This window comes from Xiphophorus couchianus, chromosome 14 (assembly GCF_001444195.1).
Source record: "Xiphophorus couchianus chromosome 14, X_couchianus-1.0, whole genome shotgun sequence".
Taxonomy (NCBI): domain Eukaryota; kingdom Metazoa; phylum Chordata; class Actinopteri; order Cyprinodontiformes; family Poeciliidae; genus Xiphophorus; species Xiphophorus couchianus.
Window position 1 is genome coordinate 288,953 of NC_040241.1, and position 492,939 is coordinate 781,891.

Genomic DNA, 492,939 nt, shown 5'->3' on the forward strand with positions numbered 1-492,939 from the left:
AGCCATTTCATTCCAGTGTTTTGTACCTGTGGCACATCTAAAAACTGAAGGACACCGGCCCTTGAGGACACCTGTGCTCTAGAGCAGTGGTTCTCAAACTTTTTTCAGTGATGTACCCCCTTAAAAATATATTTTTAGTCAAGTACCCCTTGACACGGGCAAAACATTTTTGGAATAAAAAAGAGGTACAGTGCTGTAAATACCCTGTAAATACTGAATATAAAATTCAGTGCATGAACACACATTTATATTTTATTGAACTTTTTACAAAATAATTATTCCCAAGACTTATTATGAGGAGCCTACTGATTTTTTAAAGATATTTTGAAAAGCTTCACGTACCCCCTGCAGTACCTCCACGTACCCCCATTTGAGAACCACTGCTCTAGAGTCATGAACTGGTGCCAGTTTGGCACCACCCCGCCCTTCCCAACCTCCCCTGCGAAGTTGTTGAAGTGGGGTGGGTGTTGGTGTGATGGTCACCTGTGTCTGTGTCATCCAGTTTGCGTCTCTTTATTTTGTAAAAGCTTATTTTGACTCTTTTTAACATTAAAAAAACTGCTTATAAATCACAATATGGCTCTTTCTCCAATATCCGCAAACATTAACTGCATTTTGAGGAAACATTTCTGAGTGTTTGGGTGACTAACCTGATTTGACATCCAAGGAAGGTGGTGGTGGGAGTGTGGGGAGTTGAGGAATGTGGTGGTTAGGGGAATAATAGGGAGGGGCTCATGTCACCCATATCAGAAACCACCACTGATGCAACAGGACAACAGTAGACAGAACAAAGATGATTTAATGAAGACCATTAAGGAAACACTTAGACATAAGAGCACACAAAAGAGGGAGAGCATGAGTTGACGCAAGACTTCAGTGGGGAACATATGTACACACAGAGGTAATCAAGAGGATGAGAAACAGCTGGGACTAATACAGAGGAAGGAGGAGACGCATGAGATGAAGGGTGAAAATATCAATTATAACTGATTTCTTTGTGACATACACAGGGTATCTTAGTCTAGTATTAAAGTTTATTTGATCATCTGAAACATTTAAGGGTGTGACAAAAAGCAAGAACAGAAGAATAAGGGAGCAAATACCTTTTCATATTTACCACTGGGAAAGTGGGAGCAACTTTGACTACCCTCAAATATGACTTGTCAGGCTGACTTCGGGTTTCAATGTGTCTATTCCTCACATCAACAGTAGTAAGGCTGTGTGGTGGAAACATGCTAGTAAGCCCGATCAGCGAAGCATTGTGAAGGCCTATTGTAATCACAGAATTTCTTCTTATTATTTTTTTGACAAAGTATGCAGCTTTTTGGACTTTTAACTAGGGTGACCAGACGTCCTCTTTTTCCCGGACATGTCCTACTTTTCAGACCTAAAAAGATGTCCGGGGGGAATTTAAAAATCGTCCGGGATTTTGTCAACTGCCTCAAAAACACATTACATAGCTTACAGTGCATTGTAGGGCACTGCGCACGGCGCTGCGTGTCACGTAATCCCTGAGCCGTGTCAGTGCGGGCAGCGTCCGGGTTTTCCCAAAGTCAAATATGGTCACCCTACTTTTAACATATTCAGAAACTCACCAAACTTGTCCCCCAATTAAAATTTTTGGATTCTACTGGAATCGCAAGTGGACTCTACAGCGACCCTAGAGTTCATAGGGATCATAGGGATCTGAAATTCGGTTCATAGGTAGATTCAGGGTTTCCCCCAGAAAACCTGCTAAGCCCGGTGGTCAGGGCACCGAGGCGGTCCACCGTGTTTTTGTATTAAAGGATGTTAAGTAGACAGGAAATGTAAAAATATTACTGGGTAATTATATGTTACAGGAAAACATTGCCAGTGAAATGCTATCAATTATTTGCACTTCTGTTTAATCCAAATTAAATCAGTGGCTTCATAAGACACCTGGACTCAGATTGTGCAGAGAATAACCCTGACGGATCATGCTCAGCATCTGATGCATCTGCTCCAGCGACTATATCTACAAGGTGGCTCTTGACAAGTGGATCATCTCTTCAATGGAAGATCCCAGTCTCCATCTTTGAGTACTCAGGTCATCCAGAGGGTTCTCCCAAGAAATCCACATTTTATGTGTGTCGGGTGCAGAAGTCATCACGTGCAAAAATACGTGCAAAAAGGTTGCTGAAGCCCAGGTGTCCCAGTTTTCCTGCCAGATGCTGTGGGATGATTGTGTTGAACGCTGAGCTGAAGTCCAGGAACAACATCCGCACATGAGTGTTCTTCTCCTCCAGGTGAGCCAGGCTCAGGTGTAGGGTGGAGGAGATAGCGTCCTCAGTGGAGCGGTTTCGGCGGTAGGCAAACTGGAACGGGTCGAATGTGGGGGGGAGTCTGGAGACGATGTGTTCTTTTACCAGCCTTTCAAAGCACTTCATCATGATGGGAGTCAGTGCCACAGGCCGGTAATCGTTGAAAGAGGTGACTTGAGGTTTCTTTGGCACCGGAATGATGGAGGCAGTTTTGAGACAGGCTGGCACTGTGGCTTGGTCCAGTGAGGTGTTAAAAATGTCTGTTAGGACACCAGCCAGCTGAGCTGCGCATTCCCTGAACACCCGCCCAGGTATGTTGTCGGGGCCTGGGGCCTTCCGTGGGTTGACTCTTTTCAGAGTCTTCAACACATCGGCTGTGTCCAGGCAGAGTGCCTCCTCTTCCTGGTGGGGAACAGTTTTCTTTGCCGGAGTACTGTTCAGTGCCTCGAACCTCCCAAAGAAGTTATTGAGTCCATTTAGAAAGTCAGCATCAACTTCACCCACTGGGGGGGAGGATGGATTGTAATCTGTGATCGCCTTTATGCCTTGCCACATACTCCTGGTGTTGCTGGTGTCGTGGAAAAACTCCTGTATTTTCTGACTGTGGATTCGCTTTGCTAACCTGATAGCACGGTTCAAGTTGGCTCTCGCTGTCCTCAGTGCCTCCATGTCACCAGACTTGAAGGCTGAGTTCCGTGCTTTTAGCATTTCCTATACTTCCTTAGTCATCCAGGGTTTTTGGTTGGCCCGGGTGATAATGTTCTTAGTGATGCTGACGTCCTCTGTGCACTTGTTGATGTAGGCTGACACAGTCATGGCGTACTCATCGATGTTGATCTGGTCGTTGTAAGTGGCTGCTGCCTTGAACATCTCCCAGTCAGAGCACTCAAAACAGTCCTGAAGTGCCTCCATGGCCCCCTCCGTCCACGCTCTCACCTGCCTCACTGTAGGTTTTGTTCTGATCAGCAGGGGCTTGTATGCAGGAATTAGCATAACAGATAGGTGGTCTGAAGAGCCAAGGTGGGGGCGGGGGGCTGCTCTGAATGCTTCTTTGATGTTGGTGTAGGCCAAGTCTAGAGTATTTCCTCCCCTGGTTGGAAAATCCACATACTGGTTGAAGTGAGGGAGAACAGTCTTCATGTTGGCCTGGTTAAAATCCCCAGCAATGATGAAAACACCTTTTGTGTGTGAGGATTGCAGCTCACTGATGGTCCGGTACTCCCTCTGGTTTTGAATGCTGTGCAACTATGATGCATAACCAAGTCAACAAGGTATTGCTTTTACATCTACGAGCAGCATCCCAAATAATAGCTGAACTGTGACTCCAAATCCCAGAGGATTTCAATGGGAGGCTTCATGTTGCAGAGCAGGACTAAAGAGCAAAGACGAGGACGAAATTCAAAGCATCTCTTCCATCCATCATAATGGGCAAGCATCATATCCCAACTCCAACATCTCTCTGCTCGGTTTTCTAACCAAATGGCCAGACTGAGATTTGGAGATTCATGCATGTGTGATCTAGTTAAAGTAAGACCAATCGGACTGAGCTTGAGCTTTCATTCTAGCTATTTCACAAAGTAAAGGTTGAATACAGTGGAACATACCTCTTAAATTATTATTTTTTCTGCACTTTACAATTCAGCACTTAAAACTCAAAAGGCACAAATGGATATATCCAGAACAATAAGACGTGAGCTTTCATGGTTGTTTGTGTTTCAGTGTGTCCCAATTGTTAAAAGTCCGTCTGTTTGTTTAGCACTACATTACCCAAGATGCATCTGTTCTTTTGTGGTTCCGTTTCACGTAGCTGAGTGGCTTGTTTTTCTGTGCTACTGTGTGGCTCGGTGGCATGGAAGTGGCATCCGCTGACATCCACCATCAATCTATCTTGGGTCCTTTGTGTATGAAACCTGTGTGCGTTTTTATGATGCAAGTGTGCAGTTTCATGTTCTATATTTGTGTTTGTGTCGGTTGTTGGCCCAGGAGGTGTTTCTCTGGCTGCCGACAATGCAGGCGTTTAATTATGATAGCTCAGGTTATACTATACTTTACCAGATACATATTGTTATTGTATTAGTATATGAGGGAATTACCATTAGTGATGGGATTTTCGGCTCCTTTTCGAGATGCGGCTCTAATGGCTCTTTTTACTGTGGAGAGCCAACTCTTTTGGCTCCCAAACGGCTCCCCATATATATTTTTGACATTATTAATTAATTAATAGCTTAAACCTAATTTTATAATATTTTGTTTCATTATTGACATTGTTAAGCACTTATGATGAGTAAAAATGCCGCATAACAATGCTATAGCAATACCGATGCGTGTGATGTCCGCATGTGCAGGTTGTTTGTCGAGCCTGCACGATAGGAAATGCTGACTTTGCACAGTCTGCACTCTGCCCTGGAGCTTGATGTAGCATTAAAATGAGTCCAAATCTTGCTCTGTTTTCTGTCACTCATTTATTTTCACCTATTCAGTTCTCACACTGACTCCCCTTCTTTCTGTGGTGCTTCTTGACGCTGAGTGAGTGTCTGTACATAAACACCTGCCGACGAACGCTATACAGCTTGGCCAATTGCCTGCCGTTTCCACAAAAAAAGTGGAGATACACTTTTTTTTCAGTGTTTTCCCGCCACATTATTAATTGAAACTGTGTGTGATTGGTCAGATGTGTGGAGCACACGCTTTACATGGGGGCAGTGGACCGACCGAGGGAAAAAAACTCTCCGCTCTAGCACTGGCAGAAGAGCAAAACGAGCAAGGAGAGGGAGAAGGAGGAGGAGAGACAGCGAGGCACCGCAGGACAAAAAAAACGATGTGGGGAAAAACTATCGGCTCTGGCACTTGCCGAGCACAAGCACAACGACAGGGAGGCGGAGAGACAGCGATATACTGTAGAAAAAAACCCGGCTCCCAAATAGGATCCTAAAACGGCTCCCATTGTGGAGCCGGTTCCAATCATTCACTTCAAAGAGCCGGCTCTTAGAGCCGGATCGTTCGCGACCGACACATCACTAATTACCATTCATTTCATGTGTTTTGACGGTTTTTGTCATTTGTATGTTTGTTGCATTTACCCGACTGTTCATTTGTAGTGTTGTGGTGCCCTCTGGTGGATTTCTGTGGTGCTGCAGACCATTTTCGTTCTGTATATACGTATAGCTGTGTTTGCTCGCATGGCTATTAATATGTACCTTTATTGTTTTCTGTTTCAGATAACCACACACACATACACACACACTCTCATATACGAAACATGTCCTTCTGACCGAGGAAGAGTCGATTGATGAGATATCTGGATTTAGCGCCTGTTTAGACGCACACAGTCTTCTACACCTATGTTACCAGTTAGATTGAATTATAGTCTGTGGATGCAACATAATCCAAAGCTGTAAAAATTCAAGGAGTACTAATATTTTTACAAGACAGTGTAATCAATGTGTGTTAATTGGAGCAGCCCCCTTCCAGAATCAGTATCTCATGTCTGTACTCTAGCTACATTTTGACTGCACCTTTAACACCACAATCTAATCTCTGGATTTTATAACAACAGCAAATCAATAGCTAGCATGCCCAAAGGGGCTCCAGAGAACCTAAATTGTGCTAGTGTCTAAATAAAAATATACAGACCAGTCAGGTTAATCCCAAATTACTTTAAACTGAGCACAGATTAAAATAGTTTTGATTTATGTTAGATTGATTAATTTCTGAAAATTGTAAACTGCAACAAATATAGAATTGTTTTCTCCAAAATTAATTAATCTGTTTAATTGAAACCTTTCTCATCTAATTGCGCCCTGGGCGCTAATCATAGAAAAGCTGTCATTGGTGAAGTATTGCGTACAACACAAATCGTTTCTCCGAGCGCGAGCTCTGCTGCAGCTGTCTGGGAGGGGGTTGAGTAACGGGATTACCTAATGGGGGCAGCGGGAGCGAGCGTTTTAAGCAGATTACGGAGCGAGTTTAGTGCTTTCTTCTCACTATGATCACGGTCAATCTGCCTCCTACACATCGCCGGAACATTTAGTCCAGGAAGGAGACACAACAGAATAATCAGATTCTTTAAGAATTAGTTTGGGACTCCATCGAGTTGCCCCAAGGAACTCAGTGTGCCAGCACCACACCGGAAGCTCAAGTAACTCCTTTCAAAATCAACGTTTACAAAAATTTTTATAATAATAATAATTAATAAATACTTAAATAACCTTTAGGAATTACAAAAACTATACAAGAAATAATATGGTGGATATGTCAGAGCAAAATGTATCAAACAGCTCTAAACCGATTATTAAGACATTAAAAACGTGAGAGTGATATATTCAGTTTCTGCTTCATATCTTCAAATTGTTATTTAGAGCTGTCAGTGAAAGTATGTTATTCCAACTACAAAGCAGAAAACAAACTGTGTTAGAGACTGGACATGTCATTGCACACTCACACGCACGTCCACGCCCACATGCACACATACACGCCCACACATGCACTCTTATGTCTTGATTAGAAAACATAGCTTTCTATGGAATTTACTGTGGAATTAGCATTATTCTTTGGGCCATGAGGGCTAGCAAGTTATTCGTTTGCACCATTTTACCGTTCTGTACAGTATCCAGGGGCAACATGACGTGTAGAACGTATTTCGTCACAGCGTAATTGTTTTATTTTGAAAATCTCCCAGGAAGCGCATTGCTCCTTTAAAACTTGATGCTAGTATCTGTCAAATCTTCAGTAAAATGCCGGCTGCCGTCATCCTCACGAGGCACTGCGCTGGAGTCAGCGTGCCAGCTGCCCGCCGGGCTTTACCCACCGTGTTCCTCCGTGTAAACGGCTCTTTCAGGAGGTTCCCTGCGGCGTAGAGGACTGCTCACCGGAACACTGCATCTTCTGCAACCATGCGTTTATTTCCCTATGCAACACCCTGCGCTGCAAAGACAAGTGGGTTGAATGAAGTAAAAGTCGGATGTAGATTCCAAGGACCAATGAGAAGGAGAAGCAGTATCTAGAGCTAATGGCCAGTTTAACCTAAATATTGCAGAGCTCTATGGATGGATCTCTGGGACATAACTGCATCAGACGGCTGCTGGCATGCTGTTCAACTTTGAAGGACAGTAAGGAACCTTTGTCTTCACCAGCTGCTGCAAAACTGCATAGCACCTGATAAAAAATTTTTTTTAAAAAAAACCTCGTAAGTAGAAGTTCTATGCAACAGGATAAGAGCAACAAGCTTTACATAAGCTGGATCTTTTCTGACCTTTGATGTTCTGAGGGGTCAACTGCAAGGCCAAAAGGGAGATAATGAACCAATCTATAGGACTGTGTATGCTGGACGTTACACCCCACCTTGTCATTCTGTCTCTGTCTAATACTTGCGCTGCTGTTTGAATTTTCCTTGAACTCTTGAGGCCTGGACTGGATGCTGGAATCAGTAATCCTAAAAGAGAAATACTGAGAATCTTGGCATGCTTTGGATGCCATACCAGTTTATAACCAACAGAATACCAGTTTATAACCAACAGATTATATCTGGTACTACTGTGATCAGTAGTACCAAGAACAGCCAAGCAGTATAGCATAAAGGTTTTTGACCTTTATTACTTTTTTCTGAGAAAAAATAACTCTTAGCTCATCATGTTTCTGAACTGTGGTCAACCGTTGCCTCTGCTTAGTGACAAGGACGTACCCCCTCGTGTTACAGAAAACTTCATCCTGTCAGGCTACCGGTTCCCAAACTACAGCCTGAGGGACTGCTTGTGTTCGGCATTCCGGCCTACCAATGAAACAGGAAACTTCTGGACACACTTCCTACCCATTTTCATTTTTGCTTACTACTTTCTACAGATGTTTAGTTGGGATGGTGCACCTGATGCCGACGCCCCGTTCTTTTACCCAATGTGGAACTACTTTATTGGGGTGTTTTTTCTGCTCCTGGCCAGCAGCATGGCCCACCTGCTGAACTCAATGTCTCTGGTCGTAAGGGAAGTTTGCTTCTTTGTTGATTATGGCACAATCAGTGCCTACACAGTTGGCTCATCATTGGCATACTACTACTACATCCATCCTCGGGCAGGGATAGTGGAGAAAGAAGACAGGAACGGCTCCTATTTGGACCTAAACCACAAGCATAAAGGGTTTTTATCACCTAATGCCATGCCGGAATTCAACCTGTTCTTTGAGACCTACTACATGCCATGTGCATGTGTTATAGCAATCATATGTGTTTTATCCTGCTGTAACACTCGTCAGAGGTGGAGGGAGCATCGCTACATCATACGGACTCTGGTTTTCCTACTGCCATTCCTAATCTCCTCCACACCGGTCTTCTACCGTGTCCTCACCAGATCGCCTTACTCCACCACCACGCCTTCCTTTGCTGCCTCCACCACCATGCCCAACTTCTTCTATCGCCACTCTCTGTGGCTGCTGGCGTCGGCCCTGTTCAACATCAGCAAGTTCCCAGAGAGGCTGGCCCCAGGTCGATTCGACATCTGGGGCCACAGCCACCAGTGGTTCCACTGCTGCACATTTTTGTCCATCCTCGACGAACTTCACATGATCCAGGCTGAGGTGAGAGCCATCCTGCTCAATCCTGATTTCCTCTTACCCCCTACTGCGCTTTCCCGCCTACCTGGACCAACCATTGCTTCTACCTACGGAGTGATGCTCCTACTCCAGACTACCATTGTCTCAATCATTGCGTGTTTCTCCTGGCATGCAAACTGTATCTACGGCCCTCAAAGGGACCAGCTAAAGAAACAAATGAAAGTCGACTAACCCAACTAACTTTCTTTATTACTGTGAAAGATGATTTGCACATGCCTAAAAGGTAAGGGTGCACCAATAAATCGGGTCAGATTTTCTTAATTTTGGTGAGATCGGTGATCTGCTAACATGAAAAATCTATCTTAACTACCTATCTTATCTAACTCCACAAAGATCTGAAAATCAACCATTGTCCTCTTTTGTTCTGCAGTGAGAGGCGTGACTGACAGACCCCTCTACAAGTCACTTCTACTTGTGCAAAATTAACAATAGTCACCCTACCTTTGCCAACTTAGTGGCTTTGTCACTATATTTTGTGAATTTTCAGACAATCGGCCTAAATCAGAATTGACAGGTCAGGTATTTTAAAGATTGGTGATTGGCTATAAAACTACAATTGGTGCACCTCTGCCATGCCATAAGAACTGCACAAGAAAACATTATTGTCCATGTGATTTAAAGTCTCATGCATCCTGAGGCCATCTGGGCCCATTATGATACTTTCATAGGGAGAAGTAGGAGATTGGAGGAGATGACAGGATTATGTCTGGGCTCGCTACATGGAAGCTGTCTTGTTGAGTGGATATTTAAAGTCCTTGCCAGCTTTTTTTCCCCGAGAACAGCTTCCTCATTCAATATCTAAAAAGTGGGCTGGACACTTGAGAATAGAGGTTGATATTTGATTATGAGTCTGCAGGAACTCTACATGTAGTTCTAACTACATGTTGGGAGAAAAACCCAGAATCTCTAGATTCTGGGTTTTTCTCAATTGTTCTCATCATGTCCAACTTTTTGTTGCACTGTTTTTTGTTTTTTTTTCTGCTAGGTATTTGATTTTCCTCAGCTTTGAAATTAACGAGACCCATATTGTCTTGCTTTGTTATTTCCTTTTATGGCCTTGGTTAGCTACTCCAGGAAGTCTTATTTCCTCTTTCTTAGCCCTGCAGCAGGAAGTTGCACGGTTTTAAGGGCATCAGCTCAACAGCTGAAACTTTGTATGAGTCTTACTATGAAGCACTTTCAGGGAGACAGTCAGACTTACCCTATCTTTTAAAAAAAGCCATGCTCATGTTTGAATCTGAAAGGATGAAAATTGTTTGATAAGCATGTTATGATGTCCTGTAGATAGCTTATTTAGATTATTATCTAGCTTATTTAGATGTGAAACTCATGCATGGTACATTTGATGCAGTTGCTGCTTGTGTCCAGCCTTTAATCATATTTAGACACCACTCAGTATCTTTGTCCTGGCATCTTCTTTTCTTTTACTTATCTACCACTCTTTTAGGTTATTAAGAATGAAGCTAAGGTTGTTTTCTACTTGGAGGCTCTCTGAACTTTTTCTTGCCTTTGAATGTAGAGCAAACTTTAGTTGTTGAAAATGGCTGCATTTGTTGTCCTTCATTTGCTAAAATGTGAAGGGATAGTTTGGTGTACAGGGATTGTTTCTCCTGAGGCAGGTTTTCTGGAGAATTTATCAATGGTTAGGTGCAGTAGATGTTTTCTTTATTGAGCTTTCATTGAAAAGATTGGGCCTGGACCAAATTGGGGTCTGGACCAAAACATATGTCTACCACTGTAGAACATCTGCAGAGGTTAAGATTTTATGGTGGTTCAATGTTATTTTGCAGGCATCTCTTTATTAGACAGTTGGTTCCAAAGAATTTTTTTTACAACACACATTGTGGAGGTTCCAGTCTTTAACAATGACATTCCCAGAAAAAAAAGAATGTGAGGAGGCTATCTGGCTAGACAAACAGTAATCTGGTGTGCAAAAACAAATGTGAAAATATTTCAGTTCCTTATGTTAAATTGACATTGATCTAGTAATACTGACTTAAAGCACAGGTGTCAAACTCCAGTCTTCAAGGGCCGATGTCCTGCAGTTTTTTGATGTCCCACAGGTACAAAACACTGGAATGAAATGGCTTAATTACCTCCTTAAAGATAAGTTCTCCAGTGCTAATGACCTTATTATTCTATTCAGGTGTGGTGCAGCACAGGCACATCTAAAAGTTGTAGGACACCAACCCTTGAGGACTATAGTTTGACACCCCTGACTTAAAGCACTTTACACTATAACCACATTTACCTTATCACTGTCACAGTCATTCATAGGTATATAGATCGGTAAGCACTGGTAGGGGTTAAAGTACATCAATATGTGGCAGTAGGAACCTGGAATCAAACACACAACTTTCCCATTGCAAGACACTGTTAAATCACATTCAACTTTACATTCCATTTTGCAAAACAAGTTTCTTTCTATTATAGGCTGCAGGCTATTATGCCCTTTATTGTAAATAATTCTACATTTCTATGTAAATTAACCTCCATTGCAAATTTAGCATTAGCATGAAATTTTCTGCCGCTGTTTTACAATGGTAGGAATCCCCACAATTGCTAATCTTTGTTTTTATCTCAGCTGAAGTCAGTTAAGAGGTTAACTACTGCAGGTAAAACAGTAACTAGTGATATTCTCTCCACATAAAATGACACTTTATGTCATTTTATCAGTGTATTTAAAAGACAGCACATGTCATCAGTCTTCATGTCTTAATACTGTAGCTCAGAGAAAATGAGTGGACGTGTTTTTTACCAGCCTGACTCGTATTTTTGGGCTGATTTTTAAGTCCATGGTTTGCAAATGACACTGGCGTGATCTGAGACTGTGATATTAGGAAAATAGAATGTTAACCTCATTTTAGCTCACACTGAAGGCACCTTTATGGGACTGCAATGAAACAGGTTAGGCCTTGTTCCTCTACTGGAAGGTCATGTTCTGTCTGAGTTAATCTGGTTTTTAAACATTAAACAGTTTTAATTTATTGCATTATTGCCCAGTTTAGGATTGGTTTTAAACTGCATCAGTTTGTGTTGATGATGAAGCTGGAAAAGAGCAAATGTGTAGAGTTAGCTCTGGAAGCTAACAGCTACCAGGGTTCTTCTGAATAAAACAAAGCCTTGCATTAACATTTAAAAACTGACTATTTACAGAATAGACATACAACAGAAAACAAGTTGTATTTTTTCTGATGTCTTCTTCGACTGCATGTCTGCTTCTGTGTAATAAATTCTATGTTTTGCCATATGAAAAAATCTGATGGCTTGGAATGTTCTCCATCAATCCTGTAATCCTGCCATGCATTCAAGAACACTCAGTAACACAGGAAGTGAAAATTGGATCCATTCCATTCTCTCATGAAACACAACCTGACAACAGAACTGTCTGCATGGTTAAAGATGTGTTTTCTGCTATATCTTCACAGATGCAACATTATAGCTAATTCTTACTAATGTATCATATTAATAATATCTTATAATATAGTTGATTGATGTTTGTTTAAATATAGAAATTATATTCTGCACATTTACTTACAATCACTTGCACATGAGAAAATAAGAAGTGGATGCTGATAGTTTTCCAAAAATGTGCTATAAAGCACTTTAAAGTTTCTGCAAAGCTGAGAAAAAAGGTTTTATACCTTGTTTTTGTGCTTGTATAAAAGACATGTGGATTGTTTGAACATCTCAAGAGTCAGAATATCAACCTGGCAGTAACACTGCTTGAACAACACAAGGTGGCAATAATGGCCCAAAGTGTCTCCCATAGTGTTTCCCAGCAGGCTGCTAAGTTTGTATATGATTGATAATCAAGCTTATTAGTCATTTTATTCACTTATGTTGGAAACCATGCTAGCTGACAATACTTATGTTTCAAATTCTAAGCGAACATTTGAAATGTTGCAAAAAAAACCAAACAAAAAGCAATGTAAAATGTGAATTCGGTTTCCATCTTGTAGTTAGAAGTGAATCAACCAGACTAATTTAATCAGTTGTTACTGCTGGGTAAACGTAATAAACAAGATCTAGTGGTTGCAAACTAGCATGGACTATACATGTCAGAAAAATGGAGAGTCCTCCCCTCCGATATGGAGGTATGAAGTTAGAAATTTCTCACTTACCTTGATGAAGTGGATCTCACTAGAGTCATTGACTCACCAGTGGATGGGAGCGATCCACCAGTCCCCTCGCTTGGAGTGACTCTCACCAGCTACTCTAGGTCCCGTCTCTGAGCTGGAGATTTGGAAAATTTCAGAGCTTTGCACAGACATAAGGCACAGACATACCTACTAGTGGATGTGAAAGTTCACCACCAGAACTTATTCGGCAAATGTATTTCAATCTGCACTTTTGTGCATCTACTCTTTTCAGAAAAGGCAAAAGCCACTATTTTGAATTTTGTTGTTTCCATCAACCTGTTCTTATTCAATACTTCAAAATACGCATAAAAAAACATTGATGGAAACACGCCTAGTGTAGAAAGGATGGAAAGCTCCACTGTCAGTTATCCTTTCTACAGTGGATTGATGACAGTCCATTGTAGAACACAAAGTCAGAACAAAATTTGACTTTGTGGTCTGGAAAATTCAAACTCCTGTAAAGGATTCTACTAAGAGCACAAAAGTGCTAGCTAAACAGACAGTTTACAATACTGTTCTAATGTTTCAATTCATTCAGGAAGAGTCAAAACATCTGGAGTTATTGAACTCGGGGAAACGAGGTGTTAGAAAACAAGCCAGCGGTACTGTATTACGCCGACACATATCAGGTTAGCTCTATTTTCCCTATGACTATAACAGATAGTCATAGGGATTCATCAGGTCTATAGCTGATGGTGAAGCGATGTTTCTACCTCAAAACAACATCTGTGTCAATCATTGTGTGACTGAGAGAAAGGATACTTTGTTTCTCTTCACTGAATCCATTAATGTTTAAGCAGTATGTGAATGTTAGCATCAGACTACTTTATTTTACTTAGTGATGTACTCAGGGTTGACTCAAGAGGGATTCACATGCGTTATTTAGACATGCTTTTAATTATGAACTACTTGAGAAGGACATAAAGCAATACATATTGCTGCAATACAGCAGCACAGTGTTGCTGCTGTAAAAATCGTGTTATGTGTTTCATTAAATAGTACTATTACTTATCATTTAAGTTGTTTTGAATAAATCATACAAATAACCATTGTTGTTTATTTATTTTATTTTTCTTGTGCTTGTACCATTGATGGCAAACAGTATTTTTTTTTTATGTCTGACCCTTTTTATGCAGGGTCTCCATAGCTATTAGTGATGGGAAGTTTGGCCCTTTTCAGACAACTGGCTCCCAAAGAAGAGTTGGCTCTTTCTGCTACAAAGTGGCTCTTAATTTATTATCATCAGCAGTCTCATATTTTAGCTAATAAGACTTATTTAGTATGTTATTTACTTGACATACTAAGTAAATATGAAAACTTAGTATGTTAATAAATCCTTTTGTATTTAATGATTTTGTAAGAAACTGTATGCTTTTCACATTTGCCATGTTTGTTCTGTTATGGAAGCAGGCATTCTCACGTTTGTATATGTTCATCAAACTTAATTTTTATTTAACAAAAAAAACCCACATGAACAAAACATTGCAGACAAATCTGCCAAGCAGAATCATAATAATAATATGTCTTTAAAATGCAGCCAAATGCTGTTTTTGTGGGAGACCCACCACTAATAGCTACCATTTAGTTCTACCTACAGAAATCTACAGTTCCATCAGAAACAACCAATTAGAGCCTCTAGGAGGGTCTGAGCGCTGTCAGTCACCCTCGTGTATGTGCCGATCACAGCCTCCTCTCTCTACTACGCTACAGCAGGTTCACCACACCAAAGTCTGCCATGAATGCTTTGGCAAGTTAGCATGACCACCAATGACAGCAGATAACCAGTTTTCCTGTAACTTGAAGTTGTTTCTTTGCTCCTATCACACTGAGCAGCGAGTATATGAGAGTCATTGACAACCCTAAGGCCCTCCTCCTGGCTCTAACTCAGGGTTGTCAAACTCCAGTCCTTAAGGGTCGGTGTCCTGCAGTTTTTAGATGTGCTACAGGTACAAAACACTGGAATGAAATGGCTTAATTACTTCCTCCTTGTGTACATCAGTTCTCCAGAGCCTTAATGACCTAATTATTCCATTCAGGTGGTGCAACAGAGGCACATCTAAAAGTTGCAGGACTGTAGCCCTCCAGGACTGGAGTTTGACACCTGTGCTCTAACTGGTTGTTTCTGATGGAGCGATGCATTTCTTCAGACAGCAATAGTAGCTCTGGGGGGAGGTGTTTCTTCATTAAAAGAAAGTGATTGTCGTCCACTTCTTTAACACTCAGTAATATGACAGGTTCAAGCTGACTTCAGCAGTCTACATCAACTCAAACTGAAAATGTTGATATCCAGCATGGTTAGGGGACATTAACAGTTTTGTGCTGTTCAGGAACATCTGACTTCTGCAGTACATTATTGGATTTTTTTTCAATCCAATAGTGTGCAGAAACACTAGAGATGGTTTACTCCTGTTGGTTTATAGGTGTTTGAAATAGATCCAGACAGACTCACCAAACCAGTTGTGAGGCGGACTCATACTCCTACCAGGATCTACTGTACTTATTTTCCTAAGAAGAACTTGATTGTATAACGTCTTCCTGTCAAAACTGAGTGATAAGAGAACTACAGGATTGTCAGTAGCTTCACAGAACCCTTTACAAGTGTTGTTGCGCAACACCCCCCCCCCTTCTCTCTCTACTCTCTCACTCTCGTACTTCCTCTTCTGAGAGGGGAGATGTGCTACCAGCTCTCCTTCTAACGGGTTAATTGAGTTTTCTAAATCTGCTGGGATTTACCCTGTCCAGAACTGAAGTAAACTCTGTTTAAGCTGGTTTCGAGAAACGATTCACCTGATTTTTGACGGCCTACATCCAGGTGTCCCACCCTTCTTCCCCCTGTGAATTAGCCAGACTGAGCAGCCTACAGCCAACTAGTTTCACAGAGCACACCTGTTAACGGTCGCTCCTTCTCTATTTTACAACTTGCATTTGTTATTGAACCAGGTAGGTTTTAGTGACTCGGACGAGTCCCAAGGATGATGTTTTACATTTGGGCTACCAGCAACCTAAAAACATTTTCCACCTCTTCCTCTCCAGAATCAAACATCACAGCTATTTTACAACCATCAAAGAACTTTAAGGTGACTCATTAACTGAATGTCCACAACATCTTTTAGATTTTCTTTATGCTAAATATTTTATTAGTAAGGCATTTTTGCAAGGGTCAGTACAGCTTAATTCAGTAGCAGAAATAATCAAATAAGTAAAATCAATCATCTAGTCTATCTTTCCCTACTGCTGACACTGAGAACTAAAAAAGGGAACCTTTGAGAGAGACGGACGGAGTTTGGCGTTTCGAACTCCAGACCTGGCCTGATGATGAAGAAGGTGTTGCAGCAGGAGGAAGATGTTGATCGGCGAAGGCCAGGATCTCTGTAGGTCTGATGAGCTTCTTCTCCGCATGGATGCTGAGGTCACACAGGACTTGGTGCTGGCAGGAAAAAAGGCACCAGTTATTCTTCTTTGTCTTTGCCTTTGTCTTCATCTTTGTCTTTGGGGTCAGAACCCAGCCGATGAGAGAAGTGCGATTCGAAGCCACAGGTTGCGGGCCAGACGGGTTGGTCTCCATGAGCAGGACAGTCTTCAGCTCCGTGGCCCCGGCTCTTCTTCAGCTGCAGAGTTCTTTGTCCATCTCGATCTTGGTTCGAAGCTGCCCGGAGGATCCAACAAAAGGTTCCTCTTTTGCACCCACCTTTCATAGGGTTTATCCACCCCCCTGGTGCGCCTGCTGTCTGCTTAGACAGATGATCTCATATCCATCACTGTCTTACAGACATTTCCTGATGTCTGTGCTAATGTCTCAGGGTTGCTCAACCTCATATGTCCCGACATTATGTCCTGATGTCTGTGCTAATGTCTCAGGGTTGCTCAACTTCCTGTGTCCATTGCCTGCACGACATTTTCTCTGAAACGTTTCACCTTTCACCTACCATCTACCTCCAACATATCAGTGATGTTTAATTGCAGTTACACCTTTTTACACCATTTCAAGTTCAATGTCAAAATCACATTTATTTTCTTTAGCTTCTCTGATTTAGCATTCATTTATAATTTTATAACTATAACTTATTAATTATATTTATTATAATCTTAATGTGAGTTATTACAGATGTTTTTCTGAAAAGAAACCAAGAATAATCCATGATTCTAATTATATAATACCAAAATTACAGTTACTTGTTTTTCTTGTAAGTGTTCTCACAAATATAAGTGTAAGTATTATTACAAGTAAACCAATATTAATATAAGTATTTTACTTTGAATCTTATGAAATTACTCAAAATGTTTAGATTTCATTCTTTAAAACAAGGAATAGTCTCAGCTATTTTTATAAATCTGCAGGCTGGAAACTTACTTCCTCTTTTTCCAGGAAACCTGCTTTTCCTGTTTAATGACTCTCTCTGACTGACTATGATTTCTTATGATTAGATAGAGAAAAGTAGAATTAAAGCAAAGTTTGCATGAGACAAAAACAACACACACAACCAGATTTATTTTATTGACACTTAAGTCTACTGTTGGGCCTTGATGTCACTTGAGTGATTCATTTTAAAGATAACTTTATTTATTATTACTGTTAAACTAAAATCTCCAGCATGGGGAAATGGGATGAGCTCGGATTTTCTTGACAGAAGCTTTGTGTAGTTTTGCAGAGCAGCAGCCAAATGCACTGAACAGAAAAGGGAAGCAGTCTGTGGTGCTTCCCTTTTCTGCACTGCTGCTAATGGTGACCTGACACCACACACTGCTTTCAAAGCAGTAGGTACATTGCTTTGAATAATTCAAATGTCCACATGAAAGTAGATTTTTTGTGTGGATTTGCAAGAGCAGTCCTTCCTTCTCTGCCCTCAGTCTGGTGGATTATTTATTTCTGGATATGTCCTGTAGGTGTGCTGAACCTTGGGCAGAGTCATGCATGTGTGGATCACATGCAGCTTGCTTTTTATGGCAACCTCCACCCCTCCCCTCACACTGGCTTTTTCCATCTGTCTGGAGCTACAAACATCAAAGATCCTCAACCAAAGAAATTTTGCTGCTGTCATTAGGAGATAAATATGGATGCTGGCGGAACAAATGCTTTTAGTGAATACGTGATGAATGGGACTAAAGTACACAGCTGGACTAAACTGAAAAAGTCAAATCAACCATAATTCAGTGAGAAACATAAGGAACTGCAGAACAGTGAGAAGAAACACTTCTTTTTTAAAAAAAAAACAGTCTCTAACAGGTTACCCAGTTCATCTTCTGCACTGGTGTTATTGGATAAACTGGTGACCTGACACCACAGACTGCTTTGAAAAAAGCAGCAGGGGACACCACAGCAACCTCAATGCCTTAGCAACAAACACTAATGATTCAGTTTTGCATTATCGTTTATTAAATGGATCCACGATTAGTTCAACATGTTGGCGTAAATATGTTTTAATTTTTATATTAACTAAAAAATTACTGTTTATGATACATTATAACTCATAGTACTGTAGATTCCAGTACAAAATCTACAGTACTATGCATCAACCCAGCATGGTGACCTCAAGGGGTGAAAAATATAACATAAGATATAAAATTTTGGAATCAATAAAGTTTCTTGTGTATCACAAACAGTAATTCTTTTGTTAATAGGAATATTATAACATATTTAGGCTAATTGTTCAACTAATCGTGGTTCCATTTTCTGTTCAGAAAGATATTTCATTCTCACTGCATGCTCAACGCACACCTCTAAAAGTTTGACTATAGGTTATATTTGCAGTTCAGATTGAACTTGTGCAAGCAGAGAAACCCCGTGACTTTTAAACTTGACTCTTAACGTAATGCAGTATTCTGAAAAAACATAAGTTCTCACAGGTTTTCTCAAATAAAGTCTATTGCTACAACTAGTAACAAGTGTCACCTAGAGAATGTTAGGTCTCCTGTTCTTTTGTATTTTTTAAAACTGTATCAGACTAGATGTCAAGCAAACCTGAAAATCTCACTAGTAGGAAGAAAGATGCAGATCAACAAAGCCAGGCAGAAAGCCAAGAATTTGGCTAATGAACAATCTTTGCCACTTTCTGACAGACTGAGAAGATATTCATTGTAGATGAAAAGTTCATTTTTTTCACCAGAAACCATGGCAACATGTTAAATGTGAAATTAGTCGCTCACTCTAAGCAGTCAACAGTAACTTATGTTTTAACTTTGCAGTCATATCACAGAGCCAACCTTTCAAAAAGTTTAATGATAAAGTTTAAAAATTATGTAGCTTTATGTTATTAAAGCTAAAGTTTAATCAGTAACATTTTTATAACAAATGTATGTCAGATCATGATTCTTGGTTAATGTCAAGTTGTCATAAAGACATTTTGAATAATGTCAACTTTGTATTAAAAGTGTCATGATTTACCAAATGACACTTTATGACAACAGTCATAAATATTCAGGAAGACTTACTCAGGTGTTATGTCATGTTAATGACAGTGTCATGACAGTCTTATTCACAACCCGTCAAATAAAGTCTCACCAAAACAAACAACCCTCTCCCTTTTTTAACTGCACTTCAGCTGAATTCTCCATTCACTGGATTGTATTTTTTGGATAGGATACATATATGACAGTTTTTAAAGTGTCTAAACGGGCATGTCGCATTTTATCGGACTTTTACGTCATTGATGTGAGACAAGTCATCATTCTGCACTAGAAGCTAGACACAGTAAATCCAGACTGAAACAATGGATTATAATCATAATTATGGAACTGATAGAAGTTGTCTGTGTCAGTGAAGAGCATCACATCCCATCCAACCTCACCACTCCTGCTCCAACTCCACATCTAAACAGACTTCTCTACAGAAGCTGCCATCAATGCTCCACTGAAAGCTGTTGCTGTTAGCTGGGCTTTCTTTTTATCAGCTTCTTTCATCTTGTTTTGATTTTGTGACAATGCTGTCGACTCCCATTGCTGATTAAACTTTAAAGTTGGTCTACTGACAGCTCCATCCATTATTACTTCCAAAAGTGAAGTCCACAATCTTCTTCTGCACATGTAGGTTGCTTAGAGGTCATAAACTGTTCTCATGGAAAGAATGGTTCTGTGTGGTTGCAGTTGCATCATTCAGTAGTATGAATGACCAGGCAAAAAAAAAAAAATCTAATTTCAGAAAATTGGAATTGAGTGTCAAGACCTGCTGTGTGGTCTTGATACTCAATTAGGCTAATGAACAAGTGTTAAGAATTGGCCTAATCTGAAGCCTCTTTTTTCAGTGGCATTTGTTCTTTTGTCTGCACACACAAGGTAGGCAAAGGATGTGGCTTTTATGCTTATGCATACATTCCTGCATCATACGTTGCTGCAGTATTAATCATTCACAGGGTGAGTAAACTTGAATTTGTGAGTTTAATTATATTTTTATTTTTTTAATCTTATGTTTCAATGTCCACGTTAACCCCATAATATGTTAAGTTAATAAACATCCACCAGCTCTCTGTAATAAGCCTCTCGTCCATCTCAGGATTCCAGTCAACGTAGTGGGAGAAGTCAGGACTCCAATAAGCCATTATAAACAAAGGTTTATAATAGCAGTGTTTAAAAAGATGAGTAAACCTCAAAATTCTTCACATAAATTGTATTTTAATGAACACAATTGTATTGGGGACACTGCACATTCTATTTCAAAGCAAAAAAGTGGAAAATGTAATTGAATATTATAATATTTTACAGAATTACAATGTTAAAATATAGCAGTGTTGACGTCTTTCTTTACAATCTCAAAAATGAACTATATAATCTAAGAAATGCTGGAAGATTCATCTTTCCTGAGAATCATAAACTAGTATTTAGTTGCAAAACCATGGGTTATTGTATTGTTGAAACACTGATTTCAAGGGCATTTCCTCTTCAGTATACTGCAACATGACTTCTTCCAGTATTCTGGTGTACTCAAACTGATCCATGATCCATAGTATGCAATAAGTAGGACCAACACCATAGTATGAGAAACATCTCCATATCATGATGCTTGAACCACCATGCTTTATCATCTTCACTGTGTACTGTGGCTTAAATTCAGAGTTTGCAGGATATTTGACGAAACTGTCTATGGCCCTTAGAACCAAAAAGAACAATTTTACTTTCATCAGTCCACAAAATATTATGCCATTTCTTTTTAGGCGAGTCAATATGTTCTTTGGCAAATTGTAGTTGCTTTTTGTTTTTTAACAATGGGACGATGTCGGGACTTCTTGCTGGTAGCTTGGTTTCACATAGACATCTTCCGATTGTTGCATCTTTTTTGATCCTCCTGGAGCTGATCATTGTCTGAGCCTTTGCCATTTTGGTTATTCTGCGACCCATTCAAATAGTTATTTTTCTTTTTCTTCCTCAACTTTCTGGTTTTGGCTGCCATTTTAAAGCATTTGATACCATTTTAGCTGAACATTATGGGTTTTCCCATCTTTTATTAATTTTTTGATCAAAGAACGCTCTTCTTCTGAACAGTGTCTTGAACGACCCATGTTACTCTGTTTTTCAAGAACAAATGCACATCCAGCATATGCAGCGTCAGTTGCCTTGATCCGTAAATAAGGGTCACCTGTTTAACACCTGTTTTCTTTTTCACATAATCAATGACCTCACTAATTGAACTTAGCCTTCTATTTTGAACACGCCCCTTTCAGTAAATTATTCAGTTTCACAGAATTAGCAGCATCCATATAATGCCTGTTGAGTCTGTTGGTTTTCTATACCTTTACTAAACCTCCTAGAAACTTACTTGCAGTGTAGAAGTTGAAATTAAAACAAAAACAATGATTTATCTTTCTAGAGATGTGGGACTGCTGTTATTTTGAACACAACTGTACCACTTATGAACAACGCTTTAAGCCGTATTTTCATCACTTTTTATTTGTTCGGTTTAGAGCCGCAGGTGCTTATGTGGCCACTTAGTGGTGGTATTAATATAAATAAACGGAAAATCGGAATATCAGCAACTTTACCTAGTTAAACTAGGAATGAGACCCAACAGTAATTGCAGGAGTGAGCAATGCTTTAAAAACAAGCCGGATGAAGTTAACAATAGTTTATTACAATAAAGTTAATATAAAAAATGCAGTGGCAAACTTTGCTTTGTTTTGATGCGTCTGAGATCATCGTCCTGCTGGAACATTCAGTCATGTCCAAACATCAGATCAGATCAATTCTAAACCAGGTCACTGGTTACAGAAACATTTTTAACTAAAGGTCATGACTGGCAGGGTGGTCCACTAAAAATACTTATAATTATTTTTCGCTATTTAAAAATAGAGATCAAATACATATTTTTAAATGAATGTCTTATAAAATGATTGAAAAGTATATTACTGTATTAATTCATAATGCATAAATAATGTTACATTTATTTATTTAATTATATATTTATTTAATTTAGCCCCTTTTGGTGCTACATACTCCGAAGGAGTCGCATCACTATGATTCTGAAATCCATTTTACAACCCCCGCCCCTCGGTGTCTTGCAATCCCCTTGGGGTTCCAGACTTGCACTTTGGGAACCTCTTATCTAGAGAACCAAATGTTTCCGCTAAACCAACAAACTATTGTTTATTATCAAAGGATTCTAAGTACAGTATGTTGACACTAAATATGGCTCCCAAAAACTTTTCATCAAGTGCTGATGCATCAGAACAAATCTTATGTTAGTTAGTTTGAAGTCATCCATGTTTGTACATGATGTGACCTGGAAGCTCCATTCAGATTTTCTGGGTAACAGGAAGGAGCATCAGAGATAAAACTCTTCCTTCTTTCTTCAGCAGAGCAGCAACAGCAGCTTTCTGGTTCTGTTCTAGTGAGAACATCCCAGTCAGTGGGAACGACATGTCACCAGCAGGGAGGCTATTTCTGGAGCTTTTAGGGATTATTCTGCCTGGTTAACGTCCCCACATTATCTTGTCATTTCTTATTATTTGATATATGGAAAAGTGACCCTGAAGATATAGAAGGAACAAACGACAATAAAACTGCCCCAAATAAGTCACTTTAGGTTTTACTTTTATCTGGAGTCCTTACATTGAAGTACAATGATGTAACCATAGAAACAGTTTCACAGAGGCACAGGAGCAAAGCATCAGTGAGAGAGTAAGGCAATTACTGACGAAGAGGAATGTCTGACAGGGAGCTCTGGGATCAACAGTGTTAATGACATTCCATCCTTCTGTTAGCATCAGCATAGCACCTAACCTGCTCACCTTACATCCATCCAATACCTTTCTACAGTGCTTAGCTTGGTCCCAAAAAACCACCATGAAAAAGGCTCAATAGAGACAGACAATAGTTCTTGGGTAATCACAGTTTGGGTCATGTTCCTTTAAGACACAGGTGTCAAACTCCAGTCCTCGAGGGCCGCTGTCCTGCAGTTTTTAGATGTGCCACAAGTACAAAACACTGGAATGAAATGGTTTAATTACCTCCTCCTTGTGTAGATCAGTTCTCCAGAGCCTTAATGACCTAATTATTCTATTCAGGTGTGGTGCAGCAGAGGCACATCTAAAAGTTGCAGGACACCGGCCCTTGAGGACTGGAGTTCGACACCCCTGCTTTAAGAGAAGGAGCTGCTCCACACATCTTTGTGCTTTCACTTGACATTCCACACCATAAAACGAGTAATAAAATTATGCATAGTTCGTGTTGATATTGTATAGGGTCAATATTTGTATCGGCCAAGAAGCTGTGATATCGTGAAAGAGTTCTATTGGGACACCTCTAAATATATATATTATATAAATTTTACTTGCCTTTTGAAACCTTTAAAAAAAAACCTCAACCACACCACTAACTTCTCTACTCACTACTACTAATCATTTGCTGCATCACTATCAGTGTCACAAGACCAAACTCCACCTCAGCCCTCCAACTCTCCTGAAGCAAACAGCAACAAGATATCCATATATTAAAAAATGACTAGTGTTGGCCGATACGGATGTTAGTGCCGATATATTGCGCAGCATATTTATGCTTGCAACGCTTCCTCCAATTTATACTCTAAACAAAGTTCACATTATGAGTTGGTGCATTTATATTTTTAAAATGATGGATATTTTTAATATTGGTGCATTTAAAAGACTAGAAATTACAATAAAAATAAGAATGGATTTTTCAGTACTTTGCTTGCTGCTCACCGTTCAGAACCAAGCAAAGGAATATTAGCTAACTTCAACTCTGGCCTACTGATCAGAGCACCTTTAGACAGAATTATTCTCCAGGTGAGCTTACAGCTGAGAGTCTTCCAACAGATCAGTATTGTGACATCTTGCGGATCATATAGTTGAGAATTCCTCCATGGTGGAAGTAAGTCAGCTCCACGTCGGTGTCGAATCTCATGCGCACTTTGAACGTCATCCCTGTGTCCAGCTGTGAAAGCAGTAGAGCCAAACAAACAGGTGCCACGTTCAGAGCCAATCAGGTGTCAGCAGGAAAGCAGTGTCCGGTGCTTACCTCCACATCCACAGTCATGCGGGGGGTGAGCTGCTGGGGGATGATGATGGAGTAGCGCTCTCGGCCACTCAGCCCCAGGCTGGCAGCTGTGTCTCCAGGCAGATACTCCAGAGGGATCACCCCCATTCCAACCAGGTTACTGCGGTGGATCCTTTCATAGCTCTCTGCTAGAACGGCCTTAATGCCCTATAGGAACAAGCAAACATTCAAACACTCACTCCTGGTTTTCCTTCAGATTGAATTTTTTTTTTTTTTCCAAGGACAAAAAACTTGTCCTTGGAACCATTTCCAAGGACAAGATAGACCTTAGTTTGAAAGAAAAAAATATTTTAAAGTTTATGCTATAGCATCTAGAAGAGCGGTCCCCCACCTTTTTATCACCTTGGACCGGTTAAGGCTTGACAACGGCCCGGGGGTGGTGGGGTGATGAACTGTCAGACAAGGTTTTTGCATGTTGGTGTGCCCGCTAAAGCAGGGCTGAGCAATCCTGGCCCTCAAGGGCCGGTGTCCTGCAACTCTTAAGATCCAACACACTTCAATCAAATAAATGACTCACCTTCTAAGTGCAGTCAGGTTCTCCAGAGTCCTGCTAATGACCTCATTATTTGACTCAGGTGTGTTGAAGTAGAGACACACCTAAAAGTTGCAGGAGACCGGCCCTCGAGGCCTGGAGTTGCCCACCCTTGCGCTAAAGCCTAGTTCACATGGCACAATTTTAAATTTTTTGCCCCGATTTTCCCCTTTCGACAATATTAGAACCTTCCGATTTCTAAGATTGTCAACTCGCTTGCGATACCGATCATCCTGCCTGTGTGGTGTGCTACAACTGATTGGATTCAATCAGTAGAACGTCGAACCACTCAAATCAAAAATTTAACAGGGGTGCAGTGTGTTGGTGAAGAATAAGTTTTCCATCTCGTTGGCCTCCCTAACACAGGTTATAACAGCCAGACCTCCTGTTTGAAAAGAAGCGTGTTACCTAATATATATGAGGTATGTGTCTTAACTTTACATTTTCTTTGCGAAAAAAACATTGACTATGTTTTTCTTTGTTTGTAATGTTTACTAAGAGCAATTCAAGCTAATGCTACCTTGCTGTAAGTTAATGTTAGTTAAAGTTATTAAACTTCATTACTGTAAGGTTAACCTTTAACTTTCAATGTATTTTAAACGCAGGCAAATAGATTTTTTCCCTCCAATTTTAATCGAGCAAATTAAAAGCTACTATGTTAGTCAAAGTTATATTTATTTAGCAACTTGGCTGATGTGACATAGTGCTTGTGTTCTTTGCTTTGCTGACTTTAGCCACATGAAGACCCATTTTAGCCTAAGGACATGGTGGGGGTGGAAGAAAGAATGCTAATGAAGACATGCTACAGGTGTGGACGGTGCTAATGAGGACCAGCCATGAGAGAAAGAAATCCCTGTTTGACCAAAGAGGAAGAAGCAGATGAAATATTTCCCAAGAAAATTAGGTAAGTCATTTATGTGTTACTGTTTTCTCCAGGTGAAGGAGGGTACGATGGAACAGGGAAGTGGGAATCAACATACACCAACTGTGAGTTAATAAACTATGTTTTAGATAAATATTGTTGTCAAATGTAAAACTGGTGTTTAATCTATTTATTTATTAATAAACTTCTTGCAAACATCCATAAGCCAGAGTATCTGGTTGGAAATAATTTTGAATGCTCATTAAGTGAAAAGATACACACATGTGCCTAAAACTATACAAGAAATGATGCATTCTGAATAACAACAGGCTGTATGAACTTCTGCCGAACAAATATTTGATCAGAATAATTTTGTTCAGCTCTCGTCATTATTAAGAAATAATTGTATTGCACTTTCTAACAACCAGTCAAGTTAACTAGACATTTGTCTGCCACTCTACCATTCTGACAGTGTGCAGCAAGGGACATTCTTGGAATGGTATTTAAATAAATGCTGAATTTAGATCACATTACATTTTTTATTTATTTATTTGTTTTTGTTCCTTTTTTTAAGTGACCTCAGTGGATTGAGTCATCACCCACTATGAGAATGTCCAGGAGAGATTCACCAAGTTTGAATTCATGAAAAAGCTTTCACCATGATTAACACTGATCACAACCATTTCAAGAACAGCTACAATTTCTGAGCATTTCCAGACACTTTCAAAGAGCTGCTCCTAGGAAATGAAGACAAGAAGAATATCTCCCTGTTGTCAGAGTGTGTAGTGGAAAAATTAAAGTAAGGTCACACCTGCTAGTTGTATTGCTATATGTTTATTCTAAGTTCTATATATTCCCACCAAGTTAAACTATTTTGGTTACATGCACAAGGTTGGACGTTGTTTTTCAAAACTGCATGGGAATCAGTCTGTTTCCCATGCTTAGGATCCCTTTGTATAAAACTCATGTGTTTCTCTGCCTGGCTGAGCTTTTCATCCAGACTTGCTTCATTACTGATTGTCCTACAAGCTCTGTATTGTGCACAATATATGAATAAACCTGACTGAGTGATTTCACCTGAACAGTGCTTGGAAATAGTTTTTTTTCCACGACAGTTTGGTGCCATGACCCGGATCCCTCGACTGGACATCCGAGGACGTCGACGAACAGCGTTTGGCCAACCTGGACTAAATTCCAGCCTCAAACCTCGATTTAAGAGAAAAGGGCTGTTGGTTCGGCTCCACGGCTCCAGCGCTGGGATCAACGAACTCAAAACCACTGTTATCAGGTGGGATACTCACTCAGGCTAACAAATTAATTTTACAAATTCCAAATTATTAAATCTAAAAGAGTGAAGGATCCGATAAACCTTTCACCCTGGGGAATAGAGATTGACAGTGTTAAGAAGAAACGTTGGGTTAAAATCCATAAAGAAACAACAATAAAAAACAAGTCAACAGTACATATAACAGAAAACAAAAACAAAGAAATAATAATAAAAAAACACAAAAAGACTCAGCAATCTGCACTGTTCTCTTAATTTCATTTGTAGTGTTTCAGAAACTCGGTCAGCGGTGATCATGTGTCTTTAAATTTCGCTCCCTTTCCTCTGACAATATAAGTGAGTAGCTCCAGAGCCATACATGATGTCATCTCCTTTACCCACATGTGGTTTGACGGTATGTCCATTTGTTTTCCAATGTAGCGATATTAATCTCCTGGCCTGCAGGAGTCCAAAGTCAATCAATTTTAACTGTCTTGTACTAAAAACACAGTTCTCTGGATAAATACTTAAAACACACATTTTACCCTCAGCAGGTACATTCACTGCAACAATCTTTGACAAAGTTTGGATAACTGAGTTCCAATATTGCTGTAAGTTTGGATACTCCCGTACACAGTGAAAAAGAGTACCTTTTCCAACCCAACACTTACTGCAGCTATCTGGGATGTTAGGTGCCCAGCGATTCAGTTTGACTGGAGTTATGTAAATTCTCATCAACCACTTGTATTGAAGGAGTTTCATCCTTGTATTAATTGACTGCTTTTGGGCTTTTAAGCATGCAGTTTCCCAGTCCACCACTTGTATCTCTTCTCGGATGTCAGATCAACATTCCTTTTTCAGTGAACGTTTTCCTGATGTTGTCGAAGTTGGCTCGCTGTAGGATGGTCTCTGCTGGAAGATACTGAATGAAAAAAAGTTTATTTCCGTCGTATTCAATGTTGCATTGTTTTGTAGAGCGGAAAACAAATTCCCAATCCTGGAAAATCAGGAAACGGATGAGGACTGCTCTGTGCTTGTTCGGTTTTGGAGGTGCCAGGGTGCGGTGGGCCCTCTCAATGGTGAAGGATCTATCGGCTGTTGCTCAGCGCTCTCCCAGAGGCCAAAAAGGTGTAGGTTCTTCCTTCGGCCTTGATTCTCCAGGTCATCAGTCTTAGCTTCCAAGTAGGATATTTGCTTCATTGCTTTAGTAAGATTAGCCGTACTAGTTTCTAAAAGTTCCTTCGCCAGCATGAATCTGTTTTCAGCTTCCTGCAGCCGCATTAGCGGCAACATTTTGCTTCACCTCCGCTATGTTTTTCTCCAAAGAGGCGATGGACTTTGTCATTTCACCCATACGGTTACCTATGCTGTCCAGTTTGCTTCCAAATTCACCGAACTCTGAATGCAACGACCGAAGTTCAGCTAGCACCGTGCTAAGGTCACACATGCTGTCAGTGCTAGCAGTCCCCTCTTTGTTTTGATCTGTTACCGAAATATCAGCTTTAGCTGTTTTTTGGGAACCGCGTTTTCATGTAAAAATATCACAGTCCTTGAAAGTTTTCGATTTTGACATTTTCGGATCCAGTTTATGTTTCTAATCCTGGGTATTTTCTAAGTTTTGATGCAGGCCACACGGAGCATCCACTCTAAACTGCCATCTTGGCTCGCGGTTCCACAGCGCCCCCAAGAAAGGTTTTTCTTAAGTTAAAGAATAAGTAATTCTGTTTTAGTTTTTTTTTATCAGTATTTCGGAGCTACAATATGCTGACCAAAAGTTGAACCCTTTGATTGAAGAAGTACAAGTTATCCTTTGTTTTATTCCAATGTACAAAGGGCTTGTTCTATAACTATGATGGAGTTATAAATAGTCCAGTGTGTTACACTTTACTTGTGGTAATATTAATGACTTTGTTAGTATAAGATAAGATAAGATAAATCTTTGTCATTGTCACAAGGACAACGAAATTCAAAAGGTGCCATTAGTCAGTGCACATGCCCAAAAACAAAAAATAACTGTCTCACTTGCGTTGTGTCACACACAACGCAAGAATCAACAAACTGGAAAAAAAAAAAAAAAAAACCCACTAAATAAGAACAGCCACATTCTCACATACATCATTTATGATGATTAATGGTTGTTTTTGATTGCATTTAGTTTTGTTATTGCTATCGGGTAGAAACTGTCTCTGAGACGGTTGGTTCTGGTTGCTCTGTATCTTCTGCCTGAAGGCAGCAGTGTGAACAGAGAATGTCCGGGGTGAGAAGTGTCCTTTGTGATGTGTTGTGCTTTTCTTAGACAGCGGTCGCTGTGCAGGTTCTCCAGTGAGGGGAGAGGGCAGCCAATGATTTTTTGGGCTGTATTCACAACCCTTTGGAGAGCTTTCCTTTGAGCCGTAGTGCTGCTGTTATACCATACGCAGATACAGTAGGTCAGTATGCTCTCTATGGAGCACTTGTAGAAGGACACCAGCAGCTTCTCCTTGATGTTGTTCCTCCTGAGAACCCTCAGGAAGTACAGTCTTTGCTGGGCCTTTTTTATCAGCTCGAAGGTGTTCATGTTCCATGTGAGGCCCTGCTCAATGTGGACCCCAGGAAACGGAAATCAGCTACCCTCTCCACACATTTTCCCCCAATGGTTAGTGGTGTAATTTCCGTTTTATTCCTCCTGTAATCTATTATGAGTTCTTTTGTCTTTGAGTTGTTGAGGAGCAGATTGTTCTCCCTGCACCACTGCAACAGCCGCTCCACCTCACCCCTGTAGGCGGACTCGTCGCCTCCTGAGATGAGCCTCACCACTGTGGTGTCATCAGCAAACTTGATGATGGTGTTGCTGTGGTGGGCAGAGTCCTGTGGTGGGCAGTCGTATGTGTACAGACAATAGAGCAGGGGGCTCAGCACACAGCCCTGTGGAGAGCCAGTACTAAGGCTGAGGGCAGTGGATGTATGTTTTCCCACCCTAACTCTCTGCTGTCGGTTGGTCAGTAAGCTCAGAATCCACATGCAGGTGGAGTGAGGGAGGCCCAGGTCCTCCAATTTGTCCACCAGTCTGTGAGGGAGGATGGTATTAAAAGCAGAGCTGTAGTCTACAAAGAGCATCTGCACATAGCTCCCCTGCTGCTCCAGATGTGACAGAGCAGCATGGAGGGCCGTGATCACAGCGTCCTCTGTGGATCTGTTGGCTTTGTAGGCGAACTGGTGGTGGTCAAAGCCAGGAGGGAGAAGTGCTGTGATGTGACCCCGGACCAGTTTTTCAAAACACTTCGTCACCACAGGGGTTAGTGCCACAGGCCGGTAGTCATTGAGGCAGGAGATATGAGGGTTCTTGGGTATGGGGACTATGGTGGAAGATTTCAGGCAGGATGGGACTGTAGACAGGGCTAGGGACTGGTTGAAGATCCTGGTGAAGACTCCAGCCAGCTGATCGGCGCAGTCTTTCAGGTCCAGGGACGCCATCAGGTCCAGCAGCCTTCCTTGGGTTGACAGCCCGCAGTGTGCGCCTCACCTCGTGCTCCTCTACAACGAGGAGTGTGGTGTTGTGGGTCGCTTGGTGTAGTGTGGCTGCCTCTGTTGGCTTCACCTCAAAGCGGGCAAAGAAGAGGTTCAGCTCCTCTGTCAGCGTGGCGTCGCCTTCCGCAGCTGCGAGGTTGGTCCTGTAGTTGGTGAGATGCTGGATTCCCTGCCACACCTGCCTGCTGTTGTTGCTGTCAAGGTAGCCCTCTATCCTCCTCCTGTAGTCAGACTTAGCCATACTGATGCCGCTCTTCAAGTTAACTCGGGCTGTACTGTAGACGGTCCTGTCCCCAGACCTGAAGGCGGTATTCCTGGTCTTTAGCAGTCGCTGGACCTCCTGAGTCATCCAGGGCTTCTGGTTTGGGAAGACCCGGATGCGTTTATCCACAGCTACAGTGTCAATACAGTTCTTGATGTAGCACACTACACTGTCTGTAAAAAACTCCAGGTCCTGATGTTCAAAAACATCTCAGTTTGTCCTGTTGAAACAGTCCTGCAGCTGCTGTGTCGCATCCTTGGGTCAGGATTTGATGGTTTTGGTGATGGTTGGAGCAGTTTTCCTGAGGGGGGCATAAGCAGGAATTAAATGCAGGGACAGGTGATCGGACTGACCCAGGTGAGGAAGTGGTCTAGCCCTGTAGCCTAGCTTGATGTTGGAGTAGACTTTGTCCAGAGTGTTAGCCTCTCTTGTAGCACACTTTACATGCTGGTGGAATTTGGGGAGCGCTGTCTTCAAGTCTGCATGGTTGAAGTCCCCCGCTATGATGTGCACAGCATCTGGATAGATGCTCTGCAGATGGCTAATGCTGCCATGCAAAAGTCCAATAGCTGTTTTAGCATTGGCATCCGGTGGGATGTAAACAGCGGTTACCATGACTACGGTGAACTCTCTGGGGAGGTATATTGGTCTGCATCTAACAGTCACATACTCCAGGTCTGGGGAGCAATGGCTGATGACAGTCGCTGTGTTAGTAACCAGGTGTTGTTCACATACACACAGAGCCTCCTCCTCTGCTCTTACCGGAGTCTTTCGTTCTGTCGTGGCGCTGTACTGTGTAGCCTGCTAGCTCGATGGCAGAGTCCGCTACGTCTGGATGCAGCCAGGTCTCCGTGATCAGAAGAATACAGCTGTCCTTCACTGCGCTGTGAGATGCAGCCTATAGTCTCAGTTCATCCATCTTGTTTGCAAGGGATCTGGCGTTGGAGAGAAACAGGCTGGGGAGCGGTGGTTTGTGTGGTTGCCTCCGTAGCCTAGCTAGCACGCCGGCCCTGCAGCCCCGCTTCTGCCGTCTCTCTCTACGCCGCCGTCGCTTCCTCCCTGTTGCGATGGTAATCCACGGCGCACCGGGGCTCCTCGCTATGTCCCCCGGAATATTGAACAAGTGTTGAAAATCAGCTGTAACATCTAGTTTGTAGCGGGCACCGATCGTCAGGAGATCGTCCCGACTGTATATTTTGTTTGTCCGACATGACGAGTACGGAACACAATTTGACAATTGGTTAATGTTAAGTTGTCATAAAGACATTTTGAATAATGTCAACTTTGCTTTGAAAGTGTCATCATTTACCGAATGACACTTTATGACAGTCATAAATATTCATGAAGACTTATTCATGTTCATGACAGGTGTTATGTCATGTTTATGACAGTGTCATATCAGTCTTATGCACCCCCGTCAAATAAAGTGTTACCAAAGATCAGTTTCATTTATGCTTCAGAGCACATGTTCACTAACTTTTATCTGATTCTGTTCAAATAGAAAGGTGCATTAAATAAGCCTGTCACAATATGTGATTAATCAATCAATCAATCATATGATGAACTAAAACTAGATCAATGATGTCCTTTTTGGTTATTAATTTGGAAGGGAAATTTTGTTTACAGGGACATCAAAATCCATTTTATTTATGGTTTTGGTGGTGTGTGGTTTTTATTTCCAATTTATTTATTGTTTTCTTGTGTTATTTGGGAAATTTATAATATCTTCCAGTTCCAGTGTGAAGTGTTCTTTACAAAATTAAACATTATTTGTTTTGAAGAGGGAGAATGTGCTTTATTATGCCATTAGTAATATATTACTTGAAAATTGTCTCAAAACAATAATATTGTTTATTGCAATAATTAGTTGGACAATTTATCATCCAGCAAAAATTGACAGGTTATAAGTGAACAGACTGAAAACAGTGAAAGTTTTGATGGATTTAATAAAAACTGCCTCCCGTCCCCATAAAATATAACTGGGACATGTTATGTCAAAACTTGTGATCAAACTAGGTTTGTAACAATAACAAATTTTACTGTACAATAAATTATCCCAAAGTTATTGGGATAAATGATAATGTTGTTTTGAGACCATTTTCAAGTAATATTATGGTAATGGCATAATAATGCAAGAACACATTCTCAAAGATTATTATATTTTAACAGTGGAACTAGGATACATTCTGAATATACAAAATAAATAAACAAAACACCCAAAACAATAAATAAAGATGTCTGAAGTTTCTGTTAACAAAACTGTCTTTCAAACAAAGTGGCTAGTTGAGACCAAAGAATCAGAATGAAGACTTTTGTCATACAATTTCTGGTAGAACGAGAAAAACAAAACAAAACAAAACAAAAAACCCCGTTAAATCAGGAACATTTTGTGTTTTTTCCTAGTTAATGGAACTAGACTGGATGCATTTGGATTTTATTCTGGACCTTACAGCGCTGGGTTGAGAATCTGGCTAGCTCAATAAGGCAAACCATCGAGTCAAACACTGCAAAAACACTAAATCCGACCAAGTATTTTTGTAGAGTTTTCAGTGTGAATATTCACTTGAAACAAGACAAGAAACTTTTGAGCAACATATAGGTGCTTGTTTAAGTCAGTAATTCTTGAATATTGATAGAAAGTACTAGTTCCACTGGCAGAAGTTCTCACTTATAACAAGGCATTTTTACAACTAGAAAATGTATATATTTTTACACAGTTCTTCCGCATCCTAACACCATTGTCTGCATTCTTTTCTTTGACATTTAACCAACCTTCAACACCATCCGACGAAAATCTGGTTAAAATGGACGTGGATGCAACACTTATCACCTGGATCATTGACTATCTGAAAGCCAGACCTCAGTTTGTTAGGTTATAGAGCTGCACGTCAGACCGTCTAATATGTAACATTGGAGCTCCCCAGGGAACTGTGCGGTCTCCCTTTCTATTCACCACCTGCACTACGGACTTTAAGTACTGTTCCAAACTGTGCCATCTGCAAAAGTACTCAGATGACACGGCTATCATGGTGTGTGTGAAAGAGGGACAGGAGGTGGAGTACGGGACATTGATGGGCAATTTTGTGACGTGGTACAGAGAGAACCAACTCCTGCTTAATGTAAACAAGACCAAAGAAATGGTTGTCAATTTCTGCAACAAGGAGATACATTTGCTCCCAATCTCCATCTCGGAGCAGATGTGGAGCAGGTTCAATCTTACAAATACCTTGGTGTTACATTAGACTGGACTACGAACACTGAGGTGCTCTATAAAAAGGCCATGAGCAGACTCTATTTTCTACGGAAGCTCAGGTTTTTTTAACATCTGCAGTAGGATGCTCTTCATGTTCTCAGTCATCAATGGCTAGTTCCATCTTCAGTGCAGTGGTGTGCTGGAGTGTTGCAATGAAGGTGAAGGACTCGAGCAGAAGTAAACTGATAAGAAAGGCTGAGTCAGTTGTGGGGATCAAGCTGGCTCCACTGGAAGAGGTGATGAGAGGCAGAATGTTGAAGAAGATCAGAGCTATCAAGGATAATGTCTCTCATCTTCTCTACAGAATGGTCTGCTTCTCAGGCTATGTCAGCATGAGGAGCAGACTTAGCCAAAGATTACTGCAGCCCAGATGTGTTAAAAGGACGCTACAGCGAGTCTTTTCTGCTCAAGTCTCTCTCTCTCTCTCTTTCTCTCTCTCTCTCTCTCTCTATATATATATATATAGCCAAGTATCTCAAGGATCACTGATGCTGAGTTGATCCAAGTATGCGGCATTGAGTCATAGGCTTTCTTGTAATCAATGCATGGCTTGGATTGATTACAAGAAAGCCTATGACTCAATGCCGCATACTTGGATCATTGAATGCTTAGAGATGTATAACATCAACAGGACTCTGAGAGCCTTCATTGCAAACTCAATGAGGCTGTGGAAAACCACCCTTGAAGCCAACTGCAAACCACTTGCACAAGTGTCCATCATATGTGGCATATACCAAGGAGATGCTCTGTCCCCGCTACTGTTCTGCATAGGCCTGAACCCCCTCAGCCAAATTATCAACAAGACTGGCTACGGATACCGACTCAAAAATGGGGCCAACATCAGTCACCTTCTCTACATGGATGACATCAAGCTGTATGCCAAGAGTGAGCGAGACATCGACTCACTGATCCACACCACCAGGATCTACAGCACGGACATTGGGATGTCATTCGGACTAGAGAAGTGTGGACGGCTGATCACAAAGAGGGGGAAGGTCATCCGCACAGAAGGGGTCTCACTCCCAGAAGGAACAATAGCAGACATAGAGAACAGTTACAAGTACCTAGATATACCACAAGCAAATGGCAACCTCGATGAGGTCACAAGGAAAAGAGCCACAGCTAAATACCTCCAACGAATAAGGCAAGTCCTGAGAACAAAATCCGTGCGATAAACAGCTATGCCCTGCCAGTAATCAGATACCCTGCTGGAATAATTAGCTGGCCAAAGGAGGAGATAAAAGCCACTGATATTAAGACTAGAAAACTACTAACAATGCATGGAGGGTTCCATCCCAAATCCAGCACCCTGAGACTGTACACGAGCCGCAAGGAAGGAGGCAGAGGACTAGTGAGTGTGAGAACCACAGTCCAGGACGAAACAACTAAGATCCATAAATACATCAGGGACAAAGCCTCAACAGACAATGTGCTCAGTGAATATCTCAGACAACAGGGAACGGAGGTTGAGGTGCCAGAGATACCATCATGGGAGGACAAGCCCCTACATGGGATGTACCACCAGCAAATAACCCAAGTGGCTGATATCAGTAAATCCTACCAATGGCTGGAAAAAGCTGGACTCAAGGACAGCACAGAGGCCCTCATCCTGGCCGCCCAGGAACAGACCCTAAACACCAGAGCAATAGAGGCCCAGATCTACCACACCAGACAAGACCCAAGGTGCAGGTTGTGCAAGGAGGCCCCTGAGACAGTCCAGCACATAACAGCAGGGTGCAAGATACTGGCAGGGAAAGCGTACATGGAACGACATAACCAAGTTGCAGGCATAATGTACAGAAACATCTGTGCAGAATATGGACTGGAAACCCCGAGATCAAAGTGGGAAACACGCCCAAAGGTGGTGGAGAACGCCAGAGCTAAGATCCTGTGGGACTTCCAGATCCAGACAGACAAAATGGTAATGGCGAACCAACCAGACATTGTCGTAGTGGATAAACAACAGAGGAAAGCCGTTGTGGTAGATGTAGCAATACCAAGCGACTGCAACATCAGGAAAAAGGAGCACGAGAAACTAGAGAAATACCAGGGCCTCAGGGAGGAACTGGAGAGGGCCTGGAAGGTGAAGACCACAGTGGTGCCTGTGGTCATCGGGGCCCTCGGGGCAGTCACCCCCAAACTGGACCAATGGCTACAACAGATCCCAGGAACAACATCAGACATCTCAGTCCAGAAATGTGCAGTCCTTGGCACAGCCAAGATACTGCGCAGAACCCTCAAGCTCCCAGGCCTCTGGTAGAGGACCCGAGCTCAGAGGATAAGAACCACCCGCGGTGGGTGAGAAGGGAATTTTTTTATTTTTTTATATATATATATATATATATATATAGAGAGAGAGAGAGTCACTAGAGCTGTGCACTTCAAATGTTGAATATATATTTAGCAATATACTGAGCTATATGTGTGTGTCCTAAAGACTATCACTGCTCATTGTTATTTATTGTTGTATATTTGTTCTTATTACTATATTTATTTAAATTTTTATTGTGTGCTATGTTGGGACAAACAACCCCCTCCCCCCAAGACATCAATAAAGTATTATCTTATCTTAATTACTGTTCTTTCAGAAAAAGGCATTTTTTGAGTCTATTTAGTCCAGCTAACAACTGATCAAATAATATATTAGTTGAAAGATTATATTCTATATAATTGTTTCTGTCAAACTTTTCAATAAATGGAACAGAAAGTGCTTTTATCTTCCTATTTTCAAACAATAGGTCGTTTAAAATAGGGTTCAGTTAGAGGGAAATTTATGTGGTCATTATTAGGAAGCTACAACTAACATGAACAAACTCTTATGATTCATTTAGTAATTGATTAATAATCCACCAACCGGTGTTGTAGTCAAGACCACCTAACTCGAGACCAAGTCAAGACCAAGACTTTTAGGATCAGAGACCGAGTCAAGACCAAGACCTGTTCCCCGCGCTACATGACATAAATAAATACAGTCATGGCCAAATGTTTTGAGAATGATTAAAATGTTAATATTTACAAAGTCTACTGCTTCAGTTTTTATAACGGCAATTTGCATATACTCCAGAATGTTATAAAGAGTGATCAGCGTAACAGCAATTAATTGCAAAGTCAATATTTGCCTAGAAAATGAACTTTATCCCCCAAAACACATTTCAACTTCATTGCAGCCCTGCCTTAAAAGGACCAGCTAACATTGTTTCAGTGATTGCTCCATTAACACAGGTGTGAGTGGTGATGAGGACAGGGCTGGAGATCAATCTGTCATGATTAAGTAAGAATGACACCACTGGACACTTTAAAAAGAGGCTGGTGCTTGGCATCATTGTTTCTCTTCTGTGAACCATGGTTACCTCTAAAGAAACACGTGCAGTCATCATTGCACTGCACAAAAATGGCCTAACAGGAAAGAATCGCAGCTAGAAAGATTGCACCTCAATCAACAATCTATCGCATCATCAAGAACTTCAAGGAGAGAGGTTCCATTGTTGCCAAAAAGGCTCCAGGGCGCCCAAGAAAGACCAGCAAGCGCCAGGACCGTCTCTTAAAAGTGTTTCAGCTGCGGGATCGGGCTACCAGCAGTGCAGAGCTTGCTCAGGAATGGCAGCAGGCAGGTGTGAGTGCATCTGCACGCACTGTGAGGCGGAGACTCTTGGAGCAAGGCCTGGTCTAAAGGAGGGCAGCAAAGAAGCCACTTCTCTCCAGGAAAAACATCAGGGACAGACTGATATTCTGCAAAAGGTACAGGGAGTGGACTGCTGAGGACTGGGGTAAAGTCATTTTCTCTGATGAATCCCCTTTCCGATTGTTTGGGACATCTGGAAAACAGCTTGTTCGGAGAAGACGAGTTGAGCGCTACCACCAGTCTTGTCTCATGCCAACTGTAAAGCATCCTGAAACCATTCATGTGTGGGTTTGCTTCTCAGCCAAGGGAGTCGGCTCTCTCACAGTCTTACCTAAAAACACAGCCATGAATAAAGAATGGTACCAGAACATACAGATTTTAGTCTGTATGTTTTGCATCCAGTGAAAACTAAGATGTTAACAAATAAACTGGACAATATGCCGGCAATTTAGTGATATTTCCACAGTTGTGATCTTGACCGGTCTTGAAATAAAATCCTGAGTCCTCAATGCCTGAGACCGAGACAAGACCGAAACCAAATACGGTCGAACCCGAGACAAGACCGAGACATCAAAAAGTCGAGACCAGTCTTTAGACCAAAATAAGTTTCGAGTACTACAACACTACCACCAACAGCATTGGCTAATGATCAAGCTCATCTTTTCACAGTACAACACGCAGCAGCTGCAGTGTGGGGCTCACACACCAGCTTCCTTTCACTTTAATAAAAACTAATACTGAGACTAAAGTTTCAGACCAAGAGTCCAAGTCAAGTACTTAGGGCACAAATTTAAGTCAAGTGTAAAATGCTTCAGTTTCCAAAGCAAGTGTGACTCAAATTCGTAAAATATGGTTAGAAATGGTTTCATTTAAAAAATATATATTTTTATAGTATTTTGATGAAATTCTGGTTTCACTGTTAATACAAACTTTTATCAAATCTCACACCTCTACTTTCTCTTAAGTATATAGTGAAAGCATAATCTTGTGTTATCTCAGCAACACTGTTGAAGAAATTGACCAAATGGCCTCACATTTTCTAGTATTTCTAGTTTTGATTGGAGCAGAGAGTGCCCTTTTCACTACATATACACATCCGTCTGTTTTTTTTTTTTTTAAAAAAAGGATGGGATGTGCAGCTCACCAGGAGAAATGGGCCCTTTGCAGCCCAGTCCCTGGAGCTCCCTGAGCCATACTCTTTCCCAGCTAGAACCAGCAGTGGGACACCGGACCGCTTGTATCTCTCGGCTGCATCAAACACGTCAAGCTGCAAGAAAAAAAGGAACCATCACAACAGCCAAGAAGCCAAAATCAGAGATGATTTTCTTAAATTTGATCTTTTTAGTGTAAGAAAGACATGTAACAAATTAGTTCTGTTATAATTTTAGTATAGAACTGGTTTAGAGTCAGACCGTGTCTCCAGTAGGTAGGTGGATGGTTTGGGGTGCCTGCTTGTCAAGGAACTTGTTAAAGAGGCGGATGTTGGCAAACGTCCCTCTGGCCATGACAGCATCGTTACCTCGCCGAGAGCCATACGAGTTGTACTCTCTAGGAGTTAGACTGTCAAAACACAAACAGAGTTAGGCAGAAACTAAATGTACTAGAAACCACAGAACTCAATCCAAAGCAGGACAAAGATTAAAAGAGCTAATGAGATCACACTGATAATTTTAGGATTCTAAAAGTGCAAACATGACAGTTTGCAATAACCCACCCTCTCTCACTGAGGTAGCGTGCTGCAGCGCTGTTCCTGGCAATGTTTCCCGCAGGAGATATGTGGTCTGTTGTGACGGAGTCACCCAGGTTCAGCAGAACGTAGGCGTCTTTTATAGACTCAGGAGTCGGCAGCTTCCTGGTCTGAATCAAGCCCAGGAGATACAGATCAGAGCTCAGACCACACAGTAATGCCTGATGTTTTAAAAGTGACTTATTATGCTTCCTTACAGGGATCCATGATTAGACGTAACAATGGACTTTATTTGAGAAATATTTATTGTAGATGTAAAAACATCTGTTTAGTTTAGTTTTTATACATTTTAATAAAATATTGTCACACAAATGTTGCCATGTTGTTCATGGTGCAATGCATTTTGGGTAAATGATGTCTCTAGGTCTGACTGCATTAGCTCCATCCAGCCAAATCAGAGAAGAGTAATGTCTTTAAGCCTTTTCAATTTGAACCGGAGCGCATTGAAATCGATGGGAATGTAGAAATCACAATGAAGATGAGAAGGAACAAACAGAAGAGAACAGAGTTGGCCATAGGAGCTGGTGTTTTGCTGCTGCCACCTTCAGCTTCATAAATGTAACAATGAATGACACGTAAGTCTGGTCAGATTGTGTGATTCGGTAAGTAGTTCTATAGCTCTGTCCGGTCCAATAACAGCTGTTTAAGGTCCAGTTTTGGTCCAGCGTTTTTTGCTCTGGTGGCAGCGGGGTTTTAGGCACTTTGTGGATAAAAACTGTTGGCACGGCATTTATTTTTAGCTCATTAAGGTAACTGTCACCTGTTAGAGCTTTTGTCAGTTTTTGTCGTACAAGTGACTCAAAATCTTCTTGAGAGAAATGTTGAGGAAACAAATGTTGAGGGAAGTTGAAGGTGGGTGAAGGTGGTCCTTCGGAAGTTGTGTTCGGCTTGTTGTTGCGCAACACCCCCCCCCCCCCCTTTCTGTCTCTACTCTCTCACTCTCGTACTTCCTCTTCTGAGAGGGGAGATGTGCTACCAGCTCTCCGTCTAACGGGTCCGTTGAGTTTCCTAAATCTGCTGGGATTTACCCTGTCCAGAACTGAAGTAAACTCTGTTTAAGCTGGTTTCGAGAAACGATTCGCCTGGTTATCTGACGGCCTACATCCAGGTGTCCCACCCTTCTTCCCCCTGTGAATTAGCCAGACTGAGCAGCCTACAGCCAACTAGTTTCACAGAGCACACCTGTTAACGGTCGCTCCTTCTCTATTTTACAACTTGCATTTGTTATTGAACCAGGTAGGTTTTAGTAACTCGGGCGAGTCCCAAGGATGATGTTTTAAATATGGGCTACCAGCAACCTAAAAACATTTTCCACTTTTTCCTCTCCAGAATCAAACATCATAGCTATTTTACAACCATCAAAGAACTTTAAGGTGACTCATTAACTGAATGTCCACAACATCTTTAGATTTTCTTTATGCTAAATATTTTATTAGTAAGGCAGTTTTGCAAGGGTCAGTACAGCTTAATTCAGTAGCAGAAATAATCAAATAAGTAAAATCAGTCATCTAGTCTATCTTTCCCTACTGCTGATACTGAGAACTAAAAAAGGGAACCTTTGAGAGAGACGGACGGAGTTTGGCGTTTCGAACCCCAGACCTGGCTTGATGATGAAGAAGGTGTTGCAGCAGGAGGAAGATGTTGATCGATGAAGGCCAGGATCTCCGCAGGTCCGATGAACTTCTTCTCCGCATGGATGGTGAGGTCACACAGGACTTGGTGCTGGCAGGAAAAAAGGCACCAGTTCTTCTTCCTTGTCTTTGTCTTCATCTTTGTCTTTGGGGTCAGAACCCAGCCGATGAGAGAAGTGCGATTCGAAGCCACAGATTGTGGGCCAGACGGGTTGGTCTCCATGTGCAGGACAGTCTCCGGCTCTGTGGCCCCGGCTCTTCTTCAGCTGCAGAGTTCTTTGTCCATCTCGATCTTGGCTCGAAGCTGCCCGGAGGATCCAACAAAAGGTTCCTCTTTTGCACCCACCTTATATAGGGTTTATCCACCCTTTTGGTGCATTTTCATTGGCTGTCTGCTTAGACAGATGATCTCATATCCATCACTGTCTTAAGAGACATCATGTCATGATGTCTGTGCCAATGTCTCAGGGTTGCTCAACCTCCTGTGTCCCTTGCCTGCACAACCTTTCACCTACTCTCTACCTCCAACATATCAGTGATGTTTAATTGCAGTTACACCTTTTTACACCATTTCAAGTTTAATGTCAAAATCACATTTATATCACATTTATTTTCTTTAGCTTCTCTGATTTAGCATTCATTTATAATTTTATAACCATAATTTATATCACATTTATTTTCTTCAGCTTCTCTGATCTATCATTCATTTATGATTTTATAACCATAACTTATTAGTTACTCTTATTATGATCTTAATGTGAGTTATTACAGATGTTTTTCTGAAAAGAAACCAAGAATAATACATGATTCTAATTATTTACTACTAAAGTTACAGTTACTTGTTTTTCTTGTAAGTGTTCCCACAAATATAAGTGTAAGTATTATTACAAGTAAACCAATATTCATATAAGTATTTTACTTTGAATCTTATCCAATTACTAATAATGTTTAGATTTCATTCTTTAAAACTTTACCTTTAAACTAAGGAATAGTCTCAGCTATTTTTATAAATCTGCAGGCTGGAAACTTCCTCTTTTTCCAGGAAACCTGCTTTTCCTGTTTAATGACTCTCTCTGACTGACTATGATTTCTTATGATTAGATAGAAAAAAGTAGAATTAAAGCAAAGTTTGCATGAGACAAAAACAACACACACAACTAGATTTATTTTATTGACACTTAAGTCTACTGTTGGGCCTTGATATCACTTGAGTGATTCATTTTAAAGATAACTTTATTTATTATTACTGTTAAACTAACTTTATTGACACTTAAGTCTACTGTTGGGCCCTGATGTCACTTGAGTGATTCATTTTAAAGATAACTTTATTTATTATTACTGTTAAACTAAAATCTCCAGCATGGGGAAGTGGGATGAGCTCGGATTTTCTTGACAGGCTCCAGCTCTCTTGCACTGCTTTCTTTTTTTCATGTAGGAAATCATCCAAACTTACTCTCACTGTTTTTTTAATTATAGCAAACAGTGACACAGTGTGGCATTATCTAAAATTACAACAAGCAAACACAATATTATAAACAACTACTCAGGTAAAGTTAGCCTTCTTGTGTTTACAGAACGGACCCAACCGCGTCAGCCCAGCATTGCCTGATGATTTGTGACGTTATTTTCTGGAGATTTTTGAAATGGCTCATTTCCAGACACCAAAATTAACTTATTGCTAAAGACCGACAGGGTGATTTTTAGCATTTGTGCTGCTTTAAGAAGCTGTAGAAACCCAAATGGAAATATAAAAATGTGCAAAATGTAAATTTTACACAATAAGTTCCAAAGAGGTTTTGTTCAGCAGCAGAGCAGTGAAGTCAGGAGCGACAAGGTCTCATGGTGAAAGGTGAATCTTTGCCAATGTGAATCTGACTCTTTGTTAGGCACATTTGCACGTCACATAACACTTGCACATTTACAGAATGGAAATGTGTTCCACTTCTAGAAAAAAAAAATCTGTGGCTTCAACTCAATTCAAATTCAAATTTAAATTAAATTCTGTTGTTGGTTATAAGGTTTTAGTGAGTGTTCTTGCAACAAATTCTGGGCAAAACCTTTTTCTTACATGGGGTCAGAGAATATGAAAGTGGTGCACTACAGAGAATATAGAGAACTAAAGATTTCTCTATATCACTGAGAGACAGTTTGTTTCCATGTCTTTAGTTGCACCAAAAGGCTGATGCAATTTACTCTATGTGTTTATATTTGAGGAGGTGCATAGTTAAGCTTCCTTACCAATCCATCAAAGAACGGTGGTGACTTGATGTAGGTTGACTTATCATCCCAGGTGTACAGCTTATCAGAAGGAGCCACCAGAGAGTTCCAACGATCATTCACTTTCTGCAATAAAAAAAAAATACCTTCAGTCCCTAAAGGTTTGGATTTTTTTTTACAGTGTATTTACTAGAAATTCATTTGATAGCACCTCAATTTTGTCATAGACTTCTTTGAACATTGATGGAATGACAAATGTTCTCTCCACTGCCTGGATCTCATCTCGAGTGGGCCAGATATCCCTGAGGAAGATTTGTCTGCCTTCTGAATTAACAGCTGCATTGGAGAAGAGGAAGGATGACATTTAGAAAATTATTTGAATTTGATGTTTTAGCTATTTATATGATAAAGGTAAAAATCTCTGAGGACAACTGAAAGATCCCAGCAATGTTGAGCTGTATATTGGCTTATTCTTGGTATATTGGGACAAACTATGACATTCAAATTCCAGCTCATTAATGAATCATTTGGAATAGTCACAAAGTAACACTTGGGACTATCTTTTTAAAGGTTAATTCTGTTACATCATGATACTAATAATTGTACATCTTCATCTTTTAAATCCACCAAACCTTACTAAATGTGAAAGTAAAGTGTAATTCAGGTCCAGTGCATTGAAAAGTAAAAGTTTTCAATACAGGTGCACCAATTGCAGTTTTCTGTCTTATCATCAACCTTTAAAGAACCTGACCTGCTGATACTGACTGTTTTGTCTGAAAAGTTGCTAAATCGGCAACAGTGACTTACTATGACAACTGACAACTATTGTTAACCCTGGTGGGCAGGTCAGTCAGTCCTCTCACTGCAGAGCATAAGAAGACAGTGGCTGGTTTTGAGATCTTTGTGGAGGGAAATGATATCAGTGGATAAGATTGGGTTCTCATGTAAGTATCAGCCGAGCTCCCAAAATGAACAAAATTGACACCCATAGTTTTCAATTAGATTAATATCAGCAGAATGTTGAATATCAATAAAATCAATAAAAATGAACTTGCCAGAAGGTATGCTAATAATTATGTACAGCTTTATATTGCTCTATCACATAAAAATTCAATAAAATTCATTCATATTTGTGGTCATTATGTGACTAGGATGAAATGGTTGGGTACTGCAGTCACATGCAAGCCATAAGGTCTGCTTATTAGCGCAAATTCTGATAATTATTGGCTAAAGTACAAAGTACACACTGTACTTTGTGTCAAATTCACCGACAGGAAGCCAGATCTCCACTGGCTTAAAGTCCATTTCATCACAGCTTTGAATCATTTGACCTTTTAACTCAGGCATTTTCAATAGGTCCTGAGACCAGCAGCATTATGTTCATTGTTTTAGGTAATGTCAAACAGAAGAGCTATCCCATAATGCTAATGTTAACTTTAAAGTTACATTTTGGACAAAGTCATCTAAAATCTTCAAGAGACTATAGCCATTTTAAAGAAGCAGGTATGTTGTTGTCTCATTACAAAACTATACTCTGTGATGAGCTAGGGATGAGACTGGAAGCTGATATATCTTTACAGATGATCTTATATTTTATCCTGATGCTGACCTAAACACCCAGAGAATAAGGAGACTCTACCTACCATTTTGTTTTGCTGCTATATAGCAGCATAACTCACCAATAGGCTCCTTCTCGAAGTCTATCCTCATCGTGCCAGCTATTGCATAAGCTATGACGAGTGGTGGCGAAGCCAGATAGTTGGCTCTGGTGTTGGGGTGGACTCGTCCTTCAAAGTTTCTGTTTCCAGACAGGACCCCTGCAGCAACCAGATCCCCCTGAAACACAAACAAGTGTTGGATCTCACATTACAAAGAAAAAAAAGAAAAATTGGATCTACCATAATAAAAGATGATGGAAGATATACTGTAGATCTGAAGAAGAGTTACAAAAGCAAAGGAGGTGGATTAGCAGTGCTTGTGAATAACAGATGGTGTAAACCAGGACATGTTACTGTGAAGTGTCAACTCTGGGGCATGAATTGAGCTGATAGCAGTAAGTTTTCATTCAAAGTGTGCAGCAAGATGTTGGAGACCTTCTATCACAGTGTTGTTGCCGGTGCCATCTTCTTTGCTGCTGTGTGTTGGGGAAGCAGCATCAGAGCCAGCGACTCTAATAGACTGGACAAAATCATCAGGAAAGCTGGCTCTGTACTGGGACTAAGGCTGGAGTCCCTGGAAACTGTGGTGGAGAGGAGGACATTGAAGAAGGTTCTGTCTATTATGGACAATAAACAGCAGCCTCTCCACCACATAGTGGACAGACAGCAGAGCACCTTCTCACATAGGCTGCTCCAGCTCCGCTGTCGTAGGGACAGATACAGGAAATCCTTCCTGCCACATGCCATCTCATTGTACAATAAAAGCTAAATCATTAATTGATTTAGCTTTTATTGTACAGTACAGTATTGTACAATACATTGTACAGTATTGATTAATGCAAAATTGCACTAATCAGTCCACTTTTGCACAACTGCACTGTGGCACACTTGCTGTACATATACATACTGTATCTGCATTTTTTGAATCTTTGCAAGGACTGCTCTAAGCTGCTTTTTATATGTTGTTGTGTGTCTTGTCTCTATGCTGCTGTAACTGCGAAATAATTTCCCTGCTGGGATGAATAAAGTAATTCTATTCTATTCTATTCTATATTCTATTTAGCACAATTCAGTCCGATCTGCTCTTTCAGAAACTCCAGAAGACACAGATGGAGGCCTCAACAATCACTTGGATCTATGACTACATTACAAACAGACCACAGTTTGTGAAACTGAAGGACTGTGTGTTTAACCAGGTGATCAGCAACATAGGAGCACCACAGGGGACTGTTTTCTGACCATTCCTTTTCACTCTGTACACTTCAGACTTCCACCACAAGTCTGACTTCTGTCACCTCCAGAAATCCTCAGATGACTCTGCAGCTGTCGGGTGTATCAGAGATGGACAAGCTGAGTACAGAGAGCTGGTGGAGTGCTTTGTGTCATGGTGTGGGAATAATCATCTCATCTTGAATGTAAACAAAACAAAGAAGATGATTGTAGATTTACAATCATAAATGTTTGTACTTCCAGCATTCCAGGAAGTACAGATGAGGAGGCTGTACTTCCTGGAATGCTATTTCGATGGTGGAAACTGTATTTTTACTTTCAGCAAAATAAAGAATGTTGTCACACAGGAGAAACTGCATCATCTCCCACATGGGAGATCTTGTAAAATGATATAGACATTTTACAAAATCTATATCTCATCCAAGAAGACTAAGTAGAGAAGACATTGTGTGTTGCACATACCTTAGTTATGGCCTCCACCACTGAATCGGGGAGTGGACCACTGTTTCCAATACACGTCATGCAACCATAGCCAACAACCTCAAAGCTGACATGAGACAAAAAACAACTGTTAAAGTAGAATGTGGGTCCTTGTATTTTCAGGCAGTTCGTTTTTTGTTTGAAATGAAAAAAATTAAAAAACAAAGATAGACTTTTTTTTTTGTTTTTCGTTTATTAAAACAAAACCGGAAATCGGATAACAGCTCGGCTCAGCTCGTTATCCGATTTCCCATTTAGTGCACAAAAAGAAAATGGAAAAATGAACAACAAGTGCTCAATTTTGATTTTTATGATTTCATTTTTGACAAGCAGTCTGACCCAGAAGTTCTCTGTTATGGATTTCTCTCTTCTTTTCTTTTTCTCCATCCTCACAGCTGAATGACATTAATTTTGTGTTAAGTAGGTTTAAAAATACAGCAGTCAAACCACAATAGAAATGAAACTTTAATTTAAATGATCTCCTTGTTGGATAATAGTTACTGACTCATGAGATACATCACAATACCACTGTAGAAATATTGAGTAAAGACATTTAAACTCAAGTGTCCCCCTGCCAAGTCCTAGAACAAGGGTCACCAACCTTTTTGAGTCTAAGGGCTGTAGGGACACTGAGGACTAATTGGTTTGATACACACATAAACTTATACAATTCATCTTTAATTAAAGTATCAATAATAATAAATGATGCCTGGTCCTTTAGGTTTTGATGGGTCTGCAGTGTTCCTCTCCTAATCCACTCTGTCTGATATACAGCACACCATGTGCCACTGAACATCGCCGACACATTTCTTTTTTTTTTTTTAATTGCCCGCGTTGCACTTCACTGAAATTGTTCAGCCTGGGATGTGCGTCTTCCCACTCACGCTTATATTTTCTGCCAGAGGTTTTGCCTTTAAAGACGTTGGAGTATCGGTGGACATTTTAAAAAGATGCGGGTTGATAGCAGCTCACAGCGGCTGCGTAATGTCCTTCTCTAGGCAACCGTGACAACAGCATCCGGGGGTCCTCTGCAGCATAGACATGAATACGTGAACACCTCATTGAGCGCTGAGTCCTACGTTTATTTTAGGTTAAAACATATCTTAGTGTGAACCAACCAAACAACATAATTTCAACTATTAACATAATTATATTCCTCTACAATGTCACCGCCATCTTGTATGTGGCAGTAGAGCGATCGGAACTCCCTAAGTCCTCTGCTGTGTGGACTTGTTTCAACCGTTTTACAATACAAACTGGATTCATTGGCATTACCTTGTAAGGATGAAAGAGCAGAATTACTTGACTTTGCAGCCAGAAACTCGCTTCTAAACAATTTCCTATCTAGCTAAATTGGCCCAAAGTAATCACTGACTGTTAGCATAGCTAACATTTTCATACTGTTTTCTAATGAGAGAGAGCTGATGAGAAATTGCTGTTAGAGGGGAAGTGCATTAAAGACCAAGGGATTTTGTGAGGAAAGGTCAGTCAGGATCAGAGCTGGAGCTGTTGTTCTTCAGCCTCTGTTTCACAGCTCAGCTTCACAATGCCGGCATTTAGCTATGCTATAAAGGTGCTACGAGTCAGAGCCCCATCATGCTGAAAATGTCTTTTTTCTGAATGTGATGGAAAAATACATATATTCTCTATGACACTTTTGGACAATTTCTCTTTTATCCTTGGCTTTAGCCTGTGTACCAGGACGTCTCAGAAGTCATTGGAGTTCTCCCAGTGTGACCAGCAGACTGAAGGTCTGCCTGTGGCCAGTGTTATACTATATTATACTGTATATACTACAGTATGTTATACTATATTATACTGTATATTATACAGTGTTCCCAGTATAATAATAAACACAGAATAAATAAATGTGTTTTATTCTTTCACTTTTTGTGTATTTTTAAATATCTCAATCTGAAGTACTAGTGTATTAATACAGCTTATGGTAATGAAATAAAAATAATTTACTCTGTTAGAATTATTTTCACTCTTTGCTGTCAATAGCAGAGTTGACATGATACTGTAATAAGTTTTTTTTCTGGAAAAAAGTAAGAAAAATATGTATCCTAATGTTTGACAATGACTGATTTATGACTTTGATAAATCAAAAGTAATTTATCAATAATATATAAAAACAAAAATACAAGAATTTTTTTCTTGTCTTGAAACGTTAAATGTACATTAAATTATGGAATCATGTAAATATGTTCTTTAATAAAACACTGTAAAAGTGTGTGTCTGTTCATCAATGTCAATTAATATAAAACATTTCAGAATCATTTCTATCAAATAAAAACATTGTGCTCTTTGTTCAGAAATCCCCCAAAACATTTAAATAATCACATCAAAAGTTAGAAACTCTGTCTTTAGTCATTTCTTTGATGACCAAATATATTAGTGTGTGTGAGAGAACACATACATCTTTCAATGAAAGGTATTAACTTAAAACACTTTGTAGAAAGGCACTTTCTGAAGTTCGGTCCATTTACTTGTATTAGCTTACCGGCACAAAGACCACATTCAATATGGCGGACGCTGTGATGTATCACAGCAATGGGCCGACCCGCTCTATGAGGCGTCTACGTATTCATGTCAATGCTCTGTAGCCACGACAATCTAGGTGACCTTAATATTTCCTGTCTTTTGTTTTGGTCATTATTGTTGAGATCTGTGTGATAGGTGTGTCTATCAGACATTTATAGAAATAGGAAACAAATCGCACCGGGTATCGGTTCAATACGACACACAACAATTAACAGTCAAATACGAGACGATTCTGTAGTTTATGGGACAGGTGGCAACCCTAACAAGACAACTACAGTCACCTGTCATTTTAGGCAAGCTTATCAGTGCCATTTCTCTATTACTGATCATTTCATGCATACACAAACAACTGTTAATACAGAAAATGCAAACTAGAAAAAATTTCCCCACATCGTTTTTGCGCCTCCTCTAGTGCAGCTCCCCTGAACGTTGCATACAGTCCATGATAAGATAAATATGATAAGAGAAAATAAAGTTGGTAAGTATATAGTAAGTATTGTAAATAAATCATCCAGTTATAAAGCACCAACTGGATAGCTATAGGTTGATAAATTTTATATGAAATAATTAGTTTTATGTTTCTTTGCCTATATGTAAATCCAGAGCAAATAAATAATGGAAAGAATCAACTCAAAATTTTCATTCAAAAGTTGTTCATTATGTTTAATTAGTTGAGACTATGTCAGGATCTGTTCCGTATCTGTGTTTATTTTGAGTTTCTGTGTCTCTTAGTCTCCGTATTGTATTGTCTCCCTTGATTGTTCCCAGGTGTTTCTTGTCTCCTTGATTACCCTCTGTGTATTTAACCCCTCCTGTGTTCTTTGTTCCTCGTCGGGTCTGTCTAGTTTCCAGTTGTCACCTGTTGTGATCATTGCTCTCTGCTTCTCTGTGTTTTGGACTTTTGGATTTGCATCTTATTAAATCATCTACTTTATCGCTACCTGGGTTTGCTGCCTCTGCCTCACCACCACTCACACCACAAAACCTGACAGTAGGACCCGACCAAGAGTACTACGGTGAGGCATGCCGTTGAAGGATACTTTTATCTCCAACATGTACCCAGCTCGATGGGATGATTTGTTATTTAACATCAGAGACTTTGTAGTGATTGTTGCAGAGCCATATTTCGCCCCCAGATGCCTTGGGGTAGCCATCAGGCTACTCCTAGAACTGGAAGGATGGTCAGACCAACTCCAGTCCCTGGGGTTGGTAAGGCTACAGCAGGAGGCAGAGTGGGAACGCCAGGCAGTTCTAGCCTTCATGGCTGGCGACCCTCTGCCTCCAGAGCCGGACTTCCGCTCCACCAGCCCAGCCCCAGCGTCTCCAGGACCAGTACCACCTCCAGTTCCAGTCTCCGCCGCAGAAGTATCTCCTCCCCTCGCCACAGCCTCTGTCTCTGCGCCTCCAGCAGCTCCAGAGTCTGCTCCAGCCGCTGCTCTGGCCTCCGGCCTGGCAACCGTCCCCATGGTGATGGGGTTTCAGGCGGCCCGCCTGGCACCTGGCCGACAAGCAGCGCGGCTGGTGGCTTGGCCGGCCCCAGTTAGTGGGTTCTCGGCCCCGCCTAGTAGTGCTCCTTTTGAATCTCCGCCTAGTAGTGCTCCTGTGGAGTCCCCGCCTAGTAGTGTTCCCTCCTCAGAGGTGCCTAGTGTTCCCTCCTCAGAGGTGTCTAGTGTTCCCTCCTCAGCGCCTTCTAGTGTTCCCTCCTTAGTGCCTTCTAGTGTTCCCTCCTCAGCGCCTTCTAGTGTTCGCTCAGCGCCTTCCAGTTTCCCTCCTGAGTCCCCGCCTCCTGTGGCTCGGCCCCTGCGCCCACGTCGCCCGCCGGACCCGCCTCCTGTGGCTCAGTCCCTGTGCCGACGTCGCCCGCCGGACCCGCCTCCTGTGGCTCGGCCCCTGCGCCGACGTCGCCCGCCGGACCCACCTCCTGTGGCTCGGTCGACGGACCCTCCCCTTGGGTCCCGCCTCCTGCGCCGAGGACGTCCGCCGGACCTCCCCCTTGGCTTCCTCCTTCAGCGTCACGGACGCCCTCCGGACCTCCCACGACGGTCTGCCTCCTGTGCCTTCGCCCATTATGGATGGGTTGTTTTGGACTGTTAGCCCTTCCTGTGCCTCCGCCCATTCTGTTGGGTTGTTTTTTGGTTTTTTTTGGACTCTAGAGCCCCTTCCGGCGCCCATCTGCCCGCCCTAGTTGTGTTTTTTTTGGACCTGGTTTTGTTTTTTGGGCGTCTGGTAGCCGCCCTTGAGGGGGGGGGTAATGTCAGGATCTGTTCTGTGTCTCTTAGTCTCCGTATTGTATTGTCTCCCCTTGATTGTTCCCAGGTGTTTCTTGTCTCCTTGATTACCCTCTGTGTATTTAACCCCACCTGTGTTCTTTGTTCCTCGTTGGGTCCTCGTCGTGTCTGTCTAGTTTCCAGTTGTCACCTGTTGTGATCATTGCTCTCTGCTTCTCTGTGTTCTGGACTTTTGGATTTTGGATTTGCATCTTATTAAATCATCTACTTTATCGCTACCTGGGTTTGCTGCCTCTGCCTCACCACCACTCACACCACAAAACCTGACCTAATAATTTATAAGCAGAATCATCATCATTGGACACATACAGTAAGTCACTGATAAAAGTGTGAAAAGGTATCATGATGTGATACACCATTGAAGAGGATTACATGACCCCATAACCAATGTTCCCTCTAAGCTGCGCGCTTGCGCAATCTCGCACTGCTCACACATTCTCAGCGCACAATAAAATCTATGCAGGGCATAAAATGAAATCCAATGTAAACTATACATTGAGCTCAGACATCAGTTTTGACTATGGACCAATGACGTATAACGATCTAACTCGGTGAGTCACAGGTGTCCAGCCAATGATACGATACGGTTCACTTACGGTACGCAGCCAATCATAGACATATTGTGTGTACGTGCCTTGTGCTGTGGCACTGTGCAGATTTGCTAGGTAGGAAAAGTACGGCGGAGTTAAGAGACGCTAAAGCTACCACGCTATCATGGCTAAGCGAGCAGTGGGACATCCACTCATCAAGCCAAAGTAAAAAAGAAATGTGCTTCTTTTAAGATGGAATGGCTGTCGGAGCTTGTGCAAAAAGAAGAACAAGTGGTGAAACTGGGTGAGATTTTTTCTTTTTCGAGTGGGAAAGGTTTACTCTGCAAAACATGCAGCAAAGCCAAATTAGTAAGCGAGTTTTCAGAGGGAAAAATGTGGACTGAATGGAAGTTGGACTACCTCGAGCGTACAACCACTGGAGAGGTGAGAAAGAAAGACGTGAAAAAACTGCGTAATTAAATATTTTACAGACAAAGAGTTACAAGAACTTATACACTATCACAAGCTAGAGCACACATTTCATTGTGCAGAATGTGAATGCTTTAATGTGAACAAAAAGTTATGTCTGAAAGGTGAAATTGTCTCATTTCTCACCATGGCCAAAGCAGTACTCTTATATAGAACATACTATGCATCTCATGTACAGCAATGTTTTTGTTTTTTTCATTCTAAGTAGGGCAAATCACTTATATTAAAAGCAAACTAATGGAAGTTGCTGCTGTAATCTGATTCTTTTAATAAGCCATGTAACTTTCTATGATCCCAGATTTATAACAGGTGTAATACTGGTGTGTGGCCGTAGTGCGCACGCGTGATGTTGCTCACAGTGGTCCTCAGTGTACTCAGGGAGCTTGACCCAGACACATGAAAAATTAGAGGGAACATTGCCCATAACATTTAGCTAGCACCAGCATTATTATTATTATTATTTTAAATTAAAATAAGAATTCTGAAAAAAATAATAATAATCTGAATTTTGAGATTAAAGTCAGGTTTCTGACTTTTTTCCATGGCTATAATTCTCTTCCAAAGGTAAACAATTATTTAGTTAAGCTTTTAATAATCCAATAACATTGGCACATTATTTCAAACATTTTCTACTTAAAAATGGCTAAATTTTTATTGTATATTTGAGATAATTATACTTTCCTGCATGCTTGTTCATGACATAACAGATTATAATTTCTATGCAAATGCTATTTATAAAAGAAAACTATTTAAAAATCTATAGGGTTTGAATGACTATTCTGACAGAATGTTCTAGTCGCGGTTTGAGCGTGGCAGGAATAACTTCCAGGTAAGACAGCTTGCCAAAAATGAAATCATGAAAATCAAAATTGAGCACTCGTTATCTGTTTTTTTCCATTTTCATTTTGTGTACTGAATGGGAAATCGGATAATGAGCCGAGCTGAACCGTTATCCGATTTTGGTTTGATAAACGAAAAACTGAGTCTATTTTCGTTTTTTTAGTTTTCATTTCAAACAAAAAAACGAACTGCCTGAAAATACACAGACCGAATAGTCATATATAGTCATCATAGTCGTTATCCGATTTAAGATTTTGGTTTAATAAGCGAAAAAACTAGTCTTTTTTCATTTTTCACTTCACACAAAAAAAACCCCGAACTGCCTGAAAATACACGGACTGAGCCGCAAATCTGATATCCGATTTTGGTTTAATGAACAAAAAAACGAGTCTATTTTCGTTTTTTTATTTTTCACTTCAAACGAAAAAACGAACTGGCTGAAAATGCAGGGACCACCAATGTGGCCCTGTATTGCAATTTTCTAAAAATAGACATTTTATTATATATATTACTCCGATTAAGTAAATTATTGAAAACACCTAAGATATTGACTTAAAGTATAACTTACAATGTGTAAATAATGTTTCTCTTGTTAGTTGCCTAAGCCAGCCAACATGAGTGGGTACATCAAGAGTCTATAAACTCAGAAGTAACTACTGAGCAACTTACCCCAGCTGAGACATGCAGTCCATGACGCCACTCTTCTTCAGGTAGTAGGTCACCACTCCGCTGCCAGGTGACAGGCTGGTCTTTATGTACGGCTTCACACTTAGACCATACTCTATTGCTTTCTTAGCAAGAAGCCCTGGAACAACACATGCTAGCAGTTAGTTTTGATTGGGACAATGGGTCATTTCAGCATTAAAGCCATGGACAGATGTGGTACATCCACCTGCTCCAAGCATGACAGACGGGTTGCTGGTGTTGGTGCAGCTGGTGATAGCAGCAATGACTACTGAGCCGTGGCCCAGAGTATACTCCTTCCCACTGAACTGGAAGGGGACCGTAGTGCTATGGTGTTCAGGTGCCACCTGGAAACCCTTAAATCCTTGCTAAGAAGATCAGAATTGAATGGTAAAATTAAATAGGTTCATTATAAAGTTCTGTATAACTATACAAAATAGAAGAGTCACTATTTAATGGTATTCACCACAGAATTTCACAGACATAATAAATCATGGTAAAATACAGTATAAGGTTGAATAAACTCAAAAGCTAAAATGTTTAATATAACTTTCGGTACTGTGTTGTGGCTTTGCCTTTTGTTGAACTTTTTATTGTATAAAACTAAACCAACGCAAACTGAACCAACCTTTGCTCCCAAACAAGATTCAAAATCCGTTTTCATTTCAGAAACAGGAATCCTGTCCTGTGGCCTTTTGGGACCACTGCAGCAAGGAACCACTGTGCTGAGGTCTAACTGTACTACCTTAAAGAGAAAAGAAAAACACATATTCTTAAATCTTCGATCAGCCTTAATGATTTAAATTGACTCTGATTTTAAATCCCAAACATTTTTTTTTTTTTCAGTTTTGAAACAAATCATGCAAGATTAGTCTCATTAATGTTTTGATAAAGATTAGCTTAATTACCTGAGTGAAATCTGGATCCTGGGCAATATTATTGTAGTCTCTGAACATGCCTGCTGCCTTCAGGTACTTGGTAATGTAGGCCAGTGTTTCTGGTTCCCGTCCTAAAACAAGACACTATCATCACTTTTGATGAATGCGGAAAAATGTCCAATATTCATAGCTTCAAACTTACAGAGTTTAAAGAGCAGTAACTGCTGAAAATCACATACTATTTTCTGCTGAGTTAATTTAGCTATTAAAAGCCTCTAGAAATAAGAGAACTCTAGTTCACACAACTGGACACTCACCAGTCTGTTCCAGGTACTTCACGCTGATGTCATCCACTGGGAAGAAAGCCGCTGTGGCTCCGTACTCCGGACACATATTAGCAATGGTGGCTCTGTCAGCAATGGATAGCTGGGCCACACCCGGGCCGAAAAACTCCACAAACTTCCCCACAACACCCACCTGCCGGAGGTGCTTCAGGTCCAAGAGGAGGAGGAGGACAAAATGTCAGGGACACTGGACCATTTTGTTGTCATTTCTGCAGATAACCTCTGACTAATTACCTTAGTCACAGTGAGGACGATGTCAGTGGAGGTGATGAGCTTGTCTGGTGTCCCATGCAGTTTGTATCCCACTACCTCAGGAAGCACCATGCTTATTGGCTGCCCCAGCATCACAGCTTCTGCTTCAATGCCCCCAACACCTGAAAAGCAAAGGCTGACTTTAATTCAACAGCTAATAAGTACCTTTAAAGATGACATTCTATGAATGCACATGATCTATCTACAGGGTTTGGTTTTCTGGATAGTTGAACTGATGTCAGCCTGATTTTAAGGCCAGAGTTAGCATCCCTGATCCCAAGGTTCCTGCATGTGTAGCAGTGTGATGTTATTACATTAGATTGTCAAGTGACAAGCTATTCTGGTAGGTAATCATATGAGGATCGGCAGCTTTTATTTTGAAAAGACGACAGATCCATTGCAAAACAGCGGGTAACTTCCTGTTTCAAACTTATTATTTTTATTCAAATTCAATGTGTTGCAAATGAAAATGTAAATTATTATCTTTACTGTTAAACATATTGAGTTCATGGATTGTTGTTTTGAGTGTCAGTTCGGGGTTTAAAAAAGACAAATTAACGAATCATACCATTATGGTCTGTGAAGCGTTTTCCCACGCTCTCTGTCGCTCTCTTTCTGGTCGGATTCCGTGGGAGAAGGTATGAGGTTTTGTTTTTTTGTGTTCAGTAAGTGTATTTTAAGCATAATAAGTGACAGTTTGATTATTGTTTTTGTAAAATAATATGCTTTGGAGCACTTAAACTTTGTTAAACGGTGACAAAACCAGTGTTGTATAGTAACGAAGTAAAAATACTTCACTACTTTACTTAAGTATATTTTGGAGTACTTCATACTTTCCTCGAGTATGAAACTTTTTGATGACTTTCACTTTTACTTCACTATATTTCCGAACTTAATTGCGTGCATTTACTCCGATACATTTTCAATGTGTGGTTTAGTTACTCGTTACAAAAAAGCGAGAGAGAGAAACAAAGTGTTTTGATCCCACCTACTGATTAGCAAGTAGGCTACCGAACAAAGTCCGTAGCCTACTTGCCTGGGCTTGTTCATCACCTCCAATAGGATACACCTGTTTCGCTTCTCCCATTAAACACAAAGCAAGTCTCGCAATCAGCAGCAGCCACATGGAGGAGGAGACTGAGACCACAACGACTGCTGGTGGCTCCAAGGGAACCACCAGCTGGTGATGAGAGCCCATGGCCTTATTTAAACACAATACACTCTTTCGTGGGTGTTAAAGATTCTTCGTAACGCATGCAGTTGATGTTATTCCTGCCCGAAGATGTGGAAATTCTATCTTACAAAAACTCCCCGTCCAACTTGAAGAAACACATCGAGGTAACGTCTTATGAAATGGTTATAATCCTCCTGTTTCAGTAACTATAGCTTGGCCACTAGGCACTATTGTATTGTGAAACGTTGACCATAAATGAACTTTGTTTGGCATTGTTTCAGTTCCATACATGGTGTTTTTAGCTTAGGCCTAATGTTGACTGTAGCAGGCTATCTAGACTCCTCTGTTCAAGGGGGGACAGAAGCCATAGCGATAGCAATTTAGACTGAATTTAACGAATATAGGAAAGGCATGCAAGTTCAAAACCAGGTTTACAAAAAAGGTCTCCCTCTTCAGATGCCAATAAGCTGCATTTCCCTCCCAGTTCTTTTTTTCTTTTGCATAATGACCAGTTGTGTGCACCACCTACTGACTGTAGCATTGACTGATTCACTGATTTGTGAAGTAGAGTAATCGTAACAGCTCTTTTTCTTCATGTTGGCCGCATTTTCTGTACTATTTATTTTTCTCATTTTCAGCACTGACCTTACTTGAAGGGAAAACTTGAGGCTTACAAAAACTTTGTATTTTCTGTCCTGGAGGGTATACTAAGCAGCTGGTTCAGTTGTAAAGCAGGTTAAGTTAACCTTGTGCTATAGGTAAAGCACCTAATTTTCTTAACTAAATGATGCCTGCAGGTATATCTATTAGCAGGTTTAATTTTGCCTGCACTTGGTTGTGTACATTATTTTAAGTGTATTTGACAAGTTTACCAAAATATAAAAAATGTCATTCAAACTGCATTTGCTTTGTTTTACTTTTTACTTGTACTTTTTATTACATTACTTGAGTACATCCATTTTTACAGTAATTTCCATACTTAAGTACAAGAAGTTTCAGATACTTTAAGACTTTAACTCAAGTAACATTTCAGTCAGTGACTTGGACTTTTACCAAAGTCATATTTTGGAGAGGTACTTATACTTTTACTTGACTCTGAGATTTCAGTACTTTATACAACACCGGACAAAACTGTGTTAGCAGTTATTGGGGCCTGCCATGCAAAGCAATGGCAGGAACCTATTGCTATTCTCCCAAGAAAGGTTTCTTTAATATTATTGGGGCCTGCCATGCAATGGCAGGAACCTATTACTCTACACCCAACAAGGCGTCTTTTTATTGGGGCCTGCCCATAGCAATGCATAGGGATGTAATCCCTATGCATTGCATGGCAGGCACCTATTGTTCTACACCTCAAAATAACTACCGCTTCCTACTACCGTTAATGCGGCTCGTACCGCTGCATGCCCCCTCACAATATATATATCAAAACGTGAGGCTCAATCCCGTGAGGGGAGCTATTACTTTTGTTGGCATTTCGAGTAACTGTGGCGACATAATTAACAAAAAACGAGCCAAATTTAACTCAAAACAAAAGTCTAACTGACACAAAACAGTGTCAGTTAGACTCAAAATAGACATAGAATTTAGTCTGCCTCTCTGAACTGCTCTTTAGAACTACAATGACTGAAGGTTAGAACTACAACATGGCGGACACTGAGTGCCTACAAAAGAGGTCTGAGCTGAATGTCAGAACTACAACATGGTGGAACTGTCAGTTTCTACAGAGGAGGACTGAGCTGGCCTTTAGAACTACTTGTGTTTTGGGCATTATATAACTGATTTTACCCAACCATTGTTACACATGGGATTAGTGTGGCAATTTAAAATGAAGCTTACTGAAAATTTCAAAATAAAAGCCTTGAATATTTTTACATCATGTAGTTGCTCTTCTTGGCTTTATTTGACTTTTTCATCCAAAGCACTGTTACACATGATATTAGTTTAGCTCTTTGAAATGAAGCATACTGAAAATTTCAAAATAAAAGCCTTGAATATTTTTACATCAGATAATTGCTCTTTTTGGCTATATGTGACTTTTTTATCCAAAGCACTGTTACACATGGGATTAGTGTGGCAATTTAAAATTAAGCTTAACAAAAATTTCAAAATAAAAGCCTTGACAATTTTTACATCAGATAATTGCTCTTTTGAGCATTATATAACTGATTTAACCCAGCAATTGTTACACATGGGATTAGTTTGGCACTTTGAAATGAAGCTTAACAAAACTTTCAAAATAAAAGCCTTGAGAAATCTTACATTAGGTAATTGCTCTTTTGAGCAATAAATAACTGATTTAACCCAATGACTATTAGACATGGGATTAGTTTGGACCTTTGAAATTAAGCTTAACAAAAATTTCAAAATAAAAGCCTCAACATGCTCCTCAGGTTAGTGCACCGCCGCAGGCGGTGCAATAATATTAATCTGCATTATCTTTTTCTCTCAGGTTAGGGAACTGCCTTGCGCAGCAAGGCAGTTCATTAGCATTAGCATTTTAGCTTATATAAGTTGTAAGCTATTTATTTGACTTATTAGCCATGTTTAGTCTACTGAATGGAGTAAGTCCATTATAGAAAACATCCTAGTGATGTCCCACATGCTACTGACAGCAATCACGCTAGCATTAGCATTTCTGCTAATTTTAGCTGATACACTTACTTTATCATACTGAACGGTGCAAGTACATGTTAGTCAACATTCTTGTCATTGTCCTCATATGATTGCAGCTTTCTTTAGCATTGATGCTAATTTCTAGCATCAGAACGCTGGGTCCAAACCGACGGGCACACTTTGGCAGGCCCCGGTTAAATTTCTTCAGGAATTTTCTAGTTCTTTATTTTTCTTCCGTAACCGTTAATGCGGCTCGTACCGCTGGGTGCACACCTACAAATGAGGTATCAAAACGTGCAGAAAATTCACGCCATTGGAGCTATTATTTTTGGTGGGATTTGGGGTTAACGTGGCGACATAATTCGCAAAAAACTATGAAAAAAACCCCATTATAAGTCAATGGGAAAAATCCTAGAAATACCCTATTTTTGAGGATTTTCTGTGTCGTCACAAATTCACCTAGAAATGCCATTCAAATTTCATTTTGTAGATACGTCTGTGATCTCTTCGAAAGTGAAGACGGCTCGTCGATACCAGTTACGGTTTGTCCACAATTTGCCTCTAAGCGACCCAAAGTTTCTCATTTTTCCTAAAGTTAGAGTGCTTCTCTCGCTGATTAGAGTGAGAGATCAAGACAACCTTTTCAACCCATATCATTTTTGAAATCGCCATCACGCCCACAAATATCGCACGATTGGTATCAAAATCGGTCCTGATATTGATACGCCTGTCTGCTCCGGTAAAATGTTTGCGAAATTTATCTAGACTGTACGGTTTTCTGTCACGGTGCTTCAGAGCAAAGTCATGCGACAGGATTTTCTGAGGCTCTCAGGCTCTTTCACTAACACTTCACACCTTGGTGTGAAACTTATTTAACATAGCAACAGAACTCAAGAGGCTATTGGCTGGTGGTTAGGACTACAAATACGCGTCACTGTAGTTCTATATATAGTGGAACGCTCAGTTGAAACAGATCAGGACTGAGAACTGGCCTTTAGAACTACTTGCTGCTATGGGCTGTATATAACTGATTTAACTCAGTAACTGTTACACATGGGATTAGTTTGGAACTTTAAAATTAAGCATACTGAAAATTTCAAAATAAAAGCCTTGAATATTTTTACATGACGTAATTGCTCTTTTTGGCCGTATATGACTTTTTCATCCAAAGCAATGTTACACATGGGATTAGTACGGAACTTTAAAATGGAGCATAATAATAATTTCAAAATAAAAGCCTTGAATATTTTTACATCAGGTAATTGCTGTTTTTGGCTTTATGTGACTTTTTTATCCAAAGCACTGTTACACAATGGAATAGTTTGGCCCTCTGAAATGAAGCATACTGAAAATTTCAAAATAAAAGCCTAGAATATTTTTACATCAGGTAATTGCTTTTTTTGGCCGTATATGACTTTTTCATCCAAAGCAATGTTACACATGGGATTAGTTCGGAACTCGGAATTTAGGAAGGTCTCTTGTTTTTATAATGTTAACTATGAGCAATTCAAGCCAATGCTACCTTGCTGTAAGTTAATGTTAGCTAAAGTTATTAAACTCCATTACTGTAAAGTTAGCCCTTAATCTTAAACATATTTTAAAGACAGGCAAATAGGTTTTGTCCCTCCAATTTTAATCTAACAAATTAAAAGCTAATATGTTAGTCAACGTTATCTTTTATGTGCATTACTTTGCAACTTGTGATGTGCTTGTTTTCTTTGTTTTGGCAACTTTAGCTATATGAAGACCCATTTTAGCCTAAGGACACAAGGTGGGGAGTGAGGTGGACAAATGTGGCTAATGAAGACATGCTACAGGTGTGGACGGTGCTAATGAGGACCAGCCATGAGAGAAAGAAATCCCTGTTTGACCAAAGAGGAAGAAGCAGATGAAATATTTCCCAAGAAAATTAGGTAAGTCATTTATGTGTTACTGTTTTCTCCAGGTGAAGGAGGGTACGATGGAACAGGGAAGTGGGGAAGGGGATTAGGAATCAACATCCACCAGTTAAGTTAACAAGTTACGTTTTAAACAACTAATTGTTGGCAAATGTAAAACTGGTGTTTAATCTATTTATTTATTAATAAACTTCTTAAGTCATACGTGCGGAAGAGGATTAAGGCCACTGGGGAAAAAAATACAAAATTCTGCCTTTTTTTCTCAGAATTCTCATTTTAATCTCAGAATTCTGAGATTAAAGTCAGAATTCAATTTTGTTTTTGTATGTGAGTATTTCAACAATTAGTGCTTATTTTTTCTACACCTGTGCGAACTTATGTTATTATTTGATACAAGAGCAGTAGTGTAGCAGTAGCCTTATATCTTGCCTACCATATACAGTATATTTTGCTGTAAATTCTATATTTACATTATTTGCTACTTGTTTCACTTTACTTGAGGTAAGAGTTAATATTAATGACACTGTAATAACACTTAATGCCATTTTCATAATTGTTGCTACTTCTTCTACTTGATGTAAGAGGAATTATTAATTACGCTGTTATTAAATCATTTGACAGTGTAATAAAGCTTAATGAAATCTTTATTGTTGGTCCTACTTGTTCCGCTTTATTTCAGGTAGGGGGAGATATTAATTATTGTTTTGTTAAAGCAGTAATTATTACAGTGTTATTACACTGCTTTTGACAGTGTAATAATTAAGCCTGTCGCGATAAACGATAAATCGATTAATCGTACAATAAATTAATACTATCGACGTCATTTCAATTATCGGCATTATTGTCTCTTCCGGCCTTTTTCTCTTTCTGTTGATGACACCGAATGAAAAAAAGGCTCAACTCCGGTGCTCTCCACTGACCTCTGACCTCATTTCCTTAGTGTAAAGCCCAGCGCACACAACACGATCTTAGAGCTGTCGGCCGATTGTCAGCCCATTTTCAAAACCTGACAGACCACACATTAGCCGACAGAAATCCTAGGTATAACGGTTCGATCCTGCCATGTGGTGTCCAACAATGGGCACAAAATAATGGCCACAAGTCCAGTGAACTAATTTTAAAACCAGGCATTAATCAATGCTTTACTACAATCTACCTGCAATGCATGTGGCTAGTGTCAGCGTAAAGTCCTGACTGAATGAAAATCATTAGAACCTATTTACGTCACGTAACGAAGAACAGCTGAAAAGTTACCGGGTTTATCAACTGCGGTAGCAATTTGGCTCCAACTCCTCCTCTTGTCATTTCTATATTCTTTGCATGTTGAATAAACATTAATGTTGTTTCCACGTCGGCTGGACTTCGGGTTGCTCCGTGTCAGCTGTTTGGGATTCCCCGACGTAATTTCCCCTCAGAAAACACTGAGGAGAATCCATGCTTTCTGATTGGCTACCTGTCACATTCAACAGGCTGCGTTAAGCTCCCAGTCGGGGAAAACCCCTGATTTAGATCGGAGCGGCAACGACGATCTACCGTAACACACCACACAATCTTAGAAAGACCAACGATCTAAGATTGTCATAAGGGGAAAAATAGGAGCAAAAAAACCTGTAGTGTGAATTATTGCATCAGGTAGTCGATGTGCCCATCTTCTCTATTTAAATCTAATTATTACTGAAGGGCAACATAATATACAGACTTCATAATCTGCACTCTTTTGGTTGAATGCAGTATTTATTTCCACTTTGGCTTTATGTTGTTTAGTTTTTATCAAGTACATTTTTTGTTAATGGAGACTGAGAATCCATTTTGTTTTTGGTTGTTTTGTTTATTTTGTTTATCAGCTCCAGTGTTAAATATTCTTTTGAAAATAAAGTGTATCTATCTTTGGCAGGAAATCGCATACATTATTACGTCATTTCCATTAAATCAGTGTAAAAAGGTCTTCAGACAATATTATCGTTTATCGCAATAATTTTTTGAGACAATTAATCGCTCAGCAAAATTTGCTATCGTAACAGGCCTAGTAATAATACTAAATGATAATATAATGACTACTATTATGACATATTTATGACATATGATGATTCTTGGTTAATGTCAAGTTGCCATAAAGACATTTTGAATAATGCCAACTTTGTATTAAAATTGTCATGATTAACCGAATGACACTTTATAATAACAGTCATAAATATTCATGAAGACTTACTCATGTTCATGACAGGTGTTATGTCATGTTTATGACAGTGTCATGAAAGTCTTATTCACAACCTGTCAAATAAAGTGTTACCAATGTTTATATACATATTATTATTGTTATGAAGTGTTTCCTGTCCTCATGTTCTCTCTTTTTTTTCCACAATAGCTTATATTTTAAGCAAGAAATATACAGGGACAAAATAAAACATGGACAGTACAAAATAAGATATAAATATAAATAAAATATCTAAGGTACAAACAAAGAACAAGTAAATTATGATGTCAAAATTAAACTGGTGCTCAAGGATTGTGGTCTGTGTTTTAGGGCCAGCGCAGCTAACTTTTTAGTTAGTAATGTCACCACTTATATTACTGCTACTGCTAACATTTTACTACAAAAGTTTATCTTTAAGCAGTGCAGAGGTATTTAGTGATAAAGAGCAACCTACAGGTGGACTGTGGCTCTAACACAAGTCCAGCAATAACTAACATTACTGCTGGTAGTTATTGCTGGACTAACAGCAATAATGGTGGTCCAGCAATAACTACCATTAGTTATTACTCTTCTTTCTCTGTAAGAATAATAGCTGCCTTTGTACAGAGGCTGCTGCTCTGTAAGAAACTACTGAACCTGGTTAGTTTTCCGATTCTCCAAAGACTTAAAAGCCATCAGGAGAAAATTAAGTGTCACAAGATTTCTGGAAAAATCTAATAAAAGTCTGACAACATAATAATCTGCAGGTGACACTGTAAAGTCAAACATCAAGAGTATAATTGACTTCATACTTGCCATGGTTCAAACAAACCAAATAGATTGGAATAAGGTAAGGGTTGTATGGTCTCACCCCAGCCAAGAACACCCAGCCCATCAATCATGGTGGTATGGGAATCTGTGCCCACCAGACTGTCTGGGTAGAAGAAGCCATCGTAATTAAACACCACCCGGGCCAAATACTCCAGGTTGACCTGGTGAACAATTCCTGAACCGGGAGGAATGATCCGCATGTTCTTGAAGGCTTTGGACCCCCACTGGGAAAAACAGGCATCATGTTAACAATCTAGTTACTTCAAACAGTATGGACAAAGAGGTTGTTTTTAATATACACCTTCAAAAACTGAAATCTTTCTCTATTGCGGTCAAACTCTAAATCCTGGTTCTTTTGAAGGCTGTCAGACCTGGAGGAAGAAACAGGACCCATCAAGAGATCAGATAACAGGATAACACACGATCTACAGAATGATCCAATGATGGCAAGAACTGCAAGGTCTTACTTCCTGTTAAAGTCCACTTGGATGGAGTGATCAATAACGAGGTCAGCAGGACAAACTGGATTAATCTTTTCTGGGTCACCATCCAATTTTGTCACGGCATCCCGCATGGCAGCGAAGTCTACCACAGCAGGAACACCACTGCAAAGACACACCGTGTCAATAGACAGAGATGCACTTAAAGCCTATTTTGAAACTTTTCAAATACAAACAGATTTTTTACAGGTCTTTTGACAATTACAATAATTTATAACTATATATTTGAGGAAACCTGTTATGGAACCTTTTGTGTTTTATACTTTCATTGAACAGGATAAAAACAGGCTGGTACTGATAAAGTCAATTAGACCCCAGAAAAATCCAGAGCTTATGAAGCTGTGGCTGAAGCTGGTAAGACAGTGTGAGCTGAAAGGCCATTCAGTGAGGAGGAAGCCATTACTCCAAAAATAAACATAAAAAAAAACAGACTGCAGTTTGCAAAGACACACAGGGACAAAGTTCTTCATTTTTGGAGACATGCCCTATGGTTTGATAACAGTAAGATGAAAATATTTGGCCATAATGAGAATAGCTACATTTGGAGGAAATACTGGGATGCTTGGGATCAACCCATTTATAATCGGTATTGAGGAGTGAGATTGGTCTATAAGAGGAACATTTTAGAGCAGTGGTCCCCAACCCCCGTGCCGTGGACCGGTATCGGTCCGTGGACCAATTGGTGCCGGGCCGCAAAAGAAATAATTAAATATTTCCATTTTATGTATTATTTGAGTCTGGAGGATCTTTTATTTTGAAAATCCTTTAACCGGATTATCTTGGTTACGTCTTGCGCGCCAACATTGAGCCACAAGCAGCAAAATGAGTAAGAAAGATCAGATTCTTTGGAAAGTTTCTTTGCGAAGGGAAAAAGGTCCAGAGAAGAGACAGGAGAATGGATTTATCCCGGTAGGTGATTCCCACATTCCAAGCTCTGCATGATATGGTGACCGGCTCGTTAATGAGGCAATGAAGCCTTCAAACTGCTTCGCCACATAGAGACCAAGCACCCTGTGCATAAGCAACACTTCGGGTGTCATTGTCTCCCAGATGGGACCATCTCATTGCAGAGAAACAAGCTCAGGGCTTCCATTAATTAGTTTGTATGTTCTCCCTGTGCATAAAGCTTCTTCCCACAGTTCAAAAACATGACTGTTAGGTTAATTGGTCTCTCTAAATTGCGTCCTTAATAAATCTGCAATTAAGGACACAGTCCTGCAACGCCGAACCATGAATCCGAGCTTACGTGCAGCGGCTCTATTTCCGTCCTGTACTACCAAATCTTTAGCCCTCAACTTAAAAGGTATATCGTATGAACTTATTTGTGTGGTTTCCATGACGATGGGGTATGAGCTTCAAAACATTTCTCATTTCATTTAGAACCCCTGTGCTTGTTCTACATGAAAATTAGCACTTTCTTCTTTGATTTCCAATTTTGACCTCCAATGATTCACTTCCTAGAAAAGAGCCCTGTGGCAGTTGAAGAAAAATCAACAGAAAAGCCGCACCGGGCCACAAGCCGCATAGTTCAAAGCGTGGGAAAAAAGTAGCGGCTCATTGTCCGAAAAATCCGGTATTTGTGAACAAACAGAGCACAAACTAAAAGATTCAGATTGTAGCTATGGTAACCAACATTCTAATTATGAAGATTGTTCTTTGTACTTTTACAAAGTCAACTTGCCATCTTCTTAAAATCTCTAATTTAAATGTTAAACCATTTAAAATATTTTAATTTATCTATGCTGAAACCACTAAATCAAATTTAACAGCATTGATAATCTCAGTAAACAAATATTAAATTTCTATATCTGTGTTAAAATGACAGCATTTAAGGGGCCCCTCAAGGCCAGGGGGGGCCTTAAGCAGCTGCTTAGTTCATTTATGTCAGGGCTGTCAAACTCATTTTCATTTTGGGCCATATTAAAAATATGAATGTTCTTAAAGGATCGGTTGTGCCAGAATATATTGATAAAACCAATTAAACTGTTAAAATATCAATAATTAGCAGTTTCTCCTCAATTTAGTGTTTTTTACAATCAAAATTACAGATTTTGTGGTGAAAATTTAGAAATATTAGTAAGGAATTGTTATATTTGCACTAATGTTAAATGTTACCTTTTATTACTCGCTGTGTCAGTTATGGACTATAACTTGACATCAAGTAAGGCTGAGGCAACAGTCACTTAAACTCTGTTTTTGACCAATTTTGAGAAAATCTGCAGTAAAATCAGAAAAAAATTTTGATTTTGTGTACATTTTGCAGATTTGTGAAAAACTGGAAAAACTTACTGATGTAATTTGGAGTCTAGAGGGCCACATAAAAAGCTACAACGGTCCAGATTTAATTTGGATTTGGATTTAAAAGAATTGCACATAATTGATATTTATTTCATTTAGATATTTTTTATTTGTTGTTTTTAAGACTCTGTAGTTGTGGGTTCAATTATTGTCGGCAGTGTCTTCGAGTAATATAATTATTCAGTAATATTTTACCTTTCCTGTTGTCAAGAAAACTGGTATGGGGTTTGAGATCTATCCAGGTACACGCAGAAAAAGGTGCATGAAGGTCTGAAAGAAATAAAGCAATCTTGTGTTTTGATTTATAATGATTAAGTTGGACATGTATGAGTACAATTGGTAGAATGTGTATGTGTATAAGTAATCACTGAATGGTTCTGAAATATATGAATAATGATCTGTAATGATAACACCAATGAGACAATGAGATGATTATGTTTGATGATTTAGGATAAGAGAAAGAGGTGATTAATTCTTAATGAATATCAAAGTTGTGATGATTTGAAAATTGATGCAAAAGGTTTTTAATATAGGTTATGGGTTGACTGTGTTTAATGATTAATGACAGAAAAAATAGTGAGTGGAAAGAGAAAGGGAACTTGTGAGTTCCTGCTGTCGCAAGCAGTTCTGAACAGATGGCCAGAACGCACAGGATGGGTGGTGCGGTATGGTTGGCTAAGATCAACACGCTGGGGGAAGGACGGGACTTTCCACCCCAGTCAGCAGACAGGAGGGGCCGACGGGGGTGAAACCACGTAAACTAAAATTCCCCATACACATACATGGCAGAGAAACGTATAAAAGCAGACGAAAAAGGAGAAGTAGGGGTTCTTTGTCCGCGGTGCTGAAGGAGTCAAAACGGGGAAGCAGAGGAAACAGCAACGGACCGCACCCTGGAACCACGGGAGACTTGAGACTCAGCGCCGCCACAAAGGGACAAGTTCCGGACGCCCAAGCCCGAGTTCCTGATTCGACCGTCAGTCTTGCCTCAACCCAAATACATCGCAACAGACTTGGAGAAAAGACAAAGATCCCGGAGGGATAAAGAGCTGGGTTTTTAAAGGATTTGAACCCGTTCTACTTTGCTACTATTCTAAGGAGGATTTTTCCGCATAAGGATAAAGAGTCTGACCAAGGCTCCTGGATGTTCCTGCTGTTAAAGATCCATCAGCAACTGGGTGTGAGTTGGATTTCCCCCCAAAATCTACCTCAGAACTTGTGACATAAGTTAGGGAAAGGAGACGGCATGGTATGGTTATACATGTAGATCTTATTATACTGTTCTCAAATTTATATACAATTGATTATTGATTTGTATGTCACATATCCCTGCTTAAGCTTGCTTAATAAATGCATACTCTAAAATTCTAATGAGGTTGGTGGACATTGGAATTAATTGAGTCGTTTAATCATTTTTCAGTTCTTTTAATAAAGGTAAAATTAATGTACATGGTTCTAGTAAAGAGGAGGCTTCATAATTTCCTTTGGTGAGAATAAAATAATGACCCAGGGACTTACATCCAAGTCACTAAATTTAATCTAGCCGGTTCCAAGAGCAGGTTATATTTTAGAAAGCGAGCTACCGTTAACAGAAGTGGTTATTGGGATTATGCAGCTGTGAGGGCTACTCAGCTGATTGTTCCTTAACTGAAAAGGGTTGTAGCTTCTGGATTGGAGGTAGTTAGAGCTAGACGAATCGCTTTCGACACCAGTTTGAATAGATTATCTCTTATAGATCTCGTTTAGGGTAATACCCAGGTCTTAGAGATTTTCCGGACCTGTTAGACAGAGAACTGGTCAGTAGTCAGCCCCGGAGGGTTGTGATGAAGTGGGCGGGGCTAGCTATTGTAGGATAACGGACACTGTCAACGTAAACATTTTTATACAAAAACACAGTGGACCACTGGTGCACTGTTTAGCAAGTTTTCTTGGGGAAACCCTGCACTCTTTTTTATTACAGCATAGATGTTTACAGTTCTATAATGGTGGACTGGTTCCCATCTTCTTTCAACAGAGAACAGGTCCAGGTTCAAAAGTCCATCCAACAACTAAAGAAGAGTTTGGATGGGACACAGATAACAGCTAAGGTAAGAGCTTTGTGGTGAAAAGGGGTACTTGTTATGCACAACATGCTGAGTATTAGTTACTGGACACATTAAAATAATTGAGAATTTAAAATGTTTGGAATATTTTTCAACAGCAGTCATCATAATGTCGGAACAAAGGTATCAGTAGTTACAAAGTGTCAGCATCATTTTTCCCTTTTTTTGTGACTACATCATCAAAACTTCTTGCATCCCTGCAGTGTGAGACCTAGAGATTCAAACTTGTGACCCCAATATTAGTTAAAAATCACTGCAGTTATATATTAATCTTTTCCCCCTCTGAAAAAGAGATGTCAAGTAAATTGTTAAAAATCTAATATGATTGTGATTATGACAAGATAATTTAAATTAGGGTTTTCAACTGAATGAAGTGTATTATGCATTCACTCAGATGGTAAAACTGAGGTATAAGGTTGAATGCCCATCCAGCTCTGCTTGTAAACAAGACATGCAGTCTTCCCCCCAATAGAGTTATAACTGGTGGTAAAAGTAAAAGGGAAAGAACCTACGTGAAGTCTTGGAGGATGACACGGGCCGGCCTGAACGGTACCTCCACACTTTGAGTCTGGGTTTGCTGCCAGTTTAGGATGTTTTCCACATCTAAGCTCTTCACTAGAAACTCGTCACAGTTTCTGATGGCTGATTCCAACAGGACCCGGATGGAGAACGGCAGCCTGTCTGAGGAGCAGATAAATAGTGGCAACAAACATTCAGAACATCTGATGATTAGAATAGGTTTCAGCAAGATTCATTTTGTTTTTACCGTATCTGGGATCTCCAAGTTTAAGAAGATTGAAAAACCTCTGGCCTGGTACCTCGGGGCTAAGAGGCTCCACTATATGTTGGAAAGGATTGTTTCCTGCAGCAAGCATCCTCTTCTTTGTGAATGTAGATAGCTAAATGAATAGAGAAATGTTTATAAGCCTCTTAAAAACATTGTACATGTAGAGAGAGCAGAGTGTGGTGGGTTAATCCACAGACAGAGTGCATGAACGTCCTCACAGTGTAAATGGATTAGCCAACACTGCAAAGCATACACAGGTGAAACAAGTGGCCAATGAACTCTCAGCTGACAAACCTTACATAACCCAAATTCTGTACCAATCTGTGAAAATGTCAAGGAGAAAAAGAGCACAGGTAAATATCAGACAAGTCATCTGTTTTTTTACAAGCAGTGGGAAAGGAATGGAGATTCAAAACACAGGTTCTGTCACGATTTCCTGGATAGAAGCCTTGATGTGGCAGAGTTCAACTGATAAGGGAAAAAACGCTGCTGCTGCTGCACACCCTGAATGTCTGCATACTTACTCGGTGACACACATCACAACAAAAACTAATACAAATAAATGTTCAAACAGTGACAGGCAGTTGCTTAGTATTCACTAGAATTAATATGTTATTACATTAACGCTGTTAATGTAAGCCGTGATTCCAGCTCTACTCTGTTCCATTATGGGACTTTCATTCATGCTTCTAGCACTGAGCCTCTTGCGTCACTTAGCGTTAGCTGAGCTCCTTAGTAGGACATTGTTGCCAAACACTGTTGGTCTAAGAACATGGCGCGAAAGTATTAATCACACAGACATCAATGCAAATGCTATTTTTTGCTTCACAATAAGTATAAATTGATATTGGGAAGGCAATGTTAGCTGACCTAGTAACAAATCGAATGCAACGATGAATTAAAACACCGTATTAGTAATGAAAGTAACTCACGACATGCCTCCTGAACATAGTTAACCCTTTAATTAATAGCTGTCGATGGGTATAAACTACTTACTTCAAACTGTAGCAGAAGCGAGAACCCAAAACAAGACCCACGGACTCCACTGTGACAGCTCTGTTGTTCCGCAGTGGTTGGCTCAACTTCCGGTTGGACTTTTTCACAATCAAAGCATTTTCAAGACTCAGTATTGAATGTATGGGGTTTTTTTAACAATGTAAAAAAAAAAAGCATTGTGGAATAAAAACAATGTCGAGAATAACAGGCTATATTTGATCTTTTGAAACAATGTATGTTGTATAATAGGATATAGTTTTGTTTTGAGTCATGTGGTTGGTGGCAGTAATGCTCACCTAACGTTTTTTGCCAACCGCCAATAAATTTCAAGAAGAAAAAGAAGAAACATCGTTACAGCATATCTCTTACTAGGGAAGGGCTGCTGAATGAAACTATATGATGAATCTGATTGATATTTTTCTTCGAATTCTAACTGTAATCTCAGAAGCCAGAATTACATCTGATAGTAACCAGCTTCAATAACAGAGATGTGAAATGTGCAAGTCAGGAGGAAAACTAACTTTCTGGAGGAATGTTGTATTTAAGTTATGTTTGAGGTGGCTGATTAAAATCTGGTTTCCAGACAGTAGCTTTGCACCTGCTTTACTCCAGATGTATCTGACCCTCCGGCAGTACGAAGTAGGACAGTAGGCTACCACTAAAAGAAAATGAACAAAAACAGTGTGATATATATTAAGAAATAATTTACTAACATGGTGTCGCCGGTAGTACTGTGTTATATGATGTTATATTATTGCGACCAGATAGAGACGAATAAAAATGAAATGTTTGTTCTGAATACACATGGCGTCCTGTCTCATTATGTATGTCAGAGTAAACGACAAAGAGAATTGATTAACCTTCCTATGGTATTGGGGTTGCCACTGACCCATTCAATTTTTAAGTGCATATAAGTATTACATCAATTGTGTAATACTAACTTCGGTCCTGCCCCTAATCCCTTCAAAATTAAAGTTTATGATTGAAAAGTTCAGAGAGTATGAATATTCCCAGTGATACCAGTCTCTCACTCTACTCACTCTACCAGTCTCTGCACTAAATAAGTGCATTTAGGGCAACATGATTACTTTACTACCAGTTATTGTCATGCAGTGTCATGCTGTGGTTGATGTATTGGGGTGTGGTTATAAAGAATAAAACACAAAGTCACGTGTGATGGTCAGGGGGTGTTTACTCTCTTATGTACAAGCATGTGTCACCGAGTTGGAGACTGTCTGAGATATACAACAAAAAAGAAAATGCATAAGGTGCTGCAAAAACACAAAATCTATCTCAAAATAAATCTAGACTCTATCAACTTATCCCCCACACTTCCAATCTACCTCCTACATCAACCCTTCCCCACAGATTTCCATTGGTTCCCACTGGAGAACCCGACCTACTAGTTAAAGATTAAAGTCCCTATATGCTGCTGTCTTTATGTTAGAGATACTTATGCTGCTGTAATTTTAATGACATCAAAAGACCTTTTATGGATCAGTGTCAAAGGTCAAACCAGGTCTCTTCATGTTGTCCAATTCTCACACAAATGGTGTGGTTTGTGCACTCTTTGTGCTGCAAAAGTATTTTTGTGTTCTTATATTTTAATAAATACATTAAAGTGCAAAATAAAATAAAATAAAAAAATCAGAAACTGCCTCCTTTTCTATGGTTACCAATGGGGGCTGCAACCTTTGGATTTGGATTTGGAAACCACTGACACCATTTCTGTTTGAGCAGAGTATTTTAGGGTGCCTGCCAGGCCTTTGTTGACTCGCTTATCAATATCTTTATAACAAACCATTTGTTATGCAAAACACACACATTTTGAAGGAACCAGGTACTTGGAAAAAACACTATTTTCTTGTGTATTTTTGTAGAGCTGAACTGTGTGGATGCACCAACTGAAGTTTCACTACAGCACCTGAGAGGCAGTAAAGTCAGTAGCAGCAAATTCATAAGTCATTATGAATGCAAGAGATGAGGAAGGAAGTCAGTCCGTGTTTGACTCTGTGTGCTGTTGCTTTTGGATGTGGCTCATAGAAATCTGGACACACGATGAACAGGGGGAAATCTGACCAGTTTTCAGATCTGAAAGCAGCTCTGCTTGATTCTTCCTGCTCCGACACACGCAACATGGCTGCCATTCATCAACACATACTGTAACATCAAGCAAACAGAGTTCCTCTGTTAGAAGGCTTAGTATCCACATGAATAAAAGCTGAAAAAAATGAATCATGTGAAAGTTTCTCCTGAAGCAGATAACTAAGGATCTGATTTGGTCTGGTTTCACTTCAGACTCTGTTCTACTCAGCATTAAACATGGATTTACCGACCGAGTTTGTTTGTGGCAGCTGAAGGAGGAACAGCTTATCCTGCTCTCTCCCGTCCTTACTGATAACTTTGAGTGAGCTATTTTTAAAGTGACAGTTTTTATACTGTAGTTATATTTACATTTTCGACATCAAAATTGGATTACTACAAACCTAAGGACTGGGGGATCTTCTTACTTTTCTTTTTATCTTATTTTTCTTCATCTCCAAGTTGAACCAGGAGAAAATGCCTCCGGCCGACCCCAAGGAGATTAGCAGTATTATACAACGACTTCAGTCTATAGAGATGAAGATCAAACAGTTGGAGGTGAACTTTGAGATCAACGCTAACTGTGGAAATCAGACAACTCTTCCTCTAATCAACAGAGAAGTTGTACGCCCCACATCAAGCAGCTCACCCTGGAACACTCTGGGTGCCAAGCCGAAGCAAAAGTCTCACACCGCAGATCCGATGAGGCGACTGACAGGGAGAACCCCTCACCTGGATCAATCAGCGTGGCCGGCTCTGAGCCGAAACCCACCTTCAACCTCAACACCTGCTCCACCACCAAAGAAAAACAAACAAGCAGCTGCAACCAAAACGGTTCCACTGACCCCACTCCTAAGGACAAAGCGACCAGCTCGGGCCTCAAAACATTCGGACTCAATGGGAATCCCACTGAAAAACAGATTTTCTGTACTCCAGCCTGAGCCTCTGAGTGAAACCTCACCTTCAAACATCAACAATGAGGCAAGACCAACACATCCACCCCCCAAAGCTCCAAAGGACAAAGCGACCACCAGGAAAATGAAAGGTATCCCAAAAGTGCTTATTGTTGGAGACGAGGCAGTAAATGGAATCAGTCAAGTTTGCAATCCCATGAAAACAAGAGTGATTTCTTTTCCTGGTGACACTGTATCTGATTTAACTTGCAAAGTTCTCTCTCTAACCACTGATCAGCCAGATATTGAGTCTTTAGTTGTGCATGTTGGAGCCAACGATCTGGCAAAGCAGAAATCTGAGATTCTGAAAAAGGACTTTAATATTCTTCTGAACACTATGGGAAAATTAAAAATGAAATTATTTCTCAGCGGTCCAATTCCATCACCTCCATGGGGAGACGAAAAACACTCCAGGCTGGACATGATAAACAAATGGCTGATTAAAACCTGCTCTGCCACCTCAGTGACATTCATCGATAACCTCTGGATTTATTGGCAGAGCATTCACCTTTTTGGAAGAGGCGGACGCAATCTTAATAAACATGGGATAAAGCTGCTCACTGCAAACCTTTTTCATTTTATCAACAAGGACAGCAACGTGATCATCGCTTCAGAAGAACAGGCTCAAGGATGTCTGACTAGGATGGAACCCTCTGCATATCAGGAGCAAATCGTTCCAAAACAAGCTGATACATCGACTGGAGACGGAGCGACTGGTTCCCTTCCTCCTTCTCTGCTCACCCACTCATTCACAGGCTTCACAAGATACCTCTGAAGAAGAAATGTGTTCTGGACTGGAGTTTCTTAAATTTACAGATGGAATGAATCAACAGGTTTTACTTGGGACGTCTCTCCTTAGCGCTCACATAGCAGACCTCACTTCATTTAAGCCACCTGACTCTAACTTCCCAGAGGATCCACCACTCTGTGTTTCTGAGGTCTGAGGCCGGGGTCCAGATTTTATCTTTACACCCGTCTTACTCCAGAATGTGTCTGGCCCCCAGGCACTGCAAAACAGGACATTACCTGTCCGGATCACTACAAGAAAATTTACAAGAAACAGAAACATAAAATACAGCTGTTTTAATTCAAACATCAGACTGTCAAAAAGAACCTCACACTGAAGAATTCTTGGCCTCCAAGTCACTTAAACTAGCTCTTTTAAATACCAGATCTCTCTGTGCTAAAGCTCTATTAATTAATGATTTTATCACTGAGCATAATATCGATGTTATGTTTCTGACAGAAACATGGTTGAATGATAATAATTAATCGATTGTACTAATTGAATCTGCGCCTCCTAACTACAATTTCTTCAGTGAGAATAGAAAACATAAAAAAGGAGGCGGCGTGGCTTCAATATTTAAGAATACCATAAATTGTAGTAAAATTTCTTTGGGTCACTTCACCTCTTTTGAGTATCTTGGAATTGAGGTTAAAGGCCACAAATGAACTTTGACACTAACTTTATACAAAACTCCAACATATGTGGAAAATTTCTTTACTGACTTGAATGAGCTTCTATCTCTCATATGTATTGATTATGGTTGTTTAATAATTGTCGGTGATTTCAACATTCATGTTGACAACCCCCAAGACAGAGGGGCAAAACAGCTCGCTAATATTTTAGAGACTTTTGGTCTAACACAACATGTCAAACAAGCAACACACATTCAAGGACACACACTGGACCTGGTTATCAGTAAGGGTGTGAATATTTCCAATCTCTCTGTAACTGATGTCGCCCTGTCAGATCACTTCGCTGTTATCTTTGAAAGTTTTTTATCTTTTAACCCACTTGGACAAACAGCAACCATCACAAAACGTTCTCTCACAGAAAACACAGCAGACACATTTAATCAAATCTACTCTTCTTCCTCACCCTTAAGCTGTAATGACATAGATAAGTTGGTAAATGATTTTCAGTCTAAAGTTTCAGATATCATTGATTCCATTGCCCCAATTGAAATGAAGGTTGTGTCTGGTAGGAAGAAATCTCCATGGAGAAATGCACAAACAGTTAGATCTGCAAGACAACTCTAACTATCATTTAACACTAAAACATGCAAGAGAGGCTTTCTTTGCAGACATCATAAACAAAAACATTAGCAATGCTTGAGCTTTATTTGCAACAGTTGACAGAATCACAAACCCTCCTATTATGCTACCACCTGAATTTCAAACAAATGCCGCTTGCAACCAGTTTTCCAGCTTCTTTTCAGAGAAGATTAAAAAAAATCAGAGGATTAATCTGCACATCCACTATAAAGCCAGTACCAATGCTGTGCCCAAACAAAACAAATACAGGAAAAATGACCCAATTTCAACTACTTAATTATAAAACCCTACAGGAAATTATAAGTCAACTAAGTTCAAATTCCTGCTGTCTGGATGTTTTACCCACACATTTCTTTAAGAAAGTCCTGCCTGTTATTGCTACTGACCTGATCCAAATAGTAACTCATTGCTCTCATCAGGTGTTTTCCCCCAGGCTCTGAAAACCGCAGTAATCAAACCACTGATAAAAAAGAACAATCTGGACAAATCACTTCTGTAGAATTACAGGCCGATCTCCAACCTCCCATTCATCAGCAAAGTTATTGAAAAAGCTGTTTAAACAATTAACTAGCTTCCTAACTATAACCAACCGCTTTGACTCCTTCCAGTCTGGTTTTCGTGCTCACCACAGCACAGAGACCGCCCTCGTAAAAGTGTTCAATGACATCCATATAAATACGGACTGTGGGAGAACCACAGTGCTGGTTCTGTTGGACCTCAGTGCAGCTTTTGACACTGTTGACCTTGACATATTACTGAATCAACTGGAGAGTTGGGTCAGACTCTCCGGTCCAGTGCTTAACTGGTTTGAATCCTACATAAAGAACAGGGATTTCTTTGTTTCAATTGGAAACTTCTCATCAAAGAGGTCAAAGGTCACATGTGGGGTACCCCAAGGTTCAATCCTAGGACGCCTCTTATTCAATATTTATATGCTCCCACTAGCTCAGGTTATAACAGGAAATAATATTAGCTACCATAACTATGCAGATGACACACAGCTCTACATTATGATGTCACCAGGTGACTCAGAGCCTATCCAATCACTGAACAGATGCTTAGAACAGATAAATGTGTGGATGTGCCAAAACCTTCTCCAGCTGAACAGAAACAAAACTGAAGTTATTATTTTTGGACCTAAAGAGGAACAATCTAGAGTTATAGATCTAGAGTCAATGCACAGCTTCAGTTATTACAACTAAAAACCAGCGATCAGGCCCAAAACCTGGGAGTAGTGATGGACTCTGACCTGAACTTCCAGAGCCACATAAAGACAGTTACAAAGTCGGCCTTCTATCACCTGAAGAACATTTCCAGGATTAAAGGACTAATGTCTCAGCCAGATCTAGAGAAACTCATCCATGCATTCATCTTCAGTCTCATTGATTATTGCAACAGCGTCTTCACAGGTCTGTCCAACAAATCAATTAAACAGCTGCACCTGATCCAGAACGCTGCTGCTGGCGTTCTCACTAAAACCAGGAAGATAGAGCACATAACACCAGTTTTAAAGTCCCTACACCGGCTCCCTCTAGCTCAAAGAATAGACTTTAAACTAGAAAATTTCTGAAGAAATTTAACCGGGGCCTGCCAAAGCGTGCCCGTCGGTTTGGGCCCGGCGTTGTCATGCTAGAAATTAGCATCGATGCTAAAGAACGCTTCAACGTAATCAATAGCATGTGGAGAATCACAAGAACGTTAAGTAAGGTGGACGTGCACCATTCAGTATTATTTAAAAAATTTTCAATGCTTTTATTTTGGAAGTTTTGTTAAACTTCATTTCAAAGGGCCAAACTAATCCCATGCGTAATAGTCATTGGGTTAAAATAGTTATATAATGCTCAAAACACAAGTAGTTGATGTAAAAATATTAAAGGCTTTTATTTTGAAATGTTTGTTAAGCTTCATTTCAAAGGTCCAAACTAATCCAATGAATAACAGTCATTGGATAAAATCAGTTATATAATGCTCAAAACAGCAATAATCTCATGTAAAAATTCTCAAGGCTTTTATTTTGAAATTTTCAGTATGTTTCATTTCAAAGGGCCAAACTAATACCATGTGTAACAGTGCTTTGGATGAAAAAGTCAAATAAAGTCAAAAAGAGCAATTACGTCATGTAAAAATATTCAAGGCTTTTATTTTGAAATTTTCAGTATGCTTCATTTTAAAGTTCCAAACTAATCCCATGTGTAACAGTGCTTTGGATGAAAAAGTCAAATAAAGCCAAAAAGAGCAATTACATGATGTAAAAATATTCAAGGCTTTTATTTTGGAATTTTTGTTAAACTTCATTCAAAGGGCCAACCTAATCCCATGAATAACAGTCATTGGATAAAATCAGTTATATATTGCCCAACAGAGCAAATATCTGATTTAAAAATATTCAAGGCTTTTATTTTGAAATTATTATTATGCTTAATTTTAAAGTTCCAAACTAATCCTATGTGTAACAGTTACTGAGTTAAATCAGTTATATACAGCCCATAGCAGCAAGTAGTTCTAAAGGCCAGTTCAGTCCTGATCTGTTTCAACTGAGGGTTCCACTATAGATAGAACTACAGTGATGCGTATTTGTAGTCCTAATCAGCAGCCAATAGCCTTTTGAGTTCCGTTGCTATGTTAAATAAGTTTCTCACCAAGGTGTGAACTGTTAGTGACAGAGCCTCAGACAGCCTAGAAAATCCTGTCGCATGACTTTGTTCTGAAGCACCGTGACAGAAAACCCGTACGGTCTAGATAAATTTCGAAAACAATTTACCGGAGCAGACAGGCGTATCAATGTGAGGACCGATTTTGATACCAATCGTGCGATATTTGTGGGCGTGATGGCGATTTGAAAATTATCTTGGGCTCAAAAAATGTCTTCATTTCTCACTCTAGCCGAGATCTAAAGGCCCTGGCTCTCACTCTAATTTTCGGAAAAATGAGAAACTTTGGGTCGCTTAGAGACAAATTGTGGACAAACCGTAACTGGTATCGACGAGCCGTCTTCACTTTCGAAGAGATCACAGACGTATCTACAAAATGAAATTTGAATGGCATTTCTACGTGAATTCGTGACGACACAGAGAATCCTCAAAAATAGGGTATTTCTAGGATTTTTCCCATTGACTTAAAATGGGGTTTTTTTCGTAGTTTTTTGCTAATTATGTCGCCACGTTAACCCCAAATCCCACCAAAAATAATAGCTCCAATGGCGTGAATTTTCTGCACGTTTTGATACCTGATTTGTAGGTGTGCACCCAGCGGTATGAGCCGCATTAACGGTTACGGAAGAAAAATAAAGAACTAGAAAATTCCTGAAGAAATTTAACCGGGGCCTGCCAAAGTGTGCCCGTCGGTTTGGACCCAGCGTTCTGATGCTAGAAATTAGCATCAATGCTAAAAAAAGCCGCAATCATATGAGGACAATGACAAAAATGTTGACTAACATGTACTTGCACCGTTCAGTATGATAAAGTAAGTGTATCAGCTAAAATTAGCAAAAATGCTAATGTTAGCATGATTGCTGTCACTAGCATGTGGGACATCACTAGGATGTTCTCTATAATGGACTTACTCCATTCAGTATACTAAACATGGCTAATAAGTCAAATAAATAGCTAATAGCTTATTTAAGCTAAAATGCTAATGCTAATGAACTGCCTTGCTGCGCAAGGCAGTTCCCTAACCTGGGAGAAAAAGATAATGCAGAATAATATTATTGCACCGCCTGCGGCGGTGCACTAACCTCAGGGGCATGTTGAGGCTTTTATTTTGAAATTTTTGTTAAGCTTAATTTCAAAGGTCCACACTAATCCCATGTGTATCAGTGCTTTGGATAAAAAAGTCACATAAAGCCAAAAAGAGCAATTACATGATGTAAAAATATTCAAGGCTTTTATTTTGAAATTTTCAGTATGCTTAATTTTAATGTTCCAAACTAATCCCATGTGTAACGGTGACTGAGTTAAATCAGTTAAATACAGCCCATAGCAGCAAGTAGTTGTAAAGGCCAGTTCAGTCCTCCTCTGTTTCAACTGAGTCTTCCAGTATAGTTAGAACTACAGTGATGCGTATTTGTAGTCCTAACCAGCAGCCAATAGCCTCCTGAGTTACGTTGCTATGGTAAATAATTCTCTCTGCCAACTGTCAGCTGTGAGTGAGACATGCAGGGGGAGACAATTCTCTGTTTGAGCCAGCCAGTTTGAACTAAAAAAAGCATTGGAAACAACTCCTTCCCGTTCGGGAACCGTAATACATATTCGAAAAGCGTTTGAAGTGTATGAGAGGGCTATTTGTCGTCTCCGATAGTCCCGCGATTCATATCTCTACGTCACTCACAGTATTAACAGCGATAAGAGAAAGAAATGGTGTGCCCAGATCTGAAATTTTTGACATATATATGAAAATACATGGGAGAGAGCCTGAGAGAGCGACAGAAAATCTTGTCGCATGACTTTGCTCTGAAGCACCGTGACAGAAAACCGTAAGCCCTAGAGAAATTTCGAAAACATTTTACCGGAGCAGGCATGCGTATCAATGTCAGGACCGAGTTTGATACCAATCGTGCGATATTTGTGGGCGTGACGGCGATTTCAAAATTATTTTGGGCTCAAAAATTCTCTTCATTTCTCACTCTAAAAAAGCGGCAGTTATGCTCTGCGTTTTGGCAGTTGGAAAATTTGCTTGTTTTTCGCTTTTTACGTCGCCATTGTAAGTCCAATTCCTTATAAAAATAATAGCTCCCTTCTCGGCATCGAGCTGCACGTTTTGATACCACTTTTGTGGGGGTGCACGCAGCGGTACGAGCCGCATTAACGGTGATGGAAGAAAAATAAAGATATAAAGATATAAAGAGACATTCTATTGGGTGTAGAATAATAGGTGCCTGCCATGCAATGCATAAGGAGAGCAGTACTGACTTGCGAAGCAAGTCAGTACTGCTCTCCTTATGCATTGCTATGGGCAGGCCCCAATTATAAAGAGACATTTGTTGGGTGTAGAGTAATAGGTTCCTGCCATTGCTTTGCATGGCAGGCCCCAAATACTGTTGTTAGTTTACAAATCACCGAACTGCTTAGCACCACAATACATTAAAGATCTGCTGTTGTTGTATCAACCTTCCAGACCTCTCAGGTCTTCCGGTTCTGGTCTGCTCTGCATCCCCAGAACCAGAACCAAACGAGGTGAAGCAGCTTTCAGCATCTATGTACCACAAATTTGGAACAAACTTCCAGAAAACTGTAAAACAGCTGAAACACTGACTTCCTTTAAATCTCGACTGAAAACCCACCTGTTTAGGATTGTATTTGAAATGTAATCAATTACAAATTTATTGATGGAACTTTACTTAATGCTGTGTTTTGATTGTTGATTTTATGTTGCATTGTGTTTCTGTGTTCGATATGATGTAAAGCACTTTGAAATGCCTTGCTGCTGAAATGTGCTATACAAATAAAATTTGATTGATTGATTGATTGACTGCTTTTCCACCTGGATCCACCTGACCATTGTGGTTTTACCATATCTCTGGGCTATTTCAGGTAAAGGGGTTATTTTCAATGTTTTTGATAATTAACACAAAGAATGAACATTTTGACCACTCCATGTAACCCAGCCTCCCTAGAATACAATCTCATCAAAAAGCCAAGTTTGGTCAAAGCAAATAGTAAAAAACTGAGATGGAATCTTTCCCATTACACATATATTAGGAAATCATCAGTTTGTAAAAGGCTGGTCCTTGAAGAATAGTTACCAAAGAGCATTAGTGGTGGCATTAGAGAGTCCATATCATTTTAGCATCTGACCACATGGACCTACTGAATTACGTTGCATGCTGCTAATATTACATTTGCAACAATTGGATCAGCTGTACTATCAGTACAGCTGATCCGTGATAGTTGTTGACTGCCAAGGGGTACCTGTATCAAATTAGACAAATTAAAAGAAGTAACCCAAACAGACATAGTTAAGTAGCTAAAGACATTGATCTTTGCATAAAAAACATACCAGTTATATGTAAAGTGTATGGGAGAACAGTTCAAGGACTCTTTGAAAAAGTGAGTAGAGAAGTAGAGCCAGTAATTACTTCCAGTTGGCCTCTTGTGTTTCTCTACTTTTTATTGCTAGCAATGCAAGCTTGCAGCAATGTTTATAGCTCCAACTGCAAACTTGCAAATTTTTATATTTTTCAAGCGTGCATGTCTTTTAGCATCACATTAACTAGTTGTGTTTCCATTACAAATGCACCAAATCTTTCTCCATATTCTGCTAATAATTTCTCAAATGCAATGTTCTCATTAAACAAGACATGAAATTAAAATCACAAGTGAATAAGCTTGTTCACAAGATAAATCATTAAAAAAAATCACGGCAGTGACAGATGTATACAACAACATAAAATATATTCATATTTCAGACATGGTGCTAGCACTCGTCTATCAGCCGTTAGAGTAGACCTTGGCGTCTTATTCAGTCATCGGAGCGACAAACCCCTTACACCTGGGAACAGCTGCGTCTGCAGTATTTTTGGGAAATTGTACTTGGCAATTTCACAGAAGAGCTATGGATTCAACACATTTGAATGACACACAAGTATTTATGGACTGTGTGATGCTGTGAGAGCTCTGGTGAAGCCAGCTGAACATTGTCCAAAAAAAACAAATAGACTATCATCCTCCTACCACTTGTGTCATTTTTTTTGCCAGTGGCAACATAAGACTGTTGATAAATTGACTCATATGATGCGACAAAAGTTTTCCATTGCAGTTCTGCAAGATACAACTATTTCAATATGGCCAAAAAACCATCTTACCGTAAAGCAAAAACTATTGAAAAACATGAGCTTTTTAAAAATCGGCATGCTTCTATTAAGCATATTTATTTTCGTAATTTCAGTTTGCACAATTTCCTGGATAATGGAAATGCAGCTACTGTTGGATGCTGTGATAAGTGCTTGTAAAACTATCTCTCCGGGCATTGCACACCACCTCAGCCTTTTCTAGACATGCTAGCTTTTTCAAGTTTACTCAAAATTGAGGCAGATTTGTTTTGAAATTGTTGTTGAAGAAAAGTAAGTGAACCCAAAATTCTATTATGCTTTTTACCCAATTTTCTGCCCCTTCCGTGTTGTAAAACTAATGGTAATGCACCTCCAGTCAAAGGTCTTCCAATCTTTAGTGTTGTGACAGCAAGAAGTAATTCAGTTTCTTTTTTTATTCTCTGTAAGGAAGTTTCATTGTTATCTCGTGTGTTCTTCTGTTGTGACCCTGATTGACACAGCTCCACAAATTCAAAAAAAAATTGCTTGTCAAGAGTCACAAATTTTAAAAAAAACAACATAAAAACCCCAACAAAAAACCCTTAAAAATATTCAGCATAAATAAAAAATGGGAAAGTCAGTATTTCCTTTAAAATATACAAATAAATACTTAGTTTTGTTTCTTTAAAACTGCATCAGAATTTTTTAGTAAGAAATGTGAAGTCTGTGAATGCTAAGTGATGGGATCACTTGGCACACTAATCATGCTAAAAAGCTGTGTGTAGTGATATGTATGGTGTATAAAACATTGTTTCTTGTTTTAGCTGGTGATAATGATATCCCTGTGTCTTACTGGGCACACACTCTGTCTGTATGAGCAGTCTTAAATAAATATATACACAATTTCTGCAGCAGAAAGGAGTGGAAGCAGGGTCGATGTGAAGACTTCAGAGGTTTATGAGCCGCTCTTCTGCTCCCATTCCTGTGAAACAAAAGCACACTCTATAACAACTTGGAAGCATTGTTTTGTATGTGTTTGAGTTTCAGTCTAGTATCTGTGAAGAACCAAAAACATATGTGCACAGACAAGATAAAGGTAAGTTTAATCAAAGCTTACTGTACATCCCTGTATACAGCCCCTTTGTGGTAGAAATTTAAAATAGCAATAGCATGCAGAAGTTTAAAGTTGCTTATGGCCATGAGAATTCTGCTTAAAAAACCCAGGTACAGTAGAGCAAGTGAGACATTTTGTAACGCACGTCAGGACTTTCCAGGCACTCTTGAGAAATTTGATATATAAGTTTGTGTTGTTTGTGCAGCTCCAAGAACAGTTTTTTTGTAATGTTGTCACATCCTTCTGTCAGTGCACTACAGTTTCCACAAAGACGACTTGTAGTCGTCTTTGTGGAAACACTGATATGAAAGTCTTTTATAGGTTTTTGTGTTGTTGTGTATTATGTCTGTTCTATTTTATGTCTATGTGGACAATGTGTCTATATAGTCTGAATCTATATGTGTGTGTGCGGGGGTGTACATGTGTGTGTGCGGGAGTGTAGGTGTGTGGGGGCGTGTGTGTGTGTGTATGTGTGTGTATTACATATAAGTGAAAGGAGAAATAAATAATAACATGACGTAATTAGCTTGGTTAATTATTTCTTTTGGGCCAATCTTGCAAATAACATTTCTGGTGTCATGGACAGGTCTGTAAAGTGAAGAATTTTAAGTACCGTACTTCAGGTTACTTTATGTTGCTTATTCCAGTCTTTTTCCTCAAACTAAATAGTTTGAGGAAAAACTATTTCCTCAAATGGAGGTACAGTAAGATGAGCAGTGACATCAGTCAGCAGAGTGAACTCTGACCTTGGCCTTCCTCAGCACATGTCCTCTGACCGTTGATGGCTTCTGGCTACTCTGCTGCCGGCGCAGTAGCGATGCGCTGTTGACTGGCAGTGTACAGGACTCTGTGTCGCTGGTGTCGCAGCTGGAGAAGTGAGAAGACTCCTGTGTTCTCCGCAGCATGGCTGGAGACTGTTAAGGGGAGAAAAACAGAAAATTAAGCTGCCACCTCAGCCAACCATCAGTGAGGAAACAGAGGTGGAGTTCCAACCTGCAGGTCTGAGGAGGCAGCTTTGGGTTCAATGGTGAGGCCCAGGGTCACTCCTCCGCTCAGAGCTTTCTTCAGACTCTCCTTGACCTCTGTTGCCTCCAGCTCCAGGTTCACTCTCTCTTCCTCCTTCAGCTTGCACTCGACTTCCACCTTCTTCAAACGCTCCAGCAGAGATGCATGTGAACGTTTGCCTGGCATTTCCGGAAAAAACAATTACTAGTTTTGGAAAATCCTGCTAAAATGAGCCTTCTTCTTGGCTGATTTCCTACCTGCAGCCCCCTCCACGGCAGTGCGCAGGTCTCTTCTCTCCTTCTTCAACTGGTTCAGATGGTTCCTGATCTCCTGTTTCTTTTTCATCAGCTCCTCCTCTTTGGCCTGCAGCCGCTTGGCATCTGCCTCGACACGGTTCTTGCCGTACTTGCACTGCTCTGCATCTGCACAACAGAGTCTGGCTGTTAAAGCATCTAATAAAGGAGACAGTGAGAAGGCTGCATGATGTCAGCCACATGGCAATCCAGCCACAGGAATCAGTCTTCCTTAATTAGTAAAGCTAAGCCCTGCCTTCCTGCAAACCTGAGTGATGGCAACCAGAGAGCTGAGTTTGGAAAGAAGGCTGGTGTTCTCAAATCGTTTGGAGGGGAAATTGAAGAGTTACTTTAAGTACTTTCTGCAGAGTTACAGGAGGTTACAAACGCTCTCAATCACACATCGAACACAAAAACCTCTGAACCCACCTTCCCATCTTTTAGTTTCTATCCTAGACTTTGTGAGTTTTACAAATTGCTCTGCTAGAATCATCAGTCAGTCCATCCAGGATTTCAAGATGGTTTTTTATGATTTTTGTGATAGATATAGACTTAGACTTAGACTGACTTTATTGTCATTTTGCATGCACAGGGTGTATACAGAACGAAATTTCGTTGCATATGGCTCAGGACAATGTTTTGGGCTTTCAATGTTGTGAGGTTACTCCAGAATAAAAATAAAATACAGTATAAAATATGAATATAAACATAAATATAAAATATAAAGTGCAGGACTGACAGTAAAATGGAAGTTACTTAGTTATGTATATGTGCAAGGTATAAAGTGGAGACCAGTTTTTGAGTGCAGTCCAGTTAAGAGTTCAGCAGTCTGATGGCAAGTGGGAAAAAGCTGTTTCGGAACCTGGTGGACCTGCACCGGATGCTGCAGAACCTCTTTCCAGAGGGCAGCAGGGAGAACAGTCCATGGTGGGGGTGTGAGGGGTCACTGATGATGTTTCGGCCTCGGGACACGCAGCGCTGGGATGAAATGTCCTGAATGGAGGGAAGGGGGGCCCCGATGATCCTCTCTGCTGTCCGCACCACTCTCCTCACGTTCTTCCAGTCGGAGGCGCTGCAGCCTCCACACCACACAGAGAGGCAGCTGGTCAGAATGCTCTCTATGGTGCTTCTGTAGAACGTCTTGAGGATGGGCGGGGGCAGGTGTGCTCTTCTCATCCTCCTCAGGAAATACAAGCATTTCTGTGCCCTCTGGACCAGAGACGTGGTGTTCACAGTCCAGGTCAGGTCGTTAGTGATGTGCACCCCCAGGAATTTGGTGCTGCTGACCACCTCCACAGCCGAGCTGTTGATGAGCAGTGGAGCGTGGCTGGGCCGGTTCTTCCTGAAGTCGACGATCATCTCCTTCGTCTTGTCAACATTCAGGATCAGATATGATTGATTTTGTGTTGCTACATTAGAAATATTTGCAAGAAGCTTTGCAACATTTTTTGTACTTAAACTTCTTCAAAAAAGGTGATAGAAACATAACAAGCAGGTAGATTGGACACACACAAACATTTGTATTCTTTAAAGGACTTAAATAGCTCGATTTTTCTTACTGGCTATATCAATAACTCGACCTCAAGTAAGGCTGAAGCAGCAGAGTAGTAAAAGTAATAAATACAGCTACCTTCATGTGGGAGTTAGTCACTTAAAGTCAATGTTTTTAACAATTTTTGGAAAAAATTGCTATAAACTATAAAATGTCTCTCGGCTGGCCTGGGAACGCCTTGGGATTCCCCCGGAAGAGCTGGAAGAAGTGGCCGGGGAGAGGGAAGTCTGGGCCTCCCTTCTGAAGCTGCTACCCCCGCGACCCGACCTCGGATAAGCGGAAGAAGATGGATGGATTGCTATAAACTCACAATTACACATTAGTATGGAAGAGGATTAGAGCCACATGAATAAAAGGAATTCTGACTTTTTTCTCAGAAATAGAATTATTTAAATTCTGTAAGCACCATCAGACAAATCTAGTCCTAAAATTCAATTCTACCTAATAAATTTTGGACATACTTTCAGTGTAGATAAAGTTCAGGTTTACAAATCCTTTAACGAGGAAGAAACAGTAATATCACTATTTTCATAGGCCAACAAAAATACTTGACTTATTTTTTTGGATTTTGACATAGAAGGAGAAAGAGATTAACATCAGAACTATTTTTTTCTCCTGTTTTTAGTGTCCCTAATCCTCTGCTGTACATTAGTGCAAAATAGGGATACTTTTGATTTTGCATAAATTTCCACAAAAAACTGGAGGGACTGATCAACGGAGCCACACACACAAAAAACATGAGTTCCTTATGCTCCACAGGAGAATTCAGAGACAAAACTTACTGGAGTTGTTGCGTTTCACAGATGCCAACCCACTGACTCCATTCTTCTTGGCCTGACTCTTTGGCTCAGCCTTCTGTTTGGAAGCCACTCCATTGATACTGGCTCCCTTCTTTCCCTTGAACTGTAGCAAACAGGAAAAGCACAAGGGAAGCTTTTTAAATGGCAATTCTAATATTGAAACACAAAACCCTCTTTGGGATTTTTGTCAGACATCAAGTATGAACAGTGCAATAAAGTAGAGTCAAAGATTAATACTGAACTCAACGAATCTAAATCACCTGTAATTATAATTGACATATCATGTGTCAAGCATAGTGGTGTTAGCATCATGTTGAGCGACAGTTTTTTTTTATTGATGGCACCAGTGCATCAGACAGGCTACACCATTGTATAATTTTAAATCCCTTCTTAAAACTAATTTTTTTTGACATATTGAGATGTTAATATTAGCTTTTGCTTATTTTATTAGTATTTTATTACATGGCTAATATGATAATATATTTTTGCTTGAATAAAGCTGGAGGACTGCACAGTGGCGCAATTGGTAGCACTGTTGCCTTGCAGCAAGAAGGTATTGGGTGCGATTCTCGGCCTGGGGTCTTTCTGCTCGGTTAATTGGTTTCTCTAAATTCTCCTTAGTGAGTGTGTGTGTGTGTATGGTTGTTTGTCCTGTCTGTTTTTGTATTGCCCTGCAACAGACTGGTGACCTGTCAGGAAAATGAAAATGGATGAATGGACGAAATAAAGCTGGATTGGATTGGTACATTGCACTAGGATAGATTGCACCAGTTGTATTTACAGATTAGGCTAATAAAGATGCAGTTGACTGGCATTGTTGCATTTGCACCAAAGAAGCATTCATTCCATTTAAATATTTTGTGTAGCAACATTTTGGCTACTTTAATGAAAACGAAAGTAGCCAAAATACTACTAATGATAGGCAAGATACTACTAATTTACCATTTATTTTTCTGGTGAGTGAGATCTGTGTCGAGAAAACATGGCGCGCGAGTTAAGCTAGCTTTATTGGTGACATGCGAGGGTGTGTGCGCTAAACAGGGGCACTGCCAGGAATCTTGGGCCCCTTGACTAAAAATTTAATTGGGGCCCCCCACGCAGCTGCTATTACAATATCTTGAGTCTATCTGACCCATCAAAAGTGTCACAATTTCAAAGGCTTGCAACTGCCTTGCTTTCTTTGGTCCAAGACTGATAACAAGAACAATATTTACTGCTCAGGAATTTTACATCCAACAGTCTGCATACAGTATGCAAGTAGGTTGCTTAAATTTTTTCTATTAGTTTTAGATTACTGAAATGTCTTTCCCCACGAACAACAGTCATAGGCAACATGCAAAATATACATAAAGCAATCCAGACTTCTCAAAAAAATGCTATGTAGTTGCATTTTATTCAAACTGCAGTATATAACTTTAATGAAAAATATGTTTTCTCCATATTTGTTAAAACTGTCACTGTATCGTGACAGTTTGTTATGAGACAGATAATCTGTGAAAACAATCAATCTCCTCCACAGTCTCCCTGAACTACTATTGCTGGCTAAAGTAATGCAACGTTCTGACCAAAACAACCAATCAGAGCCAGGAGGAGGGTCTTAGTGCTGTCAATCAACTTCATTCACTCGCTGCTAAATGGTAAAAAAACAACTTATCCTTACAGGAAAATCGTTTATCTGCCATCACTGGTAGCTATGCTAACTAGACTAAGCATTTACAACAGACTGCGCTAGCTGCAGCATAGCACAGAGCGAGGGGGAGGAAGGATGAGCAGCTACATGAGATTGTGATTGACAGCACTAAAACTCTCCTGCCACTAACTGGTTGTGTCTAACACTTTGAGAAAGCAGAGAAAATAGATTTTTCACATCTCTCATGCCATACTGTCACAACATAATGACAGTTTTAACAAATATGTGAAAAAAATCTATACATTTTTATAAAAGTCACATACTGCAGCTTTAATTTCACTTAGAAGAGGACAGGTCAGGAGGGACGTGGGTTAGAGCTGCTGCTGACTGACTCACCTCTTAAGTGGTAAAAGGTACAGGGACATGTTAAATATATGAATATCTTCATATTTTTTTTCCTTAACTCATTAGATGCTAGTGAAATGGAGGCAAACAGTCTGTAGCTAAGCTAACAATGCTGAATGGTTGATAATCTCACACAGTCTACCCACCTCTCGGAGAAAAACTGGGTTAGAAATTGACACTCTTGCCTTTCTTTCTTTCCCTCTCTCTCTTTTTTTTTTTGAAAACCTGATTTCATTATTTTTCTTAGTAGCATAGTAACTGCCACAGTCGTTCTTGTCTTCTACTGACTGCTGCTGAACACCGTCACCGTCAAGCGCTCCAAGCAGGAACGAACCATTTCATGCAGATCCAGGGGTTTTCAGGACAAATATGAATGTGTGTTTTTTAGTGTGGGAGTGGGAACGTTAAATTTTTACCGCTAAAAACAATCTTTGAAATTACAATATGATTAATTTTGTAATTGACAGGGTCCCAATTGTTTTTTTATTTCTATGAAGAAAAATAAATAAATAAATTGTGAAGGGCCCCCTGCTGGTCAGGGGCCCTTAGGATTATCATAACCTTTCTCTCCTATACGGCGCCCTTGGCGCCAAATGCACCATCGCCGCCTCTGCATGTTGGCCTTCCGAGCTGTTGTGACGCCTGGTGTGTACCTCTGATGTTTTTTCAGTATTACTAAGTTTATTTGATAGAGACAGACATAGACAGACTGAGCAGAACAGCGGTCCCATGTTTGCGTCATAGTGCAATAGCAACAGCTAATGTTCAGCACTTGTCTCTAAATGGGCTTTTAAAAAGTACCTCTAAAAAATTGAAGTGATAATCATTTAAAATAGCACAACATATTGTTGACAATATCTACAAACAAACAGTGAAACGTAAAACATTAAAAATGGATTCAGTTTTGTTTTTGACATAACCAGAGTTTTTGAACGTACTAAAACTGGTTACGGACTTTAAATCAACAGGAAGTGAGTTCCAAACTGCAGATCCTCTCACGGACAGAGCACTTTGAGCAAAAGTGGTTCCTCAAAAGGGGATCTTACAATTTCCATCTAATTTCCATCTCTTTGTACTCAAACTGGATGATTTGGAAAGGGCTTTTATAGAGCAGGTTTGCCTGTACCAGCATTCATAAATCTCTATATGGAGAGCTCATTTTTGGAGAGTACTGCACCAACAGACATATCAAAAGCCACACAGCTTGCTTGACTTGTGCATGCTGTGAATTTAAAGTGCAATATAACTCAGCTACCTAAAATTTTGGACCACAAGATGCATAGAAAGTCACAAGTCCCACAGTTGATACTTTATATCTATGAAAATGTTCATAAAACCTTTAAACGTTCATTTAAAAACATTTCTAAAATTAATTTTATATCTTCATTTACATGTGTTTAATACTGAGAAATTGTTTTTATTAAAAACTTCTTTCAAGGCTTCATCTTCCATAAACTCACAACACAGAGCAGATTCTCCCTGTTCTTTACATTCATGCTGTGCTTCACAGCATCCACCACTTCCGTACAATGTGTGCAGTGTTATAATAATGAAATGATCGCAGCATTTTATTAAGGACATTGTTGCTGTAAATTGCAACTAATTGGCGTTAACATTAACCAGAAGTGTACATAAGTGGACAATAAAACCAGAACAACAGTGTCTCACAGCCGAGGGAACTGGAACGCTGTACTGGTTTGTCAGCTGACTGGCTGAGATCTTTCATGTAACCCATATTATCCAAATATTTAGGATCCTTAGTTATTCAAGAAATTATGATTTTCCATGATTTTAGTTATTATAAATTAATATTTGGTTCATACTTTGAATAATAGTATATTGTAAATGTAGTAAAATAGGTGAATCCTTCTGAAATGAAAACATTTGTCCACCTTGACAGCCTTCATTATTCAACAGAGCAACACTTTGTGGTCTATGGTCAGTTGCTGGCGGCACTACACAGCGCACACATCAAAGGGTGGTGAGTAAGAGGTAGAGCTCCATAATAGCCTGTGTGGTGCCTTATATGGTTGCAGAAGAAGGCTGTCAATGTAAAAATATTAAAGGAAAGGATAATCACACAACCATAATACGTAGTTTAAATTATCAAACAATGTGAAAAGCAAATTATCTATGAGTTGATCTGAGGGAAGCAGAAAATATAATGGAAGGGATGCAAGAACTAAGTCATTGGTGAGGACCCAATTTTATACAGTTTTTATGCCTAAAAACTGTATAATATTGTTAGTGAGGCTTAAAAAAGGAATAAATGCAGAAGAGTTTGTATGATGAGTTTATTAGTTAAGCAGCAGAGTGTTAGTCACCTGAGTGGAGTCCAAAGGTTTATGGTCAGCAGTCAGGAATCGAGAGGAGATTTTAGAAACAGGGGATTTGTAGTGAGCAGCAGAAAAGGAGGAGGAGGAAGCAGAGGAAGCTTTGGGGGGATAGCGCGTCACGAGTTGAGGTAATGGCATATTTTCATACAGATTTGTGCTCTTTTGCTGCACTTCCTCTTTCATCTGGCCTCCCCATGTGGTGGGAGAGGAGTACTGCAACTCAAGTTCCTTGAGTTAGATGAGGAAAGCAAGCAAACAAGGTGAAGAAAAGGAATGAAAAATAGAAGAAAAACAGCAACAAAATAAGGATGACAGGAAGGAGGAGAGGTCACAGTTAGTACAAGCTGGAAGTCAATATGTGACATTATCTGGATGGGTAATATTTACCCATCCAGATAATGTCACATATTACTAAAAGTTACATTCCATTGCAAAAGTATTTCAACTCCTTGTTTTTAAGATTTCATAATGAATAATTGTTTTGAACATTTTTCACGAATAATCATCTGATTATTTCAATCATCTGAGTCTTTGCATTCGACCCCATATGTTTAGGTAGATTTATGCCTAAAAACTGTATAATATTGTTGTTTGTTCTAATATTTCCTTTTCTTCCCTGCCAGGTTGTTATTGTAAATAAGAACATGTCCTTAATAGCTTACCAGCTTGAACGAATGAATGGATTTTAGTGTTTTGCACAAACCCCTGACTGCAGATTGTAGAGGAATTTGGCAATGACCCCACCCACTCTACACTAAAATCACATTTAGTTGAAGAGTTCTTCTCATTCCCTTAAAAATGTCTAGTTTTAGAACCGTGGTGAAGTTACATTTGAGTTGGATATTTGATGAACATGACTGTGCTTCCATTAACCATAAAATTGCACAAATTGAGAGTATAAAAATAAATCTACTTGATGGAAACTCACCAATTAAAAAACAACTCACATTTTTTGATAAAAGGTTTTTGCGCTAAGATAAGGTGGTTTTTCAGCCGCATCAAAATAGATGTATTTCGTAAAACTGCAATGGAAACAACCAAGAAGATGGCAAGAAGAAGTAGAAGAATGACAATTTAGTCAAAAATATTGGGCTATTTGTACTACTTTGTTGCATCAACCTTACATTATGTCAATTACAGTTCATCTTCAATAAGGCAAGTAACAAAAATTGAGCTATTTAAGTTTGTTAAAGAACTTTTTTTTTGTCCAATATGTCAATATGTCATATATAAGAAAAAGAAAATATTTTTTTCTTCTATATTTAGATTTTAGAATGGGTTTAATGAGGAAGAAATATCACAAAATTCCTTGCAAATGTTTCTAAAGAAGAAATTGATGTCTCTGATCGCCAAAAAAGTCATAAAAACAATTGCGACATCCTGGAGGATCAGTGTTCTCCAGCAAACCTTTGAGTCCTTCAAAGAAAAGCTACGTTAACATTCATTTAATTACCAAATAGGTGCTTATTAATTAAATAACTTCACATGGAAATTGGTAGCACTGGATTTTATTTAAGAGTTTTAGGGTAAACAGGGTGTGACCACTAATATCCATCCCATTTCTTTTATTTTTTATTAATTTAAAATGTTGAAAACAACAAATCGTCAAGGCAATTCCATTGACTTTACAGTTATATATTTGTGTTTTGGCTCATAAAAACTCCAGTAAAACACAATGAAGTTTGTTGTTGCAAAGGGAGAAGAAACCTTGAATGTTCAAGATTATGAGAAATTTTATAAAACACTGCAATAAAAGTGTCCAGGTGTGCTTACCATTCCATTTATAGGCACATCATCATAGTGTAGAGCCATACCAGAAGGACAGGCATAACCATTGACTTGGCTGTCAAGGTATGGATTGGGAGAGATGGCACGTTTACTAGTGAAACTGAAGAGATAGAAGCATAAAGTTATATAGCTGCTCATGAAGAGGGAGACAACAAACCTCAAAAGAGCAAGCAAATGCTGTTCTGCTCACCAAAAGGACTGCTTGGCTAGTTGAATGACATTGGCGGTGGTCTCCACATCAATGTAGTCATAGTGCAGGGTGGCTGGGTCAGTGGTAGAGCCAGTCTCGGCCAATAACACCCCCAACCAACGCCCCATCATCTCAGAGGAGGAGGCCTCAAGAAAAACCAGAGAACACAGTAATAAAGCATGAGTGCAATGCATCTCTTCTTTACTAAGTGTCTTCCAGAGTCCTATCAGTAGTTCACCTCCAGCACCGCCACCTCTTGGCCATTACGAAGAAGGCGGAAAGCGAAAGGGTGTTTGTGGTCGAGGCCGGGGTTGACTTCGCAGCCTCGAAGGGGCAGTGAGGCGATGTGGCTCTTCAGGTCATCACGGTCTTTGTGGAGGAGTAGCTGGTTGTCTTTCAGGCGGCACCAGCGCTCACGCCAACGGTTATTGGACAGTACGTTCAGATAGCCTGTCAGTCAAAACATAGGCAGTCCATAACAGATTTCTTTTTTTGCTTCTCATGGGTCCTGTCTTGACATTGTAGACAGCTCTACAAAAAGATATCCCAAAAAGGAATCCCAATTGACTTCACTAAATCAAGATGTTAGCTCCAAAATAGACACGCCACATTGGTGTAACACACGTATCAAACTCCAATACTCTAGTGCCGGTGTTCTGACCATCTGTGCTACCCATCAATCCATCCTACCTTGTGGTAATACGCATACTGCTTACTCACCAGATGTCTTATCGATACATCCTACCCGTGGAAGCTTCGTTTTGACTGTTTTATTTTGTCAAAGATTAACGTAAGCTTTATTTATTTTATATCTGGCTTTCATTAAGCTGCTGTATTACTTCATGTTTTAAGTTTACCTGACAGGCAGCCTGTAAACATATTTATATATGACTTTAGTTTGCCATCTGAATTGTTGCTACTGTACTGTAAACAAAAAAGTCATGGCTTGGTGTTAACGTTAATCACGACAAAATATGTTGTTTATGTGAGCTTTTTTGCCCCTATACTTTAAAATATTTTAGTTTAATAATACTTCTTTTAACAAACCATGCTAAGAGCATGTCGGTAGCGATATTTTGTGGGACTGAAGCTGTGTATGTTTAGTGTAATATTAGTGTATATTAAGCGTAGCACAGAATTTTAAGCACAGAACCTGCACAGTTCAGAGGACACATTTTGACTACTCTGCATTTGATAAAGACTGCTTGTAACAAGGCGGCCTTTTGAGCCTGGATTTTACAGTGAGGATGAAGCTTTGAGACAGAGTCAGGTGGAAACAGTAGTGGTTTATTCTTCACACAGCATCAACAATCATTTCACAGGTGAAACTGCAGTCTTAAATAGTCCCAGCTGTGACAGACCAAACTACCTTTAACTCACAGGGGGATCTCAATTCACCAATATACACTTATTTAATTAAAATACCTTTTACTAAATACAAACATTTCCATTTACGTTTTATAAATATTTTATGTTTTATCATTACACCATAATGAAATAGCACAAAACCCATAAACAATCCCCCCCCACACTTTTCAATGGCCTCTCCCGGAAACTATATATGGTGTCTGGAGCCCCGGGGCAGCATTTGTCCAAACACCCTGGAGAGGACACAGAAAGGACAGGTGAGTCACTCTACATTAGCACTCCACACCCAACAGATTATGCACAAACATTTGCTCAGTTTTACCCACCAGTAGCTCATTGCTCTGAGTAACAATCATCATCCCTCCACAGGCAACCACCTCACTTGTCAATGAGGAGCAGCTGTGCAGAGCCCAGAACAAAAGGCTACATGCTAATCTCTAAAAATACTCAATAGATACAATTAAAACTTCTTGTGTGCAAATTGTTATTTATGTGCAAATCTATGCTAAAAGTGCAGTGCCAAATAAAGTGCTTGTTAATAATGTGCAAAAAGTGCTTTTAAAGTGCTATACAGTGACTTAAGCAAAAATAGTCCTAGTAATGAAGATCAATTCATTACACTGCTATATAATGTATTAATGGACAATAAAGATTTTGTGGTGATCTGTATTTGTAGATGTCTGTGCTTAATTTAATTTCAATAAAAACTTGTTTCCCCTGTCTGACAGTTTTATTCTTACAAACTACTTACAAACACCTCTGTATTTTAAATATTTTTAAAAGGTAGACTCTTCTGATGCAGGGTGTTTAATGCACCGGTATAAGCTACCCACATACTGTATTTATCAGGTATTTTGATTAAATAATTTAGTGCATCACCATGTTCAAAGAGGTAGGATGTTCTGATTAGGGAATTTAGCAGATGTGCCATCTACCAATGTGAAACGGGTAGAATATCCTGAACATCGACATCCTATACTGATGTGGCTTAAATTTAAACAGAAGTAGGTCCACTACATGGACCTACTCACTACATGAGTATTAGTAGCCTATATATTCATTGCATATAGGCTACTAAGGTTTGCTGATTTCAAATATGAAATCAGCATTTAACACAGTGTTTGCTCAGGTTATCTTTGTTCAGTAAAATGTGTCAAAATAATCAAACATAAAAGAACTGTAAGAATTTGAATACTTTTTTCACATCATAAATAACTGAATTCATACCTGTCAAGTCTCCCATGTTGACCAGTTAACTACAATATTTCACCTCTCTTTCCCAACGTGCTCCCGTATCAGTATTTTTCTGTAAATTTCCTGTATTATAACATAATTATGTCACCCAGTTCTGACAGTAGCACCATTATTTTCAAATCCCAAACTTGGCAAGTAGTTTCCAAAATAACTTGTATCATACTGGCTACTAAAAATTTAAATTGTAACATAATCTAAAACATAGAACACATTCTACAGCACCTATTTGCTAAAGTGATACCAGCTGTGTAAATAAACATTTAAAAGTGAACCATTAATAGGATTAGTAGGATGACTGTGGCTCTGTAGGGCAACTGTGGCTCTTTGGTAAAGTAGTCGACTTGCAATCGGAAGGCTGTAGGTTCGATTCCAGCTTCCTCCTGCCACATGTCGATGTGCCTCTGGGCAAAGCACCACTTAACCAAGTTGCCTACCGATCTACTTTGATTTATACACCGATCCGATGGGTGCGCTTTGAGTGGTCAAAATGATTGGAAAAGTCCACGTACCATGTACTCAGCACCCCTGAATAGGGTTGTCACCAGTCCCGTAAAATATGGAGTCGTCTCATATTTGGCCGTTAAACTTCGCGTTCCGTATTTAACAGATACATAACTGCCCGATAGACATGCCTATCACACTCATATGCACTACACGGACCTACTCACTACATGAGTATCATGTAACAATAATGACCATGTGGAAGTCTTTGAGTCTTGATTTATTCTCAATGTCTTCCAACCAAAACTAAAAAATAGAATGAAATACAACCGTTGGTGTTTTCTCCTCTCACCTTCTCCCCTTCACAATAAAAATATACATTCAGGTGTGAAATATATACATTGTACAGCCCCCCCCCGAACACACAGAATATCACAAACACAAAAACACATAACATGTGAAACCATATCACAAGTACATAAAAGAAAACACACAAAAGAAAAACAGCAGCAACAAACAAAACTGGTTCACACGGCACAATTTAAAAATTGTCGGCAGATTTTTCAAACACGACACTAGCCAATAAAATTACAACAGGTTTGATCGGTTCGTGTGTCCAGCCACACGGCAGGAGCCACACAAGAACCGATTTCACTCAAACATCACGATTCCAGAAGAAAATCCTGTAAAACCCCCAACATACCATACATGAATTTAGAATAAACAAACACGGATGACGATGTAGAAGCAACAGTGATAGTTTGTGGACTAATTTTAAGAGAGCTAATGTCAGCATCAAGCCCTGACTAAATGAATAGCCTTATGTCATGTCAGGTTAATGATAGCTGAAACGTTACCGGGTTTATCAACTGTGGTACCAGTTTCTCTGCAGTTCCTCTTATTGTCATTTCTGTTATTCCTTGTAGGAAATGCTGAATAAACATTCATGCTGAATAAACATATCATCTCTGATGTCCACCGGACTCTCGTTGCGCCATGTCAGCTGTTTGGGATTCCCGATGTTAAATCGGAGTCGTCCCGACATTCTACACTGCAAATTTGGAAGTGTTAATTCAACTCCTAGAGCCGTGGTCCGCAACCAACGGACCTCGGTCCGGATACGGACCCATATGCCATCCCATCCGGACCCGGAATAAATTGTTAAAATATTTGTTAATTTTGACGGGAGAATTAATTTTAAACCGGAGCATTTATTTTTTTCCCTATCTGACACAAGTGCTTTTACCAGCACTGCACTGAGCAAGGATTGGAAGCTACAAACCAATCGCGTGCGAGTCATACTAACCACGTGGTTCAACTAGCGAATCAAATCGCCAGCTTGAACTCAGAGCGAGTTGTATAAGCAAACCGTAGAAGAGGTTTGTAGCCAGGCACAGACATCCACGCAGTGTGATATAAGGAAGAGGAGGTGAAAGGCGAGCGAAAAGCGATTGAAGCGAGAAACGCAGGGAGGTGATACAGGAAGACAGGGCGTGAATTACAGTCAGAAGAGGTGCAAACACTATGGCGCTTTCTAAAAAGAGAAAAGTAGATGCCGAAAATTGAGCGTTCAACACGGAATGGACTGATGCATACATGTTCATTCTTCCACCCGCGAGCACGAAACCAGTGTGCCTCATATGCTCCGAAACCGTGGCACTTATTAAAAGTGCCAATGTCAAGCGTCACTATGAGACTAAGCACAAAGCATTTGACCAATCATACCCCCCTAAGTCCGAACTCCGGACGCAGAAAATTCGAAGTCTCACTGCCCAATATGATCAGTCCACCAGGGTATTAAGCCGTGCTTTCAGCGCACAACAGCGTGCTAATGAATGTTCCCTCCGTGTTACTTGGGTTTTAGGGAAACACAAAAAGCCCTTTACAGATGGAAGTATTGTCAAAGAGTGCATGACTGAAATAGCAGAGGCGTTACTTGATGGTAAAGAAAAAGATGAGCTCTGTGACAAAATAGAGAAAATACCCCTGTCAGCCTGCACAGCCACAAGGAGAAGTGAGATACTAGCTCAAGATTCACTGTCCCAGCTGGAAGAAGCTATTTGCAAGGCACCGTGTGTTGGCCTGGCTGTGGATGAATCTACTGATGTGTCTGACAATGCTCAGCTATTGGTTTACATAAGATTCTTAAACAGGGAGAAAAATCAGTTCTGTGAAGACCTCTTAGGTGTGACTCCCCTGCAGACCACTACCAAAGGAGAAGACATCTACCTGGCCATTAAGGAAATGCTAGCAAAGCGAGGAATAGAGCCAAAACAAGTGATATCAATAACCACTGATGGAGCCCCTGCCATGATAGGGAGAGAAAAGGGAGCTGTGGCAAGGTTGAAAGAAGACAACGCTGACCTGATCTCTTACCACTGCATTATTCATCAGGCTGTCCTTTGCTCCACCCTGTCAGATGAGTGTGCTGAGGTGATGAAGACAATGATGAAAATCATAAACTTTCTCAGGGCATCTTCTTCTTGTCAGCATCGCATGCTCAGGGAATTTCTCAAAGAGGTTGATGCAAACTCTGATGATCTTTTGCTACACAACAATGTTAGATGGCTCAGCAAAGGCAGGGTGCTAGAGTGATTTTGGTCAATTAGACATGAAGTAACAGCTTTCTTGGAACAACTGGAAAGTCAGAAAGCAGCCAACTTTTCTGTCTTTCTAAATGACGAGAAAAACATGGGTATCGTAGCTTTTTTGGCTGATATCATGTCACACCTGAATGGGCTTAATTTGCAGCTGCAGGGAAAGAACAATTCCATTTGTGATCTGATGACAGCTGTCCGCTCATTTCAACGAAAACTTCAGGTGTATAAAGAAGATCTGCAAGGAGACTACACACACTTCCCAAAAGTAAAAGAACAGGTGCATAGAGATGTCTCCTCTTTTGTTGACTTTGTTGACAAGTTGATTGAAAACTTCAGCAAACGCTTTGATAGCTTCAGCATTGGAGAGGAGCTCACCCTCTTCATACAGAATCCATTTCTCATCACTGATGTCAGAGCATTCACAAATGATGTCACACATCACTTCAAGTGGGCAAACACTGGGCCTCTCCAGATGCAAATGATTGACCTCCAGGCAGATGTGGCCCTGAAAGAGCAGTTTGCAAGAACCGAATCTACCACATTCTGGCTCCAGATGGTTTCTGAGACAGCTTTCCCAGATCTGAAAAAGGTGGCCCTGTTTATCTTGACCATGTTCGGCTCCACATACAGCTGTGAGGCAGCGTTCTCTACAATGAACATAATAAAAACAAAATATCGTTCCAAGCTCACCAATGAGCATCTGCACATGTGCATGAGAATGGCCCTGACCTCCTTCAAGCCCAGATTTGAAATGTTGGCAGGGCAAGCCAAAGCTCAATTCTCACACTGAGCAAGGGAAATTGGGGGAAGACAGATGTAAGAGAAATCTGTAAGAGAAATAGTTCAGGTGTTTTGAGAGTTGTTTTGTTGAGCAGAAATATTAAGATTGTTCAAACAAAAGGAAACTGAAGCTGCTATTTTTTCTTAAGCACTTTCTTTATTTTTGAATACATAATTTAGCTATTTTTAATTTAAACTGCAGCCACACAATGTTATCCTGTGTTTCAGTGCTAATAAACTTCTTTGAAATTATTTTAACCTGTATTATTATTTTTTTTAACACCATGTATTCCGATATTGTCATACTGCAAATAGACGATATTGCGGACCTCTGCTTGAGGAAATTTCTTTGAACTGGACCTCCTCACAATTTTCTTGAATACCCCTATCCTAGAGAGTTCAATTCAACACTTTGAAAGTGTCTATATTGGTCCACTCTTGTTTGTGTTAAAGTAACACTTTTGAAAGTGTTATTTGTGGTAGAGTTGAATCAACACTCTCAGTAGTTGAAATTTAACACACATCAGTGTTGATTTACCTAATACTAGCATGTAGTGTCAAAAGTTAACACTATGAATGTGTTAGTTTAACACAGAATTGTGTTAAATATAGATCAGCATAGAAATCTGAATTTTAAAATATTACTGGTAGGGTGTGCTGTGGTGGTGCAGGGGTTAAGCACAACCCACATATGGAGGCCTTAGTCCTCAACGCAGCTGTCGCAGGTTTGCTTCCCGGTCTTTGCTGCATGTTTTCCCCGTTATCTCATTACCCATTTTACTGTCAATTCAGTATCAAATAAAGGCCACTAGAGCCAATAAAACCTTTTAAAAAATACTGTCAGTCAATAATTCCCAAATTCACTTTAAAAAACATTAGATGCCACTTGAATCAACAAAAACCCCAATATAAGTTGCAGTTTAAATATACTTGCAATTCAAAACAAGATCATCAAACAGCACTGACAGCAATATACAACAAAGGTCATACAGTATGACAATCTGATATGTTTTCTTTCCCACACATTTCAGAAAACTGCTTGCCATAGGGACTGTAATAAGCCAAGTCCTTAACTGAACTTGGCTTATTATAACTGGACTTGGCTTATTATTAAGTCCAGTTAAGGACTTAATAATAAGCCAAGTCCAATAATAAGTAATAATTCTAAAACATTTTGTTTTAGAAATGTTCTTCTACAATGAAGAATATTTAAATGATCATAATAAAGACTGTCCACTCTGCCAGGCAAAATAAAAGCAAGCACCTCAAGTGTCGTGTCAAAGTTAAAAACTGTAGGTTTTCATGTGCCACAGAAAACTGTGAAGAAGTTGTAGATAAATTCATGGTACTTTGCACTGAAGGTGAAATGAGCTTCGAAAGTTCATCGAAAGCGGCCATGGATGGTCAGGGATTATTGTGTGATCACTGATAGTGAAGTGTCTTTGGTGCTGCTCTTGTTTTCACCAACATGCAGGAGGAAGGGCTGTCCTGGTACCACACCAATGAGGAAGGCTTTAATACTGGCTCTCATCTTTGACAAAATGCTAAGAAGACGAATAATAAAAAATATTAATTGTATATAGCAAATAGCAAACTAAGCTAATGAGAAAGTGCTTCAACACAATAAGTAGGATCATTAGAATAACCACATACCTGCACATATCTGACAACATGATCTACAGTTTGACATGCGATGTTTTGGATTCTTCTTGTGGCCTATGGACGTAGGAAGAAGAACATGAACCAACAGAAGAATGCCTGTTTATCCCAGCATGGAGGAAAAACAGGTAAAATACCAGACACATTAGGATAATAAATACATATTTTAAAGAGAAGTGTGAGCAAAGCTAACCAGACCCACCTGAGTGTGTCACTATCACATTCATTCAAAACACTCTGTCCACATGGTTTTGCCTGGAGAGTGTTTTTCACCACCTACAAGATAAAGCATAAAAAAAATCAGAAATAATTTCTGATTCAGACATTAAGTATCACATAATCATTAGGTATTCTAGTAATTAGAAGGCTTACAGAAACATTCTGGACAGCATTAAAAGTTCTTTCTGAAGAAAGTGTGGAAATGATCATAACAGGCTTCAGTCACCAACATGACATACTAATGAAGATAAAAAAGGCAACCAATATGTTATAATTTATTGTATGTATAGATTCAGAAAGATTTTGGCTTAGCTTTGATCGACTAGATCAACCCACCGGTCCAGCACAGCCACTCTCATTATTCCATCTAAAGCCAAAAACTTCAAGAAAACAACTCTGCAGCTAAATAATGTTAACTCAAATGGCCTTCAGATTTTTCTTACAGTTTTAATGTTCGGTTAACCACCCAATACCTTGTGCTACACGTGCTTGGCTAGCTTTAGCTAGCTGCTAACAAAAATACTAAACCAAGGGTGCTGAAGTCCACTCCTCGATAGCTACCGTCCTGCAACTTTTAGATTCATCCTTACTTCAACAGACAGGTCTTGTGCGAAATTCTGTTCCCCTGTGAAAATCTGTTCCCCTGTGAAAATCTGTTCCCCCTGTGTCGGGAGCGCGCATTGCAGTCAGAGAGGCGGATCTGACCATTTTCACGGCGCTTCTGATCGATTTCTCGGTAAAAACAACTCAGTTAATCATGTCAAGCTTGTAACACTTTAGGGTGACCAGACGTCCTCTTTTTCCCGGACATGTCCTACTTTTCAGACCTAAAAAGATGTCCGGGGGGAACTTAAAAATCGTCCGGGATTTTGGTCAACTGCCTGAAAACACATTACATAGCTTACAGTGCATTGTAGGGCACTGCGCACGGCACTCTGAGCCGCGTCAGTGCGGGCAGCACCCTCCCCGCTCTAAGGTGTTCTGGTTTCCCCAACAGCCCCCTCGCCCCCCGCTGCACGTTGTCCGGGTTTTCCCAAAGTAAAATATGGTCACCCTATAACATTTAGTTTAATCAGCAGCTGTTGTTTACAAAATTGTAAAAATAATTAAATAAACGAGGTCTTTTTACGCTGTTTTGTGTTATTTTAAACGACAAGAGAATCAGTCTTTTTCCAACTTTTGTCACTTCCGCCTGACAGAAATAAAAGTCAGTCACCAAAACACAGTTTTCCAACACGTAGTGTGTATTTATAATTTTTCATTGCTGATATAAGAGGATGGAAGCTGGCTGAAAGCATGGCACAAAAATTAAGACATCCTGAAAAGACGAGAGCGTGGACTTTCTGGTAAATCCCATTATAATGTAAAATATGACAGATTACAGTAGTAAGGAAATTTCTAGTATACTATATGCTATCACACATAACAATTTTTGAGAATTTGGCAACAGTTGCTCTTTGTTCCCAAAAGTAATGGGGGGAGGAGAGGAGAGAATGAATATTTCAGCTGCCTGAAATAATCTGTTCCCCCTCCATAACATGGGAACAAATTAATTCACCAACAAGTCTTTAACTGTGTTTATTCCTTTCATCATCAACAATAAATCAAGTAAGTTTGAAAACATTTGATCATTATTTGCCAAAGTTATAAGGGGGGAACCATATAGTTTAGCCACCTGAAATAATCCGTTCCCCCTCCAAAACACAGGAACAAATTAATTTACAAGTCTTTAAGTGTGTTTACTCCTTTCATCATCAATAATAAATCATGTAAGTTTGGTAGCATTTGCTCTTTATTTGACAAAGTTATGAGGGGGGAACAATTCTGGGAATTAACAATCAACACCACCACAGACGTTAGTGGTAATAAATGTTTTTAAACTCTAAAAACAATCTATATCATACTTATCACATAGACAAAAACCACATGAAAACTGTCGAATGCCCACTTTCTAGGTGATCTACCCACAAGAGAAAAAGTCTTTGTTCTTGAATCCACTGGGGGAATCAAAACAAGACATCCAGAAATGCTTGCAAATCACAAGGTATGGTTAAAAATGTAAGTTTAACTCAAGTATGAAAATCAAATAAAGTTGTTCTTATTAATATATCTATATTTACAGGGCATTTATGAGGAAGAAGGGGTGCAATGTCTAACGTTGGACATGTGACACAGTCAAGCATCCAAAACAACAAGATAGTTCATCATGTGGTGGATTTTCACTGAAGGTTTCAGACATATTGTCACACAGTGTATGACTTTAGGATTTTGATATATATTTTGAGACATGTACAGTGAATTACTTTCTTTGTTACTTAAATTTAAAGCCATTAAATGAAGCTGTTCATTTCAGTTTGCAGAAAAAATCCTGTCAAAAGAGGTTGTGGATTTTCCTGTTTCCAGAGAGGCGGTCCACAGCATGAGGTTGGAAATTGCTGTGAGACTAATCCTTAACAGTGGTGAGGATAACATTAATATTCTTATTTTGAGTGTTTATGACAATTGTTATCATGATTACTATTATTTGTATGTTTGGCTAAAACATCTGTACTTAGCCAAACTTAATACATTAACATGGACTCTGAAAACATTTATTTAAGGAAATTGTTTGTCTACAAATTAATAAGTACAATCATTTCATCTTCTATATTTTTTTCATAAATGACTGTGTTGGTGCTTAGCACATCCTGTGTAACAGTTTCATACACACACACATATATACGGTCACAATTGTACATGTATAATCGTGTGTGTGTGTTTTTATACTTTTGTTGTTAACAGAGGACCTAAAAGACTTGTGTCACTTCTGTGGAGAGATGGAAAGTGACACGGATGTGAACTGGGTAGGAAAGTTTTTAGAATTATTCAAAGACTTGGTGTTAGAAAACTAAATAAAGAGGACAAGTTTTATCTAATCTTATCTTGCGTAAACAATGGTATATGATCCTCCAGCAGTTGGAATATAAGGGAATCTAAAATGATTGATTGTATATTGTAATTTTAAAGACATATTTTTCTAAAGAAAACTGATATTTTTGGTTTCTTTCCTAGATCCAGTGTGACGTGTGTCTGAGGTGGTTCCATCATGCGTGTGTGGGAAGCCCATCAACTGAAAAAACATATCACTGCTTTGCGTGTTTGCCTTAGTTGCCTTTGTTCCTGAGTTTGCTGTGGTGTGCTTGTTTATGTATGTTGTTTAATGGTTAATAAATTACATTTTGAAAACTGTTTGATATTTATACTTACAAGACTTTGATATAAGGCAGCTATGGGAAAAACGTTTAAATCCCAGGGCCCCTTATCTTTGAGAAATGAAGAGCAAATGTTTCCAAAGCAAAGCACAGTTAAACACTTTCTTGTAAATTAATTTGTTCCTGTGTTTTGGAGGGGGAATGGATTATTTCAGGTGGCTAAAATATATGGTTCCCCCCTCATAACTTTGTCAAATAAAGAGCAAATGTTACCAAACTTACATAATTTATTATTGATGATGAAAGGAGTAAACACACTTAAATACTTGTTGGTAAATTAATTTGTTCCCATTTTATAGAGGGGGAACAGTTTATTTCAGGCAGCTGAAATATCCATTTTCTCCTCTCCTCCCCCCATAACTCTGGCATATACAGAGCAAATGTTTTCAAACTTACTTGATTTATTGTTGATGATGAAAGGAATAAACACAGTTAAAGACTTGTTGGTGAATTAATTTGTTCCCATGTTATGGAGGGGGAACAGATTATTTCAGGCAGCTGAAATATTCATTCTCTCCTCTCCTCCCCCCATTACTTTTGGGAACAAAGAGCAACTGTTGCCAAATTCTCAAAAATTGTTATGTGTGATAGCATATAGTATACTAGAAATTTCCTTACTACTGTAATCTGTCATATTTTACATTATAATGGGATTTACCAGAAAGTCCACGCTCTCGTCTTTTCAGGATGTCTTAATTTTTGTGCCATGCTTTCAGCCAGCTTCCATCCTCTTATATCAGCAATGAAAAATTATAAATACACACTACGTGTTGGAAAACTGTGTTTTGGTGACTGACTTTTATTTCTGTCAGGCGGAAGTGACAAAAGTTGGAAAAAGACTGATTCTCTTGTCGTTTAAAATAACACAAAACAGCGTAAAAAGACCTCGTTTATTTAATTATTTTTACAATTTTGTAAACAATAGCTGCTGATTAAACTAAATGTTACAAGCTTGGCATGATTACCGAGAAATCGATCAGAAGCGCCGTGAAAATGGTCAGATCCGCCTCTCTGGCTGCAATGCGCGCTCCCGGCACAGGGGGAACAGATTTTCACAGGGGAACAGAATTTCGCTCAAGCCCTCCATCAGCTCTGAACAGACCTGCTAATGAGCCATTCATTTGATTCAGGTGTGTTGGAGCAGGGAAGCACCTGAAAGTTGCAGGATGGTAGCTCTCGAGGACTTTACTGTACTAAACATTCGTATATACCGTGATATCCAAACAAATAAACTTACGCTAAGCGAACTATGTATATGATTAGATACTCTTGCGCAAATGGAAAATTAATGCATCCGTAAAAAAAAGAATCAAAAACATGATAATCTTAATATAGAACTTACCTTGTTATTATAAGCTCCAGACAAGACGCCATACTGCTGTCCCCGCTCCTTGGGCAAACACGTGACGTCACAGATACATTACAATTGTGGGGCCAACTCTGTCTGGTGTTTTCAAAATCAACACCAGACAGAGTTGATTAAATTTAGCTCTCTGGAATAACACCAACTCTTTAGGGAAACTAACACTCATGTTGTTGAATTAGACTAAACAAGTGTTGAATTAACACTGTATTTTTAACATACAACACCAACACTGGAAATCTAACACTTTTGAATTTGCTGTGTACGTAACTTACCACACAGTGCAGGATGACTGGTTACACGCGGCAATCTTAGAATTGGGAACATTCTAAGATTATTGAAGAAATTATACTAAATAAATGTCTGGCTTTAATATTTAGTAGTAGATTTTTCTAACCTTCACAATTTTACTTTAACAATTACAGTGCTGCACTTTCAGCTGCAGTATTGAGATAGGATCACATTTTCCATCTGCTAAATCAGGATCTCCAACCTCTGGAGACACAAGTTCTTTGGCTCACTTAATATATCAAACTATGAAATATTGCTCTGTTTTTTGTTTCATTCTTTTTTAAGTGCTCCCAATGAAAAAACAGAGTGCACTGTCCCCTGTGGTAAGTTTAGTCTTGAACCAGCCTCCAAAAAAACAAACAAATAAAAACTCAGTAAAGACATTTGTACATATATTTTTAACCAGCTATAAGGGGGCAGACTTGTATCATTAGCACCGTTTTTTAGACAGCAATTTGAAATGTAAACTATTATGGTTAGTGTTTTTTTTTTCAATGGGCAATTTTAAGTGGTAATACAGTACTAATTTAGAATGATTTTTGTGATATTTATGAATGGAAATTGTTTAAAGCAGTGTTTCCCAATTCTGGTCCTCAGGCCCCCTGCCCTGCATGTTTTAGGTGTTTCCCTTCTGCTACACACCTGGATTGAATATATGGGTGATCAACAGGTTTCTGCAGCACTTGATGGTCATGCAATCATTTGAATCAGCTGCTCTGGAATAGAGGCACATCTAAAACATGCACAGCAGGGAGGCCTGAGGACCGGAATTGGGAAACGCTGGTTTAAAGCATTGGTGTCCTGTAAGTTGTCTTGTAAACTGTGAACTGTGGGTGTTTTATTTTGTACGGCACATTGCTGCCATCTGCTGGACGTTTTGGGAAATGGGAAATGCTTTACTTTTATGTTGCTTAGTGCGTTTGTTTGGCTAGCGGTGGAGCAGATGGACGGATGTGTCTGTTGTGGGTGTCGCATTCTGTTCGGTTTCTTCGAGGCAATGCCTGTAAGTGACATCCTGTAGTTCAGAATGGGCGTTTGTGTTAAAGTGTAAGGCTGAGTGAGTTGTCTATTGAATTTATGTTGGTTCTGAAGATAAATGTGAGCGAGTCGATTGTTTGCTACGTCATTGCTAGCAGGCTGTTAAGATATTTTAGACCATTACGTAGCGTTGTTTTGTACTTATGTAACTGTATCTGAAACATTTCTATTAGCTGCTTTGAGCTTATTCTGAGTTCAAGACACCATAGCGAGACCATTACAGTGAAAAGGCAGACGAATCAGCTGAAACTTATTCTGGAATCAACATGGAAGGTCACGACAGTGCATCTCCGGTCAGCACAGGAAGCATACGCTCGTCTGCATCACAGATTAGCAAGGCTGCGTTAGCCCGTGCTAGAGCAGAAGCAGCACGTGCACGCGCATCATACGCTGAGCGAGAAGTACAACTTAAGCTGAACAAAGTCAAATTGGAAGCGGAATTGGAGTCCCTGAGTTTGCAGCGAGAGGCAGCAGCTGCTGATGCAGAAGAGGACATTCTGGAAGCAGCTCACCTTTCTGTCATGCAAAGGAGTAATGCACCAATACATGGTGAATCAGCAGAACACACACTGGAATATATTGAAGGGCAAGCAAAGCATCAAGTCGACCTACAAAGTAAAGATGCCCTAAGCAACGCGCCACATCCAAAGGATGATTTTCCAAAAGAGAAAGTACCAAGCATTAACGTCACATATGAGCCAGTCAGAGGAAGTCATATGTTTCAGAATGCTTACAGTGAAACACCTTCAAAGGCTTATGTGCAGCTACCCACACCCAGTCATTACCCTCCAGCCGCATTAGATGATTGTGGTAGGGCATCATTGAAGCATCCAAGCTTTCCTAATCCAGCAGCTCGGCCCTATACGTCACCGAATATTACCAGCTACATCCCCAAAGTCACAGAGACTCAATGTTCGACATTGCCAAGTTTTTAGCACGGCGGGATTTGGTGAGCACAGGCCTCAGCAAGTTCAATGACCAACCAGAAAGCTTCAGAGCATGAAGGTCTGCATTTGTTAACGCAACCCAAGAGCTAGAGCTGTCGGCAAGCGAAGAGCTGGATCTTCTCACAAAATGGCTTGGAAGGGAGTCAGCAGAACATGTGAAGAGGATGCGCCTTATGCACATTAGTAACCCCGAAGCAGCTCTCAAGAAAGCCTGGGACAGGTTGTATGAGTGTTGCGCTGCACCAGAAGTGATTGAAAGTTTATTATTTAAACGTCTTGATGCATTTCCCAGAGTTGCCAGCAGGGACTACAACAAACTAAGAGAGCTGGGAGATCTTTTGATGGAACTCCAGGCAGCAAAAGAAGATGGATATCTTCCTGGATTAGATTGCTTGGATACAGCTCGAGGAATCAGTCCAGTCATAGAAAAGCTTCCCCATAATCTACAAGAGAAGTGGATAACAGAGGGTTCAAGATTTAAGAGAGAGCATTATGGTCGTTTCCCACCATTTTACTATATTGCTTCATTTGTGTGTAATGAAGCCCGTACCAGAAATGATCCCAGTTTCGCTGTTCTCAGCAGTTCTCAACCTACAGTAAAAGCTAAGTCATTTGTGCAACACACAGGTGCAAAGTTTCCTGTAACCGTGCAAAAAACAGATTTAGAAGAGGGAAATGGCTCTGCCGTTCCTACCATGCTGAGGCAAACTGACCCAAGCAAGCATTGTCCAATCCACAAAAAACCCCGCCCTCTGAAAAAATGCAAAGTTTTCCGAGCTAAAACGTTGGAAGGAAGGAAAGAATTTTTAAAAGACTGTGGGATTTGTTACAAATGCTGTGCATCCTGTATTCATATTGCAAGAGGCTGCAAAGTCCCTACTAAATGCAGCGAATGTAACAGTGAACACCACATCTCAGCAATGCACCCCAGTCCACTTTCAAATGAATTAAAGACTACCTTAGCATCAGAGGTCAGCGAAGTCGAAGATCATTCTAACAAGATCACTGTTAGTAGTCACTGCACAGAGGTTTGTGGTGAAAGACACGCACCAGTGTCCTGTGCCAAAATATGCCTCACTAGAGTGTTTCTTCAGGACCAAAGAGATAAGGCCATCAGGGTGTATGCAGTAATTGACGACCAAAGCAACTGCTCACTTGCTAGGTCAGAACTGTTCGAGATGTTCAATATCCAGAGTCAGGTTTTTCCTTACTCACTGAAGACATGTTCAGGGCTCACAGACATGTCAGGGAGGAAAGCTGCAGGATTATGTATTGAACCAGTAAATGGAGGAGAATGCATAGCTCTGCCACCACTGATTGAATGCAACCAAATACCCAACAACAGGTATGAAATACCTACACCTGCTGCAGCTCTTCACCATCCACATCTTCAGTCCATCGCTTCGGAAATTCCTGAAATTGATCCCAGAGCAGAGATACTGCTCCTGCTTGGGTGGGATGCTATTGAAGTGCACAAAGTAACACAACAAATAAGTGGCCCAGTGAATTCTCCCTTTGCTCAGAAGTTTTACCTTGGCTGGGTAATAGTGGGGGAGGTGTGTCTTCAAGGTGCCTACATGTCAAGTGTATCATCCTACAAAACCACTGTTTTGGCAGGTGGTCGACCATCTTTTATGACATCATGTGATGCATACATACAGCTTCAAGAGAGAGCAAGTTATGGCAGGGAGAGCCCCTGGGGCACTATTGCACCGTCAAATGAGCCAAAAGAGCAAAGCATAGGAAAGACTGTGTTTGCTGAAACAGGTAACGACAATAAGCTAGCACCATCATATGAAGATACTGTCTTTTTAAAGACCATAAAGACCCAAATGTACAGAGATAAAGACAATACCTGGGTTGCTCAGCTGCCGTTTAAAGCACCCAGGCCAAGGTTGTCAAATAACCGTGAGCAGGCAACAAAGTGCCTCACTTACCATTCTTCGGTGTTTACCATCCTCAAAAGACTGGGCAAATTAGGTCATTTTTGATTCCAGCACTCAGCACCAGGGAATTTCACTGAACAGTGTGCTGCTCAAAGGGCCAGATCTTAACAGCTTACTCAGGGTCCTACTTAGATTCAGGAAAGGGAGAGTAGCTGTCACAGCTGGCATCCGTCAGATGTTTCATTGTTTTCGAGTAAGGGAGGACCACAGAAACCTTTTGAGGTTTATGTGGTTCAGAGACAATGACATGACTAAAGACATTATCGACTACAGGATGAAAGTCCATGTGTTCGGCAACAAACCGTCCCCAGCTGTTGCCATATATGGTCTCCGAAGAGCTGCTGAAGTAGGAGCACATCGCCATGGTGAAGACACATGTCACTTTGTGGAGAGACATTTCTATGTCGATGATGGACTTATGTCACTTCCATCTGATACACAAGCCATAGATCTCCTTCAGAGGACGCAAGCATCCCTTTCTGAGTCCAATCTTCGCCTGCACAAGATTGCATCGAACAGTCCAGCTGTGATGAAGGCTTTCCGTCCTGAGGACCATGCAGAAGGAATCAAGGATCTGGATTTCAGTGGAGAGCATGAGCCTGTGCAGCGTAGTCTGGGGTTGTGCTGGGAGGTAGCATCTGACAGCTTAACATTCAGCATCTCTGTCAAGGACAAACCATTTACCTGTCGGGGTGTCCTGTCCATTGTGAACAGCCTGTTTGATCCCATCGGGTTTGCTGCTCCGGTCATAATACATGGAAGGATTCTGCTTCGAGAGCTTAACAGTGACACATTTGACTGGGACACACCACTACCTGAAGTGAAGCGACAAAGCTGGGAATCTTGGAAAGATTCTCTACAAGAGCTGAGCCACCTGCACATTCCTCACATGTACACCAGTAATTCCCTATGCGAAACTGTGCGGAAGGAATTATGTCTTCTCTGATGCATCTACAAAAGCCATTGGAGCAGTGGCATACATCAGAATCATAAGTGGAGACGGGACAACTAGTGTGGGTTTCGTTTTTGGGAAAGCCAGACTGACACCACAGACAGAGCCCACTATTCCACGCCTGGAGCTATACGCTGCTGTAATGGCAGTGGAAATAGCTGACTTCATTCTCAGCGAGATTGACTTCCAACCAGATGCAGTGAAGTTTTACTGCGGCAGTAAGGTTGTCTTGGGTTATGTACATAACCAGAGCCGGCGATTTTACATATATGTGCATAACAGGATTCAGCGCATACATCAGTCTTCCAAACCTGAGCAGTGGTTCTACGTCCCATCTGAGCAGAATCCGGCAGACATGGCATCCCGGTCAGCTCATGCTTCCCAGCTATCCTCCACCATGTGGTTATCTGGACCGGCTTTCCTCAACAAACGCTATCAAGGTGAGGAAGCCACATTTCAAGCTCATGAGCTTGTTAATCCAGATGAAGATGTTGAGGTGCGACCAACTGTTACATGTTGTGTTACACAAACTCAAGCAACAAAAGTTCTGACAGCTGACCGGTTCGAGAGGTCCTCTACGTGGAGCTCACTTTTAAGAGCAGTGAGTTTTCTCATTCACATTGCTCGTTCACACCAAGAAGGTCAAAAGGTAAAGGGCTGCAAGAGATGGCACAGAGGTCATAAGCCTCGAACACCAGAAGAGAGAATTCAAGCTGAAAACATCATAAGATCAGCACAAAATCAGGCTTGTGCAGAGGAGATAACAGCTTTGATGGCAGGGAGGCCCGTTCCAAAAAACAGTCCCCTTTTTAAGCTTCAGCCAGGGATTGATGAAGCGGGACTCATCAGGGTTGGAGGTCGGCTTAAAAATGCTCAGCTGGACATTGAAGTGAAAAATCCTCTCATCCTTCCTAAAAACCACCACATATCCATGCTTCTGGCCCGTCACTATCACGAGCAGGTAAAACACCAGGGGCGTCATTTCAGTGAAGGAGCCATTCGAGCTGCGGGTTTGTGGATTATTGGAGGAAAAAGGCTCATTAGCTCTATTATTCACTCTTGCATCACCTGCCGGAAACTCAGAATCATCACAATCATGGAACAGCAGATGGCCGACTTGCCCCCTGAACGTGTGACAGCAGCACCACCTTTCACGTTCATAGGCATGAATGTTTTTGGGCCGTGGTCAGTTACTGCCAGACGGACAAGAGGTGGCCAAGCAGAAAGTAAGCGGTGGGCTTTGCTGTTTACATGCATGTCTACCAGAGCAGTGCACATCGAAGTTATTTCTACTCTGGATACATCAGGTTGCATTAATGCTATGAGAAGGCTTTTTACAATAAGGGGACCTGCCAAACATCTTAGGTCAGACTGCGGAACAAACTTTGTCGGAGCACGGAAGGAGTTGGGATTCCTGAAAAAAGTGGAGGGTGACAGCATCCAAAGATACCTGAATGAACATGGCTGCACTTGGGAATTTAACTCTCCTCACTCCAGTCACATGGGAGGAGCATGGGAGAGGATGATTGGGGTTGCCCGGAGGATCCTAGATAATATGCTGGCAAAAGGACATGTTCACCTTACACATGATGTTTTGTGTACTCTGATGGCTGAGGTGTCAGCCATTATAAATTCCAGACCCCTCATTCCTGTGTCTACAGACCTTGAATCACCATTCCTGCTTACACCTGCGACACTTCGCACACAGAAGACAGCTGCTGCATCTCTTTGTGGAGAGTTTACAAATAGAGATTCATTTGGATGTCAGTGGAAAAGAGTACAGGCGCTTGCCAGCAGTTTTTGGAACCGTTGGAGGAGCGAGTACTTGTCTTCTCTCCAGCCACGTTCCAAATGGAATGAACGACATCGCAATCTTCAAAAGGGGGACATTGTGCTGTTAACACTAGGAGTACTAGGGCAGTCGAGCACCACGCAATGAATGGCCAATGGCTGTTGTTGCCTCTTACCCAAGTGCTGACGGTTTGGTTCGCAAAGTGGAACTGAAAGTTACATCGCAGACTGGTTCGAAGACTTACTTGAGGCCTATTTCAGAGGTTGTTCTCCTACTCCCAAAATACACTGCAAGTTAAAACTGTTTCGAATGTTATGTTTCTGTAGTGTGACATCACAGATGTCAGGCAGGGAGTGTCCTGTAAGTTGTCTTGTAAACTGTGAACTGTGGGTGTTTTATTTTGTACGGCACATTGCTGCCATCTACTGGACGTTTTGGGAAATGGGAAATGCTTTACTTTTATGTTGCTTAGTGCGTTTGTTTGGCTAGCGGTGGAGCAGATGGACGGATGTGTCTGTTGTGGGTGTCGCATTCTGTTCGGTTTCTTCGAGGCAATGCCTGTAAGTGACATCCTGTAGTTCAGAATGGGCGTTTGTGTTAAAGTGTAAGGCTGAGTGAGTTGTCTATTGAATTTATGTTGGTTCTGAAGATAAATGTGAGCGAGTCGATTGTTTGCTACGTCATTGCTAGCAGGCTGTTAAGATATTTTAGACCATTACGTAGCGTTGTTTTGTACTTATGTAACTGTATCTGAAACATTTCTATTAGCTGCTTTGAGCTTATTCTGAGTTGTTTGTTTTTGCAGTTTCACTCCGTTCTACATGAAAAATAAAGAAGAGCTGACAAATCCTGACTCATGTGAAAGGAGTTTGGCTGATGGTTAGCGTTGGTTCAAGACACCATAGCGAGACCATTACAATTGGCTTTATTTATTTGCAGAGTATTTTGTAGTTGTTCAGTACAAAATGTTGCATGTGTGCAAAATATGTTGAAAAATAATGGGTTAGTCTGATCCTGGTATTTAACTTTATTAATTACTCTTGTTGCTCTTTTTTGAAGTTTGGTTAGTGACTGTTGTGTTGTTTTGTAATTAATTACCCAAACCTCCCTGGAGTCACTTAAATAAGGTAAAACCCAAGAACAGTACAGAATGTTAAGGTCAGGCTGTTTCTTTGTGAATAGAAAGGTGTTTTGTACTGTAACTATGATAGGCCCACTTCATGAACTGTGAACTGAAATAGTAAAACACTGACACATAATTTCTACTTTTCCATAGATGGACATGCATTCTTGTTTAAAGGAAAAGGGCCAACAGCCACATAATGCTCAGATAAAAATAAGGGTAATTCAATTTCTAAGTATGATTTGCAAATAAAGTTCAGTTAAGTTCCTTCTACCTTGATAATAAATGGTTTTAGTTTTATTAACCCTATGAATTTAGTAAAATGTTCCTCAAATGACTGGAAATGCATAGTTCTGAGTAGATTGTGGTTAGTGTGGAAATCAGCTGATTGTGGAAATCAGCTGAGCATGGCGAATGGTGTGGAGTCCGGCACGGGAGTTCCCTTCTCCAGTCGCCCCCGAACTAAACCGCAGATCTACAAGACTACTGATGGAAAGCTTATAGAAGAAGGATGAATTTTTAAACTTTCTTGTGGTCAAAATCAAGACTATGTGTCAGGAAGAGCTGGTGCTGCTTGCATCAAACACATTTGACTTTGAGTGGATCGAGTCCTCTAGAAAAGTCCTGTTTGAACTGTGTTCCAATTCTAAGCAGCGGTACGTGGCCTTCAAAGGGAATCAGAAAGCTGCAAATGCCATTAAAAGCTGTTTAAAAGTTCTGAATGAGTGCGGGGAAGCTATACCACACTTTGTCTCCCACTTCCTGGATGAGCTGCCGCCTGTGATGTTCAACAGCCTGGATGTATCCAACCTACTTAGCAAGATGGAGCGTTTACAGAGAGAGGTCTGTGCCCTAAAGCATACAGTGTCACGCCAAGTGGACGTTGAGGAGGAGTTGCGTGAGGTTACCACTACCATTGACCGCAGAGTTGCGGCAATGGAACGACATTTGGTGCCCGGCGGTGGAGGATCTAGCAGTATGGATACACCTGCTCCAGGAATACCCAACGCCAGTGACATGATAATGGATGTGAACGTCTCTGAGGAGGTGGCGGCATGCATGGATTCTGTTCCAACAAACTGTGTTACCGCTGATAATGCAGCTCTGCCCAGGAATGGGAACTACACCGACTATTCCAGGAATATTGCTGAGTCTGTCAAGGGGAGTGATAGCCGATACTGTACTGTAGATGCGTCCACGAGTTCACCCACATGGAACTTTGTGGTGAAACAAGGGCGGCGTATGAGAACCAAGAGCCATCCAGCTCTGTTAAAACGCCAAGTCAAATCTGAGCGTAAAAGACCAACACCTATCATTGGTACTGGTGCTCAAAGCACCATAAAAGTGGTAAGAACGAAGCTTGTAACTGTCTTTGCAATGAGATTTCTTCCAGATCTTGATGATGAGACACTAGCAAACTATCTTAAAGGAAAACTTGGACGTGATGTTGAGTGCCGGCGTATTGTAACTGGGAACACCAGATACAGTTCTTTTAAAGTCTGTGTGGAGTGTGAGAACGTTGCAGAAGTGTATAACCCAGAGCTGTGGCCAGAGGGTTCAGTGGTGCGCCATTACTATGAGCCACGGAATAAACCTACAACGTCTAAAGGGACTGGGGTGACCACTTCCAGTGATTCCAGAGGGTTCGATAGAATGGCTGCAGTGAATTCCTCATAGACCATTTAATGCGTGTTATTCTTACAATTGCCGGAGACTGCATGTCGGTAAAACAGCTGGAGATGAAGCACGACGTCTGGATGTGAATAGACTGTTGCAAAAATGTGATATTCTTTGTTTACAGGAAACGTTTTTATTGAAACAGGATTTGGGAAGTTTGAACTGTATTAATGACTGCTTCTGCGGAGCTGGTGAATCCACTGTGGATCTTTCTATGGGTATAGTGAGAGGTCGAATCGCAGGAGGAGTGGCTATTTTATGGCACAAAAAGCTGGATCCAGTTTTAAATGTCATCAGAACTGGTGTTGACTGGTGTATTGCTGTACATTTAAAAGTTGTACAGCAAAAGTTGTGTGTAGACATTATTAATGTCTACACACCATATGAGTGTCCTCAGAATGAAGATATTTATTTGAATAGACTTGCTTTCTTGAACTCTTTTATTGATGACCATTATTTTACTTCTGTGTATGTAGTAAAATACACAGAACATATGCAGCAGTTTTGTGTTGATAACAGTTTTATATTGTCCAGTCAGCTCCTGCTACCTGCAGACAGCTATACCTATATAAGTGAAGCTTGGCATACAACGTCCTAGCTTGACCACTGCATTAGCTCTGCTGATGCCCATGCTGTTGTAAAATCAATAGAAATCTTATATGAATATTCTATGTCTGATCATGTTCCATTTTTAATGATGCTGGATATTAAAAGTCTTCCAGTGTTTATATGGGGGGCAAATAGTGCCCCCACAGCTAAAGTTAAATGGTCCAGACTCTCTAAAGATGACTTATTATCATATAATATGAAAACGGATCTTCTTTTGAGTAAAATAAGTCTTCCTCTTCAATCTATTATGTGCTCAGATGTTAACTGCAATAATATTTCTCACTGTATAGATCTTCATACTATGTATGATAGCATTGTGGATGCTTTGTATGAGAGTACAAGACCATACCTTACATGCAGAAAGGCTAATAACATCAGGCCAGGTTGGAATAAACATGTGTCAGGATACCATGCAGAAGCTAAACAGGTAAATAAGATGTGGGTACAAGCAGGTAGACCAAGAGATGGGACTCTCCTATATTATAAAAAATTCACTAGGGCAAAGTTTAAATATGCCATTCGATATATTTCCAAATGTGAGCAGAACACGAGAGCAGACTCCATGGCTGAAAAATTGCTTTGTAATAATGTCATTGGCTTTTGGAATGATGTCAGAGCCTTAAACAGGTCTGCTGTATTACTCCCCAGTATGATAGAGGGCATATCTGGGACGGGACTCATAATATAGCAGATCTATGGAGACAGCACTATTCTGCCTTATCTAGCTGTGTAAAAAGTGTACCCTATCGAGTGGGAAACATTGCTAAGAGTGATGCGATCATAATAACCCCTAGTGAAGTCCAACAGGCTATAGCGTACTTGTGTGAGAATAAGGCAACAGGCTCTGATAGCATTACAGCAGAACATCTGAAATATGCTAGCCAAAAGACTTAGACTTAGACTGACTTTATAATCATTTTGCATGTACAGGGTGTATACAGAACGAAATTTCGTTGCATACAGCTCAGAACAATGTTTTGAGGTTCCAATGTTATGAGGTTACTCCGGAATATAAATATAAATATAAAGTGCAGGAATGACAGTAAAATAGAAGTTATTTAGTTATGTACATGTGCAAGGTAGGAAGTGGAGACCAGTTTTTGAGTGCAGTCCAGTTAAGAGTTCAGCAGTCTGATGGCAAGTGGGAAAAAGCTGTTTCGGAACCTGGTGGACCTGCACCGGACGCTGCGGAACCTCTTTCCAGAGGGCAGCAGGGAGAACAGTCCATGGTGGGGGTGTGAGGGGTCACTGACGAAGAAAAAAAAAAAAAGTGGCTATGCTGCTTGCAATGCGTTTCTCTGGGTTTATGACCCATGGGCAGTTGCCTGATTCCTTATTATCTGTTACCCTTGTGCCAGTAATTAAGGACAAAACTAGTAAGGTGGGTAGCCTTAATAACTACAGACCAATAGCTTTAGCTAATGTGATATCTAAAGTATTAGAAAAAATCTCGCTTGGTCGGCTCAATCAATTTATTAGTACAACAGATAATCAATTTGGTTTCAAAGCCAAGTTGGGAACTGATCTCTGTATTTATGGCCTGAAAGAGGCAGCAAGAGCATATCTAAGAAAAAATTCATCTGTGTTAATTGGGTTTATTGATGCCTCTAAGGCCTTGGATCGTGTCAATCACTGCAAGTTATTTGGCAAATTAAAACAATGAGGTGTTCCGGACATTATTATACAAATTTTGGTTTACTGGTATTCTAACCAGAAAATGCATGTAAAATGGGGCAATAACATCTCTGCTTCCTTTGGTGTGAGTAATGGTGTGCGTCAGGGTGGGCTTCTTTCACCTGCCTTGTTTAACTTGTACATGGATGACCTGTCAAAAGAAATGAACCTCTGTAAAACTGGATGTGTGATCGGTGATACTTTGGTCAATCACTTTATGTATGCTGATGACCTGGCTGTACTCTCACCGAGCAGTGCTGGTTTTCAGCAGTTACTGAATATCTGCTCTGATTATGGGTTGAGATTTGATGTGCAGTATAATGCTAAGAAAACGGTTGTACTAGTATGTAGGATTAAAGCAGACAAACAACTTTGCTTCCCTGATTTTTTTCTGTCAGGGCAAAAGTTAAATGTTTGTTCCAAAACTAAATACCTGGGTCACTATATCACAGACCAGCTCTGTGATGATGATGATATTTATCGGCAGTGTCGCATGTTGTACATTCAGGCAAACATTCTGGGGAGGAAATTTCATATGTGCACTGATGAGGTAAAAATAAGCCTGTTTAAAGCTTACTGTGCACCCTTGTATACAGCTCCTTTGTGGTGTAAATTTAAAAAAGCTAGCATGCAGAAGCTTAAGGTTGCGTCTAACGACTCTGAGAATTCTGCTTAAGAAATCTAGGCTTAGCAGTGCAAGTGAGATGTTTTGTAACGCACATGTCAGAACATTCCAGGCTCTGTTGAGAAATCTGATATACAAGTTCATGTGTCGTTTAGGCAGCTCATTGAACAGTCTTATTGTAATGTTTTCACATCCCTCTTTCAGTGCGCCAAGATACCAATCGGCTCTGTGGAAACATTGGTATGCAAGTCTTTTATAAGATTCTTTTTTATTTTGTCTTTTTATTCTTTATATGTCGTGTTGTTGTGTATCATCTCTTTGTGGACTGTTGAATAAAGTAAAATAATTGTATTTTAATTTCCGGGGGAGCAGACCCCACTAGAACTGTGTCACAGCTGCTTGTGTCTCTCGGTAATGTTTAGAGATTTTGGCAGGTATGAAGTATTCTGGAGATTCTGTTTCATGTATATACAACTCTAGGAAAAATGGCCAAATCTCTGATTTTACTCTTTATACGTATATGTGTGAATAAAATTAACATTGTTCTTTTATTCTATGAATTACTGACATGTCTCCTAAATTCCAAACAAAATTTAGAGATCTCTTAATTTTTTCCAGAGCTGTATGTAATTGTTAACAGTTTTAGTTGAAGAAAAATAAAAACAAAATGTGGAAGGCCCCCTGTCGGTGATTGGCCCTTGGAATTGTCCTAACCTTTGCATCCCTGGCTCCAACAAAAGCAGAAGTAAATGTGAATATAAATAATAGGGAAGTGAAAGTTTTATGTGATACCAAGAAGTCATTGCATTGAGGAACAGGGCCTCCAAACTGGGAATTGTCATTAGTCATGCCGTTGAGAAGACATTTTCTAAATTTGATTAATGAACCCAGTCTTACCACAGGTGGGAACATCTTCCTCTGCAGATGAAGTCTGTTCATCTGTGGATGGCTTCTTCTTCCCCAGGCTGATGATCTTGGTGATCTTCTTGCTGGCTCCCTTTCCAACAGTCCCGGTTTTCTGCTCTGATTTGGAGTTTTTCTTTGCTTTTCCTGAAAGAATCAAGGCTATTGTGTCATAATTCACAGTTTGTGATTAAAACAAAAATAATTAAAACTTTGCAATGTTTCAGTTGAAATACCTCTGCAGAACTTTCACTGCTATAGAAACATATCACCTGCTAATTTATGTGGATTACTAAATCAGTACAGTAAGGATAACAAGGAGAAACAGAGCTACCTCAAATATTACTATAAACAAAGAGCAAGTTTATAATCAAAAGCTAATCTTCATCATCTGTGAATTTAGCTTATTTTAAATCCAAAAATCTCCAGTAGTGCAACAAGTTGGTTTGTTCTAGTTTTTATATAAAGAGAGAAGAGAAAACATAATCATCATCCAGCTGGAGGGAGAGCAGACATTTAGTAAGACAAGTCTTTGGAGTGCAGCTGGGTCTATTTGTTTAGTGAAAACTGCAGTTTGCGCTGGGTTTTAATGTGCCTGAAAGAATCAAGAAGATATTATGAGTGCATTACTCTGACAACGTCTGCTTTAGAACAAAATGCCATCTTACCCTGTGTGCGTCTCGGCAGGGTCACACTGACCCAGTGTCCGCTTATACCCCTCTCTTCCCGCTGTCTAAGCTGCGGTTAGCTGGTAGACTACAGATCTCAACTATAGGCCAAATTTCTATTGTTTCAATTAATATACCATATATGTTGTGCCAGGTTCTTATTTGAGAAGAAGAATGTGGCACCTTCAAGAATCTGGAAATTATTCCTAAGGATGAACCAGACTTCACAATCTCATTTGACACTGCTCATTCTCTCCTCTCCTGCCCCGCCTGCTCTCTGGTACGCTGTAGCTAGCATGGCATCTTGTGAATACTCAGGATAGTTAGCATGACTGCCGATAACAGCGGACAAATGGTTTTCCTGAAATAGTAAGTTGTTTCTCCACCATTAGCACATTTAGCAGCATTGTTAAGACCTTCCTCCTCTGATTGGTTGTTGTTGGGAGCAATGCATTTCTTCAGACAGCAATCATAGCTCAGGGAGGATAAGGAGGAAATTGATCTTTTCACACATTACCCATCTCACAGGAAAGTGTCACAACATAATGACAGTTTTAACAAATATGAAAAAAAAAATTATTTATCAAAATTATACGGCAGCTTTAGCCTTTCCAAAGTCATGACAACATCACACTAACCCTTTTATTCAACATTTATATGTAAATGAATCTTTGACATATTGTTTCTCTTATTATTGTTGTATTTAAAAGATAGAATTTGGGTAATTTTAACAGACCTACAACAAGAGAAGTGTAGTCTGATGTAACTTCAGAAAGTGAAAAAAAGAGATGAATTTGTCTTTTTAGTCAGTTTACATAAACTTCTGGTTTCAAGTGTGCTCTATACGTATGGTTTTGTATGCAGGTGGAAGAACAGCTACAGAATAGCGGTTCTTCCAGCTATTAACTGATGTAAAATCTATTTAGAAAAAAACTTTTACTTGAGTTGATCAGCACTCTGTGTGACACCTTACAAAAAGAACATTGCTGATCATGATGGGATTTGACAGAAAATGAGCAATGTTCTGTTTGCTTTGTATGTTTCTGGGTGATAAGCTGAACCAACTGAGGATAATTTGGCAAAAAGAAGAAAAACAAACATAGACATTCAGCATCTGATATGAAATGCACTTCAGAGTCAATGTAGCAGACCTCAACCAAAAAGAAGAGGGAACAAAAGCACATAGCTACTATTCAGCTGACGACCCAAATAACTGAGAAGACAAGCAAAGTGCTACATGTTTCCATCAGCAGGCCACATGAATTTGGCCTGCTGATGGTAAATAATTGGTGTGCTTTGACAGATTCTCTGCTTTGGTGTGGGTTTCAGCAAGAGGACACAATCACAGCAGCTTATATCAGTCAATGTGCTCATTTTTTGTGTAAATGTATTTTTATTATAAGATGATCCGAAGGGTTTCAGTCATAATCTTCTCTCAAATGTAGAACTTTTACAGGAAAAGTTTGTGTACTCAGTAATGACATGCAGGGGCGCTGCCAGGAAACTTGGGCCCCATGACAAAAAATTTAATTGGGCCCCGTGCTGCTACAATTTTTCGAGTCTATTTGACCCATAAAAAGCGGCACAATTTTAAACACATGCAACTGCCTTGCTTTCCTGTCATGACAGTTTGTTATGAGGCAGATAATCTGTGAAAACATGAATCTCCTCCAGCTCCTCCCTGACCTACTACTGACGGCTAAAGATTGTGATTTACAGCGCTAAAATCCACCTCCTGCCTCTGATTGGTTGTTTTTACAGAGAGTACCGGGAGAAGGCAGAGGAATTAAATTATTCTCAGATAATCTCTCAACTTATTGACAGTCAACAGATATCTGTAATTTAAATGCAAGTTAAGGCAGGACTATCTGGACTGACAAGAGGCTGTTTTTATAAAGATTGTTTGAATTTATGTCACTAATAAATATATTGTTTTACTGTGTAATTGTAAAAAGAGCAGTGAGACAGGAAAAATCTACATAGACTCCCTGGAAGGATGCTAACTAGCTTGTCACTGAACACAGTGTTGCTCACCTCTTTCACTGAGACAGGGAGGAGGGATTATTCTGATATCGGGGTCAGAGCTGCTGCTGACTGACACATCTGTTAAGTGTACAGGTACAACTTAAATATATGAATATGTTGGTAGATATTTTTTCTCTCCTTTAAATGCTAGTGAAATGGAGGCAAACAGTCTGTAGCTAAGCTAACTATCCTAAATGATTGATAATCTCACACAGTCTAACCACCTCTCTTCGAGAAAAACTGAGCTACAAATTGACACTCTGGTCTTTTTTCTTTCTCTCCTTTTGAAAACTTGACTTTATTATTTTTCTTGGCAGCATAGTAACTGCCACAGTCATTCTTGTTTTCTACTGACTGCTGCTGAACATCGTCACTTTCAAGCGCACCAAGCAGGAACGAACCATTTCATGCCAATCGGGAGGGGGTGGGGGGTTTAGTGCAAATATGGATGTGTGTGTTTTGGTCTTTGAGTGGTAACATTTATTTTTTTACTGATAAAAACAATTTAAAGAACACGATATAATTAATTTTGTAATTGACAGGGCCCCAATTTTTTTTTCTATTTCTATGAAGAAAAAAACAAAACTGTTTTGTGGAGGGCCCCCTGTTGGTCAGGGGCCCTTGGAATTGTCCTAACTTTTCCCCCTTTTACTGCGCCCCTGATGACATGAACTGTATGTTTACATGCTGCTAAAGTCAACTGAAATGTTCCACATTGTTTACTTCCTGTGACTCTCACCTTGGTCTTTGCCATCACTGTGTCCATTCTCATGGGTTGCTTCACCATCTGAGCTAGGCCGGTCAGATGTTCTCTGGCAACAGAAAATCACCAAAGCAGAAGAGGAGTGACTTCAAAGAAGAGTAAACAGCATAGTTCCTCAAAACTGGAGGGTTGAAAAAGGCACTACAGTCCAAAAGTGGCTATCTAAAGGTAATGTACAAAATAAAAATTCCAGGAATTTTTGTAGAAGGTTGAATTGGATGATAAGTCTGACTCTCAATCTGCAGTGTTAACTTACTAAGGGTTTGCAGTACAGTTCTAATTTGGTGCAAACATATCAGAAGGCACGTGATAAATGTGCACTTCATGTTTTAACAGCTCTGGAAACCTTTGCATCTATTGCTATAACAACCGATTTGGTTAACTGTCCACCTCAAATGTTTACCGCAAATCAAATTCTGCCCCGTCTATCAAGTATGTCACCAAGTTGAGTTTAGTTCAAAAATAGTAACTAGGACAGAGGATATCTAATAAAATTATTTAAAAGGCAATATACCTCGGAAACTTGAAATACCGAGGCAAAAATTTACGAATGTTGCAATTTTGGTCCCGAATCAAACAGAGTTTACTGGACTATCAGGTGGGAAAACATTCTTAAAGAACAGACATACTTTGCAACGCCGCCAATCTTTAGAATATGTGGGTTTTATTTTTACCTTCTCCAGTTCTGCTTTGAGGACAGGTAATCCAGATGCAGCTCCATCGAGGTCTGCACTTCCATTCACACACACCTCCCTCATCACCTTGAAAACAAAAGGAATGCTATTTTAATTAGACTGCTGAGGACATTATACCAATGAAAAACCCATATGATGACTGAGGGCAGAGTGAATTCAGTTTATACTTCAACATGTCAACTCAGGTTGGCAGAATATTAACCAATAACAAAGGTCAACAACAAATAAGTGGGTTCCTCATTTTATAATATCTGAAATTTCTTTTGCAGCATACCACCTAATTAAGCAGCTAAATGTAGAAAGCCTTCCAATGAGGTCCACATGTATGGTCTCTACCCTGACTCTAATATATTATCCTTCCCTATGGCAGTTAAGGGATCAAAAGCAATGGAGACCGGGCGTTCTAGTAACTGCAGAGGAAGTAGGTGGTCCCTGCATATCAAATCTTGGCTTGGCAGTGAAAGGGATCTACATGCATTATCCAAATAGTGGGTAGTGGGAAATATGAAAATTCACCAATACACTCTTTAACACACAAAAACTCTCCTATGTCCAATCCACATGCACTCAAGACCGGCTCTGGCTGCACTGGTGTCCTCAACTTGTCAGGTTTTGGCTTGCAGGAAGCATAATTGGGTTGGTTGGGGAAATGACAGACTGTGGCTCCATAGGTCTGGCTAAGAGAGAGACTCAGAGGCTGAGGGGGCGGGAACGGACTGTATTTCTTCGATTGGAAAGAGGCAGTCACTGTGGCTGCCTGATGTACTACTGAGCAAACTGGAGTCAGAGTTTGGGTGCTAAATATGACTTTTAATTAAAGGGATCCAAGATTAATTGCACATGTTGGGCTAAATATGTTGTAATTTTCCTATTAACTAAAAAAATGCTGTTTGTGATACACCAAAGAATCATTGTACGAGCAAAACTGTTCAAGGCTCTAACAAGTGATCGTTACATTCACAAGATAAAAACAAATGCCCTGCTGACCGTTTTTATTCACAAATGACAGAACACCTGGCTAGAGAGCTAAAAACGCTGGGAGAAACGTCAGACAGACAGCGCTGGGAGCTCTTTTTAATGGTGGTGGAGCTCTGCGGCAGAATAACCAGCTACTGCCACCACTGCCACCCTGTTTATTGCGGATGTAGATTAGACCCTAAACAGCAGTTAATGGACCGGACAGAGAACTATAGAAGTACTTACTGGATCACACAGTCCAACCAGGGGTACATGTCATTCATAGTTTCATTTATAAAAAAACATACTGCTGATTGATATGTTATAGGTGTGAGAAGCAGCCAATATAAATTAATGTTTGTATCTTTGAAAAAGTCAAAGATACAAACATCTTTGTATACAAAATAGATGCAATACAAAGATACAAAAATAGATGCAATAATCAATAATATCTATTGATTAGTGCATCAATAGATATTATTGATGCAATAATATCTATTATTATTAATAGATAATATTAATAATCTTTAGTAATATACCTCACAGAAATCTTGGCTGTGAGGTTAAGAATATCTGCAACCTGAAAGTTACTGCTCTGAAAAATATGTGGAAAGTTATGGATGAAAATCAGGTTCTTTGGTGACTTTTGTTAGATATTAACCAAAGCATATCACAGCTATTTCATTCAGACCTAAGTAAGCTGTATCCTTGAGAGAAAGGAGTAAAATAACTTCCTAAGCTCACATAATCACACCAGCATGATGCAGGTCCTCTGTCTCTTCTTTTTGAAAATATGAAATACTGGCAACACATGTCACAGTAATCATGTAAAAAGGGGATCAGATCAGTGGTTTCAGTTGGACTTTCAGTGCAACTGAAACAGCAGTTAATGGACCGGACAGAGAACTATAGAAGTACTTACTGGATCACACAGTAAGTACTTCTGTGTACATTATGTGTACAAAATAGATGCAATAATCAATAATATCTATTGATTATTGTATCTATTGACTCTGTGTCAGAGTGACATGTTAAAATCTTTGTAATTAATTAATAGAAATTAATATGTTAAAGTCCCAGCCCTGACTAAAATAGACTAAATTTACATTATATTGGGTCTCATGATATCAAATAAGTGTCCTGAATGGTTGGGTGTGCCAGTAACAGCTCATGTGACAATGTGAGGTCATATACTATTATATGAATACTTCATTTTAATAGCCAATATGTCGCTATCCTTTTAAATCACATAATATATGGCACAACCTACTTTAGTGTATAATTATTCCCACAGAACCTACACTAATAGATACCTTTTTATACTACCTTTTTTAAAGGCTCAATTCTAGCCAGGTTAGTAACATAGTATCATCCTAGGACCCCTCTTATTCAATATTTATATGCTCCCACTAGCTCAGGTTATAACAGGAAATAATATTAGCTACCATAACTATGCAGATGACATACAGCTCTACATTATGATGTCACCAGGTGACTCAGAACCCATCCAATCACTGAACAGATGCTTAGAACAGATAAATGTGTGGATGTGCCAAAACTTTCTCCAGCTGAGCAGAAACAAAACTGAAGTTATTATTTTTGGACCTAAAGAGGAACAATCTAGAGTTATAGATCTAGAATCAATGCACAGCTTTAGTTATTACAACTAAAAACCAGCGATCAGGCCCGAAACCTGGGAGTAGTGATGGACTCTGACCTGAACCTCCAGAGCCACATAAAGACAGTTACAAAGTCGGCCTTCTATCATCTGAAGAACATTTCCAGGATTAAAGGACTAATGTCTCAGCCAGATCTAGAGAAACTCATCCATGCGTTTATCTTCAGTCTCATTGATTATTGCAACAGCGTCTTCACAGGTCTGTCCAACAAATCAATTAAACAGCTGCACCTGATCCCGAATGCTGCTGCTGGCGTTCTCACTAAAACCAGGAAGATAGAGCACATAACACCAGTTTTAAAGTCCCTACACTGGCTCCCTGTAGCTCAAAGAATAGACTTTAAAATACTGTTGTTAGTTTACAAATCACCGAACTGCTTAGCACCACAATACATTAAAGATCTGCTGTTGTTGTATCAACCTTCCAGACCTCTCAGGTTCTGGTTCTGGTCTGCTCTGCATCCCCAGAACCAGAACCAAACGAGGAGAAGCAGCTTTCAGCATCTATGCACCACAAATGTTGAATAAACTTCCAGAAAACTGTAAAACAGCTGAAACACTGACTTCCTTTAAATCTCGACTGAAAACCCACCTGTTTAGGATTGTATTTGAAATGTAATCAATTACAAATTTATTGATAGAACTTTACTTAATGCTGTGTTTTGATTGCTGATTCTATCTTGCATTGTGTTTCTGTGTTTGATATGATGTAAAGCACTTTGAAATGCCTTGCTGCTGAAATGTGCTATACAAATAAAATTTGATTTGATATCATAACGTTTAAAGTCTGCTGACCACTGAATGGCCATAAAAAGCGACACAATTTTAAAGGCATGTAACTGCCTTGCTTTCTTGTCATGACAGTTTGTTATGAGACATTATGAGAAAACATGAATCTCGTCCAGCTCCTCCCTGACCTACTACTGAAGAGCACTGGGAGAAGGTAAAGGAATTAAATTATTCTCAGATAATCTCTCAAGATATTGACAGTCTTAACAAATATGTGCTCTTTGTTAATAAAAGTTGCATACTGCAGCTTTAATTTCACTTCAGTGTAAAAATGGATGTGTGCGTTTTGGTCTTTGAGTTGTAACCTTTATTTTTTTGATAAAAACAATTAAAAAACACAATATAATTAATTTTCTAATTGACCGGGCCCCCATTTTTCTTTCTATTTCTATGAAGAAAAATAAAAAATATATTTTGTGGAGGGCCCCCTGTTGGTCATTGGCCCTAGGAATTGTCCTAACTTCTAAATATTGTATTTATGTCCACCTCCAAAATGCCAACTAATAATAGCTATAATGTTTGGTGTAATTCCAGGGTTCATAAATATATAACTATTTATTTATATAAATATACAAATATATGTATTGATATTACTAAATAATATATTTTAAAAATTATGACTGGTTGTGTGCTTTGTAAAATGCTCATCATACACCAATATCCAAACATTCTATTCTGTTTTCACCACTAAGAATATTTAAATATGCTGAACCATGTATCAGTCTATTTCAAAAATACTTAAAAATAATTTTCCTGCTTTGAAAATATAAATGTAAGCAATGTAAACAAAAGTATTAAAAGTTTTGAGAACAAAAGACATGAAATCCTGCTTTAAGACTGTACATGTGTGCTCTTGGATTATGGCAGAAAAATTCCCCCATATTATTCCCTCATCGGGGGATTTAGCTCTGTGGTCCAATAAATAGAAAACACATTACAAGCAGGTGCTGGTTCACTGAATTACCTTGAGCCACTCCTCAGCCTGTTCTTTGCTCTGCACTGCCAGCACCAGGGCATCTGCTCCTTGGTGGACAATCTTCAGTTCATGCTTCTTCTTCCTGCCATCTTTGGGGATGTGCATGATGCTGCATCCTGACAGAGTGAGCTCCATCTGTGGGGTCTGGTCTTTAGAAGATTTGTAGCACTACAAGTAGATAGGAACAGGTGGTTTATCACTTCGTAGATGAAAATGTGACTGTTGGTGCAGATGTTTAAATACCACAGGCAGGAATAACAACCAGAAAACTTCATTTTCACAAAGCTTTACAATTAGAACAATGATTTTTTTTAAACACACAAATGAAGTTAGTAAATGTATTAAACTTTCCCACTAACTTCATTCTTGCCAATTTGTTAATGTTTTGTTAGCTCCAGTGGCCTTAATTTGAGAGAGGTCAGACAGGAAAGTGGGTTGTGAGAGAGGGGCAAAAGATAGAATAGAAAATAATTTATTGTTTGTCACTGTACATACACTCACCCGCTACTTTATTAGGTACACCCTGGCTAGTACCGGGTTGGACCCCCTTTTGCCCTCAGAAATGCCTTAATCCTTGGTAGCATAGATTCAACAAGGCACTGGAAACATTCCTCAGAGAGTTTAACCCATATTGACATGACAGCATCACAGAGCTGCTGCAGATTTGTTGGCTGCACATCCATGATGACAATCACATCCCAAAAGCGCATTCAGTGTGATGGCTTCTACAGCATGGAATCAGCTCCAGTCTGAACTCAAGATGTCAGATCTGATTTCATTGGACTTATTTTGAGTGGTTCTTAAAAACATGCAACGTGATTCTGTCAACCAGTGCCATTGTTTTTAAACTGTTTTGTAATTTGTTTTAAACTTGTGCATATGTTTTAATTTGTTTTACTTTTGTGTAACCATGTTGTTATGTCTTGCAGATTTCTGCCCAGGTCCCTCTTGAAAATGAGATCTAGATCTCAATGGGGTTTTACCTGGTTAAATAAAGGGAAAAAATCTACCTGAAAAAGTAATTATTTCCATCCTATGTAAACCATATAAGATCTGATGCCAGTCATCCATGAATGTAACGTTTATGCTTAACCATTCTGTCTGTATTTCCTTTCAACAATCTCTCACCAATAGTTTGTTGTCTTTGATGACACACAGAAGTTTAGTCCATTGGCCGAAGCGTTTCTTGCGCAACAGAAAAGCACAGATACGGGCATCTTTCACAAGGTCCATGGATGCCTCTTCAGATGGCCACTGGTGACGCATCTTCTGACTCTTCCCATCTTCCTCTTCTTCATCGTATGATTCGTAGGAACTGCTCATGGCATCTGAATCATAGTCTGACAGGAAACATAGACTATTCTTAATTTTGTTGACCAGAAATAAGCTAACTATGTTAGGGTTAGTATTTTTTTTCTTTTTTAGTTTATCACTTTATTTTGGTAAATTGCCCACATTAAACACAGGAAACAACAAAAGAAAAAAACAACAATAAACAAACCCACAGTTTACCAAAAAAGGAATAGGCCGAAGCAAAGCTTATTCCTGTGTACCCTGTTTTTATACCTTACAACGTAACACTTAGGTTAGTAGTTTTCTATTTATAAAGACACATATTACATTAATAAATAAAAAAATATATATCAGCTTATTACTTACTAGAGGTAATGTACTCAGGAGCCTTTCCAGGACTTAAGGGAACTGCTTCCTCATAGTAACCTTCTGGAAGAGAGGAGCTGGGCAGAGGAGGAGGGTCGCTGTTTGGAGCCTACAAACAGAACAAGTTTAAAATGAGAACACTGTATAATAGCTGCTTAAAGGGAATGTATAATGTATTTTCTAGCCACATAGTGCAATTTCATAGCAGCATGTTTCCTTCGGTTGGAATCAGAATTTATTGTTTGTCACTGTAAATAAAATGAGATTAAAGCCAGGTCGAAAACATTGCAAACAATGTAGGACAATCTATACAATATAAACAGAAATATGGTGATAGTTACAATATTAATCAGTGAAATTTATATATGCACACATACACATAAACTATCATATTAGTGGATGTGAGAGTTCAGGGTGTTGATTGCTCTTGGGTAGTCTTGGGTGTGGAGGCAATACAGGAGGGGGCTCAGCACAAAGCCCTGTGGGGAACCGATGCTCAGTGTGCAGGCAGAGAAGAGATGAGGACCAAGTCTCACAGTCTGTGGTCGGTTGGTGAGTTTTGAGATGAGGCTGACTAGGATTATTGTGTTGAAGGCTGAACTGTAATCAACAAAAAGAAAAAAAAAAGTGGAGAGCTCCAGCAGTGGTGTCATTTGTGGATCTGTTAGCACGATAGGCTGTTGTGAAAATTATGCATATATAAAAACAACTAAAAGGAAATTTGACTTTGCATCATAGCCATGTATTTGATGTCTTGAAATTGGGCTTGGTCATTTTAAAAACGTCTTGCACTTTCTGACACTCCCCGTTAAGTAAGTCATCAGATGCAGCTTGAAAAAAGTTCTCACTTCTCCCCTTGATTCAGATTACCTTCAGTAGAATTTCTACTGGGTCAATCAGCAGACAGAAGAAGAATTATTATTACATATGAGCTAGTTGGACCTTTTCTGGTTGAAGTTGGACTCAAAATCAAGTCCTAAACATACAGCCAGTTTTTAGAAGACACTTTCTTCAAGTTGTGGTACAGAAAAAAGTCTGCATCTTTCAAGAAGACCATGATTTTTATGCAGGACAATGCTCCATCGCATGCATCAAAGTACTATGAAAGGCCTTAAAGATGAAAGAATAATGAAGTGGTCCCCTTCCTCACCAGAACTAAACCCCATTGACAACCTGTGGGCCTTTCTTAAACAGGAGATTTATGGTGAAAGAAAACAGTTCACATCTCTGATCAGTGTCTGGGAGGCTGTGGCTGCTGCTGCACAAAAAGTTGATCGTCAACAGATCAAGAAACTGACAGACTCCATGAATGGAAGGCTTCTAAGTGTTATGGAAAAGAAGGCTGACTATAAAGGTCACTGATTTATTTTTTAAATGTCAGAAATGTTTATTTGTCAATTTTGAGTTGTATGTTTATAATTCTCACTTTAACGGTTGACAAACAAGTGAGATATTCAATATTAAATATTAAATATTCAGGTTTTTAGAGGTTATTAATATTTTGGATTGACCGAGACCGCTGTAGTTGTTCAACAATAAAATTAATCCTGAAAACTAAAACTTGTGCAATAATTGTGCACAGTGTAGTACATTTCTGCCAGATGATTAGCCTAAGCATATAAGAATCTAATTATCTCTCAGCTTGAATAGTGCCAGATAACATGGGCAAATGCAAAAAGATTTCAATAGTTTTCAATTGGTGCAGTATAAATCTCCACTTTTAGCAATGTATTGTTCTTACAGAACTGGTATAAATACAGTGCATTCTTGACTGGCTAAACGTCCATAATAGGACATTATTCTTAATATGGAACATTTTCAAATTCCAAATTTCACAGTTTTTGATTGTTCAGTAGAAAATAATGTAAATTCAAATCGTTATGTCATCAGACATGCAGCTGAAGGACGTTTTGAAATTCCTCGGGCAAAAACACATTTTCTCAAATGCACCTTTATTTACGTAGTGGAACTCTCTACCATTAACTCTCATAAAAACTGACAGATGGAAGTGACAGTTTCCTTTATGAAAGAAAACTGAAAAACGTTTTCAAATCAATGTACCCATTCTCAGATTGGCTGGTTATTGTATACTTGCTAAATTTATTAACATTTTGTATGGACTGAAATTAATTTTTATTGATATGTGGGCTAACCCTAACATCAGTCATATATTTGAAAGATTTCAATCGAGTGTTTTTAATGATGGACCCCAGGAAGATTTGATGGATGTAAAGCTTAGCTAATGGAGATCCTAAACAATAAGCAAAACAAAGAGCAATGCTTCTCCATGATGCCATTTACAACAGTTTCAAGGAGAAGTAGTTTGTACAAAAAGCTCCATCAGGTATTTGCTAATTGCTCAGCTGGGGACTGAAGCACCAAAGTGGAGTTTTGGTTAAATAGGCAGATCTTTGGTTAAATATCTGAGGCTTTGGTTAAATAGGCGGAGGTTTATGTGAGCAGGTGGTACACTCTAGGATTTCTCAAACATGCATGAATGAGTCAAAACAGTGTTCCAGGTATGATTTTGATGAGGGAATTCAATTGTAATGTGAAATAAAGCACAAAAATGTCAAATTTAAACAATATTCCCCCACCTCCTTAAAAACATCATATCAGTTACATCTGATGTAGCTCAGAACACTTTCGTCTTTCAATATTTCATGGGTTCCTGTAATCGCAATTTCAGAGTTGAGCAAGTCAGCTGGGATTCCAACATCATTCCTAAGTGCACAGTAACTTTGAGGACCCATAAATGTGTCCCCATGAAGACACTTCCACCATAAGTAAACAGAAAGTAATGCTAAGACGTCTTTTGAAAGGGATTTTGTGTTGGATGGTTGATGAAACATTGATGAAATGTGTATCTCAGCAATATGCTTGTAATTATTGTACGGACTGCAAGACAGGACGCGAGTACCTTTAATACGCAGCTTCTGTGTCAGAGAAGAGGAGGTGTTAGTTGAGTAAGAGGAAGGACAACATTAAAGAAGTCATTTACAATATTATCACTGGGGGATAATTGCCTATGCTAGGACAACCTTAGTTTATTTTCTAGAATTTCAGTCCTCTGAGCAGCCAAGACATAAAGACAGAACCAGACACTTTCACAGTACAAGAAACGCTGTAAGGCAAAATGCAAGCGTTTTCCACAAACACTAAACTAAGCTGTGAATAACTGCAAACTCCTTTCCCTCTTATTGAAAATCCTTTAGATTTTATTTCCCAATGACAGAAACAGCTTCCTGTGTCCAAAGAGGGAAAATTCAACACTGCAACTGTTATAAAACATAATAGGCCACTTTTTTACTGCTGACCTTATGGGCTCAACAGTTCAACAAAAACTAGTAAAGCATTTAAACATTCATAGAAGCATACCAGTGTCTAGCAACCTCCTGCTGGTAGATACAATGCTACAGTCACTATTTGACAAGATAATAATAATTATTGTTTAAGTAATCAGTCAGTTGTTAAAGTCAACATTAATTAACCCCAAAGTCTTTTTTGCACTTGAAATAGTCAACTACTTAACAACCAAAACTATAAAAGAGTGAAATGGTCAGGATGATCTTCCTCTGGGCAGAAATTGTTGATGGGCAGAGGTTGGTGATACATATTGCAAATGTTCCATACAACATACACTATATTGCCAAAAGTATTTTCTATCCCATCCAGATGATCAGAATCAGATGTTCCAATCACTTCCAAGGCCACAGATGTATAAAAATTAGCACACAGGCATGCAGACTGGTTTTACAAACATTTGTGAAAGAGTGGGTCGCTCTCAGGAGCTCAGTGAATTCCAGTGTGGAACTGTGATAGGAAGCAACCTGTGCAACAAATCCTGCCCTGAAATTTCCTCGCTCCTAAATATTCCAGTGTCAACTGTCAGCTGTGTTATAAGACAATCGAAGTGTTTGGGAACAACAGCAACTCAGCCACGAAGTGGTAGGCCACGTAAACTGAAGGACCGGGGTCAGCAGATGCCGAAGCGCATATTGCCAAGAGACCGCCAACTATCTACAGAGTCAATCACTACAGACCTCCAAACTTTTTGTTCAGAGGTCAGATTGGTTCCTGAACCAATCTGAACTTTCAGATTGGTTCAGGAACAGTGCACAGAGAGCTCCATGGAATGAGTTCCCATGGTGGAGCAGCTGCATCCAAGCCATACATTATCAAATGCAATACAAAGCTTTGGATGAAGTGGTGTAAAGCATGCCGCCAATGGACTCTAGAGCAGTGGAGACATGTTCTCTAGAGTGTACTTTTGGCACACTTCTCCATCTGCCAATCTGATGGATGAGTCTGGGTTTGGCGGTTGCCAGGAGAATGGTACTTGTCTCACTGCATTGTGCACAGTGTAAAGTTTGGTGGAAGGAGGATTGTGGTGTGGGGTTGTTTTTCAGGAGTTGGGCTTGGTCACTTAGTTCCAGTGACAGGAACTCTGAATGCTTCAGCATACCAAGACATTTTGGACAACTCCATGCTCCTAAATTTGTGGGAACAGTTTGGAGCTGGCCCCATCCTCTTCCAACATGACTGTGCATCAGTGCACAAAGCAAGGCCCATAAAGACATGGATAGCAGAGTCTAGTGTGGATGAACTTGACCAGATTGCACAGAGTCCTGACCTGATAGAACACCTTCCGGATGAATTACAGCGGAGACTGAGAGCCAGGCCTTCTCATCCAACATTAGTACGTGACCTCACAAATACACTTCTGGAAGAATTGTTAAAAATCCCCATAAACACACTCCTAAACCTTGTGGACAGCCTTACCAGAAGAGTTGAAGCTGTCCTAGCTGCAAAGGTGGACCAACGTCACATTGAACTATACGGATTAGGAATGGGATGTCACTTAAGCTCATATGCAAGTCAAGGCAGGTGAACGAATACTTTTGGCAACATAGTGTAATTATGATGGATGAGTCTGGTCATTAAAAAAAACTTGCACAAGCTTTATACGCATCTACTCCATGCTTAGCGCGACATACAGGTTTGGGGAAGTAAAAATAGCGTTTTGGCCTGTGTAGGTTTTTTTAAAACTGAAATCCATTTTAGAAAGAAAACCTTCAATATGTACGGGGTCCCAAATGTACAATGTGGCAATGCTTTTGAGAAATTCCCTGTGAAGCCAAATGTTGTCGTCTCCTCAAACCCGGGCACTGCACCATTACCTAGAAACCCAACAGAGTCCAGCTCTATAGCAACATAGCAACCCAAGCTGAGCTCCAGCATGTTTGGTCAGGTGGTTTTACCACTGTATGCGATGTACCTTGGCTGCTGAAAAAGATAAGTGTTTTGTTGTTGACTTACCGGCCAGAAACCACTTGCCTCATGCTTGTTGGTTGTGTATGACGCTTCACTTCTACTTTCCAAAGATATGCAGTTGTATAACTGCACATCTGCATTTTCACATCCAAGTATAAACGTTGAGTTGGGCGGCCATGGGCAGCAGCAGCTTATTTGAATTTAAAGTGACAAAAGGCCATAAAACAGCTCATTTTGAAAGGAGCTCAAAAAAGGTAGAACCGAACAAACTAAATTCTCATTATCTTGGAATTATTTTGTGCAAAAAAATGTAATAAACATGTTTAGTAGAGTCCCTAGACCTATCCTAACCTATTCAAGGATACATAATAGGTCACCATCCAGTTTTCACTTACCGAGATCATAACAGTGCCCATTTATTACAATGAAGTGAGGTAAAGTAGTTGTCCCCAATCCCTGGGCCGCAGACCGGTACTGGTGCGTGGACCAATTGGTACCAGGCTGCACAAGAAATAATTAAATATTTCCATTTTATGTATTATGTGAGTCTAGAGGACCTTTTATTTTGAAAATTCTTTAGCCCAATTCTCTCAGTTACGTCTTGTGCGATAACATTGAGCCCACAAGCAGCAAAATGAGTAAGAAACAGATCAGATGTCTTTGGAAAGTTTCTTTGCGAAGGGAAAAAGGTTCAGAGAAGAGACAGGAGAATGGATTTATCCCGGTAGGTTATTTCCACATTACAACCCCGATCTGCATGATATGCAGCGACTGGCTCAGTAATGAGGCAATGAAGCTTCAAAACGGCTTCACCATGTAGAGACCAGACACCTTGTGCATAAGCAATACTTCGGGTGTCATCGTTTCTCATCACTCCCAGATGAGACTGTCTCGTTGCAGAGAAACAAGCTCAGAACTCCCATTAACTCGTCGTTACTGTGAGTTAAAATTTTCATGAAAGTAAAATGTTCATTTTTATGGTGAATCTTTATCTTATTTTGAAGGTGTAAACCATAGCGACCAGAGTCAGAGAGTGTTAGGGCAGTGGTCGAAACGAGAGGAGTAGAGCTTGTGAGTCTTAAGTCTGGTTCACACGGCACAATTTAAAAATTGTTGGCAGATTTTTCAAATACGACACTAGCCAATAAAATTACAACAGGTTTGATCGGTTCGTGTGTCCAGCCACACGGCAGGAGCCACACAAGAACCGATTTCACTCAAACATCACGATTCCAGAAGAAAATCCTGTAAAACCCCCAACATACCATACATGAATTTAGAATAAACAAACACGGATGACGATGTAGAAGCAACAGTGATAGTTTGTGGACTAATTTTAAGAGAGCTAATGTCAGCATCAAGCCCTGACTAAATGAATAGCCTTATGTCATGTCAGGTTAATGATAGCTGAAACGTTACCGGGTTTATCAACTGTGGTACCAGTTTCTCTGCAGTTCCTCTTATTGTCATTTCTGTTGATATTCCTTGTAGGAAATGCTGAATAAACATTCATGCTGAATAAACATATCATCTCTGATGTCCACTGGACTCTTGGTTGCGCCATGTCAGCTGTTTGGGAGTCCCCTCCGTGCTTACGTCACTGCGCTTTCTTATTGGTTACCTTTCACTATCAACAGGATGCATTCTGGCTCCCAGTCGGAGAAAACCCCACAGGCTGCGATAATCGGGCAAAGAGACAATCCAACATTGAAAATGCCTGATGTTAAATCGGAGTCGTCCCGACATTCTACACAGCAAATTTGGAAGTGTTAATTCAACTCCTAGAGAGTTCAATTCAACACTTTCAAAGTGTCTATATTGGTCCACTCTTGTTTGTGTTAAAGTAACACTTTTGAAAGTGTTATTTGTGGTAGAGTTGAATCAACACTCTCAGTAGTTGAAATTTAACACACATCAGTGTTGAGTTACCTAATACTAGTATGTAGTGTCAAAAGTTAACACTATGAATGTGTTAGTTTAACACAGAATAGTGTTAAATATAGATCAACATAGAAATCTGAATTTTAAGAATTGAATCAAATTGAATTTGAATTTCTATCCAAATTGATCTAGCTTGGCATGCTAAATTGCAAAGCCTTGACTGATTCACGGTGATAAAAATGTTGGGGACTACTAAACTAAAGCATAACATTTGGGGTTGTACCTGCTCCAACTCATAAGAACTTTCAAAGGAAGAGTAAGAAGCTTGCTACACAAAAATTCACACAGCAAATCATTAGATCTCTCAGTGAATCACTTCGTATAAAGTATCTTATTTCCTTAAAAGTCACCATAGCCAAGTGCACATTTTTAAGATTACTTAAGTCAGACAATTAATTACTTTATAAGTGCTGTCAACTCTATACTGTGTCACTAGAAAAAAAGAGAAGAAATCTAACTTTAATCTCAGAATTCTGAGATTAAAGTCAGATTTTTTTTCAGTCGCCCTTAAATTCATCCGTACTGTAGCACTCAAAGTGATGTTGATGGGGAGCATTTGCGCAGACTCCACTAATGAACATTCCATTGGTCCTTCAATGGTCCAATTATGTCATTATAACCTCCCCGAGAACTCTGCTCACTTTTATATACATCTTATTCCTTGCCTCACTCCCCAATCAACTGTCTTTCATCAACAGAGTTAAGAATACTTTACAGAGTAACCTCTAGGGTTAGAATCTTACATGAAATACAACTGGAAAATTTTTACTTTTCTGCAGAGAAAATAGCTACCAAATCGGTCATGTGAGTATTTCTTTTTTCAGCATGCTAGGCCAGATTTAGTTTTTTTTGCCAGCAAACCCCATTCCCTCCCTTAATATTCTGCTCCCTCCTCTCATTGTTGGACCAGACCTCTAGCAAAAACCTTATCGGGTATCCTTTGAGGGAAACAGTGGTTTACTGAACTCAAAATACATTGCTGCCAGAGTTCTCCTCTCCTCTCTCCAGAGTTCTCATCTTTCCTATCTGAAAGAGGAGAAAAATATTTCCCCCAGAAAGAAGATTGGAGGATAGAAAGGAAGAGAAGTGAAAGGAACAAAAGAACTCAGTCTGAAGGGTCAAACAGGAAGCCACAACGCCTGCTTAAAGAAAATGGAACTCCTTTACAGTTGTTGAAATGCTCTGTTGAAAAGACATCTGCTGCTCCATATCTTACTAAATAGAGACCTTTTCTTTTTAAAACATAAATATTAATAATTTTCAAAAACTAAGTGTTTAGGTAAGCATTTCTCATGCTTCCAACAGAAAGCATTACATTTTACTCCAGAGAAAATGACTCTACTGCTTTGTTATGCAGTGACTAAGCTCAGAGAGAGGCATTGTTTTTTTCTTGTTTTCATTCCCCAACAAAGTACCACAGCCTTACAGCAGTTATGTGCAGATGATATGTTCTCAAACTAACCAGAGCTGCACACTCTCCCTCTGTTGAACAGAAATCACATGCTACTTCTCAGCCAATGCAACATAAAAATAAACTGAACCTCACATTCAAATTCAAAAATATGTAATTCATCCTAAATGGAAATTAAATGTTGTAGTTCATATTCATCTTAATTGAAATTCTTTAAATAGTTATTGTAGATAGTGATGGCTGTTAGAAGCAAAGATATCTTCAAGAGGTCTGCATTACAGTGAATTTGAAAAAGCCTGTCATGATTTGTGGTTAGAAAATGGCGAGGATGGAAGCAGAGGACCCAGGTTATGGTGAAAATGGATGATTTAATCAAAGCTCTCACAGGTAAACAGAACTCAAGTCAGCACTGGTGAACTCAAAGGCAAGGAACTCAAAACAAGTAGCACTGATAAGGACAATAGATGGGCGACAGTATAAACAAGGACCCACTGAGGAAACACAGACACAGGTAGGATTAAATACACAAGGGAGTAATCAAGGAAACAGGACTCAGCTGGGATCAATCAAGGGGTAGACAAGAAGGCACAGGAACTAAATTGACTATAAAACAAACACAGAAACCTAAATCCTTAAAGTACCTCAAGGACGGCTACTAGACGCCTAAAAAGTCATAAAACAAAACAACCCAACCAGGGTGGGCAGAGGGTTGCCGGACAGGGGGCCAGAGTCCAAGGAAAAATACAAGGAAAACAAAACAAACTCAGTCCCAAATAAAGCGGTCAGGGCAGGGCCTGCTGCAAGGAGTTCGGCAGCGGTGCAGGTGGACGACCGAGTATGGCGAGTCTAGCGGTTGGCAGCAGCGCAGGCTTTGCCCATGAAGAGACGGAGGTGGGCGGCTGGGTGAGTGGCCGCATGGACCCACCTGTCCCACGGAGAAGACCAGGAACAGGTAAGCTAGCTGGCTAGCTGGCGGCTTGGGCTGCTAGGGGAGGCTTGGCTCGATGAGCTCGGGCTGAGCGCTGAGAGACTCACTGGAGGGCTAGACCTAAGAACAGGGACGCTTTTAAGGTGCACTGGGGGACGTCAGGGACACAGTTGCTGATGCCGGAGAATTAATTGACCTGCTTACTGGGGCTGGATGCCAGCTTACTGCGGCTGGAGGCGAGAAGACTGCAGCGGCTGGCGACTGGCCCCCCCAGCGGGGGTTCAGAAGACCCGGAAACTGCGGAAGGCTCTGGAGACAGCTGGGCAGTCTGGAGTCTGGGAACCAGCCTTCAGCCGTGCTACCTGTTGACCAGGAGACAGTAGTGCTGCTTGACACCCCAAGACCAGGGGTACTGTGGCTGGCGGAATGAGTGGGGATGGTACTAGAAATGAAGGGGTGATCGGAGCTGTGGAGGTAGAGCAAAAGATACTGGTATCAAACTTGGGTGGAAGTGGTTCGCCAGCCATGATGGCTAAAGCTGCCTGGCTGTGCCACTCTGCTTCTTCCCACAACTGAGTCAGGTCCACGCCGGGGAGACGAGGCATCCAGTACTGCAGAGCCAAAACGCAGTTTGTGGCTACCCCAAACCAGGCGTTCAGGTGTTGAACATCAACTTAATTTTCTCCAGAGACTTCAGAGGTGCTTGGGCTTCTGGAACTACATGGCGGTGTTGGCTAGATGAAGACACCACCACGCTGTTACAAATGGCCAGAGCCAGAAAAAAGTCGGTGATGTAGGTGAGCTCCTACAAACCATCAGGAAATGGAGCAGGGTTTCGCCACTGTATCCATAAACCCCTTTACAATTTGGTGAAAGCTTTCAAAGTCTGCTGGGTCCATGTGGTAGATGTATTTTATTTTTATTTTTTCGCTAACCTCACCTTAACTTTAAGTCTGGTCTTTTTGTCATGATTTTGTGGTTAAAAAATGGTGAGGAATGGAAGCAGAGGACCCAGGTTATGGTGAAAATTGATGATTTAATCAAAGCTCTCGCAGGTAAACAGAAATCCAGGCAGTACTGGTGAACTCAGAGGCAAGGAACTCAACACAGGTAGCACTGGCAAAGACAATGACAATAGACAGGTGACAGTATAGACAAGGACCCAACGAGGAAACACAGACACAGGTGGGATTAAATACACAAGGGAGTAATCAAGGAAACAGGAGACAGCTGGGATCAATCAAGGGTAGACAAGATGACACAGGAACTAAATTGACTATAAAACAAACACAGAAACCTAAATCCTTACAAAGCCTCTGGCTGCAGATGCTATTTTTTTCCAAGACAGTCTCCTGAAGAAGATGATCAGGGTTGTCTGCAATTTTATTGATTTTATAAAGAATCTCTCTCGTTGTCATCATCATCGCCTCCAGAAGACAGTTGTCCCCAGAACAGCTGTGGGGACAACTGTGTAACTGTAAGTTACACCTTAAAAGCAGGCATAAACAATGTAAATACATAGAGGACTATGATTTCAAAAAGGCTTACTCTTCAGAATACTGATAGGGTGAGAGGGTTATCTGTCAGAAAGGGCTCTCCCTTTTCCCCTTAACCCTAAATGAGACTCAATCTTGTTCAGAGACTGTCATCCAGATTAGTGTGTACACTACATTAATTACAACTGCACATCCAAAAGCTTTTTCTGTTCCATGTGCCGCAAAGAAAATGAACATGATTAAAGTTGATGTTCGCATGAAGCAACACTCTACAGAGCTAGGCAAAGTCTGTTTAGGCAAAGACGAGGAAAAAGAGGGGAGGGTGCAAAGGGTGGATGAGGTGGGGGAGGTTTGTTGTACTCTCCAACATCAACACAGATGGAAATCATTTGTGTTTCTGCAAGCACGAGGACTGGTACACATTCTGTTTGAGCAGGCGTGCTGCAGAGCCTTGAATGCCCCATAGGACCCAACTGATGGTGTGACTGGAACCCTGGCTAGAAGCAACTGCAGCATGCAATAGAGATAAAACAATCAACAGAACAACTTAAATGTATTGGCCAGCATATTTTTTTTAAGGCCTCTAAGCATTTTTGGAGAGAAGAATTTAAAAATAACGTTGGGACCGTGGGTTAATTTGGGGTTTTGATTTATTGGTTTCTAGTTTCATTATTATTTTGTGTTCCTTAGTCATTTTGACTAAATCAGCCTTGTTTCTGTTTTTCCTTAGTTCAGTTCTTAAAGATTCTGCTTTAATAATGTTCATTTCCTGTCTGTGTCTAGTTATTCTTCTTTGCTTATATCTTAATTTTCTTGGTTCCCCTGTTGTGTACTCTCTCTTGCACCCTGTGCCATTTTGTCTCTCTATCTCCTCACACACACACAACCCATTAGCTAATGGGATATGCTGGTATATTGTTCCAGCATTCACTCTCTCAATATTTAAAGTAGGGGTTCACTGACTGCAGTTTTCTGGCTGATTGCCAATTACCGATCTTTAGTAAGCGTGACCTGATGACTTCGATTTCGTTTGACACTAATCTTTTTTGCCTGAAATGTGGGTAAATGTAGAAAGAAAGTTGCTGAGTTGTCAACAATGGGGTGACTACTCTTAACTCAGTGCTTCCCAATTCCGGTCCTCAGGCCCCCCTGCTCTGCATGTTTTAGATGTGCCTCTATTCCAGAACAGCTGATTCAAATGATTGCATGACCATCAAGTGCTGCAGAAACCTGTTGATCACCCACACATTCAATCCAGGTGTGTAGCAGAAGGGAAACATCTAAAACATGCAGGGCAGGGGGCCTGAGGACCGGAATTGAGAAACACTGTTAACTGAAAATATGCAGATATGAACCAGTGGGCCAGTCTGTCAGTCAAACCTCTATCACAAGATAGCAGAAGAGGACAGTGGCTGATTTCTAGACTTTTGCTGGGGTAGATGAAATTGGGGGATGAGCTCAGCTTCACATGCAAATATCCGGTGGTTACCAAAATCAAGGAAATCAGCGTGGCTAAATTGGCTGGACGATTAATATGTGCACCCCTAATTTAAACACCTCTGCTGCCCTCTCTCCTTGCTGGTTAATCCCATTATTTCCCTGTTAAGTCACATTTTCTTCTGTGTGACCCTGCTATCTTTTACCCTGGATTCCTGTTTTATTCAGCTCTGGCTACCTATGTTCCCTGAGATTTTTGTAAGTTTGTTTTTTTTCATAAGTTTTGTTATTAATTACTAAAATCCACTCGATGTCTCAGCCTGTCAGAGTAAATAGGGTGAATATCCATGCCAGGCTTTTACCCTGCCAATGACTGAAGCATAATTTGTCTGGTTGTGGACACATAGTGTGCAAAAACCTTAATAACTCTTTCTGTAGTACACAGGTGTCAAACTCCAGTCCTCAAGGGCCGCTGTCCTGCAGTTTATAGATGTGCCACAGGTACAAAACACTGGAATTAAATGGCTTAATTACCTCCTCCTTGTGTACTGTAGATCAGTTCTCCAGACCCTTGCAATGACCTAATTATTCTATTCAGGTGGTGCAACAGAGGCACATCTAAAAGTAGCAGGACAGTAGCCCTTGAGGACTGGAGTTTGACACCCCTGCTGAAGGGGATGGGAGGAGAAAGGAGGAAGGCTGTTCTATCTCTGCCAGGGCAGCTTATGTAAGACTGTGTGTGGAAACATGAGGGTGGCTCATTTCAAAGCAGAAGACTGAACTGGCAGGGAGAAGATTTCCATTCAACAGTATTTAGGGGAACTATTTTTCCATGAACTTATTCTTGTGCACTCTGCACATGTGTGAGATTACCTTAAACACACAGTGACAGAGAGGGAAAATTTGGGGTATTCCATTTCCAGACTTTAGTCTAACATCAAATTAATGTTAGATGTTTATTCACCACAACCAGTATGTTAAAGGAACAAATATCATAGATGGCTTAATATGTGCTTTCTTTCGCTTTCTTTTTTTACATCTGAAAAGAAAATCACAACCAGATCAGATTTGCTTCAGTTGCCCCTGGACAGAAAAATACCTTCACACTCGGACATACTCAGGAGTGTCACCAGAGGAGACCAAACTCTGTTTCTAATTACAATCTGCAATATATGTCTGTCAGTCAGTCAGCATACAGTCATGTATGCTCCTCATGTTGTCACTCACTGCCATGATTATGCATAAATTGATGCGACAGGAAAACATGCCAAAGGATTTACACAGGAATATAAAAGACAGCACACATGGCGCCAATGCATAGCAGCATAGTTAAATCTGTCATCATGCTCATGAAGTATCAACAGAACAGTTCATATGAGGATTTGAGGTAAGTATCCCAGGAAATTGGTATCCCAGAAAAGTGAAACAAGCTATCAAATTAAAGCTGAGATTTGTGGTTTTCTGGATCAAATTCAATGTTTTCACAAATAATATCTGTTAACTTTCTCTAAGAATCTCAATTTTCTTGTATGATTAGATGGATCCTTGCATTTCTTTCAAACTGAAAACACAGAGAAAAGGCAAAAACTATTTCCAGCAGAAAGTTTTCATTTCTAGAGATTTTTCTGGACCAGTAAAGCTGGTCCATTATAGAAACAACCTTTATGTTTAAGCTTGACAAGAAGTTATATTCATCAATCAAGCACAACATTATGACCACCTGCGTAATAGTGTGTTGTTCCTATTTTGCTGTCAAAATAGCAAAATAGGATCATTCAAGGCATGGACTCTACCAGAATCTATTGGCACTACCACAGAAGCTAACAGCTACCATCTTCCTCATATCTGCTCTTTTGGGCTCATCCAATCCATAAAAGAAAATGAATAGCACTCCTACATAGGCTGCATCGCAAACTCCAGCCAATAGCTTGCCAAATAGCATTGAGTCTAGGTATTTCAGCTTTGCAAGCTGCATGTTCTGAAATCCCTTACAAGAAAAAAAGAAAATAAGATTTGTGAATAGATTAAATTTCTATGAATAATTTCCACAGAAAAATGTGAACAAGTGACTGCATAACTGATCCACAAATAGGTGCAGTTCAAGAGAAGATATAAATATGGTCTTAAAATAAGGTAACTACCTCAAAGTCTCTCATTAATTTGAACTAAGCAATAAACTAGGCTGGACAGCTTACCAAACTGATGACATATACAAGTGAATAAAAATGATTAGAAATGTAATTGAGAGATTTAAAGACGCTTGCTAAAAGAAGCATGTAAAAAGCAAATAATGATATACCCAGAACTGACCCCTGAGGAGCCCACAGGTTAGGACAGTTAGGCCTGTTTGATTTACAACAACAATGATTGTTTTTTTGTTTTTTTTAATGAATAGTAGCTACTTTGCTATATATCATAATATCCATGCATCCCGTATATTACTACAAGTTTACAAAACTGAGCTGTTTGGTTTTGTCCAAACAGCTTTTTCTCTATCCATGGAGAAAAAATAAATAAATAAATTCTGCTACTTCACTGTCAATATGCAGAGATCTTCACAAGTATCTAGAAATCTAAAGTGAACTTGTGCTTGTGCGTTCTGGCAGTTTGGAAACTCATTTAAGTTTTGTTCAACTTAATTCATGGCCAAAAAAACTAACTTTCATGGTTTTAGTGTTGCCAGGATAACACTAAACAGTACCATGAAAGGTGCAGTTCAAGAGAAGAACTGCACCTTTCGTCTCTTTAGGCAAAACTACCCTGGTTTTAGTGTTGCCAGGTTAACTGGCAACACTAAAACCACAAAAGTTAGTTTTCAACCGACATTAACAAAATGGCAGAGTTTACTGGTCAATCAGTTTGGAAAAGCATCCGGTAAGTCATTCTAACAAAGCACATACTGGAAATGAAAAACAAAGCAAAACCTACATGTGAAATTTAGGCCCCATTCACACAGAGAAAAACACAATACCTTTTGTGAATTATTGCCAAAAAATGTACATCCACACAAGACAACACAGCACTGTAGAAATTATCGTACTGTAGAAGATATGACGGGCCAATCCATAGTGTTGTAACATGAGCACAGAATGATGCACAAAAACAGCAACCACCAAGCGATACCATGTTTGTTATTTGTGAGAGTGAAGAGCATGCAGGATAGAGAGAAATAGAGCTGGGCTGTCATCATTTCAAAAAAGATGCAGCATGAAACCAGCATTTTGAAATGTATCCACCATAGTTTCAACAATTGATAATATTCCTTTATTTAACCAGGTAAACCCTGTTGAGATCTAGATCTCATTTTCAAGAGGGACCTGAGCAAAAAATTTGCAATACATAGCAACCTGGTTACAAGATGAAAACAATTAATACATATGCACAAGTATAAAACAATAAAAACAATTTAAAAACAATGACACTGTTTCATAGAATCTTGTTGCCTATCTTTAAGAACTGCTCGAAATAAGTCCAGTGAAATAATTTCCGACATCTTAAGTTCAGACTGCAACTGATTCCACGCTGTGGGGCCAACACACTGAATGCCTGCTTCCCTTTTTCAGTTTGAAAGTGTGGGACATGCAGAAGAATAATGTTATTGGAACGAAGAGAACGAAAACTGACAGTTCTACGTACGAGAGTGGATAAATATGCTGGGGTTAGACTGAGTAAAGATTTATACATCAGCATCATTAAATGATTTTTTCTCCGTACACTTAAAGGAGCCATTCAGCTTTTGCGTACAAATCACAATGATGTGTCAAACGTCTACTACTGGTTATAAATCTTAAAGTGCAATGATACACAGTATTTAATTATTGAAGACATTTGGTCGAAGCATTCATATATAAAACATCTCCATAATCCAAAAGTGGCAGGAATGTCGCTGCTACCAATTTTCTTCTAGCTTTGAGTGTAAAACAAGATCCATTTCGATAATAAAACCCAATTTTCATTTTCAATGTCCCTAGTAGATTTGCTATGTGATTTTTAAAAGAGAGTTCATTATCTAGAATAAAACCAAGATATTTATAATTACTGACAAACTCGATTTATGCTCCTACAGCAGTGGTAAGCAATAGGGAAGTTTCTGGTAGTTTTCTAGCATGTGAGAAAATCATTGCTTTTGTCTTGTCCACATTCAAAACCAACTTCAGAGTTTGTAAACGTGTTTGAACTACATTAAAAGCAGACTGCAAATACTGTATTGCCTGCGATAGTGATGCAGAATAGCAGTATATTATTAAATCGTCAGCATAAAAATGGTAAAAAGCATTTGACAGATTGTCACACAAGTTATTTATATCAATAGAGAATAAAAGCGGACCCAGAACTGAGCCTTGAGGTACGCCATTTAAAATAGTGAGAGTAGAAGAAGTGACACCAGAGAATTGAACTCTCTGGGTTCTGTTTGACAAATAATCAGCTACCCACATGGTAGCTTGATGTGAGAGCCCAATCCTGTGTAGAATTTCAATTAAAAGCTTGTGATTTACTGTGTCAAATGCCTTTGATAAATCAATAAACAAAGCAACACAATGTTTTTTGTTATCAAGAGCCTGGATAAGATCATTACAAACCTTTAACGTGGCAGTAACAGTGCTATGTTTTTTTCTAAAACCAGACGGAACATTTTGTAAAACACAATTAGAATCTAAAAAATTCTTCAATTGATTTGCAACTAATTTTTCAAACATTTTTGCTACGATACATAGTTTAGAGATTGGTCTGTAATTGTTTGCCTGTGACGATTCCCCACCTTTGAATAGAGGCAAAACAAATGCTGATTTCCATGCACTAGGGATTTTATTAGAGATTAGACTTAGATTAAAAATATGAGATAATGGCTCTGCTATAAACTCTGCAGCCAACTTTAGAAAAAAAGGATCCAGATTATCTGGCCCCGCTGATTTTCTGGTGTCTATGTTTTTCAGTTCTCTGAGAACCTCAGCTGTACAAATAGGGGAAAAGTTAAAAATGGTGGAGTTACACTCATTATTCAAAAACAGTTCATCAGTATTTACATTTTGGGTAAATGAATTTAAATCATCAAATAGAGATCCTACAGAAATAAAATGCTCATTAAAATAATTTACAATGATTGTTTCTGGTTTTCCAAAACATCGGATTGATGTGTAATTGACAAGAAATCTTCGCAGTTACACCTAAAATTGTTTCTGTGTGGATGGGAATTTAGGCTGCATTCACACTGCAGCCTGAAGTGACCCAATTCTGATTTTTTTGACGTAATGCGACCTGTATCTGATTTTTTTATGACAGTCTGAACAGCACAGGTCGGACTCTTTCTGAATGTGACCCAGGCCACTTGGGTATCCGATATGTATTCGATTCAAATGTGACCTAACGTCCAAGTTGCATTCATCTGACCTGAATGTCATAGATACTCAACAAATATCCCTATTCTGTGTCCTGATACGTCCAAGCAGGAATAAAAACAACAATCATGACGAACTATAATGAGGATCAAGTTGCTAATATGCTGCTCCGGGCGGACAACAAATTCAAAATCGTAAGCTTTGCTGCACCGTTAGCATCCATGTTTACTTATGAAACAATGAGTACTTCTTTTTGTGGCGGTTGGCAGAACACTGAAAACGCTGATTTTATTGCGCCCTCTACTGCGCAAGTGGGACACTTTCAGGTTGTTTGCCCGTTCACACTGGAGAACACATACAGGTCGCATATATTTGGAAGTGTGAACGGCCCTGGCAAAAAAAATCAGATTTGACAAAAAATCGGAAATGGGTCACTTCAGGCTGCAGTGTGAACGCAGCCTTAGTGTCAAACTTGAAGGATGTGAAACTTACCAGCCATGGCTGAGGAATCTCTGGCAGGGGCATCTGAGGTGGGGCTGGCAAACCACTGTGGATGTCAGATTTAAATGAAGGTTCTGCAAAAATCAAAGAGCTCACATTAGCACTAGTAATGACAGGAATAACTGGGAGAACTGTAAAACTATCAACTCCAACTGGGTAAGAAGAATCTTCCCACATGAAAAGTTTGAGATAAGATGAAGTCCCTTCATTTCACCTTTGTCTGAAAGCACACGGTGCAGGATGTGGGAGAGGTGGACCTTCTTCTCTCGGACTCCAGCACTCAGATACTCTCTGTCCAGCAAGTCCAGGAACAGGCGAAGCTCAGTCACTAGCTCCTCCATTGCTACAGAACAAACACAACATCAGGTTTCTTTTAAAATTACTCATTTTGCATCATACATGACATTAAAGAAAACAGTTGAAAGAAAAATGTCTAAAATCTTTCTGTGACACTATACGTGCAGGCTGATGGTTTCGACAAAACCAAGTGGTACACATTAAGACCATACATTTTGATGAGTTTGTCATAGCATCCTAAAAACCTTTTGTCAAATCTTCCAGGATTAGCTTGTAATTAGCTCCATCCATACTTCCCTCAACTCTAACAAGCTTCTCTGTCCCTTCCACTGCAAGAAAAGAGGGATTTTCGACAGCTATTGATACCTAATGCTGCCCTGCGCTTAGCGATATCGGCAAGAGTTTTTTGTCAGAATGGGAAATTGTAGGGAACTGCGAAGAATTGTCATAAACTGTGTTGTCCGTGTTGCCCTATCATCCCCCTCCCCTTGGGCTTAGGTGAGACTTTCATATTTAAAAGAAGTTTCTGGGAGCCATGCAAATCAACTATTGAGCAAAGGTCTTTCTGACTGTAGTTTCTGTTCACCCATTTTCCCTTCTGTGCACCACCCAGGTCTGTTTACCAGTTCCAGGACCTGACCAAAACCCCTCAGTGTTATTACCTTGAGAAATAATGAGATTTGTTTAAGTATAAAACAGGCATTAATGCCAAAAAGTTCTAATGTTACAAGTCATATAAATAGAACAAATACAGACATTCACCAGCACTTGGCCACACTTAACTCACCTTAGGGATGTAACCAAGTGTGCATCACTAAGTACAATTTTCAGGATAAATCTGATGATGCATTGTCAACTTTGCATGTCTGTCAAGCTCATCCAAGATTGTGTGGTGGAATGCAGACAGAGCCACCACTGTACACATTTCCAAGAGGAGTGTTTCTGCTGACATGAAAACACTGCACTTTACATAAAGCACATCAGTTGTGTCATCATGTGACAAAGTTTCAATAATTTGCACATGTAAAATATTGGCCATTATAGTACCATAGGTACATGTTCATGGCATCCTAATTTGTTAACTTGTTGAAGTTACCTCCTAATCTAGACTTTGTGATTAAACATTCCTAGTTTCCATTGAAACACTCAAGCAAGTGTTTCAGTGGAAACATGTTGGAATACTGGCTCAAAAAAGCCTGTATTCCACCATGTACTTCGCCAAATCAAGTGGTTCATGATACAAAAATATTTTTGTGAACAATATTCTAACTAAATGTTATCGATTGCTTTAATGACCCAGTGTCCGGTCATATTAGAGTACCAGTAGGCATTCCATACCACAATACAGGGCTGAAGAAACTACAGATCTCAGCTGTAGATGGCTGGACAAAGTGAGAGGTCATCTATTAAAGTGACTGAAGATGAATACATAAACTAAAACAGGAGTGTAGACATTTGTTATAGGTGTCTTTGTGGACCTACTGCTTTATTATTAAATTGAATATAATTTCAGATTTTTGTATAATTTTTTTCCAGGTTGACTGTGAGCTATTATTGTTACTGGTTAGTTACAAGTACAGAAAAGTAAATGTTAGGGATGCACAAATTTGAAAATTTGGGCCGATATTGATATACGATATTAATACTGCTGTTATGAACTGATATTTTGTCAATTTAATAAAGCAAGACATTTATAAAAAAATTCCATGGTCCTGTTTTTAATTTATATTCTCATATTCAGTCAACTTAACAGATCAACTTTCACTTTGCCCAGCCCTTCATAGCTTTTTTGTCCATGTGAGCAATGGGACTTGGCTCCTAAGTCATACATAGAAACACATCTGCCAGCCATGTACACGGTCTGCTGTGAGCAGAGTGGTAGTAAATTTATTTTTCAGTTTGTCCATAAAGTTACCTTTATGCTAAGCACAGCAGTCCGCTGTGCTTTGTCTATGCACTCCACCTGCATAAGCACAGATGGAGACACACTCTTTGCCGCTGTTCGCTTTGAACGACCAGTAGGCTATAGTTCAAGGAGAAAAATGGTTGCCGTACTCTTTGCATCGCACATTTTTTAATCATTCATTTTAATAATGCCTATTGGTCCCCTTGGAAATAATAAAAACTTGGACATCAATCAGTGAAATCACCCCAGATATTTTTCTTCTGAGGATTTTTTAAAATATCAAGTGCTTTTAATTTTTCTTTTCTGTTTCTGAGTGTTTTCTATATTTTTTCATTAAAGTTTTTATGTTCTATAAGAATGCATTAATAGAATGTTTTTTGGAGTTTTTAATGTTTTGTGTGTCCATTCTAAGCTGGAAGTTGGCACAAAATGTTATGGTAGTTTGATAATGACAACAAAGATGTCTGCAGCTCATAATGATTGTCTGTTCTGTGTTCACAGCTGATGGAGGAAGGCAGAGAGTACTGGCAGCAGAGGAGGTGGCATTCTGGGATGGTGGCACCCATGAGGGGGTGTGAGGATGGACTGTGGTGAGGTGGAGACCCCAAGTTCCCCCATCCAGGAGCTCAGTGACCTCAGGTCTACACTACAAGAGAGACATTGGACCTGTCCTGAACACAGCACAATGTTGGACATGTTTGGACAATAAAAAACACAGCCAGATGGTCCAGAAGTGGACAAGCATTTATGTCTTACTTTGTGTTGAAACAGTGAAAAAATAAAATGAAATAAAAAATAACATTCTGTGCCTCATTTATGTTTCTCATATATGAACATAATGCATATAAGCAATATCATATGAATATATTTTAATACAGCAATGACTGTATTAAAAAAAGGAAAAATATATACCGGTATATGTATTTTTGAAATAGATTTTAATACAGCATTATTGATTGATAATATTGATTATTGATTGGGGCAGGGTTTATTTATAAAGACGTGTGCTGTCCAATGGGGACACATCAACCAACCAATCACATGTCGTTGATGAATTGTGATGTCATTTGTTTCATCCAATGACTGAGAATCCACGTTGGTCTGCTGAAGCGCCTTTGTATATGCTAGGCTATTTGTATGCTAAGTAGAGTCGTTAACACCTCCCGCCTGCCCGGTCCCCCGCACCCCCCAACAACTGTGGATAGCTGTCGCTCATGAGCTGTGCTCGCGTCAGTATATAGGGTCAAAAACGCCACTTTTCGTGCAGTGTTCAGAAGAATCTCCCACAGCATAATGCAGCCACCACCATTATGGCAACTTAATTATGGCCATGAAAGTTGCCATGGCTTGTGGCAACTTTCAACCAGGACTTTAACCCCTTTTGCACTTCAGACCATTAGCACTTCTTACATTAACCCGGTTCTATCACACTTCCCAGAACCCTGAAAGCCACGGTTCCAAACAGGCCAGCCAGACAGGGCTGATTTGAAGTCAGCCATTGATTGACTCATTGGCTACAGGGGGCAGGTCAGAGATGAGTCTTCTTCCAGATCTTCTCAGTCAGAAGAGCGCAAGGAAAGTGAGAGAGGGAAGACGGGCAGCAAAGATCATCAGGCTGGAATTGAACCTGCGACAGCCACGTTGAGGACTAAGGTCTCCTCATGGGGGTTGTGCTCTATCCTTCCATCACCACAGCAGGTACAGGATCTGTCCCTGGTGAAGCTTGAGTCATGACATCAGACGTAGGATACAAACACAGCACTGAACTTAATTGTTTCAAATACACTTTTGAGAGTGCACATTAGGAAGTGTACTCTAAAAATACTCTTTTTAGAGAATACTGTAAGTATTTGTTTAGAGAACACTCTAAAAAGTGTATTTAAAACAATTAAATTCAATGCTATGTTTGTATCCTACATCTGACGTCATGATGCAAGCTTCACCAGGGACAGATCCTGTACTGACCGTGGTGCTGTGGTGGCACAGGTGTAGAGCACAACAAATATAAGGAGACCTATGTCCTCAATGTGGCCGTCACAGGTTCAATTCCAGCCTGATGACCTTTGCTGCATTGTCTTCCCGCTCTTGATTATTAAGTTAAACCAACTTAATAAATTAAGTTGGATAAACTATTTTCTTTTTTCAGTGTACAGGATCTTTGAAAAACTAAAATAACATACACACTTTTAAAATAATTTAAAGTCTAGTTGTAAATTAAGTACAATGTGAGTGATAATGTAATTTTGGATAGTTTAGTTTAGAACAACTTAAAAGTTTGATTTTATTGTCTGTATAATTTAATCAAAGAAATTTGAATTATTAGAAAAAAATAAATGATTTGAGAAACTGTAACTTAAATTTATGTGAAATAAGTAAAAAGAAATTGGTAAATTGAGTTGCATAAACTTAATGCATAGAATTGGACGAACATAAAAAATTGAGTTGGTTAGATGTAGGATACAAAATTGGCATTGAACTCAATTGTTTAAAGAAAGTCAATGTAAAATGTTCCTTTAAGTTAATTAAGTTCATTTAAGTTAGTTAGATTTGTAACTTTTAAGTTAGTTGAACACAAAAACATAAGATGGCATCAATAAATCAAATGAATTAAGTGAGATTAATGTAAACACGTTCATAAATTAACCATTAGCCAAAAACAATTTATAGAGTGTATACTTGGATTACAAATGCTTCAGCCAAAAATGTAAATAATAAACGTAACTAACATTTCTCCAATCTGATCGGGGTTTCTTGCCGACCTCTGTCCGACAACAAATCCCTCAAGTTGCAGCGGTAGTTCAGCAGCACCAAACGAAAATCCAGCTCAGAGATCAGAATCAATCAGAAGAGAATTTTTTGTAGTTGGAAGCTGAGGTAATTCTTTTCCCAACTTCCTCACTGACAAGTATGCACAGAAGGATCTGGACAGGAATCCAAGAACAAATTTCTGAAACGAAGGCCGTGGTACACTGCTAAAAATGTTCTGCTCTATCTTCTTAAAAAAATTTAAGTAACTATTTGCATAATTTATTTATGTTGATGAGGCAAGACTGTTCTTTGTTTAACGTACTTATTTCTTTACATGACAAATAAAATAAAAATAGTCAAGTGAACTTCATTTTGTCAAGTAGATTAAATAAAACTCTTAAAGCCTTACAAGGAGAGTTGGGACACTCCCATAGCTTCCATAGAAAGAATGGAAAGTGGACGTCACATGGGTCATGGAGCTCCTAATAGTTCCAAACAGCAGCAGTTTCAGGATTGAAATTAGTTCATTCTTGGTGTTTTCGAAGTGTTTCTCTGGTAAGTTGATGAAAATATAATGTTTTCTTTTTAGAGTTAGCTGACTGCTGTGTGCCATAATTTATCAACAGTGATATTTTGTGTTGCCAGTTTTTGTTAATTATGCATGTTTTCATTGTAGTTGTATTTTAACTGCAGGTAACTCATTGCAAAGCAAGACAGATTTAAATGGGTTTATTTCAGTCTAATTCACCTTTTTACAATATCCATTACAGCTTAACTTTGAACGTTTATGATTTTCTCATTTTTGTGGTAATTGCAGTTACTGAACTATCTCTATTAGAAAATATGTAGCCTTTTCTTCTGTGAAATTGACATGAGTAATTTAATTCAAGTTATGTATCCTTCACCACAGAGGGATAAATGGGGACTGTAACAAGGTAGCCTTTCGCAGTTGGATTTTACAGTGAGGATGAAGCTTTGAGACAGAGTCAGGTGGAAACAGTAGTGGTTTATTCTTCACACAGCATCAACAATCATTTCACAGGTGAAACTGCAGTCTTAAATAGTCCCAGCTGTGACAGACCAAACTACCTTTAACTCACAGGGGGATCTCAATTCACCAATATACACTTATTTAATTAAAATACCTTTTACTAAATACAAACATTTCCATTTACGTTTTATAAATATTTTATGTTTTATCATTACACCATAATGAAATAGCACAAAACCCATAAACAATCCCCCCCCACACTTTTCAATGGCCTCTCCCGGAAACTATATATGGTGTCTGGAGCCCCGGGGCAGCATTTGTCCAAACACCCTGGAGAGGACACAGAAAGGACAGGTGAGTCACTCTACATTAGCACTCCACACCCAACAGATTATGCACAAACATTTGCTCAGTTTTACCCACCAGTAGCTCATTGCTCTGAGTAACAATCATCATCCCTCCACAGGCAACCACCTCCCTTGTCAATGAGGAGCAGCTGTGCAGAGCCCAGAACAAAAGGCTACATGCTAATCTCTAAAAATACTCAATAGATACAATTAAAACTTCTTGTGTGCAAATTGTTATTTATGTGCAAATCTATGCTAAAAGTGCAGTGCCAAATAAAGTGCTTGTTAATAATGTGCAAAAAGTGCTTTTAAAGTGCTATACAGTGACTTAAGCAAAAATAGTCCTAGTAATGAAGATCAATTCATTACACTGCTATATAATGTATTAATGGACAATAAAGATTTTGTGGTGATCTGTATTTGTAGATGTCTGTGCTTAATTTAATTTCAATAAAAACTTGTTTCCCCTGTCTGACAGTTTTATTCTTACAAACTACTTACAAACACCTCTGTATTTTAAATATTTTTAAAAGGTAGACTCTTCTGATGCAGGGTGTTTAATGCACCGGTATAAGCTACCCACATACTGTATTTATCAGGTATTTTGATTAAATAATTTAGTGCATCACCATGTTCAAAGAGGTAGGATGTTCTGATTAGGGAATTTAGCAGATGTGCCATCTACCAATGTGAAACGGGTAGAATATCCTGAACATCGACATCCTATACTGATGTGGCTTAAATTTAAACAGAAGTAGGTCCACTACATGGACCTACTCACTACATGAGTATTAGTAGCCTATATATTCATTGCATATAGGCTACTAAGGTTTGCTGATTTCAAATATGAAATCAGCATTTAACACAGTGTTTGCTCAGGTTATCTTTGTTCAGTAAAATGTGTCAAAATAATCAAACATAAAAGAACTGTAAGAATTTGAATACTTTTTTCACATCATAAATAACTGAATTCATACCTGTCAAGTCTCCCATGTTGACCAGTTAACTACAATATTTCACCTCTCTTTCCCAACGTGCTCCCGTATCAGTATTTTTCTGTAAATTTCCTGTATTATAACATAATTATGTCACCCAGTTCTGACAGTAGCACCATTATTTTCAAATCCCAAACTTGGCAAGTAGTTTCCAAAATAACTTGTATCATACTGGCTACTAAAAATTTAAATTGTAACATAATCTAAAACATAGAACACATTCTACAGCACCTATTTGCTAAAGTGATACCAGCTGTGTAAATAAACATTTAAAAGTGAACCATTAATAGGATTAGTAGGATGACTGTGGCTCTGTAGGGCGACTGTGGCTCTTTGGTAAAGTAGTCGACTTGCAATCGGAAGGCTGTAGGTTCGATTCCAGCTTCCTCCTGCCACATGTCGATGTGCCTCTGGGCAAAGCACCACTTAACCAAGTTGCCTACCGATCTACTTTGATTTATACACCGATCCGATGGGTGCGCTTTGAGTGGTCAAAATGATTGGAAAAGTCCACGTACCATGTACTCAGCACCCCTGAATAGGGTTGTCACCAGTCCCGTAAAATACGGAGTCGTCTCATATTTGGCCGTTAAACTTCGCGTTCCGTATTTAACAGATACATAACTGCCCGATAGACATGCCTATCACACTCATATGCACTACACGGACCTACTCACTACATGAGTATCATGTAGTGAGTAACATTTCCATTTACTTTTTATAAATATTTTATGTTTTATCATTACACCATAATGAAATAGCACAAAACCCATAAACAATCCCCCCCCACACTTTTCAATGGCCTCTCCCGGAAACTATATATGGTGTCTGGAGCCCCGGGGCAGCATTTGTCCAAACACCCTGGAGAGGACACAGAAAGGACAGGTGAGTCACTCTACATTAGCACTCCACACCCAACAGATTATGCACAAACATTTGCTCAGTTTTACCCACCAGTAGCTCATTGCTCTGAGTAACAATCATCATCCCTCCACAGGCAACCACCTCACTTGTCAATGAGGAGCAGCTGTGCAGAGCCCAGAACAAAAGGCTACATGCTAATCTCTAAAAATACTCAATAGATACAATTAAAACTTCTTGTGTGCAAATTGTTATTTATGTGCAAATCTATGCTAAAAGTGCAGTGCCAAATAAAGTGCTTGTTAATAATGTGCAAAAAGTGCTTTTAAAGTGCTATACAGTGACTTAAGCAAAAATAGTCCTAGTAATGAAGATCAATTCATTACACTGCTATATAATGTATTAATGGACAATAAAGATTTTGTGGTGATCTGTATTTGTAGATGTCTGTGCTTAATTTAATTTCAATAAAAACTTGTTTCCCCTGTCTGACAGTTTTATTCTTACAAACTACTTACAAACACCTCTGTATTTTAAATATTTTTAAAAGGTAGACTCTTCTGATGCAGGGTGTTTAATGCACCGGTATAAGCTACCCACATACTGTATTTATCAGGTATTTTGATTAAATAATTTAGTGCATCACCATGTTCAAAGAGGTAGGATGTTCTGATTAGGGAATTTAGCAGATGTGCCATCTACCAATGTGAAACGGGTAGAATATCCTGAACATCGACATCCTATACTGATGTGGCTTAAATTTAAACAGAAGTAGGTCCACTACATGGACCTACTCACTACATGAGTATTAGTAGCCTATATATTCATTGCATATAGGCTACTAAGGTTTGCTGATTTCAAATATGAAATCAGCATTTAACACAGTGTTTGCTCAGGTTATCTTTGTTCAGTAAAATGTGTCAAAATAATCAAACATAAAAGAACTGTAAGAATTTGAATACTTTTTTCACATCATAAATAACTGAATTCATACCTGTCAAGTCTCCCATGTTGACCAGTTAACTACAATATTTCACCTCTCTTTCCCAACGTGCTCCCGTATCAGTATTTTTCTGTAAATTTCCTGTATTATAACATAATTATGTCACCCAGTTCTGACAGTAGCACCATTATTTTCAAATCCCAAACTTGGCAAGTAGTTTCCAAAATAACTTGTATCATACTGGCTACTAAAAATTTAAATTGTAACATAATCTAAAACATAGAACACATTCTACAGCACCTATTTGCTAAAGTGATACCAGCTGTGTAAATAAACATTTAAAAGTGAACCATTAATAGGATTAGTAGGATGACTGTGGCTCTGTAGGGCGACTGTGGCTCTTTGGTAAAGTAGTCGACTTGCAATCGGAAGGCTGTAGGTTCGATTCCAGCTTCCTCCTGCCACATGTCGATGTGCCTCTGGGCAAAGCACCACTTAACCAAGTTGCCTACCGATCTACTTTGATTTATACACCGATCCGATGGGTGCGCTTTGAGTGGTCAAAATGATTGGAAAAGTCCACGTACCATGTACTCAGCACCCCTGAATAGGGTTGTCACCAGTCCCGTAAAATACGGAGTCGTCTCATATTTGGCCGTTAAACTTCGCGTTCCGTATTTAACAGATACATAACTGCCCGATAGACATGCCTATCACACTCATATGCACTACACGGACCTACTCACTACATGAGTATCATGTAGTGAGTAACATTTCCATTTACTTTTTATAAATATTTTATGTTTTATCATTACACCATAATGAAATAGCACAAAACCCATAAACAATCCCCCCCCACACTTTTCAATGGCCTCTCCCGGAAACTATATATGGTGTCTGGAGCCCCGGGGCAGCATTTGTCCAAACACCCTGGAGAGGACACAGAAAGGACAGGTGAGTCACTCTACATTAGCACTCCACACCCAACAGATTATGCACAAACATTTGCTCAGTTTTACCCACCAGTAGCTCATTGCTCTGAGTAACAATCATCATCCCTCCACAGGCAACCACCTCACTTGTCAATGAGGAGCAGCTGTGCAGAGCCCAGAACAAAAGGCTACATGCTAATCTCTAAAAATACTCAATAGATACAATTAAAACTTCTTGTGTGCAAATTGTTACTGATGTGCAAATCTATGCTTAAAGTGCAGTGCTAAATAAAGTGCTTGTTAATAAAGTGCAAAAAGTACTTTAAAAATGCTATACAGTGATTTCAGTAAAATAGTCCCAGTACACTGGAAAAAGTGAAGCACAGAGTTGTTCATTCAAGCTAATAACTACCATTGAATACATTGTAAAATAATTGACTTGGTTGTGAAAGTCTATTTTTTTGCATTCTGAGGTGTCAATTTTGATTCAGACTGAATTAATAACACTTCTGAAGGAAAGAAAGCAAATATTTTGGTTCCTCTCAAAACACGCTGAAAGGAAATGATGTCATATTTTCAATCTGAGTCACGTGAGAAGAAGTTGGGGAGAAGTGCTTGGAGAGCTTCGTCCGTTTCGGCATGGGGAAGAAAGAATGATTAACGTCCTAGCACGTCATCAAAGAATAAACCTGCGGTAAGTACTAAACTAAGCTGATGTAAACGTGTCTTAACAAGCCTACAATTGTATTAACGCAAAAGACTGAGTTAATGTCACCTGGTTAGCAAGCTGAAGGTCCCGCCTAAATGTGGGTATCCCAGTAAACGCTTTCTTTTTTCGCCGGGTTAAATGTGGTGTAATTTCTGAACTTACACGTATTTCACGAGAAATATAACTATGTGTACATTGTTCGGTTGTAGCTGGAATTAATCAAGGTAGGCATAATTCGTTACCAATCAATAGCTTCCACCACGGTTAGCTCGGCTACACCGTGAATTTGACTAGCTCAACACATGTTAAGCCATGTTAGCAATTAGTTAGTCTAGTGTGTTTATACCACTATGATTGTAAAGTCCCAGTTTGTTAATGGTAGCGAGGCCCGTTTTGTCAATGAATGGTGTTTTGTGCATGCATTATACTTGTATGGTATGGTAGGTGATGTTTCCCAGTGTTCGCCATGCTGGTTTGTCCAACTGTTAAAATGGTTGCACAGGATATGCTCTCGGTAAGCGAATCTCCTTGTTAAACCTTAAACTTTTTGTTCGGCTCTACAACTGGTTTTCAGGCATTTTGTTCACGACACTGCCCCATTTACTGTAGGTTAAGAACTTCATTTTCCAAATGCATTGTGTTTTCAGAGATATGTCATGGCATGCTGGCAGGTATCTTATGAAGTGTGACTTCGCACGCGCCCATTGTTAAAATATCGTTGAGAGAATGAGAGAACCATACAGGAGAAAGTGGCCAGGACTTTTCAGTTCAGGAGGCAAGAGATTGTGTATCAGAAGCCAACCATCGAGAACCTCATGGAAAGATGGCCAGCTTTATTTCAGATGGAAGAGGTACACTTTACACAACTTTTTGTATACTTAAGCCCATAGATGAGAAAATGTTTTGTTTTTTTTATTTCACATTATTCTTAAATTTTAAGTGTATTTCACAATGTTTTCTTGTGTGCAGGTTGATGCAGAGTTTCTGCGGGTTACTGCAGTTCCCCTCCTGACCAGATTTATGGCGCACCTGGACAAACACTCCCTGCAGCTGTTGAAGATCTTCAGAAAGAAAGGAGGGACCACTAAAGCAAAAACTGCCACGATTCTTGAGTTTCTTGACCAGGTATGATGTACAGTATATAATTAGCCACTAACGACAGCCCTCAATACTTCTACATGAAGAGGATGTGCAGCTGATGTGCAATTGATGTACATGGCATTGTTATTGCGTGCCAAGTTGTTTTGCACCATAGTCACTATCAACCATTTAAAAAAGAAAAACATGTGCCACCTATGAGTACATTAATGTGTAGTAGCGCATAGAAAATAATTTGCGCACCTGTCACTGCACCAGAGATACTTTGAGACTATAGGAACCCAAACAGGAGCCATCCAGTCTGTCTTCATATTTAAAGAGGGACTACCAGTGGCCTCTGGCAGATGTACTAGAATGGCTTTACATTTTCACTGCTTTCAATTAGTCTGCCATGGATTCAATATTGACCAGGCGCACACTGTAAAAGCACTGTTTATGGTAGAGCTGGGAATGAAGTTGCTAGACTAGTCTACACATCGCATAATAACCATTTTGATTGTCCCTAAATGGTGCTGATGCAGATTTCAGAAGGGAGTGTATCCTCAAAGCTCTCATCATCTACCTGGGAGAACGTGTTGAGGACCTTATAAAGGAATACATGGTATGTCCAGATATTTTCTGTCACAATGATGATTCAACTTTATTCATCACGGGAGACCACCTATGCCATTATACAGTATATAGTGATTAATGAGGTGTGCCAGACTGCAGTTGTTCAGTTGCATATTTCGTATATTTTGCCTCAGGTCTCCCAGAAAGATCAAGCCGAGCAGGAGCTGGAGAGGACCATCATGGCAGTCTTCGTCTTCAGAGAGAATTCAAGCCTTCTACAGCAGCCCCAAGACGTTGGGATTGTCATTGATGGTGTGGAAGCCCTCAATGAGTTGCCTTCTCTTGCAGCCGGAGTGGCAATGCTCTTTGGACTTTGCTGTGCTCTTAACATGGAGTATCCACAGGGTTTCAGGTTCACCTTTGAGGCCCTTCAGAAAATCCTGATGGAGCTTGGTTCCAACAAAATGACTTCCAAGATTCGTAAACTCACTGGTGAACTCAAAACTGCACAGTAGTGTATATTTGTGTGTGCTTAATGTGTGCATGTAGTTGCCACTGGCTTCTATTTCAGAGGTAGCCCACCTCAGCAGCACTTTGTTATACAGGCTCACGGGGTCACTTTCATGGAGTGCTTTTGTTGGAATTTTAGTTCTTTGATGATGTTTAGAGATGCAACATTCCTTCAAGTTCAGATGTGTTTGAACAGTACAACAACAGTGGATGCTTTCTGTCCATTTAATTTAGCTTGGTAAGCCATATTGTCTTTATTTCATTGCTCTGATATAGAGCAACAATGGCATGTTTATATTTGTTTGTCTGAACATGCAACTTTTTTTTGTCCTTTTTTACTTGTGAGGAATAAATGACTTTGAAAAAAAACTGTTGCTGGAGTGTTAAGTGTGATGTGAGTGATGCAAATTGTTTTTGAAACCAAGTTTATGAAATATAAAAAAAAAGACTTTCATGGTGCCAATGAATTAACTGGTGTTAATGCCTGAATATTAGTTTGGTGCAATGTATATATATTTGATTGGTTCAATTTCAATATTTTAGTTTGGTTCCAAAACTGAAATGTAAATAATTTAACCTGGATAAAGGCGAAGAATTAATATTGGGTCAAGTAATATGGTTTGAGTCAAAATTAAATAGTCATGTTGTACCAAACCACTTTATTTAGATTCTGTGAAGTCAAATATTTTAGATGCAACAAATGGACATCAATTTTTTTAATTTAAGCCAGGCCACACTTTTTACAGTGTAATGAAGATCTCTTCATTACTGGGACATTATCATTAAGGAAAAATGTGATTGTGAAGATGAGTAATTTTAAAAATATATTTTCCAGGTAAACCACACGAAAATGACTTCAATGAACTGCTGAAGCATGTTGCATACAAAGCATTAGAAAGGTAATGATCTCATTTTCTGTCCTACAAAATAAAGCTGAATTAAAATGTTTGTGAAAGTTTTGGTGTTAAATTAATTTTGTTCAAAGTTGATGTTTACTGCAGGACTGTTGATTCATTTGTTTTATATTATTTATGTCTCCATATTGCCCAGGAACTCTGCCAGAAAACTGTCATCCTCCCGATAGCTTACATATAACTCATATTTTCCTATGTAAGATGCTCTCAATGATTTTGAGGATGATTTTGCTTCCTGTTAATACAAAACACTTGTTGTAGCTCCTGCATGACCTGTTCCTATACGATTTAATCCAATTAGTACACTTTCTCTGTTCATCTCTGTCAGAATGTTAACCTTAGTCAGAGCATGTGGAGAACCTCTCCTAACATGCCTGGTTCCAGCTTAATGGGCTGCAGATATCTTTGCTGAAGATAACATCCAGAAGAACCCTGTATTAAGTTCATAGAAAAACTGCATCGTATGGCGTTTTTCAATGTGCATTCACTCCATCTAATGCCTCATTCTTCATGACAATGGACTTCATCTAATATTTTGTTAAAAATATAACCCAATTTATTTTTCATTGTTAAAATTATTTGTAGGACTGGATTATTTTTCTTCTGTCTGAAGTTCTCCTCATGTGAAATTTTAAACGGTATAAATGAAAATAAAAGGACTTTATAATGGCTTCTCATTTCACATATTTGATCATTTGTTTGGTGAAATACAGAGATTTTTTGTCATCTAATAGGATTTTTAACAAGAAACAGTTTCATTTTAATAAAAATTTTAATTAATGAATTACAGTTTTATAATAGTTGTCAGGGTGCAAGTACAATCAACTCCGTTATAGATCCAGATACTCACTTCATATTAGAAAAAAATGATTAATTCTTCAACAAAAAAGAAGAATTCATTCCAGGTCTTCAGTCAAAAACCTACAGCTACATATTTTCCTCAATAATTTAAAACTTCTTCAATCTAAACAATTTAATTTAACTCTGTATTATGCTTGTTCTCCATCTGTAATATCTGGATCTCCATCTTTCTTTAACCCTATGCCATTGCCACGCCCCAGTTACTAAATACTTAACCCTCCTGTTACGTTCGTTTCTAGGTACAGCAATAATGTTCGTGGCTCAATTTGACCCGGGGAGTGTTTAATCATGCAATAGTGTCAGAAACCAAAAAATTCCTCCAAAACATCCTTGTATCTGATTATTAACTCCAATACTAACCATTTCAATCAATATTTCTGCAATGATGTTTTTGTATTTCTCAGAAATTAAGGATCAATGACGACAACCTGCTCATTTACTCATTTGAAAAAAACCTAGACACAAAAAACAATAATTTCCTTGAAATTGATCTTTGATACATTTTTTTATATTACACTTTTTTTTTCAATGGGTGCTCTTTATAATTGAACTTGAGACATACATGCTGTTCAAGGTCAAATTGATCCACTGATTAAAATCAAGATAAATGAGTCATGTAGAGAGTATTTATGTTTTCCTCCACTTCTGCTGAGTGTCACTCAGTGTGGGTGGAGTTTATCCACAGGAACAGAAAAGGTTCTTGTCAAAAGTTGTGTGAACACCTGCTTTCTCGCAGTTTCCTAGTGAAGTAAAGAGAATAGTGAGAAAGTGGGCTTGTGTGTGTCGGGGTGTGCATGTATGTGTGTGTTGTGTTTGTGTGTGTGTGGTGAAATATGGTTCATAGCTGCAAGGGAACATGTAGAATTGGACATTTTTAAATCTTTTTGTGCACTTCAACTTGACTGAAAATTGACCCAAATAGTATCTACAGTCATGGCCAAATGTTTTGAGAATGATTCAAATGTTAATATTTACAAAGTCTACTGCTTCAGTTTTTATAACGGCAATTTGCATATACTCCAGAATGTTATAAAGAGTGATCAGCGTAACAGCAAAAAATTGCAAAGTCAATATTTGCCTAGAAAATGAACTTTATCCCCCAAAACACATTTCAACTTCATTGCAGCCCTGCCTTAAAAGGACCAGCTAACATTGTTTCAGTGATTGCTCCATTAACACAGGTGTGGGTGGTGATGAGGACAGGGCTGGAGATCAATCTGTCATGATTAAGTAAGAATGACACCACTGGACACTTTAAAAAGAGGCTGGTGCTTGGCATCATTGTTTCTCTTCTGTGAACCATGGTTACCTCTAAAGAAACACGTGCAGTCATCATTGCACTGCACAAAAATGGCCTAACAGGAAAGAAAATCCCAGCTAGAAAGATTGCACCTCAGTCAACAATCTATCGCATCATCAAGAACTTCAAGGAGAGAGGTTCCATTGTTGCCAAAAAGGCTCCAGGGCGCCCAAGAAAGACCAGCAAGCGCCAGGACCGTCTCTTAAAAGTGTTTCAGCTGCGGGATCGGGCTACCAGCAGTGCAGAGCTTGCTCAGGAATGGCAGCAGGCAGGTGTGAGTGCATCTGCACGCACTGTGAGGCGGAGACTCTTGGAGCAAGGCCTGGTCTCAAGGAGGGCAGCAAAGAAGCCACTTCTCTCCAGGAAAAACATCAGGGACAGACCGATATTCTGCAAAAGGTACAGGGAGTGGACTGCTGAGGACTGGGGTAAAGTCATTTTCTCTGATGAATCCCCTTTCCGATTGTTTGGGACATCTGGAAAACAGCTTGTTCGGAGAAGACGAGTTGAGCGCTACCACCAGTCTTGTCTCATGCCAACTGTAAAGCATCCTGAAACCATTCATGTGTGGGGTTGCTTCTCAGCCAAGGGAGTCGGCTCTCTCACAGTCTTACCTAAAAACACAGCCATGAATAAAGAATGGTACCAGAATGTCCTCCGAGAGCAACTTCTTCCAACCGTCCAAGAGCAGTTTGGTGATGAACAATGCCTTTTCCAGCATGATGGAACACCTTGCCATAAAGCAAAGGTGATATCTAACTGGCTCAGGGAACAAAACGTAGAGATTTTGGGTCCATGGCCTGGAAACTCCCCTGATCTTAATCCTATTGAAAACTTGTGGTCAATCATCAAGAGATGGGTGGACAAACGAAAACCTAGGAATTCTGACAAAATGCAAGCATTGATTGTGCAAGAATGGACTGCTATCAGTCAGGATTTGGTCCAGAAATTGATTGAGAGCATGCCAGGGAGAATTGCAGAGGTCCTGAAGAAGAGGGGTCAACACTGCAAATATTGACTTGCTGCATTAACTCATTCTAACTGTCATTAAAAGCTTTTGTTACTCATAATATGATTGCAATTGTATTTCTGTATGTGATGACAACATCTGACATAGACACATGAAAACCAGAGGGCAGAAGATCATGTGAAAATATAATATTTGTGTCATTCTCAATACTTTTGGCCATGACTGTATGTAAAAAGTAGACACGGGGGGGAGGGGGTTACAAATGTGCAAAATGAATAAATTTTAAATTCATATGTAGAGTGTACCTATTAAGACAAATAGAAAAAGTTTCATGCAAAAAAATATTTCCAACTATTTTTAAAAAATGTTTAACTTTAAATAGGGTCAATTTGACCTGCAACATAACAGGAGGGTCAATCCAACTATGAAGGTGCAATGATGGAAACGTCAATCCAATACACACATCAGTATAACAGCTACTGTTTACTGGACTGTAAGCCTACATGCAGTGTAACTATGTGTTCAGCAGCACCAAAGCTAGCAGCTGAGGAATGTACATGATGCAAACTCCTATTAATCCTCAGAGCAATGATATGGATCCTTTGGATATGGCACAACCTTTTTGTAAGCACCTGATCTTATCACATACGATTACATCATTAAGTCCCTGGACCTCTATCGTTTTGTTGCTCCAGCAACACTCTCATTCATGATAGTTAGGCTTCACTACCAAAGCTTAGCTACAACGCCAGGAACACAAACTTTTCCAGTGCTTGCTTTATCTAGCAAGCTGTCATGAAGGCTCTGGAATGTGAAATGATTGAGAGGAAAGCAGCTCCCAGCAGTGGTGCATGACATGTGGTCAGGAGTGATGACAAAAGGCAACACAAGCGTACAGCAAACGAACTCCCCTCCTGCCAAGGGACATGTGATGCATGCTATGATCATTATGTAATCTCATGGAAACCTAGTCAGCATTTGGACTGCCAGGAGCTGAGACCATTGCAAGCTCACAAGCAATGGAAAACTTTGATGCCAATATTCTTCACCATATATGCAGTGCAATGCATCAAAAAATATTTTGTAGCTTTGCAACTCAGCTAAAAGTTTCTTCACAGAGCTTGAAGAGAAACTGCATACATATCATTCATCATTAACGTCACACGCAGACTCGTTGCCATGGCAACCAATAAACAACAGCCCCGGGAGCTCGGAGCAAAGATTATTTTCAAGTGCATCAGGAATTAACACTAAAAACCACACAAAACCTTTCCCACACAAAAGTATATAAAAACACCAAAGAGAACATTCTGTCCGTTGCAGATTGTTGTAGACTTCCTTCTAATCATTTTGCAATAATTAGGAAATGATGTCTGAACACTAGCGGTGGTTGATTAGCTAATTTAAACACCTCTCTCCTGATTACCTGTCAGAAAATCTATGTGGATCGCCTTATTTTTGTGTTAATTGAACTGAAATACCCAGACCATGTTCAGGTGATGAAAGTTAAGCTAGCATAACTAACCAACTCCCCACTTTCTTTATTTTTAATAAAAGCTTTTTACAGACATGTGAAATGTGATCCCTTTGGACCTTGTTGTCTTGCTATCATGGTGTTGACAATTAATATAAAAACATTGTGTCCCTTTTCCAGATTCATTGCTTAATTGAGTCATTTTCCCAAACACTGATATCCCTGACTCAATGTAAAGCAATAGCGCATGTGGCTCACTGCAGTGGCGCACATAGTGAGTCATGTGATGTCCAATCCACTAGATAACTGAGCAGGCTTCCCATTTACATTTTACAAAGAAATTTTAAAAAACAATAACTGGCTGTTAATGCTTTGAATACAGTGTACAGCTGCTGTCGAGTTACTGTCTGCAAATAGATGCAGGCAACTAAAGAAAAAAAGGTCCAGGAAATATAGGTGGGGACTGTCCCCTTCAGACCAAAGTTGATGGGGACATGTCCACACCAGTCCTTCAGGAAGTTATGCCTGAAAGATATGCCAGCCAGGAGAAAGTAGACTATGAGTCATAGACCACCTAACTTGAAATTGCCCCAGCAATAACACAACATCTTATTATAAATATTTGTCTCTTAACTCATTGTCTTTAATTCATCCTAATGGGTGGCACTGTTTTGTAAAGGTGAATGGCCACAATACAACAACCATGAGCACGTCTTCTTGGCATTTTGAGTTACTTACAGATTATTAAAGTACAAATTCTAAGCTTCTTCACTACAACTGTTATGTGCAATAATAACATTTTAGGGCTATTTGTAATTTAGAAGCATAATAAAAGAAAAATAGACTGCAGTTGTGTTGGCAAAAACAAACATTTCTTTAAGCCAGTAGATTGCCCAACATGAATTCTATTTTAGGTTTTAATTAGTAAGTGTGTGGAGCAGCTCTGTTCACTGCCTCGTCACCATCATATCGCACTCAACACAGCCGCAGACCTAGAATTGGAAGCATGTATCATGCTATGTATCACAGTGTTCAAAATAAAAGTTCTGAAACTCACCCTGAAAAATTTTCCACCGGTATCTTCGGGGGGTTTTTAGTGACCCAGTCTTAAGCCATTTATTATTATTTTTATTTTTAAACACAAGGTTTTGGTAAGCTAACTGTAGTCGCACGTTGAGCTCACATCACCGCAAATGAATGGTCAATGATGTGCAGTACAGAGCGGATCACTGTGGCGCCCGCGGACAACCACAGTTTGAGAAAGACTGTACTACACTCTAATGTGCTTTTGACTGTCGTTCATCTTATGTACTTATTGAAATTAATCTCACTTAATTCATTTAGTTTAGTGATGACAACTTACGTTTTTAGTTCAATTACCTTAAAAGTTACAAATCTAACTAGTTTAAAAGAACTTTTTACTTTGACCTTACCTGGAACAATTCAGTTCAATGCCAGTTTTGTATCCTAAGTCTGACCATCTCCATTTATTGTGATCATCCAACTCAATGCATTAAGTTTTCCAACTCAAATGACTAAGTTTTTATAACTTAATTCATTAAGTGTTTTTAACAAGACAAATTTAAGTCACTCTTACTTAAATCATTTATTTTTTCTAATATTTCAAATCTACACTGAAAAAACTGTGATCAGGGTTAATTAATATTTACTAAATAAATAAGAGCAAACGATACATAATAAAAAAGACTGTGTGCAGTTTGGAATCTCACTGAGCTGAATTAACCAAATTTGAATATTTTTTTAATTGCATTTTACTCTGTTTTTATTTAAATAAAATCAGCAGAAAAACAATAAGTAGAATTTATTTATTTTCATTGGTAAAGTCAAAAGTGCAGAAAATTGATAAATTTTACTCATTTGGGAGGCCTTGATTTTTCCGCCCAAGGCATTTTCATCACAGGAACATCGAGTCTGCTTGGCATTTCATGGACTACCGTTTGCTTAAAGGTAAGACATGTTTTAATTGTTCTTAGTTAAACAATTCAAGTGTCTGTAGCAGTTAAACATTGTCTTAAGTTACTGCAAATTACCAAACATAGCAACTTTACTGTACAGCAAGTCAATTAAGTTATTCGAAGTCAATCTATGTCGTCTTTGATTTGACTAAATGCATTGCAATGATTGAAAAAGTAGTCTCAATGTCACAATTTAATGTGACTAACGTCATACCGTTATATAGTGGCCGTAGAATACAAGCTACTCTTTTATTTAATTGAGTTTTTTGGCCTCAGCCCAAGCTCACCCTCCCCCACCTTAACAAGCTAGCTAGCATGTTTGGCACCACAATGGAGGAACAGACGTTGTTTTCAACGGTGAGGAGGCTAATCGTTTAAAGTTACTGCATTTAGTTTTTACAATTAAAATGTACTCAAGTAACATTTTTACTCAAGTAGCATGTTAAAAGCAGATTTCTAATCAGTTTTTATAACGTTACACATTTCGGAAGCCGTTTTGCAGTTACATTTTGAGACAAAGTGCGCTGTTTCTTCTTTCTTCTTTTAATTTGCCGTTATTTTCATCGAAAGTCTGTTATTGTGTTTTGAGCACAATGGCTGCTGTTTTGCTAAACCCAAGTTCACCGGCTCTCACTGAGGCTCTCCATTAACGTTACGTTAGTTACATTCAGATGGCACAAACGGCTTCCTCGTTTTTTCCTGTTTTCTCGGAAAAACGTTATGCTTTCAAACTGTGGTTGCAGCTCACTGACAGATAAACAGTTACAGTGAGATGCGTCTGGGAATGTTGGGTTGAAATCAGTACTAGAGCTTCGTACTGACTCTGATCTGCCACAGAGAGAGTGAGAGAAATGTTTTGTTAGTCCGTTTTGGGCATCTTTGATTTTAATATTTATTGTTTTGCATTTGTTGATGTGCATATTACTTTAAAATCTGTTTCATATTTTTGTCTAACATCTTAAAACGATAGTTCATTTTTTGAAGTGGGATTGGATGAGGTATTCATCCATAGTTGGTATATTATAGAGCTGGATGATTTTGAAAAAATACTTAATTGTGATGATCTTTTCAGTGACATTACAGTTGCGAAATGATTTGCAATTTCTGAGGGAAATATAATTTTGTATAATTGTTTTCTTATTTTCATTGAAAATATTAAGATGATTATGGCGCGATTCTTGCAGGGATGTGTAACGGATGTTTTTTTTAAGTCTCTAGATTATGATGTGTAGGCCAGGACATCTTTGCAGCAGAACATTTCATTTAAAATCATTTTTTAAGATTTAAGAAATTTAAGAAATATTGTACCTCCTGTGATTTGAAAATCGCAGTAGGCTGTATTGCAATTTTGATCAAATTTTGATTAATTGTTCAGCCCTGGCACATTATTTAAAAACACCTTTTTTTCTTATTGTCTTAGGTTCTGGCCTATGGGGTGGCAGTGTAAGATCTGCAAGTCTTTGTCTGCAACAAAGGGGAATCTACTAAAACATTACAGACTACAACACGCAACATTTGGTCGTGGGCAAACCCAGCCATGTCTATATGACAGTTGTCCTTGCACATTTAAAACACAGGGTGCCCTTCGCACACATTTGTCCAGGTATCATACAGCTCATGTCAGTATACAGCCAGGAATCATCTCTGCTTTTAAGTGTTTAGTTTGCAGTGCTAGTTGTTCTACAGAGAGGGACTACTTTCAGCATATAGGAAATCACCTGAAGAGCCACGAAACTGTCTTTTGTGTATTTGAAGGATGCAGCTTTCGGACAAATATATACAATACATTTTTGAAACACAAAAGTAGAACACACAAATCCTATTCTTCGAGCGATTTTAAGCAAGGTGGGTATGAGAGTCACCACGATCAGATTGTTGACCATTCTGATTCATTAGAGGCCAGTGATAATGAGGGCACAAGTTTAGATTGTGATAAGGAAAGTGCTTCATACTTGGTTCTTCAAAGAATCGGTTTACTTCTGCTGAAGCTAGAAAGTGTCTATAATGCCTCAGTGAAGTGCATTGATGCCTTGGTTGAAGACCTTCAGTTCATTTCATCTTCAGCATCTGTTGAAGTTGTTAGAGATATACTTGATTCAACATTGAAGTTAAATAAGAGCATTGTTGACCAGGCCATCATAACAGACTTGGCAGAACAGTTGTGCAACTTCCATCCCATTAGTACAGCACTTGCTGTAGGTGGTCCACTTGGTTCAGCGTTTAAGAGAAGAAGGTATTTTAAGGAGCATTTCCAGTGTGTTGATCCTGTTGAATATATTCTTGATTCTCAAAAGAACAAGACCTTTCAATATGTACCTATTCTCGAGACTTTGCAGAAGGTTTTGAAGAATAAACACATTGCAGAGGGAATCTCATCCAGACATTTAAACAGTACTGGATATATTACGTCAACTTTTGATGGCAAACTTTTCAAGCAAAATGCCTTCTATGCTGGAGAAGAGACAAAACTCTCTATAATCCTTTATGTCGATGACTTTGAGGTGTGCAACCCACTAGGAACTTCAAAAAAAAAAAACACAAAATAACAGCCGTTTATTGGATTTTGGCAAATGTACCTTTCCAGTTGCACTCTGCATTAACGTCAATACACCTAGCTTTACTTTGCAAAGCTGTTGATGTCAAACAGTTTGAATACAAAGCAGTTTTGGAACCCCTCTTGAAAGATCTTGCCACTCTAGAACAGGACGGGATTTTCATTTCCAGTGTTAGAAAAAGAGTTAAAGGAACTGTACACTGTGTTGTAGCCGATAATCTCGGTGCACATTCAATTAGTGGACTAGTTGAAAGTTTCACGGGGCCGTACATCTGTAGATTTTGTCTTGGACAGTCTTCAGAGTACCAGACACACGAAGTGCGGACTGGAGTGTTTCCACCTCGGACAAAGAAGGACCATAGTTTGCATGTGCAAACTGTGAGAGAAAATCCAAATTTAACCCATTGCTTTGGCATTAAGCGGTCGTGTCCATTGACTGATAAACTGAATCACTTTCATTTTGTGTCTGGGTATCCACCAGATGCACTACATGACCTTTTTGAAGGAATAGTCCCAAGAGAACTAGCATTGTGTTTTCAGACTTTCACCAAGAAGAAGTACTTTAATTTGACTGAACTCAACGAGTTAATCACACGTTTTCCCTATAAGGGCTCAGACAAAGCCAACAGCCCTCATGCAGTCCCTCAAAACTACATTCGTCGCAGAACGATAGAAGGAAATGCCCATGAAAATTGGGCCCTAATACGGTTGTTGCCAGTCATTGTTGGTTCACGGGTACCTGAGGATGATGCTGCCTGGCAGGTTCTTCTGACTTTAAAAGACATAGTTGAATTGGTGGTTGCCCCTGTTCATACAGTTGAAACTATTGCATACCTTGACTTTAAAATATCTGAGCATCGTGACAGATTCTTAGCAGTTTTTCCTGAAGAGACACTGACACCCAAACACCATTATTTAGAACATTACCCTGCACTGATTGCAGAGTATGGGCCTCTGGTTGGTGTATGGACAATGCGCTTTGAAGCGAAACACAGCTTTTTCAAGCAAGTTGTGAGGCACACAAAGAACTTCAAAAATATATTGGTGACCCTTGCTACAAAACATCAGATGATGATGGCATGCCATTTACATACAGATGTTGGAAAACAGCCATTGTGTGTCACAAAAATATCTGTGGTGCCTTTAGATGTGCTGCATTCAGACATACAGGAAGCTTTAAGAGAAACATCACCGCTTCTGTCTTCCGTGCAGTTAGCTAACACTGTCACCTGCTATGGAACAAAGTACACTGTTGGGATGATCTTGCCGTATGGCTCTACTGGGGGACTTCCTGACTTTGCTGAGATTATTCAGATAGCCATTTTAAACAACCGTGCACATTTTATTGTAAAGTTACTAGATGCATGGTATGAAGAGCATCTTAGATCTTTTCAACTAGAGAACACTGGGAAAATGGCTCTTGTTGAGCAGCAGAAACTTGGTGATGTGTACCCCTTGGCTGCATACAGTGTGGGAGGAAAACGCTTGGTTACACTCAAACGTCACATCTGTTATTTGTTTTAGGTAAGTTTGATAAATTATGGTAACCTTTACATCTCATAACATCTGTTTTTAAACCCATTGTTCTGGAAATATAACAACAGTATCCTTTTTTGTTGACATTTTAGGAATTTAATAATCATAATTATGGAACACACATTTAATGTTATGATTATAAGTGTGGTGTTCCACTTAAATAAGTACAGATTTTAGTTATACATTTTTTTATACAGGTTTTTTTTCCATGTACTGTATAAGAATATATTTAACTTTTGTCTATTCTTGTCAGGATGGCAGAGATGGAGGCAAAACTCAGAGTAATAATTGACGACCGAATTGAGAAGTTGGTCCTTCCATCAGGAATCCCACCCACTGTGGAGGAGCTGCATAATATTGTGAAGAAGACCTTTGGGATTTCTACTGAGTTCAGTCTTCAGTATTTTGACTTGGAATTTGAAGATTATTTTACTCTTCACAACAGTGATCTTATCAAACACAAAGGCACCATAAAGGTTGTTCACACTTCTCCTATTCTTCTGAACTTGTATGCAGCTCATGAAAGTTTGGACAGTTCCTTTGTTCAACAGTCCACTGACTGTGTCTCTGCATTTGATGCAGTTGACTCTTCAAACGATGCAGAGTCATCTGCTGGAACATCTTCTTCACAGGACACCATTATCCTGTCTGGGCGCAGTACCACAGAACGCTGTCAGCCATGGCCAAAGCAGTTCCCCATTCCACAGTTTGCATACAAAACTGAGATGTACCTTGAAAGAGGCAATGAGGACTACAAGAAGAATGGAACACTTCTCACTACCTCTAAGATCAAGGCAGACATACTTGAGAAACTGGCTGAAACTGTATATACTTAAACAGCCTATCCATCAGGTTCACAGATAAGTGATGTTGCTCAGGCACTTGTCAATAAATATCCTTTTCTCAAGGAACCCGGTTCCTTTGCAGGTTACTATGGCTGGCAGCAAAGCCTTAAATACAAGATGTCAAATTATCGCACCAAACTCAGAGGCTACGGTGTTCCTGAGGTGTTATGCAATGCACTGAAACACAAGACCCCTGCGGACAAGAAGTCTGCAAAGAATGTAAAAAAGCCTCGAAAAGCAGAGGTAAATTTCCTTCCTCCTTACCCGGCTGGAGAGGATGAAGAAAGTCAAGAACAAGAGAGGATTCAGTTGCTTACTGAAGTAAAGAAAAAGGACAACAACGCATTGATAAAAGAAAAGATGGCCAAAACATTTGCACACAGAAGAAACGAAATCATCAACCAATCACCCAGTATAGAGGACATCAAAGCCAGATGGCCCGCTCTATTTGAGACATCTCACGTGAGTTATAAGTGCATGCTAATCAGAAATATTCCTAGTCAATGTGAAGGATTGCATTTGTGATTCTGCATTTAGCTATTTGATACAAAATGTGTTGCGTTACTGTCATCTATTTTATAGATCAAATTTGATCCGTCTTCTTGCTTTTGAAAAATGTCGTAAGAACAGTATGTATGCTTGTAATATTTGAGGCTTTAAAACTGGTTTCATGATTTGTCTTTCAGATCCAGGATGAGTTTCACAGAATCACAATGGTGCATCTTGAATCAAAGTTCATGTCCAAACTGGATGAATATACTCCTCGACTTCTGAACCTCTTCCACTCCAAGGGCGGAAACATGGGGTTGAGATTGCAGGCTATCCTACTCAAGGTATCCTTCATTGAGCATTATGGTTGCTAATATTTTATTCTCAAAATTTTGTGTTTAAACTTCTGGAATATCATTACTTAAATTTACTGGAGGTTAGCCTGTGATTCTCTTTATAAATGGAATATGAAATAATCGCATGAGAATTTGTTTCAGTAGTGTTTTATTACACTGGTCCCCAAGACGGCACAGGAAGGATCCTTGAGCTTATTAACAGTAATATAAACCACCTGCTGTTTATTTTTTTCGTTTCAGACTCCAAGCAATCCTGACATCAACATGACCAGAGATGTTATCATTCGATGTTTGATGCTGTACCTTGGGGAATCTACAGATCAACTCTTAAAAAAGTACGATGTAAGTTGAAGTAGATGTTAAAATATAAAGTAGGTCATTTCTCTCATCTCTTTTACTTGGTATTTGTTGGAAAGTCAAATCACAAAATAGTCATAACTGTATTTCTCCCAGTAGTTATTGGCAAGCTATATCCTCTGTTAAGTGTGTTTAAATTTTTATTTTCCATTAAGGAATTTTTAAGTGCTAGTGCAGAATGCTATCTCAATTTGATTTCACCAACTGGCATAATTTAAAACTTGTCAGTAATTTATGTAATTTTTTTCCTAAGAATGCTTTACCTAACCATAACTTGATTTTTTTTTAAGTCTTTGCAATTTGTCCCTAAAAGCGAGCTAAGAAATGATGGCCAAGACGCTGCTTTGTGAATACAAAGACATTTTTACAGAAAGACTGAGGCAATGCAGAATAAGATATTAATCAAGACAGTGCCAGGAAGAAATAATAGTGTAATGTGATTTAATTTCAGAAACTTCATTTAGAAATATGTGTAACTGTTCAGCTCATCATTGTATAATTGATTATATTATAATAATATAATATATTATTATGATTGATTTATATTTGTTGGGTTTTTTTTTCATTTTTAAATTATGTGCATTTTTTTTAGTGTTATCTCAGATTTGTCTAAAACACTGGCATAAATAGAGTGCATTACAAGCAACGTCTGACAAACTCCAGATTTTCTTGTCCAAACAGTTGTAAGCAATTTGGGAAATTGAACCTTCTCCTTTGGCTGTACTGTCTGATATGCACAATGTTCTTGCTATTACAGGATGCTGATGAAGACAGTGTGTCACAGGACCTTGCTGTTCAAAGCCTGAAGATCTACAATGTCAAAGCTAACATGTCAGAGGATCCAGACATCGGTATCGTGGTGGACGGCGTGAAAATTCTAACTGCTCTGGGTAACTTTCCAAAGGCTTGCTCCCTGCTTGTTGGGTTGGCATATGCTGTGAATCTTGCCTATCCAAAGGAGCTCAGATACACGTTTGAAGTGTTTCAGAAACTTCTCCTCGGGCTGGATAGTTCAAAGCTCTCCCCAAAAGTGAACAACCTCAGGAATAAACTACTGGCTTAAGAAAACGGACCCTTGCTAAACAAAAGGGAATAGACAAGTCACTGTGAAAACCAACACGCAAAACTTTGTGAAATGCTCTGTGAAGTTAGTTACAATTAGGGTAATTTTCAGTTCAGTGGATTTCTGCATGTGTATTTTTTCTTGCAGTACATTACAGTTAACCACCCTTTTTCTAAGGACTGACCCCTTGTTCTCATATGTGGTAGTGCGGCCTGTTATATGGCTTTGGATCTGTTCAGGTCTGTCACATAAACCCTTGTTCCTTTTATACACCATAGAGCATCCACTATTGCCTTTTTGGAGAGTCCATGCAGGCTTCACCACTGAAGGGTGATGATCTGCAGACTGCAAAACTTTGTTGTGTGTCATTTGCACTTTATATAATATGTTTTTGTTCAGTTCTGTCTTTCAACTTATTTTTCGAAAAGGAAAATAAGTGTCATGGAGCCAAGGGCCCCAACACAGTGACAAGATGTAGCATAAACATACAAAAAAAGAAAATGGAAGTTTTTATGCCTCCAAGGTCTCGCACATCTCTCACATCTTGTCATGTGCTTTCCCCAGGTACATTTTATGTGCATACTTGTTTTGTGCTCTGCATGCCTCTTAAACATAAAGTGAACTCTTATGTGATTGATAAATTGTTGAAGCAAGCTTAACTGAGTCCAAGTTGATTGTTGTTGATGTGATGGTTCTAAAAATCATGTTAACTATACTTTGAGCAGAGTGGCACTATGTTTTTGACTTGATACTGATATATATTGCCCCTTCTCTGTTTTATTGTTGTATTTTGGAATTTTGCACTTGTTGGGTGCTGGATAAACACGTTTTATAAAGTTGCACAAATAAATGCTGCTGCTGTTTTATGCATTGTAATTTGTTGATTTTTGATGCCACTCAAGTTTGGTCAGGATATTGGGTAAATTAGACACAGAAAAAGTATGGCAACAAAGTGACATTCAATATTATTGAATAGATTTCAAGTCCTATGATACAAATAAAAACTTAAAATTTATCAATTATTTTAGCTACAGGTAAATAAGAACAACAGTGTTAATGTGTTGAATTAAGCAATAATGTGCTACAATATGAGTTGATATCATTTATATTATTTACTTAATCCAAATAATTTTTATGCTGATGTTTAGTAAATCTAAATCAATTTCACCCATTTAATTAATAAATATAAGTTAATTTCACCTAGATTATCCGTAAATAGGAATCAATTTCCCCCAGATATTTAGTAAATCTAAATCATTTTTGCTCAGATACTTAGTAAATAAAAATAAGTTTTCCTTGTAAAATTGACTTGGATGTACTAAATATTTTTTGGCAATATAACTTATCATTTGGCTTGATATTACTAAATCCAACACATTTCAGCTGTTGCTTTTATTAAGATGTACTTAATTTTTTTAAGTTAAGTTAAGTTAACATATTCAATACTTTTTAATCAAAATTGTATAACCTAAAATCTATTCAATTATATTATGTGTCACTTTGTTGCCACAATTTTTTTAAGTAACCATTGGTCAAATTTTTCTCAGTGTACTTGACTAAATTCTACAGAAAGTAAACTCAAACTTTTACATTGGTCCAAACTAAACAACTAAAATATTCAAAAGTACATTATCACTCACATTGTATTTAAAATACAGTTAGAATTGAAATTGTTTTAAATGTATGTTTTAACATGTTATTTTAGTTTTTCAAAAGTCCTGTACATTGAAAAATAAATGTAGTAGAAACAACTTACTTGAATTGCTTCAATTCAAGTAAATTTATCTCACAAAATGTATTTATTTTATTAAATTTATTTATTTAATAAATTTACTTAATTTATTATACTTAATTTATTAATACTTAATTTATTAAATAAATTAAGTAAATTTATTTAAGGCTCATCTTAATAAATTAAGTCGGTCCAATGTAATTTATTAATTTGGTTTAACTTAATAATTAAGAGGGGAAAGACAGGTAGCAAAGATTATCAGGCTGTAATTTCTCATGGGGGTTGTACTGTACTCTACCCTTATGTCACCACAGCAGGTACAGGATCTGTCCCTAGTGAAGCTTCTGTCATGACATCAGATGTAAAACACGAACACAGCACTGAACTTAATTGTCTCAAATATTATCCACTTTCCTGTCTAACTTCTCTTAAAAAAAGGCCGCCTGAGCCAAAAAACCCTGGTAAATAAACCCATTTAGTAGTTTCCTTCTTCATTTGAAGTAAACTAAATGATTTGAGTAAGACTGACTTGAATGTGTAATTTTAAACACACTTAATGAATTCAGTTAAAAAAAAGAATTAATAAACTGAGTTGGCTGAACTTCATAAATACATCATCGATGATGTATTATGTTATACAAAGATCTGAAATTATATTCAATTTAATAATAAAGAGGCAGGCTCACAAATACGCTTATAAAAATGTCTCCAGCTTTTAGTTTATGTATTCATCTTCAGTCAGTTTAATAGATGAATTCTCACCTTGCCCCGTACCTGTCAAGCTTTGGGTTTGAGAATACGGGAAATGTCGCCTGGAGTTGGGGGCTTGAAGTGGGAGGGCAGGGGAACGAACAAACGTAAGATGGGGGGTGGAGGGGAGGAAATAGACCAGGGGACAGCCAAACGTAAGTCAGGGGGGGAAAGACGAACAGTAGACCAGGGGACGAACGTAAGAATGGGAGGAGCAATACGGGATATTTACAGCACCTTCGTTTGTCACTCTCAGAAACTCATCTACCAGCCATGTACCTCCACAATGATCTTCGCCACCTGTTTGTTCTGACCGGGATGATATGAAATTTACTGTGCAGTTCATCCATAAAGCTACACTTACACTATAAGCATCAACTACTCGCCAACCATGTTCAGTCTATCCGCTCACCTGTATAAATACTCCTGCAGCGTTCTTCCTGGAGGAGAAAGGCTGCCGTACTCCAGGCATTGCGCCAGTTATTTTAAGGATGCCTACTGGTCCCCCAAAAACGATGAAAACCTGGGCATCATCATCAATCAATGAAATCCCCACGGGCCGAACTTGAAAATTGGACGTTATGCTGCTAATACTTAACTTTCGTCAACAACTCAGAAACGGAAGTCAGAGCTCCACTGCAACGCAAATAATGTTCTGGCCAGAACACGGTGTGCTAAATAATAAAACATAAATTAACAAAGCTTTGAGGCAGGCTTTATTCCTAAACCTGTTCCTAGGTTTAGGAATAAATCTAGAAGTAGGTTTATTCCTAAACCTATTTTTTAGGAATAAATCTGTTCCACCAGTGAAACACTCAGAGCAACAGAGTCGCTTGCAATCCATCTAAAAAAAAAAAAAAATTGAGTGTTTTTTTTCTCATTTATTGTTATTATTATCATTATCTTTATTATTATTATTATTATTTTCCTAATAACATAAAAAATCAACGCTTGGCCTGGTGGGGGGGCTAGTAAAGCATGCCAGGCCGCCAGGCTTATAATACACTGGGGAAAATCCTGGATTACTTGGCCAGTAATCTAGTCCTAGAGTCCCGAAAGAAAGTCATAACAATTGTACGACACATCTTTACAACATTTGGAAAGCAATTATTCTGATTGAGACCAAGAGAGATAATGAGCCTCTATCCAAGACCTGTACAGATCAAGTGTCAAGAATGGGCAGCTAACATCTCTGCAGATCCCTCACATCATGCACCCAAACTGTTTAGACGTTCACCTTCTGGTTGGCGCTATATATTTTGTTGTTTTTCCTCTGAAATTTATATATTTAAAGACCGTACATTGTGAGCACTTGAAACAAAAGTCAAATTCCTTTGTTTGTACACAAAATACTAGCTAATAAAGTTGATTCTGATGCACCTGGGTCATGTTCACAAGATACTGTTTTCACCATGCAGAGACCATTTACTGCCTCACAGCTTCTTTCAACCAGAGCAAAACTCCAAATGGATGGTTGGAATGCTACACTAGTATGTGTGCATGTGTGTCTGTGTATCATAAACAACACTAAGTTAGTTCTTCACAGACAACTATAAACAACAAAGTGGCATGCAATGGGACCACCCTCAAATAAGGCCTGGGGTCAAAAATAAGAAAATTCTGCTAGCAAAAAAAAATTACAGAGGAAAACTAATATCCATCAGCTTCTTCCTTTCAAAGAAATTCATTTCAGCTTTTTGCAACACTTCCTGTACTTTAATTCCTTCTCTTTTTCACTGTAACCTACACTGAGAAAAATGAATATGTGGTGAAGTAAAGTTAACCTAACTAAGTTTGTGAAATCAACAATGAAAATTTAAATTAGTACCTTTACACAAATATATTTAGTATTGAGGTCAAAAATATTTGTTCAAGAAACAAGCCACAGCATTCATTTTTCTGAAAATAAATTGTTTAAGTACCAAGAGCCTATTTTTAAAGTTCATACATGCAACAAAAAACAACCTTGTCTTTACTGTGTTTCATTCAGTATTTCAAAACATCAAATACTACCCATAAGCCATCAGAGTTCCCAAACACCAACGTACCAGCAAAGATTTGAAGTACACTGATCAAAATATTCTGCTCCTAGTACTTAAAAAAAAAAGTTAAATTAAGATAAAGGTTAACGTTCAGAACATCCCCAGACATTTCTGCTCAAGCAAACCTGCAAACCGAAGAGAAAAATATGCTCTGATGACACCATGTTTTTAATGTATGTAGATTAACAAAATAATGCTATTATTTGTAAAAATAAATAAATAAATTCTTAAGGAGCAGAATATTTTTATCAGTGTAAGTAGAAACATCCTCTAAAAGTAAGCCCTAAATGGTCCAGATATTTCCAAGTATCCTTCTCCATCTGGACTCATTTACAGTGTCAACACCATGCCCGCTTGAAGAACATCAGAAGCATATTCCAAACACAGCAATTACTCCATACAGCCTACAACACCTGGGCAAGTCAGGAAAAGCGTTTCCCTGCCAGGTATTCAAACTTCCCACAGCTCAGCAGAAAAAGGTGTTGTTTCTCCTGGCTTAGGCACCACCATCTGCATGTGTGCGTGCATACGTGTATGTGTGGGGTCATTTTTGGGTCTTGCTGGAAACTTGAGCTGCTGCAGCTCCGTTGTTTTGGAAATGCCTGACCAGGTTAGAGGGAGGAGATTATTGCTCCTTCTTCCCAGAATACAGCTGCTAGGACCCTAGATAGCATACATGCCTTCCCAGTGAGCCAAACAGTGCCTTTAACAATTTTGGGATGTGTTCAGTCTCGGTGCTTGGCATCTGTTCAGGTTGAGATCTGAATACAGAGATCTGTTTGAGGGGCAGAGAGTTACAGCATCAAATATCAGCAAGGGTATGCCTTTGGTTTCACTCACTGAGTAAAGTTCTGGAATTTTCCCTTGGGAAAATCTTTCCAAAAATTCTAATTACAAACCATCACATGGTACAGACTCTGTCACAAAGCCATGCCACTCCTGTAAATCAGTATGGGTCTGTACTCAGTTTGCTTGCATTAGTGGCCTTCATACACAGAAAATAAAAAGTCTAAGCCAGAACTCCAAATTGTTGAGGGCCAAAATGCCCTATGAACCTCTGTGGAAAGAAGCAGTTGGAATCAGCATTTCATTGCCATGGACGTAGGTTGTCCCTTCCTAACTCCATTTCAAAAAGCAAAGGATAACTTTTTCAAATCTTTTTACCGAGAAGATATCATAATTCTCCGGGAGTATGGGGTACCGGGCCCTTTGATACGGGCTGTCAGGTCCCTGTATGACCGGTGTCAGAGTCTGGTCCGCATTGCCGGCAGTAAGTCGGGCTCGTTTCCGGTGAGAGTTGGACTCCGCCAGGGCTGCCCTTTGTCACCGATTCTGTTCATTACTTTCATGGACAGAATTTCTAGGCGCAGCCAAGATGTTGAGGGGATCCGATTTGGTGGCCTTAGGATCTCGTCTCTGCTTTTTGCAGACGATGTGGTCCTGTTGGCCTCATCAGGTCATGATCTGCAGCTCTTGCTGGAGCGGTTCGCAGCCGAGTGTGAAGCGGCCGGGATGGGGATCAGTGCCTCCAAATCCGAGGCCATGGTCTTGAGCCGGAAAAGGGTAGAGTGCCTTCTCCGGGTCAAGGGGGGTGTCCTGCCCCAGGTGGAGGAGTTCAAGTATCTCGGGATCTTGTTCACGAATGAGGGAAGAAGGGAGCAGGAGATCGACAGGCGGATTGGCGCAGCGTCTGCTGTCAAGCGGGCGCTGTACCGGTCCATCGTGGTGAAGAGAGAGCTGAGCCAAAAAGCGAAGCTCTCGATTTACCGGTCGATCTACGTTCCCACCCTCATCTATGGTCATGAGCTTTGGGTCATGACCGAAAGAACGAGGTCGCGGATACAAGCGGCCGAAATGGGTTTTCTCCGTAGGGTGGCTGGGCTCTCCCTTAGAGGTAGGGTGAGAACCTCAGTCATCCGGGAGGGACTCAGAGTAGAGCCGCTGCTCCTTCACATCGAGAGGAGCCAGTCGAGGTGGCTCGGGCATCTGGTCAGGATGCCTCCTGGACGCCTCCCTGGTGAGGTGTTCCGGGCACGTCCCACCGGGAGGAGACCCCGGGGAAGACCCAGGACACGCTGGAGGGACTATGTCTCTCGGCTGGCCTGGGAACGCCTCGGAATTCCCCCGGAAGAGCTAGAAGAAGTGGCTGGGGAGAGGGAAGTCTGGGCCTCCCTTCTGAAGCTGCTACCCCTGCGACCCGACCTCGGATAAGCGGAAGAAGATGGATGGATGGATGGATGGATGGATGGATGGATGGATGGATGGATGAATATCAAATTACATGTTCTTTGAAATTTGCCTGAATAGGAAACTTTTCATAGAAATGTTCAAATACTATGTTTAATTTAACTGTATAATTTCTCTTAAAATCATGTACTACAACCTAAATCCAGTGACGCAGTTGGTGGCGCTGTTGCCTTGCAGCAAGGAAGATCCTGGGTTCATTTGCCGGCCTGAGGTCTTTCAGCATGGAGTTTGCATGCTCTCTCTAAATTCTCCTTAGGTTTGTCCTGTGATTGTTTGATTGTTTGTCCTGTCTGTGTGTTGCCCTGCAATGGGTAGAGTGACCAGGGTGACCCCACCTCTCGCCCGTTGACCGCTGGAGATAGGCACCAGTACCCCTGGTGAGATAGGAAAATGGATCAATGGAAACTTGGGACCAGCCATGAAAGACTGAACTACACTCAACAAAAATATAAACGCAACACTTTTGTTTTTGCTCCCATTTTTCATGAGATGGACTCAAAGATCTAAAATTCATTCCAGATAAATGATATTACCATTTCTTTCAAATGTTGTCCACAAATCTGTCTAAATGTTTGATAGTGAGCACTTCTGCTTTGCTGAGATAATCCATCCCACCTCACAGGTGTGCCACATCAAGATACTGATCTGACATCATGATTAGTGCACAGGTGTACCTTATACTGCCCACAATAAAAGGCCACTCTGAAATGCATAGTTTTGTCTCATAGCAAAATGCCACAGATGTCGCAAGCATTGAGGGAGCGTGCAATTGGCATGCTGACAGCAGGAATGTCAACCAGATCTATTGCTCGTGCATTGAATGTTCATTTCTCCACCATAAGCCGTCTCCAAAGGCGTTTCAGAGAATATGGCAGTATATCCAACCGGCATCACAACCGCAGACCACGTGTAACCACACCAGCCCAGGACCTCCACCTCCTGCAGGTTCACCTCCAAGATCGTCTGAGACCAGCCGCTCAGACAGCTGCTGAAACAATTGGTTTGCATAACCTGTTGGTTTGCATAACCTAACCCATAATCAAAAAATCTGACAACTTTCCCGAAACACATGTGCACTGGGCGGTGCGGTACTATCTCAAAATTGTGAGATACCATCTCATTATTTTGAGATAATTATTATTTTGTTTTTACCAGACTCGCGGAAACAGGATTCCATACTTTTGCAATGTTGAACATAAGATAGATAATCTCTGAAAAAATAATCGATCTCCTCTGTCTCCTCTCTGTGTTTTGCAGAATTACTCAGCTCAGTCAGAAACAGCCAATCAGAACCAGCATTAATCAGCTAGCCGTGCTCTCAGGAAGTTTTGATTTAACTCAGTGTTGTTCATTTTGATGCAACCTGCATTTGACTTTGAATGGATGTTTCCTTTTTTACTTGACATTATTTGATATAAACAGTGTTGCAAGATTTATTTGACTCGTATATAATTTAGGCTGTTGAGAATCTTACTGTTAATATTATTTTACTGATTGCAGGCTTTTCAGTTGTCGTTTTGACTAAATATTTGCTGTATTGTAACTGCAAGTATTTTGCGTGTTTTATGTCTAAATTAGGTGAATTTATTGTCTGGTCATTCTTCCACTTTGCCAGATCATATAGTAGCATTTATACCTGAAGCAAAAAATTAACAGCCATTCCAGATGATTGGCAGTGATCAGCCCTCATGGGTGATTGGGATCGGAATCGACAGCAAAAAACCTGATCGAAGCGTCCCTAGTGTCTATGTAGATGTATTTTTCAGTTATTCCATTTATTTAACTTTGATTTAATCAGGTAGTCACCATCGAGATTATGTTGCTGCTTACCAAGTCTCCCTTAAAACAATCTCATTTTAAAGAAAATAAAACCATAAAACCAAACATTGCATACACATAAATTGTTTCTATTGTAAGTTTTATACCGAAACATATTGTGATATATATCGTTACCGCCACCTATCACAATGTATATTGTGATATGAATTTTATGCCATAATCACACATCCAAGATCAGGACCTTGTAATTACAAGATCTATTCTCATAATTAGAAAATCAGAATCTTGTAATTATGACATTTTTTTGTATGTATGAGTACATACACCTGTGTTAGCTCGTATTTATAATCAAGAGTTTTATACAAAGCTAGAAGAACTTCAAAACTTTAGGAGAAAGAGAAAGCCCTGAGTCTTTGAACTGAGAAGTTTTACAATTGATCTGACTTGCTGGTGAAAGTGCTGTAACTTAAAATGTTTCAACGTTTGAACTTCGATGAGCATCAAGTGAGAGGAGAGAGTTATGAGCAGATCTGGGAGATGCTGCAGCATTAGTTTACGATGAAAGGCATACTATATAGCTCTTGCCCTCTTCCTCGCGACTGTAATTATGAGGTTTGTTATCCCCTCCTTAATTTCGCCTCTCATTTTGTAGTTTTTGGGCTTGGGCAAACATTATAGAGAGGGAAATGATTGCTATCAAACAGAGCAGGTGGTTTACCATAGGAGCAGATGTTTTTCAGACCACAAATATGCATCTGTAAAATCCTGATGTGAAGTAAAGAGGGGAAGAAGAAAGGCCTGGAGATATATAGAGATAGGCCAGCACTGGCAAACACTTTCAGATTATATTAGGGGCAATCTTTAGGTGACAGGGGGCTTGTTCACAAGTAAGCTAAAGGCAGACTTGGGCAGAGTGATGATACTCCGTGTGGTATCTCTTTAAAAGATAATTGTAGAGAAGAGGATGATGGAGACTGTAGAGAAGCTCCTGCTTTGAGGTTGTACCTTCTGCTGGGGGAAAGTGGTTTCTCTGACTGAACTTTGACCTGCTTCAGTATGAGAGAAATGAAAGGCTGACTAAAAATTATTCTCTGATCAATAATTTTGGAAAGACTCTAGGTCATCAAGCCAATACTAGAGACCTACTACAGTCTCTGCAAATGGCTGGCCTTTGTAACATAAAATCACATTAATCTGATTATCCCTACAACTAGGATTTTTAAAGTTACTTTTGTATTTATTTATAAATGGTCACACAAGGACAATATACTTACAGGGTATTGATCCTCTAGTACAATGAATAACAAAAAGTATATTTTTCTTTCTCTACACAGAAAAACAAAAAAATCCTTGACGTAATTTCATTTTTTTCAGTTTGTATTTTAAATGACTATAAGCAAAATAAACACAAATCCCTTCTCCACAAAATAAAAGTGTTTGTAATTATTTTCCTGTTTTCAATCAGGGCAAGAGCTATGGATAAAACATATACATATAAGCCCCATATACTATTAAAATGTTCACAATTACAAACATAAAAAGAAACAAAGAGACTTACAGGTCATGTCTCACAAATCAGAACCAGGAATTCATTCTTTTTTCTAACATCTGTATTGGACAAATGGAGATTTTTAATATCATTACAGAGCATAACTGAATAGTTTTTAGTAATATTAAACGTTTAATTCTAGAACCTGCGCATAAATTTTAACTAGGTGGCATCACACCCTTCCTATGACTTCTGGCTTGCGATGTCGGAGAGGCTGCCGCACAGGAGTTGACGTATTTTTTGCTTTTAGTTTGTTTTTTTATCTGTCCGTGGTGATTGCAGCCACTACCATGACAGTGATGTAATTTGGAACAGACGTGGCACTATACAGCCTCTGAATTATTTTAATAGTTCCAGCAAGGGACGCATGATTGGCAGAATGATGCGGTGGTTGTTGCTATGTCAAGGTACGGAGGGAAACTACCATCTTTCAAAAGAGAAAGTGAACCCCCTTGAACAGTGGACCAATCAGGTGAGTTCACAGGAAGAGTAGCCATGATCGGGGGCATGTCTGAAAGTGTGGCAGGACGGGAGGGGCAGAGGGAGAGCGCAAAACAATGAAAGCAGCTTTGTGCAGCAAGCGGGTTGTGACAACCAGATTTCACATTTGATGGGTCACACATCTGTAATTAAAATTTAATTGGATCATATTGGGTAGCTTTTGGGAACAAAGTGGGGCTAGCGGAACAAATAGCCCACCTGGAATGTGGGACAGAGCTGTGCTACGCTACTAGAGACAATGGTATGCAGCGTTCTTTACAGTAATGATCTGAAAATGGGGTGCACATTTCCATTCAACCCTTTCATCCTGATAGCAATTATTGTTTTAAATTTTGGATAATTATTATGTGTAACCGTGGGAACCATGTGAATTGTTTTTGCAACAGCAAGCAGCTGATTAGCATCTCAAGAGGTCAAATAATGCCTGAAATTGTTGATAGATAATTGATTAGTTTTGGTTTTAAATATCTGCAATACTGCCAAACTGTTGGTGTGACATTTACTATTTTATCTACAGTTTTCACTGTAGAAAACTGTAGATGTTTTTTTTTAACCACTTATGACACACAGTGGCAAAACCTAAAACTGCTGCTGTGCAAGTTACTAAACAGGTTGTTGCCAGGTAACCAAAGAGTGCAACTTAGATATTTGGTCCTAAATCTGACACTTTTCTGATCTTTTAAAATGTGACCTGTGTCTGCACGGCCAGGTCGCATTTATACGACCTGAACGTCATTGATACTCGACAAACGTCACTATACAGCTGGCTCTTCTTTAAGGAGGAACAAAAACAACAACCATGGCGGGTGATAATGCAGATTAAGTTGTTAATGTGCTGGCTCCTATTGGACAACAATTTTAAAATCGCAAAATGTTCCCCACCATTGGCATCCATGTTTACTTCCGCAAACAATGAGTATGTGCTCTACATGTGATGTAACAGCGCCCTCTACTGTGCATGCTGGACACTTTTAGGTTTGCTTACAGTTAGGCCTGTCACGATAGCAAATTTTGCTGAGCGATTAATTGTCTCAAAAATTATTGCGATAAACGATAATATTGTTTGAAGATCTTTTTACACTGATTTAATGGAAATGACGTAATAATGCATGCGATTTCCTGCTTTACACTTTATTTTCAAAAGAACATTTAACACTTGAGCTGATAAACAAAATAAAACAACCAAAACAAAAATAAAATGGATTCTCAGTCTCCATTAACAAAAAATGTACTGGAAAAAAAACTAAACAACATAAAGCCAAAGTGGAAATAAATACTGCATTCAACCTAAAGAGTACAGATTGTGAAGTCTGTATATTATGTTGCCCTTCAGTAATAATTAAGATTTAAATAGAGAAGATGGGCACATCGACTACCTGATGCAATAGTTCACACTACATGATTTTTTGCTCCTATTTTTCCCCTTACAACAATCTTAGATCGTTGGTCTTTCTAAGATTGTGTGGTGTGTTACAGTAGATCGTCGCTGCCGCTCCGATCCAAATCAGAGGTTTTCCCCGACTGGGATCTTAACGCAGCCTGTTGAATGTGACAGGTAGCCAATCAGAAAGCATGGATTCTCCTCGTGTTTTCTGAGGGGAAATTACGGAGGGGAATCCCAAACAGCTGACACGGTGCAAACCGAAGTCCAGCGGACATTGGAGATGATATGTGGAAACAACATTAATGTTTATTCAACATGCAAAGAATATAGAAATGACAAGAGGAGGAGTTGGAGCGAAATTGCTACCGCAGTTGATAAACCCGGTAACTTTTCAGCTGTTCTTCGTTAACGTGACATAAATAGGTTCTAATGATTTTCATTCAGTCAGGACTGACACTAGCCACATGCATTGCAGGTAGATTGTAGTAAAGCATTGATTAATGCCTGGTTTTAAAATTAGTTAACTGGACTTGTAGCCATTATTTTGTGCCCATTGTTGGACACCACACGGCAGGAACGAACCCGATCGAACCGTTATACCTAGGATTTCTGTTGGCTAATGTGTGGTCTGTCAGGTTTTGAAAATGGGCTGACAATCGGCTGACAGCTCTAAGATTGTGCAGTGTGCGCTGGGCTTTACACTAAGGAAATGAGGAAGGAAGGAGTCAGTGGAGAGCACCGGAGTTGAGCCCTTTTTCATTCAGTCGCATTAGCTGAAAGAGAAAAAGGTTGGAAGAGAGATAATGCCAATAATTAAAATGACGTCAATAGCTTTAACTTATCGTACGATTAATCGATTTATCGTTTATCGCGACAGGCCTACTTACAGTTCAAACTGGAGATCACATTTGGAAATGTGAACGACAAAAAAAATCTGATTTGTTATTGATTTATTGTCCAGCAATACCTGAACTGTAACCCAAAATTCCAAACAAATTAAAAAGGAGGTTTCATGGAGGAAGAAGTTAAAAAAATCCCTTACACAGACTCCAACATCTCTTTGCCTAGCTTTCTAACCATTCAGCAGGCATAAATATAAAGAAGAGCGGCAAAAGCAAATCGGGTGAATTAGAAGTGCTTGTCAACAACTGATGGAGTCATCCGGGACATGTTACTGTGAAATCAGCAGGAAAATTGAGGCCAGTTTAAGATGGATGAAGCTAAATACAATCCTTGGAGAAAAGAAAAAAAACTGTTACAGAGGCGGTCAAACAGGGCTGGCCCAAGCCTCCATGGGGCCCAAAGCAAATTTGGTTTTGGGGCCCTCTAGTTCTGCTAACAATGTGGACTGGCTGCAATCAGCAGCCCAATCATTAGGTCATCCACACACCTACTATAAACTTATTACATCTCTGGCAGTGCTGTTTACATTATATACATGTATAATAGGATACCTTTATTGGCCAACTGATTTATCGACCAGTTGATTTCTCTGCGCCGATTTCCTTAATTTTGGGGGATCGTTATCGGCCGATACTTACATGTGAAACTGATCTTATCCCCTAATTTTATCTTCGTCAGCAAAGGGTTAAAAATCAGTCTCTGTCCTCTTCTGCTCTGCAGTGAGAGGTTTGACTGACAGACTGGCCCACCAGGTCAAGTCTGCACGTTTTCAGTTAATATTTACCCACTGTTGCCAACTCAGTGACTTTCTTGCTATATTTAGCGACATTTCAAACAAAAAAAAATTATATCAGCCAAAATCAAAATCAGTAGGTCAGGCTTTTTAAAGATCGGTAACCAGGGATTGGCCAGAAAATTGCAGTTGTGCAGCCCTACACACATATTCATGACATTCTTTGCTTAAATTAATTTCTCTTAAGCGTTACTCCAATAGCTAAACATTTAATTTATTCCAGGTGAGTCTTTCTCCCCTGAGAATGTGGATTGGTACTGGACTGATTCTGAGCCTTCAAATGATTTTAACAAAAGTTTCACATAACTTAGAAGTTGATGTAAAAATATTGTTTGTTTTAGATGCATAAATTATCAGCAGCAAACAACATATCCCCAACTACAGCAGAGAGCAGCTCATCGATGTAGCAGCTATGTAGCCTGACGTAAAAACATTTTGCTAGACAAGGTCAAACATTGAAAAGTTTTAATTATTGCCATCAAACGTTATCAAACAAGGTGCTTTGAAGCCAAAAATACCTCAGAAATATACAGAGCCAATCATGAGAATCAACTCATTTAAAGTTAAAACTCAGTTTCACACAAACACCCTAGCATAAATGTTTGGCTGCTGAACTGGTTTGTTCAAGCTAATTTTATATTAGCAGCTTTACTAATCTTTCACATTACATTACATTACCAACGCACATTAAAACAAACCTTTATCTTGGCTTTCTTCTATTCTTCCTCTTTACATCAAAGTATATTTGTTTTGTTTCACCAAGTGTGAAAATGAAAATGAATGCTTCTGTTGTGCTTCAGCAGTGATTCTGTGAACTTTTTTAGTGATATCTGGGGCACATAAAAGTGAAGCACTGAAGAAATATGATGAGAAACTTATGATGCTGAAACCTAGTGTGGAAGGCAACAGTATCAACAGTATCTGCGACAGACTGGCGACCTGTCCAGGGTGAACCCCGCCTCTCGCCCGGAACGTAGCTGGAGATGGGCACCAGCAACCCTCCCGACCCCATTAGGGACAAGGGTGAACAGAAAATGGATGGATGGATGGAACAGTATCAACACTTTACACTTTTCTGTGTAGGTGACAGACAGGAAAGGCAAAGCTGCGGCATCTTACCCAAACCAGACTGAGATCATTCTGGCCCAGACCTTAAGGAGGAGCCAGCTGTTTCTCCCCCTTCCACTCAAACTCCCCCAGCCAGCTGAACCCGCACACCTTTTACCAATACGACGCCCTCTTAACGAGAGCGCGTGCGTGTGGCAGCCCGAGGCCAGTTGCAAAAGTAACTTTTCTTTCTCTTAGGAGACGGTCTAACTGGATGAAGCCGCAGTAATATCAGCCCAGAAGATAAAAAATGGCCGACAGTGACACCGAAAAGTGAAAATAAAGCGTTTTCCTGTATTTAGAGACTCAAAAGGCGGCTACTCACCCCTGCTGCAAGCGAATAGAATGGGCTCACTCCTCATCGCGAGTTCAAACTCATTTAATCCACGAGATCACGTACACAAGGCAGGAGGCGCGCGCCCAGTGGCTCGAGGGTCAGCAATAAAAATCCTCACGGTCGTTTCCCTCTTTCTAGCTCTTTTTCCGTCGACCGCCGGTTGCTGGAGCTCTCTTGTTCCTTTCAACCTTTTTCTCCGAATCTTTCTGATCCCTCCCTCTGTTCCTCCTCCCCTCCCATCATATCCCACTCCCATCAACTGCCTGCATGGACAATATACTTCTGTATCTAACAAAGCTCATCAATCTCTTTTTGGTCTGTTTACCTGACAAACGGACTGCCAGGACAAAAGAGAATATTGAATAACATCTTAATATCTGAAAATTCTGGGATTGGGACTGGAGAAAATGTGGAGGATAGATTTTTTCCCCTTTGAATAATTTTATAATCAAGATATTCAGATTTTAAAATCAGAATATCTGCTTTGGAACCAATATGATACACCACAAGTTAACAAAAAGGCATATCCATCATTTGTTCTCATTGTCTAAAGCTAAATCAGACAAAACTTCTCCAGTTAGAATGACCAGAATTAGTGCTTTTTGCTAAAATGCCATTACTCCAGGCAAAATCAAAGTTTATATGCAAAATGACTCAAACAATGAGGGGAAAGCCCAAATGATGATGTCATGGCTTTGGAAATTTTTGATAGGTGTCAAGAAAATCCGAGCTCATCCCACTTCCCCATGCTGGAGATTTTAGTTTAACAGTAATAATAAATAAAGTTATCTTTAAAATGAATCACTCAAGTGACATCAGGGCCCAACAGTAGACTTAAGTGTCAATAAAGTTAGTTTAACAGTAATAATAAATAAAGTTATCTTTAAAATGAATCACTCAAGTGACATCAAGGCCCAACAGTAGACTTAAGTGTCAATAAAATAAATCTAGTTGTGTGTGTTGTTTTTGTCTCATGCAAACTTTGCTTTAATTCTACTTTTTTCTATCTAATCATAAAAAATCATAGTCAGTCAGAGAGAGTCATTAAACAGGAAAAGCAGGTTTCCTGGAAAAAGAGGAAGTTTCCAGCCTGCAGATTTATAAAAATAGTTGAGACTATTTTAAAGCATGAAAGTTTTAAAAAATTAAATCTAAACATTTTGAGTAATTTGATAAGATTCAAAGTAAAATACTTATATTAATATTGATTTACTTGTAATAATACTTACACTTATATTTGTGAGAACACTTATAAGAAAAACAAGCAAATGTAACTTTGGTATCAAATAATTAGAATAATAGATTATTCTTGGTTTCTTTTCAGAAAACATCTGTAATAACTCACATTAAGATTATAATAAGAGTAACTAATAAGTTATGGTTATAAAATCATAAATGAATGATAGATCAGAGAAGCTGAAGAAAATAAATGTGATATAAGTTATGGTTATAAAATTATAAATGAATGCTAAATCAGAGAAGCTAAAGAAAATAAATGTGATATAAATGTGATTTTGACATTGAACTTGAAATGGTGTAAAAGGTTATAAAACTGCAATTAAACATCACTGATATGTTGGAGGTAGATGGTAGGTGAAAGGTGACAGGAAGGGAAAAAGGGGAACTAACAGGAGAGCAGAGATGATCAGCACCTTATATGGAAACAGGAGGTTGAGCAACCCTGAGACATTAGCTCAGACATCAGGAAATGTCTGTAAGACAGTGATGGATATGAGATCATCTGTCTAAGCAGACAGCAGGCGCACCAGGGGGGTGGATAAACCCTATAAAAGGTGGGTGCAAAAGAGGAACCTTTCGTTGGATCCTCCGGGCAGCTTCGAGCCAAGATCGAGATGGACAAAGAACTCTGCAGCTGAAGAAGAGCCGGGGCCACGGAGCCGGAGACTGTCCTGCACATGGAGACCAACCCGTCTGGCCCACAATCTGTGGCTTCGAATCGCACTTCTCTCATCGGCTGGGTTCTGACCCCAAAGACAAAGATGAAGACAAAGACAAGGAAGAAGAACTGGTGCCTTTTTTCCTGCCAGCACCAAGTCCTGTGTGACCTCACCATCCATGCGGAGAAGAAGTTCATCGGACCTACAGAGATCCCTGCCTTCGTCGATCAACTTCCTCCTCCTGCTGCCGCACCTTCTTCGTCGTCGTGCCAGGTCTGGGGTTCGAGGCGCCAAACTCCGTCCGTCTCGCTCTAAGGTTCCTTTTTTAGTACTCAGTATCAGCAGTAGGGAAAGATAGACTAGATGACTGATTTTACTTATTTGATTATTTCTGCTACTGAATTAAGCTGTACTGACCCTTGCAAAAATGCCTTACTAATAAAATATTTAGCATAAAGAAAATCTAAAGATGTTGTGGACATTCAGTTAATGAGTCACCTTAAAGTTCTTTGATGGTTGTAAAATAGCTGTGATGTTTGATTCTGGAGAGGAAGAGGTGGAAAATGTTTTTAGGTTGCTGGTAGCCCATATTTAAAACCTCATCCTTGGGACTCGCCCGAGTCACTAAAACCTACCTGGTTCAATAACAAATGCAAGTTGCAAAATAGAGAACGAGCGACCGTTAACAGGTGTGCTCTGTGAAACTAGTTGGCTGTAGGCTGCTCAGTCTGGCTAATTCACAGGGGGAAGAAGGGTGGGACACCTGGATGTAGGCCGTCAGATAACCAGGCGAATCGTTTCTCGAAACCAGCTTAAACAGAGTTTACTTCAGTTCTGGACAGGGTAAATCCCAGCAGATTTAGGAAACTCAACGGACCCGTTAGACGGAGAGCTGGTAGCACATCTCCCCTCTCAGAAGAGGAAGTACGAGAGTGAGAGAGTAGAGACAGAAAGGAGGGGGGGGGGGTGTTGCGCAACAACATAGGTTAACCCTTACATGTGAGTTAATCTGATTTGACTTGATGGAAAAGTCAAAAGAAATCAGCCAAGGAAGAGAATGGTGCACAAGTCTGGTACATCCTTGGGAACAAGGATGTACCAGAAAGCTTGAAGGTGCCTTATCAATCTATTCAAACAATTACACAAGTATAGACACGATGCAGAATAACACATCATCATAGAGAGGAGTTCTGTGTTCCAGAGATCAGAGTCTGAAATGTTGTAAGATGACCCCAGAACAAAAGTCAAAGATTTTGTGAAGATCTTTGACTTCACAAAGAAGTCAAAGATCTTCTTTCTGAAAGCGAATCTTCACTTTCTAGATTCAGCAGTGAAGATGCTGCTGAATCTAGAAAGACAGTCATTATCCACAGGGAAAAATGTTGCGTACCTAAATGGGCTGAAAGGCTACTAAGCAAAGATGAAATTATTATGCCACGTACACAAAGAAACATAAACAAAGCATTTTGCAGATACACACAATCACATGCATAAATACATGTGATTGGCCACAAGGTTGCAATGCTAATCAAAACAAAATTCTGCCAAGATTTTTTGGCTTTACAAATGGTGAATAAACCTAAGTACAACCAAAGTCATTACAAAGTGACTTAAGAGAGCAAAGTTGATATTTTGGCATGGCCATCAAAAGGTCCTGATCTCAATTGTGAGCGAGGACAACCTTCCAGCAGGACACCCATATCTGCAGCAATCCACCAGTCAGGCCTATATGCAGAACCGGCTCTAGAGGAATTTCGTGGGGGTGGGCAATGTCTTATTTACAACCGTTACAACCGCTACAACAATGTAACGGCTGAAAAAAGTGTGGGGGAAAATGTGCTGTAAGGGGGCACAGATACACCAAGAAAGGGCTCCTACTGTATCAAATCGAGATGCATAATAGCCGCCCGGCCTGCTTGTATTATAGAGTGGCCAGATGAAAGCTGCACGTGGCAACGGGGATGTCTTGCAGCAGCAGGAACTGCCAGACCAATCAGGACAGAGGAAAGGATGAATGCAGCAATGTACACAGACATCCAGGATGAAGGTGTGATCTAGAATGAGCACTTGATCTCAGACTGACTGGGGTAGTGGTTAAATTTTCAGCAAGACAATAAAACCAAAGCACATGGCTAAGGTCTCAGGTGTAACTTCAGAACCACTCTGAGTGTCCTGGTATGGCAAAGTTAGAGTTCTGACTCCAACTGATCTGACTGGACATCTCTGGAGAAAAATGACTTAATTGATGTCTAACATTCAACCTGATGGAGCTGAACAGTTGCGTACTATTAGACATTACTGTTCAGCTGAAGTCTTTACCTCACCATTAAATCTAGGAAAGTCTTTCATGGGGTGTGAAAACATAAAATATTTGAATTGACAAAGGGTGTATTTATATCATCCAAGAGCATAGATTTTCAGTCTGAAAGCACGATTTAATGTCTTTTGTTCTCAAAACATTTAATACTTTTGCTTCCATTTTTATTTTGGAAGCAGGACTTCATATATTTCTTCTCAAAACTTGTAATGATTGTACTCAAAACTTCTCACGCTCGGACTTAGTCTCTGCTCGGAGCAAATCTTCTCTTGCAAAGCTCTCTGCTCGTGTTCTGCCCTTTACTTTATTGTAAAACAAATTAACCTGTAACCTGTAAAATAGGTTCTTAGGATTGATTTTGTGTCAGTGTATGAAGTCTTTTATTTTGTAGGTCATGTTAGGAGTGGGACAGGAAGTCAGCCATTTCCTTTAGTTTTTTTAATTGGTCTCACATAAGGAGGTGGGTCTATCGCAGTCAGTTTATGCCATTGACATCACCGTTTATAAGTTTTCATTTAATAGTCAATAGTAAATTTTATTTAATATCTTATTTGTTAAGAATGTGTTCTTTGTTTTAACTTTTTTCTAGTGATAATAAATGTAGGTATGTTATTTATGTGTTACAGTTTACTCCATGTCACACGAGTACTTGGGTCACCAAATAAAGTGAAGTAAAGAAGCTGCATCCTGACTCAAGTATTCATTCTATTGGAGTTAGGCTTACTGCTAAATTGTGCTAGTAAACACACAAGGAGAGCAGAATAGCTTGCTTGGTGGAATTTTTCTGCCATAATCCAAAAGTACACATTTTCAGTCTGAAAAAAGGATTTCATGTCTTTTGTTCTCAAAACGTTTAATAATTTTGCTTACATTTTTATTTTGAAAGCAGGACTTCATGTCTTTCTTCTCCAAATTTATAAAGCTTGTATTCAAAACTTCCCCGCGGGCTCAGACTTAATCTCTGCTCGGACTGTCTGCTCCCTTGGAACTGCCTTTTGGTACAGTCGCCTGGCAACCTCTCAGCCAATAAAATGAAAGTGTTTTACTGGGTGCGTTTGTTTCCTTCTAGCGGGTGTGCCTGTGTGGCTACTATCTATTGTAGCAACCTGCGCCACTGGATGTAGGGAGAAACAATGACATCAGCTTTCTGCTCCATAGTACACTAAACATCCACCAGGTGTGTGCTACTGATACATCTACTGTTCTTAGGCAGGATCTTGTTCACCCAACCAAGACAACATACTGTAGTCACGTGACATAAAATGACATCATGATGAATTCTGTCAGTGCTGGCTGCTAGCTGAACAGTGTCGCCGTGGCCGAATGGCGAATTTCAATCCATCGCCGTACGTATACGGTCGTCTCTAACTCATACATGCATCATTGGATTTGCACCAAACGTTTTATAATTGACTTTTGTGAACCTCTAAAGAGCCCAATAGCATTAAATTGTAATTTGACTCCACTGGGCCCTCTACGTTATTCCATCAGCTATATCTCCTTGCTCCAGCAGCTGATCTGCACCAGATTTTTTGTGTGTCATCAGGGATTTCTGCCGAACCATCAATGCATATCGCCCAGCGGACAGGTGCGGGAACTGCGCAAGAACACTACGGTGGCGAGCGGACGGCGTTGCTGGAGTTCCCGCGATCGCCATGAAGCCGGAACGGTGCTGAGCTGCGAGGGCTATTTAAGATTTCTTGTGTCTTATTTTCTTTTGTGTATCCACCAGTCACAGTCCAATCTAGACCGTATTGATTTATTTCAAAAAGACTCTTCTGAAAGACTCATTTCAGCAGAGGATTAAGGATTAAGAATCCAGACTTTTTTTCTCAGAATTCTGACTTTAATCTTCTGAGATCAAATGTCAGAATTCTGAGATTAAAATCATTGCAGAGTGGCGGCGTAACAATTGCTCCACACTTTTTTTTTTATTTACTAGCAATATGCTCTATTAAGTAGTTTGCCCACCTCTATTACGTAGAAGTAGAAGAAAAAGAGGAACCAATCAAATTCCCTAGATGACAGCATCACACCTAGCAATGGGGTCAACCACGCCTTCTCACTGTGATTGGAATTTCTGTTGTTCTCAGGAGCTGATTGAATCACTCCTGAGCTAAGACTCCTGGGCAGGAATTTTTAAGATGAGATGGGAGCTATAGGAGAGGACTCTTGAGAATCTTTGTGAATATGGGCACAGGTCTCAACAAAAACGTTCTGAAATATGAACAGGCTTGTTGGAAAGCTGGGCCTGGACTCTGCTATAGGAAGCCAGCAAATTGACCTCCCACAGTTGATCAGAAAAAAGGAAATCTAGAGGAGAGCTGGTCCTCCCTCTGTTGTTACTGGGCTACGAGGTCAGCAAAGTGGACAAATTCCCCCCTGATAAAGGCCATCTGTGTACAGAAAGGGTTGGGTGTGGAATACAAACACACAGCTGTGTGTTGGAGAGTCTATGTAAGCCTGTTTGGATTTCATATGATACATCTTCCCTTTCCCGGCAGAAAAACTGCAGCCAAAGTACCTTTCTGCATCCTTAAAGATGACTACCCACTACACACATACACACACGCCCGCACACCCCCACACGCGCACACACACCCTTCTCTGACAAGCAAAACAGGGCCTTAACCTTCTGTGGGTTGGACTCTCCATGAGAACATGTGAGTTTTCCTTTCACTGGTGTTGAGAAGCTCTGCAGTGTTGGAGGAATTGTTCTTCACAGAGGAAATCTTCAAACATGTTCCTGGCGTTAACAGTAATGCCTTTCAAATCTGCCAAAATTAGAATTATGGGATTGAGGAGCGACTCTTCGTTGTTTCTGTTTACGCTTGAAGAGAGCAAAGGTCAACTGAGTTGAAGCCAGCTCAAACACAGACAGCTTGTTAAAACTGAGAGGAACATAAGTGTTTTCTGTTAGGAAGAACTAAAAGCTCTTTTTCAGTCCTTGTTAAAAGAATAAATTACTGTTAAGGAAAAATGATTATTTTTAGTGCTTAATACAGTTAATCTACGACATGTGTAACAGGTATATTCAATACTCTTATTTGGAACAGGTTTCGTCTGAGATGCGGGAAGGAGCTGAATAGCAGGCATTCAGACAAGCAGGGGCCTCCCCCACACACAGAGCAATAAAAGTAGCATTCCGATGGGGCAGAGGTAAGAGAGTTTGGGGGAAGAGACTTCAGAGGTATCTGCGAAATCTCATTTCAGGACTTTTGGCGCCAGGGATCCCCGTACCAGAGAGGGAGTAGCACTAAGTGGTCCGCCCTTTTACTTAGACAAAAACCAGACATCTTTGCCGTAAATGAGGGGAGTTCCAAGTTTCTCTGAGTGCCTAAAGGGGTTTCCAGTTGGTCAACAGGAGGAACGCCTTGACTGCATATATTAAATTGAAGAAACACCCACTCAGTATAAAATTTCGGGTCAGCGCTAAAAATCCAGAGAGAGCGCCCACTATTTTTTGCCTTTTTTTGTTTGTCTTTGTTTCGTGTTTGTCTGTCTTCCCCTTGTCTGTCTTTATTTTTATTTGAGAAAAATGCATATCTCTGTACCTCTGCAGCTTTGTTAATTGATTCATGCGTTGCTTTGTATGGGATTAAACTCTGTGATCTGTGACGTCAACACGCTTTGTTGTTGTTTCGTTTTAGCAGCACGCCGCCACTCGTCGAGGATCCCGGGAAAATTAAAGAGGAAAGAGCCAAACGTTTTGTCCAAAGTTAGCATTAAATTATCCTCTTTTTTAACATTACCTAGCATACTTAGAACAAGAAATTTTTTTTTTGATTGTTTGAATAAATTCTGGTTGATTGTGAAGTTGAACAGTGACTGTTGTCTTTGTGGTTTCACTTTTACACATGACATTAACCGACCTGGGGAGACAAGATAACAACGAGCAATAGTAGAAAAAATCTTGTTCTCAACAATATCCGCACACATCCCCTTAAACCAGTTTTTCTCAAATTGTGGTCCCCCGACCACAGGTGGTCCGGTGAAAAGTTCCTGAGGGTGAGTTTCATAACTTTTGTTTTTGAACACTGTGATACATAGCATGATACATGCTTCCAGTTCTAGGTCTGCGGCTGTGCTGAATGCGATATGATGGTGACGAGGCAGTGAACAGAGCTGCTCCACTAACTTCACACTGTAACAAATGGCTGTAAAAACTACAGCATGAAAATACAGTAAGATGGCTGGGTTTTGAAAATACAGCTTTTTATTGTGATCTGAAATGTGTATGGAAAGGACATGGACAAGGACAATTTTCGGCTGTACTGTAAATAGTGATGGGATTTTCGGCTCCTTTTCGAGATGCGGCTCTAATGGCTCTTTTTACTGTGGAGAGCCAACTCTTTCGGCTCCCAAACGGCTCCCCATATATATTTTTGACATTATTAATTAATTAATAGCTTAAACCTAATTTTATAATATTTTGTTTCATTATTGACATTGTTAAGCACTTATGATGAGTAAAAATGCCACATAACAATGCTTTATAAATAAACCTTTTATTATAACCAATTAAATTGTCACAAAATAGCACCACTTCCACAAAAATAACTTAGAATAAATTAAGCAGTTAAATATAAATACAAACACCCACCACAATACGAAAAAGTATCAAAGCAGCTTCATAACAGAAAAGGTGCCACAATACAAATATCAAATAATATTCAGTGTTATGTGTGATTGGTCAGATGTGTGGAGCACACGCTTGACATGAGGGCAGTGGACCGACCGAGGGAAAAAAACTCTCAGCTCTAGCACTGGCAGAAGAACAAAACACGCAAGGAGAGGGAGAAGGGGGAGGAGAGACAGCGAGGCACCGCAGGACAAAAAAAAAACAATGTGGGGAAAAACTATCGGCTCTGGCACTTGCAGAGCACAAGCACAACGACAGGGAGGCGGAGAGACAGCGATATACTGTAAAAAAAAACCCGGCTCCCAAATAGGATCCTAAAACGGCTCCCATTGTGGAGCCGGTTCCAATCGTTCACTTCAAAGAGCCGGCTCTTAGAGCCGGATCGTTAGCGACCGACACATCACTAACTGTAAATTTTTAATGTACAGTTGCATTGTGGGATATTTTCCAGCTGGAGGCGAACGTTCACAGGCTAGAGGGCGGGCCAACAACGACTTTCAAAGGGTAAGTACTTTTTAAAAAACATTGTACTGCAGTATTGTGTTTGTGTACGAAAATATATTTTATGTAGTTATATTGAGCTACTCTGGCTTGTTTGCTAAAGCTAATGTAGCGTAGCTGATTCTGCATTGTGTCTTGTAGAAGAGTGACCACAGCCAGACCACAGCTGATTGGAAATCACTTTTAATGATCCTGCATTCAAATGGCAGAAAATAGTAATCAAGAACAGGCTTTTCTTTTCACAGTGTTCCACAGCGCCTTCTCCCACGGAATCCGAACAGAAAGAGCGTGTGACTTGTGTAAAGTAACACATTTACCTTGCAAAATAAAAACAATTGCAACACTAATTAATAACTAAGCCCAAACATGGACATAATAATCTTAAACAGTACATGAGTAAGAAAAGAAATAATTAAACAGAATAATTAAACCAAATAATCCCACCAAAAAATAATAATGAAACATCACATACCTGCATTCAAATAGCAGAAAATAGTAATCAAGAACAGGCTTTTCTTTTCACAGTGTTCCACAGCGCCTGTTTAATCATGAACAATACTATTTTCAGCACATAGATGAAGCAATGTTTCATGTACCAGAAGAGCAGCTAGATAACTGCTAACTGCAGGTTAAGTGCTTCAACACCCATTGTTTTACAAAAACAGTAATAAAACTAACACTGATTACACTTAAAATACACTTATTAAACACAGAAAGCAAAACTTCATACCTTCTCCCACGAAATCCGAACAGAAAGAGCGCGACGGAGAGCGTGGGAAAACCTTTCACAGATTATAATGGTATGACCCGATAACTTTTCTTTTTAAATTTCGAACTGATTCTTTAAACAACAATCTATGAACTCAATATGTTAAACATTAAAGGTAATAATTCACAGTTTTATTCACAACATATTAAATTTGAATAAAGATAATAATTTTGGGACAGGAAGTTACCCACTGTTTTGAAATGGATTGGTCGTCTTTTCAAAATAAAAGCTGTCGGTGCTCATATAATTTCCTACCGGAATAGCTTCTCACTTTACAATCTAGTGTAATAACATCACACTGCTACACTAACTTCGGTTATTTCTCAGCTAACACTGTGCAACACAAGTGCATTTTAGTTCAGTTCACTTTGAATATGCAGATGGCTATATATAGAGAGATGGCTATATTCTGGTCTTTTTGTTGTTTGAGGGTAGGATGTCTCAACTGTTTTTTTTTAAATATATTTTCTCTCGCACATAGGACTGTCAACGTTAACGCGTTAGCGGACGCGATTAACCTGAACATTTCAATGTGTTAATATTACATAACGCAGATCAATCAAACCTTCTAGTTTGACATCAGCGCCTCTCTCCGGAGTGTTATCTAGTTCACAGCAACATGTTACACACAGGGAGCTACGAACAGCGAAATACTTTTTCCGCGACAGCTGACAGCAACAAGAGTTGAACAGTTTCAACTTTCTTGTGTTGGGTCTTTAGCCAACGTTGTGCACATCTAGTTTACTAGCCCTCAATTTCATGTGCACAAATTACACCGGTCTTCACTGGCTGGATGAGGACAATATAGTGCCGTCTCATCACAGGATATGATTGTAGAGGAACATTTCTAAACCAACGTTAAAACAAACTGACTTTCTATAAACCTTTCTGAATGTAAAAACCTGGAAAACTAAGAATCTTCAGACATGGTTGGTTTAAGACAACAAAACATTTTGGAGGACAGGAAGACAGTGACGAAGGAAGATCAAGGAGAGTGTTTGTCCACTAAATCTGTCCTTTTCAGACAGACAACAGCCTGTCTGTCTTAAACTGACATAAATGCAGTTTAATGTGCTGTTTATCTCATGTATTAAAACATGTTTTTCTTTCCTTATCTTCTAGCAACCCTTTGATGATTTCTGGAGAAGTTCAGGACTGAGGCCAACTCATCCATGTTGGCTGTTCACCAAGTCTTAAACTTGCCCAAATGTTTAAGATGTACTCTTGGGGTTCCAATAAAGTGTTGAAAAATATGCAGCGTCAATATTTGACATTGCTGGATCCCTTCCTTCCTTCAAAGGAAGAAAACTTTTAAAAGCTAGCAAAGTATGCAGTTTCATGAACTACTGTAAAATGACACCTTTTTGTAATTCTACTACAGGATTACTATAATTTTATTATGCATGTGTGTGTATACACATGCATACACACCCCCACACGCCTGCATATACATACAGACGCAAGATTAAGGAAATGACCTTATAGGGGTCCGCCCTCTTTAGGCCCTAGCTTAGATAGAGGCCTAGAAAAGGAACTGGAAACTGTTCAGGGCCATTTTCTTTGTTTCCCACAAGGAAGTATGGCAATGGACCAGTGCTGTAACAGTAAACTATTTCTCTGTTCTTCCAAAACAATATTACCACTTATTTGGCTTTAATAAATTGGACTGATCATTTTACCTCAGTTTTCGTGGTCATTTGAGACGATCCCCTCCCAAGAAAAGAGTCCAGGCTGTGTACCATGGCTGTTCAGAATTCAACTCTCACCATCAGTTTCCTTGGTCCGTGCCTCTCTCCCCTTAACTTCTCCCCTTCCTCTCTCTCTCCCTCTTTTGTTGGATTACTGTAAAATAATGGCAACTACTGCCGCAATGCGTCATGATGTGCTTTTCATACATCCAACTGATCAGCATCAACCATGTTGAAGCTTTTAACTGGCAGCTTTATGCTCTTAGAAAAATACTGTTTGACAACATCTGGAAGTGAAGTTCAAGCTGCATTCTGAGGATCTGAGAAAGGCTATTTCTGCCACTGTCTGCCTGTTGGTTCATCTCGCAAATATGGGGGGAGTGTGGCTCTGCTGAATTTAACTAATCAAACAGGATCCGTTCATAATAAGTTTAATGATGTTCCAAAAGCATAATTGTGATCAATGTAATAATTTGACTCCTATGTGCAGCTATCCCGATCATCAGCACTCGCTTCAAATGTTATCCGCCCATTGAAAGGCCATTATTAATGGTTAAAAAATAAATAAATCAGACCAAATTTGTGCAATTTTTTGGACCACTTCTGCTCCGCTGTGGGATAAGGTTCTGCTTCTTGTTCTTTTAATTCTGCATAACAGACTTAGTATAAGCGGGTTTTTTGTCAATATTTGCCGTGAATATATCCAATAAAGCCTGCAAGTTGTTGTGACGTATTTTCACTTACGTTGCGACTAGTTGACTCAACATTTGTCATGTTGTAGTCAACTTTAAAAAAGTTCAACTAAGTGGTCCTTGGCCTGAAAAGTTTTGAGAAACACTGGCCTAAACCCACCTATGCAAGTGTTTATCTGAATCTGCCTATTAAACAAACAGAAAATAATCACCTGCATTTGCTTTGGTGTCATTGAGACATTTAACCAGTGCACACTGCGATCACCACCATAGTAGTCCAAACCCTAGTCATGATAAAGATATTTCCTCTGTAGATCCCAGAGTTACTGGGTGTGTTCCAGTGTTAATATGAAACACAGCAATAAATCAAGTAGCAGCAATATCACTGAGTAATCTGTGTGAGTATTGTGCCTATTTTCCATGAGGAACTAACACAATCCAGTGATATTGGATTAGCAGAGAATAGGAAATCCCCGTGTTACACCAACATGCTCCACAACAAGGATGTATAAAAAAATGTGGATTTTGCTTTCTGATCTCTGTTCTTTGGAAAAGAGGCAGCTAAGATGAGTTATTTTTCATCTGGTTCTGTTTGAGTCTGAAATGATGTATCATTTCTGAGTAAAGTCTTGCAAATATTCATGAAATGTCCAGATGCTTCACATTACCCTTTGTTAAATAAATACTCACATGCCAGAGTTTCATACTTTTGCAAGAGCCCAGAAAACACTTGGCAATAAAAGTGGACTCGCTGAGACGCAGGTAAATCAGCGTCAGTCAGCCATCACATGGCTGGGGCAGCCGAGGAAATGGGGTCACGCCAAGGAAGCTAACACCACAGTCTCACTTTACACTGTGGAAAGCGTACAGGGAATGATGATGTCAAGCTGCTGCAAACCTCAGGTGGCAGAGCGTCAAAGTTGCCAGCTTTATGTCCAAATCTGGAAGTCCCATCATCGTCCTTTCTAAAGTCAATGAAAAAAAAATATGGAAGTGTATGTGACTGCTCAGGACAAGGACATTAAACCTGTCTTTATAATAACAAGTCAAAACCTGAACATCTGGATACCGTAAGTGGAATAAAGTTGAAGTTTCTGCCTTGTGTCTAAGGCAATGTTTATATTACTGTGAAAAGTCCCAAGTTTAGACAGAACCGCCACACCTTGAGTCAGCTGTAGTTGTCATGCCAGGCCACTAGAAGGTGTTGTGACTTTAGTATGTCATTGAATACGCAAATGCTTTTGATGCTTAGCTTCCACCTCATTGTAAACAGTAACCGGTCTCTGTCTCTCATGAATGAATTACTCATTTTACATCAATTATCAGAAATTATGTTAAGTTGAACAGACCAAAGTGTCATGAACACAATAAAACCACATGCGATTTAAAAAGATAAAATGTTTATTTTGCTTTCATTTTGTGTACACAAAAGCTTTTAAAAATAAATATTTGTCACAGAATACTATAAATGCAGTTTTGCTGTTTTTGTCATTTATCTTTGATTAAGACTGCTACCACTTTGTCCTACAACACAGGTTAGTGTTTTGCAGAGACCACATTCAAAGTAGTGCTACTGTTCACCTCCATCTTCTTCACAACTTGGGGTAGCTGCTCAGAAGAGCACGGCTCTTCCTGTTAGTATTTTTCATCACTCTAGACGGAATGTTGGTTGAAAAAACTCTCACAAAAAAACAAATACTTAGACTTGGTTTCATCACCCTGGTTTTGTATTGTTGTATAAGTATTGTTGGTTCCTAAAACTACAACTTAAGTCCTTGATTCATGACTCCATTGTCTTGACATCAACTTGCCACATTTGCTTTGTTTTAATTTACCTGTTGAATTCAATTAATTAAAAAAAATACTTCATTATCCCAAAGGGGAATTTAATGTTGTAACTTATGTTTCGCTAAAAATGTGTTGTAGATGCTCATGGCTGCTGACAGGGATACCTGCAGCAATACAGATTGCTGCAGCTCTGCAGAAACCTCTGACTGATGATACTCTGATGTTTTTTAACAGCCTGATAAAGAGGATGCTCATTGTTGTCCATAATGTTGTTTATTTCATGAAGCACAGTAATCACCAGAGGGTCCAGAGCATCCGGCTTGTTTGCCAATGTTTGCCCATTATGATCAATGGAAGAGAAGGTTTGAACTTCCTCCCTCTCGCCCCTCATTTTTGTTTCTGTTTCAGGTCCATGGCACCTCTTTTTTGTGGGTGGAGTTGAGGTTTTATTTGAGTTTGTATGATGTTAATCAGCTACCCCAAGTTGTAAAACATTTTGATATTGCTATTATTTTAAGTATAAAGAGATTAAGAATTTGCCAACACTAAAAAAAATTTTTACCAAGAATATTTTGTCTCATTTCTAGTCCAAAGTATAAAGAGATTGTTTGGACTAGAAATGAGACAAAATATTCTTGGCAATTTTTTTTTAGTGTTGGCAAATTCTTATACTACTTTATCACTTCATCACTACTAGAAATGTGATTTAGTGTTTAAGTTCACAGTTACTCCTAACCCCTTTGACTGACTGAAATTGCATTTACTGTCTAAAAGTAGAATAAATGTGAACTAGCTTACCAAATGACTCAAAGAGAAGAGTTAATGCTTCATTCGTGGTCAGTAGAGCCCTGTTTCTCATACGGTCTGCCATCTTTGTATGTATGTAAAATGCCTAAGTCAAAAAGATTACTTAGGCAGACAGTGATTTTGGACTCTAACAAGAGTCCAAACTCTTGTTAGAGTGGCTGGGGACATTGGTAATAAGGCAGGATGATGCAGCAGTGGTAGGAGAGTAAAGTTAGGCAGATATCTCAATTTGACCAAAAAATGTCTTAGATCAGGGGTGTTAAACTCCAGTCCTCAAGGGCCGCTGTCCTGCAGTTTTTTAGATGTGCCACAGGTACAAAACACTGGAATGAAATGGCTTCAAGTTAATTTCCTCCACCTTGTGTAGATCAGTTCTCCAGAAACCCTGTTATAACGATAGGGCTATTCATTTAGTCAGGGCTTAGTCAGGGTACTAGCCGGCACGCGGAGGACGACACTAGCTCTCTTAAAATGAGTCCACAACTATCGCTATTGCTTCTACATCATTATCCGTGTTTGTTTATTCTAAATTCATGTATGGTATGTTGGGGGTTTTCCAAGATTTTCTTTCTGGAATTAGGATGTTCGTGAGTGGAATCGGTACATGTGTGATGTGTTTATTCGTTTGTTCATTGTTATATTTTTTATCATGGAAAGCACTTTGAATGACCTTGTTGCTGAAATGTGTTGTCCAAATACATTTACATATATTCCCTAGTGATTAAATGTGAACTGTAATAAATAAATAAATCTCTTTTTCTTTTTTACATTTTATTCAAGAATCCCAAATATGGAAATTTAAGAGGGAACCACTATCAGCTTCCCTGCTGGATGCTTCAGTGTTAAAGGGCAACATTTTAACACAAATAAAGCTGTGTTGTGGTTAGAAGGTGCAGGGTCAGAGGTCAGCCCTCTGTCTGCTGTGTGGAGGCTCTCTCAGTCCAGGTGATTTAATCCCTTCTGGTACAAGTCAATGCCAAGAGAATGAGCCCATGGGTGCGAGCGACCATCCATGTGGGGGAGTTTATTAGGAGGCAGTATGGGAATCTGACATAGACAGTTTCTAGACTGAGGTTTGTAGGTGGACCAGAGTTCACTTTATTGTTCCGCATCAGAGTTTGATTATACATTCACACCTCCTCAAACAAATCCGTTAAAAGCAGACTTTCTAGGAAAATGAAGTAGAGTTTGATTAAAGTTTACGAAATTTCAACTAAGACTAGAGAACAACAGACTGAGATATTCTGCTAATCTGAACCTTGACACCCACAATGCTAATGCAGTCTTCTCCTCTCAAAGCCATGTTCTGTAATTCATGCTCCCCACAATTTTACAGTAAAATCCTTAATCTTCAACAACCATTCTGAAAATCCAACTTCAATACAGAACATATGATTCATTTAAAGGAGCAGAGATAATATTCAGGATGTAATTTTAGATCAAAACTCCGGAGCATGTTTAAACATGAAAGACCAAATAAGATAAAAAGTTAAGACCCTGTCGTCAACACCCACCCTGCAGCTCCCATCTTATTCTGTGCAAAAGTTCACAGGATGTTTACAGTTGGTCTACCTGCCATTGTCTATTGTTCAATAGCTGGAGACAGCTTGTGGAGAAACTGTGCTGGCCTTTTACACAAATTAAATACCAAAACACACACACACACACACCCGCCCACACACGTTACACACACGCAAACTAATATAGAAAAGGTTGAAGGGAAAAGGAGCAAACACTTGCACATCTTTGAAAAAGTCTGGGAATTCAAGTTGACCACAGTAGCCAGGTCAGCTGACGTAAGAAGAATCTGGCCACAAAAAAAACGTGATCTCTCATGGGCCTTGTGAAGTTTGAAATGTGTCAGAGTTCACAAAAAGCATCAAACATGTGTCTGTCAATGTTGTAGAGAAGAACACTAATCAGCAGTCCCATTAGTAGCTGACCAAATGTTTAGGTTGCTGAAAAAACTTGGGGTTATTTGTGTCTATTTACAGTGTTCACATGGAGAATCCAATACAAAATAACAGTGAAAAACTATTGAGAAAACAGTTTCACTTTATATATTTATTTGAAATGTCCAGAATCTGTTAGAATTCATAGAGTTTTCAGAAAAATAACTTTGTCAAAATTTGTCAGGTTCCAAAGAGTATTTTGACTGGAAGAGTTGCAGAGCTTCAAAGCTCAGATGTGATCATGTGTGCTCCACAAATTAGAAAGTCATAAAAAGTGTTGCTTGCAGTTTGCTTTATGCTTTGATCAGAGGAGACCTACATTTAACTATAGAGAATGGAACAAATACAGAAACATGGTAGTAACAGCATCATGCTGTACATATGCAAGAACAAGAGCAGGGAAGCTGATCAGAGGTGTAGAGAAGATGGATGAATCAGCTAAATCCAGTATAATCCTGGATAGGCCAAATCCTTTTAGCACAACTTCAACACAATAGTCTTTTCCAGAGTCCAATCAGATTGTTTTTTTTGTAGCAGAAAAAGAAAAAACAGGTCCACATCAGAGTTTGATTACACATTCACAGCTCCCCAAACCAAGCAGACTTTCTAGGTAAATGAAGTAGTTTGATTAAAGTTGACTAAACCAGGGCTGGTGGGACTCAGCTAACCTGAGCCATGACAGAATTCATGACAATGCTAGACAATGCTAATGCAGTCTTCTCCTCCCAAAGCCATGTTCATGTTTACTCATGCTCCCCACAGTTTTACACTAAAATCCTCAATCTTCAACAAGCATTCTGAAAGTCCAGCTTCAATACAATTGGATTTAAGTTGGATTGAAGAGAAGACACTTGGGGTGGGCCAAGCTTTGCCATCCATCTCTGTTGTTTGTGTATGTCACTTGTGCATCAGATTTATGGGATATCAATTTTCCAACTCTGGACTTTTGTATTTTAAAAAATTAACTCCATTGCAATTTTTAAGGCATTGAAATGTATGTAATTGATTAATCATAATGAGCTTTACTAATGAGATGACTTCTCTTTTTTTTTTTTTCTCCGAAGAGTTTTTGTGGCGCTAGTGGCTCGTATTTTTTTGTACAGTAGGCAGACGGGAAGGAGGGTGAGGAGAGGGAGAAGACATGCGGTAAAGGTCGTCGGGAGTCGAACCCGCGACGAGGACTAAGGCCTCCAAACGTGGGGCGTGCTAACCCCCTGCGCCACCACAGCACGCCCCATGAGATGACTTCTCAAGGCAATTTCTTACACTGGATTTTTATTTAGGAGTAGCAGCGTAATGATTGCTTAATCCATATGCACACTTCACTTTTTTGATATTTGTTTGCACAACTTCTTAAACACCATTTTCTTCCTCGTCACATTTTTTCCTTACTTTATGTTGGTCAGTCACATAAAATCCTAATAATACATTAAAGTTTGCAGCTCAAATGGGACAAAAATTTGGAAAAGTTGAAAGGACATGAAAACTCACAGCCAAATTTCTCCATGCATGTTCATGTTTATGTCTCATGTATTTATTTCACAAGTCTTTTGGCAACATGTCTTTCAAAAAATTTGTAAATACATTTAAATTAGCCAACAAGTAATATCTCATGATTTCTGCAGGTCTAATTAAACTCTATTTTCCAAGCCAGCAGATGTTCTCATTAATTTCAGCCAGATTAATATTGATGCCAGGTTTTGTCTGAAGGTTGTGCTTCAGTGTTTGATGAATTGGATTTATCCCACAGGCCTGAGCTGCATTAACTGTGGAGTAGGTGAGACGGAAGGAACATCTGCTTATGCCTGTGGTTCCTCCTGATGATACAGACATTGTGAAAAATAATATTCAACTAAAATTACAATAAGTCTAATTAAAGCTACAATAAAACCAAATCATGCAAATTATGGGTATAACAAGCCCTGCTTTTAACTACTCAGTAATGACTTCTGGCCTGTGACAGACAGAAAGGAGAATGGGGTCCCAGCTGGTCTCTTCTCCTCCCCCATTCTGCGCCCTCCTTCTGGATTGGTGATGCTGGAACCACCCTGCCTCCTCCTCCTCTTCCTCATCCCATCCTGTCCTCTTAGCCACATGGCTCTTTGTATACACTCCCATTCACCTCACTGTGTTCAACACACACTTTGCTTGTCTGGTAACATGCATTTATGAGCAGCGTTCATTATTTCTTGTCAAATAAGCCACTACAATAGTTAAAATTATTATAAGCTCAACTTAAGAAAAACACACAGCATTCTAGTTGTAGAAATAACTGACTGGTAAACATGTATGTAGAAGATGTTTCAAATGTTACAGGAAAACTTCCAAAATAAAGAAGACACAAGAAAGCTGAGTGGCAGAAACACACCAACGGTTCAGAGGGCCCGCTGTATGATTTGAGCCTCACATTCACACAGACAGAGCAGCTGCATGGCCTCTCTGACAACCACTTCACACCAACGCAAACAATGTGCATCCAACCTATGAATGACACTCTGTTTTTAAAGCAGTAGTCGGTCTTACCTCTGTCGCTGTGGTCCTTCGTTTCCATGTTAGACTTTAATATTGCTTTGTGGACGGCAACAATAAAGAATGGGCAGGGGGCACTGATCATGAATGACCGACAGCATCAGCGACCAATCAGAGGCCAGGAGCAGGGGAGGTGGGTCCTGTTTGGAAGCCCTTGTGTTCAGAGGATGAAAATAAAGCAGCAGGTTTGTTGCTGCTTTGAAAAGAATGAAAAAGAAAGAATAAAACAGCTAACATAGATATGTATTTTTTGTTAGTGGCTCAGTATAGATTTGTTGACCTGCTGCAAAAGATAACAACTATGAAGGAGCATTACTGCACATAAACCCATACTAAAGTACTGATTTACAGACACCAGTTGTCAACATTTTCATTAAATAAGGTCTATCATAGCACAGTATTGTGCTATGATAGACCTTACTAAGCATCGATGCTTGTATACATCTAATTTGCATAGACAAATTAGATGTATACAAATTCTCTACTACGTAAATATCAGTATTTATGTATACTATACTAATAAGGGTAGTATGTATTTTTCATACACAGTAATTGCGGTTGTGGTCAGGTTCATCTTGACCACAACCAAAACATTTCATGTTAGAAGATGTTGCAAATAAAACATAGTCAAAGTCATCTAATCTAACATGAAAACACAAATTTAGTTCCTCGTCTCGTCGATTTAATATAAACAATTGTCTCCTGTGAGAGACAACATGTTTTATCAAAGGTGATTTACACCCTGACGGAACTTTTCTGATGGGTGACACCACCTTACAGTGCCGAGACAGCTATTTTGTCAAAAAATCATCACTAATGAATGGAGACACATTTGACAATGTTACCTTAGTTGTAGGCAGTATTAGTGGCGAAACCTGTAAAAACAAACCGTTAACAGAAATGCCCGCTTCCACCAGTTGTTTAGCTTGCTCAACTTTCTCCGCAAACAAAACTACAGCTCCACTCATTCGAGCTGCTGACTTGATGGATCCATGTCCAATCACCTCCCCTACAGCCAAACAGACTTCCTCCACGCTGCATGGAGAACCAGCACCTACCTTAGTGCCTTTCTTCCGTGTCAGCGTGGAGAAAGCCCCACCACCAACCACCATGGCGTCCTCAGACGCTGGCCTGACAGCCACACCAGAACCCAAAAAAACCCTTAAAACGTGACAAACTAACACAAAATCACAACTAAACAAGTAACATTTACTTGTGTTTTTTTACACCCAGTGAAAAACAGTAAGAAAAAACCAAAGATAGAAAATATACAATCACGCTCTTCCGCTCTTCCACTCACACCCTCCTCTCACACGAAGAAGAAGATCAGATCCCAAGCTGATGATTCGTGCAGAGGTATGTTTAACATTGAGCGTGTTTAGATTTATTTCTGATTTCTGCGCTTGATTGTTGTAGGTAACATACTTGTAAAAAGAGGGCCGTTGACTGGTTTCACTTTAGAGAAGGTAAAGGCACTTTCTTATTATTATCTGGCTATTTGTGCTTGATTTCCTTTGTGTGTAGGTTGGCCTGCTACTGTTTCAGTTTTAGTTTTAGTTTTAGTTGAGAATTTATTTTTGGATAGTTATTATTGATCAAAAGCATTTTCTTTTTTGGGCTATATTTAGGGAAGAGGAACTCTTATTGTCTATCCCTCTGGCTCATTTTAAAAAGGGACCTATGCTGTCTCTGGGTCCCAAGCTGTTTTATTTAGATTGAGGAGACTTGTGAAAGGGGAGTTTTTCTTTTATTTGCTGTATTCATGAGGGATTTTTGTGTGAGTGTGTTTTTGTTGGAGAACACTTACTTAGTTGTATTTGTGTTTTCCTTATTATTATTCCTTCCCCAAGCAGTCTAACTTTATTTAATTGGGTTTTAACTATGTTTTTCAGCTATAAGGTTTCCAGGGCCAGCATAGACTCCTACTTTTAGTATGGTCATTTTTGTACAATAAAATAAACTTGGTATTTTTGCCCATAGGCATTTGTGAAGTCAATAAACTGTATCTAATTTGCAACAGTGCCTCTGGTAATTTTTACAAACTTATCTGTGTGATCTGGTAAAAAGAGGATTTAAGGTTCTCCACACATAACAAAAGCTTTACCAAAGGTCACATGTGTTTAACCTTGCATGTGAAAATTATGTTTCAAAACAATTTTCTACAGAGCAGCATTCAGTGCGCTTCGAAAAGACCGCATGTAAGTGTAACTGGGTCTGTATTGTTAGTTGTATATTTTCACAAAATGTTTTCTTTAATTTATTTGTCCTCTTATACTTGTCTGTCTTTGTGTTCCTCTGTGTCTGCTATGATGGGTTTGGTCCTCCAGCTCCGCCCTACTTTCTTCTTCTTTTGTTTGGGGTCCTCCAGCACCATTATAAATGTTAAGTTGTTCATTTCCTCTTCCCTTTTGTTACTCGTTCCACTGGGAAGAGGCAAGTTTTATAATCTATTGTAATCCTTTCATTTATATTGTGCAAATGTTTATTTTTTTCTTTTGTATTAATGTTAGGTGTTTTAATATTTTCATTTGAGTTGCTATTGCGCATTTATAAGATTTGATGCATGCTAACATTATTATTTTGTATATTTCGGGTTGGCGAATTGGAGCACATGCTACGTGCTAATGCTAATATCTCCCGATTGACAGGCTGAATAAACGGAGTCCGCCTCCAAACCCAGACTCGGTGTTTTATGGTTTGTCCTATCAACACACAACGCAGAAGTCCACCGGTCACATAAGCATAACCAAATCAATGAGTAACACGACAATCCCATTCACATTCAGGTTCACCCAAATAAATTAATTCCAACTCATGAATAGACACAATGCAAACAAAACTGAATAGTTTCTGCTTTTTGTAACCAGCACTGATCAGAAAAACATTGGAATTGACGCTCAAGTACCTCTAACGTGAGTTGCTTAACACTTCTAGCCTAGTGTGTGTTTTTGGCTCAGATCCTGCAATGCAACCGCACTGTTTCTGAACTTTCTTTTTTTTTTTAGCAACACTAACTACAGTAAGTGTCACTAAACAATGAGGTTGGTGTCATCATATTTAATAAAATTTAAATCACATTTAAATTTAAATTGTATATGAAGTGTTGAAAATGGACTAATTAATATAACTGTGTGTAGCACTTTAAGAGCTCAGGAAGCCGCCTGAGTAATGTTTGCTGTGATTGGTTCTGAGTAATCTCAAGCTGCTAATGAGAGCACATGTTCAGTGTTAGACAAGCAGAAAGTTGAGGAAGTTGGAGATCGTTCAGAGCTGTTGTACAAGAGACTGAGAGCGTGTAAATGAATGACAACCACTCTCAGCTCGATTAAAAAACCAAGACCGGAAAACTCTCCTCATTCTTTACCGGATGCTCGTGGTGGCTGTACTATTTAAGGAACTAACACACAAAATAAAGGGGGCACAACATGAAGGAGTATTGAAGAATATATTGAAAGGTCACTAAAATATACCACACTTCAAAAAGAAAATGTACTAAACAATCAGAATTTGTAATATCACCCAGCATTGTTAGAGTACTGACGATTATTTTACGTCTTCTCAATCTTATGTTGACTGACATGCTCTGCAAACATATCAATAAATGTAAACAGTTATATCATGTAAACTAATTCATTGCTCATTTAATGGAAGCCATATTATTTCGTTTGCACCTTAAGACTTCTCTGGGCTGCAGAAGCAAAGATGTGCAATGTAGTAATCTGACAATATTCTTACAGTTAAAAATTTGTCTGGCAAACCTGTTAAACAATATTACCTTCAAAACGTTGGCAACAAATGAATTTTTTTTTTAGACAATAAAAATAAACTGGTCCAAATAGTGAATTAGACGAAAGTGCTAACTAAACTCGTACCAGTGGTCGCTGAGTACCGAGAGCAATGTTTAATCCACTAAACTATGACGACAGCTGAAAGGTCGATAATCCTGCCTGTCAGGGATTCTCATATAACGGACAACTCGCTTTTTAGGAAGCAAATTTGAATTAACTGGTGACACTTTCAGAATCTCAGTTTGAGTTAAGATTTTAACCCATTTCTGACGTAAAAGTATGTAAGACAATTGTTTTTTCAGCGATGTCTCTTCTAGTTGAGTATTAGAGTCACTTGATGAAAAGAATAAAGATGTTTAGTTAAATTACAAGAAAAATATCAACAATAAAGAAATGACACTGCCACATAGATCTGCGGTAGCCATGTCTTCTGTAAATGAATTAGGAAATAAACTATAACATGTTACAAAAACAGTGTTTAAAAGGAGTTTGCTATTGTTTCTGTGGATATCTAATTGAAATATACAATATGAGGGAGATGTGAAAAACAACATAACCAGTTGATCTTTTTAAACATTTTATTTTTAATCCCATGGCTCTTCAACATTTATGTCGGCTTTCAGGGATTAATCTTTGCTTTGAGATCTGTTTATGGCATCTTGAGATCTATTTCGATCTTCCTTTGACGAGTTTCAACTTCTGAAGCAACACATACGTAAGTCAGGACAAGTTCTGCGTAATTTGCCCGTTTTAGTGATTTTGTAGATTAATGTATAAAAAAAGGGCAACATACCATGTTAGACCAATAAAAGTCTTTCTAATTAGTTATTCTCGAGATCTTAATGGGTGTCTTACGGAATCGGATCGTATTTTTACAAAAATTTGTAGTTTTTTTAAGCTTATCGCATTATTTACTTCCTGGTTCGGTAAAGGGGTCCTAAAAAGCCACGCCCACAGAAACATCTGTCTTTCCCTGCTGCCACCACCAGTTAATCCATAACACTGGTTTTACGGGCCAAGAGATACTCCGGCGTCAGTAGTTGCTTCCCCGATGCTTCCGACTCTGTACTCCGTCCAAGCTACCAGCTAGCTTTCCCGAGCCCGAACCTGTGCGGTCCACCGGCGCTCCGGGTCCTCCTGCCGTCCGACTTTCAAGATCATCTTCGTGGGATCCACCGCAGCCTCTTCGTGGGTCCGTGCGGCCACCTGGCCGACCTTCGCCGCCTCTTCGTGCCACGATACGTCCGCCTCCTAAGTCGCATTATTATCAACTAATAAGCAATTTCCCCTTAGGGATCAAAGTATATTCTACTCTATTTTTTAGTCACATTGATTACTGTAACAGTGTCTTCACAGGTCTGCCAAAAAAAAAAAAAAAAAAAACCTCCAGCTGCAACTGATCCAAAACGCTGCTGTGGAGGCCTCTCTAAAACCAGGAAAACCAGGAAGTTTTTAGCATCACACCAGTTCTACAGTCCTTACATTGGCTCCCTGTAGCTTAGAGAATAGACTTTAAAATACAGTTTATAAATCACTTAACGGTTTAGCAAATTACATTAAAGATCTTCTGTTGTTGCTTCACCTGCAAAACAGCTGAAGCACTGAGTTCCTTGAAATCTATACTAAAAGCCCACCTGTTTAGAGTTGCTTTTGAAACAAAATCAATCAATATTCTGATCTGTAACAATGGAACTTGACAAAACGTAATGCTTCAATTATTGACTGTGTGTTCTATGACTTTGTATTTCTGTATTTGTAAAGCACTTTGAACTGCCTTGTTGCTGAAATGTGCTACACCAAAAAAACTTGGATGCAGCCAAAAAGACCAACTCACACTAAATTTGAATTGAGCAAATTTAATTTCAAAGTGTCAATTGCACAATTATATAGTCAGTGGAAACGTGGTTACTAACAGTGTCTTCAGTCAGATGTTTCTTCAGAATTGCTGTAACACTGATTGCTACAGGAGATCCTTCTTGCCCACAGACATCAGAATCTACAACAACTCTTTGAAGAAACTTGGATTATATGAGTTTAAGCAATGTTTAATTTCCCTTTGGGATTATTGAAGAACTTCTGAATTTGAACTGAACTCTGGTTCTTACAGCTGTGTGACATACAAAAGTCTGGTCTGGTGTGGTGTGGCGTGATTGTGGATACCACTCACATTCACCAAGCACAAGCACTGAAACAAACAGTAACACTGTCTGGTTAAAGCACTTTAATAGCAGATGGATATTAGAAATTCATTGTTAAGATAATGACAGGAGTTAGTGTGACCTACAGGAGAAACATTTGATCATACATTAAGATGAAACTCAAAATGTGATATGTCTCTCGTCATCAAATTTATCACGTGATGCTTATGCGTTTGACACTACACCATAATCATTTAAAAATAATATAACTTCCATAAAGTCGTATTTAAATAAATACCTTACAGAAGCAAACGTAAACAGTGAATTCAGGCATTTCATATGACTATAAAATATTCAAACACTGATGATGTTTTCATACATTTCTAATACGAGGTCAGTAGAGAAACCCCTTTTTCCCATCCTCATGCATGCTTAAAGATACACCAAGGCTTGTATACAGACAGATAAATCTGGTATATGTCCAGTTTACTTAAACACACATTCTGTATATGATCTGATGGTGACCTTAGTTGATAGCCAATTAAAATTAAGCAAGCTGATGGCATTCATTTAAAATGTAGAAGTTTGACTCTATGCAGGAATTCATGTCAAACCAGCTGAGAACACAATACAACATCAGTGTTGGATTTTACATCAATCCAATTTAAATTTACTTTAACTCCACCTCAATACAAGTTTAAAGATCCTTCCAAAAATAGCTTATTAAAATATTCCTGGCCATGTGACCATTTCCTGACTCATGTGGTTGCTATCCACTTCCTGCCTGTTGTTAATTGAAGGGTTAGAAAGAGAAGAAACTTGGAAATGTTTAGAGAATGCATCAGAACCAATCAAGCTCTCAGACTAGAAGAAGATGAGGTAAAATGAAAAATAGAATCACATGATGCAGAAGTACAACATCACCGCAGACAGTTCTTAACTCTGTCTTTGTCTTCTAAGCCTAAAGGTAATGGCAATGGCGTGAACCAAATCCAACTTGTTTGTCAATGTATCTGTATTTCCATTACAAAACTATGTAAAATTATGCAAGCATTTTCTCCTAGTCACAGAGCAAAGCTTTGTGGCTTCATGTAAAAACTATGTTTTTGTGCAAAACTCTGTCGATATTACACTAATGTTGAAAAAACTCAATTTCACAATTGCATTGTTTCCATTAAATAAGAAACACAATTAAATCACACGTGAATATGTTTGCTCACTCAATAAGTCACTAAAAACATGCTTTGCCATAATACTCCAACTAATTACTTCCTGTTGTCTTCTTCATAGTTTGGGCCAGCAGCAACATCATGTTCATGATCATGTGACTTGTGTGTTGTGAAAAAAGTGTTTCCATTTTGCAGAATAAACCAATTTCAATATGGCGAAAAGAACCACCTCATCCTGGTGCCAAAACCTTTTATCGAGTTTTTTCAAAATTAGTGTGTTTTGATTAAGCAAGTTTATTTTCAAAATGTCAAATTGTGTGATTATGTGGTCAATGGAGACACAGCTAGTGAGTTAGGAGGCAGAGGACAAAGAGACAGAAAAGGGCATTGCAGCAAAAACATGTTGAAGTAGGAGACGATGAACAGAGAGAGGACAAACGACAGGCAGAAAAACAAGACAGCTCATGTTTGAAAATGTAAGTTTTGGTGCATATAAAACAACCAGAACCACATACAGTAAAGCCTGGGGGAAGGCCCACAACTAGAATGAGAAAGAGCAGTTCTTCATTTTTTAAAAATGTGAATTTATGGATGCACCAGGAGAAAACCGGGGAGGATACAGAACTTCACAGGAAGCAAGGAGAAAAACACAAACCATGCAAACACATCTTCGCTTCCTCTTCTGTGGGATTTTCAATCAAACATTCGCACAGAACTGCATACAAAAAGCTACACATTCTATTACTGCTCCAATTATGTGGAAACATTCCCACACAGGGCGCCTCTATGTAGCTGCACAGGCAGAATACATGGAGATTTACAAGCGGAGAGTCTGAGGAGGTGCATACTGATATTTCAGGCGTTATCTTTTGCTTCCTTAAAGATTGCAGTTGTTGCAGTGATTATTTAATGATGGTCTAAAACAGACGGGCCTTCTTCTTCATGTCGTTCTTCTTCCACAGGGCCATCCGGTCAAACTGTTCCAGTGTCATTCCAAAAACCTGCTGAAACTCGTCTGGAGATAAATGCCTCTGGAAATGGAGGACAGGTTGGAGAGATTTTTACTTGATGGTAAACACAACCGACTTAACACAATGTTTGAAAGCTATATTACTCAAAAGAAAAACACTGCTTCCTATTAAACTCCTTGTTTTTATTAGAGCTAACTGCTCAGCTCCCAGAGTTAACAGTAAGGTATTGGAAGAACTCACCAAGTCCACCATTTTCTTTTTTTTTTTTACATATGATGGTATCATTTATTTAGCATAATTCAACTGAAAAACCAACAAATTGGTTCAAAAGAAAGAAAGATAAAAGCTAAAAGCATGGTGTGCCCACCATTAAACTAAGCATCAAATCATCTCACATCTTGACTTGGTAATATTTACAAAGGTTTTCCACATCTCAGATTACATAAAAATCTATTGTTCACAGCTAATCCGCTAATAGCGGAGCTAATTTTTTATTTAGTTCATTAGTGTTTTTACTGACTTTAAAATCTTTTAACGCACCTTGCTTCCCCTAAATATGTTTATCCAGATAAATTCTAAAGGGCTAATTCACTTTTATAAACTATGGTGGCCCTGAAGTACAAAATCCTAATTAACTAAGAACAATAAAATTAAGAAAACACAACGACTTCAATTAAGCACAACTACAAAATAAGATAATTGGCTTATTTTGTAGTTGGCGTTTTGCACAGTTGAATGGTTGCCATGGAGATTAAACGATTTCTCAAATATGCATGAAAGAATCAAGGAAACACTCCAGGTATGTTTTTGATGAAGGAATCATATAACACGATGTAAAGCTAAAAAAACGAAATCTATTTGACATAATTCTGCACCTTTAATGTAACTGATCATACTGAAGCTCATTTTGTTTTCATTCATCTAAGTTGTATCTTAACATAGACTAAATCTTCAAAGGACTGTCTTAGGTCATTTCAAACAGCTGACAGGTCTGTTCTACTGCAATTTGAAATCCTGAATAATTTCACAGCCATGTTTTAACATTTTATCCAGCTTAACAAGCCGTAGAAAGAAGGAGGGGGTTGGAACTACAGAGAAGGGAGGAAAAGATTAGGGCTCACCTCCAGTCTGGTGCGATCTACATCTCTGGGAAGCTTCACTTTCACTTTATGTGTCACTGCTAGTATTTCATAGGGGTAGATCTGGCATAGAAAAAGGATTGAGATTTGTTGGTGAGTAGTATTAGTAATCAACTAATTTAATTATAATTAAGGGTATAATTTAATAAAGCAAGAATATCTCTTACCTTGTAATCTAAACAGGAGAGAAGAGAGAGAAACATATATTAAAGTAGATCCGGTGAACTGACTTTTATTTTGTTGTGCAAAAAAAATGACAGATTATGATGCTAGAGACAACAACAAAATCTCCCTCTTCCCTCCATTGTTTACATTTCTGTCGCTGCTGATACTGTCGCATAGAAACGGCGATCACTCGATAAGACGCACAGAGGAAATAAAATTAAATTACAAAAGAAAATAGTAACGCAAAGTGGTTTAAATAAGTAACTGTAGTCTGACTACTGGATTTGAAATAGCCACACTTTAGATTACTCGTTACTGAAAACAGTGGTCCGATGTCAGTAACGTCGGACCACGTTACCAGTGATGTCAGTAACACGTTACTGACATCACTGATAGAGAGGGTCTCTATGCTAATGGAATCAGAGATTCATAATTATTGGAAAGCAGATATGGTTGTTTGTATGTTAATCTGTGAAACCTGATGTAGCTGATGGTATAGCAGAGTCTCACAGGTAAAATATCATGTCCCTTGAACTTTTCAACATTTTGTCCTGATATAGAAACAAAACTTTGTGTATTTTATTGGGATTTATGTGACAGATCAACAACACATAGTGCAGAATTGTCAGGTGGAAAAAGAAAGCGACAGTTGTCTGGAAAAATATAAAAATTGTTTATTTGTAATGAGTCAATACTTTTCAGAATTTCTTTTGACTGAAGGTCTTTTGGGGGTTGTCTCTGCTTTGAACAAACCCCAGCAATTTTACAATGTGTTCCTCACAATTCGTATCAGAATAGTCTTATCATAAGATTGGTTAGTTACAGTGTCATAAAACAGCAGGACATAGGTCCTTGATCCTCAAGGCTAAGTGTTACTTTCCCGATCCAGCATTTATCAGGTTTGAAGCTGTTCTCATTAGCATCAAATACAACCTCCTTTTATTACAAAAAGGTAAATGGTAAGGCCATCCGTGTTGAGCTCCGCAGAATCCTTGGAGCATAACAATCAAATCTTCACAACTATAGATGACAACCTGCTGTTACAAGATCTGCTGATCAAATGTCAGCTAGAGCAGACTCGACAGACTCTCTTGACTCTGTATTTTTGTCCTCACCTTTCAAGGTTTTTATAGGTTTCTTATTTTTTCTCACCCAGACTCTTGTTAAAGTATTTTTTCAACAACACCTACAAACTGATTTTTGTCCATGCTTTGCAAAACAGGTCAAGCTCAGACTGTTTATAGTTTTCTCATCTTGCCTAAGTTGCATTTAGGACTATGACATGGATATGCATTGATATAAACCATTCTATGGTACCTTTGGCTGCTTGCTTAAGAGGAAATGTGTTCAGAAGATGTGCAGTGTTACATTTTCTGCCACACATTGTGATTTTCATGTGGACAGACTTAAACATGTGTATTTTATTGCAATTAAAATCAATTTCAAAAAGTTTCAGGTCCATAGACCTATTCTGCAGACAGTCCAAATACGGTTTGTTTAGGTAGGTGACTAATGCATTACAACAATGCAATGTCACACAAACAAATGCATGGATAGCTTAACAAAATTTTGTTATATAAAAATATGAGCAAACCAGAGTCTACGGAAAAAGCAGAGTCAAAATTTACCCCAATGTTCCTGAACTAACCAAGACTTGGCGTATGAGGCCAGAGAACCTAAAGTTTACATTACTAGAGGTGCATGCTTTTCTAGAGCACAGATTTTTTATTTTAATTTCTTTAAAAGTACTCAAAATGTGCTGAGGATGAAGCATGTAAACTAGGAATAACAAGGGCTCCAAAACAGAACCTTGAGGTATACCAAAATAAAGATGACTAAGAATTTGAGCAGCCACTCAGAAAGATATGTAGAATCCACTGTAAATCAGTGGTAGGTTTGCAATTATGTCATTTTCTTTCCAGAATGGTGCCTAAAGTTTGACATCATGTGTTGAAGTTTTGGATATTGACTGCTAAGTGGGGGAAGACCATTTATGCAGCAGTTCCATTGCCTCTCCTCACATTCTCCACCTGTGATGCAGTGCAGCAAGTGACATGTATTCTTTACCCAGAATGCATCGCTGTAGAACAGTAAATAGTGTGTCCTATGTGCTTTCAGACCAAAGCTCTACTGTGGTCAACTAAGCAAAATCTGCAACAGAGTTAGTGATACTCAACAGCTATAAAGCTGAAGTCATGAATAAAATGCCTGCTCCAAACAATCACTTCCTGGAGCACAAACTGTACAGGTAGGTGTGGAATAACACATTTGACCCTGCTGAGGGTCATATACAATGTTGATATCCATTCTGGTGGATATCAACATGGTTGAATTTAGCACTTTAATATTAGCTCTAGCTTCCACTAAATAGGTGGCTTCCACCATGTTGGTGTAGCGCTTTAGCTTTAGCATTAGCATAACTAATGTTTAGGATGAGTGCTTAATAATTAGTGCAACTACATTTTTAGTTGGCAGTGGTCACCATTGATAGTGTGTGTATGACCACCTGATATTTTTTTCCCCAAAGGCCAGTTAGAACAGTGCAAATAAGGTAGCTTGTTTCACAGTGGAGTAGCTGACTACTCTGGCTGTTGTTGTTCATTGTGTCCATCAGAAAAACAGCATTAGGGATGAAACTGTGTCTGTGGTGCTCTGTAAGACCGACTTGCAGGCAGAAATCTAAACAGTTTGTATTAAAGTAAGTGGAGCAGATTTATGCTCCAGAAGACAGGAACTGAAGCTAAGATTCTCAAGTTGATATTTAGTCTCACCTCTCATGCCTCCCCAGCTGTGGGAGTCAGGGTCCACGTCGTCCTCCACCATATCAGCAGCCTGTAGGAATATACACATTCAACACAAACTCCCGTCATTAACTTAGGTCTTTTCCACCAAAGAGCTTCCAGTTCTTAACCACAAATGGTCTTAACTGATTCCATAAAAGAATCTGTTTGCTTTTCCACGGCCTGAGAGCCAAGTTGGAGCCACCTCACAATAAACCTTGATCTGTCACTTGAATACCAATAAAACACATTGGAGTTTGTGGCTGTGATGTAAGTATAGGTTAGAGCCTTCTCACTCTGGCAATGTGCCATAACTACAAGAAAATAACTACAAATCTTGTAGTTGTGCCACTTCCAGTAGTATAAATGAAGATTGCAGCCACAAGAATCTCTTCATAGAGCTCCAAGTTAAAAAAAAAATTTGAGTTTTCCTTTGACTAGAAACTGAGCAAAGGTAAAATCCACACTACAGGATAATATGTAGCCAATATACACTGCTCAAAAAAATAAAGGGAACACTCAAATAACACATCCTAGATCTGAATGAAAGAAATATTCTCATTGAATACTTTGTTCTGTACAAAGTTGCATGTGCTGACAACAAAATCACACAAAAATCATCAATGGAAATCAAATTTATTAACCAATGGAGGCCTGGATTTGGAGCCACACACAAAATTAAAGTGAAATAACACTACACGCTGATCCAACTTTAATGTAATGTCCTTAAAACAAGTCAAAATGAGGCTCAGTATTGTGTGTGGCCTCCACGTGCCTGTATGACCTCCCTACAACGCCTGGGCATGCTCCTGATGAGGTGGCGGATGGTCTCCTGAGGGATCTCCTCCCAGACCTGGACTAAAGCATCCGCCAACTCCTGGACAGTCTGTGGTGCAATGTGACGTTGGTGGATGGAGCGAGACATGATGTCCCAGATGTGCTCAATCGGATTCAGGTCTGGGGAACGGGCTGGCCAGTCCATAGCTTCAATGCCTTCATCTTGCAGGAACTGCTGACACACTCCAGCCACATGAGGTCCAGCATTGTCCTGCATTAGGAGGAACCCAGGGCCAACCGCACCAGCATATGGCCTCACAAGGGGTCTGAGGATCTCATCTCGGTACCTAATGGCAGTCAGGCTACCTCTGGTGAGCACATGGAGGGCTGTGCGGCCCTCCAAAGAAATGCCACCCCACACCATTACTGACCCACTGCCAAACCGGTCATGCTGAAGGATGTTGCAGGCAGCAGACCGCTCTCCACAGCGTCTCCAGACTCTGTCACGTCTGTCACATGTACTCAGTGTGAACCTGCTTTCATCTGTGAAGAGCACAAGGCGCCAGTGGCAAATTTGCCAATCTTGGTGTTCTCTGGCAAATGCCAAGCGTCCTGCACGGTGTTGGGCTGTGAGCACAACCCCCATCTGTGGACGTCGGGCCCTCATACCAACCTCATGGAGTCGGTTTCTAACCGTTTGTGCAGACACATGCACATTTGTGGCCTGCTGGAGGTCATTTTGCAGGGCTCTGGCAGTGCTCCTCCTGTTCCTTCTTGCACAAAGGCGGAGGTAGCGGTCCTGCTGCTGGGTTGTTGCCCTCCTACGGCCTCCTCCACGTCTCCTGGTGTACTGGCCTGTCTCCTGGTAGCGCCTCCAGCCTCTGGACACTACGCTGACAGACACAGCAAACCATCTTGCCACAGCTCGCATTGATGTGCCATCCTGGATGAGCTGCACTACCTGAGCCACTTGTGTGGGTTGTGGAGTCCGTCTCATGCTACCACGAGTGTGAAAGCACCACCAACATTCAAAACTGACCAAAACATCAGCCAGACAGCATAGGTACTGAGAAGTGGTCTGTGGTCCCAACTGCAGAACCACTCCTTTATTGAGTGTGTCTTGCTAATAGCCAATAATTTCCACCTGTTGTCTAGTCCATTTGCACAACAGCAGGTGAAATTGATTGTCAATCAGTGTTGCTTCCTAAGTGGACAGTTTGATTTCACAGAAGTTTGATTTACTTGGAGTTATATTGTGTTGTTTAAGTGTTCCCTTTATTTTTTTGAGCAGTGTATTTATTTGCATTTCTGCCAACAGATGCAAGTTTGAACCATTGTGGAAACAATAATTTCTACTCAGCCTTATTCTATTTATGAGTCAGTGTGGTACATGAATATTAGATTATTTAAATCTTTCAGGGATTTTATTTCAGCAACACAAACAAAACCCGTTGTGCCAACAGTTTAAACTGATTTTATCCATCAACTGGGTATTTATAATAAGCTGTTTAATCAAAAACTGGTTGCTCACCTTATAGATGCCATTCCTTCCATAGCCGGGTAATGATGCAGATTTATTGTAGGGGAAATCTACAGAGGTGTCAAGATTTTTGTTTTTTAATTTTCTCATTTTTTCGCACTTTTGAATGATTCAACATAAAGCTGGAGTTCTAAATAGTTTCTCACTTGGCTGAGATGTGTCCATGGGGAGACTGCATGTGGATTTACAGGGATTCAGGTCTTCTGGAGCTATCTCACCGTCAGTCTCACTTTTCAAGATTATCCAACTTGTTCTCTACAGAAGGAAATCAAAGGATGGAGAAAACAGAAAAAGGACAGAATGATTGACAGGAGTGATGGAGGATGGCAAGATAGTTAGATAATTAGTTTATGGAGGTTGAGAACAGATATGGAAATTCAAAATAAGTGTCCAGACAGACCCACCTTGCTGTCATCACCCTCCTGCCAGGATGTTCGAGAAGCTGTAAAACAGTCAAATGTTACAGCATGTCACAATCAGTGTGCTGGATCACCTTACTCTGAGTTAACCTGTCCTCCAGGGTGAGTCCAAGTCAAACCTGGAGCATAACATCTACAGCTGCAGTTTTAGAGGAAGCTTTCCTACATGTACAGTCTAAAACAGTGTCAATCACCTATGTATTATAGACTAACACTGGATTTGAAAAACCGCAAAGAAAACTATTGGTGTTTACGTAGGCATACATCAAAGCAGGTCAACTACAAACCTAGTTACTTGGGAACTTTGATTGTATTCCTATTATGATGATGAGTAATGCTTCAACCACATTACATGTATGCAAAAAACTGTTGTCTTTGATCTGTCTTTTATTACATGGCCACTGGCCCATATGCCAGAGAATCATTCCTTACAATATCTAATGGTATGATGTCACCCAACCTGTTTTTAAGTGATAAACTCTCTCTATTGGTCCACCAATTCTTTAGCAAAAAATATAGGATAATGGGCCATTTTACAAACCGTTTTCAAAAAACAGGGACGTTTTCTAGAAATCAAGAAAGTTATGGAAAATGGAAAACAAATTCAGCCCATTTACTCATTTGTTAAATAAAAAAGTGAACAGGTTAACAGTCCTAGGAAGATTATTAAATATGGATACATTTAAGAAAACTTCACAAGTGTTCTGAAAATTACATATGTATGCTTATGGTACAAAAAAACCTGAAGACACAGTGAACATGAGTGAGACAACACAACACCAATGTCAACATCCAAAGTTATTCTGAGTGTACACACACTGCTACAGCATCACCACTAACCCAACAGATGAGCTGGTGAGATGAATGCCAACATGCATGACTGAGGTGAAAAACGGAGCCTCCTGCTAAATCAGCTGCAGTCCACAGCTTTGCTTCACCACTGTATCTCTACATACTGAAGTTAATGAAGATAAGATTTACTTCCTGAATCTTAAATATATCTTTTCATATGCTCCTTCTCAGAAGGTATATATAATTGTTGAAATTGTTTTTTAGCAATTTATAAAATAACTTTAGTTGAGCAGATGCTTCCAAAAAAATAGCTTTTTATGGAGGCAGAATGGGAGCATTTTAATCCGAATACCATATACTCACACCTTGAAACCTTACTACAAGACTTAAATCAAGTGGGGCACCGAATTAATTATTGTGCAAAAATATCCACACGTCTTGAATGTTTACTCACATTTTGTGTCATTCTTCCTACAAACTCCACAGTATTATGTTAGGATTTCATGTGAGACATTTTAAGCAATATTTTTTCACCTGGGACTAGTTGACTTCAGATTGACTAAATTGTTAGAAGCAAATGCAGTAGGTATTGTCATTATTCTTTGGTTTAACTTTATTTTAATCAACAGTTTACATTTTCCTATTTCTTTGAATACAATGCGTGTAGAACAGCGCAGGTAGATCCATAAACTACCAAAATTGCAGGCCGAAGAAACCAGAGGAACAGAACTAGGGGGAAAAACAAGATGGCTGACATGCAACACTTCGTGCAGAGACCAGACCAGAGAATTAAGTGTTAAAGGAAAAGTTGACTGTACCATGCTGTTTGTAGATGGGGGGTTTTCTATAGATATTATCTTTGACTGTAGCCTCTGAAGATGGATACAGAGCAGAGAAAATGGAAGAAGCCAACATGGGTGGGAGAAAGAAAGAAGGAAAAAGAGAGAATGGAGAAAAAGAAGCATGAGTTAGCAATATATTGAAGAATGAACATACTGGGGATGGTATTGCTTCAGCACAGCACATTTTGTAATTTCAATTGTAGCACACCAAGAGCATTGGGTTTTTAATAGTTTACATGCAACAAAATAAAGATATAAATATTCATTGCTCTGTATTATGAATGAATATAAATATGGTTATTTGAAGCAGGACATTTCAAGGACATTTCAGTTTTTATTAAAAATCCACATTCATGTTAAGAGTGATGTATTAACTACAACACTGGATGAAGTGTCTCTGGAGCAAAATAAGACAATGATCTCCCTTATGGGCGATTTATTCCCTGTAGTAGAAAATTATTATAAGGTAATACCTGCTAGTTATATTGCTATATGTTTATTCTACATTCTTGTATATTCCCACAGGATAAATCTATTTGGGTTACATGTACAACCCAAATGTAGTTGTTTTCTACAGCTGCATGAGAACCAGACTGTCTCGCCCCTTGTTTTGGATCCCTTATCCTTGGAATAAAACTCATGTGTGGTCCCTGTATTGCAGAGCTTTTCACGCCAGTCACTGTAAAAGGGTATTGGAGCCTCAAGAAGACACCCATCCTGGTGAGGAGAAATCTGTCCAGCAGTCAACAGAACAGACCAAGGGAGGACGACGCGCAACTTTTTGAATGAGGATAAATTACGTTGCTGCTGCTGGTGTCAAGTGCAAGTAACCTCTGACACCCCAGATTTCCTGAGTCACTGAAATATCTTTATTAAAATTGGTGTTAAATGCTAGTAACCTCTAATACCCTAAAGACTGACATTCAGGAAAGGAAAAGATAAGAAACAAAGCAATATAAAAGAGACAAAACAACAACAAACACTCGTTCTCATACATCAAAAGGCTCCCCAACCAAAGAACTATTGTTGGTCTATTGAGTGGTCTATTAGAACTATTGAGTGGTCGAAGTGGGGAGTGAAGATTAAATTAAATATTAAAAGAGTTCCAGGGAAAAGAGAAAATGAAGAAAGAAAAAAAGAGGAAATGGGATTTCATCGTGACAACGATCGTGCGTTCATCTTGTTCCCATTACAGTGTTGCCTATTTTTAATGATCTGTTTGTTTGTGTCACTCACATGGTGGGGTTCATTTTTCTCTGATAAGGAGGAGAATTCTTCTTTACATGAACCGTGGGATATTAAATGGCTGTCTACCATGGACTTGCAACTTAAACACTCCGCTCCTTACACCTTGAATTTGTGGTGCCGCTATGCTAAGTATATCGCTCAGGACAGGTCAAATTGCTATGTTTGCTCACACATGCCTTTAGCTGGCCACTCATCAATGGTGATTCCACAACTTTATCCAAACAGCTCTGACTTGTTCCCAGACATTTTGATTTCTTCCTTTCACGGTTTGCACCCTGTCGACACACACACACACACACACACACACACACACACACACACAGGAGTTGCTCCTCCGCTTCCAACTGTTAAGGGTTCCAGAGGCTTCACAAAGCTCCTTCAGGTCACCAACACATCCTTTGAGGAGCACTTCATTGGCCCTGTTCACATTCCACCTAAGGTAAAATTTGACTGTTAATCTAACTCAAAGGTTAGACTGATGGGTCACACGCCTACATTTTTGGGCAAAATACCTCGTTCATATTTTAAATCTGTCCTTGATCCCAGCACTCCGTATGCTAATAATGCTTCTCTTAATTATTCTCAAGTTCTTCCAGGAACTACCTGTTCCCCTTATTACCAGGTGCTGGATGTTCTTGGCACTTTGCCTCAAATTGATATGTTCTGGCTCTGTGGATATTCCCTATACTTGGCTCTCCCTGTAAATTGGTCCGGTAGGTGTGCGCCAGCTCTAGCAAAACACTCTTATGTTGTTAGCTCTGTAGGAATTCATGAACATCGCCGACAAATCCTCAGATCACTCACAGACCCACATGACCCACACTCAGGTCCCATGCTGTCACTATTGCACATTAAATCCACAAAAGTAAGATGGGTTACAGTAAAACAACACATTTTATTGAATTGTGTTGTTTTATTGTGTGGTAGAAATACAATAAAAAATTGCTGACCATAAAAAATACATGTTTCTACCACGTTTCTAACAATTGTTTCTACCAGCGTCTGAAACAATTTCCATACAAAAACAATAAGGACAGTTGCTATGAAAGCAATAAAATGATAATCACATTCTGTGTTTTTTCACTTAGCTTGCTTTCAATGTGGGACAGTTTTCTTTTTGCACTTTTGCAAAAGCAACAATGTTTTCATCTATAGGAACAACATACTGAATCAAAGAACATAGTGTTTAAAATCAGCTCTTATTCAAATGTATTACTGTTTCATTGTAAGAGATGATGTCTGCTGTTGAATCACTTTGATGTATAAGACAATTTCTTTTAAGCTAGCAAAACAGTATGGAATCAGAACTAGAAATGTATAATTTACAATCCAAATGAGAATCTTTTAAGAAGTAAATCGAGAACGTTGTGCTGTGGTGGCACAGCTGTAAAGCATAACCCATATATGGAGGACTTGGTCCTCGACGCGGCCATCACAGGTTTGATTCCCGGCCTGATGACCTTTGCTGCATGTCTTCCTGCTTTCTCATTACCCACTTTTCTGTCGATTCACTATCAAATAAAGGCCACTAGAGCCAATAAAACATTTTTAAAAGAGAAGTAATTCAAGAACTAATACCTGTGTAGCAGTATTGCATATCTGTTTAACTTTAGTAGGGTAGGAAGACACAATGCCAAATAACCCTCTAGCATTGGGCTACTACACGTTTGACAGTATTGACCGTTTGCAAATATGTCACTTAATCATTCAAGGTGCTATGAAGGACGTCGGAAGTGAGGGACTGGAGTATTGAACAAACCGACTGACATTGTTTTCCCAAGTTGTTTTTGCCAATTTAATCATGGCTTGTACTTGTCCGAGTCAAGCCTAATTAAAAGTTGTACAATAAAATGACAAGATTGGTTTGCAACCTTGTCTGTTTGTGTAGCCAACAGTGAAGCACTCCATGACAATTTTTAAAGTGAAATCAACTAAGTCAAAGTATGATGCTACTAGATGTCCATTTCTTGACAGATTTAAAGGAGCACATTGGTTGTTTTGATGTCCGTTATGGTGGAGTGGTCACAAGATAAGCCAGCCTACCACAGGATTTGCATACAAGTCAAAACATGCTGCAACTTGAATACACAATGTAAACTGCACCATTGCTACATAGCACACACTACACTATGAAGTCTGTAATAATATATGTCCTCTCACTCCAGGATGCCAAATGCTTGAAATTGAAAGTGAAACTGACAGCTTGTTCTACTTTGTAGCATAACATTAAATTTCACATTCTTAAAAACAATATACATGTGCATCAAAATCGACACTCATTTCAAAGACAGGACTTCATGTATCACAAAATCAACTTAATTTTCTCACACCTGTGCCAAAATCACAAGTATTTTTTAATATGACAGCAGCAGATGTATTTAAAACTAGTGTTTTGAGTTAGCTGATCTTCATCAATCAACTTTTTTCATCTACTCTTGTATTGGGACTCTTGTCAGTTAATTCACCATCAAGGTTAGAGATACTATCACCTTCAACACAGATATGAATCGTAACACTGTTTTGCTCTTGGGTACTAGCATGTAAATCTAACCAATTTTCAATATTAAACCATTACTGATCAATCTGATCAGTAATGGTCATAATTACTAAATATGATGAAATTAGTTTTCATCAAATTGTTTAGTAATGAATCCAGAACTCACCTTATACGTCACCTCTTCGTCATTAGGAACTGTAAAGCAGAGGCCAAAAATGAACAGCGCAGCTGTTGCCTACCTGGTATGTGGAAATGCCGGGGAGCAGCCACATATGTCGAAGTAGATGAGGGAGATTTGCCATCAGAGTAGGTGGATAAGCTGGGAGTACTTCGACCACTTTCACTACCTCCAATGGATTATGGATGTTAGAGATAAAGGGAAAAGGGAAATGGAGGTTACAAAGGTTGTGGAGGAGGGGCAACAAATAAAGTTTTATGGAAAGCATATTTGCAAAAGTCAAATGAGAAAGTCTGGCTACAAACACTTGTGCTAGTGATTTGATAACCCAACCTATTATGTACAGTTTACTTAATCTCTGTGCTGAACAAGTGTGTTGTGAGGATTCTTGTAGAACTACTGTTTTATTGCAAAAAAAAAGAAGCCAAAAATAGAAAAGGAACACTTTAGTTAATGTTAATGGACACTATAAAGCAGCATTTTCAATCTAGTACAGATCCAGTATGTTATCAAGGGGAGTACAAACGGTGGCTTGCATTTTGATCACTGTCCTTACAGAATAAAGTACATTGTCGTGTTGAAGAAACCAGATGAGATAATTCGTGCTTTATAACATGGTGCGTTATCCTGCTGGAAGTAGCCATCAGAAAATGAGTACACTGTGGTCATAAAGGGATGGACATGGTCAGCAACAATACTTAGGTAGGCTGTGGCATTGACACAATGCTCAATTGATACTAATGGGCCCAAAGTGTGCCAGGAAAATATCCGCCACCTCATTGCACCACCACCAGCCTGAACTGTTGATACAATGCAGGATGGATCCATGCTTTCATGATGTTGACGCCATATTCTGACCCTACTATCCAAATGTTGGATAGTAGGGCAGAAATTGAGACTCATCAGACTATGTAAAGTTTTCCCAATCTTCTATTGTCCAATTTTGGTGAGTCTGTGCGAATTGTAGTCTCAGTTTCCTGTTCTTAGCTGATAGGAGTGGCACCCGGTGTGGTCTTCTGCTGCTGTAGCCCATCCACCTCAAGGTTCAATGTATTGTGCATTCACAGATGCTCTTCTGCATATCTCGGTTGTAACGAGTGGCTATTTGAGTTATTGTTGCCATTCTATCAGCTCGAACCAGTCTGGCCATTCTCCTCTGACCTCTGGCATCAACAAGGCATTTGGCCTACCGAACTGCCACTTACTGGATATTTTCTCTTTTTGGACCATTCTCTGTAAACCCTAGAGATGGTTGTGCGTGAAAATTCCAGTAGATCAGCAGTTTCTGAAATACTCAGACCAGCCCGTCTCGCACCAACAACCATGCCATGTTCAAAGTCACTTAAATCACTTTTCTTCTCCATTCTGATGCTCGATTTCAACTGCAGCAGATTGTCTTGGCCATGTCTACTTGCCTAAATGCATTGAGTTGCTGTCATTTGATTGGCTGATTCAACATTTGCAATAATGAGCAGTTGGACAGGTGTACCTAATAAAGTGACTGGTGAGGTTATGCTCTACATTAGAGGAGTCAAACTCCAGTCCTCAAGGGCTACTGTCCTGCAACTTTTAGATGTGCCTCTGTTGCACCACCTGAATAGAATAATTAGGTCATAAGACTCTGGAGAACTGATCTACACAAGAAGGAGGTAATTAAGCCATTTCATTCCAGTGTTTTGTACCTGTGGCACATCTAAAAACTGCTGGACAGCGGCCCTAAAGGACTGGAGTTTGACACTTGTGCTCTATATCCAAAGGTATGTAAAAGAAACACAGAGAAAGTTGAAGTGTGTGACTGAGTATGAGAGAGTGTCAGCTGACTGTATGCAGTCTCCTCCACAGAGGAAAACAACTCATTGGCAGTAATCTGGATGCAAGTAGATAAGATATCCAACAGACACGTCAGTGTCATGTAAGTGATCTGATTTACACCATTACACACATGCTGAGAATTCCACACATGAAGTTCAGAAAGCTGCTAGTGTCAGCCTAGATGTAGAACAGATCTTCTAAGAAAATACTTAATGGTGAAGATATTAATCACCAAATAACCAGTGGGAACACATAGGGCACTGTGTTACATGTTATACTGAAGAATGAAGAAGGAATTGGATTAGCATTAAAAAGCATGGTTCAGTAATCCTAAAAGTGTTACATGACCCTACATCCATCAACAGATCCACCCTGTGTATCTGCACTTTTTATTTTATTATCTTCTGAGCTATCATGGTACCACATGGCTCAAATTTGAATCTCTTCACTTTCTACTATACCTGCTGCCACTAGGCCAGGGGTGGGCAACTCCAGGCCTGGAAGGCCGGTCTCCTGCAACTTTTAGATGTATCTCTACTTCAACACACCTGAGTCAAATAATGAGGTCATTAGCAGGACTCTGGAGAACTTGACTGCACTTAGGAGGTGATTCAACTATTGGATTCAAGTGTGTTGGACCAGGGAGACAGTCAAGAGTTACAGGACACCGGCCCTCGAGGACCAGCATGACCTGTGCTATAGTCGGCTTTCTGCTTTTGGAGCAGTCTCCCATCTGCTTTTTAAAAAAATTTTTATTTCCTTTAATTAACCACACAAATTGTGTTGAGATCTAGATCTCACTTTCAAGAGGGATCTGGGCAGAAGTCTGCGATACATAACAACCTGGTTACACAAAAATAAAACTAATTAATACATATGCACAAGTGTAAAACAATACGAAACAATTTAAAAGCAATGACACTGGTTAATAGAATCACACTATGTTTTTAAGAACTGCTTGGTGTTCACATATGCATTCGAACTGCACCAGAGTTCACTTCAACCCAAACAAGACCTATGGATTAGATTTCACTTTTTTGGTCTGCATCAGATTTTCCCACCTCCACAAATGAACCAGACCTTTTGGGCAAGTAAACTGGAGTTTGATTAAAGCAGACTAAACAGGGGTAGTGTGAATGCACTCTTAAAGCTGCAGTATGTAACTTTTTTGAAACCATGGACTTGGCCTGAAAATTTTAACAAGTTCATTATAACCCAATAGGTAGAAAACTAATCAGAAAATATTGAATGTAACAGACGTTTTGGTATTGAAACTGCTCATGTCTGTTTTATAAGAGTTTGAAGACATTATATGAAGCATTCTTACTTTTATAATCAAAATCTACTGTTTTGATGCGCTGGGTCAGAAGATAGGTCAGGAGAGCTCTGAGCAGTTCAGGAAACAGTTTGAGGCAGTTTGAAATGAAAAACACAGATAGCTGATAAACTTTGGTCCTGCTTTCTTGAGTAAAATGTTTCTGTATGAAATGAACACATCTATTGTTTGTATCCTGGGAAAGTATGCAGAGAAAGCAGCTTAGACAGCGGATAGATTCACCCCTGACCTTTATAACACCTGAATGTTGTCTGACGTGCTGTTTGTCAACACTACATCATTACTTATGTAATGATGTAGTGCTGTATGTATGCAGGCAGAGACCACCTCTAAAACAGTACGTCAAAACTCATCAGACAGTAAAGAACACGCCTTGATGTAAAAGTAATTGAGCTAAAACAGCTGGTTGAGCTGTCTTTTTTCCTTCCACACACGGTGGTCTCTGCAGGCGCATCTTTGTATTTTGCATTTTTTCTAAGGCAATTAAAGCTTCCTTAATGGCTTTGGTATCGTGGTATGTTGAGCTATTGGTGTAATTTTTATGCATTTGATTGTCTGAATAAATTCTGGTTGATTGTGAAGTTGAACAGTGACTGTTGTCTTTGTGGTTTCACTTTTACACATGACATTAACAGGCCTGTGGAGAGGAGATAACAAGCAACATTGAGAAATTTCTTGTTTCTTAACACAAGCCAGTGATTTAGCAATTTACATTTTTTGCTTTACAATGTGTAATATTTCATCTGTATGTTTTGACATGTAGTTCATGGCCTCCGATGAGGGATTTACATCAACAGCAACTGGCAGGGAGAAAAGGAAGCCGTGGACGGCCTGTCTGGGATGGCCCATAATAAAATAATTTCACCAAATCTAAATGCATTTAATTCTGATCCAAAAAATGTGCTGCCGCTGCTTGCTGCATACCTGCTTTCACTCAAACTGGACACAGGCTAACTTGTATAGACACTTATATGAACCCCCTGTGTGGAATTATTTTCCTTTGGCGAACGCCACATCAAGGTAAGAGTTTAAAGCCCACCGCTTTAGCTCTGGTTGTGCAGCTCTATGTGAACTACAGGAATGACTTGTAGTGGCGCTTTCAGAGGTGCTTGTTGAGGCAGCGGTGAGAATGATTTATCTTTGTGAACAAAGAGTTTACATCCCAACACGCTTCCCACTGTGTGGCTCTGTTTTCCTTGTAAAGTTTATGCATGTGTTCCCGGTTGGCCAGAGCATTAGTGGTTAACGAACCAGTGCTAACCTCATCATGCAGGTTCAGCCCAGTGAGGAGCTTTCGCGCTCTCCTCATAGTCACATTTCACGCTGGTTTTATATTGTTATATATATATTTTTGTATTATTTTTCCGGTTACATGATAGACCAAACCATATCAAAGCTTTGTCCACTTACTCAGCCAGAGTTAATGTGCACAGCCGCATTGAGCTCTGAAAATCTGGCCCCATAAGCTCGAGCAACTAAAACAGTTTCTGTGGCCCTTATTTAAAATAGACATGAAATGGAAGAGCTACTAAAGCCACATTAGCAGCATTAAATGAAATCTCCAGTTTGTTGAGCATCTCTCTGTGCAGTGCAGTGGATTTAACTACCGTATTTTTCGGACTACAGTATAAGTCGCTACTTTTTTCCCACGCTTTGAACCATGCGGCTTGTAGCCCGATGTGGCTTTTCTGTGGATTTTTATTCAGTTCTTTAGCAGGAAATGAATCATTGGAAGTCAAAATTGGAAATCAAAGAAGAAAGCGCTAATTTTGATTTAGAACAAGCACATGCTAGCAGCAGGCACAACAAAGAAATTTATTCAAACTCATACCCCCTCATCATGGAAACCACACGAAGAAGTTTATATAATCCTGCTTTTAAGTTGAGGGCTAAAGATCTGGTAGTACAGGACGGAAATAGAGCCGCTGCACGTAAGCTCGACATGAACAAATCCATGGTTCGATGTAGGACTGCGTCCTTAATAGCAGAGGGCTGCGTCCGTGTGAAAAACCGAGAGCGGCGGAGATACCAGCGGCTTGTAGCCCGGTGCAGCTTATATATGTACATTTCCAGTTTTTTAATTTTTTTATTTATTTTGTAGGTGCGGCTTATAGTGAGGTGTGCTCTATCTTCCGGAAAATACGGTAATCATGCAGCCGGTCCAAGGTTGTATGAGGCCTGGAGCCTTTCTTGGTGCTAAAAACATCAGCACCTCTAACAGCTTCTGTGTTCGATTTAGTGAACACACATATACTGTATATACCTATATACATTTAGTGAATATATATATATATATATATATATATATGTATATGTGTAACTTAAAATAAATTTCACTTCCTGATTTGACCTTGAAATTTGGCTTCTGTCTCTTCAAAAGCACGTCACAACTCTACCTTCAGAAAGTCATTGTAATAGTCCCTCTCTGATAACCCTTTAACAGCATTTTTACCAGCATTGCACTGAGAAGTAGCTACTGGCTAGTCTGTAAGAGCTTAGTGAGGGAGTCACAGCGGGGTTGGCTGCTCTGTGAGGCAGAAGCTTGGTAGCTTGGACACTGCACTAGATCCAATGAAGGACTAGATCCAATGAAGGACTAGATCCAATGAAGGACTAGATCCAAGGAAGGACTAGATCCAATGAAGGACTAGATCCAAGGAAGGACTAGATCCAATGAAGGACTAGATCCAATGAAGGACTAGATCCAAGGAAGGACTAGATCCAACAAGGCATTTTGCACATCTGAATGATTGCCATGGACATTAAAGGATTTCTCAGACATGTACAAAATAATTAAGGCAAACTCCATGAATATTTTTGATGCGGTAATCACCAGTGTTGTATAGTAACGAAGTAAAAATACTTCACTACTTTACTTAAGTATATTTTGGAGTACTTCATACTTTCCTGGAGTATGAAAATTTTTGATGACTTTCACTTTTACTTCACTATATTTCCGAACTTAATTGCGTACTTTTACTCCGATACATTTTCAATGTGTGGTTTAGTTACTCGTTACAAAAAAGCGAGAGAGAGAAACAAAGTGTTTTGACCCACCTACTGATTAGCAAGTAGCAAGCAGGCTACCGAACAAAGTCCGGTAGCCTGCTTGTCTGGGCTTGTTCATCACCACCAATAGGATACACCTTCTTCTTCTTCTTTTCTATTATGGCGGATCACAAGCAACTTTAAGGTGCATACCGCCACCTACTGTACATGAGTGTGTAGAAGCATTACTTCACATCTATTAAATTCTATTTTTTAATTTTGTATTCTTAAGATAAATAAACAATGCTTTCCTTAATTTGTGAATATCTGTTATGTTTCCTTCTTTTCCTAATATACCTTTAAGATTCCATTCATGCCCCATATTTCTAACTATTCTCTTTAATTCTTCCCTTTCGAGTTCATTTGACTTACATTTCATCAATATGTGTTCTACATTTTCTTTCTCTCCACATCTCTCACATTTATCATTATTTTTCCTCCCTATTGTATAAAGCATGTCATTTAAGTAGATATGACCTACTCTTAATCTACTAATTATTATTTCTTCTCTTCTGTTTCTTTCATTAATGCTTCGAATTTGAACTGACTTTTGTACTTCATATAATCTTCTTCCTTTCTTATCTTCATTCCACATTTTTTGCCATTTCTTGATTTCTTTACTTTTAATTAGGATACACCTGTTTCGCTTCTCCCATTAAACACAAAGCAAGTCTCGCAATCAGTAGCAGCCACATGGAGGAGGAGACTGAGACCACAACGACTGCTGGTGGCTCCAAGGGAACCACCAGCTGGTGATGAGAGCCCATGGCCTTATTTAAACACAATACACTCTTTCGTGGGTGTTAAAGATTCTTCGTAACGCATGCAGTTGATGTTATTCCTGCCCGAAGATGTGGAAATTCTATCTTACAAAAACTCCCCGTCCAACTTGAAGAAAGACATCGAGGTAACGTCTTATGAAATGGTTATAATCCTCCTGTGTCAGTAACTATAGCTTGGTCACTAGACACTATTGTATTGTGAAACGTTGACCATAAATGAACTTTGTTTGGCATTGTTTCAGTTCCACACCTGGTGTATTTAGCTTAGGCCTAATGTTGACTGTAGCAGGCTATCTAGACTCCTCTGTTCAAGGGGGACAGAAGCCATAGCGATAGCAATTTAGACTGAATTTAACAAATATAGGAAAGGCATGCAAGTTCAAAACCAGGTTTACAAAAAAGGTCTCCCTCTTCAGATGCCAATAAGCTGCATTTCCCTCCCAGTTCTTTTTTTCTTTTGCATAATGACCAGTTGTGTGCACCACCTACTGACTGTAGCATTGACTGATTCACTGATTTGTGAAGTAGAGTAATCGTAACAGCTCTTTTTCTTCATGTTGGCCGCATTTTCTGTACTATTTATTTTTCTCATTTTCAGCACTGACCTTACTTGAAGGGAAAACTTGAGGCTTACAAAAACTTTGTATTTTCTGTCCTGGAGGGTTTACTAAGCAGCTGGTTCAGTTGTAAAGCAGGTTAAGTTAACCTTGTGCTATAGGTAAAGCACCTAATTTTCTTAACTAAATGATGCCTGCAGGTATATCTATTAGCAGGTTTAATTTTGCCTGCACTTGGTTGTGTACATTATTTTAAGTGTATTTGACAAGTTTACCAAAATATAAAAAAAGTCATTCAAACTGCATTTGCTTTGTTTTACTTTTTACTTGTACTTTTCATTACATTACTTGAGTACATCCATTTTTACAGTAATTTCCATACTTAAGTACAAGAAGTTTCAGATACTTTAAGACTTTAACTCAAGTAACATTTCAGTCAGTGACTTGGACTTTTACCAAAGTCATATTTTGGAGAGGTACTTATACTTTTACTTGACTCTGAGATTTCAGTACTTTATACAACACTGGTAATAACATTATATCATGTAAAGCTCACAAAAGTTAATTTGGAATGACACTGCCCAATTAAGATGAAATTGAAATTAGAAAAACTACTGCAAGTCATCTTTGGGAGCTGGTTGCTGGAAAGGGGATGTTTATATTCAAAAAATTTAACATAAACTGTTTCAAACTCTAGAATTGCATTTTAAACTACTGGGCTGAAGTCGCAAGACAATATTTGAAAAAGGTCGAGTCACATGATGCAGTTACCCTGAGCGGACACTTGTCGCTGGGCTCCCACTTCTCTCCAGCCAATTTGGTTTATTTTTTCATTCTATTTAAACTAACAAGCTGTAGACTTATCTTATAGCAACCCGACACCATGCCTAATCCTAAAACAGCCAAATCTTCTGCCTATAAACCAACTGAAGAGCCAACAAAGAAGAATATGCTAACTAGCAAAGAAGCTAATCAGGGAGCTCAACAGCACGAGGCGGTTGCTAGCAGCTCTGACACTCTAGCCGCAGATATTTCTCAATCTGTCATTGAGAAGATTTCAGCTCTGATGGATAGGAAATTTAAGGAGTTTACCACCACTTTGAGTAACATCTCTGCTAAATTAGAAGCCAACACAGGGTGCATCACAGATGCAGAGCACCGCATTTCAGCGGTGGAGGATGACGTGTCGGCGGTGGGACCCAGGCTGAAGGAGCTGGAGTCGAAAGTGCGCATTCTGACGGAGAAATGTATCGACTTGGAGGGACAGAGCCGTAGGGATAATATATTGATTTACAACCTCAAAGAAGGCACGGAAGGCCGACAACCAGTCTAATTTTTTTCTCATTTTAATCCAATCATTTATAACACAGTTAGGGTGTGGCAGAGAATTTGGAACCACTCAGGAGGTGGGCTCTGTTCCTCACTCCTGACACCTCTTACAAGAAACCAGGATTTTATCCCAGGCCTTGAGCTCAACATTTTCGACCTGTGGCATAGCAGAGGAGTGAGAGTGATCGGAGATCTGATTACAGAGAATATACTCATGACATTTCAACAATTGCAGTCAAAATTTGGTATCCCTAAAGAACACTTTTTTGGTTTTCTCCAAATTCATCATTTAATTGGTTCTATGAGGCTCTTTGATTCTGGCTTGGTCACACACAATGAGATTGAGAAATTACTTGTCGACCGGGAAAAACTTGGGCATTTTATTTCCGCTTTCTATGCAGTGCTCTACTCTCTTACCCCAGGTGGTGCCGGGAACATTGCACGGAAATGGACTTCATCGAGGATGACTGGCAAGAAGCCACTAATATGGTTAATTCAACCTTTATATGTAATACACTCAGAGAGACACAGTATAAAATACTACATCGTCTACATATAACACCTTTTATATTGAATAAGATGGATCGCCAGCTCTCTCCCTTATACAATAAATGTGGAAGAGAGATTGGAACGTATTACCATTATTTCTGGCAATGCAGACTGATTAAATGATTCTGGGGTGCAATTTCTAAAGAGCTGAGTGACGTGTTTCATGTAAAAATCAGATGTGGCCCAGGTCTGTTTCTTCTTGGCCTCCCTTCAAAATCAGTCACTCTGACACAATCGCACTTCAAACTTTGTGACAAATTATTGCTTTTGACTAGAAAATGCATTTTAATTAATTGGATTAAGGATAAACCACCAACTATCACACAATGGTATAGAGAAATATTTAGGGTCCTCCCTCATGAAAGGTTTAGTGCAGTTCTTAAGGGTAATGAGAAATATTTCATTGATATGTGGTCTCCTGTGCTAAGCTATTTACCTACAGAGCTGACACAACTTGTGACGAGAGGTCAGAATCCTATAAAGTGGAAGGTCTCACCAGGTCTTAACTAAAGAACATCCTCTTTTTGTATTACTATCCATCTTTTTTCTTTCTTTGATCACCTGGCAATGATATGATTGTGTTGATGTCAGGCTTTAAATATCTCTGTTAATGTTTGCCAACCACTGAAGACATGACTTAATGTGAATGTGACATTGTACAGCGGCATCCTTTTATCCATCCATCCATCCATTTTCCGTTCACCCTTGTCCCTAATGGGGTCGGGAGGGTTGCTGGTGCCTATCTCCAGCTACATTCCGGGCGAGAGGCGGGGTACACCCCGGACAGGTCGCCAGTCTGTCGCAGGGCAACACAGAGACATACAGGACAAACAACCATTCACACACACACCTAGGGAGAATTTAGAGAAACCAATTGACCTGACAGTCATGTTTTTGGACTGTGGGAGGAAGCCGGAGTACCCGGAGAGAACCCACGCATGCACAGGGAGAACATGCAAACTCCATGCAGAAAGACCCCGGCCGGGAATCGAACCCAGGACCTTCTTGCTGCAAGGCAACAGTGCTACCAACTGCGCCACTGTGCAGCCCGCATCCTTTTATTTTATTTATTTATTTTTTTTACATGTTTGTTTATTTTTTATGTTTGTTTGTTTTTTTTGGGGGGGGGGGAGGGGGTTGTTTCTGTTCTGTATCCCATACTCATGTAAGGTGATAGGCAGCACAGTGTGCAATTTTCTATTTTTTCTGTTTGTGAAAACACAAAACTAATAAAAATGTAAAAAAAAAAGAAAAAGAAAAAGGTAGAAAAGGTACAGGTTGTCTGACAAGGGGAAAGGTTCATTTGTATAAAAAAGTACGTGATAGCAACACTTCAGTTTGATTATCTGCATAACACAAGAGAACTATTGGAACAACACCATCTGAACCTAACATAAACTAGATTCTTGAGTCAAAAGTGAGGTGATCTGTCCTTGTGGAAAATCTTTAACAAAACGATTAGAAAAAAAATAAGAATTTCAAATTGAACCAGGTGTCTGATGACATGCTCAAAGATAATATAACAAGACATTCATATGAACACAGGTAGAGTTGAAGATCAAGAAGATAAGGTCATCTGACACATAACTACTGTAGAGATTATTCAGTTATTCAGATTAACAGTTATGAAATCCCCAACCTTAATAAAGACAAATGTCAAATAAGAAAGCATCACAATTAGAACTTCTACATTGAGTTAAACCATGCACCACAACACCACGTCCACAAACACAAGTGAATAGAGCAAGCAGAATACAAGAAGTGAATGGTCCTGTGAATATGTTTTGAGGAATCCCATGAAACTCAGCAACACCATGATACCAAACAACCACATCACAAAATCTCCCAACTACTCCACAAGGGGGAGAAGAGACACAAACAAGAGAAAGACTAATGGTGTCTTTACCGTTGGGAGGTGGTAAATTGAGGTGCAGGGATGTCCTAGGCTTAGGACCAGGAACGGGGTCCTGTTTGAACCCTGAGGTGTGAGGGACATCAAGCAATGGGGAGAAGATGAAGCCCAGGAAAATTGTTGGACAAGCCTTTCAGCAGGGGTTGCAGAGTGTGACTAGTTACAGTGCTGGTTTGTGATGTTGATTTTATGAGTGTGTGATATCGTGAACAGCATTATCAGTTTCATGGCTTTAGTTAAAAAAAATAAAGGTGAATCTTCATGACTTAAAAAACAGTGAGTATAGCCCCATGTAAAATACACACCAAACAAGATATTCTGTTTCCAATGGTAGGTCATCAATCTATAGTTAACAAAGAATCCACAGATTAAGAGCTTCCAACACACAATGAATCCATGTTAAACCACAACCCATGGTTAACAGTTAATTCAGAAAGCCTTTAACAGCACTCCCATTCATGAGGACCTTGGTGGTAAGACAAAAAACAGAGTTGGCAGGCATGTTGCTGCTTTGTTGAAATCCAACAGCATCTTTCCAAGAGATTTATAGCTTTTCTACTAAATTAAAAGGTTTGACAGTTTTTAGGTATATTACATTACAGCTTTTGCTAGTTTGTTCTCCTTCCTTAAGGCTGACAGCAGCAACAATCCCAGCAACTCTTCCAGTCACTCTGTCTCAAACATGCTTTGATACCTCTGAAATAAGGGATGTAGTTATGCTGCTGGAGCATTGCCAGGGTTGTAGGGTTCAGCTGTAAAGACAAGCTTGCACTGCCACTTAGTGGTGTTGGTGAGTACTTGCCAATGCCTACAGCACCCCCACTCCCTTCAGCCCTGCCAGAGTAGTGTGCAGGGAGGGAGGAGGTATCCCTTGCCAAGGTGGAGGGGTTCCTTACACCACCCAGGAAGGCTTTAGTTAAAACGCATGCAGTTGAAGGAAGGGTTTAGGTGAAGGGAGGGAACTGGAATCACGGGCCAGGCTGCTGTATTTAGCACCCATGTGTACTTCTGGTCCTGGATGTCCAATTACATAAGAAAATATTTGTCAAAATCCTATTGACTTGTCCAACTCTTCAGTCCAAAGAACTTAAAGTGTTTTCACAAATATGTTCTAAGTTAGATAATTGCAGTTTCTTAAAAAAAACAACAAAATAAAAACAACAACAAAGTGCCATTAGACATTTAGATAATGTCTAAGTTTTAATTCAATGCCAGTTTTAATTCAAAACTGGCAGTTTAAAATGAAAGTGTTTAGATATTGTTACTGTTGCTTTATTTGAAGCAGGTGCATTAAGAGAAAACACCAGCAGTGATGAACATCCATGGCGATATTGCTCATATCCAGGTAGAATCTCTGTTTTACAAATCAAGTTTACTCTTTCACAGGTTAAAGAATCGCAGCACAATGTGGTTATTACCTGCTCTGCTGTAGTTCTGAGGGGAACGGGATGGGGTGTACCGTCCATACCCCCCCAGAGAGCTGTTGGAACTGGGGCTTGAGGGCCTCCGCTGACGGGGTGACTTCTCCCCATCACCCTGGATACACAACCAGACAAGAGAAAGTCATCTACCTGCCTTTGTTCTCAGCTACAAAGGAAGCCAGGAATGTAGGGAAAATTCCATCAATGAAATACTCCTGATGAATGAAAGAAAGAACAAAAGAAAAGGACAAATGATTTTGACAAATGACACATTTATTTTTCAATAAATATACATTTACATAAACACAGAGTTAAAAACTAACTGCCCATTAACCACAGAACACACAACTTTGTTAAAATACCACAGAGAGAAAAGCTTCAAATCTTTATGAATAAAGTAAAGGACCCGTCATTTCTGAAAAATCAATATTTAATCCCATTTCAGGAAACGGATCTATAGAATCAGATATTTCTTCTCCATAATTGCACCATAATCTGCTTTGCATTCATTTCAAGTCAGAAGTCTTAAATGGTCCTCATGATTTAAATCGATTTTAACCCAAGCAACAAAGCTGTCACATGTGTGTTTGAAAACTTGGTCCAGCTGTCTTCACAATTTGTCTCAGTTTCAGAAATTTTTTCTCAAGCAGTTTTCTTGACTAGCCAACTGCAGCTCCATCTTGTACATCCAAACATGCACCGAAAATTAAAGGTTCCAAAGATGCTGTTGGTTCCAGTCTTTTCCTATTTAAAATTATAGGAAATCATTTTTCCTATAAACAATTATTTTATTTTTTATAGGAAAACATTAAATATATTTTTAATTTAATTTATTAAATTAAATTAAGTATTTAATTTAATGTAATACTTAAATTAAATACTTACATTTAATTTAAGCATAAAATTTTAAACTATTAAAAATGTAATAGTTTTTAATTAAATTTAATTTCATAAATTTAATAAAAAGAAAGAAACATCCAAGCCAAAACGTCCCACTCTTTATCACAACAACACTTGTTGCTGGTTTCCAAAAAACATCCTCCTCCCTGATAGGGTATTTTTTCTAGAAAATGCTAGAACCAAATGACCAACTTCTCTGCAACCAGAACACACCTGGAATTACATAAATAGCCAACTCCATTATCAAACTGCATTCACACATTAAACACTAAGTTAAGGTCTTCATTCTCTTTATTAAGACTCATAAAGACCTGCTTGATTCTTGTCTTCATCCCAATATTTCATAACATTTGAGAAAATATAATGCTTGATGCTTGTTTTTCCAGTTTTATGTTCACATCATGTATAGTATCTTGCCTTGGACTTTTGCATTCTGCCTTACCCTGTCCTGCCTTGTTCTCTCTTTTCTTGTCTATTCAGTAAACATAAAAACCAGCAGTCAATCTGGATGGAGTGATGAACTCTTACCTGAACATTCAGAGTCACATAAAGACAGTTATAAAGTCGGTCTTCTATCACCTGAAGAACATTTCCAGGATCAGAGGACTTATGTCTCAACGAGATCTAGAGAAACTCATCCATGCGTTTATCTTTAGTTGCATTGATTACTGCAACAGTGTATTTACCGGTCAATCCTCCAGCTGCAGCTGATCCACACCGCTGCTCGAGTTCTCATTAAAACCAAAAAAATCACATCACCCAGTTCTAAAGTCCTTACTACGTGTAGCTCAGAGAATAAACTTTAAAATACTGGTCATTTATAAATCACTGAATGGTTACATTAAAGATCTGATGTTGTATCAACCTTCCAGACCTCTCAGGTCTTCTGGTTCTGGTCTGCTCTGCATCCCCAGAGCCAAACATGGAGAAGCAGTATTCAGCTTCTATGCACCACAAATCTGGAACAAACTTCTGTAAAACTGTAAAACTGCTGACACACTGAGTTCCTTTAAATCTAGACTGAAAACCCACCTGTTTAGAGTTGCTTTTGAAACATAATTATGAAACGATCAATAATCTGATGAGTAATGATGGCAAAATGTAATGCTGTTGACTCTGTGACTTTGTATTTTTGTGATCTAAAGCACTTTGAAATGTCTTGAACTGAAAGGTGCTGTACAAATAAAATTTCATTTGAAATTTGGTAGTCCATCTGTGCTTAATTTAATCTGAGTATAAATGCGGTTGCTCTGTGAAGATCTTAACATTGCAAAGCCCTCAAACATACCAACATGTTGCAACAGTTCTGCAAAATTAAGAGGCCTAAAGTTATCTGCATCAACCCTGTACCTGCTGTAGGAGACTGGGGCCTTTGAATTCAATCTCTGGAACTCTTAACAAAAATGATCTGTGAGCTCAAAGAAAGTATCGTACCTCTCCATAGTGCCTCTCCTCAGATGGGTAGCTGATATAAGGAGAGTAGGAAAGCATGTCAGGCCTGTCGATGTTATAGATAGCCTTTGTCTTTGGAAGTGCTGCCAGGTCCTTATAGTCCAGCATCTCCTCTCCTAGTTTGGCCTAGCAACCAGAAAACAAGGAGAATGTTTTTAACCAGCTCTTACTTTGCTCGAACAACACAAAGATAACTTTTTAGAACATATTAAAGCTACAGTCCAGTGAGCAGTCTTACATAGATGACTCTGCTGGGTGAGCCAGAGGCACTGGATGCAGGAACTGAAGTGATGCTCTCAGAGGAAGTCCGGGTCACCTGAAACGCACACACTCACTGTTTAAACCCACTGCAGGCTGAACGGCTAGGAAAGATGGCACATTCAGACACTCAGTGGAATCACTGTCAACAATGGCTTAATTAAGGGGTTGAAAGCACAAAATCATGTGGACGTCAATTCAGTTTTAGTTTCAGTGTTTTAGTGTCCTGCTTCCTGAAGGATAAATTAGCAAAAAGGGAAACACAAATAGAGCTCTGTTGTCTTCTTCTGCTGGGTAGACCACTAGGGGGCGCCTGCGGACCACAGTCTGAGAAAGGATGGTGTAGGTGGACACACCCTTTGAATGGAACAGTCCAGTTTAGTCTGCTTTTCCATCAGGCTGTCAATTTTCAAAACCACACAAAAAGAACCCTTGTAAAAGCTCACACAGAATAAAAACCTCATGGGGTCTAAATGACCCTGTCTCTTAAGACCACAGAAGGGTTGAAACTCTTTCTGAAACAACTGCAATGTTTAATTATAAGTTTTAAAATTAAGAATCGAACTTTCATCTTAAATCTGCAGCTGTTGCTATATTAAAAGTTTAAAAAGAGTGAGGCTAATTTCCATTTTCATTTATCAGTTTGGTCCAAACTATGAAAATCCTGACAGTGAACCTGTGAGTCCATGAGAGCAGCTAACTGAAACACACGTTCTGTCTGAGCATCCACACCAAAAATAAGAAAGTCAGGAGTTATAACACTGTTTTCCAATAAAGTTGCCAAGCTCCAGCTCACTGATAAATTGTTGGTAGGTCGCCATCTTTCTTGAAGCAACGCACAGTGTGATGCTAACCAACCAATTGGGAGAAGATGTAGCCTGAAGACACCGCCCCTCCTCATCATCATAATGAAGCAGAAACGAATAAGGAAAATGGGAAAATTACAAATTAATAAGGAACCAGACCAAGCGCAGCCTGAAGACCCCTTATGATGATCAATAACAATGGATCTAGTGTTCCCTCGCCCGGACGCAGGTCACTGGGGCCCCACTCTGGAGACAGGCCTAGAGGCACGATGGCGAGCGCCTGGTGGCTGGGCTTTTACCCATGGAGACCAGCTGGGCTCAGCCTGAAGAGGAGACATGGGTACCTCTTCCCATGGGCTCACCACCTGTGGGAGGGGCAAAAGGGGTCGGGTGCAGTACGTGATGGGTGGTGGACAAAGGAGGGTCTCACCTCGACGCATGGCTCTGGTTCTGGAACCAGTCTCCTTGAGAGCAGCTGGATATATTTCCACTCTGGAGTTGCCCATGGTGAGAGGCGCCAGGCAGGAGTGGGCATCAGGCACCAAGATGGGGATGTTGCCCCCCATCTCGGCGCCTGTACGTTGGGGTTTACCCTGGTGAATGAGAGGCTAGCCTCACTCCGTCTACGGGTGGGAGGAGGGGTTCTGACTATTGTTTGTGCTTACGGGCCAAACAGTTCAGATTACCCACCCTTCTTGGAGTCCTTGGAGGGGCTACTGGAGAGTGCCCCTCCTGGGGACTCCCTTGTTCTGCTGGGGGATTTCAACGCTCATGTCGGCAATGACAGTGAGACCTGGAGGGGCGTGGCTGGGAGGAACGCCTTGGGATTCCCCTGAAAGAGGTGGAACAAGTGGCTGGGGAGAGGTAAGTCCCTTCTTAAGCCGCTACCCCCGCGACCCGACCCCGGATAAGCGGAAGTAAATGGATGGATGGAATAAGGAAAATGGATAAATGAAAATGGAAAAGATAATCAATAAAGGAAATAAGGAAATGAAAAGAACAGGCAATGTGGGAATAAATAAATAAGTGTATAAATGAATAATTATACACTTATAGGAATAGGAATAAAGAAGCCAATTACTTATTTATTTATTTATTTAATTTTGGCTGAAATGGCTCTCCATATTTTGTAGCTCTTTGCATATAGAAATCTGATTTGTCTAAGATTTTCTTCTTTCAGACACAAGAAAACCTGCCAAAGAATCCCACTCTACATCTCAGCCAATGGGATCTGATTTTTTTTACACCAAATCTTTAATCTGACAATAAAACAAAGTGAGTCAGACAACACTGTGTTTTTGGTGAGTTGAGTCACCAAGTATTGATCTAGAGATTGTTCATCTCATTGCGAACTGACAATTGTCGATTCATCTCATAAATATCACCCTTCACAAAGGGTGATATTTATCATTTTTAGATTCCAAAGATCTTTGGATATATTCAAGAAGTTTAATAGGACAAACTGTGAGCATATCACATGCAATCCATTGTTTCTAATTGCAAAGCGGTGTGAGATGGCCCATTTAAACTAGATACCAGCTAGAGCACACAAGCTGAGAGAGAGTCAAAGTTATGTTGAAATAAATCATTATCATGAGCAAATTGTGAGGATGTGTATTTGTGTGTTTTTCAGTTAATTTAGTCCTTGTGTTGTCGTGTCTACCCCTTGATTGTCCCCAGCTGGTTCCTGTTTCCCTCATTAATCCTTGTGTATTTAAGCTCAACTGTGTCTCTTGTGCCCAGCCGGATCCTTGTCTGTGTGAAGTCTTTGTTGCAATTCCTGAGTCTGTGGTCATGTCTCATTGCTCACTTGTGCTTCCTGGTTTTGTGAACCTTGAGATGATCATTAAACTGCACTACACCCTGGGTCTGACTGCTAATATCTTCACCATCCCTACAAACCCATTTTATGACACAAATATTTGTCAAATATAATCTAACCTCTCGCCCAATTTATGTTGTGGGGATGTTTTCACTATGGCTGGGTCAATTCAAAGCACCGGGTCAGTGCTGTTTGAAATGGTCAGTTCAAACAGCACTGATTGAAATAATCAGTGGCCGTGCACAGACTGATCATTTTCACTCTGCTCACATCTACGAGCTGTTGACTGCAGCAGGAATCACTGGAAGTTGGACACCAATAGTTAATGGCAGGAAGGTCAACCTAGCAGTTTCAAACAGTTAGAACCAACCCATGCAGCTAATGACTGTGGCAGGAAGGAGGAAGTGGGTCATTTGGAGATGGGTTTGCAAGGACAAGCGCACCCACCTGCTTATTAGGGGCATCACTGAGCTGTATCCGGACCTGCTTCTGAGAAGGAGAGGTCATAAGGAATATAGAAAAAAGGTGGATCACAGGTTGGACTACTAAAGTCTCATGGTTTGCTGATGATATGACACTATTTCAACAGCAATTGGATGTTTCTACAAAATAACAAATACAGAACAATTTTGCACATCAGTTGTGATTGCTTTCCACAAAATTAACTGAATAAATTATTTTATTTAATAAACACTTATAACTTGAGGGTTTTTCTAGAGAATTATACAAGAGAGGACCATTGTCCCTACATCAGTTTGTTTACTGATTGAATATCATAAGATCAACTGATTACACGTCAACAGTTTTGTGCCAATATTTGTTTGCATTTTACTGGAGAAATCCCATTCTGATTATGTGTTACTCAGCTCAGAGTCCCAGTAAATGCCTTTTTAAAGGATCTTTATCAGAATCACTGACCAAACTCAACTACTGATACCTTTAGACGATAAACACTTACAGTTTGTAATTTTTACCCTTAGTAAGTTGTGCTAAGACTATGACGGCGCATTAGGGTCATTGTAGATGAAAGAAACAAAATGGCCACCAAGGAGTCAAAGAACTCAAACCTTTGAAAATTGTTTGCAACAAAAAATGCCAAATATCTTCTAAGATTGAGGTGGTAGAAGCAGGGGATATATATTTTTTGGTGTAAAGTGCCCTGATATATCTTTTCTTGTCAACTGATGTTTTAAAATATCATGAAATGAACTACAGGTAGTTGCTACATAATAACTTCAAAGAAAACAGCAGACATTTCCAATTGCCTCAATGTCTGAGGGTAAAACATAGAGATGTTCAGCAGACATTTTTATGCCATTTAAATCAGCCTAGTTTTGCTACTACATGTAATTGAAATGCACTGAAGGGAATCCAATATTACTTTCTTAAACCTTAGTTAACACCTTTGATTCTACAACTAGAAATAGTTTTTTCTGACAATTTATGCTCCATCTCTCTCAGCTGCAGGTGTCTTTAACCCACCTTGCTTTTCTCCTCCTGCTTGGCAGCTTGTCTGCATGGAGGATGCCAGATAGATGATCCTGAAGACAAAAGCAGATAAACCCAGCAACTGTTACACATTCAATGTTTTCAGAGTTTGATTCTGATTCAAACAACAGCTCACTCATTTATGGACAATATTTCTTTTGTTGAATTTATGTGTTGCAAATGATACCTTCCCAAATATTGCTCTTTTGTTCAAACGTACTTCATGATAAGTACGCAGATATAAATAAATAAATATAGCAGATATAATAAATATAGCAGATATTTATTACTTTATCATTTATTACTTTATTATTACTTCTTCAGGTTGTGTTGTCTTCCATTTTACCTCCAAGTCTCTGAGGAAATACAAAAAGCAGTTTTCAAATGATAATTTAATTCACTAAAGGATAAAAACCATATAAACCAATGTGACCCTATGCAAAACTATTAATACTCCCTTGCTAACCAGATATTAAGTGCAAAATCACTAACCTCATCTGCACTGATTACTGTCTGACTTGAAAAGTCAAAAAGTCACTAAAGTGGAACTTGTCTGAACCTGGTGACATGGGTTTAATGATCCCAAAAGCAACACATCATGCCATGATATAAAGAAATCCAAGAACAAATGAGAAACTAAATCCCTAACACCCATCAGTCGGGAAAAGGTTACGTAACCATCTCTAAGGATTTGGGACTCCAGAGAACCACATTGAGAATCGTTATCCACGTAGAAGAGCGAAGAACTTCCTGTAAGTGGTTGCCCAAACAGAATTAGTCCAAAGGGCATCAACAATTCAATATTTCTATCTCCTGTAGACATAGAAAAATTTGACTCCAGAACGGGGTCCCAGATGCTTTAGAAGGTACAAATACTTTTCTAAGTGCCAGTTTAAGAGAACAGGAATATGTAGAAAATCAGCAGTGACTTGGTGGTTTAGATAAATATAAACAGCTGGGTTAGACTGGACAGGACCTCAGCAGCTATGCCAGCAGGCACTCAGAGAAGATGACTCCTTTTGTCCATATTGTTCTGAGATTTTAAGGCTCTTCTTTTCTTTTGTTATGTTGGTTGTATGGACCCCTGGAAGAATAGTCTCTACTATGGCAGATTCCTTGGAATTGCTGACCACTTTGTTTTACTGTTTGTGGGAAGAAAAGGGAAATAAAATGATAAAAACGGATCCAAAAATGTGAGTCCAGCATGTGACAGCCGCCCCTCACCTTGCAGATACATTTCTTCTCCTTCTCCAAACATCTGCTCACAGCGAGCGCATCGGGCACATGTGGGGTGGTAATGCTTCTCCCCAGCCTGTTGACCAAAAGAATGACATTAGACTGGTGCAGTGGTATATTCAGAGGAATCACAAATGGAATGCTACTATACCCATTAAAAATTCTCTCCTAACTTGTACAGTATTCTTATTTTCTAAATTCCAATTTATAGATATCAAGGCATTGTCTTTGACTGCCAAGGTGAGGTGCACCGTGCTATTTGAAATAGATTTCTTTCGATTACCAAAGCAAATTCATAGAAACAAGACTAGAGAGATTTGGTCAATATGTTTTATCAGTCACAAGGTGGAGCTATTGTACAGCAAAGACAGCAATGTACCAGTGTAATGATTGCAGAAGCAAGAAAGTAAAAACTTCCTTTGGCTGCATGAATGCAACTACATGTTCAAACTTTCCACCAAGGTCCTTCGTAGATCATTTCAACGGCCTTTCTGTGACCCTCCATTTCTCATGACTCGTATGTTTAACGCAGGGTTGTCATGTGCTGGCTTCACATCTAGAAGTTAATGGGAATAATATTGTGTCAGAAGTCTGAGGAAAATTGCTATGGATATGATGGATTTGTCAGTTATATTCAGACTTGGAGATATTTTTTTAACCACTGGGTTCTATGTTATGTTATGTATGTATGTGTGCATGCGTGCGCGCGTACATATGTACTCTGACTGTTAGGTGATCTGGAGGTAAAAGTATAAACCGATGTGTCCAGGATGTATTGGGTCTGCAGAGATGTTGGCTGCCCTTCTCCTGAACTTAGACTGGTGCAAATCATGACTGGAGAGAAGATCAGCCTTGATGATCATGATATAATGAGATCTGATATTTTGTTGGAGCTTGGACCTGTCCTGTTTTGTGGATGAGCCAAACCACTACAGTGATGTATGAATATTGTACAGACTGAATTATGGCTTCATGAATTGTTGTAAGTGTTATATCCCTTAAAGTGTGGCGATATGCTTGTGAATTTCTGTATGCAAGTTCCTTTTAGTAACAATTCCAATAGTTCTTGTGAAAATGAAACCTGGAACATCCTTTAACAAGGAGAGTCTTTGAGGCTTTTCATTTTGCAAGGTTTGCTCATTTAAAGGTAAAACAAGTAAAGGCAAGGAAGAACACACCTTTCTTAAACAAAAAACAAAAAACTTCACCGTTATAGATTATAGTGTTTGGTTTAGTTTTGTGACAAACTAAACCAAACACTCATTTGTCATATCCATCATCAGGCTGATGCAGTCAGAACACAGGCCTTTGAACTCACTGGATATTGTGCTCAGATCCCCAATCAATGCTTCAAATAAAAAATAAGGCTTTTGAGTAGAATTCCTAACATCTCATGATCTGCCTCTGATTCTGCTGAACCACAGTGTCCTCTCATTAGACAGACGATAATCCAATGCCTCTGCTCTGTTTGCAGAGACAAACTCATGCTGCAGTGAATTTGTCTATTCATAGATTTTCTTTCTCAATCAGAGGTCGCGTTAATGGAATATTTTCCGTATTTGACTGTTTTCCTTTTTAAACGATGGGAAAATTTAAAGCCTGTCCATCATTTGACAGGTTATAATTAACACCCTTGACTGGTGCACATGATGGGCAGATATTATAGACTGTTGAAAAGTTATGGACAGGATGCTTTGGAGCGTCTGGTTCAAATGTGCATGACGCCTTTAATTCCAGTCTCCATTACAGACCAGAGAAAACTAAAGAGAATGCAATGTTGGTAGTTTATTGTGAGGAAATAAATAAAAGTGCAGAAGTTATTTAGACCATAACATGCGCACTGCGCTGCACAGCTAATGCGGACGCGACTCCGCCACTGCGAAGAATTAAACTGAACTCATCCTGCAGTTTCAAGCGACGCTCAGGAGGAACGCGGCAGACGTAACACCTGTCCATTTCGGGGAAGTGAAACCACGCAAAAAAAAAAAGATCCTTGTAAAAGCGTACGTCTGGACATAGGGCATAGGGTAAAAAACTTGCGGAGTTCAATTGATCGGTTTGGATCAGTCAGATCCAACTGACTGATGAACTAGTGCAGATGCGACCAGGAGAAATTTGTGAGGTTGTGCGTTCAGAACCCAGCGGGGTGAAGTGCTGGTAATTTAAGTGGAGCTGTTTAATTTAATTTATTATAAGTTATTGGGGCCACAGTCAGTGGTTTGTGTCACTAGGAGAAAAATTTAGATGAATTTATCTGCTTTATGTATGAGGGGATCTGGATTCACGGTTCAACTAGGTGAATATTAACTAAACCGCATAAAAATGCAGCTAAATAGCCTAATGTTAATATGATTATAATGTGAAAGGTAAAAATTGTAAATTACCAATTTCTTTTAATGCTGTCCGTCAAATAACACATAACATAAAAGTCTAGCGCAACCTCTGTCATCACGCATACCTAGAATAATTATTCCAAAGAAAATGCAAATTAGGAAGTTGAAATACTTAAGCATAATGATACTTGACACTGGCTGATGTTTAAAAAGCAAGTAATCAAAGAGCGACATTTGATTTCCTAGATACTGATTGTACTTCTAAGAGCATTATAAGGATTATAATGTCAGCTTCTGCTGTAGTGCTAAGATGGTTTCCAGGGGTGCTGTGGTGGTGCAGGGGCAAAACACGACCCACATATTGAGGCCTTAGTCCTCGTGGCTGTGGTCGCAGGTTTGATTCCCGGCCTGGCGACATTTGCCGCATGTCTTCCTCCTCTCTCATTACCCTGTTTCCTGTCAAACTACTTTCAAATAAAGGCCACTAGAGCCAACAAAACCTTTAAAAAAAAGATGGTTTCCAATGTATGTATTATTGGATATTAAGGTAGGTTTAATGTTTGAACTACTGCTGTATTACTGGAGACCGCTTTTGGAATTGAGAGCACTTTTTGATGGTCTCGATTTCATTTGTACTCCGTCTTGTCTCAGTCTCTGACATTTTCAAGAGCAATCAAGGCCACAATAAGGGAAATATTACTTATTTGCAAGAATATTGCCCAATTTATTTATTTGCATGCTTGCTTTCATTGCATGTACCAATTCAACTCCAAGCAAGCTATGTATAAGTTGCTTGCTAATACATAGCTAGTAAGCTAGCTAATGTTGGCAATCTGCCTCTGTACCAACATTTTGGGGGAGCTGGTTTTTGTCTTGACCTGGTTTCGCCCTACATCGGTTTTGATCTCTGGCCCTAAAAGTCTTGGTATTGTTTTGTTTCGGGTTAGGTGACATTGGCTAGTTTGATAGTAAAATATGATAGTAAAATATTTCTAAAAGGAATATCAAATATTTACAGATTTAAGCTATTTGTCCCTAACCTCCACAGTACACTACACTTTCTTTTGTCATGCTTTCTGTTGCAAAAAAGAAACACTTCATAATAAATCAGTGCATCATGAAACTAAGTAAATTTATATCATTCCTGGCAAATTTTCTTGCTCTCTGCTCTCACCCATAATTTCAACAACTCCATAGAGACAAGCCCTGCAGTGAACTCATTAAATCCGTCAGGGGGGGGCGTGCTGTGGTGGCGTAGTGGTTAGCGCGACCCGTATTTGGAGGCCTTGAGTCCTTGGAGCGGCTGTCGCGGGTTCGACTCCCGGACCCGACGACATTTGCCGCATGTCTTCCCCTCTCTCCTTCCTCGTTTCCTGTCAGCCCACTGTCATATAAGGGACACTAGAGCCCACAAAAGACCCCCTGGAGGGGTTTAAAAAAAAAAAAATCTGTCAGGAATTGCTCTGCTTTGCTGCATCATCTGAGCTGAAAAAAACAGCAGAAATCAGGAACACCAATGCCCTGTTTCTTGGGTAACATACTGTTTAGTGCTTGTCTGAAACAAATGGATAGCAGATGGAGAGCGAAAGCATTCGGGGACAGATAAGCGCTGAAATTAAATGAGCAAAGAGACTGTAGGTCAAGGTGGAATTGGGTCGACAGGTCTGGCACTTGAAAATCCTCAGAAGGTACAGGAGGCCATGCAAAGAGTTCATATTTGAACTACAGTAGATTAAGACTGAATGATGGATAGGGCGTAAGAAGAGAGGATGTTGACTTTGAAACACTGAGATACCAAATGGACGGAAAAGGTTTGAATTTTAAACATGGAACATATGAGTAGACAGGAAAGTAGATACTACCATTATCAAATCCTTCCTTTGTTGAAATCCAAGCCTGCACGAAGAAGAAATTGTTTCCTTCAAAAGTCCTGCAGGGCTGATCTTTCAAGTAAAAGTAGAAATGTGAAACTAAAAGCAAATGTGGCATGATGTTTGGCAGACCCACTGAGTCCATCCCTTTCCCATCACTACTTCCTAGCACCGTGCTCTGTACACCTCCACCTCTACGTATCTCCAGAGGGAAGAGACTATTTAGGTGAGGGAACAGACTCACTTAAACTAATAAAACAGAGTGGAGCTACAGACTGGGGCATCCTTTCCAACATTCAATCCACATGAACAAAACATGTTCATGTAAAGTGAGGTGTATCCAAGGGTGTAACTTTGTGTTGCAAATTGGTGGGGACGCATTGTGAGGAAGAGTGGGTGGGGATGGGGGAGTTAAGAATAAGACCAAAACTTAAATCTGAGTAACAGTCATGTTCAATAACTCAGTATAACTACATCCTGATGAAGCTTATCATATAAACAATACTTTTTGAAAACAAAAACATTTTAGCAGGAATTAAGCATACTAAGAAATGTAAAGATGTTCAAACATAAGTCATCCAATTAATCTATAAAACATCTGTCACTTATATGTATGTACACTCAGCATCCCATCTTGACAGAAAAAAACAAAAATGTAGACATTTCTGCAAATTTATTAAAAAAGAAAAACTGAAGCATCACCTGGTCATAAGTATTCAGACCCTTTGCTGTGACACTCATATTTAAGTTAGTGATAGAATTACTGAAAAAAATAACTTTTCAGTCATATTCTGATTTATGGAGTTAGTGTGTATATTTGCTCAATGCTTGCCTACATTTGAAAACAGTTGCAAAATTCAGCTCATGTCGTCCCCCCAACACGGCGCTGCCTTGGGTGATGGTCCATGCCAGAAAACACCACTGCACGTCACATCTGTGTCTCAGCTCGTCAAGATTTTCAGTGGGATTTTGTTTGGGGCTAGATGGGGCAGTTGGGATGTAGAGTGACCATCAATATGCATTGGATATTGCCTCGTCAAGATGGCGGCCCTCGTCAAGATGGCGCCGGCCCAGCTGGCTGCCTGCAGATGCAGCTCCCGTCGTGTGTGTTTGTCTGTGTATATTTGCTGTAACCGATTAATGATCCGTGCTTGAAGAACCCATGGATCATCAGTTGGGCTTTCCACAATGGCTGGATGTGGTTCTGTCGATGTTCTCCGTGTTCATCTCCTACTTATTATACTCTTGGTTGCGGAGAACCTCGCCCAGCGGAGTAGCGGCATTGTTTGCTCGCATGAACGGCTGATTGCGCTGTGTGGGCCTCTGCTGCTGCCCGGAGACGGGCCTGTGGTCCCGGAGGAGTTACGGAGGAGACGACGGGGCTGTGGGTCTGGAGTTAAACGGAGGTAGAAGAGGAGACGGCGCAGGCCAGCGATACCGGCGATTATTGTGGGGAACGTGAGGTCTTTGGGAAATAGGACAGACGAACTCACGGCGCTGGTTAGGACCCAGAAGAAGTACTGGGAGTGCAGTATCTTCTGCTTCATGGAAACCTGGCTACACTCACTTATTCCGGAATACAGCGTGGAGGTTCCTGGATTTTCCTTGGTTCAGGGGACAGGGACTTTTCCAAGAGTCGGAAGAAGAAGGGCGGCAGGATTGCACTTATGTGAGTGAGAGGTGGTGTAATCCCGGCCATGTTAACGTGAAGGAACAGATTTGTAGCCCGGACATTGAACTTCTGGCTGTGGGAATGCGGCCGTGTTATTTACCGAGGGAGTTTACGTCCGCCATTTTGATCGCTGTTTACATTCCTCCATCAGCTGATGCAGCGGTGGCCTGTGACGTCATCAGCGCTACTACAGCCAAACTCCAGACTAAACACCCGGACATTGTTATTGTGTCTTGTCTCTTGTCTTGTCTTGTCTTGTCTCTATGCTGTAACTGCGAAGTAATTTCCCTGCTGGGATGAATAAAGTACTTCTATTCTATTCTATTCTATTCTATTCTATTAGCCTCCACGGCTAGTGACATGCACCTGGGGATGGTGGACGCCTGTATATGTCGTTATGTCCACAAAAGCATATATGGTTCCAATGCAGGATGAGCAGTAATCTGTCGCAAAGAATAGTTCTAGCCCCCATATTGCTGATCTAATTTCTTTAATATGTGGCTTAAGTTAAATATGTGAAAAGTGCCAATGTTTGGACATGTAAATTATGTATTCTCTCTGGATGTAGATATATAAACAATTTGGTTTCTGTCAGTTCTGTCAAGATGCAATAGAGGATTAAATAAATGTCTCTTTTATAATGGCCAATAATATAATTGTTCCTAATTGCTGCTGTCGGAGAAATGGTTAACAAATTTTGACTCCTATGCTTTATATAATATTTTATCCTATTTTATGATTGCTTTCAATATTGCCACGTTCTACAAACAAATGATGCAATTAGTCCAGGGACGTAGAAACCCAGGAGAACAACTTGAAACCAATTGTATTCTTTTTCTTTTCCATTCTGTCAGCTTAACGTCACACACAGACCTGTTGCCAAGGCAACTTTCAAACAACAGCTCCAGGAGTTGAAGGAGCAAAGATTAAGTTCAAGTGTATTAGGAATTAACATAAGAAAAAACACACTAAAAAATTCCCACACAAAGAAATACCAAAACAGAACATTCAGCCCGCTACAGATTTCTGTTTTTTGAATTTTCAGGCTTGCTGTTTATTTTGCGATCATTAAAAAGTAATTGCCTGAACTCTTGTGGTGGTTGATTAGCTAATTTAAACACCTGCTCTACTGATAATCTGCCACAAAGTAGATGTGTGGGTTGATTTATTTTTGTACTAACTGAACCGAAACACACTGAACTATGCAGCTTGGGTATGTTACGATTGTCAAAGTTAAGCTACAGCATAGTTAACCTACTCTCCACTTTTTATGCATATTTTTTTAAATTAAAACCTTTTACTGACATGCAAATTGTGATTTCCTTGGATCTTGTTATCTTGCTGTTGTAACGTTGACAATTAATAGCAAAACATTGCATTCCTTTATTAGATTCTTTGTTTGTTAATTTCCTGACCACCGATATTCCTGACTCAATGCAAAGCAGTAGTCTTGTGGTGGAGACATGTCCACACCAAACTTTAGGTATACCAATCTCCAGGTAGAAAATATAGATATTATTTAATTTTTGATGCACCCAAAGCATGGTATGGAACTATAGCAAAATTAAATGAATGGCAAAATAATTATTTTACATATAGTAAATATTTTTTTAATAATTAAATAATAGATTTATGTACTCATCACTAATTTGACTTATTTTATGATCCATTTAATGACTTATTTATTCATGTCAGTCTGGCCTTTCATAGAACTAATTAAACAAATAAATTCTATATTATAAATACTGAAATATTGATACATGCCTTTAAGAGATGTAATAAATTCAATTGCAATTAATGAATGTTTTAAAAATAATGACGTTTATGTTATAAGTTTCTTCTGAACATGTTCTTTCTTGTGTATAGATACCTTTATTTTTTATCCACTATAATATATTTATTTATGCACTTATTTATTCACATTATATATTTATGATAGGTATACATAAATATATAACGAGTGACTAATTTTTTGAATCATAAAACTTTGACACTCCATAAAAAGGAGTGGGAAACACGCTGCACAGAATTTTCATCATATGAAAAACAGCATACCTCCAGAACCTTCCCAGTGATGTACTTCTTACAGCTCTCACACTGGAGGCCAAACATAGCATGGTAATCCATCTCACAGTAGGGGATCCCATCTCTGTTTGGACAACATATGAGAAATTATCTAGAGACAGCAGAGAGCAACAGACATGCTTAATATCATACAGATAATCTAGTGTCTAACATATCCAACCAGGACACTTTGTTTTGACACTTTGCCAAGACAAAGTGTCCTATCTTGGCATTTCAGGTATACCACATGCAGAAATAGTTCCCTACATGTAACAAGACAGCATTTCAAAAAAGATGGAGATGGATGGAGATTACTTGATTGAATCAAGACTGGATCTGGCATCAAAGTAAACAGGTCGGATTCATGAAATAACCTGTATATGTACAAGCTGTAAGCATTTGGATTATTGGATTTGTGTGAGAGTGTGTTTGTGTGTGTGGCATAGTACTTGACACATTGTAAGGACCGTTTTTCTAACACGAAATACGTTGTGGGGACACACTGATCCATGTGAGAATCAAAGCCTGGTCCACAGGAGAAGTGTTGTTTTTGGGTTAGGATTAGGCTGTAGTGGTGAATGGAAGTCAAAACAAAGTCCTGGTAAAGATGAAGGAAAATAATATGTGTGTTTGTGTGGTTCCATGGCCAACACAGAACTCCTTTGTTTTTTTCATGAACACAAAGGAGCTGTTTGCCACCAGAAGTCTGTGTGACCCTTTCTTGAAGACATTTTGTCAATCTGGTGAAGGAGCTAATTCATTCCTAGTCACGCTCAGCTAATAGCAGTTAGAAGGAACATATTACAGCAAATTTTACATGTTGCATTGCTTTTAGTTTATAGTCTGACTGTCAAGGGATATGTTTGATTTGGAGATGCCAGAAACCTTCTGGAAATCTTCCAGCTGAGCAGTGGTTCCCAAAACATTCCAGCTTCTGACACACAAAATAAAATGCAAGAGAGTCTTGACACCAACTCTTGGTTGAGCACAAAAACATTTTTACAGAGTCAATTAAAAAGAGGGTCGCTGGACCTCTGTTAATAGCCAGAGTAACTTACTTGCTTATGTACTCAGCATTGAGCACCTTGTTGCACACTTTACACTTGAAGCAGCCCAGGTGCCAGTGCTTGTCCAGAGCAACAAGAGACTGTTCATTCTTGAACTCCCTCCCACAACCACAGCAGTCTGCACAGAGCACATGTAGATGAAGATAGAATGAAGATAGCTTCAGTTTCATCATGGAGTAAAAGTGATATCGGACATTATGGGAAAATTCAAGTTCATGGGGTGGGACACAGAGTTCAGGTTTATGACAGGAACTGGAATCAGTACTAACTGTGAACAGCCTGGATGGGTGCCGGGCTGTTGGCAGGCAGAGGCTGGGTACATTTCTGGCAGATACACTCTTTTCCATTAAATGTCACCCGATCACCAGCTGGGAATGGCTGCCTGAAAACAAGCAAGACATGTAAAATCAGATGAAAGATTTCACTGGGGTTGTGTCATGTGACAAGAGTTAGGTTTGTAGTTAAGAGAACAAACCCTGAACCCTTTACTCCAACCAAGGTATTTGTCAGGTCTGGGCCTTGGAGAAATTGATTGTTCAGTAAAACTCCCTGATATGTGGCAGTGCAGTCAAAAACAACTCTGATTTTCTTCTTTTTTGTATGATACACTCCCTTTGCTATGATGTCATACATGAAGGTAGGCCTGTCACAATAACAAATTTTGCTAAGCGATTAATTGTCTCAAAAATTATTGCGATAAACGATAATATTGTTTGAAGACCTTTTTACACTGATTTAATGGAAATGCATATAATGCAATAATGCATGTGATTTCCTGCCAAAGATAGATACACTTTATTTTCAAAAGAACACTAAACACTGGAACTGATAAACAAAATAAACAAATCAACCAAAAATAAAATGGATTTTCAGTCTCCATTAACAAAAAATGTACTTGATAAAACTAAACAACATAAAGCCAAAGTGTAAATAAATACTGCATTCAACCAAAAGACTGCAGATTATAAAGTCTGTATATTATGTTGCCCTGCAATAATCATTAGATTTAGATAGATAGGGCACATCCGACTACCTGAAGCAATAGTTCACACTACACGATTTTTTGCCCCGATTTTCCCCTTACAACAACCTTAGAACCTTGGCCGTTCTAAGATTGTCGTAACCGATCATCCTGCAGTGTGTGGTGTGTTACGGTAGATCGTCGTTGCTGCTCTGATCTAAATCAGAGGTTTTCACCGACTGGGAGCTTAACTCAGCCTGTTGAATGTGACAGGTAGCCAATCAGAAAGTACGGATTCTCCTCCGTACTTTCTGAGGGGAAATTACGGAGAGGAATCCCAAACAGCTGACACGGAGCAACCCGAAGTCCAACAGACATTGGAGATGATATGTGGAAACAACATCAACATTTTGTTTATTCAAAGAATATAGAAATGACAAGGGGAGGAGTTGGAGCAAAATTGCTACCGCAGTTGATAAACCCGGTAACTTTTCAGCTGTTCTTCATTAACGTGACATAAATAGGTTCTAATGATTTTCATTCAGTCAGGACTTTACGCTGACACTAGCCACATGCATTGCAGGTAGATTGTAGTAAAGCATTGATTAATGCCTGGTTTTAAAATTAGTTCACTGGACTTGTGGCCATTATTTTGTGCCCATTGTTGGACACCACATGGCAGGATCGAACCGTTATACCTAGGATTTCTGTCGGCTAATGTGTGGTCTGTCAGGTTTTGAAAATGGGCCGACAATCGGCCGACAGCTCTAAGATCGTATAGTGTGCGCTGGGCATTACACTAAGGAAATGAGGAAGGGAGGAGTCAGTGGAGAGCACCGGAGTTGAGCCTTTTCTCATTCAGTGTCAATAACAGAAAGAGAAAAAGGCCGGAAGAAACGATAAAGCCGATAATTAAAATGAGGTCGATAGTTTTCATTTATCGTGCAATTAACTGATTTGTTGTTTAGGCCTACATGAAGGCTTTATAGTCAGCATGAAACTCAGATTCTTTATTAATCTTTTCTTGAGATTGATGGCTCTCTGCTCAGCTAGACTGCAACTTGTTCTTAAATGAGAGACTTATATAGTAATGTCCGTCGATGAGCTGACAAGACTGATCGACATCTTTCATGAACTGCAGATCATCTTGTGACATCTTGTGACAGGAATTTCATGTTGTGTGAACACTGAAGGTAGGTCAATTTATCTTTCCTCTTCAAATCCACTGACTTCCAGTTCTGACAGGATGTGACTATGGACAAGCTTCTCCTGTCCCATAGTTCGGAGCAAAATGTCCGTCTTTCTGCCTCTTAAGTTCAGTGCTCTTGTGATCTTCTCTGTGCAAAAAGTCACTGAACTGCCAGAATCTATAAAGGCATATTTCTCAATTATCGAGTGCCTTTCTTGGACTTGAGCTTTACAGTAACAATGGCCAAAACACCTTCTTTGCTTCCAGTCTCAGTGTATCAACACATCTCCTGGCCTATGGCACTAGTGGCCTGAGTTTCAGATGTGCTGTTTCTTCTCTTTTTACGTGTAGGATGCTTGGACAAACATAACTGACATGTCAATCTTCTTGAACAATCTTTACTCAATGGATTTCAATTTTTTCCTTGTGTGCTAGCTTCTGGAACATTTCACAGTTGTCAAGAGTATGATTCTTGTCAGAGTACAAACAGTTATTCTGAGATACTTTGCCATTGTCAGTCTTTATGATTTGGTTTGACTGTGAAAATTTCTGTTTTTCTGTGTTAACACTTGTAGCAAAACTGCTACTTCTTGGAGTACTTTCCTTTGATTTCCTCACAAAACAGCTTTTTTCTCTTTGTTTTGTAGATAAGTCTATCTACATCTTGTGACATCTTAGATCCATTGTTTGGTGATCATCTTAGATCCATTGTTTGGTGATCACCAAACAATGGATCTAAGATGATCTTTGTCTGTCAATGTAATCTACCAGATCTGCGCACCTTGCTCTTCTTCCTTTGGTCTCCTGCATTTCAAATGCCACATTATACCATTGTTCCCTCATCTTATATGGCAATTTGGGCAGAATGGCTCTCACATTTGTTGGATTATCCTTTTCTTCCATATAGACAACATCTTGCATTGTGTTTTGACAACCAATCAAGAAGAGAGAATAAGCGTTTAAGCCCTTAACATTGTCTGTCTTTATCTGTGGCCATTTTAAAACCTTTTCAATGTAAGCCATGGCTATTTTTAAATTATCGCCATATTGCTGATAAAGCAGCTGTCTGGCTTCTCTGTAGCCTATCTCTAGGGTCATGTGTTCATGCTTCTCTCCAGGTCTTGAGGCTCTCCAAATGTATATTGCTGCCGTCAGTGTTTTTTCTAATATATTATAAGGCTCAACAGGAAGTAAGCTTTTCAAAATAAAACTAAGTTTCACAATAAAACTGGCCTGAACAAATATTAACCCTCTTTACTAAATATGACAAAATTTAAAAAACAAAGCATTGTACAAATCATTTAAATATTTCTTATGTATAGCTCTAACAAATACTTTTGAGGACTGTTGATCAGATGCAATGAGGAATTACTTACATTTGTACAATTATTCAATGAACAAGTACATTCATTGACACATTGACACAGGGATATTCAAATGGCTCGAATATCCCAGATGGAAATTACATTGTTGTCTACAGAGGAGGGTGTCTCAAGAAAGAGGTTGCGCTCTCTCCATGACTGTTTCATTAAGGTAAAATAGAGGATGAAGGGACGGAAGTGTGTCCCCCAGGGGGTCTGCACTGTGTGTGAAAGGTGTGTATGAACACGAACGCCCCTCAATAACATGACTACAAATTGACTGTGGTTTAGAATGACCTAGCTAAAGTGCAGAAACAGACAAGACTTGAAAACTGATTTCACAGACACTCCATCAAATTTGACTCAGTTTGAGTAATAGTGTAGAGAAGAATGAGCAACATTTTAGGCTATTTATGTTGAAAGATTATACTAACCTCAAAAACAGCTGTATTTGCAGCAACAGGTGGCTATGCACGGTTTTGAGTGAATGGAGCTATATAAAGACAATTCTAAATAATTTCTTTGTCAAAAAATATGAAGGCCATGTAATTTTCCTTCTACTTTAGAGATATGTGCCACTTTGTTCTGGTCTGTCACATTTCCAACAAAATACAGGGAAATTGACAAAAAGTACTGGACATGACAAAATGGGAGACGATTAAGGCATAGGAATATTTTTGCAATCACTGCATGTCAAATATTCTGAAATGGAATTTGTGAAAAAATAAGATTGCCTCAAAACATTGTGAATAATGAAACCAAGGAAATTGAACAATGAGAATAAACAACTGAATTATTGATGATCAGCAGAGTCTTCCCATCAGCGCAGACATACAGTTAAGCCTATTGCCTTCCCACAAGCAGTGCTTCCTTTCTAACTCTGACTTCTGTTCATGTTCCTCACAATAAGCACAAGTGTTTTCCCTCCACAAAAGGGATACTTGTTTAAAAATAAATGCACTGAGGTTATATGATCACATTACAAACCTTGAATGCCACATTGGAACATTCACGTCAGGTTCAGCACAGGGTAAGTACAACATGCCCTGAATGGTTCAGGAAGCTGTAGGCTTAGAAGTGTGATCTTACTCCAAATTTTTTTCACTTTAGAATTTCTTTAATTGAAATTCTACTTCCCAACCTTTGCTCTTACTTGCATGAGGCGCAGACAAAGCAACGGGGATGGTAGGTCTTCCCCAGAGCTGACACCACCTCCCCCTCAATGAAGTCCTGGCAGCTGAAGCAGCGGGTCCCGTACAGCTTCTGGTAGTCCAGAGTACAAATGTATTCACCTTGGCGCACAAAGAAGCCTCCTTGGGCAAGTTCACAACCACATACTAGGGGGAAAAAGCACAGGAGAAAGAGAAAATGTGAGGAAGAGTTACTGATATTTGGAACTCATAACACCCAAATTGGAATAATTTTTATTCCATTTCACTAATAAACTGTAATAAAATGGGTGGACTGTTATCTTTGTTGTGTTTTTATCCTCCATACTTTATTAGAAGAGAAATGGCTTTAGTTTCTTGATTCTGAGTTTACTAATTAGATGACTTAACACACAGCCAATTTTTAACTGTACATATAATTCTAGTTCAACTGAACAGTTTAGTACTACTTTGTGTGAGTCATATAAAGCCCAAATCAAATACACTGAAGTTTGTAGTTTGCAAAAAGGCAAAATTTAACTTTTTCAAAACCATGGACTTGGCCTGAAAATTTGAACAAACCCCGCCCCCTTGCTCTCTGCTGTGTCATGCAGCCCTTCCTCTACAGCCCCTCCCCCTCACAGAAAACTAGCCTAAACACACCAGCTATTAAACAAGGCTCCACAACGGCGGATAAACAACTATGGCATCGGTAGGTATCAACGTTATGCTTTACGTTTAAAAAATAGTCCGTTCATATTTTAATATTTGCTCTTTTTATAAGTTATAAATTGCTAGTAAGCTAACATAAAAGCAGCTACAGTGTGTAATTATTCAATGTTTGATAAGGTTTGCTAAATACCTAAGCAACATGTCAAGAGTTAGCAGTTAAAATTTTTCGCTTTTCACGTTGTGACATTTCATTTGTGTGGTATGCGACTAGAGTTCTGATATGAAATCCATGGGCTACAATGAGGAAATTACACAAAGAGTGACAGGCAGTAAGAAGAGGAAGCCATGTGCGTGGAGCATCAGGCAGGGCAGGTGGGAGATGGGTCACAGGTCACGGAGTCGGTCCAACTCCTGACCATCTCAGCAAAGGTTTTGACGCCATGTATAAAAATGAGCTTTGCGTCACACTATGCGTAAATATATGCACGCTGTTTCCCTGGCGTGAAAATGCACGTTTGCCACTCAAATTTTTTCTGTGAATAATATCAAACTACAAAGCATCAAAACTCACCTAAATACACTGAAATCTGACTACATTCAGTTATTTAGACCAAGAAGCATCAAAACTGATGTTGTTTTCATGATTTTAATCTTTTATTGTTTAAACGTAAACGATGAAATTGAACTGCATTTATCCTCATACAGTAATCTAACAGCACACAAAATAAAGAAAATAAAAATAAAAGGATGTAAAACCTCACTCGAATGTAAGTAATATTTTTCCTCAGTTTTTGTTTCATAAAGATGTAACTCATTGATCTGTGTGCTGAAGCGCATGAAATGCATCGCGGGCCGACCCAAAGCTTAAGCAAACTAAGTGGCTGCTTAGGGCCCAGGGGGCACAAGGGGGGCCACTAAGTGGAACTGATTTTTATTTTTTTTTTTTATGATTTCTATGTGATTATATGAACAAAATCACATAAATTCATTCTAAAGTTGTGATTTTTTTTTTTACAATAATATATACATTATTTGATCATGTAGAAATCGTTCTTATATAGGCAAAAAGAAAAATAAATAAATAAATTGCTCTTGGGCCCCTCTGATGGCCATGGTAGGTGTGCAGAGTCCATCCAAACCTCCAAAGCACCGGTAGAAGAGAAGTTATCAAAAGAAGTCACAAAAATGATTTATCCTTCAGAGAGAAAGAAAAGAAAGAGGAAGAATCGAGGAAAAAGTCAAGATGAAGGTATGTTTTAATGTGTCTTGGTAACGTAATGTTTATCGGAAAGATTTATTTAAGCTGCTAATTGAAAATTAGCTTGATAGCGCAAATGTTTGTATTTGTGTGAAGCTAAGTTTTAACTTTACATGAGTTGATTCTAATGACTGGCTTCAAAATGGCGTGTTTGTGTCATGTTGGGCAACAATAATTGAAACTTCTCAATGTTTGATATTGTCTACAAAATGTTTTTACATCAGGCTACATGGCTACTGCATTAATATACCAAGAAGCTACTCTAAGCTGTAGTTGGTCATATGGTGTTTGCTGCTGATAATTTATGCATCTAAAACAAACAGTATTTTTACATCAACTTCTAAGTTATGTGAAACTTCTCCAATTAAAATAGTTTGAAGACACAGAATCAACCTGGTACCAGTCCGCATTCTCAAGTGAGAAATACTCACCTGGTATAAATTAAATTTGTATCTATTGTAATTACACCCAAGAGAATTTAATTTAATCAAAAAATGTCATGAATATGTGTGTGTGTTTATTCCATCTTAAGTTGGGCTGCACCAACTGCAGTTTTTTGGCCGATCACCGATCTTTAAAAAGCCTGACCTGCCGATTTTATTTTGGCAGATACCAAATTTTTTTGTCTGAAATTTCGCTAAATATAGCAAGAAAGTCACTGAGTTTTCAACAGTGAGGTGAATATTATTAACTGCAAACATGCTGATATGACCTGGTGGGCCGATCTGTCAGTCAAACTTTTCACTGTATGAAAATTAAACAATATGCTTTTAAAGATATTTTGTCTATATTTTAAAATATATGCTCAAAATAGATTTTTTTTAAACTTCACTTACTTAGCACAGCTGTTGCCAAACCTGACACAGCGCTACAGATGCTAGGAAAAACGTCAAAGACAAGCAGCGCTAATGGAGCTATTACTACTGGAAATGCTAATAGAACTAGAACACCAGTACTGAATGTGGAACCACTACAAACAATGAACAAAGTTCAGCTCCTAAACAGCTCTTTCCTAACTGGACAGAGCTGTTTAGGACAGCTCTGTCTCGGTAAGAACAGCTCGGTAAGAACTATAGAAGTTCTTACCGGATCACACAGTCTGACCAGAGGTTCGTGTCATTCATTTTTTCATTTACGAAACTGAAGGCAGCAGTAGCAGCAGCTCCTAGTTCTATATAAGTAAAAGTTCTTTGAAAATAACTTTTAAACAGGGATACTTTTAATTGAAGACAGTTCTGTATGAAAATGTCTACATTTTTTCTTGGTCTTATTTCATATTATTTTTCTTTATTATAAGTTTCCATTAGCTGTGACTGTAAAAATCATAATTATTACTAGAAATAAAGACTTGAAAATAGTGTAAATAATGAGGCATCATGTGGTTCCATTAGCATGATTTCATTTTCTATCCTCATAGGTTCAATCACTTTTCTTTGGGCACTTTACAAAAGTAAAAGGTTACATTAGAGGTGAAATGAAAGCAATTCCAATTTGATTCAATAATAACACCAAATCATTTAATTAAGTAGTTCAATAATTACAAGGAAATTTAGTGTGAGAGTATAAAATATCAACACATCAAACATCAGATTTGGCTTACTTATCTGCGAAAACAGAGAATGTTTCATTCTCAGTCATAGCCCATAATACACAGTTAAATGCACACGAGGGACCATGCTTGTGACCACAGGGATTAGACTGATGTTCACTGCTGTGGACCAAACATGCAGCATCACGCAAGTTACACATCCAAACAGGTTCTTCACTTTAATCCCCTGTAAAAACTTGGACAAACATGTTGGAAATCCTTAACCCAGAAACCTTTCCTTTTTTATTTGATCAATTCCCACCAGGGAGTACAGCCAACGTTTTTTAAACAACCACAACAATACAAGCGGAAATGTTTGTATTGCATTCTCTTCCTATACACAGGAAGAGAATGATATACTTTCCAGTGACTGCAGCAGGCCCTGAAACATCCATATGAACAATCTGCCTAGAATGAGATAATGCTTAAGGCTAATTGGGTAAACATCAGTGGCTGGATAGATGAATTGATGGATAGATGTTTTTTTTCTTCTACTTCACAACCATATGCTCTTTTGTGTTTGTCTGTCAGAGAAAATACATGAAAACCCCTAGAATTTGTGTTTGACAAAAACTTTAGCGCCAAAACTCATGTTTTGTTTGCCAGGGCTTTATGGGACAAGTTGTTGCCTGACTTCAAGTAGACAAAGCAATTGATATGCATTGTGTTGCTGCAAAAAATAAAACAACATAAAAACAAACCAATGTGCTGCGCTTGTCACGAGGCGAAAGCAAAAGCTCCTCCACTGGCTGAACCCCCGATCCACTAACGCAGTGGTCCCCATCCTTTTAACACCACAGACTGGTCAAGGGTTGGCAATTTTACTGTGGCCCAGGGTGGCTGGGAGGTGCGCAGTAAAATTGCACCCCCCTCCCCGCCTGATTGTAGCAGATTGTCGCTTGCAATAATCGTAACCGATCTTCCTGGACACTCCTGAGGTGTGTCACGATGACTGATCTGGTCCAGTCAGTAGAACATTGGGGCCGCTCCGATCTAAAATCGGGCATAATCATCATTGTCTTGGCCTGACTATCGCAGCCTGTGGGGTTCTCTTTCATAGCACTCGTTTCGTGTCTCACTATGGCAGGGGTCTGCAATCCGCGGCTCCAGAGCTGCATGCGGCTCTTTAGCCCTGCTCTAGTGGCTCTCTGGAGTTTTTTCAAAAATGTTTGAAAATGGAAAAAGATTGGGGTGGGAAATATATATTTTTGTTTTAATATGGTTGCTGTAGGAGGACAAACGTGACACAAACATTCTTAACATTTTCCAATGCTATAAAAATGTGCAGAATAAATATTAAATTTCAACATTTCTGTCAACAAAGATTTGCGTCTTAACCTGCAACGCACGTTTCTTCCAGCTGGGCAGGGCGCGAGGCAGGTGGGTGTTGTAAACAAACTAACGGGTGTGTGTTGGGCCATGGAGAGCAAAGAGGAAAAGAGAAAAATAGCCGAGGAGAGACTCTACATTTCTTGGACTGAATCATTTGCATTCATTGCCAATGCAGAAGGTTTACCTGAATGTTTGCTCTGTAGTGAGAAGTTGTCAAATGACTAAAAGAGTACCATGCTTTCCAGACTATGGAGCGCACCTTACTATAAGCCTCACCTACAATTTTTTTTAAATAACTGGAAACGTACATAAGTTGCACCGGGCTATAAGCCGCATGGTTCAAAGCATGGGGACAAAGTAGCGGTTTATAGTCTGAAAAATATGGTAATGTGGAAAGACATTTCCAGGGAAGGTACATTAGCTGCTGCATCAAGATTAAAGTTACATCTTACAAGTCCGATGTAGAGAAGCTGTCCAGTGATGTCCGTGAACAGAAGTCACATTAAACACGTAAGAACACAATCTTACCATAGGCACATATATTTAGTAACAAAGTGGTTATTTTTATAAATTGATTAATGATTTTTGTCAGTATACATTTAGAATGACACTTAGCGATATTATTGTGTTTTGTGGCTCAAATCCGAGGATTGTTGCGTGTCAAAAGAGAAGAGGATGCTGCTATGTTTTACCATTGCACTGACTTGCTTGGCATTTGCACAGAAATCAAACTTAAACTGTATTAATTTAATTTTATATACTTTCCCTTTTCAAAAGGCTGCTGCTTTATTTTATAACTGCAGGTTGCGTTTTATTGCGTTGGTTACCGAGATAAGCGGCACGTTATGCACGTTCTGTTTAGTTGTTTTTTCAATCACACACTTTACAGTGATTATTTACAATGCGCGATCGTCGTTATGAAAACTGCATTATGAAGCAGATTTTCTGAGTTCCAAAAGGAAAAAAAAAGACCCTTTCCTTGTCGATCGTCATAATAAAAATGACATCAAAAATCAGATTTCCTTAGGGTGTGATAAAATTGCATTTCTTTAATTTTATCAATGCAACGAAACACAAAACATTAATATTTTAACGGAAGCACTTAAAGCATTATCGTACAACAGTGTCACGTGGTGCTTCATTCCGTCCAGGACGCACAGCAGGGAAAATAAACATTTAATTATGAATGGTAATTATGTATACTCTTAGTCATTTTGATAATAGGCTAACATAGCTAATATAAACACTTAAAGCTTGTTTTGCATTCATTATAAACCTTATATAAGACTTTTAATTTTTTGCGGCTCCAGACAGATTTGTTTTTTGTTTTTTTTATCCAAAATGGCTCTTTCAATATGTTGGGTTGCCGACCTCTGCACTATGGGAACGCCCTGGGCGTGACCTCATCAGAAGCTCCAATTACACTCCACCAGTCCTGATTGGCTGGGGATAAGTCTGTCAGTGCCAGGGAGAGGGGGCATGTCCCACCCCCTGCCTATATATAGGACTGGCCCTGCACAGAACATAGCAACCTGATTATCTTGTAACCAGGTTGCTATGTTCTGTGCAGGGTTTTGCTCAGGTCCCTCTTGAAAATGAAATCTAGATCTCAACGGGGTTTACCTGATTAAATAAAGGAATATGGAAAACAGACAGATCATTCAAAAACCTCTTCTCGCTACGAGCAGAAGTCCTGACTGCTTTCTCTCTTTTGCCTGCCGTTCTGGAGCTTAGCTTAACTGTCCATAGATACGAGTGCGAACTCGATCGCCGGGCGCTTTGTTCCAGACTGGTAGTCTATATCGGGAGAAAACTAGCGTTCAGTCTGTTGCAAAACAGCACTGTTATCTGTGAAGAATTGTGCGGGGTAGAAATACGCTTCACTGTTTTTCACAGGAGTAGCAATACTCCATTGGTAGCAATACCGGCAGAAGTAGCGATACTTCACAGAAATCGTTCCTGCAGTTAGCATGGACGCCGGAAAGGCAGAAGCTAAAGCGGACGAAAATCCACGTGCTTGCCCGTGTGGAAATAAAATTTCGAGTTGGGACACTCACCAAATGTGTGTGTCGTGTCTCGGCTTAAGGCATGCCCAAGCAGCCCTCGAGTCATCGGAGGAATGCTCTCATTGTAGCCGGCTCTCACTCAAGGTGCTGCGTCGCCGTCTGGCCCGTCAATTGACACTGTCCGGAGGCGACCCCATCCTGGCTTCTGCTGCAGCTAGCCAAGAAACGGTGGCTCAAGGACTGACACCGGTCCCTGATGCAGAACCAGGACCAAGCTGGGGCGATATGCTTGACGCTGTTAACCCGTTGCCACTGGATATGAGCGGCCATAGCTTCACAGCTTACCCGCTCGATTACCCCATGGCAGGTGATGACAGAGGCTCGGATGCAGATTCTGAGCTTCTCATCACCGATGAAGAGGAAGATGATGAACCGCCTCTTGTGCTCCGAGGTCGGGTCGCAAGACCTACACCTTCGGGCGTCAGCCAGGTTGTGATGGTGACTCTTCTTCGTCTGCCTTGGATGTGGACCTGCATGACGTGTGTAAACGCGCCGCAGCAAAACTTCATATCCAGTGGCCCGAAGTTCAGGCTGAAGCAGCAAGATCACGTTTCGACGGCAAAAAGCTGCCAAAAGCCAAGAGAACGGGAAAGCAGTTCCTGCCTTTCTTCCCTGAGTTGCTGGAGGAATTTTCAGTTTCGTGGCACAACAAACCGTACAGGGAGAAGCACCCAATGGCAGGTGGCTCGGTTCTAGACTGCGAGGGAATGGACGACCACAGTCTCCGCCAAATCCCTCGAGTCAAACCAGTGGTGGCAGCGCACCTTCACCCGAAAGCTTCTATGTCCTCGGGTGGGTTGGCTCCATCCCTCCCTTCAGCAGCAGACCGCTTCCAATCAAACCTGATGGAGAAATCCTACAAGGCGGCCGCTCTATTAGTTCGCGCCATGAACGCTTCTTCCATGCTGATGGCGTATCAGGCGGAGCTGGAGGAGGAGATGACTGCATCACCGGACGCTACACTGTGGGAAGAAGTGTGTATCATCACTGATCACTGTCTCCACCTTCATAAGGTAGCGATCCAGGCTATGGGGAGAGCTATGGGGCTCATGGTTCTACAGGAAAGAGCTAGATGGTTAAACTTAACCACGCTTTCCACCAGGGGAAAGGAGGACCTCCTCGATACCCCCATCACCCCACAGGGCCTGTTTTGTGCAGCTGTAACATCTATGCAAAAGAGGTGTGAGGAAAAGAAAAGGCACGATGAGGCTTTAAAGCTGTGTCTCCCAAGACGGGCGCTGGTGCACACAGCCACGGGTCCCACATCCCAGCGCCAAACCTCTGCCCAGGCTGCGGCGTGTTTGCCTCCCACTTTCAGAATCCCTAAATTGCCGAAGACCCAGACGGCCGCTAACCGTCCTCCAAAAGGCGCTGCTGCTAAGGGCTCGTGGCCGAAGAAACCCGAAGCCGCTCGCTCGGATCAGCCGCCACCCAGGTCCACCCAGACGGTGAGGAGGAGGAAGCGTTTGGCCTGACAGCTTTTTGGAAGTCAGAGAGCGAGCTGGACCCGTCCTCAGACACGGCTCCGTTACCGAGCCCTTCCATAGAGTTCAGCAAAGTTCAGCGCACAAACGAGGTAATGTTCGAGCCCGCTCAGCGTGCACGAAACAGGAACTGTGTTCAGTTCGGGATGTCCCGCATTGGACCCAGTTCATGTCCCACAAGCACTGTTTTATGTCACAGAACATTAAACTTTCACAAGCTGCCGCATCCAGGCAAAACGCCGAGGGCACAGCTAAAAATGTTGCAAAACAAACAAATACCAATAAGAGGGGAGATGGTTTGTCACTCCCTGATAGGGGCACAGCCTCTCCCCCCCATAAGCAGACGTTTGACCGAGGGAAACCCTTGCGCATGTGCGATGCGAGATGAGAAGTCTTGCAAGCCAGCGCAACAAGAGGGCGGTATTACCCCATGCAACACAAACTGGCCTGTCAGCCCGCTGTCACTGAGACCGATAAAATGGGCAAACTGCACAAACTCAGAGTGGGTTTTAAGAACAATAAACCGTGGATACCGGCTGCAATTCACTCTGCCGCCTCCACAGTTCAGAGGAGTGATTCAATCGCAGGCCAGTGGCTCCGCAGCTTTTTCCCTACAAGAGGAAATATCCTCTCTATTGGAGAAAAGAGCGATACAATTAATCCCTCAGGAAAAATGCCAAGCAGGTTTTTACTCCAGATATTTCCTGGTCCCAAAGAAAAGTGGTCGAGGGATGCGTGCAATCTTAGACCTTCAGGCTCTACACAGACATCTGAGAAAATACAAGTTCAGAATGCTGACACACGCTTCTCTCTTACGTTTCCTGTGCCCAGGCGATTGGTTCACATCAATCGATCTCAAGGATGCGTATTTTCACATTCCAATTTATCCACCACACAGGAAATATCTAAGATTTGCATTTCAGGGGAAATGCTACGAGTATCTCGTTCTCCCATTTGGCCTCTCCTTGAGCCCAAGGGTGTTTGTGAAATGCACAGAAGCCGCTGTGGCACCACTCAGGCAGCAGGGGGTACGTGTAGCCACATACATAGACGATTGGTTGATCACAGCTCCGTCACAGTGGGAGGCTGCAGATCATACAACGTTGCTCTCAAAACACATGCTGGATCTGGGATTCAAAATAAATGTGGAGAAGAGCATCCTATTTTCCTGTCAAAGAATCTCTTTTATCGGTCTGTTTCTAGACTCTGCCCAGGCCAGAGTGAAACTCACAGAGGAGAGAGTAAAATCACTTATGAATCACTTATGTTCCTGTTTCACAGGGGAAATTTTGTGTCTCCCCGTCTGTGCAGACGATTACTGGGTCTAATGGCCTCAGTTTTAGACGTTGTCCCACTAGGCCGCCTTCATATGAGGGGTGTCCAATGTTGGGTGGCTTCTCAGATGGTGGGCTTACCCCCCCACAGAGTAAGGGTCTCAGCCACCTGCAGAGCAGCCTTACGTCGCTGGAGAAGTGTACACTTCCTATCTCAGGGTGTTCCCATTGGAACTATACAGAGCAGAAAAGTGGTGACGACAGATGCCTCCCTGTCAGGCTGGGGGGGGGGGGCTCTTCGAAGGGAAGTCAGTGAATGGGACATGGGACAGACACGTGTGTGTTCCATATAAATTATCTGGAACTGCTGGCTATTCTCCTGACACTGAAACATTTCCTCCTTTTCCTAAAGGGTCATCACGTATTAGTTCGGACAGACAACACAACTGTGGTGGCATACATAAACCGACAAGGGGGTCTAAGATCCCATCATCTTCATATGCTGGCCCACAAGCTGGTCACTTGGAGCAGCAATCTTTTTCTGTCACTAAGGGCCACTCATATCCCAGGAGTGTTAAACCGGGGAGCAGACCTTCTCTCCAGGGGAAACCCTCTGTATGCAGAATGGAGACTTCATCCCGAGGTAGTCAGGATGATCTGGCTGCGTTACGGGCAGGCCTCAATAGACCTGTTTGCGTCTCGGGAAAACACAGTGTCCTCTGTTTTTCTCCCTTCACGACCGGGAAGCACCTTTGGGGGTGGATGCTCTCTCCCACCAGTGGCCTCGAGCTCTCCTGTATGCATTCCCTCCAGTAGCCCTCATTTTGCCGACGATAGCCAGAGTTCGAGCCGAAGGCTTGTCAAAGATTCTCATTGCACCTCACTGGCCATCGAAGCACTGGTTGGCAGAGATAATCCAGCTTCTCCAGGGAGAACCATGGCCTCTACCTCTGCGGCAGGACCTGTTGTCTCAGGCGGGGTGGGGGGGGGGATCCTCCACCCCCACCCAGAAAGGCTGGCACTATGGGCCTGGCCTGTGAGTGGTTAAATTTCCACTCTGTAGGTCTCCCACACAATGTTATTGAGACAATCCAAAGTGCAAGGGCCCCCACCACCAGGTCTCTGTATGACTGCAAATGGGCCATATTTGAAAAATGGTGTGCAGAAGCACAGGAAATATCCATCCAGTGCTCTGTAGTTACCATTTTGACTTTCCTGCAGGACCTGCTGGATAAGGGTAAGGCTTTTTCCACCATAAAAGTGTACTTGGCAGCAATCTCAGCTTGCCATGTTGGTTTTGGTGGGAAAACTGTGGGACAGCACCCCTTGGTCTGCCAGTTTATAGAATAGAATAGAATTACTTTATTCATCCCAGCAGGGAAATTATTTCGCAGTTACAGCAGCATAGAGACAAGACACACCACCACTGAGTAGCAATTGTAGACAAAATAAAAATAAAAAATAACATGCTGTCAATATAAATGATATTATAAATATTATGAAGGGAGTTCGTCGTCGGCTTCCTGTCTCTAAACCCCTTGCCCCATCGTGGGACCTTCCTCTGGTTCTGGATGCTCTGATGGATGCTCCATTTGATCCCCTGGGACAGGTGGATTTGAGATTTGTTACTCTGAAGACAGCGCTTTTACTGGCACTTACTTCAGCTAAGTGGGTGGGTGAGCTTCATGCTTTTTCAGTGAACCCAGCTTGTACCAAATTCTCTGCAGGGAATAGAAGGGTGACCTTAATTCCTAATCCTGTTTTTTTTTTTTGCCTAAGGTGTTGGGGTCATGTTCGGCAATAGACTTGGTGTCTTTTAGTCCCCCACCTTTTTCCTCAGTGATGCAGGAGCGTCTTCATGACTCTGTCCAGTTCGGGCCCTGCACACTTATATGGATAGGACCAAAATATTGAGGAAAAGTGATCAGCTGTTTGTTTCTTGGGCGAAAGGTCACCTTGGTAAACCTGTGTCAAAACAGCGACTTTCACATTGGATAGTTGCTGCAATTGCTTTAGCTTACACCTCTAAGGGACAGCAGCCTCCTGAGGGCCTTCGTGCCCACTCTACACGAGGGTTGACCACCTCATGGGCCCTCTTTAGAGGAGTTTCCATCCAGGAGATCTGTGCCGCAGCAAGCTGGGCTTCTCCCCATACATTTGCTCGGTTTTATAAGCTTGATGTCACAGCTCAACTGCTGGCTCATTCAGTGCTCAGCTTGGTATCAGTGCCACCAAGCCCCCATCAATGACTTATATTGTCAGCGGTCTTGGGTCTGCATCGCAATCTGGGAGTCAGGATTTTCCCATAGTGAGACATGAAACGAATGCTATGAAAGAGAACTTTAGGTTACTTTCGTAACCCCGGTTCTCTGAGTAGCATGAGTGAGTGTCTCACCTAGCCACCCTCCTTGCTCATTCGTAGCGAGGAAGAGGGTGTGAGTTTTTTTGAATGATCTGTCTGTGCAGGGCCAGTCCTATATATAGGCAGCGGGTGGGACATGCTCCCTCTCCCTGGCACTGACAGACTTATCCCCAGCCAATCAGGACTGGTGGAGTGTAATTGGAGCTTCTGATGACGTCATGCCCAGGGCGTTCCCATAGTGAGACACTCACTCATGCTACTCAGAGAACTGGGGTTACGAAAGTAACCTAAAGTTCTCCCTGAAAGTGACCGAGAACACAGCCTGTTAAATGTGACAGGTAGCCAATCAGAAAGCGCAGTTAGGTAAGCACGGAGGGGAATCCCAAACAGCTGACATCCGCAACAGAGCCAGGTGTTCTGTCAGAAAGAATGCTATTCTGACAGCGTATGATGATCACATCACACCGTCATTTATCCAACGCCTTTTCTTTTTGTTACGTCTTTTATCGCTTAAAATGAGTCCACAGACTATCACTGTTTCTACATTGTCATTCATCCGTGTTTGTTTATTCTAAATGCATGTATGGAAGGTGGGGGTTTTACGGGATTTTCTTCTGGAACTGCGATGTTCCTAAGCAGAATCGGTTCGTGTGTGGTGTGTTGCTCCTGCCGTGTGGCTGGACACACGAACCGATGGAACCTGTTGTACTTTTATCCGCTCGTGTCGTGTGTAGTCACAGAGGTTTGGAAAATCGGCAGACAATTTCTAAATCGTGCCGTGTGAACCAGACTTAGGACTCATAAGCTCTACTCCTCTCCTCTCGTCTGGACCATTGCCCTAACGCTCTCTGACTTTGGTTGCTATGGTAACATTTACACATCCCTTCAAAATAAGATACAGATGCGATACAAAAACGAACCTTTTATTTTCATGAAAATTTTAACTCAGTAACGACAAATCAGTGGTAGCCCTGAGCTTGTTTCTCTGCAACGAGACGGTTCCATCTGGGAGTGATGAGAGACAATAACACCCGAGGTGTTGCTTACGCACAGGATGCCTGGTCGCTACGTGGCAAAGCAGTTTGAAGCTCCATTGCCTCATTAGCGAGCTGGTCACCGCACATCATGCAGGGCTTGGAATGTGGGAATCACCTAAGGGTCCAGGATAAATCCATTCTCCCGTCTCTTCTCTGGGCCTTTTCCTCTTCCCAAAGAAGCCTTCTAAAGACATCTGCTCTGTTTCTTACTCATTTTGTTGCTTGTGGGCTCAATGTTAGCGCGCAAAACGCAACCGAGAGAAACCGGTTAAAAGATTTTCGAAATAAAAGATCCTTCAGACTCAGATAATACATTAAACGGAAATATTTATTTCTTGTGCGGCCCGGCACCTATGGGCTCTTTGCACCTCAGCTTCCGTGTTCGGGGAAAAGCGGCTCAATCGTTTCCGATCTATTGAAAAAGGCTCTTTACACTCGGTATTTGCAGGGCTTGTCCAAGGTAACAATTAATGATGAACATCGATCCGAAGCCCCAACAAGTAAGCTGGAGAAAGGTTTTAAGATGTTCGCCTCATTATACGTTCACAGATACGAAGGTGAGTTTTACTTTCTTTAAACTTTGTGGCTAACATTAGCCACAAACAATGGCTAACAATGTCTAGCTTATGCTAGACATTTTTCTTGTAAAAATGTACTATTTAAGTAGCTAAACATTTTTTATCATTCATTAAAGGACAATGTTTTTACCTTATGTTCAAATATATTACGTGTGTTTATTGTCGTTAGTGTCAGAGACCAAGTAACGGGGATTTTACGGTTCAGGCTTTTTGCTTCTGAAGCCTGAGGAACAACAAGCCCATAGCTTAACAGTAGAGCAGCTCTGGTGTCAGAGTTCTAGTTCAGCTGACGGTTCAGGTTCAAAGTGGTTGCTTTTAGAAAAATATAGCCGTGTTCCTTAAGGTCTCCGTGTTACTTCGCTTTATTAGTTTTGCATGTTTCTTGTGAAGTAGGATGGTGTTTACAGGCGGATCAGTTGCTCGGCTGTCTGGCTCTGGTCTGCTCTCTCCTTCCCATAAACTCTCTTTCAGGCTGAATACGGAAGTGATTCCATGGAAATAACACAGGAGGTTCCTTTACCTTCTGCTTTAGGCTGAGGAAGTTGATCCGGAGTGAAGTGAAGGCTGTAAACTTTGCTGTGCGGCGTTAGCTTTAACTGGTAGCGACGAATATTTACAAGCCACTGTCTTCTTAATTCAGGATCGTTTGGAAATCCATGAAAACTTAAAAGTCCATTATATTAGGAAGACAGCAATGTTCATAGTATTGTTTTATTTGCGTCTGAAATACGACTTTGTCTTTTCTAGCTGTCATGGTAACTCAAAGCGGAAAAAAGAGAGCCGCATTTGCATACGATTGTGACGTCAGCGCGGCAGGTGCAAAGAGCCCATTGGCCCAGGGGTTGGGGACGACTGCACTAACTCACCGGCTAACCGCAAACTCAAATTTTATCACCACAGACAGAGTCAACATGTTGAGACGTAAACACACATGCAGCACATAATGCTTTGTTCACAAGGAAATATTCTCACTGCACGCTCAATGTGCACCTCTAAATGTGCACCTGTGCAGCTCACATTTGCGGTTCACATTGAGCTGCGCGAGCAGATCAAACGCATTGGATTTAAACTTGACTCTTACCTTAATGAATTCTACAAAGAAATATGGGACCTCATCCTCACAGGGGGCTGATATAAATGTCCATATAGGTGAGCCAACATGAGCGATCTGCGCCGAGGTGAACTTCACAGATCAAGCCGCGACAGAGCGTGCGAAGCAGCCAACACACAGTGGCGCCAGCGGTCTGGTGCGTTTCCTGCATCAACTATTAAAAACTATAAAACCATCTTTCTTTCAGGAATAATTGCACCTTGCGCGTCAAAATTGAGCCAACTTGCAGCAGAATGAGTAACAAAACAACATCGGAGTACTGCGGCGCACCACTTCCCCCCCCCCCCCCCCCTCCCCCCGAACCGAAAAACAGCATCGGACTCGATACTTACGACACACCGCACGACATGCTGTTGTCATAGCGGGGCGGGGGGAGGGGGGGTGAGTGTAAGATACTAACGAAAGAGCTGGGGGTCGAGTAAAGTAACAGAGGGTATTATAATACCGTAAACGCAGAGAGGGAGAGAAGCTAACCTGAGGGCGCGGGTGACGCAAGTAACCGGAGAGTGGCGACACAATACGGGATATTTACGGAAAATACTAATACAGGAGCACGGAGGGAGAGGGAGGTAGTTTCCCGGAAAAAATAGGAGACTTGATAGGTATGGTGCAGACCCATCAGAACCTAAAGAACCAGACATCAGCAGGGGCGCCGCCAGGAATCTTGGGCCCATGACAAAAAATAAATTGCCCCCAGGCTGTTACAATTTCTTGAGTCTATTTGACCCATAAAAGGAGTCAAATTTTAAAGGCTTGCAACTGTCTTGCTTTCATTGGATACTAGCACAATATTTACTGCTTGTGAACTTTACATGAAACAGTACACATACTGCATGCAAATAGGTTGCTTACATTTTTTAAAATTAGTTTTAGCTTACTGAAATGTCTCTCCCCACGAGGAAGTCATAAGCAACATGCAAACTATGAATTAAGCAATCCAGACTTCTCAAAAATTGCTTGTTGCATTTTATTCTAACTGCAGTATATAACTGTAAAAAAAAATGTTTCTCTATATTTGTTAAAGCTGGCACCATGTCATGACAGTTTGTTATGAGACGGATAATCTGTGACGGATAACCTCCTTCACAGTCTCCCTGAACTACTATTGCTAGCGAAAGTAATGCAACGTTTCAACCAAAACAACCAATCAGAACTAGGAGGAGGGTCTTAGTGCTGTCAATCAACCTCATTCACTGCTGTGCTAATGGTGGAGAAACAACTTATCATTACAGAAAGACTGTTTATCTGCCATCATTGTTAGCTACGCTAGCTAGATGGAGCATTTACAACAGGCTGTGCTAGCTGCAACATAGCACATAGCAAGGGGGAGAAAGGATGAGCAGCTACATGAGATTATGATTAACAGCACTAAAACCCGCCTCCTGCTACTGATTAGTTGTCTCTAGCACTGGGAGAAGGCAGAGGAAATACATTTTTCACAGATTATCTCTCATGCCATACTTTCACAACATAATGACAGTTTTAAGAAATATGTAAAAAATATATATATATTTTTAATAAAAGTTACATAATGCATCTTTAATTTCACTTAGAAGAGGACAGGTCAGGAGGGACGTGGTAACAGATATCTGTAATTTAAATACAAGTTAAGTCAGTACAAGAAATAATCTTCTGCGTTTGTTGTTGAGGAATAATGACAAACGGTGGAGATGACGCTTAACTCCTGTCCCAAGTAACCTTTTAATGTTAATTTTCCAACGTCATAAATCTAACTAGAAGGAAAGTAAAGTTTTGATCTACTAAAGATCCATTAGGATCATCTGTCATAACAGTCAATGGGCGTTGAACAACCCCATTCACTTTGAAAGTTTTGACATTTTGTTGATCAAACATTATTTGTATCTATGACAACAGAGGGCGTGTCTGCATGAGTTCACTTTGCACTTCCTCCAGGCATGATGGAGCTAAGAGAACTATTTTTCACACAAGACCAGAATATGTCAAGGGCTACATACATGCAGAAAGATAAAACTCTTAACTGTTGCCAGGAGTTCTTGACCTTTTCAACTCTGGGTGAGTTCACGAGCTTTTATTTGTTGTTGTCTTTGAAGGCACTAAATTGGATGGAACCATTGATCCATTGATATTTAAACATAAATGACTCCCTGAGACAACAAGAATGCTACAGTATGTTTTCCAAGAATAAAAGGTAGGTCACGTTACAGAAAATGAATGACTTCCATCTCTGGAGGCTTACCTCATGCATTGAGATACAACTTACATAACGTGGAACGTACTCTCCAAGGTTTTCAGTGTGTTGTTTGACTTGCTTCCTTTGCACTAAAGGTCCTCAGAGCCAACTCTGATTTGCTTTTCCTTGAATTTTGCTTGCAAAAAGGAGTGAGAAAGTTGCATGCTTTGGGTGGATGTGGAACAAAATCGATGTGTTGTACTTTCTAAAGAAAACAGAATGTGCTTGCTTCAGTTTTTAAAAGACATGATATGTTAAAGAAAAAGATTTGGACAAGCTAAAACTGAGTTTGGAAATTTTAACACTCCCATGTTTCACAGGATGAAGTCCTAAAATTAATGCTCCTGTTTGGAGTTTTTCTTTTTGGCATTTTATGTGAACAGCAGCATATATGATACTTACTTTACATGTTATTTAATTAACTTTAAAAGGAAGGAATAACCAAGTCAACCCATATTGACTTCAGAATACAATATTTCTGGAAAATTCTTTGGTCTTGGCCTGTAGTATTCAGTGCTGCCAGAGAGCACAAAAATTTGCAAAAAGTCCAACTAGATTCCTTAATTCCATAAGGAAAGGAGGGCAAAGGACTCCACAATAATTAAGCAACCAGCCGCCAGCATTACCCTGTCTGTGACGACTCTCCACTGGCCTGTGGACAAAAGGACAACTTTCCTCAGAGTCTTTGTATATTAGGGAAGAGGGGGAGGGATAAAGATGTTGGAGAGATGAAGAAAAGCTTTTCAAAGTGGTTGAAAGACAGTCGGTAAGTAATGTCAGTGTATCAACAAGAGAGTTGTAAATATTCAGGTTAGCTTAAGCTGGCCTAAAGCCTTTTCTTTGGGAATCTAACATGGAATGCACTGAAATAAATAAAGGCACTTGGGTAACATGTTAATTTTTATAGAATTGACATGGCCTATTAACGATAGTGGCAAATTATTCCACCTGTAAGGTCTGACTTAGTATTTTCAAGTGCAATAACAAGATGCCACACCCATTGTTAGTGTTATTCATGGCATAGGAAAGTATGTGGATGACAAAAAGACTTTAAATGTCTTTAAATAAAGAGTTCAACCTTATACAGTCATACATTTATCAGTTTTCAGACGGTCTACCCTGCATTAGGGTGTGGACTTATGTTTTCATATTTTAGTATTCCCCCAAGTGTGCAAATATATTTGCCTACGGGGAGTTAAAGCAGATTATGGAATAAACTGTGCCTGAGCTGTTTGTCTGCAGCTGTGTGCTTTTCATAGTGTCTCATGTCACTTAAAATATGCCTGAGAAGCAAACATAACAGGACATAGTTAGAGAGCCACAGTTGGCACATAAAATAAACTTCCTTATTTTCCTTTCCTTCCTTATTTTTTGACACATCATACATCATTGTGTCAACAGCTACCATGAAAATAGCAATCAGCACTCATCAAAAACATCATGTGGTGATAATCATTACTGTATGGAAATGAGATTAGTGGACAAAGATAAAATTTTGCTCATTTTACTGGAATAAGATGTTTATCATAGGAAAACATTTAAACTAGGTAAATGGCCTTTATAAAAAGAAGTTGCCCTCACATATTAAAAAAAAACATTATGGAAAATAATTTATGGAACTTAAATAAGGATAATTTAAATCTTTAACCTTTTTTGGAATAAAAAAATACCCTGTTTCTATAAAATGAAAACATCATGACCAGTAGCAGGAACTATGCCTGTGGGTTGCAGAAAATTATTTTTGCTTTTACACCTCTGTGAAAAACACATTTACACATCAAATCAAACAAATAAAACAGATAGTCAATTTAGAGAAAATTTGGTACACATTTTAATATACCTTTCCTTGGGCTGCCACCTTATCGTGGTGGAGGGGTTTGAGTGCTCCAATGATCCTAGGAGCTATGCTGTCTGGGGCTTCATGCCCCTGGTAGGGTCACCCAAGGCAGACAGGTCCTAGGTGAGGGACCAGACAAAGTGCAGCCCAAAGACCCCAATGATGGATAAGAACATTGGACTTCGTGTTCCCTCGCCCGGACGCGGGTCACCGGGGCCCCACTCTGGAGCCAGGCCTGGAGGGGGGGCACGATGGCGAGCGCCTGGTGGCCGGGCTTTTAACCATGGAGCCCAGCCGGGCTCAGCCCTAAGAGGAAACATGGGCCCACCACCCGTGAGAGGGGCCAAAGGGGTCGGGTGCGTTGTGTGATGGGTGGCGGCCAAGGGAGGGGACCCTAGCGGTCCGATTCTCGGTTCCAGAAGCTGGCTCTTGGGACGTGGAATGTCACCTCTCTGGTGGGGAAGGAGCCAGAGCTAGTGTGTGAGGTCGAGAGGTTCCAGCTAGAAATAGTCGGTCTCACCTCGACACATGGCTCTGGTTCTGGAACCAGTCTCCTTGAGAGGGGCTGGACATACTTCCACTCTGGAGTTGCCCAGGGTGAGAGGCGTCGGGCAGGAGTGGGCATACTTGTTGCTCCCCATCTCGGCGCCTGTACATTGGGGTTTACTCCGGTGAACGAGAGGGTAGCCTCCCTCCGCCTACGGGTGGAGGGAGTGGTATGGAAACAGGAAGCAGAAGCAGGAAAAACAAAACTGGCTTTTGTTGTGATATTTACCATGGAAATACATCTAAAGTGCTGTTAAAAATAATTTGACGGGTCCTGACTGTCGTTTGTGCTTACGGGCCGAACGACAGTTCAGATTACCCACCCTTTTTGAAGTCCTTAGAGGGGGTACTAGAGAGTGCTCCTCCTGGGGACTCCCTTGTTCTGCTGGGGGACTTCAACGCTCACGTGGGCAATGACAGTGAGACCTGGAGGGGCGTGGTTGGGAGGAACGGTCACCCCGATCTGAACTTGAGCAGTGTTCTGTTGTTGGACTTCTGTGCTTGTCATGGATTGTCCATAACGAACACCATGTTCAAGCATAAGGGTGTCCATATGTGCACCTTCGTACAGTTCGATGATCAACTTTGTCATCGTTTCATCGGATCTGCGGCCGTATGTCTTCGACACTTGGGTGAGGAGAGGTGCGGAGCTGTCCACTGATCACTACCTGGTGGTGAGTTGGCTCCGGTGGTGGGGCAGGAAGCCGGTCAGACCTGGCAGGCCCAAATGAGTTGTGAAGGTCTGCTGGGAACGTCTGGCGGAATCCCCTGTGAGACGGAGCTTTAACTCCCATCTCCGGCAAAACTTTGAACACGTCCCGGGGGAGGTGGGGCACATGGAGTCTGAGTGGACCATGTTCCGTGCCTCCATTGTCGAGGCGGCTGATCGGAGCTGTGGCCGCAAGGTTGTCGGTGCCTGTCGCGGCGGCAACCCTCAAACCCGTTGGTGGACACCTTCGGTCAGGGATTCCGTCAGGCTGAAGAAGGAGTCCTATCGGGCCTTCTTGGCCTGTGGGACTCTAGAAGCAGCTGATGGGTACAGGCGGGTGAAGCAGCATGCGGCTCGGGTGGTTGCTGAGGCAAAAACTCGGGCGTGGGAGGAGTTTGGAGAGGCCATTGAGAAAGACTTCCGTACGGCTTCGAGGCAATTCTGGTCCGCCATCCGGCGTCTCGGGGGGGGCAGTACAGCACCAACACTGTTTATAGTGGGGATGGTGTGCTGCTGACCTGTACTCGGGACGTTGTGGGCCGGTGGGCAGAGAACTTCGAACACCTCCTCAATTCCACCACTTCAATTCCACTTCCATTGGGGAAGCTGAGCCTGGGGACTCTGGGTTGGGCTCTCCAATCTCTGGGGATGAGGTCGCCGAGGTGGTTAAAAAGCTCCTTGGTGGAAGGGCCCCGGGGGTGGATGAGATCCGCCCGGAGGTCCTTAAGGCTCTGGATGTTGTAGGGTTGTGTTGGCTGACGCGACTCTGCAATATCGCATGGACATCGGGGGCAGTTCCCCTGGACTGGCAGACTGGGATGGTGGTCCCCCTGTTCAAAAAGGGGGACCGGAGGGTGTGCTCCAATTATAGAGGGGTCACATTCTTAAGCCTCCCTGGCAAGGTGTATTCAGGGGTCCTGGAGAGGAGGGTCCATTGGATCAGCAGTGTGGTTTTCGTCCTGGTTGTGGAACACTGGACCAGCTCTACACCCTCGGCAGGGTCCTGGAGGGTGCATGGGAGTTCGCCCAACCAGTCTACATGTGTTTTGTGGACTTGGAGAAGGCGTTCGACCGTGTCCCTCGGGGAGCCCTGTGGAGGGTTCTCCGGGAGTATGGGATACCGGGCCCTTTGATACGGGCTGTCAGGTCCCTGTATGACCGGAGTCAGAGTCTGGTCCACACTGCCGGCAGTAAGTCGGACTCGTTTCCGGTGAGAGTTGGACTCCGCCAGGGCTGCCCTTTGTCACCGATTCTGTTCATCACTTTCATGGACAGAATTTCTAGGCGCAGCCAAGGTGTTAAGAGGATCCGATTTGGTGGCCTTAGGATCTCATCTCTGCTTTTTGCAGACGATGTGGTCCTTCTGGCTTCATCGGGTCATGATCAGCAGCTCTCGCTGGAGCGGTTCGCAGCCGAGTGTGAAGCGGCCGGGATGAGGATCAGTGCCTCCAAATCCGAGGCCATGGTCTTGAGCCGGAAAAGGGTAGAGTGCCTTCTCAGGGTCGGGGGTGGTGTCCTGCCCCAGGTGGAGGAGTTCAAGTGTCTCAGGATCTTGTTCACGAATGGGGGAAGAAGGGAGTGGGAGATTGACAGGCGGATTGGTGCAGCATCTGCCGTCAAGCGGGCGCTGTAGCGGTCCGTCGTGGTGAAGAGAGAGCTGAGCCAAAAAGCAAAGCTCTCGATTTACTGGTCGATCTATGTTCCCACCCTCATCTATGGTCATGAGCTTTGGGTCATGACCGAAAGAACAAGATCGCAGATACAAGCGGCCGAAATGGGTTTTCTCCATAGGGTGTCTGGGCTCTCCCTTAGAGATAGGGTGAGAAGCTCAATCATCCGGGAGGGACTCGGAGTAGAGCCACTGCTTCTTCACATCGAGAGGAGCCAGTTGAGGTGGCTCGGGCATCTGGTCAGGATGCCTCCTGGACACCTCCCTGGTGAGGTGTTCCGGGCACGTCCCACCGCGAGGAGGCCCCGGGGAAGACCCAGGACACGCTGGAAGGACTATGTCTCTCGGCTGGCCTGGGAACGCCTCTGGAGTCCCCCGGAAGAGCTAGAAGAAGTGGCCGGGGAGAGGGAAGTCTGGGCCTCCCTTCTGAAGCTGCTACCCCCACGACCCGACCCCAGATAAGCGGAAGAAGATGGATGGATGGATATTTTTATATAGAAAGTACTCCTACATCTGTATTTCTATTTCTCTTTGTGTTTCTGCTCGGTCTTCTTAAACCCCCAAGTAGTCGCGGTAGATGGCCGCTTGTACAGAGCCAGGTTCTGGTTCTGCTGGAGGGTTTATCCTGTTAAAGGGGAGGTTTCTGAATCATGTCACCTACAGAAGTTTTCTGATGACTCAGCGGTTGTCGGGTGTATAGGGGATGGAGGGAAGGGGGAGTACAGGACACTGGTGGACAGCTTTGTGGAGTGGTCTGAGCAGAATCACCTGAGGCTCAACATTAGTAAGACCAGAGAGATGGTGACTGACTTCAGAAGGAAGAAGATACCTTCACGGCCACTCAAGATCAAAGGGGAAGTGGTGGAGGAGGTGGAGGATTACAAATACCTGGGAGTTGTAATCGGCAACAGACTGGACTGGGCATCTAACACTGACGCTGTGTGCAGGAAGGGGATGAGCAGACTCTATTTTTTAAGGAAGCTGAGATCCTTCAATGTGTGCAGCAAGATGTTGGAGACCTTCTATCACAGTGTTGTTGCCGGTGCCATCTTCTTTGCTGCTGTGTGTTGGGGAAGCAGCATCAGAGCCGGCGACTCTAATAGACTAGACAAAATCATCAGGAAAGCTGGCTCTGTATTGGGACTAAGGCTGGAGTCCCTGGAAACTGTGGTGGAGAGGAGGACACTGAAGAAGGTTCTGTCTATTATGGACAATAAACAGCAGCCTCTCCACCACATAGTGGACAGACAGCGGAGCTCCTTCTCACATAGGCTGCTCCAGCTCCGCTGTCGTAGGGACAGATACAGGAAATCCTTCCTGCCACATGCCATCTCACTGTACAATAAAAGCTAAATCACTGTTCTGCACTAATCAGTCCAATTTTGCACAATGCACTGTGGCACACTTGCTGTACATATATTTACATATACATACTGTATCTGCATTTTGAATCCTTGCAAGGACTGCTCTAAGCTGCTTTTTATATTGACAGCATGTTATATTTTATTCTTATTTTATTTTGTCTACAATTGCTACTCAGTGGTGGATGTTGTGTGTCTTGTCTCTATGCTGCTGTAACTGCGAAATAATTTCCCTGCTGGGATCAATAAAGTAATTCTATTCTATTCTATTCTATTCTATTCTATTCTATTTCCTCTCCACCATTGCTACATGCACCTCCAGGAAGAGTAAATGGTGCAAGTCAATGACTTGATGCAATCTCCTGGGTTTCTTTACTTAGAATTTTTTTTTTATCACTAAAGTGATGTTGAATACATTGTTTGTTAGCTAGGTTCAGTTGAAATGTATGTAGGATTAGATTGAAATTATGTTTTTTGTAAAGTGCATTGAAGTGTGTACAATTGGCACTACACAAATGAACTGAATGGAATTGAAATGTGCTTCTTCATATGGTATGCCTTTTTTTCTTGTTTCTAGTTATTTTCTGTTCTAGTTTTTCAGGTTTTAGTCCAAGTTATTCTTTAGTGTTAGAATAACTAAAGAATTCTAACGCTAAATTATTTCCTGCTCGCCTATGCCTCCTGCTCCTACGACTCATAACTCGAATCAATTAGCTGCTCAGATCTCTTGTCTAGCTCACAACCTCCCCAGTATTTAAACCCCTCAGTCAGTTGCAACTCCTTGTCACTCACGTCACCTTCCCTCGTCCCTTTCTGGTACCCTCATGTCTTCGTTTTGGATTTATTTTTGTTCCTTGGACTTTGAAAATTTAATGAGAAAAAATAAGAATCCAAATTTACAGAAAAACAAACTTACTGTCATGATGTTGGGAGCTGCTGGTTCTGAGCAAAGAACGCTGCGGGAGTATTTATACTGGTGAGCGGACAGACTGAAAACTGGGGGCGAATAGTGCTTATAGTGTAAGTGTAGCTTTTCGGACGAATTGCACAATAAATTTCATATCATCCCGGTCTCAACAAACAGGTGGCGGAAATCATCGTGGTGGTACATGGCTGGTAGATGAGTTTCTGAATGTGACGAACGAGGGTGCCGTAAATATCCCGTATTGCCCCCCTCCTTCCCCCCTCGTTCTTACCACCACCACTTCAAGCCCCCAACTCCAGGTGACATTTCCCGTATTCTCAAACCAAAGTTTGACAGGTATGGGGCAAGGTGAGAATTCATCTATTAAACTGACTGAAGATGAATATACTCCAGCTTTTAGTTTATGTAGACACTTTTTATAACCGTATTTTTGAGCCTGCCTCTTTATTATTAAATTGAATATAATTTCAGATCTTTGTATAACCTTTCTTCTGGTTAACTTAGAAAGTGAGCTATTATTGTTACAGGTTAATTTTCTAAACTATAAAAAAGTGACTGTTAGAGATGCTCAAAAATGAAAAATTGGACTGATATTGATATTCGACAGTAACACTGGTGTTATGCCAGATTTATCAATATTTTATTTTATAAATTTTTTGTAGCCAATTACTCAATTAATCATAAGAATAATAGATTGATTACTCAATTACTAAAGTATTTGTTTACAACAGCCCTAAGTAGAGTAATTAAAAAATAATGGGAATACTGAAAGGCTTGCAAACACTACATAGAGAAAAACCAAAATAAATCCAAAACAACATCCAACCAGGAGACGAGAACACAGGAAAGCACAAATGTAAAACAGGAGAGAACATGAGGATCTGGGAGAAAATGAGAGGCTTAAATACTTTTAATTTTACGCAATTAGTTAATGAGTATAGAAAGTCTCACCAGCAGGAATTTATCAATCAGTCAATCAAGTTTATTTGTATCATACATTTCAGCAACAAGATACAGTAGTTAAAAGAATTTACATCATAAAAACACACACAAAAAAGTGTGTGTTTTTAGCTATAGAACAATTGTCAAGTGCCATCGTTACACATCAAGATGTTGATGTCCAACAACTCTCCCCTCCCTCTCCTCAGAGTCCTTCATCTCACCTTCACACCTCCTTCCTTCTTCTTATACTCAGTGACCACCTCCCCCCCACCCTCAGCTGGCCACCTCTACCTCTAGAGGAAACATCACCGCCGAAGATGTTAGTTGGTGAGACTCCACCCTTGCAAGGCTATAGGCCCTGATGGTGTCAGTCCAAGGGTACTCAAAGCTTGTGCTATCCAGCTCTGTGGAGTCCTACAGCATGTCTTCAACATGAGCCTGTGCCTACAGAGGGTCCCTGTGATGTGGAAAACATCCTGCATTGTTCCAGTACCAAAGACACAGCATCCCTGTGACTCCAAGGACTACAGGCCTGTGGCGCTGACCTCCCACATTATGAAGTCCCTGGAGAGACTCGTCCTGGAGCAGCTCCGCACTCTGGTCCAATCACACTTGGACCCCTTGCAGTTTGCCTAACAGCCCAAGCTTGGAGTTGAGGATGCCATCATCTTCCTGCTGAACTGCGCATACACTCACCTGGACCAGCACTGTGAGAATTATGTTTTTTGAGTTCTTGAGTGCATTCACCACCAACCGGCTCTACTGGGTGAGAAGCTGACGGCGATGCAGGTGGAGCCCCCCTTTTGTCCTGGATTGTGGACTATCTAACTGGCAGACCACAGTTCTTGTGCCTGCGACACTGTGTGTCAGAACAGTGTTGTCAGCAACACAGGGGCTCCACAGGGGACTGTCCTCTCTCCTTTTTTCTTTGCACTCTATACATCCGACTTCAGTTATTGCACTGAGACCTGTCATCTCCAGAAGTTCTCAGATGACTCAGCTGTGGTTGGTTGTATCAGAGAGGGTGATGAGACTGAGTACAGGGCTGCTGTGTAGAACTTTGTCACATGGTGTGGACTGAACCACGTGCAGCTCAATGTGACAAAGACCAAGGAACTGGTGGTGGATTTGAGGAGGAGGATCAGGACCCTGGTGACCCCTGTTACCATCCAAGTGGTCAGTGTGGACATTGTGGAGAACTATAAATATCTGGGTGTCCACATTGATAAAAAACTGGACTGGGTCAAGAACACTGATGCTGTGGCCAAAGTCGCCTCTACTTTCTGAGGCGGCTGAGGTCATTCAACATCTCTTGGACTTTGCTCAGGATGTTTTATGACTCTGTGGTTGCCAGTGCCAACTTGTATGCTGTGGTGTGCTGGGGTAGCAGGCTGAAGGTGGAGGACACCAACAGACTGAACAAACTGATCCAGAAGGCCAGCAACATTGTTGGAGTGGAGCTGGACTCTCTGACAGTGGTGTCAAAAAGAACGAGTCTCATCCACTGCATGACGTGCTGGCCGGATACAGGAGCACCTTCAGCCAGAGACTTATTTTGCCAAAGTGAACCACAGAGCAACACAGAAAGTCATTTCTGTTGCCACCAGGCTTTACAAGTCTGTGCTAATAGATTCAAATTTTTTCTGCGCTCATTTATCAGTTAATTATTGATTAATATATTCCATGACTGCTTGTTATTTTGTTTGTTTATATCTAGTCATTTTGAACTTATCACTCTTAGGTATATATATATATTTTACAAACTTTGCATTTATTACCTAAGATGGAATAGCTTTCAACGAATAAGCAATTTCCCCTTGGTGATCAATAAGGTCTATTCTATTCTATTCTATTCTATTCTAATGATTCAAAAGCAACTCTAAACAGTTTTTAGTCTTGATTTCAAGGAACTCAGTGTTTCAGCTGTTTTGCAGTTTTCTGGATGTTTGCTCCAGATTTGTGGTGCATAGAAGCTGAATGCTGCTTCTCCATGTTTGGTTCTGGTTCTGGGGATGCAGATTAGAACCAGAACCATAAAACCTGAACGGTCTGGAAGGTTGATAGATCAAAAGCAGATCTTTAAGCCGTTCAGTGATTTATATACTAACAATTTTTTGAAGTTTATTCTCTGAGCCACAAGGAGTCAGTGGAAGGACTTAAGAACTGGTGATGTCATCTTCCTGGATTTATTGAGAACGCCACCAGCAGTGTTGTATCTAATTGAGTTTTTAGGCAGACCGGTAAAGATATTGTAGCAGTAATTACTGCGACTAAAGATAAATGCATGGATGAGTTTCTCTAGATCTTGCTGAGCCATTAGTGCTGGGAGTATTTTCTCTATCAGCCACTGTGTCGTTAGGAAAGCAGGCAACCTTTGTTTTCTTTACACTACAAAAACTGCTTATCATCACAGACAAAAAGGATTTTTGGTGTAGACTTTAGTTTCTGGGGCACTTTGGGAGGCAGATGTGTTGATCTTGTATCATAGCTCTTATTGATGCTTGGAGGCAGGGTGTCCGTTGTAGGCTTCTGCTGAAGAACAGCAAGCCTGTTTTTCAGTGGAATTTCAGTGGAGTTTACTGGGTTTCCAGTTGGCGAAATGACGGATGTGTTACAGCCCAAGCTGGCTGATTAGTCCTTGGTACTGAGGTGAATGAAGGTGGTGATGTCTGATGTTTCATCTTCGGTGCTGAAGGTGTAGATGAGAAGAAGTCTAGGCTCAGAGTTGACCATGCCGTCTAGGTGGGTAGTCCATTCTATTAGTTGTCTAGTAGGAGATTTATTTTTTGGCTTTGCACCGAGGCAGTTCCAGGGGAGTGAGCTGCTTGATGAGGTGCTCAGAAGTTGTTTGTTGTTATGAGACATTGGCAGAGTCGGTTCATTTTCCAAACTTGCATTGATTTCAAAATTTACCTCCAGTTAGAAAATCTCAATTCTATCGATTGAATTCTCTGTATAATACAGCAGTATTATTATCTGTTGGTATCAGCAGATGACCAGAGGCATCTTGCTCTTGCTCAGAAAAAATAACAAATAAAAGATTAAAATTCTGCTGTCCTTAGAGATTAAGTTTTTCAGTTAAGAGTAAATATCCAAGAGTAAAAACAATAAAAACTAGGTATATTAAGTAACTTTAAAAGTTTGTCCTGCGAGAGAGGAGGACTAGTTGTTCCTCCTACTTGTCAGGATTGGGTTTTCTCTGTGTTGATTTGAGTTTTTCTGTGTGTTTATTTTGGGTTTCTGTGTCTTGATTCTCCATGTTGTCCTGTCTTCCTCAGTAATTAGCCTTTTCTTTTTTTCCAAGATGGCGACGAACGCAGTTGCAGCGGCTCATTGCTCTCTCGGTCGGTGTATATACATATACAGTCGGGACGATCTCCTGACGATCGATGCCCGCTACAAACTAGATGTTACAGCTGATTTTCAATGCTTGTTCAATATTCCGGGGGACATAGCGAGGAGCCCCGGGGCGCCGTGGATTACCATCGCAACAGGGAGGAAGCGACGGCGGCGTAGAGAGAGACGGCAGAAGCGGGGCTGCAGGGCCGGCGTGCTAGCTAGGCTACGGAGGCAACCACACAAACCACCACTCCCCAGCCTGTTTCCCAGCTGTGCACATCATAGCGGGGGACTTCAACCATGCAGACTTGAAGACAGCGCTCCCCAAATTCCACCAGCATGTAAAGTGTGCTACAAGAGAGGCTAACACTCTGGACAAAGTCTACTCCAACATCAAGCTAGGCTACAGGGCTAGACCACTTCCTCACCTGGGTCAGTCCGATCACCTGTCCCTGCATTTAATTCCTGCTTATGCCCCCCTCAGGAAAACTGCTCCAACCATCACCAAAACCATCAAATCCTGACCCAAGGATGCGACACAGCAGCTGCAGGACTGTTTCAACAGGACAAACTGGGATGTTTTTGAACATCAGGACCTGGAGGTTTTTACGGACAGTGTACTGTGCTACATCAAGAACTGTATTGACACTGTAGCTGTGGATAAACGCATCCGGGTCTTCCCAAACCAGAAGCCCTGCATGACTCAGGAGGTCCAGCAACTGCTAAAGACCAGGAATGCCGCCTTCAGGTCTGGGGACAGGACCGACTACAGTACAGCCCGAGCTAACTTGAAGAGCGGCATCAGAATGGCTAAGTCTGACTACAGGAGGAGGATAGAGGGCTACCTTGACAGCAACAACAGCAGGCAGGTGTGGCAGGGAATCCAGCATCTCACCAACTACAGGACCAACCTCGCAGCTGCGGAAGGCGACGCCACGCTGACAGAGGAGCTGAACCTCTTCTTTGCCCGCTTTGAGGTGAAGCCAACAGAGGCAGCCACACTACACCAAGCGACCCACAACACCACACTCCTCGTTGTAGAGGAGCACAAGGTGAGGCGCACAGTGCGGGCTGTCAACCCAAGGAAGGCTGCTGGACCTGACGGCGTCCCTGGACCTGAAAGACTGCGCCGATCAGCTGGCTGGAGTCTTCACCAGGATCTTCAACCAGTCCCTAGCCCTGTCTACAGTCCCATCCTGCCTGAAATCTTCCACCATAGTCCCCATACCCAAGAACCCTCACATCTCCTGCCTCAACGACTACCGGCCTGTGGCACTAACCCCTGTGGTGACGAAGTGTTTTGAAAAACTGGTCCGGGGTCACATCACAGCACTTCTCCCTCCTGGCTTTGACCACCACCAGTTCGCCTACAAAGCCAACAGATCCACAGAGGACGCAGTGATCACGGCCCTCCATGCTGCTCTGTCACATCTGGAGCAGCAGGGGAGCTATGTGCAGATGCTCTTTGTAGACTACAGCTCTGCTTTTAATACCATCCTCCCTCACAGACTGGTGGACAAATTGGGGGACCTGGGCCTCCCTCACTCCACCTGCATGTGGATTCTGAGCTTACTGACCAACCGACAGCAGAGAGTTAGGGTGGGAAAACATACATCCACTGCCCTCAGCCTTAGTACTGGCTCTCCACAGGGCTGTGTGCTGAGCCCCCTGCTCTATTGTCTGTACACATACGACTGCACCTCTGCCCACCACAGCAACACCATCATCAAGTTTGCTGATGACACCACAGTGGTGAGGCTCATCTCAGGAGGCGACGAGTCCGCCTACAGGGGTGAGGTGGAGCGGCTGTTGCAGTGGTCCAGGGAGAACAATCTGCTCCTCAACAACTCAAAGACAAAAGAACTCATAATAGATTACAGGAGGAATAAAACGGACATTACACCACTAACCATTGGGGGAAAATGTGTGGAGAGGGTAGCTGATTTCCGTTTCCTGGGGTCCACATTGAGCAGGGCCTCACATGGAACATGAACACCTTCGAGCTGATAAAAAAGGCCCAGCAAAGACTGTACTTCCTGAGGGTTCTCAGGAGGAACAACATCAAGGAGAAGCTGCTGGTGTCCTTCTACAAGTGCTCCATAGAGAGCATACTGACCTACTGTATCTGCGTATGGTATAACAGCAGCACTACGGCTCAAAGGAAAGCTCTCCAAAGGGTTGTGAATACAGCCCAAAAAATCATTGGCTGCCCTCTCCCCTCACTGGAGGACCTGCACAGCGACCGCTGTCTAAGAAAAGCACAACACATCACAAAGGACACTTCTCACCCCGGACATTCTCTGTTCACACTGCTGCCTTCAGGCAGAAGATACAGAGCAACCAGAACCAGAACCAACCGTCTCAGAGACAGTTTCTACCCGATAGCAATAACAAAACTAAATGCAATCAAAAACAACCATTAATCATCATAAATGATGTATGTGAGAATGTGGCTGTTCTTATTTTTTATTTTTTTGCCAGTTGTTTGTTGATTCTTGTGTTGTGTGTGAATTGTGAGACAGTTATTTTGTGTGGAAACGGACTGGAGGGAACAGTAGGAAGCGGGTGTTACATACGTTTGCAGACAAAACACTTTATGTGAAAGTGTTTGTTCTGAACACGGAGAGCCTCCCCCTTACAGGGATTCCCACAGTTGTGACAGGCGACGGCACCACCTCCTTCCTGTTTCATCTTCTGCTTCTGTTGCTCCAGAGTGCTGTGTACAGCCTGCTGTTGAAACACTGCACGAGACACAGAACACAGGAATACTTACATACAGCTCATGCTGTAAGGTTTATATAGCAGCTGCAGATATAACAATCATAGCAGTGAATAAATAATGACGTACAGGTTGAGCACCATGATGAAAGAGGAAAAATGGGGTACTGAATATTAAACTATATCATATTGTCTCCTTATTAAATATAATGATTCAGCAACCATCTGCCAAGTGCAGATTCTGTACACTGCTCTTATTTTCAATTATCATCCCGTTTTTGTCCGCAATTTGCACAACGCTGTACATTTGCCTAGTTATTCTGCATAAGTACCAATGGTGTGATCAACAGTCCAGTATGACAAGCAGAAATATTCATGATAAATATGTCATACTCTAACAGAGTGATGCGTCATTGTGAGATAGAAATAGTTTTCTGCAGGCCCAGCTAGAGAGTCTTTGGGGTTTAAACATGCTGGGCATTTAACAAACCTAGTTTTGCTTTAAACTTCTCCACAACTTTCTCCCAGACCTACCTGATGGTTCCCTGGTCTCCAAGATGCTGTTTGTTCCCCAGTATTTTCTAACAATCCTCTGAGGCCATAAACAGAACACCGAACTGGACTTAGCAACTGAAGTTACTGTATGTTCTGATTATAAACAGCTTTTATAGCAGTATCAGAGTAAAGGCCACAAATGTACTCTACTGTTTTCTCATTTTTATTGGCAAACAATTAGAAAACTACTTATTTTCCATTTACTTCACAGTAATGCACAGAGATCTGACAACATTGAAAACTGAAAAGGTTCAAGGAGTGTGAATAATTCTTTTAAAGTACTGTCTGTTCAACTTTACAAATCTGAACCTTGATTTGCTGGTAATTTATCCCAAAGGGAAATTAAATGTTGTCATTACTCATTTCATCCAAGTGTGTTCAAAGAATCATGCTGTGAGCAGGAAGGACCTTCAGCAGCAGCTCATCTTGAAACAAATCTAAAGGTGCCTCTAAATGAACACTGCCAGTATTTTGCCGCATTCTTTAAAATATGGTGTATATATATATATATATATATATATATATATATATATATATATATTATATACTGTATATGAGAAACTGGAGAAATACCAGGGGCTCAGAGAGGAACTGGAAAAGGCCTGGAAGGTGAAGACCACAGTGGTGCCTGTGGTCATCGGGGCCCTCAGGGCAGTCGCCCCCAAACTGGAGCAGTGGCTAAAACAGATCCCAGAAACAACATCAGACATCTCAGTCCAGAAAGTTCTAGGCACAGCCAAGACACTGTGCAGAACCCTAAAGCTCCCAGGCCTCTAGTAGAGGACCCTGGCTCAGAGGATGAGAGAGACCACCCGCAGAGGGTGAAAAGGGAATTTTATATATATTTCTCAACTATATTGTATATTAAATGTGCTAATCAGCTGCCTTCACTTGTAAAAACCATACCTTGTTACCACAGTTGCTCATCATAATAACTGTCCAAAAGTAAAAATGTAAGAAGAAAAATCCTTCCTGCTGTAGAACATCTGAAACCAGAGGGAATAATTGTCCTAACACTGAACAACTCAAGCAAAACAAGAATAAAAATCTACAAATGATCACGTCAGAACTAATATAACAGAGCTACCCTAATGGCTTATAGTCCAGAATTTACGGTAATCTCATTTTCTTTTACATACAAATGTTCCAGAATCTTTTTATTAATGCTTTTCTGGTACACCCATAAATCTGACATACAGCCACTCTGACTCTGTGGAGGTTTATAAAAAGCTACTAAAAGCATTTTCATTTTCCCAAGCTTTAATCTCTTGATTTTACCATGTTACTTATGTTTTTATGCTTTAAGCTTTTAAGGTTGATTTTTATTGTAGCGCATTGTGATTTTACATCTGTGAAAAATGTTATATAAATAAACGTTTCTTACTTACTTCAATGCTAACCATGTAGCAGTAGCACGGACGTCCCATAACATATTTTATGATGTATGATGTAATAGGATTAAATGATCTATAATAGAGGCTTGTGGTTTTGTATTTATTGCATATTTATGATCTGAAAGAAGCTTCTGTAAACCTTTGGTCTTTGCCTTAAAATATTAGTAAAACTTTGCTCCACAACTGTCCTTTCACACACAGTGTGACATAGCTTCTGATATTTAATGAATGACTAAAACTATTTTGGTTGTTGTTCTTCTATCTTCTTCTAGTTCTAAAAGAGAACAAAATTAGGATCAGTGGATGTTCTGTGCACAATGAAGAGCCTCACCTTCAAAGGTTTCCCTTTCTTGTCACTAAACTCAAATGTCATTAGTCCACATTTCCTGACATATGTTTAATATAATGTGCAAGTGCAATGTTAAAGCCAGGTGTCATTGAAAAGAAACAAGATATACCCCGGTAATATTGTACATTCTTGTAGTAGGGAGAATGAAACCTTTCAAATAATTGTTCATGGATGATGCTGAAATTCAAATGGTTGCTTCAGACCATAAATCAACATTATTATTTGACTTCTGAACTGAAAATTCCCTGATCTACAAATTGAATCAAGACAGAAACAGGTTTCAAACAATAATATTCTTTTTCCTTTTTACTGAGGAAGGTAAAGATTTTGAAAGTAAAACCAACTGGAAACATTATGAAAACATGGTTGGGCCAATTATAAAAAACTTAAAACATATCAGATGAGATCAACACCATTTTAAGAATGTCAGTATATGTCTTGACTATCAAGGCATGCTGATATAGTTGATTCAATGATACGTCATCGGTTTTTTTTAGCGCACAGGTGGGGTCTCTTTTTGTGGGCTCTAGTGTCCCTTTTTCAAAGTAGGCTGACAAGAAAGGGGGAAGGAGAGGAGGGAAGACATGTGGGTCGCGCTAACCCCTCCGCCACCACGGCACGCCCATATGTCATCGTTTTTACAAGATCCGTTCTTCATTGAAATTGGTTCATGAACTAGATAAAAAAAAATCTTTTGTGGAAAGTCAAACCAACTCCTGATAGAAGTTCTCCAAGGTTGCCGCCATCTACTAAGGCCAACATAGGACTTGGTAGATGACCTATGTTGGTCATCTAACCAACATAGATTGGTTGGATCTATGTTGATCCAACATAGTGGATCTATGTTGATCCAACATAGATCTAACAAACAAACTAACCCAATTTGTTAGTTCATATCTGGGAAGCTAAATCCAACAGGACTAATGGTGTTAATTCGTGCTAGTCCTGATGGCTTTGTGGTGGATTTTGAAAGCTACATTGAATAGATACCTTCACTCAAGTTCAAAAAATGAGAATTGGTGGAAATGCAGTCTTGCATATCCTGAGACATTTCCCAGAGGACCTGTGGTCTACTTTGACTGGTTTTTGACCTCCACTGGTCTTCTTGATGCATGTTTTACAAGTTTCCTTTCTTAAACATATTTGATTCAGATGGTTAAAGTTCAACAATAGTTATTTTTTTAAAACCTAAATTGCGTGAATGATGCTCTTTACAAAGACTTCAGGGGAGCTTCTTCAGGGGAGCTTTACTTTTTAAAAATTCATATCATATTACCTATCATAATACTTCTATCTTCTTCCTAATGGAATTTACATCACCATCTTTTTACCTGTAAAGAATAAAGGTAAACTACAATGTCTGTTTTTATGAGGATTGGTTAAATAATTTTTCACAATTAAAATGTCTATATTCATTAATCAGACCTATTTTATCTCATGGTTTGTTGCCAGTATGCATATCATCTTTCAGCCACTGGGCTGGTGGTTCAGACCAAAAGACAATCCTGATGCCTTTGTCCCATAGATTGCCGCAAGGCACGCGGCCATCTGTACTACATGTCAGCATTACATGCACCATGTTCCAAATTATTATGCAAGTGATATTTTCTCAGATTTTCTTAAATGGTCAATGCAAATGATGGTCAGTATAATTTTCAAGTCATGAACTATTACAGTATAAATCAAATTTTACTGAACAAAGCTCCCCATGAGAACAGTATTTTTTTCAAAAATAAAACTCAAAATGCACTTTTCCAAATTATTATGCACAGCAGATTTTCTAAACATTTTATGGATTATAAAGAACTGCCAACGGTCATTCTTTGAATGTGCAGCATTAAGTGGTACTACAATCAAAAGCTATTTCAATCAAAAACATCTTAACAGACCGAGTTCCATGTTAACATTGGACCTTCTTTGATATCACAGCACAATTCTTGATCCATTGAACTTGGGAGTTTGTGGAAAGTTTCTGCTTGAATTTCTTTGCAGGATGTCAGAAAACCTCCCCAGAGCTGCTGTTTTGATATGAACTGCATTCCACCCTCAGATCTTCTCCTTGAGGAAACTCCAAAGGTTCTCAATAGGGTTGAGGTCAGCAGTCAGAGGAGGATGGTGACCACACTATGAGTTTCTCCCCTTTTATGCCCATAGCAGCCAATGACACAGTGGCATTCCTTGCAGCATGAGATGGTGCATTGTGATGCATGAAGATGATTTTGCTACAGAAGGTTCGGCTCTTCTTTTTGAACCATGAAAGAAAGTGATCAGTCAGAAAGTCCAGATACTTTGCTGACGTCATTTTCACACCTTCAGGGACTCTGAAGGGGCTGACCAGCTCTCTCTCTCTCCCCCATGATTTCGGCCCAAACAATGACTCCACCAACTCCTTGCTGACGCCACAGCCCTGTTGGGACGTGGTGGCCACCCACCACCAATCCACTACTGCGTCCATCTGGACCATCCAGGGTTGCACAGCAGTCATCAGTGAACAAATCTGTTTAAATATTAATCTTCATGTACGGCTGGGCCCACTGCCACCGTTTCTGGTTAGGAGTGACCCAATAGTAGGTTGATGCACCGCAAGCCTCTGGAGGATCCTCCACCTCGAGGTTCCTGAGGCTCCAGCAGCTTCAAATAACTGTTTGCTGCTTTGTAAGGGCATTTTAACAGTTGCTCTCTTAATTTGATGAATTTGTCTAACAGAAACTTTCCTGATTCTGTCTTTATCTGTACAAACCCATCTTTGTTCTGAATCAGCCACAAATCTCTTCACAGTATGATAAAGCTTCAGTTTTCGTTAAATATCTAATGTTTTCATACCTTGTCTACACTATCTGATGATTTTCGTCAGCAGAGATTCTTTCTCTTTCCAATATTGCTTGAAACCTGTGGCCTGCTTAATAATGTGGAACATCCTTCTTAAGTAGATTTCCTTTAATTGAGCTCATCAGACAAACTAATCAACCAGCTCTCTGAAATTAATTAGTGATTCAAAGAGCCCTGACACACAATACAATCTATAAATTTAATAGCACCACAAAAAAATTTATCTTTATGACACTTAAATCCAATTTGCATAATAATTTGGAACACGGTGTATATTAACACCACCAGAAGCCTCTGAAGCACCACACTGGCCACATAGGCTTACCACCTGGAAATGTATGCAACACACCTGGTATTTTCAGAGGTAGGCAAACATAACATGACCATACCACTGCTTGGGAGCATGTCATCATGACATGTCATACATTTATACCACAGGCCACTGCTCTGTGCAAGGCTCAAATATCTATATGTCAAATGCCTTTTCAGGAGGCCATACTCCTAAGCCTACTAAAAATAGCTCCCTTAACTCATAGGCTTTCCATGGTGCTTGGCAGCATTCTAGTGGATGGGCATCAAGACGATGACATTACCACAGAATCAGAACTTCAGGATGCCAAACTTTGAACTTGAGGTCTTTCACTTTCTTAAGCCTAGGCAAGTTTTGATGTTACTGTTAAGATCAAAATAACCAACATACACCTGGATAAAGTTCAGGAGATAAAGACTTACTTCTTTGGACTGAACAGTTGAGAGAGCACATTTGCCTTTGCGGTGATGGTGAAATGTACGACAGCATATTAGGACCATTGCAGATAGAAAAAAAAGGAGGAGTAAATAAGAAAAAACTATGAAATTTTGGGGTTAATAAAAAAAACATGAGGACATTTCTGAGCTCCAAAAGTTAAAAAGTTGTGAGGAAAAAAGTCTGAACTTTTTTTATTCCAAGCAAATTTTTGACTTTTTTTCTATCAACACCGAATCTAATACACCGTTGTAGAAATTTAACTGGTGTTGCAGTTGAGTGCTTTTAATTTTTCTGACATAGTTGTTGCCAGAAATGATGCTAAAACATTGTTGCATGTTGCACCTTTTAACAGTAAGAGAATCTAGTCAGAACAGTTGATCATGGCTTAATTTCTGGGATATCGTTTACTATCAGATACTTCAAGCAAACATTCAAACAACCTGTTCTCTTCCCTTCCCAGATTTACATTATCAACCATGCCAACTACTATCTCTTCAAACAATGCAGAACACTGACCTTTTCCATATCTGTTAATATGTTAAAAGTTAGGCTGGAAGAATGGCACAAGCAAAGTCTGCCTACATTTCATAGCATAATGTGACTTTATTAATTAATTGTCATCAAAAGCAGTCTTATTCATTGTTGAATGGTTCCCCTACAAACCCTTCACCATAATGCAGCATAATAATACTCAATAAACAAAGTGACATTGCTTTATTTTTCTGACATCATGTTTGAGCTGTTATTTGCTTTTAACAACATAATCGGCTTTTATAAATATACTTTAACACAAGACAACTTGAATCATCTCAAAGTATTTGGTCCAACTTATATTAGCAACGTTACTTACATTTTCAGGAAATAACAATGTTTTTGTCCCATTTTATGTTAAGTGTTCAAAGACATTTTAAGTTCTTTGTAGTAAAAACTACAGAAATGAGTGGAGTTGAAGTGGATGTGATTTCAGAACAGTGTAGAGCTCCAAAATTTCAATTAAAAATTAAATACTAAAATATTTCTGATGTCGGGCTGCACAGTGGCGCAGTTGGTAGCACTGTTGCCTTGCAGCAAGAGGGTCCTGGGTTCGATTCCCGGCCGGGGTCTTTCTGCATGGAGTTTGCATGTTCTCCCTGTGCATGCGTGGGTTCTCTCCGGGTACTCCGGCTTCCTCCCACGGTCCAAAAACATGACTGTCAGGTCAATTGGTTTCTCTAAATTCTCCCTAGGTGTGTGTGTGTGTGTGCATGGTTGTTTGTCCTGTATGTCTCTGTGTTGCCCTGCGACAGACTGGCGACCTGTCCAGGGTGTACCCCGCCTCTCGCCCGGAACGTAGCTGGAGATGGGCACCAGCAACCCTCCCGACCCCATTAGGGACAAGGGTGAACAGAAAATGGATGGATGGATGGATATTTCTGATGTGATTCCTTAAAGGATCTTATCCTCAAAAAACCATGATTGTAAGGATAATACAATCTAACTAAGACTAGCTAAAAGTTGCTTTTAGCATAGGTAAGGGTCAGAACTTAGACAGACCAGTAAATCGAGAGCTTTGCTTTTTGCATCACTGCAGCTCATCCAAGAGAATTGTGACTTCTTTGATTGCCCAAACTGTGCATTTAGTAAGACACCTATATCTTTATGGTTGTAAAATGTGAAACATTTTAAGAGATAGTTATACATAGTTTTTCTCTGTTGTGTTAGATGTGGGGACCATAAAAATGTACTTAAAAACTGTCTGGAAACACACTAGTAACACACTGGAACACACTAGTGAAACACTATGTCTTTAGCTACCACACAAAGCAGGACAGGATTAGCAGGAATGAAAGAGTTGGAGCAAAATGGTGGAAGAGTTTGTAGCTATGTTTGTTTTGCAGGTCGTTTGTTTCAGCCCACAGCGAAACCACATGTCTTATGAATAGAGGCTCTCTGTGGAAACGGGCAATCTCAGGCCAAGAGGCTTCAGGACAGTAAGCAGCGGAGGTGGGATCAAGTCATTGTATTGCAACTTACAAGTAAGTCTCAAGCTTCTCCACCAATGTCCCAAGTTGAGTTGATGTCCAAGTCATTTGACACAATGTCTTTTAATCAAAGTAATTTTTACTGTATATATTTGACCTTTTGCACGGGAGCTGCAATGGAAATTTCGTTGAATTCTGTTCAATGATAATAAATGCTATCTAATCTAATCTAATCTAATCTAATAAAAGTTGAGATTTTTAATCAAGTCTAAAATATGATTTAGTTTGCCAAAACAACCAGCAACAGGAAGTAAATTTCAAAATGAAATGAAAATCAGAGCTTATGTTGCTTCTTACAGTAAATATTAAACTAAACTTGGACAGTTATGAACAGACTGATTAATGCATCATAATAAAAACATCAGATTGTAAAAAAATGTTTATACAATTTTATAAACAATAATTTTGTTGTCAAATTCATTTTATAAGACATTGTCATGGTACTGTTATCTACCAGCTTTGACACACTGACTTTTCGGTTCAGGATCAAAGCTCAGAGATTTTCCAGGGTGCATATAGTAATCAGAAAAATAATTCAATGCAAAAAGGAAAACACTGGGAATGTTTACAATAAGCAGGTTGCAATACTAACCATCTGATTTAAATGTTAATCTGAAATCTTTCATCAGTTCTTATTGGACTATGACTTCCCAGGCTTCATCATTAAATTTGCAAGCAAAAAAGGCCCGTCTGTTAAGCTAACATTAGGATAACATTAAGATATTCTGACACTTCTAATACATTAGTCCCTTTGCTAGCTTTGATTAATCACTCTTTGTGCAAGTTTAAATTTCAGAAAAAAAGTTAAATGTTTTTATCTCTGTACTTTACCCACGTTTTATTAAGTTAAATTTATTATTTCTTTATCACCTTGTAGTCTTTGCAAGCAAATTTAAATTATACATAGTTTTTCTCTGTTGTGTTAGATGTGGGGACCATAAAAATGTACTTAAAAATTGTCTGGAAATTAATAAATCTGATTCAAGAATTTTATAAGACACACTGTAAATGTAAGGTGGAAGGGTCCAGGGTTCTCTTAAACAGGCAATTTATATCTTTCAAATATGCATGTGGAAAAGTAAATAAATAAATAAAAGTCTTTTTAGCATTATAGAGTCATCAAATCTAAACTTTAGCAATGATTAATTATCCCTAAAAAACAGGTACCATGTGGGTAACGGAACAAATATTCTGTCGGTGATCCATCTGCTTGTCAATCAAAGTCAGGTTATTTAAATTGTACCAATTCAACAAATATTATCACAAGCAAGGCAAATTACAATAAAGTCAATAACATTCAATCATACAGACAGATTCCAAATCACTGCATACATTCCAAGTGATCCTTGTTGTCAAACAATGCAGTCAAGTTCTGTTTTTTATTTGAATTAGTCAAACAAGTTCTGTGTAAGGAAACCCAACAGCTTGCATCTAGTTATTGTTTTGCAACACTGACTCCTCCTGTATAAGCCACAGTGGATAACTGCATGAAATGTGTTGTTGTCTTTGCAGCAGTCCCTCATTCTGAGCATGGATGTAGAGAGAGCAAAAAGGAAAACCCCCTTTAACAGGAGGAAACTATCAGCAGAACCAGAACCTGAAAAAGGCTCAGTAAAAAGGACCATCTGCCACGACTGACTCCAATTTTATGTCGCTTCAGTGCTCTGTCTGGGATTTCTCACATTGAGCTCGAACACTTAGAGGAATTTCATCCATGCCAATCAGTGAATAGAAGGAGGTTGTGAGCAAGGACGCTGGGTTACACATGCGTCACGGCCAAACATTAGTGATTGAGTAAAGTCAGATCCAATTATTTAAAATTTCAATAGAGCCCACACTTCCAGCAAGCAATGATTTTTCAATAGCTGAGGGCCCACATTCTCCATACAAAGTAAAGCGTATAACAAGGGGCTGGTCTACACTTTAGAAAAAGAAAAAAAGGGACTGATTTTTACCAGACTATGATCACAGGAGTAACAACACTGGCAAGACTGTTCCTCAGCACCACCAACTCTCCACGAACCCACTGCGTTTCATTAACTTCAGAAGTTATTGAAACACAGTGGGAATGACACAGGGCAGTGTACCGGGTAAAACTCTTGGAGGCAGAAGTTTTGGGGTTCTCTGCTGTTTGGTGACAATCCTCCTTTAGTGCGTTCTGCCTTGGGTTACTGAAACATTACAGTAGCTGTTGGTTACCAAATGTTCCCCCAGGTACCGACAAACTAAAAACACAAAGGAACTTCAGTTAAACTCCATCAAGTATTTACTTTGATGCAATCTCGTTGCCTTTGTCACATTCCCTCATATTTTTACTGATAGTTCAACACTCAAACGTCAGATACTTGAAACACATTGCTCCACCTCTTGAAGTCACCAAACATGTCGTCTGGTGTTGCACAAACACGAGAAGCAAAGCAGGTAGATCAGGGGATGTTTAAAAAGTGTTGGGTTCTAAAACAACGATGACTCTCTGGATGAACAGAGTGTGTAACAAACCTACTAAAACAGCACGAAGAGGCTCATGGTATTTCTGAAAAGTGGTAAGAAGACATCCATTGTAGCAGATCCAGCACATTGTTCTATTGTTGTGTTTGGATAGGTTATTTAAGCTGCCAACAATATACTAAATTGTTGGCTGCATAACAATATACCATAACATGACTCATAGAAGTCTCGTGTTATGAAGGAAGACATGAGACTTCCATTTTAACTGTTAACTGGGTTATTTTCTCCTTAATACTCTATGTTGCCAGCTGTTTTCAGTCATCAACTTAACACTCAGAGCTTCAACCTGAACACCAGGACTGTAACGGCAACACAGCTCACACACTGAAAAATACAATGAACTGAACCAGAAGTATTAGTTTGCCCTCGGACGTGGTAACACAGCACTAAACTCATGCTTATGTCACTTCCTAGAATAATATTTAATGCAACATTGCAAAAAATGCAGAAAATGTCAGAGTACTATATACATATATATATATATATATATATATATATGCTGCATTCACATTCTTGAGATACTTGGCTATAAGAGCAGCCATGAGACCCAATACCCACCATGGAAAAGACGGTTAGAGGCTAAAATCAAGGTAAAAAGGAGGGAAGTGAGCCAACTGTCAGAGCTCCACAAGGGTACAATGAAAAGACCAGTACCCAGAAAGTACAGGCAGATGCCCATACCTGAAGCACTCGAAACTGCCAAACAGAGGCTCCAAGCCTTGGCCAGCCGCCTAAAGAGATACACAAGGGAGAATGAATCCAGAAGGATTAACCGGCTCTTCTCCACTCAACCAGCTAAGGTGTACTCTCAATGGCAGGGTAATAACAACAGAGTAGACCCACCAAGGCTGGAGACTGAACAATACTGGAAAGGCATATGGGAAAGGGAGGCGTCCCACAACAGCAATGCACAGTGGTTGATCTCTCTACGAGAGGACCATAGTAACCTCCCTGAGCAAGCCTTGGTAACCATCACTGTGACAGATGTCCAAGAAAGAGTCTCAGGTATGAAAAACTGGACAGCACCAGGGCCTGACATGATCCATGCCTACTGGCTAAAGAAACTCACTGCCCTCCATAAGCGACTGGCAGACCAAATGAACCAGCTGCTACAAAGTGGGACTCACCCTGAATGGTTAACTGAAGGGCGGACAATCCTAATCCAGAAGGATCCATCAAAGGGTCCAGTCCCACCCAACTACCGACCAATAACCTGCCTCTCCACAACATGGAAGCTCATGTCAGGCATCATAGCGGCCAAGATAAGCAAACACATGGATAAACACATGAGCACGGCACAGAAAGGTATCGGTGTAAATAGCAGAGGAGCCAAACACCAACTCCTCGTAGACCGCACAGTTGCCCGAGACTGCAAAACCCGACACACCAACCTGTGCATGGCTTGGATTGATTACAAGAAAGCCTATGACTCAATGCCGCATACTTGGATCATTGAATGCTTAGAGATGTATAACATCAACAGGACTCTGAGAACCTTCATTGCAAACTCGATGAGGCTGTGGAAAACCACCTTGAATCCAACTGCAAACCACTTGCACAAGTGTCCATCAAATGTGGCATATACCAAGGAGATGCTCTGTCCCCGCTACTGTTCTGCATAGGCCTGAACCCCCTCAGCCAAATTATCAACAAGACTGGCTACGGATACCGACTCAAAAATGGGGCCAACATCAGTCACTTTCTCTACATGGATGACATCAAGATGTATGCCAAGAGTGAGCGAGACATCGACTCACTAATCCACACCACCAGGATCTACAGCACGGACATTGGGATGTCATTCGGACTAGAGAAGTGTGGTAGGCTGATCACCAAGAGGGGGAAGGTCATCCGCACAGAAGGGGTCTCACTCCCAGAAGGAACAATAGCAGACATAGAGGACAGTTACAAGTACCTAGGTATACCACAAGCAAATGGCAACCTCGATGAGGTCACAAGGAAAGGAGCCACAGCTAAATACCTCCAACGAATAAGGCAAGTCCTGAGAAGCCAGCTCAATGGCAAGAACAAAATCCGTGCGATAAACAGCTATGCCCTGCCAGTAATCAGATACCCTGCTGGAATAATTAGCTGGCCAAAGGAGGAGATAAAAGCCACTGATATTAAGACTAGAAAACTACTAACAATGCATGGAGGGTTCCATCCCAAATCCAGCACCCTGAGACTGTACACGAGCCGCAAGGAAGGAGGCAGAGGACTAGTGAGTGTGAGAACCACAGTCCAGGACGAAACAACTAAGATCCATAAATACATCAGGGACAAAGCCTCAACAGACAATGTGCTCAGTGAATGTCTCAGACAACAGGGAACGGAGGTTGAGGTGCCAGAGATACCATCATGGGAGGACAAGCCCCTACATGGGATGTACCACCAGCAAATAACCCAAGTGGCTGATATCAGTAAATCTTACCAATGGCTGGAAAAAGCTGGACTCAAGGACAGCACAGAGGCCCTCATCCTGGCCGCCCAGGAACAGACCCTAAACACCAGAGCAATAGAGGCCCAGATCTACCACACCAGACAAGACCCAAGGTGTAGGTTGTGGCCCCTGAGACAGTCCAGCACATAACAGCAGGGTGCAAGATACTGGCAGGGAAAGCGTACATGGAACGACATAACCAAGTTGCAGGCATAGCGTACAGAAACATCTGTGCAGAATATGGACTGGAAACCCTGAGATCAAAGTGGGAAAAACCCCCAAAGGTGGTGGAGAACGCCAGAGGTAAGATCCTGTGGGACTTCCAGATCCAGACAGACAAAATGGTAATGGCGAACCAACCAGACATTGTCGTAGTGGATAAACAACAGAGGAAAGCCGTTGTGGTAGATGTAGCAATACCAAGCGACTGCAACATCAGGAAAAAGGAGCACGAGAAACTAGAGAAATACCAGGGCCTCAGGGAGGAACTGGAGAGGGCCTGGAAGGTGAAGACCACAGTGGTGCCTGTGGTCATCGGGGCCCTCGGGGCAGTCACCCCCAAACTGGACCAATGGCTACAACAGATCCCAGAAACAACATCAGACATCTCAGTCCAGAAATGTGCAGTCCTTGGCACAGCCAAGATACTGCGCAGAACCCTCAAGCTCCCAGGCCTCTGGTAGAGGACCCGAGCTCAGAGGATAAGAACCACCCGCGGTGGGTGAGAAGGGAATTTTTTTTATATATATATATATATATATATATATATATATGTATATATATATACATGTAGGGAATTTGTATATATATATATTGCCGGCTCAGACGTCGCCCGGCCAAACAAGGTCTGCGTCAGGTGTTGGGGAACCAGAGCACCTTGATGACAAATGGGCTACTGGAACAAGACGGAAATGGGCGAGAGATGAAAATGTGGATCTGTTGGAATGCTACTACTCAAGTAACCCTAATCAGAGAGGTTACATGCAAAGACTAGTGAAGGAATGGTTACTTCGACATCCCTAGTCAACACTAAGCGCTAAACAACTAGTAGCTCAGTGTTCCAACATCCGCAAACGGCAACTGCTATCACACCTTGAGATTGACGAGATACAACACAAATGCTACGGCAAAAAGGAGGAACCTGGATGTCAGAACTGTGGGGACTTAACTACAAGTCCCCACCCAGTCAGGGGATACACGGCCCCATTGAGCGAATCAGAGCTGAACGAGACGGCTGCTGACCTGAGAGAGAAAATCATGACCCGAATGACAACCAGACCTCCTCGGCGCCAATTACAACGGCTGAGTGAAGTACCATCAGAGATCATTGAGAATGTGAATGCAGCATTGAGAACAATCCCTACCAACACCATAACAGAAACCAATGAGCTGATCTACAACTCAGCATCAGTGATCCTTGAGACACTTGGCTATAAGAGCAGCCATGAGACCCAATACCCACCATGGAAAAGACGGTTAGAGGCAAAAATCAAGGAAACAAGGAGGGAAGTGAGCCAACTGTCAGAGCTCCACAAGGGTACAATGAAAAGACCAGTACCCAGAAAGTACAGGCAGATGCCCATACCTGAAGCACTCGAAACTGCCAAACAGAGGCTCCAAGCCTTGGCCAGCCGCCTAAAGAGATACACAAGGGAGAATGAATCCAGAAGGATTAACCGGCTCTTCTCCACTCAACCAGCTAAAGTGTACTCTCAATGGCAGGGTAATAACAACAGAGTAGACCCACCAAGGCTGGAGACTGAACAATACTGGAAAGGCATATGGAAAAGGGAGGCGTCCCACAACAGCAATGCACAGTGGTTGATCTCTCTACGAGAGGACCATAGTAACCTCCCTGAGCAAGCCTTGGTAACCATCACTGTGACAGATGTCCAAGAAAGAGTCTCAAGTATGAAAAACTGGACAGCACCAGGGCCTGACATGATCCATGCCTACTGGCTAAAGAAACTCACTGCCCTCCAGGAGCGACTGGCAGGCCAAATGAACCAGCTGCTACAAAGTGGGACTCACCCTGAATGGTTAACTGAAGGGCGGACAATCCTAATCCAGAAGGATCCATCAAAGGTTCCAGCCCCACCCAACTACCGACCAATAACCTGCCTCTCCACAACATGGAAGCTCATGTCAGGCATCATAGCGGCCAAGATAAGCAAACACATGGATAAACACATGAGCACGGCACAGAAAGGTATAGGTGTAAATAGCAGAGGAGCCAAACACCAACTCCTCGTAGACCGCACAGTTGCCCGAGACTGCAAAACCCGACACACCAACCTGTGCATGGCTTGGATTGATTACAAGAAAGCCTATGACTCAATGCCACATACTTGGATCATTGAATGCTTAGAGATGTATAACATCAACAGGACTCTGAGAGCCTTCATTGCAAACTCGATGAAGCTGTGGAAAACCACCCTTGAAGCCAACTGCAAACCACTTGCACAAGTGTCCATCAAATGTGGCATATACCAAGGAGATGCTCTGTCCCCGCTACTGTTCTGCATAGGCCTGAACCCCCTCAGCCAAATTATCAACAAGATTGGCTACGGATACCGACTCAAAAATGGGGCTAACATCAGTCACCTTCTCTACATGGATGACATCAAGCTGTATGCCAAGAGTGAGCAAGACATCGACTCACTGATCCACACCACCAGGATCTACAGCACGGACATTGGGATGTCATTCGGACTAGAGAAGTGTGGACGGCTGATCACAAAGAGGGGGAAGGTCATCCACACAGAAGGGGTCTCACTCCCAGAAGGAACAATAGCAGACATAGAGAACAGTTACAAGTACCTAGGTATACCACAAGCAAATGGCAACCTCGATGAGGTCACAAGGAAAGGAGCCACAGCTAAATACCTCCAATGAATAAGGCAAGTCCTGAGAAGCCAGCTCAATGGCAAGAACAAAATCCGTGCGATAAACAGCTATGCCCTGCCAGTAATCAGATACCCTGCTGGAATAATTAGCTGGCCAAAGGAGGAGATAAAAGCCACGGATATTAAGACTAGAAAACTACTAACAATGCATGGAGGGTTCCATCCCAAATCCAGCACCCTGAGACTGTACACGAGCCGCAAGGAAGGAGGCAGAGGACTAGTGAGTGTGAGAACCACAGTCCAGGACGAAACAACTAAGATCCATATATACATCAGGGACAAAGCCTCAACAGACAATGTGCTCAGTGAATGTCTCAGACAACAGGGAACGGAGGTTGAGGTGCCAGAGATACCATCATGGGAGGACAAGCCCCTACATGGGATGTACCACCAGCAAATAACCCAAGTGGCTGATATCAGTAAATCCTACCAATGGCTGGAAAAAGCTGGACTCAAGGACAGCACAGAGGCCCTCATCCTGGCCGCCCAGGAACAGGCCCTAAACACCAGAGCAATAGAGGCCCAGATCTACCACACCAGACAAGACCCAAGGTGTAGGTTGTGCAAGGAGGCCCCTGAGACAGTCCAGCACATAACAGCAGGGTGCAAGATACTGGCAGGGAAAGCGTACATGGAACGACATAACCAAGTTGCAGGCATAGTGTACAGAAACATCTGTGCAGAATATGGACTGGAAACCCCGAGATCAAAGTGGGAAACACCCCCAAAGGTGGTGGAGAACGCCAGAGCTAAGATCCTGTGGGACTTCCAGATCCAGACAGACAAAATGGTAATGGCGAACCAACCAGACATTGTCGTAGTGGATAAACAACAGAGGAAAGCCGTTGTGATAGATGTAGCAATACCAAGTGACTGCAACATCAGGAAAAAGGAGCACGAGAAACTAGAGAAATACCAGGGCCTCAGGGAGGAACTGGAGAGGGCCTGGAAGGTGAAGACCACAGTGGTGCCTGTGGTCATCGGGGCCCTCGGGGCAGTCACCCCCAAACTGGACCAATGGCTACAACAGATCCCAGGAACAACATCAGACATCTCAGTCCAGAAATGTGCAGTCCTTGGCACAGCCAAGATACTGCGCAGAACCCTCAAGCTCCCAGGCCTCTGGTAGAGGACCCGAGCTCAGAGGATAAGAACCACCCGTGGTGGGTGAGAAGGGAATTTTTTTTTTTTTTCATGTAGAAAGAGTTGCTCTGAACACATGAAATCACAATAAAATCATTGGAGGTACATGCAGGTTGATATATGAGGTGAAAACTAAACATAAGGGGTGTAGTGATACCTAAAGCTCACAAGACACGATACTGAGTTCACAAGACAGATGAAATTTTAAAATTGCTTAAAAGAAAACTTTAAAAAAATCAAATTTATGTTTCATAAAGGTCTTTATTTTAGGTCTTCATTTTGCCACAAACTCAAAAAAATTCTTTTTTCTGATATATTTTTATTTCTTCAGACCTCAGGAGAGTGCTTCAACTATGAATATTCTGCAGCACAACATTTCCCAGCAACTATTGATAGCTTGCTGTGAATGTATCCAAGATGTCCAGCCATCAGTTGTAGTGATGCTTTCTGCCTCTTTCAGTGTTTGAATAACTTGCAGTGTTTACAGTGGAAACCGAAAGTATTCAGACCCCTTTAAATTATTCATTCTTTGTTTCTTTGCAGGCATTTACTAAAATCAAAAAAGTTCATATTATTTCAATTGGGTTTAGGTCAGGCCTCAGTCTGGCTCAGAGTTGTTCCGAAGCCACTCCTTTGTTATTATAGCTGTGTGTTTCAGGTCATTGTTTTGTTGGAAAGTGAACCTTCGACCCATTTGAGGTCCTGAGCTCTCTGGAAGAGGTTTTCTTCCAGGATATCTCTGTTTTTGGCCACATTCATCTTTGCTTCAACTTTAAGCGGTCGTCCTGTCCCTGCAGCTAAAAAACACCCCATCGTTTAGCTGTTGGGATTGTACTGGGAAGGTGATGAGCATTTTTGTTTTTTTCTGTCAAGATGGGATGCTGAGTGTACATCCATGAGAAATAATATGAACTTTTTTTATTTTAGCAAACGGCTGTGATTAAACAAAAAGTGAAAAATATAGAGGGGGTTGAATATTTTCTGTACCCACTGTAAATCCTGTTCATGTCTTGTCACTCTGTTGCCATTAATAGTTGGGTTAGGGGGTGTCAACACTTTAGCAAGGCAGTGTCGTTGCTGGTAGTAAACAGATGGGTAGATGGTCTGCTTACTGTTAGGTCTGAAATAGTGCAGGGCGTCTCTGTGTCGGCTGACAACCAGCCAATGAAGGACGTCACACACCTCGGATCCTCTGTCCCTCTCTTGGGCATGGGGCCTTAGAGGGTCGAGGAGAAATTGGCAACACTAAGCCACTACTGGCATAGTGTTGTGTGCACTTTCATTGCAGAAAAGTATTTCAATTCTACGCAAGAAATAAATCAGATCAGTTGCTTACAGCTAATATAGGGTGTGTGTTCACCAGCAAGCATGCTTTGTCCCATTGTGGTGACCAGAGACACACATTCACACTATACAAAATAACGTATGTTCCTTTATGAAGACAGTAGTAAACAGATGGAGGTTAGCAGTGCAAGCAAAATGATTGGGAATAAGAGAAGGAAGTAAATATGGTCACCAAGTCAGATTTCTTGTCGTAGCCAACTGGGTCAACAATGAAAACATTTTTTCTGAAGTACTTTAGATGATGTCTGAAAAGCTAGACTTTGTTGTAGGGCTTATTTGTTCCTTCAAATCAATGTTATTATAGGTTAATATAGCGTGTTTGCTAGTTTTTATTAGTTATTATTGTTTAAATATTGTTTAGTTTTAGTTTTGTCACACTTTGGTTAATGTTTTGGTGCAGAAAAATTATAAACCTTATATGTATAATATAATAGCCTGGCCTGGTCATTTTATATAAGGTTATACAGTTATTATATGATATATAATTACCAATGAAATAACAAAAACTGAAATTCAGACAGCATTTTGTTAACTGAAATAAATAAAAATAGTAATTAATGGGGGAAAACTATAACTAACTAGAGCTATATTGTGCATGTAAAAACTAACTAGCTTTATACTTTACAAATACAGAACAAATGTAGAAAATAGCATCTACTTAGCAAACCAGAACAATTGGAAACAACATTTTGTTTTAAACTTACTAATCAAGACTCTCCTGCTAGATTATGACTTGTGGAGTACTTATTACTTTAGACCAACATTTAGCTTTATACTTTAATATCAGAGCAAGTTCCAGAGTTTCTAGCTGCCAGGGACGTTGCAGCAAAGACATTAAGGTTTCTACCACAGTCTCATTCACATGGAAAGCACTTTAAGCTTCAGGATGGAATTACGCAACACACAAACACATTGAGCAGTATTTAAAGGCAAACTGTTTGAGTCAGTGCCCCATACAAACTTTAATCATTAAGGTGTAGGATGATGCTCCTGTGAAAACTGTGTCTTAGAACAAAAACAAAAGTAACATTACTATAAGGTTAAGTGTTGCTTATTTGCAAAAAGAAAAGTCTACCTTTAACCCTCTTGCCCTGTGAGCACACTACAAATAGCTCTTTGAAGGTTAATGAAAGTCATTTCTACCTTTCTCTTCTGGCATTTTCGCTCAGCAGCTGCTCCAAACGCTAAAAACAGTTTTTGTATTTCAAGAAGAAGAATTACAGGTGAAATCCCAAAAACCTTTTCAGAGTCCACTGACAGTGTTGGAACACATCCTCTGCATGCAGCAAAGCTCTGGTGTAATGAAAAGCACAGAGTGAGCTTTCTGTCCGCCACTATCTCTGGAATGAGCTGGAGGTCTCTCTCTCTCCCACCTCTCTGAGTTATGGCAAATATTTGTTATAAATAGAAGCATGCAGAGCTCAAAGAGAATGTCACCTCCTCCTGATGAGCTCCTACTGGGTGTGTCCCAGTCTTCCTAGTCCACACAACACTCAACTTTGACAGCTCATTGATAACCTAACCATTAAGAATGCCAGAAAAAAAGGGAAAATCATCAACTTGAATTGACAAATATCAAATATTGGTCATTCTGAAAAGTCCCACTGAAAGGTAGTCAGTGAACATATCAATGGCAAAATGAGAAGTTTCAGGTTTTGATTATAAGCTGTGTAGGAATGCCTAAGCTGTTTATCTAAATGTCTCATAAGATCACAGTATGAGGATGGCACTTTTTTATGACTCTCTTACTAGTTATCTGACATGGTCAAGTAGTACCGGCTACTTCTTTTGTAGAGGTTTGTGAACTGGATCATTGCATTAAACACATTAAAGGGAAAGTAAAGAGTTTATTGTGATTTTGACCTCTTGAAGAGTTAATTCAGACTCAAGACCGTTCCTATCAGGTTTATTCAGTGTAAGATTGTGTTACATTATTCTCAGGAGAATATAGCTCAGAGTAGAACTCTGAATCTGCAATTTATGTCAGCAGGGTTGGTTAAAAGAGTGCATTGTTTTAGATTTGATGATACAAATGGATCTTGTGGTTTGGGCATTTTCATGTCGTTGCGCCAGCAGCTTGCCAGGCTTATCCCCAAGCTCAAAATTCTTTTGTCGTATTTTCCAAAGCGAGTTACTAACCTAGCCGTTCACAATACCATTGTATTCATATTTAAGTTTCAGTATTTCCCTATAGTCATCAGGGACCTCATGTATAACAGAGTGCACAGCTTTCACACTAAAACTTGGCGTACAGACAAATTTAGAAAAGTGCCGCGCACAAAAAAATTCAAATGTATAAAACCATGCGTGTGCACATACCAGCACACCTTTCCTTTATAAATCCCAATTTGGGGGAAATGGAGCACAGCTGCTGGTCTGCACTGTAGCCAACCACACATAAAATAGTATAAATACCTGTTTAGAGTTAATCTACTTATCCAACTCTGTGTCCAATGTGTTACATCTTTGTGTGACAAAAACTGAAGAAATTTACTATTTACTAACCTGTAAATTTTATCTGCCATTATTTATCTATAATCCATTCCCTAACATTCTTGTATATTCTGTATAATCTGTGCATATAGCTCCCATATTTATATTTATACACAATATCTATATCTCTTGCTATAACCCCTTATAGTCCATACATACATAGTCTTGTACATCTGTAAATAAATATTTATATCTCGTAGAGCACTTCTGGATAGATGCAAACTACATCTCGTTGCTTGTACTTGTGACAGTGCAATGACAATAAAGTTGAATTCTATTCTATTTACATTCGAGTGAGGTTTTCAAATCCTTTTATCTTTATTTTATTTATTTTGTGGGTGAGGGTGTGCATGTGTGTGTGTTATGTTATTGTCTTAGGATAAACGCAGTTCAGTTTCATTGTTTACATTTATACAATAAAGATGAAAATTATGAAAAATCCATCAGGTTTAATGGTTCTTGGTCTAAATAATGCTGATGGGGTCAGATTTCAGTGTATTTAGGTGAGTTTTGACACTTTGTACTTTGATATTGTCCACAGAAAAAGTTTGCATGGCTGCCACACATTTTCACGCCAGAGAAAAAGTGTGCATATATTTACGCAAACTTTGACGCAAATTTTATTTTTATACATGCCGACTTGTGCGTAAAATATGATGCCGCACATTTTTTGTGCGCATGCAGGCTTTATGCATGAGGCCCCTGGTGATTTAGAAATTTGGAATTCCTTTCCAAGCTGGGGTGAACACTGTTAATTTAAAAAAAAAAAGGCATTTTTCTCTTTCTTTTATAAGAGCTGAGGTGTAGGAAATTATATTGCCACACAAAATTCCAATAAAATGTAATCAGATACTTCACCATTGTAATTTACTTCTATAAAGTTCTTTAATTTTGAAGTTATGTTTTTAGCAAAGTTGTTGTCAATAAGAAGGCTCGCATTAAGTTGGCATAAGTTATCATAAATCAGTATATTATTATTTGTAGAATTAGCAGTTCAATAATATGGTTGTTACTTGTCGGGAAATAATCAATCCTGCTGTAAGATTTATGTATATGTGAATAAAATGAGTAATTTCTACATGATGGATGTTGAGCAGTCCAAATATCAACCATATTCCTAATTTTTCTAGAAAAGGGTCAAGAAAACAGTTCAAATCACTTACAATTATTACATTTGAATAGTCATCATCTGGAAACAAGTCAAAAACTTCTCTAAACTAAACTTTAAATGAAACGCATGTGCCATTCTTGATAAAACATGGACATACTATCTTCAGCCAATATCTATAAAGCGACCAACACTTGAAGTGACAAGGGCAAGTCAGGCATCCCAACAACATTCCATTGAAACCTTTGTGTATTAGCACAAAAGAACCCACTGTTTAGCTTTTAAAGAAAAAATGGAAGATGATTAGGTTCTCTTCAATTGCTCTTGGGATTAGATCAATGACTGTTTTATTAATAATGGAACATCCTAACATGACAATACTGTATATACAGAGTAGCAAAACAATGACTTTATTCTTCATTCAGCTGGTACAGGGTCACCTTAGGGTAATGATGATGATGTTGGACCTTCTCCATGTTCAAGACTCCAACAGAACAATGGCCACCTTTATAACAGTAAACTACCCGCTCCAACTCATTAGGCAGGGAGCCAGACAAGACTGAATCACATGTCCTGAAGGAGTGGACCATCGCCATTACTGGTCTTATGATTGATCCTCAAGTGCGTGACCTTGTTAAATATGTTTTGTAGTGTAGAATGTAGTTGGTATATCACTTTGAGAGTGAACACAACTCTTGCATGAACTATACGAAGAACAAAATTGAAGAAACACTGAAACTAAATGCAGAAATGAAATGATAAGGCAATATGCTGGTATGACTGAATAACAGAGAAATAATCATAAATTCAAACAGATGAAAACCATTGGCACAATGCTACTTGACACACTCTGTGTTGGTGTTTGCAAAGCAGCGAACCAGGAAGCACCATTCATTAAGTCTGAGCAGCTGAGCGCAATGATTGGAACCATAATGTTAATTTTCTTTTAAGATTCCATCAAATTATTTGACTTTTTGGAGGCCTTAATATTTGTGACTTGGCAGTCATCACGCCTGTGTGAAATTTACATATTTTAAGGTAGTCGCAAAAATCACAACAGAAACGGCTCAACAAGCCCCCTGGCAACTTTCAAAACACTTTGTGCATAGACCTTACTTCATTGTAGAAGCACGATAATTGGTACACTTGTACAACTGCTCAAGGCCTACAGAAAAGTCTCTTGCACCCATGGCCTACACCAAACAGGACGTTGTATGGGGGAATTTTTTTGCTGTAATTCAAGAGAACACATTTTCAGTCTGAAAGAAGGATTTCAGGTCTTTTGCTCTCAAAACTTTTAATACTTTTGCTTACATTTTTATTTTGAAAGCAAGACTTCATATCCTTCTTCTCAAAACTTGTAATGATTGTACTCAAAACTTCTCCTCGCGCTCACACTTAGTCTCTGCTCACTTTTGGATACACCTTTTGGCACAATCACCTGGCAATCTCTCAGCCAATAGAATGAAAGTGTTGTACTGGGTGCGTTTGTTTCTTTCTAGCAGGTGTGCCTGTGTGGCTTCTATCGATTGTAGTAAGCTGCGCCACCCCACTGGCGACTAGTGGGTGAGACACAGAGGCTTAAAAGCTGGGGAAGGTTGTGAGTATCTTCACTCAGTCTTCTTCTTCAAATTCGCTGTAATACATACCTCTACAAGAGTCTGTATTTCTGCCAACAGCCATCACTGTCTTGAAGAATGGGTTAATGAGCTACACAGTTTAGAGAAACATGGATGAGCAGGTTTGGTGTAGAGGAGCTTCACTAGTCTGGGCAGAACCTCACAGAACAACTTTAGGATAAATTAGAGCAGAGACTGTAAGCCAGGCCTTCTTGTCCATCATTAGTATCTGACCTAACAGATGTGATCTGAAATATCAAAATTCCTATAAGCACCTAAATCCTGTGAAAAGTTTTGTCAGACAAGTTGAAGCTGTTATAGCTGCACTGTGGGCCTTCATTCTAAACCCTAGATATAAGGAATAACACAAGTTTGTATGTGTGTGAAGGCCTATATTTCTATTTTTGTCCCATTCCCAGTCATAAAATATTGCTAGCTAAATTAGCGCTAACTAATTTAATTTCCTTTTGGGATTAATGAAGTATTTTTGAAATTGAACAAACTTTGCTGTGCAGAAAATCATTGGAGTGTGTGTCAATTACCAAAAACCTTACAAAAAATACAGATATTGGTTGATTTATTGACAGTGTTGAGTCGAATTTATTTTATTGATGATTTCTTGATATCTTGTAACGTTTTTTAGTCAACTCTGATTCTTTTTACATGTTTAGTAGAAATAAATTTTGACTAAATACATGGGTTTCTTGGTTAGATATACATATTATTGTCACAATAAACATATCTGTACAATGTTTTTTGTGTTTTACCCTTTGTACAAAGACATACAAGCTATATAGTAGGGTCTATGTGATTACAGCTATTTATTGTTAGCCTCAGCTTGTAGTTTTACTCTTTGCAGTGTAATAAATAACTCCCTTTGAATGCATGGTTGACCTTGATGACTACTGCCATATCAAAGTGTCTCCATGTTCAGCATAGATGTTTGAATTAACATACAAGATACAACAGTTTGGGGCTAGGAAAGTAATGTATAATGGAACATATTACTGTTTTTGTTTTTAAGAAAGTGACAAAAGACTGCTGTTTTTCTCACAAATAAAATCTAAAATGTGTCACTTTGCTAGGCATCAAATAGTTTCCAATTGTGTTTTTCTCCTCTCTTTATTTATAGAATTGTTTCATCTGGAGGCAGATCATTGTATTCCAGCTTCAGTCTAATATATGTTTAGCACCTCTGAAAAGTCACATGTGAACAAACTGCTTTTGAGAGGGTAAACATGCCATTCCCCATGTCATCAAAGGCCTGTGTAAAACAGCAGGGTGAGGGGAAATGTCACAAACCAACACCAGACTGCAGGCCTAATTACTGCTCTGAATGTGTGTTTGTGAGAAACACCAGCTTAGGGGCTTTGTACCAGTGAGCTCAGTTAGTATTTACCTATAAAAAGGCTGTGGCATCCTCTCTGAGGACACACAGGAGCTGTGTCCATTGCTTTTTCACTTGGCATTGGTGGGTATAGACTGCAGAAATAATCCAGTCAAATTTGTCTTTAAACTGTAGTATGTTGGATTTTATTTCAGAATGAATTTTTTAACATGTCAGATTAGAAATAAGACCAGAAAATAGTCATATACAGTATTTTATCATTATATCCTAAATGCTTTAACTATATTTGAAAAGAGCCATATGTTAGTCATAAACCTGCAGCTTTTTCTATGAGAAACCCACAAACATTTTTTTACAGCTATGAATAGGCCTGTCGTGATAAATGATAAATCGATTAATCGTATGATAAATTAAAACTATCGACGTCATTTTAATTATCGGCTTTATCGTCTCTTCCGGCCTTTTTCTCTTTCTGTTGATGACACCGAATGAAAAAAGGCTCAACTCCGGTGCTCTCCACTGACCTCTGACCTCATTTCCTTAGTGTAAAGCCCAGCGCACACGAGATGTCGGCCGATTGTCGGCCCATTTTCAAACCCTGACAGACCACACATTAGCCAACAGAAATCCTAGGTATAACGGGTCGATCGGGTTCGTTCCTGCCCTGTGGTGTCTAACAATGGGCACAAAATAATGGCCACAAGTCCAGTGAACTAATTTTAAAACCAGGCATTAATCAATGCTTTACTACAATCTACCTGCAATGCATGTGGCTAGTGTCAGCGTAAAGTCCTGACTGAATGAAAATCACACTGAGGAGAATCCGCGCTTTCTGATTGGCTCTGATTGGTCACATTGAACAGGTGTAGTTAAAGCTCCCAGTCGGGGAAAACCCCTGATTTAGATCGGAGCGGCAACGACCACGATCTACCATAACACACCACACAATCTTAGAAAGACCAACGATCTAAGATTGTTGGAAAATAGGAGCAAAAATCATGTAGTGTGAACTATTGCATCAGGTAGTCGATGTGCCCATCTTCTCTATTTAAATCTAATTATTACTGAAGAGCAACATAATATACAGACTTCATAATCTGCACTCTTTAGGTTGAATGCAGTATTTATTTCCACTTTGGCTTTATGTTGTTTAGTTTTTATCAAGTACATTTTTTGTTAATGGAGACTGAGAATCCATTTTGTTTTTGGTTGTTTTGTTTATTTTGTTTATCAGCTCCAGTGTTAAATATTCTTTTGAAAATAAAGTGTATCTATCTTTGGCAGGAAATCGCATACATTATTACGTCATTTCCATTAAATCAGTGTAAAAAGGTCTTCAAACAATATTATCGTTTATTGCAATAATTTTTTGAGACAATTAATCGCTCAGCAAAATTTGCTATCGTGACAGGCCTAGCTATGAACATAATTTACACCCTTAAGTCTAGTTCCAGGTGCTGCTCATATGCATATGCTGCATGACATATCGAAAAAATCAGAGTTGTGAAAAATCATCATAGTTATAAAAATAACTATGATAACTATGATAACATAATAAATATAAAGACATTTAAAGCATGCTACTGAGTAAAAATAAATTTGAGTGAAAATAAATTTTTACTCAAAAAAAAAAGAATCTCCCTTTCTCCAGTCCATTCAATTATGTTTCATTCTCAAGTTTGGACAGAACTAGCCTAGCTTCTCATAAATGAAGCCAAGAAGGCATCTGAAGTTTGACAGGTATGTGGCAGAACTGGAGTTGTCAAAATTGAGCGTGTACCAGAACACTATTGGGTGAGTGTTTGTGAGATTTAAAGTCACATATCTCAAATCTTTGTTCGCTCACACAGACAATCTCACTGTTCCTGGCACAAATTATAATGCAAAAGTAGGAATGGGAATCAAGAACTGGTTCTTGTACAAAACTGTTTCTCAGTAGTTCAATTACTTGGAATTCCAATTATCGATTCCCGTAATTTGTGACGTATTTGCATGAAAACTTATGGCACACGCTCCGCATTTGCTTTAGAAAATATCCAAGATGGTATCGTGGTGTCATGTAGAAGTGTCATGTCATGTCGTGTCATGCTCAGGTCCCTCTTGAAAATGAGATCTAGATCTCAACGGGGTTTACCTGATTAAATAAAGGAATATATAAGTGGGGACCCAAATGCAGCAGGCAAGAGATGTCAGGTGGTGTTGAAAATGTAATACAAGTATGAAGAACAAAAACTTACAAAAACGGGAAAGTCCAGGGGAAACAGCAAAAAACCAAATGAATCTGAATCCGGAGTCAAGAGAATACCAAGGAGATGAGATGAGATGTACAGTAGGTAGGTGATGAAAGTAACAGGATGGACTGACTACTACTGGGTGAGACACAGAGGCTGAAAAGCTGGGGAAGGGTGTGATCAAGACAAAGCCCTGAGCTGATGTACTAACAGATTGTAGGTGTGACTGGTTGGAACTGGAACCAGGCTGAGGGGCAAATGGGGGCAGAAAATGCCACAGATACCTGGAAGATTATACTGGGGAGCAGGAAATACTGTAACTATGAGACTAAAGAGAACAAACTGCAGAAGAACAACATTAGAGATGTGTGGTCAGGGATGAAGAAAATTACAAGCTTCAAGCAAAAGGAGGATCAGATAGATGAAGTCTGGACAGAGCAAATGAGCTGAACACATTTTTAAACAGGTTCAGCTCAGGAACAAGCTCATCATCATCCTCTCTTGTCCCCATCCACACAGACATCCCACCCTCCTCTGAACCACAGCTTTCCTGTCAAACCTCAGATATTTCATCTTCCACCTCAGTTATGGACTCTTCCGCCACAAAAAGAAAAAGTGCTCAGTGTTTCATAAGTAAACATGGATGCTAACGGTGGAGCAAAGCTTACGATTTTGAAGTTGTTGTCTGACCAGAGCAGCACTGATCCTCATTATAGTCCGTTATGATTGTTGTTTTTATTCCTGCTTGGGCGTATCAGGATGCGCCCCTGGGCTACAGCGTACTATTTGTACTAGGTTAGATATTCTTCATGGTATTTCTGTGAATCTAGATGGAGCACATTGGCTCAGTCAAAATGAGATTGAGAATCAGGACAGAATTAAGGAGAATACTGGAATACAATGAGGCTCCATGCCCCTTTGTAAATTGCACACAATAATAAAAAGTCAGTTTAATTCAATAGAATCCCCACTCATAAAGCAAAAGATGCAAAGATATTTGTATATGTGAAGTGACACCAGTGTGGACGTTGCTGTGTTCCAGGCAGGCACAAGGTCAGACTTTCTACTAGTCCAAGTTCCAGACAAACAATAGCGTTTGGTAAGAGCTTTCACAGGCAGTTTCCAGCTGTGTGCTAATGGATTTCTGCTGTCTGGCGAGCCAGACACACTGCATAAATCTCATTAGTAAGTTCCGGGTATTCTCGTTAAAAAACAGGGCAACCAGGATGTTCAAAGGGGAGGAACAAATCAACAGTCAGGTAGTATCAGCTTATTAACTCATTATGTTTATTAGTGAATCAACTATAAGTTATGGAACAATTCTTGTAAAATCCACAACCAAGATTCATCTGGACATGGCCTCATCCTCTCTAAATAGAGCATCTTTTATTTGATATGACAGTAAAACTCCCTGATTTCTTATCAAGTCTTGAAACTAGAAAAGTATACCCACAAAGTTGAGAAAAGATGAGCACAACCACAAGAAGCTCAGTGTGTTCAGTGAAGCTATTAAAAACAAAAACCTTTTAAATGCCCAAATCTGAAAAAATATTGTGACATGTTTGAAAAGGTTTGTCAGGATGAGACCTCTCTGGAACCAATATGGAAAGCTGAATTAAAAAGTTGTACCCAAAAACCACACAAGAGGCTCTGCCTCTCATGCCTCAGGCTAATGGGTAAGTTTATCCTGAAATGTCGCTGTAGTTTTGCAGCTGTAGGAGCAGACAACTTGGCCTCACTTTCTACTTCTACTACTCTCCAATTTGCTTTATTTGCTGTTATTTCAATTGGTAACATTTAGTGTTTTCTCAGGTTTTTTCTCTCGATGCTAGACCAGTCTGTCATTCTGTCTGGCTTAGAGATGATCCTATCCAATATTAATATCTATATCGGTGCCAATATTGACAAATATTCTAGATCGGTTATCGGTGACAATGTGCCCTATCCATACAGGCAGATCTATCCAGTCTAATTCTATGGTTTGTGAAATCATACTTTATTATTTATTTTACATAATTTTTTAGAATTCCTAATTGAACTTTCTGAACCATTTGACAGAATATTTTTTAAAGTATATTTTGACATGTTTCACCAAAGTAGCCAACTTATTGTTTTAGTCAGATTCAGTTTATTTCTTATTCACTGTACATTGACTGCTGCATTTGATGTACAAATTAAAGTTGTTGTTTTTACATGTTTGATCAAGCTTGTGAATTGTTGCAGATATCAGTATTAATAGTAAAAAAAAGTGGATCGGTGCATCCCTAGTTTGGCTGTGAGACCTTTTTGGAGGACATTGGCTGAGAAAATGCTGCCGACAATGAAACGTTCTCCCTCCCTGACGTCACCTTTTTAGTTTTCATAAATATAGATACAGTAGTAATCCTATATCAGTTTGTCTTTTTTTGTGTATTCTGCTCTGTCTTCTCAAGACTGTGGAAATATGTGGCAGATGGCTGCTTGTACTGAACTAGAGCTTTTCCTCTCCACTGTCACTACATGCATGCAGGACAAATCAGTGTCCCGCTTCTGGGCTCCCATAGAGCTGAAGGACTAAATTTAGCCATTTCACTCAGTTTTATTTCCTTGTTTTATTAATGTCTCTCTTTTCAAGAGTTATGAGAATCCCTTTCTCTGTCAGCATTAACTGCTGAGCTCCCAGCAACAAGCACAAGAGGTCGGTTTTTCTATCTGCTTTCTGACCAGAACAATAAATCTTTCCTTGCAAAATTATTTACACTTGCTCAATTTTGTCAGTATTTTTATTTTGATTTAATGTAAATAGAAAAACACAGTAATATTTAATAGTGATGTAGAACTGTACATTGTACATTGTTTTTATAATATTTCCAACTAAATCTTTGGAAACTCTGATGTGCACATACAGTATATTCAATCAAGTTCTTGCAGAACATCAATCTCTGCTTTACAGCAGTAATATACTGTGTATATATATATATATATATATATATATATATATATATATATATATATATTCCAGTTTTATTGTTGTGAAACATTGTATTCAATTTCAGTTTTTTATTCCAGCTTTTCTGTCTAAAAAAACCCAGCAAACTGCGTTAAGTCACTGACTTGCAGCTTTTCTGGGACAGTGGACAGTAGATTACATTGAGCTGTTAACTTTGTAGCATTCCCTCATGTAGAATGTGGAGAAGAGACAAAGCAGGCACACAATAAAAACAAAGCCACTGATTCAGGAGTACTTTCTATGTTAACCCAGAAAGGAGTCACAACTAAACACTGCAGCTTAAATGAAGAGAAAAAACACAGAACATGAAGTTAAAAGCTGGAATAACAGCTAATAATGCAAGACTGGAGAGCAGTAGGAGAAAGTAGCAAAGTGAGGAAAAGTGACCATCATGTCCTCCTGTAGCATAACTACAGAGACAGTTTACCTAAGACAGTATAGGCTTTATAACGAAGGAATGTAGACAGGGTATCTGCCTCATGGACTATAACTGGGAGCCATTCTACTTTGAGAAACTCCAGGAGCCACCAGTAAACATGAAGTCTGAGTGCAAAGTGCTAAGAAGATCTAGAACAATCTGATCTATAACAGAGCTTGATTATTATGTTTTTTATATGTGAGAAGAAGACTTTGAAATTCGATTCTGGATTAAACAAGGAGCCAATAAAGGGAAGCTAAAATGGATAGATGTGATCTCCATTTTGAATTTTCTTTTTTTTGCCACTAGTGGCCATTAGAATAACAGGAAAAGGGGAAAACATGTAGCAAGTGGCCCAAGACTGAGAATTGATCCCAAAACAACCAGGTTGAGGTCAATATACTCCACACAGAGTCAACTCTGTGTGTTTGGTCATTCTCAGACTTGTAAATGTAACTGGATAGGATGGATTTTATTTAGGAGTGCCAGATAAAAGGAACACATATGAATGCAGCACTTTTCAAATTTTATTGACAAAATCCCTCTTCCTCCCACCTTACTTTTGCAAGACTTTGTGTTTGTCTGTCAAATAAAATACAATCAAATATACCAACATTTGTGGTTCTAATGTGACAAAATGCTTAGATTTTTTTTCTTGTTGTGTGTGTATGTTGTGGAACTTGCAGCATTGACTAAAACGTGCATTTTTATTACTGTGCTCTTTCAAAACTGCACTGGGGCAGGGTTTAGATAAAGGTTCCCTTTATTTGTCCCATTAGGATCCACAGAGACAAAACCAGCTGTGGCAGCAGCAGCAGCCCACCAGGACAGCGACCTGCCAGGTTCAGTCTGAACAAGGAGTGACTGCAGTGTCCCATTAGAAAAAGGTCTCTGTGCACCCATCCGCTATAATTAGCAAACATGATTTTATTTGCCAAAGAACTGTGATTAACAAACAATATGTATGTGCATAAATGTGACAAAATGTTTACTCAAGAAACGAAAAACAGCTTAAACAATGACAGAGCAACAGACTGATCAACACTACACAAGATCTAGTCGAAAAGGCACTGAATTTCCCTTCATTCTACCTGCTGTCAAACCCTTTAGCAATGTCTTTCTTACCAGTGCTGCTCATGATAGCAGTCAGATGTTTTCTTCAATCAGATGATGCTTAGTAAACAACTCCCCGTCCACAATGACCCTACATGGATGATGCCAGCAGCAGCAGCAGCCTTAGACAGTGATGAGGACGAGAGGGGGATGACTCCGGGCTGTCCCCGCCTGTTGAGGCCGCTCAGACCTCCACAAACAGCCGCATCAACAACACAATGTCCTGCGTGGGATCCACTGCGGAGCGGCTCCGGTTCCCCACCTCGCTCAGCACAAGGCGCAGGCTGGGTGTGGGAACACCGTGGAGCAGCGCCGCTGGAGTCAAGTTAGACTGTCATCGATATAGTCGTTTCCGCTATGACCTTTCAGATCTATCTATCTATCTATCTATCTATCTATCTATCTATCTATCTATCTATCTATCTATCTATCTATCTATCTATCTATCTATCTATCTATCTATCTATCTATCTATCTATCTATCTATCTATCTATCTATCTATCTATCTATCTATTCTCAGAATAAACCGAACTAATAGTTTTTACATTTACTGCAATATAACTATTATTCAAAACAGTAATTATTTGCTCAAAAATACAATTTGTTGTAACAAAGCTGGAAAAAATTCAAATGAATAAAATTATTGAGTTAAAGTTTTTCTTTTTTAGATTAATCTGTGTATTTATGTGTATTGATTGATTTATTTATTGTGTTATTTCTGCTATTATTTTTAGTATGTCAGTTTTGGTCCTCCATACTTACCGAACTTTTGTTTTTGTGCTCTTTTTCCTCCAAACGTTCCAACCGTTCATCAGTCAGCTTCTAAGTTTTATTTTGGAGGGAACATATCACCAAGCTTCCGGTTTAGTGTTGGATAACAGAAAGCGGTCAGAGGATCCAGCGCCACTCTGCTGCTGGCGTGAGAACACATGGGAGATGTAGTCCATAACAAATAAAAAGGGTTTATTTCATTTCATCGAGACATTTGTTTTTATGTTACTTTATTTGAACTGCATTGCATTTTGATTTGCTGCTGCCCAGTGTCTGCCGCAAATGGGCGCCAAACTATTCTGCAACTTCCATTTTTTTAAATTAATTTTACAAAACAATCACGGTCAACAAAATAGGGATTTTTTTTAAAAGAGAAAAAAAAATTACAAAAAAATCCTTTAATGTCAAATGAAAACTGACTTCAACAACATAATGAGACACAGTTAAATAAATGTATGTAACAAAAATAAGTGATTACATAAATGTTTACCCCTTTTGTCTCACCTAATTCAATTGAGGTACAACCAATTGGTGCTAGCAGTCTCACGACGTTTTTTTGTAAAAAAAAAAAAAAAAAGTCCAACAAATTTAGTTGATTCTGGTTAAATTGTACAAAAGGGTAAAACATCTAAGGGGGTGAAAACTTTTTAGTTTTTTAAATTTGATGTAGTTTTCTTATGAGGGATTTATTTCAGATTCCTTTGTGTTTTATATTATGTGTTTCCATCCATCCATCCATCCATCCATCCATCCATCCATCAAAGTCTTTGCACACATGTTAATATTTTGTCCTTTGTCTTTCCATTTTGTATCTTTTAGCAAACCATTGTGTTCCTCTACTTAAACCACAGCATATCAAGTTATTGTCTTTGTAGTTTTGTATAAATTTTGGAGATTTATCTATCACATAACACTCATACATATAGAAAAATGTCAAAAATGCTCAAATCTCGTCCATATTTCTTTCATAATAATTGTATGTTATTTTTGTCAGAACTTTATATTAATACCTGCATTACAACCAAGTTTTTATGTCAAAGATCCCTATTAGGACCAATCAACAGCTAATGATAAAAACTGTCTTTACATCAAGGGGAAGACAAACATTTATGAATGTTATAAAGAAAGAGCAATTCCATTTAAAACTAATTTTGCACCATCTTCCTAGTTTACACTATCTATTTATTTTATTTTATCTTTATTGACATACAGTACAGACCAAAAGTTTGGACACACCTTCTAATTCAATGGGTTTTTTTTATTTTCATGACTATTTATAAGGCAAGAAATCCCACTTATTAACCTGACAGGGCAGGTTGACCTATGAAGTGAAAACCATTTCAGGTGACGACCTCTTGAAGCTCATCAAGAAAATGCAGAGTGTGTGCAAAGCAGTAATCACAGCAAAAGGTTGCTACTTTGAAGAAACTAGAATATAAGGGGTATTTTCAGTTGTTTTACACTTTTTTGTTTAGTGCATACTTCCACATGTGTTATTCATAGTTTTGATGCCTTCAGTGTGAATCTACAATGTCAATAGTCATGAAAATAAAGGAAACTCATTGAATTAAAAGGTGTGTCCAAACTTTTGGTCTGTACTGTATGTTATAAGAAACAAAGTGAATAATATGGAGCAGTACAACAAAAGCAAAGATTTAATGTACAAATTAACAGTTTTCTTTCCCTCAGCCATTAGACCCATAAATAGTTAGCTGACTCTGACATAACACAGCCACTTTATCCACCTGCTACTCTGCACATGCATACACATTTTTTTTCATATTTATATTTTATTTAATTAGTTATTTATTTGTTTTTGCATCATGTCGGTGCAGGTACCAAAATAATCTGCTGTGACTGGCTTAACTGACTACTGTCCAGTTGCACTAACCAAGTCATTATGAAATGCTTTGAGAGGCTCATCTTAAAACACATCATACAGGCTTATAGGCTGTATGATGATCACAGGCTTATAGGCAAATCAAGCCTCCCATAGGTTTGATTTGCCTATAGGAGGAGCCAGTCCACAGAGGTTGCTGTCTCCATTGTACTACATACAGTCATTACACATTTGCAGCATCCTGACACTTATGTTAGAATGCTATTCGTTGACTTCAATTCACCATTTAACACCATCATCCCGGAGAAGCTGATAGTGGAGCTTCACGATCTGGGACTTTCAACATATATGTGCCTTTCTCACCAACCGACCTCAGGTGGTGAGTATAGGGGACAGAATATCATCCACCCTGGTCCTCAATTCAGGCACACTGCAGGGCTGTGTACTTAGTCTGGTTCTTTTTACATTGCTCACCCATGACTGTCTAGCCATCCACTTCTCCAACAGGGTTCTAAAGTTTGCAGATGATACCACCGTAGTGGGTCTGATAACAAACAATGATGAGACCCTGTACAGAGAGGAGATCCCAAACCTGTCTCAGTGGTGTTCAGTGAACAATCTGGTGCTCAGAAATTTGTCTGCTCAGTATTTATGAAGAAAGAGCCAGGCTTTCAGTTCGACCTCTCCATTAAAACTTACCTTTAGGTACAACACTGTCCTTTCTATGACAGCACTGATGTAAGTGGTAAGTGTTTTGTTGTTTCACTTTTTATCTGTTAGTTTAATTCCCTCCAATGTGAGAGGGAGTGTTTTTGAAAGATCACGCATGTGATTTATTTTATTATTTGAGTTAACTCTGGGAATAGCATGAATTATCTTGTGAAATTTTCTGGAAGAAACAGGAAAATTGGACAGACATAAAGTGCTAATATATTGAAACTGATATCAAAAACCTCAGTTTTTAATGGTTAGATTGTCTCTGTCTCCCTTTCCAATATGGCGGACAAATTAACGTGTCGCTCCAATGGCGTCTCCGACAGGAGGGACGTAAAATGGGCGCGACTTAAAACAGCATGACTCTGGTATTTTTTGAAGTCGCTGTTGTTTTTGAAGTTCTGGAGAGAAGCCAGTAACCGGATCTCTAACTCAGACATGGAGATTAGCGAGGCAAATATGGACAGTTTTGGAATAGAAGTTATTCTTCCAGAGGAGGGAAAAACAGCGCCACGTTGTCCGCATGGTGAGCGGATAGCTGCAACACAACAGCAAACTTAGTCGTTTCAAAAACTGTATACCTGTTAAATTTAATGTTAAATAATTAGCTCTGAGAGATGAACTTATGCTAAACTCAGGATTTGTGTTTATGTTTTAAAAACGCTTTGAAATCAGTGAACTTTAAAGAGGCTAGGCTTATTTCTCAAGATGAAAATCTAGAATACTTAAAGATGCTGTTCCGTGATCTGCTTGTTTTCTTTAGCGAATGATTTTTGATCACTGATAATCTGCAGAACTTTAACTGGTTTAGATTCCTGTTTCTATCTGATTGGTTTCTCTGCATGACCTTCACTCTTAATTTGCGTAAACACCTTATTCTGCATTTATCACAGTGAACAGAATGATTTGCATCATTAACTTGTACAGCTTTAGTTAACATGAACAACTTGTGTCGTTCTGCCCGCTGAGAGGTGGGGGAGGGGGGGGGTTCTCAACAGAATGATGACAATGGTATTGACTTTACTGGTGGTGCATGCATTGGTAGGCTAATACCAAGGGCGTAGGTTTGGTCTAAGTTTTGGTGGGACCTTACAACTTACTGACCCCCCCCCCCCCCTCCCCCCCCGTCACCCCGCTCTACCATTTTTGACCAGTGGGGGGGGCACCACATTGGCTTATAGCCCCCTCCCCCCAACCATAACCAGATCATACAATCTTGTGTATACAACCAGATACAGTCATACTCAGCAGATCAGTTCAAGAACATTTTACTTTTTCCTTTTCAAAATTCAGCAAACATTACAAGTAAGATCAAAAGAAATATCCTCTGGATCTACTGATTATACAAACACAACTGCAGATAAGAACAAAAAATGACTTCTTGCACTTCAGGAAAAAGATCCAATTGTTGAGATGTTATGCATTTAAGAGGAAAAAAGATTCATAAAATTGCTTGCTCTGCTGTCTGAGCATCCTATGTGAAAAAATATTACATAATTAACAGACTCACTGTACTTACAGCCGAGGTAGCGAAATAACTTCTAATGTCTGTCGTCCTTTTCTTTTTTGGTGGCGACATGGAGACTCATAATAAATGTGAAACTCAGAAGGAGACGCGTTCACTGTCAGCACCGTGGACCAAGCTTCCGTTCCGCGTGTGGCCAGCTGGCCGCCGCCTGTTGCAACCAATCAAAGAACGTAGATCCACGTTCTTTGAGCCAATGGCAGGTCGTCATAGTTCATAACAGCGAATTTTAAAATGAATGCTACCACTGCGCAGTATATTGAAATATTAAACTAATCAATGTAGATTTTCGTTTATTTATTTTGTTTTTGTTAAAAAATACATGTTTTTTTTTTATGAATTAATATGGCAAAAATTGGTCGGGACTATTTTATATCCCTTGAATATTGGTCGTGACATGTCACGACCGTCCATACCCAAACCTACGCCCATGGCTAATACCCTCTCTGCCTGGTTTTCCACTAGTAACATTAGCCAGGTACCTAAAAGATAAAATGATAGTGACATCACATCCTGTGTTTCAACAGGTCCTACTTTACTTTTTGAGAAGGTTGACAATGGAGGCAATAAGGGCAGGCGGTTTTATGCGTGCTCAGCCTGTCGAGACAGGAAAGACTGCGGCTTTTTTCAGTGGGAAGATGAAAAGGTATGTAAAAGTTACTTGTAATGTTTGGATATTAAGTTTTGCAGGTAAATGACTTTGATATGTTTCCATTAAAGGTGTCAAAAGCCAGGATGCTGGCCAGAGAAGCAGAGATGCTGTCAAAGAGGCCTCGGTTCACTCAGCAGGAATGTTGTAGCAGGTAAGAGTTGTGCTATAGGACTCCGAACTGGGCTTGTCTCTGATTCTTTATGAATAAACAAATGAATGAAAATATTAACTGACCAAAACTTATCTCCTCAGGTTTGTGCAGTTTGCTTCTCTCCCATTTATTGAGAAGAAGTTCTGTGAGGATTGTCAGATCCTTCTCCTGCCTGCAGAGCACAGCGCTCACTCTGCCCACAGGACCACAGCGGTCACCGCGGCCCAGCTGAGGAGGCCCAGCATCCTGCTGTGTCCGCTAGACAATAAGAAGAGCAACGCCCAGTACCTGTTCACCGATCGCAGTGCACACTTCCTGCTGGATACTTTAGTTGGTCTGGGATATAAAAAGGTTCTGTGTGTGGGGACACCTAGGTGAGACAGATTGCATTTAAGGGTCTCACCACATTAGGCAGACACACTTTTTCTCTGAGTCATTTTATTGAAATCACAAAATGACTCAAGATTCCGAGTTTTCCTTCACAGGCTGTGAATTAACAGGGAATCAGGAGTTCCGAAAGGTTCCATTCATGATCCTATCTTGTTTTCATTACAAATTAAACAAGATGGTTATGAGCAACTCATGGCATCATGAGTTATGACATCATATGTCATATATGTCATATACAGTATGTGCTATACAAATAAAATTTTATTGATTGATTTAATTGATCATATGTCATAACTCATATATTGACATTGTAAAAATTAGTATCAGTTTAACTGTCATATCTACGGTGGGATAGGAGGGTCAGCAAAATGTAAAAACCACAATAAAATGATGAATGCCACAACTTCTGTTGTGACTTTTACTGAGTTTTTTGATCATTCTGGGACACCGTATATGCTACAAAACTTTGACTATGCACATCTTAATCTTACATTGTTAATAAGTTATGGTGGTTTGTGCCAGACTACAGGAACTGATCAAGCTGAGAAACCTGGAGCCAATGAAGAGTTTGTTGCTGGACATTGATTTCAGGTAAGTTTGACTGTATTCTTTATTTGTTCATTTTTTCCAGTATTTTTTCAATGGGAGCAAGCTCCCTATATCTTATTGCTGCACCAGAAGCCCAAGTCATTAACTCTCCTATGCTTTACTGTTGGAATAGGCTGCTTTGAGAGTTATTCACATTTCAAGTTTTCTCTTGGAATATATTATATTTTAGTACTGGACAATAAATGTATTTCAATAATTCATTGAGGAACAGAAAATGTCAATTATAATAACAATGTAGGCTTCAAAACTCAATAGACAAACCTAACCCCTACCAGCCAACATCTGTGGCCACTATTACATAAACCTTCCTGTTCATAAGTTCAGTTATTCAGATTCTCCGTCTCATTTTAAGAAACCCCAGTGAAAGGTGGGAAAATATTGTGTTATTGTGACCCCTGGTGGAAATTATTTAGACCATTCAATACAAAAGAAAACATATTTGTGATCTTGCCAAAAACCTCTAGGAAATGGGTTAGGGCTATGCTATTAAATGATATATAAAAATTATAAAATGTCTGTAACTTGGTTCCATGATGCATCAGTACTTGTACCTATCACTTTTTCTACTCTTTGCTTTGTGATTTATTGTAAAATAAATGTGTTTATAATTTTCTATAGCTTTGTTGGAGTCCACAGGAGGTGATTTGGAATCTAACACTTATCTTAACCAGGTCTTACTGCTGTTGTGAAGACACTAATAAAGTTAAAGGAATAATTTGCAGTACTGAAATCTGGAGAGGATATGAAAATGTTTCAGTGGCACTGGTTTCTTAAAAAGAAATCGTGCTAAGACCACATACAACCATGATGGAGTGGAACATAGAACAAGTTTGGAACCACAAGCACTGTCAATAGAGCTAGATGTTTGACCAAACTGAGTAGACTAGCCTTAGTCAGACACAGGACAAAGATACAATCCTAAGACAGAGCTCTAGCTCTGGACATAAAACTATCCATGGTTAAGCATTGCTCATGCACTCCACCACTCAGAAGAAGAAGTTCTTCACTTTACATCACACAGCAGCTCGCTTTGAGTTTGTCAAACTGCAGCTTAGAAACCAGGTTTATATGATTCTTTGGATTGATGACATCAAAATAAAACCTCCTGAGCTGAACCTCCAGGGGTGGACACTGCTGCTAACCTAGAAAACACCATGAGAAAGTGCCTTCACAGTGGTGCAGCATTGTGGTGGCAGCATCTGAAATGTCTGTCTATCTTTCATGTCCAACCAGCATCACTAAGCATGGGATAAAATACACAAAACAAGTGTGCCAGCCTGATAGGGGTGTGAATGTTTAGAAAAGACTGGATTAACAAACAAGTAGCATTTAAAAAAAAACACATCTTTATTAAGAATAGTTTTTGTCTTGAGTATTGTTGGGTACTGTGTGTAGATCTTTGAGAACACTAACCCCATGCCCAAAAGAAGTTTGACAAACGCATGAAAAAAAGTAATTACTACAGCATTAACACTTGAAGTTTGTCCATCCATCCATCTTCTTCCGCTTATACGGGGTCGGGTCGCGGGGGTAGCAGCTTCAGAAGGGAGGCCCAGACTTCCCTCTCCCCAGCCACTTCTTCCAGCTCTTCCGGGGGAATCCCAAAGCGCCTAAAGACATAGTCCCTCCAGCGTGTCCTGGGTCTTCCCTGGGGCCTCCTCCCGGTGGGACGTGCCCGGAACACCTCACCAGAGAGGCGTCCAGGAGGCATCCTGACCAGATGCCCGAGCCACCTCAACTGGCTCCTCTCGATGTGAAGGAGCAGCGGCTCTACTCTGAGTCCCTCCCGGATGACTGAGGTTCTCACCCTATCTCTAAGGGAGAGCCCAGACACCCTACGGAGAAAACCCATTTCGGCCGCTTGTATCCGCGATCTCATTCTTTCAGTCATGACCCAAAGCTCATGACCATAGATGAGGGTGGGAATGTAGATCGACCGGTAAATCGAGAGCTTCGCTTTTTGGCTCAGCTCTCTCTTCACCACAACAGACCGGTACAGCGCCCGCTTGACGGCAGACGCTGCGCCAATCCGTCTGTCGATCTCCCTCTCCCTTCTTCCCCCATTCGTGAACAAGATCCCGAGATACGTGAACTCCCCCACTTGGGGCAGGACAGCCCCCTTGACCCGGAGAAGGCACTCTACTCTTTTCCGGCTCAAGACCATGGCCTCGGATTTGAAGGCACTGGTCCTCATCCCGGCCGCTTCACACTCGGCTGCGAACCGCTCCAGCGAGAGCTGCAGATCACGACCTGATGAAGCCAAAAGGACCACATCTGAGGGACACGGTCGAACGCCTTCTCCAAGTCCACAAAACACATGTAGACCGGTTGGGCGAACTCCCATGCACCCTCCAGGACCCTGCCGAGGGTGTAGAGCTGGTCCAGTGTTCCATGACCAGGACAAAAACCACACTGCTCTTCCTGAAGCCGAGGTTCGACTATCCGACGGACCCTCCTCTCCAGGACCGATGAATAGACCTTGCCAGGGAGTCTTAAGAGTGTGACCCCTCTATAATTGGAGCACACCCTCCGGTCCCCCTTTTTGAACAGGGGGACCACCACCCCAGTCTGCCAATCCAGGGGAACTGCCCCCGATGTCCATGCGATATTGCAGAGTCGCGTCAGCCAACACAACCCTACAACATCCAGAGCCTTAAGGAACTCCGGGCGGATCTCATCCACCCCGGGGCCCTTCCACCGAGGAGCTTTTTAACCACCTCGGCGACCTCGTCCCCAGAGATTGGAGACCCCAACCCAGAGTCCCCAGGCTCAGCTTCCCCAATGGAAGGCATGTTGGTGGAATTGAGGAGGTCTTCAAAGTATTCTGCCCACCGGCCCACAAAGTCTCAAGTAGAGGTCAGCAGCACACCATCCCCACTATAAACAGTGTTGGTGACCTCACCCTTTGGTGTGAGGGTCTTATTCAGCACACTCAGGATGATGCTAATGCTCTTTGTGACTTGCTCCTGATGGTTCACCCAGTTCTTCAGTATCTGGTCCAGCCTGGTTCTGGTCCGTTTCAGCTCCATATCCAGAGTGTCGACTAGAGCCTTCTCATCCTGCTTTAGGACACACAGCATGTTTTTGAAGTGGTCCTGTACCTGATGTCTCATTACCTCTGTGGTCCGCTTGATGGGGGAGAGGGGAGGAAACGACTTACAGACAGATGTTATAGTTCTGCGGTTGAAATGCACGCAGATTATATGTTTAAGTTCTGCCAGTGTTCTGTCCCATACTCACTGAGAGATCTGCTTTGCGTTTCTTAAGAGACTGGATGTGCGCGTCCGTCTTGGCTCTCTGTTTTGAGCTCCTCCAGACACTGGGATAGCAGCTCCTGCAGACAAGTCAGCTCAGTCGGTTATTAGTTTTACACCTGGTATATTTTGATATGTTTACAATTTTAAAATCTTGAAGTGAACCAGGCATTAGCAGAGAATGCCAGTCTTCCCTCTCCCCAGCAACTTGAGGGATAATCCATGTCTAGTGCATGGTGCACTAGACATCTCCTCACTACTGAGGTATTCTGGGGAGGATATTCAAGGGAAAGACCCAAGACATGCTGGAAGACTTTGACCTTGGGATTCCCTCTCAAGTTGCCGGGGAGAGGGAAGACTGGCATTCTCTGCTAATGCCTGGTTCACTTCAAGATTTTAAAATTGTCAACCGACTTTCAAAATCTGGGACCACACACATGGTTATTAAAAAGTCTGATGCATAAATGCTTTGGTCATACAGTGTGTGTGGTGTACAGCCACATCGCAGGAGCAACAGACTACACACAAACCGATTTCACTCTCCAACATTCAGATGCAACACTGAAAATCTTGCCAAACTTAAGCAATCAAACGGAGTCCAGAGTAAACAAGCATGATCAACTGAGAAGAAGAAATGGCGATAGTATGTGGACTATAATCAAAAAATATAAACACATCCAAAATGTCCACCAGATTTTCTGGTGTGCCATAGCAGTTGTTTTGTCTTATGTGTATTTAGGTTCCTCTCACCAGTTACGTCACATACAAGGGGCTGCATTCATGTTTGTCCTCAAAGACAAACTGAAAAATCAGACAAGACAATCCACCATGTCCAGTATCCCTGATTTTAGATCGGAGTGGTCCCTCAGTCCTTCCAAGTGGACCACATAATTCTTAGCACACAACACAAAGCAGGAATATTGCTTAAGATTATCTTAAGAGTTGTACGGTCATCCTTAAGATTGTCATAAGGGGGAAATCAGGCCAAAATGTAGCATAAAAATAGTGCCACTATTTGACCCTAGATGAGGTAGAAGATGATGGCTGTAGCACCTAACCGCTATGAATATCAAACATCCGCTATATTAAACTTCTGTCTTATCTGGTCATGTATTTGACAGGTGAATGAACTGTTGTTTGTGCTCACAGCCAATAGATATTAGTTATTGTGATATTGATAATATCACAATAACTATTTCTGCTAAACACTGCATGCATTTAATGTTTATTTTCTCTCCCTGCAATTTGCTGTAGATATTGTTTGAAAGGCTCTATGCAATAAATTAACTCGCTTTGTACGTAAATTTGGACTTTATTTTGAGAGCGTGACCGAGAAAAAATTGCTTTTCTTATTTCGGCTTGAGTTGGTGCTGATAAACCTTCAACACAACCAGGGGCGCAACTGCATACTATCTGAGGTGTATGTGAACATGTCATGCCCCCCCTCCACCTTCCTCCTCCATAGGTTTAATATGTCCGTACAGCTCTCCCTTATTCATGCACTTAAAAAATACAGTAATTAATAATTATTGTATGTTACGTTGCCTCCCTAATGTTTTTGTTCCTTCCTGATGTGTGAATAAATCGCATCCTTGAAAGCAATTAAAAAGGAATGAAACAAAAAATAGGCCAATATTTTATCATTTAATATATAAGTGAGCCAAAGAGCCACTTCCACAGCCTCTAGAACAGCCCATTTAATGCTGTTAAATACAGAAAATGGCGACTAGAAAACATTTCCCCACATCGTTTTGGCGTCCCTTCTAGTGCAGCGCCCCTATGCATTGCATACAGTGCATACCCACTTTTTGTGCCACTGAACAACCAGATCTTCAAATCAAGACCCAGGTCTTAGAGCAGGGGTGTCAAACTCCAGTCCTCGAGGGCCGCTGTCCTGCAACTTTTAGATGTTCCTCTGCTGCACCACACCTGAATAGAATAATTAGGTCATTAGCAAGGCTCTGGAGAACTGATCTACACAAGAAGGAGGTGATTAAACCATTTCATTCCAGGGTTTTGTACCTGTGGCACATCTAAAAACTGCAGGACAGCGGCCCTTGAAGACTGGAGTTTGACACCTGTGTCTTAGAGCCTGCAGGAACTCAGCCACATGTTTACCTGAGAAGGCTGGACATCTTTGGCCGCTTTCCTCTGTAGTTTGGGTGATCGTGGAAAAGGCTGAACAGGCTGGTCACTGCTGGAGTCCAGTGGAGTGAAGCTCGCTCCATCCTGCAGCAAGCCAGATAGGCCAGCAGAGGGAGCCAAAAGCTCACCTTGAATTGCCTGAACAGGCTGTCCATTACTGACAAATGCTTTGTTTTCAGCCATTTCTCAGGAACTGCAGCTAATTGAAAATTAACCAAAATATATCAAAAATGTTAAATTCATACTTTGATTATATTAATGTTAATATTAATATGTTAGTATTTTCTTGTTTAAAACATTCCTGCTGGTAGAATAAAATTGCTTTAATAACAGTTGTTTCATGCTGGTGATACTTTGAAGTCTTATACCAGATTTTATCTACTGAAACAATGAGCGAAGGGGATGAGAATGCTCTTTCTAGACCCGAGTGGCTTTCTTATGCAGGGCTCCTTCACATCATTTCTGAAATCTGAGATATTATTCCAAGTCTCAAACCAGGTCAGTGTGTGTTTACTTGCAATTACGCTCTCAGTTCCCTCAAAAGAGAGTCATCTTGATTTTTCATATCTGTAATCTGCATGGAACTTGAAATGAAGTCTGTTATGCACAATTGTACTCATGAATTTAAAATGAGCAACCTTCTTGGGGAAAAAAAGTATACTTGTGTTAAATTACACATAGGTGAACTGTAAAGCAATCATTTGCTCTAGGGTTTTATTTGGGATATCAGAGTAAAGGGGGTTCATTAACAATGCACGCTACATGTTGCTAATTTTGATCTGTAAAAAGTAATTCTTCTGTGTCACATTGTGTTGGTTTGTCATGTCAAATCCTGCAAAAATAAACAAAATTCAGAAGTTGTTAATGTGAAAAAATGATAAAAAGGTCTTGGTGTGTGAACTCTTTTTCCTGGGACTGTAAATCACTTCAAGTTTCATTAAACTTGTCTAATCATGCTAGAGTCTCTAGACTACTCCTATTCTTTTCCTTTCGTTTCAAGCTGACCATTAATCTTCTCTTCAGTATCGGAGACAGTAAAAGCTGCTTCTAAAAAAATAAAAATAAATTTAATTTAAAGAACTCTTACCTAGGTCACTGGACTTTGTTTCTCTAAAAAACTGTGCACCAAGTGGGTTGTGTCGTTTCAAGCTTCAACCGCTAGCACAGGTTACCTGGGTACATTCAGTGGTTCTGTTTTTATGTGTGCACTCTCTAGAACACAGTCAGGCCCAGACAAGCCTAGATGGGTTCCATGAAACATCAGAACTATTTGTGTGTGTTTCAGATATGCTCAGTTCTACAGTCAGGACGAGTTCTGTCACTATAACATGTTTAACCACCACTTCTTTGGCGGAGAGGTAAGAGTTGAGTTTGCAGATCCAGCTTAAGGCAGTTTCAGCTCTGACTGACGGAGTGTTGTCCTTTCAGGCCTCCAGAGCTGTTTTGGATGCATTCCTGACAGAGGCGGATGGGGAGCAGGTGGTGATGGTAGCAGACCCTCCGTTCGGCGGACTGGTCAAACCTCTGGCCAACAGTTTCTCCTTGATTTCTCAAACGTGGAAGAAGCTGCGGAACTCTGGTTAGCAGGTTTTTAGTTCCTTGCCACATGTATTACTGACAGATTTTTTTTTTTTTTTTTGCTTCAAACCTCCTCAAAACAACACAGAGATATCAATAAATGGCAATTCTGTGAATATTTAAAATTCACAAATATTATTGATCTCAAAGGGATTAAATATTGTTGCAAATCATTAATTCAAATTCTTCAAAGAGTTATTTTAGATAGTGATTGCTGTTGGCTGGAAAGATCTCCTCTAGTGATCTGTGTAACAGTGATTTTGAAGAATCCTCCGACTGAAGACACTAAGTTTTTCCAAGACAATCTCATGGAGAGGATGATCTTGTAAATTTTACAAGCATTAGTTTACTGAATATAGACTAATTTCTGATCTAACGCCTACAGAAAGAGGAAAAGTTGCTTTAACCCCTCATGCCTTGAAATGTCATTCAACAATGATATGGATGTTGTTTGCCAGATTCGATGTGATTTAAATGCAGGAACTCCTGTGTTGAACTCTGACCTCTATGTGTTCAGGTGACTCTAACATTGACATTCCCATCATTTGGATCTTTCCGTACTTCTTTGAGCCTCGCATCCTGGAGTGTCTCCCTGCACTGACCATGCTGGACTACCAGGTACCAGCTTATTGAAAAATACACCTTTTCATTCCCAGGAGTTGTGTTTTTAATGTTATTCTGTACCTGAAGTAAAGCCCCAGTATTTATGGGCTTTAGTGACCACAGCTGCCTGCGAATAGCCAATATAAGCAAATGCTTCAGACTCCTTCTAAAGCCAGTCATAATTACCATTTTACTAATTTAGACACTAAATATACCTATGTGCATTAATACGCACAGTGGAAATCATTTTAGCACTAACACAGCTTTCCTTATCTCCGCTACTGGATCTACAGCCAATCGGCACCAAGGAAACTGAATGGCGCTCCTGGCTTGGTTGCAAATTGCAGCCAATAGATTGTCATGTAGCATTGCCCCCAGGTATTTCAGCTTCTTGGGCTGCATTTTCTTTCATATATCTTAGGAACACTCTATGAAATACTCTGGAGATCTTCCACAAATAATCTGGAGTCACATTCCACAGAGAAACCTGCAAATACTGAACTTAAAATAGGCAGGAGTCTACTGTACACAGTAAATGTCTATAAACTGGGGTTGCACCAATTGCAATTTTCTGGCCGATCACAAATATTTAAAAAGCCTGAGTTGAAAAGTTACTAAGTTGGCAATAGAGAGGCAGTTATTGTTAACCATGCTTCTGCAGATGTGACCAGTGGGCAGGTCAGTCAGTCAGGCATCACTACAGAGGACAGTGGCTGATTTTCAGACCTTTGTGAAAGAAGATAATATCGGTTTCTCATGTAAGTATCAGCTAATTGCTGATTTTCAAAAATAATAGAAATCCATTCATTTTCAGTAAGATGCTGCAACTACCCCATAGTGTTGGAGGCATGTCATTCCCTAACTTCATGTACTATTACTGGGCCGCCAACATTAGAACCTTACTGTATTGGTTAAAGAATGACATTCCTGCTACAAGCCAGGTGGCCTTGGAAAGAAAGTCAACTACATCTAGTTCTCTCTCTACCCCCAGCTACCTTTTAAACAATCAGTTTCAACTTATACTTCCAACCCAGTGGTAATCCACACAGTAAAAATCTGGAATCAGTGCAGGAGGTCGGTCCATGTATTTTCAGGCAGTTCGTTATTTCGTTTGAAATGAAAAATGGAAAAACAAAAATAGACTCGTTTTTTCATTTTTCATTTATCAAAAGAAAATCGGAAAACAGATAACAGCTCGTTATCTGATTTTCCATTTAGTGCACAAAATGGAAATGGAAAAAACAGATAACGAGCGCTGAATTTCGATTTTCATGATTTCATTTTTGACAAGTGGTCTGACCCGGAAGTTCTCTGTCCTGCTTTCACAAGAGCCGGGTCACACATTGTACTGGCTGCACACATATACATATAGCCTGTTTCAGGCTATGTACTGTAGTAATTTCTGCTAACTGCAACTCAGTTTAAGTAATGCTCCTGTGAGAAACAAACAATACCGGACATCCAGCTACCGAGAAAAATGGTTAGAATGAGTTTCTATTTTGAAAAGCCAGAGTGCGGGGGAGTGGCTTTCCACACCAACCTGCAGCCATACCTGTCTGGTCTCTGGACCAGCAAGATGGCTTCTATTGCACTGTGCCACCAGCAGCAGTAGATAGAGGTAAGAACACTATTAATATGTCACAACAAGTTGTTTTTAGGCGAGAAAGTAGTAGTGATGGCCAAATGAAGTAAAGCAATGAAGCTTCCCAGCCCGTTGCTTCACCCAAAGGTTCATTACTCAGTGGTTCTTTCATTTCTCTCTAGTGACATCTGCTGTTGAAACTGGCAGCCTGTCACTCAGCTAGACATACTTAAAAAAAATTGTAAATGCAATATTGTCACAAAGTTTTTGTCAAACTCATGTTTAATAACAGGAGAGTGAATTAAATTCTATTTAACTAATCTTTTTTAGTTATTAAAATGATTTGTAGCCAATCCTGGTATATGTTAACTGTCAGTGGCTGTTTTCTTTTGTCATCAACTGATTTGACAATAAAGACATTTGTTTTAGTGTATTTGGAGTGTAGTGCTTGTTGGGGCAGACAGTATTCTTTGAGTTTTGATTTGCATCCTGAAAAACTAAAAATTTTCAAAAATTATTTTTCTTGGATTTCTATTGGCTCTCTGATCCCTTATATTTTTACTAATCAGCCAGAATTTTACTCTTCCAACAGCTTTAGTCTGTTTCTGCTGTGCAAGACTGAGATATCTTTGCAGAACAAAGAAATAGTGGAAATTTAAAGAAGGTGAGAATTTTGAAGGTGAAGGGGTTAATTATATTTATTTAAGAATCTTTTGAGTGATCATCTAGAAGTCTTCCCAGATGTCAGATTTTTTTCTTCTTGTTGGCTCCATTTCAATGTAGCACATTTCAGCAACAATGCAGTGGGTCACATGATTTTCAGCAAGACTACACAAGCATCAGAGTGGGGCTTCATCTGACACGCCCCCTTTTTACTCGGCGACGCCTGGAAGCCTGGCTTCAGATGGCGTATCACTAGAAAGGAGCCCTCACAGCTTCATCTATCCACATAGTGAATCCAAAATTAGGCTTTTTTGAAATATGCTCCGACGTTTTTGGAGCTGCGTAGCTCCACTACCGGGGCCAGGCGGCTCCAGGCTCAGCCGGCGGGTGGAGTGTTTTCCCCGCAAACCGCAGCCTGATCTTGGCAGGTCACTGTCGTTTTCCTCTGCTTATTATCTGTTCGTAGCGGCTCAAAGTGTGATATGAAGAGTTTAATGTGTTTGTAGGCTATCTGTACCGTTTGATACGTGTACCAAAATATAATATTCTTCTCTAGAGTTCTGAAGATATTCTGCTCAGTGTTTTCTTCTAGTTCCACTTACTAGTAATCCCTTCCTCATTAATGTTTTTTAGTTTGTAAATTCATATTTTTTTGTGTGTATGTGAAATATATTCTTCCCTTTGATTGGCTTCTTACGTGCAGAGTGTACCTTTTTTATTATTATTGTTTCATACAGGCAGCTCTTCAGAAGCAGAGGCCACAGCTCCAGGTTTGGATGCAGTTTCCCAGAATCTCCCAGTGATCCTCTTCCTCCTCCTGACATCATCTTCTTCACTGTCTCCTCATCTTTCATATACTTAAATTATAGAAATATTTGTTCATGACAGGGTACACAGCTGTATAGGGGGGGGGGGGAGTTATGACAATTCCAAGGGCCCCTGACCAACAGGGGGGCCTCCACATTTTTATTCATTTATTTTGTTCATAGAAAAAAAAAAAACATGGGGCCCTGTCAATTACAAAATTAATTATATTGTGTTCTCTAAAATTGTTTTTAACACAACTTTAGCTTGGAATACAAAACAAAGTTAGAATATAAGCTCTGTGAAGGTATCATGATGAAATTAATTATACTTGTATTAATTGCCGCTTTATACGAGTGTACAAAGTGTGCCGGTCAGAGAGAACTTCTGGGTCAGACCGCTTGTCAAATATGAAATCATAAAAATCAAAATTGAGGGCTCGTTATCTGTTTTTTCCATTTAAATTTTGTGCACTAAATGGGAAATTGGATAACAAACTGAGCCGAGCCGTTATCCGATTTCCGATTTTTTAAAATAAATGAAATACGAAAAAAAATCATTTTTCATTTCAAACAAAAAAACGAACTGCCTGAAAATAGACGAACTGAAGTCCTTTAAAAGTACAGTTATTATCATCTGTTCCAATATCGAATCGTCACGCTTGCTCCCCTCTTAGGAGATACAGCTTTCAATGCTCGGTGTCTAAAAGGAACATTTGTTATATGATCTCTATGTAGACAAGAAGTTTGCCTTACATGAACAGCTGGTACAGAAATTTGATATCCACAAATCACAGTTCTTCAGGCATTTACTTTTGAGACATTGTGCGATCTCAAGCTGAGTGCTTTCCTCTGGGTCCTTTCACTTCCCTTGTGGATAAGATTCTGGAGTCTAGGTCCGACACAAAATGTTTAGAATACACGTTAAGAATTTATTCATTGCTCATTTCAAACAATAACACCAACTTGGATTCTCAGAAATACAGATGGCAGATGGACTTGGAGGAATCCATGTCAGTGTAACCCTTCTTGCTTTTCACAGCGCCAGTATAGTCTTGGTTGGTTGTTGTCACCTAGTGTGATATAAAATGAAATTCTCACAATGTGATTGACTGCATGCAAGTGGTCCAACAGCTGAAAAACAAAAGACACAGTTAACGTCGTGACTGAGCGGTCAGCCACAAACACCAACTGGCGCAGCTCCCACTGATAGGGTCATATTTTTCCAGCCCAACCACAAGAAAACTTTATAAATTATATTTGTAATTGTTAAATGATCTTACAGTATTTCGTTAATTGTTGAACTAGAAAAATATGGCCCCAAGTAAAAACAATAGCGAAGAGCTGCCTCTCTCAGCACCTTCCTCCACCAGCGCTCCTCAGAATTCTGGTGGGAGAAGCCGTGAGAGCGTCTGAAGGACCCGTTGCATGCAGTTACTCATCACACCACTAGGTGGCTCCAAACACATGGATACAACAATCTCATTACAAACACATACACACTATTATTATTATTTTGGGCAAAATTCACATACACATTCATACACACTTTTCTTTCTGTTACACCCACCCCTGCTGAATTTTGACCAAAATGATTAAAGTGCAGAATTATCACCATAACGGAAAATAAATAAATGAATAAATAAATCACATGAATTGGCTGATATGGATATACAAAGTCCAACTGAAATAGTCTCCTTTACAAAGGATGAAGTGGCAAGAAAATGGTGCCTTATTCCTTGCCATCTCCTGGAAGCAGGATGCAGCCTACATCCCACATAATCCATGCCCAAAAAGTAGATGGGGTCCCTAAACCTGGACCTGTACCAACAGTGGTGATATACATTACTAAAATAAATAAATAAATAAACTCAGAACAAGGAAAGGTCAGTTTACAAAAGAACCTATTACTATAAATGTCTCTGCTGGAACATTTGAAAAACTGAATTAGAAACCCTGTCAAAAAGCTGACTAGCATTGTCATTAACAGCTATGTTGGTCATCACCTGGATCAGTCTATTGACAGGCTTGACTATCCTACCAACACGGGTTCTGACTGTGTAAATAGTGTCATGGTCAGTGTCAGTAACAGACTGAGCAACTAGTGAAGTGTGTGGACAAACACTCTGTGTGTCAACTGAAGCATTTGAGGGATTATTGTCACAGTCCATCTCACTAGGGGGCAACAGAGATTCCCCGTCTGCCTGTGCTGCAGAGACAACATCTCCATCAGAGTCATTCACAGGGGCAACATCAAGGGGCTCATCAGATAGGGAGCTGACCCAGTCTTGTGTTCTGATTCTTGAATCATTTTCCTGCATGACTGATCCCAGAACATCTGAAATAGAGTTAATGTCAGAGCTTTCAGTTGTGAGGGCAGCAGAGTCAACAGGCTGACTGGATGTATCAACAGGAAGGAAGTTCACTAGCATCAAGAGGTTACGATGCACAACTTGAACTTGACCGGTGGTGGGGTGTTTTACTTGATATGTGTGAGTTGTAGGGTTCACGCCCACAACGGTGTACACAGTAGACTCCCAGCGGTCAGCAGTTTTGCGTTTGCCTCTTTCACGCTGTTTGATACTAAAACACGGTCGCCAACCCCAATAGATTTCCCTTTAGTTTGGCGATTGTAGAGAACAGCCTGTCGATCTTGTTCCTTGTTTGCATGATTTTGAGCTATGGCCATAGCATCTTGAAGATCTTTAGTCAGGGACAGTACATACTTATCATATCCACCAATTTCAGGGTCTTGAAGAATGTTCTTAAAAAGCACGTCAACAGGGAGGCGTGGCACTCTCCCATACATCAGATAAAAAGGGGCATAGCCTGTGGTTTCATTGACTGTGCAGTTGTACATGAAGGTCAATGTCTGAAGTTGTTTTGGCCAATTCTGTTTTGCATCTGGTGCAAGTGCTCTTATCATGTTTCCCAGTGTTCTGTTGAAGCGTTCCACACTGCCGTTACCCATTGGATGGTAGGGGGTCGTATGGGATTTTCTCACACCAGCAACTTTCAACAGTTCACTTATGAGCTGACTTTCAAAGGATGGGCCTTGGTCAGAATGGATTCTCTCAGGAAAACCATAGATGCAAAAGTACTTGTCTGTTTTTGACACTTTCTCAGGAATATTTGGATCAACTGTACATCTGTCACCATCCATCCAGCTTTATGCTTTCTACTCATTCATTCTTAGACTCATTCTTTGTAGATGGAAGGATCCACATCCTCTAGAGCAGTGGTTCTCAAACTTTTTTCAGTGATGTACCCCCTTAAAAATATATTTTTAGTCAAGTACACCCTGACACGGGCAAAACATTTTTGGAATTAAAAAGAGGTACAGTGCTGTAAAATCACTGTCTGATTTATTAAAGCCAAACAACTTATATCAGTGAACCTGACAAATACATCCATATTGCAAACATTGCATGGTTAAACAAAAAAGAAAAACAGAAGACGGTGACCACCAGGAAGGTATAAAACCAGTCAAACCGTTTTATTTTAAAGAATATTGAAACTAAATACTGAATATAAAATTCAGTGCATGAACACACATTTATATTTTATCGAACTTTTTACAAAATAATTTTTCCCAAGACGTATTATGAGGAGCCTACTGATTTTTTAAAGATATTTTGAAAAGCTTCACGTACCCCCTGCAGTACCTCCACGCACCTCCAGGGGTACGCGTACCCCCATTTGAGAACCACTGGTCTAGTAAATGGTCACTAGTCAAGGGAGGTTATGTGTTACATTCACTTGGAGAAGATTAGTTATACAGTCAGAAGATCTGTTCAATTTTATAACATCTGGCAGCCATTTATATCTTATGTTGAAGTTTTCCAGCAGATATATTTGCGTAATGGTCAGATATTGGTTGTATCATTTACAGGGCTGAATTGAGGAGGGTCTGGGCCCCTGGGCTTGAGCCAAAGTGTGGGCCCTACTAAATCATGGCTATACAGTTACATATATCCCTGATTTCCTTCCCTTTGGGTGGTCGGCGCTTGGCTGTGACTTACTTGTGGAACCGATCCTATCCACAAACCTTATCTACCTACAAGGTCACAAAAATCAGCCACTGTCCACCATGAGAGGCTGATGGACAGTTGGAACCACAGGTCATCTCTCTATGCAAGGTTTACAACAGTCACTGCATGATTGACAACTTTTTTGCTATATTTTGCGCACACACACGTACAAAGAAATTTCAGCAAATCAGATTTTTAAAGATCGTGATCAGTCAGAAAATTGCTACCGGTGCACCTTTAATGAATGTAAAGATCATTACTACAAACAAAATAGTTATTAAAGAAATACTTGAACATCTTGAGCATGTCTATTCAACAGAGCTTTCCTAAGGAAGAAAAATGTGACAATGTTCTCTATCCATCCTCAATGTACAGCATTTCTTTTTATCCTTCATTTCTATCTTTATCTGCCTTCCTCCCTCTTTCAATTTTTATCAACTGTATCTTTCTCTCTAATTATCAAGTTTATTTCCTTACCAAGTTCAGACAGTCAGGTTATTTCCCCTCTGACAGCCAAACCTGATCAAAACTTTTATTCTGTGATGACTGAATTTAGCAGCGTGTCAGGGCAGGACGCACTCAAGTTAATACAGTCGGCCCTTCGCCATATGATTAGGACAGCTGCTGCTAGCTGGAAGCTAAAGTTAGTTCCGCTTTTTTAACTTCACATTGAGTGAGCGGAGCAGTCACATTACTTTTCTGTGACTTTTGCTGTTTTCTTGCTCTTTAAAGTACTCTTGTGTTTTTTCAGTCACGGAAACCCGTTTCAAAGCATCACTGACATTTAGCATCATTGAAAATACAAAACACAGCTGCGGTGGATGGAGGGTAAATCAGTCACTGAGTTTGGATGTACTCACCAATTGGAGCTGGCTTTCAAAGCGCGATCTGGAGAAGAATCGTTTCTGATGTTTGTAAACCTATTGTTCCGATGCTTTAAAATTAACATCCATATTTTGACAGCTCCCTGCTTTTTGTTTAGCCCAGTAAATTCACACGAACTCATCAGTTTTTACCCAAAGCACAGGATCAATACTGTACGGATCGTTGCACATGACGCAGAAGATCGCCCTTCCGCCGCGTCTGAATCCGCAGGCGCCAGATCGGACACAGCTCCAGATTCTGGTGGCACAGTAGAGCCGCTGTTAGCAAGGCTAACGTTTTGAGAAGCGGAGAGGGACGGTGGTTCTGTTCCATGTCCAAAATGAGTTTAAAAAACCCTGTTAGCTGGGATATTTTCTTCACCACCTCTCTGTTGCGCTTATCCTTTTCTTTTGTTTCTGCGCTCCGCTGTCATACTTTCTGTTGTCCGCCATCGTAAGAAATTACTCCCTGATGCTCCTCCCCAAAGCATAAGAAGCGTCGAATTTGGACCAATAATAATCAAGCATTCATGATGGACGTTTGCCAGAACAGATCAGACAGTTTTTCAACAACACTGTCAAAATACTTTTAGCCAGTGACGAAATTAAGGCATTCTGATCTTATTCATTCACAAAAGTACAAAGCACCTTTCAGGGCCCTTGAAGCACCGTGGCCCTGGGCTGCAGCCCTAGTAAACCCTTGCTAAAACCTGGGCTTGATCATTTATGCACAAACCTGAAACTTGCATTTGTTGTTTTATGAGCGTAAAACGGTACATATCGGGGTAATAGATCCGGTATGGGAGGGATTTCTGTAGTGTGTCTTTTCTATTGGATTGTGTTGTTTACATAAAAAACAATATAAAAACTTTGATAAAAGAAATTAGGGCAGATTTATTGGTGCACTCCTTTCTTTATACCCTGTCAATACAGGGTACAACTGATACAAAATCAATTAAACCCCAGTTTTTTTTCTTTTTGATTGGTTCAACCTGGGTTACTGGTCATTAAGGGTGTCTTTGGACCAGTTTCTTCATGAACAGTGAAGAGATGGTTTGATAAACAAGAGATAGACCAAGTAACAAGCAAGCTACAATGTCATTTTTCCTTCTTCACACATGAACTTTACTATTGGTCTTCTTGTATACAGCTCTCTATGATTGTTTTAAGTCGTAGTTGCTGGACAGCTTTAATCTGTCATTTAACAAAATGATTGAAATAGAAGTCACAAGTTAAACACCCAGAAAGACTGGCTGGATTAGATGTAATCTGGAGTTTCAGGGTATCCTGAGCAGAGTAGATGCTGATGGGGCATTCATCAAAGTTTTTTGGATTCTAACTGTATTTTTTATTTTTAACAAGGTGGACTATGACAACCATCCTCTCTATAAACACGGGAAGACGGGCAGGAGGCAGTCTCCTGTCAGACTCTTTACTAATATTCTACCCAAACAAGTTGTTCTGCCCAGAGAGGAGGGCTACAGGTATTGACTTGTCATTGACTCCTAATACAAAATAGTTCTGTTTTGTATATGCCGTTGAAACAAGATGTTTACATACACTTACCAAAACTATTTCTGTTTGCTAAATTCAACAATAAGAGACAGAATATTTCAGAGATTTATTTTTTTAATGTTTTAAAAATTAGAAGTTTACATACAGAATGCTTAATATCTCTCCAAACAATGAAGAGAAAGAACAATGATGATGTCATGACTTTGGAAACTAACCCAACACCTGGAACTCACTGCATTCTGATTTGACATGATGGGTAAGGTAAAAAGAAATCAGGAAGAGCGTTAGTACAGCTGCACTAGTCCAGTTCATCCATGGGAACAATTCACCGATGCTTGAAAGACTGGAGCCACGTTCATCTCTTCAACCAATTATATGCAGTATAGACATCTTCTACAAGGAAACAAAAAATGCTTGATCCAAGTCATGTAGTTCAAAGACAATGCTTCTAAATACTGAGAAAATGTACATAAACTTCTGATTTCCACTGTATTTGTTATACATCATCTTACATGATGTAGAATAATGTATCAAAGTTTGTGTTTAATACAGAGTTGTCCCATAATTTATTTATTTCTGCAGATTTTGCTCCATGTGTCAGAGATATGTGTGCTCCCTGAACAAACACTGCACTAAATGCAATCTTTGTCCATCCAAGGTATCACATGTTCTTCATAAATGTATTCTAAAACTGCAATAGTTTCTTAAAGTCTATAAATGCTATTTTCTGTTGGTGATTTTAGGATGGCCGTGAATGGAAGCACTGCTCAGCATGTGGGAAATGTGTGAAACCATGTAAGACATTAGATATTTTAATATTGTTTAGTTTTTTGTGCTTGATGTTGAGAATAAAAAAACCTTTTCCAACATCAGCCTGGAGCCACTGCACGTCCTGTGGCCGCTGCGCTCTGCCGGACCATCCCTGTCGGCAAGGTGATGGGGGTAACGGCTGCTTCAGCTGCGGCAGCCTGGAGCACCAACGGAAAGCCTGTCCTCTCAGAGATATGCGGAGGAAGAACAGGTAAGCCACATCACATCCTGGAAGGGATTACATATTTTCCTTTACCTACAGAGAATTGAATATGGAACGTCTTAAGTTGTCTCAATATCTGGGTGTGTGTGCATGTATGTGTGTGTGTGCGCGTTTTTCTTTCTTTCTTTTAGTTTGGGGCCTAAAGCCAAGAGTCTGGGGAAGAAAGCTTCCCCTTATCTAGCGAAGCCTGGAGCCAAGAAGAAGTCTGGAGTAGCAAACAGAGCAAAGAAAAGAGCTGCTAATGCTCTGTGAACTCTCATCAGGTTATTTTTGTAACTTTTACGAAAATGTATTTTTTTCCATATTTGTTCCAACTGACACCATGTCTTGACAAAATAATATGAGACAGATAATCTGTGAAAAGATCAAAATGCACCACTCCTGGTTAAAAACAACTGTTCAGAGCAAGGAGGAGGGTCTTAAAGCTGTCAATCACACCTGTGTACATGCTACTCCATGTGCTAATGGTGGAGAAACACCACCAAATTATTACTTGTTGTCATGCTAACTAGCATGATTGAGAGCGCTAAGACCCTCCTCCTGTCTCTGATTGGTTGTGTCTGACTAAGTGGTGTAATTTTGCCGTTAGTACTGGAAACACTGGGAGAAGGCAGAGGAGCTCAATCTTTTTCACACAGGATCTGTCTTATATTGTACTGTTACAAAGATCATTTTAACAAATATGTAAAAAAATCTATTTTCTATTAAAGATGCATACTGAATCTTTACCAGCTTCAAACATTGTTAGAAACTAACTATAGGTGTGGAAAAACATATAATTGACTCACCTGTACTTTTATAAAACAAAGATGAAACCAAGTTGGAAAAGGTGTGTGAAAAACTAGTTGACTGGATATCTTGTAGAACCCCATTCAGTGGTTGGTCCCACCACAACATTTAAATCAGGCTGATGTCTGGGCTTTGACTAGTTCATTGCAACAACTGAACTCTTCTCCAGTCATTCTGTTGTCGATTAGCTGCTGTGTTCCCTCGATCACCTGACCCAGCTGTTGGACAGATGGACTAGGGACTAACTAAAACACTTTGGTGTACAAAGGATATCTAAGTCTTGTGCCTGCAGATAAACAATTTCAAATTATCACCTTCCCAACACCGTAGGTGATAGTATGAGATGTTTCTGCTGAAGTGCTCTTTTTCTTTGCTCTCACCTTTTCTGTCATCTGTCCAAAGAACATTGTGTCAGAATTTAATTAGTGCTGCTATATTGTTTTCAGAGACGATAAATCTTCTCCTGGAAAACCTTCCAAACAGCCAATCGTTTCAGTACAATTGTCCTACAGTAATATTAGGAATAATTTTAGAATATTTTGAACCCCAAATTATTTTTATCAGGATGTGAGACTTAAAATTAAAAGAATAGGTGCTTTTTAAACTACAAATAAAAATCAGACTGGCTGTTGTTAAAAATTCCATGTTTGAGTTCAATAAAGAAAGACTCAATGTGAAGTTCTTGTATAATTTTTTCGCTGATCACTTTGTATATATATACAGTATATATATATAATATATATTGTTGTTACGCAATAGCCAGCCCCGCCCTAAACTTCACAATACCCATGGGCTGACTACTGGCCAGCTCTCCGTCTAACGGGTCCGGAAAACCTCTGAACCTTCGAGTGTTACCCTGAAACAGGTCTGGGAGAGATGATCTGTCTAAGCTGGTGTCGAAGGAGACTAAACTAGCCTCTAACTACCTACGATCCAGGAGTTATGACCTTTTTCAGTTAAGAAACAGTCAGCTGAGTATCCCTGACAACTGCATAACTTCAGTAACCACTCCTGTTGGCAGTAGCTCTCCCTCTATCGACAACGTGCACTTGTTACAGACCAGTCAATTTTCAGTGGCTCGGCATGAGCCCAAGGTCATTATTTTATCAACACTAAAGGAATTTCTGAAGCCACCGCATTTCTAGAGAAATGTACGTACATGGATTTTACATTAACCAGAAGAACCATAAAATGTGGACTCAATTCATTTCGATGTCCACAATCCTTATTAGAATTTTGATGCATCTTTATTAAGCAAGCGTTTAGCAGGGGTAAATGACAAACAGTTTAATTATCAATGATTGCGAAATAAAAGTAAAACTCAATTTGAATATAATCACCTTAATAATTTCCTAACTTCTTTCCCTAAACTGTGTCACTAATTTACTGAGAGAATATTGCGGACTGTCAAGAAAACTGGTATGGGGTTTGAGATCTTTCCAGGTACACGCAGAAAAAGGGCATAAAGGCTTAGGAGAAATAAAGCAATCTTGTGTTTTGATTTATAATAATTAAGTTGAACATGTATGAGTACAATTGATAATATGTGTATGTGTATAAGTAATCACTGGATGATCCTGAAATGTATGAATAATGATCTGTAATGATAACAACAAATAATTATGGTTGATGAGTTATAATCTGAAAGAGATGTAAGTTTTAATGAATATTAGAGCTGAGATGATTTAAATGATTTCAATACTAAGTTGAATGTGGTTGATAATGTTAACAAGACAAAGAGGGCAGTTATAGAAAAGAAGGAAGTTGGAACAATACAGTCAGCAGGATGGGTGAGGCCCGGCTGACAGGAAATGTCGCAAGTAGGCAAAAGGAGGAACTTTTTGCTGGACTCAGTAAACAGGATGGGGGCCGGTACTTTCCACCGGAGAAGCAGCAGATGTTCAGGAAGTCATGCAGACCAAGCTGTACACACACACACACAGAGGAGAACAATATAAAAGGAGGTTGAAATGAGAAAGCAAGGGTTCTTTGTCCTCGGCGCTGGAAAGAAGTCGATACGGGGAAGCAGAGGAAACAGCAACGGACCGCACCCTGGAACCACGGGAGACTTGAGACTCAGCGCCGCCAAGAAGGGACAAGTTCCGGACGCCCAAGCCCTGGTTTCTGATTCGACCGTCGGTCTTGCCTCAACCCAAATACATCGCAACAGACTTGGAGAAAAGACAAAGTTCCCGGAGGGATAAAGAGCTGGGTTTTTAAAGGATTTGAACCCGTTCCACTTTGCTACTATTCTAAGGAGGATTTTTCCGCATAAGGATAAAGAGTCTGACCAAGGCTTCTGGATGTTCCTGTTGCTAAAGATCCATCAGCAACTGGGTGTGAGTTGGATTTCCCCCCAAAATCTACCTCAGAACTTGTGACATAGGTTAGGGAAAGGAGACGGCATGGTATGGTTATACATGTAGATCTTATTATACTGTTCTCAAATTTATATACAATTGATTATTGATTTGTATGTCACATATCCCTGTTTAAGCTTGCTTAATAAATGCATACTCTAAAATTCTAATGAGGTTGGTGGACATTGGAATTAATTGAGTCGTTTAATCATTTTTCAGTTCCTCTAATAAAGGTAAAATTAATGTACATGGTTCTAGTAAAGAGGAGGCTTCATAATTTCCTTTGGTGAGAATAAAATAATGACCCAGGGACTTACATCCAAGTCACTAAATTTAATCTAGCCGGTTCCAAGAGCAGGTTATATTTTAGAAAGCGAGCTACCGTTAACAGAAGTGGTTATTGGGATTATGCAGCTGTGAGGGCTACTCAGCTGATTGTTCCTTAACTGAAAAGGGTTGTAGCTTCTGGATTGGAGGTAGTTAGAGCTAGACGAATCGCTTTCGACACCAGTTTGAATAGATTATCTCTTATAGATCTCGTTTAGGGTAATACCCAGGTCTTAGAGATTTTCCGGACCTGTTAGACAGAGAACTGGTCAGTAGTCAGCCCCGGAGGGTTGTGATGAAGTGGGCGGGGCTAGCTATTGCAGGATAACGGACAGGACCCAGTGAGGACTGCTTCTTAATGATAGACAGGCACGGGTAGCTAGGCAACGGAGCAGGCAAACAAGAAGGAGGTATGTCATGGTACACTGCAACACCAGAAAAATTTACCAAGTATTTTTTTTCATATTTTTATTGATATTTTTTTCTTATTGAACAAAGGTGTTGACATATTCCAGGGTGCAAAAGTGTTTCGCATAAACAAATTGTTTACACCATCCACTTTAAGATGCATGTTTTCAGGAACAAAGAACACATGCAGAACACCTCCAATAGTAGAACATAGTGAAAAAACACATACACATGTACATATGTGTCAGGTCTAAATACCTATTAGAGACAATTTAAACAAACACAGGAAAGACAAGAGAGTTAGATTCTTTGTTTCTCGTGAGGAGAACGGACAGAGATGTGCTTTCAGTTACAAATCTCCTACCGCTCTGAAAACACATCTCTCGCTCCTCTGTTTTATTGATTTCAGAGTCCCTGTCACAGAGAGCACTGCAACTCTAAAAGGGTGGGGTCAAAGCATTTTAGTTGCAGTGCTAAATGACAATCATTAACTAAACATATGTTATCTACAATCTAAATCCTTCTTGCTCCAGGCACGGCGTCGAATGGGACACGTTGTATATCTTCAAAGCAACGGCTTTGTAGCACAAAGAACAAAGCAGAGTTTCCTCCAGGGTTGTAAAACTCAGCTGGGAACAACTAACACCTCTATTTCCCAGGGATTCCTTTAGGAAGGAATCAAAGTTATTTAAAACACAGAAACATTACTTATACTAAGAGTAAAAGAATAAAAGCATATAAGTAAACATTATCTAAATGTAACTACAAGGCTACATGATACAACGAATATTTGATAATTACTAAAAATACAATTTATCCAACAATATGCATATATATACACTTACACACATACATATTCACAGCCAAATGCATACATACATATATATATCAACCTTTCAGACCTCTCAGATCTTCTCGTTCTGGTTCTGCTCTGCATCCCCAGAACCAGAACCAAACATGGAGAAGCAGCATTCAGCTTCTATGCACCACAAATCTGGAACAAACTTCAAGAGAATCTCGACTAAAAACCCTCCTGCTTAGAGTTGCTTTGGAATCATAAAAAATGAAACATTGACCAACATTTTGATGTGTAATGACGGTACTTGGAAAATGTGTGTTTTATTGATTTTTGTGTTTTTATGATGTAAAACATTTTGAACTGCCTTGTTGCTGAAATGTGCTACTCAAATAAATTTGATTAGATTTGAACAGTAAAACAAACCTAAGCATAGAAAACATAACTAAGAATAACTAAACACAAGAAATAAACCTAATAAACTAGAAAGAACTGAACTGAAAAAACAGAATCAAGACTGATCTAATAAAAAAAAAGAAATTCACAAAATAATAATAAAACTAGAATCAAATTAAACTCCAAAACAAAGTAAGATCCAACAGATCACACAAAATATGAAAACTAGTAGGTTTCAGATAAAGTCAAAATAGCTATCAAAATCACTGCTAGTAATTGGCAGATTATTTCATTTTAAATTCTTTAAATTTGTTTTAAATTCTTTTACTTTTCCCCTTCAGCTATTCCCATGCTGTTTTACTTCAGCACACTAAATTTCATCTGAATGTCCTGTGTCATGAACAGCTAGAACTGAAACTACTTTAAAAATATCTGTTTTCAGTTGGTTTTGATGTCCCCTTGTGATAAAGAACAATTAAAATGAATTACTTCATTTGAAACTATGATGTTAAATACTTTGAGTAACTTTTAGATTCATTGTGAATAATGGAAAAAGTCCTTACATTATAAAAGGAAAGGGTCACTAGATGGGAGGAAAAAACTAATTAGGAAAAAATCTAGCAGAGGAAACTCACAAAAGATGAGACATAAGGCCACTAAAGCATAGAATTGCCACATAAAGGTGGATGATTTAAATGCTAAACAGATAAAGGAAGATTTGTATGTAAGAGCATTCTCTTCTATGAAATGGAAATGAAGTGAGAATGAAAACAATGCTCTAATTACACATTCAGTGAAATGTGAAATATTGGACCTTTTTCACTTCAACAGTAGCAGGTTTTATATTGAAACATCAAAACAGCAGAACAGAACAAAGTGACACGTAGTTTCAGGAAAAGGGGAGATCTAATGAGCTGCTTTTAGCGATGAAAGGAGACATAAAAGAAGCGTTCCTCTTTAACCAATGAAAGGAACAGTTTAGTGGTTTTATAAATACGAATCCCCCATCCAGGTTTTTGTTTAGATACAAATCATCAAGTCTTTTAACAAATTAAATTTGATTTGATTTGAACAGTAAAGCGAGGATCCAATATACTAGTGAATACTGGGTCCTATTCTGATACCTTGTTGAAGTTAATCTAATGTTTTAGCTGGAAAACTGAGTTTTAAATTGCAGTAACAATAGCATCCAAGATTTCATCACACTTCAAAACCATAAAATCTTACCAAGTATTTTTATCTACTTTCTAATGCAAGTATCTCAGTACACTTGAAATAAGACAAAACTAACTTACAAGGATCTTTACAGCAAGTTTGTTTTTAGTCAAAAATTCCTTAATATTGATCAAAATTACTAGTTCCACTGGCAGATTATTTCACTTATAACAAGACATTTTTCCCATGTCTTGGGAAAAAGACATGGGGAAAATTAGCCCTTTCGTCTTTGATTTCCAATTTTGACTTTCAATGATTCACTTCCTGCTAAAGAGTGCCGTGGCGACTAAATAAAAATCCACAGAAAAGCTGCACCGGGCCACATGGTTCAAAGCGTGGGAAAATAGTAGCGACTTATAATTCGAAAAATACGGTAAGCTGAACATAATGAGAATTTCTGTCAGATTTATATTTCTAAACCCGTTTTGAATGTACAGGAAAAACATTTTTGAGATCACAATAATTAAACCCTGTTTATTGTATATCTTTTCAAACTGTTACAGATTATTTTAGCTGCTGTTGTAAATCAGTAAAGTTGTTCCTATACAGGTGAACACAAATCCTGTTCTAGTACTTGTTCTGCAGGAAGTGTGTGTTTACTCCTCAGACTTACTTTCTGTCTTTTCTCAGAGACTTCTGTTTAGTTGGTGGGGACAGGAAGAATGCTTCAACTTAGGTGGGCCAGCCTCACAGACCAGCTTTGCACTGTCATTGACTTCTACTGCCTCAGGCACAATAAAGCTGTCAGTGACAATAAAATCCAAAAGGTGTTGAAAAACTGTCCCCACCCTGGTCCTGGTGAAAGGCTCTTCTTCTGGAGAATCTCTATCTATACAAAAGTATATCGGAAAATTAAATAAGTTTGATCCAAAAACCTGCATGAACCCACCGTAAAAAGTAAAATAAATTAACCAATAACAAAGAAATCTGCAAGCCAATACATATCACAACCTCAAAGTCTGTAGGAGGTATATCGATAGACTTTTTCAATTTCTGTCATTTTGACTGACGACCTCAAAAAAATTCCATCACAATCTGTTGTTACTTGTCATTTAAAAAAAAAAAGACAAATGTAATTACATTAAATTTCCATTCAGATTAGTTAATATTCAACAAGCTGAACAGAGAATCAACATTGTGGCATCATACATCAACCAGATGAATACCTGTAACTTCTTCTCCACTGTGACAACAACCCCTGACTGTGACCCCAGTACATATAAAGAGTGGAATTAAATGAATGCACATAATTATGAATGTTTCACCATACAGTATCCTGACAAAGTCACTATTTACTCCTGGTCCACATGGACCTGGATTCCGTGGCCACTTGTATATAATCAAATGTCTAAATTCATGCTCTGATGCTATATTGGAGACTGGATTTAACCAAAGTTTTGAAATCAGGAAACATTTCTCCAGTTGAAGTGATCAGAAGTCGGTAACACTCTGAATGAAGAGTTTTCTTATCCCTTCTGCTTGCTGACACTCTTAACCCCAGAAATCCCAAGACATCCTGTCCACAACTCTTCAATGCGCTGTCAGCTCCTGGCTAATGACTGATGTCTTAGTTCAGTGTTCATGTCAGAGATGATACTTAGATGGGAAGTTTTTATTGATTGATTGTGATACCTCCACAATGTACTCTGTGTGTAAAGTTAAAAATGTCTGCACGTCTACAGCAAGTATTAACTAACTCTAGTTATAGTTATTTATTAGACATAACTAACTATATGGGTGCCTTATACCCACCCAGGTCTGTTAGATCTAGGCCTAGATTTCTGACCCAGCACTTTTTACATTGCAGTGTCCTGACCCGTCTTCACTCATGTATGCTCCTTGTAACCAATTTGTGTAACTTACAACCAGATAGTTGAGAAATTTTAATTTCAAGTGTTGTAGTTACAATTAGTCTTCTTGCTAAGTTCAGAAAAGGAGGATAATAAGCACAAACAACCATATAGTCAAGAAAAATGAACAAACTGTTTAATACAAAATTAAACAGAACATTGTGGTAAAAAAATTTTCTAACAGAAACTGTCCACCCTTATTATATCAGGTAGTGTGTTCTCTTTTAGTCCAGATTTCTTATTGTTTAGTTCCTTTTTTTAGTTCAGTTTTTGAAATTTAAGTCAGTCAGTCAAGTCTTTGTCAAATTCAATGGCCATGTGTTTCTTTGGATCCAAAATCTTATCTTAATCCAGCGCAAAGCAGGCAGCGGATCCAGCAGTCCAGGTCTTGGGTTGAACCCTGGCGCTCGGCTCATCCAATCCAGTCCTGCGGTGATGTGCAGCTGGACGATGTTCCAAGTTGAATGTAGTTCTAAAAAAAGCCAACCTGCATATATATAGAACTCAATTTACTATTAAAGTCCATAAGTATGCAGGAGTTATAAATCCAATTTATAACAAAAAATAATATTTAACTAATGGCAAGCTTGCAAAAAAATATATCACTGTATTCAAACCATTATAAGTTTGTATATAACAAAAATGCTATACAGTGAAAATCACTCTAATATTCCAATGTTACACATTTCTCCGATTGGTTTTGTGTTTCTTTTATTTTCTTGTCGAAACATATGAGCAGTAATGCCTGTGACGCCATCTACTGGCGGTTTCTGGTAGCAAAAGAAAACCCAAATTAAAATAGAAACCGATTTGCTAGTGCATAAAATTACAAGACAAAATCCAATAGAAACAAAAAATGTAAAATACTACTAACAATAATATTACATATATTATATTACATATAACCCCCACACATATATGGGGGTTACATCCTGTTGACAGTTTTCATCCAGATCAACAAGATCGACTTACAATGTATTTCAGTGCAGTTCTAGGTTTTTTCTACTGCTTTAAAAACTCAACACTTTGCTTTAAGCAATGCTCTTTGAAAAAGTTTTAGTTTAGCATTAGTAAATGTTCAATTATTTGGTTATTGAAAACATTATTCAATCTGACTGCACAGCTATTTGCATAATTTAAATCAGATTTGGAAAACAAACATGTCCTATTCTTTTTTATGATTGTTCTGACATGGGAACATGAAGCAATGATTAACAAGGATATTGAAAATAAATCAATTTCTTATATATTACCAAAAATACATAATTTTGGTAATAGAATAAAATAGATGCGATTCAGAAGTTTGTGTCTTACTGTGTCTCAACAAAAGTTGTTGTTTTATAAAAAAGAAAGATGGGAGCCTGAGATAAAATATCTGACTGGCATTTCCTTTCAGAGGTTCTTTGAATCCATGAACCCTCTGTGACCTTTTGAAGCAGGTGTTGTTTGCTGTGCTTTAATCTACTGCTATCAAAGACAGAGTACTGCAGGTGGTCACTCTCTGAACAAGCACACCTGCCAAATATACAAAAGCTGGAGTGGTTGTGTTTGAAACATGAAGTGTGCAAACACACAAACTCACTATCACTAAATTTTACTTCAAACAAAACAACATCCAAACACATGGATGTTATTTTAATAACAAAGCTAGTTATGATCATGTTCACCATTGGTCATTGATATGTGTGTTTGTGTCAGTGTGTGAAGCTAGGCTAACCTCCAAGCAAACAGCCAATCAGCACCAAACAAAATGAATGAGGCTTCTGGATTGGCTGCTTTGCAAACAGCAGCCAATAGCATGTCAAGTAGCATTGTGCCAAAGTACTTCAGTATCCCAAGCTGCATTTTCTTTCAGATATTTCAGACATAATCTATAAAAATTTCACAAATTGGCAAATAATCCTTAAATGTTTTGGGAGTTACATTCTACAGAAAATCTACGAATAAACAGGAGTCTACAGTTCTTGGTCATCCTGCAATTTCTAGGACTATTTGTATAGCTGCTCCCCTATATCGCACAATAACAGATATTTACTACAATTTATTGTTGTCTGTCACTAATTAGATTTGGTTTTTGAAGTACATTAGCTACCAAGATATCCCTGCTCCTGAGGAGAAGGGGAGGAGAGGGTCTCAGAGTGGACAGCCTCCCTGGAGGCCAGCAGTCTCCCAGCTACGGAGGAGAAGGAGGAGGAGAGATGAGGGAAAAGCACAGATTATTGAAGGGAACTGAGGTATAACCACAGAGACTGAGAGGCTCCCAGCATGAGACTGGTTCTAATAGTCATGCCATCTCTGCCTACCTGAAGCACATTTAAATTATTTAGAAAACCTTGTGAACTTCCAGATAAAGAAGCAACTAAAGTGAGAGAAAACAGTGAGGAGACCTCTCAGGAGGAAAACTCCTTTGGTAGAGCCACGAGGACTTCTGTCCACTGCCATGGGGTGAGTATGATGCTGAACAGAACATGGAGGCAGCAGCTGGCTTCAGCAAACCACAATTGCATTTATAGAACTATGAGAGAGCCCCCTGTGTGTGTGTGTGGTTTAGGGAAAACGAGGAAAGGACACCGTTTTCAAGGAAGACGAACAGTTTGCATGAGAGACTTGTGGTGCTAAAGAGCACCAGAAGAAGTTATGTTAGAGCAGCTATGTTAGTGAAGTCTTTCTAACTTCATGATGGAAGAACTGGATCATTGCAGTGTAATCTTTTCTGGGCAAGACTTACTTATATTAGAGGATAAAACTGCTGCATCTCAACCATAGTTGCTAAACTCAACTTCAAGTTTCAGCAAACGTTCTGAGTAACTTTTCAATTCATTTGTCTCCACCCCATAGCTCCAGTTACTTCATGAGTATCAGATGTCTTTTTCTTATTTTTATTCTCCAAACATTTTCAAAAGAATGTATGTTTTTCTTTTTATTTCACAAAGGTGCTGTACTTAGATGATCTGTCACATAAAAAGCGTAGTAAAATAAATGTCAATAACCACATCCTGTCCAAAAGAGAAACAAAAATGCAAGAAGAATGCAGGTCATACAGGCCTGCATTTCATAGCAATACTTCCCACGAAGTCATGGGACATGTAGGCCGGGTTATAGAACTTGAAAAGCTAAGCCAGCAAATCATCACGTTTGCCCAGATTCCTCCCAGTTTAGAAGTAGTTTACTTAGTGGACCACACTTTTGACTTTTGGATTTGAATGGGTTTTTTTAAGTAGTGCTTTTTGCCTACTATTCCCTGTGCTTTCAGTTTCTTTCTCATGTCACATTCTCACTTAATCTCTTTCTCAAATAATTTTGTTCACAAACAGTAAACTCTGCTGTTCTTCACATATTTCCCTTGTGAGCTCAGGATTCTGAACACTGTTTTCCTTTTTTGCTTCTAAAACTCATCAGCTGTATTGGCTTTTTGGAGAGGTTGCCTCGGGCCATTCCAGCATGAGGATGAGTTTGCTGTGACTATATAAGGCCTCTGTATGCTCTGCTGCTAGGCCTGCAATTTGGTCTCTTTAATAGTGGAAATATGTCAAGAGGCCTTTTTGCTTTGTTTATAACCACATGGGATCAGAGATGTTTATCTACTGACTGTGTTTCAAAGGATGTGGAAATTGGATGAAAAAGAAGACATTAGGCTGTTTTTAGTCTTGGTCTTGATGTGTGTAAGGTGAAGGAATTAAAGGTCTGAAGGCAAAAGAGGGAAACTAGAAGCAGTTTTTACTGCTAAGTTTTATTTTAAGCTGCCCTTCTTTGGACATCTTAATAGCTTTCTTGGGGTTCACTGCCAGGAGCACCTATCTGACATCATGCTCCTGTACAATGAATGGAGTGGTGCAGGACCCAGGTGGGGCGGGGGGCCGACCGGCCGGCTGGCCAGCTGGCCGGCCGGGGGCAGGGCTGGAAGAGCAGAAGAGTGATACTGAAGGGTTTCAAAGTGGGACTCAGGTCCCCTGCTGCTATTCTTTAATGGTCTTTAGAAGGAGAGAGTGAGTCGTGTTTACATTGGCATCAGGTGAAACGAACACAGCTATTATGATCACAAGTGTTAGCTCTCTCAACATCTGGGGAACAGTGTGTCAGCCTAACCAGTTGTTAGCCTCCTGTATTAATTCTCTCTTTGTCAGATCCTGAACAAAAGATTCCCATCTTGGTTTTTTGGTCCCTGGCTTGAACTCTTATTTTTCAAAGTATATTTGTTTTATTTTATAAAAGTTGCAGTATGTAGCTTTTATGAAAAAGATATTTTTTTACATATTTGCAACAATGAACACATTTTGGGGTGTTTGCCATAATAACAAGAATAAGGATAATTATGCAAGTTCCTGTGAATTACAGAACTTAAAAAAGTAAGTAAATATTTGAATTGTTAGAAAACAGTTACAATTAATACCATTTAAAAATCCATTAAAAATGAATAGAGACACATTTTCACTAAATAGTGGACGTTGTAGCTGAAACGTGGAAATGCTCAACATAAGAAATGATTACAAGATTTATTTTTAAACTGCAACTTTGATGAAGAGCACTTTATTTGACATGGATATGGTCTTTCTATGGACATAATTACATTCTTGTATAATCCATAAAGCATTATATATTAGTTGTAAAACCCTGAACTCAGTTCAGGGTTTATACAGGAATCTCAGAGTTGAATTTATTACTTTTTACTACCTTTTTTACTACCTCTACAATATTTTTACTACCAACACAAAATCGAGCCAATTTCGCGCCGATTTCCTCAATTTTGGGAGATTGGTCGATATTTACGTGAAGACGATCTCATCCTCTCATCTTTCTACTTCAGCCAAAGTCTATAAATCAGCCACTTTCCTCTTCTGCTCTGCAGTGAGAGGTTTGACTAAAGCTTGTAGTATCAATAGTGACCCCACTGCTACCAACTCAGTGACTTTCTTCCTATATTTAGCGACATTTCAATAAGTAAAATGGCACTGGCTAAAATCGAAATCGGCAGGTCAAACGTTTTATAGATTGATAATCTATGATCTGATAGAAAGCTGCAATCAGTGCACTGACCCATGTAAGATGACGGCTCATATAAGACAAAACTTTATCCCACTTACTTGAAGGTCTAACTGTGACTTTAACTTGACCAAAACCCAGGGGCGCAACTACATACTTTCTGAGGTCTATGCAAACATGTCACCCCCCCCCCCAGGTTTAATATGTCCATACAGGTCTCCCTTATTTGTGCAGTTATAAAATACAATAATTAAATTCATGCCATCATGGTATTTAGGTTTTTTTTGTTGCCCCCCTAATGTTATTATTCCTTCCTGATCTCATCACTTGTCTCCTCTATCACTGACCTCATGTCTGTCTTCTTCACCCCTCGTCTTTGGTGTTCTCCACTAAGTCATATGGTCAAAAAAGCATTATGTATTAGTTGTACAAAATTACAGATCTTAATACAATTTTTAAAAATAACGTTTAAAAAATAATGCTTGGGATTAAGTAGCTATTCCCTCATTTCCACCTAATATTAGACCAACTTGTTGCTTTGCCCTGTCTGTCCTGATTCTTCCTCTGTCATCTTCTTTTCTTTTTCTCCATCCTCACAGCTGAATGACATTAATTTTGTGTTAAGTAGGTTTAAAAATACAGCAGTCAAACCACAATAGAAATGAAACTTTAATTTAAATGATCTCCTTGTTGGATAATAGTTACTGACTCATGAGATACATCACAATACCACTGTAGAAATATTGAGTAAAGACATTTAAACTCAAGTGTCCCCCTGCCAAGTCCTAGAACAAGGGTCACCAACCTTTTTGAGTCTAAGGGCTGTAGGGACACTGAGGACTAATTGGTTTGATACACACATAAACTTATACAATTCATCTTTAATTAAAGTATCAATAATAATATACTGTATGTACATATATGTGAATAAATTGCAACCTAGAAAGCAATTAAAAAGGAATGAAACAAAAAATAGGCCAATATTTTATCATTTAATATATAAGTGAGCCAAAGAGCCACTTCCGCCAGCCGCTAGAACTGCCTATGGGCTGCAGGTCTGAGGCATTTTGTTATAAGAATGTGTGTCCTTCATTCTTATAGCTTGATAGGAAGTCAGGTTATCCAAACTGGCAACCCACATAAATAAAATAATAGTGAAATAATATTGACCTCAAAACACTCTATTTATAAAATATATCAACATTTTTCCTACACAGAAAGCCCTAACAAAGTAATGTAGAAAGTATTTCTCTTCACAATATTTATTTATTTACCAATAATCTATCAGTATGATTTGTTCTTTAAATTGCCATTTATATTTTTCAGTCTCAGGAGATGATTGAGGGATGAAGAGACTCTAATGTCTGGTTCTTTAGTTTCTGACGGGTCTGCAGTGATCTCCTCTTCTGACCCATTTTGTCTGATATCATACAGACAGAATGGGTCTGTCGGTGTGTCAGTGTCACTGAATGTCACAGATACATTTTCTTTTTAAATCGCTCCTATTTAACTTCACTGAAATTGTTCAGTCTGGAAAGTGTGTCTTCCTCCTCACGTCTGTATTTTTGCCAGAGGTTTTACTTCTAAGGACAGTGAAGAATCGGTGGACTTTTTTTTTTTCAATATATTTTGTTTGTAAGTTTGTTTGTAAGTTTGTTGTGTCTCTTTTTTGACACAACAAACGTACAAACAACAAACTCAACATTTTAAACATGTACTTATACACACTTACATTCACTCACACACTCACCATTCAAACCTGCATTTGTTTAGTTCCAAAAATATACAAAACCCTTTAGATTAAGACAGAGAAAAATAACAAGACAATATATGAACAGAAACTGTAGTCAAGACATCCATTAATAAGCTCCGCCTTCAGTCCATATGACTCCCAGAGGTTCTCAAAGTCCCGTTGTTTACCCTGGGCAATGTATGTTAGTTTTTACAGTCCGAGCAAATTTGCAATTTCTTTCTTCCAGAGGCCCAGGGAGGGGGCGTCCATGCTCCTCCAGCATAATGCAACATATCTTCTGGCTTGAAGAAGTCCATAGTCTGTCAATTTAGTTTTAGTGTGTGATTGTTTAAATTCCACTGGGTATATTCCTAGAAGCCAGATTTTAACCTCTAATGGGACTTTAACCTTAAACAATTCAGATAGACACCTAATAACATCCTTCCAAAACTTCTGGATTTTAAGACATTCCCACAGACAATGAAGAAGAGTTCCTGTTTCAAATAAACATTTAGTGCAACTATCTGGAATATCACAGGACATATGATGAAGCCTAACTGGTGTTTTATAGGTTCTCATTAGCCATTTATATTGCAGAAGTTTAAAACGTGTTTAACACTAAACACGTTTATTGTTAAATGTGTTTATCGTTTGTTTTTGTCCTTTTAAGCAAGCTTCCAGTCTTCCTCATCTATATCTTCAAGAGAATCTCTTCTCTAAGCATCTAACTTGTCAATTGTTGAGTCCTTAGAGGAAAGCATCAACAAATTATAGAACACAGAAAGAAAACCTTTAACTTTTAAGTTAACACAGACCTCTTCTATTTTTGTTAAGGGTGGAATGTCAACTATTCATTTCAGTTTTGATGACATAGTTTTTCAATTGTTTAAAAAAATGTTTTGGGAGGTATTAAATACTTCTTACATAACTGATCGAAAGTAAGCAACATGCCATCAGCATATAGATCTTTAATTTTCTGAATGCCTTTGGTTTTCCATAGTTTAAATCCTCCATCATTTTTTCCTGGGGTGAACCTTTCATTACCCCAAATAGGGGTAAATTGTGATGGCTCTGGATGGTCACCCATATGTTTATGTGCTGCATGCCAAGTTACAATTGTATTTTTTAAGAAAGGGTTCTTTGTGGGGTTTTTTAGTGTTTTTATATCCAAAGAATTTAGAAAGGTGTTTAAGGGGAAATCTGGAGCAGATTGCTGTTCAATGTCTACCCAATTACAGGTCCTATCAGGCAAAAGTAATGAGTAGCTGATGTTAGTTGGGCAGCCATATAATACCATCTGAGATTAGGGACTTGAAGTCCACCTCTTCATAGGGCAAATAGAGTAGCTTTAAAGGGAGTTTTGCTTGTTATTTAAATAAATTGGTTAAATAGTTTGTCCAAACTGTCATAAAATAACTCTGACAGTGGCAATGGAAGTGTTTGAAAATAGTATAAAAATTTGGGCAAGATTGTCATTTTTAATAAATTTACTCAGCCGATCATGGATATAGGCAAATTTGACCGTTGATTTAGCATTTCTGTGACTTTTTCCACAAGGCGATTATAATTTGCTGCTCTTATTTCATTGAGGGATGGGGTGATCTTAATGCCCAAGTATGTAAAACCTTTTGTAGTTGTTTTAAATGGGGTAACCACAATAGGACTCCTCTTTCTTCTTCATTAAGAAACATTAACTGTGATTTAGAATGATTAATTTTATATTTTGAAAATTCACTAAATTCTTTTATTAGATTTAATAAATTGGGAATACTGATCTTAAAATTACTTATGAAAAATATGATGTGAAACAAGGTAATGAGATGTTCTCTTCCTCCAATTCTAATACCTGATTTTCCTGTATTTTCTCTAACACCCATCACCAAAGGTTCTATTGCCAATACAAAAAGCAGTGGTGACAGAGGGCAACCCTGCCTGGTTGACTGTTGTAGATTAAAAGGTTTTTACATGTTACTGTTGGTTAAATCCTGTGCTGTGGGATCAGTATATAGTAGTTGTATCCATTTTAGAAAGGTTTCACCAAGTTCCTCATAAATGTTGAGAAGTGGTGGGGTTAATTTATTTTTAAATGTTTTATATTGAAAGTGAATCAGGACCTGGCGTTTTACCGCTATTCATGCTGTCTATTGCTTCAGATAGATCTTTTATTGTTAAAGGACTATCAAGAGGTGTTTTCTCCTCCTCTAAAAGGGTTTTGAATTTTTTTTTTTCCCCCTCCAAGGGGGTCTTTTTTGTGGGCTCTAGTGTCCCTTATATGACAGTAGGCTGACAGGAAATTGGGAAGGAGAGGGGGGAAGACATGCGGCAAATGTCGTCAGGTCCGGGAGTCGAACCCACGACGGCCGCGTCGAGGACTAAGGCCTCCAAATATGGGTGGCGCTAACCACTATGCCACCATGGCACGCCCAAAGGGTTTTGAATTTTAATTGATTAAGGAACGCAGCTTTTGCTTCTTTGTTTCCAGAATATTCAGACTTATACAAGATTTTGTATAATTCTCTAAAGTTTTTATTTATTTCTGAAGGGTCTGTGGTTAAAATGTCCGATTTTGATTTTATGCTGTTAATTGTTCTTTCCGCTTGCATCCGTTTTATCCTCCAAGTCAATAATTTACCGGCCTTTTCTCCTTGATCATAAAATGCTTGTTTAGTCCACATTAAGTTTTTTGCCACTTTCTCTGTTGTTAATTTATCATATCTGGTTTTTAAAACATTAAGTTTGTGTATTTTGTATGATCATTGCTCTTGATAAAGTTCTGCTTTGCTGAATTTAATTAGTCTCTCTAATGATTTTAATTCTTGGTTATATTGTTTATTTTTATTACTGCTATAGCTGATAATTTCTCTTCTAATATAAGCTTTAAAAGCTTCCCATCTAATACTAGCTGTCGTTTCATCTTTATTCATTTCAAAATATTTGTCAATACAAGTTTCTATAAATGTAACAAATTTTGAGTCTTTTAGCAGAAGTATCTTCATCCTCCATAGATAGATAGATAGATAAATCTTTATTGTCATTGTCACAAGGACAACGAAATTCAAAAGGTGCCATCAGTCAGTGCATATGCTTAAAAACAAAAAATAACTGTCTCACAATTCACACACAATGTAAGAATTAACAAAGAACTGGTAACCCCCCCCAAAAAAAAACAAATAAATAAGAACAGCCACATTCTCACATACATCATTTATGATGATTAATGGTTGTTTTTGATTGCATTTAGTTTTGTTATTGCTATCGGGTAGAAACTGTCTCTGAGACGGTTGGTTCTGGTTCTGGTTGCTCTGTATCTTCTGCCTGAAGGCAGCAGTGTGAACAGAGAATGTCCGGGGTGAGAAGTGTCCTTTGTGATGTGTTGTGCTTTTCTTAGACAGCGGTCGCTGTGCAGGTCCTCCAGTGAGGGGAGAGGGCAGCCAATGATTTTTTGGGTTGTATTCACAACCCTTTGGAGAGCTTTCCTTTGAGCCGTAGTGCTGCTGTTATACCAGACGCAGATACAGTAGGTCAGTATGCTCTCTATGGAGCACTTGTAGAAGGACACCAGCAGCTTCTCCTTGATGTTGTTCCTCCTGAGAACCCTCAGGAAGTACAGTCTTTGCTGGGCCTTTTTTATCAGCTCGAAGGTGTTCATGTTCCATGTGAGGCCCTGCTCAATGTGGACCCCAGGAAACGGAAATCAGCTACCCTCTCCACACATTTTCCCCCAATGGTTAGTGGTGTAATGTCCATTTTATTCCTCCTGTAATCTACACTGCTCAAAAAAATAAAGAACACTTAAACAACACAATATAACTCCAAGTAAATCAAACTTCTGTGAAATCAAACTGTCCACTTAGGAAGCAACACTGATTGACAATCAGTTTCACCTGCTGTTGTGCAAATGGACTAGACAACAGGTGGAAATTATTGGCTATTAGCAAGACACACTCAATAAAGGAGTGGTTCTGCAGTTGGGACCACAGACCACTTCTCAGTACCTATGCTGTCTGGCTGATGTTTTGGTCAGTTTTGAATGTTGGTGGTGCTTTCACACTCGTGGTAGCATGAGACGGACTCCACAACCCACACAAGTGGCTCAGGTAGTGCAGCTCATCCAGGATGGCACATCAATGCGAGCTGTGGCTAGAAGGTTTGCTGTGTCTGTCAGCGTAGTGTCCAGAGGCTGGAGGCGCTACCAGGAGACAGGCCAGTACACCAGGAGACGTGGAGGAGGCCGTAGGAGGGCAACAACCCAGCAGCAGGACCGCTACCTCCGCCTTTGTGCAAGAAGGAACAGGAGGAGCACTGCCAGAGCCCTGCAAAATCACCTCCAGCAGGCCACAAATGTGCATGTGTCTGCACAAACGGTTAGAAACCGACTCCATGAGGATGGTATGAGGGCCCGACGTCCACAGATGGGGGTTGTGCTCACAGCCCAACACCGTGCAGGACGCTTGGCATTTGCCAGAGAACACCAGGATTGGCAAATTTGCCACTGGCGCCTTGTGCTCTTCACAGATGAAAGCAGGTTCACACTGAGCACATGTGACAGACGTGACAGAGTCTGGAGACGCTGTGGAGAGCGGTCTGCTGCCTGCAACATCCTTCAGCATGACCGGTTTGGCAGTGGGTCAGTAATGGTGTGGGGTGGCATTTCTTTGGAGGGCCGCACAGCCCTCCATGTGCTCACCAGAGGTAGCCTGACTGCCATTAGGTACCGAGATGAGATCCTCAGACCCCTTGTGAGGCCATATGCTGGTGCGGTTGGCCCTGGGTTCCTCCTAATGCAGGACAATGCTAGACCTCATGTGGCTGGAGTGTGTCAGCAGTTCCTGCAAGATGAAGGCATTGAAGCTATGGACTGGCCAGCCCGTTCCCCAGACCTGAATCCGATTGAGCACATCTGGGACATCATGTCTCGCTCCATCCACCAACGTCACGTTGCACCACAGACTGTCCAGGAGTTGGCGGATGCTTTAGTCCAGGTCTGGGAGGAGATCCCTCAGGAGACCATCCGCCACCTCATCAGGAGCATGCCCAGGCGTTGTAGGGAGGTCATACAGGCACATGGAGGCCACACACAATACTGAGCCTCATTTTGACTTGTTTTAAGGACATTACATTAAAGTTGGATCAGCGTGTAGTGTTATTTCACTTTAATTTTGTGTGTGGCTCCAAATCCAGGCCTCCATTGGTTAATAAATTTGATTTCCATTGATGATTTTTGTGTAATTTTGTTGTCAGCACATTCAACTTTGTACAGAACAAAGTATTCAATGAGAATATTTCTTACATTCAGATCTAGGATGTGTTATTTGAGTGTTCCCTTTATTTTTTTGAGCAGTGTATTATGAGTTCTTTTGTCTTTGAGTTGTTGAGGAGCAGATTGTTCTCCCTGCACCACTGCAACAGCCGCTCCACCTCACCCCTGTAGGCGGACTCGTCGCCTCCTGAGATGAGCCTCACCACTGTGGTGTCATCAGCAAACTTGATGATGGTGTTGCTGTGGTGGGCAGAGGTGCAGTCGTATGTGTACAGACAATAGAGCAGGGGGCTCAGCACACAGCCCTGTGGAGAGCCAGTACTAAGGCTGAGGGCAGTGGATGTATGTTTTCCCACCCTAACTCTCTGCTGTCGGTTGGTCAGTAAGCTCAGAATCCACATGCAGGTGGAATGAGGGAGGCCCAGGTCCCCCAATTTGTCCACCAGTCTGTGAGGGAGGATGGTATTAAAAGCAGAACTGTAGTCTACAGAGAGCATCTGCACATAGCTCCCCTGCTGCTCCAGATGTGACAGAGCAGCATGGAGGGCCGTGATCACAGCGTCCTCTGTGGATCTGTTGGCTCTGTAGGCGAACTGGTGGTGGTCAAAGCCAGGAGGGAGAAGTGCTGTGATGTGACCCCGGACCAGTTTTTCAAAACACTTCGTCACCACAGGGGTTAGTGCCACTGGCCGGTAGTCGTTGAGGCAAGAGATGTGAGGTTTCTTGGGTATGGGGACTATGGTGGAAGATTTCAGGCAGAATGGGACTGTAGACAGGGCTAGGGACTGGTTGAAGATCCTGGTGAAGACTCCAGCCAGCTGATCGGCGCAGTCTTTCAGGTCCAGGGACGCCGTCAGGTCCAGCAGCCTTCCTTGGGTTGACAGCCCGCACTGTGCGCCTCACCTTGTGCTCCTCTACAACGAGGAGTGTGGTGTTGTGGGTCGCTTGGTGTAGTGTGGCTGCCTCTGTTGGCTTCACCTCAAAGCGGGCAAAGAAGAGGTTCAGCTCCTCTGTCAGCGTGGCGTCGCCTTCCGCAGCTGCGAGGTTGGTCCTGTAGTTGGTGAGATGCTGGATTCCCTGCCACACCTGCCTGCTGTTGTTGCTGTCAAGGTAGCCCTCTATCCTCCTCCTGTAGTCAGACTTAGCCATTCTGATGCCGCTCTTCAAGTTAGCTCGGGCTGTACTGTAGACGGTCCTGTCCCCAGACCTGAAGGCGGCATTCCTGGTCTTTAGCAGTCGCTGGACCTCCTGAGTCATGCAGGGCTTCTGGTTTGGGAAGACCCGGATGCGTTTATCCACAGCTACAGTGTCAATACAGTTCTTGATGTAGCACAGTACACTGTCCGTAAAAACCTCCAGGTCCTGATGTTCAAAAACATCCCAGTTTGTCCTGTTGAAACAGTCCTGCAGCTGCTGTGTCGCATCCTTGGGTCAGGATTTGATGGTTTTGGTGATGGTTGGAGCAGTTTTCCTGAGGGGGGCATAAGCAGGAATTAAATGCAGGGACAGGTGATCGGACTGACCCAGGTGAGGAAGTGGTCTAGCCCTGTTGCCTAGCTTGATGTTGGAGTAGACTTTGTCCAGAGTGTTGGCCTCTCTTGTAGCACACTTTACATGCTGGTGGAATTTGGGGAGCGCTGTCTTCAAGTCTGCATGGTTGAAGTCCCCCGCTATGATGTGCACAGCTGGGAAACAGGCTGGGGAGTGGTGGTTTGTGTGGTTGCCTCCGGAGCCTAGCTAGCACGCCGGCCCTGCAGCCCCGCTTCTGCCGTCTCTCTCTACGCCGCTGTCGCTTCCTCCCTGTTGCGATGGTAATCCACGGCGCCCCGGGGCTCCTCGCTATGTCCCCCGGAATATTGAACAAGTGTTGAAAATCAGCTGTAACATCTAGTTTGTAGCGGGCACCGATCGTCAGGAGATCGTCCCGACTGTATATTTTGTTTGTCCGACATGACGAGTACGGAACACAAATCAACACGTACACAAGCAGCCAAACATAGCATAGCACCGACCGAGAGAGCAATGAGCCGCTGTAACTGCATGCGCCGCCATCTTGGGAAAAAAAAAATCATTTCACCCCATATCACCCCTTGATCAATCTTATTTACTTTTATTTCCAGGGACACTGTAGCATGATCACTAATTACGATACTATTATACCAGCAGTTCTCCATGAGGCAATAACTCCACAGAGATGAGAAAATAATCAATACACGAATGGGATTGGTGTGAGCTTGACTAACATGAAAATTTCCTGTTATTTGGGTTCCTTGTTCTCCATACTTCATTTATTCTTAAATCTTTTACATAATTAAGGAATATTTTCCTGGTTTGTGTATGACTGGTATCAGTTTGAGTAGATTTATCCAGACTTGGGTTTAGGGTGCAATTAAAGTCCCCTCCTATAATATAAAGGAGGGGACCCCTCCAGGGCTGACAAGGTTAAAAATACATTTTTATAAAAGGATGCGTCATCATTGTTAGGTCCATAAATATTTATCAAATTTTGTGTTAATGTTGAAATGCGTCCCTGCACAATAATATATCTAAAATATGTGGGCTCTAGTGTACGATGTGTTCTTTTACCAGCCTTTCAAAGCACTTCATCATGATGGGAGTCAGTGCCACAGGCCGGTAATCGTTGAAAGAGGTGACTTGAGGTTTCTTTGGCATCGGAATGATGGAGACAGTTTTGAAACAGGCTGGCACTGTGGCTTGGTCCAGTGAGGTGTTAAAAATGTCTGCTAGGACACCAGCCAGCTGACCTGCTCATTCCCTGAACACCCACCCAGGTATGTTGTCGGGGCCTGGGGCCTTCCGTGGGTTGACTCTTTTCAGAGTCTTCAACACATCGGCTGAGTCCAGGCAGAGTGCCTCCTCTTCCTGGTGGGGAACAGTTTTCTTTGCCGGAGTACTGTTCAGTGCCTCGAATTGGGCTTAGATTATGTGAGCATATAAAAACAATCAGCTATGTTTATATGAACTGCCCATTAACTTAGAACTTATTGCACCCTAAACCCAATAGACCTGTCGTTGATCAGGTCTATTGGAGCAGGAATAGCCACATAGAATGTCTTATCAGTTTATCTGTTTCTTTACCAGCTTGTCTTTCATGACTCACTGATCTAAAGCATCCATTGTATTTATTTTGGAAGAGAATTATTCAGCTTCTTGAGGTGTTGAGAAGAGATGGATCTTTCCACGGTGGAGGATCAGAAGTTTGCAGAGGTTCTGTTGGAATCCAAGGAATACACCGATGTCAACAGACAGCTTCACCACCAGGTGAAACCGGCGTCTGATCCGTACCGTCTCTGCAGATAGATCCTGTGCAAATGTGATTTTGGCCCTATCTTGTATAATATCTCTTTTCCTTGCCTCTTGGTACACAAATTCCTTCTCTACTTTAAGAAGCGAATCAGAACCGCTCTGCCCTGGTTTGGTTTCCCAGAGGCTGGTGTGCGGTGTACCCGCTCTAGTGCGAATGACTTGTTCGGTGCGAGCTCCAGCCACTTTGATAGCATGTTGCTATTAAAGTCAAAAAGTGGTTGTCTTCCCTCTGCTCCTTCTCAAATGCCAAAGACACGCAGGTTTAAATTTAAATGCTGCTTAAATAGTCAAGCTAAGGCAGGACTATCTGGACTGACAAGAGGCTGTGTTTTATAAAGATTGTTTGAATTTCTGTTACTAGTAAATATATTGTTTTATTGTGTAATTGCAAAAAGAGCAGTGAGACAGGAAAAATCTACATAGACTCCATGGAGTGGACCTTACCAGAGGGGCCGCTTGTCATTGGCTGATGCCCATTCTACGTGGTCACGTGCGTGGCCGTCTCACAAACACACGCTTCCCGTTAGCCAAGTACAGCATAATGGCAGAACTGATACAACTTGTACACCTTGAAGCCTGTCTGCTACACAGTCTTACGTTAGCTAAACAGATCAATATGCAATGTGTCTGTATCTGACATTCACTAAAGATTTTATTTGAGCAGAAAAGTCTTTGGACTAAACTGTTACTCATGTTAGCCACTCTAGCACCAAGTACAGCTAGTCAATCAATCATTGCTGTGTTCAGGGAAGCGCTGATTAATAATCGAGAAATAAATATTGTAACGGACTGAATGTCATGTTTTTAACGTAAGCATGTCATTTAAGTAGGTATGACCTACTCTTAATCTACTAATTATTATTTCTTCTCTTCTGTTTCTTTCATTAATGCTTTGAATTCGAACTGACTTTTGTACTTCATATAATCTTCTTCCTTTCTTATCTTCATTCCACATTTTTTGCCATTTCTCCATTTCTTTACTTTTAATAAGTGATTTCCCTTCCCCTTTCCCAAAAGGAATTGAAATTGTTATTTCCCCGTCTAAAGCCCTTTTAGCTAATTTATCTGCCTTTTCATTGCCTTTTACTCCTTCATGTGCTGGCACCCAACAAAACCAAACATCAATGCCACCCCTATATAATCTAAATAAAATATGATGAATTTCTAATACTAAATCTTTTCTATCGTTTCCTTCTCCCTTAATACTTTCTACTACTGCTTTGGAATCTGTGCACACCACCACCCTGTCTGGTCGGACCTCCTCAACCCATTGCAAGCTTAATATAACTGCCACCATTTCTGCTGTAAAAACCGACAAATGATCTGATATTCTTTTAGAAAAAAAAATTTTAAACTCTGATATATATATTCCTATTCCCACATATCCTTTTAGATTCTTAGAACCATCTGTATAAATTTTAAGATAATTGTTATATGTATTTCTTAAATAAATATCAGTCTTGATCCCTATTTCATTTAAATTCCAATCATTTTTCATTGTATTAATTTCCAAATCTACATTAACCTCTGGTATTAACCATGAAGGAATAACGCTAATTGGATTAAAATGAGCTGTTTCCTTGTCCTCTAATCTATACATTTTAATCCATTTCCTAACCATCCATCCAAATCCATTACTTTGGAACTTCAAATATTCCCAACAATTCTGCAAAATAATTGAATTCACATTATCATCTTTATTACTTTTAATTTTCATCCAATATGCTAAAGCTAATTTAATTCTCCTCATTTCCAGTGGAGTTTCCCCAGTTTCAATTAAAAGAGCATTAATAGGTGTTGTTTTTACTGCTCCTGTACATATACGTAAAGCCCTACACTGTAATCTTTCTATTTTTTGTAATGATGTTTTAGCTGCTGCTCCATATATTATACTGCCATAATCTATCATTGATCTCATGAGAGCCCTGTATATGCTTAATAATGACTGTCTATCTGCACCCCAATTATTTCCAGCCACAGCCTTTAATAGATTAATAACTTTTTTTACACTTGGTTTCTAAGTTATCTAAATGTGTTTTCCATGAATAAGTACTATCCAACCATAAACCTAGATATTTATATTCTGTTACTCTTTCTAACGTTTGTCCATATAATGTTATTGTTTCTATATTAATATTTCTCTTCTTTGTGACAACCATATAACAAGACTTGCTTGCTGATAATTTAAAACCCCATTCATAAGACCATTTTTCTACTTTACTAATTGCTTTTTTAATATTTCCTACCACATATTTAATATTTTTCCCCTTCATCCATATGACCCCATCATCTGCATATAGTGCAGATTTTATACATTTATGAGTATCATAGAAAATATCATTGATCATAATATTAAATAAAATTGGACTAATTGCACTACCTTGAGGTATTCCATTTTCAACATTAAATTCTTTTGAATAATCATTCCCAATTTTTACTCTTATTTTTCTATCTAGCAGAAAATTTGCTATCCAATTATACATTCTCCCACCTATTCCCATCTGTTTCATTTTTATAAGTAATCCTTCTTTCCATAGTGAGTCATACGCTTTTTCTATATCAAAAAATACTATAATCATTAGTTCCTTCATTTTTAAAGCTTTCTCTATTTCATTACTGACTCTAGTTAGAGCATCCATTGTTGATCTTCCTGTTCTGAATCCACATTGATATCCATTAATTAGATTATTCTTCTCAAGAAAATATCCTAGTCTATTTACTATTATTTTCTCCATCCATTTACTTAAATGAGAAGTTAGAGCAATTGGTCTGTAATTATTTGGACAGGTAGGATCTTTACCTGGCTTATTAAATGGTAATATTATTGCCCTTTTCCAACTATTTGGTATCGATCCTTCTTTCCATATTTTATTAAATAATTTTAATATTAATTTCAGTGTTACTCCCGGAATCTGTCGAAACATAGCATAACATAATTGATCCTCCCCTGGAGCTGAATATCCTGTCCCTTTCAATACTGTTTTTATTTCTTTCATGGTTATATTCATATCTAATGTTGACATATATTTTTGATATTTTTCTAGTGAATTTTTATGATTTCCAATTTTTTGAATCATCTGCCTTCTATGAGTATCTGTCAACTGATCACCACTATGAACAGCTGCAAATGTCTCACCTAACAACTCTGCCTTATCTTTATTTAAAACCAAAACCTCCTGTCCTCTAACTAAGGATGGAATATTAACATTATTCTTTTTCCCCATCATTTTTCTAAACATTAACCAAACATTCTTTAAATTTATTTCTGAACCTATTGATGAACAATAATCTCTCCATGTTTTCTTTTTTGCATCCTTTATAGTTTTCCGAGCCTTTGCTCTTTTCCTTTTATAATCAATAAGGTTTTCGATTGTTAAATTTTTCTGTAATATTTTAAAAGCTTTATTACGATCTTTAATTGTTTTACTACATTCATTATTCCACCAAGGAACTACTTTCTTCTGACCTTTCACTTTTATTTTTGGTAAACTGTCTTCTTGCTGCCCCATAGACTATTGTGAGAATTAAAATCTCCACACCAAACTTCTCTTCTATGTATTTTCCCTATTTCCTTAAATATTCCACTATCAAGATTTTTACATGGATTATAATAATTTATCATTTTAATATTTCCATATTTCCTTAAATTAAATATTTCTATATTAACACATTCTAATTTTTTATTTAATGAGTTGTTCTTATAAGCAATTCCTTCCTTAATTAAGATGGCACATCCTCCTCCACTACCATTACTTCTATCCTGTCTTTCTATGTTATATCCAGGAATTTTAAAATCTAAATTTGAATTTAACCATGTTTCTTGTATGCATATCTTGTATCCTAATCCTGACCATTTTCTGTTATTTCAGTGGCACTCAAAATGGTATGAATCTGATCTGCTTGAATTTCTTTCATATCTAGGAACCTCCCTGCTGCTGTTACTATTGCTTTTATTTTATCACTTTTCTTCTTTTGGACTGTAACATTAATAATATGACATATAAATGCTACAAAGTTTTATTTTTTCACCATCATTGTATTTTCCTCTACTTTACATTTATGCACACATGTATTATACGTATTTGTTGTTGGCATTAGTATTTGTCTCTGATCATTCTGTCCTTCATTTTTGTTCCGAGAAGTGTAACTTTGATCTGTTTCTCCCAGCCTCATTCCTCTTGTACTATCTTTCTTTACTCTTTTTAATGCTTCTGCATATGAAACTTTTTCTGTTATCTTGATTTTCTGGGCTTCTTTAGCTTCCCTTTGAACTATACATCCACCATAGGCTGCACTGTGATCACCTCCACAGATGCATGGAAGTTTCTGAAATGTGAAAATGACAAAAGAACCAGAAGAGCTAATCACAGGTAAGCAGATGCAGCTGGGAAAGGGAGCGGGAAGGAACAAATGAGGAAATGAATAATGGCTGGTTCGGGGAGTAGAATGATAGGCTGAAGTGAGGTGGAAAAAACAGAAACAAAGAAACGGGAAACCTGAACGGACAAGAGAACTAATCTAATGAAGCAAATCCAAAACACAAACATTGAGAAAAACTTAACCAACACAAGGTTTAAACTAAGAGGGCCAGATATTTAAAAAAGGAACAATGAAATTATTAAAATAGAAAATAACAAAATTTAATGGATCATAACCGCTATCAGCACTTGCGTTTTATACATAGAAGAGGACTATGATGAAGCAGCATCTTTCTCTCTCTCCTCTCTTTATCTCTGATAAGAACCCTGTTGTCTTTGTTCTGCTGTTTCTGCCAGCAGAATAGGGTAGAACACTTGACGGGGATAAGAGGGGGTGGGGAGGAATTCCCCCCTGGGAAACACCAGCCGCCATCTGTTGGTAAAGTGACACCACCAAGGGGACTCAAGTGTCCAGTCGGAGGACACTGGAAACCTGTGCAGCAAATACAAATTCAGACCTTATCACTAGAACCCTGATTTCCTATTTCTTGAAAAGAAATATATTCTGTTAACACATTTTATGGGTATTTATTAAGGCAGCTGAGTGTTTACATTTAGTTAAAAATGCAATGTAACAAAAGAAATCACTGAAAATATCAATAGATGGATGCCCCTTCCCTTATCACTTATTGGCAGGATCAACACCTATAAAATGAATATACTTCCAAAAGTATTGTATATTTTTCAGAATGTCCCCCTGCTGTCTCCTGCCAACTGGTTTAATAATTTTAGGAAGTTAATTGTTGGGTTTTTATGGCAAAATAAACGGCCCAGGGTCAGAATGTCGCTCTTACATTTACCTCACAATGAGGGAGGACTAGGGTGTCCGAATATGAAGTGATATTACTGGGCAGCACAATTTAGGACTATTAGATATTACTTTAATGCCAGGGACGCCCCTCAATGGACAGAAATGGAATCTAAGTCAGTAAGTCCACCCTTACCTTTATACAATTTTTCTGATTCAGTCCCAAGACTGTTGGGAAAAACGGTTAATCCTATTGTCAAAAACATGATCAAAATATGGTATGACGTAAATAAATTCACAAAAGAACCAGTTTACTCCAATATTCAGAAACCAAGATTTTACTCCTGGAAGAGCAGCGTCTGTATTTAAACAATGGGCCACAAAAGGAATAGATAAAATTCATGATTTGTACCAAGTAAATTCAGCTTACATGATGTCTTTTGATGAATTCAGGCAGAAATTTAATACAAATAGAAAATACTTCTTTAAATACCTTCAGCAAAACAAAGACAAAAAACAAAGATTTAACCAAGCCACCAAAGTCCCAGCTAGAAGAAATGGTTTGCAAAGATAACACAAGTAAAGGTGCGATTTCAGAATTCTACAATTTTATGGTTTTGAATTCCCCAGAGGACTCGGCACTGAAACTGGAAGCCTGGAAATTAGCCCTGGGAGTAAACCTGTCACTGGAGGACTGGCAGTCTGTCTGTACAAAGGCTCAGAAACAAACTGTTAACTCTCGCTTAATGTTACTACAATACAAATGGTTAATGAGAATCTATATTACACCAGTCGATTTAAATCGATACAATCCTAATATACCAGACATATGCACAAAATGTTTAGAAGAAAAAGGGACTTTGTTTCATTGTATTTGGGAATGCAGGGAAATTAAAAAATTTTGGAAAGCAATAAAAACAACTGTAGAACAACTTGTCTCAAAGGATGTTGCATTAGATCCAGTTTTTCTAATTTTAGGTCTGTATCCAAAAAATACTTTGTCTACCAAATGTGAACAATTATTGATTGATATGTGTCTACTACAAGGTAAAAGACTGATAGCACTATTCTGGAAGAGAACAACAGGACCAGGCATCAAACAATGGATCAAGCAAATGCTGAAGACTTTACCTGTGGAATGCATAACATATCTCCAAAAAGGGAAAAGCTAATTATTTGAAAGCATTTGGAGACTCTTCTGGAATTTTGTTGAAGGAATGGACTTGTCTCAAGACGAAGAAGCCAGCTAATGTCAGACCATTATGTTAAACAAGGGAGCCTCAGCAGTGAACTATTAGCTCCTGTATACTTAAAGGAATTTATGCAGACATGTATCTAAGAGGGCGTTTGTTGGTCTTGTTGATTCTATTGGTTATATGGCAGGCATATCTGTACCTGTACATCAATAAAAATATTGATGTAAAAAAAAATGCAATGCAATGAACACATTCCTAATACATCCAAACTACCACAAATGCCAAATCATTTGCTAAGATCAGATCTAAAAAAAAAAAAAAAACAAGTACTATATAATATCATCCTTATCCTCTGGACAGGAACCTCCAAGAAAGCCATCCACACTTTAAGTACATTTCTTACTTGTTCATTAGGATTCAGACAGTCTTTCTTCAGGAAATGGTTCCATAGGTATGGTGATTCACAAGTCAGTGCACAGCAAAAGGTTAAAAACTCCCTTAATTTTTACAGTAAAATGTCATTCAAAACACCTCCAAAAGTGGACAACTGACTCCACAACAGCAGCCCTGCTCAAGACCAAACATAACTGATTAGTAAGAAATAATGGTCATAGTTTGTGGACTATATTTAGTAATAATAATTTAAAAAAAACAATACAAAGACGACTACTACATCCACCAGACGTTCTGGTGTCATGACAGTTGTTCTGTCTTCTGTTTATTTTGGATTCCCCTTCAGTTTCCATCACCTCACTGTCTGATTGGCTACATGTCATCTTTAACAGACTGCCTTTGTCCTCAGGGAACACCACACATCCTTTGATATCAGGCCAAGACAATTCAACTGAATATCCCCGATTCTAGATCGGAGTGGTCCTAGCGTCCTACTGAGTAGACCACATCACTCTTAACATAGCAGGAATATTTCTTAAGATTCTTAAGAACCATCCTGATAATCAGGACATCCTTCAGCTTGTTGGAAGGGGGAAACGAAAACAGAAGTCTGTACTTTTGTGAAATAGGAATTAGTTAGCATGACAAAAACCTCCAAGCACCATTATTACTGATTATCTTTAGCTTAATGATAGCAGTTAGTAAGATGTTCATGCTCTGATTGTTACAGAGGTAAACTCGTTCTTTAGCTGGACATGAATCCTGGCCAGGCAGTCACCTTTCTCAATTGCACTTCATCTTATTTGGTTGAAGAAAACTTTTGGGTCCATCACAACGACAAATTGTGATGGGCTTATTTTTGTTATTTCAGACTTATCTTTAGGATTATTTAACTCCTAATATGTCATGATAACACCACTGTCCTCATGTCTTTTGAAATACAATGTGTCAAAATTATTCTGTGTTCATTTAATATGTTTAGTGTTTAGGACCCCAAGAGCTTTACTGTAACTTTCTTATATAAAAAACAGAAACTTTGCTCCAAGGAGTAATTCCAGGAATCTTCAACTGCATTCAATAATTCTCTGAAAATGTACAGATGTTCTGCATGTTATCGTCCAACATAGCAATAGAAAACAAGAAACAATTATGCTTTATTGAAGTACCATCACAGAAAAGTTACTGTATTTTTGTATAACGTCAGCATAAAATGAGAGATGACAGGAATTTTTCAAAAACTGTAGTTTATATATGACCTTCATAAATCTTTCCTGAGGGGAATGTGTGGGAACTTTAACTCTATGGAAAGATATTTGAAACATTTCAGATTTCTAATGGTGAAGAAATATACTGCTGTGAGGTTTTTTCAAAGGAAAATGAAGAACCAGCTGACATCCAATATCTAACCTAATTTTATTTGGAAGCATCACACCTCTTAATGCCTTTCTTTCAAACAACTTTACACGCACACACACACACACACACACACACACACATACCCCCCCCCCCCCCCCCCCCCCCCCCACACACACACACATATATTATATATATATATATATATATATATATATATAAGATACTATGTAGTATCTTATTATTTTGGGGTTTATTGTGAGGATTTTTTTTCTGAGTCAATTTAGTTCCTGTGTTGTCTCGTCTGCCCTTGATTGCTCCCAGCTGTGTCTACTACTTGTGTATTTAATCCCACCTGTGTTCCCTGCTCCTTGTCTTTTTTCTTTTTTTGCCCCTGCTCCTTGTCGGATCCTAGTCTCTACTGTCGTATGTCGTCATTGTTTTCCTTTCGTGTACTGTTTACCAGTTGCTACCAGAGTCTGAGCTCCTTGCCTCTGCTCACCTGTGCTGCCTGGATTTCTGTAGACTTCCTCATTAAAACCATCGTTATTGCATTAACCTGGTTCTACAGCCGTCCATCCTCACCACTCAAACCCCCACCTTATGACATTTATGACTTGCAGAAGATGTTGGACGCAACATGATCATCTGATGGCAGCATTTTTCGGGAGGATGTCCGCCACTGGGGAGCAGTCTAGTGACACACCTGTCGATATTAAAGAAAGACACTTTTTCTGAAAGCCTAACTTCTTGAAAATCATGTCATTTTGTTAGAATTGTCTATCCCTGAAAAGAAAAAGATTTTTGTCGCAGTTAAATTCGGCAGAATGTTCTGCATAACAAGTCTGCAGAACGGCATGTATTTTCAGCCCTCACAACTTGCATGTGTTTGAAAGTATAGCTGATTTATAGGCTCTGTTGCTGTAGGGCCTGTTGTTTGTACAGTCTCTGCCCTCTGCCTCTCTCCCTCCTGCTCCACTCAGCCCTCCCAGACTCGATTCAGCAACTAGGAAGCGTCGCGCGCAGTCTCAGCTACTGGCCGAGCGTGCCTTCGGCCAGCGAGCGGATTTGCGCTCGCGCCCCTAGTACTTTATCGCCCTGCGCGCTTTCAACCAGCCGCTCCGCGCGCAGATGTAAGACATCGGAGCTTTTCAGCGAGAGAAGACTTGCTATAGTTGTTTGAGCTCCATGGAGGACCGCTGCTCCTCGGATAATGAGAGGATGGAAGCGTGGCTGGACGACCACTTGGAGTTCACCCACTCGTACTTTGTCAAGAAGGCATCAAGGTAAACATACGAAGCGCATGACAGAGTGGAGAGGTAATTGCGTGCTGTTCACATTCTTCACAGCCATTCCGAATCCGTTTAATTTCCTCTGTTTACCTGCCTGTACAGAACGAGCGGCTATAGTATAAGCGGTCCCACTGTCAGGCGTGGAACCCCGTGTTCAGGTGTAGTGGGCTTCACTCTGACAATTCACCAGCCAGTTCACAGTCAGCTGCCCCTCTTAGTGCTGCCTCCAGCACTGTAATCATTAACTTTTACTGCTGTTAGGGACTGTTTTTCATTGCTTAGTGTTGGATCGGTCCTTGGTGATAATTATACAAGCCTACATATATATAGGCCAATATCATAAATGAAAGTATTGCACTTCAGCTGCACCCATGTGTTATTGACACCAAAGAGCTGGTAAATCAGTCGGTTTACTTCTTGAACAGACTCCAGATCAGTCTTCCTGGAGACCTGAGAGCTACTGACTTTTAAATGCTTTTTATTGGCTTCAAGAGGTTTGCACACAGCAGGTTCTCTGCTGCCTGACAAGTGGCATTTATTCCAGAGTTATTGATTCTGCCACACCTCCTATAGTTGCATTAAGCTTTGTTTTGTTGGAAGAAAGGGAGTCCACCAGACTGAGTCTGACGAGATATTGTGATTTCATGCACTTAACTGACACAGACTTATGTTATAATTTCATTAATAGAATTTCAAACATTGCTGACATCTACAGTAGATTTACTGTGCTTAATTATGATGCATGTTTTATGTCAGTGATGTAAAAGTTGGATTAATGTGACATCACTGTTCAGACTGCAGCTTTGAAAACTACTGGAAATCAGTTTTAGTACCCCATATGAAAGTGGCAGAGATTGGATTTTTTCTTTGGTTTAAAACCAAAGCAAATAACTTCAGAAAACACCAAACCAAACCAAATAGCAGCTGTACAGAATGCTATGAAAAAGAGAGATTTGGGTCTTGTTTGGGGAAAAAATATCGGATTTGGGTCGCATTTGCCTGCTATGTAAATGTAGCTGTAGTCACCCCACCCTCTCTAAACACACACATCATTTTGCATGAGCCGAATATTATTTAAACTATGGGTGGACTGATAAATTGACCCCCACTTAATTTCCTTAAGTTTGGAAGAGCGGACGATACTTACACGAGAAACCGATCTTATCCACCAATCTCTACTTCCTTCTCAAAGCTCTGAAAATCAGCCACTGTTCCCATGTGCTCTGCTGTGAGAGAGGGCTGACTGACCTGCCCACCAGGCCACGTCTGCACCTATGTGATTGACAATAGTCACCTCACTGTTGCTAACTTACAGACTACGGCGCAATATTTTGAGAGACCAGGCCTTTTAAAGATAAGTGATTGACCATAAATTAACTACAGTTGGTGTACCCCTAATTTATGCCCCTTGTTTCTAATAGAAAATGACATAGAAATAAATATAATACTAAAAAATGTAAAAGGAGTAATAGTTCTGAAAAAGTATTTATTTCCACTTTGTTGAAAATGGCATGTTGAATACTATTGTACCCCGTCAATCAATGGAAGAATCTTTCTGGGCATGACAGCAATCACATCCTTTTGCATTTTAAATGTTTATCTTTAGTGATGATCGCCACATTTTTGAGACTGGAAGGCCTCCTTATTGTCACCTTAATATTTAGCTTTAGATTCTGTATCAAATTTGAAGTTGGGTCTCTTACTGGGGCACAACAAAGTGTTGATATTACTTCCAGTCAGAAACCTAAATCTGCTGATGGTATGAATAATTATGCACTGATAGATTGATCAGTGGGCAGATCTGCAAAGGACAGTGGGAGTGAAGCGACCTGCCACCCAAACTCAGTTCCACCAGTTCCATCTGGAGGAATAGGCCAGAACTCCAACCAGCTATTGGGAGAAGCTTCTGAAAGGAAACCAAAAATGTCATACTCACATCATGCAGTTGCTACCAAATACTTAGGAGATGTATGTAAACTTCTAATTTTGAAGACATTAATCAACACATTTCTGACATATTATTTTGCTCATTACTGTGGCATTAGTCAACAGAAATAATTTTGGTTGTCCTATCTGATCTCAAACAAGATAAGTTTGGTATGATCTAACTTCAGGCAGTTATGGTAAAAAGGGTGGGCATGTCCCTTTATTCAGTGTATGTAAACTTCTGGTTTCAACTGGACCAGTAATTGGGATTTTTTTTCTTGTTTCTTTACTGTAAGTCATTGATGTGGAAAAATTACAATTAGGTCCCACCTGCTAGTTGTATTGCTATATGTTTATTCTAAGTTCTATATATTCCCACCAAGTTAAAGCTGTTTGGGTTATATGCACAAGGTTGGATGTTGTTTTTCCCCAGCTGCATGGGAACCAGTCTGATTCCCATGCTTTGGATCCCTTATCCCTTTGTACAAAACTCATGTGTTGGCTCTGCCTGGCAGAGCTTTCCGTTTCAGACTTGCTTCATTTTTGACTGTCCTGTGAGCTCTCTGAGTTGTGCACAATTCATGAATAAACCTGATTGAGTGATTTTACCTGAACAGTGTTTGGAAATAGTTTTTTTCCACGACAGTCATAAACATTTTTGTGTGAAGTCAATGATATTCCTCAGTGATTAGTGTAAGAAGCCTGAATGAAGCAGGAAGTGGATGGCAGGATGACATATGCATTATGACTTGTCTGTTACATTAACACAATGAAATCACATTTTAATGAAAGAACATTTACCTCTCATTAACTAGGGGTCAGCATCCTCTGTAAAACTAGGTGCTACTTTAAGAATGCTGAGCATTATGAAGGGCTTCCCATTGAACACCAGGTTACAAAGTTGCACGTTTCACATGATCCTGTCTCACAAAATGATTTTTCTCATCAAAGTTTGGTCATTATGAGTCCTGAATGTGACAGTGAATGCTTTGAGCTTTTTATGCCAGGAACATTTTAAAAGACTCCTCACACATTGGACACAATTTATTCCAACTGCTGCCATCTGGTTGCAGATACAGGAGCAATAAAACAAGGATAAGCAGACTGAAGAACAGATTATACCTGGTAGCCATAAGTACATGAAATGCCACCGAGTACCATTTATCACCCAATTTCTTTATAATCCATGTAATTTTATTGCATGGTTTCTATGATGACAAAGTTTTTTATTATTATTATTATTATTTTGAAATGGGCACAAGAGTTGGTCCAGGTAACCCACGCAACATCTCATGTCAGCATCTGGAAACAAAGTGTGAGTAGCTTCTCTTTGTGGCTCCATCTGAGCAAGAGTTTGTTGCCTGGCTATTGCTATGCAAAATGTGGAAACTTACTTTAAACATGACAAGGCTTGCTGTTTCTTTCTGAAATTTAATGTCAGAACTTGTTAGGATAATAGTTTTTGATGACATACAATGCTAGTCTACAACTAGCTAAGGTACAGCTCAGTCTGACAAAAACGGGGCATCCATTTTGTGCCATCAGTCCTTCTGACCAACACCTGCAGACAAGGCTCATTTCGGCCCCCACAACATGGCACCCTGGGATATGGGTGGCATATCATGCATATGCCACCCATATCAGAAACTGCCACTACAGTAAAGTATGCCAGCAGCTGTTTATATTTAGAAAATTGGTTCTATATCATGTTGAAGCTGAGTTTGTTTTATTTAACTTGATTTGCATAATAAAGTTGAAAATCTGTGTAGTGTCAACAGCTTCTTTGTTCCTGTAATTCCCTCTTTTGTTGTCAAAGTTCTTTAATATTTACCTTAGCCAAGCCCTTCAAATGAAATTCTCTGAACATTTCTTCATATTGGTTAGGTATAAAGATTTCTTGGAAGACCTTTATTTGAATTAAAAGTGCAAATACAGCTTGCGCATTTCTTAGTAAATAGCTGTGCACTATGCAGTCATTTTCCAGCTTGAGCCAACAACTTGTAATTGCTGATATATTCTTCAAGGTGATGTGTCAGTGCAGTGTTGGAGCTATCTACTATGTCCTTCAGGTCCTGGATATTAAATATTCTATTCTATTACGATAATTTTGAACTGAACTGAACTGGTTTTGGCTGTTTTATGGTGATACAATGAAGGACATCACTTCTTGCAGTCTCCATGACTGAACAGGCATAGCTTCTACTAAACATTCAGAAACTAATTCACATCAAAGAATTTGTTTCTGTGCAATGAAAAACACATCTGTTTTTGTTGAATCAAAACAAATCTGTTTTTGATTTACCTCACTGCAAATCTGCAGTGAGATAACTCCGTTTCATCTGATCTGCGGCCGTATGTCCAGGACACTCGGGTGAAGAGAGTTGCGGAGCTGACCACTGACCACTACCTGGTGGTGAGTTGGCTCCAGTGGTGGGGGAGGATGCTGGTCAGACCTGGCAGGCCCAAACGTGTTGTGAGGGTCTGCTGGGAACATCTGGCGGAATCCCATGTGAGACGGAGCTTTAACTCCCATCTCCGGCAGAACTTTGAACATGTTCTGGGGGCGGTGGGGGACATTGAGTCTGAGTGGACCATGTTCAGTGCTTCCATTGTCAAGGCGGCTTATCGGAGCTGTGGCCGCAAGGTTGTCGGTGCCTGTCGCGGCTGCAACCCTCGAACCCGTTGGTAGACACCTTCGGTGAGGGATGCTGTCAGGCTGAAGAAGGAGTCCTATCGGGCCTTTTTGGCTTGTGGGGCTCCGGAAGCAGTTGATGTGTAACGGCGGGCAAAGCGGCATGCGGCTCGGGTGGTTGCCGAGGCAAAAACTCGGGCATGGGAGGAGTTTGGAGTGGCCATGGAGAAAGGCTTCTGCACGGCTTCGAGGCAATTCTGGTCCACCATCCGGCGTCTCAGGAGGGGGAAGCGGTGCAGCACCAACACTGTCTACAGTGGGAATGGTGTGCTGCTGACCTCGGCTTGGGATGTTGTGGGCCGGTGGGCAGAATACTTCAAAGACCTCCTTAATCCTCAATCCCACCAACATACCTTTCATTGAGGAAGCTAAGCCTGGGGACTCTGTGTCGGGCTGTCCAATCTCTGGGGACGAGGTTGCAGTCGAGGTGGTTAAAAAGCTCCTTGGTGGCAGGGTCCTGGGGGTGGATGAGATTCATCCTGGGTTCCTTAAGGCTCTGGATGTTGTAGCGTTGTGTTGGCTGACACGACTCTACAGTATTGCATAGAGGGACCAGAGGGTGTGCTCCAATTACAGGGGGGGGGTCACACTCTTAAGCCTCCCTGGCAAGGTCTATTCAGGGGTCCTGGAGAGGAGAATCCATCGGATAGTCGAACCTCGGATTCAGGAAGAGCAGTGTGGTTTTTGTCCTGGTCGTGGAACATTGGACCAGCTCTACACCCTTAGCAGGGTCCTGGAGGGTGTATGGGAGTTTGCCCAACCGGTCTACATGTGTTTTGTGGACTTGGAGAAGGCGTTCAACCCTGTCCCTTGGGGAGCACTGTGGGGGGTTCTCCGGAAGTATGAGGTACCGGGCCCTTTGATACGAGCTGTAAGGTCCCTGTATGACCAAGGTGTTAAGAGTATCTGTTTTGGTGGCCTTAGGATCTCATCTCTGCTTTTTGCGGATGATGTGGTCTTATTGGCTTCATCAGGTCGTGATCTGCAGCTCTCGCTGGAGCGGTTCGCAGCCAAGTGTGAAGCGGCCAGGATGAGGATCAGTGCCTCCAAATCCGAGGCCATGGTCTTGAGCTGGAGAAGGGTAGAGTGCCTTCTCCGGGTCAAGGGGTTGTCCTGCCCCAAGTGGAGGAGTTCAAGTATCTTGGGATCTTGTTCACGAATGAGGGAAGAAGGGAGCAGGAGATCAACAGACGGATCGGTACAGCGTCTGCCGTGAAGCAGGCGTTGTACCGGTCTGTTGTGGTGAAGAGAAAGCTGAGTCAAAAAGTGAAGCTCTCGATTTACCAGTTGATCTACGTTCCCACCCTCATCTATGGTTATGAGGTTTGGGTCATGACCGAAAGAACGAGATCATGGACACAAGCGGTCGAAATAGTTTTCTCCGTATGGTGTCTGTGCTCTCCCTTAGAGATAGGGTGAGAAGCTCGGTCATCCGGGAGGGACTCAGAGTAAAGCCGCTGCCCAATTGACGTCGAGAGGAGCCAGTTGAGGTGGCTCGGGCATCAGGTCAAGATGCCTCCTGGACACCTTTCTGGCGAGGTGTTCCATGCACGTCCCACCGGGAGGATGCCCAGGGGAAGACCCAGGGCACGCTGGAGGGACGATGTTTCTCGGCTGGCCTGGAAATGCCTTGAGATTCCCCCAGAGGAGCTGGAACAAGTGGCTGGGGAGAGGGAAGTCTGGGCCTCCCTTCTCCCTCTGTGATATGGGCTGTCTGGTCCCTGTATGACCGGTGTCAGAGTCTGGTCCACATTGCCGGCAGTAAGTCGGGCTCGTTTCCGGTGAGAATTGGACTCCGCCAGGGCTCCCGCTTGTCACCGATTTACCGGTCGATGTACGTTTCCACCCTTATCGGTGGTCATGAGCTTTGGGTCATTACCAAAAGAACGAGATCACGGATACAAGCGGCCGAAATGGTTTTCTCCGTAGGTGTCTGGGCTCTTCCTTAGAGATAGGTTGAGAAGCTCGGGCATCTGGTGAGAATGCCGCCTGGACGTCTGTCTGGTGAGGTGTTCCAGGCATGTCCAACCGGGATGAGGCCCAGGGGAAGACCCAGGACACGTTGGAGAGACAATGTTTCTCGGCTGACCTGGAAGCACTTTGGGATTCCCCCGGAAGAGCTGGAACAAGTCGCTGGGGAGAGGGAAGTCTGGGCTTCCCTTCTTAGGCTGCATCCACTGCAACCCGACCCCGGATAAGCGGAAGAAATGTATGGATGTAAGGATAGACTTTCCATTAGTACATTACTGTAAGGTTTTAATTGATACTCAATATGTTAAATATTCAGGAAACATAAAACTCCTGCAGCACCATTTCTGATTTAAGTACAGTTCCTGACAAAAAGTAGTAATGTTCCTGTAATGAATTCACATTTTGTCACTTTGTAATGGCAAAGTTAATGCAGTTTATTAGATTTATGCTACAGCTAGGAACACAAAGATAATATAATTGGAAGCAAAATTATACATGGTGTTAGGGCTGGGGGACATGAGGAAAATCTAATATCCCGATATATTTTTGCTATATCAAGATACACAATATATATCACAATATTCTTAAATGACCTTCAAATGTTATTTTAAACTATAGACCCCTAGCAGCATGATTTCACCCCATGCAAATTTCCACCCCCCTGCTAGACTTAAATGTAATCTCGATATATGGAATAAGAATAAAAAGGGATGGAGTGTGTCCACACTAAGACTAGATAACAAGGTCAGAAAAATATTTTAATTAAGAAAAAATAGCGAGGGAGAGGGAAGTAGGTCAGTTGCTTGCTTGACTTTGACAAACGTAACATATGTGTTGTGGAATAAGGTGTTTTGGTTCATCTTAAAAATAAAAAAGGCAAACTACACACAAACTGACAGATCATCAGTAAAGCAGGTGTTTAAATGAGCTAATCAGCCACCACTGTGTTAGCTTAGCCAATAGCGGTGGTAGTTAATCTACCACAACAATCACTTATTTACTCAATACATGTCAAGCCTAAAACCCAAAAACTGTAAGGAACTGAATGTTCTGTTCTATGTGGGGGCAATGTTTGAGTGTTGTTGGTACTGAATTCTGATACATAAAGTTGCGTTGTCAGTTGCTATGGCAACGAGTCTACGTGTAGAGTAAAGCTAACATGGAGAGCGAGAAAAAAAAGAATGAGTAGTTTTGAGTTATTTTTCCCATTGCATAGCACTTAAATGAATCATACCTACGTCTCCAGGTTTCACTTTAACGGACTAGTTCTAGCAGAGCGGCTATGAACGGCATGTGAAAGAACAGTCTCATTAGGTGATTAAATAAATTTGTGGTTCAACCTTTTGTGGCAATAGTTTTATAAGATGTTTCGGGAATTACCTCATTTTGTTCGACATTCTCCATTTAAAATCTGACCTACTTCCAAATTATTAATCCAGCGATGTTTCTTTCCAGAACTAGACTAGTTCAATTCCTCTTCAGTTATGTCTCATTCACGGCTTGCCTTAAACTCTCGCTGTCACCATGTTGTTTGTTTTCTCGGCGCAGCGTGATCAAGTACACCTCACTGCAGTAAACAGAAAGGGGCGGGACAAACCACTGTCAGTCTTATACCTTATTTGGAAATGGGACCATTGCACTCCGGAAGTGAAGGGGGCGCTATTTCCTGTATTATCCGCGGCCTCACGTTTTTATTTTCTTTTGAAATCTGTGATATATTTTCACCTTTGGGAAGGAGTTCCACTCTCAGCAAGTATTTGAACTCCTTTCTTTTTACTTCAGCGCAACTCACAGGTTTTAACAAATTCTGTAGCTTTCGGTGTACTTCTAAATCTGCTCCTTAGTCTCATCATTTCAGGGTCTACTGCTGCCTCTAGTGGCGTGGGGGTGGTAACACAACTAATCTAGTTACATTACTAAATCAGAATAGCATAAAGTCTTTATTATTTATTATTAATTCTAGCATTAAAATATAAATTCCCTCACAAAAGAACATACCTTTGAATTTTCTTAAGGAAGTAGCGCTATTTAAAAGACATAAACAAGACCTAAAAGTGATTCCAGTTTCACTTGATGGCCAACCTGTTGAAACTGTGGCAAATTTTAAATCCCCTGTGTCATTCCTGGACAGTCAGCTCAACTTTGCTGAAAACACTGACTATATCTTTAAGAACTGTTCTCAGAGACTCTATCTTTTAACAAGACCCACTGAGGTAACCCCAATGTTATCTAACTAGAGGTTGTACACAACCTCTAGTTAGGAGGTTGTTGAGTTAAAATGTTAAAACTTAACTTTCTAACTTGAGTTTTAACTCAAATAAGGAGGGCTTGTATAAGGAAAAGACAAAACAAAATATCAACTTTTCCTGAAAAAAACGCATGTTTGGGGGAAATGAAAAAGAAAATATATACATTTCTTGACGGAAACTCATCTATAAGGACAAGGAAAAACTAAATATATATTAATGCTTTTATTTCTTATTATGTCAGTTTTGGTCCTACATAAAAAACAACATGATCATCTATAATAAAAATACAATTTGCAATGTATATGTAAGAAATTTAATTGAGCAAAAGTCAATAACAGACAAATAGTTCACAGAAGAATAACAGTTACAACCAGGTTTGTTAAACAGATACAAGCAAATATTCACATTTTTGTTTTTACGGTGGCATGTATATTATTCTGAGAGACTTTTTGTTGGTAGAGTTTATATATAGGAAAAAATAAGATGAAAACTATTTAGTCTATCAACGTGGTAATTTTTCTTCGACTCTAAAAATAATAAATCATGTTCATAGAATCACATTATCAACAATTTGTGAATAAAGCCAAACACTTAGCAAGCTATAGGTAAATGTTATTTAGTTTGGTTATGAATAATCATTGCACTGTCAATAAATGACTTCTAATAGATGTTCTTAGTTGCCAGAGAAACACTGTAACGCCTTCATGAGCTCAGAAGTTCAAACTGACAAAAAGTGAGGATGGATGCTCTCTGCTAAAATATTTCTTGCAGTCTTTCATGTTCTTCAGCAAACAGTTGAGACAGAGTTGTTTTTGGTTTCATCACTATTTACCTGTTGTTATACTTGCCATTGAAAGTATTCTTCAAAAATTGTCTGTTAGTCTGCAGCTCTTGTGACCAAACTAGCTGAGAAGATGAAAAGTTAAAACTTAAGTTAAAACATTTTAACTCAAGTTGTGTTAAAACTCAAGTTAGAAAGTTAAGTTTTAACATTTTAACTCAACATCCTCTACCTAACTAGAGGTTGTACACAACCTCTAGTTAGATCACTGGGTCCTGTTAAAAGATAGAGTCTCTGAGAACAGTTCTTAAAGATATAGTCAGTGTTTTCAGCAAAGTTGAGCTGACTGTCCAGGAATGACACAGGGAATTTAAAATTTGTCACAGTTTCAACAGGTTGGCCATCAAGTGAAACTGGAATCACTTTTAGGTTTTTTTTAAAAATCTCATTTAATTAGCTCTACTTTCTTAAGAAAATTCAAAGGTATGTTCTTTTGTGAGGGAATTTATATTTTAATGCCAGAATTAATAATAAATACTAAAGACTTAGTGCTTATACAGGAAATAGCGCCCCCTTCACTTCCAGAGTGCAATGATACCATTTCCAAATAAGGTATGAGACTGCCAGTGGTCCCGCCCCTTTCTGTTTGCTGCAGCAGGTCTTTCTCAGCGTGATTGGTAAAATATTTTCAGGTTGGAAGGGGCAAGTTACTAGTGATGTATTTGTAGGTTGTCGGATAAACCATACTTGCAGTGAATTTGATGGTGAAAGCTTATTGTTTGAATGACAATTTATACTCGATGGTTGCGATATAGCCCTTTTAACCTTCGTAAGTAGAAAAACTCGCGATATATCAAGTATATTCGATACATTGCCAAGCCCTAGATGGGCCCTAGAATACTTTTATTTATATTTTAAAATGTATTTCTGATTTTTAACACAACAATGAACACCATGTATAGACATTAAAAATATGACATCAAAGAGTAATTTGAATAATAAACACGAATCAATAAATGACAACATAAAAACCAAAGAGAAAACAAAGCACACAAAAAACCCAGCAAATATTTCCATACCACAGTAGGTGGATAAAATGTAAATACCTAAAGAGCAAACAGAGGTTACAGAAAATAAACAAAATATAAATGAACTAAACAGAAAGGAAAAGAAAAATGGGGCATCTATTATATTTTGTGCTACTATAATTGTTATAAGAGTTAGGTAAAGGGTGTACAAAGTTGTTGTACAGGAAGTGAGGGGAGAACCACTCATAGGTTCACATCGAGCGTCAAAGACATGGCATGATACAAAAATGGTGACCAGATTCTTGAAAATGTGAATTAAGAACCTTTGAGAGAATACCTATTTTTTCCAATTTCATGAAAGAAAGGACATCTTTTATCCAGTGTGTGTGTGTGTGTGTGTGTGTGTGTGTGCGTGTGTTGGGGTGTGTGGGAGAGGATTCTTCCAATGCATCATCATCATCTAACTAGTAGTGTGAGAAACCCACAAGGTCAGCAAGATGGGGTGGCAGTAATTGTTTTTTTCAGAGAACCCCAAATAAAGAAAATATATTAAAGCACTTTTACTAGACTCTTTTTAGTAGTAATGTATTTATTTATTTATTATATTCTTGTACCTTTTATGGATGTCTCCAGCTGTACGATTTTAATGCTGTGTGGATGTGAATTAATGTGTGAGCAACAGATAACCTCAATTTCCCTATGGGATTAATAAAGTTTAACCTAATCTAACCTAACCTAAAGCAATGAGTGGAGAAGGCTGTATTGTGGTCGAGGTGATTACAGAAAGTGAGTCAAAAACAGATTCACAAAATTGAGATATAGAGGAACAGGTCCAAAGCATACAGTCCTGCTCACCATTATTGGCACCCATGAAGTTTAAGTACATATAATGGAATATTTCCTGAAGGAAATTCATCAAGTGAAACAACATTTTACTGCTGATAGCTTGTGCTCGATGCAAAACAGCAAATAATAAAAAACATTTTAAAAGATAAACATTATGAGGAAAACAAAGAAAAACATAATATTTACCATGTCAATGGTATTGGCACCCTTTCCAGCAAATCAGTATGAAAACCCAATTTGGCTCACCTGTTGCAAATCACAAATAAAGATCACTTGTGATGAACTGCCTCCACACATGTGACATGAATTAACCAATGAATGATCATGTTGGTACTTTAAAAGCCACCTGTTATTCCATCTTCACATGTGACAATGGTAAAGACAAAGGAGCTGTCTGAGGACACCAGAAATGCTATTATTTGTAAGCACAAGACCTCCAAAGGGTATAAGGCCATCTCCAAAGACCTCGGTATCCCTGTTTCAACGGTGCGTAATGTTATTAAGAAGTTTTCCAGGCATGGAACGGTCAAGAACCTCCCTGGGCGTGAGGGGAAGAGAAAAATTGATGACAGACGTCTTCGATGGTTGGTGCGAATGGTGGAAAAAACATCTAAAGACCAACCTGGAGCAGTCTGGTGTGATTGTTTCAACAAGTACCATACGGCGCACACTAAACAAAGTGGGGCTTTATGGGCGGAGGCCAAGGAAGACCCCATTGCTGAAGAAAAGACATAAAAAAGAACGCTTGATCTTCGCAAAAGAGAACCTGGACAAACCTCAAGCCTTCTGGGACAACGTTTTATGGACAGATGAAACAAAAGTGGAGCTTTTCGGTAATTCACACAAACAATATGTTTACAGACGGCGCAATGAAGCCTTTAAAGAAAAGAACACCATACCAACAGTCAAGCATGGTGGAGGATCCATAATGCTGTGGGGCTGCTTTGCGGCATCTGGTACTGGAGGCCTTGACCGTATCACAGGCATCATGAAATCAGAAGACTATCAAGCAATTCTAGAGCGAAATGTCTTACCCAGCGTAAGAAAACTTGGTTTGAGGCGAAGATCCTGGGTCCTCCAGCAAGATAATGACCCAAAGCACACCTCCAAAAGCACGCAGGCATGGTTGAAAGGGAAAAAATGGACTGTTTTAAAATGGCCAGCAATGAGTCCTGATCTCAATCCAATTGAAAATCTTTGGAGGGTGCTGAAATCTGCCATTGGAGAAAGGAACCCTGCAAATATACAAGAGCTTGAGCATATTGCAAAAGAAGTCTGGGAGAAAATGCCACCCGAGAAGTGCAAGAAGCTTATAGATGAATATAAGAAACGTTTGGAGGCCGTCATTGCTGCCAAAGGCTGTGCAACCAAATATTAAGGAGGGGTGTCAATATTAGTGCACATGCTGGTTTTCTGTTTTGTCCTTTGCAATTAAAATATTTATGTCCATCCATCCATCCATCCATCCATCCATCCATCCATCTTCCTCCGCTTATCCGAGGTCGGGTCGCGGGGGTAGCAGCTTCAGAAGGGAGGCCCAGACTTCCCTCTCCCCGGCCACTTCTTCCAGCTCTTCCGGGGGAATCCCGAGGCATTCCCAGGCCAGCCGAGAGACATAGTCTCTCCAGCGTGTCCTGGGTCTTCCCCGGGGCCTCCTCCCGGTGGGACGTGCCCGGAACACCTCACCAGGGAGGCATCCAGGAGGCATCCTGACCAGATGCCCAAGCCACCTCAACTGGCTCCTCTCGATGTGAAGGAGCAGCGGCTCTACTCTGAGTCCCTCCCGGATGACTGAGCTTCTCACCCTATCTCTAAGGGAGAGCCCAGCCACCCTACGGAGAAAACCCATTTCGGCCGCTTGTATCCGCGATCTCGTTCTTTCGGTCATGACCCAAAGCTCATGACCATAGATGAGGGTGGGAACGTAGATCGACCGGTAAATCGAGAGCTTCGCTTTTTGGCTCAGCTCTCTCTTCACCACGACGGACCGGTACAGCGCCCGCTTGACAGCAGACGCTGCGCCAATCCGCCTGTCGATCTCCCGCTCCCTTCTTCCCCCATTCGTGAACAAGATCCCGAGATACTTAAACTCCTCCACTTGGGGCAGGACACCCCCCCTGAGCCAGAGAAGGCACTCTACCCTTTTCCGGCTCAAGACCATGGCCTCGGATTTGGAGGCACTGATCCCCATCCCGGCCGCTTCACACTCGGCTGCGAACCGCTCCAGCGAGAGCTGCAGATCACGATCTGATGAAGCCAAAAGGACCACATCGTCTGCGAAAAGCAGAGATGAGATCCTAAGGCCACCAAATCGGATCCCCTCAACACCTTGGCTGCGCCTAGAAATTCTGTCCATAAAAGTGATGAACAGAATCGGTGACAAAGGGCAGCCCTGGCGGAGTCCAACTCTCACCGGAAACGAGCCCGACTTACTGCCGGCAATGCGGACCAGACTCTGACACCGGTCATACAGGGACCTGACAGCCCGTATCAAAGGGCCCGGTACCCCATACTCCCAGAGAACCCCCCACAGGGCTCCCCGAGGGACACGGTCGAACGCCTTCTCCAAGTCCACAAAACACATGTAGACTGGTTGGGCGAACTCCCATGCACCCTCCAGGACCCTGCCGAGGGTGTAGAGCTGGTCCAGTGTTCCACGACCAGGACGAAAACCACACTGCTCTTCCTGAATCCGAGGTTCGACTATCCGACGGACCCTCCTCTCCAGGACCCCTGAATAGACCTTGCCAGGGAGGCTTAAGAGTGTGACCCCTCTATAATTGGAGCACACCCTCCGGTCCCCCTTTTTGAACAGGGGGACCACCACCCCAGTCTGCCAATCCAGGGGAACTGCCCCCGATGTCCATGCGATATTGCAGAGTCGCGTCAACCAACACAACCCTACAACATCCAGAGCCTTAAGGAACTCCGGGCGGATCTCATCCACCCCCGGGGCCTTGCCACCGAGGAGCTTTTTAACCACCTCGGCGACCTCGCCCCCAGAGATTGGAGAGCCCAACCCAGAGTCCCCAGGCTCCGCTTCCTCAGTGGAAGGCATGTTGGTGGGATTGAGGAGGTCTTCGAAGTACTCTGCCCACCGACCCACAACGTCCCGAGTAGAGGTCAGCAGCACACCATCCCCACTATAAACAGTGTTTGTGCTGCACCGCTTCCCCCCCCTGAGACGCCGGATGGTGGACCAGAATCGCCTCGAAGCCGTGCGGAAGTCTTTCTCCATGGCCTCTCCAAACTCCTCCCACGCCCGAGGTTTTGCCTCAGCAACCGCCCGAGCCGCATGCCGCTTCGCCCGCCGGTACCCATCAGCTGCTTCCGGAGTCCCACAGGCCAGAAAGGCCCGATAGGACTCCTTCTTCAGCCTGACGGCATCCCTCACCGAAGGTGTCCACCAACGGGTTCGAGGGTTGCCGCCGCGACAGGCACCGACAACCTTGCGGCCACAGCTCCGATCGGCCGCCTCGACAATGGAGGCACGGAACACGGTCCACTCAGACTCCATGTCCCCCACCTCCCCCGGGACGTGTTCGAAGTTTTGCCGGAGATGGGAGTTAAAGCTCCGTCTCACAGGGGATTCCGCCAGACGTTCCCAGCAGACCCTCACAACACGTTTGGGCCTGCCAGGTCTGACCGGCTTTCGCCCCCACCACCGGAGCCAACTCACCACCAGGTAGTGGTCAGTGGACAGCTCCGCACCTCTCTTCACCCGAGTGCCCAAGACATACGGCCGCAGATCCGATGAAACGATGACAAAGTCGATCATCAAACTGCGGCCTAGGGTGTCCTGGTGCCAAGTACACATATGGACACCCTTATGCTTGAACATGGTGTTCGTTATGGACAATCCATGGCGAGCACAGAAGTCCAGCAACAGAACACCGCTCGAGTTCAGGTCGGGCGGGCCGTTCCTCCCAACCACGCCCCTCCAGGTCTCACTGTCGTTGCCCACGTGAGTGTTGAAGTCCCCCAGCAGAACAAGGGAGTCCCCAGGAGGAGCACTCTCCAGTACCCCCTCTAAGGACTCCAAAAAGGGTGGGTAATCTGAACTGTCGTTCGGCCCGTAAGCACAAACGACAGTCAGAACCCGTCCCCCCACCCGTAGGCGGAGGGATGCTACCCTCTCGTTCACCGGGGTGAACCCCAACGTACAGGCGCCGAGATGGGGAGCAACAGGTATGCCCACTCCTGCCCGACGTCTCTCTCCCTGGGCAACTCCAGAGTGGAAGTATGTCCAGCCCCTCTCAAGGAGACTGGTTCCAGAACCAGAGCCATGCGTCGAGGTGAGACCGACTATTTCTAGCCGGAATCTCTCGACCTCACGCACTAGCTCCGGCTCCTTCCCCACCAGAGAGGTGACATTCCACGTCCCAAGAGCCAGTTTCTGCAACCGAGGATCGGACCGCCAGGGTCCCCTCCCTTGGCCGCCACACATCACACAGTGCACCCGACCCCTATGGCCCCTCCCACGGGTGGTGGGCCCATGGGAGGGGTGGCCCATGTTTCCTCTTCGGGCTGAGCCCGGCCGGGCTCCATGGGTAAAAGCCCGGCCACCAGACGCTCGCCATCGTGCCCCCCCTCCAGGCCTGGCTCCAGAGTGGGGCCCCGGTGACCCGCGTCCGGGCGAGGGAACACCAAGTCCAATGTTTTTACTCATCATTGGGGTCTTCAGGCTGCACTTTGTCTGGTCCCTCACCTAGGACCTGTCTGCCTTGGGTGACCCTACCAGGGGCATGAAGCCCCAGACAGCATAGCTCCTAGGATCATTGGGGCACTCAAACCCCTCCACCACGATAAGGTGGCAGCCCATGGAGGAGAAAATATTTATGTTGAAATGGTAATTGTCTTTGTTAAATGACTTTGGAGCTCAAATTGAAAGATACTGCTGATTTAAGTTTTGAATATTTCCATTTATTTCTGAAGATATTCACTCAGCTATGCAAAACATGAAGGGGTGCCAATAATGATGAGCAGGACTGTATGGCTGGGAGTGGCTGAGCCCAAACCAGACTTCACACAGCTTGAATCCACATCTGGAAAGATTCAAACTAGTTTACTTTTATACCAGTGTACTCTATGGACTACTTCACACTGAGTAATTCTGTGTTGGGCACAAATTGATGAAGAGTGGATGAATTTTAGAATAGTTTGCCACATTTCATCATCAGTCTCTATGTTAAGATCATCAGACCAAGTAATGCGAAGATAACTAGGCCTGGGAGGCAAATTGGACATGAAGGTTGTATATTTTTGACAATCCGTCCTTTGGAGTGGGACTAACCTCTAGCAGTCCATCAGCCATTATGGAGGCAGGAATTATCAGAAAATGAGGGACACAGTGATGGATAAAGTAAATGGTAAATGGACTGAACTTATATAGCGCTTTTCCAGTCATTTTTGACCACTCAAAGCGCTTTACACTAGAGTCACATTCACCCAGTCGCACTCACAAACACGCACGCATTTATAACACCGATACGCAGATCGGTAGGCAATTTGGGGTTAAGTGCCTTGCCCAGAGGCACATCGACATGTGGCAGGAGGAAGCTGGAATCGAACCTACAACCTTCCGATCGCAAGACGACTACTCTACCATAGAGCCACAGTCGCCAAAGTCCCTAACTTGTAGAAATCTAAAAAACTGGCCAGCCAGTAGGTTAAAATTTGAAGATAAATGCTTATTTTGAAGATGAAAGCGTTTCCTTGTCTTTCGCATAAAAGAGTTTGTGGCTTTTCAACACTTAAAAAAATCTCATCATTGATTGAAGGTGGAAATAGAGGATTAGATTTTAGTGGTGATAAAAGAGGTATTCTCTGGTTCCTAAAATATTGCATAATTCAAGCCCATATTCTAAGGCAGTTCTTAACAATTACATGGTTAGTATGATATAGGAGCTACATGAGGCCTCCTCTATTGGTAACCATTTGGGAGTCTCAGAGTTTGCACTGGGCCAAACATTGTGCAAATATTAACAGACCAATAATAGCATAAGAAATTGTGGGTGGTAAACCCAAACATTTCTTTACTGATCATTGGACAGCACACCGTTTGTAGGGTTCTGGTCAACACACTCTCTCCTCCAAGTTTACATTATCACATGTCTGTCTTCCCGATATGGGAATGTTCAGGTCACAGTAGTAGTACATCTGCTAATGCATCTGTAGTCCATATATGAAACCTGCATTTGAACTCAAATGTCTCTTTTTCTCGGCCAGTCCTCTGGTAACATTACCAAAAAAGTCTTCATCTGTGATCAGACACTACACCGACTTAAGAGCGTGGCCAAAGGTTTGGCCATCACACTCTGCATGAATGCCTGAGCAGATTTGAGAGCTGTATTTTGGATTATTGTCTAGTTAAAATATCCTTCCCCAGTGTATTTCCAACTTTGCAAGTGATTCTTCAAAATTATCCTTAAGAATCTGCTGATATTGAGTGCATCCATGCAACCCTCAACTTTAACGAGATTGCCAGTACTGGCATTGTCCACACAAACCCAAAGCATGATGGAGCCTCCAACAAATTTTACGGTGGGCAACAAGTGTTTTTCTTGGAATGAGGACGTTATGCATGACCTTTGGCCGCCATGCATAACGTCCGTTGTTGAGACTAAACATTAGATCACTTCATCTTATTCCAAAATGAAGCTGGCTTGTCCAAATGTGCTTTTCCATACCTCAAGCAACTTGTGCGTGCAGAAAAGGCTTGTGTCACATCAATCTCATGTATAGCTTCTTGTGCAAAGTGTGCTCAATTGTTAAATAATGCACAGTGACATCATCTGTAAAATGATGATGTTGTAGGTTTTTGGAGGTTTTCAGTGGGTTGTCTTGGACTGTTCTCACCATCCTTCTTCTCTGATATTTTCCTTGGCCTTCCACTTGTGGGCTTAACAAGCCCACAAGTGCTTGTTAAGCACTTGTGCCCATGTAGTCCTCCATGGGCTACATGGAGGACTACATGTAGCCCATGGAGTCTACATGCCCATGTAGTCCTCCATTTCCTTACTATGTTCATCACAGTGGAAAATGACAGCTAAAATCTCTGAGATAACTTTTTTTTATCCTTCCCCTAAATCATAACATTGAGCAATCTTTGTTTTCAGGTCATTTGAAAATTGTTTGAGGCCCCAATGTTGCCACTCTTCAGAGATGTAAAGAAGAGATCAACTTGCAATTAAGGCAATTAATGACCTTAAATAATGATTATTTATCTTTATAATCAAGGTAAATAATCACCCTGATTATTTACCTTGATTAAATAATCAAGGTATCCAGCCATCCATTTTCTTCCACTTATCTGGGGTCGGGTCGTGGGGGTAGCAGTCCCAGACTTTCCTCTCCCAGCCACTTGTTCCAGCTCTTCCGGGGGAATCCCAAGGCGTTCCCAGGCCAGCCGAGAAACATCGTCCCTCCAGCGTGTCCTGGGTCTTCCCTGGGCCTCCTCCCAGTGGGACGTGCCCGGAACACCTCACCAGAGAGGCGTCCAGGCGGCATCCTGACCAGATGCCTGAGCCACCTCAACTGGCTCCTCTCGACGTGAAGGAGCAGCGGCTCTACTCTGAGTCCCTCCCGGATGACTGAACTTCTCACCCTATCTCTAAGGGAGAGCCCAGACACCCTATGGAGAAAACCATTTCGGCCGCTTGTATCTGTGATCTCGTTCTTTTGGTCATGATCCAAAGGTCATGACCTTAGATGAGGGTGGGAACGTAGATCGACCTGTAAATCAAGAGCAAGGTAAATGCCTGTAAATGAATGACATTTACTATTGATAGTGTCTATAAATCAGATCTTGAAATTAACAATGGTAAAAAAGAAAAAAAATAGCTAAAAATAATATGCTGATTTTAATAATAGTAGCAACATACAGGCTACTAATTTGATGTGATTAAGACAATTAATCACCTTAAATAAGGTGATTATTTTCAAGTTGTTCTCTGGATTGACTTCTCTTTCAGCTCCAGCCAATAGCATGTAAAGTAGTATTGCATCTAGATGTTTCCGCTTCCTAAGCTGTGGACTACAAGAAAAATTGCAGTCAAATGTTTCACAAATAATTTGTACCACAGAATACTCCACAAATACTGAATCGCAAAAACAGGTGGGAATCCACTGTATTGTATAAGCATGATTGCTCTATGTGAATACTAAAGTCCACCCATCTATCCTAGAAGTTGTAAGGGACACTAGGGGCAGACGGTAAGCACTAGCATCTCTACAATAACACTGTGACTCTCACTATGGAACTTTTGAGCCTTTCACAGGATGAAAGGATGATATTATTTCTGCAGTGAGTTTTGGATCTTCTGATTTCCTTCCAGTTGGATGTGCCAAAATATTAAAATAATTGGAACTTGTAGGCCCCTTAGTCAGTCCTTTAATTGCAGTAGTAGTAGTAGTAGTTATGACTTGGCTCAGGTCTAATGTCTGAACTCCTCAACCCTCCCACTCACCGAAGTAAACTCATGACCGTTATTCTCCTTTATCAGAGTACAGTTCTTATAATTACTTTGAGTTCCAGCCAAATAGGTTGCATAGTAATACATGTTCTTTTCTGTGTCCACAGGGAGATGGTGAATGCCTGGTTTGCTGAGCGTGCTCATACCATCCAGCCATCTGTCCCTAAAGAAAACTGTTCCCAGCAGCGAACCCACCAGTCCTCCTCAGATCTTTGCCCCTCTTCTAACTCCACCACCCTCCTGGACAACTGCTGCCCCTCCCCTGCCACTGTACCTAGCCCAGCTCCTGGTACCCCAACTCGCAAAATCTCAGCTTCAGAGTTTGACCGCCCACTAAGACCCATTGTGGTCAAAGACTCTGAGGGTTCCCTCACATTTCTGAGTGACTCGGAACGGGAACCCGTCCCTCTCTGTGGTTCGGTGATGGGAGAGGGTGGTGGTGATGATGGGAGTGGCAGGGAGGTTGACCGCTGCACCAGGCTGCTGGAGCTAGTAAAGGAAGTATCAAGTTATCTGGATGTGACAGCGCTCTGCCATAAGATCTTCCTACACATCAATGAGCTGATCACTGCAGACCGATACTCACTCTTTCTGGTAGGAATCTTTAGCTGTCGCTCTACCATCAACTACATATAGAAAAAGATAGATTAATGCAAGCTCATGCTTATTTCACTCTAACGCCTTATTTTTAAGTGAATCCCAAAACCAGGAACCACATTCAGAATGAATTCAAAAGTTTTAAATCCAATGATTTTATTGCCACAATAGCACAAATTGTAATATTTTTCATTGGGATGTAACATTGCTAACTTACTGTTTTTGAAATTTCTCACTGTGCAGTGCATGTTATCCACGAATGTTTAGCACGGTTTTCCCCAGAAAACTTGCTAAGGCTGTCCACCGGCTGTCCACCGTGTTTTTGTATTAAAAGATGTTAAGCTGACAGGAAATGTAAAATTTTACTGGGTATTTATGTTACTGGCAAACATTGTCGACAATACTCAAACCCACAAACACAGCAAATCAAAAATGCTATAAATGTTGTCATTTTAACACAAACCACATATATAGAAATTGATAAATGCTGTTGCATTTGATTTAGTGGTTTCAGCAAAGATAAAATAAAATATTTCAAATGATAAATGTTTAATATTTAAATTTAAAATTTTAAGGAGCTGGCAAGTTTACTTTGTAAAAATTCAAAGAACAATCTTCATAGATTGTTTTGTTACCACAGGTACAGTCTGATGCTGTGAGTTTAATCTTTAAGATTGAGTTCTGTTTGTTCACAAATACATCTCAGCAAATTACAATTATCACTGATTGCTTAGGGTTGATCAATTAAACAAGGCCCCTTTTTCCCAGAATTTAATAAAGCTATGCAATCCACACCGATGTAAACTTCAGAGATCAAACTGGACAGCATGTCCCTACATAATTAACAATTCACAAGTTCTGGATTATATTTTCTGATTTCTGGAAAAAGGGCATAATGACGTAAAGATAATACCTCAAATTTCAACCTTCTGCAAACAAAAATCCAGGTTTCACTTCAGCTGCGTCTTGTACTGGTACTGAAACATTTCATGGAATTGTTGAAGAAAAATCACATCCAAGGAATTTACTCAAAACATTTACTTCAACACTTAGCATTCTAGTTGTGTAGTCAACACCTTTTTAGGAAAAGGCTTGTTTATTTAAATACATATGTCAATATTCATCTAAGTAAAGTCATAAGATTCCTAAGAATTACTTGAGAAAAATTTGTTTAAAAATACACTGGGCAGGGTTGTGTGATTCAGAATATATTATTCACTCAGACACAGCCTATTACTTTAACCCAATATTCTTGTGTTGCTTTTCATGGTTTGGAGTTTAGTGTAGATGCTTTGTTTAAACATTTTCTGGGTTACATTGTTTTTGTTGACTTGATTAATAAGAAACAAAGTGAAAACATGACATTCCAAATATTTAGACTTAGACTTAGACTTAGACTGACTTTATTGTCATTTTGCATGCACAGGGTGAATACAGAACGAAATTTCGTTGCATTTTCACTCTCTGTAACTATTTCTATGTTACAATTCTGTCAAAAATTATTTTCCTTCTAACCTGTTTTGTCACATTAAAGTTTTAAAGTATTCCATTAGAATTTTATAAGATCGACCAACCCACAGGAGTAGCTAATTGTTAAGCAGAAGGAAAATTCTGCATGATTTTTACACAATGTGCATATATGTTCAGCCCGCTTTATTTTAATACCCACTGGCAACTCAAGACCAGGGTCTTTAGCTGTTAAAGAGTGGAGGGCCTACTCTGGGTCAAGGGTGGGGGTTTGTCCTACTTCTTTATAAAATAGGGCAGAAATTTATGATTACTTAAGTACTCAATTACTTTACCAATTATTGGACAACTAATCAATTAATCTGATTAATTTAAGACTTTTCATTGATATTTAAGCTTATTTTACACAATGTCAAAAGTACATTAAAAGATGAAAATGAAGAAGTCAATCAATCAATCAAGTTTATTTGTGTAGTACATCACCTGCAAACAAAAATAAAAAGTCATGAAAACACCATAAAGTCAACAATTGAGAAACCAATAAAAATACATTTTGATGAGTGCCATCATCAAGATCATTAATATGTAACGGACAAGGTTACATAATCACAGGAACTTGAGGTCAGGTTTTTACTTTATTGTGGTACTAAACCGCTAAGTGATTTATAAACTAACAATGTTTTAAAGTCTCTGAGCTACAGGGAGCCAGTGAGAGGATGTTACAACTGGGTGATGTACTCTATCTTCCTGGTATTAGTGAGAACGCCATCAGCAGTGTTCTGGATCAGTTGCAGCTGGAGGATTGGTTTTTTTTGGGTGGGGGGGGGGGTGGCAGACCTGAGAAGACACTGATTTGGCAGAAACATTTGTCTTTCAATCCTGGAAATGTTCTTCAGATAACAGATGGCTGACTTTGTATCTGTTTTTATCTGACTCTTAAGGTTCAGCTTTGAGTCCATCATTATACTTAGATTTCAGGCCTGATCTCTAGTTTCTAACTGGAATAAATGAAGCTGTGTGCTGACTCTAGATCCTTCCCATTTAGATCCAAAAATAAGAACTTCTGTTTTGTTTCTGTTCTGTTCAGCTGGAGAAAGTTATGGCAGATCCACATATTTATCTGTTCTAAGCATTTGTTCAGCGCTATTGGGAGCATATAGGTATTGAATAAAAGGAGTCCTAGGATAGAACCTTGGGGTACCCCACATGTTTGTCATGATTGTTGGTACTTTTTTGACCCACATGCAAACACACTTAGAAGAAGGAAGCAGAATTCAGAAAAGTTTATTAAAAAATAAAGATCTGATTGTGGCGTTATGATCAGGTGGATCAAAGTCAGCAGGAAATTCCTTGGGTTCAGCAGGGAAAAACTGGCAGCTATGGGAAGCTGATACATGCACATGTGATGAGATTTGGCACAAAGAGATTATTTAAAAAAAAAAAAAATTACTTTATTTAATCAGGTAAAACCCCAGTGAAATCCAGATCTCAAGAAGGACCTGAGCAGAAATCTGCGTTTCCATTTGATAACACTAGAAAAATAGTTTACTTCACAATAATGGAATAACCTCGATGTCCACTGACAAAACTCGGACTATGCTACATAAAAATATAAGCCCGACCTAAACAAGGTTGACCCACTTAAATGAACTCAACTGTAACTGAACATGAGTACACCCAGACAAAATCATAGCAAAACATTATGACACAACACCAACAAAGCGAATTTAGACACTCACCAGAATGGACATTTCTGGAGCAAACTTGTAGGTATCTTGGAATGTTGGAGAACGTAATATCAGGACATCTCACCACTGATACCCGGGATATTCGTCTCCTTTTTGTCCGATAGCTTAGCCTCCTCATGTTGTTTACAGGCAGAAAAACAGTGAAACTAAAGTCCGTTTTCCATCTTTTTACCGTTTCGGTCGTGTCATCAGACATTACATCCAATAATGCAGCAAGTTCAAACCATTGCTAAATAATTTTAAGTAACTTAGATTCAAAAATTCAAAATATCTGTGAGACAGTCGTTTTCTCGGTTATGTTTATGGCCTCACAAGATGGCGCTCATATCCCTACGCCTAGAGCAGTGACGTCACGTTCCAAAGCTCTATTGCGATAAAACAACTCTGACTCCCATTTCAGAAGCATCCCTCTCTCCACAAACTTCTTTTGGGAATCAGGTTGAATGATTGTGTTCTTGTTTTTCCAGGTGGGTGAAGACAGCTCCAACAGGAAGTTTTTGGTCAGCCGGCTGTTTGATGTTGCTGAAGGATCCACATTGGAAGAATCATCCACCAGCTGCATCCGACTAGAGTGGAACAAGGGGATAGTGGGGCATGTAGCTTCCACAGGGCAGCTGCTCAATATCAAGAATGCATATGAGGTAAAGTCAGTGCTTTTTTTTTTGTAATGTGTGGTTATTTTTACCATGGTTTATGAGTTTGTGTCTGTGTTCTAATAGTTGGATTTGCTTTGGGGTCAGTTAGTTGTTCTTGATGACAGAGTAAAGGACTTGACCACAGCTTACAGGAGACTAAACCAATGAAAGTGAAATTAGGGCTAATTTGAAGGCTTTATCCTTACTATACACGAAAATACACACACACTTATTTGCTGCCATTTTAGTAAAGTGATCTACATGGTCATATTTCTCCAGCTACCAATTGAAAAAAAAAACTATTTACAATGGCACTATCCATCCATCCTTGTGGTGTCATAATTTTCTATTCTGTCAGTATGTCTTTCTCTCTGTCTGACTGACTAATGATACTAACGAAAAAAGAGCAATTTGCAAAATACATCCGTCGGTCCGCCCATTCATTGTCCATTTATCCATCTTTTGTCCATCCATTCAACATCCATCCATTTATCCATCCATCCTTCTATTGCCTGACCTTCCATTCCACCATTCAACATCCACCCATTGTCTGTCTATATACAGTATATGTCTATCTATATGTCTGTCCATCCATTCTTGTTTCGCCTGACCATCCATCCCACAGGATGGAATTAGATCTGAAAGGAGTCGAAACCCAATGAGGACTCAAATATAAATCTTAGATTTTTTACATCTAGTTTATTTACTTTGGATCAACATTATTAGCTTTTTCTTCTTTTGCATTTGGTTTGTTATTTTGTCTGTATTTCCTTTTAATTCCTGTAAAGCACTTTGTATTGCATTGTTGCTGAAAATGTGCTATATAAATAAAAAAAACATTTGATATATTTGTTCTGGCCTCCCTAATGTGATTAGGGGCCAAAGTGACCACATGTAGTAGAGCTCCCATTACTGGTTTAGGTGGTTTTAGATGCTGTTACATTTTTGCTTCCAGGCAGTTGCTTTGATGCGTATCTGTGGCAACAAAATGTTTTTTTTGTTGTTTTTGTAACAGCTGATCATCATTTCAAAAGTTCAAGTATGACCACAGCTGTTAATAATGCGCAAGACCAAAGAGCAGCAAGAGAAAGAGAATCATATCCTCTACTCCAACATCTGGAAAACCTTCTAACCATACAGCCAGACAGAGTCTAAGAGGAGCAGCAAAAGCAAAAGAAGTGGATTAACACACAACGTCCAGATATTTGTTGTATTTTTTTTGTCTTTAAAATGCCAGGATTTTTATATAACTTTATATTTTATGTGTTTGATGTCATCATTTTGAAATACTAAATCATATTTGATCAATTACTCATCCAGGACATGTTACTGTGGAATATAACTTCTGCTGCCTATAAGTTAAGCTGTTACGCTGCATTCAGACTGAATGTGAAAAAAGTGTCCGATGCTTCAAGTTGGATGCGTGTGTACTTTGAAGTCAGACGCTTCACATTTTGCTGTAGATGCTTGTCAAACGCATCAAAATCGTTGTAGTCCTTTTCCGTTGGCAGTGTCTTTGTACAATGGCAGATTAAATTGAGAGATTGGCACCAAAATATTATGTAATGAACGACATAGACCAAGGTTCAGGTTCAGATGTCTTTGGTGAACATTTCGTGTTCAGTTTTTATTGAACAAACAATGGCAAAAGATGATAACAGCATAACGCACATTATTAAAAGCCTCCTGCTTTTTTTGCTCACCCTGTTACTTTTAACAATGGTGGATGAAATATCGAGTGTCTTGGTTTTATTTAATGGAAGCAACAGAATGTCGCTGTTTGAATTTACCAGATAATTCAAAGGTGTTCGAGTTTCACAGGTAGCTGGGCGCTGACGAGGGTTGCTATCAGTGCTGTCTTAGTCTCACCCGAGCCCAGTTTGATAATGTGCTGACCCACACTGGTGCCTGCATCACCTGGCAGGCCAACATTCACAGACCACTACGTCACATAGCGGAGTCTCTCTGATTGGTTGACGCTCTGCGTTCACTGCCAATAGTTTCTCTGGGAGCCCTGTGGGGGGTGCTTTGGGAGTATAGTGTACCAGGCCCTTTGATAAGGGCTGTTAGGCCCCTGTACAACCGGTGTCGTTTATTTCATTTGTTTGTCAGAAGTGTTTGGTTTGGACATTTGTTGACAGTCCCAAAGTGAACCTCTGAGCATTTGAGGAAGGAGTGGGAGGGAGCGGTAGATGCCTGAAGAAAATACAAGATAGAAATGTAAGCATTTTGAAAACACTAATAATTTATATAAACACTTTGATCAGATATGACCTACTTCAAAACTTATTAATGGTGAAAAGAACAGGCAACAGCAACACTGGCCAACGACATGAACTAACAGCATGGACCAACGACATTGACCAATCAAAGAAGTTACATCAAAAAACATCGGCAAGGGGTTCACTGCTTTACTGCAGATGAATTGACAAGATGACAGTGAGTAATAACCACAACGTAGTTAGAGACATAACATATGCAACATAGACATATGCAACGTCTAACATATGCGTCACCTACATATGCAACATCTACATGCAACATCAACATAACCATAAAGCAGTAAGACCATCGACATCTTCCAAAGACACATAGCAACAACATAGACCAACAACATCTACACATATGACTTCTACTTATTTTTGACACAAATGGAACTCCATATAACGCCGCACTTTGAGACAGTGCGCAGTGTTTGTCTCGGAGTGGGAGAAGATGTCTGTCTAATCGTCGGTAATAAAAGCGTATGACAAGTGAATTCAGCAGCGCTTCGCTTTCAGAGATAGTGGGGGATACGTCCAACTTTTATCGTCACTTTGAAAGAAAGGTAAGCTCTGTGGAAGTGATGTTGGCTAAGATAGCTGTACAGGGACAAACCTGTTGCATGCATGTCCGATGATAAAAGCTGTCACCTGCTGCGGTTATTGTGCGGAGGTGTTGACTCACTCCTGTGTCACACATGCGGCAACGCTGTGACCAAGAACGAGCCGATTCTTCTGAACGGTTCTTCACTATTAACGATAGGACTGGAGTCTCACTGAGAACTGTTCTTTGTTTTTGTAATGCTCAGTAGACTACACTGCAGTAGTTATTTTATTATAGCCTATATATATATATATATATATATATATATATATATATATATATATATATATATATATATATATATATATACTTATTTAGTAATCGAATAAATAAAATACAAGAACGTTAGATCACACAGAGCGCATGCTCATTGCGCTTTGATTATTTTCGTCACCTGTCATCTGTGCGCTACCTGGATTCATACAGCGGGAGACAGAGTGACAGTCATGGTGCACTCCTTTTGCTTGGTTACTTCTTGCTTTTTTCCACTTGGTCAGTGTTCATAGTTGAGCGTTGTTTACCGTTAGTGCATGGTCATGATTGGTCTGTTCAATGATTCAGACAGTGGTGGTTTCTGACATTGGCCATATGAGCAACTACCCAGGGCATTATCTTGTTTGGGGCGACATGATACCTCTGCAGCTTGTGGCACAGAGATTGAAGCAAAACAGAACAAGAGCTTAAATTGATAATTATTTATTTTAGCTCTAAGCATTAATATCTAGGTGTTTTTATGATAATGTGGATCTTTCAGTTCAATTTTAGAAGCCGTTTTTAGTCATATTTCACATTTTATTGTCATGCAGCTGGCCTTGGTCTTGACTCGGTCTCTGCCTGGTTGTTTTGGACCCAAAAAGTCTTGGTCTTGTCTCTGTCTTGATGCACTCTGGCCTTGGTCTTGGGTTAGGTGGTCTTGACTACAACACTGCTTGTAGTTGAGGATATATCAGATACAAGCAGAAGTGTAATGTTTTGATAAATGTGATGCATGCCATTTCTTACCATCAGCCAACAAATAAGTACACAAACCTTTTTTCTTCTTAACAGTCACTGGCTGAGAGTTGTGTGGATGTGCTTTTGGCACTTGAGAAGGCTTCCTTACAGTTTTTTCCCTTCCTCATAAAGAAGAGTGCGTACATCCTGACTTGAGTCTGTGTGGGACTACATTTTCGCCTGCTTGGTTGAAACTCTGTGGTGGAGTGAAGCTGTATCAGTGAATGTAGGTCACTGAAGTGCTTGTTGAGGCTAGGTGACGTCTGGATCGGATGCTGATGCATTGTTCAGCCGTTTGCTGCTCTTGTATAAGCTCTGCTTACTGTCTGTTGACATTTAAAGTTTGCACACAGCACATAAGAAGTCAGAAAATTAAACAAACAGTCCATTCATTTGCTGCTGTGCTGAAGTGTAACCTCCGTTCTGCAACTTCTGAGCAGTTTGTTTAAGTCAGGGGTGCCAAAAGGAGGTCTCTGCAGCTGTGCTTTGAGTTGGAGATGGAACCAGTTCCATTTCTAACCCAGGAACACTCCTACGCAGAAATATTCATACCATCTGAACATTTTGTCACATTAGAGCTATTAACATGGATGGGTTATATTGAAATTAAATGACAGTAGGAGTGCAACTATTGCAGTTTTCTTGCCAATCACTGATCTTTAAAATACATGAACTTCACCAATATTCACCAAACTATATTATGCTGAGAGATGTATCCCAAAATATCTTTAGCTGGCAATCCAGCAATGCTGAGGGAAAATAAATTCCAGACTTTTCAGACCTTCATTTACAAAAAAAACTAATTGTAAACTATGCATCTTTTTTCCCTTTCACTTCATCCATATACGCTACTTGCAGTTGGTTTGTCACATGAAATCCACATAAGAGTTCAGAGTAGGGGCGAGTGATATGGAGTTAAAGTTTTATCTCAATATTTTGTGATACTATTGTGATGATACTAAAAGTGGCAATAAGAACTAGTCACTACTTCTTTTTAGGTAACTATATTGCTGACATAGCAATAATAGCCCCACAAACAGAAATACTGCTCTTGAAAAACATTCCCATATGATTCTTTAGGACACCAGTCACATAAAGAAGTGCGATTTATATCACTAAGCTGTGCACAATAACTGCATTAATCATATTTTTGTATTTCTTGATACTCTGACTGAAATAACAGTTGAGAAAATTGTGACAATAAAAATCTTCACAATATGGGCAGTTTTGTTTTGTTCTAAACATAATATGAAATTTATTGTGACAACAACAAATAAGAAAGAAATTTATCACAATAAATGATAAACGATAAATGCCCAAATGTAGTTCAAGGGACATGAAAACTTTACAAGCCCCGTACTTGACTTATCAATCAAGTACGGGGCTTAGAATTGGTCATATTTTGCAACATACCATGTTGTGAAAGAACACTATGTTTGAGACCAAAGTAACCTCACTTCATACTAACAAGATGACTTGTGGAACTTCTGCCTCCCTAGGACCCAAGATTCAACGCAGAAGTTGACCTGATCACAGGCTACAAAACCCAAAGTATCCTTTGTCTACCCATCAAGAACCACAGAGGAGAGGTGAGGTGGCATATCTTCACACTCTGTTCAATGCTTTCTGTGGCTGATGAACTAGAAATCAGATGCGCCACAATTTCAGCAACATAGGTGTGGATTTTAAGGTGAATAGTGTGAAGGTAGTCCTTCTCCTTCTTTATAATTACCAATGACCAATGATTGGAGCAGGGGCACCTTTGCATGTTTTGCTACATGCAGATATAATACTGACTTCACACTGCAGGGTTTCCCCCAGAAAACTTGCCAAGTCCTTTGGTCGAAGCACCGAGGCGGTCCAATGGCAGTCCACCATGTTTTTGTATTAAAAGATGTTAAGTATTAAGGAAATGTAAAAATATTACTGAGTAATATGTTAAGGGAAAACATTGCCAGTGAGATGCTATTTAAATCCACAACTAGTCTTATAAACAACAAATAAAAAAATACAATTAAAATGAATATCAATTATTTGCTCTTCTGTTTAATCCAAATTAAGTCAGCGGCTCCGTGAGGCCCCCGAGGGCTTCAGGGGCCCCATAAATGCTAATATTTTAACACAAACCACAGATACATAAAAGTAACATTTATTTATTGAGATTATCAATGCTGCTAAATTTGATTTAATGGTGTCAGAATACATTAATTAAAAGATTTTAAATTGTTTAACATTTAAATGTAAGATTTTAAGGAGCTGGCAAGTTTACTTTGTACAACTTCAAGGAACAATATTCATAGTTAGACTGTTTTGTTACCATAGCAACAATCTGATGCTGTGAGTTTAATCTTTGAGTTTGAGCTCTGTTTGTTCACCAATACAAATTAGTAAACTGCAATTAAAATTTATTGCTTCTTAGGTTGGCTAATTAAACTACTCCCCCTGTCCCAGATTAAATCTAACACAGAGGTGTTAGAGATGCTGATGCTTTTAGCAACAAGAGGGCCTCCTAAGTCAAATTCTGCTACAGGCCTCATACAGCCTTGGACCGGCCCTGCATGAATTAAATCTGCTGCACCTCACTGAGATGCAGAACAAACGGGAGATTCAATTTAATGTGGCTTTAGTAGCTCTTCCATTCTGTCTGAGTTTTTAACAAGGGGACACAGAAACTATTTTGGTTGGTCCAGTTTTTCAGATCTCCGCGAGGCCGTGCACATTAACTCTGACTGACTAAGTGGACAAAGCATTTGATATATGCATCATGTAACCAGAAAAATAAAACTAAAACCAATAATAAAATAACATAAAACCAGCGTGAAGCATGACTAACGAGGAGAGCGTGAAAGCTCCTCACCTGGCTGAACCTGCATGACGAGGTTAGCGCTGGTTTGTTACCGACCAACCGGGAACACAGACTTCATCAGCGCAGACAGAGCCAGGCTCTGGGCAGCGTGTTGACATGAAAAAGCCGCACAAAATTCTTTGTGGACAAAGAATTTTCGCTCAACGCATGTCTGAAAGCACAACTACAAGTTGTTCCTGCGGTTCACGTAGAGCTGCGCCACCAGAGCTAACACTGTGGGGTTTAAACTCTTACCTTGATCAAAAACTCTGGAAAGAAACAAAATTCCTCACTGGGGATTGATGTAAATATCCATACAGGTCAGCCTGAGTCCAGTTTGAGTGAAAGGAGGCATGCACGATCCCGCTGAGGTAAACTTAAGACGTCCAACTGCTTTAGCACGAGACAACGCGCAGAGGTGCGATTGGTCCGGCTTTATAAACCTTTCTTCTATAAACATATCTTTTAGGAATAAATCTGTTCCTCCTGACGCTTGCAATCTGGCTTTAAAAAAAGTAATTTTTTAAGTTTTTTAAAAAATTACTATTATTTTCCTAAAAACATAAAAAAGAAAAGCTTACCCTGGTGGTGGGGCTAGTAAAGCATGGTGGGCCACCAGGCCTATCATACACTGGGGGAAACCCTGTACTGGACTGTTCACTGGTGTTTTCAACAGTTTCCAGGTTATGTGAAAGTCGAGTTGGGTAAGTTCTAGAGATTTGAACCTGTTAATTAGTTAATTTTGTTCTTAGTATAACAGTTTGGGTCCCAGAGGGACATGGTCAAATGCCTTCTCCAAGTCCACAAAATCAGCTCAGAAGGCAGTATATTTTTACACTGATAGTATATATTTTATATTTTACAGTGTGACACATTTAACATAATCTTGCTGTGTCAAGGTCTTGGGTTGTTTTGGTGTTTTGATCATTTAATTCTAGTTTGATTATTCTGTGTTCCTTAGTCTTTCTTTGTTTAGATCAGTCTTGTTTCTGTTTTATTTTAGTTTAGTCCTTCTTAGTATTTCTACTCATTTTTTTGTCTAATTACTCCTTAGTGTTAGATTAATTTCTTTTTGCCTTGTGTATTCTGCCACGCCCCTCCCACCCCCTCATGCCATATTTTCTCTCCCCTGACTCTCTCCCCTGTGCCTGCCTTCTGCTGTTTCTCCTCACACCTGCAAACCGTTAGCTCATCAGTTTGGGGATCATCATATATAAAGTGTGTGTATGCACAAAAAATCTGCTGCACCATATTTTATGCACAAGTCGGCAAGTATAAAAATGAATATGGCATAAAGGTTTGTGTAAATATACGCAAATTTTTACCTGCCATAAAAATGTGCGCCAGCCACACAAACTTTTAGTGTGGACAATAACAAACTACAAACGTCAAAACTGACATAAAGATGCAACTGTGTATCGGTCTAAATACACTGAAACCTGACTCCATTCAGACCAAGAACCTGATGTTTTTTCATAATTTTAATCTTTTATTGTTTAAACTTAAAAGATGAAATTGAACCACATTTATCCAATGACAACAACATAACACACACACAACATAAATAAAATAAAAATTAAAGGAAATCCTCACTCAAATGTAAATTACTGGCAGTAAATTTCTTCAGTTTTTGTAAAGATGTAACTGCGCATTGGTCTGTTGGTCCAAGTGCATGAAATGCATGTTGTCTGCAGGGTAATTTCATTCACACTGAAAAAGAAAACTGGGTCAAATTAGCAGATTAACTCCAAACAGGTCAGGTTTGATCATTCTTAAGGTGATCCAGGTGTGTGGACAATCACACTGTTAGCAGCTGCGCAAAGGTGTGCCACATAAATGTGTGACTCTAATGGAGAACATCGCTAATAGAAGGACTCGGAGGGAGCGTTTGATCAGAAACTATAATGATATGCTGGGAAATATTTAGGATTTTTTATTAGCATTTAAATTCTCCCCTGAGTGATCATCCTAGAGTTCTGTGCAGAACTTAAAGAAGGAGCTGTTGGTTACTGGTGCAGCTGGGGCTGCTGCCAGGTCAGACAGTGCTTCAGTCGAGCTTTGGCACACTGTCTTTCTTTAAATCCCAGCTGAACTCTTTGCTGTTCAAACAAGCATCTCCATTTAGATCTCTTTATTTGTTTTTAATTCTAATTGAAATTTTTTCTTTGAAATTTATTATTTTTGTGCAGTAACCTTATGTGCTCTGCTGGCACATATTAAGTAAAATATACAATTATTATCATTACAGTTACTTAAAATACTACAAGCAAGGCACCGTTTCCATGGTTATTGCTTCACGTGGTGTCAGACATCTGGGTATTTATTCTAATTTACGTATGTATTTCCGGACCAACAGCTGAGCTCCATTTCCCACACATTAGGATGTGTATAGGAAAGGTGTGTTTCCACGTGTGTTCACATTTTTATACATCTGAATTTTTTTGTGCACTGTACTTTTCAAAAATATTTCCATACACCAATTTTTAGTGTGAAAGCTTTGCACTCCTTTATACATGATGCCCCACGTCTTTTGTTCAGCATTCAGCCTCAAAGTCTTTAAACTCTTCTCTTCTCACACTCCATGCTGGTTCCTCCCAGTATGCCCTGTTGTTTTACCTTTTTTTCCTGTGTCTCTTGCTGGCATTTTTCTTGGATTTGTGGTTTTTGGTCTGCTCTGTCTCCCTGTGTTTTTTTATTTTTTCATTTTTTACTAAAACTTTCTACATAATCCATGCTCCCAGCTCCTGTCTGCATTTTGGTCCATCCTGAAATTTATATCATGACATGCCGTTCTGAAACGGTTTCTGATGATATAAAACTGCTCTAAGTGAATTACTTTGTTTTTGCTTTATTATTATTCCTACATATTGCAGGTTGTTGGAGTGGTTCAGGCTATTAACAAGAAATGTGGAGAGAATGGTGCCTTCACTGAACAGGATGAGAAGGTTGGTCAGTTTGACTGTGTAACATCTGCTATCAGCCAGTGGTTTTCTTCCCTGTTTTACTGTTGCTGTTGATAGTCCTCATCCATAGTCTGGTAAAAAACAGCCCTTTATTCTACACTTTGCTTCATCCAGAGGGTATAAATCCTTGGATATTGAGAAGTAATTGCTTGCTGGAGGCATGGACTATGTTGAAGTTTGAAATGACTGGATCTGATTGGATCCAATCACTAACATTTGGCTGAGGCATATGTAAGACGCTAGTTTGAAGCTGTGAACCATACAGTAAACAACCATCCTCCACTGTGAAGAGAGAGGTCTCCTGAGCCGAACAACATGTTTGCCTGAAATAAAATACCTTAAACATTCCTCTTGCTTCAACTTATTAATTCATTTCCCAGACAGAGCACTGAAGGGAGATGAGAATTGAGCAGAATTACGTACGTACAATTGCCAGGCTAGTTCATCCATGAATAAAGCAGCATTTGGGTCTCTTGGCATGTTCTGTTTAGCCTTGTCTACAGAACCCTGGAATATGTTTGATTCGGCCAGATCTGTCTGAAGACGGACAGGCGGTGGTGAACTTTATGAAAATGATTAAAATGGATGTTGTAAATGCCTGTTTCTCCCAGAAGAGGCAGGGACATACAGTGACTTATAAAAGGAGGAGGTAGGAGCACACAGGTGGACTACATCTTATTTAGACATAATCTGAAGGAGATTAGTGACTGCAAGTTGGTGGTAGTTAAGAGTGTAGCTGGACAGCTTTGGCTTGAGGACTGTAGGATGAAACTGATAGTTAGGAAGATGAAGACAACAAAGTCAGAGCAGAGAACCTGGTGGTGGAAACTGAAAAAAGAAGATTGTTGTGAGGCTTTTAAGGGGTAGTTAAGGCAGGCTCCTGGTGGTCAGTAGGCAATCCCTGGTACCAAACCTCAACAACCAACCTTGCTGCCCCAGGCCCCCCATGCAGGGGGTCACCCTGGCGTCCAGGTGCATGGCATTGTACCATCCCACCTGATTAGATAGCTCTAGGGAGGTTAAGGTAGCTGGAGCCTCACCTGGGTCCAACTCAATCCCTGCAGCCCAGAACATCCTTAAAAAGCATCGACCACCAGCTGAGAGCCCCAGTATCACACCAGAGTTGCACCCTTCATCTCAGCCCAAAAGTCTTGTATGAAATGTATATCTATTTATATTTTACCATGAAGTACTTGCTATATACAGTAGATAAAAATAATTTTTTACTTACCTCCTACTACATGGTACTGGCTCACTGTTTTGCTTCCCAACAGGATTTTTCAGCCTATCTAGCCTTTTCAGGCATAGTTCTGCACAATGCACAGCTGTACGAGACCTCGCAGTTGGAAAACAGACGCAATCAGGTAAGAGTAAATGTCTGTGCAGAACCACATACATGCAGGTGTAGCTTAGTGTGTGAAGTGCTGAATGTGCAGGTGCTGTTGGATCTGGCCAGACTGATCTTTGAGGAGCAGCAGTGTTTGGAGGTTGTGCTGCGGAAGATTGCCGGAACCATCCTGTCCTTCATGCAGGCTCAGGCCTGCACTGTTTTCATTGCTGATGACGACTCAATGGTCAGTGCACAAACACACATAGACACACACTGATCAACCACTTGTATGATTCCTTGCAAAAGCATTCACACCTTGTGTAATATTATCATATTATAATGGTGACAAGGAATGTAAATGATGCTTCATTTCAATTTTTAATTGTGTTTCACAAATGATAGATGTGTCGTGTTAAATCCAGCTGTTCTATGAAGGCCTCAGAGGCTATTAGAGAATATTAAAGAACCCACTGCCCCAAAAAGACCAGTTTAAAGTTTAAAGCAGTTGGGGTTGGGTTCTGGTCAAATTGGACCAAACTTAAACTTTCTGAGCTCCATGCAATCTGATACACTATATCCATGATGAAACATATAATGGTGGCAGCATCTTGCTGTGGGTATGCTTTTCTTCAGCAGGAACAAGTAAGTTGGTCAGAGTTTATGGAGCTTGATCCAGTAAAAGAAAATGTGCCAGAGACTGCAGGAGACCTGAGACTGCATTAGACTCTCGGCATCCACCAGGACAACCACCGTAAACATACAGATAGCGGTGCACTGGAGTGGTTTAGATCAGAGTAGATTAATGTCTTAGAATGGCCTAATCAAAGTCCAAGCCTAAATTCAATTGAGGACATGTGGCAAAACTTTAAAATGTATTTTCACAGACCCTTTTTATCCAATCTGACAGAGTTTGAGTGAGTTGTTGAAGAATGAGAAGAAATTTAGCCTAGAGGTTTAAAGTTGGTAGAATCTATCGGTGGGCAATGTGGACTTAAAATTTTACTGCAATGTTTTGTGGTACTATTAAGTATGTGATAATAATAAAATTATGGTAAACTATTTATTCTTTTTTAGATAACTTTATGGCTGTTACTGCATGGCAAAGCATTTATAGAACCACAAACATTGATCTTTAAAACCATTTTCATTTGATACTACTTACTTAAAGAAAGTGATTCATATCACCAAACTGCACACAACAACCACATTTAGTCATATTTTCCAGTGTACTAACATTGGAAAATAGAATTCATTGTCATTAAGGGTGTAAATATTTCCAGTGTCTCAGTAACTGATTTCGCCCTATCTGATCATTTCTCTGTTATTTTTGAAAGTACAATCTCCATTGACTCACTTAGCAAAACAGCTATTACAAAATGTTCTTACATGGACAACAAGGCAACAACATTTAATCAATTCTACTCTTCCTTGCACATTGCATAAAAATTAACAATGCTTAAGCTTTATTTACCACAGTTGACAGACACAGAAGCCCTTGTGTGATTGCACCACCTGAACTCCACTCTAACACGACCTGCAATGAATTTGCCAACTTCTTTACAGAGAAAATGAAAAAAATAGAAGGTTAATCTTAACATCCACACCAAAAAAAAATCAATGCTATGCCCAAACATAACAAATACAAAAAATGGCTCATTTTCAACTACTTAACTATAAACATTTAGAAGAAATTCTAAATCAATTAAGCTTCTCTTCCTGCTGTCCTAATATCCTACCCACAACTTTCCTTAAGAAAGTTCTGCCTGTCGTTGCATCTGATCTGATTCAAATAGTAGACTCAATCCTCTCATCAGGTGTTTTCCTTCAGGTTTTAAAACAGCAGTTATCAAACCACTGATAAAAAAGAACAATCTGGACAAATCACTCCTGTAGATTTACTGGCCAAACTATAACATTCCATTCATCAGCAAAATTATTGAAAAAACAGTGTTTCAACAACAATGACCATCCGCTTTGATGTCTTTCAGTCTGGTTTCCATAGTTACCACAGTACTGAGACGGTCAAAGTGTTCAATGACATCCATATAAATAAAGATTGTGGAAAAGCCACCTTTGTGATTCTGTTGGACCTCAGCACAGCATTTGACACTATTACAGCTCTCCAATCGTTACTGAAATGATTGGAGAGTTGGGTAGGATACCCTAGTCCAATATTCAATTGGTTTGAATCTTTGAAAAAACAGGATTTTCTTTGTTTTAATAGGGGATTCTCATCGAAACGGACAGAAGTCATATGGGGTACCCCAAGAGTCAATCCTAGGACACATCTTATTCAATATCTCTATGCTCCTAGCTCATGTTATAACAGGAAGTAAGATAACTACGTAGATGGCGCACAACTCTACATTACGATGTCACTAGGTGAATTAAATTTACTCAAAGCTCACTGGAAGAGTGGTCATTATGACCTCCAAAAGCTAGAGAAACAGTTTAGATCAAAGAACATTTTTTTATTACTATGGCCTAGTCCAGACCTAAATCTACTGGAGAATCTCTTGCTAGACCTTAACTTAATCATATCATCATATGAAATGAAAAATATGTGTCTTTACAGCAGTTTCTCTTAGTGTTCAGGTTTGATCTTCCTCTTGCATTGTTCCATGCATGTACAGTACCTTACGAAAGTATTTGGCCCCTTGAACTTTTCAACTTTTTGCTGCTTTTCAGGCTTCAAACATAAAGATCTAAAATTTTTATTATTTTGTGAAGAATCAACAACAAGTGGGACACAACCGTGAGGTGGAACCAAATTTATTGGATATTTTAAACTTTTTTAACAAATACAAAACTGCAAAGTAAAGTGTGTAATATTATTCTTTACCTTCAGTGCAGCAAACTCACTAAAGAAGATCAGGTTGGATCTCTGAATGATCCAATGTTGTCCTAAATGACTGAAGATGATAAATAGAATCCACCTGTGTGTAATCAAGTCCCCGTATAAATGCAGCTGCTCTGTGATCGTCTCAGGTTGTGTTTAAAGCGCAGAGAGCATCATGAAGACCAAGGAACACCAGGCAGGTCCCAGTTACTGTTGTGGAGAAATTTAAAGCAGGATTTGGATGCAAAAAAGGTTTCCGAAGCTTTAAACATTTCAAGGAGCACTGAGCAAGCGATCATATTGAAATGGAAGGAGTATCAGACCGCTGCAAATCCACCAAGACCTGGCCGTCCCTCTAAACTTTCATCTGGAACAGGAAGAAGAAAGATCAGAGATGCAGCCAAGAGGCTCCTGGTCACTTTGGATGAACTGCAGAGATCTACAGCTGAGGGGGGAGAGTTTGTCCATAGGACAACAATTAGTGGTACACTGCTCAAATCTGACCTTTATGAAAGAGTGGCAAGAAGAAAGACGTTTCTCAAAGATATCCATAAAAGTCTGGTTTAAAGTTTGCCACAAGCCACCTGGGAGACGCAGCAAACATGGAAGAAGGAGCTCTGGTCAGATGAAACCAAAATCAAACATTTTGGCTACAAGGCAAAACGATATGTTTGGCATAAAAGCAACACAGCTCATCACCCTGAACACACCATCCCCACTGTCAAACATGGTGGTGGCAGCATCATGGTTTGGGCCTGCTTTTCTTCAGCAGAGACAGGGAAGATGTTTAAATTGATGGGAAGATGGATGGAGCCAAATACAGAAGCATTCTGGAAGAAAACCTGTTGGAGTCTGCAAAAGACCTGAGACTGGGACGGAGATTTACCTTCCAACAAGACAATAATCGCAAACATAAAGCAAAATCTACAATGGAATGGTTCCCAAATAAACGTATCCAGGTGTTAGAATGGCCAAGTCAAAGTCCAGACCTGAATCCAATTGAGAATCAGTGGGAAGAGCTGAAAACTGCTGTTCACAAGCGTTCTCCATCCAACCTCACTGAGCTCCAGCTGGTTTGCAAGGAAGAATGGACAAGAATTTCAGTCTCTTGATGTGCAAAACTGATAGAGACAAAACCAAGCGACTTGCAGCTGTAATCGCAGCAAAAGGTGGCGCTACAAAGTATTAACACAAGGGGGCCGAATAATATTACACGCTTTACTTTGCAGTTTTGTATTTGTGGAAAAAGTTTAAAATATCCAATAAATTTGGTTCCACCTCACGGTTGTGTCCCACTTGTTGTTGATTCTTCACAAAATAATAAAAATTTTAGATCTTTATGTTTGAAACCTGAAAAGCAGCAAAAGGTTGAAAAGTTCAAGGGGCCAAATACTTTCATTAGGTACTGTAGCTACTGACGTAGCCTCAGTTTGTATGTATTTGTCCCTCTCAGGAACTCTCTGTCCAGACAAACTGTCTCCTCATTGCTTACCTCTCTCCCCTCTTTCTCTCTATTATGTTTCTTTCCCTACCAAACATTTACCTAGAGATTAAATACTTCTTCTGGCTTATTTTCCATCCAGCCATCTTTATGCAGGTGTCAGTATTTCATGTCTGTGTTTTTTCAACTAGGTCCATTATTCAGCAGATTTTAGAACAATGTTTTCTACAAGAAAAGAGCTTCTGTCTTTTGGAGGTGGAGTAAGAGGCAGTCCGGAAAGAGCAAGAAAATGTTTGCTGCCCTCATTTTGCTCATGTGTGGCGTCACATTGGGAACTGTCTACATGTCTGCTGTATACTCTCTATATAGTTTACTTTTCTATGCACTTACCTGTATAAAGGCCAGGAGATGTTTAGCTTTAACTGACATTTTTATTCTGCAGTCTGGTTTTTTGTGGTACTCAAGTTGCACTGAAGGAACATCTGGTTGTTATCTGCGTGAATGTTACTTCACTGTATCTCAGTGTGTTGGCATTTGCAAGTATAATTGTGTCTGCCGGTGTTTACGTAAATTATGTCTGATTGGGTTTGACATCTGCCTCATCACTGGACATGTTTCTTCCCCCACTAGTTTAATTCTCTCCAGAGGAAATAAGGAGATGGAAATGAAGACATGTCCCCTGACACATATGAGAAAACATTTCGCATAGTATTTCTGCACACACAGTCTATATTAATAGTTATATCCTTTAGCTATAAGCACATATAGATACTGTAATATCTACATGTGCTCGAACCTTTTCACATATTGTCACATTAACTACAGACGGGGATGTTAATTAATCAATATTGTTAAAGACAAATGCCACATGGTTTTAAAGGGTAACTAAACCTTAAATTAACTTTTATTTTTTTAGATGAGCTGTCTAAGGATATTTTCATACCTGATTGTCTGGTAAACTTTGTTTGATTGGGAGCCAAAACTGCAACATTTGTTACATTTTCAGCTACTATGGTTCTCTTTCACACTGCACTGCACTCTACAAAGGGTTTTTGGCTCTTGTTGATCTTATGTATTTATGTACATTAATCTCATGTAATTAATTTGGTTTATTGATGACAACTTCACTTTTTGCGTTCAATTAATTAATTTACAATTCTAAATAACTTAATTAACTCAAAGGAACTTTTTACTTTAACTTTGCTTGAAACAATTGCATTCAAAGCCAGTTTTGTGACCTATGTCTGACCAATTCAATTTATTATGATCATCTACAGTAACTCATTTCATTAAGTCTATCCAACTGAATTTACTAAGTTTTTATAACGTAATTCATTCAGTGTGTTTAACATGACAAATTTAAGTCACTCTTACTTAAATCATTTATTTTTTTCTAATAATTCAAATCTTTTTGAATTATTAGAACCTTACTGGTAATTGAATTGCTTCAGCTAAGTTGAAGCCGTTACCAATTGAAGCAATTAAGTTGGGCCAATAAAGAAATGTGCTTCAATCTAAACTTAATTTGGTTGAACCAACTTAATAAATTGAGTGACTATAAGCCCACATGAGGAGACCTTAGTCCTCAACATGGCTGTCGCAGGTTCAATTCCAGCCTGATGATCTTTGCTTCATGTCTTCCCTCTCTGTTATTACCCACTTTCCTGTCTAACTCCTCTTAAATAAAGATAGCCTGAGCCAAAAAACCCTGGTAAAAAAGATCATTTATTAGTTTCCTTCTTTATTTGATGTCATCTAGATGATTTGAGTAAGTCTGACTTAAATTTGTCAACGTTGTTCAACTTGTTTCTTTTTAAAGTCTGTGTCAAACCAACAGGTTGTTGTGAGTCTGTTTGCCCCTTTTGCTTGTGGTGTCGCTGCATCAAGAACTGCTGAAGGAAACGAAATAAAAACCTCTAAAGGAGACAGAGTGCAACTTTCTTCTTCACGAAAGGCAAACAAAAATACACGCCACTTTTGTCTTTGAGCCTTTTCTCATGTCAGTGTACACACGTAGGGGAGAGTGGGTTAATGTGAGCCATTTTTTACATTTGTTTCCCTATAGGCAAGGTAAAATGATGTATCAGTAAAATGTAAACATTTCCTATTAATTTGGGATGTTTCCTAGCTATGGAAGTTATCAGAATATCGTCAAGACAAAGGACAATGAAAATATGATTGTTTTAAAAAAAGTGGTCCTGTGTCTCACTTTACCCCAGATCAGGGACAAGTTAGACAGACCAGAAAAATCAATGGGGTAAATTGAACCATTTGGGGGTAAGCTGATACACTTACGTTTTCCACTTTAATACTACCATAACACATGTTGTAACAATTTGAATCCTGACTGACAACCTAAGCTTCAAAAACAAAAAAATGTCAGACTAGGATCAGTGTTATGGAGATTGGTTAATTATAGTTAGCACTTGAAAGTATCCCAAAGTATTAAAATGTAAATCAAATACAACATAATATACTTCAAAATGTTTTAATTAACATTCACAGTGTGAGAATCATAACACAGGACCTTTAGCTAGTATCTGGGTGTCAAGAGCAAAGTACAAGCAGAACCAGCTAATGCACAGTCTGGGTCTCAGAACATTGACCCATAATCGGAACCAGCTAGAACACACTACAGACTGGGGCTCAGAAAATAGGATTATCATAACCAGCTAGAACAGCTCAGGACTAAGGACAGAGGCTGGACACCTTCAGTGGTTATTGGTGCAGTGCCATCCCAGGAGAGAGGGTCAACAGGTTTGTCAAAGGGTTTGGTTCCTTGGACAGAGTAAAGTGTAAAAACAAACTGCAGCAGCAGAAAATGTATCAAATTTTGCAATTTTGGTCCCCAATTTAACCAAGTCTACCAGAGTATCAGCTGTGAAAACACTGATAAATGCATGAAAGAAACAGAAATTCCGCTGCTCTCCTATGATTCTTTTTGCTGTCCTTCCTCATCAGGTACAGCTTTTCATGGATAGCTCCAAATGTATCCTGGATTTGGTCCAATTTTCCATTATCCTGTATTATCCGGTTATAAACCTTCCTGTCTTTCACAGACCCCAATACATGTCATAACATTGTTGGCTCCTTTTTCTGTTTAAAACATCTTTATTGGCCTCACCTAGATGGATATAGTACTACAGAGCAAAGCTGTGTGTATGGCATGTGTGCACAACTGGGAGGCACAATATTCCAAAGTGAAGACACTTCTTCCAGCTTCAACATCCTGCCCCTACAGTTTAGATGGAAAAATGATACTTTTGTGAGGGTCTGAGAGAGCAAGTTGAGAGAAAACAAGTCCCTATAAGGGGGGAAGGCAGAAGGACTGTTGAAGTAAACTCTGCTTGAGGAAAGGCTTAATTAGTAATAGATCAACATCTATTTTTCCCTTCTTTACTTCCAGGCAGTGTGCATGGTTTTACTGTTGGATACTTTGTTGTGATAATGTAATTTCAGGGTAGGAGGTATCTAATATGACTAGAGCACTTGCGATAAAACACAGAGGAGCTTCTCCCTAGAATGAGCTTGAGTGAACTCAGACCCAGTCTGTATTCTGTTAGATAAGCTAAAATCTGCATTCAGACCGAATGCGTTGTGCGTCAAAAAGGCATCCAACGTCTCTAGTTGGATGCGTACTTAAAAGTCAAAGTGTAGGACGAGGGAAGAGAAGTATATAAGTTGTGGGTCTGATTCCACCTTCTTCCTGCCACATTTCAATGTGCTCCTGGGCAGTGGTGGGCAGACTTTTGTTTTAGAGTTTTAGCTTTTTCTTTTTGCTAACTGTGAAAACATTTTAGTGCACTTAGCTGCCCCCAAATGAATTTTTCTGCATAAATTCTAAAGAACTAATTTATATAGCTGTTTGTAAACCTTTAGTTGAATAAAGTTTGACTTTAGTATTGAACTTTTAACTATTGACTGTTAAGATTTCTTCAAGTAGTTTAATAAAAGCAGTTTGATTATGCTTTTATTTTGAAGTGAGTAAAGACTGGTCACACTGCAGTTCTGTTTCCTGCTTTTTCCCCCAAAAAACCTTTATTTCAAACAAGAAACATAGGAGCAAAATGAAATACAGACAGTAAAAAATATATAAATATAAGATAGAAACATAAACAAGTACAGTATCTAACAGTTTTGTAGAACATGTAAATTATAATATCAAAAGTAAATTGGACCTTGAGGGTTGTATTCTTTTAAGGACATATATTATTTAAATTGAACTTAGCATTTAGAATTAGCTTCCGCTAAATATAACATTGGTGTAGCGCTCATTGCAGAACTGATTATCATTTGTGCTTATGGTTAGGGTTAGCACAACTATGTTTTAGTTAGCGGTGCCGATGGAGATTAGCCTTTCTCCATTTAGGTTCTTAATGTATGAGCTTCAAGAAGAGTCAGTGAGTTTAATTCATCAATTCTATTTTTTAAGACTAAAATGCAGTGCTGGTCCATTGTCATGCTTTCCTTATGGGAGAACAGAGCAAAATGGTCTCTAATTCCTTTTGTTGGTTTCTCTCTAAGCTAGAGGACATTCCCTAGCGTGTCACTTCCTTTAACCTTAGCTTTGTATCTACGTGCGCATGGGTACTATGTGTGTGCGTGTATGTACATATGAGCATGCAAGCAGCTAAAAGAGATAGAGGAAAACACAGAATTATTTACTCCCAACACTGAACCTGGCATGGCACTTAACCTCAAGTTGCCTACTGATCTGGGTATCAGTGAATGGATGTGTGCATGTTGTGAAAGTGATTGGCTGCAGTGTAAAACACACTGAGTGGTTGGTATGACTAGGAAATTTAGCTTATTTGCTTATTTTCCAAGTCAAATAAACTTGTTTTATTCTGTTTGTAGAATTCCTTCTCCAGTGTGTTTCACATGGAACATGAGGAGCTGAGGGACGTCCTAGATACTCCCAAAAGGTAAGAGGATCCCCTTAGCTGCAGGCTGTCCCAGATTGGTTCTGCTCTTCTCTCCACCATTTATTACAACTAACAATTCCTTAATTTTGCAACCTACGCTTTTCCCTCTCCCTCAGAGGCCATTTGATGATATTTGTCTGATAGACACTTTCATAAAGTTTCATTATTATCATACGGAGGGAAATGTATCTTCTTGACATAATATTGAAATCAAAACGAGAAGCATGGAGCAAAACCAGTCTCAGTAATCACAAATGTACCGAACAAGAGTCACAAATTGACAGAACAACATTTTTACTTGTTGCTTCAGCCAATCATATGAACAGACCCCGCGTTGGGGTAACTTAGCCAATCACATTAACCCATTCCAATAGCACTGTAGCCATGTGGAAGTACAGACATTTTAGACCTCAATAGTGCTTCTGGCAGCAACAGAGGAGCGGTAAGTGAAATATCTACCATGACATATTTAGCTACTTACAGTATATCTTGATATGATTATGATGCGGAAACATTGGCGATTGGGTAACATTTTAGACTTCAACAGAGGAAGCAGTCGTTTCCCATTAATCAAGAGTCCAGACACTCTGGACAAAGCAAATAGCGTTGGACAAGGGACTGGTTTTTACCAGGCTAGTGTGACTATAGTGATTGCGTGAAATGGACTGTTTTCCTGGAATGATGGTAGTGACTGTGGTAAGAGTTTGCCCTACCACCTGAAAAATACGGTAGCAATTCTTCAGTAGAACCAGCTATTCCATCTAGCTTCATCTTCCAAAACTGCAGATAAATTGCTCATATCGTCGGTGAAATCCTCATAACTTCTTCCATCCATCCATTTTCTTTACACCCTTGTCCCCAGTGGGGTTGGGAGGGGTGCTGGTGCCTGTCTCCAGCGAGACATTTCGGGGGAGAGGCGGGGTCACCCTGGACATGTCACCAGTCTGTCGCAGGGCAACACTGAGACTGACAGGAAAAACAACCATGCTCACACACCTAAGGAGAATTTAGAAAAAAACAATTACCCTAACAGTCATGCTTTTGGACTGTGGGAGGAAGCCTGGAGAGAACCCACCATGCACAGGGAGAACATGCAAACTCCATGCAGAAAGACCCCAGGCTGGGACTCAAACCCAGGACCTTTTTGCTGCAAGGCAACAGTGCTACCAACTGCACCACTGTGCAGCCATCACAACTTTTTCCACTTCTATGTATTCAGCCTTAGTTGACTTGCCCTGATTACGCCACCAGATGGCACTGGTGTTTGACCTATTTACTACAGAGGACAACAGCAACACTCTGCATTTATAGTATTCTGTGAGAAATATTTATTATTAAAAGCTTTTGTGTTCACAGAATGAAAGCACAGTAGTTCAACTTGTTAAATTATGTAAATGGTTTTATCGTGTCAGTGACACTTTAAATGTCGTAACTCATATTAATTCAAATTCTTCAGCGTTATTGTAGATGGTGATGGTTGTTGACAGGAAAGATCTCTTGCAGCAGTCTGTATTACAGTTATTCTGAAGAAGCTTCTGACTGAAGGCACTCTGTTTTCCCAAGACAGTTTTGTGAAGAGCATGGTCAGGGTTGTCCATAATTTTCTTGCTTTTATGAAGAATCCTTCTTTGCATCATCATCTGCAGAGGTTCCACAATCGTCCCCAGAACAGAACCAGAACAGAACCAGCCTTCTTCATCAGGCTATTGAGCCCTTTGAGGTCCCTGGTTCTGATGCTGCTGCCCTAACAGATGATGGCAGAAGAGATGAAGCTCTCAACAACAGACTGATAGAAGATCTGCAGCATCTTGCTGCAAGACTTGACGGTTCTTAGGCTGTGTTCACACTGCAGCCTGAAGTGACCCAATTCAGATTTTTTTGGCGTTATGCGACCTGTATCCAATCTTTTTATGACAGTCTTGACATGTTTCAAAATATATATACACAGGTCAGATTCTTTTCGAATGCAACCCACTTGGGTATCTGACACGTATTTGATTCAATGTGACCCAGCGTCCATTAATCTGACCTGAACGTCACTGATACTCGACAAATATCTCTATTCGTCCTGATACGCCCAAGCAGGAATAAAAACAACAATCATGACGGACTATAATGAGGATCAGTGCTGCTCTGGTCTACAGTAACTATGCTGTATCACATGCTTCAACTTCCTGAATTTCTGAGACTTTCTCCAATGTCCTCCAGACATGTAGTGGTTATTGTTTTAAAATGTATGATTTGTGCATACCTGAATCAGAATGTTGAGTTTCATGAATGATTCCTTGTTGGCAGCCACATTTAAAGAAGCTTTTTTTTTTATTATTTGAAACCCATGAGTCTTATAGATTGGCCTGAAAATTTTTTCTGTATGACAACATTGAGCAAGAGAAGGTTTCTTCTTCCATATCACCTGCTCAGGCAAAGTATTGATAGAGAAGATTTTGCAATATAATATAAATGTGGATTAAAAAAGGCATTCAAATATATGAGAAAGTGAAAACTATTTCCATGAGTGTAAACAGTTAAAATGTGGTGTATGGATGTTTTCCACCTTCTGGATGTTATTTGTGGGTACAAGAACAGGGAAAGAGAAAATAATAGTTGTGGAAAACATTCTGAGAATAGCTGAATGAGACAAAAACCAGATGTCCTTTTTTGCCCTGTTGTCCTTTAGATATCCTTCTCTTTATCAACCAGCTTCCAGTTCAGTTTCTCCTAACCTAATAACTTCTGTGAATGTCATTATGTGTTTGTGCTGGATTTCCTCTTGGCAAGATCAAATCCAGCAAAATTGAACATCTCCAACAGGGCCAACTTGGAAGGGGAGGGGTCCTGCAGGATGTTAGCTTTAACCGGCTCCAACCACAGGAGGCTTTTTATAGTGGCATTAACCAAGCCCTGCGGCTTCCCAGTGACCCACCATCTGTTTCTCCAAAGCAGGAAGTTCAGTCAAGCAAAACCAATGTTTATCCGACTCGCAAGAATCACAGACGGAGCATTTCAAGTAGAAAAAGTTGAACAATTACATTGCCCTGGATACAGAGCTGGATTGTGCTTCTATACAGAAATCTATAGTTGTACCGTCACAGTTTTTGGGTGATGGCAGTAGTGAGGCCTTATTTAATTGAACAGGGAGGAGAGAGAAAAAATGTGAATTGAGTGAGCGAGCAAAGAAACTAAATGCATGTGTGACAGCTTCCTTTACCCGTCCCGTCATGCTCATGGTTAGATTTTATGCCATTTACTGAAATGAGTGGTCAACAAAACACAAACAGCGCAGTGAGCTTCCCTACTGGTCCACTAGTCACTCTGTGTACATAGCAGAGCGCTGAACAGACTGTGTAATTTACAAATATTTATTACAGCGAGTTTTGACAAAACAAATGTGTGACGTGATCGTATAGTGGTTTTGATGATACATCTTTAAAATGGCTCCAATTTGGTCTTTCTTTTATAAATTAAATAAATTAGAAAAATAAATACAGACATCAGTCAAAATTAATTATTAAATTACTTAACAGCACCCTCTGGTGGTTCACAGAAAATAAAGTTGGCCACGTCATGTTGTTGCCCTGCGACGGACTGGCGACCTGTCCAGGGTGTACCCCGCCTCTCGCCCGGAACGTAGCTGGGGATGGGCACCAGCAACCCTCCCGACCCCATTAGGGACAAGGGTGAACAGAAAATGGATGGATGGACGTCATGTTGTCATGGAAACAACAAACAGACTGGCAACCAAACTGGCAAACATAAATTACTGACATTTAATGTAACATAATTACCTGAAATGAGTGGTCAACAAAACACCATCAGCGCAGTGAGCTTCCACACTGGTCCACTAGTCACTCTGTGTGCTGTAACAAAACTCCAAGTTAGCCTTTGAACATAACCACCAATACTACTCAGAAGAGAACCAGATTTGATGGCTTACTACTGGGTTATGTTCCATGGAGGAGAGGAGGCAGCAGACTCATCAGGACGGTCAAAAACTCACAACCACACTGGGAGTTCCACAGTGTTTGTCCTTTAATAAACACACTCTTCACCAACCTTACAAAGCCTGGTTGAACGGCTGCTACATTATTAAACATGGAAAAACAAGCAGAGTTCAAACAACCTGTAATGTTACTACTGTTAGGGAGATAAAATATACACTGCTCAAAAAAATAAAGGGAACACTTAAACAACACAATATAACTCCAAGTAAATCAAACTTCTGTGAAATCAAACTGTCCACTTAGGAAGCAACACTGATTGACAATCAATTTCACCTGCTGTTGTGCAAATGGAACTTTGTACAGAACAAAGTATTCAATGAGAATATTTCTTTCATTCAGATCTAGGATGTGCTATTTGAGTGTTCCCTTTATTTTTTTGAGCAGTATACATGCCCATGTCAGTCCATGCATCACCCTGTAGCATGTTTCTCCCATGCTCTCTGCAAAGAAGTAGTGGCACATTCTTGTGGCATCACTAGCAGTAACAATTACGGTTATTATAAGTTGACATATATTATCACACATTTACATATCAAGCTGCAGCATAGGCAAAAACAGTGCAGTTATTTTTCAATAAACACAGTTAAGATAAAAGTAATATTGCCAAACTTACCACCAAAGTGTTCAGAGTAGAATTCAATTCAGAAGCCAGTTTGCAAACAAGCCAGGAGCAAAGTGGCTGTTTGGTTGGGACAAACCTCTAGTGTAAAAGGGGGAGGTGGACCACTCCACTACTTGTAGTGATTTGTAGATGTTTTTATGTCAACACATTATGCACAAACAGGCACACTGTAAAAAGAAGTTAGTTGAACCAACTTAACTGAATTGCTTCAATTGGGAAGTAATTTAATTAAGTACATTCAACTTAATTTATTCAGTACAAGCAACTCGAGTTTTGTCTATCCAACTCAATTTACTAAGTTCATCCAACTCAATACATTATGATCATCTTACTCAGTGTATTAAGTTATTTAACCAAATTCATTAAGTGTGTTTAAAATGCCAAATTTAAGTCAGTCTTACTGAAATTATTTAGGTTACTTCAAATAAAGAAGGAAACTAATAAATGATCTTTTTTACCAGGGTTTTTTGGCTCAGGCTATCTTTATTTAAGAGGAGTTAGACAGGAAAGTGGATAATAACAGAGAGGGAAGACATGAAGCAAAGATCATCAGGCTGGAATTGAACCTGCGACAGCCACGTTGAGGACTAAGGTCTCCTCATGGGGGTTGTGCTCTATCCTTCCATCACCACAGCAGGTACAGGATCTGTCCCTGGTGAAGCTTGAGTCATGACATCAGACGTAGGATACAAACACAGCACTGAACTTAATTGTTTCAAATACACTTTTGAGAGTGCACATTAGGAAGTGTACTCTAAAAATACTCTTTTTAGAGAATACTTAATTATTAATTTTATCCAACTTCATGAAGTTGGATAAACTTTTTTTGTTTTTCAGTGTACAGGATCTTTGAAAAACTAAAATAACATGTTAAAATTTAAATTCCAGCTGTATTTTAAGTACAATGTGAGTGATAATGTACTTTCGGATAGTTTAATTCTTTTTAATTTGGAATAACTTAAAAATTTTAGTTGATTTTAGAATTTAGTCAAAGAGATTTGAATTATTTATTAGACAAATGTAAATGTTTTGAGTAAGAGTGATTGGTCATGTTAAACACACTTAATGAATCAAGTTAAAAAAAATTTTAATAAATTGAGTTGGATAAACATAATGCTAAGCAGTTCGATGTTCATCCAATTTAGTTGGACGAGAGTTGGTCAGACTTAGATTACAAAACCGGCATTGAAGTCAATTGTTTCAAGTAAAGTCAAAGTAAAAAGTTATTTTAGGTTAGTTAAGTTAATTTAAGTTAGTTAGATTTGTAACTTTTAAGTTAATGGAACACAAAAAAGTAAGTTGTCATCACTAAACCAAATGAATTAAGTGAGATTAATTTAAATACGTACATAAGATGAACAACAGTCAAAAACACTTTTTATTAGAAAGAAATCACAACCCACTGTCTTCAGCAGTTCTTTGTGTAGTACTTGATTTAAAATGTGATAAACCCTAGCCAATATTAAAATGTTCTCAACCAGAGCTCAGAGAGGAGGATAAGGGATGTGACAAACAGCATACATTGATTCAACATTGATCACATATTGATCAGGCAATGGTATTTCAATCATTTGAATTTGACCAGAAAACATTTATCGTCGTTTCATCGTTAATCGTCGACCTTCACCAAAAATCAACCTTTTTGACCATAATTCAACATTGAGTTTTCATCCCTGCTATCTGGGAAGGACAATTATAGCAAATGGTGGAATTTTGTGGAAATTTTCCTGGTCCTCACTTTTTTGCAGTTGTTCTGAACTCAGTTAGTTAGCACCAAATCTTTAGTAAATGCAAAGTCCTAATATGGGTACATATATGGATGTCTGTGGGCACACTAATGAACACTTTATTTCTACTCATGAATGCTCTATTTGTGTTTTTGTTTTCCATCTTGCAATACACACTCCCAAAACTATTTCTATTTGACACGTTAATAATCTCCCCATTTGTGGCGTGGCATTATGTCTAAGACTTACAGGCTTACAGATGTGACAGACAGCTTGGCTCTCAGAAAAGGACTCAGGTGTTGCCCTTAAGCTGCAGTTCCTCCACCTACCATCCAGATGTTTAATTCTTCATCGTTGCTTAGAACAAGCAGATGTTTTGGTGGAATTGGTCTGGTCTGCTTACAGATGGCCTTAATCAGATTTTATCCACGTTTTGGACTCATGATCCAGTCAGAAGTCCACACTTAGCCAGATCCAACTAATCCAGGCATGTGTGCAACATGGCAACTTGTCATTTTCCTAGATACTTCATCTGATGGCCAAAAATTGTCGTTTTATCATGTAATGTCAATTACATTATAGTAATTGACATTACAATTAGTAATTGTTATTTTACTATTATAATTATACATTTTACTATATTGCAATTAGTAAAATATCATTTTGAAAACATGTAAAGTTATACGATGTGATTGTAGTTCAGTTTCCTGATAACACAGAAATGCTGTTGGCTGTACAACTCCCTCGATAAGAAAATACTGCAGCACATTTTATTTCATGTGGTTAGTGTTTTTTGCATGTGATGGATAAATGAACAAAACAAGCTTTTCACAGTGAAATGAACTAAATAAAAGGGATATTTGGCTACCAAGTGTCTGTACCCTGACAAGCTTTAAAGGTATCAACGCACACACAGGTTGTTTTGCCGCCTGTCGTGGCAGAGTGGACTGCTCTCTGAAGCACATGACATCTTGTGCAAAGGGTCAATAATTTGTTCTTCTGTTCATATGTTGTTCCTCTCACTTTAAACCGACTGAATGTTTAGACTTAATGGCGAGCTGGGGACAGCAAGGGGCTGATGTGTTCAGGATCAGTAGATAAAAATAAGTTCCTAGTGAATTAGGCACATACGGGTAAATTAAATATATTTCAAAATGTCTCTTATAAATGTCTCTCAGCCCTAAACTAAATCCACATTTTGTGATCTGTCCAAATACAGACATAACCATTTGTGAAGATGACCTTATCAGTTTATAATGCTTGGTTTGGTCTATTTGAATGTAACTAAAGGTATTTGCTATATTGTGTGTTTTCTTCCTCAGAGACTGTGATGTCAGTCAGATAAACTACATGTACGCTCAGTATGTTAGAAACACCATGCAGCCTCTCAACATCATCGATGTCACCAAGGACCAGCGCTTCCCTTGGACAGTCTGTGCCTCACACCTCCTCACTTTTCTTTACTTCATTTTTTTCCCAGTCCTACTAAGTAATCCCCTTTGTTATTTAACAGTGTGAAAGCCCTGATCACTCCAGCAGTCGGATAAAAAGTTTGCTCTGCACTCCAATCAGAAATGGCAAGAAAGACAAAGTCATAGGTACGCACCATGTTGCTTTCTTTGTTTACGGGCCCAAATTTCACCGTCTTGGGATTGAATCTGGTAGACAAGGTTCTGCAAGACAAGGAATTTTTTAAATAAATGCTACAGATAAGCTGTAGCATTTAGCAATATTATAGATTCAGACGTGCGCTACATACAAGATGTTTTGACACACACAATCTTTTTTTTTCTCCACAATTTTGTTAATTGTAAAGAGGGTTCAATAATAAAAATTTCAGAAATTATTCTTTTCTTTTTTTACTTCAAGGAAAATCTTAAGGTAGGCAGAGCAGGTGCAGCCGTACAGCTGCAGGCGCTGCTGCCCTCCAATAATATCCTGCAGGCGTCTGCGCAGTTCTGAATAGAATAGAATAGAATAGCAGTACTTTATTCATCCCAGCAGGGAAATTACTTCGCAGTTACAGCATAGAGACAAGACAAGACAAGACAAGAGACAAGACACAATAACAATGTCCGGGTGTTTAGTCTGGAGTTTGGCTGTAGTAGCGCTGATGACGTCACAGGCCACCGCTGCATCAGCTGATGGAGGAATGTAAACAGCGATCAAAATGGCGGACGTAAACTCCCTCAGTAAATAACACGGCCGCATTCCCACAGCCAGAAGTTCAATGTCCGGGCTACAAATCTGTTCCTTCACGTTAACATGGCCGGGATTACACCACCTCTCACTCACATAAGTGCAATCCTGCCGCCCTTCTTCTTCCGACTCTTGGAAAAGTCCCTGTCCCCTGAACCAAGGAAAATCCAGGAACCTCCACGCTGTATTCCGGAATAAGTGAGTGTAGCCAGGTTTCCATGAAGCAGAAGATACTGCACTCCCAGTACTTCTTCTGGGTCCTAACCAGCGCCGTGAGTTCGTCTGTCCTATTTCCCAAAGACCTCACGTTCCCCACAATAATCGCCGGTATCGCTGGCCTGCGCCGTCTCCTCTTCTACCTCCGTTTAACTCCAGACCCACAGCCCCGTCGTCTCCTCCGTAACTCCTCCGGGACCACAGGCCCGTCTCCGGGCAGCAGCAGAGGCCCACACAGCGCAATCAGCCGTTCATGCGAGCAAACAATGCCCGAGGTTCTCCGCAACCAAGAGTATAAAAAGTAGGAGATGAACACGGAGAACATCGACAGAACCACATCCAGCTATTGTGGAAAGCCCAACTGATGATCCATGGGTTCTTCAAGCACGGATCATTAATCGGTTACAGCAAATATACACAGACAAACACACACGACGGGAGCTGCGTCTGCAGGCAGCCAGCTGGGCCGGCGCCATCTTGACGAAACTTTAACTATAGAAAAGAATGTTATGCATAAAGCTATTTATTTTAAATGTTTTTTGTAATTTACTTTTAAACAAAAATCTAAATATAATCAAATGTTATTAATTCAATGTAAAAACATTAAATTAAATAATTGCGTTGGCAGTGCTCCCTAACGACAATGGTTATTTTTAGAACTTGCTCCGCGGGCGACTGACAAGGTCCCCTCGGGCGACAGGGTGTCCGCGGGCACCGTGTTGGTGACCCCTGCTCTAGAGCAATAAACTCTACTGCACCCATTGACTTTTAAAGTCTCATGACTGAAACATGTCCAGCGTTTTCATAGTAGTGGCAGTGTAATGTTAGTGGGGATGATTTGTTAAATTTCTATGTAATAACCAAATTGAACAATTTATGTTTTGTGTGTCTGGGTGCACGCGTGTGGGCGGGTGTGTGTGTGTGTGTGCGTGCTTGTAGGGGTGTGTCAGTTGGTGAACAAAACGGACGAAGCGTCAAGCACCGTCAAGACCTTCAACAGAAACGATGAGCAGTTCCTGGAAGCGTTTGCCATCTTCTGTGGCCTTGGCATTCAGAACACACAGATGTATGAGACTGTGGAGAGAGCCATGGCCAAACAGGAGGTCACTCTGGAGGTCAGCTTTGTTTACTTTCTCAGATCTGGAAGAAGAACACACTGGACCCCGCCTAGTTCAGTGTTCAAAGAATTTTTGTGAAAAGTAACTCCAAATTATGTGCGGAACATTTGCAGATTTTTTTTGTAGAGCATATCTCAAATATTTGAAAGAAAATGGGAAGCTGAATGACAGTATTGGCTGACATTAAGGCACCCAATCCAGGCATTCATTTTCTTTGGCACTGATTGGCTGTACCCCCAAGAATGGAGATAAATAGGAATGTCACAATCCAATATTGATATCGGAAATTGCTCCGATATTACTGATTTCGACTATCAACTACTCATGATTACAGTAACCTATTAAACACAGCACACAGGTCAGGGAGAAAGTTCTGAAGAATTTAAAGCAGTTAGCTTTTACATCAATATTGCAACATTTGAACATGTTACATCTTGTCTACAAAATATTTTCTTTGTTTGGAACCCAAAGGGGGAATGGGCTGTCTGAAAGTGGGTTTAAGATCAGGGAGTCTTCATACTTGGAATAGAATGACTTTAGGTTCTCTTTATTTTCATGTTGAGTCAGAAATTACCTGTTTCTTTGGTAACACTTTATTTGACGGGTTGTGAATAAGACTGTCATGACACTGTCATAAACATGACAACACCTGTCATGAACATGAGTAAGTCTTCATGAATATTTATGACTGTTATCATAAAGTGTCATTTGGTAAATCATGACACTTTTAATAAACAGTTGACATTATTCAAAATGTCTTTGTTATGACAACTTGACATTAACCAAGAAATCATGATCTGACATAAATCTGTTATAAAAGTATTACTGATTAAACTTTAAAAATGATGTACCTTTATGTGGTAATATTTTATTTCTTTGCCATTTTGTTTAGTTTTAAATGTCTTAATTTAATTGATCTGAAGTTTTACAGCAAGATGTCTACAAAGCACTTATGAACTTTGCATTTGAAACATTACATAAGGCTGTTTTAAGTAGTGCAATACACCATCTCCACCAGTGAGAGGCAGCAGTGCACGAACAGGCGTGCAAATGTGTTGGTGAAGAAGAAATCTTCAATCTTGTGGGGCCAACCTAACACAAGTTATAACGGCCAGACCTCCTGCTTAAAAAGAAGCCAAAGTATGTCACCTAATACATTTAGGAAGGTCTCTTGTTTTTATAATGTTAACTATGAGCAATTCAAGCCAATGCTACCTTGCTGTAAGTTAATGTTAGCTAAAGTTATTAAACTCCATTACTGTAAAGTTAGCCCTTAATCTTAAACATATTTTAAAGACAGGCAAATAGGTTTTGTCCCTCCAGTTTTAATCTAACAATTTTAAAGCTAATATGATTAACACTGATCACAATCATTTCAAGAACAGCTACAATTTCTGAGCATTTCCAGACACTTTCAAAGAGCTGCTCCTAGGAAATGAAGACAAGAAGAATATCTCCCTGATGTCAGAGTGTTACAGGAAGGCTATAATGAAGGAGATAGCTGACTTTTGAAAAAAACTATTTTCTTAAGTTAAAGAATAAGTAGTTCTGTTTTAGTTTTTCAATTAGTATTTCAGAGTTACAATATACTGAATAGAAGTTAAACCCTCTGAAAAACAAGTTATCCTTTGTTTTATTCCAATGTACAAAGGGTTCGTTCTACAGCTATGATGGTAGTTATAAGTAGTTCAGTGTTTTCAACTTCACTTGAGGTAAGACTTAATATCAATGATTCTGTTAGCATAGCATTTGACACTGATTACACTGAATAACATCTTTATATTTGTTGCTACTGGTTTCACTTTACTTGAGGTAAGAGTTAGTAGTAATGACTCTGTAATAACACTTAATGACATCTTCATAACTGGTGCTACTTGTTCCACTTGATGTAAAAAGAATTATTAACGCCTGTTATTAAATCATTTCACAGTGTAATAAAGCTTAATGAAATCTTTATTTTTGGTCGTACTTGTTTTGCTTTATTTCAAGTAGGGGGAGATATTACTTACAGTTCTGTCACTGTTTTGTTTGACAGTGTAATCTTAACACTTAATGACATTATTGTGACTACTATTATTACATATTTATGACATATGATGATTCTAGGTTAATGTCAAGTTGTCATAAAGACATTTTGAATAATGTCAACTTTGAATTAAAAGTGTCATGATTTACCAAATGACACTTTATGACAACAATCATAAATATTCATGAAGACTTACTCATGTTCATGACAGTGTCATGACAGTCTTATTCACAACCTGTCAAATAAAGTGTTACCGTTTCTTTTAATTATTGTTCCACTATACACTGTGTGCACAATTGTTAGGCAAGTTTCAGTCTGGATCATATCATCATTTGGGTGCATATTTTCCAACTCCAAGCTGTTTAAACCTGAACCTTGTTGAATATGAACACATCAGCTGATGTGTATTTGGTTAATAAGGGGGGTGGGGCTAAGAAGATCAACACCCTATATCAAGATGGGTATAATTATTAGGCAGCTTCTTTTCCTCAGGCAAAATGAGCCAAAAAAGAGATTTAAGAAACTCTAAAAAGTCTTTCAGAGGGAAGCAGCACTTTTGAAATTACTAAGATACGGGGCGTGATCACACAGCCATCAAACGTTTTATTGCCAGTAGCTAACAGGGTTGCAAGAAACGTGTTGAGAAAAAAAGACGTTAATTAACTGCCAGAGATTTGAAAAGAATCAAATGTGAAGCTACATTATCTTCCAGTGCGGTCATTTTCCAGAACTGCAACCTACCTGCAGTACCCAGAAGTACAAGATGTTCAGAAACCCCATTGACAACCTGTGGGCCTTTCTTAAACAGGAGATTTATGGTGAAAGAAAACAGTTCACATCTCTGATCAGTGTCTGGGAGGCTGTGGCTGAAGGATCAAATGGGCATAAGTATTCAGACCCTTTGCTCAGTAGTGATTAGAAGCACGCTCTTTCACGCCTGGATTTGTGGATCCTCTGCATTCTTCCTGTTTTGATTGAAGTGGCTGTAATGAAACAGTGAAAACTTTAAAGGGGTCTGAATACTTTCCATACCCACTGTATTTCCATATATGCAGCATGTGCTGCCACATGCTGCTGAATTTGATTTGTCTGTGCCCTCCAGGTTTTATCATATCATGCCTCTGCCACTGAGGAGGAAACCCGGGAACTTCAGGTAACTGCTGAAAATTAACATTTCAAACTATGCATGTATGATACAAGCATCAATATGAAACTGGAGGCACAGTGACACGCAAAGAAGGGGTTTCTAAAGGTCACAAAGAGCTGACCTTGTGTTTGATGACAGTCATGAAATGTAACACAACTGAATCAGCACAAAGACTCCAATAAAAACAACTCAAAATGGCTGCTTTCTGTTCATATTCACAACTGGAATAGCAGGAGAAGTTATTTAGCACTGTTGTGAACATTTAGCTGCCTTGATAATTGATGATGTGTGATACTGAAGTAGTCACCAAAGACCCAGAAACTCTATTTCAGGATTTACAGGCCATAATCAGCATGCTAACTATGGCCTGTATAAAACAAACTCAACAAGAATGATAAGTCAGTATGAGATTCTCACTATGTGATCATGTTAAATATGAGATACAATTTCTTTCATATTTCTCAGATCGCTTGTTGTTGCTTTTAATCTTTATTACTGTACAGCATTTTTGAGTGTCTTGAAAAGTGCTTTATAAATAAAATGTACTGTATTATTCAGAAAATACCACACTCATACAAACAGATTTCCAATTAATTACGTACATTACAAATTGATCTCAGCTGTCAAACAATGCAGTCATATTCAGTTGATTTTTTTCAAATTGGTTGAAAAGTTTTCTATCAAAGGAAACCCAGCAGATTGCATGAGGTCTTTGACTTGCAGCATTCACTCCTCCTGGACGAACACAGACAGTGGAAAGGAAAACTCCTCCATAACAATTAGGAAATCTCCAGCAGAACCAAAACCTGAATCAGGTTCTGCCGTGACGGTCTGGGCCAGGGGTCTTCAACCTGCGGCTGCGGAGCCGCGTGTGGCTCTGTGGACCGTCTTCAACGACACACCCCAGAGGAAAATGTGTCCAAATGATATAGTTTTATTAAAAATGACCAATTTACCAGAAGAAATGTATCAAGACAATGTAATATTTGCGGCTCTAAATGAGTATATTATCCAGACTGAGGTCAAGAATGACTCTCTATGTTGTAAAGGTTGCAGACCCCTGGCCTAGAGGTTTGAGAAGACACAGAAATAAAACATAGCAACACTGATCCAGGAGTACTTTCTATTTTAAAGGAAAGTTAAAAGTTAATGGCAGTAGTAGCAGCTTAAGTAGGAGAGAAACACAGCTAAACAGATCAGCTCTTAACCTGTTTTAAAGGCTTATAGGATGAAAAAGATCAGATACAGTTTGACACAGTAAAAGCTTAGCCAATGGCTTTGTCTTGTTAAACACTGGAAGACAGTATGGAGGACCAAAACTGACATAGTTCAAAATAAAAGTAGAAATATATAATTTTCTCATTTTCATAAAGAAATGTATGTCTTGAAAATAAAATATATATTTTTTATTTGCCTTTCCTTATGCAAGAGTTTGTTCTTTTTACATTGAATCATCTCCTTTTTTCACTTTTCTTTTGCATTTCTGCCTCATTGTGCAAACGAGGAAGGTGGTGTCAAGGCTGTCCAGCAGTTTATCGATGAACTGAAGCTTAACAACTGCATTAGAAAATAGTGTTATAACTTCTGATTTTATTATTTTTCGTGTGGACGCTCAGACAGAAGGTGTTTCAGAGTCTAATGGACTTAGAGATTCACTGTCAGGATTTTCATAGTTTGGACAAAGCAGCCACTGAAGTTGGCTTCTGATTGAAGCTTCAGGAGTCCTCCACAGCTACCAGCTGAGGTGCATCAATGATGTGAAGGTTTTTCTGTAGATTATAAGGAAACTGCAATAATCAGAGGCAACTCTATGGAGCATCGAAGAATGAGTTGTATTGTTGAGCTTGGAGAATGAGAAGAATAACAAGCCTTGCAGATCTGCGTCGGAGACCGTCTCACCAGCACCCTGGCATCCACAGACGCACATTCAACACGCTGCTGTCCATCCGGCCATGCTGCTAAAGTGAGCAGTGTGCAGCCATATCTGTCTGGTTTATATTGTATTTTATGGTTGCCTATACAGTCATGAAGACATGGAAAATAGTTGCACCAGACATTAAAATGAAGAAACTTGAAGAAAACTAGGTTGGTATACTTTTTTTTAATGACTGTATGTTTAATACTTACAAAACAAGTATTTATTAGGTTTGTACCTTTAAATTTACTCTGAAATATTCCAGTTTTGTATGTCTGTTAATGATAAAAAATGTTTGTATGCATATAAAGTAAATATGCCTGTGTTAATTTAAATAGTTCTTTGTGGGTGTATAACTTGTCCACACTAGTATGTCTGTGATTTTTGAGCTACATATATGCTTTAACATCTAATTACTCTTCTCAGGGAACAGAAGATGGCGGCCCATGGCTGACATGGTGAACGATGAGGAAAACCATCTGCATTGTGAGCAGGACCAGAACTCCGGGATGAATCTCGTCTGGAAGAAGCAGCCATCAGCAGAGAAGAGTTGAGCCAGACAGCAGAGGGAAAATAAATGCTACCTAGCTGTCTCTTTTCTTATACCTACCCACACGCATCTTGTAGTTTCATGGTTTTGTGGCCCTGCTAAAAAAATTTGCCTACTTGATTAGCATTAAAACACAGAACATTTAGAAATGTGATGAACTTGGGTTTGGAAATAAATGGTGAGCATAGTTTGGTCTCAGTATCCATCCAGTCTGATCTTTTATCTAAAATCATTTTTTGGCACAACCATCATTTTAATATGAATCTTTCCCCAGACGGTAAGTTGTGTTTTACCCCACTCTTCTATATTTGTTTTTATTTTTTGTAGAGTTGGTTTAAAATTCAGATTGACTAGATCTTTGGGACCCACCTAAAATTTTTCTACCATGTATGCTTGGCACGTTGTTGTCATGTTGGCATGTCATCAGATTTACTCCAGTTGATTTATATCCTCATATTTTGCAATTTGCCTGAATATTATACATTAAATGTGGCAGAGCTTCCTCAGGGAGAGATTAAAACTTCATTAATTGTTTGTGGTAATTTGATTTTCAAACATATTTTTCGCTGCTGATGTAATATTTTATGCTAAATGCCATGTTTTCATTAAAACAAGAAGGCAGAAATGAAAAAAAAGGACAAGCAAAAAAAAGGAGATGAAGCAATGTAAACAGAACAAACGCGTGTATAAGAAAAAGACTAAACAAACTATTAAGAGATTTGGTCCTCCATGAGATAGGTCCAAGTGTATCATCTATGTAGAAGAACATTAAGCTGATGACCAACATCACCATCCATTAAGATGTCACAACTAAGCATACCAGATGCATCTTCTATGAAGAGGAAAAAACAGAGACATAAAGTTGAAAGTCAAAATAGCAGCACATAATCCAGAATTGGAGAGTAGTAGGAGAAAGTTGCATTGAGGAAAAGTGGTCAGTTTGTTCTCCAGAAACCTTCACTTATAGCAACATAACTACAGAGATAGCTCAGGATATACTAAGCTAGTCTAAAAATGTTACCAAGAAGAAAGTTTCAACCCTAGTCTACAGTAAACAGGATGTTTACTGTAGACTAGCAAATAGGGGTGCACCAATTTATTGGCCAGCCAATCTATCTGTGCCGATGTCCTTAATTTTGGGAGATAGGTGATCGGCCGATTTTTACATGTGAAGTCAATTTTATCCACTGATCTTATCTACCTCACCAAATGCCTAAAAATCAACCACTGTCCTCTTTTGCTCTCCCGCGAAAAAGGTTTGACTGATAGACCGACCCACCAGGTCATGTCTGCACATTTACATTTAACAATAGTTACCCCACTGTTGCCAACTCAGCAACTTTCTTGTTATATTAAGCAACATTTCAGACAAAAAAATGGTATTGGCCAAAATTGGAATCGGCAGGTAAGGCTTTTTAAAAAATCGGTAATCGGATAGAAAACTGCAATCAGTGCAGCCCTACTAGCTACCAACAGTAAACCTGTAGTCTGAGAGGGAAAGGTTCTGTTGGGAGTATATGGGCCAACCAGCTACTACATTAGCTCAACCAATGGGATCACAGGATCAGCTAAGGTCCAGCTCTGTGCTTGTCTTCTTAGTGTGAAGTGATTGTAGCCTGATGAGGGGCCTCCCTCGGGAGCTACAAAGAGTCTGAATCATCTGTTCAGACACATGCCTGATTTTCTGAGGTAACTGCATGCCGTTTATGTGGCAATGCAAGACAAGAAACCTTCATAAAGACCTTATTGAGGTTCTAATGGAATTAAAAACAAGCAAAATTATGATCTACACCTTGTTAATGTCCAACTGAATACTTTTCCAACTCATGGGTGTGTGTTGGTGTTTGCAGGTGACCACAGTTCCTTCGGCACAGTCGCTGCATCTGCTGGACTTCAGTTTCAGTGATTTCGACTTGTCAGACACTGAAACCACCCTGGCTACTATCCGCATGTTTATTGACCTCAAACTGATCCAGAACTTCCAGATGAAGTACACGGTAAGAACTTGCCTACATTCTATATAGTTAATATATTTCTTTATGCTTCTCTTCCTTTCTTATATACCTTGGATTTCTTTAATTAAAACACTTATATATGTAAGTGCTGTCAATAGATTTACATTTTTAATCAAATTAATCTCACTCTGGTGCTGTAATTAATCACAACTACACCTAACTTTGTAAGCTTGAAATATAAATATGCATGCAGTTGTGTGAGCCCCTCATTCCTCCTGATCACAATCAATTAAAATGTAATAATTTATTTTTTTTTAGCAGAAGGCAGGTAATGCAGTCTTCCAGTACTCAACAGCAACTAAGTGAAACTTACTCCACTACACATTCATACAAGTAGTAGCACACTTGTTCAGGGCACAACTGATGGATAAGATATATTCATTTCCACTTCTTTTATATATAAAAATATATATATATATAAGAAAGTTGCCAAAAATATTTTAGGGGCTTAAAGCAAATAAAATTATTTTATTTGTAATTTAAACTAACCTAAAACTTGAAAAGTTTGGTCTGATTTAACTTCAGACAGACAGAAAAAAAATGTGCATATGTGTTTGTATGGAAACAGGGTGTCTGTTCTTAAAATCTTAAATTCACATGTCTTAAAGTAAGTCCTTGCAATGTCTTCAATTAATTAAAAAAAAAGGTAGACTGGCCTTCAATATGTTAATCAAAGGTCTTAAATTTTGTGGCACTACTATTTCATCTCATATTCTATGTAGTCTTTTTTTGTTGTGGGACTTTTCTGTCAGGCAAATGTTTGAGTCGCCTCTTCTCTGCCTTCTCTGTCTCAAAGCAGTTAGGTTTGTTTGAATGAACTAGGTTCTAATGTATTCTTGCCAGCTAGTTGTGTATTGTGTATACTGTTTGTGCTTCTATGTAAACAGGTTCCTTATTTTATTAATTCCAAAAATTATTGACTTTTTTGTCAGCAGTGGTAGTAGCATCAGTGCATGATAGTGAGTAAATACATTTTTTACTTACTTTCACAAATAGTGACACTTTTCTATAGTTACATTCATCTGTCTTTTACAGCTATATGCATTCCACTTTATAAGTTGACCCAACAGCAGATAGCAGTTTTAACAATGAATACAATACAATAATAAAGATGAAGTAATGACAAAAGAAAGACAAAACTAAAATATGTAAAGCAAATAATTAAATCCCCTCTGAGGTAAGGTAGTCCACACATTCTTCACAATGGTATTTTTTTATGAGTTCAAATGTGTACAGTGAGCGCAAAAGGGCAGAGACACATTTTAACACACTGTGTTAATATCTGCAGATGGTGACCTCTGGAGTGTGTCACAAAAACAGCTTTGATTGTAGAAAATGAGGAGCCTGGGGCAGAGCAGACTGTCAGTGTGACATTAACACAGAGAGCTGAGTCTGACCACAGCATCTCACCCAGGAAGCACACTGGCTGAGATTTACTGTACTAATAATAGTACTTTGTTAGTATTCCAGAAGATTCATTGCTGCAGTCATTCATTCTAATCTATGATAATTTTATGATTACTATGGAGAAAATAAGCCAGAATTTGATTAGCTGAATAATGCTGTTCTTGTGGTGCCTTGCTTGAATTATTTCTGCATACTGTTCCTGATGAGCACATAGAGCAGCAGGAAACACCGATTTATGGCAAGAGGGGTGAGTCTTCACTCAGACTGCACAAACACCTGAAATAGTCAAGTTTAGTTAGCACTGTTTGTCCTGCTTAGCACTGTATAAAATCCTACTTGCTTTCAGTGATGCTTTACTTTATGTGGCCAGTGTGGATCCAAGCCCCAGTCTTAGACACAAGGGGGAGCAAGCAACTCAAAAACCCAAGGAACAAATATCAAATTGAAAGTCATTTATTGCAAAATCGCCTCAAAGGTAGGCTCAATAAAACATCTCTTTTTTAGGTGTATGCCGTGGTCCAACAAATGTCTGTAAAAGTCACCAGGTGAAGGGCCACATTTGATACCTGGTGCCATTGATTGAGCCCCACTTGCTGTGCTGCTTGTGACCGTAGTGATCTGCCTGCAGCGTACTCCTCAGGCCCGCACACAGCTGATTCTGTGCCACTCTGGAACCGCTCCACTCCTCAGGTATGACATGCCCTCTCCAGCTCTCTCCAGGCAGATGCTCCCCTCTGCCCTGGTCATCAGTGCTGGCCATTCATCTACCTCCCATGACTCAGCGCCTAACTTGTGGGTTCTTGCTCTTTGACCTGGAGCGCATCCTTTTATCTGGCATGGTCAGCCAATTACTGTGCTCTGCGTCCTTATTAGACCACTAGACTTCAGTTCAGAGTGTCTTTGAGGCAAAGCACAACTAAAATCAAATGCAAAATTAAATATTCCACTGTATAACATTTACTCTGTATCATGGGTGCTATGCTCTCATATTTTGTGCAAGAAAGGAAGCACAACAAAATGCAAAAACTAGCAACTCTCTAAGGCAATTCAAATAAATAAATAAATGATGATCAGATTTTAGATGAATTAGCTGTGGTCAGGGCAACAGCTCTTGGATAGAAACTGTTTATCAGTCTGTCTGTTTTTGACTTTATTGCTCTGAAACGCCTCGTCTAGAGATAGAAGAGGGCAGCCAATCAGTCTCTGGGCGGTTTAAGACCCTCTGGAGCTGCTTCCTCTCTGCCGTACTGCAACTGGAGAACCACAGCAAGATGCCATGGCTCAACACCAACTCCACAGAGCAGCACAGGACACCACTGGACAACTTTATGATGGTGTTCTTTAGGTGGATGGGGCTACAGTCATGGGTGTAGAGAAAGTAGAGTAGGGGCTTAGAACACATCGTTATGGAGAGCTGGTGCTGGTGCTCAGTGCTGAGGACAGGTGGGATCTCATTCTCAGGAAGTTCATGATCCAGCAGCAGAGACCCGGATCCCCCAGGTTCCTCACCAGTCTGCTCCGTATGATGTCTGCTCCGTATGATGGTGTTAAAAGATGAGCTAAAGTCCAGGAAGAGCAGCTTCACGCAGTTCCTTTGCTGCTCCATGTGTGTCAATGTGGTGTGCAGAGCGATAGCGATGGGATCCTCTCTAGACCAGCTGGTTCTGTACGCAAACTGGTGGGGGTAGAGTGTGGTTTCTCAAAGCACTTCATGAGGATGGACCTTAGTGCCACTGGCCTGTATTCATTGAGACTGCTAATGTTTCTGTGTGGCAGAGGGATGATGATGAAAGACTTTAAGCAAGGTGGAATGGAGCACTGGGTGAAGGACTGATTAAAGATGCTGGTAAAAAGTCAGCAGCTGATCTGCACAGACCTTCAACTCTCTCCCTGTCACACCGACAATCCAGCAGCTTTCTGGAGGTTCACTGCCCTCAGAGTTCTCCATACTTCCTGTACAGTGATGGTCTGGCAGTGGAGGGATGCTGCTCTGCTGGTGATTCAGCCTCGAAATGGGCAATGGATTTTGCCCAAAGACACCTAGCAACTTCAGATTATCACAAGCCTTCTTTAGCATTTGTTGCTTAAAATACTTTAAGATTTAGGAGCACAGAACATGACATACAGAGAACTCTGACGTGGTCATTAGCTTTGTTCCGATCCATTTGTCATGCTAATCTTGAACGAACACCGAAAGTGTTGCAAAAAAGAATAAAAAAATCAAAGAAAATATAAATTTGGTGTATTTCTATGAGTTTGGCATGAATCAACCAGGCTAAACAATTTTGCCAGATGTTGACATGGCTGTAGGTAAAATGTAGTTTGCAAACTAGCATGGACCACATTTCAGCAAAACGGAGTCTGCACCAGGTTTGGAGTTTTGTTCCCCTGATAAGGCACAGGCCCACCAGTGGATTGGAAAGTTTTCCATGTAGGAACTTCTCCTGCAGATGACAAAAAAGTCCCTTTTTCGACAGTTAAATATTTCCTCTAGCGCTTTAACTTTTTTTCGGAAAAGCCAAAAACCACGTCAAGCGAGTGTAAAAATGTTTTTATGAAAATGAAGAACTTATTTCCATTGACCTTTTCTAGTCCAATATTCCAAAATATGCATGAAAAACATTTCTAGAAACAGCTGGTGTCTTGGCTCCTCTGATGGACACGTTAGCTACAGCTCTCTATCTTCAAAAATGAACTAAGATCAAAGATTTCTACAAACAACATGCTTTAGATATAGACCGCCTAGACACTGCAACAACTTTAAAGAAAGCAAAAAACAAGATAAATATTGGCAATAATGTCCAGCCTCGACTGACACCCTTTTTCTGAACATGAAATCAATCTAAAGCACAACATTGCAATTAATTAAAATGCTGTTTTCTGAACTTTTAAACTAGTGTTAATGTGAAAATTGCATTACACAAAGCTTTGCAACTTTAGAAATATGATTTTGATTTAATAAACTATGGATTAATGTTTGTGTCATCCTCTGGCAGGACCTCTGTTTTTTGTAGTTGTCAAACTTTCACTGCTGCTTTTATCCTCTGCAGACCTTGTGCCAGTGGGTTCTGAGTGTCAGGAAGAACTACAGGAAGAGCGTGGCCTATCACAACTGGAGACATGCACTGAACACAGCGCAGTGCATGTTTGCTCTGCTCAAGTCAGGACGCTTACAGGTAGGTTCTGATTTTTCAGTTATGCCAGAAGCTTCCATACACTCAGCAACATCTTCATTTATTCAGGGCCATTTTCTATAAGGCTGTATAAAGCTACAATATCCATTCTGAACGATATTTAATAATGAGAACTTTACTTGTCCTTACCCATCAAGTAAGAGACAAATATTTACCCCTGTATTTTACATACAGGGTTAAATATACAGCTAAGTCCAAAATTATTCACATCAAGATTTAGTTTTTATTTGACTAGCATATTTCCTGGGAGTAGAAGTTATATTAATGTTTTGAAGTGTTGATCTGTGGAGGGAGCTAAAAATCGGAGTGATGGTAAGGAGACCTTCTGGACTCGACGACTTGTATAAATAATATTCCACGAGCCATTTTTTTAAAAAGCACAATTTAAAACCTTTTTTAAACAATTCTTATAATACTCCATAAATTAAATCTGTAAGATTAAAAATGACTACATTTCCATTGCTTTGTCAGTGTTTGGAGGCTGAGTACAAACTCCTTTGTAGAATAAAAATCATTTTATTAGTTGCTTGATTCCATTAACATTTTTAATTGTGTTAATTGTAGGGTCTATAATTAATTGAAATGAATCATATTTTAATAAAAAATCCCACAAGCAAAAATCCCTATTTCAATCTGGAGAGACTCAGACGGAGAAAAGACGACAATTAGAAGACTTTATTGACATACAGGATTTACAGTCTTTGGCGCTCAGGCCCCGGCTGGGGATAACGGTTATCGCAGCGTTAGCGATAAGCTTCAGATGAGCATCCCGATGCCGATAGGAACGTCATCCCTCCGGGACCGGCACTGGTGGTGGCGGCTGAAGAAGGGAGTGGGCCTCAAGACCGGGCGAATGGAGGAGGGGGGGTGGTGGTGGGTTGAGCTCGGCTGGAGAGCGAAGGACATATCAGCTGGGACTTGGTCGATGATTGGACGTGACGTGGCTTGGTCCGGCGTTGATAGGTCGACGTCTGTAAGCGGGTCGCTTCAATTAACAGGATAAAAGAGTCTTCCAGGTTGAATTTGCGCCTAGGCTTCATATTGACAAAATAAGCATTTTCGATTCAAAAACCTTGTTTGCTGCAAAGTGTTAAATAAATAGACATTTTAGCTCAACGCCAAAGATATTTATAGTTTTTAAGCTGTTCTTTTTCACCATCAGATTGGTGAAAAGTATTATTCTTGGCTTTCAGCTTTCCAGAGCTGATCATTCATGGAGCTTTTTTAGAAAGGCCATCCTGTGGCTGCTGACATGAGCATTGAGGATGCCTGCTGCTGCCACATGTTGAGATACTATGTAGGCTTGAATAGCTTTGCTGGTAGGCTAACTCCTTGTAGCACAACTAAAACCATAACCACATAAAATCTTGCAGTGGTGTTGACAGCTTATATGCAAATGTCTTGAGTCATTCTTTGTTTATTTAGTTTTCACTTCAAAGAGTCAGACTGTCTTGTAACATTTGTTCTTCTAATAATTTACAGTATTTCTTTAGGTATTGACTGGTTTGTCACTCATTTCTGTACTGGACATAATCAGTGGCAGCAGTTCTAAGGAAGTAATTTCATTCCTTTTTGGACAGAATAACCTGAATGATGTGGAGATCTTGGCCTTGATGATTGCAACTCTCTGCCATGACTTGGACCATAGGGGAGTCAACAACTCCTACATACAGAGGTATAGTAGGAAGTCAGACAGGGGGAGATGGAGGCTATACATGTAATCAGTGAATTTACAGTGCAGATGACTGCTATGTCACCATTGTCCAGGAGTGATCACCCACTGGCCCAGCTGTACTGTCACTCTACCATGGAGCATCACCACTTTGACCAGTGCCTCATGATCCTCAATAGTCCTGTACGTATACTACATAAACAAACACAATATTCAGTCCAAAATCTTATTTGTATAGCATGACTAAGGCATAAAACCTGAAATATTAAAATCTGCTCTCATTTATAAATGTACATAAATTACAACCACAGGAAAAAGCCATGACTTTCAAAGAGCAACTCTGTTTGTGACACAGAGTAAGCTTGAGAATAGTTCTGGTTTAGATTGAGAAATACCTAATTAATACCAAAATAACTAATTCATAATCTGACAGGTGAATGTGCAGCAGTAGGATTTGTGTGCTGGGACATTTTTTGTGAAGAGCCTTGAGATGAGCTGCATTGTGAATTGATGACTATAAGTAAACTGAATTGAAACTGAATTAAATTGGGTGTGTTTGTGTGAGCATGTGTATCATAAGGTATGAGTGGTGTTCTTACTTGCTCACTGGTCTTATATGGATGAGGAAGTGGGGATTTCATATTTGCTATTGTTATAGTGTGTCATAATGTGTATTTAGTCAAAAAACAAATTGGAGTCAGCTAGATCTCAGTCAAGCTCGATTGTAAATGGTAAAGATGAAAAATGTCTATCCCAAATACATTGACTGACATTAGAAAACAAAGATGACACCAGATTGAGTTCTAACAATTCAAATGATTCATCACATCATTTATATCCAGTGACAGTTTATGCAAATAAACAACTGCTACAGTGCTGAAGGGGTAAGATGAAATTCAAACTTTCAGCAAACATCAATCTTTATTTTTTCTGCTAAGGTGAGACATACCTACTAGGGGTAGGCATTAATCTTATCATTTATTATTTATTGTGATAAATTTGTTATCATAAGAATTTTTATGTATTGTTGTCATGATAAATTAAAATTATGTTTACAATAGAGGCCACCGATCAGAATCAGCTGATTTCCGTGAAAAAGTCTATGATGGGAGATCACCGATCACTGTGTCTTGTTGCCGATCACCAAAACCGATCACGTTTATCTCACTTCACAGCCTGCGTGTGCAGCTCATCTCCTCTTTCTTTCACACTGCACAAGCACACAGCAACAATTCCTAAGCGATGTCGTGTGGAACTTTAACGGTCTGAGAGAGAATGGGGACGTTTGCATGTTGTGGTAGAAATCTACCTCGGGAGTGAAGCACGTCACAATTCGTCAACACAACGAATCTAATATGGCATTTCAAAAACAAATACTTGACGGAGTTTGGCTACATCGAGGCTCACTGCAGGGAAAAAAGACCTCCTGATCAGCCAGGCAGCAGGTAAAGCAGAGCACAACTACCAACAGTGACCTGGATTAGCATCACAGTCAGAAAGCTAAACAAATAACCCGAAAAATAATTCAAGTCAACGAGCTGGCGGTGGAAGACGCTGGTTCTGCTCCCGCTGTTGAACCGCAGCTACTGGTGGTAATATTTCACAGACGTAGCGCCGCTCAACCTCCACCCAGCAGTGAACTCTCACTCAGAACGTCTGCTCAAAGCTGCAGCATGTAACTTCAAAAAACAACAAAAAGATATATATATATATATATACGTATATATATATATACTGTGTATATATATATATATATATATATATTATGTCTAAATTAGGTGAATTTATTGCCAGATAATTTTTCCATTTTGACATAGTATCATTTATACCTAAAGCAAAAAATTAACAGCCATTCCAGGTGATTGGCAGAAATCGGTGATCACAACATCTTTTGCCTGTTCTTTATGCTAAATATTTTATTAGTCAGATTAATTCAGTAGCAGAAAAAATCAAATAAGTAAAATCAATCATCTAGTCTATCTTTCCCCAATGCTGACACTGAGAACTAAAAATGGAACCTTTGAGAGAGACGGACAGAGTATGGCGTTTTGAACCCCAGAGCTGGCCTGATGATGAATAAGGTGTTCCAGCAGGAGGAGGATGTTGATCGACAAAGGCAGGGATCTCTGTAGGTCTGATGACCTTTCGTCTCTGCATCGATGTTGAGGTCACACAGGACTTGGGTGCTGGCAGGAAGAGTACTGATTCAGAGTGGCAGCTCTTTGGTCTTAGGGTGATTTTCTCGTGCACATGGCATTCAGCTTCTTGTCTTGCCGCTCTTTAACAATCTTCATCTTGTTTCAAGATCTTTCTGTCTCCGTTGAGATGTAGGCGAGCTGACCTCACGGAAGGAAGGCATCAGTTCCTCTTCTTTGTCTTTGTCTTTGCCTTTGAGGTCTGAACCCAGCTAATGAGAGAGTTCTGTTTCCATCTCGATCTTGGCTCAAAGCTGCCTGGAGAGTCCAACCAAAGGTTCCTCTTTTGCATTAACTTTTTATAGGGTTTATCCACCCTACAGACATATTTGCACTGGCTGGCATTGCTGTCGTGCTTGTTTTATTGGCTGACTGCTTGGATAGATGATCTCATATCCATCATTGTCTTAGAGACATTATCACATGATATCTGTGTTTATGTCCTGGGGTGGGTCAAATGCCATCCTACATCTGTTGCCTGCACAATCTTTTTTTTTTGTTCAACAGTTTAAGTTGTTCAACAATTTGTTTCCAAATCAGCAAACCCTAAGGCATTTCTCCTCTCTTTTTAGTTCCTCCTTACCCTAGCTCTCTCTTCATCAGGATAGACCAGTACAGCGCCTGCTTCACTGTCTCCTGCTTCATTTTCCCCTCACTATTGGGCAGAACGTCGTCCCAACCTGGAGAGGGGACTCTACCTCATTCCAGCTGCAAACCATGGCCTCGTATTTGGAGGTTCTGGACAGCAAATCCAGCAGGCCCAAATTAACTGTGTCTATATGGGTCCACACCAGAAAGTGTTAATTTAACTCTTTGTGGAGAGTTGGTACCTTAACTCAAGTACCAACTCTGTGTGGTGTTATACATTTAACATTTACTAACACTAACTCACTGTTAGATCTTAATATTAACTCTTCCAGAGTATTTTTAACTTCATAAGAGTTATTTGTAATTAATACTAAATGGGTATTTTATTGTTTTGAACTTTTAAAAATTCTTTTGAAATAAATGCAACTCAGAAAATCACTGCCTTTTTATTACATGCTTATTTTCTAAACATGCACCATAATTAGAAAACATATTACAACGTGAAATAATGTTCACGTTCATGTGTCACATGTCGCTTTCATTCACATATTGCTTATAAAAAGGTCTGACATATCAGCTGTGCAATACAAAAAGCAGAATGCTTAGTACATTTTTATTCAGTACAACATGTATGAAATTGCTCAAAGTACAAGGTGGAGAAAGTACAGCCTGAATCAATGCATACAGTTCATATAATATGATATAGTAAATTTTACTTAACACAGGTAGACTGCTGGATATTACAGTCCAGAACAGGCCAACCTGGTATTCAGTGCCATCATTTAGAATAGAATAGAATTACTTTATTCATCCCAGCAGGGAAATTACAGAGATGTGTAGTTTCAGAGACTAACACTTCCATCCATCCATCCATCCATCCATTTTCTTCCGATTTATCCGGAAGATAAAGATAAATCTTTATCCGGGTCGCGGGGGTAGCAGCTTCAGAAGGGAGGCCCAGACTTTCCTCTACCCAGCCACTTGTTCCAGCTCCTCTGGGGGAATTCCAAGGCGTTCCCAGGCCAGCCAAGAGACATCATAACTCCAGCGTGTCCTGGGTCTTCCCCGGGGGCCTCCTCCCAGTGGGACGTGCCCAGAACACCTCACCAGGGAGGCGTCCAGCAGACATCCTCACCAGATGCCCGATCCACCTCAACTGGCTCCTCTCGATGTGAAGGAGCAGCAGCTCTACTCTGAGTCCCTCCCGGATGACTGAGCTTCTCACCCTATCTCTAAGGGAGAGCCCAGACACCCTACGGAGAAAACCATTTCGGCCACTTGTATTCACGATCTCGTTCTTTCGGTCATGACCCAAACCTCATGACCATAGACGAGGTCATGAGGAACGTAGATCTACTGGTAAATCGTGAGCTTCGCTTTTTGACTCAGCTCTCTCTTCACCACAGCAGACCGGTACAGCGCCCGCTTCACGGCAGACGCTGCGCTAATCCGCCTGTCAATTCCCTGCTCCCTTCTGCCCCTCATTCGTGAACAACACCCCGAGATACTTGAACTCCTCCACTTGGGGCAGGACACCCCGACCCGGAGAAGGCACTCTACCCTTTTCCGGCTCAAGACCATGGCCTCGGATTTGGAAGCACTGATTCTCATCCCGGCCGCTTCACACTCGGCTGCGAACCGCTCCAGGGTGGGTAATCTGAACTGTCGTTTGACCCGTAAGCACAAACGACAGTCAGGACCCGTCCCCCCACCCATAGGTGGAGGGAGGCTACCCTCTCGTTCACAGGGGTAAACCCCAACATACAGGCGCCGAGATGGGGAACAACAATTATGCCCACTCCTGCCCAACGCCTCTCACCTTGGGCAACTCCAGAGTGGAAGTATGTCTAGCCCCTCTCAAGGAGACTAGTTCAAGAACCAGAGCCATGCGTCAAGGTGAGACCGACTATTTCTAGCCGGGACCTCTCAACCTCACACATTAGCTCCGGCTTCTTCCCCACCAGAGAGGTGACATTCCACGTCCCAAGAGCCAGCTTCTGCAACCGAGGATCGGACCGCCAGGGTCCCCTCCCTTGGCCGCCACCCAACTCATATTGCACCTGACCCCTTTGGCCCCTCTCATAGGTGGTGGGCCCATGGTAGGGGGAAATTGGCCCTCCCATGGGCCCACCACCTATGAGAAGGGCCAAAGGGCCATGTTTCCTCTTTGGGCTGAGCCCGGTGTCCGTTATCCTGCAATAGCTAGCCCCGCCCACTTCATCACAACCCTCCGGGGCTGACTACTGACCAGTTCTCTGTCTAACAGGTCCGGAAAATCTCTAAGACCTGGGTATTACCCTAAATGAGATCTATAAGAGATAATCTATTCAAACTGGTGTCGAAAGCGATTCGTCTAGCTCTAACTACCTCCAATTCAGAAGTTACGACCCTTTTCAGTTAAGAAACAATCAGCTGAGTAGCCCTCACAGCTGCATAATTCCAATAACCACTTCTGTTAACGGTAGCTCGCTTTCTAAAATATAACTCGCTCTTGGAACCGGCTAGACTAAATTTAGTGACTTGGATGTAAGTCCCTGGGTCATTATTTTACTCTCGCCAAAGGAAATTATGAAGCCTCCTCTTTACTAGAACCATGTACATTAATTTTTCCTTTATTAGAGGAACTGAAGAATGATTACATGACTCGATTAATTCCAATGTCCACCAACCTCATTAGAATTTTAGAGTATGAATTTTATTAAGCAAGCTTAAGCAGGAATATGTGACATACAAATCAATAATCAATTGTATATAAATTTGAGAACAGTATAATAAGATCCACATGTATAACTATACCATGCTGTCTCCTTTCCCTAACCTATGTCACTGTTTCTGAGATGGAATTTTATGGAGCAGAGGCAACTCACACCCAGTTGATGGTGAATCTTGGCAGCAGAGACATCCAGATTCCTTGGACAGAGTCTTTATCCTTGTGCGGAAAAATCCTCCTTAGAATAGTAGCAAAGTAGAACGGGTTTAAATCCTTTAAACCCAGCTCTTTATCCCTCCGGGAACTTTGTCTTTTCTCCAAGTCTGTTGCAATGTATTCGGGGTGGAGGCAAGACCGATGGCCGAATCAGGAACTCGGGCTTGGGCGTCCGGAACTTGTCCTTCCTTGGCGGCGCTGAGTATCAAGTCTCCCGTGGTTCCAGGGTGCGGTCCGTTTGCTGTTTCCTCTGCTTCTCCGTTTTGACTCCTTCAGCGCCGCGGACAAAGAACAAGAACTTCTCCTTTTTCGTCTGCTTTTATACGTTTCTCTGCCATGTATGTGTATGGGGAGTTTTAGTTTACGTGGTTTCCTGAACATCTGCTGATTTCACGGAAACCCCCGTCGGCCCCTCCTGTCTGCTGGCTGGGGTGGAAAGTACCGTCCTTCCCTCAGCGTGTTGATCTTAGCCAACCATACCGTACCACCCATCCTGTGCGTTCTGGCCATCTGTTCAGAACTGCTTGCGACAGCAGGAACTCACAAGTTCCCCTTCTCGTTCCACTCACTATTTTCTCTGTTATTAATCATTAAACACAGTCAACCTATAACCTATATTAAAAACTATTTGCATCAATTTTCAAATCATCACAACTTTGATATTCATTAAGAATTAATCACCTCTTTCTCTTATTATAAATCATCAAACATAATCATCTCATTGTTGTTATCATTACAGATCATTATTCGTACATTTCAGAATCATTCAGTGATTACTTATACACAGTCATTTTACCAATTGTACTCATACATGTCCAATCTTAATCATTATAAATCAAAACACAAGATTGCTTTATTTCTTTCAGGCCTTCATGCACCTTTTTCTGCGTGTACCTGGATAGATCTCAAACCCTATACCAGTTTTCTCGACACCGGCCAGGCTCCATGGAGGAGGGGGTTGAGTGCCCCAATGATCCTAGGAGCTATGCTGTCAGCCACCAGGCGCGCGCCATCTTGTCCATCATCGGCGTCTTCAGGCTGCGCTTTGTCTGGTCCCGCACCTAGGACCTGTCTGCCTTGGGTGGCCCTACCAGGGGCATAAAGCCCAGACAGCATAGCTCCTAGGATCATTGGGACACTCAACCCCCTCCTCCGCGATAAGGTGGCAGCCCAAGGAGAGAATTAACACTTACATAACCATTTTTGAAGCATGGATCTTGGAAGAAGCCACAGGGGGAGGACTGATGTTGATGACTAGTGATACATCCTCAACCAAACTGGAGTTAATATATACAAAAAAGTCAATAAAGAATTACAACATGCTGCAAAATGCATATGAGAATGCAAAACAACTGGAATAATGACAACATAAATTATATCTGGTAGTGCAGAATAATAACATGAAAAAACATTTTACAGTTGTTTTTCAAAGAAAAAAATCTGGATCAGAAAGGTTGATAAATTTGACAATATATTTATGTAAATGTTCAACATCATGAGAAAACATAGTCCAGATTATTACAGATTTGTTCAAATTAGCCAAGAATTTGACTCAATGTTCACCTACTCGATTTTTTTCTCCAACACTTATACACCCCAAACGTTCTGCGTGGGGTGTATAAGTGTATAAATATACTAAAACCGAGCAATGTGTAGAACGTGACGTCTATCATGCAGGTTGGTCTCAACTCAAAAAAATTGTTATATAACCCATCTCAGAAAAAAATTACTTACCAAGCGCAGTGAACAACTCAGACATGTGGAAAGCAAATTGTTCTGAAATGACTTGGATTCTGTCGCTTTGCTTCAGTGGGAACCTGTGACTCCGGGGGTGGAGTCAGTGAATTTACTCTTTTAGTGTTATAGCTGCTGTAAGAGTTCAGAGTTAAGAAGTCAAGAGTTATTGATTCCATTTTAACACCTCTAGATTTGATATGGAAACACTTTGTTTTAACACTTGACTTTAACTACCAATATTATACACCACAGAGTTACATAAACAGAATGTGACTCTATTAGAGTATCAAAGGGCCTGGTACACCATACTCCCAGAGAGCCCACCCCAGGGCTCTCCAAAGGACACGGTTGAATTCCTTGTCCAAGTCCACAAAGCACATGTAGACTGGTTGGGCAAACTCCCACACACCCTGCAGGACCCTGCTGAGGAAGTAGAGCTGGTCCAGTGTTCCATGAAAACCACACTGATCTTCCTGAACCTGAGGTTCGACTATCTGGCAGAGCCTTTTCTCCATGACCCCTGAATATTTCTTACCAGTTTAGTGTCGGCATCAGACAAAAACCATTCTGATGCCGGGGTATTATTACAACGGCATACCGATGTGCTTTTCTTTGTCCCTGTAAAAAAAAAAATAGAGCATGTATGATCAACATGATATGGTATATTCAAGAAAGTCCATTAATATGATGAAAATCTCACAAATTAAATATAACTGGCTTTTGATTTCTGAACTCTTTTGTTTCTTACTAACAAGATTCTTTTATTTAAATCAAAAAGAATTGTAATCAAATGTTTAAGACGGTGATGATCTACCATCACCCTGTTTATATATATATATATATATATATATACAGTATATATATATACAGTATATATATATATATATATATACTGTATATATATATATGCAGCCAGGGCATCTTGTCTCTAGAGACTCAATAACTTCTTTGGGAGGTTCGAGGCACTGAACAGTACTCCGGCAAAGAAAACTGTTCCCCACCAGGAAGAGGAGGCACTCTGCCTGGACACAGCCGATGTGTTGAAGACTCTGAAAAGAGTCAACCCACGGAAGGCCCCAGGCCCCGACAACATACCTGGGCGGGTGTTCAGGGAATGCGCAGGTCAGCTGCCTGGTGTCCTAACAGACATTTTTAACACCTCACTGGACCAAGCCACAGTGCCAGCCTGTCTCAAAACTGCCTCCATCATTCCGGTGCCAAAGAAACCTCAAGTCACCTCTTTCAACGATTACTGGCCTGTGGCACTGACTCCCATCATGATGAAGTGCTTTGAAAGGCTGGTAAAAGAACACATCGTCTCCAGACTCCCCTCCACATTCGACCCGTTCCTGTTTGCCTACCGCCGAAACCGCTCCACTGAGGACGCTATCTCCTCCACCCTACACCTGAGCCTGGCTCACCTGGAGGAGAAGAACACTCATGTGCGGATGTTGTTCCTGGACTTCAGCTCAGCGTTCAACACAATCATCCCACAGCATCTGGCAGGAAAACTGGGACACCTGGGCTTCAGCAACCCCTGCGCAACTGGCTGCTAGACTTCCTCACCGACAGACCTCAGTCAGTCCGGATCGGACAACACACCTCCGATGTCATCACCCTCAGCACAGGCTACCCTCAGGGCTGCGTCCTGAGCCCTCTGCTGTTCACTCTGATGACACACGACTGCGCCCCCAGGTTCGCCACCAATCACATCGTGAAGTTCGCGGACGACACAACGGTGGTGGGCCTCATCAGAGATGACAACGACCTGGACTACAGAGAGGAGGAGGTGGAGCAGCTGGTGGACTGGTGCAGAGACAACAGCCTGATCCTGAACGTTGACAAGACGAAGGAGATGATCGTCGACTTCAGGAAGAACCGGCCCAGCCACGCTCCACTGCTCATCAACAGCTCGGCTGTGGAGGTGGTCAGCAGCACCAAATTCCTGGGGGTGCACATCACTAACGACCTGACCTGGACTGTGAACACCACGTCTCTGGTCCAGAGGGCACAGAAATGCTTGTATTTCCTGCGGAGGATGAGAAGAGCACACCTGCCCCCGCCCATCCTCAAGACGTTCTACAGAAGCACCATAGAGAGCATTCTGACCAGCTGCCTCTCTGTGTGGTGTGGAGGCTGCAGCGCCTCCGACTGGAAGAACGTGAGGAGAGTGGTGTGGACAGCGGAGAGGATCATCGGGGCCCCCCTTCCCTCCATTCAGGACATTTCATCCCAGCGCTGCGTGTCCCGAGGCCGAAACATCATCAGTGACCCCTCACACCCCCACCATGGACTGTTCTCCCTGCTGCCCTCTGGAAAGAGGTTCTGCAGCATCCGGTGCAGGTCCACCAGGTTCCGAAACAGCTTTTTCCCACTTGCCATCAGACTGCTGAACTCTTAACTGGACTGCACTCAAAAACTGGTCTCCACTTTATACCTTGCACATATACATAACTAAGTAACTTCCATTTTACTGTCAGTCCTGCACTTTATATTTTATATTTAGATTTATATTCATATTTTATACTGTATTTTATTTTATTCTGGAGTAACCTCACAACATTGGAAGCTCAAAACATTGTCCTGAGCCGTATGCAACGAAATTTCGTTCTGTATTCACCCTGTGCATGCAAAATGACAATAACGTCAGTCTAAGTCTAAGTCTAAGTCTAGAGGTATTCTCATATAAGGAAGGTGCTGTGCAGCTAAATCATCATGGAAGCAGGTAAATCAGCACTTAGATTTAAGAGCAGATCCTATTATCCTATATATATATTTAATAAATCTGTTTTATAAATTGTAACCTGGAGAACAAATACATTTCTTGTTGTAGTGTCTGTAACAAAACCCACTTTTCTCTTGGGTTTGTTATGATTGTATAGAGTAGGATGTACCAACACGGTAAGGCAAGCCAAGAGGTAATGCCTCCTCTTCCTCTGTACTTTGGCTTCTCTTGCTCGTATCCACCACCTTATCGCCGTGGCTCTGTCTTCGGCTTCATAGTAATTGTTTACAACCTAAATTTGTAAACAAACGGCTTTACGGTTTATTAATCATAAAATATTTGACACCTTTTGTAATTAGAAACAGTCAGAATTATATTATGTTATTATATATATAATTATAAAAATGAAATGATGTGTAATTATTGAGGGGAAAGTTGTTTAGGTTTTTTTAATTATTATTATTTATTAGGGTTCGTATCTGTTCCAATCGTCGTCCTTGTACTCACGTACTCGGTAGTACATTCATCCAGCTTTCTTGCTAAGAATGTACTTGCGTTCTTGAGTATTGAGAAATGATCTTAGTCTCTGCTTAGACTCTCTGCTCACTTAGGAAACATGGAACTATGTTTTTGGCAGAGTCGCCTAGCAACCTCTCAGCCAATAAAATGAAAGTGTTGTAATGGGTGTGTTTGTTTCCTTCTAGTGGGTGTGCCTGTATGGCTATCTATTGCAGCATAAGCCTCAGCATTGCCGGATATTTTTGTTCATATCAACGGACTATTGACCGCTGATATGAACAAAAATCACCTGAGATATCCGTTATCTCGGGTGATGGATGGATGGATGGACGGACGGACGGACGGACGGGCGGACGGGCGGGCGTAGGTTAATAACTAATGTTAATGTTATTTCTTTGAAATAAAGTAAGAAAAAATATATATATACACACCTCTGAAGTGAAAACCATTTCAGGTGACTACCTCTTGAAGCTCATCAAGAAAATGCATAGTGTGTGCAAAGCAGTAATCACAGCAAAAGGTTGCTACTTTGAAGAAACTAGAATATAAGGGGTATTTTCAGTTGTTTACACTTTTTTGTTTAGTGCATACTTCCACATGTGTTATTCATAGTTTTGATGCCTTCAGTGTGAATCTACAATGTCAATAGTCATGAAAATAAAGGAAACTCATTGAATTAAAAGGTGTGTCCAAACCTTTGGTCTGTACTGTATGTTTGACAGTCCTTGTTTACAATATAGTAATATTCTATTCACAAAATATAAACGGTAATATCTCCATCTCCTATATGTTTGATCAAATTTTCTCAACATGACGACTGGGCAAAGAAATGAATCATTGACTTAACATAATTTTTTTATGTCGACAGGTTCCACATAATTGTATTATGTTAATTGAAAGCAAAACAGATATAGCAATCTAACATTATGATTTATGTTTAACTAAGATAAAATGAATGATTTAACCCAACTACTTCAAATCACTTCAGATTGACAAAATGGAAGTGAGTTAAACTAACTTAACATTTTTGTGTTAGTCTGACAAAGCAAACACTCTTTCAGTGAACTTATGTTTTATTTGTTCACTAAACATAAACAATTTATGTTACTTTAACAACTAAAATTAGCTTCCCACCAATCAATATGTTTTTTTAAAGTTAATTATTTTCTAGTTAACTAAATTCAAGTTTGTCAACAGGTTCCACACAAATGAATTAAGTAGGCTTAACTTAATTTTGTTATATTCTTTATTTAACACCAGAGATCTTAGACATTACATTATTTTAACCAGGATAACAGTGACAAGAACATAAACTGACAAACAGTAACAAACTTTCAACTTCAAATATTTGATATTTGACAATGTCAGGCCTAACCACGGTCAAAGAAATAGAATATCAAAGTACAATTCACAATATAGCGTTAGGGTAGGAGTAGGGATAGGGTTAGGGTGGCGACAGGGTGGACCAGCAGCTGCGCTCTATTTCCCACAAATTAGCAAATTGGGTTGTATAAAGGAAAGGGGCACATAGGCCTGTCGCGATAAACGATAAATCAATTAATCGTACAATAAATGAAAACTATCCACGTCATTTTAATTATCGGCTTTATCATCTCTTCCGGCCTTTTTCTCTTTCTGTTGATGACACCGAATGAAAAAAGGCTAAACTCCAGTGCTCTCCACTGACCCTCCTTCCTCATTTTACTTAGTGTAAAGCCCAGCGCACACAACACGATCTTAGAGCTGTCGGCCGATTGTCGGCCCATTTTCAAAACCTGACAGACCACACATTAGCCGACAGAAATCCTAGGTATAACGGTTCGATCGGTTCGTTCCTGCCCTGTGGTGTCTAACAATGGGGACAAAATAATGGCCACAAGTCCAGTGAACTAATTTTAAAATCAGGCATTAATCAATGCTTTACTACAATCTACCTGCAATGCATGTGGCTAGTGTCAGCGTAAAGTCCTGACTGAATGAAAATCATTAGAACCTATTTACGTCACGTAACGAAGAACAGCTGAAAAGTTACCGGGTTTATCAACTGCGGTAGCAATTTCGCTCCAACTCCTCCTCTTGTCATTTCTATGTTCAACGATGATCTACCGTAACACACCAAACAATCTTAGAAAGACCAACGTTCTAAGATTGTCATAAGGGGAAAAATAGGAGCAAAAAATCATGTAGTGTGAACTATTGCATCAGGTAGTCGATGTGCCCATCTTCTCTATTTAAATCTAATTATTACTGAAGGGCAACATAATATACAGACTTCATAATCTGCACTCTTTTGGTTGAATGCAGTATTTATTTCCACTTTGGCTTTATGTTGTTTAGTTTTTTTTCCAAGTACATTTTTTGTTAATGGAGACTGAGAATCCATTTTATTTTTGTTTTTGGTTGATTTGTTTATTTTGTTTATCAGCTCCAGTGTTAAATATTCTTTTGAAAATAAAGTGTATCTATCTTTGGCAGGAAATCACATGCATTATTACGTCATTTCCATTAAATCAGTGTAAAAAGGTCTTCAAACAATATTATTGTTTATCGCAATAATTTTTGAGACAATTAATCGTTCAGCAAAATGTGTTATCGTGACAGGCCTAGGGGCACATATGTGCTCATGCATGGCTTTATACATCCAAATGTTCTAAATTTGTCCGTACGCCAATTTTTAGTGAGAAAACTGCACCCTCTTACATGAGTCCTGGGGCCTCATGTGGCCCCAGGACTCCAGTGAAAGCTCACAACAACTTCTATCCATAGTCACCTCAGAAATCAGGAAATTAAAGAAATTGTTTGACAACTATAAATTGTCATTAAATTTGAACTAAACTAAAATCATGGTTTTTGGAAACTGTTACAAAACTGCACAAACTCAAATTCAGTTAGAGGGTGTAACTCTATAAAGGGTATATGATAATAAATTTGTATACCCTGTAATAATTGATGACAAAATTAGTTGGAAAACCTCCTAAAACACATATACTGTATAAACTATGTAGAAGCATATCAGTTCTGGCTAAAACCAGACATATTCTGAATAATAAATCACTTTGTATTTTTTTTATAATTGATTTTGCCATATTTAACATATTGTTCAGAGGTGTGGGGAATTAATTAAAGACTCTTTACAATCACTAAGTATCCTACAGAAACGAGCCATAGAATCATCCACAGTGTCAGTTTTCATGAGCACACAAACCTATTATTTTTAAAATCTAGAATTCTTAAATTTGAAGATCTGGTGAAATTTAAAATTGCTCAAATTGTGTTTAAGGCATCTAATCAAAATCAAATCAAATTTTATTTGTATAGCACATTTCAGCAGCAAGGCATTTCAAAGTGCTTTACATCATATCAAACACAGAAACACAATGCAACATAAAATCAACAATCAAAACACGACATTAAGTCAAGTTCCATCAATAAATTTGTAATTGATTACGTTTCAAATACAATCTTAAACAGGTGGGTTTTTAGTCGAGTTTGCATCCATAGAAGGTTTACAGGGTACACTCCTACTGTGTTATATGGAACAAAATACCTATTGCTATTTTATTCCCACTCATGCTCACAATCCCACAATCACGCTCACAAAACGATGTAGACAGCATTTTTATGGGCTTCTGGCACAAGGCTTCGTACACCTCTCACGGAATTTCGAGCAGGGACTCCGCCATCCCTCCCGGATTTTTGTGCAAGTCTATGGTACCTGTTAGTGTCTAGAATTTACAGGGTTTCCGTTACGCGCAATGACCCTCAGTCACTCGCCGTTTTTCTTCTGGCACCAGGCTCCGGAAATGACTGAAAATCATTTACCAACTTATCTACGTCATTACTGTTGTTTCCACATATCATCTCCAATGTCCGCTGGAATTCGGGTTGCGCTGTGTCAGCTGTTTGGGATTCCCCTCTGTAATTTCCCCTCAGAAAGCACTGAGGAGAATCCGCGCTTTCTGATTGGCTACCTGTCACATTCAACAGGCTGCGTTAATCGCCCAGTCGGTGAAAACCCCTGATTTAGATCCGAGTGGCAACGACGATCTACCGTAACACACCACACAATCTTAGAAAGACCAACGTTTTAAGATTGTTGTACGGGGAAAAATAGGAGCAAAAAATCATGTAGTGTGAACTATTGCATCAGGTAGTCGATGTGCCCATCTTCTCTATTTAAATCTAATTATTACTGAAGGGCAACATAATATACAGACTTCATAATCTGCAGTCTTTAGGTTGAATGCAGTATTTATTTCCACTTTGGCTTTATGTTGTTTAGTTTTTTTTTCCAAGTACATTTTTTGTTAATGGAGACTGAGAATCCATTTTATTTTTGTTTTGGTTGATTTGTTCATTACAGCTTAAGGGTGAGGAAGAAGAGTAGATTTGATTAAACGTTTCTGCTGTGTTTTCTGTGAGAGAACGTTTTGTGATGGTTGCTGTTTGTCCAAGTGGGTTAAAAGATAAAAAACTTTCAAAGATAACAGCGAAGTGATCTGACAGGGCGACATCATTTACAGAGAGATTGGAAATATTCACACCCTTACTGATAACCAGGTCCAGTGTGTGTCCTTGAGTGTGTGTTGCTTGTTTGACATGTTGTGTTAGACCAAAAGTCTCTAAAATATTAGCGAGCTTTTTTGCCCCTCTGTCTTGGGGGTTGTCAACATGAATGTTGAAATCACCGACAATTATTAAACAACCATAATCAATACATATGAGAGATAGAAGCTCATTCAAGTCAGTAAAGAAATTTTCCACATATGTTGGAGTTTTGTATAAAGTTAGCGTCAAAGTTCGTTTGTGGCCTTTAACCTCAATTCCAAGATACTCAAAAGAGGTGAAGTGACCCAAAGAAATTTTACTACAATTTATGGTATTCTTAAATATTGAAGCCACGCCGCCTCCTTTTTTATGTTTTCTATTCTCACTGAAGAAATTGTAGTTAGGAGGCGCAGATTCAATTAGTACAATCGATTCATTATTGTCATTCAACCATGTTTCTGTCAGAAACATAACATCTATATTATGCTCAGTGATAAAATCGTTAATTAATAGAGCTTTAGCACAGAGAGATCTGGTATTTAAAAGAGCTAGTTTAAGTGACTTGGAGGCCAAAAGTTCTTCAGTCTGAGGTTCCTTTAGGCAGGGAAACAGTTTAACGTTTGAAGTACTTCCGCTGTATTTTATATTTCTGTTTTTTGTAAATTTTCTAGTAGTGATCCGGACAGGTAATGTCCTGTTTTGCAGTGCCGGGGGGCCAGACACATTCTGGAGTAAGACAGGTGTAAAGATAAAATCTGGACCCCGGCCTCAGTCCTCAGAAACGCAGAGTGATGGATCCTCTGGGAAGTTAGAGTCAGGTGGCTTAAATGAAGTGAGGTCTGCTATGTGAGCGCTAAGGAGAGACGTCCCAAGTAAAACCTGTTGATTCATTCCATTTGTAAATTTAAGAAACTCCGGTCCAGAAGACTTTTATTCATGTGTATCTTGTGACTCCTGTAAATGAGTGGGTGAGCAGAGAGGGAGGGGGGAAGGAGGAAGGGAACCAGTCGCTCCGTCTCCAGTCGATGTATCAGCTTGTTTTGGAACGATTTGCTCCTGATATGCAGAGGGTTCCATCCTAGTCAGACATCCTTGAGCCTGTTCTTCTGAAGCGATGATCATGTTGCTGTCCTTGTTGATAAAATGAAAAAGATTTGCAGTGAGCAGCTTTATCCCATGTTTATTAAGATTGTGTCCGCCTCTTCCAAAAAGGTGAATGCTCTGCCAATAAATCCAGAGGTTATTGATGAAGGTCACTGAGGTGGCAGAGCAGGTTTTAATCAGCCATTTGTTTATCATGTCCAGCCTGGAGTGTTTTTCGTCTCCCCATTGAGGTGATGGAATTGGACCACTGAGAAATAATTTCATTTTTAATTTTCCCATAGTGTTCAGAAGAATATTAAAGTCCTTTTTCAGAATCTCAGATTTCTGCTTTGCCAGATCGTTGGCTCCAACATGCACAACTAAAGACTCAATATCTGACTGATCAGTGGTTAGAGAGAGAACTTTGCGAGTTAAATCAGATACAGTGTAACCAGGAAAAGAAATCACTCTTGTTTTCATGGGATTGCAAACTTGACTGATTCCATTTACTGCCTCATCTCCAACAATAAGCACTTTTGGGATACCTTTCGGTCTCTGGAGAACAAAATGAACTACTTAAAGCTGGATATGACATCAAATCGTGAGATGAGTAACTGCTGTGCCATAATTCTAACTGAGACATGACTAAACTCCTCTATTTCCAATAACACTGTCAACATAGCGGGAATGACAATATTCCGTTTGAATAGGAGTAGAGCACTCAGTGGTAAAACCAGAGGGGGCAGTACTTGCATTTACACTAATAACAGCTGGTGCATTATTGCCAAGGTGGTCTCATCTCATGGCTCTCCAGACATCGAGTTTTTGACCAGGAAATGCAGACCCTTCTATATGCCTAAGGAATTTAGCATCATCATCACTGCTGTTTATATCCCTCCTAGTGCCAACATTAAGGAGGCTCTGTGTGCTCTACAGCTTCATCAGTGTTTAAATTAGATGTATTCGGACTTATTAATAATTACAAAATAAACATTAAACCTGAAAACATTAAACTGTAACGGATTAAATGTTATATTCTTTGTGTGGGAAATATTTGTTGAATCCTGATAAACTAGTTCAGTGGTTGTCAATCAGTTGCTATGGTAACAGGTCTGCATGTAGCTTACCCAACAGAGAGAGTAAAAAAAAAAGGAGCATTCGAGTGGTTTGGAGTTGTTCTTCAAAGGTTTTTGTTCTACTGCAGCAGCACAGCAGTGGATGGCAAGTAAAAGAATTGTCTTTTTGCACTCCAGCGTTGTTCTCCAAATTTCCGGATGTAAACAATAACATGCAACGTGTTTACACTCACACAGTTTTCTCTCTCCAGGGAAACCAGATCCTCAGTGGTCTCTCTTTGGCAGAGTACAAGACCACTCTGAAGATGATTGAGCAGGCAATACTGGCCACGGACCTCGCCCTGTATATGAAGTGGGTACCAAAGAAAGCAATTCTAGACAGGCCAGAGGGATATGTGCTGGGTAATTTGGTCTAAAGCTAAAAACATTCACTCAGTCATCCAAAAAGTTTTTGCTCACCCCATACCAAGACATGTTGAAATCCCAACTTCATAAGAACAGATTGAGGACGGTCACTTCCTGTTCCAACATGGCTGAACACCAGTAAACAAAACAAGGTCCATAAAGACAAGGCTGGGGAAATTAAATGCCGACAAACTTGAGATAAATTAGAGCAGAAACCGTGAGTCAGGCCGTCTTGTTCACTATCGGTGTCTGACCTCAGAAATGTGACCTGGAAGAAAGGTCAAAATTTCTATCAACACTCCTAAAACCTGTGCAGAATTTTTCCAGAAAAATTGAAGATCTTGTAAAAGGAGGCCTGGCACCTATGGATTAGGTACAAAATGTCACTGAAGTTTATATGTGGGTGAAGGCAAACCAGGAAATAGTTTAAAGCAATCTAGTGTATGAAAGTTTGCTAAAATATAAATTTCATTAATTGCAGCTGATGCACCAGTTTTAACTTTTTGCTTTCCATCTGTGTGTATTGTCAGAAGGCGAGAAGAGTTCTTTGAGCTGACCAAAAACAACCAGTTTGTTTGGGAGGATGACCATCACAGGGACCTCCTCAGGTGAACAAAAAGACTGAATTTGAATAAACTATAAATAAACTATTTACAGCAGGAGGTGGCTAGTCTGGGATTAGTTTACCCTTACAAAAAAATCCCATGAAAAAGTCACATGTGACCACATGAAAACCACACATGTGGTTCACACAACTTTTTTCATGTGAATGGTGTGTGAAAGATGTGAATCACATGTGAAAGCACATGTACTGTATATGTGTGATTTTGGAACGTTTCGTGGTAAACATGTGATATACATATACACAATTATAAAATAATGGGACCACCTTTTTCTACCATAAAAATGTCCGATTTCTTCATATTATTCACTTTTCACAATGAATATCAGGTCACATGTCAATCTCATATAATTTTTTAAGACATAACTGCATACCAAAGTAAACTTGTAGCTATGAATCAAGACTTCCAAGACAAGTATATATGTACACAAAACAATTTATTTACTTCTGTTTGAAACTGTTGAGAACCAGAAACAACTTTTAACATCTGAGCATGACACCATCTAGATTTGCCCAAAATTAGGCCCAGACAATAAACGTGTCGAAACCAAATGTGTAGAAACAGGTTTAATACCATCAGTGCCAGTCCAGAGAGGGAAAACAGAACCTCAGATAAAACCTCAGCGACTGGTCCTTCACGTTGTTTCAGGAGAGACTGTAGCATTCGACTGTGAACCCTCTGAGTCTCCTTAATGTCTTCAAGGATGGTTAGAACACACACACATACATGTTGGCATTGGTGGCTTGTATAGGGGTCTTCTTATATTTGCCAGTAACCACAGGTGAAGGTGCTGTGGGTGCTGATGCTCAGGTGGGGAGTTTTCCTTCTCCAGTGCTTCTCTGGCTGTTCTGATATGTTGCCCCATTCATTCCTCATCTGAGCTTCACTGGACCACTGGCCTCCAACAAAATGTAAAAATCAATTAAAAAAAAGCTCCTATGATCTTGACTACATTTTATGTACACACACACACGTAGCAGAGTCCTACTTTTACATTATTATGTAATTGACCAGAATGACATGGGGTGCTCTGATCTGCTAAATAAAGCAGCATAACGTGACGCTGTTTGGTGACTATCCTGTCAGGCTAAAAAAACACTTCAGTTAGAGATAAGATAAGATAAATCTTTATTGTCATTGTCACAAGGACAACGAAATTCAAAAGGTGCCATCAGTCAGTGCATATGCTTAAAAACAAAAATTAACTGTCTCACAATTCACACACAATGTAAGGATTAACAAATAACTGGTCAAAAAAACAAAAAAAAACAAATAAATAAGAACAGCCACATTCTCACATACATCATTTATGATGATTAATGGTTGTTTTTGATTGCATTTAGTTTTGTTATTGCTATCGGGTAGAAACTGTCTCTGAGACGGTTGGTTCTGGTTCTGGTTGCTCTGTATCTTCTGCCTGAAGGCAGCAGTGTGAACAGAGAAGGTCCGGGGTGAGAAGTGTCCTTTGTGATGTGTTGTGCTTTTCTTAGACAGCGGTCGCTGTGCAGGTCCTCCAGTGAGGGGAGAGGGCAGCCAATGATTTTTTGGGTTGTATTCACAACCCTTTGGAGAGCTTTCCTTTGAGTCGTAGTGCTGCTGTTATACCATACGCAGATACAGTAGGTCAGTATGCTCTCTATGGAGCACTTGTAGAAGGACACCAGCAGCTTCTCCTTGATGTTGTTCCTCCTGAGAACCCTCAGGAAGTACAGTCTTTGCTGGGCCTTTTTTATCAGCTCGAAGGTGTTCATGTTCCATGTGAGGCCCTGCTCAATGTGGACCCCAGGAAACGGAAATCAGCTACCCTCTCCACACATTTTCCCCCAATGGTTAGTGGTGTAATGTCCGTTTTATTCCTCCTGTAATCTATTATGAGTTCTTTTGTCTTTGAGTTGTTGAGGAGCAGATTGTTCTCCCTGCACCACTGCAACAGCCGCTCCACCTCACCCCTGTAGGCGGACTCGTCGCCTCCTGAGATGAGCCTCACCACTGTGGTGGTTGTTAAGGAAAATGATTATTTAAGTGCTAAAATACTTACAACATGTGTAAAGGAATATTAAGCACTCTTATTGGAAAAACAGGCTTTGTGTGACCCTTTGAGATGGCCCGATAGAGACAAGCAGGCGCCTATACAAGGGCCATAAAATTAGCATCTCCATGGAAACGGCGCTGGAATGTGGGGGATAGACGTTAGAGTTATCTGGGAAATCTCAAAACAGGGACTCTTCCGCCCGAGATCGCCCGTGCCAGACAGAGATGAGCACGAAGTGGTCCGCCCTCTTACTTAGATAAAAACCAGACATCTGAGCTGCAATGAGGGGAGTTTCGCGGGTTTCTCTGGGGCCGAAACAGGTCTCTGATTGGTTGAACAACAGAACGCCTTCTTTGCATATATTAAAATACGGAAACACCTCTTTGGTATAAGATGACGTGTAAGGAGGAAAATAGAGAGAGTTTTTTCCATCTTTTCTCCACGTGGGCGCCTTTGTCTGTCTTTGTGTTTCGTGTTTGTCTTTGTCTGTTGTTATTTTGTGATAAAATGCATATCTCTGTACCTCTGCAGCTTTGTTAACTGATTCATGCGTTGCTTTGTATGAATTAAACTCTGTGATCTGTGACGTCAACACGCCTTGTTTAGTTTCGTTTTACAGCTGCCCGCTGCTTGCCGAGAGGATCCGGCTTTTAAAGGAAGATACGAGCCAAACGTTTTGTTCAAAGTTTTAATAAATATTTCTTCCTTTACATGGTGTTGATAAAACACCACCACAGTGAGTTGATAAAACTATGATTCTCTTGGCAATTCAAAGAAAAATCACGCAGTGTTAAAAACAGTAACAGATCAATTTATATTTTTCTACTGGAAGAATGTCGTCATAATAGCAAGCTCACACATCTGCACATGCTCCAGACATGGAGCGAGAGGGGAGAAATGGCCGTTTTATTATAACGGTTCTCAACTTTCATTTTGACTGAGTAAACAGCTGCCATGTGTTGTTCCCTCCATTAAAAAATAGACGAGGTAAAGTTTAAGTAGTGAAGCATAGAACCATCAAATCCACACTAATTTGTTTTGGGAGCTGTAGGACTCAAGATAAAGCCTTCAAACTGTAAAATGGGCCAGCGTTCAGTTAACGTTTAGCTAGCTTAGCATGACCTTAGTACTAAGGAAAAGTTCACCGGTACATCACTATCAGTACGCATTACTTTCCAGATTTATATTTCTGTGTAAACATTTTCGATACACCTCGAGATTCAAATTAAGTAAAACATTTCTCACCTTTTGTTCGGGGAAAAAAAGCCAACTCTTCAAGTCCACTTTATCCATTAGAAAGAGAAAGAAAGCGCTCAACTATCCGCTTTTCTTTTTCTTTTTTTTGTTTTTTTTTTAACCATCCTCAACTGTCCAACGGTGCGAAATGAAGAATCTTCTAGAGTGGGGGTTTGGACTTGAAAACATCTCGCGAAATTTTTTGAAATAACACGAAATATATATATATATATATATATATATCAAACTTAAACCCTTTATTTTGTATTATTTTATAAAGCATTTTAAACGTTTATTTCACACCAGTTGGTTATTTTATTAGTTAACTATATACTTTACATTATTATCAAATATTTCTATTAACACATAAATATAAGTGTCGCTTTGTCTTAAAGTTGAAGTTTATGTCTCTGGCATAACTTAACATTTATTTAAGTTATTCCAGAGGCACATAAACTAAGGCACATGTGAGAAATATCTGATCACATGTGATCCCTTGTTGAATAAACCATGGATCCAACAAAATACTTTATCACATGTGGAAAATGGGAACCAAATGTGGAACATGTGAATTTCATGGGATTTTTTTGTAAGGGTAGTTATTTCTTATATTGTACCACATTGTAGCCAGAAACCTAGGTCATTATGTTTAGGTTTTATGTAAAAATGCAGAAATAAAATCTGGATTAACATTTTTCTTAGAGAAATCTGATCTGAAAAGTGTACTGTGCATTTGTATTTTATCCTCTTTTTTCTGATACACCTGACTAAAAATTTAGGTCAAACATTAGATCAAATATTCTTGAAGTTATGTTTCTACCATCATTTGACAGTGTGGCTAAGGACTTTTAAGAACTACTGGGAAGTTTCTGTGAAAGATGACTTCGATTGACAATATTTTATATTATGTCCCTTCATCTCCCTCAGGTCAATGCTGATGACTGCATGTGACATCTCTGCCATCACTAAACCCTGGCCAGTTCAAAAAAGGGTAAAAAACAATCATCTACTCAGATTTTACCTTTGTCTCTTTGTTGTGTTGTATTTTCCTTAGCTCACCTAACATTGCTGACCAGTTAGAAAACTGCTGCTTTCTGGATGACAATGGATGAGTTATTTTTTCTCGTCATAAGCCTGATATTTATTAAGCTAAATAAGAAACATCATAATTTGCAGCATCACACTGTAGAAATACTTAATGCAAGCTTTCAGTTGTTTCAAAGTTGCATATGGCGCTAAAACTCAAAAGCTCAAATAATACTTGAATCTCTGACAGCTTTTTAAACATATGGTAGTTAGAACTCAATAGAAGTGGATTAACTATGATCCACATTCATCCACATTTTCGTCTACAAATGTTGGCAAAATCTACCTAACCTGAGACCAAGACAGGACCAAGACGTTTAGGGGCTGAGACCAAGTCAAGACCAGCTCCCACAATATTAGGTGACATTAGCTTGTGCACAAAGCTAGATGGTAAACAGCTGACTAGTGCCCTAAAACATACCACATAGGTAACTTCAATTGAATAGCTGATATTGACTACATCTTTTTGTGTGAGGGCCAGGTAAAGAATTGCTTATGTTAGACAGCTAGCTTTCTTAGCATTATTTAGCTTACCTTACCTTGTGCTTTTCTTCTAAGTGACAATAAAAGGCTGACATAGTCCCCACCTTCAGAATTTGTGTTGCCTTCTCCTTGATTTTGTTTCACAGATATATTCTTCATGATTTATGTAGCAAAATTGTATTACTAAAGATTTTGCAGACATCTCCTATTAACAAATAAATTGGAGAATATTCTAGCAATTTAGTGATATTTCCACAGTTGTGTTCTTGACTGGCCTTGAAATAAAATCCAGAGTCCTCAATCTCCAACACCAACATAAGACCAAGTACAAATGTGGACAAGAAAGTGTTTTGAGACCAAGACCAGTCACCAGTACTACGGCACCAGGACTTTTTTTCTAGTGTATGTACAACATCATAGAGTGACAAAAAGCAAAAAGGGGTATTGATTCATAAAATAATTAACCAAATAATAGAACAAATTACAGCAACAGAACAGAAATCAAATAACCAAAAAAGAGGAAAAAATAAAGCAAACACAAACAAACAAGAACTTATTCATTAAAATGGATACATTCAAAACAAAAACAAAACACAGAACATAGTCAATCGGTGTCTGTTTGAAGTTGATGTTCAGTTCATCTAGATCACCAAGTAAGCAGACGGAAGGGGATAGCGGGATGTTGTGGCCAGAGATTTGAGACAGTTTGGTGATTGTTTCTTTCCAGACATTTTGGATTAGTGGACAGAGCCAGAATGTGTGGAGGTGGTCATCAGTTGTATTAAGTGTACAGTGTGTGCAAATGTCTGATTCTCTAAGTCCCATGATGTGCACCAGGTGCTGTGTGAAATGTGCTCTATGGATTATTTTATATTGTTTCAACAGTATGTTGGTGTTGTTGGACATGCTGAAAATTATTCCAAAATTGATTATCTGTATGGATGGTAAGATCTTTTTTCCCATTTAGTGATCAAAATTTGAAGTGCATTGTTTGTTGACAATATTAGTTTTTATAGTTTTGAGAGTGTTTTTGGAGACTTTGTGATTTTGTTGATGATATCGAGTAGGAATGATTGTCCTAGGTGAAAGTTATTGATGTTATTTTTGATTTTTTTTATTGTCTCAATGGAATATATTGAAGAAGCTGTTTCTTGTCAATGTTGTATTTAGCAATAAGCTGTTGAAATTAGGGGTGCACCCATTTCCTTAATTTTGGGAGATCGGCCGATTTTTACATGCGAAGCTGATCTTATCTACCAATGTTACCAACCTCAGCAAAGGTCTAAAAATCAACCACTGTGCTTTTCTTTTCTCCTGTGAGAGAAGTTTTACTGACAAACCAGCCAACCAGGTCATGTCTGCACATTTACAGTTAACAATAGGTACCCCATTGTTGCCAATTCAGCAACATTCTTGATATATTGAGCAACATCTCAGACAAAAAACGGGTATCGGCCAAAATAGGAATCGGTAAGTTAGGTTTTTTGAAAGATTGGTAATCAGCGATTGGCCAGAAAACTGCAATCGGTGCACCCCTAGTTGAAATGTAAAGAAGTTATGCTTATCAGGAATGTGGTGGAGGTATGTAATGCCTTTTTTCTTCCATGTAGTTCTAGACAGGGTGATTTATTTGCAGTGAAATCTGGATTACTCTAGTTGTGGGTGAGAATATAGAGTTTGTTATTTTATTGCTTTTCTACCAAGCTGTCAGAGTTTCTGCAATTGCTGGATTTTTGAAACAGTTGTGATGTCTAATTGTGTTGCTAATGAATGGTAGGTCTTTTATTAATATGTCTATGCAGTTCGATCCAGAAAAGGGATGGAAGTGATGGGTTGAGTGCATCTATTTGATGAAGTATTGTAATTGGTTAGCTAAGTAGTAATGGTGAAAATTTAGTGCTTCTAGGCCACCTTGGAGTTTTAATTGATGCAACATTTCACCAGGATTAGCAGAGCTTGCCAACTACTGATGCCATCCAGGACATGTTACTGAGGAATATTGTCTCTGTTGCCCATAAATTGAACTGTGAGCATGACCCTTATGATGCTGTTGATCAGCGACAGTCTTCAGATACATTTATTGAGCTGTATTTTTCTACTGAATTTGAATTGAAATACGTGCAGAAATAGTCAGTACTATGTTTCAGTTTCTTTGTATTTGGTTTGAATCATACAACTGATCACCTTCACTGTCATTATAAGTTTGAGTTTGAGCTTTTTCACCACCTCTGACCTCTACATCTCATAACTGATGTGCCCACACAAGCATCTGTTAGATGCAGTGATTCCACTGATTTACTGTTAGCTTGTATGCTATTAAATCACCTGTACACATGTTGGATTCACCTCTAACCTTTGTTGACAGCAGTGAGGCTGGCATCTTTACCAATGTACAGAATCTGTCTGACAGCAGCTGAGCTTCCTGTGTTGGCTGTTTCCTGTTTTTATCTCTCTTAGCTCTGACTACTCGGTTCATCTCTGTTTAGTAGCTGACAGTGTAGTCCTCATGCACTCAGAGCTGTGTCCCTATTGTTTCATCTCCCTGGTGCTCTTCGTTATTCTGCTCCTCATTAGGAATGGAAGGCTCAGAGGGAGCTCAGCACTTCGACATGTTCTTTGTGTGTCCATAATTGAGTGCTCATTAATAAAAACAGCTGTGGCCTCCATCATTAGATTGCATTTCTGAGGAAAACATGCAACGCAATAAACATGCATACACATGCAAATGATCTGTAACATGGAAACAGCAACAGACAGGATGGCATCTTATGTGGGTCTTAGTAAGAAACAACACGTCACATCTTCTAGGACTAAAGGAAATGGTTTACTTTAAATTTCTTAGCAAACATTACCTTATGTTAAGACAGACTGAAAGCTTGTCTTAACATAACAAACTATATTGTATCCTAATAAAATCTGGTGTTGCTCAACATCACTGTGCACTATAGATATTTTGCAATGAACTGTTTGGACTGCAGTAGACGTCAGCTAATAATGTCAGAATGAAGAGAATGGAAAAGAAAAAGAATACAATTGGTTTCAAGTTGTTCTCCTGGGTTTCTACGTCCCTGGACTAATTGCATCATTTGTTTGTAGAACATGGCCATATTACCATGTGTTCCATGTGTTCATACCATGTGAATACCATGTGTTCAAGCCCTCTGCTAAATTAATTTAGTTTAGCTGCTCTCTACATGGGGTCTGTTTGCAACAAACCCAAAGCAGAAAGACATTCCGTCAGTTTATTTGTCATTAGATATTTTGATTTAATTCATGTCGTCATCATCACAACATTCATCAACATTATCACATATCGCCCAGCTTTCCTAATATTGCATAGCCTTAATACAAAGCTGAGGGCCACACATGTTACTAAAGGCAGAACTAAATCTTCTTTTAGCGCTTTTGCTAACTGTTTGTTGCACTTGGTTTCCCCCAAATGTATTTTTCCAGATAAATTCTAAAGTGCTAATTTTCTTGGCTGCTAGTAAACTTGTAGTTGAATAAAGTCCAGCATGCTTTGGTGTTTCAGTTATCTACTGACAGTAGAGAACAAAATATAAACACTAATATAATATCTAAGGGAATACTAGGACATGTAAATTAGACTTGGTCATCGATTAATGTGGACATTCTCCACATTGAATGACTCCTAAATCTTTCTGTAAATCTCATTGTTTTGATGCAGACATGGAAAGGTGTTGCTTTCACTGACACAAGTAAATAAAGACTTCCTGGATGTTGTTTTTTCTGAGCTATAATAAGATATTACTCAGCCAGAGTCCTCCTGCTCTGTTGCTCTGAGGCTTGATTACCAACCCACGGAGCCCTGCAGGTGGCGTCAGTATTCACTTCCACAGAGTAATGCTGATTGGAACCTGAGGCTGTTCTCTGTAAGCACAGACTTTTGACATAGCAGGACTTAAACCTGCCTGTTGGCAGATTTATTGCTTCTGTCTTTGTATTTCACTTTTTGTTCTTTTAAAGTTTGACAGTGTTAAGAAATATTTTTCATTTAGAATACCATGTCATTGGGAGCTTCATTAAAATGCCAGATGTGACGCATCATCAGTACAGTAGCATTTGGGGTTTCCAGCTTCAAACACTGGAATAAGCCTAAAAAACAGTTGTATTCATTTCTGTTTTGGCTTATATGTGTGTGCAGTCAAATGTTGACTTTTTGCAGATCGCAGAACTTGTGGCCACTGAATTCTTTGAACAGGGGGACAAAGAGCGTCGGGAACTGAACATTGAGCCTATTGTAAGAAGACAAATCATAACATATTGGAATTTATTCTGTCATATAACTTAAACTGCCAAATAAAGAAACTACAACTTTTGCTTATAATCATTTCATGCCTTTTACTTCAGGATCTTATGAATCGTGAGAAAAGAGATAAGATACCCAGCATGCAGGTTTCCTTCATTGATGCCATTTGTGTTCAGCTATATGAGGTAATTTGGACCCAACTGTTTCTGTCTTTTCCATCTAGTGATCCAAATGACTTTCAGACAAAAGCCACCCCGGCATTTTCTGTCATTGTTGTTTTCACAGACCTTGGCTGGCTTATCAGAGCACTGCTGCCCTCTGCTGGAAGGGTGTCAGAAAAACCGGCAGCATTGGAAGCATCTGGCTGAGGATTGTGAGAAAGGCCTGGTCAATGGCCTGGTGTGATCCAACTACAGTTTGGCTTCTGGAAAAACTGCAAATTCCAGGACTTCTTCCTGTGTCTCCCAGACTCACTAAGCATTCATAAGATTAGTATGGTACTACAGACATGTTTTGTGGACTATGGGACTTTAACCATTTCTGAAAAGGGAAAGCCACCATAAGGTCTCAAATCTTATGTGGTTCTCACCAAGCAGTTCTTCCCACATCTGTCACTGCAATCATGCTATCCTCTCAAAGCTAAATGTTCTGGTGTGTTCCATTTATCTTGGAAGTCGGATCTAAGATATGAGAACATAGGCGTAACTTCCTGAAGGCCTGGTGTGGACATGTCCCCATCAACTCTGGCCTGAGGGGGACAGTCCCCCCCAATATTTCCTACACATTTTTACTTTATGTGCCTGCATATATTTGTGGACAGTAACTTGGCAGCAGCTGCGATCTGTGTATAAAATATTAACAGCCAGTAGACGACTGCTTTTTAAAATTTCATTGTAAAACATAAATGGCAAGTCCGGTCAGTGAACATCACAAGACTTGCAGTGCGCCACATGCGCTATTGGTTTGCATTGAGCCTGCAATATCGGTGGTCGGGGAAATGACAAAGAATCTGAAAAAAGGACACTGTTTTGCTATTAATTGAAAACTCTATGACAGCAAGATAACAAGGTCCAAGAGAATCACATTTCACATGTCAGTAAAAAGTTTGAATTAAAGTGAAAAGTAGGTTAACTATGCGTAACATACCCAAGCTGCATAGTTCAGTGTGTTTCGGTTCAGTTAGTACAAAAATAAATCAACCCACACATCTACTTTGTGGCAGATTATCAGTAGAGCAGGTGTTTAAATTAGCTAATCAACCACCACAAGAGTTCAGGCAATTACTTTTTAATGATCGCAAAATAAACAGCAAGCCTGAAAATTCAAAAAACAGAAATCTGTAGCGGGCTGAATGTTCTGTTTTGGTATTTCTTTGTGTGGGAATTTTTTAGTGTGTTTTTTCTTATGTTAATTCCTAATACACTTGAACTTAATCTTTGCTCCTTCAACTCCTGGAGCTGTTGTTTGAAAGTTGCCTTGGCAACAGGTCTGTGTGTGACGTTAAGCTGACAGAATGGAAAAGAAAAAGAATACAATTGGTTTCAAGTTGTTCTCCTGGGTTTCTACGTCCCTGGACTAATTGCATCATTTGTTTGTAGAACGTGGCAATATTGAAAGCAATCATAAAATAGGATAAAATATTATATAAAGCATAGGAGTCAAAATTTGTTACATTTTAAACCATGGCTCCTACAGCAGCAATTAGGTCAAATTAAATTATTGGCCATTATAAAAGAGACATTTATTTAATCCTCTATTGCATCTTGACAGAACTGACAGAAACAAAGTTGTTTATATATCTACATCCAGAGAGAATACATAATTTACATGTCCAAACATTGACACTTTTTTTGCTTCTTTAATTTAAGCAACATTTTAAGAAAATTGGTTCAGCAATATGGGGGCTATGACCTTTTTGTAACAGATTCCTGCAGTTGCGGTGAGGTGCAATGCTGGTGAGGCACTGACTTAATCATAATCAGATATACAAATGTAGACCACCTGCATGTTTACATAAGGAAATTTCATGCATGCGGACAACAAAACTTGGAAATTTAAGTATTAATTTTGTGTTGTGCTCACAGCAAAGGGGGAAATTGTTGAAGTACAACTCAAAACCACGTTTTTCTCCCTTTCTGCATTGGCCAGGCCACACACACACACACACAGATTTGTTGCCATAGCAACTGGCAACAATGCCCCTAAAAAAAAACGCTCAAACATTTCCCACACAAAGAGCAGAACATTCAGTCTGTTGCAGTAGTATGGTTTTAGGCTTAATGTTTATTTTGCGATTATTAATAAGTGATTGCTGTGGTAACAGAAGATGACTATAAATATATTGCTGCACTTTACTGTATGGCTAGTTCGCTGTTACCATCTCTTACTCTGTGGAGTCACAATGTGTGGGATCATGAGCGCCCCCTGCCATGAGGCCAGAGAACTGCCTGCCTCGCCTCGAATCTGTTCTCTGCCGTTTCTGATCGCTCCTCAGCACACGAAACATGTTACACACACAGTTGGTGACAAAAAACACTTTACATTATATACATAAACTAATTTATGAAAAATCATTTCATACATTAAATGTTTTTTAGCCATTTTATTGGCGACGTTTAGACAAGAGGATCATGGTCCCATAGAATGGCAGCCAGTGCAGTTAGTGAGAGGTTGATCAATCTCAGGTGAGGCTCAACTCGCTGCTGAATCACCTGCTTTGCTTCCGAGCATTTGAATGGGAAATTGCGAAAATTCAGCGATTTTGAAGAAAAAATAATCAGAATTGGTTAAGCTAAATAAAAAATAAAGACTTTACAGTACAAACCACGGGGTAAAAATAGCAATATATATTATTTTATCATATTTTTCCATTATGGCAGGTGAGTCTCTGCCTCATTTGCCTCCTCTGACCACACGTCACTGGATTCCTGCTCATCCTGCATTGGAACAGTAAGTGGTTTTGTGGACATGACTAATGGCATCTGCCGTTAACAAATCACTGGCTTTAGGGGCTAATAGTCGATGTTCAATCCAGTAATATATAGAAAATATAATATAATTTCCCATTGGGATTAACAAAGTATTTTTGAATTTAAATTTGAATTGAATATATCAATGGTCCCTCTATAACCCAACTGCCCCAAACAGGCCCAAAAAAGTCCCACTGAAAATGATGAGCAGAGAAACAGATGTGTCTTGCAGTGGCGGTTTCTGATATGGGTAACTGCCCAGAGTGGCATTTTGTGGGGGGAGGGGCACATGAGTTGAATTTTGTAATTGTTTTCAACAATAGACAAGTACTGAGCAAATATACAGACTGCTGAGCTGCAGCAGTGCAGACAAGAGGTTGGTTGTACTCTGGACAGGTTGCCAATCAGATCACAGGGCAACATGGAGACACAGGGCAGTCAAATATGCACACACATCAAGGGTGGGCAAACTTTTTTGGCTCAGGGGCCACATCGACTTTTAAAATTTGACTGCCGGGCCGGGCTAGCACCAGATGCATACATATTAAACATTAGCATTATAAAAGCATTACAGTTTTAATACTTACATTCACTTTTAGTGGGAACAGTTTTGTTTATCTTCCTTATTTGCCAGTGCATCAAAGTCAGGTGTTAGTTTTGTTGTGGCAATTCTCTGAACAGATCTGAGGTTTTCATCACTCAGCTGAACTCTTTAAGGTGTTTTGTTCATCACACTAAAAGTCTGTTCGAAACACGTAAGTAGAGCCAAACACCACCAGCATGCTCTGTGCCATCTTCTGGATAATTGGAAATTTGGCTGCACTTTATGAAGCATACAACCCATCCAGTTTAAGAGAGTTGAACTTCTCCTTTAAGACAGAGTCACACTGGAGATCAATCAATTCCAACTGCAATTCCTGAGGTGCTGTTTCAGGGTCTTTGTGTGAAGGGAGATGAAACTAGCTGCCATTCTCAGCGCGGTAGACAATCGTCCTTCCATTGACTGGTTGTTAGCATAATTAGCATGCTTGGAGGAAAAGTGATAAGGCATACAGCTTTTGACCGGACTTCAGTGAAAAAATATTTAGTTATCCATTCCTTATTGAACACTCGACACTCACAACTTTTCTTCCCTTTGGCCCACTCATTGTTGCAGAGTTCACAGCAGCAGCAGAGTAATAACAGAGAGAAGTCCGAGGTCCACAAAATCAAGTCATGTATCACTTCGCCTAAAGCGCCCCCTGGTGGAACGCCAGGAATTACAGGATTAGACCAAATGAATGAGTCATGATTATATGATTTAATTTGGGCAATTCCGTACCAATCTTCAGTGGGACAGATTAAAAAGACCATGTGGCAAAGGGGCCATAGTTTGCCCACATTTTTCAAGATAATACTATACTCAATTCCAACTTCAAAGATCAAATGGAACACACAGTTACAATATACGCACACTAATGGATGAACAGGGATAATGTTGATCTGTCTGGGTACAAAGCAATAATGAACATGTATACTGATTTAATAGTAGTATGGTGTAATTTCCCTTTTAAAACTAAAGACGAATAACTGAGAATGGAAATGCTTATATTCTTACTTGAATTAAGCCAATAGCCAAAATTCCACTGATTCATCAGGGTTTAATTTTCTGTCATCTGTGAGGGTTAATGCACTTAAACAGCAGGTGAGTCTCAGAATTAACATTGTCCCATTGCCTGATTATTGCACCAGCAGCTCACATAATCCAAATGTAAAATCCAACAACAAACTGGAGACAATGATGTATGCATCAACAACTGTGAAATCAGTGTTGGCAACACTTACATTGTCTTTCTCTGTCATTCTCAGGAAACATTACCAAGTGCAGAAAGGAGCCTCTTAGGCTACGTTCACACTGCAGGCTGAAGTGATCCAATTCCGATTTTTTTGATGTAATGCGACCTGTATCTAATCTTTTTATGACAGACTGAACAGCACAGGTCGGACTCCTTTTGAATGTGACCCCTATCTGATACCTATGCAATTCAAATGTGGCCTAACGTCCAGGTCTGTCATGGTGAGAGGTTACCAGGACTCGAAGGCAAGCAACAACTACGGACACCAAGCGCAGTTTAACAGATTTATTGAATAATGAGTGCAAATGGGGAGAGAATAGAGAGGCATTGATCTGCAGCAGCAGGGAGGAACCGGGCCAGAGGAGGAACTGAGGAAAGGTGAGTGGTTAAACAGGGAAGCAATTGAAGGGAATGATGGTGTAACCTGGTGATGGCTTACTGTCTGAGGGTTAGGATGAGCAGAGGTGGGTACATGGGTTTTCCAGCAGTCGGTGCAGTGTGGGATTTCCAGGGGGAAGGAGTTCCAGCATGAGACTGAGGGTGGAAAGGCAGCAGCTGGCTGGTGGTCGTGGAGGTATCCAGGAGCTAGTTTTAGCAGAGCAGCGAGGACCAGGTAATTAGGTAGTCTGAGCACCAGGGGGTGATCAGGGCTGGTTCTCTGAGGAGGGAATAGATGAGAGAGGAATCAGAACAAGCTAAACACAGTAACAGCAGCACAGAGAGCCAGAGTGTACCACTATAGAAGCAAAATCATCTGGCGTCTGCCTCAGGGAAGCCGCTCCTATTAAAGGCCTTCGCTGATTGGTCTTGATGAGCACCAGCTGGATCCCGTCAGCCTGCCACCCTGTAAATGTAGAGAAACCACTCCCCTGCAGAACCCAACAAGGTCGCATTCATCCGAACTGAACGTCACTGATACTCAACAGATCTCCCTATTCTGCATCCTGATATGCACAAGCAGGAAGAAAAACAACAACCATGACAGACTATAATGAGGGTTAAGTTGTTTATATGCTGCTCCGGTTGGACAACAACTTCAAATTTACTATTGCGTCCTGATATGCGCATGTGGGACACTTTCAGGTCATTGCCCGTTCACGCTGCAGAATATATACAGGCCGCATATGTGTGGCAGTGTGAAGGGCCCTGGCATAAAAATTCGATTTGACAAAAAATCTGAATTGGGTCACTTCAGCCTGCAGTGTGAACACAGCCTTAGTCTCCTTTCTGCGCTAAGGGACTTTCACCGTTAAGTCTCACCTGCACAATTATGGTCATTATGGTGGTTGGACACAACAACATCCCAGTGGGATAAACTTACTGTATACTTTCAACCATGTCACAGATAAACTTGTTAGATATCTCTGTTCATACCACACACAACACAAAGGTTTGACTCATTTATACTGTTTCACTCACTGTCGTTACTGTTGCATATTTATTTTGTTTTATATATTTATTAAAGTTTCTACATTGCAAGATGAAGCGTTTCTTAGGAGCACTTGGTTGTCATAGGAATTGCAGTTTTGCTAATAAACTTGCTTTACTTACTGGACCTTTGTAAGAAAGAACTGACGAATGAGATTTACTCAGTGTCTTATATCCATATGACAGTTACATTTATTTCCCTCAACATTTCAGCCATAAAAAGGACATTTAAATGCTCTAGAAGTTTCCACTGCTGGGTTTTGGTACAATAGGACTAATCCACAAGTAAATAGTTTCTCTACAGCTTCAACACATTTTTGTTGACCAACCAATCACAAACTGCATTTACAGGATTATTTTTTCCCTGCAGAAGTGACCGCCATCAGCCAGGGATGTGGGTGATATCTAGCTAACAATGTGAAAGGGTATATTTATAGTGGACCCCTGTCCATTTGCGCATATTTGTGAATTTACTTATTGATTATTCACAAATGTTTTCTAACAGGCTATCTGAAATAATAGAAAATGCAGCTTGGGAAACTGAAATACCTAGCCACAATGCTACTTCTCACATTATCCAAAACAGCCAATCCAAAAGTACCATTTATTTTCCTTGGTTGCTGACTGGCTATACTCCTATGCTCACAGCATAGACATTAGCTACTGCAGTAGTGCTAAGAAGGTTTCCGATGTGTGTAGTAATGCATATTAAGGTATGTTTGGTGTTTGAACGTTTGAAATAGGCTGTTATTTGTGTGTTTATAGGGCATCTCAAATATTTGTGGATTTTAGCTATTTGTCCCCAAACTCCATGCATAGAGGGGTTAACTGTAAATTACTTTTACTGTTTTTTCCTCAGATTAGGTCACAGATTTGCTTACGTACCATTGTCAAAGCACCTTCTAATCAGCCAGTGTAGTTTTATTTTACTGTAACATAGGCTTCCAATAGCAGTAAGACGTTCCAAGTCCCAAACCAAAGGCTTCCCAAACATTCCCTTAGCTTCCAGAAGTTACCTTGCTGTAAAACATGTACTGACAAAAGCAACTAAACACCAGGTCAATTAACTCAAGATGGTTTTATATGACCAGTTCTTGGGATTTCAACATCTTGATGTGGAGGGAACTGGTAACTCAAAATGGGGCAGCAAAGGGCCACTGTGGTGGCATCACAAAGGTTACTGTAGTGCCTCAAAATTGAGTCCCATAAGGGTAAAAGTTGAATTGCATGAAGGCTGTTACAGTTTAGGACGACACAAATATGTGTGTTTCTGAAATTTCTTTTCCCAGTTTTGAAGGATTTCTGTGACAACTTCCAATGTGACACCAACAAACAAAGGTGTTGATAAAAGTGACTAATGTGTTTTACTCAGTCTCGCAGGTCCTGACTCTATAACTTATTGTTGCACTCAGGGTACCACTTGGTTCCCATACCAATCACTTTTTCTGGCCGCTTTGCTGGTTTTGTCAAGTATAAAATAGCTCAAGTGAAGCTGGTCAGCCATTCAAATAGGAAACTTTAGATCTTGATAAACACACAACAGGTGTTCCTTAAATGCAGCTTCAATACTGAAACACTTGTAGATGCACAATCAGGAAGCTCTTTGCAACTGTGGTCGTTTTGTGTATTTCTAAACCATTGAAATGTAATAAACTGATATGATACAACATGAACATGTTTCACATCTACATCTGTCAACACCACTGAAAACTGTGAGCCAAGTAAGCAGTACGGCTGAATAAATAGTGCTTATTTTTCATTCTGTTCCTGGATCTGGTTTGTAAAGTGCCATCTAGTATTTTCACTAGTATTTTACGCAGCACTGTTTATAATAATTATTTATAACTATAAATAATTATTTATAATTATTAGCCTACTAATAATTAATTATGGATGGTTTTCCATGTATTGAGAGTGAAATAATCCAAACTAGGACTCCAAACTTCTACAGTACAGCCAACTTTGCCAAAAAAAGAAATAAAGCATATAATACTCACTGAGTAGCTGAATATTTTTTATAGACAAAGTCCATCCTACTCGCTCAAAGCTAGCTTTATTGTTGATCCATTGAACTAGACGTGGGGCGGCACTTACCCTACCTCCGCATGTTGGCCTCGGATGACATCGCAGAGCCTGGTTGTTCGCCTCGGAATTTGTAACTTACTGTGGATCTGGATGATTTGTAAGATGTTTTTGCAGAGCAGGTCTGCTTGCACTGACATTTATATAAACCTTCTGATAGGGCTCATTTTATGAGAATACAGCTCCAATGTACACAGAGGCTGTCCTAGCCTGTTTGACACTCTGGGCGATACACCCTTTCCTGCGGCCCCTGCGGCCCCGCCCTCACTGTGTAGTTGTTGAGGAGTGGGGATGTTGGTGTGATGATGTATTATGTTAGGGGTTGCAGGATCGGTACTGCTGTAACAAAATGCTAAGTCTGTAAAAATACAGAAAATGCGCAGCAGCAATGACCACAATGTGTAGCATTTGTCATCCAGTTTGCGTCTCTTTATTTTGCAAAAAGTTATTTTATACAAACCTTTCCCTGAGTGCCAATTCCTATACTTCTGTCTCTAATAACTGAAACATGAGTGTTTTAAAATGTCCACACATTCCAGTGTCTCCAAATTGATAACATCCAAATCTGTAGTGTTGTGTTCCACATTCTCTCCAAAATATCAAACACTGAATATATAAGAAATTACACTACTATTTTGATATAGAATAAATTACAGGAGACTCAGACTGTAGTCAATATTAACAATTTATTAAATTGTAACATTTAAAGGGAACAATTAGTTATAAAAATAGACCTTATTTGGGAAATATCTATTTTAGATGTAAAAAAAAATAATGCAGCAATGATACTGTAGGTTATTTAGTTTTAATAAATTTTAATAAAATATTGTCACATGAATGTCGCCATGTTGTTCACACTGTAGTACATTCTGAGTAAATGACCTGTAATGGTTCAACTGCCTGGTTCCTTCAGCCAAAACAGTGATGAGTAACGTTATTAGGCCTACGAGTCAGAGCCCCATCATGCTGAAAATGTCTTTTTTCTGAATGTGATGGAAAAATACATATATTCTCTATGACACTTTTGGACAATTTCTCTTTTATCCTTGGCTTTAGCCTGTGTACCAGGACGTCTCAGAAGTCATTGGAGTTCTCCCAGTGTGACCAGCAGACTGAAGGTCTGCCTGTGGCCAGTGTTCCCAGTATAATAATAAACACAGAATAAATAAATGTGTTTTATTCTTTCACTTTTTGTGTATTTTTAAATATCTCAATCTGAAGTACTAGTGTATTAATACAGCTTATGGTAATGAAATAAAAATAATTTACTCTGTTAGAATTATTTTCACTCTTTGCTGTCAATAGCAGAGTTGACATGATACTGTAATAAGTTTTTTTTCTGGAAAAAAGTAAGAAAAATATGTATAATGAAGCCTAGGTGCAAATTCAAACTGGAAGATTCTTTAGCCCCACCTGCATCATCCAATCGGCGCATCCCGCTCATCTCTGCCGACCTATCAACGCTGGACCAAGCCACGTCACGTCCAATCACCGACCAAGGCCCAGTTGATAAGGACCTCCATTCATGGCATCTTCCGCTTTCCAGCTGCGCTCAACCCTCCTCCGCCCCTTCTCCACCTCCACTCTTCAGGCTCCCATCCTTCACCGACCTCCACCACCAGTGTCGGGTCCCGGGGGATGACATTCCTAACCAACATCGGGAATGCTCATCCGAGCTGATCGTAATTCACAGCTCAATGTCCTCAGCCGGGGCCCGAGCGCCAAAGAACTTTAAATTCATGCATGTCAATAAACCTTTTTAATCGCTGTTTTTTCCGTCTGAGTCTCTCCAGATTGAATTAATGTTTGACAATGACTGATTTATGACTTTGGTAAATCAAAAGTAATTTATCAATAATATATAAAAACAAAAATACAAGAATTTTTTTCTTGTCTTGAAACGTTAAATGTACATTAAATTATGGAATCATGTAAATATGTTCTTTAATAAAACACTGTAAAAGTGTGTGTCTGTTCATCAATGTCAATTAATATAAAACATTTCAGAATCATTTCTATCAAATAAAAACATTGTGCTCTTTGTTCAGAAATCCCCCAAAACATTTAAATAATCACATCAAAAGTTAGAAACTTTTCCTTCTGTATTAATGATAGGTGTTTGGATAATTTCATTTGAGTTGCTATTACGCATTTATAACATTTGATGCATGCTAACACTATTATTTTGTATAGATCGGGTTGGAGAACTGGAGCACATGCTATGTGCTAATGCTAATGTCTCCCGATTGATAGATTAAATGAATGGAGAGCCTCCAAACCCAGACTTGGTGTTTTGTGGTTTGTCCGATCACCGCATAACACACACAACGCAGAAGTCCACCGGTCTGAAGCG

General features: G+C 40.0%; 6 protein-coding genes and 5 long non-coding RNA genes across 28 annotated transcripts; 6 read left to right on the forward strand and 5 right to left on the reverse strand.

Moving 5' to 3' along the window:
• Window positions 1–6,895: 6,895 nt before the first annotated feature.
• paqr9 (progestin and adipoQ receptor family member 9) lies at window positions 6,896–14,071 on the forward strand. The gene is made up of 2 exons (XM_028039075.1): window positions 6,896–7,217; window positions 7,318–14,071. Exon 2 carries the CDS (start codon window positions 7,911–7,913, stop codon window positions 9,051–9,053), a length of 1,143 nt encoding a protein of 380 aa, XP_027894876.1. The 5' UTR covers window positions 6,896–7,217; window positions 7,318–7,910; the 3' UTR covers window positions 9,054–14,071.
• Window positions 14,072–23,621: 9,550 nt separating this feature from the next.
• Window positions 23,622–71,121, reverse strand: aco1 (aconitase 1, soluble). Of its 2 annotated transcripts, XM_028037768.1 has the most exons (21): window positions 71,013–71,121; window positions 69,996–70,128; window positions 69,742–69,910; window positions 64,797–64,934; window positions 64,631–64,700; window positions 64,370–64,553; window positions 55,620–55,759; window positions 55,359–55,530; window positions 55,072–55,172; window positions 54,792–54,908; window positions 54,372–54,531; window positions 54,149–54,284; window positions 46,771–46,855; window positions 45,100–45,256; window positions 43,632–43,756; window positions 43,442–43,546; window positions 39,540–39,682; window positions 39,238–39,385; window positions 38,970–39,092; window positions 24,485–24,670; window positions 23,622–24,400 (listed from the first exon to the last, which is right to left on the reverse strand). In XM_028037768.1, exons 2-21 carry the CDS (start codon window positions 70,102–70,104, stop codon window positions 24,284–24,286), a joined length of 2,685 nt encoding a protein of 894 aa, XP_027893569.1. In that variant the 5' UTR covers window positions 70,105–70,128; window positions 71,013–71,121; the 3' UTR covers window positions 23,622–24,283. The 2 variants fall into 2 exon arrangements, with proteins under 2 accessions (XP_027893569.1, XP_027893570.1); XM_028037769.1 differs by lacking the exon at window positions 71,013–71,121 and having other exon boundaries at window positions 69,742–69,906; window positions 69,996–70,133.
• On the forward strand, window positions 24,677–26,668 carry LOC114157067 (uncharacterized). Its single transcript, XR_003598084.1, has 2 exons — window positions 24,677–25,959; window positions 26,492–26,668. It is a non-coding gene; the product is annotated as an uncharacterized LOC114157067 (long non-coding RNA).
• Window positions 71,122–82,138: 11,017 nt separating the features above from the next.
• On the reverse strand, window positions 82,139–211,400 carry afap1 (actin filament associated protein 1). Of its 2 annotated transcripts, none has more exons than XM_028038289.1 (17): window positions 211,295–211,400; window positions 149,224–149,352; window positions 149,001–149,083; window positions 130,686–130,794; window positions 130,155–130,366; window positions 129,015–129,194; window positions 124,606–124,692; window positions 123,908–123,980; window positions 120,470–120,622; window positions 94,202–94,413; window positions 93,964–94,109; window positions 93,759–93,873; window positions 87,597–87,717; window positions 85,227–85,391; window positions 84,958–85,148; window positions 84,711–84,878; window positions 82,139–83,832 (listed from the first exon to the last, which is right to left on the reverse strand). In XM_028038289.1, exons 1-17 carry the CDS (start codon window positions 211,383–211,385, stop codon window positions 83,806–83,808), a joined length of 2,262 nt encoding a protein of 753 aa, XP_027894090.1. In that variant the 5' UTR covers window positions 211,386–211,400; the 3' UTR covers window positions 82,139–83,805. The 2 variants fall into 2 exon arrangements, with proteins under 2 accessions (XP_027894090.1, XP_027894091.1); XM_028038290.1 differs by lacking the exon at window positions 211,295–211,400 and adding an exon at window positions 191,706–191,920.
• LOC114157371 (uncharacterized) lies at window positions 103,833–105,515 on the forward strand. Of its 2 annotated transcripts, XR_003598132.1 has the most exons (3): window positions 103,833–104,743; window positions 105,066–105,127; window positions 105,336–105,515. It is a non-coding gene; the product is annotated as an uncharacterized LOC114157371 (long non-coding RNA). The 2 variants fall into 2 exon arrangements; XR_003598131.1 differs by having other exon boundaries at window positions 103,833–105,127.
• LOC114157372 (uncharacterized) lies at window positions 139,660–140,519 on the reverse strand. Its single transcript, XR_003598133.1, has 2 exons — window positions 140,444–140,519; window positions 139,660–140,359 (listed from the first exon to the last, which is right to left on the reverse strand). It is a non-coding gene; the product is annotated as an uncharacterized LOC114157372 (long non-coding RNA).
• On the forward strand, window positions 201,171–202,132 carry LOC114157370 (uncharacterized). Its single transcript, XR_003598130.1, has 2 exons — window positions 201,171–201,363; window positions 201,611–202,132. It is a non-coding gene; the product is annotated as an uncharacterized LOC114157370 (long non-coding RNA).
• A 5,894-nt stretch (window positions 211,401–217,294) lies between the features above and the next one.
• On the reverse strand, window positions 217,295–329,025 carry ablim2 (actin binding LIM protein family, member 2). 9 transcript variants are annotated; one of them, XM_028037772.1, is made up of 24 exons: window positions 328,706–329,025; window positions 296,996–297,160; window positions 266,123–266,306; window positions 261,728–261,840; window positions 261,450–261,576; window positions 260,383–260,476; window positions 252,440–252,527; window positions 251,210–251,268; window positions 250,175–250,216; window positions 247,080–247,157; window positions 246,824–246,967; window positions 244,487–244,604; window positions 244,011–244,082; window positions 243,763–243,978; window positions 243,063–243,134; window positions 231,805–231,912; window positions 227,797–227,850; window positions 226,172–226,209; window positions 225,914–226,022; window positions 225,759–225,817; window positions 223,442–223,502; window positions 220,673–220,680; window positions 220,488–220,568; window positions 217,295–219,426 (listed from the first exon to the last, which is right to left on the reverse strand). In XM_028037772.1, exons 1-24 carry the CDS (start codon window positions 328,716–328,718, stop codon window positions 219,313–219,315), a joined length of 2,217 nt encoding a protein of 738 aa, XP_027893573.1. In that variant the 5' UTR covers window positions 328,719–329,025; the 3' UTR covers window positions 217,295–219,312. The 9 variants fall into 9 exon arrangements, with proteins under 9 accessions (XP_027893573.1, XP_027893572.1, XP_027893575.1 ...); XM_028037771.1 differs by lacking the exon at window positions 328,706–329,025 and adding an exon at window positions 316,518–316,729; XM_028037774.1 differs by lacking the exons at window positions 243,063–243,134; window positions 328,706–329,025 and adding an exon at window positions 316,518–316,729 and having other exon boundaries at window positions 243,871–243,978; window positions 250,175–250,213.
• Window positions 329,026–332,348: 3,323 nt separating this feature from the next.
• On the forward strand, window positions 332,349–354,883 carry zcchc4 (zinc finger, CCHC domain containing 4). 3 transcript variants are annotated; one of them, XM_028038991.1, is made up of 14 exons: window positions 332,349–332,545; window positions 334,072–334,190; window positions 334,265–334,347; window positions 334,449–334,721; window positions 335,260–335,328; window positions 342,031–342,103; window positions 342,174–342,324; window positions 342,841–342,941; window positions 345,909–345,941; window positions 352,231–352,352; window positions 352,966–353,041; window positions 353,127–353,178; window positions 353,257–353,404; window positions 353,548–354,883. In XM_028038991.1, the coding sequence occupies exons 1-14, from the start codon at window positions 332,458–332,460 to the stop codon at window positions 353,666–353,668; spliced, it is 1,509 nt and encodes a 502-aa protein (XP_027894792.1). In that variant the 5' UTR covers window positions 332,349–332,457; the 3' UTR covers window positions 353,669–354,883. The 3 variants fall into 3 exon arrangements, with proteins under 3 accessions (XP_027894792.1, XP_027894793.1, XP_027894794.1); XM_028038992.1 differs by lacking the exon at window positions 345,909–345,941; XM_028038993.1 differs by lacking the exon at window positions 332,349–332,545 and having other exon boundaries at window positions 334,077–334,190; window positions 334,526–334,721.
• Window positions 338,249–340,452, reverse strand: LOC114157830 (uncharacterized). Its single transcript, XR_003598285.1, has 2 exons — window positions 338,587–340,452; window positions 338,249–338,474 (listed from the first exon to the last, which is right to left on the reverse strand). It is a non-coding gene; the product is annotated as an uncharacterized LOC114157830 (long non-coding RNA).
• Window positions 354,884–363,769: 8,886 nt separating the features above from the next.
• On the forward strand, window positions 363,770–490,263 carry pde5ab (phosphodiesterase 5A, cGMP-specific, b). 5 transcript variants are annotated; one of them, XM_028038300.1, is made up of 23 exons: window positions 363,770–364,002; window positions 406,391–406,877; window positions 410,563–410,736; window positions 416,088–416,177; window positions 420,307–420,378; window positions 421,671–421,760; window positions 421,833–421,970; window positions 430,864–430,931; window positions 438,604–438,712; window positions 438,795–438,879; window positions 440,636–440,811; window positions 443,943–443,993; window positions 448,303–448,449; window positions 452,925–453,050; window positions 454,649–454,743; window positions 454,836–454,923; window positions 472,389–472,489; window positions 473,073–473,150; window positions 477,361–477,424; window positions 482,189–482,263; window positions 482,374–482,457; window positions 482,558–487,287; window positions 487,963–490,263. In XM_028038300.1, the coding sequence occupies exons 1-22, from the start codon at window positions 363,998–364,000 to the stop codon at window positions 482,675–482,677; spliced, it is 2,523 nt and encodes an 840-aa protein (XP_027894101.1). In that variant the 5' UTR covers window positions 363,770–363,997; the 3' UTR covers window positions 482,678–487,287; window positions 487,963–490,263. The 5 variants fall into 5 exon arrangements, with proteins under 5 accessions (XP_027894101.1, XP_027894099.1, XP_027894102.1 ...); XM_028038298.1 differs by lacking the exon at window positions 363,770–364,002 and adding an exon at window positions 385,303–386,310; XM_028038301.1 differs by lacking the exons at window positions 363,770–364,002; window positions 454,649–454,743; window positions 454,836–454,923 and adding an exon at window positions 385,303–386,310.
• Window positions 490,264–492,939: the final 2,676 nt, after the last annotated feature.

Bases quoted from the DNA above. Each gene is read 5' to 3' on its own strand.
- paqr9 (XM_028039075.1), top strand. From the start codon at position 7,911: ATGTTTCTGAACTGTGGTCAACCGTTGCCTCTGCTTAGTGACAAGGAC.
- aco1 (XM_028037768.1), bottom strand. From the start codon at position 70,104: ATGCTTGCTGCAGGAAACAATCCTTTCCAACATATAGTGGAGCCTCTT. The intron at 64,554-64,630 runs GTGTATATTAAA...TGTTTTTCCCAG, and splicing joins AAAGATTTCAGTTTTTGAAG to TGGGGGTCCAAAGCCTTCAA. The intron at 54,285-54,371 runs GTGGATGTACCA...GTGTTGTTCCAG, and splicing joins GTCTGTCATGCTTGGAGCAG to GGCTTCTTGCTAAGAAAGCA.
- afap1 (XM_028038289.1), bottom strand. From the start codon at position 211,385: ATGATCAGTGCCCCCTGCCCATTCTTTATTGTTGCCGTCCACAAAGCA. The intron at 130,795-149,000 runs GTAAGTTTCACA...TTCTGTTTGTAG, and splicing joins AGATTCCTCAGCCATGGCTG to GCTCCAAACAGCGACCCTCC. The intron at 120,623-123,907 runs GTGAGAGTCACA...TGATTCTTTCAG, and splicing joins CAGTGATGGCAAAGACCAAG to GAAAAGCAAAGAAAAACTCC.
- ablim2 (XM_028037771.1), bottom strand. The intron at 244,605-246,823 runs GTACGATACTTT...TTGTGTATCCAG, and splicing joins AGGAGAGGCACTATGGAGAG to GGTGATGGGGAGAAGTCACC. The intron at 226,210-227,796 runs GTACAGTCAACT...ACTGTTTTACAG, and splicing joins CCCCATCTACAAACAGCATG to CTTCTCGAACATCCTGGCAG.
- zcchc4 (XM_028038991.1), top strand. From the start codon at position 332,458: ATGGAGATTAGCGAGGCAAATATGGACAGTTTTGGAATAGAAGTTATT. The intron at 332,546-334,071 runs GTGAGCGGATAG...GTGTTTCAACAG, and splicing joins AGCGCCACGTTGTCCGCATG to GTCCTACTTTACTTTTTGAG. The intron at 335,329-342,030 runs GTAAGTTTGACT...TGTGTGTTTCAG, and splicing joins TTGCTGGACATTGATTTCAG to ATATGCTCAGTTCTACAGTC.
- pde5ab (XM_028038298.1), top strand. From the start codon at position 386,213: ATGGAGGACCGCTGCTCCTCGGATAATGAGAGGATGGAAGCGTGGCTG. The intron at 386,311-406,390 runs GTAAACATACGA...CTGTGTCCACAG, and splicing joins TTTGTCAAGAAGGCATCAAG to GGAGATGGTGAATGCCTGGT. The intron at 448,450-452,924 runs GTAAGAACTTGC...TATCCTCTGCAG, and splicing joins ACTTCCAGATGAAGTACACG to ACCTTGTGCCAGTGGGTTCT.